The 514,299-nt window shown below is 36.2% G+C and overlaps 7 protein-coding genes, 1 long non-coding RNA gene, 2 other non-coding genes and 4 pseudogenes across 44 annotated transcripts; 4 read left to right on the forward strand and 10 right to left on the reverse strand.

Annotated features, from left to right (window-relative positions):
- Positions 1-12,727: 12,727 nt before the first annotated feature.
- Positions 12,728-102,384, reverse strand: ICA1L (islet cell autoantigen 1 like). 6 transcript variants are annotated; one of them, XM_053215574.1, is made up of 14 exons: positions 101,246-101,521; positions 90,335-90,502; positions 75,122-75,290; positions 72,112-72,184; positions 70,711-70,834; positions 69,960-70,158; positions 67,492-67,617; positions 66,033-66,131; positions 64,680-64,765; positions 62,402-62,445; positions 52,339-52,413; positions 43,457-43,711; positions 32,682-32,771; positions 12,728-13,301 (listed from the first exon to the last, which is right to left on the reverse strand). In XM_053215574.1, the coding sequence occupies exons 2-14, from the start codon at positions 90,358-90,360 to the stop codon at positions 13,186-13,188; spliced, it is 1,482 nt and encodes a 493-aa protein (XP_053071549.1). In that variant the 5' UTR covers positions 90,361-90,502; positions 101,246-101,521; the 3' UTR covers positions 12,728-13,185. The 6 variants fall into 6 exon arrangements, with proteins under 6 accessions (XP_053071549.1, XP_053071546.1, XP_053071547.1 ...); XM_053215571.1 differs by lacking the exons at positions 52,339-52,413; positions 101,246-101,521 and adding an exon at positions 102,264-102,384; XM_053215572.1 differs by lacking the exons at positions 52,339-52,413; positions 101,246-101,521 and adding an exon at positions 101,629-101,870.
- Positions 40,224-40,306, reverse strand: LOC113598399 (uncharacterized; annotated as a pseudogene).
- A 9,377-nt stretch (positions 102,385-111,761) lies between the features above and the next one.
- Positions 111,762-137,260, reverse strand: WDR12 (WD repeat domain 12). 4 transcript variants are annotated; one of them, XM_015075928.3, is made up of 14 exons: positions 137,107-137,260; positions 136,434-136,550; positions 132,990-133,084; positions 129,606-129,700; positions 128,403-128,509; positions 127,192-127,307; positions 126,599-126,753; positions 124,841-124,886; positions 122,568-122,653; positions 116,023-116,163; positions 115,816-115,921; positions 115,519-115,651; positions 113,347-113,419; positions 111,762-112,370 (listed from the first exon to the last, which is right to left on the reverse strand). In XM_015075928.3, exons 2-14 carry the CDS (start codon positions 136,472-136,474, stop codon positions 112,293-112,295), a joined length of 1,272 nt encoding a protein of 423 aa, XP_014931414.1. In that variant the 5' UTR covers positions 136,475-136,550; positions 137,107-137,260; the 3' UTR covers positions 111,762-112,292. The 4 variants fall into 4 exon arrangements, with proteins under 4 accessions (XP_014931414.1, XP_014931416.1, XP_014931415.1 ...); XM_015075930.3 differs by having other exon boundaries at positions 137,086-137,212; XM_015075929.3 differs by having other exon boundaries at positions 137,041-137,177.
- CARF (calcium responsive transcription factor) lies at positions 137,175-236,801 on the forward strand. 19 transcript variants are annotated; one of them, XM_053215587.1, is made up of 22 exons: positions 137,175-137,312; positions 141,405-141,565; positions 154,403-154,520; positions 155,770-155,997; positions 159,742-159,862; positions 160,859-160,988; positions 162,251-162,335; positions 166,717-166,906; positions 170,759-170,928; positions 171,529-171,704; positions 175,895-176,038; positions 179,037-179,270; positions 181,444-181,606; positions 182,586-182,649; positions 187,231-187,361; positions 187,738-188,110; positions 190,849-190,944; positions 193,134-193,162; positions 203,455-203,594; positions 209,203-209,287; positions 218,413-218,466; positions 218,678-220,639. In XM_053215587.1, the coding sequence occupies exons 3-19, from the start codon at positions 154,443-154,445 to the stop codon at positions 203,473-203,475; spliced, it is 2,433 nt and encodes an 810-aa protein (XP_053071562.1). In that variant the 5' UTR covers positions 137,175-137,312; positions 141,405-141,565; positions 154,403-154,442; the 3' UTR covers positions 203,476-203,594; positions 209,203-209,287; positions 218,413-218,466; positions 218,678-220,639. The 19 variants fall into 19 exon arrangements, with proteins under 19 accessions (XP_053071562.1, XP_053071564.1, XP_053071571.1 ...); XM_053215584.1 differs by lacking the exon at positions 193,134-193,162 and adding an exon at positions 207,952-208,052 and having other exon boundaries at positions 137,180-137,312; XM_053215583.1 differs by lacking the exon at positions 193,134-193,162 and having other exon boundaries at positions 137,180-137,312; positions 207,952-209,287.
- LOC113598415 (U6 spliceosomal RNA) lies at positions 151,423-151,528 on the reverse strand. Its single transcript, XR_003419066.1, has one exon. It is a non-coding gene; the product is annotated as a U6 spliceosomal RNA (small nuclear RNA).
- On the reverse strand, positions 165,362-165,811 carry LOC113598311 (40S ribosomal protein S29-like; annotated as a pseudogene).
- LOC106978282 (cell division cycle protein 123 homolog) lies at positions 173,401-175,553 on the reverse strand (annotated as a pseudogene).
- On the forward strand, positions 236,675-401,656 carry NBEAL1 (neurobeachin like 1). 7 transcript variants are annotated; one of them, XM_053215576.1, is made up of 55 exons: positions 236,675-236,801; positions 259,967-260,058; positions 264,378-264,539; positions 266,214-266,295; positions 266,853-266,980; positions 273,548-273,630; positions 278,805-278,890; positions 282,184-282,490; positions 284,177-284,283; positions 290,700-290,786; positions 292,832-292,915; positions 295,788-295,886; positions 295,974-296,554; positions 297,277-297,409; positions 298,033-298,152; positions 299,497-299,800; positions 304,589-304,674; positions 309,842-309,931; positions 312,433-312,601; positions 313,060-313,193; positions 313,657-313,816; positions 313,926-314,028; positions 314,780-314,936; positions 316,879-317,037; positions 318,526-318,685; positions 321,532-321,620; positions 324,548-325,123; positions 325,471-325,646; positions 326,382-326,535; positions 326,829-326,957; positions 331,298-331,603; positions 331,695-331,844; positions 335,325-335,482; positions 338,095-338,219; positions 343,606-343,732; positions 348,976-349,124; positions 349,723-349,856; positions 352,117-352,218; positions 354,255-354,350; positions 354,748-354,872; positions 357,775-357,915; positions 361,042-361,172; positions 363,652-363,761; positions 367,737-367,854; positions 377,251-377,348; positions 379,688-379,804; positions 384,031-384,120; positions 389,453-389,562; positions 390,639-390,811; positions 391,812-391,906; positions 395,030-395,146; positions 395,585-395,746; positions 396,898-397,046; positions 398,654-398,789; positions 401,241-401,656. In XM_053215576.1, exons 1-55 carry the CDS (start codon positions 236,751-236,753, stop codon positions 401,340-401,342), a joined length of 8,169 nt encoding a protein of 2,722 aa, XP_053071551.1. In that variant the 5' UTR covers positions 236,675-236,750; the 3' UTR covers positions 401,343-401,656. The 7 variants fall into 7 exon arrangements, with proteins under 7 accessions (XP_053071551.1, XP_026908814.1, XP_053071550.1 ...); XM_027053013.2 differs by lacking the exon at positions 290,700-290,786; XM_053215575.1 differs by lacking the exon at positions 401,241-401,656 and having other exon boundaries at positions 398,654-401,101.
- Positions 253,709-254,453, reverse strand: LOC106978283 (60S ribosomal protein L17-like). Its single transcript, XM_053215602.1, has one exon. It carries the CDS (start codon positions 254,355-254,357, stop codon positions 253,905-253,907), a length of 453 nt encoding a protein of 150 aa, XP_053071577.1. The 5' UTR covers positions 254,358-254,453; the 3' UTR covers positions 253,709-253,904.
- On the reverse strand, positions 267,673-268,289 carry LOC113598310 (60S ribosomal protein L36-like; annotated as a pseudogene).
- On the forward strand, positions 392,358-394,190 carry LOC128314106 (uncharacterized). The gene is made up of 2 exons (XR_008295526.1): positions 392,358-393,200; positions 393,441-394,190. It is a non-coding gene; the product is annotated as an uncharacterized LOC128314106 (long non-coding RNA).
- A 12,035-nt stretch (positions 401,657-413,691) lies between the features above and the next one.
- On the reverse strand, positions 413,692-413,796 carry LOC113598321 (U6 spliceosomal RNA). The gene has a single exon (XR_003418998.1). It is a non-coding gene; the product is annotated as a U6 spliceosomal RNA (small nuclear RNA).
- Positions 413,797-414,146: 350 nt separating this feature from the next.
- On the reverse strand, positions 414,147-418,274 carry LOC113597258 (uncharacterized; the record flags this gene model as incomplete). The annotated part of the gene is given in 3 exon segments (XM_053203764.1): positions 414,147-416,095; positions 416,419-417,585; positions 417,588-418,274. Coding segments are annotated over 3 exon segments (2,265 nt in total), but the record flags the coding sequence as incomplete, so codon positions are not given.
- Positions 418,275-426,027: 7,753 nt separating this feature from the next.
- LOC106976714 (cytochrome P450 20A1) lies at positions 426,028-500,172 on the forward strand. Of its 3 annotated transcripts, none has more exons than XM_015074155.3 (13): positions 426,028-426,245; positions 433,511-433,560; positions 434,362-434,528; positions 437,047-437,189; positions 462,657-462,824; positions 466,140-466,218; positions 470,820-470,935; positions 471,981-472,035; positions 474,944-475,064; positions 480,877-480,988; positions 482,445-482,509; positions 499,540-499,629; positions 499,793-500,172. In XM_015074155.3, the coding sequence occupies exons 1-13, from the start codon at positions 426,174-426,176 to the stop codon at positions 499,941-499,943; spliced, it is 1,389 nt and encodes a 462-aa protein (XP_014929641.2). In that variant the 5' UTR covers positions 426,028-426,173; the 3' UTR covers positions 499,944-500,172. The 3 variants fall into 3 exon arrangements, with proteins under 3 accessions (XP_014929641.2, XP_053071574.1, XP_053071575.1); XM_053215599.1 differs by lacking the exon at positions 426,028-426,245 and adding an exon at positions 426,643-426,860; XM_053215600.1 differs by lacking the exons at positions 426,028-426,245; positions 433,511-433,560; positions 434,362-434,528; positions 437,047-437,189; positions 462,657-462,824 and adding an exon at positions 464,074-464,434.
- The last annotated feature ends 14,127 nt before the right edge of the window (positions 500,173-514,299 follow it).

A 514,299-nucleotide genomic window follows, 5' to 3' on the forward strand; every position in this document is an offset into this window, starting at 1 on the left:
GGGCCACAGTTTGGGTACAGTTCTGGCTCAGCAGCTTAATGGTCATGGGACCTTGAGCAAAGAAGTGAGCTCTTTGAGCCTCAGTTTTCTTATTTATGAGATGAAGGAAATGCTGATAGTGCTATCCATTAAATGGCTACTAGAATGTGAAAATAATTTAACTTATAAAATTGGAAGCAAACATTTGTTCTCATCTCCTTTATATTTTGTTAGGTAAGTTTATTCATTCCCTAAGAAAGCCAAAACTTTTCAGTCATAGAAAATGGTCCCATATAATTCATTTTAGCTTATAAAGTGATAATACAGTTAACCCCTGAAAAACACAGGTTTTTTTTCCCAATAAATATATTGGAAAACTTTTTAAAGGTTTTTGACAATTTGAAAAAACTCACAGATGAACTGCATAGCTTAGAATTACCAAAAAATTTTGAGAAAAAATGTATCTCATGAATGCATAAAATATTTGATCATTTACTACCATAAAATACACACAAATTTCTCCTAAGTTAAAACTTATCAAAACTTAGGTGCACACACAACTATATATGGTGCCATTTGCTGTGAAGAGAAAGGTAAACAAATAGGAAGATGCAGTACCAAATTGTAACTGCATAAAATTATAGTACATGCTGTATTACTGTAATAATTTCATTTACACGTATTGCTATTGTGGTGAGTGCAAGTGTTGCAAGTATCCTCTTAACACGTTGTGTGACACTAACATGAGCAGTTTGTCTCTCCAGTAAATTGCGTGTGGGAGTTAAAAGGGATCTTGCAGTTCCCATGTATTTTTCATCATGTTTAATGCAGTACCATAAACCTTGAATAACACCATGGGACCCATACAGAGTGCCACTAGAGATGCTGGAAGTTCTCCCAAGAAGCAGAGAAAAGTGGAATTGATTGATAATGTACCATAGATTGAGGTTTGAAGCTGCAGTGGTAACCTTTTCAAGATAAATTAATCCAGTATAAGGACGATTATAAAAAAAGATGTGAAGCCATTGTAGTTCTACCAGCAGACACGAAAACCTTTCAAAACACCTTTTTTGTCTCATATTGAAAATGAAGCTTTTCTGTGGATGCAGGATTGCTATAAGAAGGGCATATCTGTAAACTAATATGATACGTGAAAACCCAAAGTCATTTTATGAAGGTAAATGCAGGCTCTAAAGTTGGAGAATTTAATGCCGGGAAAGGATGGTTCAACAATTTTAGAAAGTGGTTTGGGTTGGGGCACCTGGGTGGCTCAGTTGGTTGAGCTTTCGACTTTGGCTCAGGTCATGATCTCAGGTCACGGTATGTGAGTTTGAGCCCCATGTTGGTGACGCTATCAGCGTGGAGCCTGCTTCAGATCCTCTGTCCCCCTCTGTCGGCCCCTCCCCTGCTCACGCTCTCTCTCTTCCAAAAATAAACATTTAGAAAGTGGTTCGACTTAAAAAATGTAAAGATAACAGAACAACTTTTGATGACCTAGAGGCAGCAGATGAATTCCCAGACATCAAGAAAATAATTGAGAAAAAAGGATATCTGCCTGAACAGGTTTTTAATGCAGATGAAAGTGGCTTATTTGGGGACGGGGGGAATGTCACAAATGACATTTAATGGTAAGGAAGTGAGCACCAGGATTTAAGGCAGAAAGGGATAAGCTAACCCCACTGTTTTGTGCAAATGCAGTTGGATTTATGATCAGGACTGCCCTTATCTATAAAGCTGCTAATCCCCAAGCCTTGAAGGGAAAAGAAAAATACCAGCAGCCAGTCTTTCGGTTGTACAAGAAGGTCTGGACAATGAAAACCCTTTTTCCATTGGTTCCAATGGTTCCATTGATGCTTTGTCCCTGAAGTCAGGAAGTAACTTGCCTTTGAGGGACTGCCTTTTAAAATTCTTCTGATACTGGACAATGCCCCTAGAACCCTGTGAGTTCAACACCAAAGACATCAAAGTGGTTTACTTGCCCCTCAACACAGTGTCTCTAATTCAGCCTGTAGATAAGGGTCATAAGGACTTTCAAGGCTTGTTATACACTGGACTTAATAGAAAGCACTGTCAACACTATGGAAGAGAACCTCAATAGAACCTCATGAAAGTCTTGAAGGCTTATGCCACTGAAGATGTCTGGCATCACTGTTACAGAAAAAGTGATGAAAGCCATGAAACCCAATAGGATAAATACCTACTGGAGAAAATTATGTCCAGATGTTGTGCATGACTTCACAGGATTTATGACGGTCGAGGAAATAATGAGATTTTGGATGTTGTAAAAACGATTGTGTGTGTGCGTGTGTGTGTGTATAAACAGTTTCAATATTTGGATCTTGGAGAAATTCAAGACCTAATGGACACAACACCAGAGGAATTAAAAGATTTGATGGAGATGAGTGCTACCAAATCAGTGCTAGATGATGAGGAAGAAGATGTAGAAGAAGCAGTGCCAGAAAACATTGACATTAGACCATCTGGCAGAAGGGTTCTGGTTATTCACGACTACTTTTGACTAATTTCATAACCTGGACCCTTCTGTGATACAGGCACTGAAACTAAAGCAAATGGTGGAAGGAGGATTGATACCATATAGAAATATTTTTAGAGAAATGAAAAGGCAAGTCAGAAATTACAATGTATTTCCATAAAGTTAACACTGAGTGTGCCTACCTTTCCGGCCTTGTTCCACCTCCTCTGCCTCTGCCATCCCAAAGGCCATGAGATCAACCCTCCTCATCTTCCTCCTCAGCCAGTATACTACTCAATGTGAGATGAGACTTTTATGATGCTTTCACTTAATAGTAACTAATCATGCCATTACTGTTAATAAACTTATCTGTTGTGTATGTTGGGTCTTCGTGAAAATCTTGTATGGCCAGAACTGCACGAGACATTTTTGTCATCATTATATTGCCTAAGTATTGTGTAGAACATTGTGTACAAGACTTGAAATGGATAACCTATCCTTACATAGGCATTAAGGTAAGTGATATTTAGTATAAGATTAATGTGTTAGTTTTGTTTTATATCATTGGTTTCAAAGAACTCCATTATAGTATGCCTCTCTCATAACTGAAGCAACTATATCAGCTTATCATCACAGGTTAAGTGGTTTTTAAAAATGTACTCATTTCCAATACTTATTATGAATGACACTACTACTTAATATATGCCATAAAAATATAAGAATCCATTCATTATAGGCTAGGCTACTGTGAAGCAATCATGGATTATACTAGGCTACTGTAAATCTATCATACTGATGCTGTGTCATTATCAATGTGTGAACTGTTATTATACATATGAATATGAATTTTTTTTACACTGTCTTCATTTTTGATGTCTAGTGTTAGTATTACATTGCATCTATGGTGTTTTGTGTAAGACTGCTGATGTAGGTACTGACAGATGATTAAACTTGTAAACACATGACTTATGGTATCAATAAGTTATAGTACTCTACTGTGCAGTACTGTAAATGTATTGTCTCATGAGTTCTTAATATTTTCTTTTCTATAGCTTACTTTAAAGAGTACAACAGATAATATAACCTATATGACGTGTTATTGGCAAGCCTTCTGGTCAATAGTAGGCTATTTGTAGTTCAGTTCTGGGGGACTCAAAAATTACACACGGACTTTTAACTCTATGTAGGGGTGGGGGTAGCTAACCACCCCTCATTGTTCAAGGTATAACTATATAGTCAAGGATATTGAACTTAAATCAATAAATAGGTAACACTATCAGTAGCTTACCAAGTACCAGCCACTTTATATATTAACTGTTTACCCTAATCTTTACAATAATCCTATAAAGCCAAACACTGCTACTTTTACTATCTTGTGGATGACCAAATTGGAATTAGACAAACTCTTCCATGGTCATCTGAGAAATGTCAAAGTCTGGCTTTGAACCGAGTCTGACTGTAGAACTCAAACACAAAGCCTCACTGCTACTTCCAGAACAGTAGCATTAATAAAATACAGGCATTCAGTATCATTGCAGATTATGTGCTATTGGGTCATTGCCTCGTTTTCCTTTCTCATCCTTTTTGTTACTTTAGCTGCTGTGTAGCTTGGTTCAGAGGGTGAAGAGAAAGTACCCAAGTTAGACACCAATTCCTTACCAAAGAAGTTACTGACATGAATTTGCAAGCTCTGTTAGTTTTAATGTTGCACAGGTGCAGAAATTTCAAGAAGTATTTTAATTTGGAAGCACAACTTTTAGAGAGGCAGAGCTGACTTCGATCAGTTTTGGTGTTTTTTTAACCTGACATTTTGAGGAAAAGACAAAAGTATTTAATTTTTTAATCATTATAAGCATACTATTTAATCCCCATGCCCTGTTCCCCCCCCCAACTCCCTTCTGATAACCATCAGCCTATAGTTAAGGCTGTTTCTTGGTTTGTCTCTCTTCCGCCCCCCCCCCCTTTTTTTCTTAAAGTCCACATGTGAGAGAGAGCATATGGTATTTGTCTTTCTCTGGCTTATTTTACTTAGCATTATACTCTATGGCTCCATCCATGTTGTTGCAAATGGCAAGATTTTATTTTTTATGGCTGAATAATATTCCATAATAAATATTTTATACACACACACACACACACACCACGTTTTCTTTATCCATTCATCTATCAATGGACACTGGCTGCTTCCATAGTTCAGCTATTGTAAATAATGCTGCAGTAAACAGGGGTGTATATATCCCTTTCAATTAGTGTTTTTATATTTTGGGGGTAAATACACAGTGTGATTATCACATCATAAGGTAGTTCTGTTTTAAATTTTTTGAGAAACATCTATACTGTTTTTCACAGTGGCTGAACCAGTTTACATTCCCACCAATGGTGCACAAGGGTTCCTCTTCTCCACGTCCTCGCCAAAACTTGTTTCTTGTACTTTCGATTTTAGCCATCCTGACAGGTGTGAGGTGGTATCTAATTGTGGTTTTGACTTGCATTTCTCTGATGATGACTGATGTTGAGCATCTTGTCATGTGTCTGTTGGCCATCTGGATGTCTTTGGAGAAATGTCTGTTCATGTCTTCTGCCCATTTTTTAATTGGGTTACTTGTTTTTTAGGTGTTGATTTGTGTTAGTTCTTTGTATGTTTTAGATACCATACATTTATTGTATATGACATTTGCAAATATCTATTCCCATTCAGTAGGCTGCCTTTTAATTTTGTTGACTGTCCTTTACTGTGTACAAACTTTGTATTTTGATGTAGTCCCAATAGTTTGTTTTTATTTCCCTTGCCTCAGGAGACATATCTAGAAAAATGTTGTTATGGACGAGGTCATTGAGATTACTGCCTGTGTTCTCTTCAAGGACTTTTATGGCTTTGAGTCTCACATTTAGGTCTTTAATCCATTTTGAGTTTATTTTTGTGTATGGTGTAAGAAAGTGGTCCCATTTCTTTCTTTTGCATGTTGCTGTCCAATTTTCCCAATACAATTCGTTAAAGAGAATTTTTCCCATTGGATATTTCATTCCTCCTTTGTTGAAGATTGATCATATAACTATGGGTTTATTTATAGGTTTTCTGTTCTATTCCATTGGTCTTTTTTAATGCCAGTACTATACCGTTTTAATTACTACAACTTTGTAATGTAACTTGAAATTTGGAATTGTGATACCTCTAGTTTTTTATTTTTCAAGATTGTTTAGGTATTCGGGGTCTTTGGTGATTCCATACAAATTTTAGGATTGTTCGTTCTTTGAAAAATACTGTTGGTATTTTGATAGGGATTGCATTAAATCTGTAGATTGCTTTGGGTAGTTTAGACATTTTAGCAGTATTTTTTTATCAGTGTTTTTATAATTTTCAGAGTCTTTCACCTCTTCAGTTAAGTTTATTCCTAAATATTTTATTGTTTTTGATATAGTTGTAAATGGGATTGTTTTCTTAATTTCACTTTCTGCTGCTTCATTAGGGTATAGAAATGCAACCGATTTTTGTACACTGATTTTTCTATCCTTTGATTTTACTGAATTCATTGATCAGTTCTAGTAGTTTTTTGGTGGAGTCTTTAGAATTTTTTATATTTAGTATCATGTTATCTGCAAATAGTGAAAGTTTGACCTCTTCCTTACCAATTTGGATGCCTTTTATTTCTAATTGCTGTGGCTATGGCTTCCAGTACTATTGAATAAAAGTGTTGAATAAAAGTGGTGAGAGTGGACCTCTTTGTCTTGTTCCTGACCTTAGGGGGAAAGCTCTCAGTTTTTCACCATTGAGGATGATGTTGGCTGTGGCTTTTTCACGTATGGCCTTTATTATGTTGTGGTATGTTCCCTCTAAACCTACTTTGTTGAGGGTTTTTATCATGAATGGATGTTTTACTTTGTCAAATGTTTTTTCTGCATCTATTGAAATGACCATATGGTTTTTATCTTTTCTCTTGTTGATGTGATAGATCATGTTGATTGTTTTTGCAAATATTGAACCACTCTTACATCCCAGGAATAAATCCCACTTGATCATGTGGGATCATTTTTTAATGTATTGTTGGATTTGGTTTGTTACTATTGAGGATTTTTCCATCCTTTATTCATGAAAGATATTGGGCTGTAGTTCTCTTGTTTTTTGTTTTTTTTTTTTTTTTCTGTTTGTGTGTGTGTGTGTGTGTGTGTGTGTGTGTGTGTGTGTGTATGTGTGTGTGTGATGTCTATCTGGTTTTGGTATTAGGGTGATACTGTCCTTATAGAATGAATTTAAATCGCTTCTCGGCCTTTTGGCTAAGATCAATTATAGAATGAATTTAGAAGTTTCCTTCCTCTTGTATTTTTTGCAGTATTTTGAGAAAAACAGATGTTATCTTTTTTTTTCAAGTTTATTTTGGGAGAAAGTGTGTACAAGTGGAGGAGGAACAGAGAGAGAGAGAGAGAGAGAGAGAGAGAGAGAGAGAGAAAGAGAGAGAGAGAATGCCAAGCAGGCTCTTCACTGTCAGAGCAGAGCCTGATGTGGGACTTGAGTTCAAAAACTGTGAGATCATGACCTGAACCAAAGTCAGCCACTTAACCAATTGAGCCACCCAGGCGTCCCTATTAACTCTTCTTTAAATATTTGGTAGAATTTGCCAGTGAAGGCATCTGGTCCTGGACTTTTGTTTTTTGGGGAGATTTTTGATTACTGATTCAATTTCATTGCTGATAATTGCTCTGTTCAAAATTTCTTTCTGCTTTAGTTTTGCTAAGTATATGTTTCTAGAATTTATCCATATCTTCTAGGTTGTCCGATTTGTTGGCATATGGGTTTTCATAATACTGTTATAATTGCTTATATTTCTGTGGTGTTGTTATTTCTCCTCTTTCATTTGTGATTTTGTTTATTTGGGTCCTCTCTTTTTTTTAAACTTTTTTTTTTTCAACGTTTATTTATTTTTGGGACAGAGAGAGACAGAGCATGAACGGGCGAGGGGCAGAGAGAGAGGGAGACACAGATTCGGAAACAGGCTCCAGGCTCTGAGCCATCTGCCCAGAGCCCAACGCGGGGCTCGAACTCACGGACCGCGAGATGGTGACCTGGCTGAAGTCGGACGCTTAACCGACTGCGCCACCCAGGCGCCCCTTCCTCTCTCTCTTTTAATGAGTCCTGCTAGAGGTTTATCAATGTTGTGATCTTTTCAAAGAAACAGCTTCTGGTTTCAGTGATCTGTTCTTTTTTTTTTTTTTAAGTTTTCTATTTTGTTTATTTCTGCTCTAATCTTTATTTATTTCCTTCCTTTTGCTGGGTTTGGGTTTTATTATTTTTCTAGCTCCTTTAGGTGTAAGGTTAGGTTGAGATTTTTCTTCCTTCTTGATGTAGGCCTATATAGCTCTAAACTTCTCTTTTAGAATCAGTTTAGCTGCATCCCAAAGAATTTGGACCACTGTGTTTATTTTCATTTTTTTCCATGTAATTTTGATGTCTTCTTTGATTTCTTGGTTGACCCGTTCATTATTTAGTAGCATGTGATTTAATTTCCAAGTATTTGTGCTCTTTCCAGATGTTTCTTGTGGTTAATTTCTGGTTTCCTAGCATGTGGTCAGAAAAGATACATGCTATGACTTGGACTTTTAAAAATTTGTTGAGACTTGTTTTGTGGTCTAATATGTGATCTACTCTGGAGAATGTTCCATGTGCATTTTGCTGTTTAGGATGGAATGTTCTGAATATGTTAAATCTATCTGGTCCAATGTATCATTTAAAACCATGGTTTCCTTGTTGATTTTCTGTTTGGATGATCTGTCCATCAATGTGAGTGGGGTGTTCAAGTCCCCTACTATTGTATTATTGTCGATTATTTCCTTCATGTCTGTTATTAACAGTTTTATGTATTTGCACACTCCCACGTTGGGTGCATAGGTATTTACAGTTGTTATATCTTCTTGTTGGATTGTTCCAACACTTTATTATATAAAGTACTTCTTTGATTACTATTTTTGTTTTAAAGTTTAGTTTGTCAGGGCAGGGGCTGGCTGGCTCAGTTGGAAGAGAAAGTGACTCTTGATCCTCAGGCTCGTGAGTTTGAGACCCATGTTGGGTGTAGAGATTGCTTAAATAAACTTTAAAAAGAATAATATAGTTGGTCTGAGACAAGTACTGCTACTCTGGCTTTCTTTTGACATTCATTTGCATGATAAATGTTTCTCCATTCCCTCACTTTAAAAATGCAGGTCTTTTGGTCTGAAATGAGTCTCTTGTAGACAAGTATATAGATGAGTCTGGTCAAAATTAATTTTTTTAATGTTTATTTTTGAGAGAGACAGAACATGAATGGAGGGGCGGGGGGAGGGGGGGAAGAACACAGAATCTGAAGCAGGCTCCGGGCTCTGGGGTTGAACCCATGAACTGTGAGATCATGACTTGAGCTGAAGTTGGATGCTTAACCAACTGAGCCCCCCAGGCACCCCCAAAATTATTTTTTTAATCTTAATTTGGTATGGCCATTTCAGACAGAGGACAAAATGAAATCACCTGGATCATAATTTAATGACGCACCTGGGTGGCTCAGTTGGTTGAGAGTCTGACTTCTACTCAGGTCATGATCTCACAGTTTGTGAGTTCAAGCCCTGCACTGAGCTGTATTCTGACAGTGCAGAGGCCTGCTTGGGATTCTCTCTCTCTCTCTCTCTCTGCCCCTCCCCACGCACACACACACACTTTCTCTCTCAAAATAAACCTAAAAAAAATATGTGAGCCCAAATGCACTATAAAATATCAGTATATAATGTCCATAGTTGTTATTTCTGGATGGTAGGGCTGTAGATGATTTTTCTTAAATGAATGGATATTACTTTGATGTGAGGAAAAAGCAAACTTTTTTTCTTTAATGTAAAAACATGCACTTCAAAATCTTACCTATTACCACCACCAGGATCTCCTTTTGGTATTTACTTTTTGGACTTTGATCATTTATTTATACCATTGAGTGAAGAACCACGTTTTGACTTTAAATGCCAAGAACAGTTTTTGGTTTTCTTTAAGTTTACTTATTTTGAGAGAGAGTAGGGTAGGGACAGAGACAATCCCAAGCAGGCTCCACACTGCCAGCATGGAGCCAGATGTGGGCCTCAAACCCATGAACCATGAGATCATGACCTGAGCTGAAATCAAGAGTCAGACGCTTAACTGAGCCACCCAGATGCCCCACCAAGGATAGTTTTTAATTCAACTTTTTAGTCTTTTTAAATGGCACATAAAAATGAGGTATTTTATTAAAGCTTGGCATATTGATGTGACTCATCCTGTTCCATAGGTTTTCATTGCCATATTTAAACAATTTACCATTGTATGTTTTAAGTGCATTACTTTCAGTACTGCTGAATTAATATTTAAATTTGTTTTTCCTTCATAATTTAATTTCAGTATCCCAAGATTCTTGGGCTGGCTTCATTGCTCAAAGAAAACACAGGGCCCTGCCAATACTGTGGAAGACTGAAATAAATTAGATCAGTACTGCCTTTCTTCTTTTTATTCCTGCCTTCAGCAAGTCAGGTTAAATACTATGCTTATATTTCATTGGTTGTTTCTAGGCTCAAAATTTTGATATTTTTATGGTTTGTATTTTGTTACTGAATGTATTTACACACAAAAAATACACATTCTGTTATTTCCCATATCTTACAAAGTCCCTTCTGTAATGAAGTTAAAAAGAATCAGTCTCACAAAGATATTAATTGCCTTGGTTTTATTTTCATTTTGTGTTATCTATAGCAATTCAAACTACCTTTTTACTACTATGGTCCTGAGGTAAAACCTAAATTTTTGAATAGGTTAACAATAATTGCATTTGTGTTGAATATTTCAGGAAATAAACTTTTTTGTTTTATGCCATCTTGTAATCTCTATTAAAAGAGGCTCAGTAAAATAGAGCATAAACTTCCTTTTGTTCTTAAGCTGTAAAGACCTCTACATTTCCAGATGGTCTATAAAGATAGTTACGTGAAATAAATATCTATAGTTGAAATGCAAACACTTTTCATTGTGCAAATACTGAAACCTATTTTTTACAATACAGTTTGTTTCTAACCATATCAGAGCTATGTTTTACAATTAATGAAAGATTTCAAAAAAATACAAAGTTACATCAATCTGATCTTAATATGCCCTGGTATTCCTGTCTAATTTGTAAAGTGGTTGTAAGAAAGATTAGACAAGTTTTAGTTCTTCAGGGCTTTTCAAAGGTTAAATGCATTCTTATTTGGAATTAAAAAGTAGGAGATGTTATTTTCCCCCATTTAATATAAAAACGATACATTTGAGAGAGTTCTCAGCTTACCTTTGGTTAAGGTTAATTAATTTACTTCTTATTGAATGTTTGATCTAGATTTAGGCAAATAGCAACTGATCACCTTTGTGTTCTATGTCTATCCTGTCCATCCTTTCACTCCCTACTAAATATGTGGTTTGTTTCCTTTATTAGCAATGTAGGTGTAATATAGCCAGATTTCTGCTTCTGGCCTGTAATGACTGAACTTCAAATAATTAATACTGAAAAAAATACGGTTACCCTCATTTTAATAACAAAGTTTTCAATGTGCTCTTCAAAAATGGAGTTGTTAGATTTGTTGAAATTATAACTGAACTTGCTAAGCCAGTTAATGTTACTTTTGGGTTAAAGGAACAAACACACACTCTGTATTGAGAGAAGAAATTTTAAGAGAATCTCAGAACTGAATAAGATCTATTGTGTGTGAGGGTTTTTTTTTTTTTTTTTTTTGAGAACTTTTGTTCTTTCTTTGAAAATTTAAGTCATTATCTGTACACATTTATAGTCTGAGATTCACTTCTGGCTTGGCGAAACCAGTGGTTTTCCTCTTTGGTGAGGTGTCTTTGTTTATACAAGATAATGTGCATGTGAAGGAAATACACAAATTATTTCTGAACTAATGCATTAGTGAAAGGAAATTAGTTAAAGAAAAATGGCACAAACTCATGATATAAAGTTAGCAATTTCTGGAAGTAAAGTTGAGAGCATAGAGTCACCATAGGCATAGAATTTAAATTATGATTATGAATCACGACCCTTGGTGATTGAATTTGGCAGAACACTAACAGTACTAGTGCATTCTGGAGAATTTTACTGAATAAAAAAATCCTTCTGAAAGGATAACCAAATAAAAAAATGGAAATAAGCATGAAAAGATTACATAATCTTTTCCTGAGTCCATATTTCTGATCCTCAGGTAATGTCTTTCCAGCCTCTGCAGTATTGCAACATAGTAGCGATTTTCTGGAGAGCTCCTGGGTGGTTCAGATTGTAGCTAGGCCAGAATGCTATGCATGGAGGTGGATGGCACTTTACCCACCCTGTTTCTTCTATATACAGTGACTCAGACATTACAATCCATTCTTTTGTAAACAATCAATAAGCTTGTTTAAAACCAGGAGCACATGGAAACTGCTGTGAACAACTTAGTTAAAATGTTTCCTTATGGAGATGCAATGAACTGGATGTCAAAAATAAGAATTTCTTATTCTGAAGAAATTGTCTCAAAACAGAGGGTGGGCAAGAAAAAAGAACAGGATATTGACTGACACATTTATACAGTGGCTATGTGTTCATTAGCTTACACTAACTTCCCTCCAGTAAGGATAACAGTTTTTCCATAGTAATCAAACAGAGCCTCAGATGATGTCATCCACAAAAAGGAAAAAAGTGGAAAAACAAGACCGGTTCTTACTGATCATGTAGAGCCTTCTATGATGGCCAGAAAATCTTGGTTAAATCATGTCAAGAAAAAGGTTGTAAGTGAATGTGTAAGGATAGGTGTACCCTTACATGTATAAATATAAGTTGTTTAGCATTTTTCCCTCATTCAGAAAAAAGTTTCTGGGTAATTTCAGGAATACTATTGCCACTTGCTTAGGGATTGTCCTCCCCTTGTTTTCTTTTCAGAAAGAATATGAATACTGTATATTACGGTAGCAATGTGTTAAAAAAAAAATAACTAGATCCGGAGACACCTGTACAATGTCTTGAATGTTACTAGACATTCTTGTGGCTTAGGAGATGGGTTATGTTTCTACAGAGGATGGATTTAGCAAACAAATCATCCTGCTACTTCCCTATGAAAATTCAATCATGGAATTGAGGGGTGTCCAAGATTCTGTATGAAGGAAAAAAACTAATACTACATTTTAGCCCCCAGGTGGAGAAAAGCACCAAGTTCTCTGTGATTTCATGAAAGCAAATTGAGTTCTCAAATCTTAATCTACTTTTCTAGCTAAAAACAAAACTAGTCTGGTTCTAGTGCTATTTTCCACAACAGAAAACTCCCCCTGCTACGGTTTTATTTAAAAACCAACCCCAAATCACAACCCAATTTACATGCTGTCTTTATCCACATATAGAAGTCTCACAGTCAGCAAGGCAACTTGAACATAAAAGGCTTTCCAAAGAAAAAAGCCCAACTCCTTATTTACAGAATTATTCCTTCCTGTTATCTTGAAACAAATTTTGATATCCATTTCACACTCAATAGTTTGTAATATTTTCAACATATTATCAAGATAGCTGAAGATCCAAGATATTAAAGAGATACTTAATCTATTCAGATGTAGTCCTTACCAACTGTTTAAAGTTGGCTAAAAAGTGTTATATCCACAAACACGATGCTTTTGTGTATGTGTTACAATATAAACTCCTTTCCACAAAGGCAGTATGTTGTAAAACTGATGTCTCAAGGCCACTGAAGTGACGACATAATTTCAATCAAGCATTAAGAAGTTCATCATCTGAGTGTCCAATAGCATCTGGGTTTGAAAGTGGATCCAAGTCTGCAAATAGATTGAACCAGGCTGACATGTCTTGGTTACCACTGCTGGGAGCTATTAAAGAAGAAAAAACACAATGAAGAGTCTCATATTTTTTAAATCACATTACCATTTACATGATTTTAAAGTAGATGCTTCTTCTGAATACAAAAATTTAAGACGACTGACAAGAATGAACTCTCAATTACATCTCCTTGGTAATTCTGAGACGTGAATGCAGGTACCTTGTGCTTTGCTGGGGACCTTATATGTAAGTATTTTCATGTTGCTCTGAGAAATGATTAAAAGTGAAAAGGCAAATGAGGCGCCTGGGTGGCTCAGTCGGTTGAGCGTCTGACTCAGCTCAGGTCATGATCCCATGGTTCATGGGTTCGAGCCCCATGTTTGGGTTCTGTACTGACAACTCAGAGCCTGGAGCTTGCTTTGGAGTCTGTGTCTCCCTCTCTCTGTCCCTCCTCTGCTCGTTCTCTCTCTCTCTCCCTCCCTCCCTCCCTCTCTCTCAAAAAATAAAATTAAAAAGATTTTTTTTTCAATTAAAAAAAAGCAAAAAAGGCAGATGGTAGTAAAGGCTTCTTAGAAACACTGGGATGGGCACCTGGGTGACTTAGTTGGTTAGGTGTCCAACTTCAGCTCAGGTCATGATCTCACAGTTCATGAGTTTGAGCCCCATGTCAGGCTCTGTGCTGACAGCTCAGAACCTGGAGCCTGCTTGGGATTCTGTGTCTCCCTCTCTCTCTGCCCCTCCCTCACTCACATTCTGTCTCTCTCAAAAATAAAAAAAAAAAAGAAACACTGAGATAGTTTATAGAAGTCTCTCAGGTAAGGTTCAAAAGTAAAAGTAACGTTTGTTCCTACAAAGTAGGAACATTACATTTGTAAATGTGTTTAAAAATCTACATGATAAAATACTGAAATATTAAACAGAAGGGGAAGAAAATCCTTCCGATCCTATTACATTAACATACCCAACAGTTCCTACTTTGGTTTACAGAAGTTTCCTTTGTCTTTTCCATGTGCACTTTACAAATTCTTGACGAACATCTTATAGAGTGGATTGTGTTCAGGTACAACTTTCTGTTAACCAATTCCCTCTTACCTCTCTGTGGAGACTAGAAAACCATATATATCAATAGTCTACAGGTTGTACTGGGGCAAATATTTCAAGGATATACATTTAGACTCAAGGCTGAGACTAGAAAAAGAATGCACAATGGCACACAAGTGAGTCATCTCAGAAGGCTACGCTCTTGAAGGTCAAGGGATCCAGTAGCAGAGTTAAGACCCAGGGGACAAAATGAAAACCTAGATATGAAATGAGTGACTCAGTGAGAAAAGAATAGAAAGCAATCATATGCAGAAGAGTCTAGGGCAACCCTCTTTTACAAACATGGTTCCCATTTTCCACAAACCAGTGGACTGTAGTTTGGACTGTGGAGGATCCTATTCCTCAAAGATAAGGACAGAGTGAAAGGCTTCTGTTTATGTCCACTTCTATTTCTAGAAAACTCCCAAGTTAGTGTCAGTTCTGGCCTTGAGTCCTCAGCACACTACCTACTAATAAGTAATTATGGCAAGTCATTTAACCTCAAGGGCTCTTATTTACTCATCTGTAAAGTAGTAATAATTTATCATTAAACTAGGATACCTGAGAGTGAACAAGGGGCCCATTATTAATAAGTATCCTGGAAAAGAGCAATACAGACCTACCTTAAGAAGCAAGAAAATTTTCAAACAACCTAATCTTACATGTAAAGGAGCTAGAAAATGAAGAAGAAACAAAACCCAAAACCAATAGAAGGAAATAAAGATTAGAGTGGAAATAAAAGAGAAACTAAAAAATCCCAATAAAACAGATCAATCAAACTGGGAGCTGGTTCTTTGAAAAGATCATAAAATTGATAAACCTTTAGCCAGACTCATTAAAAAAAAAAAAAGGACTCAGAATCAGAACTGAAAGAGGAGAAATAACACCACAGAACGGATAAGAGAATATTATGAAAAGTTATATGCCAAAAAATTGGACAACCTAGAAGAAATGGATAAATTCACAGAAACATATCTCCCAAAACTGAATCAGAGGAAACAGAAAATTTGAACAGACCAATTAACAGCAATGAAATTGAATCAGTAATAAAAAAAAAAAAAAAAATCCCCAGACCGGATACCTTCACTGGCAAATTCTACCAAACATTTAAAAAAGCGTTAATACCTATCCTTCCCAAACTATTCCAAAAAGTACAAGAGGAAGGAAAACTTCTAAATTCATTACGTGCATTTGTAAATTCATGTATATGTGATATACATGATAAAGAAAACACAAAAAAAGAGAACTACAGGCCAATATCTCTCAATATAGATGCAAAAATCCTCAACAAAACACTAGCAAACTGAATCCAACCATACATTAAAAAAAAAGTCATTCACCATGATCAAGTGGGATTTATTACTGGAATGCAAGGTGGTTCATTATTTGTAAATCAATCAATGAGATACATCACATCAATAAGAAAAAGGATAAACACCAGATGGTCATTTCAACAGATGCAGAAAAAGCATGTGACAAAGTAAGTACAATATCCATTCAGGATAAAAACCCTCAACAGGGGCGCCTGGGTGGCGCAGTCGGTTAAGCGTCCGACTTCAGCCAGGTCACGATCTCGCGGTCCGTGAGTTCGAGTCCCGCGTCAGGCTCTGGGCTGATGGCTCGGAGCCTGGAGCCTGTTTCCGATTCTGTGTCTCCCTCTCTCTCTGCCCCTCCCCCGTTCATGCTCTGTCTCTCTCTGTCCCAAAAATAAATAAAAAACGTTGAAAAAAAATTAAAAAAAAAAACCCTCAACAAAGCAGGTCTAGAGGGAATATAACTCAACATAATAAAGCCCTTATATAAAAAAACCCATAGCTAACCTCATATTCAATTGTGAAAACTGAGAGCTTTTCCTTTAAGGTCAAGAACAAGATAAGGATGCCTACTCTTACCACTTTTATTCAACATAGTACTGGAAGTCCTAGCCACAGCAATTGGTCAACATAAAGAAATAAAAGGCATCCAAACTGGTAAGGAAGAAGTCAAACTTCCACTATTTGTAGATGACATGATTATATATAGAAAAAAACCAAAAGACTCCACCAAAAAAGTACTAGAACTGACAAATGTATTAAAGTTGCAGGACACAAAATCAATGTATAGAAATCCATTTCATTCCTATACACTAATAATGAAGCAGCAAAAAGTGAAATTAAGAAAATAATCCCATTTACAATTACACCAAAAATAATAAAATTCTCAGGAATAAACTTAACCAAGGATGTCAAAAACTGTACTCTGGAAATTATAACACACTGATGAAAGAAATTGAAGATGACACAAATAAATGGACAGATGCTCATGGACTGGGAGAACAAACACTGTTAAATGTCCATACTACACAAAGAAACCTACAGATTTAATGCAATCCCTATCAAAATACCAACAGCAGTTTTAACTGAACTGAGAACAAATAATCCTAAATTTGCACGGAACCACCAAAGATCCTGAATAGCCAAAGCAATTTTGAAAAATAAGAAGAAAACTGGAGACATCACAATCTCAGATTTCAAGATATATTACAAAACTGTAGTAATCAAAACAATATGGTACAAAAAAAAGAAAAAACAATATGGTACTGGCACACAAATAAACACATAGATCAATGGAACATAACAGAGAACCCAGAAATAAATCCACAGTTATATGGTTCATTAGTCTATGATAAAGGGGCAAGAATATGCAATGGGAAAAAAGTCTCTTCAACAAATGGGCTGGGAAACCCGTACCACCTTCTTACCATACACAAAAATAAACTCAAGTGGATTAAAGACCTAAATGTGAGACTTAAAGCAATAAAAATCCTAGAAGAGAGCATGGGCAGTCATTTCTCTGACATTGGTCATTCTAGCTATGTCTCCTGAGGAAAGGGAAACAAAAGCAAATATAAACAATTAAGACAATATCAAAGTTAAAAAGCTTCTGAACAACAAAGGAAACAATCAACAAAAGAGAAAGACAACCTACTGAATAGGAAAAGATAAATGAAGGGCTAGTATCCAAAATACGAAAAGAACTTATACAAATCAACACCCAAAGAATAAATAATCCAATTAAAAATGGGCAGAAGAGGGGCGCCTGAGTGGCTGGGTTGGTTAAGCGGCTGTCTTCAGCTCAGGTCATGATCTCACGGTTCGTGCAGTCAGGCCCCACATTAGGCTCTCTGTTGTCTGTGCAGAGCCCACTTCGGATCCTCTATCCCCCTTTCTCTCTACACCTCCCTCCCCCACTGGTCCCCCCCTTCTCTCTCTCAAAAATAAATATATTTTTTTAAATAGGCAGAAGGCATGAACAGATATTGTTCCAAAGACATCCAGATGGTCAACAGACACATGAAGAGATGCTCAACATTAGTCATCATCATGGAAATGCAAATCAAAACCACAATGAGATATCACCTCATAACTGTCAGGATGGCTAAAATCAAAAACACATGAAACAACAAGGGTTGGTGAAGATGTAGAGAAAAAGGAACTCTGGCACACTATTGGTAGGAATGCATATTGGTGCAGCCACTGTGGAGGTTCCTCAAAAAATTAATCAGATGATCCCACTAATGGGTATTTACCCAAATAATGAAAAAACTAAGCCCAAAAGATGTATGTATCTCTATGTTTACTGTAGCATTATTTATAATAGCCAAATTATGGAAGCACTCCGTGTGTTCATCAATAGATAAATGGATAAAGAAGATGTGGTATACAGGAAAAGCATGGAAGTTTTTTGTGTGTCTCGTGTCCGTGAAATGCGCCAGACCAATACTAAACCATCCTACACACCTAGAAAACTGATTGGAGGATTAACACAATAATCTGCACAACCTGAACCACAGAATTCAGCAGGTATGTGGTGTGTAGAGGTGAACTTGGGAAGAGAGAAGCTGGTGGTGGGCAGGGAGCGGCCTTTGCAGGTGTAGAGAGGACGGAGACTGGGGTGGGGGAGAATATGGGAAAAGCACCCCTCCCCAAAAGCAGCTAGAGACGAAGTGGAAAATTGAAACAGCCACAGGGACTAAACTAAAAAGGGAGAAAAGAGAAAGGAGAGGGTTTAAATCCCATGAAGACGGTAAACAAGGGGAGTGCAAAGGCTGAAATTCTGCAGCTTGATACCTGGCGGTGCTCTGGTGGGAAGGGGGAATCCCTAGGAACAGAGTGGGGTCCAGGAGGTTCTTGGGCCACATGGAGAAAAGCAGATCCACTGCTGGAAGGACAATTGGTAGAGACTGTTGAAGCCACCTGGTCCCAACAGACCCCAGAAAACAGCCACATTCGCTGGTGCTGGAACAAGGTTGTTAAGTGTGAAGCCTGGTGTCAGATGTGTGTTGTGATTTTCCATAATCCCTGAAAAGCTGCTGCTACACTATCTCACGAACTTTTTCTGGGGCGGGCTGGCCACAGTCTCGGGGCACTGGTAAGATCAGGGTCCAGCAGGTGTTCCTGGGTGGAGCTGGCATTCAGCCATTGTTCAGTGAGACCCTCCCGCAGAGGGACAGAACGGGTCAAAGCCACAGTCCTTCAGAAGTAAGGGACCAGGAAAAACAGCTGCATCTGAGACAAGACGCGGGAGAGGGGTACTGCTTGGTCATGGACAGTGAAGCAGCAGCGAGTGGTCGAAAGCTGAAGACAGAGGACAGTGCACGATTGCTGATCGGAAAGAATGGAGTTCCCATACTAGAGACTAGGTAGCTGGGTGATGCCATTTTCACCGCTCCCGTGCATGCACATATGGCCTACAAGCACTGCAGCAGTCAGCCCCAGTGGACTAGAGTGCCATCTAGTGGGGAACGGAGCTGTTACACTGAGCCCTGCCCAACTGGACCAACCTCGCCCTTCAAGAACACAAATCTCACAGCCTACTTAGTTTATGACTATGAAGTGCTACATAGTCTGACTTCTAGGGGAAAACGAAGTTAATTTCAGTCCTATTTCAATATGTTAGGAGGTCCATCTATTCAATTTTCTTTCCTTTTCTTTTTTTTTCTCTTTTACACTATTCTTTTTCTTGAATACAGAAAGAAGAAAATCATTTTTATTTTCACTTATTAAAAAATTTTTTTTACTATATTTTTTACTTTTGTGTAAATTTTTTTCAAATTCTATCTTACTTCCATCATTCTATTTTAGTCTACTTCAGTGTATTCACCTTTTCAAATTTTCAAACGATTTCCTTGTTTTTTTTTTTCTTTTTTTTCTTTTTCTTGAATGCAGAAAGTGAAAAACTTCATTTTTACTTTGAATTTCTATTAAAAATATTTTTCATTAATTTTTTTACTACATTTTTCTCTTTATTTAAATTTTTTTCAAATTCTATTTCCATCACTTTCTTTTAGTCTACTAGAGTAGACTAAAAGTATTCACTTTTTCAAATTTTCAAACGATTTTTTTTCTCTTTTTTGTTTTTTTAGTTTTTTTCTTGAATATAGAAAGAGAAAAAAATTCATTTTTATTTTTACTTTTTATTAAAAATATTTTTTTCTGAGGGGGCTTCTGGGAAGATGGTGGCGTAGGAGGATGCTGGGCTCACTGCATCCTGCAGATCACTTAGATTCCACCCACACCTGCTTAAATAACCCAGAAAATCGCCAGAAGACTAACAGAACGGATTCTCTGGAGCCAAGTGTAGACCAGAGGTCCACAGAAGAGGGTAGGAAGGGCGGAGAGGCAGTGTGCGCTACACGGACTGGCGGGAGGGAGGTGGGCGGAAGGTGGCCCACCGGCAAAGCAGAGACCTCGGGTCTGGCTTGCAAAAGCAGAGGGGCCGGACGGAGTGTGTTCTGACAGCAAGCGGGACTTAACATCTGGAAGGTTATAACTTAACAGATCTACTCGGAGAGCGGGAGGGATGGAGGACAACGGGAGGGAGAGTTGTTGAGCCCTGGACAACAGAGCGAAGCTTGGCAGGGAACAAAGACGCTCACCAGCGCCATCTCCCTCGCCCATCCCCCAGCCGAAACCACAAAGGGAACCAGTTCCTGTCAGGGAACTTGCTTGCACTGTGCAAACACCCAACGCTGTGCTTCTGCGGATCCATCCCTCCGGTAGCAGGTCTGACTCCCTCTCGGTGCTGCAGGGCCCCTCCCTAAGCGGATCTCCGAAGGAAAAGCGAGCTGAGCCTGCGCCTCCTGCCCCTGTGCACCTTGCCAATCCACCCCAGCTAATACGCCAGATCCCCAGCACCACAAGCCTGGCAGTACGCAAGTAGCCCAGACAGGCCACGCAACCCCACCCCACAGTGAATCTCGCCCCTAGGAGAGGGGAAGAGAAGGCACACACCAGTCTGGCTGTGGCCCCTGCGGTGGGCTGGAGGCAGACATCAGGTCTGACTGCGGCCCCGCCCACCAACGCAAGTTATTCAAGACAGCATAGGAGAAGTGCCCTGCAGTTCTGCACCACTCCAGGGACTATCCAAAAAGACGAAATGGAAGAATTCCCCTCAAGAAAACTTCTAGGAAATAACAACAGCTAATGAACTGATCATAAAGGATTTAAACAATATAACAGAAAGTGAATTTAGAAGAATAGTCATAAAATTAATCGCTGGGCTTGAAAACAGTATAGAGGACAGCAGAGAATCTATTGCTACAGAGATCAAAGGACTAAGGAACAGCCAGGAGGAGCTAAAAGATGATATAAATGAGTGGCAAAATAAAATGGAGACGACCATGGCTCGGATTGAAGAGGCAGAGGAGAGAATAGGGGAACTAGAAGATAAAATTATGGAAAAAGAAGAAGCTGAGAAAAAGAAAGATAAAAAAATCCAGGAGTATGGGGGGAAATTTAGAGAACTAAGTGAGGCCTAAAGAGAAATAATCTACGCATAATTGGTATTCCAGAGGAGTAAGAGAGAGGGAAAGGTGCTGAAGGTGTACTTGAAGACATAATAGCTGAGAACTTCCCTGATCTGGGGAAGGAAAACGGCAATGAGATCCAAGAGGCACAGAGAACTCCCTTCAGATGTACCTTGAATCGATCTTCTAAATGACATACCATGGTGAAACTGGCAAAACACAAGGATAAAGAGAAAATTCTGAAAGCAGCTAGGGATAAACGTGCTCTAACATATAAAGGGAGACCGATAAGACTCGTGACGGATCTCTCTACTGAAACTTGACAGCCAAGAAAGGAATGGCAGGAAATCTTCAATGTGATGAACAGAAAAAATATGCAGCCGAGAATCCTCTATCCAGCAAATCTGTCATTTAGAATAGAAGGAGAGATAAAGGTCTTCCCAAACAAACAAAAACTAAGGAATTTATCACCACTAAACCAGCCCTACAAGAGATCCTAAGGGGGATCCTGTGAGACAAAGTACCAGAAACATTGCTACAAGCATGAAACCTACAGACATCACAATGACTCTAAACCCGTATCTTTCTATAATAATACTGAATGTAAATGGACTAAATGCGCCAACCAAAAGACACAGGGTATCAGAATGGATAAAAAAAACCAAGAACCATCTGTTTGCTGTCTACATGAGACTCATTTTAGACCTGAGGAACTTTCAGATTGAAAGTGAGGGGATGGAGAACTATTTACCATGCTCCTGGAAGTCAAAAGAAAGCTGGAGTAGCCATACTTATATCAGACAAACTAGACTTTAAATTAGAGGCTGTAACAAGAGACGAAGAAGGGCATTATATAATAATTACACGGTCTATCCATCAAGAACTAACAATTATAAATGTCTATGCGCCAAATATGGGAGCCCCCAAATATATAAAACAATTACTCACAAACATAAGCAACCTTATTGACAAGAATGTGGTAATTGCAGGGACTTTAATACCCCACTTACAACAATGGATAGATCTTCTAGACACAGGATCAATAAAGAAACAAGGGCCCTCAATGATACATTGGATCAGATGGACTTGACAGATATATTTAGAACTCTGCATCCCAAAGCAACAGATTATACTTTCTTCTCGAGTGCACATGGAACATTCTCCAAGACAGATCACATACTGGGTCACAAAACAGCCCTTCATAAGTATACAAGAATTGAGATCATACCATGCATATTTTCAGACCACAATGCTATGAAGCTTGAAATCAACCACAGGAAAAAATCTGGAAAACCTCCAAAAGCATGGAGGTTAAAGAACACCGTACTAAAGAATGAATGGGGAAAAAAAAAAAGAATGAATGTATCAACCAGGCAATTAGAGAAAAAAATTTAAAAATATATGGAAACAAACAAAAATGAAAATACAACAATCCAAACACTTTGGGATGCAGCAAAGGCAGTTCTGAGAGGAAAATACATTGCAATCCAGGCCTATCTCAAGAAACAAGAAAAATCCCAAATACAAAATCTAACAGCACACCTAAAGGAAATAGAAGCAGAACAGCAAAGACACCCCAAACCCAGCAAGAGAAATAATAAAGATTAGAGCATAAATAAACAATATAGAATCTAAAAACTGTAGAGCAGATCAATGAAACCAAGAGTTGGTTTTTTGAAAAAATAAACAAAATTGACAAACCTCTAGCCAGGCTTCTCAAAAAGAAAAGGGAGAGGACCCAAATAGATAAAATCATGAATGAAAATGGAATTATTACAACCAATCCCTCAGAAATACAAGCAATTACCAGGGAATACTATGAAAAATTATATGCCAACAAACTGGACAACCTGGAAGAAATGGACAAATTCCTAAGCACCCATGCACTTCCAAAACTCAAACAGGAAGAAATAGAAAGCTTGAACAGACCCATAACCAGTGAAGAAATTCAATCAGTTCTCAAAAATCTCCCAACAAAGCCAGGACCAGATGGCTTCCCAGGGGAATTCTACCAGACGTTTAAAGCAGAGAGAATACCTATCCTTCTCAAGCTATTCCAAAAAATAGAAAGGGAAGGAAAACTTCCAGACCCATTCTATGAAGCTAGTATTACTTTGATTCCTAAACCAGACAGAGACCCAGCAGAAAAGAAAACTACAGGCCAATATCCCTGATGAATATGGATGCAAAAATTCTCAACAAGATACTAGCAAATCGAATTCAACAGCATATAAAAAGAATTATTCACCATGATCAAGTGGGATTCATTCCTGGGCTGCAGGACTGGCTCAACATTCACAAATCAATCAACGTGATACATCACATTAATAAAAGAAAAGATAACAACCATATGATCCTGTCAATCGATGCAGAAAAAGCATTTGACAAAATTCAGCATCCTTTCTTAATAAAAACCCTCGAGAAAGTCGGGATAGAAGGAACATACTTAAACATCATAAAAGCCATTTATGAAAAGCCCACAGCTAATATCATCCTCAATGGGGAAAAACTGAGAGCGTTTTCCCTGAGATCAGGAACATGACAGGGATGTCCACTCTCACCACTGTTGTTTAACATAGTGTTGGAAGTTCTAGCATCAGCAATCAGACAACAAAAGGAAATCAAAGGCATCAAAATTGGCAATGATGACGTCAAGCTTTCACTTTTTGCAGATGACATGATATTATGCATGGAAAATCCGATAGACTCCACCAAAAGTCTGCTAGAACTGATATATGAATTCAGCAAAGTTGCAAGATACAAAATCTTGCATTCAGAAATCAGTTGCATTCTTATACATAAAAATGAAGCAACAGAAAGACAAATAAAGACACTGATCCCATTCACAATTGCACCAAGAAGCATAAAATACCTAGGAATAAATCTAACCAAAGATGCACAAGATCTGTATGCTGAAAATTATAGAAAGCTTATGAAGGAAGTTGAAGAAAATATAAAGAAATGGAAAAACATTCCATGCTCATGGATTGGAAGAATAAATGTTGTCAAAATGTCAATACTACCCAAAGCAATCCACACATTCAATGCAATCCCAATCAACATTGCACCAGCATTCTTCTTGAAGCTTGAACAAGCAATCCTAAAATTCATATGGAACTACAAAAGGCCCAGAATAGCCAAAGTAATTTTGAAGAAGAAGACCAAAGCAGGAGGCATCACAATCCCAGACTTTAGCCTCTACTACAAAGCTGTAATCATCAAGACAGCATGGTATTGGCACAAAAACAGACACATAGACCAGTGGAATAGAATAAATACTTCAGAACTGGACCCACAAATGTATGGCCAACTAATCTTTGACAAGGCAGGAAAGAAGAGCCAATGGAAAAAAGACAGTCTCTTTAACAAATGGTGCTGGGAGAACTGGACAGCAACATGCAGAAGAATGAAACTAGACCACTTTCTTACACCATTCACAAAAATATACTCAAAATGGATAAAGGACCTGAATGTGAGATAGGAAACCATCTAAACCCTAGAGAAGAAAGCAGGAAAAGACCTCTCTGACCTCAGCCGCAGCACTTTCTTACTTGACACATCCCCAAAGGCAAGGGAGTTAAAAGCAAAATGAACTATTGGGGCCTCATCAAGATAAAAAGCTTCTGCACTGCAAAGGAAACAATCAACAATACTAAAAGGCAACCAACGGAATGGGAAAAGATATTTGCAAATGACATATCGGACAAAGGGCTAGTATCCAAAATCTATAAAGAGCTCACCAAACTCCACATCCAAAAAACAAATAATCCAGGGAAGCAATGGGCAGAAAACATGAATAGACACTTCTCTAAAGAAGACACCCAGATGGCCAACAGGCACATGAAAAGATGCTCAATGTCGCTCCTCATCAGGGAAATACAAACCAAAACCACACTCAGGTATCACCTCACGCCAGTCAGAGTGGCTAAAATGAACAAATCGGGAGACTATAGATGCTGGCGAGGATGTGGAGAAACGGGAACCCTCTTGCACTGTTGGTGGGGATGCAAACTGGTGCAGCCGCTCTGGAAAACAGTGTAGAGGTTCCTCAAAAAATTAAAAGATAGATCTACCCTATGAGCCAGCAATAGTACTGCTAGGAATTTACCCAAGGGATACAAGAATGCTGATGCATAGGGGCACTTGTACCCCAATGTTTATAGCAGCACTCAACAATAGCCAAATTGTGGAAAAAGCCTAAATGTCCATGAACTGATGAACGGATAAAGAAATTGTGGTTTATATACACAATGGAGTACTACGTGGCAATGAGAAAGAATGAAATAGGGCCCTTTGTAGCAATGTGGATGGAACTGGAAAGTGTGATGCTAAGTGAAATAAGCCATACAGAGAAAGACAGATACCATATATTTTCACTCTTATGTGGATCCTGAGAAACTTAACAGAAACCCATGGGGAGGGGAAGGAAAAAAAAAAAAGAGGTTAGAGTGGGAGACAGCCAAAGCATAAGAGACTGTTAAAAACTGAGAACAAACTTAGGGCTGATGGGGGGTGGGAGGGAAGGGAGGGTGGGTAATGGGTAATGAAGAGGGCATCTTTTGGGATGAGCACTGGGTGTTGTATGGAAACCAATTTGACAATAAATTTCATATATTAAAAAAATAAAGAAATAAAAGTTTTCAAAAGCAAGAAAAATTTTTTCCTACTATATTCTTTACTTTTGTGTAATTTTTTTTCAAATTCTATTTTACTCCCATCATCTTAGTCTACTTCAGTGTATTACTTTTTTCAAATTCTCAAACGATTTCCTTTTTTTCCCTCCCTTTTTTTTCTCTAATCAGTCAAACCGCTTTCAACACTCAGACCAAAACATGCCAATCTAGCATCATTTATTAGATTTTGTGTATGTGTGTGTTTCATTTTTTAATTTTAATATATTTTTAATTTTAATTTTTCTACTTTATTAATTCCTTTTCTCCTTTTGAAATGACAAAACCAAAGAATTCACCCCAAAATAAAGAGCATGAGGAAATGACAGCCAGGGATTTAACCACCACAGATACAAGCAAGATGTCTGAACCAGAATTTAGAATCACGATAATAAGAATACAAGCTGGAGTCGAAAATAGACTAGAATTCCTTTCTGCAGAGATAAAAGAAGTAAAAACTAGTCAGAATGAAATAAAAAAAAGCTATAACTGAGCTGCAATCACGGATGGATGCTGCGGTGGCAAGGATGGATGAGGCAGAACAGAGACTCAGCGATATAGAGGACAAACTTACAGAGAATAATAAAGCAGAAAAAAGAGGAAGATTAAGGCAAAAGAACACAATTTAAAAATTAGGGAAATCAGCGACTCATTAAAAAGGAACAACATCAAAATCATAAGGGTCCCAGAAGAGGAAGAGAGAAAAATGGGGGTAGAAGGGTTATGTGAGCAAATCATAGAAGAAAACTTTCCTAACCTGGGGAAAGACACAGATATCAAAATCCAGGAAGCACAGAGGACTCCTATTAGATTCAACAAAAACTGAGCATCGACAAGGTATATCATAGTCACATTCACAAAATACTCAGGCAAGGAGAGAATCATAAAAGCACTAAGGGGAAAAATTCCCTAACCTACAAGGGAAGACAGATCAGGTTTGCAGCAGACCTGTCCACAGAAACTTGGCCGGCCAGAAAGGAGTGGCAGGATATATTCAATGTGCTGAGTCAGAAAAATATGCAGCCAAGAATTCTTTATCCAGCAAGGCTGTTATTCAAAATAGAAGAGATAAAAATTTTCCGGAACAATAATTAAAGGAGTTTGTGACCACTAAACCAGCCCTGCAAGAAATTTTAAGGGGGACTCTCTGAGGGGAGAAAAGATGAAAAGATAAATACATACACATACATACATACATACCAGAAGCAACAAAGATTAGAAAGGACCAGAGAACACCACCAGAAACTCCAACTCTACAAGCATCATAAATGGCAATAAATTCATATCTTTCAGTAGTGACTGTAAACATCAATGGACTCAATGCTCCAATCAAAAGACACAGGGTAACAGAATTGATAAGAAAACAAGATCCATCTATTTGCAGTTTACAAGAGACCCACTTTAGACCTAAAGACACTTTCAGATTAAAAATAAGGGGATGGAGAAGCATCTATCATGCTAATGGTCAACAAAAGAAAGCCGGAGTAGCCATACTTATATCAGACAATCTAGAGTTTAAAGACTGTATCAAGATGCAGAAGGGCATTATATCATAATCAAGGGGTCTATCACCAAGAAGACCTAACAATTGTAAACATTTATGCGCCAAATGTGGAGCATCCAAATATATAAATCAATTAATCACAAACATAAAGAAACCCATCAATACTAATACCATAAAAGTAGGAGACTTCAACACCCCACTCACAGCAAAGGACAGATCATCTAATTAAAAAATCAACAAGGAAACAATGGCTTTGAATGATACACTGGACCAGATGGACTCAACAGGTATATTCAGAGCATTTCATCCTAAAGCAGCAGAATACACATTCTTCTCCAGTGCACATAGAATATTCTCCATAATAGACCATATACTGGGACACAAATCAGCCCTCAGCAAGTACAAAAAGATCAAGATCATATCCTGCATATTTTCAGACCACAACACTGTAACATTGAAATCAACCACAAGAAAAAATTTGGAAAGATAACAAATACTTGGAGACTGAAGAACATCCTACTGAAGAATGAATGGGCTAACCAAGAAGTTAAAGAGGAAATTAAAAAGATCATGGAAGCCAATGAAAATTACAACACCACAACCCAAAAACTCTGGGATGGTCATAGGCAAAGGTGGTCATAAGAGGAAAGTATATAGCAATCCGGGCCTTCCTAAAGAAGGAAGAAAGATCTCAGATACACAACCTAACCTCAAGCCTTAAGGAGCTGGAAAAAGAACAGCAAGTAAAATCCAAAACCAGCAGAAGACAGGAAATTAAAGATTAGAGCAGAAATTAATGCTATTGAAACCAAAAAAACCCACAAAAAAACACAAAAAAACAAAAACAAAACCGTATAACAGATCAATGAAACCAGAAGCTGGTTCTTTGAAAGAATCAACAAAATTGATAAACAACTAGCCAGTTTGATCAAAAAGAAAAATGAAAGAACCCAAGTAAATAAACTGAAGAATGAAAGAGGAGAGATCACAACCAACACAGCAGAAATAAAAACAATAATAAGAGAATATTATGAGCAATTATATGCCAATAAAATGGGCAATCTGGAAGAAATGGACAAATTTCTAGAAACATATACCCTACCAAAACTGAAACAGGAAGAAATTGCAAATTTGAACAGACCCATAACCAGTAAGGACATCGAATTAGTAATCAAAAATCTGCCAAAACACAAGAGTCCAGGGCCAGATGGCTTTCCAGGGGAATTCTACCAACCATTTATGGGAGAGTTAACACCTACTCTCTTGAAGGTGTTCCCAAAATAGAAATGGAAGGAACACTTCCAAACTCTTTCTATGAAGCCAGCATTACCTTGATTCCAAACCAGACAGAGACCCCACTAAAAAGGAGAACTACAGACCAATTTCCCTGATGAACATGGATGCAAAAATCCTCAACAACATATTACGCAACCGGATCCAACAATACATTAAAAAAATTATTCACCACAACCAAGGATTTATACCTGGGATGAAGGGCTGGTTCAATATCCACCAAACAACATGATTCATCACATCAATAAAAGAAAGGACAAGAACCATATGACCTCTCAATAGATGCAGAGAAAGCATTTGACAAAATGCTTTCTTGATAAAAACCCTCAAGAAAGGAGGGATAGAAGGAGCATACCTCGAGATCATAAAAGCCATGTATGAACGACCCAATGCTAATATCATCCTCAAGGGGGAAAAACTGAGAGCTTTCCCCCTAAGGTGAGGAACAAGACAGGGATGTCCACTCTTGCCACTGTTATTAAACATACTACTGGCAGTCTTAGCCTCTGTAATCAGACAGCACAAAGAAATAAAAGGCATCCACATAGGCCAGGAGGAGGTTCAAACTTTCACTCTTTGCAGATTACATGACACTCTATGAAAAGCCCAAAATATTCCACCAAAAACCTGCTAGAACAGATCCATGAATTCAGCAAAGTGGCAGGATATAAAATCAATGCACAGAAATCGGTTGCATTCCTATACACCAACAATGAAGCAACAGAAAGAGAAATCAAGGAGTCAATCCCATTTACAATTGCACCAAAAGCCATAAAATACCTAGGAATAAATCTAACCAGAGGTGAAAACTCTATACACTGAAAAGTATAGAAAGCTTATGAAAGAAATTGAAGAAGACACAAAAAAATGGAAAAAGATTCCATGCTCCTGGATAGGAAGAACAAATATTGTAAAAATGTCGATACTACCCAAAGCAATCTACATATTCAATGCAATCCCTATCAAAATAACACCAGCATTCTTCACAGAGCTAGAACAAATAATCCTAAAATTTGTATGGAACCAGAAAAGACCCTGAATAGCCAAAGCAATCTTGAAAAAGAAAACCAAAGCAGGAGGCATCACAATCCCACACTTCAAGCTATACTACAAAGCTGTAATCATCAAGACAGTATGGTACTGGCACAAGAACAGACACTCAGATCAATGGAACAGAATAGAGAACGCAGAAATGGACCCACAAACATATGGGCAACTAATCTCTGACAAAGCAGGAAAGAATATCCAATGGAATAAAGACAGTCTCTTCAGCAAGTGGTGCTGGGAAAACTGGACAGTGACATGCAGAAGAATGAACCTGGACCACTTTTTTACACCATACACAAAAATAAACTCAAAATGGATGAAAGACCTAAATGTAAGACAGGAAGCCATCAAAATCCTCGAGGAGAAAGCAGGCAAAAACCTCTTCGATCTTGGCCGCAGCAACTTCTTACTCAACACGTCTCCAGAGGCAAGGGAAACTAAAGCAAAAATGAGCTACTGGGACCTCATCAAAATAAAAAGCTTCTGCACAGCAAAGGAAACAATCAGCAAAACTAAAAGGCAACCAACAGAATGGGAGAAGATATTTGCAAACGACGTATCAGATAGAGGGTGAGTATCCAAAATCTATAAAGAACTTATCAAACTCAACACCCAAAAAACAAATAATCCAGTGAAGAAATGGGCAAAAGACATGAATAGCCACTTCTCCAAAGAAAACATGCTGATGGCCAACTGACATATGAAAACATGGTCAACATCACCATCAACAGGGAAACACAAATTAAAACCTCAATAAGATGCCACCTCACACCTGTCAGAATGGCTAACATTAACAACTCAGGCAACAACAGATGTTGGTGAGGATGCAGAGAGAAAGGTTCTCTTTTGCACTTCTGGTGAGAATGCAAACTGGTGCCGCCACTCTGGAAAACAGTATGGAGGTTCCACAAAAATCTAAAAATAGAACTACCCTATGACCCAGCAATTGCACTCTAGGTATTTATCCAAGCGATACAGGTATTCTGTTTTGAAGGGGCACATGCACCCTAATGTTTATGGCAGCACTATCAACAATTGCCAAAGTATGGAAAGAACCAAATGTCCATCGACGGATGAATGGATAAAGAAGATGTGGTGTGTGTGTGTGTATATACACACACACACACACACACACACACACACACACACATACATACCATGCAATGGAGTATTACTAAGCAATCAAAAAGAATGAAATCTTGCCATTTGTAACTACGTGGATGGAACTAGAGGGTATTATGCTAAGCTAAATTAGTCAGAGAAAGACAAATATCACATGCTTTCACTCATATGAAGATTTTAAGACACATAACAAATGAAGGGAAGCAAGGGAAGGGAAGCAAAAATAATATAAAAACAGGGAGAGGGACAAAACATAAGGGACTCTTAAATATGGAGAACAGAGGGTTACTGGCGGGGTTGTCAGAGGGGGTACGGGCTAAATGGGTAAGCTGCATTAAGTAATCTACTCCTGAAATCATTGTTGCACTATATGCTAGCTTGGATGTAAATTTATAAATAAACAAACAAATAAATAAATAAATGGAGGGTAAATTCTGTTTTGTATTTTCTACTACAACAAAAATGTGGAGGGAGTGCTGTGGTGAGAAAATCTTTTTTTTTTTTTATACCACTCATCATTGTAAAGACTTAATCACACAAAAAGCAACAACAATGGATGCTACATCTAAGTAGAAATTCTGATTAAGACCTGGACTTGTATGCTGTCGCAAAGTGTCTCCTCAGAGACTACTTAATAACTGCATGAGAGGATAAAATAACATAAAACAGTAATTATTTAAGAGAAAAAGTACACAACACTTTGAATGGGTGGCCAAAATTAACATTATCAATGAAGGAGAAACAGACTGCATAAACCTTACATCTGGAACCCTGAGACAGGAGGGTCACCTGTGTAGTATTCCAGTCAAGAATGAAGAACCTGAATTTAATCACAATAAAATTCAGATAAAACTGAGATAAGAAATATTCTACTAAAGATAAAAAGCAGTGGAGCAGAGGGACTATATTGTATTAAAATTCCCATGTTCAAAAGTCAAAAGTCAAAGAAAAACTGTGGAAATGTTTCAGAATAAAAGGGACTAAAAGAGACATAGCAACTGAATACATCATGACCCTAGACTCTCGGTCCAGAGGGGAATGTGCTACAGGGGACATTATTGGGTCAACTCACAAAACTGGAATACAAATACATGGTTTGCTTTGTACAAAATACGTTAACATTAAATTTCCTGAAGTTTACAAACCATACAGTGGTTATGAAAGAAAATATACCTGTTCTTAGGAAATACAAACTTAAGTATTTTGGGGTAAATGGTCATGATGTATGTAACTCACCCTCAAGTGGTTGAGAATAAAATAACACATGAATCACACACACACACACACACACACACACACACACACACACACACCCTACATAAAGCAAAATACTAACAGTAGATGAATCTGGATAAAGGGTATACAGGTGTTCTTTGAGCTATTTTCACTTATGTAACACTTGTACATTTGAAATGCTTTCCAATCAAAGTTTTTAAAAATCAACATTAGTGACTAAGATTATCATGTATCTAAAATCCTGACAGAGTATCTGTTTTCTATGCATACCGTACACAGTAACTACAACATGGACCAGTTCTGCAGACAATAATATGGTAAGTACTCAACAAATGTTAGCAATTACTATGTACCAGGCCCTATGCTAAAGGCCTGAATGCACTCTTTGTCAATGGGCATCTTGTAATCAAAGAACACCTTCTATCTTAATGGTATTATCCATTACCAACAAACCTTAGCACAAAATATTTTAAAAATTAAAGTATAGAATTTACTATGACAAGTTCACAATTTCTATTCAATTTTTCCCATTCTGAGGGATAGCCAGGTATAACTTTCATTTTAATTCATTATGAACAAAATATTTTCGTGGACAATATGAGGCAAAGACTATAAAGTAATTCTTTTCTAAATTTATGTGACTGCAACTGATTGTTAATATGATAATAAAGAATAGAAATAAATAACTTACACTTTGTTAATTTCTTTGGACTCCGTGAAGGCACTGGCTGGTTATCAGTGTGTGAAAGAGGAACTTCTAATCCCCCTTCAGAGGCCCAGCCTAGCGGGGAGGGAAGTAAGGAATTATCCACTGTTAGTCAAATAGGAAGTAGCATCAGAAAAGACAAGAAAACGTAAAAATATCTAATGAGTACTTTAATCCTTCTACTAGGGTGTGATTCTACAATATAAGAGACAGAAAATACTTAAAATGTATCTGCAATTATGTAGTCAAATCATCAAGTTTAGTTCCAGGTAGAATTAGATCAGACTTCCTAACAGTTTTCAAAGTGGTTTTGATATAAATATACAAGTGTTCTTTTTAAATAATTGCAGATATATAAGGCATAGAAAGAGAATTTCTAAGGAGTTGGGAGAGAGGAAATACACCTGACAATTAGAATCTTGAAACCTTTAACTATGGTTATACCCTTGGACTCAGTAATCCTATTCCAGAAATTTACTTAAAGGAAGTTATTTAACTGAAGGAAAAAAAGTGCATGTATGATGAAGTTCTTTGCAGCATTATCTATATAATGAAAAAGTCAAAAAACCAAGGAAGGAATTTAGCAGATTATAGAAGATAAATGTGACAAAATGCTATGCAGTTATTAAAAAGTATCATTATGAACAAACTCAACACCCAAAAAACAAATAATCCAGTGAAGAAACGGGCAAAAGATATGAACAGACACTTTTCTAATAAAGACATTCAGATGGCTAAAAGACACATGAAATGATGCTCAACATCATTCATCATAAGAAAAATACAAATCAAAACCACAATGAGATATTACTTTACACCTATTCAGGAAACAGCAGATATTGGTGAGGATGCAGAGAAAAGGGAATGCTTTTGAAATAGTGGTGGGGGGGCGCCTGGGTGGCGCAGTTGGTTAAGCGTCAGACTTCAGCCAGGTCACGATCTCGCGGTCCGTGAGTTCGAGCCCCGCATCAGGCTGATGGCTCAGAGCCTGGAGCCTGTTTCCGATTCTGTGTCTCCCTCTCTCTCTGCCCCTCCCCCGTTCATGCTCTGTCTCTCTCTGTCCCAAAAATAAATAAACGTTGAAAAAAAATTAAAAAAAAAAGAAATAGTGCTGGGAATGCAAACTGGTACAGCTGCTCTGCAAAACAGTATGGAAGTTTCTCAAAAAATTAAAAATAGAGCGGTGCCTGGATGGCTCAGTTGGTTACACCTCCAACTTCAGCTCAGGTCATGATGTCACAGCTCGTGGGTTCGAGCCCCATATCAGGCTCTATGCTGACAGCTCAGAACCTGGAGCCTGCTTTGGATTCTGCAACTCTGTCTCTCTCTGCCCCTGCCTGCTCACACTCTGTCTCTCTCTCTCCCTCTCTCCAAAATAAACATTAAAAAAATTAAAAATAGAAACACCCTAAGGCCCAGCAATTGCACTACTATGTATCTACCCAAAGAATACAAAAATGCTGATTTCAAGGGGCACATGTACCCCAATGTTTACAGCAGCACCATCAATAATAGCTAAGTTATGGAAAGGGCCCAAATGTCCATGGACTAATGAATGGCTAAAGAAGATGTGATATATACACATACATACAATGGAATACTACTCACAATCAAAAAGAATGAAATCTTGCCATTTGCAACAATGTGGATGGAATGAGAGTGTATTATGCTAAGTAAAATAAGTCAGAGAAAGACAAATATACAATTTCACTCATATATGGAATTAAGAAACAGATGAACATAGGGAAAGGGAAGGGAAAATAAGACAAAAATAGAGAGGGAGGCAAACTATATGAAACTCTTAAATACAGAGAACAAATTGAGGGTTGCTGGAGGGGAGGGGTGGGAGGATGGGCTAAATGGGTGATGGGCATTAAGAAGGGCACTTGTTGGGATGAGCACTGGGTGTTATATGTGAATGACGAATCACTGGGTTCTGCTCCTGAAACCAATACTACACCATATGTTAACTAAATGAAATTTAAATAAATTTTTTTTAAAGTATCATTATGAGGGGCACCTGGCTGGCTCAGTCAGTGGAGTGTGAGACTCTTGCTCTTGGGGTTGTGAGTTTGAGCCTCATGGTGGATGTAGAAATTACTTAAAAATAAAATCTTAAAAGTAAAAAGTATTATGAATATGGTGAAATATTTTCTGTAATATGAAAAATTATTTAGTTTATAATTAAAACACAGCACTAGAAAGGAATATAAATTATCCTGTCTACTACCTTCCTTGTACAGAAGAGATCATTTGAAGCCCATGTTCTTACTCAGGGTTCCTAGAACACAGATCTTCTAACTCAGGGCAGCTCACTTTCCTGGTTTACATTACAGGAGAGAAAGAAGTAGACAAAGAAAAGGTGAATCAAGTAGAAAGAGTCCTGTACTAGGAGGCAGAAGACCAGATTTTGGTTCCCTCTTACTTGTTTAAACTGCCTAGTTATCTTGAACAAGACACTCATTAAACACTGAGTATCAACTGCCTCAGTCATTGCATGGGAACGCAGGCAGGGACCAGAACAGATGTTCTAAGTGATAAAGAAATATTGTGGATAATGTATTGCCAGAAAATAAGAAAAGAATTCAGTGCTGCTAGAGATGTGGCAAGTTAAGGAGAAAGAGCAATAGGTATTCACGTGGAGAATGAATCTGTTTGTAAATCTTTATTAGGTCAGTTAGATATGTATGCAAGAATAATTGTTTTCTAAAATTTTATAGCAAAACATCTGAATTATCCTAGATAGAGTGACTCTTTACCAAATAATACTGTCCTTTCTTACTTCTAGGTTAAATTCTTACTGAGTGATTTAACTGATTTTTATTTTATCTTAGCTTAGTTTTTTTATTTTTTATTTATTTTTAAATATGAAATTTACTGTTAAATTGGTTTCCATACAACACCCAGTGCTCATTCCAACAGGTGCCCTCCTCAATACCCATCATCCACCCTCCCCTCTCTCCCACCCCCCATCAACCCTCAGTTTGTTTTCAGTTTTTAAGAGTCTCTTATGTTTTGGCTCCCTCCCACTCTAACCTCTTTTTTTTTTTTCCCCTTCCCCTCCCCCATGGTCTTCTGTTAAGTTTCTCAGGATCCACCTAAGAGTGAAAACATATGGTATCTGTCTTTCTCTGACTTATTTCACTTAGCATAACACTTTCCAGTTCCATCCATGTCGCTACACAAGGCTCTATTTCATTCTTTCTCATTGCCACGTAGTATTCCATTGTGTATATAAACCACAATTTCTTTATCCGTTCATCAGTTCATGGACATTTAGGCTTTTTCCACAATTTGGCTATTGTTGAGTGCTGCTATAAACATTGGGGTACAAGTGCCCCTATGCATCAGCACTCCTGTACCGCTTGGGTAAATTCCTAGCAGTGCTATTGCTGGCTCATAGGGTAGATCTATCTTTTAATTTTTTGAGGAACCTCCACACTGTTTTCCAGAGCGGCTGCACCAGTTTGCATTCCCACCAACAGTGCAAGAGGGTTCCCGTTTCTCCACATCCTCATCAGCATCTATAGTCTCCTGATTTGTTCATTTTAGCCACTCTGACTGGCATGAGATGGTATCTGAGTGTGGTTATGATTTGTATTTCCCTGATGAGGAGCGACATTGAGCATCTTTTCATGTGCCTGTTGGCCATCTGGGTGTCTTCTTTAGAGAAGTGTCTATTCATGTTTTCTGCCCATTGCTTCCCTGGATTATTTGTTTTTTGGATGTGGAGTTTGGTGAGCTCTTTATAGATTTTGGATACTAGCCCTTTGTCCGATATGTCATTTGCAAATATCTTTTCCCATTCTATTGGTTGCCTTTTAGTTTTGCTGATTGTTTCCTCTGCAGTGCAGAAGCTTTTTATCTTGATGAGGCCCCAATAGTTCATTTTTGCTTTTAATTCCCTTACCTTTGGGGATGTGTCAAGTAAAGTGCTGCGGCTGAGGTCAGAGAGGTCTTTTCCTGCTTTCTTCTCTAGGGTTTAGATGGTTTCCTGTCTCACATTCAGGTCCTTTATCCATTTTGAGTATATTTTTGTGAATGGTGTAAGAAAGTGGTCTAGTTTCATCCTTCTGCATGTTGCTGTCCAGTTCTCCCAGCACCATTTGTTAAAAAGACTGTCCTTTTTCCATTGGATATTCTTTCCTGCTTTGTCAAAGATTAGTTGCCCATACTTTTGTGGGTCTAATTCTGGAGTTTCTATTCTATTCCACTGGTCTATATGTCTGTTTTTGTGCCAATACCATGCTGTCTTGATGATTACAGCTTTGTAGTAGAAGCTAAAGTCTGGGATTGTGATGCCTCCTGCTTTGGTCTTCTTCTTCAAAATTACTTTGGCTATTTGGGTCTTTTGTGGTTCCATACAAATTTTAGGACTGTTTGTTCTAGCTTCAAGAAGAATGCTGGTGCAATGTTGATTGGGATTGCATTGAATGTGTAGATTGCTTTGGGTAGTATTGACATTTTAACCATATTATTCTTCCAATCCATGAGCATGTAATGTTTTTCCATTTCTTTATGTCTTCTTCAATTTTCTTCATAAGCTTTCTATAGTTTTCAGCATACAGATCTTTTACATCTTTGGTTAGGTATTTTATGCTTTTTTTTATAAATCTAGGTATTTTATGCTTCTTGGTGTAATTGTGAATGGGATCAGTGTCTTTATTTGTCTTTCTGTTGCTTCATTTTTAGTGTATAAGAATGCAACTGATTTCTGTACATTGATTTTGTATCCTGCAACTTTGCTGAATTCATATATCAGTTCTAGCAGACTTTTGGTGGAGTCTATCAGATTTTCCATGCATAATATCATGTCATCTGCAAAAAGTGAAAACTTAACTTCATCTTTGTCAATTTTGATGCCTTTGATTTCCTTTTGTTGTCTGATTGCTGATGCTAGAACTTCCAACACTATGTTAAACAACAGCGGTGAGAGTGGACATCCTTGTCATGTTCCTGATCTCAGGGAGAAAGCTCTCAGTTTTTCCCCATTGAGGATGATATTAGCTGTGGGCTTTTCATAAATGGCTTTTATAATGTTTTAAGTATGTTCCTTCTATCCCGACTTTCTCAAGAGTTTTTATTAAGAAAGGATGCTGAATTTTGTCAAATGATTTTTCTGCATCGATTGACAGGATCATATGGTTATCTTTCTTTTATTAATGTGATGTATCACGTTGATTTGCGAATGTTGAACCAGCCCTGCAGCCCAGGAATGAATTCCACTTGATTATGGTGTATAATTCTTTTTATATGCTGTTGAATTCGATTTCCTAGTATCTTATTGAGAATTTTTGCATCCATAGTCATCAGGGATTTTGGCCTGTAGTTCTCTTTTTTTGCTGGGTCTCTGTCTGGTTTAGGAATCAAAGTAATGCTGGCTTCATAGAATGAGTCTGGAAGTTTTCCTTCCCTTTCTATTTTTTGGAATAGCTTGAGAAGGATAGGTATTCTCTCTGCTTTAAATGTCTGGTAGAATTCCCCTGGGAAGCCATCTGGTCCTGGACTCTTATTTGTTGGGAGATTTTTGAGAACTGATTGAATTTCTTCACTGGTTATGGGTCTGTTCAAGCTTTCTATTTCTTCCTGTTTGAGTTTTGGAAGTGCATGGGTGCTTAGGAATTTGTCCATTTCTTCCAGGTTGTCCAGTTTGTTGGCATATAATTTTTCATAGTATTCCCTGGTAATTGCTTGTATTTCTGAGGGATTGGTTGTAATCCATTTTCATTCATGATTTTATCTATTTGGGTCCTCTCCCTTTTCTTTTTGAGAAGGCTGGCTAGAGGTTTATCAATTTTATTTTTTCAAAAAACCAACTCTTGGTTTCATTGATCTGCTCTACAGTTTTTAGATTCTATATTGTTTATTTCTGCTCTGATCTTTATTATTTCTCTTCTTCTGCTATGTTTGGGGTGTCTTTGCTGTTCTGCTCCTATTTCCTTTAGGTGTGCTGTCAGATTTTGTATTTGGGATTTTTCTTGTTTCTTGAGATAGGCCTGGATTGCAATGTATTTTCCTCTCAGGACTGCCTTTGCTGCATCCCAAAGTGTTTGGATTGTTGTATTTTCATTTTCGTTTGTTTCTATGTATTTTTTAAATTTCTTCTCTAATTGCCTGGTTGACCCATTCTTTAGTAGGGTGTTCTTTAACCTCCATGCTTTTGGAGGTTTTCCAGATTTTTTCCTGTGGTTGATTTCAAGCTTCATAGCATTGTGGTCTGAAAGTATGCATGGTATGATCTCAATTCTTGTATACTTATGAAGGGCTGTTTTGTGACCCAGTATGTGATCTGTCTTGGAGAATGTTCCATGTGCACTCGAGAAGAAAGTATAATCTGTTGCTTTGGGATGCAGAGTTCTAAATATATCTGTCAAGTCCATCTGATCCAATGTATCATTGAGGGCCCTTGTTTCTTTATTGATCCTGTGTCTAGAAGATCTGTCCATTGTTGTAAGTGGAGTATTAACATCCCCTGCAATTACCACATTCTTGTCAATAAGGTTGCTTATGTTTGTGAGTAATTGTTTTATATATTTGGGGGCTCCCGTATTTGGCACATAGACATTTATAATTGTTAGCTCTTCCTGATGGATAGACCCTGTAATTATTATATAATGCCCTTTTTCATCTCTTGTTACAGCCTTTAATTTAAAGTCTACTTTGTCTGATATAAGTATGGCTACTCCAGCTTTCTTTTGACTTCCAGGAGCATGATAGATAGTTCTCCATCCCCTCACTTTCAATCTGAAGGTGTCTTCAGGTCTAAAATGAGGCTCTTGTAGACAGCAAATAGATGGGTCTTGGGTTTTTTTTATCCATTCTGATACCCTATGTCTTTTGGTTGGAGCATTTAGTCCATTTACATTCAGTATTATTGAAAGATATGGGTTTAGAGTTATTTTGATGTCTGTAGGTTACATGCTTGTAGTGATGTCTCTGGTACTTTGTGGTCCTTGCAACATTTCACTCACAGAATCCCCCATAGGATCTCTTGTAGGGCTAGTTTCATGGTGATGAATTCCTTGTTTTTGTTTGTTTGGGAAAACCTTTATCTCTCCTTCTATTCTGAATGACAGACTTGCTGGATAAAGGATTCTCAGCTGCATATTTTTTCTGTTCGTCACATTGAAGATTTCCTGCCATTCCTTTCTGGCCTGCCAAGTTTCAGTAGATAGATCTGTCACTAGTCTTATTGGTCTCCCTTTATATGTTAGAGGGTGTTTATCCCTAGCTGCTTTCAGAATTTTCTCTTTATCCTTGTATTTTGCCAGTTTCACTATGATATGTCGTTCAGATCGATTCAAGTTACGTCTGAAGGGAGTTCTCTGTGCCTCTTGGATTTCAATGCCTTTTTCCTTCCCCAGATCAGGGAAGTTCTCAGCTATGATTTGTTGAAGTATACCTTCAGCCCCTTTCTCTCTCTCTCCCTCTTCTGGAATTCCTATTATACAGATATTGTTATGCTTGATTGCATCACTTAGTTCTCTAATTCTCCCCTCATACTCCTGGATTTTTTTTATCTTTTTCTCAGATTTCTCTTTTTCTCTAATTTTATCTTCTGATAAGAACAGATACTACACTTGATCTTAGCCAAAAGGCCGAGAAGCAATTCCATAATTTTATCTTCTAATTCACCTATTCTCTCCTCTGCCTCTTCAATCCGAGCTGTGGCCACCTCCATTTTATTTTGCACCTCATTTAGCATTTTTAATTAATCATTACTATTTTTTGGTCCCTTGATCTCTGTAGCAAGAGATCCTCTATGTCCTCTATGCTTTTTTAAATCCCAGCGATTAATTTTATGACTATTATTCTAAATTCATGGTCTGTTATATTGTTTAAACCGTTTTTGATCAATTCATTAGCTGCCGCTACTTCCTGGAGTTTCTTCTGAGGAGAATTCTTCTGTTTCGTCATTTTGGATTGTCTCTGGGGTGGTGCCAAACTGCAGGGCACTTCCCCTGTGCTGTCTGGAGTAACTTGTGTTGGTGGGCGGGGCTGCAGTCAGACCCAATGTCTGTCCCCAGCCCACTGCTGGGGCCACAATCAGACCGGTGTGTACCTTATCTTCCCCTCTCCCAGAGGCAGGACTCACTGTGGAGTGGTGTGGTCCCTGTCTGGGCTGCTTGCACATTGCCAGGCTTGTGGTGCTGCTTTGATGGGATCTGGCGTATTAGCCAGGGTGGATCCGCAAGGTGCACAGGGGCGGGAGGGGCAGGCTTAGCTCACTTTGCTGAGGGTGGTCCCCTGCAGGAGGGGCCCTGCAGCACCAGGAGGGAGGCAGACCCTCAGAGGGATGGATCCACAGAAGCACAGCACTGGGTGTTTGTGAGGTGCAAGGAAGTTTGGTGATGGGAACTGGTTCCCTTTGGGATTTCGGCCGGGGGAAGGGAGAGGGATATGACGCTGGCCAGCGCCTTTGTTGCCCACCGCTGAGTTGATCTCTGTCTTCCAGGGCTCAACACCTCTCCCTCCTGGTGTCCTCTTGCCCTCCCAATCTCCAAGCAGTCCCAATGTTGACTTATAACATTCCAGATGTTAAGTCCTACTGGCTGTCCGAACTCATGCAGTCCAGCCCCTCCACTTTTGGAAGCCAGAATGGGGGCTTTGCCTTGCTGGGTGGGCTGCCCCTCCACCCCTCCCCCGGCTCCCTCCCACCAGTCTGTGTAGTGCGCACCACCTCTCAGCCCTTCCTACCCTCTTCTGTCAGCCTCTTGTCTACACTTGGCTCTGGAGAGTCTGTCCTGCCAGTCTTCTGGCGGTTTTCTGGGTTATTTAGGCAGATGTGGGTGGAATCTAAGTGATCAGCAGGACACAGTGAGCCCAGCATCCTCCTACACCGCCATCTTCTCCCCTATTCTCCTTAGTTTAGTTTTTTCATGTTTATTTTTGAGAGAGAGAGAAACAATGTGAGTGTGTATGCATGCACAAGCAGGGGAAGGGCAAAGAAAGAGAGGGACAGAGGATCTAAAGTGGGTCTGTGCTGACAACCAAGAGATTGTAACCTGAGCCAAAGTCCAACACTTAGCCTACTGAGCCACCCATGCACCTCTATTTTATTTTAAGTAGGCTCTATGCCCAATGTGGGGTTTCAACTTATGACCCTGAGACCAAGAGTCAAATGCTCTAGCAATTGAGGCAGCCAGGCTCCCCTGATATTTATTTTATTTATTGAGCTAACTTTATGCTGCTGTCATAGAAAGGACAAAGATAAATCACCATACAGATTGTGTCCTTGAAATACTTGCAGGCTGGACAAAGTATGATGGTGTTGCAGACACAGTATGAACAAAGTATTTTAATACAAAGTACAATGCATTAAGACACTGTTTAGGTGCTGTGAACCATTTTCTCAAGGATAAAATCTACTAGGGGGTGAAAGATAGGGACAGAAGGCAAGATGAACTATGATTACAGCCATGAAAACATATAAAGCACTATGCGAGGCCAGAGGTGGCAGAAACCACTCCACTGGACAGTACTGAAGAAGTATTCAAGGGTTGGTTGGCCACCATGCAGAAAATGCTGGACTGGGAACCTAAAACACAGGCTCAAGCCTATGCTTTATTACTGAACATCATAAGTCAAAGCAGCAACACAAGCAGTGATGTCTCAGAGGGATCTAAAAATAGTCAATACATTTACAGAAAATGCAAAGGATTGTGGGTGCCTGGGTCTCAGTTAAGTGTCTAACTCTTGGTTTTGGCTCAGGCCATGATCTCATGGTTTCGTCAGTTTGAGCCCCATGTTGGGCTCTGTGCTGACAGTGTGGAGCCTGCTTGGGATTCTCTGTTTCCCTCTCTCTCAGCCCCTCCCCAACTCATGTTCTCTCTTAAATGAATGAATGAATGAATGAATAAATTTAGAAAAGAACATATAAGTATTTTGAAGTAAGGTAAGAGATAAGAGTGGAAATGTAGGCATGGGTTTTACCCTAGAGCCCATGGTCCTTCATTTTAATGTAAGCAGGGTGCTGACATCAGAATCTGCTTCTTGGAGAAAGAACTCTTCCATGAAAGCATGGAAGATGACCTGGGGTTTGGGAGGTCTGGTAGGAGGACTCTTACAGCAGCCTAGAAAACCAAACAAGGCTCTAAATGCCTCTGATAATAGAGGAAGAAAGGAGAAGCATGACATTGGAGACATATTTTAGAAATAGAATTGATAGCACTTAGCAATATATATGGAAGTGGGGAGCAAAATGACTCCCAAGGTGCTAGGTTGATTACACGTTGCTGGGACAGCAGGTCAGTAGAGGGAGTCCCTGACATAAACACAAAGAAGAGGGCCCTTTCCTCAGGAAAACACCCTTCCCCGGCTTTCTACCACAACCCTCCAGTCCTGCTGCCTTGCCCAGGAGTTGCCAGGATCTACTCTAAACCCACAGGAAGAGAAGACACCAAGCTTTGCTAGATGGAAGAAACAATATGACCTGCCATAAGTAGGGATAACTTAGCAGGTCAAGAGTTTAAAATAAGACACTGATTTTCTATGTTGAGAAGACATCTGGGAAAGTCAATGCAGAAAATGTGGGGTTTGGTGGAGGTGGGAGGAAAGCAGCCCTTTTTTCAGTCTTACTGATATACTCCAGTAGTAATATTTGTTATTTTTTTCAGTTGATGCGTGTGATTGCAGATTTTATCTAGTAGTACTAAAGTTAAAATCAATATCCTTGTTGATTTTAGCATCCACATGCACATAGTTTTGCTTCACAAGGATAAAATAAGTCATGGGTGTCCAAATGTTTCATAGACACTTACTGTTGAAAGCTCCAACAGCATGAAGGCCAAGATCAAAGAGCTGTGAAGGAAGGAATCGTGAAGAATGAGCAAGAGGCTCAGACCCCACAGAAGGCTCCTGGAATGTGAGGCTGGTGCCGGGGCTCCCAAAGGCAGTCTGGCATTCTTGGGTAAATTCACTAGTACTTGAAGAACCAGGACTTAGCAGGTTGTTCAGAAATGAGAATTCCTTCTCAAAATCATCTTCCAGTGAATCAACAGGTAAATCTTTTGCAACTGTTGAATGAAAATAAAAACAGAATGGCTCTTTTCTTTTTGAGGAAATGAGAGTAAAATGTAGGGCAAATCAAATTTGGTTCACTGTTCTTATACATTAACATAATTTTTTAACAAAATTTTAGTGAACAATTAAACTGACTGGAAGTTTACATGAAATTATTTGTAATTGGGTAGGCTATAGATCAAAATGACCACATTTCACAATGAAGATACAATAGTTATGAATATCTAAGTGTGAAATAATGAAGCAGCCACTATTTAGGGCAGAAACTACAGGGGATGCAAGAAGTAGAAACAAATTAATGATCATAGAATTTAATTATTTAATTAATTACTCTCAGTAAAAAACAGTAGACTTTAATATACCACTCGCAGTAAAAAAATATGCCCAAAAGGTAAAAGTAAAGATATAAAAAATCTAAACAGAGTAATCACTAAGATAGGTTTTGTAAATAAACCTAACAGAAAATACACTTGGACTGCCTGGCTGGCTCAGTCAGTACAGTGTGTGACTCTTGATCTCAGGGTTGTGGGTCTGAGCTCCACAGTGAGTGTGGAGATTACTTAAAATAAAATCTTAAAAAAAATGAAAAAGAAAATATATTTTCCTCTCAAGCACACATTGAAAATTCACCAAAATTATACTAAAGCAAACACATAAAAATCAATGAGTTTCTTAAAGTGGAAATACTACAAACAACATCCAAGAAAGTGAAGTAATTTAAAAAATGAAACTGAAAAACTAAAAGGCTCTTCCACTTGTAAATTTAAATACATTCTATTAAACAACTATTGGTTGAAAGGGCAATGGAATTTCTGAAAAATAATAATAAAAAAGACATTTCATGTTATAATCCATGGATACTTAAATAGCAATTAACAGAGAAAAAATAATACTGAACACCTTTACTGATAAAAATGAAAAAGGCTTCCAGCATGATAGAGTGGGGAAGTCTATGGACAGGCATACCAGTTTTTAAATAACTGGTGAAAAATGTTTAAAAATCAATCATTAAAGTCTCTAGAAATTGTTCCAAGGACACATATCAAATGAGGAAACACCTACTCAAGAAAATCTATTAAAATTCAGACTATGGTATGTGAACTAAGAACCATTCCCTTCCCAGTTAAGCAAGATGGAAATTCCACTCTCACCCTGTGTAGCCAAGAACATAGGGCTCCTGCTCCCACAAGTCTCAGTCAAGAGTTATGTTCCCAGGAGGGGCAGGGTATCAGCATTTCATATCCTGTCCTCACTTACCTATTGGCTAAGTCTGGACAGTACAATCAAGAGGTGCAAGCTCCCATTTCCCACCCAGATAACAAGACCCCAGTCATAAGATTGAGACTATGATTTGGGTGTGGCATGCTGAGAATACAGGAACCCTGGGTCATGTGACCCTGCTCATAATGTGGTAGTTTCATTCAGGAAAAGGCAGGCCAAAAAGACCTGAGATTACCATCACCCTCCTCACTTAGCACTCAGCTCCCAGAGCAAGGATCTTATACAGAAACATGTCATTGTTTTCATTCCCAGATAAAGCCCTAACTTAGAGATTTTGCCTGGAGAGAGAAGCAGACTATGAAATAGCTCCAAATCTTGTCCCAAAGAACTGACTTCCTTTGCAACAGAGTACAGAGAAATTCAAGCCTAAGGATACTCCCCAGAACAGTGAAGGCTGTGGTGAAAAGCAATTGGGAAGAGACTGGAAGACTCATTGGACATACAGGCTAAAATGTAGGCCAACTAGTTTGCCTGAAAGAATCAGGGAAAAAGCCAATGGGGACGAGCCTACCTAGGTAGGGTAACAATAAATCTCAGTGACCTTGGAAAATATCCTCTCACAGGAGTCCAAATTTTATTGGTTTTGTTTGTAGAACAATTTATGATCCAGAGCATTCTTAAAAATAATAAAGCAATGATATGGAAATTAGTGGTGTTTAACAGCTGGGTGTGATCAGGGAAAGGGACTGTCAAGGAGAATCCTTACCAAAACAAACTGTCATCCTAGGGTGACTGTGGGTAAACCTAATTCTGTATCCCTGTTCCACTGTTGGGAGCTGAGGGCCTGGGGAAGGGAGGATAGATTTCACCAAAATAATCCAGCCTGTCACTAAAGAAATAAAGCAAGCAAATAATAACAACAAGCCCCAAAGGAGAAGACCAGTAGCCAAAGTTGCTAAAATGTATTATCTAAAATGTCCAGTTTCCAACAAAAAACAGTAAGGTAGGCCAAAACAAACAATAAATAGTAAAGTATGACCAAACAATGGCAAGAAGGCAGGAACTCAAACTGCCTGTGAGAGCAAACCAAATGTCATATTAACAGGCAAAACCTTCAAAGCAACCCTTATAAATACATTTAAAGAACTAAAAGACAGTATGATTAAAGTAAAGGAAGTGTGTTCATAGATAGGGTAATTAACTAGATGGAGAGAATCCTCTCACAAGGTAAACATTATATCAGCACACTTCAAACATCTTACAATTTTATTTATCAATTTTACCTCAGTAAAGCTGAAAAATTTGTTAAAGCAATCTTTAAAAAGCAAAGGAAGGTGTTGTGACAATACTGTATCAAATAGAGAGTATCAATAAAGAGTCAGAAATTACAAAAAAGAACCTAATAGAAATTCTGAAGTTGAAAAGTACAGTAACTGGGGCATGTGAGTGGCTCAGTCAGTTAAGTGTCCGACTCTTGATTTCAGCTCAGGTGATGATCTCATGGTTCATGGGATCGAGCCCCATGTCAGGCTATGTACTGGCAGTGTGGAGCTCTCTTGGGATTCTCTCTCATCTCTGCCCCTTCCCTGCTTGCATGTGCACGCTCTCTTTCTCAAAATAAATAAACTTAAAAAAAATTTGTTTTAAAAGTACAATAACTGAGGGGCACCTGGGTGGCTCAGTCAGTTGGGCATCCAACTTCAGCTCAGGACATGATTTCACGGTCCATGAGTCTGAGCCCCACATTGGGCTCTGTGCTGACAGCTCAGAGCCTGGAGCTTGCTTCTGATTCTAGGTCTCTGTCTCTGCCCCTCCCCCACTCACGCTGTGTCTGTCTCTCTCTCTCAACAATATATAAACATTAAAAAACTTAAAAAAAAAAGTACAATAACCGAAATGAAAAATTCACTGGTGAGGATCACCAGTAGATCTGAACTAGCATAAGAAAGAATTAGCTAACTTTAAGATAGACTGACAGATTATGCAACCCAAAGAACTGAGAAAAGAAAAAAGAATGAAGAAAAATGCACAGTATCTAAGTGAAATGGTGGGCCAACATCAGAAGTTAAGAGTTTCAATAAGTTTCAATTGAATTATTCAATAATTCAATAAGAGTTTCAATTTGAAACAATACGAGTTTCAAAAGGATGGCGGGGTAGAATTTGAAGAAATAATGGACAAAATGTCCCAAATTTGTTGAAAACATCAATGTACTCATCCAATAAGCTTAATAAAACCCAAGTAGAATCAATGTAAAGAGATCCATATCTAGATACTTCATAAGCAAACCACTGAAAGCCAATGATAAGGAAAAAATCTCCACATTCACAGACTGGAAGGAACAATATTGTCCAGATAGCAATCAACTCCAACTGATGTATGAATTCAACATGATGATTGTAAAATCTATATGGAAATGCAAACAAGTTAGAATAGCCAAAACAATTTTGAAAAAAAACCCAATGCTGTAGGGGCGCCTGGGTGGCTCAGTCGGTTAAGCATCCGACTGCAGCTAAGGTCATGATCTCGCGGTTTGTGAGTTCGAGCCCCACCGTGAGGCTCTGTGCTGACAGCCTGGAGCCTGCTTCCAATTCTGTGTCTCCCTCTCTCTCTGCCCCTCCCCCGCTCATGCTCTGTCTCTCTCAAAAATAAATAAATTTAAAAAAAAAGAACAATGCTGTAGGACTTATACTACTTAATTTCAAAATTTACTATAAAGCCACAGTAATCAAGACAGTAGGGTACTGACCAAGGTTAGGTATATAGATCAGTGGAACAGAAACTAGAATCCAGAAACACACCCTTACATTTTTTTTGGTCACTTGATTTTAACAAAAATGCCAAGAAAATACAGTGAATAAAGGAATATCTTTTCAATAAATGGTACTAGTACAAGTAGATATACATATGCAATAAACAAAAACAAAAATAAACCTTACCTACCTCACACAATACATTAACTCAAAATGATCATAGTCCCACAGGTAAGAGTTAAAATTACAAAACTTCAAGAATACATAAGAGAAAATCTTTGTAATCTTGGGTAGGGAGATCTAGATGTGATACCAAAAGAACAACCCATAGAAGAAAAAAAATGTTAAGTTGAACTTCATAAAATTTAAAAAATTTTGTGTTTCAAGATGCAAAATTGAGAAAATAAGATGACTGGAATATTTACAAGTCCTATGTCTGACAACTTGTATGAAGAATAATCGTGTAATTTAATTATAAGGTAAATAACCCAATTAAAAAATTGGCAATAGATCTTAACAGATTTGTCAACAAAGATATACGAATGGCCAATAAACACAGGAAAAGATACTCAACACCATAAGTCACTAGAGAAATGCAAATTAAAGCCACAAATTAAAAGCGCTAGAATGTACATGATTAAGAAGATAATACCAAATACTGACAAAGATGTGGAGAAACTAGACCCCTCATACTTTGCTAGTGGGAATGAAATAGTAGTAGAGCCATTTTGCAAAACCATTTAGCAGTTCCTCAGAAAGATAAAGTCAAATTTGCCACATAACCTAGCAGTTCCATTTCTAGGGATCTAACCAATAAAAATAAATCTTATGTCCATACTAGGAGAAGTACTTGAATGTTCACAGAAACAGAATTACAACAGCCAAAAACTGTAAACAGTCCAAATGTCCATCAACTGATAAATGGATAAATATAATGTGGTATATCCATACAATGGAATACATTCATAAATAAAAAGTAATAAACTATAGTTAGCAAAATGTGGTGTATACATATAATGGAGTATTATTCACACTTGTAAAGGAAGAAAATTCTGCAATATACCACAACATGGATGGATCTTGAGGACATTATGCTAAGTGAAATAAGCCAGTCACAAAAGGACAAATACTATATGATTCCACTTACATGAGGTACTTGGAATAGTCAAAATCATAGAGAACAAAGGAGAATGTTGGGTGTTAGGGGCAGAGGTGGGGGAATGGGTAATTATCATTTAATGGATACAGACTTTCAGTTTTATAATGAAAAAAGTTAGAGATGGATGGTGGTGATGGTTGCACAATTTAATACCAGTATACACTTAAAACGGGTAGGATAGTAAATTTTGTGTGTATTTTTCAATAAAACAATTAAGGGGGGGGAAGTAATGAACTACTGCTATTTGCAACAACATGGATGAATCTAGAAAAACATTAGGCTTAATGACAGACATAAAAAGCCAGACACAAAAGGCGAACTTTTGTACAATTTCAGTCCAGGAAAGGGAAATTTAGAGAGACAGAAATCAGATTAGTAATTTTCTAGGACAGAGTGGGAGCAAGGATTATAAACAAGTACAAGAGGCTTTTGGGAAATATTCTAATATTCACTGAGGTGATAACATGCACAACTCTATAAATTTACAAAAAATCATAGAATCTTACACTCAGAATTGGTAATTTTTAGGTATTTAACTTACACCTCAATAAAGCTGTTAAAAATCAAGATTTTATACAAATCTATACAAATATCTGACAATCTAGACAAAATGAATAATTTGAGAAAAATATAGTTTGCTGAAATTGATTTTAGTACATATAGAAAGGTTAAACAGAACAATTTCCATTGAGAAGAAAACATAAAAAATGCACCAGGCCTAAATGTCTTCACAGGGAAATCAACTGCAATGCAGAATTAGTAAATAAAATATCAACAGATTAATGCACAATGACAAAGCTGGACTTATAACTGGAAGATGGTGTAGTATCAGGAAACCTATTAATATAATTTATCATATTAATACATTTAAGAAGAAAAATCAAATAACTGCTGGCATAGATATGGAAAAAGCTGTTGGAAAAATTCAACAACCATTCCTAATAAAACTCTTAAGAAATTAGGAGTGTATGGATACTTTCTTTTTTTCTAAGTTTATTAATTTTGAGAGAGAGAGAGACAAGGAGAGAGAGACAGAATCCCAAGCAGGCTCTGTGTTGTTAGCGCAGAGCCCAACATGGGACCCAATCTCATGAACCATGAGATCATGACCTGAGCTGAAATCTAGAGTTGGACGCTTAACAGACTGAGCCATCCAGGCACCCCGTGGATACTTCTTTAACATCACAAAATCTATAGCTCATTTCAAAAGCCAACATCTTAATTAATTCAGAAACATTACAGGAACTTCCACTAAAATTAGGAAATGCCCACTAATATTCAACTGGTTCTGGAGGTAGTAACCAATGCAATTAAACAAAAGAAATCAATTACAGTAACAAGAACTGGTAAAGAAAAAACAGGATTATATCTATTTGCAGATGACATGATGGTATACCTGGAAAACGCTAGAAAATCAATGATAAAACTAACTCAAACTATAAGAAAATTCTAGGTAGCAACATATAATATTAACATACAAAAAGTCAAAAGAATTTTGGGGCACCTGGGTGGCTCAGTCTGTTAAGCTCTAACTCTTTGATTTCCACTCAGATCATGATCTCACAGTTGTAAGAGAGAGGCCCATGTTGGGCTCCATGCTGAGTGTGGAGACTGCGTAAGATTCCCTTTCTCTCTCTCCCTCTGTCCCTCCCCAGCTTCTGCTCTCAGTCTCAAAAAATAAATAGATAGATAAATAAATATCAGAAGTTTAAAAAAATCAACAGCATTTATTTATATACACAAATTAATAACCAGTTAAAAACATAATGGAAAGGGGTACCTGGCTGGCTTAGTTAGTAGAGCATGTGACTCTTGATTTCAAGGTCATGAGTTCAAGCCCAACATTGGGCATAAAGATTATTTACACACACACACACACACACACACACACACACACACACGTATATGTAATGGAAAAGAAAACCTCACTTACAGTGACAACAAACAAGATAAAATACTGAGAAAAAACAAAACTGTTCAAAACCTATATTTAAAAAAACCTGTATATAAAAGATACACAAGAAAATTTTAACAAATAGGAAAAATGTCCCTTGTTTCTGGTTAGGATGTCTCAGCACCATCAAGCTGTCAGTTTTTCACATTTAATATAATCACAATAAAAGGAATAATGGGTTTTATGCAGCTGGACAACATGATATAAAATTTATATTGAGGGGCACCTGGGTGGCACCTGGATGCTCAGTTGAGCATCCGACTTCGGCTCAGGTCATGATCTCACAGCTCGTGAGTTCAAGCCCCGCGTTGGGCTCTGTGCTGACAGCTCAGAGGCTGGAGCCTGCTTCGGATTCTGTGTCTCCCTCTCTCTCTACCCCACCCCTGCTCACACTCTGTCTCTCTCTCTCTCTCTCAAAAAATAAACATTAAAAATTTTTTTAAATTTATATTGAAAAATAAACATGCAAGAATAGCTAAGAAAATAATTAAAAAGATACTAGCCCTACCAGATATAAAAACAAAAAAGAAAATTTCAATAATTAAAACCACATGGCATTGGTACATGCACACATCAATAAAATACAAATAAAGTCCAGAAACAGACCTAAATACAAACAGAAACCTAGTATATGATGGGAAGTTATCTCAAATTACTGTGGCAAAGATGGCATTAAAAAAAAATGATATAAAAGGATGGCCACTTATAAAAGATAACATTTAATCCACTGCTAATACCATATGGCTAAATAAACTCCAAATGAATTGGAGATCTAAATGTGGGGGCACCTGGGTGGCTCAGTCGGTTAAGTGTCTGACTCTTGATTTTGGTTCAGGTCATGATCTCAAGGTTCGTGAGATCAAGCCCTGAGTCTGGCTCTGTGCTGACAGTGCAGAATCTGCTTGGGATTCTCTTTCTCTCTCTGTCTGCCCCTCCCCACACTCATGCTCGCTCCCTCTCTCTCTCCTCTCTCTCTCAAAATAAATAAACATTAATAAAATAAATAAATGTAAAAAATAAAAGTACACGAATACTAGAAGACACCATCAACGAATTTTTCTAACCTGATTCTTCATATGACAAAAATCAAATCCAATAAAAGAAAAGACTGATAAATTTGACTACACTAAATTATTTTTAAAAATTTATAAGGCAAGAAACAACTACATGAAAAGTCAAAAGACAAATGACAAAACGGGAGAAAATATCTGCAACATAACTGCTTGGGGAAGATATTCAAGGTAGTTTCTACTGAGTGTCCACAACTGCTGGATAGCGGAGGTACACTAGACCATAAAATAGACATGGTCCTCACAGTTTCACAGATACATCTGGACAAGGGCCCAAACATACAAAACAAATAATGACTTCAGTTCCACTTCCGTGTGCTACAAAGTAGAAGCACAGGTATTGGATTCCTGTATAGAGAGACCTATACAGGTTTTAATGTTGAGGAATTAAGTATTAAATTAAAAGTAAAGAATTTTAAATAATACATTATCCATTTGTATGATGAAATTATAATTTCTTAACCATTTTCAGAGTTAGAAAACTGAGGTGCTCCAAATTCTCTTATTTGATAATGTTTTTCCTTGTGATCTTTGGCTGCTGAAACAAAAGCACATAAAAGGTAAGTTGAACAAGGAGAAATTTAGCATGCTTATTTACTGTAATATTTTGTAATTATTGGTTTAAGTGTTCAATTGGCCAAATCAGTTTATAATATATATAAAAGGGAGATGTAAAAATTTAAAGAGCCATATATAAAGATTACATTTGTGTGTGTGTGTGTATGTGTGTATACATGTATATATGTGGGTACATATGTATATATGCACATACACACACACAGATGGTTCCCTACTTACAATGGTTTGACTTACTATTTTCTGACTTTATGATGATGCAAAAGAGATACACATTCAATAGAAACTGTACTTCAAATGCTGAATTTAATATTTTCCCCGGGCTAGTGATATGCAATACAATATTCTCTTACGATTCTGGGCAGCAGCAACAAGCCACAAATCCCAGTCAGCCATGTGATCACAGGGTAAACAACTGATACACTTACAAACTTCTGTACCCATAAAACCATTCTGTTTTCAGTTTGAGTACAGTATTCAATAAATTACATGAGATATTCAACACTATTATAAAATAGGCTTTGCGTTAGATCATTTTGCCCACCTGTAAGCTAAAGTAAATGTTCTGAGCACATTTAAGGTAGGCCAGGATGAGCTATGATGTTCAGTATGTTCGACGTATTAAATGTATTTTGACTTACATTTTTTTTGGTATAGAAGAGAACATACATTTTTGATTTTTTGGTTTTTAAAAATGTTTTCATTTATTTTTTATTTTAATTCCAGTATAGTTAACATACAGTGCTATATTAGTTTCAGTGTTCAGCTTACAGTATTTTCAATTTATGATGGGTTTATCAGGATGTAACTACACCTAAAGTTAAGAAAGATCTGTAACACAATAGATACAACTTATATATATAAATATATATATACTGTATATGTGTATGTATGTAACATGTGTATATACATATTATATGTATATGTATGTATACACCTATACATACGTGGCTCTGTGCTGACAGTGCAGAATCTGCTTGGGATTCTCTTTCCATCTCTCTCTGCCCCTCCCCACACTCATGCTCGCTCTCTCTTTCTCTCAAAATAAATATTAACAAAATAAATAAATGTAAAAAATAAAAGTACACAAATACTAGAAGATAGCATCAATGATTTTTTCTAACCTGAGTTTTGCATATGACAAAAATCAAGATCCAATAAAAGAAAAGATTGATAAATTTGACTACATTAAATTATTTTTTAATGTAATTGTAATAATTGTAATTATTCAGGTCCTTTGTTATATCTATGTTCCCTTGAAAGTTAAAAGTTTTCACATTCCATGTAAATTGGTATAGCCATTATAAGGAAAACAGTATGAATATCTCCATATTAAAAACAGAAACACCATATGATCCAGCAATGCCACTTCTGGCTATTTATCTGAAAACAAACAAATAAACAACTATCTTGAAGAGATACATGCATCCCATGTTCATTTTGGCATTATTTACAATAACTAAGATATGGAAACGACCTAAGTGTCCATTAATGGATGAATGGGCAAAGAAAATGTGAGATATATCTATATACATATACATAGATATATACACACACATACATGTACATATGTACATATATACATACATGTATGTATGTATATACATACACAATGGAGTATTAATCAGCCATTTAAAAAAAGAATGAAATCTTGCCATTTGCAACAACATGGATAGACCTTGAGGGAATTATACTAAGTGAAATATGACAGAGAAGACATTTCCTGTATGATCTCACTTATTTGTGGAATTTAAAAAACAAGGAACGGGGGCACCTGGGTGGCTCAGTTGGTTAAGTGTTTGGCTCAGGTCATGATCTCACAGTTCGTGAGTTCAAGCCCCGCATCCGGCTCTGTGCTGACTGCTCAGAGCTTGAGGCCTGCTTTGAATTCTGTGTCTCCCTCTCTCTCTGCCCCTCCCCTGCTCACGTTCTCTCTTTCTCTCAAAAATGAACATTTACAAAATTTTATTAAAAAAAAAAAAGGCAAACTAAAACCAAGCTCAAAGACCAGATTTGGAGGTTGCCAGAGGCAGGGGATGGGGGTGGGGGGGGTAGGCAAAATAGGTGACTAAAGTGGGGTCACCTGGGTGGTTCAGTAGGTTAAACATCTGACTCTTGACTTTGGCTCAGGATATGTCATGGATTGTGAGACTGAGCCCTGCTTCAGTCTCTGCACTGACAGCACAGAGCCTGCTTGGGATTCTTTCTCTCCCTCTCTCTCTGCCTTTCCCCCATTCATGCTCACTCTCTCTCTCTCTCTCTCTCTCTCCCTCTCTCTCTCAAAATAAGTAAACATTTAAAAATAAATAAATAATAGGGATGTAATGTCTAGCATGGCAACTAGTTAATAATACTGTATTGCATATTTGAAAGTTGCTGAATGAATAAGTCTTAAAATATCTTATCACAAGAAAAAATTTTTGTAACTATGTCTGGTGACATACGTTAACTAGACTTATTGTGGTGATCATTTCACAATATATACAAATATCAAATCATGCTGTGAATCTGAAACTAGTGTATCATTTATATATCAATTAATAAAAAAGTTTTCACATTCAAAAGCTTATCTCCTCCCTGGTGGACCTGTGTCTAATTCTGCATTCTCTGAAAGTCCATTTTATATTTTGTTCTGCCTGATTTCCATGTCTTTGCACAACAGATATTCACTTTATGTGCACAGTTGTAAGCAGCTTCTCCACATTCCTCACCTATAACAAAGTGAGAGTAGTAGTGATTTCATACCAAGAAAAAGATCAAACATATGTGCTAAAAGACAGCATACTCTTAAGGGGTTTTTTGAATGTTAAAAACCAGGGGCTCAATAAGTTAAGTGTTCAACTCCTGATTTTGGCTCAGTAACGATCTCATGGTTTCATGAGTTCAAGCCCTACATTGGGCTCTGTGCCAAAAGCCAGAGCCTGTGTGGGATTCTCTGTCTCCCTCTCTCTGCATGCGCTCTCTCTTTCTCTCCCAAAAATAAATAAACATTAAAAAAAAATTAAATGGGAATGCAAGCTGGTGCAGTGACTCTGGAAAACAGTATGGAAGTTCCTCAAAAAACTAAAAATAGAACTACCCTACGACCCAGCAATTGCACTACTAGGCATTTATCCAAGGGATACAGGTGTGCTGTTTTGAAGGGACACATGCACCCCCATATTGATAGCAGCACTATCAACAATAGCCAGAGTATGGAAAGAGCCCAAATGTCCATCGGTGGATGAATGGATAAAGATGATGTGGCATATATATACAATGGAGTATTACTCGGCAATCAAAAAGAATGAAATCTTGCCATTTGCAACTTCGTGGATGGAACTAGAGGGTATTATGCTAAGCAAAATTAGTCAGAGAAAGACAATTATCATATGACTTCACTTACATGAGGACTTTAAGAGACAAAACGAACATAAGGGAAGAGAAGCAATAATAATATAAAAACAGGGAGGAGGACAAAACAGAAGAGACTCATAGAGAACAAACTGAGGGTTACTGGAGGGGTTGTGGAAGGGGGGATGGGCTAAATGGGTAAGGGGCACTAAGGAATCTACTCCTGAAATCATTGTTGCACTATATGCTAACTAATTTGGATGTAAATTTAAAAAAATAAAAAATAAAACAAGTTAAAAAAAAAAGACCCTACAAACCAAAGCTCTTCAGGCAGAAAAAAATTGTGTGTGTTTTTTTTAAAAACTATCTCCAAGTATGAGGTGTATATTGAGACAAATTATGCCCCATTATTAATTCAGGAGCCAGTTTCTCACATAATACACCTGTACCTCATTTGCAACCTAGTAAAAACAGAGACCAGAAACAAAAACAAAACCAATAACCAAACAAAAACAAAAAGCCCAAGATTTTGACATCTTCAACTATTATCAAGGGCATTTTGCAAAAAGATAAATGAAATGTAAATGTCTTCTATACACAACATGAATAGTGTTGCTGATGTATAGTGAGCTTAGAGGGTGGAATACATCTAAGGACATGGTAGTAATATCTGTACTACACTCTTATAAAATTCGATGCTCAGTTTGGAAAACTCAAAAGAAAATAGAAAAAATTAAATCAACCAAAGTAATCAAAATAAAAACAAAATCAAAAGAAAGGTGTAAGGAACTCAGGGTTATTTAGCAAAATATATAGAAGAAAACAAATACTAACAAAAATATAAACTAGTTAAGCTAAGCTAATGTCTTACAGAGGAAACTTTAAGCCAAGAAGTCTTATTAGGACATAAAGGGTCATTATATTGATAACAGATTAATTCACTGAACAGATATAAGAATTCAAAATTTATATTCAACCATCACTTCAAAATCCTCAAAATATAAAAAATGAAAAACTATAGAGAGAATGAAAATCCACTTCAATAGCAGGCATTTCAAAACACATTTCCCAATTATTGATACATCAAATAAATTAAAAATTAGTAAAGATATAAAAGACTTAGAGCAGCACAAATAATAAGCTTGATGTAATAGACACACAGACTTCTGCATTCAACAGTTAGAGAACACATATTCTTCTCAACCACATGGGATAATTAGAACATCTTGCTACTTTTTAGGCTATAGAGAGCATCCCAATAATTCAAAGAATCAGTATCACAAAGATACATTCTCTGACCATAATGAAATTAAGTTAAAAATCAATGACGGGGTGCCTGGGTGGTACAGTCGGCTAAGGGACCAACTTTGGCTTAGGTCGTGATCTCGCAGTTCATGGGTTCAAGCCCCATGTTAGGCTCTGTGTGGATAGCTCACAGCCTGGAGCCTGCTTCGGATTCTGTGTCTCCCTCTTTCTGCCCCTCCCCTGCTTGTGCTCGCTCTCTCTCTCTCTTAAAAATAAACATAAAAGTTTTGTTTTTTTTAAATCAATGACAAAAAAAATAATTTCAATATCTCCTTAATTTGGCAATTTCAGAAACACAGCTTAAAATCACTCATGGCCATAGATCACAGAAGGTATTAGGAAAAGTTTAAAACAATTTAAATCAAATGATAATGAAAATACCATATATCAAAGTTTACGGACATCCATACGATAGATTAAGCAATAAAAAGGAAATACCAGCACAAATTATGTCAGTGATGAACTTCAAGAGTGTTACATGAAGTGAAGAAAGTCAAATACATATTACATGATTCTAGTAATATGAAATGTCCACAAAAGGCAAATTTATACAGAGAGAAAGTAGATTAGTTGTTGACTAGGAATGAAAATGGGTATTACAGCAAATGAATGTGAGGGATCTTATTAATGAGAGGATGAAAAGGTTCTAAAACTGACTTATAGAGATGGTTAAAACACTCAGTAGTAACTAAAAATTACTGAAGTGTACAACTGAATGAGTTTATGATATATAAAATATACCTCATAAGGTTTTTTTAAAAAAAACTTGTGGGATACAGAAAAAGGGAAATTTTAGCCTTAAACACAAAAAAAAATAATAAAAGAAAATAATAAAGAACTAAAATTAATGAAACAGAAACAAAGATTCAATAGACAGGATTATCAAAACCAAAAGTTGATTTGTTGAAAGAATAAATAAACCTTTAGCAAAATTAATTAAGAAAAAAAGAAAAGGAACAAATGAACATTTGGAATTAAAAAGTGGATATAACTACTGATACAGCAGGTTTTAAAAGATTAAATAATGCTACAAATGAATGTTAAAACTACACCAATATCCATTATATTTCATTTGGAACTTTAAAAAAAATGTTCTCTACCTGGGTACTGGATTATGTATACAGAAGTAGCTAACCTTTGGAACATACATTTGAAGCTATGTTAAATATATAATTCCATAATTATTATGGCTTCTTAAATTGTTTTTCAGTACGATCTGTATTTATGTGTACACTTAAAAATGCCTCTCACATGGAGCACCTGGGTGGCTCAGTCAGTTAAGTGTCAAACTCTTGGTCTCAGCTCAGGTCTTGATCTTGGGGTCATGAGTTCAAGCCCTGCATTGGGCTCTGTGCTGGACATGTAGCCTACTTTATAAAAAAAAAAAAAAGTGCCTCTCATATTTACTGTCACCTATCTTGTGCTATGTAGTTTATAAATATTATCTCTAGCCCTAATGTCTCTGTAAGGTAGGAGTATATGACTCCTGTTTCAGATGAGAAAAATGAGGTATAAATGACCTGTTTTAAAAAGCCGACACTCAAACCCTGATTTTTCTGGCTCCAAAGCCATACTGATTGAATATATATGATTGTATATATAACATGTATTTATAAAAAAAAGAAAGAATATGAATTTAAATGTGAGGAAGAGCTTGAAACTTAATTATACAACTATGAAATAAATGTCTACATTAGAAGTCCTTATCTTAGAGGAAATAAAAATTCCCTTAAGAAAACAAGTAGACCCTCTGATTAGGTACTCCTAGAAAGCTAACTCACTGCTGAGCATAGCCTCCAGTCCCACATGACCAGGAAGCCTGCAATGAGACCCTGGGAAGTTGCAGGGCATATCCTATCACCCACCCACCCAGAGAAGCAAGTCAGCAGCACCCCCCAAGCTGGAAGCATAACCTGCAGCCTACCTCACTAGCAAGCTCTAATGGTAACCCTGGGGAACATCACGGCCCAGCTTACAGCACTGCTTAGCAGCAAACTCCAGTCTATAGCTCTGCCTGGCACTGAAGCCCAGCTGATGGCTATGCCCAATTGTTGAGTACAGCCTGCAGTCTCACCCAGGCAGGAAGACCAGTCAGTAACCATACCCTCTGTGAAGTAGAGCCTCAAGCCCTGCCCAGTGGAGTACAGCATGAGGCCCGCCCAGCTAGGAAGCATGGCTAGCAATCTTGCCCAACAGCAGAGCACAGCCACCATTCTGCCTTATTTAGAACTGAGCCTCTGCAGTCCTGCCTAATCACAAAGCACAGGCTGAGGCCACATCAGACCATGAAGCCCTGCCTGCAACCCTGCCTGAATGAAGAGACTGGGCAGTGGCACCATTTGGCCAAGGAGCATACCCAGTAACCTTGCCTGACCAGAGATGACTGTGAAACCCTGCTTAGTGACCCTGCCTGACCTCAGAGCACAGCCCTACCAGCCAACAGCACCGCTTAAACACACAATAGAGCCAGTGGGCCACCCCCACCTCAGCATGAACAGCAGCTTCACCTAGTCAGAGACAACAAACCATTATAATTATGTTGTCAAAAGTCAAAGATAGAATTTTGAAAGTAGCAAGAGATAAGTGACTTGTCACATATGAGGGAGCCCCTATAAGACTGTAAGCAGATTTTGAGGGAAAACTTTGTAGGTCAGGAGAGAGTGGTAGGATATATTCAAAATACTGAAAGAAAAAACTCAGCAAAGCACACTATACCCAGCAAAGCTCTCTTTCAGAAATGAAAGAGAGATAAAGCCCTTCCCAAAGAAATGGAAGCTGAGAAAGTTCATCACCACTAGACCTCCCTTACAAGGAAGGCTAAGGATAGTCTACAAACTGAAATGAGAGGATGTTAAATAAACCCCGTAAAACTGCATGAACGTATACAACTTGTTGGAAAGGGTAAATATATAATCAAAGTCACATTCTATAATATTGGAATACTGGTGCATAAATCACTTTCAACTCTAGTTTTGTTTTTTTTTTTAATGTCTATTTATTTTTGAGAGAAGGGAGAGCACGTGTGCATGCACAAGTGTGAGTAGGGGAGGGGCAGAGAGAGGGAGACAGAATCCAAAGCAGGCTCCAGGCTCTGAGCTGCCAGCACAGAGCCGACATGGGGTTCGAACTCACAGACCAAGAGATCATGACCTGAGTGGAAGTCAGACACTTAACCGACCAGCCACCCAGGTGCCCCTTTCAACTCTAGTTTAAAAGTCAAAAATAAACCTTAAAAATAACTATAACTATAATAATTTGTTATTAGATACACAATGAAAAAGATGGAAATTATAATATTAGTAACCTAAAAGGTGAGGGAGAGAAATGCATAGAGTTTCTATATGGTATTGAAGTTCTTATCAGCTTAAAATAGGATATTATTTCACATAAGCATACAGAATGGAATATTTCCCAGCCATAAAAAAGAATGAAATCTTGCCATTCATGACAATACATGGGCCTAGAAGGTATTATTCTAAGTGAAACAAGTCAGACAGAGAAAGATAAATACCATACGATTTCCCTTATATGTGCAATCTAAAAAAAAAAAAAAAGCAAAACAAAACAAACAACAATAAAAAGAGACACATAAATACAGAGAACAAGTGGCTGCCAGAGCAGAGTGAGGTGGAGGCATAGGCAACATAGATAGCAGGGATTAAGAGGTACACACTTCTAGTGATAAAACAGCTAAGTCACAAGGATGGAAAGTACAGCACAGGGAATACAGTAGATAATATTATAATAACTTTGTATGATGACAGAAGGTGACTACACTTAACATGGTGAACATTTTGTAATGGACATAATTGTCAAATCACTGTGTTGTGTACTTGAAACTAATGTATGTCAACTATTTTTCAATTAAAAATATATAAAAAAAAAACTAGGGAAAACCATTGTGACATTAGTGCTGGCAATGATTTTTTGCAAGCGACACCAAAAGCACAAGAAACAAAAGCAAAAATAAAGATGATATCAAACTAAAAATCTTCTGCACAGCAAAAACACAAAAAATAACCATAACAAAACAATCAACATTCAAAAACCCAATCACATTTGCCTACAGAATGAGTAAAATATTTGCAAACCATGTATCTGATAAGGGGCTCCTATCCAAAACATGTAAGGAATTCAAACTCAATAGCAAAAATAAACAAACAGTAACAGTCTGTTTAAAAAATGGGCAAAGAACCTAGATACATATTTTTACAACCAAAGAAGACATATACATGGCCAACCATACATGAAAAGGTGCTCAACAACACTATTCACTCATCAGGCAAATACAAATCAAACCACATTGAAATATCACCTCACACTTTTTAGAATGGCAGTCATCAAAAAGACAAGAGGTAACAAGTGTTGGACAGGATGTGGAAAAAAGGATGTGTACTGTTGGTGGGAATGTAAATTGGTGTAGCCACTACAAAAAGCAGTATGGAAGTTTCTCAGAAAGTTAAAAACAGAAATACTATATGTTCCAGAAATTCCACATCTGGCTATATATACAAAGGAAATGAAATTACTATCTTGAAGAGGTATCTGCACCCCCATGTTCAATGCAGTATTATTTACAACAGCCAAGACATGGAAACAACCTAAGTGGCCATCACAGATAAATGGATAAAGAAAATGTTATATATGTACATATACAATAGAATATAATTGAATGTTATTTAGTCTTAAAATATAAGCAAATCCTACCATTTTCAATAACATGGATGAACCTGGAGGGCATTAAGCTAAGTGAAGTAAGTTAGAGAAAGACAAATACTGTATGATCTCACTTAAATGTGAGATCTTAAAAAGTCAAACTCGGAAATAGAGCAGACTGGTGGTTACTAAGGTCTGGGAGGTGGAGAAAATGGGGAAATTTGGTCAAAGGGTACAAACTTCCAGCTATAAAATTAAGTTCTGGGGATCTAAAATACAGCATGGGGACTATAGTTAACAATATACTTGACAGTTGCTAAGAGAATAAATGTTGTATGTTCTTGCCTCCACAAGATATATAGTAATTATGTGAGGTGATGGATGTTTTAATTTTATTGTGATAATCATTTCAAATACATCCATCTATCAAATCACACTATACACCTTAAACTTACACCGTGGTATACATCAATTATAACTCAATAAAGCTGAGGAAAAGAAGCTAACTCAAAAGTGTACAGAAGAGACTTATAAAATGACTTAACATGTTTTCTAATTGAATGGATATTAATACAATCTGTTTTAAAAGGTTGTGACAAACTGTTTTGACATTTAAAATGTGGTCATTTCATATTTTAATGAATTTACCATCTTACCTGGTTTACTTCCCAAGCTCACTTCCTCATCTGACAAAACTAACCTAAAGTAAAAACCAAAAAATGCAAAGAATTTGGTTAAAACACACTTGGGATTCATATTCTACAGTTTTATATGGTTAAAAAAATGTTTTTAACTGAGATGACATATAAAATAGTTGTCCAGTAGATAGATCTCCTAAAATCTGAGGCAAATGTCACTTCTTCTCTAGATCTACATAGACCATGAAAACAATCCTCCATCCATTATTCTTTTAACAACATATACTGAGTGCTGATGAAGCACCAGGCACCATGTTCAGTATTACAGGCACTGTGCTAAGTTAATACATCATAAAGAACGTCTATCACCGAAGTCACTGAGTATAAGGTTTAGTTTTCAAGTACTGAAGGGTTTGCTCAAGAATACTTGAAACCTAAATAGAGGGAATGAAGAACTGCAGAAAAAATGTAGTACTCTATTTTGGAACAGGAAAGTGATGTTTGCAAAAGAAGATACATTTGCCTAAAATGTTCTCGGTAAATACTAATTTTGGATATTTATATCATCCATCTGGGATGATTATAAAAAATTAGGCAAAGAAATTGAACATAGATTTAGGCATTATTCCTGGGGTGTAACCTCACAATTCTAGTATTGAAGGTTGTTTTTAATAAATCCTTAAAGATCCTTAAAAATCATTACAGGTATCCCCTGCTTTTTAGAAGTTTGAGTTATGCTTCTTTGGAAGACCTACGTTAGCACCTGTCTTTGCTAACTGAAAGAAGTTCGAAGAGGATTTTCACTTTTACAAAAAAGGCAAAAAGCAAAAATAGCGTTAAGTGTTTATTCTGCAGGGAGCCCTCACAGAGGCAGTGTGCACCCTGAGCAGCAACAGTAGCACCACCAAGCTCCTTCCCTGGGAACTACACTCAGCATCTCAGTATTAAGCCACTAGGAACTGTGTGTGCATCTGTGCTTCATCTCCATTTATTTTGGGTATACCTTAGCAAGATGTGCCCTAGGGTGTCAGATAAGCCTAAGAAAGGTTATTTTTTGGATCTAAGAATACTCAAAATATTTTCCACAAAAATTAATGGTAATTGCTTCTTTGTCTCACACTGTATTGGCTTATGAAAAGTTTCATTGGAACACTCTCAGATAGCAAGGGAAACCTATGTGGTATTTATTTGCAAAAAAACACACAAATAGACCAAATATATACTAATGACTTGGAACAAAATTTCCAATGACCGTATATGTGCATGATTCTTTAAATAACTTGGATGGAAGATAAGGTAAAAAGCTTTGGAATCTGTTAACTCAAAAGGAAGCTTTCAGAATGGTGAATATGCATGAGAGGATTGTGAATAAAACTTTCATGAAATGTGATAATGGAAAAAGTTTACTAAATTAATATATTTAATGTAACATGATTTTAAATATCAGTGTATAAGTAATAAGTTTAATCTATAACTATACATTTGATATTTATTTAACCTACATCCTAAATTGTTTATATATTCAAATTAGGCAAAAAAATTTGTTTGGATTTCCCCATAAAGAAAAGAAGGAAATGCTTATATTCTGGATCACCTTCCACTCAACAATATACGGTTTGTCACTGTTCTGGTCTTATTTCTGGGTTTGTTATTATACTCAGTGCAATCTACTTAAAATGAGAAGTAAACAAAGGTAAGATGTAATAAAAGGGAAATAGGCAAAATGATGGATGTGCACAGCAAGAGCCCCCATTTCCAGGTAACCAGACCCAGTCCCATTTGTGTTGCTTTGGAGACAGATTTTCAATAGCTTCTGTTTCATAGCTGCTGGTACCTGTCCCTTTCTGTTTCAAGTTGCCCCTTCTGGGTTTCACTAGGCAGAGGTTCTTAATAAAAAGCTCAGTCTCCCCAAATACAGAATTTGGAGTTATCACCCTAATCTGTTCTGTACTCCTATCATCAACTTTGCCTACCATGTTAAAAATGGGGAGGGGGTAGATAAGGCTTTAAAATTTTTTATTTATATTAATTTTAAAATTAAAATGTTTAATATTAATTGGAAAATGGGGTGCCTGGCAGGCTTAGTGGGTAAAGCACCCAATTCTTGATATCAGGGTCATGAGGTCAAGCCCCACATTGGGTGCAGAGCTTACTTATAAAAAAAAAAACTTTAAAAGTATTAACTGGAAAAATGACATAGAAAATATTCACTAAATTGGAAAAGAAATAACTCTTTCCAAATATATAATATAACAGTATCTAGGACTTCCATAACCCCATACTTCTGCCTGCTTACTTATTGAGGTTTTCAGTGAGAGAACTGTTGTCTATTTGTTCTTCTTTGTGGTCTTCAGTAAGCTTGCTTGGAGTGTCTTGTAGTTGCTAAGGATAAGAAATTCAATGTTAAGTAGACGGAATCTGTTTCTCTCTTTGTGCAAATGAGATGAGAATAAAAATTCTAAAGAACAACATAAAATAGGGATAGTTCTGAAGTAGAGAGTGAAAGATATGGGAAATGTATGATAATGCAATTTGACCTGGGCCCTGGGTCCCCATTTATCCTGGCTACCAATGACAATCACACAGACTATAACATGGGCTAGCAACAAGCTTCACAAGTTTGTGGTATGCCAAAGAAGACTTACACTGTGTTACTAACTTCTACTGCAATGCTCTAAATACAGCTGAAGATTTTCAACTTCATCTGAACAGGAATTACATGTTAAATTTGCCTAAAAACATAGTGTGCTATCCAGTGAAGCATTAATATAGAAAAAGTAAAGAAAAAAAAACACACACAACAAAAACATAACGACTAATTCAAGGGTATCTATTAGACTGGAAGATGCTATGTCAGAACATGACTTAAATATCTATACCAAGCCCCAGGAATATACAGCTCCAAGAGATCAATCCATCATAGACACTACATCTAGCTTGAGCAATCTCAACAATAACATTTTCAAGCTCTATTGAAAACAAGACAGAGTGATAAGGTCAAAGGCACTGAAACCCAACCTACCAGAATTAAAGAAATGATTACCACAGTGTGACTCTGCTAGATAAGTCATATGCAAAGGTTGACAGAAAGATATACAAATGTTAAAAGCATTATAATCAAAGCCCAAGAGTACCTTTTACATGTAAGTATTACAGAAAGAGCTGATCTAATATAATACAGTAGTCTCTTCAGCTGCAGTCACCCATTATTTTTGCATCATGAATCACATCTATGACATGAGTGTAAAAGTAAAGCAAGGAAATTTTTCTTTAACTTCTAAAATTGTTGGGTAGGTACTCTGGTTGTTTTTGAAAACCAACAACCATTTTCCATCACTTGCTCCTCTTAAGTTTTTCTTTTCCTTGGCTTTTTCTTATCTCGTTTACACTTTGATTTTCTTTTCTCTTGCTCCCTCTTTTTCTCCCCACCCCAATATCTTGAGCCCACAAGCAATATTCTCATGTATTTGTTTAGTGTTTCTGGTAGCACTTGGAACCAGGGAAGTGCAGAAAAATAACTGGCTGAAGGAGTGTAGAAAAATGTTTCCCATGTTTTGTAAATTCAAAATTAGGCTTAGCACAAAATAGTTTCAGTGTTATCTAAATGAAGTATAATATATCTAACAAAGGAACTTGGAAACAAATGTACCTTGAGAGCTACAAAATCATATAGATGAAAGCCAGTACTGGCCCCATGGATCTGGGACATCAATTGAGCTGTTTTCTCCCAGAATCCAAGCAGCGTCCTCTGCAGAAAAAGAAAGGTTGTCACTACAGTTACGATTTTTTTCACTGCTATTTTTCCTCACTAGTGTAGTAGATGAATGGTTGCTGAATAACAAGCAGTAGGAAGTAAAATCAACTTCCAAGTTTCAGGAACAAGAAAGCAATATAAATAGTAATTCTGCACAAGAACTGGCAACTGTATCGGCATACACACACATACACACACACACACCTATCTGTATACAGCACTGAAAAGTACACTGGAATCAGCTGGAGAATAATACTAGTGGATTAGAACACCTTTGGAAGAGTCCAAAAGAGAAATGTTAAAAGCACAAAAGACCGTATCTGTATTAAGGGTATATGTATAAATCTTTGTGTTGGTAAGCACATATAAGCCTTTATTAATTGGAGAAAAATAATATGCACCACTAAACTAGTCTTTCATTGAGGGCTCAAGAGACCGAAAAAAAAAAAGTGTTCTTCAGCTAATTCAAGTAACTGGACATTTTCCTTGCTGCTTCAGAGTTCCTATTCAAAGTGAGAGGGCTGAGCAGAGAGAATAAAGGAGAACTGAACTTACAGCTGTTGCTTTTCAGGCATATGCTACATGGATTGCCAGATACTTTTATTTTCAAGTGCATCCTTTCTTTACTACTGAATTCCATCCACAGTACTGCACTGAATCAGGAAGATTTCCTACAAGCAGCAGTGAATGTCCATTCCCTTTAGTTTATTATTCTTAAGTAAATACAGTTCATTCTATTTTGCCATTTAAAAATACAAGTTAATATCAGTACCTGCTACTAATTAACATCTGACTTATTCACTGTGTGCCATTTATGTGTGATCTGGGGTAACAGAAGCACAAGTGAGAGACTGCTGATATGAAAGTGCAGAATGAAAAGAACGCACGGCCTAGCATGAGAACACAGGTTTTCAAGGCCAACATTGCCGTTTACTTTAATTCTCATAGGGTTTCACTTTCCTCAGCTATGACAGGAAAGTTTTACACTTTTGGGCCCCAGCATCTTTGCTTCAAATGAAACTGTATGTAGAAGTTCAAAATGGACTAGCTCTGGGGAACCAGGGCTAATGGGCTGTGAACCCTGCCTCAACACTTCCACTCAAACCTAGATGGCCCCTAAATCTCTCCTAGGACCCCAAGGGGAATAATGTGAAGATACAGGAGTAGGCAATCCCTAAGGTCTTTTTCAATTTAGAATTCTATGATTCTCTGTCATAACCTCAGTAGGTCAATTTTCAAAGTCAAAGGAATTTGATTAATTATGCAATTTTTTATATCCGTTAGACAACTTTTAAAAAGGAACCTCACCACTCATCGTTTACTGCAAGGACATGCTGACCATGGAGGTGGGTACCTGGTAGGTAGTGAGTGAATGAGATAACATATTGCAGCGACTAGCTCCAAGTAAATCCACTTTCTGACAAACATCCATCTTTAACTTGTCAAAAGAAGCTTTGCTATTTCTCACTTGGATCTGTACCTGCAACCACAATAATATTTATTATTATTATTACTGATAATACAGGTATAAATATACCATAAGGGTTCATGGTACATATTTTCAGACACATGAAATAAAGAAGATTAATTCCCTCTCCTTGTATTATTATTTCACGATTACTGGTAAAGATTTTGGCTATTTTTAGTAACTGAAAGAGATTCTTTCCAGCAGGTATCTTTATGCTGAGAAAGTAAGCAATGATAAATGGAAAGTGCATAGTTAAGAAGAAAGACCCCTACAGACTCCAAATAAAAAGAAACATCCAAAACTACTGATAGGTAATATTTAGCTAATAGAAGAACACATGGAAATGAAACAGTTAAAGTGTTGAGAAGCATTAATAATAACTCTGAATCATGGAGATACATTTATAAATTAAAATATATGCCTATCATATTTCTTTTACATAAGGTAAGTCATATGTCATCAATTGGCATGAGTATTCAAATGTAAACATACTAATTTATTCATTCAACAAATATTTATAAGGTATCTATTATGTGCCAGGCACTGGGATATTGTGGGTGAAAAAAACAATGTTCTTTCCCATCATCTCTGAGTGAGGAGGCACAGGAAAAAGCAGCAGTAAACAAATATATAAGAGCATCTCATGTTGCAAAGATAACATATAAGTGAAAAGAAATGACTACTTTTGGGTAAGATGATTAGGGAAGCCTTTGGTGAGCTCATGCAAGATGTTTGAAATGGGACAGAAAGATGATAAGCAGGCCATGCTAAGATTCTGAGGAGACCATTCCAGGCTCAGAGAAAAGCAAGGACAAAAGTCCTGGGTGTGGGAGGTGAAGAGCTTAACAAGCTTGCAGGACAATACGGAATAGGCTAGACCATATTCCTTCCTGGGGCATGGAAAGGGCTAGAGTCTAGAAAGTACAAGATGTGGCTGCACAGGCATCAGGGACCAGACTGTGCAGAACTATTTGGGTCCAGATAAGTTTAGAATGCACTCTTTTTTTTTTTTTTTTTTTAATTTAGGTGTGGGGCGCCTGGGTGGCTCAGTCGGTTGAGCATCCGACTTCGGCCCAGGTTATGATCTCATGGTTCACGAGTTCGAGCCCTGTGTCAGGCTGTGTGCTGACAGCTCAGAGCCTGGAGCCTTCTTCAGGTTCTGTGTCTCCTTCTCTCTCTGTCCCTCCCCCACTAGTGCTCTCTTTCTCAAAAATAAATTTAAAAAACAATAATAAATAATAAAATTTACGTGAAATTCAGGTAACATAATCTTAATCATTTAAAACTATATAGTTCAGTGACATTAGTGCATTCAGAATGTTGTTCAACAACTCTCTTGGATTGTATTCTAAGATTATAAAGGGGAAAGATAACAGGTTGCTGTGGTTTATACAGCTGGTATAAAGTTTCCATCAATATTAAATATGATTTGTATTACATGTACTCTAAATATTTATGAAATGAAGGACTGAATGAATTTTAGTATTCATGTATGGTGAACTTGGGGGATACAATTCAAAACTAGTTTATTTAGGGGCGCCTGGGTGGCTCAGTTGGTTGAGCATCTGACTTCGGCTCAGGTCATGATCTCACCACTCCTGAGTTCAAGCCCCGCTTTGGGCTCTGTGCTGACAGCTCAGAGCCTGGAGCCTGCTTTGGATTCTGGGTCTCCCTCTCTCTCTCTGCCCCTCTCCCGCTCATGCTCTGTCTCTCAAAAATAAATAAACATTAAAAAAATTATTTTTAATAAATAAATAGTAGTTTATTTAGCAAAAACATAAGTCCATACAGTTACTTTAAAAGTCTGTGGTCAAGGGGAGCCTGGGTGGCTCAGTCGGTTAAGCATCTGGCTCTCGGTTTCAGCTCAGGTCATGAGTTCAGCTCAGTTCACGAGTTTGAGCCCTGTGTCTGGTTCCACACTGACAATGTAGAGCCTGGCTGGAATTGTCTCTCTTTCTGCCCCTCCTCCATGCACTCCCTCTTTCTCTCTCTTTGAAAACAATTCACTTTTTCTTATAATAATCAATTTACCTGAATTTTTACTTAAATTATTTATTTTTTCCTCACTAATAAACTCTTTCTCTCCTGCAAACAAATCCCAAAAGTCCAGGGAAGCAACATTTATATTGTGAAAAGGATAAAAAAAAATAATAGAAAAGGTTGATGGGGTCGGGATGTCACTTAAAGATTAAAAAAAAAGTGTAACAACCTTTTGCACTTCAAAGATCTCCAAGCAACCAAGATATTATAACATTTTTCAAAAACAGCCTGATATTTTAGGATCTTGATTAAATTATTCCGTGTAAATTCAATAGATTTGTGTACCAAGAAAAGGAAAGGATGCATTTTCATACTTTTCGGAACTTTTCCATTTGTTTTAGGGTGTCTGGGTCCAGTTCTTGGGATACGTCTTTCATCCACAGCAGAGCTCCTCTGTATTCTGTGCGTGCTTGCTCCATCCGATTAATTGTCATCAAGGTATCAGATACTGCCCTTTGACTGAATGTTGCTACTTCTTGCTTAAGACGAGAAAGAGGAGTGTATAGGGCCAATCTAATGGCAGAGAGGTAAAAATCAGAGGGATGTACATGCCATAAACAAACAAAACAAAAACAAAGGTTTAAAACAACCACATATTTTGGCTGTATTTAGTAACTGTTGGAGATTCTTTGCAGTAGGTATCTTTATGTTAAAAATCTGTAAAGTGATAATAAGTTCAAAATAAATAAGTAGAAAAAAATCCCCTCCACCTATAAAGAAGAAAAGTTCTAATGTACTCCTAAATAACATAATATCCAAAAAAGCAATAAAATAATTAAAATATACATATTTTTATATGCATGTGCCTCTGTTACATTAAACCACATTAAGGAGTTTAAATATAGGCTTAAAGCCTATTTGTAGGAATTAAGCAACCAGAATGTCAATTTTTAAGTAATTATTTTAAAACCAAATAAGTAAGAGGCATAGAAACAATTATATGCTGTATTTCTCTTTGAACCCTCTACTGGAATGATCAGTAACCTTTATAAATATGCAACTTTAGGTACATAGATCAAAACTGTCATAAGGACTACAGATTGAGGATGATGCAAAACTGTAAACCTTTGCTTGGCTGAAGAACAGAGTGCCTTGCCAGTAGCATCCATCATTTTACCAGCTTGTGTTGTATCCCGTTCTGCTTGAAACTTTAAAAAGAGCCCTAGTTCATTTTCTTCCTCTGATATGACTAGGAAAAAATTACAATACAGTTAACTGTTTTCTTTCATCATTTGTTAAAGACACACAGCTAAAATTCTCACAGCAACAATTCTCTATACATAAGAATTACTTGAGGGAAGAAGAGAGACTTATTTTAAAAATGCATATTCCCAGGGTCTATTTCCAGAGATTCTGATTTTACAGGTCTGAGGATCTGCTTCCCCTTACCCACAAGTACTCCAGATGGTTTTGATATAGTGAATTCATGGACCTTGCTTTGGGAAGCAAGGAGGGGGAAAGAAAAGATTCCAAAATGACAAAACCACAAATGCATTTTCAAATGTGCAGACATGCATTTTAGGATCACTGTCTCTAACAAAGTCTTTGTTTTCTATTTAAACTTAACTTAATCTTGACTCCCACCCTGGTTTCAGTATCTATGCTCAGTATCCCAGACCCACAGACATCCATGGTTTTATTGCTGAAACCATAAAATTTGTCAGTCATGTAGTACATTACTACTCAGTGTTGTCCACTGACCAATTCCAGTCCACAGTCATTTGTTAACAGCCTGTAACAAGTACTGAAACGAAGAAACTGTTTAGAAGCTTACTAATTTGATGAGTATTTTATATCTGTTGAATCTAATAATAAAGTGTGCTTATATTTTGTGTGTCTTCTTTAATTTCATTTGTGTTGAAATTCACTTTCATTGTATTTTATAGAAGTGTCAGTTTACAACAAATTGAAAGTAAAACACAAAGCAAAAAAGTGGTCTTTGACCACAAAGTTTTGGAAGTGTGACCCTCTAATCACACACAGTAAGACTAATAAATGGGGAACCCATAAAGTATTCAAATTATTAGCTCAAAGTGAAAAATGACAAATGTCATGCCTAATTTCACCCTGGTTTACTGATGGAAAAACTGAAGTTAAAAACTGAAAGGGAAAGGGGTGCCTGGCTGGCTGAGTGGGTGGAGCATGCGACTCTTGACTCAGGGTTGTAAGTTCAAGCCCCATATTGGGCAAAGAGCCTACTTAAGAAAAAAAAAAAAAGAAAAGAAAAGAAAAACACCTCACAAAACAAACTGCAAGGGAAGTCTCTCAGCACCTCTGAGGTGGCAGCCCGCTCACTTACTAGCTCCACACTCACACTGCTCCTTACTGTCACTTCTTTGTCACAAAGAACCATTCACATAATAGTTCAGTAAACTATTTTTACATTAAATCTTTCATTCTCAAAAATGCAAGTAAATTATTTATTTTAAAATGGGAATTACTGAATAGATATATAGGATTTCATACCATTAAGTCTTAGTTGATATTTCTCAACTATCTTCAGAAGTTCAGTGCATGTCTCTTGAATAGAGTGAAAAACCTTTGAAATATAAATTTTATTAGGACCAAATTTAAAGAATCATAAACATAAAATATCTGTTATAAGCACTTCAAAAGCAGAACATTTTCTTATAAGTATTATGTTTATTTTCCTTGACTTTGAAGTACTTCTGTATTGGTTTTATATAGATGTAGAAAGCACTTTTAGATTCCCCCTTGAAGGCTGGAAAAAATGGAGATAAATACATGGGAGCTAATAAAGATTTATAACTGTGAAGTGTGTCCTCCCCTCAGCTCCAAACTATCTAAATAGCAAAAATGTAAATCCAATATAAACTGCATCAAATATTGTCAATTTCAGATGAAAAGAGTATAGATAACCTTAGAAAATGTTAACTCTCAATCTGGTTTTTCTACAATATTATCCTAAGCAAACAGGTCAGTTAATTACCATAAAAACTAAATAATGTATTACAACATCATAAATAAATTACTTTTGGATTGTTTTTATTTGGAATTTTCCCTTCATTACTATTGTTGCTAATACCTAAAAATAAAATAACCAGTAGACACTCATTTCAAAGTAAGCACATGAAAATTTGATATTAGGACACATTATACACATGAGGTAACTCTTCACACACATCTATAAATTGGTTTTCCCAGAGAGATGAAGTGTCATAGGTTTTAGGGTATAGCCGTCTTCCCACAAAGTCCTATGCCAAAGAATTGTTACAAGACTTTAGTTTAAAAAGACCTTTGCACTGTAGCATAGTCTTAGGCCCTAATCCTTTGATTATCAAATAAATTTCCAATATCACCACTGAGCCTAAATATTCACTCTCTGAAACAGTTTTGTTATTATTTAGATATATAATCAGACCTAAGGAAGATTAGTGACAGACACTAAAATCTAAATGGAGGAGCAACTATCAACTTTCCACATAAGTTTAGGTATGTTTGAAATGAATTTGGTATATGGATTTTGCAACCTAAAAAGCTGTTTTAAATCCATATGGAAGAATAGAAAAGGGTACAAAAATGAGAGCTCTACTATGATGAAGTGATTATGATTGATTTTGTTCCCCCTGGGTCTTTGGAAGATTTATATAGAATTGCTTTTTAATTTTACAATGACATTTTTTTTAAGTGTGAGTGAAGGATAATATAATTAAAGTGTATGACACGATGATTTAAGTAAATATACAATAAAAAATTTTCTCATTCTTAAAAAATAAAGTACAAAAGTCAGAGAAAGTACTTGGGTGATTCCAAATATTTGACTAATGGATAAGGATATAAAATATGTCATACAGACTACCTAACGATGTAAAACAAAACAGAAAAATCTATGTCTATGGGAATATATGTTGAAATAGTGAATCCTTCCTTTAGCCTTAAAACATTTATTGCTTATAATCAAGTCCCTTCATTTTTTCCACATGTCACTGAATCCTAAGAATACTTTTCTACACAAAAAGCTTGTTAATTTGTTATCTATTTCCATATTTGTTATGGCAATGACATAAATTTACTTTTTTTATAATAAAAATACTTAGTAGATTAAGACCTATTTAATTAGGCCTCTACTTTTAAGGATTGCAAGAAATTATTATACTTCAAGCAGAACAGAAATCCTACTTGGAAATATTTGTAAAAGGCATCTTCAATTAGTATACATACATGGAATCAGTAAACTTGCATTTAAAAACCTAGACCTATTCATTAATATACATGAGACTTTCCTCTAATTAGCTTAATCACTTAAAAGTATAAAACACTCATAGGTTTAAAGTCATTTCATGGCAATGACTTTATTTAAAATGAAAAACATGGACAAAAAAAAACACATTATAAAATACTTCAATAACTTTATCCCTTAATTATAGAAACAAAAACTCTAACTTCTAAAAATCTTCACTCAGGGGGGCCCTGGCTGGCTCCGTTGGTGGAGCATGCAACTCAAGCTCCTGAGTTTGAGACCCAGCTGGGTATAAACTTCCTAAATAAATAAATAAATTTTAAAACATAATAAAAAAATAGGGGCGCCTGGGTGGCTCAGTTGGTTAAGTGTCCGACTTCAGCTCAGGTCATGATCTCACAGTTTGTGAGTTCGAGCCCTACGTTGGGCTCTGTGCTGACAGCTCAGAGACTGGAGCCTACTTCAGATTCTGTGTCTCCCCCTCTCTCTACCCCTCCCCTGTTCATTCTCTGTGTCTCTCTGTCTCTCAATAATAAATAAACGTTAAAAAAAAAATTTAAAGGGGCGCCTGGGTGGCTCAGTCAGTTGAGCATCTGACTCTGGCTCAGGTCATTATCTTGCGGTCTGTGAGTTCCAACCCCGTGTCAGGCTCTGTGCTGACAGCTCAGAGCCTGGAGCCTGCTTCAGACTCTGTGTCTCCCTCTTTCTCTGCCCCTCCCCTGCTCATGCTCTGTCTCTCTCTGTCAAAAATAAATAAACATTATAAATTTAAATAAAAAAAATTTTTTAAAAACATAAAAAAATATATAAACCCTCACTATTTGATTTCAATTATTTTCAATTAGGCACAAGACTTCATGTAAAAGTAGTACAAAATATTTTGACATAATAGAATTGCATATAACATGCGATTATAACTTACACAAGTAACAGGCAAAAAGATTCATGATATTTATATTAATTTCAATTAGGAGACAAAGGTGATAAAGCTATTATGATATTTAAATAATGAATGGAAATAAATTTATTTAACTAATCTATTTGTAGATATCTAATCAACATAATTGATTAATATTTAGCTTAAAAACTTATATTTATTACTTACCTAACATAAATACTAGTTCTGCCAATTCTCAATTCGTGCAAATTGTGACCTCCTACTCAGATATGATTGACAGATGAATACAATTAAATATTCCATTATCAAATTTGCAAGCTCTTCAAAGTCCCAAATAATAACCAGTTATATGCAATACAAAGAATCCTCAAATTTACCTCAAGTTTAGCATCCAGTTCAGCATCAGATGCCACCACGTGCTCATCCTCCTTTTTTCCTGTTGCTTTGATAAAGACCTGTTTGGTTTTCCAGTATTTCTTTTGCATTCTGCTAACTACTGACTGGTTATCTTCTGGTCTGGGTTGCCCAAAGGAATCCATGAAGTGACTACAAGGAACAGACTAAAATTTCTTAAATTTTTTTCAATAATAAATATCTAGTCAGTCAGTATTTAATCCAATTGAAAAAGTGAAAAAGATACTAAGTAGAATATTCATTTTAATAGCTAAACATTCTAATATTTGCTCTATAAGTTCTAAACTTATGTTATAATTATAACTTGCACAAATAACAGGCAAAAAGATTCATGATATTTATATTTCAGTTAGGAGACAAAGGTGTTAAAACTATTATGATTTTGCAATAATGACTGGAAATAATTTTATTTAACCAATCTATTTATAGACATCTATTAGTTTCTAATTTTGCTTTTGTAATAATACTGCAAAATTAATTTGTACTTACATCTTTGCATATCACTATCATTTCCTTAGAAAAGCCTCCCATAGTTTTAACTGCTGTGTCAGAATACACATTTAATAAATATTCTCAGATACACAAGGATTCAGATACATACTCTTTAAAAATCACTCAAATAAATGCTTTAGTATCAAATAAACAAGCAAAAATAAAGATCTCAATAAACATTAAAAAACATTTTTTTTAATTATAAAAGGGGTGCCTAGGTGGCTCAGTCAGTTAAGCGTTCAGCTTTGGCTCAGGTCATGATCTCATGGTTCACAAGTTCAAGCTGCACGTCAGGCTCTGTACTGACAGCTCAGAGCCTGGAGTCTGCTTTGGATTCTCTGTTTCCCTCTCTCTCTGTCCCTCTCTTGCTCATGCTCTCTCTCAAAAATAAACATTTTGTAAAAATTTTTAAAAATTAGGGGCGCCTGGGTATCTCAGTCTGTTAAGTGTCCGACTTCAGCTCAGGTCATGATGTCACAGTCTGTGAGTTTGAGCCCCACGTCAGGCTCTGTGCTGACAGCTCAGAGCCTGAAGCCTGATTTGGATTCTGTGTCTCCCTCTCTCTCTGCCCCTCCGCTGCTCATGCTCTGTCTCAAAAATAAATAAAAACATCTTAAAAAATTTTTTAAAAATTAGAAAGATCTCAGGCATAGGGGAGTTATGTTAGAAATAAAGATGGAAATTATAACCTGTGAACTTGAAAACTAATGTTTAAGTAATTCTTCTTAATATGGTTAACACGGCTATGTAAGGAAATGCAAATGTGAAAAGTGTTCCTTAAGGAGATGTAAAAAAAAAAAAAAAAAAGAAAGAAAGAATAATAATGGTTTTTAAAGCCTAAATTATTCCAATAAATGGTGGGAGGCAGGAACACAGGGAGATATTAAAGTATGTGATTGATTCATCATGTTCAGAATCAACAGATAATTAACGTATTGTTAATCTTAGTAAAGAAATAGGTTCACCTACTTTTTTAAAAAGTAATTACTAATTAAATAAAAATAGAATGTTTACTTTCCAAATTACTAGGGGCAAAACAAAAGAGCAAGGAAAACTAGCAACAGCAGGGTGGGAAAAACAGGATCAAGGCAACATAACAAAAAGTATAAACTAGGATGACAGAATAAGAACAACTACACAATTTAGTATGATAAATGCAAACTTCCTCTCAAATATAAAGAATTTCAAACCATAAAAAGAAAAAATGATATCCAACTACACACTATTTGGGGTCAACCTCTAACAAAATGACACAGGAAGAATTAGTTAAGATAAGCCAGGTAAATACACACAAAATTAAAGCAGGAATAGCCATACTAATATCAGACCAAGAAGGTTTAAATAAGTAGCATTAAATAGAACACAGTTAAAATGTAAAGTCCACAGGTGACCACTCTTCCAGATATCCTCTGAACATTCTCCTTTGGATATTCTCCTGGATTCCTGGCAGTATAGATTAGCCACCATTTAACTGCAGAACCTCTCCTATGCTATGCTGGATAACTTGGCTAGACATAGTTGAGATGGAAAATAGAAAGAATTTAACCTTGGTACAGAGTGAATCATCCTACTGTTCTGACACATAAAAAGTCTTGAGGGAAAACTTGCAATTTATCTTTGAAAAATGCCATATTATATACAGGGCAACAAAAATACAAATTACAGGCAGTTTCTCAACAAAACCAACAAAAGTTAGACTACAATAAAGGAATGTACTTAGGGTAATGAGTTAAAGAAAAACTGTCAATCCATAAATCTGTATCTATCAAAACTGTCCTTTAAGAAATGAAAGCAAAATACATTTTCAGATAAAGAACTGAGAGAATTCATGGCCAGGGAACTTTCAGAAATGCTAACAAATTTTTCAGGCTGAAGGAAAATTACAACAGTGATTTGGATCTACAAGAAATAATGAAGATAATCAGAATTGGAAAATGTCTGGGTAAATATGAGTTTTTTCTTTCTTGATTTCTTTAAAAGTTATAGTTTAACATATGCAGAGAAAAATAAAAATAAAAGCTTAAGTGTCAATATTGTCATTTTTAGATCATTTATACCTTCACCTACTCCCTTACCACCTCATTCTATCATCATTATCATTACTATATGGTTCTTTCTGGTAATATTTACATGCATGAAGTATACACTTTTTAGCTGTATACTTTTCACAAATGAATAGATATTACAGTATAGGACATTTCTAATGCCCCAAAAAGTTTCCTTATATCCTTTTTCAGCCACTGCCCAGCCTATAAGTAATAACTTTTGATTTTTTTCATCTTTGATTAGTTTTTCCTTGTCTAGTGTGTTTTTTTAGGTTTATTTTTATTTGAAAGACAGATACTGAGTGAGCAGGGGAAGGGCAGAGAGAGAGGGAGACAGAATCCCAAGCAGGCTCTGGGCTAGCAGCGGGGCTCAAACTCCTGAACCATGAGATCACGACCAGACCCAAAATCAAGTCCGACACTTAACCAACTGAGCCACCCAGGTGCCCCAGTGTGCTCTTTTTTTTATTGCTGAATAGTAATCCACTGCATTAATGTAACACTATGTTTTCATTTTTTACTACTATAGATAAAGCTGCTATGAACATGCCTAAACAAGTCCTCTTGTGGACAAATGTTTTTATTTCTTTTGAATAAAGACCTAGGAAACGATTCTGTCAAAGAATTAATGTATACTTAACTTTATAAGAAATTGCCATTTTACATTCCAATTAACAATGCGTGAGAGTTCCAATTGTTCTACATCCTCACTAACATTTAATGTTGGCAGTCTTAGTAGTTTTATTCACTCTAGTCATTGAATGATGGTTTTTCCTTGTGGCTTTAATGTCAATTTTACTGATGATGAGCACTTTTTCATGTATTAATTTTCCATCTGTATATATTCCATTGTTAAATGTTTGTCTTTTGCCCATTTTTAAATTGAGTTGTCTTTTTTACAATTAAGTTGTAGAGTTCTGAAATTTAGACTGGAGTGGCATTGAATCTACAGATGTATTTATGCAGGACTGGCATCTTAACAATACTTTTTTTTTTTACTATTTTTTTTAGTGTTTATTTTTGAGAGAGAGACAGGGCACAAATGGGGGAGGGGCAGAGAGAGAGAGAGAGAGAGAGAGAGAGAGAGAGAGAGAGACAGAGGGATTCACAGAATCCGAAGCAGGCTCCAGGCTCTGAGCTGTAAGGACAGAGCGCGACACGGGGCTTGAACTCATTCACCGTAGGATCATGACCTGAGCCAAAGTCGGACTCCTAACTGACTGAACCACCCAGGTGCCCTTTAACAATACTGAGTCTTTCAATTCAAGAACGACAGCATGTATCTCCCATTTATTTAGGTCTTCTTTAATTAATTTTGCTCGGCAGTGTCTGCAGTTTTTAATATAGAAGCATTACACATATTTCATTTAATTTATTCCTAAATATTCTGTGTCTATCGATGTTATTATAAATATCATGCCTCCTAAACTCAACAAAAGCCTTTACATCTGTATATTTTATTACACTTAAATTCTGTACTTTTGTTTCTCAATGTTCTCATTACATGAAATGTTACAGTCTCTGAGGGGACCTATTAAATGGCATCCCTTTTCTCTGCATTTTTCTAAATAAGAAACAAGTAATATAAAGAGTAGTAGCTGAAGGCCCAAATCCCATTTTTTGTTACTAACAATGGCAAAGTTTATGGACATAGCTTAGTGTGAGACCTAAATGGTCCTCCTCACTGAGCATCAGGGCTAAGCAAATTTGCCAACCAGTCAAAGGTAACTGGATTAGGGCAAGTTTCCCCATATGGGAAGAGGAAGAAGGATGGCTAACCATTATTTCTTATCTCCCAAATTTTCCTTTTTTGCTTTTGAAAAGGCCCATTCTTTAACAGTTCTAATGAATCCTGTGGGTAAAAAAAAGCTTGGTCTTGGAATCTATGAAAGTCTATTTTGAATTCATTCATATTTATTGTATATAAAAATCTAAACTAACAACTTTTTCCCTTTTTTTAGATACAATTTTTGGTCCATGCAAGACTCATTTTCTTATGTTTGTTCATTTACTTGTACATTCATTAACTCCTTCCTCCTTTCCATCTGTCCTCATAATCATTCTAATGTGCTTCATGTGTACTTTTTTATTTGAATGCATTCTTAATAAAATGTGTTATGTACACGTTCTAATATACACAAATGATAACTGTTGTATCATTTATTTCTGACTTTTTGGGTGTTTTTTGCTCAGCCCTGTTTTTAAAGTTCTATATATGTTGCTATCTGTTCTGTTGTTTCTATTGCATAGCATTCTTTAGTGTTTCTTGATTCTTTGAAGATAGAATCCCCATGTCTTAGGACATCTATTGTAGTCAATGAGAATTCTGGGGTCAAACTATCTAAGTAAGCTCTTACTGTCTTTTGAATCTTGTAGAGCGTTCTATTTAACCTTGATGCCTTCAGGCTCTCTACAATATGTTTTGGTAGAGTATTGTCATTCTGGAGATTCAGGTCTTCCAGAAAATTTTAAGTTATTATCCCTTCAAATATTTCTTTTAACCCATAATTTCTTCTTTTATCTGAATCTTCTACTGGTGTTATTCTTTATAGGTCTTAATGGCTCATTTTTAGATCTGTTTCTCTGTGCTATATTTTGGGTAAATTCCTCAGTACAATCTTCCAATTTATTAATTCTCTTTTCAATTCTGTCTAGAGTTGATCCCAGCTATTGAGGTTTACTTTTGTTTTTGTTTAATGTTTATTTTGGGAGAGAGAGAGAAAGAATGAGAAGGGGAGGGGCAAGGAGAGAGAGAATCCCAAGCAGGTCTATGTTCAGCGCAGAGCCCAACACAGGGTTTGATCTCACAACTGCAAGATCATGACCTGAGCCAGTATCAAGAGTCGAATGCTTACCGGACTGAACCACCCAGGTGCCCCAAGGTTTATTTTTTTATATGCAGTGACTGTTTCTTTCTGTCTTTTGTGATTTCCAAGATTTCTAATCAGCTCTTCTGCAGATTTTTCTAGTTTCTTGTCCTTTTTTAATGGTTATCATTCTATATTTTTTCTCTTTGTCATCTTAAATGTATAGAATTCTTAGAAAAAAATTATTTTCACCTGGAATGAATTCATGTCCCAAATGTTGATTTTGTTGAATTATATAGGCTCATTGTGAGTGCAGAATCTTTAATTTTTTCCTTCCTTCCCTCTGTAGTTATTCCTCCTCACTAGTAGTTATACAGTTGCCACCAATTCACCTTCAGGGCTCCCACTTCCACAGCATCTTATATTGATTATTTTAATAATATAGTGATATATAATGATATCTGAAATACTATTGATCTAATCATGTTTGAAGGAATGCTGCATAGGAACACTTTTAATTTCTAACAACCTGCAGAAACCGAACTCCTAGATGCCAGAGCCTACTTCTATACTGAAAGCTCAGCACATCCACACATCTCAGCCGCACTCACTATTTTATCTTTCTATTGTATTATTGGTCCATGTTTCTCTCTCTTTTATTTTACAGTGCATGCACACAAGATGGGGAGGGGCAAAGACAGAGAATCCAAAGCAGTCTCTACGTTGTCAGCACAGACCTGACATGGGGCTCAGTCTCACCAACTGTGAGATCATGACCTGAGCCGAAATCAAGAGTTAGACACCTAACTGACTGAGTCACCCAGGTACCCCTGGTTTATCTTTATTTCATTAGCTAGCCAAGACACATCTTTTTGGGTTTGCTTCTTAATTTCTTTTATAAATACTATGAGTAGAGAGCAAATGTTACTATGCTGTCTTAACTAGAGATCTCCTTTATTTGCAATAAGAGTAGTTTCTTTTTTTTTTTTTTTTACGTGAACAGTAACCACAGAGAACACTTTATTCCTTTTTACACTATACTATTTAAATTTTTTAGCTATCTCCTGGATTTGGAGTATAAATCATAAATTATGACAAATCAGTATTCTCTTTAGAGGTAGCTCTGTACTCACTTTAACATCTCATTACTGTGACATCACTAAAAAGGAAGCAAAACAGACTGACGGTAATATGCAAAATGAAGCAGTGAAATCCCATTGAAAAAAATAATCTGTAAAGACTTTTGACTAAATATAACATAACTGTTTGATGCAATTAAGAAAATACATTAGACAAGTTTGCTGTTTAATATTAATGTAGTACTCCTGATTATCCTGGCTCCTAATCCATAACTTTTCTTACAAACACAATCAGCATTTCCTCAAAGAATCAGTGTGTTAATGATTTCAACTAAGGACATGGAACACTCCAAAATGTCAACAAAGTTTTCTCTGCAGTAGGATAAAGGGTGACAGTTTCCTGTAGTCTCCAAATTTACTACAATTACCAGATATAACTAACTACCTTTTGTATAACTATTATTATTTTCAGAAATGTCTACTTGATTATCTAGCCCAGTTATATCTTTTTGGTTTTGTCTTTTTCATATTTTATTTATTATTATTTTGCAGCACTAGCAAGCCCTTATCCAAAGGTAAGAGTTATTCATTCATTCATTGTTAAATACACATTAGTTATTCTTTTATATAGACTTTTTTCTTATCTGAAATATAACTCTTCTTATAAACACCATATAAAGGCTATAAACAATTACATACAGAAAATATATTCTATATAGAGTTAAAAGTGAAACGTTTACATTAATTCCATCACTTAACAGTGCTATAAAGGACTTCGAGTATTATTTACCCTCATTTGTTACAAAATAATTCACTAGATACATCAGCAAGTGCATTAAAAAAGTCTGAGAGTTAAAGTTATGGCAAAGACTAGGTATTAAAATCACATATACATTATTTACAAGGGAGCTCCTATTCCCCTCTTGCCAACAATCTCCCACTTGTTAACAGAAGTAAGATTAGAATTCAGGCATACTATGCGCCATAATTGAAATATTGAAGAAAAACAGAGATCTTAACAGCATGAGACAAGGAAATGTCATTCCAAAAATAGGCTGAAGAAGAAAAAGGTAGATTGATGATAATTGTAGAGGTCTCTATATTTCGTTAATAGGTAAGGTGGAGCTAAAAAGGTTTTTAAGTAGCAGAAAGACTAAACAGAAAGTTTATAGCAATCTATCCACATTCCAGGCATAACGTAATAAGAATCAGGACCAAGGACCATTACCATAAGAACAAATTTGAAGGAAGACTCTACAGAATTTGGTTAGTAATGACTTAACAGTTTTGCCCCTGAAAAATAAAAAAAATTAGAAGTGCGAACAAAATGTATCTGACATGTGAAATTCTGAGTCTGAAATGGTAAGTGGCATCTGAATTTACAGAAATATCTGAAAGCAATTACAACTGTAGTAATCAAGATTGTTTCAAGCTTGGATCTCTAGTCAGACTGCCTCGGTTTGAACCTAATAACTCTACTACTTAGTAGATGTGGGACCCTGTATGAGCTACATTAATCTCTCTGATCTTTATTTTTCTCATCAGTAAAATAGCAATAATAAAGTAAATACATTGTTTTGAGAATTAAATGAGAAAATACATGTAAAGCACTTAGAACAGAAATTGTGGGTATTTAAGAATGAATATTTTATATTTTTTCATTTAATTTTTAGTGCAGCTCAGATTAGAAATGGTAATTTGGGAGTTAGCTATAAAAAGACAGTTAAGGGGCACCTGGGTCACTTAAGCGTCCGACTTCAGCTCAGGTCATGATCTTGCGGTTTGTGAGTTCTAGCCACACATTAGGCTCTGTGCTGACAGGTCAGAGCCTGGAGTCTGCTTCAGATTCTGTCTCCCTCTCTCTGTGCCCCTCCCCCACCTGCACTCTATGTCTCTCTCAAAAATAAATAAACATTAAAAAATATATTAAAGGGGCGCCTGGGTGGCTCAGTTGGCTGAGTGTCTAACCTCAGCTCAGGTCACGATATCATGGTTTGTGAGTTCGAGCCCCATGCCAGACTCTGTGCTGACAGCTCAGAGCCTGGAGCCTGCTTCAGATTCTGTGCCTCCTTCTCTCTCTGCCCCTCCCCTGCTGACACTCTGTCTCTCTTTCTCTGTCTCAAAAATAAATAAACATTAAAAAAATATTAAAAAAAGACGTTAAGCAGTGATAACTGATGAGACCTTTAAAAAAGAAAGCAGTCCACAAAACAATCAATGTGATTCATCACATCAATGAAAGAAAGGACAAGAACCACATGATTCTCTCAATAGATAAAGAGAAAGCATTTCACAAAATACAGCATCCTTTCTTGATAAAAACTTTTAAGAAAGTAGGGTTAGAAGGATCATACATCAAGATCATAAAAGCCATATATGAAAGACCCAACGCTAATATCATCCTCAGTGGGGAAAAACTGAGAGCTTTCCCCCTAAGGTCAGGAACAAGATAGGGATGTCCACTCTCGCCACTGTTATTCAACATACTATTGGAAGTCTTAGCCTCTGCAATCAGACAACGCAAAGAAATAAAAGGCATCCATATCGGCCAGGAGGAGGTCAAACTTTCACTCTTCACAGATGACATGACACTCTATATGGAAAACCCAAAATATTCCATCAAAAACCTGCTAAAACTGATCCATGAATTCAAATATAAATATAAAAGGATATAAAATCAATGCACTGAAATCGGTTGCATTCCTATACACCAACAATGAAGCAACAGAAAGAGAAATCAAGGAGTCGATCCCATTTACAATTGCACCAAAAGCCATAAAATACCTAGGAATAAATCTAATCAAAGAGGTGAAAACTCTATACACTGAAAAGTATAGAAAGCTTATGAAAGAAATTGAAGAAGACACAAAAAAATGGAAAAAGATTCCATGCTCCTGGATAGGAAGAACAAGTATTGTTAAAATGTCGATACTACCCAAAGCAATCTACATATTCAATGCAATCCTTATCAAACTAAGACCAGCATTCTTCACAGAGCCAGAACAAATAATCCTAAAATTTGCATGGAACCAGAAAAGACCCCGAATAGCCAAAGCAATCTTGAAAAAGAAAACCAAAGCACGAGGCATCATAATTCCAGACTTCAAGCTATATTACAAAGCTGTAATCATCAAGACAATATGGTACTGGCACAAGAACAGACACTCAGATCAATGGAACAGAATAGAGAACCCAAAAACGGACCCACAAACATATGGCCAGCTAATCTCTGACAAAGCAGGAAAGAATATCCAATGGAATAAAGACAGTCTCTTCAGCAAGAGGTGCTGGGAAAACTGGACAGTGACATGCAGAAGAATGAACCTGGACCACTTTCTTACACCATACACAAAAATAAACTCAAAATGGATGAAAGACCTCAAGACATGAAAGACAGGAAGCCATCAAAATCCTTGAGGAGAAAGCAGGCAAAAACTTCTTTGACCCTGGCCGCAGCAACTTCTTAATCAACACATCTCCAGAGGCAAGGGAAACCAAAGCAAAAATGAACTATTGGGATCTCATCAAAATAAAGGCTTCTTCATGGTGAAGGGAACATTCAGTAAAACTAAAAAGCAACCAACAGAATGGGAGAAGATATTTGCAAACGACGTATCAGATAGAGGGTGAGTATCCAAAATCTATAAAGAACTTATCAAACTCAACACCCAAAAAACAAATAATCCAGTGAAGTAATAGGCAAAAGACATGAATAGACACTTCTCCAAAGAAAACATCCAGATGGCCAACTGACATATGAAAACATGGTCAACATCACCATCATCAGGGAAACACAAATTAAAACCTCAATAAGATACCACCTCACACCTGTCAGAATGGCTAACATTAACAACTCAAGCAACAACAGATGTTGGTGAGGATGCAGAGAGAGAGGATCTTTTTTGCACTGCTGGTGAGAATGCAAACTGGTGCAGTCACTCTGGAAAACAATATGGAGGTTCCTCAAAAAGTTAAAAATAGAACTACCCTATGTCCCAGCAATTGCAATACTAGGTATTTATCCAAGCGATACAGGTATGCTGTTTTGAAGGGGCACAGGCACCCCAATGTTTATGGCAGCACTATCAACAATAGCCAAAGTATGGAAAGAACCAAATGTCCATCGACGGATGAATGGATAAAGAAGATGTGGCATATATATACACAATGGAGTATTACTTGGCAATCAAAAAGAATGAAATCTTGCCATTTGCAACTACGTGGATGGAACTAGAGGGTATTATGCTAAGCGAAATTAGTCAGAGAAAGACAAATATCACATGCCTTTACTCATATGAGGACTTTAAGACACACAACAGATGAACACAAGGGAAGGGAAGCAAAAATAATATAAAACCAGGGAGGGGGACAAAACATAAGAGACTCTTAAACATGGAGAACAAACAGGGTTGCTGGAGGGGTTGTGGGGAGGGATGGGCTGAATGGGTACGGGGCATTAAGGAATCTACTCCTGAAATCATTGTTGCACTATATGCTAACTAACCTGGATGTAAATTTAAAAAATAAATTAAAAAAATAAAATAAAATAAAAAAGAAAGGTGAAAGGTGGTAAAATTTGGAGGTTTGAGGAAGGTGAATCAAATTTGGGCCAGGCTCTTGGTACTATGTTATGGATTCACCATGATATGAATAGGTTAATGAGAAATGTGTTCTCTATATAATAGACATTTAAATCACATAATAAAAAGAAATTAAAAAGAACTTCAGAGATTATCTAGTTCAACTTTCTATTTTGACTCAAAAGGGATGGAGACTTCCATAAAATGACAGACCAATAGAAGGCTTATAAAAAAGCCTTATCATAACTGAAGGTATAAAATAATTACATACAGAAAATATATTCTATATAGAGTTACAGTGAAAAATTCCATCACTCAACAGTGCTGTAAAGAGTATTATTTACCCTCAGTTGTTACAAAATAATTCACTAGATACATTAGCAATCAACTGCATGTACTTATTAGACAGTTTTCATTAATAATATGTGACTGATCATGGGGCACCTGGGCGGCTCAGTCAGTTAAGTGTCTGACTTCGGCTCAAGTCATGATCTCACAGTTCATGAGTTCGAGCGCCGTGTTGGGCTCTATGCTAACAGCTCAGAGCCTGGAGCCCGCCTCAGATTCTGTGTCTCCCTCTTTCTCTGCCCCTCCCCTGCTCATGCTCTCTCTCTCTCAAAAATAAATAAACATTAAAAAAATTTTTTAATAACAAAATAATATGTGACTGATCGCTATGAAATTGGTAATGGTAAACCATTTTTGACCAACAAAATCAGCAGTTTCATATGGTTTAACCTAATAAAAGGAACTCAAGTTACCAATGTGATCTAACTCCTCTCTGAAGAAAGTGCTTTGTGGGCAAATGATCTGCCTAACCAAGAACACATCTCAAGTCAGGGATCTAGGCTGACTAGCAAACTGGCCTGGAGAAAAATTAGTTCTGAGCCACTCTTTGCTACAACAGCAGAGATAAGTAGATCCACCAGACTGAATGCCCCACAAAGCCATAATTACTGAGAATATGACATTTTACACATAAATTTTACAGACCCCTGATCTAGACCATGATTCTCAAAGTATAGTCTGAAAAATAAGTTTCTTAAGCTCTACTGTTTATAATAAGACAATATCTATTCTTTGCTCATATGTACATACTATAAATATATATATATATACACACACACATATATACATATACATTATATATATCATAATTTTTAAAGACACTACCTGACTAATCTTTCATCAACTGTCCATTAATTTGGGAATAGTTTTTAGCTCTAGCCAATCAATGAGTAGACTGTTTGTCTCCTTTCATGGATGAAGATAAACTGAAGCCCACTAAGATTATTAGGGACTACTGATATCAAAGAGAAACTATCAAGTCACAGATTGAGAATCTACCCCCGAAACTGCCCTAAAGGTGTATTTTATAAAGTACCAGCTTTAATATTGACTAGAATTTCATGAAGGTTATAAACATGAATTCTTTCAGACACATAAATTTAACTCTTGTTTAGTCAAACATGGTTTGGTTACTGAGATACTAGAAGCATTACAGAACTACAGTAGTTGAAATTAACAAATACAATGGACACTGGAACTAGTGCAGTATTAAATTAGCTGAAATTTCCAAATAGTCCTAATAAGGAAGTCAGTTTCACACACGTATTAAACACAGGCTTTGTTCTAGGTGCTACAACTTGGCACTACACTCATAACACCAATAAGACACTAATATAAGAAAATTAAATTAAATTAAACTAAATTAAATTAAATTAAATTAAATTAAATACAGGGCACCTGGGTGGTCCAGTCAGTTAAGCATCTTACTTTAGCTCACTCAGGTCATGATCTCATGGTTCATTAGTCCAAGCCCCACTTCGTAGGTGAGTCCCACTTCTCTCTCTCTCTCTCCCTCTCCCTCCCTCTCTCTCTCTCAGTCCTTGCTCACTTGTACCCTCTCTCTCAAATAAATAAATAAATAAATAAATAAATAAATACAGACTTGTGTTTATTTAAAACAGAAGTATTATGGCAATTACTTACCACCATTAAATCACAGACCCAAATATCCCATACTAAGCAAGTAGGTTGCACACACAGAGGTTACCACCTTGACCAAATATTCTTATAAAAGGACTAGAGCTTAATCATTATTCTACAAGAATTCAAAATTATATAAAAGGCAAAGTCTTAGAGGAGGCTTAAGATATCTAGATGTTTCTGATAATCTTAGTATTACTACATACTAAAGTAATTATACTTGTAGAGCTCTTGTCAATTTTTAAAACATTTTCACATTTTATCACCTTTGATCCTTATGATAACCCTGAGAGCTAAAAATGGTAGATTTTATTATTCTAGTTTCAGAGAGGAGATCACGGAGGCTCTGTGAAATGAAGGGAGCTTTCTCAAGGACACACATACATTAAGAATATCTTGAGGGGCGCCTGGGTGGCTCAACTGGTTAAGCTTCGGCCAGGTCAAGATCTCATGGCTCATGAGTTCAAGCCCCATGTCGGACTCTGTGCTGGCAGCTCAGAGCCTGGAGCCTGCTTCAGATTCTGTGCCTGCCTCTCTCTCTCTCTCTCTCTCTCTCTCTCTCTCTGCCCCTCCGCCACTCATGCTCTCTCTCTCTCTCAAAAAATTAAAAAAAAAATTTTTTTTAAAGAGTATCTTGATACTTAGCACACATCCAGGTCTTTCACTCCACAAGTAGTGTTCTTTTCCATTTTGAAGGAAGAAAAAGTGAGATTAAAGTTGTTTCCTAATCTTATAGTGGATTAACTATTTAGTTCCCAATTTTCAGGTAACCTACTTCCAAAAACCCATAGGTCTCCAAGAATTAGCGAGGCACATAAAAATCGTTGTTTATATGAATTAAAACAAGAGAGACATGTCGTTAACAAAATTGACAAGTTTATATTGCAAACTACATTCAAATTTCTAGTTATAATAAAATTTATTTTTATATAACTAGTCTATAATTTCAGTAGTCAGCATAATTTTAACCTGTAAAGAAGTCATTAAAAAAGATAAATCAGAGCTCATTTTTTTTCCAAAAGTGATGCTTTAGGATTATTATCTATTTTTCGACTTTCTGTTTAAGAATTTACTATAATAATATAATTTACTTATACCACTTTAGTCATATCATTTCATAAAGAACATATGAATAGCATTTAAAATAGATCATTGGAGGGCCTGGGTGGCTCAGTCCCAACTTCGGCTCAAGTCATGATTTCACAGTTTTTGAGTTCAAGCCTCACATATCGGGCTCTCTGTCAGTGCAGAGCCCGCTTCAGTTCCTCTGTACCCCCCTCTCTCTCTCTGCCCCCCCCAAAATAAATAAACATTAAAAAAATTAAAATAGGTTATTGGAAAATAAGACTTGAAAAATGTCGATGAAATCAGTAAGACCATTCAAACTATAAATAATGTATCAAGGAAAAGGAAGTGAACTACAAAAGAAAATATCATATTTTTGAAAGTAGCTAAAAATTATATTTCAAATGTTTTTAATAAAGTATCAACACTAAATTCTTATGTTAAAATGGTATTAAAGCTAATCTCCTATGAAACTTAAGAATATTTCCAACTTTACTGCAGATTTCAGGCGAATACCTCTTCCAGTCCTCTGCTATGCCCAAAATTTCCAAGTGCTGAGCCTCTCATACTATGAGGATCAAATGGGATAACATATGCAAAACTGCTTTGAAAAATATAAAGTTGTGGGGGGCCTAGCTGGCTCAGTTGGTAGACCATGTAAGCCCCACATTGGGCATAGCACTTACTTAAAAAAACAGATGAAGTTGTACACAAGTATAAGACATTCTTTTAATTAACAAATAGCCTGTAAACAAAAATATATATGATGTAAATTTTTAAAACACAAAATTTTTTATTTAACTGACATAATTTTAAATCTTAACACTGAGAATAACCTGGAAGAGGTTTATGCAGATATTAAAATACAGGGTGCACTGTTAAAAATGCAGACTGACCACATCCACTTCCCGCTTTCCCTTCCCTAATCTACTAATGGTAAAAGTATAAAACAAAAAGCAACCAATTAACTCACAAGTATAAGGAGCATAAATATAGTGACAAGAGCAGATGAAAAGACTACAATACATTTTTGGAGAGAAAGTAGTAACCTAAGCAACTAAAAGAGGAATGTTAATGAATAGTGAGTCAATTACCTTGCAGACTATCTGAAAGACTCACCATTTGGAAGTGGAAGGAGGATTCATTGAAGTCTATATACAGTTGGCTAGACCCTGAGGCTGTTTTCTAATCTGTGTCACTCAATGGGAGTTGAAGAAATTGAACCAAGAAGGCGCTGGACTTGGGCTACAGTCCAACACAGCAGTTGGACAACACAGAAGATCTGGCCTGAAAACAAAATAATTAAGTGAAAGTTTACACACAGAACTGTTAAATGTCAAGCTCTTTTCCCATTCTTTGTTCACCAGTAGCAAAGCATTCTCACTCTCTCTCTCTTTTTCTCTTTCACACACACACACACACACACACACACACACACACACACACACACCTTTCCATTCTTCAGAAAAGTCTGGAACATTCTTTTCTCTGGAAAGAACTAAAAGCTACAGAGAAAAGCAGGATACCATTTGGACATTCTAAAAGGATGGGTCTTTGCCTAATCACTCTAGAGCAAAATTTACCCGTTGTACATATAAATCTTCTGAATGGCTTTATTACAGTCTTCCTCTTAAATATAAATGGAAAACCAAATGTCAAGAGATATCTGAGGGAAGTCTCCACCAAGAAAGACCTCTTACTTGGGGCACCTGGGTGGCTCAGTCGGTTAAGTGTCCGACTTCAGCTCAGGTCATAATCTCATGGCTTCTGAGTTTGAGCCCTGCATCAAGCTCTGTGCTGACAGCTCAGAGCCTGAAGCCTGCTTCAGATTCTGTCTCCCTCTCTCTGCTCCTTCCTGACTCTCTCTCTCTTAAAAATAAATAAACATTAAAAAAAAAAAACACCTCTTACCTAAAGCAAAAAATAGAAAAAAGAAAACAGCTGAAGGGAATTAATATAATATAGGGAGGAAACAAAACAAAACAACCCTCCAACTAATATCCTCAAAGAGGAATAATAAAATAAAAAAGGACTCTTGAGGAAAAAACAGGATAGCTGAAATTTTTTTTTAATTTAATAGAAGGGTTGAAAAGTAACTGAAGAACCCAAATCTCCATCCAAAAAGAGATTTATTCCAAAATACATCATTGTGAACTTTCAGGAAACAGGGCGGTGGGGGGGGGGGGGTGAGATCCTGGAAGTTTTAAGAGATAGAAAGTAGATTATATACAAATCATTGAGAGTCAGAAAGAGAGCAGATTTCTCAAAAGTAGCAATGAAATATAAAAGACAAAAATCAAACCCAGAAGAGCTATGAAGGGAAGGCTCAAGATGACAGCTGGACAGAACAAGCATCTCAAATTTAAGCAGAATGATGGACTCTGGAAAGGAGACCTCTAGGAAATGTAACTGGTATGTTTCAGCATACTACTCATAGTCATATAGCAGAAATGTTAGAGCAATTGGTATTCAGAAAATTAAGTAAATTAAAAAATAAAGCCATTATTGGGGCACCTGGGTGGCTCAGTCAGTTAAGCATAGGACTTTGGCTCAGGTCATGATCTCACGGTTCAGGAGTTCCTGCCCCACATGGGGCTCTGTGCTGACAAATCAGAGCGTGGAGCCTACTTTGGATTCTGTGTCTCCCTCTTTCTGCCCCTCCCCCACTTGCACTGTCTGTCTGTCTGTCTCTCTCTCAAAAATGAGATCAGGAACATGACAAGGATGTCCACTCTCACCACTGTTGTTTAACATAGTGTTGGAAGTTCTAGCATCAGTAATCAGACAACAAAAGGAAATAAAAGGCATCAAAATTGGCAAAGATGAAGTCAAGCTTTCACTTTTTGCAGATGACATGATACTATACATGGAAAACCCGATAGACTCCACCAAAAGTCTGCTAGAACTGATATATGAATTCTGCAAAGTTGCAAGATACAAAATCAATGTACAGAAATCAGTTGCATTCTTATACACTAATAATGAAGCAACAGAAAGACAAAGAAACTGATCCCATTCATGATTGCACCAAGAAGCATAAAATACCTAGGAATAAACCTAACCAAAGATGTAAAGCTCTGTATGCTGAAAACTACAGAAAGCTTATGAAGGAAATTGAAGAAGACATAAAGAAATGGAAAAACATTCCATGCTCATGGATTGGAAGAATAAATACTGTTAAAATGTCAATACTACCCAAAGCAATCTACACATTCAGTGCAATCCCAATCAAAATTGCACCAGCATTCTTCTCGAAGCTAGAACAAACACTCCTAAAATCTGTATGGAACCACAAAAGACCCTGAATAGCCAAAGTAATATTGAAGAAAAAGACCAAAGCGGGAGGCATCACAATCCCAGACTTTAGCCTCTACTATAAAGCTGTAATCATCAAGACAGCATGGTATTGGCACAAAAACAGACACATAGACCAGTGGAATAGAATAGAGACTTCAGAATTGGACCCACAAATGTATGGCCAACTAATCTTTGACAAAGCAGGAAAGAAGAGCCAATGGAAACAAGACAGTCTCTTTAACAAATGGTGCTAGGAGAACTGGACAGCAACATGCAGAAGGATGAAACTACACCACTTTCTCACACCATTCACAAAAATAAACTCAAAATGGATAAAGGACCTGAATGTGAGACAGGAAACCATCAAAACCCTAGAGGAGAAAGCAGGAAAAAACCTCTCTGACCTCAGCCGCAGCAATTTCTTACTTGACACATCCCCAAAGGGAATTAAAAGCAAAAATGAACTATTGGGATCTCATGAAGATAAAAAGCGTCTGCACAGCAAAGGAAACAATCAACAAAACTAAAAGGCAACCAACAGAATGGGAGAAGATATTTACAAATGACATATCAGAAAAGGGCTAATATCCAAAATCTATAAACAACTCACCAAACTTCACACCCAAAAAACAAATAATCCAGGGAAGAAATGGGCAGAAGACATGGATAGACACTTCTCTAAAGAAGACATCCAGATGGCCAACAGGCACATGAAAAGATGCTCAACGTCACTCCTCATCAGGGAAATACAAATCAAAACCACACTGAGATACCACCTCACGCCAGTCAGAGTGGCTAAAACGAACAAATCAGGAGACTATAGATGCTGGCGAGGATGTGGAGAAATGGGAATCCTCTTGCGCTGTTGGTGGGAAGGCAAAGTGGTACAGCCGCTCTGGAAAAGTGTGGAGATTCCTCAAAAAATTAAAAATAGATCTACCCTATGTCCCAGCAATAGCACTGCTAGGAATTTACCCAAGGGATACAGGAGTGCTGATGCATAGGGGCACTTGTACCCCAATGTTTATAGCAGCACTTTCAACAATAGCCAAATTATGGGAAGAGCCTAAATGTCCATCAACTGACGAATGGATAAAGAAGATGTGGTTTATATATTCAATAGACTACTACTTGGCAATGAGAAAGAATCAAATCTGGCCATTTGTAGCAATGTGGATGGAACTGGAGAGTGTTATGCTAAGTGAAATAAGTCAGTCAGAGAAAGACAGATACTATATGTTTTCACTCTTATGTGGATCCTGAGAAACTTAACAGAAGACCATGGGGGAGGGGAAGGGGGAAAAAAAATGGCCAGATTTGATTCTTTCTCTGACTTCAGCACAGGTCATGATCTCACATCGAGCCCCTCATCGGGTTCTCTGCTGTCAGTGCAGAGCCCACTTCAGATCCTCTGCATCCCTCTCTCTCTGCCCCTCCCCACTCTCTCTTCCTCCCACTCTCAAAAATAAACATTAAAAAAAAAGGCAAGAAGTATTACATATTGGGCTCCCTAAAACCTACAGTTGCCGTGACATTTTCAATTTTTCTTCTCAAGAGTCAAAGCATGGCTGTAGAAAAACAAAACAGTAAGCTAGTGGTCAACCTTGCACAGCAGACGAAAGAAGATCAATCAGAGCTATATCAGCATTGATCTGTCTCTGGAATGAATGATTAACACATGCTGTGGGAACCTGCTTAGAGATAGCATATGACGACTATTGTCAGCCAACAGCCAATTAAAGAAGAAAGATCACAACAATGTTCAGTCTCCTATCTCAGTCTCTAAGGTAGCTATTCCAATGCCTTATACCATTCTTGGGTAAAGAGCAGGCCAAAACACAACTGCCCTTTTAAACAATAGATAACATATAAAAGTAACTCTTCAAGAAAAGGAAGAGGGACCATATGTGGAAAAGAGAAAAAAAAAACACATTTGAATAGCTAGTGCATAAAATAGAATCTTAATAGAATTTTAAAGAAAACTGGTTTGCATCAGATAATATATATAATTATATAGACTATATACAGTATATATAGTTATATAGACTAACTATATAGTTATATGAACTATAACATATATATAGTTATATGGACTATAACTATATAGTTATATAGAATATGACTTGATGAAACAGATTTTTGAAAAGAACTGAAAAAGCAAAAGATACAAGGGGAAAAAAATACCACAGAACTTGAAATCGTATTAGAAACAGCTCTGGGGGCGCCTGGGTGGCTCAGTCGGTTAAGCGTCCGACTTCAGCTTAGGTCACGATCTCACGGTCCGTGAGTTCGAGCCCCGCATCGGGCTCTGGGCTGATGGCTCAGAGCCTGGAGCCTGCTTCCAATTCTGTGTCTCCCTCTCTCTCTGCCCCTCCCCCGTTCATGCTCTGTCTCTCTCTGTCTCAAAAATAAATAAGCGTTAAAAAAAATTAAAAAAAAAAAAAAAGAAACAGCTCTGAGTAGAATAGGTAATTCAGAAAACCAAGTTAACTTGGATGGCAAGCCATCGAAAATCCTTCAGAATAAGTATTACAAAATAAAGGTGGCTAGATTCTAACAAAGTAGTTAGAACAAAGATGATCGATTTGTAAGACAGACTACTGAGATCTAATGTAAGTAATACTCTTTCTTGGACAGAAAGACAATAGGAACATAAAATTTTCAAGGATATAGAGGTGAAAAACTGAAAGGTCTTATGTTTCAGGAAAAATTAACAGGGAATGATAAAAATTTAGATATTGTATAGAATTCTGCCAAGTTTTAAGGATAAAGATGCTATTAGCATCCAGAAGAAATAAAATAATTTATGTTGGCCTCATCCATCTCCTCAGCAACATGAGACAACGGATAAAAGTGAGTACTGTGTACAACGCAGAGTGAAAAAGAATATGACATGGGATTTTCTACTTAGCGGAATAAAATTTTAATGGATATTTAACATTCCATTTAATGGTTGTACTATAATTTACTACTATGGTCTATTATTGATACATATTTAGATTGTTTCTGGAATATCATTTAAACCATGCTGAATAAAAAATAAGAAAAAAAACCATATATTATTTAAAATACATGCAAGTTTACCTATAAGATAAAATCCTGGAAGTACAACGGCCGAATCAAAGGTTACATGCATTTAAAATTTTCATTCTGCTAAACTGTCCTGTATAAGAGATTGTACCAGTTTTTTTTGCCCACCAGCAATGGAGTAAAGTGCTTGCTCACTGCAACTCAGAACACTGTGTTATTAGATTTCTGATCTTTTTCAGGGCACCTGGGTGGCTCAGTCAGTCAGTTGAGCATCCGACTTTGGCTCAGGTCATGATCTCACAGCTTGTGAGTTCCAGCCCCGTGTCACGCTCTGTGCTGACAGCTCGGAGCCTGGAGCCTGCTTCAGATTCTGTGCCTCTCTCTCTCTCTGCCCCAACCCACTCACATTCTGTCTCTGTCTCTCTCAAAAATAAATAAACATCAGATTTCTGATCTTTTTCAACCTTAAAGATAAAGCTTATTTGGGGTGCCTGCATGGCTCAGTCGGTTAAGCATCCGACTTCAGCTCCGGTCATGAACTCGTGGTTTGTGAGTGTGAGTTCCACGTCGGACTCTGTGCTGATAGCTCAGAGCCTGGAGCCTGCTTCAGATTCTGTGTCTCCCTCTCGCTCTGCCCCTCCCCCACTCATGCTCTGTCTCTGTCTCAGAAATAAATAAACATTAAAAACAACTTTTTTAATTATTTTATGGTAACCTAATAATTTGGAATTATCTTACCATATTTCATCAGTTGAAGACACCATTATTTAAAAGGTATGCCATTATTTTACATACCTCTAAACACGAAAAAAATCTACAAAGTAAACTGTGCTTCCAAATCATCCATTTTCAAATACATGAAAAATTCTGATTTCAGGGGTACCTGGGTGGCTCAGTTGGTTAAATGTCTGTCTTTGGTTCAGGTCATGATCTCAGGTTCTTGAGTTCAAGCCCCACATTGGGGTCTCTGCTGACAGCATAGAGCATGCTTGGGAGTCTGTCTATCTGTCTACCCTTCCCCAGCTTGTGCTCTCACTCGCTCTCTCAAAAATAAATAAACATTAAAAAAAGTTCAGATTTCAGAAATAATTTCAGAGATGTGAAAATATGAACAGGTGCTTCTTAGAATCAACGAGATACGATATATGAGAAAGGCTGAGTATCTGAAAACGATTTTTTTTAATATGCAACAATCAGGAATACAACACAAATATATGCTTCCCAGAACAAATAAAACAACAATTAAATTATTTGAAGCCACAATCCATACAACTAAATGTATTTAGTTTTATTATTTTAATTATTTTATTTTTTAAGTTTATTTATTTTGAGAGCAAGAGAGACAGCACAAGTGGGGGAGGGGCAGAGAGGGAGAGAATCCCAAGCAGGCTCCCCACTGTCAGTGCAGAGCCATAGGGCTTGAACTCATGAATCCTGAGATCAAGACCTGAGCAGAAACTAAGAGTCAGGCACTCAGCCGACTGAGCCACCCAGGTGCCCTTACAACTACAATGTATTTAAAAATGTGGGGCTGCTGGGTGGTTCAATCGGTTAAGCATCTGACCAGCTCAGGTCATGGTCTCACAGTTTGTGAGTTTGAGCCCCACATCGGGCTCTGTGCTGACAGCCTGGAGCCTGCTTTGGATTCTGTCGGTCTGTCTCTCTCTCTCTCTCTCTCTCTCTCTCTGCCCCTTCCCCACTCACGTTCTGTCTCTCAAAAAATAAATGCTAAAACGAAAATTTATTTTTAATGTATTTAAAAATGAAGAACTTGGGGCGCCTGGGTGGGTCAGTTGGTTAAGCGTCTGACTTCGGCTCAGGTCATGATCTCATGGTCCGTGGGTTCCAGCCCCGCGTCGGGCTCTATGCTGACAGCTCAGAGCCTGGAGCCTGTTTCAGATTCTGTGTCTCCCTCTCTCTGTGACCCTCCCCCGTTCATGCTCTGTCTCTCTCTGTCTCAAAAATAAATAAACGTTAAAAAAAATTTTTTTTAAATGAAGAACTTATTGGAGTACCTGGCCGGCTCAGTTGGTTAAGCATCAGACTTTGATTCAGGTCACTATCTCACAGGTCACTATCTCACTGTTCGTGAGTTTGAGCCCTGTTATGGGTGAGCACAAGCCCCACTTCAAATGAGCCCCACTTCTCTCTCACTCCCTTTTTGCCCCTTGTGGGATTCTCTCTCCCTCTCTCTTTCTGCACCTCGCTCACTTGTGCCCTCTCAGTCTCTCAAGAAAATTAAATAAATAATAAAAAAATTTAACAATGAAGAATTTATAAAATGGAGAAATGGTGAAAAGGGATTTAATTCAGTTAACTCTAAATGTGACTGTAACAAACAAAACAGAATTGTTATAACTATTAAAATAATAGGTACATGTAAAAAATAAGAAAAATTTGATGAAAATTATCTGTGATAAAAATTCCTGAACATACCATTAAAATATTAGCAAAAAGTATGTTAAATTATTCATCTCTCATGATAAAAAGGTATTTAATAAAACTTAACATCCATCTTTTTTTTTTCTTTTTTTAATCTTTCAAAGGCGCCTGGCTGGCTGAGTCCATAAAGCATATGACTCTTGATCTCAGGATCATGAGTTGAAGCCCCATGTTGGGCACAGAGCTTATTTAAAAAAAATAACCTAGGGGCACCTGGGTGGCTCAGTCAGTTGGGTGACCGACTCATGATTTCAGCTAGGTCATCATTTCATGGTTCCTGAGTTTGAGCCCTGTGTCAGTCTCCACGCTGACAGTGTGAAGCCTCCTTGGGATTCTCTGTCTCCCTCTCTCTCTGCCCCTCCCCTGCTTGCTTGTGCATGCTCCCTCAAAATAAACAAATAAACATTTTAAAAAATAATAAAATCGGGGCACCTGGGTGGCTCAGTCGGTTAAGCACTGGACTTTAGCTCAGGTCATGATCTCACGGCTCATGGGTTCGAGCCCTGGGTCAGGCTCTGTGCTGACAGCTCAGAGTCTGGAGCCTCCTTCAGATTCTGTCTCTGTCTCTGTCTCTCTCTCTCTCTCTGCCCCTCCCCCATTCACACTCTGTCTCTCAAAAATAAACCTTAAAAAAAATTAATAAATAATAAAATAAAATTCACTAGGAAAACGACTGTAAGAATACCAGAAAAAATCTAATTAAGAGTAATAAAAAGATTTTAAGCAATATCAATTCAATCAGTATTGTACTGGTCTTCCATTTCCACTTCAGAAAGTTGCAAGAGAAAATTAATTCCATCCTAACACTGAGGATAAGTTAGATAATCTACAAAATTTAGTGTTTTCTGAAAGTACATCAGAGGGCTGAGGATGCAGGAAAGCTCATGATCTGAAAATCCAGAAAATGCTTAGCCCTAGAACTGAAGAGATTCCTGACTGCTCTCATCTTGGGAGAAAAGAGGAAGAAGAGGAGGCTACTTCACAAAATAAAGGAGGGCAAAAAACAAGCAAACTGTATCTTTAAGTCCTGGAAAAAAAAAAAAAAAAGCTGGCCAAGAATTACATATCTAATAAAAATATCCTTCAAATGGGGCGCCTGGGTGGCGCAGTCGGTTAAGCGTCCGACTTCAGCCAGGGCACGATATCGCGGTCCGTGAGTTCGAGCCCCGCATCAGGCCCTGGGCTGATGGCTCGGAGCCTGGAGCCTGTTTCCGATTCTGTGTCTCCCTCTCTCTCTGCCCCTCCCCCGTTCATGCTCTGTCTCTCTCTGTCCCAAAAATAAATAAAAAACGTTGAAAAAAAAATTAAAAAAAAAATGAAAGCAAAGTAAAACTTCAGACATATACAGTTGAAAGGCCACAGTGACCTGTGTTACAAAAAAAAAAATCTAAATATTCTTTAGGGTGAAGAAAAATAACATAGAAACTCAGCTCTACAGGAAGCAAGAGAGAAAAAAGGGTAAATATATTGATAAATACAAAGGAATTTTTAAACATTACATATATACATGCATCTTTAAATTTCACTAAAAGATTGATTCATTACATTTTTAAAAATATAGGACACATGTAGAAGTAAAGTATGTAAGGGCACATAAGGTGAGATGGTCATTACAAGTATAAATGATAATATTCTTACACTGCTCATAAAATACTAAAATAGATTTGAAAATAAGCTATGATAAATTTAAGATACATATGAAATCTCTAGTACCACCAATAAAAAAATAACATGAAGAGACAAAACTAAAAAGACAGGACAAGAAATATTTTTCTAAAAGCTCAGTTCATCCAAAAAGGAGGCAGGGAAGAAGACTAAAGAATAAATGAAAAAATGGAAAAAGAATACCAATATACTTAACCCAAACACAGAAAAAAGTTATAAAAATAAAAAATGAACTATATACCACTATTAAAACACAGAGGTTGTTGTGAGACTGGATAAACAACTACAAACCAACTGTATGTAGTTTATAACAAACACATTTTAAACATAAATACACAGATGTGTTAAAAGGAAAAAGCAAGAGGCAAACATTAAGCTTGTATTAATGTCATACAGGACAGGCTTCCATGTAAAAAGTATTTTTGGGAATAGAATGGACATTTAATAATGATAAAGTGGTCAATCTATCAAAAGGACACAGCTGTCTTAAATGTGTATGTGACTGATAACACTACCAAATATTTTTTAAAAACTGACAGAACTGAAGGGGAAAATAGATAAATCTACAATCATAGTTAATCATAACTAAAACTTAACACTTCTCCCAGAGTAACTGATGGAATAAAGAGACATTAAAATGTGAAGATAAAAGGCTCAAGCAACACTCTCAACCAGCTTGACCTAAATGACATTTAGACTATTCCATCCACCACCAGTAGAATACACATTTTCCCCCAAGGGTAACTGAACACTCACCAAGACAGACCATAGGTTAGGCAAGGAAAAAATTCTCGATAAATTTAAAGGTATTGAAATAATACATGTTTTCTGAGCACGACATTGTTAATTTAGAAATCAATAGCAATGAACTACCTAAAAAAATTCCAAAATATTTGGAAATAAAATAGCACACCTAAATAAATAAGGGATCATAGAACTTAAACTTTTAAATATTTTTAACTAAATGATAATGAAAATATCCCATGTTTGTGGGATGTAGCTAAAGCATGCTTAGAGGAAAACTTATAGCTTTAAATGCTTACATAAAAGGGAAAAATATATTATTTATGCGTCCACCTTAATAAATTAGAAAAAAGATGAACAAATTAAACCCAAAGTAAAAGAAAAAAATGAAAATAGGAATGAAATATGTGAAATAGAAAATAGGCAAATCAATAAAATCAACAAAGTCAAAATGTAAAATATAGGACATACGACACGATAAAATCATGAAGTCTGACAGTGAAGTATTTGGTACCAGTTCAGTCACTGGTACAAATTTTGTTTTATTAATTGCTTTATAATAAGTATGTATAAAAAAAATGTGGCTTCCTAGTTTTCCCAACCAGTCTCATGTTTGCAGCTTTCACACTTGATCTCTGGGCACCCATTTAACTCCAAAATTATGATGACTTGTCTAGCAATTATAAATTACTGATAATTAGAACAATGTCTTGCACATTGCTGTTTCAATGGCTAGATGCACAATCATTCTGAGCTATTAAATACAGACATTTCAAAGAATACTGGTAATGATGGGCACAGATAAATATAAAACGATTAAAATTTTTCATCATATAAAAAATGTATACATACCATCAGATGTTTATTTGGTCAATAAATGCGTAATTAACTCCTATTAAAAGATGAGGCACCTGTGGCTACTTCATAAATACTGATGTTAAGATGATGTAATATCGCCTTACAGTACGTTGTCTAAGCCTAAACTAAATAAATCAATACATAAATGCTTAAAGAAAATCCAAAACCATGGACAAACGTGATCTTCCCAATAAGCTATTTCCCAGTGACCCATAGCTTATAACAGCTTTCATGCTCTGCGCATTAACATCATCTATTACATGAAAAATAATCCCACCCCCTCTACCGGCAAACCCACAGCATCACGGGTTGGTTGCCAGATCGGATTTTTTTCCCCTCTCCCATCTTTCTGAGGCATCAGGTATCTGACCACTGACATCATTTGGGCACCCGACCAGGTGATCCGCGTTTCCAAGAGCCGGATAGGTGCACGGGGCTGGGTTCACGGCCTCAGGCCGCAGTATTTGTGCGCGGAACCCCTCGGGAGCTCTAGCATTCCGCGGTTCGCCTTACGCCGCACATTTACTTATGTTTTGTTTTTACCAAACGCTTGCCACTTCGTTTCTAAAGAAGGCGTTTCCATCACAAAATAATGACATAAACACAACAGAAAAAAGAGGTCAGCAGGAAAGCACCTAAATGCTGTGAACACCTGCCTCTAATGGAAGCGATCTCCACCTTCCAGAGAAATCACCCAAATAAGCCTCAGGCTGGTGCGCACGTTCGCTACCGGGGCGGCGTGAAGGAAAGCTCCTTTCGTCCGGAGAGGACCCAGCCTCGCCAGAAACCACTCCTTGCGGGTTCTGCCCGGAGGAGCGCGGACCAGGACTTCGTCTCAGGGGGAGGCCGCAGGGGCCGGCGAGGCCTCGAGAGACAGCGTGCGCGCGTGGCAGGCGCCTCCCGCCGCGCTTCCACCTCAGGGCGTCGCCACGGAAACGAGGGTTTGGCCTCCGGCCCGCCAGGCCCGGAGAGGGCGCGGCCTGACCGCCACTGGGAGGCCGCAGACTCTCACCGCGACGCTGGAACCGCGACGCGCCGGTCCTCCGCCACCTCGGGTCGCGCTTAACTGCGCGGAGGTCCGTCACAGCACCCGTTCCCGGCGCCGCCACCCGCGAGCCCCGCGACGCCACCGGGCCACTCCCGCAGCCCGTGCCCCTCCGCACCCGTGCGTGGAGGTGTTGGGCTCCGGCTGCGGGAGGCGGGAGATTTAAACCGGGCGGCCTGGCGCGCGCGGAAGCCGCGCTGCCTTCGGCATCTCCGTCCGGCGTCCGCATTCTCGCCCTCTCCAGCTCTTCCCGAACCCCACCGAAGCCCGGCTCTCGGTCCGTTTTTTGATGAACTCCTAGACCCTTTCTGTTCCTTCGCTACCAAATTCGTTTACTAACAAATACCAAACCGGTCAGAATATCGGAATTAAGGAACTGTTTGTGAGACCTCTGAGGCATTCCCTGTTTCCTTTCCTAAGCCCGGGTCCCTCCCTGCCTCCGGGGCGGCACCGCACCTGCCAGGCCCTCCGAGAGACCATCTCTACCGGGCTATATGCTTCTGAGCCTCAGTCATTCCTGAATCGGGGCGCTTCTCAGTACCAGTGCCCGCACGCGGTAACTGTTCATGTGTTATATTTTAACTCTTAAAGGTTTAAAGATGATTAAGTTAGCAACTGTTAATAACTGACCTCAAATGCACATACACATAACCTAAATTTGTTGTTATAAATGAGTCTTCCAAAAGTAAAAGGCAAAATTTAAGCCTAAAAATTGAAGAAAAAAATTGGAAACAAGGCAAAAGTAAATTGTTACTGGTGTAAGATAGTATAAATTCAAAGTGCTTTCTTTTTAAAGGTGATTCAAAAAATCCTATCAACTTTTCTAAAGGTCCACAAAGTATGAACTACAACTGTGACATAGGCTAGCGAGGAAAAAAGCTTACACTCCAGGTGATAACTAAAGTCTGTAAGATCACGAAAGATGGAGTGAGATTCTATAATATTACAAAATACTTACCTAAAAAACCAGAAAGTGGTTTTAGAATAGGAAAAAGAATAGGCTATTTATTTGTACTAGAGTTAATTTGGATCGAAAAAAATTGAGATATCTTTAGACTAGGGATTCTTACTGAGATACATGGGGTTTCAACGAACAGGTGAATACCTGAAATAATAAGCAAACTTTTGGTATCTTTTTTTTTCTAATTGTTGGAAATGTAACCAAATCCAAGTTCCACTGCCCAAAGCACACAAAGCCAATCACTGAGACGTCATATTTGCAAGGAAAGGGTTTATTCCAGAGGCAGCCAAAGAGATAAAAGGGCAAGCTTCAAATCTGCCTCCTAGAAGGGGTTGTGATTACATATATGCTGATGAAAAAGGTGGAGAAATTTATGGTAATTCATGAGGAAAGATGGGGCATGCACACTGAGCATACTCACTTTGAGGTGGAGACTTAAAATGAGGCACAATTCAGCCTCTACTGTCAGGAGGTCATCTTAGGACATAGGGGCTATGGGCATGTTCCAAGAGAGCCTAGATCAAAATGGATGGGGTCTTGGGCTCATTATCTAGGGTAAGGAAGACAGGGCCTTGCTGTTCATAAGCGGGAACTTATCTGTGACTTTTTAGCCCAGGTCTCCCTAGTGGATTTGTTAGTGGGGTCTGAAAACAATAGCTGATTAGGGAGAAACAGGCCTCTGAAAAACTTTAGATTTCCTGTTAGTTTCAACCTCATTAACCCCATGGGGGCAGCAACCTCAGAGAGAGTCCACAGCTTTCCTCAGATTCTCAAAGTCCAGATCCTTAAAAGGGTAAGAATTAGCATTTGGCAATAAGGATAACTGCTGTACTTCCTCAGATCTTTCCTGACTAACTCGTGCTAAGTTTGGCGTCCCACGTAAGGACATACCTCTGCTCTCAATAATTGTAATTATTTCTCTGTCTTCCCCATTGGATCCTTAGCTCCTCCAAGGTACATTTAGGCTGTTTAGTAGCTTTATCTCTTTTAACACAGTGCCTAATACATACTGCATTCTGAATGTGCATTCAATCAATAAACGAACAGAAGCAAAGACAGCTAATTGACAACTGAAGGATACTGTATAAAATATGGAACATATAAAATATGGAAGAATGGAACACCTTTCTTCCCAAAGAATAAATTATTCTAATAGAGTAAGCAAAACGACTTTCATAATGTTATCATGAAACATATGTTAAGTTACTTGGGATATTTTAGAAAATGCTTGTTCCAAACAGGATGAAGTTTAACTTAAGAGGATATGAAATAGTTTTTCAGCCCAATCTGAAGCAGAGAAAGGCCCTCCAAGAAATATACCAGAAAGTCAGAGAAGTGACTGTGGGCAAGGGGTGTTGGCTTTGTTCACTTACTTGGAGAAAATTACTTAGATACACAAGACACCATAAAATGTAGCATTCATACATAATCACTTTTCCTTCACAGGTCACTAAGAAAAGCGGGTAAGTGGCAGCAGAGTATAAGAATGGTTTCAGCAAACAAGGTTAAGCTACTGACACTCTTCGAATCAGGTTTCCTTAATCATATATTTGATAAATGTTTGTAGAGTGAATTAATCCTCCTTTAGCTGTTGGTAAGAAAATATTTAAATGCCTTGTACTAGTTAGTACCTTAAATAAATAGGCGCCCACAGTAGTTAGAATGTAGTGCTTCATAAATAAGTTTTTAGAAAACAATTTAACACCATTAAAATATTTTTATATGGGAGGATTTAATTTCATCTAGAAGTACAAACATTTATAGAAGTGTTATTTAATTTTCTATCAACAGATTTATCGTAGTGTAAAGTGTTTTCCTCCACGGTAGGCTTCTACAAGTGAACTAGAAAAGACGACCATTAGATATCTTGGAATATGGAGCTTCACAAATCTGCAATCCCAGAGCAATAAACAGCAACGATCTTTTGCACTATCAAGCAAACCTCTGGTTTATCTCTTAAATAAAACTTCAATTGATATTTAAAAACATACTAAGAATTCTATACTTTTGTACTGTTTTACTTATTTGTTTTGAGAGAGTTTGTGGGGGGGAGGGCAGAGAGAGGGAGAGAGAATCCCACAGAGGCTCCATGCTCAACCCTCAGATGTGGGGCTCGATTCCACTACTGTGAGATCATGAGCTGAGCCGAAATCAAGAGTTGGATGCTCAACCGACTAAGCCATCCAGGTGCCCCTGTACTGTTTTACTCTCATTAAGGATTAGGGATTTACTGAACTTGATGCCATGGAAATAGCTCCATTTCTTCAAGGTGTTCTACTTTCTCGGTAATTTGTTTGATCTTATCAAGGAAGTCAGAAGTAACAGGTCAGTTAACAAGTCAGGTAGTTAGTGAGGGTATGGTGAGCTATCTTCCCAGATGCCCACACTAGTATTTACTTACATGTGGCTAGCTAAACATGCTCTCTCCCATATTACATTTGTGTTGATTCAAGTAAGGCTACAATTAGAGACATTAGGATGATTTTTTTAAATGTGAAGTGTTATAGACAGATTTTAAAAAGTATGGTTTCCTCCCCCTGAAACAACCATTGAACTTAATTTGGTATTAGTAATTCCCAGGCATGTTGTCTATACTTTTACTAACTATCCATAGAATTGACATGTTTCTCAACTTTCTATCAGATTGTACCTAACAAGATCATTCTCTGTAGTCTTTTTTTTTTTTTTTTTTTAACATTTATTTATTTTTGAGAGACAGAGACAAGAGCACGAGCAGGGGAGGATCAGAGAGAAAGGGAGACACAGAATCTAAAGCAGGCTCCAGGCTCTGAGCTGTCAGCACAGAGCTTGACATGGGGCTTGAACCCATGAACCATGAGATCATAACCTGAGCTGAAGTTGGACACTTAACTGACTGAACCACCGAGGCACACCCATTTCTCTGTAGTCTTTATTACTCAGAGGCATGTGTCCTATCTTCATCAATTGGCTGTACACCTTCATACTCAATATTTAAGCTGTCTGGGTTGTGGTTTCCTTTAATAACATGAATAATGTGATAATTCAAATGACATGAGTGAATAACAGGATAATTTCTAAAGTTTCCTTTTGCTCATACAATTCCTATATGAAAAGAAATGAATCTTTAAAGAACGCATATATTATTATGCATATAATTATTATGCATATATTACATTTTGTGGGATACTAATATGGAAATCAATTTTAAAGGCAAGAACATGCAAAGCTGAACCTAACATGGTAATTTGGTACCAATAAATGCCACTTAAATTTATATATAACCTTGTATATGAAGACCTCTCCAAACTTATTCTTCACATTTATAAATACATCGTTCTTCTGGATGCCAATTAGCAAAATATATATGTACTAGTTAAGAACTTGACCTCTAGACAACGATACATCCAAATTCAAATTGTGACTCTATTTACTGGCTGCATGAAATCTGGTCAAGTAACTTGAACTGACACATATATTCCTGCTTTAAAAAAACTTTTTTTATATTTATTTTTGAGAGAGTGAAGATGAATGGGCGAGGGGCAGAGAAAGAGGGGGGAAAGAGGATCTAAGCAGGCTCTGTGCTGATAGCAGAGAGCCCCATGTGGAGCTTGAACTCAAACTGCAAGATCATGACCTGAGCTGAAGTCAGACACTCAACCAACTGAGCCACACAGGCACCCCTCCTCCTTTAAAATAAAGATCATTTAGTCATTTTAATGTCAAAGGATTGCTATGGTGGATTTTTTTTCTTGCCATTTTAATAGACTGCCAGAAAATAATTTACTTCTTCAAATCTGTGAATATTGGTGGATAATGGAACAAAAATAGTCTATCTAATTCAATTAAGCAATACCATCTCCCCCCCCCCACTCTAAGTTACATTAAAGATATACTTAGCTTAAAATCAAAAACACAAGAAAAGGCAAGTGTTGGGGAGGATGTGGAGAAAAAGGAACCCTCTTGCACTGTTGGTGGGAATGCAAACTGGTGCAGCCACTGTGGAAAATGGTATGGAGTTTCCTCAAAAAGCTAAAAATACAACTACCCTACAATCTAGTAATCACACTACTGGGTATTTACCTCCAAAATACAAAAGCACTAATTCAAAGAGATACATGCAATCCCTATGTTTGTTGCAGCATTATTTATAATAGCCAAACTATGGAAACAGCCCAAATATCCATTGATAAATGAAGATGTGAAATAGATGTGTATATACACATATACATATACATACACAATGACATGTTATTTAACCATAAAAAGGAATGAAATCTTGCCATTTGCAATGACATGGATGGAGCTACAGTATAATGCTGAGTTAAATTTTAAGTCAGAGAAAGACAAATGCCATGATTTCATTCATATGTAGAATTTAAGAAACAAAACCAACAAGCAAAGGAAAAAGAAGGGCAAACTAAGAAACTCTTAACTACAAAGAAAAAACATGGTTACCATAGGGGAGGAGGTTGGGTGGATGGGTGAAATCGGTGATGATTTAAGGTGTACACTTGTGATGAGCACTGGGTGATGTATGGAATCGTTGAATCACTATATTATACACCTGAAACTAACACTATGATAACTATACTGGAGTTAAAATAAAAAGCTTAATAAAAACAAGGAAAAGAGATAAAATATTAATTACACATTAAGGTTTATTTTTTAATTTTTTTTTAACGTTTATTTATTTTTGAGACAGAGAGAGACAGAGCATAACGGGGGAGGGTCAGAGAGAGGGAGACACAGAATCTGAAACAGGCTCCAGGCTCTGAGCTGTCAGCACAGAGCCCGATACGGGGCTTGAACTCACTGACCGTGAGATCATGACCTGAGCCGGGGTTGGCTACTTAACCGACTGAGCCACCCAGGCGCCCCTTAAGGTTTATTTTTTTACTTGCTTTCTGAAACCTGATTCCATTTAGTGGCTTTATTTTTATTTTAGAGAGAGCGTGCATGAGTGCAAGAGGGGGAGAGAGAATCTTTGTAAGTTTTTAAAATTTATTTTGAGAGAGAGAGAGAGCACGAATAAGTGAAGAGCAGAGAGAAAGAGAATCCCAACCAGGCTCTGTGCAGCTTAGCACAGAGCCTGACACGGGGCTCAACCCCAAAAGCCTGGGATTATGATCTAAACTGAAAACAAGAGTCAGATGCTCAACCAACTGAGCCACCCAGGCACAACCTCTCAGTGGCTTTTAAAATAAAATAAATACTAAGTGAATATTGCTTGTATATGCATAGTCTCCAAATGAAATTTTTTTCCTTTTATAAGATATAGTAGTATAAAGATGATTTCTCCTTATATTTGCTTTATATAAGCAACTGATTTTTCAAAATTAGAATACATCAAAAGATTTTTTGTGAAAAGATTCAATGTTATCATCAGAAATTCCCAGACAGTATTTCATTTGCAGGGTTATTTGCTCATTTTGCGATTATGTGTATTTTATATAAATCTAAGTTTTAATTTGTTTTCCTCAAGTGTTAGGAAGCATTCTGATAATATTATTATGCATTGATAACAGTAGTTCCAAAATGGTCATTCTAAATTCAAAAGAAAAGGATATGACAAAACAAACACTGGTCATCTATTCATAGAAAATCTACTGTTTTTCTGCATTCTATGTAGAATTAAAAATCCTATATAACTCAAGTTTCTACCCTAATAATCTCTGAGTAATCATCATAGCCAGGTTTTGTTTTCATGGTTCTCAAAAAGATGATGTCTTACCATGTTTTCACCCATATGTGGATCCTGAGAAACTTAACAGAAGACCATGGGGGAGAAGAAAGGGGGGGAAAAAAGTTAGAGAAAGGGAGGCAAACCATAAGAGACTCTTAAATACTGAGAACAAGCTGAGGGTTGATGGGGGATGGGGGAGAAGGGAAAGTGGGTAATGGGCGTTGAAGAGGGCCCTTGTTGGAATGAGCACTGGGTGTTGTATGGAAACCAATTTGACAATAAATTGTATTTAATAATAATAAAAAAAGATGTCTTAGATGAGACCTGGAGACAGTTTTACCTAAAAGAGGAAACAAAATTAAACTTCTTAGCATATGAAGAAATATGATTCCTTCTTTCCTCACATTATTTCTAAGCTATCATTTCTGATGGTTTGTGCTCTGGCAGAGGGAGCATTTCCACCCCCAACCAGTATCTGTCCAGATCTGTCTGGCTCAAATATTACTCTTCTATGATGCTTTTCTTGACATCCAACTTGCTCCCCACAAAGCTAATTGCTCCCTTCTCTATGCCACCTCTCTACCTTACATTTACATCTTTCTTTGCACTTAGGTCACTGTTACAATTCTTTTTTTTTTTTTACGTTTATCTCTTTACTGAGAGAGAGAGCATGCAGGTATGTGCACACAGCAGAGAAAGGGAGAGAGAGAATCCCAAGCAGGCTCCATGCTGTCAGCACGCAGCCTGACACAGAGCTAGATCTCATGAACCGTGAGATCATGACTTTAGCCCAAATCAAGTCAGACGCTTAACCAACTAAGCCACCCAAGTGCCCTTGTTGTAACTAATCCTTAAATGAGTATTTCCATGCAAGAGTGTTACCTTTTTGGAAGTAGTGTCCATGTCTTACACATTTTTCATTTTTCCCCCCTTTTCTCCATTCCCAAAGAAACCCTGGTACATGTTAGAAGTTCAGGCATTTTCCTTGAACTAACAATTAGGTATACTTTGAGTCTAATTTTTAGTTTTAGGAAGTTTATTGTTAAACAGTAAGAAAGGAATTTCTTAAAACTTTATTTGATGTGGTTTAAGAGCAAGCATCAACCTGTTTATGGACCTCATTACTATGGCAACAAAGCATAAATAATCCTCTATCAGTCGGCATGTACTGAGCACTGCACTATCTCATTCCTAACTTCACCCAGCACTAGGAAAGCAGCAACACTCATTTTCCAAGAGAACCTTAGGTGCATTTAAGTGCATGTAAAGCCCTTGTCTCTGGTAGAACTAAAATAGAGGAAAATGGACCATTGAAAAGGAGTCTCCTACTTTCGAGTTAGGGATAGGAGAGCAATATATTGTAAGCACTCAGTCTTCTAGGCTTCTGTTAGCCTCTCATGTTTTTCCTGTTTGAGGAGTAACATCTAACCGCCTGAGTTATACAAGGAGAGAAATTTGAGTTTCACTAATGTTATGCCCGTCCTAAGGGAGAGTGCCTGAACCATGAATGCATCCTGCCTTGGAATCAGGGTCGGTCCTAAAAATTTAATTTATAGGCCTCTTTATCTTTATTTCAACCACTTTGTATATGCAGACTACAACTGAAAAGCCCAGATTGGGGAAGTTAAGAAAGACATTTAAATAACTCTGTCCTTGGCTCAATCAGAGACCATCCAAAACAAGAATAAAAATTCTTCTTTATCCTGTAAAAGTTTGATTTCGAGACAGTACAGATATCATGAAATTTATACCAGTCTGCACTAAATGAGAAAAACAGTCTGCATTTTCTGGCTAACTTTATTCAGTTTTTTAACATTAAAATATACTTCCTTTAAATGATGTAACAACTATAGCTCTAGCTCTTGTGTGAAATGAGAACCATGTCCTAGGGGTAGAGGGAGTCTGGGTCTCTAATGAGTGTAGAACAAAACCACTCTCCAGCCCTGGAATGCCTCTGGATTTCAACTTATGAGAGAACTAAACTCCTAACTGGTTTAATCCACTGTTAATTTTGTTCTCAACTGCAGCCAAGTATTATTTCCTGGACCCCTGTAATAGGAACATTTTCTGAGACACACTGCGTTACAGTCTTGTGAGGAGACCAAACTTATTTTCCATATATTACTTACAGGCTGAAGCGCTCTGCTTGAGGAATAACAATCCATTAAAGATGGAAATCATACTTTAAGAAGATATTTACCTTAAATATTTGGTATATAATAAATGCATTAAGATAAATGCTAATGATATAAAATTTATAGAATGTTTATTATCTAATACTAACTGAAAGGTTTTGTCTACAAATTCTATTCTTATCTGCATACCAGGATAAGATAGGGAGAAAGATTCCTGGTTACCATGAAATTTGTATGTATGCAAATGCTGTCAATATCTTAAAAAAATTTTAGTATCTTAAAAATTTTCAATATCTTAAAAAATTTTTTTTTAATGTCTACTCATTTTTGAGAGACAGACAGAGCACGAGCAGGGGAGGGGCTGAGAGAGAGGGAGACACAGAATCTGAAGCAGCCTCCAGGCCCTGAGCTGTCAGCACAGAGCCCAAAATGGGGCTCAAACTCATGAACCATGAGATTATGACCTGAGCCGAAGTCAGACGCTTAACTGACTGAGCCACCCAGACACCCCTGTATGTATGTAATTTCTAAAGCATTGTGACGTACCTTTTTTTTTTAAATTTAAAGTAGGCTCCATGCCCAACACAGGGCTCCAACTCATGACCCTGAGATCAAGACTCTGGTATCAAGAGTTACACACCCTACTGACCAAGCCAGCCAGGAGCCCCAGGATTCTAACATATCCTTAATACAAAGCACTTCACTTAAAATACTCCAGCAAACTCTTAATTGGCAGCAGGATCTATATGTTTAATGTTGAATGCCCACAAAATCTTATGATAGGTTAGACGTCACTTATTTTACCCAAAGCAAAGTGTTATTTCTAATTTTTTCTAATAGAATTTATTAGTTTTCTTAAGATACTTTTCTTAAACAGCTAACATTGGAATACTTAAGCGTCCCCATCAGAAATAAAAATCTGGACAATTACTTTAAATATATGCTTTTACAGCATTTCAAAAACAAATCTTAATTCAAACCAATACCTCTAAAAGGAAATAAAAAATTCAGTTTAGTTTCAAGAGTTTGCATATGGCTGAGAAGGCAGGTCACTTTTACATTTTAACAACACACTACTATATAATAAATACAAAATAAAGAAATAGTGATAGTTATCATCAAGGATGAAACTATAAACTTTAAGAGACTGCTTTCTGAACCGTCACTGATGCAATCTGAGGATTCTCTATTTCATTTACAGACACAATCTCTGTAGTCAAATCTATCATTCACTTTCAAGCCCCAACATGAGAAGTGGTAGGTGAATATCTATAGGAATACAATTTATTGTCTGCTCCTCCACTCAGAAGTAACTGCGTAAAGGGAGAGAAAAAAAAAAGCACAAACATATAAGTAAATGTAATTATTTCATATGATAGTTAAACACAGTTAAATACCGATGATTCTGATTTACAGAAGGACTTAATGGATAAGCAATTAACTCTCATTGAGAGTTCATACTTAAATGGACCCATTACATCAGTTTTCACTACCATATTATAATACACTATATTAAAACCATAAGAGACTCTAAAAAACTGAGAATAAACTAAGGGTTGATAGGGGGTGGGAGGGAGGGGAAAGTGGGTGATGGGCACTGAGGAGGGCACCTGTTGGGATGAGCACTGGGTGATGTATGGAAACCAATTTGACAATAAATTTCATATTAAAAAAAAAAACTTTAAAAATGATCACTTGAATTTGGTTGGGGTGTGATACACTACTACTGTACTTTCCAAGAAACATTTAAGAAATATAATAAAATTTAAAAGTTTGAGGGAAGATATAGTTTACCTATTTAAGAAAATTAAGTTTTATAGGAAAGTATATTAACTATTTGCAGGTAAATGGATATTACAAATTATTCAAGTAGCTCTAGGATCTGTATTTGGAAAGAATTCTTAGGCAATAAGAGCTAATATTTATACGTAAAAATAAGTAAACTGTAATCCTTTAAGCAGACTTTATGGTCTAGACTTATTCTATAAGATTTTTTGTAAGTAGAAAATACTTAGATCCAGTAAGTCTGAAGGAGCAAGTTTATGGAGTTAAAGCAGTTCATTACAATACTAGAGAAAGAAACTGCTTAAAACTTTCCAAATTTTACTATTCCTAACAGTAAAGGACAAATATGTTTCTTCTTTGAATGAGATGTGAGATTTTATGAGTAATATTAAGGGGAACTTAGAATACAGAATTATAATTATCAGATATATTGAAAGTAGTAACTCTCTAAATATAAGCACCAGATTTATTCTTTTTTCCTTTCACCAAATAACAAATTCTTACCCCTGTGTCTGTCCAGTCTACACTCAGAACTTTGTCTTCATGAGCAGCCAGATCATAGAGAGGAGCCTTACAACTGAAAGATCAAAGTATTACCATGTTATATGCAATTCAAAGTATTAAAAAACATACATGACTAATCACATATAATTTTCTGAAAACTTTACCGACTTTACCATCCTTGCCCCAATAACCAGTTAATCTTAAAAATCCTGAGTATTTACATGATTGGCTCTGTTGATTTTCCCCTATCATTAGCAGAATACAGAGATTTATTGCAATAAATATTCAAGAAAAATGCTATTTATTTATAAATATTTATTCATAATTAGGCCCATTTTCATATTCCTTGACTATTTTCCTTTTACCCTCAAATCACGACTTTATACATCCTTTGTCCATCCATATGTATGCTGATAACTCTCAAATTTGTATCTTTAGCCCAAACTTCTCCCCTGATTTTGATATGTATATCCAATTGCCTGACATGTGGTTATCCCATGGGCACTACAAATTTATTTATTTAAAAAAAATTTTTTTTTAATGTTTATTTATTTTTGAGACAGGAGCGTGAGCAGGGGAGGGAGCAAGAGAGAGTGAGGGAGACACAGAATCTGAAACAGGCTCCAGGCTCTGAGCTTCAGCACAGAGCCTGATGTGGGGCTCAAACCCATGATCCGTGAGATCATGACCTGAGCCGAAGTCAGACACTTAACCGATTGAGCCACCCAGGCGCCCCCAGCACTACGAATTTAAAATAACCAAAACAAAACTCTTGATCTTCCCTCATTAAACCTGTTTCTTTTACTCTTTCCATCACAGTAAGTTGTACCACTAATGGCCTGATTGCGCAGGCAGAAAATATGGCCCCTGGATTCCTATCTCTATATTCCATCCATAAGCCAATCCTGCCAAAGAGCGGTCTTCAAAATATACCTAGAATCCAACCTAGGAACTCTCTGCTTCCATTCTTCCCACCCTATTTAGAACCCACAAATCCTTCCCCATAACATTTAGAATGGAACCCAGATTTCTTACCTTGGCCCCTAAGGTCTTGCTCAGTATACTACTACCTGTCTCATGTCCTGCCATTCTTCTCCTCGCTTACTCCACTCCATCAACACTGACCCTTTTGGTATTTTATCAACATGCCAAGATTTTCCCTACCTTATCTGCTGTTCTCTCTACCATGATTTGTGCATGGCTGATACCTTCCCATGTTCAATTCACTATTATAAAATCACCTTCCCATGTTCAATTCACTATTATAAAATCACCTTCAAGAATAGCCCACCCCTAAAGAGGCGTCCCTCTACTCTGCTTTACTTTCTTCATAGCACTGCTATCAGAAACTATGTAATTGCTATATCAAGTATCCAACTAAATGTAAATAACCTTCTAGGTATTAACAAATCATGCATCATAAGGTAGTATCAGGATGTTAAAATGCAGATTTCGGTAAACAAAGAACAGGTATTTGATTAATGCCTCTCCATTCTACCTGTAAAAATATATAAATACACTGTGTGTGCATTTCACTGGGGACACTCATATATACTAGTAACAAAAAACTTTAGTATCTAGTTATCTTTTAAAGTATGTATTTCTATGGGGCCTGGGTGGCACAGTCAGTTAGGCACCCGACTTCAGGTCACGATCTCAGTTTGTGAATTGGAGCCTGACGTTGGGCTCTGTGCTGGCAGCTAAAGGCCTGAAGCCTGCTTCCAATTCTGTGTCTCCCTCTCTCTGCCCCTCCTCTGCCCACGCTCTCTCTCTCTCTCAAAAATAAATATTTAAAAAAAATTTTAATATGTATTTTTATTTAATTTTCTATTAATATATAATTTATTATTTGTGCCATTTATTATAGATTATATTTATTATATAGATTATAGTGCCATTTATTTAGAGACCATTGCCTTCTACTTTTATAATATCACATTTATATTAAGGTTCAATATAAATTTTTTCAGAATGCAAAAAATAACCTATCAACAAAGCAAAATTCCTTTGCTCCTGGGCTTTTCTTTTTGACACCAATATTTATATCAGGTCATAATCAAAACTTTTTTTACTCTTCTGCTTTTGGATAATCTTTTCAGCATTCATTTCATTTTTCTCTGTATATAATAGTTATTTCAAGTATCTTCTTTGTAGATCATAAATAGGATTTACCTTCTTGTATCCCACAGTTTCACAATGTTATCTAAAGAACCTGAAATCAGCTGCTGCTCATGGGTAGGAGACCACTTTAATGATGTGACCCAGCCTGTATGTGAGGTTAGGGACAGCGACACCAAAGAACCATCTGAACAAAATTTAAAAAATAATAATTATTGAATTTTAGAAGAGAAATAGGAGAACCAAAAACAATATTTGTAGAAAATTATCTTTTTTTATACACATTTCTAGTGATAGGAGAAACTGATGTTATTTACCCATATTTCTCCTCTAGGATTTTACACATCTCACCTTTAGTTCGGGGATCCCACAGCCTGATATGCCTATCTGTACTTCCAGACGCTAGACGTTTACAAAGCGGAGAATAGGAGATACAATTAAACACTCTATTTCCTGTCTGAAAAACAAGGAGGAAAGAACATTTAAATGGTGAGCCAGAAATAACCATCTCTAGAAGCTCAGAGTTAACCACAGAGTCACTGGATTTTGAAGCCTTACCAAAGTTGACTTAAGACTGCCAGACTCAACATCCCACACTCTAATTGTGTGGTCCCAAGATGCACTGCAGATTTCTTCAGCATCTGACCACAGAACCGATGAAATTGCTTCTTTGTGCCCAGAGAGGGTCACTATGGGAGTCTAGAAATGAAAAGATACCCAAAGGAAAGGCATTTTTAGTTTAGAGTAATTGCAACAGTAATAGTATTTACTTCTGAAGCCCATACAGCAGATGCTTTAGCTTTTATATCTTGCCTTATTTCTTCTTTACAACAATCATCCAAAACATATATCTGATTTGATTCCATAAATGAAGACAGGGAAAGTGAGAAAGATAACTTGCTCAAGGTCATACAGTTTATACATGGCAGACTGAAGTTTGAACCCAAATATTACTTAAAGCTTTGTAGTCTTTCCTCTACATCCTACTGCTTTTCCATCTGTTCTTTTTATTTTGAGAAGTATTAATATTAACACTAACTTAACTCTTTCATATGTACATGTTACATGTAGAAGTTAGTTGAAAAAGATCTGGGGTCAAAGAGATCTAGGTTTGAGGCAAGGTGCTGCCATTTTCTTCCTAACTCTTCCAGGTAAAAGTATCTCAATAGATTACTCTCACCATTTCCTCAGCATTTTCTAAGTTATATTGTCCAATCTTTAAATAATGCCCATGGTCCATTTATTAATACTACAAAATCTCTAATGTTTTTGCTCAATTAAAATCCCCAAACTAGGTGTAATATCTATCTTTTTAAAAAAAAAATTTTTTTTTTTCAACGTTTATTTATTTTTGGGACAGAGAGAGACAGAGCATGAACGGGGGAGGGGCAGAGAGAGAGGGAGACACAGAATCGGAAACAGGCTCCAGGCTCCGAGCCATCAGCCCAGAGCCTGACGCAGGGCTCGAACTCATGGACCGCGAGATCGTGACCTGGCTGAAGTCGGACGCTTAACCGACTGCGCCACCCAGGCGCCCCGGTGTAATATCTATCTTAAAGAACAAGTGAAACAGAGAAAGAGTTCTGAAATGGAAGACAGTTAATCTACGTTTGTAACTGCTATATTTAACCTCCTTAAATATCATTACCTCATCTGTAATGTGAGTGGCTTATATCAGCAAAGTTTCTCGGTAAAGGTTCAGAAAGTTAAGTATTTTAGCCTTCTAATGTCTGTTGTATACTCTTGTTTTTAAAACCACCTAAAATCGTAAAAATCATTCTTAGCTCTCTGTAATACAAAAATAGGTCACAGCCAAATCAGCTGTTAGGCTATACTTTGCCAACTCCTATACCAAATGATCCCTAAGTCCAATCTTCTAGCTCTAGAATTTTCCTGAGAGAAGTAAAGAAGCGTAATAGAGGAATGAGGAACAGAACGACCTCGGTTGTGATCCAAAGCAAAATAAAAAGGTAAGAAAGATAATCCAGCAGAGACACTGGGATAGAAAACAGCAAGGTAGCGGTGCCTGGATGGCTTAGTCAGTTAAGCGTCCGACTTCAGGTCATGATCTCACCACTTGTGAGTTCTAGCCCTGCGCTGGGCTCTGTGCTGACAGCTCAGAGCCTAGAGCCTGCTTTAAATTGTGTCTGTCTTTCTCTGAGCCTCCCCTGCTCACACTCTGTCTTTCTCTCTCTCAAAAATAAATAAACATTAGGGGTGCCTGGGTGGCTCAATAGGTTAAGTGTCCAACTTTTGCTCAGGTCATGATCTCATGTTCATGTGTTCGAGCCCCACATCAGGCTCTGTGCTGACAGCTCAGGGCCTGGGGCCTGCTTCCGATTCTGTGTCTCGCTCCCTCTCTTGCACTGTCTCTTTCTCTCTCAAAAATAAACATTAAAAAAAATTAAAAATAAACAAATATTTAAAAAATTAAAGAAAGAAAACAGCAAGGTAAAAACAAATGGGCAACACGAGTTTTAGGGAATGATAAACTGTTCTCTACCTTGATGATGCAGTAGTTACATAGTCTATGCATTTATCAAAACTCAAAAGTTATACACCAAGAATACAAAATCAATGTACAGAAATCTGTTACATTTTTATACACCAATAATGAAGCAGTAGAAAAAGAAATCAAGGAATTGATCCCATTTACAATTGCATGAAAACAGTAAGATACATAGGAATAAACCTAACCAAAGAGGGAAATGATGTGTACTCTGATAACTATGGAACACTTACAAAAGAAATTAAAGGGGACACAAAGAAATGGAAAAGCATCCCAAGTTCACAGATCAGAAGGACATTGTTAAAATGTGTATACTACCCAAGCAATCTACACATTTAACGCAATCTCTATCAAAACACCACTAGTATTTTTCACAGAGGTAAAACAAATAATCCTAAAATTCGTGCGGAACCACAAAGATCCTGAATAGCCAAAGCAATCCTGAAAAAGAAAAGCAAAGCGGGAGGCATCACAATTCTTGTATTTCAAGCTATATTACAAAGGTGCAGTCCTTAAGACATTATAGTACTGGCACGAAAACAAACACATAGATCAATGGAAGAGATTAGAAAACCCAGAAATGGACCCACAACTATATGTTCAACTAACCTTCGACAAAGCAGGAAAGAACATCTATCCAACGGAAAAAAAAGTCTCTTCAACAAATGGTTTTGGGAAAATTGGACAGCAACATGCAGAAGAATGAAACTAGACTACTTTCTTATACCATACACACAAATAAACTCAAACTGGATGAAAGACCTAAATGTGAGACAGGAAACCATCAAAATTCTAGAGATCACAGGCAGCAACCTCTTTGACCTTGGCCTCAGCAGCTTCTTACTAGACACATCACCAGAGGCAAGGGAAACAAAAGCAAAAATGAACTACTGGGACTTCATCAAGATAAAAAGCTTCTGCACAGCAAAGGAAACAATCATCAAAACTAAAAGGCAACCTTTGGAATGGGAAGAGATATCTGCAAATGACATTATCTGATAAAGGATTAGTATCCAAAATCTAGAAAGAACCTATCAAACTCAACATCCAAAAAACAATAATCCGGTGAAGAAATGGGCAGAAGATATGAATACACACTCTTCCAAAGAAGACATCCAGGTGGCAAACAGACACATGAAAAGATGCTCAATATCACTCATCATCTGGGAAATACAAATTAAAACTACAGGGGCGCCTGGGTGGCGCAGTCGGTTAAGCGTCCGACTTCAGCCAGGTCACGATCTCGCGGTCCGTGAGTTCGAGCCCTGCGTCAGGCTCTGGGCTGATGGCTCGGAGCCTGGAGCCTGTTTCCGATTCTGTGTCTCCCTCTCTCTCTGCCCCTCCCCCGTTCATGCTCTGTCTTTCTCTGTCCCAAAAATAAATAAACGTTGAAAAAAAAAAACAAAACTACAATGAGATACCACCTCACACCTGTCAGAATGGCTAAAATTAACAACTCAGGAAACAACAGGTGTTGGTGACGATTCGAAGAAAAGGGAACACTTTTGCAATGCTGGTGGGAACACAAATTGGTGCAGCCACTCTGAAGAACAGTATGGAGGTTCCTCAGATAGTTAAAAATACAACTACCCTGTGATCCAGTAATTGCACTAATAGGTATTTACCCAAAAGATACAAAAACACAGATTCAAAGGGGTACATGCAACCTGATGTTTATAGCAGCATTATCAACAACAGCCAAACTACAGAAAGAACCCAAGTGTCCATCAACAGATGAATGGATAAAGAAGATATGGGGTGTGTGTGTGTGTATGTGGATGAACATAGGGGAAGGATAAAAATAAGAGAGGGAGACAAACCATAAGAGACTCTTAACTACAGAAACAAACAGGGTTGCTGGAAGGGAGGTGAGCAGGGTGATGGGTTAACAAGGAGGGCACTTGTCTTGAGCACTGGGTGTTGTATGTAAGTGATGAATCACTAAACTCTACTCCTAAAACCAATATTACACTATATACTAACCAACCAGAATTTGAATAAAAAATAAAAATAAAAAATAAAGGGCCAGCACTTAAATTACACTATGTAGCACCAGAAATCAACAAAATGATACACACTTTTTTTTTTTTTGATGTTTTTATTTATTTTTGAGACAGAGAGAGACAGAGCATGAGCAGGGGAGGGGCAGAGAGAGAGGGAGACACAGAATCCAAAGCAGGCTCCAGGCTCTGAGCCATCAGCACAGAGCCCGATGTGGGACTCGAACTCACAGACTATGAGATCATGACCTGAGCCAAAGTCGGACGCTCAACCGACTGAGCCACCCAGGCGCCCCTGATACACACTTTTTAATAGTAACTAAATGTAAACATAAATTATGTGTTAAATAAAATCAGTTATGGCATTAAAAATTTGGCCATATTGAGTGCTGGTAAGGATGTAGAGTAACTTTGATTCTTTTTATACTTTCAGTGGAAGTATAAACTGATATAACCATTTTGGAAAACTTTTTGCCAGTATCTAACAGGCAAAAGTCAACCTGTGCATACCCTGAGACCCAGCAATTCTAGTTTTGCAATTCTACATATGCAGAAATTACTGTATAAGTACACCTAAAGAAAAGTAAAATGACTAAAAAAATTTATTTAATGTTTATTTTTTTTGATAGAGACAAAGCACCAGTGGGGGAGGGGCAGAGAGAAAAGGAGACAGAATCCCAACCACGTTCCAGGCTCCAAGATATCAGCAGAGTCCAACTTGGCACTTGAACCCACAAACTGTGAGATCATGACCTTAGCCTAAGTTGGCTAAGGCCTAAAATAACTTCTTTTAATGTTTATTTTTGAGAAAGAAAGAGCACGTGCATGGGGGGGAAGGGCAGAGAGAGAGAGAGAGAGAGAACACACCAAGCAGGCTCCACACTGTCAGTGCAGAGCCCAACGTGGGGCTCGAACTCATGAACCATGAGATCATGACCTGAGCCAAAATCAAATCACTTAACTGACTGAGCCACCCAGACACCCCAAGTATAGGAGCTTTCTTAGCAACGTTATTTATGGTAGCCAAAATTGGAATCAACTTAAATGTCCATCAAAAGAAGAATGGATAGGGGCGGCCTATCCATTGGATTAAGCATCCAACTCAGGTCATGATCTCATGGTTCCTGAGTTCGAGCCTCGCATCAGGTTCTGTGCTGACTGCATGGAGCCTGCTTGGAATTCTCTCTCCTCTCTGCCCCTATCCAACTCATGCTCTCGCTTTCTCTCTCTCAAAATAAATAAATAAACTTAAAAAAAAAAGAATGGATAAATTCTGATATAGTCAATGCAAGAGGATGCTATACATTAATGAAAAGAACTATTACGTGCAGCAACATAAAGCGAATCTCACAGATTATCACCTGAAGTTTAAAAATTAATGTAAGGTGACACAAGACAGAACAGCGATCACCTTTATGGGCTACCAATTGCAAAGCAGACCAGAGGGAGTCTTCTAGGGTGTTGGTAATTCTCTATGCTTTATTTGGGTTGTGATTACTCGAGTGTATGTTTGTTAAACTTCACTGTACACTTAACTGTACGTATGTCAAACTTTAATTGAAAGAAAGGAAAAAAAGCTACCTTCTGAGGGATTAACTTCTCTAATTCAAAAAATGTTTTTCTACTCAGATATTCTTTAAAGGTTGACCAGAGATATGCATCAGTAAATGACCACTTATCCAATTGGTGAGGCATTTATAGCTTTAACTTAAGACTAAGCGATAAGGAAATTAAGTAGCTGACAGATCATTCCTCTTGCAATTCAGCAGTCCATGTTTAAATGTACTAAGAAATCATAAACCACTTCTTTCAGTTGGAACTGGTTAAGTGCTATTTTTTATTACATTTTATGTGACTCTGATTAATCATTTTATGATTATACTTTATTCCTCCTTTTCAACCGTTTTTATAAAATATTTTATTTGTAACTACAAGAAATAATGTGCAAATGTGTTTTACTATACATTCATTACAGCTGTGAGAAAATGAATGGAAAACATGTCTTCCTAAACCTGATTCAGTATTGTCCTTCTCATTTTGCGTATTAACTTGGGTCAGATCATATTATGACAAATATTTTCCTAACAAAACAGAACAAATAAGAATATGGGTGAACTTTCTGACTTTAATCTAACTGGACTAATAGCTAAATGACAGAATCAAACTCAAATTAATTTTGACTTTCTATTGATTTAGGAGATATAATTAGCATTCCTAGTAAGAATTATATTCTCAGTGTATGAAACAATATCATTAAACAATCGAGGTATTAAAATGTTTCACTTAATTTGGATTCAAGCTTTAACAATTAAAAGATTCTACTAAAAACTGCATCATGGGATCAAATATAATAGCTAAATAATCGACCTACCAATCTGTAAGCCTGGCTAAATACCACTACATTCAAAGACTCAGATAAATGTAGCATACTACAGTATTTGTAATAAAAATTTACCAATCTACTATAAGAAAGCCTAATTATGGCTGACAAAGCAACGCAAGAAAAAGGGAAATTTAAATAGAAAAGATTAAATTGTCATACATTTGTCAGTACAGACCTCAGCTAAATATAGTAAGTTCTCAAAAATACTTACCCTTGTCAGTCCCAACTGCTCTGTTTTCTGTTTCTTTCTTGGTCGATTTGTGGATTCTTCCATTTCATCTTCTTCATCTGTAGGAACTGTATCACAGAGAATTAGATTTGATGTTTTAAAAATTTAGGGTAAATATTAATTGCAAAGTTTTAAAAGAATTCTTACATTTCTGGGTATATGTTTTCTTAACTGGTTAGGGAATAAATAGTCCTCCTTATTTTGGTTAAAGAAATTTACATATAAAAACAATACCTGGGTTATTAGTCTTCCAAAAGGAGAAAGCAAAAAATAGAGTACATTAAAATCCTAAAGCCTAACCAGTTTGATATCTTGCTATGTCTTTAAGATCATTATGAATATTCATCACTTTACCATATCTATGAAAAATTGCTTACTATTAGTTATAGGAGAGTTCTTTTTTTTTTTAAACACTTTTTTAATGTTTTTATTTATTTTTGAGATGGAGAGAGACAGAACATGAGCAGGGGAGGGGCAGAGAGAGGAGGAGACACAAAATCCAAAGCAGGCTCCAGGCTCTGAGCAGTCAGCACAGAGCCCAACGCGGGGCTCGAACTCACAGACTGTGAGATCATGACCTGAGCCGAAGTCAGATGCGTAACCCATGGAGCCACCCAGGCGCCCCAGGAGAGTTCTGAACACATTGTATTTTTATTATGACGAATGGAATAACAACAGGGTGCCTGGGTGGCTCAGTTAGTTAAACATACAACTCTTGGTTTTGTCTCAGTCATGATCACATGGTTTGTGAGATCAAGCCCGTGTTGGGCTCTGTACTGAGAGCAAGAAGCCTGCTAGGGATTCTCACTCTCTCACTCCCTTTGCCCCTCCCCCGCACACATGCAGGCACACGCACACTCTCTCTCAAAATAAATAAATGAACATTAAAAAAAAGAAGGGAATGACAGGTAAACAAACACATTACATGGAGATACAATCCAGTTATGCTTATTCTTCTTGACTATTTCACTTTTATAACAATGAATTAAAAGTATTTCAGATTACAAAATATTCCACAAAAGGAAATTATCCAAACAACTTTCTGCCTCAAACCTGTTTGCTTTAAGCATTACTGAGAAATCTACTGAAATTATCTACTGACTTATCTTTAAGTCTACTTATCTTTAATCTACTGACTTATCTTTATTTCCTACTACTGACACTGTTTAAGCTTTTCTTGATCCCCCAATTCTATTTTGTGAACTGTAGTTAGGGTATTATACTATAATAAAGCAATTCCCTCAGAAGTAATAGGGATTCTGCTCTATTTACCTAGGCAATCTGTGGGTCTTCCCCCTCTTTTCTCCTCACTACTCTCAAAGCACCTTCCTTTAAGAGTCCTCCTTCCTCCAACTCTTCCTCCAAATTATCCCTTCTATGTTTTCAAAGTAAAAAAATTAAGTTTGGCAAAACTACACCGCAAAAAAAATTTAAAGGGGCACCAGGTGGCTCAGTTGGTTCAAGCATCCAACTCTTGGTTTCAGCTCAGGTCATGATCTCTGTTTCGTGAGTTCAAGCCCCCTATTGGGCTCTGCACTGGCATCGTGGAGCCTGATTGGGATTCTCTCTCTCCTTCTCTCTGCCCCTTCCCTTCTTTTCCCCTCTCTCTGCCCCTTCCCTACTCACACTGTGTCTATCTTTCTCAACAGAAATAAACTTATTTTTTTAAGTAAATTAGCTTAACTATGAAGTTTCTCTTTTTCATTTTTTTAAAGGTTTATTTATTGAGAGAAAGAGCATGGGCGAGGGACAGGCAGAGAGAGAGGGAAAGAGAATCCCAAGCATGCTCCGCGCTATCAGCACAGAGCATGACATGGAGCTTGATCTCACAAACTATGAGATCATGACCTAAGCTAAAACCAAGAGTCGGATGCTTAACCAGCTGAGCCACCCAAGCGTCTCTTAACTAAAATTTCTCTAACAGTGGAGTGTTATCAAAGTGACTCAAGCTATTTTTGCTTATTTCCAGGTTCCTGAATAAGAGAACTCTGAGAACTAAGCAGTTATGTCCCATTGCACCAATCATGTTGTTGAGTTACATGCAGCAATTCAGTCACATGGTTCAATAAATAAGGGGGTAATAGATAGAAACACATTTTGAAACACAAAGCATACTAATTTTTCTCGATATGTTCCTTTATTTGTATCCTAAAAAGCTCTGATTTATTTTTATGGATCAAAATGGGGGTTAAAAAGTCTTCTTTCACTGGAATTCTTGGAACATTTTTAGTAAGTCAAAATAAACTAATATTTACCTGTAGACCAGATCTTTAGCATCTTGTCCCAGGAGCCACTGCAAAACTAAAAACATACATGAAGAGAAAGAGTATATAATATAACCTATCGTATTATTTGCCTTGATTTTTCTATTTATAACTTAAAACCTATACTTTGCTCTGAAATCCTTTACTACTATTGTACCATCTGCATAGCTTTCTTAGTCTCCTGGAAGTTGTATCCACAATCTCATGACAACTGAAGGCAATGCCATTCTTACATGGCCCTGTGCCCTGGCTTTGGTTGCATAGATCGAGGTGGGCAACTGATCTACAGAGTACCAATAAGTCTCTCCCTCCTTCAGGACCTTTTTATGAAAGCCTATGTTCCAGAGAGTTGAAGTTCATCTTCTCCAGGAACTGATGGTAAAGGGTGTGAAACCTAAGAATACTGAAAGCCAGGTTTTATTGTCATGTGGAAAAAAGCCAGTTTGGGGGCACCTGGGTGGCTCAGTCGGTTAAGCATCTGACTTCGGCTTAGGTCATGAGCTCATGGTTCCTGGGTTGAAGCCCCACATCAGGCTCTGTGCTGAGAGCTCAGGGCCTGGAGCCTCCTTCAGATTCTGTGTCTCCCTCTCTCTGCCCCTCTCCTGCTCACGCTGTCTCTCTCTCTCTCAAAAATAAACATTAAAAAAAATTTTTTTAAAGAAAAAGCCATTTTGAAGTGAAAGAGAAGTCAACTTAGGGAGATGAGCGAGGAAGGGAGAGGAATGTGCTGGCCACATTCAAGCTCAACTCCATTGGTTCCTAAGACTCAAATGCATCCTCACCCAGTTAGTGATGTGATTGTTTATTCCTTCCTGGATCTCACAAACTTTTTTTTTCATTTTTTAAAAAATGTTTATTCATTGTTCAGAGAGAGAGAGAGACAGAGTGCAAGCAGGGGAGGGGCAGAGAGAGGAGACACAGAATCCGAAACCGGCTCCAGGCTCTGAGCTGTCAGCACAGAGCCCAACACGGCGCGCGAACCCACGAACTGTGAGATCATGACCTGAGCCGAAGTCCGACGTTCAACCGAGTCACCCAGGCACACCAGGATCTCACAATCTTTTCAGCTGAAAAAAGTTCAAGATGAGTTTCTATCTCTTACAACAAAAGGTAGAGTACAGTTAATTCATTTAAGTTTGGACTCAACAACAGGTAAACCTTCTTTATGGCTCTATATGAATAATCATAAATCTTTACCTTTGAATGCATCAAGGGTCCTCTAATATGCTAATTGGCAAAGAAATGCTGAAGAAATACTCTTAAACCCAACACAACTCAATGTGGTTTAGGAAACTTTCAAACAGCAAGAGAATTTATAACTCCTCATATGTCAATAGTGTTGTACTCAGGTTTTTTTCTTTTTTTACCATTTTGTCACGATAAGAGTAAATCAGCAATAATAGTAAAACAACCTCTATTAACACAAACCTTGAGTATGCTAAGGCTTAGATGATCAACTCGATTTTTTCAATTGATGAAAGCACTGAGTAGCTAGAAGATTGAATATGTCAATCACTATGATTAAAGTTAAACTGCTGGTTTACCTGATTTCTTAGAATTTCTGCAGTAACCAGAAAAACCCAGACTGAGGAAGTGAATTATCTCTCATTGAAAGAGTATTTACTTTGGGTTTGAAATCATATTCTTTAATTACCAACTGTTATGATTGTAGGACAATGAAGAAAAAATTGTTTGCATAAGAAGCTCAAATTCTAATTGAACAGTACTAGTAACACACTAGCTACTTACTTTAGTTCCTGTGCTATCAACAGCTATAGAATCCACACTTCCAGCATGACCTCTGCAGCAGTGCAGGGCTTTCACTTTGTTTCTCTCTACATTCCACTCCCATAAGAGAATAGTCTGATCCATAGAGGCACTCAATAGTAGGCAAGACAAACTGTCTGAAGAAAGGAGAACACAAGAACAAATTAGCACAAAAATTTTAAATACATTAAGTTCTAAAACTGAAGAACTGATTTTTTTGTTGTTGAAAGACATTAAGAAGATAAAAGAGCTATATGCCAGCTTTGAAAAAGAAGTAACTTACAGTATAAAAGGATGATCCTTCAAAAATGCTATAAAACATGAGTTTAACACAATATTAACTTGAAAGTGCACATTATCTGCTAGGATTTTAAAAATGTATGGATTGAATTCTACCTCTTATGGATTTTCTTACATAATCTTTTTCTTCTTCAACACTGTATTTTTGAAAGACCTCACAATAACCAAGGCACATGGCACTTCCTACCCCATCCCCATTGTGCCCCAGCACTGCAAATGGCTTATTTCCGGTTCCCTGTTCAGGATTACTTTCCATTCAGGCAGAGAGTCCTAACCTTTTTTCACCCAGGCCACATCTTTTACAACATCTGTGTGTCCCACAATTGTCATTATTGACTTTCCTTCCAAGGACCAGATCCTCGAAGTCTTATCATAAGAACCAGTCAAGATCCTATGAAAAGAAAAAAACCCTTATGAAATCAAAAAGCAGCTTTTTCAAATCCTGAAATCAATTATATTTCTTTTTTAGTGTTTATTTTTATTTTTGAGAGAGAGAGAGAGAGAGAGAGAGAGACAGAGCATGAGGGGAGGAAGGGTAGAGAGAAAAGTAGACACAGAATCTGAAGCAGACTCCAGGCTCTGAGCTGTCAACACAGAGCAGGATGCAGGGCTCGAACTCACGAACTGTGAGATCATGCCCTGAGCCGAAGTCAGACACTCAACTGACTGAGCCACCCAGGTGCCCCAATTATATTTCTAAGGCAATTAAATAAACCTTGAGATTATACTTTAAAAAGGTTTTTAATATGAAGACTAAGATTTTAAAAGACATTAGATCAGATCTTACCTGTGACTTTTTCTGACCTCCTAAAAATAAAAACATAAGTAAAAAGCCCTAGACTTCATTTTAATTACTATTGTAAACACTACAACTCAGGGAAATTGCTTGTAAAGCCTAACTGCCCTTTGTACTTAACCACTGAAAATCATTCAACAGAAAAACAATAAAACCATCTAAGATAAAAGTAAAACCAGTAAAAACATCACTTGTGTAACAACTCCAGGAAGATATTCTTTTAAAAATGTAAGCTTGTACTATGATCCAGTCTCAAGATGCTTTTCAACAAGTAAGGCCACTGAGGGTTTGTTCTGAGCCATCCATACCTTCTCAGATCCAGTCTGCCCTTTTTAGCCCTATACCATGATCTGCATCTTCATGATAGTAAGCCAGGAGATCTGTAGTTATAAGAGGGTTTTTTTCCCCTCTATGGAACAAATTATATCTTTGGTCTTATAAGCAACACACAAAAATAAAATATTCTAGGACACTTGACTTATTCATGTATAGACAAATGTCACTCCAACATCTTGGGAAGGAAAAGATATGCTTCTTCTTGAATAAATTGAATGTAAAGATCTTGGGCAAAGACACTGATACATATATCACAAAATTACTTTTACAAATAACACAGAATCAATCAGAGAAAAATATTCACATAGTGCAATTAAACAGACTGATGGAAGTGGCATAATAAAATGGCAATACCATTCTTCTGCCCCTCTGACTGAACTGATCCAATCATCATGGAACAAGCATTGTTCTGGCTGAGGTGCAGTGTACTTCTCCACATATTCTAGTTCCACAACCTCTTCCTAGTGACAGAGAAAAACCAGAAATCAATCAGGCAGTAGTTCCAAAGTAGTATACTACAAACATAAAGGACCCCTTGTTTATTACGTCTCTTTCATGTAAGTCCCCTTCATAACCCAGAAATTTGGAGCCATGCAAAAGGCGAAAAACTTTATCTGACCTAACAGTGTGCAAACAGTAATATTAATGAATATTAACAACCTTGGAAAATTTATGCTGAAAGGGGGGTAGGGGGATATAAGGAACTTTAAAAAATAAAATTATAAAAGCATTCTACTTAATGAGGATGATAACAGTCCTGGATATGGATAGTCGTGATAGATGCATAATATTGTGAATATACTTAATGCCCTGAATTACACACTTAAAAATGATTAAAATGATAAATTTTATGCATATTTCATAATTCTAAAACTTGTCAAAAAATTATAAAAGCAATTACAAATTACATTTTAAATTATAAAAGCAGTATCAAGGAACTTTGAAAATTAGAGGAAGGGGGAACCGCTATAAATCACAATTGTCTAACCCAAAAGTTTTTATTAGTGCACAATCATTTTGTGTATCTTTTTTTTAAGGTTTTTTTTTTTTTTTGAGAGAGAGGGGGAGAGAGAGCGCACGCGTGCATGCGTGCGCATGCATGAGTGGGGGAGGAGCAGACAGAGGGAGACACAGAATCCGACGCAGGCTCCAGGCCGTCAGCACAGAGCCCAATGTGGGGCTTGAACTCACGGACACCGAGATCATGACCTGAGCCAAAGTTGGACGCTCAACCGACTGAGCCACCCAGGCACCCCTCATTTTATACATCATTATTGGTAATAAACGTGTATTTGGTATTCCCTTTCTTGATAATTCCTCCACAAATATGAAGGTTTTTTTTTTTATATTCATTCATCTACATTTCTTGAGTAAAACATTCTCAGAAGAGGGGATTTCATTTTGAATATACAAACACTGAAGTTCAAATTTCTAGAAAAAAAACACTAATAAAAAAAAAAATCTTGGTTGCTAAAGATTCAGTCTGATTCTAAATGTTTTCCTACATTACCTGAGAACACCTTACATAAAACAGAGCAGGTAAACATTTGAACTTACCGATGAGATGTTTTCCAGTTCCATGTGTTTGAGTAAGGGCATTCGCAGAAACTGGCCCTTGATGAGGAAATCAAACTCCACATGTTTGTGTAACTCTAAAGAAAATGCATAATAAAATGATCGTTCTTAGAACCTGAAGTGACATTGGCAGAGGTATATGAGAAACCCCAAAACAAACAGGTATTTATTATTCCAGTGTGGCCTCTGAGTTTCTCCAGAATTTCTTCATGCCATAATCAGGCCATGTATTCTATTCCAGTACACTGTGTGATTTTTAGGAACAGAGGACTTTGTTCTGTTGGTGTAATTTTTTACTATTGTTGTTTCTATTATTTCTATTTAAAATTTATTTACTGTTATTTATTTCTATTTAAAAAAATGTTATTTCTACTTAAAAAAACTTTTGGGGCACCCAGGTGGCTCAGTCGGTTGAAAGTCCAACTTCGGCTCAGGTCATAATCTCACAGTTTGTGAGTTCGAGCCCCACGTTGGGCTCTGTGCTGACAGCTCAGAGCCTGGAGCCTGCTTCAGATTCTGTGTCTCCCTCTCTCTCTGCCCCATCCCCACTCATGCTCTGTCTCTCTCTGTCTTAAAAATAAATTTAAAAAAAAATTAAAAAAAAAAACAAGCTTTTCATTCTATGGAAAATTCCAAATATATATAAAAGTAGAAATAACATTATGAATTCCCATCACATACTTTGATAATTACCAACTCACTGACAATCATCTATACACCTCTCTCCACTCCTCTGCTGGTTTATTTTAAATCAAACCTTAGAAATGCTATCATTTTTATCTGTAAATACTTTAATATGTATCCCTAAAATAAAAGGACCTAAAGTGATATTAAAAAATTTAATCATTATTGCTTTTAATATCAAATAGCCAATGTTCCTGTTTCCTTCTCTTTACAGTGAGCTTTTTATTTTTATTTTGTTTTAGGTGTATTTATTTATTCAAGTCATTTCTATACCCAATGTGGGGCTCGAACTCACGACCTAGAGAGGAAGAGTTGCATGCTCTTCTGACTGAGCCAGAGAAGTGACCTACAGTGAGCTTTTCAGAATCAGCATCCCAAGTCCACATATTATATCTGATTAATATGTTTTATTTAATCTTTAAGAGGTCCCCCTCCTTTTTTCCCCGGTCATTTATTTGTTAAAGAAACTGGGGGGGCACCTGGGTGGCTCAGCTGGTTATGCATCCGACTTCGGCTCAGGTCATGATCTCACAGCTTGTTGAGTTCGAGTCCCATGTCAGGTTCTGTGCTGAGCACTCAAAGCCTGGAGCCTGTTTTGGATTCCATCTCCCTGTCTCTCTACCCCTCCCCTGCTCAGTCTCTGTCTCTCAAAAGTAAATAAACATTAAAAAAAATTTTTTTTAACAAAAAAAAGAAATTAGGTCATCTGTCTTCTAGTATTTCTTACATTCTGGTTGATTACATCTCCACGGTGTCCTATAAGATGTTCCTCTACCACCTACACATCCTATACACCAGGCAGACCTAAACAACTGATTAGACTTCAGGTTAGCTTTGTTTTTCTGGCAAGAATATTTATACATAGTATTATGTGTTTCCTACTGCATCACATCAGAAAATGCATTGTGTTGTTGTATGTCTTTCTATGATGTGATAATCTACATCTGGACTCTGATATTGTCAGCCTGGTCCCATCCATCCTAATATTCTCCGTCAGCCTTTCAACACGTAATAAATAGTTTTAGTAGCTACTGATAATCACTACTTAAACCCATTATTTCATTTGGAGTTACAAAATGCTAAAAATTATTCATTCTTTCTGCATTTATTAGCTGAAAGAAGAATTCTCTCATTGGATTATTTGGATTGTTGCCTTTTAAAAATCTGAAATCTGAATCATTTGCATCTTCAACTCAAGAGCAATCAATGACTTATTTGATTATTCAAAAAGAAACCAACATTCAATCTACAACTTTAGAAAAATATACAACTCTCTGGGTAACAACAAACATCCACACACTGCTATTACAAAGATTCTATTACAAGAATAATTCTTATTCTAGTTCAAAGACTTTTTCAGCAAGAATATATGGCAGTGTTGTAATTCAGAAGTAAATATTTATCAGAATCTTTATACATCAACTGGATGAAGTAAAGACAAGGACCTGTGGGAAGTGTTATGTGAATCTCTCTCAATCAAGAACAATAGCTTCAATAGCTTGCTAGTAATGAAAAGACCGCAGACTCTGCCCCCTCCCACCAAAAACAAAAACAAAAAACTGTTCATAAACATCATCTCAGGGGTGTTTGGCTGGCTCATCTGGAAGATCATGAGATTTCTTCTTGGGGCCATGAGTTCAAGCCACAAGTTGGATACAGAGATTACCAAAACAAAAACAAAAACAAAACCCCTCAAACTTAAAAAAAAAAGTTATAGGATTATTAGAAGACAGAGAAGAGGAATATATTAGGCATTAGTTTCTAACTCTCAACTCCTCATTCCTCCAACTAGGGTAGAATCAACAGAAACATCTGGGTAAAAATGTTTGTTTCTAAATGGTGACTTCATTGACAAATTATATTTTTAAAGATCATGCTTCATGTTATTTTCAACCTTTCATGTTTAAATCTTCTATTTTATGTATGGTTCCCTTACTTTTCAATATACATTTGATTATAGACAATTTCAAACATATGCAACAGTGAAGAATAATATAGTAAACTTTCATATACCTATCACCCAGTTTTAACAATTATCAACTCCTGGCCAATCTTGTTTCATCAATATTTTTGCATACCTTGTTCATATGAATTTTATGGGCTAATAATTTATTTTCATACAACAGCATGTTTAACATTTATATCTCTTAAATGTTTTACTTGATACCCTTGCATGTTTATAAAATTTTACCATTAATTTTTCAATGAATTCTAAATACTTAAAAAAATACTAGTATTAGTATTGGCATCTATTATTACACAAAATACTCAAATAGTGACAATGTCATTTTGCTTTGTAGGATTGTAGCAACTGGGGCTCAAGCACCTAGATGCTTGTTCTATGCTTACCAATTCCAGATCTCCCTAGGAAAACCACAGTGTCATAACTATTACAACAAAATCGTATTCCTAAATGCCAATCACCTTATATCCATATTGCCTTTAAAGCAGATTAAACTGAAATAAATAAGAAAGAATTTTTCCTGAGAACTTGTATTTCAAAGCATTTAAAAAAGTATCACGTAGCAGGGAAACTCATAATTTATAAATTTTACCATTACAAAATGCATACAGTATTTTAAAATAAGGCTTAAAAAAAGGAAACAAAATAAAATGTGATATATTTTAGTGTAGTTAGTGGCAATGCACCCTCTCCTAATTTCTCAGAGCATGTATACCTACCATTTTTGGCCTCCAGCAATTTATTGATGATGTTACTAAGGTCAGCAATTTCAGAGGCTGCAGGAATTGAGAAGGGAACATCATCTACCACATATCTATAAAAAGGAAATGATATGTCAAAGTCAAGTCTATGGATTATTTTAACAAATGTGCATTTATTCATTCAGCAAATATTTACTGGGTATCTAATACATGCCAGACATTTTGCTACATGGGGTTACAAATGAAGCGACCCGGGTTCCCCTAGTTCCTCTTTATAATTTCTATGTCTTTATTGATATTTTGCTCATGTATTATTTTCCTGGTTTCCTCTTATTCTTTGTCCACGGTTTTCTTTAGCTCTTTGAGCATATTTAGGAGTATGTTGGGCTAGTTGACCTGCCCTGCAAGAAATGGTAAAAGGAATTCTTCAGGCTGAAATGAACAGACATAGACAGTAACTAAGCCATATGAAGCAGTATAAAACTCCAATACAGTTAACTACTGGGGTGTCTGGGTGGCTCATTCGGTTAAGCATCAAACTTCAGCTCATGTCATGGTCTCGTGGTTTGTGAGTTCAAACCCTGCATCGGGCTCTGTGCCGACAGCTCAGAGCCTGGAGCCTGCTTTGGATTTGGTGTCTCCCTCTCTCTCCACCCCTCCCCTGCTTGTGCTCTCTGCCTCTCTCGCTCTCAAAGTTAAGTAAACATCAAAAAAAAAAAAAATTTTTTTTTTAATGCTTATTTTTGGGAGTGCACAAGTGGGGGAGGAGCAGAGAGAGGGGGACAGAGGACCTGAAGCAGACTCTGCGCTGACACGCTGACAGCAGTGAGCCTGATGTGGGGCTCGAACTCATGAACCACAAGATCATGACCTGAGCTGACGTCTGCTCAATCGACTAAGCCACCCAGGTGCCTCCCCCCCAAAATTTTTTAATTGTCAAAAAGTTAAATATGAAATTATTTTTCATATTTATGTAAGTATATACCCAAGTATATACCCAAGAGAAATGAAAATATATGTCCACACAAAAACTTACACACAAAAGTTCCCATCACCACTCCTTGTAACAGCCAAAAGGTGGAAACAATCCAAATGTCCATCAAGTTAAAAATTGCAAACAAAATTTGGTATGTGGTATATCCACACAATGGAATATTATTTGGCCCTAAAAAGGAATGAAGTACTGGTACACATTACAGTGTGAATGGACCTTATAAACTCATTCTAAGTAAGTGAAAGAAGCCACTCACAAAAGACCACATACTATAAAACTCCCTTTATAGGAATTGTCCAAAACAGACAAATCTACAGAAAGTAGATTAGTGGCTGCCTATGGCTGTAGTTGAAAGGATTAGGGGGTAATACCTAAAGGGTGATAAAAAATGTTCCAAAATTGTACTGATGGTTGTTCAATTTTGCAAATATACTCAAAACCACTGAAATGGAGATTTTAAAGTATGAATTCTGCTCTAAGTGAATTATATCTCAATAAAGTTGTTACCACAAAAAAAAAAAAAGTCTAAAGCATGAATTAAGGCTGTAGTTGTGGGGAATGGAAGTTTCAAAAGATGTTAAGATAGAATCTACGGCTCATCAAGACACGGTATAATAAATCTCTTTTTACTACAATGGGGTAGGGTTAGGGAAGGGGGCTTCAGATCTTGTTAAAACGTACATCGTAAAACAGTAGGTCTGAGGTGGAATCTGAGATTCTGCTTTTTCTAAAACCTCCCAAGTGATGTTGATGCTGCTAATCTTCAAACTATACTTTGGGTAGTAAGACTACAGCTCTATTTATATGTATCATGCTTAAAAAAAATGTAAATAGTAATTTAGGATTTCCAAAAGATAACAAAACCTAGAATTAAAGTTTTCGGTTTTTCCTTTCACCTACTATTTGGTCAGTAAAATGAGAGGGTGGGGGGAGTAGCATAATTCACATACACGCGTATATGTAAATTACATACATATATGTGAAAAAATTATCCCCCTCTCCATTTTACTTACCAGAACATATAATGTATAAGAAGCAAGAACTTAATTTTTAGGTTTTGTTAACTTTTTGAAGAATTTAAACACACACATACATATATGTTTATCTATCTCAGGGTTAAAACACAATGGTCTATTATTTCTTAAAACTTCATGTGAATCACCAATTATCGCAATTAAAAACTTCAATTAGAAGAAATACTGTGGTCATGCTATTGCACCACATTCCTTGAGAAATATGCAGACCAAGTATATATACTCATGTGCATTGATAATACAATTTATCTATACCGTAAGGAAGAATACAAGAGTGAATATGTTTACTAGGTCAACTCATACAGCTCCAACACATAATTTTAATTGAAGTGGGAGTTATCTAGCTTACAACTGGCGATAGCTTGTTAATACAACAAATATTCACTATTTATCATCAGTATGAGAAGAACTTGACAAACATTTGTTGATTCCGTCAATCCAAGAAGAGTAATACAGTCCCTACCATCAAGAGACTTACAATATAGCTGAAAAGACACTAAGAAAAGTTAGTGTAATGTACACCACAAGACTGAATACAATTAGATTTCAAACAAATGCTACTGACCTGGGGACCACTGGTAAAAATGTTCACATATACATACACACATGTATATACATACACACATACAGACCTACACACACACGCATACATGTGTAAGTATGTATATGAATATACAAACCTGTAACTGAAAGAACTTCACACTATTACCAAAAATTAGTTCTATTGGGGTGCCGGGGTGGCTCGCCTGGTTAACCGTAGGACTCTTGATTTCTGCTCAGGTCATGATCTCATGGTTCCTGAGATCTAGCCCCTATTGGGCTTTGCACTGACAACATGGAGCCTGCTTGGGATTTTCTCTCTCTCTCTCTCAAAATACATACATACATACATTCATACATAAATCTCTCAAAATAAATAAACAAACATTAAAAAAAAAAGTTCTACCAACCCCCATTCAGAGCTCCACTTTCTAGCCTGGTTTAGAAAAGCAATGTCTATTATCTACCTAAAAAAATAATAGTAATAAACTTGTGTTTTGAGAAATGGTGAAACATCCCTAGCAGGCAGCCTGTAAGGACTCGGTCCATTTTTCATTCTTAAAATCACATGTGCTTCATTCAGGAATCAAAGGTGAAGCCCCTCAAAGCCCTCTACAGTCACAATTCAAATTATATACAGCCTTAGAAGCCAGGCAAAAAGGATCGGTGATATCAGATGTAGATCCCTGAGAAATCCCGGCAAGGTATCGCTTCCGCTTAATCGGAAAACGCGCTCAAGCCAAGAGTAAAGCCAAACAAACAAACAAAATAGGAGTTGGGGGAGGAATTGTGGGCAAAGACAACCGAGGCTCCACAAAGTCATACAGAAGGAGTTCTTGGAAAAGATCCCAGGGAGGCGAGAGGAAGAGAGGAAAGAAAAGGACGCTTACTTACTTCTTATTGTCAGTGAAGAAGCGTGCCTGGAGCTGAGCCATGGCGAGGAATATACACAAGACTTGTTTACCGAAACGAAAGGGGGTAGTAGACAACAGGCGCTCTGGTCTTTTAAGACTACAAAAAGAGGTAACTCAAAATTAGCTTGCACAGGTACGCAAGAAGCTGCCGTGTTCCGGGCTTCGGTTTTCTTTCCTCCGGCCTCCTCAGCAACCACGAGGTTGCTCACACACCGAGACCCAGCCCACAAACATCAACTACCTATTCCTAGATACAGGAATCATCGATAGTAAAGCATGTCTTAAAGACGGGGTGTCCCTAATGTTTTTAAATTTTTTAAAAAATATTTAGAACTGTTATCGATTAAGAAGATACAGAAAAGTCCCAATTTAAACTGCTGCTCTATCTTTTTAATTGTAAGACACTGTCTTCAGACCTGATACTTCAAACACAACTCCTAGACACTACCATTCCCAGAAAGCAGCGCTTCTCAGACGCAGTAACCACTGGGAATGGTAGTCTTTTTTTGCCATGCTGTCCTCAAGATAAATTTTATCCGTATTAAACCTTCCCAACCGCAGCCAGATATCTATTGTATTTCCTCTACCTTCAGCTTTAATTTGCTAAAGACTTTTTGGCTTTATTTTCTTACGCATACTCCCAATCACTCTACCGAGTCTTTCGGAGTACTCCGGCCTCCGGCTTCAGGCTCTAGATCCAGTGAGAGTAGGAATACGCGTGCGGAAAGCGAATCAGAAGACAAACGGCCGACGGTGGCCGACTGTGCTCTTGTCTCATAGTACTACGCTGCGCGTTCTCAGAAGGATGCGCCTGCGCATTGTGCTGGTCTCCATGGCAGGGCCTCGGAGCCAAGACGAGGTTGAGTAGACTCGTTTTGAATTTTCTCCCCTCTGCTCCTGCACTTTGTGGACTTCCCTCCTCGCCCTGTAGGGCTCTCGGAGGCGGCGGGACTAAGGGAGTCGGAGGTTTGGCCGAGCTGTCTGCGCCCAGCGACCGGACGCTGCCTCCCAACCCCCATTTCTTTCCTCCTGCCTCTTCCTCCCGTCACCTCCTGACCCTCCTGCTCTCTGAGCAACCGCCGGTCCCCGCCCCCAACCGGGCCCGGGTGGTGCCTTCCGCGCCCCGCCTCGGGGCCTTTTCGGGGTCCCACACAATGAGGCCTACTACCCCTCTCCCAGGACTGCTCTCGCGGGCCTCGGGAAAGCAGTCTGGAGAAGGGTTGCTGAGCTTCAGGACGCGCCACTGTCGCGGAGAAGTATCCAGACGCCTGGGCGGGAGCGCCCGGTGTGTGGTCCTTTTAGCAGCCACGAGCTCCAATTTTTAGGTTTTTTGTTTTTGGTTTTTTGGTTCTTTTTGTTTTCCCTTTATGAGCCCCATTTTATCTTCTGTTTAGAAAGGGAAAGGCGTCCTCCCGTACATTCTCAGACTACGCTTTTTGACTTTTGGTGTTAAAGTTACCCAAAGGCCTATGTCTTAACTCTCAATGGTCGGGAGAATTACTCTAATTAAATTTAGTTGTTTCGCTGTGGGAGGATGGATGGAGAGATACTTTCCAGATTTCAAAGTCACTTTTTAAGTCGTTCGCCAGAAAAGCTCCAAGAGGGGGACTTCAAGAGAGAGCAGTTTAGAATCAGGCAAAACTGGATTGCAGAATTTGTGGGCAGAGCAGTATGTGCAGGTGAAGACAACTAAAGCTTTCTTTTACGTTGCTTAAAGATGTGCTGCAATTAAGTAGACACCTGGTATTTAAATCAACCATAGACTATGAGAAAGTATTTACACAATTGTAAGCGAAGAACAATCTTTTATTGGAAAGTAATGATAATGAAAGTAGGACTATTTTCAATTCACTCACCTTTTTAGAATGCGGCCTCTCGAACCTGAATGTTTCAAGTACATATTAAATCTCTGCCACACTTGGGTCACTGTGAGAATTAAATGCCACATAGTAAATGTTAGCTATTGTTACCATCACGATCATTTAGATGTCCAGTTTGACTAGAAGTTCTGCCAACGTGAATAAGAGAGAATCGTTTCGTGGTTAGAGGAATAAAAAAAAAAAAAAAACGTCTATGCTGAAATCCTAGCTTGCAAATAGAAACTGTGGTCATTTAACCATGTGATTCATTGTAATGGTGAGAATGATATGCCTTAAATAAGTTAGATCACGTGAAGCTTGAACACTTTCTTAACTGAAGTGTTGCTCTTCGTATTTTCTGAATCTGGTAGTCGTGGAAAGAAGTTTGACAGTTTTAAACATTCTCCTTTAGTTATAAGTGATTTTTGAGTTACAGCAGTAAAATTGCCGGAATTAAAATTCATAGGGCCTGAAATAATCTTCAAATAATTAGGTTCTTTTTCAGATAATTTTTTTACTATTGATAAAGTATTGATTAAAATGTCTTTTAAAAACATACAGGGGAGCCTGGCTAGCTCCCTCGATGCAGCATGCAGGTCTTGATCTCCGGGTTATAGGTTGTAAGTTAGAACCTCAGGCTGGGTGTAGAGATTAGCTAAAAATAAAATCTTAAGAAAAACAACAGCAAAAAACATATAGTAAGATTAATAAATTTTAGTGATTGTTATTTTGAAATTTACCATAATAAGAAAGTACAATACCTGATGGTACAGATTGATCTTAATTTTAATTGAAAAATATGACCAGTAAGATACAGAAACTAAGTATGCTTAATAAGATAAAACTTCAATTTGCCAAGCAGAAATGTTGAATTCACTAAAATACCTGTCTTCATTTGAGACCTTCCTTTGGTTAAGGAAAATTATAAGTGTTTCAAAGCAACTCAACATCCACTGTGATGGCTTTGGTGTTTTTTCAGTAGTGACTTGTATCATACTTGGTGTTCCCTCCATGCAGTACTTAGGGTAGTTAATGCTTTTACTTTGAGTGGTCTTTTTACATTTTTTTTTAATGTTTATTTATTCTGGTGGGAGAGAGGGACAGAGCTCGAGAGGGGAAGGGCCAGAGAGAGAGGGAGACACAGAACCTGAAGCAGGCTCCAGGCTCCGAGCTGTCAGCACAGAGCCTGATGCAGGGCTCGAACTCAAGAGCTGGAGATCATGACCTGAGCCGAAGTCTGACGCTTAACCATCTGAGCCACCCAGGTGCCCCTGAGTGTTTTTCTTAGAACATTAACTTCAAGCTTTTTGTTCTTGATGATTTCCTACATGATTCATTTACTGTGGTCCTTGTGAAGACATATTGTTATCTAGAAAATCACAGCTTAGAAGATTTGTGTCTCTTTATTATAGGTTTCTTTTTTCAACATATAATGGCATGGTATGGTATGATCTGAAGACTGTGTATGGGCTTTGCAGTGCAGTTTGTTTTTTGGCTTTTTCCAGCTTAGTTTTGAATCTGAGCTCTAATGCTTTCTGTGATTTTAGGCAAGTTACTTGACAGCTTTGGCTTTCTTCTCTAGAGATAAAGATCCAACTGTTACTGTGAGGATTAAATGAAATAATCTGTATAGCTCTCAAAAAGCATAGAGGTAAAAAGAGGTATTATTTACAGGGTAAGAAATGGGTAGATACCAAGACTATAGGCAAATTTATAGAAGAGGGCAAACCTTAGGTAAAAGAGACATTGTGAACACTACCTTTAAATTTGTTTAAGTGAAAAGTTAAAAATAGGTTATTGTTTATACATATTTGCATACATTTAAATTTTTGACTTAACACATTATAACTTTCCAAATCCACCTTTAAAAAAATAAATTGTTCTATCAAATATTTGTGAACTAGGAGTCTTGATTTAATTTTTGACACCACTGATTCATAGTAATTTTATATACATCATAAAAGGAGCATAAAAAGAGCATTCATTTACTTTAAAAGACAAGAATAATTTTATTTTCTAAAGTACTTTTGAGCAACATTTTTTAATGTTAGTAAGTTACAAGATCTGGCACTGATATTGAATATATTTCAAGATCCTTTAAGTCTTAGGATGCTAACAAGGTACCTAGAATTAGGAAAATCTTTTAAGACTAAACTAAAAGTGGTTTCATCCTTCAGTTACCCTGTTTGGGGATTTATTCTCAGGTAATTGGTTTTAACAGATACATGTTAGTATGCAAAAGTCTTTAGAAGAAACTCAACAAAATAATCAGTTGTTAATCAGAGGTAATAGACAGAATTACCTCTAAAGTTTTGAATAAAATTCCTGTTGAACAAAATCAAAACGGTATCCCAAATAAGGTCCACAGAGATATGAGTGACTGCAGTCTGAATAGTCTTTTCCTCTCTGCCATGCATTCAATATTTATAAACAATAAAATTCCCCCTTTCCCTATAAAACATCAAACTTCTAATTTAACAGTTTTCTTCCTAATCTTTGCTTTTGATATAAGGTAAAATCCACTTTTCTAACGTGATGTGAAACATTCTAGAAAGCAGTTTGCCAGCAAAATGTGTGTGCTCTGAACTCCAATCATAAACTGTGTACACGTGTAATACTTTCTTCTTTGTTCTCTTTACATAATCCCAATACTATTTGCTTAAGAACTAACTTTGTCAAATCAATTCCATGGTTTTATAGAGGGTGTAGTTTGGGGAGGGGAACCTTTATTATCAAGCTTTTATGGTTACAAAAAGTGCACTGTTAGTAAATATTTCATGGGAGAAATGTACTTTACTGGAGGTCTTTGTTTTAGTAGTAGGTATAGAATGTGAGTTGAAACAAAACCTTAGTCGAAATCCTTGATTTGGACTGAGGAAACTGAATCACACGTTAAATCATCTACCCCTGGACACATGCAGTTATCTGTAAAGTCACTCCTGATCTTTAGTTTTCTTCAACTGAGTCAATTGATGGTTCTACTGTACTGGGCTGCTTACAGTTGTTTTATAATAAAACCTGCATAACAAAATCTAGTAGTTTTCTTTATGTGTAGAAAAAGAAAATATACATTGAATACCTTCTCATTACAGAAAAAATGCTGCTGTGAAGACATAATTATAGCTCTCACACAAATGAAGCCTATCATGATTTAGTGGCCCCGAAAGGAAGAACTTCAGTGGACAAGAGAGGGCATTTCTGGCAATAGTAGAATGCTTGAGGCCTGAGTTTAAACTTGAGCAACTGCCTGAAGGTAACACTTTTATTTCAACTAATTGAAAGTAGCAGCTGTGTAAAAGTTTGTACCTATTACATATTAATGAAAAGTCAAATTGCACTTTGTATATAGGTATTTCATTCTATTTGTATTTACCAGTTGGAAGAAAGCATTTTATACCTAGCTACTTGATATCTTCATCCTTAAAAACTTCACTTTGACATAGTTAATTGAAAGCTATGGATGATAATTTCCAGCATGTACTGACATTGAAGTTAGTTGGGAAAATGTCACCCTGCAGTTGTCAGGGTTGAAAAGTGTAATGCAAAGTGAAGGGGCAAGTAAGGGAGGAAGGAGTAATACTTTTGCTTCATTCATATTTTGTCTTTTGAAAAGGATGTCTGTAACATAGAAATGTACTTTCAGCCTCTGGTTCAATAGTAGGTTAGTCAATAGATATTGAAATCCATTTTTCCATGTAGAAACTACTTTAAGTAGTATTTTCCCAATGTAACACAAAAAAACTTCTTTAACCTATCGTGTAGATGTACATACTGAAAGGAAAATCTTGAGTTTTGAGTTCCCAAAAGATAGTATAAAAAGAAATTATTTTTGGCAAAATCTCAGTGTGAGCAAAGCCCTGAAGTAGGTGGTTTATGTTTGACAGTGTTCCTCTCTTAACAACATGCCCACCACCATCCTGTCCTCTTCATTGCAGTGTTTAGCTCAGACCTCTGCAAAATCCCTTTTACATGTTCTGAGCTTCAAGTGTACTTGCTTTCTCATCTCCAAATTAAACTTTGCAGGGTAGCTGTTCTTAACTTTTCTTAAAGGAAGAAAGCTATCCTTACATAAATTTACACTAATTTGTTAATGGCTGATACTCTGTCCAGAGTTTTTTCTTTTTAACAGAAAATGCTTATTAACTCCAGTGAAAATTTCAGCTAGGGTAAGAGAAAGTAAATAAAATGAAAAAAAAAAAAAGGCCAATAGGGTTAATTTGTGATGGGATCAGGGCAGCTGTTAGGAAACTGGGAGTAAGTTTTTAGAATTCTTTCCCCTAAACTATTTGCACTTTGCACTTCTTCTTCCCAAGCTCCACTTTTGAATCTATTTGCAGAATGTTTTCTCAGTGACTGCAGTGCCTGCAAGATTAGAACTCTAGCTTTTTCATGGGATCAGAGATGTTTAGATTGTTTACATGAGGGCTTTGGAGCTTAAGGGACTGACTCTAATTGAATTTCAACCAAGAAAAGTTGAGAACAATAATGAACAAAGAATTTTTTTTACCATCTAGAATTTGTTAACCTATCAGAAAAAAGGAAAAAGATTTAAAGCCATGATTAATGAAGGAAGGAAGGAGTTTTGTTACCTTGAAAGAGTTCCTATAGTAATAATAAAGAGTGGGCTTTGGGATCAGCACCTGTAGGCTTGAGTCCTTGCTCAGCTACTTAGTGTATTTGTAATCTTGGGAAAGTTACTTCATTGCCTGAGTTTTATTTCCTTTTATGTAAATTGGAGCAAGTAACTGAATCACTTGCTGTTGTTGAAAGGATTGTTGAAAGGATTATATAAAATGACAGATAGAAAACACTTAGCATAGTGCTTTACCATAGTGCTCAATAATTGATAACCTTGAGCAGTAAGCCTCAATTTCCTTTTCTGTAAAATGGTGATAATAGGTTCTACATCACAGAATAGTAGAGTGATTATTAATAATCCTAGCTAGTAATGAAGTATAATAAACATTCAATAGACATTAAATTGTATAGTTATGACAAATTCATAATCTTCATCTATTTTGTCATTGATAGTGCTTCATATTTAAACTCAAAAAACTCTCTAAAATATTTCTTAATATTGATGTCATCATATTTAGCCAGTGAATATTTCAATATATTTAATTTGCTTTAAAAAATTAAATTGTTTTCTGGACACCAGTTATTATAGTTTTAATACATCTCTCAGTAGGACTTCATTTTCAGTTGAATCTAACATAAGAATTTTCTTTTTGAATAGTATTCTTTTATTTTTCTACTCTATACATTGGAAGTCAGTCAATAAACAATAAATGAATTAAAAAAAAATTTAATGCTTATTTATTTTTGAGAGAGAGACAGAATGCGAGTGGTGGAGGGGGTAGAGAGAGAGAGAGGGAGACACAGAATCCGAAGCAGGCTCCAGGCTCTGAGCTGCCAGCACAGAGCCCGACGCAGGGCTTGAACCCACGAACTGTGAGATCATGACCTGAGCTGACGTCGGACACTCAACCGACTGAGCCACCCAGGCGCCCCAACAATAAATGAATTTTAAACATTATCAGGAAAATCAACTGTTAAAAACAAAAATCTTAGAACTGGGTGGGATCTTAGGGATCATCAGGACCAACTCTTCATTTTAAAGAACTAGAAATTCAAGTTCAGAAAAGTTCAGTTTGGATATTTTTCATCAAATCTAGACTGACTCCATGTACTCTACTACATTTATGAAATATGTAAATTTTTAAATAATACTGAAATGAGAGTCTATTAGGCATCTTAAAGTATACAATTTTAAAATTTTTTCAAAGACTGTATAGAAAAGTATATTTAGAAGTTTAATACTGGGGCACCTGGGTGGCTCAGTCGTTTGAGCATCTGATTTTGGTTTAGGTCATGATCTCACAGTTTGTGAGTTCAAGCCCTGCACTGGCTCACTGCTGTCAGTGCAGAGCCTGCTTCAAATCCTTTCTTCCCCTTTCTGTCCCTCCCCTGCTCACCCTCTCTCTCTCAAAAATAAATTAAACCTAAAAAAAAAAAAAAAGTTTCATACTAAGCCCAGATAAGTTTTGATTATATCAATTAGATGACTGGTGTTTAACAGATCTTTGCCCTAAAGAACCAACGAATTTGGGGCACCTGGGTTGCTCTGTCCAACTCTTGATTTCAGCTCAGGTCATGATCTTGTGGTTCATGGGTTCAAGCCCCGCATTGGGCTCTGCGCTGATAGCACATAGCCTGCTTGGGATTCTCTGTCTCCCTCTCTGCCCCTCCCCTGCTTGCATGCTTGCATGTGTACGCTCTCTCGCTCTCTCTCTTTCTCTCCGTCTCTCTTTCTTACTCAAAATAAGGCTTAAAAAATGGGGTGCCTGGGTGGCTCAGTCGGTTTGGGGGTCCGACTTCAGCTCAGGTCATGATCTCACAGTTCATGGGTTTGAGCCCCACATCGGGTTCTGTGCTGACAACTCAGAGCCTGGAGCCTGCTTTGGGTTCTGTGTCTCCCTTTCTCTCTGTCCCTACCCTGCTCATGCTCTCTTTCTCTCAAAAATAAAATAACCATTTAAAAAAAAAAAAAAAGAACCAACGGGTTTATATTTAGATAGGTGAAATTTTGGCCTTCATTTGCATGATTATAGGTAGTAAAAATTATTTATTTAACACTGAACAGTGTATTGAGAACTGCATGATGCCCTTTGCATACATTATTTTATTTAATCTTTATAACAACCCTGTGAGGTAGATGAATATTATTCCTATTTTGCAGATGAGAAAACTAAAGCTCAGAGTGGTTAACTAATTTGACAAATAAGCGTAAAGTTGATTTTCAAATTCCTACCATATAACTACGGAACAGTTCAACTATTTTATACAGCTTTACTAACAAAACTCTGTTTTTATTTGAAAATTTAATGAAAATATATTTTCTTGTGTATCCTAATTCCAACATTGTCCGAATTGTGGTAACTTAACCTAAAGTTTCAAGATAATTTTGGAATTCATGTACTGTTATTTGTTATTGGCTTTAGTTTACATTCTTTTTTTTTTTAAACTAAAGGACTTTATTTTTTTGCATAGTTTTAGACTTACGGAAAGATCAAGCAGGGTATACAAAGATTTCCATATTCTTACACCGCTCACTTCTTTCCTCTACCTGCTAGCACACAGTTGTCTGTGTTGCTAGCATTTCGCATTAGTGTGGTACATTTCTTTCTTTTCTTTTTTTCTTTTTTTTTTTTTAGGTTTTATTTATTTATTTTGGAGGGCTTGAGCTCACAACCCTGAGATCAAGAGTTGCATGCTCCACCTACTGAGCCAGCCAGCCAGGCACTCTTAGAGTCCTATATTTCATAAAGTTAATGAACCCATATTGATATGTTATTATGAACAATAGTCTAGTTTACATTAAAGTTCACTATTTGTGTTGTATATTTTTATAGATTTTGACAAAATCCATTTCAAAATGTCATGTATCCACCATCAGAATTGTTTCATCACCATAAAAATCTCTCAACCTCTGGCAACTATTGATGTTACTGTGTCTATACCTTTTCAAGAATGTCATATATTTGGGGTGCTTGGGTGTCTCAGTCAGTTGAGCATCCTACTCTTGATTTCAGCTTAGGTCATGATCTCAGGATTTGTGAGTTCCAGCCCCATATCAGGTTCTGTGCTGACTGTGCAGAGCCTGGTTGGGATTCTTTCTTTCCCTCTGTCTCGGCCCCTCCACTGCTCGTGCACTCTCTCTCTCAAAATAAATAAAATTAAAACAAATATTTTTTAAATGTCATATATTTGGAATCACATAGCCTTTTCAGAGTGGCTCCTTTCACTTATAAGTATGTATTTAAGGTTTCTCCATGTCTTTTTGTGGCTTAATAGACTTTTTTTTAAATTGAAGTATAGTTGACATATAATAGTTTCAGGCGTATAGCCTAGTGATTTGACAATTAAAAACATTGCAAAATGCTTACTGTGATAAATGTAGGTACCATCTGTCATACAAAGTTATTACAATATTATTGACTGTATTCTCTGTGCTGTACTTTTTATCCTCATGACTTTTCTGTGGGTGTGACTTGTTTTATAACTGGAAGTTTGTATCTTCCAATTCCACATATAAGACAGGTCGTAGGGCATTTGCTTTTCTCTAGCTAGCTGTGTATCTTCTTTAGTAAAGTGTTTAATTCAAATATTTTGGCTACTTTTTATTGGGTAGCTGTCTTATAATTAGGTTGAAACAGTTCTTTACAGAGTTGGAATACAAATTCCTTTATCAGGCATGTGTTTTGCAAATATTTTCTCCCAAACTGTCATGAGCAAAAGTTTTTAATTGTGATGAAGTCCAATTTGTAGACTTATATTTCATGCTTTTTGAGTCATGTTTAAGATATTTTTGCCAAACCCAGGCACCTGCGTGGCTTGGTAGGTTAGGCATTCAACTCTTGATCTCGGCTCAGGTCATGATCTTGCAGTTCGTGGGTTCAAGCCCCACATCGGGCCCTGTGCTGACAACGCAGAGTCTGCTTGGGATTCTCTGTCTCTGTCTCTCTCTCAAAAATAAATAACTAGACTTAAAAAAAAAAGATATCTTTGCTAAACCCAGGGTCACAAAGATTTTCTCATATGTTATCTAGAAGTTTTATAGTTTTACAGGCCATGATCCATGATTCAAGTCAATTTTTTTTAATATGGTTTGAGGTATTGGTCAATGTTTATTATTTTGCATATAGCTATTGTTTTAGCTGCATTTGTTGAAAAGACTGTCCCTTTTCTCTTAAGTACCTTGGCACTTTTATCAGAAAGCAATTGACTATATGCATGGAGGTCTATTTCTGGATTCTTCTATCTCATTGATCTATTTGTCTTTACACTAATACCATAGCATCTTGATCATTCTAGCTTCATAACAAGTCTTGAAATCAGGTAGAATTCCAAATCTGTTATTCTTTTCCAAAGTCGTTTTGGCTGTCTTAACCTTTGACTTTTCATATGAAGTTTAGAATCAGTTTGTCAATTAAAAAAAAAAAAAGGCCTGCTGGAATTGGGATTGGGATTGTAGGCAATTGATTGTAGATCAGTTTGGTTATTTTAACAATACTGAGTCATCCATTCCATAAACACACAGTATGTAACTTTTATCCTTTTAGGTCTTCTTTAATTTCTCCCATCTAAGTTTTATAGTCTTCAGTGCATACATCTTCCATATATTTTGTTAACTTTATCCCTAAAATTTTCATATTTTTTATGCCATTGTGCTATTTTAGGTAGTTGGTATCATACTGTATTTATACAAAATTCTAACTTAGTCTCCACATTGGATTTACTTAAAGCCAATGACATACTTCGTTTGATGAGATGCATTATTTTTATTATATGTTGCTGGATTTTGTTCACTGAGATTTTATTTAAGGCTTATTTATATGTTTATGATTGTTTCAAAATACTCTTATTTCTCTTTAGATATGGTGAGGTCAACGAATCAGGAGGTGATTGCCACTGAAAATTAAGATAGTTTATTACTCACAGTTCCAAAGAAGAGGGTAGGCATGCCACATAGGGCCACAAAAGAAAATATGAAGGTCAGTAGCAGGCACAAAGAGAGAAGATATCAAATCCTGGATATCATCACATGATATAATTTCATCTACAGTATTATTCCCGTACGTAAAAACACACCAAAAATTTTTTAAATAAATCTCTAGTCCACATTCATATTTTCCTGACTGCCACATATACATAACACACACACACACATACACACACATGTATATACTTATATATGTATATGTTTTTTTCTTTTTGGTAATAAATTTAAAAAGCTGAGGTGAAATTCATGTAACTTAAAATTAATCATTTTAGATGAACATTAGTGGCATTTTCTACATTCACAGTTTTATGTAAATACCACCTCTATCTAGTTCCAAAATATTTTCATCAACCCCAAATAAAATCTTGTGCCCAATTGACAGTTTTTCCCTATACTCCTCCCACCCCCCAGACCTTTGTCATCTACTAACCTGATTTCTGTTTTTATGGATTTACCCCTTCTGGATATTTTTATATAAATGGAATTATGTAATATATGAAAGTTTGTGTCTGGCTTCTATCACTTAGTATGTTTTTGAGATTCATCTATATTGTAGCATGTATCAGTACTTCATTCCTTTTTATGGCTGAATACCATTTATAAGGGCATAGCACATTTTATTTATCTGTTCATGAGCTGATGAAAATTAGAGTTGTTTCCACTTTTGGTTCTTTTTTTTTTTTTTTTTTTTTTTCATTTTTTAACACTTACTCATTTGAGAGAGGGAGAGCACGAGGAGGGAGGGACAGAGAGAGAGGGAGACACAGAATCCGAAGCAGGCCCCAGGCTCTGGGCTGTCAGCACAGAGCCCAATGCGGGGCTCATACCCACAAACCGTGAAATCATGACCTGAGTTGAAGTCGAATGCTTAATCGACTGAGCCACCCAGGTGCTCCTCCACTTTTTGGTTCTTATGAAAATTGCTGCTATGAGCGTCCGTGTACAAATTTATGTTTGAACACTGATTTTCATTTCTTTGGGGTATATACCTAGAGTGGAATTGCTGTCATATGGTCATTCTATGTTTAACTTCTTAAGGAACTGCCAAACTTTTGCACAGCACCTTCGCCATTTTACATACCCATCAGCAATGCACGAGGGTTCCAATTGCTCTATATCCTCATCAACTCTTGTTTTCTTTTTTAAAAAAATTTGTGGTTGGGGCACCTGAATGGCCCAGTCGGTTGATCATCCAACTCTTGATTTCGGTTCAGGTCATGATGGCAGGGTTGTGGGATTGAGCCCCACATCGAGCTCCCTGCTGAGCATGGAGCCTGCTTCGGATTCTCTCTCTCTCTCTCTCTCTCTCTCTCTCTCTCTCTCTGTCCCTCTGCCCCTTTCCACCACTCGTACGCATTCTCTCTCGCTCAAACAAAATAAATATAGTTATTCTAGTGGGTGTCAACTGGTATCTCATTGTTGCTTTGATTTGCATAATCCTGATGACTAATGACCATAAACATCTTTCTTTTTTTTTTTTTAATGATTATTTATTTTTGAGACAGAAGAAGAGTGAGCACGGGGAAGGGGCAGAGAGAGAGGGAGACACAATCTGAAGCAGGCTCCAGGCTCTGAACTGTCAGCACAGAGCCCCACGTGGGGCTGGAACTCATGAACTGTGAGATCATGACCTGAGCCAAACTCAGACGTTTAACTGACTGCGCCACCCAGTCGCCCCTTCTCTCAGTTTTTTTTTTAATCTTAAAGTATCTTTCTCTCCCCCTGCTTTGTGAAAAAATAGTTTTGAACATATATAATCATATACTGATTATCACTTTTTTTAATTCTCATGACTTCCACCATTGTTGCTACTGAGTAGTCTGCTTTCTATCTAATGTCAGTACTCTGTGGGTGATCTGATCACTCTAGCTACATTTTAATTTTTTTTTTTTTTTTGTTTATTTATATGAGAGAGAGTGAGCTCCGTGCAGGGTAGGAGCAGAGAGAGAGAGAGAGGGAGATACAGAATCCGAAGCAGGCTCCAGGCTCCAAGCTGTCAGCACAGAACCCTATGCAGGGCTCAAACTCACTGAACCATGAGCCGAAGTTGGACCTTGACAGAGCCACCCGGGCACTCTGTCTCTCTGGCTACATTTTAGATTTTGCTTTCTCTTTAGAATTTTGTGCCTTTACTACACTGGGTGTGGATTTCTTCTGATTTATTTTGGTACATTTTGTGCTTTATCTGTGGATCCATGTATTCAGTTTTGAAAAATTGATAGCCATTATCTCTTCAAATATTCTCTGATCCATTTTCTCTTTTCTGTTTTTCTGAGACTCCAGTTATAAATTTACCATGCTTATTCTATTTTTCCTAGTTTTAGGTCTCTCTTTCATTTTTTTTATCTTCTATTTTTCCTATGATGCATTCTGGGTAATTTTTTCAAAATCTGCCTTCTAATTTAGTAGTTCTTTCTTCTGCATCTAACCTTCTATTTAATGTTTCCAACTTACATTTTTTTTTTTATTTCTTAAAGTTCTGTTTGGTTCTTTTTCATATTAAACTTTTCAGTCTCTTGTTTGTTTATTCCTGTGATTCACTTATGTTTATTTCTTTGAACGTTAAATGATAACTTTATGTTCACTATTAGATTGTCCCAATACTTGAAGTCCATAGGGAGTATCTTTGGTGTTTTTGGCACTCTGATTATAAGCTTATATTTAATATTAATGTGGAAGGAAACTAATGCTTTGGTTGGGTTTGTGTTCCTCCAAATAATAACTCTATTTGTTTGTACTAGAAGCCAGGCTAAACTATTGTCTCAGGACCTTTCAGGTTCCTAGTCCTATTTTGGGAGTTTTTGAGTTCTCCTCCCCCAGGAGCTGCTTATCTAAGCCTGGGTTTCCCAAACATAAAACCTGTGTATTAGCACTGCTCATGCAGAAATTTTCCTCTTTGCTTGTGCTTATTACTTGGGTTTTAGCTCACAGCTTTTGCTTTTTGTTTTGGAGGGGGAAGAGACATAAGGGAGAACAGGGAGTGACCTTTTTTTTTTAAACGTTTATTTATTTTTGAGACAGAGAGAGACAGAGCATGAACGGGGGAGGGACGGAGAGAGAGGGAGACACAGAATCGGAAGCAGGCTCCAGGCTCTGAGCCATCAGCCCAGAGCCCGACGCGGGCCTCGAACTCACGGACCGCGAGATCGTGACCTGAGGTGAAGTCGGACGCTTAACCGACTGAGCCATCCAGGCGCCCCAACAGGGAGTGACCTTTGATTTTTGTTACTTCCTATAGTAGCTCCGTGTAGCACAAAATATTCTGTTTTAGATCAACTTTGTATTTTTTTGTTTTCTAGCAAGAGAGCCTTCTATATTATCTAATCTGCTATATTGCCATTAGTGGGGCTTTCTTTTTATTTTATTTTTTTATTTTATTTTTTTTTATGAAGTGTAGCTTTTTATTTTTTTATTTTTTTTCAATATATGAAATTTATTGTCAAATTGGTTTCCCTACAACACCCAGTGCTCATCCCAAAAGGTGCCCTCCTCAATACCCATCACCCACCCTCCCCTCCCTCCCACCCCCCATCAACCCTCAGTTTGTTAAAAATATGGAACGCTTCATGAATTTGCTGTCATCCTTACGCAGGGGCCATGCTAATCTTCTCTGTATCGTTCCAATTTTAGTATATGTGCTGCCGAAGCGAGCACTTCCTTTTTATTTTATTTTATGTTTTTTAATTTTTTTTTAATGTTTATTTTATTTTTGAGACAGAGAGAGACAGAGCATGAATGGGGGAGGGGCAGAGAGAGAGGGAGACACAGAATCGGAAGCAGGCTCCAGGCTCTGAGCCATCAGCCCAGAGCCTGACGCGCAGGGCTCGAACTCACGAACCATGAGATCGTGACCTGAGCTGAAGTCGGACGCTCAACCGACTGAGCCACCCAGGCACCCCTCTTTTTATTTTTTAAACCATTTATAAAACATATTATTCTGAAGTTTTATACGTATCATCTAAAAAATTAAAAACAGAACAGAACCAGAACATTATAAGATAGAATTGCTCTTACTTGAGAGGTAATTACAGGTTTTTGAAATTCTTGTAACAAGTTAAATTAGAATACAAGTGATAATTTAAAATCTTAAAACGAGAGACAATTTTAAGATATAGTTATATATTAAAAATAAGACTGATTTTTAGCCTATTACATTTTATATTTGAGTGGAACTATTTATAATATTGTGGAAATATTAAATGGCAGACCTTGTAGATTTTCTGAAATGTTTAATTTTACAAATATATATGTGGATGCTATCACAGAAAAATAAGTATTCAGTGTGTTCAAATATGTACCAACTAAGTCCTAACTACAAGGTATAAGTTTATCTAATTTTTAAGAGAACATTTTGGGGGAGGGGGTGGAAATGATTTTATTTCTTTATTTATTTAATATAATTTATTGTCAAATTGGTTTCCATACAACACCCAGTGCTTATCCCAACAGGTGCCCTCCTCAATGCCCATCACCCACTTTTGCCTTTCCCCCACCCCCATCAACCCTAGCTTGTTTTCAGTATTTAAGAGTCCCTTATGGTTTGCTTCCCTCTCTGTAACTTTTTCCCCCCTTCTTCTCCCCCATGGACTTTTGTTAAGTTTCTCAGGATCCACATATGAGTGAGAGTATATGGTATCTTTCACTGACTGACTTATTTCACTCCGCATAATACTTTCCAGTTCTATCTGCGTTGCTGCAAATGGTCAGATTTCATTCTTTCTCATTGCCAAGTAGTATTCCATTGTATGTATAACCCACATCTTCTTTATCCATTTGCAGTTGATGGACATTTAGGCTTTTTCTATAATTTGGCTATTGTTGAAAGTGCTGCTATAAACATTGGGGTACAAGTGACCCTGTGCATCATTACTCCTGTATCCCTTGGTAAATTCCTAGCAGTGCTATTGCTGGGTCATAGGGTAGATCTATTTTTAATTTTTGAGGAACCTCCACACTGTTTTCCAGAGTGCTGCACCAGTTTGCATTCCCACCAATAGTACAAGAGGGTTCCCGTTTCTCCACAAACTCTCCAGCATTATAGTAAGAAAACATTTTTAAAAAGTTTTTGTTTGAGGAGAGAGAGAGAAAGTGTAGGGGCGGGGTGCAGAGAGAGAAAGAGAGAGAGAATCCTAAGAGAGAGAATCCTAAGTAGGCTTCACACTGTCAGCATGGAGTCAGACTTGGAGTTTCAACCCACAAACAGTGAGATCATGACCTGAGCCGAAATCAAGAATCCTACACTTAACTGACTGAGCCACCCAGTTGCCCGATAAGGCATAATTTTAAATTAGGGTTTAGGATGATTGAATTATGATATATCCTGGTTGTTATGGTGGTTACATGTGTTAAAATCCATAGAACTACACACCAAAAAAGAAAAAAGTTCAATTTAATGCATGTTAATTTAAAAATAAAATTTTCAGGGACCTCTGGGTGGCTCAGTCGGTTAAGCATCCTCCTTCGTCTCAGTTCATGATCTCACAGTTCATGGGTTCAAGCCCCACATCAGGCTCTGTGCTGACAGCTCAGCACTCTCTCTCAAAATTAAAAAAATTAAAGGTAAAATTTAAAAGTTTAAAAAAAGAAAAATGTGTGTGTTCTTAAGATTCTATGCAGTTTATTTTAGAAGTTTTTCAATGATAGTCTTAACTAGTTTCATTTTGTCCTTACTCCAATTTTGAGACTTAAAACATCATTCCTTTTAGCTAATAGAGAATCCAGTATTCACTATGATATATTAGGCCAGGGTTTCTGAACCTAAGCATACTGACATCTTTGTTGTGGGGGCTGTCCTGTGCATTGTAAGATATTTAACAGTACCCCTGGCTTATATTCTAGTAGCACTTCCCTGTCCATTTTGACAACCAAAAATGTTTTCAGACACTGCCATATGTCCTCAGGGGACAGTAGTGTGTGTGTGTGTGTGTGTGTGTGTGTGTGTGTGTGTGTGTGTGTGTATGTGTGTGTAGAGACAAAATTGACACCAGTGCTAACCACTGTATTAGGCCTGACTGGCTCAGAATTTTTGGAATATATATTTCTTAATTTTCAAAGCTTGTCAAGCCAGTATTAAGTGGTATGATGTATATTATGGTAAGAGCTATGTTTATATAATCAATATTTACACCAAAACATCTTTTCTAAAATTATCTAATGCTACAGTAGGGCATTCCCAATTCATAAAATTAAGACCTTTATTTGTATTAAATCTTTGTAAAATGAGAATTTTATAAGTATTTGAAAGGGTGAACAGTACCTGTCACATAGCAACAATCTTATAAAAAGTACATGAGTGTTATTAAGGGTAGGATGAGAGAACTATACAATGGTAATTTTTGCTCTGTCTTGAATGTATTCTGGTGCCTTGGCAAGTCATTTAAGGAAATGTTTATTTTCTTAATCTATAGAATGGAAATGATTTAACCTAAATTGTATGGGGTAACACCATAGGGGAAATGAGAGATTTAGTTAAGACAAACATTCCATAAAAATGTTAAGTGTTTTAAACAGATATTTAAATTTTTTCAGCTATTAAATAATAAAAGAAAATGGAATTGAATATATCAGCATGGAACAGTCTAATGATTCATTAAGAGTCAACCATAATGATTCTGAAGAATCAAAAACAGATTCTCAGGTATTTGAGGTAGGAATTCAACTGGGAACTTTTTTCCATTACATTTAACAACTTTTTAATGGATAAGAAATAGTGTTATATTTAATATATTCATGACTGTTAACATTTATCCACAATGCTATCATATATTTGATTTAATAACATAGAGCTTTACTCAAAGTAATATATTCATAAAGATCTATATATAAAGAAAAATATGTTGAATTACATATCAAGTTGTATTCCCATGTACAACTTTATTTCAGTAAAATTGAAATAAAATATAAAAATCAACAATTTCACTTAAAAACTGCTTTCTATGTTAGTCTGTGTGAATTGACAACTCTTACAAAAAATAAAGAGGATAATTAACTGAAAATGAATCTTTCCATTTTTATTATAACATGCTATTTTACTTTAAGTTTCAGTATAGTTAACATACAGTGTTATATTAGTTTCAGGTGATTCATATAGTGATTCAAGAATTTCCATACATCACCCAGTGCTCATCACGACCAGTGCACTCCTTAATCCCCATCTCCTATTTAACCCATCCACCCACACTCCTCCCCTCTGATAACCATCAGTTCTCTATTTACTACGAGCCTGTTTCTTGGTTTCTGTCTCTCTCTCTCCGCTCTTCCCCTCTCCCTCTCCCTTTCTTCCTTTGCTCATTTGTTTCTTAAATTCCACATATGTGTGAAATCATGTGGTATTTGTCTTTCTCTGACTGACTTATTTCTCTTAGCATTATCCTCTCTAGCTCTACCTATGTTGTTGCAAATGGCAAGATTTCATTCTCTTTATGGCTGGATAGTATTCCATTGTGGATATATAGCATATCTTCTTTATCCATTCATCAATCGGTGGACATTTGGACTGTTTCCATAGTTTGGCTATTATAAATAATGCTGCTATAAACATAGAGGTGCATGTATCCCTTTGAATTAGTGGTTTTGTATTTTTGGAGTAAGTACCCAGTAGTGTGATTACTGGATCATAGGGTAGCTCTATTTTTAACTTTTTGAGGAACCTCCATACTATTGTCCACAGTGCCTGATAAATGTTCTATTTTATTTATTTTTTTATTGTGACATTAGGGGCAACTGGCTGGCTCAGTGGGTAGAGCATGTGACTCTTGATATCAGGGTTGTGAGTTCAAGCCCTGCATTGGGTGTAGAGATTACTTAAAAATAAAATCTTTAGAAAAAAAAATTTTTTTTTAATTGTGACATTATGTTTTACAAACACCCAAGTGCTTTTTTTCTCTTTGCAAAAGCATCTAACCTGTATGGACTCCAGGGATCCTTCCTTTGGACAAAATGGTTCTCCTAGAATTTTACCCATCACCTCTCATGAAGTAGATAATTCACTCACATCACAGAATATACCAGGGACCCTGACTCAGACACAGACTCTTTCTACAGAACAATTCCATCTAGTGGACCAAAATGGGCAGCCTATTCAATATGAACTTCAGTCATTGGGGGATTCTAATGCACAAATGGTGAGTATATTTTATAAATAATAAGTTTTACCCTATTTAGCAAATGTATTAACCTTACTAATTTCTTGAAACTTGACTTACATTGCTTTGAAAATACTATTTCTGTGACATTCGTTTTTAAGTTATGTGAAGATTTTAAAAGATTTCCTTTTAGAACTACTAACAGTACATTAAACCAATACTTCCCAGCCACTATGTCTAGGCATGATGTGACTTTGAGATTAGTTGGAAATGTGTCATAACCTGTAACTAGTGCCAGAGTTTACATGTAACTTACATTTATTTTTGTATATACATTTGAATTCAAGGTTATTGCTTTATCCACATCTCAGTCACTAACTTGCATGCCATGTGCCACTGTGCTTTCTTGAAGCAAAAGAAAGCTATGGAAGTACCAATGATATACTGGCAATCAGACATACCTTGGTAATGGGCAGATATGTGTGTGTCATGTGAATAACAATGTATAAAGATGAAATTCCTGCTTTAATCTATTAGCTAAAGTATTTATGATTAAGTTTATAGTTTGAGTAGAAGAAATAAAAGATGGTTTTGATTGAAATGAGAGAATTACTGAGCAAAACTTCTCAGTTGCTCTCTGATTAATAAGAATATCCTTACATTAGTAATAATGTGAAGAATAATGTATTTCTTGTTTACCTGTATTTTTAAAATTTTCTACAATGGGTATAAATTTCATAATAAAAATTATTTTAAAAATTATAGCTTCAGTTATAAATTATACCACAGGTGAGCAACCATTTTACCTAAAATTAATCCCTGTTTTGATTCTCGTCTGGAGAATTCTAGAGTTATTCTATTTCTATTGTATGAAGGGCTATCATTTTACACATGGTAGTTGTCTTAAACACATTAAAGTCACTTATTTGAGTCTAAAAAGTGTTAGAGTTCCCATTCTCTTTGTAATTGTATTAAACTTTCTGTACAAAATGATCTTAAAGATGATTTTACATTGTTTGGGGTAGGAGATGATAGGGGTAGGAGAGAGTTACCTGAAGCTATGAAATAGGAAACCCATAGCATGAAGCATGGAAATAAATGTAAGACACATAGAGTATAAGGAACCAAAGATTAGAAAGTGGTGATGTTTGGGGAAACTTAGTGGAGCTTTTGGGGTCTTGTTTTAAATAGATTTTAGTTTTTAGAGCAGTTTTAGGTTCAAAGAAAAACTGAGCAGAAGGTACAGTGATTTCTCATAAAGCCCCTGCCCCTACACACACATAGTCTTACGCATTTTCAACATCCCCCACCAAGTGGAGCTTTTTTAAAGAAATGACTTTCTTTATATGATTTTTTTAATGTAGAAGTTAATCAAGGAACTAGTAAAGCTTCTGTAGTGGGTGAATCTGTAACACATGAGGAGGCTTTAAAGTGAAGCAGGGAAAGAAAAATAAAGTGAAGTAGGGATGGTATTTTGGATTTATTAGGAATATTGTATAGTACACAAAGAACCCAGTAAATATGACTACTTATTAGCCAAGGTTTTCTGATAATATTCATGATCTGCCTCAAATAGAATGTATTGCAACAGATGACTTTTCAAAACGGTTTTGTTTTCATAGCAAAGATTAAAGATAATTGATTTTTTTTTAAATAGGAAAAGTAATATTGTCAGACTCTTCTCTACCATGCATAGGAAATATATTTTCAAAATTAAGAAGATACTCCACAGATCATTTTTTTTTAAGTTTATTTATTTCAAGAGAGAGCAGGAGCACAGAGGAGGGGCAGAGAAAGAGAGGGAGAGAGAGAATCCCAAGCAGGTTTCATGTGGTTAGCACAGAGCCCAACATGGGGCTCAAACTCATGAACCATGAGATCATGACCTGAGCTGAGATCAAGAGTCAGACGCTTAACCAACTGAACCACCCAGGTGCCCCCCACGATTGTTTCAATTATGATATTTTCATATGATTAAATTATAAATATATGTGTTTTGTTAGGATTTAGTAATAACCACAGCACTATTCTTCTCTAAGAATAAATGAAATATTTTTCACAAATCTTTAATCTCATTTAAGGAGGAAAGTATTTATTTTTAAAATAACTTATACTTTATTTTACTTTATTTTGTTTTTTAAAGTTTGTTTATTTTGAGAAGGACAGAGAGAGCAAGCAGGGGAGTGGCAGAGAGAGAGGGATAGAGGGAGAATCCCAAGCAGGCTCTGCACTGTCAGCACAGAGCCCCGTGTGGGGCTTGAATCCATGAAACTGTGAGATCAGGACCTGAGCTGAACTCAAAAGTTGGACGCTTAACCAACTGAGCCACCCAGGCTCCCCTAAGGAGAAAATAATTTAAAACCATGTTATTACTGTTGCCTTTTAAAGTCCAGCAGTGTTTTTGTATTATTTTTGCATTTTTTAAGTTGAATAACATGATCAGATAATGGGAAGCAGTAGTTGTTTGAATTTGGGTTTGAATTTCAACTTATCACTATGTAACTTTGTGTTATTTTGCATGAGTTGTGTAACCTCTTGTGACAATTTCCTCAAGTATAAAATGTATATACTTCATATACACGTGATAAGGATTAAATCTGTAAGGCATGTAAAGTCCTGCCATTTTGTATGCTCTCAACAAATGTAAAGCAATTATCATCATCAGACTTTACAATTGCTTTTTCATAATGAATTGGTAAAAGGTATGGCAAGATATTTTTCTCTGAAGAAACGATAAACATTAGGAGAGGGTATCAACTACTACTGTTAATTTCTGGGAAATGTTTATGATTATATTTAAAGCATTCTACTTTGTTGAAGTTTTTTTTTCCAATTTAATTTTTTCTCAAATTAAAATTTTTTCAATTGACCCTCTTGAAATTAGGACTACAGTCTCTCTCAGACATCAGCAATGTTTTCATGTTTTATATAGCAAAAAGGCAGTCTTGGAAAGTGGGTTGTAATGATTATGAAGAGTTACTTGTATTAGGGAGAACTGAGGCTAGTGGACTTTGGGTAAAAGAATAACACTATGTCAATAGAGGAGTAGTGTGTTAGGTAATAGAGTTTACACAGTGTCCCAAAAGTCTGGAAATATAGGATAAACTTATTTTCAAATAATGTATTAGTTTTATGTTCAGATGATAGGCGTTAAAGTGTTTTTCTTCAGCTTCAAACACCCTTTTCATTGACCTCTAAATTTGAGACAATGGATTCAATTGTTAAATTGAAGGAAAAAAGTAATCTATGATTTTTCCTATATTTTCAGACTTTTGGGGCATTCTATGGTATTCCTCATGGACCAAGATAGGATATATATATATATATATATAAATTCAGAGATATAAAGATAAATTCTGTTTAATTAGACATCTAACAAGGTACTGTTTTTACATGTGACAAATGATTACCACACAAATAATTCAAACACATAGGGATATAATACAGTAAGGAGAAAAAAGTAAATATATTAAGTCCAATCAGAGCCTTGTTCATATTACTAAGTAATTAGATCTCATCCAAGTGTAATAATTAAGAGCATAGGTGGTTAAGATCATAGGACATATGGCTAAATTGCCTGTTTTGAAACTTGGGTTTACCACTTACCAGGTGTAAGACTTTGGAAAAAAATCTTTGTGTACCTCAGTGTTTTCATGTATAAAATGAGGGAAATAAATAGTAACCACCATAGAGGTAGGCATGTCTTTAATAATTTATTTAAGTAATAATTCTGTCAAATCATTGCTGGCTTATGCATTTCATTTTTTTTTTAATGCTTCCAAGATGATTGTTCCTAGCCCATCAGAAAATGGACAGGTGCTGCGTGTAATTCCATCTACCCAGACAGGAATGGCACAAGTAATTATTCCTCAGGGGCAGCTTGTGGATGTGAATAGCCCTCAGGGTAAGTAATGTTGGGATATAGGGGATTTTAGATTTAAAAAATGTATATTCCAGAAAATCACCTCACGAAAGTCAGTGCTAATTGGTGTCTTTGGGTAAGATTTTGAACTGAATAATTAGAAAAAGTTTCTTAGCCCAAATAAATTTCAAGTTCATTTTTCAACCCCTGTCTAGGTTAGCTGTCTATTTCATTTTGGAATTCTATGAAGCTGGTTGACTCTTGCTTCCTTCCAAATGACCAGTGAGCATAATAAATTCTTCTTAATTATAATAACAGTAATAATAACAGCAACAATAACAAGAATATAATGTTATAGCTACTGGAGAAATTTTTACTTTTGTATTTTTATCGATACTTTTGTTAGCCATGTGACTCATTACTCTTTTGTTTAACTATTCTTTTCGTTCTCTTTGCTGTTTCCCTCTTTGTTCCTTCAGATTCAGAAAGGAGAATCATGCTCCCCATTTTTTTTAATTCTTTACCTATTTGGTAATATCCCTGTTAGTTCTTGTCTTTTGCTTCCCTTCCTTTTCTCTTTTCTAACACCATAGCTACACTGTTTCATTGTTCATTCATAGCTAATGATTTAGAGTAGATGTTTTTACCTTAGTGTTATGATTCTTTGTCTTTGTTAACAGTTAAAACTTAGAGAAAAGAAAGTTTGCAGAAAAAAAATAAACATGGCTTAGAAATGAGTTTTATATTTTCCCATTACATTATGAAACAATTAACATAACAGTTCTACCACTTTTATATCCTAGCTGTTCAATTTAAGCTTCAAAAACTTAATTACAAAATTTCAGTAGTCAGTATTATAATTTGAAACTAAACAAGTTTATTAGAGAAATTCTCAATAAAGCGTTATAAGTTTTGTTATCTTTATCTTTAGAGCACATCTTGCCTTTCCTATTTCAAATGTATGAGTTCTAATTAGTTACCTTGTCATTGTCTTATTCAAGATATTGATGTTGCTTTGTTCTTTTTATTGCTGTTAAGATGTCTCTGAAGAGAAACCCGGTGACAGAAACTTACCAACCATAAGAGTGGATGTTCTAGCAGACAATACCAGTAATTATACTCTTCATCCACAAGCATCCCTCACATTGCCCAAAAAGACCGTGGCCAGGTGAGTCAGTGGGAGAGAGAAGTTCATCTTTTGAATTCATCATGGAGATCTTTTTTGAAATTACCACATCTAAAGCTGGTTGGCTATAGAAAAGATCAGAAATTCAGGAAATAGAATAAACATTAACCTAATTATCAAATATCTTTAATTATTTTAATGGCATCTTGGCAACAAGGAGGCTATCCTAGAAGCTATAGTGTCTGAAGTATTACCTTTCCTCAGTGACACTTGCCTGTTATCTTTTGAAGCAATCTGAAAATATCTGACACTCATAGGGTTTTTAGAATTAAAAAAAAAAAAGAAAGAAATATCCATTCTAGTTCCTAAAATCATCTCTTATGCATTTAATTCCTCTGTGGTAAAGTGTTTAAATGTTTCTTATTAATATCTATTTCAGCTTTTATTTTTGCCTTAACATTGTTTATAATAATTTTGGGAAATATAGGTTTTGTATTATTTATTTTCTTTTAACTGTTTATGAAAATATTAAAAATTAACACAATGTTTATGACATTTAGTCTTAGAACTTGACATAATATCATGTTAACTCTTAAAAAATCACCTAAAGATGTTTTATTCATTTTTCTGTAAATGAAAAAAAAATTATATAATGAGAAGACAGCAAAGTAAGCGTTGAGGGAGATATATAAACCACTTAAATTTATTGGGACTACAGATATTTGGAAGAAGAAACTTAGGCCTTTGCTTTAGCAGCTAATAAGATGGTAATGTTTAAAGAAAATTAATACATCCATCACTCTATCATTATTATTACAATTTTTTAAAGATTTTATTTATGTGTATATGTATGTATGTAAGCAAGCAAGCTCTACACCCAATGTGCGGCTCGAATTCATAACCCTGAGATCAAGAGTCACATGCACTACCAACTGAGCCAGCCAGGTGCTCCTACTATTACAGTTTCTTTTCTTTTCTTTCCTTTTCTTTTCTTCTTTAAGATTATTTATTTTGAGAGAGCATGCATGAGCAGGGGAGGGGTAGAGAGAATCCCAAGCGGATTCATCTGTGGAGCCAGATGCAGAGCTTGAACCCATGAGCTGAAATATCATGAACTGAGCAGAAATCAAGAGTCCAACACCCAACTGACTGAGTCACCCAGGCGCCCCTACAATTTCTTATTGATGACCTCAATATATTGTCTTTAACACTGGCTAAGGGGATAAAGCAGTTGAATGTCATGTGTGTTTGTGTGAATGCAACTTACAATATGTGTTTATATACATATTCCTCCCTTTTCCCAGAATGCTTGAAGAGCCCTTTCTGGCTCCTCTCCAGCCACTTTCTTCTAACACACCTATGTGGGCTTGCCGTCTTAGGAGCTGTGAGGTGAGTTAAAGATAATCCTTACTTAGATTCACTAAATTGATTGTAATGCATCCCCAAATGTCCGCTTTTGAGTCCAACTAATGGAGACTATCTGTTCTGTAATTTTTGTTCATGTGTATGCTAACTCTGATCTCACCTATTCTTTTATTCCTTAGAGATTTTAAGCTCTGTTGAAACAGAGATCATACAGATCCCTTCATGCTTCACTATCATGTCTTCTCTTGCAACTCTTTTCCTTTGTCTCATGAAACTTCACTATCATGTTTCTCTACTTTTTATCTTTTGACCATTCCTTCTCTTTCTTTGCTTGCATTTATTTCTTTTCATGTTCTCAGTGGAAATTCTTTAAGTTAAACTGTTTGACCTTATTTATCTACACTTTATCTTTTGAACTGCTGATCAACTTTGCTAACTTTCGACTCTCACTTCTATAAAAATGATTTCCAAATATATATCACTGGTCCTTTAATTGTTGCCTTGCTCTTGTCTCAGATCTCCAGCTACTTTCTTGTAGCTTTACTTGAATTTCACTTCGAATTCACCATATGCTAAACTTAAATTACCATATCACAACTAGCTGTACTTCCTAAATCCCTTGTCCCTGTAATGATAAATACCATTTCTTTAGACATTCCAGCACAGTATTTTAGACTAATTTCTTTCTTTCCCATATTCAAGTAATCACTTGAGTCTCACAGTTTTTCCTTTAAAATCTCTCTTCTTTTTGTGAGGCAGTTGGGGCTGCCTCTTCCACAGATCTTTGTTATTTCAAACTCAATTACAGTAACAGCCTTCCCTCTAAGCTCGTTGACTCTTCCATTTCTGGTCCCCACTGTCTAGTTTTCTAAAACTACCTGGCTTTAAATATTGCTTTCATTATTTTTTCTCGCTGCCCAACAGGTTCAGTGTTATTTTTTCCATATCATTTACCACTATATATAACTTTTAAGGTTTTTCATTATCTGGTATTACCTTATCTTGTCCTATTTTATTTACTACTTTTCCTCTACCTCATCTTTTATTCTTGTTAGCCTACTCTTCCTACTTTGTACAGACACTTCAGAATCTTTCTTTAACTCTGCCTTCACTTGTCTTTATTTCCATTTCCTAATATGTTTTCTTTTCTTCTGTTTACCTTTGTAACCATTCTTCAAATCCCAGTGCAAGTTCTATATATCTTTTCTTTAAATAATCTAATGATTATTTTAGCTTTTATATATCTCTTTAAATTCTTTGGTATTCATTATCATTACCATTATTTTTTTTTAAATCTTTTTTTAAATTTTATTTATTTTGAGAGAGAGGGCACAAACAGGGGAGGGCAGAGAGAGAGAGGGAGAGAGAGAACCCCAAGCAGGCTCTGCATAATCAGCATAGAGCCCAGTGTGGGGCTTGATCTCACAAACCGTGAGATCTTGACCTGAGCTGAAATCAGGATTGGATGCTCAACCAACTAACTGAGCCAACCAGGCATCCCAAGAAAATTACTTTTTTGTTGTTGTTAACTTTTTTTTATGTTTATTTTATTTTTGAGAGAAAAAGAGTGTGAGTGGGGGAGGGGCAGAGAGAGAGAAGGAGACACAGAAATCTGAAGCAGGCTCCAGACTCCAAGCTGTCAGCACAGAACCCAGTGTGAGGATCGAACTCCTGAACCTCAAGATCATGACCTGAGCTGAAGCCTACCGCTTAACCATCCAGGCGCCCCATCCCAAGGAAAAAAATTTTTTTTTAATTTTCTAATGCTTATCTATTTTGACACAGAGAGAGAGTGAACAGGGGAGGGGCAGAGAGAGAGGGAGACACAGAATCCGAAGTAGGTTCCAGGCTCTGAGCTGTCAGCACAGAGCCTGACTTGGGGCTCAAACTGACAAGCTGTGAGATCATGACCTGAGCCGAAGTCGGATGCTTAACTGATTGAGCCACCCAGGCACTCCCAGAAAAAAATCCTAATAATCAAATATAATGATGTGATCTATTGCAATGATTAGGACATGTTTACTATTGTTGATTTTCTAAGTCATATATATTTAGGTGTATATGTATAGATGGATAGATTTTTTTTTTCCCTCACACTTTTGTTACTCATACTTTTTCACTGGTTTCCAAAAGTAACTATTATAATTTTTGATGACAGTTTTTATTTTTTATTAAAAAAATTTTTTTTAACATTTATTTATTTTTGAGACAGAGAGACAGAGCATGAACGGGGGAGGGTCAGAGAGAGAGGGAGACACAGAATCTGAAACAGGCTCCAGGCTCTGAGCAGTCAGCACAGAGCCTGACGCCGGGCTTGAACTCACAACCATGAGATCATGACCTGAGCTGAAGTTGGACGCTTAACTGACTGAGCCACCCAGGCGCCCCTGATGACGGTTTTTAAAATCATTATTATAAGCTTAACAGAATGCTACAAAAATTAAAGCATTAGCAATTATGTGGCCAAATCATCTTGTTTTACAACCATGATACATTGTGTGTGGCTTCCCTAATGTCATACATCTTGTAAGAAACTGGTTAAAACTGCCCAACAGAATGTTTTTCTATGGGCATTTATTAGATTTCACCAAAATGTAGTAGTTGGATAAATTTCAAAACTGTATTAAACTTTTATCTCCTGATAGAGGCCTGGTTATATTCTACTAATTCTGAATTTTTCCTTTTTTTTTTTTTTTGGCAATATTATGAACTCTATTCATTTTATTTGTTTAAAAAATGGCATAGCTGGACTTCAAGTTTCTACTTTTATTGGTAGTCAGTATTTTGGTGAAGATATATCTAGGCTAGAAAAAAATTTATAAGTCTACACATTTTATTATTTTTAGGGGAAATTGGAGATAATGTATTGCTTGGCATCAGATTATCTCTTCTTATTATGGCCCAAAGTACATCCACAGCAGTATTGTGATAATTTCATCTTGTTAAATGTATTCCTGTAGGGTGAAATAGTTAGTCTAATACAGTAACAAGATTCCTAGTCCCATATCTCTGCTCTTATTCCCTCCATTTTTTTTGTCACATTAAAACACAATTGAAGTATTTTTATTTTATGTACAATGAGTTGGCATTAAGGTAGGTTATCTTGGATATCTGCAGTTAAAGTAGGTATCTTGGATGACCCATTCAAGGAAGTTCACATAGTCCAGCTTAATGAAGCCTGTATCCTTCACGTACTGACAGAAACACTGGCGGCATATGTTGAGGCTGTATTCACACATCAGACCATGCTGGTTTGAGCAGATGCAACAAGAACAAGAACCCTGGCCAGATTTCCTCAGTGGCTCCAGCAGAGCTGCTGGTGAACCAATTTGCACTCTCAGATGCAACGAGGCAAAATGTTGCTCATGTTCCCTTTAATGAGGAAATATTCATGGAGCCAATTTCATGGAATTCATGCATTTTATGTAAGAGATCACAGTTAACAGATTTTCTCTACTGGTGTAGAAAAAACTTCTACTTCTGTTGAGGGATACTCCCATGGTTGTGAGTGGATAGTATCAATTTATTTACACGATTTACTTATACCTTCCTTGTTTTAGGAAGAATGAAGACAGCCTACAAAAATACATAAAATATATTAGCAAGGTAGAAATTAAAAGAATAAAAAACAAGAATGTAACGATAAAATGGAAGTAAGAAATGTATATCTTAATGAACTGTACATACACACATACACACACGCATACATATGCGCGTGCACACACACACACACACACACCCTTGTCTATAAGAATCTACATTTCAGAATGGGAAAACCCAGTTAGTTACTAAATTCTGTGTCCATTAGATAAAAGTAATTAAGTTGATTTCCATAAAATAAAACCATTAACTATTTTTGGTTCTAGGTTCAGACAGGATTTTCTTTCAGAGAAGGATCTTCATAAAAAGAATCTTGATATAATGAGCAAATTCTTTGATATCATTTCAATATGGGAGATACATCACAATTTTCATAGATTTTCAAAAATATTTGTGTCATGTCAAGATTAATTTCAATAAAAGAAGCTCCACAGGGAGCCAGTACTTCATGGCTAGTTTGTGTTGATCTGGTTGGATCTAAGGGTAAAATTTAAATATATGGAAGAATGGATACATAATGTATTCTTCAAGCTGTCCTCCCTAACTGTTATTTCTCTCAAACAAGATTTTGATACTGATGGTATGACCATGAGTTTGAAATAATATTCTCTAACAAATACTTGGAGAATATTTACTTGAAATCAGATCAGATATACTGGTTGTAATACACCATTGATCTGACAGGAGAATGACATTCTGTTTTAAAAACTGATGAGTCTTTTATCTTGGAAAATCACTTCATTAAATTTTTGGTACAGTGAAACATTTGCTAATAATTTTGTTATTTAATTTCTATAATATGCAGAAAATTGGAGATTCTTACCGTGGCTACTGTATAAGTGAGACTGAATTAGAAAGTGTCCTAACATTTCACAAGCAGCAAACTCAGAGTGTTTGGGGGACCCGCCAATCTCCAAGTCCAGCCAAGCCAGCTACACGCTTGATGTGGAAATCTCAATATGTTCCATATGACGGAATCCCATTTGTCAATGCAGGTACTTTTTAAAAGAAATTTTTTTTAAAGGTTCAGCACACCCATGATACACTGTGAAAATGTGGTTTTCCTAAAAGTTTTCTACCAACTTTTTCACTTTGGTGGATGGCAGCTGAATGTTAATTGATGAAAATGCATATTAAACTAAAAATAAAACAAATATAACCAATTATTTTTATTATAAAATTGTATTATATTAGAATAAATAATGCTTTCTTTAGATGTATTGATAAATAGAAAATAAAAACATTAACATAGCAATTTTATTATTTTAAATATGTGTATCTGTTGAATTTTTTTTTTATGAAATTCAGATATTCTCTTCTTTCTCTTGATTTGTCTTGTGGGACAAATATGTGTTCATTTTATGTAACTCTGGACTTACTACATAGAATTTGTATGCAATCTGGAGTTACTAAACAGAATTCTAAGACTAAGATACTCAAACATCAGATGTGTTACATATGGTATTCTCAAATACCAGGCTAGTGTGTATTAAAGTGGTAGAGTTTTGGTTGTTTTTTTTAAGATTTTTAAGTCATCTTTACACCCAACATAGGGCTCGAACTTACAACCCCGAGATTAAAAATGTGTCTCCCTCTCTCTCTGACCCTCCCCCATTCATGCTCTGTCTCTCTCTGTCTCAAAAATAAATAAACGTTAAAAAAAAAAAAAATTAAAAGTCACATGCTCTACCAACTGAGCCAGCCAGGTACCCCTGAAGTGGTAGGGTTTCAAACAATTCCCAGAGATTTATCCTAGGACTGGTCAGACTCCCAAGAACATAAAAATAAGTGATTTATTTCAGGACTATGGGAATACTGAGTCAGCTGGAGGAGTTGCAGTCTTATCCTGGACCTCTGAGAGTAAAAAAAAGATACTTAGAAGAAGATGAGATAAATGTAACCTCTTCTGCCCAGGTTTCATCACTATCTTATAAAAGAGACGCAACATTTCCCCCCTCCCTAGATTTTATCCCCATGTTAACTCTCCACAGGCAACCACCACATAAATTTGGTATGTATCTTTCCAGTCTATATTTGTATACTTTGCCATACATGTTTGTCTTTGTAATATTATATTGTTTTGAATACTTTTAAATATTCATAAATAGTAAACTACAGTCTTATGTAAATTTTCACTCACACTTATTTCTTTTTTTTCCACCCTTATTTCTTGAAATCTGTACATATTGATACTTACAGACCTTAATTTAACTAATATATAACATTCCAGCATATCACCAGTAATATCAAAAATAATGCCACTAATTATCATTTAAGGTGTTTCTAACTTTTCAATATTACAAAGAATGCTGTAGTCAAATCTTGACAGTGTACATTTTCTGTTGAGGATGGAAATAAGATAATGGTGTATGCTTTAAAGTGGAGATGCTGAGTTGTAAAGTATGCCCTTTACAAGATTATTTCAAGTTGTTCTCTAAAGTGGCTGTACAGGTCCAAGTCTCCTCTCTAAAATTTTTTGGCCACATGTATTTCAGAATTTTTGGAATGTAGCATGATACTATTACAGAATAGTCCTAGCAAGTATTCTATAGACACTATCACATATCAAACACAGTAATACTTTATGGATAGTCACACTAGGAAGGATAAACAAAAGAACATAAATAGCCTTGTAAAATTCAGGTCAGGTTTTGTAGTCAAATGAGTTCCAAAAAATTTGTTTTCTGAACTTTTTCTATTTCAGAATTGTACATGAGGGAATGACGACCTGTACCAATTTTTACTTGTTTCAACAATGTATGAAAATTTCCCTTTCCTTCATTCACTTTATGACTTAGCATTGTGGACTTTAAAAATCTATATATTCTGGAAATTTTCTCATATATATACACACATATATATATAGATATATATATATATATATATGTATAGAAAGATATATATAACATATATAACAATATATGAAATCCCGTGATTCCATGTATTCATCATCTAGCTTCAACAACACTTAGCATACGGTCAGTCTTGTCTCATTTATATCCCCCTTCTTCATTCCTACCTCCAAGATGATTTTCCAGCAAATTCCAGATATCCCATTGTTTTATGTGTAATTACTAAAGTATATATTATATGCTAAAGTATATATCTCTAAAAGATAAGGACTCTTTATACACATGCATATGTTAAGTGAAGTTACATTATTAACACTTTAAAAGAATTAACTAATTTCTTAGTGTCATAGAATGTCCAAAGTTCACATTTCTTTACTTATCTAAGAATTCTTTTTCCCTAGGTTTGTTCAAATTCACTTCCAGAGTTCACAGATCACATTTGTGTTAATTTATCTCTTAAATTTTTCATCTAAAAATTTATTTTCTCTTTTCCCCCAGGTAGTTTGTCCTGTAGAGTTTGTCATATTCTGAGTTTTGCTGATCCCATCTCTGTGATGTAGTTTAGCATGTTTTTTTTTTAAATCTCCTCTATTTCCAGTGAACTATTAGATCTAGAGGCTTGATTAAATGAGGATTTAATCTCCATTAAAGTATTGTACAAAAATGCTTCATAGGTGTGCTGTGTACTTCTTATTGCTACCTATGTGCAACACCTTTTTGTGATGTTGAGATTGATCAGTGGGTTCAGTTATTTTAGAGTATTGTTAAAAAATTTTTTTGCCAATCCAAAGAGTGTGAGATGGTATTTTACTATTGCTTTAATTTGCATTTCCATATTTAGTAATAAAGTTGAACATCTTTTTATTTGTTCATTTAATATCTTATTTTTCTTTCTGAATTACCTATTAATAGTCTGCCCATTATTCTGTTTGGTTCTTTATTTTTATTTTTAAAAAATTTTTTAGTATTTATTATTGACAGAGAGAGAGAGACAGAGAGACAGAGCATGAGTGGGGGAGGGCAGAGATAGAGGGAGACACAGAATCTGAAACAGGCTCTAGGCTCTGAGCTGTCAGCACAGAGCCCAACCCGGGGCTCAAACTCACTGACAGCAAGATCCTGACCTGAGCCGAAGTCGGACGCTCAACCGACTGAGCCACCCAGGCGCCCCTGGTTCTTTAGTTTTAAAGCTTATTTGTGGTTCTTTATATTCTGCATATTCTTTGTTATATGTGTTGTAAAATACTGTTTTTTAAACTTTTTTACCTTTATGGTGTCTTTTAAATTAAAAAATTTTAATTTTTAATTCATGTCAGCTTTTTCAACACTTTTATTTATGACTGGTGTTTTTTATTTTAAATTTGAAAAGTTTGCTGTGCTCTGCTATACTCTACATGGAACTGGATATTTGACTTAAAATCATAAACTTTATAGTTTTCACATCCACTTATTTGTATTCTTTTGCTATGTAACAAATTACCCAAAACCTGATGGCTGAAAACAACAAACATTTATCTCATTGTTCCTCTGGGTCAGGAATCCAAGAGCTGCTTAGCAAGGTAGTTCTGCCTCAGGTTCTGTCACAAGACTGCTTGCTCTTAAAGTGTTGGTTGGAGCTGCAGTCATCTCACCACTTGGCTGGGGCAGAATGTGCTTTCAAGCTCACTCATGTGGCTTATTCCTTGCCACATGGGTGTCTCCACAGGGCTGCCTCACCACAGACAGCTGATTTCGCCCAGAGAGAGCAATCTAAGCAAGAGCAAGAGAGTACCCAGGATGGAAGTCACAGTCTTTTTATAACCTAGTATCAAAAATAGCATCTTGTCACTTCTGCCATGTTCATTAGAAGTAAGTTAATAAGTCTAGCCCATGCTCAAGGGGAGGGAATTACACAAGGACAAGAGTACTAGGAAAATAGGGATCATTGGGGGCCATATTATAGGCTGGTTATTACATTATTGTAGTCCCCCCTTATCCGCAGTTTCACTTTCCAAGGTTTCAGTTGCCTGTTCTCAACCTCAGTCTGGAAGCAGATGATCCTCCTGACGTTTTGTCAGAAGGTCAGTAGTAGCCTAATGCTACATCACAATGCCTACGTCATTCACCTCACTTCATCTCATCACATAGGCATTTTATCATCTCACATCATCACAAGAAGAAGAAGGGTGAGTACAGTACAATAAATTATTTTGAGAGAGAAACCCCATTCATATAACTTTTATGACAGTATATTGTTATAATTGTTCTATTTTATTAGTTATTGTAATCTGTTACTGTGCCTTAGGTTATTAATTAAACTTTATCATAGGCATATATGTATAGGAAAAAGCATAGTTTATATAGGGTTTAGTACTGTCCATTATTTCAGGCATTCACTGTGGGTCTTGGAACATATCCCCCGCAGATAAGGGGGGACTACTGTATTCTAATAGTACAAATAGAAATAAGGAAATAAATAGTTATAAAATGAAATAAAACTTTAAATGACAATATTTACTAACAAATGTACCTTTTACTAATTTCTACTTATAAGGTGGCAAATTTTATTATTAAAAATTATATGTATGTAAATATCAGTTAACATTCAGTAAATGTGGTATTATCAAATTTCTTTACCATAATGTACATTTGGTAAATATTACAATAAACTCTTATTTTTATGTTTATACATCTTAGTAAGACTTACTGATATTTTCTTTCCTTAAAGTTGCATAATCGAAAGTGTAAATTTTGACATTGCCACCACTAAGTTATTTTTATTCTAGTGTCCAGAACAGATGGATACTTCAATTAATATCAATAGTTGGTTTTGGCCTACAGGGAGTAGAGCCGTGGTAATGGAGTGTCAGTATGGGCCAAGGAGAAAAGGTTTCCAGTTAAAAAAAATCAGTGAACAGGAAAGCAGGTCTTGTCAGCTCTACAAAGCCACTTGTCCAGCCCGGTAAGCTTTATTTTTTTTTTATTTCCTTTTTTTAAATATTTCATTTTTAATAGCTAATAGACACATTTCTATTAAGTTTAAACAGTGCCAAAAAGTACACAGTGAAACCTGAGTTTCCTTTTATCCTTAACCCTATGTCTCTTTTTAAGGCAACAACTCTTAACAGTTTCTTGTGTAACCCTCCAAAGATATTCTGTGTATATGCATACATATATATCCTCCTTTACAGTCAAAAATGTTGAAATCTCAGTAAAACTTATAATATTTTCTTTCCTTAAAGTTAGGTAGTTGTGTACATTCTTTCCTGCTGTGAATTCACATTGCTTTATTTCCATTCTGAATACCTATTATGGTTATTTACTGCACAACTGTTTTGCCTCATACTAGTGTGGATGCAATGACATATACTACTCTATGCTTTGTTTTTGTTATTTCATTCCCAGTGTGTCTCAAAGCTGCCTCCATATTTGTACATAAAAACGAACTGATTCCTTCCTTTTATTTATTTATTTTAATTTTTTTTAATGTTAATTTTTTTTTAATTTTTTTTTAACGTTTATTTATTTTTGAGACAGAGAGAGACAGAGCATGAACGGGGGAGGGGCAGAGAGAGAGGGAGACACAGAATCAGAAGCAGGCTCCAGGGTCTGAGCCATCAGCCCAGAGCCCACCACAGGGCTCAAACTCACGGACCATGAGATCGTGACCTGAGCTGAAGTCGGGCGCTCAACTGACTGAGCCACCCAGGCGCCCCATTGTTTATTTATTTTTGAGACACAGAGAGACAGAGCATGAACGGGGGAGGGTCAGAGAGAGAGGGAGACACAGAATCCGAAGCAGGCTCCAGGCTCTGAGCTGTCCGCACAGAGCCCGACATGGGGCTTGAACTGACGGACCGTGAGATCATGACCTGAGCCGAAGTCGGACACTTAACCGACTGAGCCACCCAGGCACCCCATTATTTATTTATTTTAAAAATTGAAATACAACTGACAGATACCATTATGTTAGTTTCATGATTCTTTCAGTAGCCATACAATATTACATTTATGGATGAATTGTCATTTACAGAATTAGTCCTCTGATGATGGACATGTAAGCTCTGAAAAGTATTCTTTATTATTGTATATAAAACTGCAGTATAACATTATGCCTGTTTGTATACTTGTGCAAGAATACCAGTAGAATAAATTTCTTGAAATGAAATTGCTAGAGCAAAGGTTATATTCTTTTAAATGTTGACAGGTATTGTAAAGAAAGTTGTTCTTTAGAGAAATTTTACGAATTACATTCATACCAACAATGTACAAAATCAACACAGTACATTTTAAATAGAATAGGACTACAGACTGGCCACTGCTCTGGGTAAGAGTGAAAAATTTGAAGCAATAAAAGGTTTTTATTATGTTCTTTTCTAATATTTCTTTTTCAGACATTCAAATTTTTAAATTATCAAATAAATAAAATTTAAAAAGATAACATATAAAGGCAGGGTTTAGTTGATCTTTGGAACATTTTATTTCATTATCACATGTCATACACAAACCTCTGCATTCTCAAGAAATTTTTAAAGCCAGTTCAGAAGACTTTTCGTATTTAATCTGGTAATGTTAACTTTAGGCAATATTTAAACCTGACTGTGAAACAAACCTTTCAACTGCTTTTAAATATAAGCAATATAAAATCTCAGGTATAACTTAAGAGAAAATCTCTGTGTATAAAGAAATAATTTTATTCTCTGTCATTCTACAAGTACTTTTTCAGTATCTACTCCATGCTCAGCAATACATTGGGAAGGAAGGAGACTGAAAGAGTCTTAAGATTTCGCTTACTCTTGGGAAACTTAAAATATTGTTGGGGTACCTCAGGAAACAGAAAACTGTGGGAGGGGCACACGGGTGGCTCAGGTGGTTAAGTGTCCGACTTCGGCTCAGGTCACTATTTCATGAGTTCGAGCCCCACATCGGGCTCTATGCTAACAGCTCAGAGCCTGGAGCCAGCTTCATATTGTGTCTCCCTCTCTCTCTGCCCCTCCCCCACTCACACTCTGTCCCTCTCTCTCAAAATTAAATAAACATTAAAACAAACAAACAAACAAACAAACTATTGGAGAACATAATAGTATAGTATATAGTACCAAATGTGTCAATTAGCTAACTCATCAGAGAAGAAATATATCCATGCAAACTCATTAGCAGGAAAAGTACAAATTTACCTGGATGCTGAAGTTTAGATTGAATTTGGGTAGGTAGAGAATTAGAGAGAAGATAATTGTTTGTAGACCAGGAGCATTCTATAAATAAAGATATGGTGTGATTTTATTTTTGGTATCAGAGAAGGAACATTGAAATGATAAACTTCACAGAAAAAGCAATTTTATGTTTGAAGTACTTGAAAGTAAGATTAGGTGAATAAGGTAGAGTCATATGGAATGCCTTGAATGCTGCCAAGACATATGTACTTGATTAAAGAGCAGATAAATTCTTCAAGAGAGAACTACAAATGTGAGCAATTACTGTAGCATTGATATATCAAGTGGGTTTAAGGAACAAGGCCCAGAGGACCAGAAGGAGGCTATTAAAATAATCCAGGCATGAGTTTTTGTTTTATTTTTATGCTTAAGATCTATTTATTATTTATTTTTACAAGTAGCAAAGTCCCTCCATTTTTTCTAGCTTAATATACATGGATATAAAAAGCTATTGATTTTACCCTGCCTCCCACCCTGACAGAATGGGGTAAGAGGAGGTTGTGAGCTCAGAGCAGCCTCTTGATGCCAAAGTGGTTCCTTTTTACCTCAGACTTGAACTCTGGTGCTCTAATCAGTTAGACTTTTGCTGATTTCTTTTCAGTTTAAGAAAATCTATGAGTTTGTGAGCATTCTCCCCAGTGTTCGGGTCTACAAAGTCCTTGGGAAGTTCGTTACTCAGATAGGGACTGGGTTGAACTGTTACTTCACCCTTTGTGCAGCTGAAAGCTGGAGAATCCTGCTCCAGGGCATCTCTTTCACTAAAATCACCTTTTAAGTTTCTCCCAGATATCAGCTCTTCCCAAGTACACAGCAGTGAATCAGTTAATTTCACCAAATGGATTAAAATCAATCAGCTACACCTTCCCACTGCTGTTTCTAGATACATCCAACACAAAGTCTTCATTTAAGAATTTATACTGTGTTTCTTGGAAAACTCTTGTATGCACCTGCAAATCTTTTTCTTTTGTTTAGAAATATGATCATAGTATTGTGTATAGTCCCTTTGAAAAATACCAGTAAGCTTGTTTTCCTTAACAAAACATCAGAACTCAGCCCCAGAAATTAATTCACACCATTGTTGAAGAACAAGTTCATATTCTGTACGAGGATCTGGAGAATCATCAGTGCAATGAATAAATGGTTGAGTGAAGTCAAGAATGATGAAATCAGAACTCTTGAACAATGGAAAGTTGTCACTGAATGTTTTACATTTCAGAGAACTGTTCATTGCTATCCAGTTTGCATCCCTTGGAGCACTCCAGTTAAGCCTAGGAAATACACTGCCTCCACCCCCACCTCACCCTCACCCCACCCCCACCCCTCACCCTGGGGAATCCATAGCTTCATGGACTTTAGTGGTAAACTTGGGAAATTCTGGTGCCATAAGCATAGCCATGTTCTCATCATCCGACCACTACATTTCTTCTGCCTTGTCATCACTGGCTGAGAATGTGTTGGCGGATCTTCTCTTCCTGAAACCACCAGAGTTCCATCATGGAGTAAATAATCCTTCACATTCTGAGGAAGTGGAAGAAGACACACTTGATGGTAAGGCTTCAGAACAGTGGATACCACGTGGAGAAATGCCCCGTATTCATCCTCCAGCTGCTGCTGCCGCCACCACCCCCACCTCTCCCAGCACCCTCCTGGAACTCCCAGGCAGGAGTTTTTTATGGCTTTCAGAAGAATTGAGAAGAGGGAAATCCAGAAACAAAATTACTATCCATAAATATTCAGATACTTTTATTGACATCATGAGTATTCTTCATTTGCTAAGTATTATGCACTGAAATATGGCTTATTTTTCAACATAATCCTCTGAATGCTTTCTAATTTAATTTAATTTTTTAAAAGTTTAATACTTAAACTTTTGCTTGATAAGTTAGATTTTCTTAAGATTATAATATAATGAAACAAATTCTTCTTTTTTTATAAAAAGGATTTACATTAAAAAGGTACAGAAGTTTCCTGAATATAGAGTTCCTACAGACCCCAAAATTGACAAGAAAATAATCCGAATGGAGCAGGAAAAAGCCTTTAACATGCTAAAGAAGAATTTGGTAGATGCTGGTGGTGTTCTTAGGTATGACATTTATATCATTTTTTTTTTATTTTTACAAATTAGCTCCATTTACAAGATTTTTTTTGCTGTAAGAGAAACTATTATTATGTTTTCTAATTATTTCATTAAGAAAAGGTTTTTATAAGGGACATGTCTCACTAGTGATTTCCTAGGTATTAAAGCAGTTTGTTGCTGTATAAGTCATTGAGTTTATCAGCCATATGTTTGGATGATGCTGACCAAAGAATTGCATATACCATATGGAAGTTTTTCCCCAAAATGACAAATACAGGTTTAATAACACATATCATTATGTATTTCACACTTTGTTTCTGACACTTCATTAGAACCGAACTTGCAGTCACCTGTATGTATTTTTTTTACCCATCTTTGATTATCTATGACAGCCAGAAATTGATTCTAAGCCCTACATATAATTCCATTTTGTACTTTTTGGGCTTCAGGTTTTATATAAGAAGAAATATTAGCCTTCCTTCTTTCCTTCATATTCAGTCTAGGTGAAGAATTTACAGTAATGCAGTGGGATTAAATATACGGAATATAGTTTTTGTGTGAACTTTAGAAAAACTTTCAGATGTATAGAAAATGAGTAGTCAATAATTAGATCATCCAGGTTAGAGAACATTGCATATAATTTTTAAGTAGGCTCCGTTTCATGCAATATCAATCATTGCAAGCACTTTGTACAAAAGTATCAATTAAAACAGTATCCTACCAGATCATTTCATTTTCCTAGCATCTGTTTTTTGGGCACTGCACTGCTGTATGAAAGATCTGTATTCATCTTCCAGTTAATTCTCTTGCTCATTGGGGCAATTGGAGATGAGGTGCTGTTAGAGGCAGTTTATTGAGTTCCTGTCAGAGAAGATTCTTCCACATAACTCAATAGGCACTGAATTATAGCCACTCTTTGTTTAGACAGATTATAGGTGGAACACAGAAGTTATAATTTGGGGACAAAATAGGAAAATGGGAAAATACACAATTTAAAAGATGATAACTTTAGGGGTGCCTGGCTGCTCTGTCAGTTGAGTGTCTGACTTTGGCTCAGGTTATGATCTCACAGTTTGTGGGTTTGAGTCCACATGGGGCTCTCTGCTGTCAGCAGAGAACTCACTTTGGATCCTCTGTCTCCCTCTGTCTTTGCCCCTCCCTCACTTGTTCTCTTTTTCTCAAAATAAATACACACACTTTAAATGCACAAATAAATAAAAGATGATGACTTTAAAAGTCTTGTTATTTTGAGGTAAAATTTACTTAACATGAAAATTTTTTTATCATGTTTCAGAGCTGGCCTTTTTTTTTTTAATTTATTTTTTAAATTTACATCCAAGTTAGTTAGCATATAGTGCAACAATGATTTCAGGAGTAGATTCCTTAATGTCCCTTACCTATTTAGCCCATCCCCACTCCTATAACCCCTCCAGTAACCCTCTGTTCTCCATATTTAAGAGTCTCTTACATTTTGTCCCCCTCCCTGTTTTTATATTATTTTTGCTTCCCTTCCCTTAGTTCATCTGTTTTGTATCTTAAAGTCCTCATATGAGTGAAGTCATATATTTGTCTTTCTCTGACTAATTTCGTTTAGCATAATGCCCTCCAGTTCCATCCAGTAGTTACAATTGGCAAGATTTCATTCTTTTTGATTGCTGAGTAATACTCCATTGTATATATATACCACATCTTCTTTATCCTTCCATGGACATTTGGGCTCTTTCCATACTTTGGCTACTGATAGCACTGCTATAAACATTGGGGTGCATGTGTCCCTTCGAAACAGCATACTGGTATCCCTTGGATAAATACCTAGTAATGAAATTGCTGAGTTATAGGGTATTTCTATTTTTAATTTTTTGAGGAAACTCCATACTGTTTTTCTAGACTGGCCGCATCAGTTTGCATTCCCACCAGCAGTGCAAAAGAGATCCTCTTCTTCCACATCCTCACCAACATCTCTTGTTGCCTGAGAGGTTAATGTTAGCCATTGTGGTTTTGAGTTGTATTTCCCTGATGACGAGTGATGTTGAGCATTTTTTCATGTGTCAGTTGGCTATCTGATGTCTTCTTTGGAGAAGTATCTATCCATGTCTTTTGCCCATTTCTTCACTGGATTGTTTTTTGGGTGTTGAATTTGATAGGTTCTTTATAGATTTTGGATACTAACCCTTTATCTGATACGTCGTTTGCAAATATCTTCTCCCATTCCGTCAGTTGCCTTTTAGTTTTGTTGTTTCCTTTGCTGTGCAGAAGCTTTTTATCTTGATGAGGTCCCAGCGGTTCATTTTTGCTTTTGTTTCCCTTGCCTTCGGAGACATGTCAAGTAAGATGTTGCTGTAGCTGAGGTCAAAGAAGTTGCTGCCTCTTTTCTCCTTTAACGTTTTGATGATTTCCTGTCTAACATTTAGGTCTTTCATCCATTTTGAATTTATTTTTGTGTATGGTGTATGAAAGTTGTCCAGTTTCATTCTTCTACATGTCGCTGTCCAGTTTTCCCAGCACCACTTGCTAAAGAGACTATCTTTATTCCATTGGATATTCTTTCCTGCTTTGTCAAAGATTAGTTGGCCATACGTTTGTGGGTCCATTTCTGGCTTCTCTATTCTGTTCCATTGATCTGAGTGTCTGTTTTTGTGCCAGTACCATACTGTCTTGATGATTACAGCTTTGTAATACAGCTTGAATTCTGGAACATGAAATTTAAAATACGATTTTCATATATATTTAACTCCTATACCCCTCCTTTACTTTAGGGCCAGAGTAAAAGTCTATAAAGGTTCATAAAGATTTTTATTTAATTGAGTATAGAACCAACTTAGAACAAGCAGAGGACATTTTAAGATTTATTTATTAGTTTTAAATTGCTAATTATATTCATTTAATATGATATCATATAATCTTTTCTTAAAAGGTTATTCTTTTTCTTGATGAGGTTTAACATAAGTAACTATGATCTGTGCCTTTGTTTAATAGCATAATTTTAAATATTTCCACTTCTCAGATGGTATGTACAGTTACCTACAAAGCAAGCTCATCAGTATCACGAGTTAGAAACTTCCTGCCTTGCTTTGTCACCTTCCCCTTTTCCTGTGCCTTCTCTTGAAGAAGAGGAAACTGCAATTAGGGATGAAAATTGCGCATTACCCTCACGTCTACATCCTCAAGTAGCACATAAGATTCAAGAATTAGTGTCACAAGGAATAGAACAAGTGTATGCAGTAAGGAAACAGCTAAGGTATGGTAAAAACAAATTGTTCTTTTACGTTTTTCATTTTTGTTTGTTGGTTTAAATAATACACTTACCAGGGTGCCTGGGTGGCTCAGTTTGTTAAGTGTCCAACTCTTGATTTCAGCTCAGGTCATGATCTCACAGTCGTGGGATTGAGCCCTGCATTGGTCTCTGCATTGAGTGTGGAGCCTGCTTAGGATTCTCTCTCCCTCTCTCTCTCTCTGTCCCTCTCCCACATACATGCATGCATGCTTTCGCTCTCTCTCAAAATAAATAAACATTAAAAAAGTAAAAAAATAATAACACTTTTATTATCATAGACATTTTCCAGGATTTATGCTATCAGAGTAGATAAGGATTATAATTTATTAATTTATTAAAATAATCTTATTATGAACTGATCATTTTGTAGCAGATCTTTGGCAAGCCATGAGTAATGATTCAAATTACTCATTTAAAATATTCCATAATCAGATTTAACAAATTGGACTATTTCTGAATGATATATAAATTGAATTATATAATAAATACCTTTAAAAAAAACCTTTGTAGAACCAAAGATTTTAAAACCTAGGCCAAGATACTTATTTAAGCTATTTGAAATGCAATTAAATGTATTACAACAAAAGAACATGGATAGTTCTTTTTTTTTTTTTTACTAGAAAGCATTTTATTAACGGAAGTTATAAAGCAATATTCATTTACGTACATAGATCTTTGTATGATTAAATTATATGTAGCACTCTGGTCCAATGTCATTGATACTCAAGATACAATAATTATTATGTGGTGCTTACTATGTATGTAACAGATATTGTATGTACTTTATATGCACGATCTCATTTATTCCTGCAACTTTATAAAGTTGATATATTTACCTCCATTCTTCACATGAGAAAATGGACACTATGAGTGGTTAAATAACTGGCTTAAGAGGTAGAGGCAGAACTGAAATCTAGATCTAATTCTACAGCCTGTGCTCTTTACCATGATTTCTGATATTTATTCCTGGCCTTATTCCTACTAGTTATAGTGTAGTTATAACTAGTTACAGTAGTCTGATCTAAACAACACAGTGAGTATTTCCTAGGATTATTTCTTAATTAATATATGATTTTTCCTATTTAACAACTTTCTTAGACATTTATATTCATTTTCATTGGGGCATTGTTAGAACAGACCCCAAATTTGGTAAAACCATACATTATTTACTAAACTTGAATCTTAAGAACAGAGGTATAATACAGCTCTGCAGTATGGTCTATAGAATGTAATGCACGAAGCACATAAATACTGCACTTTATCATTTCTTTTTTTTTTCCATTTTATTTAATTTATTTTTTTAATTTACATCCAAGTTAGTTAGCATATAGTGCAATAATGATTTCAGGAGTAAATTTCTTAATGCCCCTTACCCATTTAGCCCATCCCCCCCTCCCACAACCCCTCCAGTAACCCTCTGTTTGTTCTCTGTATTTAAGAGTCTCTTCCCCCTCTCTGTTTTTATATTATTTTTGCTTCCTTTCCTTTGTGTTCATCTGTTTTGTATCTTAATGGACTTTATCATTTCTTTTATGTATTTGTATACATTTATATGTCAGTGCTGTCTTCTATTTCTATACTCTCTTTTATCTACTTATAAAATTGGAGCAGATCACATTTTATATAGTAAGTGATGCCTTTTGGCAACAGTGTAAGATGATGTAGGCCCAAGCTTTCTTACTTACTGGCTAGATGTATAGCTTTGGCAAATTATTTAATGTCAGCAGCCCTCAGTTCCCTCATCTGTAAAGTGAGAATGATAATTGCACTTTCTTCACAGGATTATAGTAAACATTAATGGAGATCCTTGATGTCAAATGTTTAGTACACTGCTTGACATCATTAACATTCAAAACATATTATGCCTAAACTGAAAATAGTGATTCTTTTAAAAATTCATAAAAATGTCAAAGCTCACTCTAAGATACATAGGTGTTTAATGAAAATACTACATTTTTTAATCCATATGATTTCTTTGATTTAATGTATGAAAAAATTTAAACTGGAAAAATATAAATTATAAAGCTATAAACCATGCTTTACAGAAGTTTATGCTAAAAAAGAACCTTTTTCTCATTTTATCTGAAGTATATTGCTAGATTATTTATGTTTTTATTTTGTTTTATGCTCTCCACAGAAAATTTGTGGAAAGAGAACTATTTAAACCTGATGAGGTGCCTGAAAGACATAACTTATCCTTTTTTCCAACTGTAAATGATATTAAAAATCACATCCATGAGGTACAGAAAGCCTTGAGAAATGGAGATAATGTGTATAACTCAGATATTATTCCAGCAACGGTATGATTACAACTGTAATTCTTTGTTTTATTATAGAATCTTTCTCTATTACTTTTGGCCTTATAGTGGTGGTTGTTAATAGGCCATATAAATGATTGTGATGAAAGAAAAAAAAGTCTCTTAAAATGTAAACACTGTGAACCCTCAGATGATGATTTGACTGAAATTTGTATATTACTGTCACAAGAAGAAATATCAGTGAATAGCCATCTCTGACTATAATAACAATAGTAATCTTCATTCAAAAATCAACATTATTTTATCTCTGTATAAAGTATCTTATTCATCTAACAGATATTTATTGAGTATATACTGTGTATATCTCCCTCTCTTTTTAAATAGGTTGACAACTTTCAGTACAATAGTTCAGACTTGAATACACAGCATTTTTGTATCTACAAAGGGATGATATTGGTTCTGTATGCCATCTATGGGTATCAGTTTTACGTCAACTGTGATGCTTTAATTACCCCTGAATATTGGTCATTTCTATGAAAATTTTGCTTACTCTGAAGGGAATAATATAATTACTCAAAAACTAATTATAGTACAGACTGTAATTATGGCATTAAAATCCTAGTAGCAATACCTTTTGCTCTCCATGTTTTTACTATCCAAATTATGTCTTCTTAACTGAATAGATTCAGATTTTAAGCTAGTCCTACTATTCTTTTCCATCCAAAACTCTCTTGATTATTCACTGTCCAAAGTTCAGGAAGTAAAATGGATTTGTTTAGTGATGATCTTTGCCATCTCTGCTTGCTATCTGAATTTTTGCTATCTGAAATTGGGAAGCTTATGTATTTGGATGGTGAAGTATACTCGTGCTTTAAGAATATAAACAAGTGAAGAGAGTAATCACTGAATAAACACAATTGTACTGTCATTGAATAAAATATGACAGTTGTATTGATGTTTTAAAATATTTTGCAATATAAATTCTTTATTGTTTTTACTGAAATAAATGTTTCCATTTCAGCTTCAGTGGACTACAGATAATGGGCATATTCTCAGAGAGACTGTGACAGTTACATTTGCAGAAGGTATGTTATCCTGAATATCTTTAAAATATAAAATCAGTGTCAAAACTGGAAGATACTTATTTTTTTCAATTTTTAAAAAATGTGTATTTTGAGAGAGAGAGAGAGGGAGGGACAAAGGGAGGGAGCAGGAGAGCAGGAGAGCATGAGAGGGGGAGGGGCAGACAGAAGGAAAGAAAGTATCCGAAGCAGGCTCTGCACTGTCAGCACAGAGCCAGACATGGGGCTTGAACCCACAGACTATGAGATCATGACCTGAGACAAAATCAAGAGTCAGACATTTAACTGACTAAGCCACCCAGGTGCCCCAAAACTGGAAGACATTTAAGGTATTATCTCATCTAATCAAATTTTATGGATGAGGAAACCATGGCCAAAAGAGACAAGAGCAACTATGTTAGGTTTTGTCAAAATAATTCCAGCTGTTTAAACTTCCTCATGTGTATTATTCAGCCATAAAAAAGGATGAGCTGTTGCCTTCTGTGACAACATGGATGGACCTAGAAGGTATTATGCTAAGTAAAATAAATCAGACTGACAAGGACAAATACCATATGATTTCCCTCATATGTGGGATCTAAAACCAAAACAACTGAATAAACAAAAAGCAGAATCAGACTTCAAATACGGAGAACAAACTGATAGTTGCCAGAGGGGAGGGATGGTAAGGTAATGGGCAAAATGGGTGAGGAGGAGTGGGAGATACAGGCTTCTAGTTATGGAATAAATAAGTCATGGGAATAAAAGGCACAGCATAGGGAATATAGTCAATAATGTTGTAATAGTGTTGTATGTTGACAGATGATAGCTACACTTGTGAGCATAACATAACATATAAAGAAGTTGAATCATGTGTTATACACCTGGAACTAATGTAACATCGTGTGTCAACTATACTAAAACAAATTGAAAATAAAAAATAAGGGATGCCTGGCTGGCTTAGTTGGAAGAGCATGTGACTCTTGATCACGGGGTTGTGAGTTTGAGCCCCACATTGGGTGTAGAGATTAAAAAATATGTATATAAATAAACTTTAAAAAATAAAAAATTTCCTCACATAATCAGCTTTTATTCTTTATGATTAAAATTTTGAGGCTGACTACTAGTACAGTTTACTCTAAAGTTAGGCTAATTCCAGTAGAAATAACCCTAAGGTACCTTGATCAGGAAGCTATTGTCCATTTTGTATGGTTTGTTTTTTCTCATATGTGTACTCTTATACTCTCTTACTGGTCCAGATTTATTTCACCTTTTTTTTCCCCTTTCTTCTGAAAACATGTTTTCTCCACTTTTATATGGCAAACTTCTCTCACCAATGAAATCAATCTCTTTGGCTTTAAGTGTTCTCTTAACTTCACCCCCTGTATAAAGTTAGACATTCACTCTTTGTACTTACCTCTGCATTTAACATGGTATCCTTTTGTTTATAGGTCTGTATCTTTCGTTATGATTTGAACTTCTCAGGGGCAAAGATTGTATTTTATTCAAGTTAACATACCTAGTTCCTAGCATAATGCCTGCTACAAAGTTAATATCTAAATAAATGCTTTAGAATAAATTAATGAATAGCTATATACGGTACAATTTTTTCTTTATTCTTTGATTGATTAACCTTTAAGAGAGCCTGTGCATAGAGAATAACGTTCAAATTCCTTAACATTATTCATTTGTTCTGCACATATTTTACTCACTGTGATAAATGTTGGACATAAAAAAGAACAAGTTTCTTGCTCCATTGAATTTCAAGTTTAGCAAGAGAAAAAGACACTATAAACAAATATATTCTAATTACTGTTATAAATAGTGCCATGAGAGAGTTGTGCAAAATTTTGTGGGAATAGTGATAAAGACATAACTTAATCTGGAGAGTAGGGAAGTGACACTTGAGAAAGTGGCTTTTAAACTAAGGACTGAAGAATGGTTAGGAATCTGCCAATCAAAGGAATAGCTTTCAAAGCTTAGCAACAGAGAGCTTGGTCATGTTCAAGGAACTTAAAAAGCTGGTATGGTTCTAAGGGTAGAAAATGCTTGGAGATAAAAATGGGTATGCAAAATGGGCTTAGGAGGCCCTTTCAAGCTGTCCAAATGAAAAGTGATAGTGGTTTGGTGTACAGTTGGTGGCATTTATACTATAATTGGACAGATTTTAAGAGTTTTTTAAAAAGTAGAATTCAAAGGTTTGATTGTTGATTGAATAGGTGTGAGAGGTAAAAGAATGGGAATGATCTGGGATGACTCGGGAGTTTCTTCCAAGAGCAACTGACTGATAGTAACATTTACTGAGTTAGGCAACACTGGCATAAGAATAGGATTTGGTGGTGGCAGGGGAAGAGAAAAGAAGCTCATAAGATCAGGTTTGAAAACCTTGGGTATCAGAGCCATTTCAATGGAACGGATTAGGAAGAAGCCATCTTGGGATGGTTGAAAAGTAAATACGGGTGATGAATGAAGAAGTAGAGACAGTGTGCTGTGAAGGGAATATGGAGTTGAGGGAAGGGATTTTCAGATAAGAAATATCTCAAGAGATAGATGAAGATGAAGGTACTTGATAGCTTTGGTGATGGGAAGCTGAGGAAATTTCTGATAGTTTCTTTTCTCTTTAAGTAAAAGTGCTAAGAATGAAAAAGATCTCAGGAAGTGTGGCCAAGATTGGACATTTGAAATCCTTTATAACATAGAGTGAGAAGAACACTGTAAGGTTGTCAGTATAGCTGAAGGTCCTGTTGAAGTTGATGATCATGAATTGGTATTAGTAGTAGTAGCAAGTTTCTTTTTCAGTGGCATTCAACTTCGCACATATAGGCACTGGAAGCCATTTTCATTCAATGTTAGGATTTTATCAGGGGTTATAACAAAGTACAGAGAGGCAAAGGAGTTTAGGGTATTTGCAAGGAGTGACTGAAATTATAAACTTAAGACTCTACTAAGCTAAATGGGGAGAGAATTTTATTAAGGGAGAGGTTGATCTGAAGAAAACTGAGAAATCAATGGACTGGAGGGTCACATGAGGTTGAACAACAATTGTAGTGAAGTACTTGAGCAAAATCTTTGGAAAAATAAGAGGCTGTGATCAAAGAATGGGATATTTGAATTAGAGATTTTTAGATTTAGAATAGATGAGGTTGTGACAGTAGTAGTAGCAACAGAGTGAAGTAGAATGACAATTAGAAATGAAGAAGCCAAAAAGTGAAATAAATCAGACAGAGAAAGAAAAATACCATGTGATTTCATTTGTATGTGGAATCTGAAACCAAAACAAATAAGCAAATGAAAAGCAGAAACAGACACATATATACAGAGAACAAACTGATGGTTGCCAGGGGGTCGGGCGGTACAGGGATGGGCGTAATGGGTGAAGGGGATACAGGCTTCCAGTTCTGGAATAAACAAGTCATGCGGATAAAATGGAATATAGTCATTGGTACTGTAATGGCATTGTATGGTGCCAGATGGTAGCTACACTTGGGGTGAGCATAGCACAACATATAAACTTATTCAGTCACTATATTTTACACCTGAAACTAATGTAACAATGTGTGTCAACTATACTTCAGTTTAAAAAAGAGGGAATGAAGAAGCCAAGAAATGTGAGAGTGTTGTTTAATCCTCTTAGCAGTCCTTTGAAGAAGATTTTTATTTTGCAAATGAAGAAACTGAAGTTAGAAACCGAGTTAAGTAGCATGTTGAAAGTTACAGAGAAAAGCTAGTGCTTAAATCCATCCTTGTCTGACATTAGGGCCATTTTTTAAAATTACTTAGTGTGAAAACAGTAAACAGTTGTTGATAATTGGTTTTTGATTGACTGAGATGAATTTATTTGGGTTAGTACATAAAAATTACATGAGAGGAACTACATTCCCTAAGGACAATTACTTTAGCAATTGAAGTATTAAGAAAACAGAGATTTGTACTCCTCATTTATTCCAAAATGAGTTATTGAAAGAAATTTAGTACTGTTATTATTGAGGACCCACTTTATGTCAGGCATTATCCAGGCACTAGGGCTACCGAAGACGAATTAAGTTTGGTCTTTGTAATTGAGACTCAATAGGTTTCACACATCTAGAGAAGTTTAGGTGTAGTTCAGCATCATAGCACAGAAAATGGGCTAGATTAGAGTTACAGAATCTTTCAAGGAAAGAAAAATACTGTTTCCTATGTTTCTGGAAATAGTGGACAAAATAATTTCTTTTTTTTTTTAGTGGAAAAAATAACTTTTTTTTTTTTTAATGTTTATTTATTTTTGAGAGAGAGACAGAGCATGAGTGGAGGAGGGGCAGAGAGAGAGGGAGACACAGAATCCAAAGCAGGCTCCAGGCTCTCAGCTGTCAGCACAGAGCCCGACGCGGGGCTGGAACTCACGGACCGGACCGTGAGATCATGACCTGAGCCGAAGTCGGATGCCTAACCGACTGAGCCACCCAGGTGCCCCATAGTGGAAAAAATAACTTCATAAAGTCATTTCCAAACCTTTGACTTTATTTCCTATTCCAATTGTGATAGTAAATGTTGTAATAAAATGTAGCATGCCAGAAGCCATAAATGTTATTTTATTTTGACAACTTATTTTTTTATATAACTTAGGAAATTCACCAGGAGAATCAATTAGCACCAAAGTAGAAACAAATCAGACAAGGGGTTCTTTGTCTCCAGAGCCAGCCCACTTGCTCTCTTCACTTTCCTCATTTCAGCCAAAAGTATTTACTCAACTGCAGGTAGGTAGCCAGTGAAATAAACAAATTTGAAGCCTTTCCCTTTCTTCCTCAATCTCTCCTCTTCTAGGTATTTTATAGAATTGTTATAGAATCGTAATAATGATCAAAGATGTTTTTATTATTAATTTCCTGACTTTTTTGTATCTTGATATAAGATAATTTAAACAATACATTTTGAAAAAGTTGGAGTTGACCATGCATGCAATAAAATTTAGTTGTACTACTATTCCTTTGATTCTTGTTTCTGTCCTCAATATTTGTTAGTAACTGTACCATTATATTTTATTCTAATTGTGTGTGAAAAGAATAATATATCCTATGAAAAAATTATACTTAGTAAATTTAAACATTGATGTAACTCTTTTCGGTTTAAAAGGGTTTGCAGTTGCAACCAAGATTCACTTCTCCTGATGGATCACCGACTCTGATATCAGTAAATAACCACCCTTCCTCCAGTCCTTCAAGACTTCTGGACTCATTAGAAAGTACTGTAATGAATAATAATTCTCTACTGCTTGGTCAAAGTCATAGCCTTCAAACAGATACATGCCTGACCCCAAACAATAGCATTATTACCTCTACCATGGGTAACCTTCCAGGACCAGATCAAAATCTAGCTGCAATGGACCAGCTGGTGCAAGTTGGAGATGTTGAGGATACAGAGAATATGGAAGGAAGTGTTCATCGGATTCTGTTGGGAAATGTGCAAACCATCCCAATACAAATTATAGATAACCACCCAGCTATTAGTAAGTTAAAAGCAACTTGTGATTTTATTTTTTTTAACCTTCATGGACTATCAGTGCTATTGTTTTTAATTTAAATTTGAGTTAGTTAACAGTGTAGTATTGGTTTCAGAAGTAGAATCCAATAATTCATCACTTCCATATAACACCCAGTGCTCATCCCAGTAAGTACCCTCCTTAATGCCCATCATGCATTTAGCCTATACCCCCACCTACCTCCCCTCCAGCAACACTCTGTTCTCTGTATTTGAGTCTCTTATGGTTTCCCTCCCTCTTTTGTTTTTATCTTATTTTTTCTTCCCTTCCCCTGTGTTCATATGTTGTTTTTTAAATTCCACAAATGAGTGAAATCATATGATACTTGTCTTTCTCTGACTTATTTCACTTAGCATAATACATTAGAGTTTCATCCACATTGTTGCAAATGGCAAGATTTCATTCTTTATGATTGCCGAATAATATTCCATTGTATCGTTACTATTACACTACAGAAAAAAACTGTAATTTCTACTCAGGGGTTTATAATACATAAGTTGATAAAGTAAAACTACCAGAAAAAGGGAAAAATGTCAAGAGCATAATAATTTTTAAACTTTAAAAATTTTTTTGTCTCTAGCAAAGTTACTCATTCTCTGATCACCTCAGTTTACATGGAAAATCTGTGGTGATATGAAATCAGAGGGTCATTTTAGAATGTATGAAAAAAATGAGAAACTTTAAAAGGAAAAGATTTAGTGTAAAGGTTATTATGGAAAATTTGTTAAAAGGAAAAATGGGATGGGGTGGGCAGCTATAAAATTTTTAAAATTTTGAGTTCTAGACTTAAATATAGAGTTCTGTAGAAATTGAAAGGAAACTAGTTAAGTCTTAAGGACTTAACTTAATCCAAGACTTTGTTATATTCACTTTGTAACAAACCCAGTCAACCTAGTAATAAATTCTAACTCCTACTTGACCTGTGTCACTTCCATTCACACAGATTGTTCTGGATTGGGCACTTTTGTGGGAAAAGATTTGCATTTTGCTTTGAAGAACATAAATTTTCATAGAAATTATCCTTAGAACATACAAAGTATTTACTTTCCATTCTTAGTCATCATTATTTTGGGTAAGGAAAAATTATAAAATACTTCCTTCCAGAAAAGAATCATTATATTTTAAATTTATTGGAAACATTACTTTTAAGAAAATTTATCCAGAGGGCTGTGACAATAGATGAGAAGGAAAAGGAATATATGGAGACTAATCCTCACAACCGCATGAAATAGTTGATGATGTCCCCATGCTACAGATAGGGAGACCAAGGCTCAGGAAGGTTAAGTAATTGCCTAAAGTGATAGAGCAGAGATTTAAACCCAGATCAATCTGCCTCAAAAGTTTCTTTACATTCTAACATGCTTCCTCCCTCTGTGTTGTACCAAGATATTTCTGAGAGCTCTAATTCAGATTGCTTTAAAGGAGACCCTCTTTGGATCTGAATCTGCATGATTTATCAAGTTAGATCATGATCCGAGGGACTCCCTCACCTGCATATGAATTCTCAGGGTCACTCAAATCCATCTTCTATTGGTTTTCTCTATGGTGTGGGCTAAACTCTCCCAATACACTCACATGTGACAAGCATTAGGTGTGTTCAGCACACTTTCCAGAGCAAATTTTGGTCCCCTTAATCTCAGTTCCCTGTAGCAATGGAAAAACTGATATCCCTGAAAAAGAAAAAGATTTCATCGTAGATATCCCACCTGCCTGTTCAAGATAATAGTGTTTCTGGTATGCTACATTCTGATTAATTTGGTCATAAGTACTTTATTTAAAATCAGAATGGTAAGTGCATTATGCAGTGTTTCAAGTAAGCAAACACATAACTTATGTAAGTAAGTCAGAGCTATCCATTAAGATGTGGCATATTTTTTTCTAATGTACTAATGTAGTGGAGTTTCTTTAAGGAGGGAAAATTTTCCTTGATATATGATCACATATGGAAACCATATGGGGGTAGTAACATATTGGTAAATTTGTAATATATATGCCTGCTCTTTGCAGAACATCATTTTCAAATAATGGGAGGCTTCCTGACTTTTATTTACACATATTTTTATTAAAGGCAATTAAGTTTATTTTTAAAAAAGTATTTAAGTTATTTATTTATTCTGAGAGATAGAGAAAGCATGAATAGGAGGGGGGCAGAGAGAAAGGGAGAGAGAGGATCCCAAGCAGGCTCCACACTGCCAGTGTGGAGCTTGATGTGGGGCTTGAATTCACGAGTCGAGAGATTGTGACCTGAGCAAAAGTTCAATGCTCAGCTGACTAAGCCACCCAGGCGCCCAGAGGCAATTAAGTTTAAATATGAAATACTCCTCATAATTTTATAAAATTATGGACTGCTTTTTTGTCAAAGTATCTTTAGAAGAAAATAACTATGATTTTCTTAGTCTCTTCTTTTTTTCACTACCAGAAGCATTAAAGAATTTTTTTTTACTTCTCAACATTTAATTTTCTATTCTTTTTCTTTTAGTTTTTTTATTGAAGTTTAGTTGACACACACTGTTACATTAATTTAAGGTGTACATATACTGAAAGAATTATGAATGATTATTAAGATATCAGAAGTACTGAGTTCTCAAATACACTGCTTTTCAGAAAACTACTATTTTTTGCTTTGCCTCTAAATTCATATAAAGATTTCAGTGTTATAAGTTACATTAACCTTTAGGGTTTTTCTTTTATGTTTGGTTTTAAAGTTGGAGAAAATCCAGAAGGTACCGTTTCTGTGAACCAAGTTAAGCAAGAACCCAAAGAACCAGCATTGTCTATGGAAGCAAAAAAAAATTTGGACTGTAAGAAATTATCTACTACATAAATTATTGAAGCTTTTCAGAATTTACAACTTGGGTGACTTATAATGTCATAAAAAAGAAGGTGAATATTATCAAAGCGCAGCATTGTGATAAGTGAACTGAAGACCGGTTCAATGAGCAACTTTGATTTAAAACCGATATGTTTGTTGCCAAGTCCATATTTTTGGAACCTATTTTATTCCTCTTATTTTGTATAATTCTTATGCTTTTTGATTATCTGATAAGGCCAGTATTTCCAAAGATCATCTGAACTTATCCATGACAATATAGTCTGAACACAAATAGTTATCTAACTAATCCCTTGGAAATATCTGATTTGGGTTCTGAAAAGACAAACAAGAACAACAACAAAAATAGTGTGTGAGTTTGTGTGTGTGTGAGTGTGTGTATGTGTGTGGACTTTTTTTAAAGTTATAAAAGAAATTATTTCCTCTTTAAAGTTGTGAAGAAATTCTTTAAATTAGCACAGGGGAGAGAATATTTGTAGTCTGTCTCATTAGGAAAGATAAAACCATAGTAGATTTTACATCATAACATAAAGCTCAGTATTCACATCTGTGGAAACTGTAATTGCATTTTGGCTTCTTCCATTATAATTTTTATACTTATAACTACAAACCAATAGCATACTAATAGTTATCTAGTAGAAATTTAAAATGTCTTGGTAAGTACTTAGAGTTTTAATTTGAATTAATCAGATAAGCAACAGAAATAAATATATATTGCATGGATTTATATAGTATTTTAGGTAAAACACTACATGTGGATAGAAAACTATAGAAATTGAGAGAATTCAGAAAGAATAATAAACTTCCCTGGTGTTGACAGATAATTTGAGGAACTTTTTGATATCCACAAAAGATTTTTTTTTTTCCTACTTTGTATTGAAGATTCAGCTCTGGTTAGAAAATAATTTGAGTTGTATTTATTTTTCTATGCCAGAGCTCTTACTGAATTAGTGGTATTAGAATTTATAGTATTTCAAGGTAAGTATTTGTAGTTTAAAATTTAGTTCATATTTAAAACAACTGATGTGTTATATTTGCTTGCTGAGTAAGTATATTTACTTGAAATACTGAATAAGTACTAATCACTGTATTCATTATAAGCTTTTGTTTTCTGGAAGGTTGGTGAACTAGAAATGTCAATTATAAGCTGTCAAGAAATCAATTTAAAGGTTTTTTTCACCCCAGGGACTGTTTGTGGGTATATTTAAGACTTTATTTAAAAGTAATAAGGATTTCAAATGGATATTAATATTTATATTCAAAGTATATGGAATGTAATATGAAATTTAACCTTAATATTTTACATGACTGAATCCTTTTTGGCTTTTCTAAAGTCCAGTCTCCCATTCTTAATTCACTTTAATTGTTGCAAGTATACAACATGTACCTAAAGTAAAGCATTGTTAAATTAGACGTGAGTGGAACTCTTAAAAATCCGTGCTCTTTAGATTTATACCCTATTTAATATAAAATTTATTATTTATACCCCTATTTAATACAAAGTTGATATTTAGTTACATATATGATTTTTAATTAGAATAGCTTTTCTTTTTCCTAAGAACTGAAAATATTTGATGTCAGCATTTCAGAGGCAGTCTGCCAAATCTGATTATGTTACTCTAAGTTAAACATAGCTCTTAGTTACCTCAAACCCAGCTTTCTCATAGTCTGTGTGTACATAAAGGGTATAAGTCTGAATTTATAGTTTTATTGCATTTGTAGGTAATATTCTTTTAATTTATTATTTCTAATTTTTATGGAAACTTTTTTCAGGATTTTAAATAATATTGACTTTTCATTAATGGCAATAGCTTATTATTAAATATTTTGCCAATTGAACTATATTCCTTTGGAGACATTCTTTTCTTTTTTGATGTTGAGTTGCTAAGGAGAAATGCTTGTTAAGATACAAACTCTAGTCAGTTACCTGTGAGGATAAGAGATGTTAGAGAGTTCAGACTTTGGCATTTGAACAAGAACAAAATATAGTTTTAAAATATTTCTCTCACTTCATTCTATGTGAATGTCTCTTTCTGGTACTGTTTTTTTCATTAGGAGGAGGAAAGTTACAGTGCATCCTTCCCACAAACAAAAAACAAAATTAAAAAAGAGCATGAAGGAAGGTTTAAATCCCTAATTGTATACTCTTTTGGTTTTTAGGTAGAAACTGGAACTATCAATATTTTCATGTAAGTATTTCAATGAGTAGCTCTTTAAAAATGGTTTCTAAATTTTTAAAAATTCATTTCCCCTCTAAGTGCATGTTCAGTCACAGTATATCAGTATTGTATTTTAAGGGTGCTTAGCATCGCTTTTATAAAAGTGTGTTTACATATTTTAAATATTTGATTAATTTTTAAATGCACAGGGTGTTAAATACAAGTGCATAAAATTTTCAGTATCTACATTTGGCATTCTCCTAACAGCTCTACAGCAAAGTTTGATATATGCTCTTTTGTGTCATGTATTACAAGGTGTAATATCTGTAGTAGTAAGTTGGACATTCAAAATAAGCAGTTAGAAATTTATAATTACAGTTGAGCTTTTTTCATCATTGTAGTTTTCATGTTCCAAAGCCTCCCAGTGAATTTTATATATGCTACAGTGAATTATAGATAAACACCACCATGGTGGGCTTTTCCCTCAATAATAATTTTCTCCACAAGCAGTTAACATGCTTAAAAGAAAAAGTTTTTACATGAAGTACCTTGTCTTATCCAAGGTAAATGTTTTCTAAAAGTCACAAAAATGGTAGAAAATGGGATCTGGTCCTGCATTAGAGTTTCTAATTTTGAGGCCCACCAGCTTGTGTTTCATCTTTACATCCTGTCAAAATACTTAATCATGTGAGTATGAGAAAGATGTCATTTAATTTGTACCAGGTTTTTAAAAAGTTTTAAAATGTTTGTGTATATATATATATATTGTAACAATGTATAGTGTCTTTGTTATAATGTAATTTTTTCATTAAAAGAATCCTGTGGTTTTTTTTCTTAAATTTGTTAGTTTTCTTTTTAATACTTTTTCTGGGGATAGTGGTAGTTTTGTTCATCTTTAAGATGCTGAATAAACACCTTAAATACCTGAGAACTTTGGCTAGAGATTTATGTTCAATTTGGAACCTGAAAGTTTTTCAGCATAACTACCAGTAACTCCTATTATTACATTAGGTATATATACACATTTAGTACTCTCAGCTCAGCCAACCATCAACATTTTAAAACAATCCCTGTAATATTAGTAATTCTTTTTTTCTCACATCTTGACACTGGACATCTTTAAGTACAGCTTTATATTTTTGGTGTAATGACAGAAGTATGTGATTTAAAAAGGAGAGATCATTAATGTTTTTCCTCTTTGCTTCTTTTGCTTTATTCCTCCCTGCCTATTTTATGGGACCATAGAAAATCTGACTCTCTCCAGAAGGGGCACTCTATTAACTATTCCCCATCAGCTAATTTAGGCTTTAGACATTTTGATTGGTGTATTGCTTTGATATCTAAGTATCAGTAATTCTACTTAATTAACTTAGTTGTAATGGCAAAGCCTTAGTGTAATTTTGCCAAATACATGTTAGCTATGAATACAATCATTAAATACAAATATTCATTGCTCATTGAATTCTTAAAACTTCAGGAATAAATCAGAATTAAAGAAAAATTCGCTAAGGGATTCTAAATTTTAAAAAAATGTTAACGTTTATTCATTTTTGAGAGAGACAATGCGAGCAGGGGAGGGGCAGAGAAAGAGGAAGACACAGAATCTGAAGCAGGCTCCAGGCTCTGAGCTGTCAGCACAGTGCTTGATGCAGGGCTTGAACTCACGAACCGTGAAATTATGACTTCAGCAGAAGTTGGACGCTTAACCAACTGAGCCACCCACGTGCCCCTAAGGAATTCTAACTTTGATTCATTAGAAAAATAAATAGTATGGTTAATGTTGAAAACCTTTGAAAATATTATATGGGTACAAACTTGCAATTAGTAAATACATCCTGGAATTCTAATGTATGGCCTGGTAATTATAGTCAATAATACTGCATTATAAAATTCAGAATTGCTCAGAGACTGCATCTAAATTGTTCTCACCACAAAAAGGGAAGAATAATTCTGTGTCATGATAGTGATGTTAATTAACACTATGGTGGTAATTATATTGCAAAATATAAATTACCTAATTGACATATTGTGTACCTTAAACTTAATGTTATATGTCAATCATATCTCAAGAAAATAAAGAATTCTAAAACCACAGTACAAAGTAGGAATCAGATACCAGAGAGGGTTTTAAAAATATTTTTATTGAGGTATAATTGATATACAACAAACTGTACATATTTAAAGTGTACAATTTAATAAGTTTGGATAAATGTATACATCTATGAAAGCATCACCACAGTTGAGGTAACGAACATATCCATCACCTCCAAAAGATTCCTAATGCCTCTTAGTAATCCCCTTCTCTCCCTGCCTCCCACTCACACTTCACCATCCCCAAATAACTACTGATTTGCTTTCTGTCATTAGAGATCAATTTGCTTTGTCTATAATTTTATAAAAATCATATAGTATGAACCTTTTTATATATGACTTTTGTAACTCAGCGTATATGAGTTGCAAATGTTGCATATGTTTTTTTTTTTTAAGTTCATTTTGAGAGAGATGGAGACAATGTGAGTGAGGGGGGCGGGGAGGAAGACCAAGAATCCCAAGCAGGCTTTACACTGTCAGCACAGAGCCCCAAGTGGGCCTTGAACTCATGCAACCATGAGATCATGACCTGAGCAGAAACCAAGAGTCAGACACTTAACCAACTGAGCCACCCAGGCACCCCCTGTCACTCAGCATAGTTATTTTCAGATTCATCTGTGTCGCAAGATGTCTGAATAGTCCGTTCCTTTTTACTGCTGAATAGTATTCCGTTGTATGAATATTCCATAATTTGCTTATCCACTTACCTGTTGATGGACAGCTGGGTTGTTTACAGTTCTTGGCTATTACAAATAAAGTTGCTATGAACATTTGTATAAAAGTCTTTGTATGAACTTATGATGCTTTCATTTCTCTTGAGTAAATATCTAGGAGAGGAATAGCTGGGTCATATGGTAGGTATATATTTAACTTTTTAAGAAACTCTCAGATGGTTTTTCCAATGTGATTGTACCCCTTTACGATCCTGTCAGTAGTGTATGAGAGTTCCAGCCAATGCTTGGTATGGACAGGCTTTTGATATTGTAGGCATATTACAATGCTGTGTAGTCTAGTAGTATCTCATTGTGGTTTTAACTTCCAGTTCTACAGTCACCAATGCTGTTAAACATCTTTTCATGAGTTATTTGCCATCTGTATATTTTCTTTAGTGAAGTGTCTGTGTGGATCTTTATCTCATTTTTAAATGGAAATGTTTTCTTCTTATGGAGGTTTAAAAAGTATATTCTAGATATAAGTCCATTTTAGAAATGTTATTTACAAGAATTTTCACCTGATCTGTAGCTTATCTTTTCACCTTCTTAACAGAATCTTTCAAAGAGTAGAAGATCATAAGTTCTTATTGTGATTAAGTCCAGTGTACCTTTTCCCCCCTTTACGGATCATACTTCTGTGTTGTATCTAAAAGACCTTTGCCTAATCCAAGATTAGATTTTCTCCTGTTTTCATCTAAGAAATTTTATAACTTTTGAGTTTACATTTAGGTGCATGATCTATTTTGAGTTAATTTTTATATACATAATACAAGACTTTTTTTGGCATATGAATATCCAGTTGTTTCAGCGCCATTTTCTGAAAAGACTGTATTTTTCTATTGAATTAAATTTATACCATTGATGAAAAATCCACTAATCACATACATATAGGTGAATTTCTGGACTCTGTTCTTTTTCATTGATTTATTGTTTAACTCCATGGTCTCAACCAGGGCAATTTTGCCTCTAAAAAACATGGGGCAACGTCTGGAGACAGTTTAAATTCTCATAGCTAGGGAGATATTGATTTGTGATAGAAGCCAGAGCTTCTCTTCAACATTGTACAATGCATAGGACAGCCTGAACAACAAAGAATTATCTGGCCCAAAATGTATGTAGTACTGAGACTGAGAAGCTCTGGTCCCTCTTGATGCCAATACCACTGTCTTTATTACTATAGGTTTATAATAAATCTTGAAGTCAGGTAATAAAGTCTTTGAACCTTCCTTTCAACTTTGTTTTGGCTATTCTTAGTTCTTTGTTTTTCCATGTGAATTTTAGAATCACCTGATCAGTTTCTTTTTTTAAAAAAGCCTGATGGGATTTTAATTGGGATCATGTAGAATATTACAGATCAATTTGGGGATAATTGAAATCTTAATATTGATACTTTGTTTTTTTCTCTGCAATGTTTTAGAGTTTTTAACGTATAGGTCTCACATGTCTTTTATCAGATTTATCACTAAGAAGTTATAAATGACATTGTTTTTTAATTTCAATGTCTTATTTTTGCATTAATATAGAAATAGAGTTGATTTTTTATATGGATCTTCTATCTTGCAACCTTGGTAGCTCATTTATTAGTTTTCATAGCTTTTTGGTAGATTCTTTTAGATTTTCTACGTTGACAGTTATGCTATTTTACATCTTCTTTTCCAATCTGGATGGCTTATATTTCTTTTTCTCAACTGTTATACTGACTAGAACCTAGAGTACAATTTTGATTAGAATGGCTTAGGGTAGACATCCTTGCCTTGTTTCTGATTTTAGGGGAAAAGCATTTAGTCTTTCACTGTTATGGTGTTAACCATAAGTTTTGTATATATCCTTTGTCAAATTGAATGAGATTCTTTCTGTTCTTAGCTTATTGAGAATTTTTATTAGGAATGGATATTTGATTTTGTCAGGTGCTTTTCCTGTGTATATTGATACGATCATTTTCTTTTTTTTAGTCTCTCAATATGTTAAGATTTGATTAAATTTTGAAGGGTAAAGGCCTTGTATTCTTGCATTCCTGGAGTAAATCATACTTGTTCATCAGGATGCATTATCCTGTTTTACATATTTTACATATTTCACAAATGTTGGGTTTCATTTGCATTTAATGTTATTGAAATGGTTGTGTTTATGTCTTCCCTTCTATCTTTCTATTTGTTCCATCTGTACTTTGTTGTCTTTTTCTGTCCTTTGGTGAAATTGCCCTTTTTTTTATGATTCAATTTTACCTCCTTTATTGACTTGTTAGCTAATTATTGCTTTAGTGTTTATGCTGTACATCTTTAACTATCCCAGTCTACCTTCAAGTAGTATTCCATCATTTAACATGCAGTATAAGAATCTTATAATAATATACTCACATCTTTCCCCTTCTTTGTGCTATTGTGGTCACACATTTTATTTCTATATAGATTACAAACCTGACAATGCATTGTTACTATTTACACTTTAATCAGTTATCTTGTATATATTATTTTTATATATTTTCCTGCTTTTTGCATTTCTGATAACTTTTGATTGGATGTCAGACATAACTTTCACCTTTTTCGAGTGCTGGATATTTTTGTATTCTTATAAATATTCTTGAGTTTTGTTCTGGGACACAATTGAGTTTTTTGGAAACAGATTATTCCTTTAATGTTTGCTTTTAAGCTTTGCTAGGTAGGACCAAGCAGCATTTAATCTAGTGTTAATTTTGTCTCACTATTGAGGCAAATCCCTTCTGAGTACATTGCTTTTGAACTAATGAGGTTTTCTACTCTGGCTGGTGGAAGAGGTATTCTTCTGAACCCTATGAACCTTAGAGGGTTGTTCCCAAATCCTTTCAGGTTGTTCTTTTCCCTAGTCTCAAGTAATTTCCTTATACTCATGCACTGATCATTAGTATTTTGAATGCTAGGGAGTGAATTTCTGCAGATCTCTGGAGTTTTCTATATAGCTCTCTCTTCTCCAGTACTTTGTCCTACAAACTTTAGCGGCTTTGGCCTTCCTCGATTCCAAGTTTTATCTCCTCTGCCCTGAGAGGTTCTGCCTGGTTTTCTACCCCATGTGCCATAGCCTGGAATCTCTTTGGACAGCTCTCTGGGATAACATAGGCCTCATCTCATCTGTTTTATATCTCTCAGGGATCACTGTCCTCTCTCATCATGTGTAACATTTTGAGAATCATTGTTTCATATATTTTATCCAATTTTATAGTTGTTTCAGGCAGGAGGATAAATCTGGTTACTTTTACTCCAGCTTGACTAGATACAGAAGTTCTCCAGACAATGTTGATGCCATGTCACGTTTGGGTTTCTGCAGGAGCAGTAGAGTTGGGAGAATAAGTAGGAGGTTATGAGGGAAGCGCAAGGATCGATTACAAGATGGAGTAAGGTACAACAAATCTGAGTGAGACAAGTAGGTATATAATTGTGGAATTTAGGGTATAGGATTGGTCCAAAGTAATCTCCAGAACTGTCTGATTGTATAAGGACCACCTTTGATAGTATAGTTTCCAGTCTCCACTGCCATGGCTCCACCACTCATGATTCAGCCTTCTTTAGGATGTAGGCCATGTAAGATACCAAAATGAATGATTTAAAAGTTTACCTTACTGGAACGTAGTGTCTATTACATGAGATATATAACTTTATACAAGATAGAAAATGGTAAATTTGAGGGGTGCCTGGGTGGCCCTGTTGGTTGAGTGTCCGACTTTTGCTTTTGGCTCAAGTCATGATCTCACAGTTTGTGGGATCAAGCCCCATGTTGGGCTCCACATTGACAGCATGGAGCCTGCTTGGGATTCTCTCCCCCTCTCTGTGCCCCTTCCCCATGCTCACACATATTAACACATGAGCATACTCTCTCTAAGTAAATAAACTTAAAAAGAAAATGGTTAATTTGATCATAGGAATATGGATAAAATTATATAAGAGTGAAGAAGAAGATGGGACACCTTGGTGGCTCAGTTGAACATCCCACTCATGATTTTAGCTCAGGTCATGATCCCAGGGTCATGGGATCAAGCCCCATGTTGGGCTCACACTGAGTGTGGGGTCTGCTTAAGATTCTCTCTCTCTCCCTCTGCCCCTGTCTCCTGCTTGTGCTCTCTCTTTCTCTCTCAAATAAAAATAAAATAAAATAATTAAGAAGGTGACGACATTACTTACAAGGAAGAGAACTGACATTTCAGTAAACACCAGACATTGTACTTGGTGCTTTACATTGTTTGGTTAAAGCACTTGGCATTTCACCTGGCATAAATAGTTTCTTATTATTGTAGCTTGGACTGGTGGTTAAGAGCCTGTGCTCTGAAGTCAGACAGATTGGAATCCCGCTTCCTCTTTATTAGCTGTGTAACTTTGGACAAATTACTTGAACTCTCAGTTTTTAGTATTTTTCTTTCCTCTGAACGAATGGTAGTAGTAGCTACTTAATTGAACTGTTATGAGGGTTTAATGAGTTAACCTATGTTGAGATCTTAGAATCTGTAACAGGCCACTCAGTATATGTTCCTTTTTATAATTAATATTAACAAGGAAATTTTAAATGCTGAAAGGTAAACATTATCCTTATTCTCAAAGTGATGGTGTCTGTTAGGTAGCATCTTTGGCTGTGTGCAACAGAGACATGATTATGATGGTTTAACCAAATAAAGAGATCTTATTTTTTTATGAAACCAAATCTGAGGACATTCTCACCAGGGATATATGGTGGTTCCATAGGCTACCAGGAACACAGCAACCTTTAATATTTTCATATGAGCATCTCTAATGTGACTTTCATCTACATACTTGTTGCTTTTTTGTCCATGGTGGTTGTTCCACCTCCAGCATTGATCAGAGTTCAGACAAGAAGAATGGAATGAGCAAAGGGCCTGTGCTGGGTGAATGAACCAAAAGTCTTTCTTAGGAGACCCGTCTGCGACTTCCCCTTTTATCTTATTGGTCAGAACTGTTATATGACCACCCTGGTTATAGAGGATGCTAGAAAACGTAATTCTTTTAAAATTTGGGCACCAGTCCAAGAAAAAATATATTTTAGTAAGACAGAATTCACTCAACTATTGTTGGGGCCACTAATGGTGACTCCCACAAATTGGAGAACTATAATTCAGAAATTGAATAACTTGCTTGAGGTCATTAAACAACTATTAAGTGATAATATTGGTAGCAAGGTCTGTCCAGTACCATTCCACATTCCTTTTGCCACACAGTCCAGAAAACAAGTGATCTTTTCATTATAGAATCTTTGAGTTGGATCTTTAATGACAGGATATGAACATGAGATTAAAGTGCAGATGTCCAGAATTCAAGACGCAAGTAGATGGAATTATATAGCTCATTGGGAGTACATTTTAAAGTTCATTTTGATCAGAACTTTAAGATTCAATGAAGGAATGAAGCTGGGATAAAGATTGGAATGGTAAGAGAGGTTAAATGGTAGAAATTCTAGAAGGCCAGACTAAGAATTTTACGTTTTGCTTAGCGTGTGTTACATTTAAAGTCTTATTGAAATGATTCATTAAAGGAGTCCATTGAGTCAAAAAGCTTTCCTAAAATCTGGGTGAAACTTTAAACGTTACAGATTTCTGAAAGTAGATATGATGACCAAATGGAAGTGATAGAGTAATTTTTTGATGACTATAATAAAATTGTATAATAAGTTTCTGGTCGTGACTTGCATCTATAATTGCTTTATAGAAGCTGTTGGGTTTTTTATATTTATATTCTACAAAGACACTCTAAAATCTTAAATATAGACATTCATTCATTCAACAAAACAGACATACTTCCTGCCCTTTTGGAGCTTACAGTCCAGTAGAGGGAGATAGATAATAAAAAATAAACATAGTAAATAAGTATATATAAACATAAGCTCATTATATATATATATGTAAGTAATATATATTATTTATATGTAAGTATACGTATATGTAAGTATATATATATATATTTATATGTAAGTATGTTATATGTATATTATATACTTATATGTTAGGTTGACAGGCTCCATAAAAATGGAGCAGGGAAAGAGGCAAATATGGGGTTAGTATGGTAAGAGTTACAATTTTAAATAGGACAACCAGAGTGGGCCTTATTGAGAAGGTACATGCAAGCAAATTCTTAGAGTAAGAGTCATGCAGATACCGTGCAGAGTAGTGCAGTAAGAGGGAACTGCAGGATTGGGAAGTGCTTGCTGTGCCTTGAGGTCAGCAAGAAGGCTAATGTGTCTGGAGTGGAGTGAGCAAGTGAGAGAATACTGGGAAATGAGGTCACAGAGGTAATAGGGAATCAGATCATGTAAGGTCTTACAATCCATCATAAAGATTTTGCCTTTTACTTTGCGTGGAAATGGGAAGCCACAGCATGTTTTGAGCAGAAGAATGACAACATAATATGACTTACCCTTTAGAAGGATCATTTTGGCCATTGTGTTAAGAATACTTTATAGTTTGTCTCTCTCTACTGAATTATAAAATTCAGGGTTAGGGATCTTTGTCTTTTTTTGCTCATTGATCTATGACAGTGGCAGATGCTTGGAAAATATTTTTGAATGAATGACCATCCACATTTAAGATTTTAGAGTGTCCTTCTAGAAAATAAATGAAAAACAACCTAAAGAGAGAAGGGAAAGTTGTCAAGGGGAGAAAATTGCTGAAGAAATGTCTTTGAGTAGCAGAAAGGAGATGGGATCTAGTGTTCAAATAAAGGGTTTGACTCTAGATAGGACCATGGATACCTCATCTGCGGGTGGATGACAAGGGAGACTACATGGGTAAAGATGCTACTACTGTACAAGTGACAGTCTGGGAAATCTCTTTTGATTGCTTCAATTTTCTCAGTAAATAAGAAGCCAGGCCCTTAGGTAACTGTGAATATGGGTATGTTGGGGGGAAGTGTGTTGGGGAGAAAAGCTAGTATGAGAGTAATTAGGCAAATGAAATATAGTATTATTAATGGGTCTACTTGATTAAGGGTTCACTTAAAGTTCATGTCCATCAATTGAAAATCAGATTAGTCAGCATGTTTATGTGTTTTTGTCCAATCATAATCAACAATGGCTGAGTGTTTATTGAGAATCAGACACTGTGTTACCTGTTGGTTATACAAAAGATTAATAAAACCCAATCCCAGCTCTATGGGGGCTTACAGTGTAGTGGCAGACAGTTTTTTAATCAATTTGTAAAATGGTGTGATAAGTACTATCATTTCAAACAAAGGAAAAAACTTTGTAAATCAAAGAAGTTTCCAAAGTGAACAATTCAGGTTATGGAAGGAACAACAGATTAGTCTAAGAAGGCAAAATATTGTGAAAGAATCACTTTCAAAGTGTTACTTCCCAGTCTCCAATCAAAAAGGTGTTATGTATAAACTTTGTGTAATTCCAATCAGATCTTCTGCTTTGAAACTTAAACTGGATCCCAGAACTCCTAATTATTGCTCCTCTGATATCCCCTGTGAAATGCTAAGACTATCCAGATAGTATTCTCCCTTACCACAGGAAGCAAAAAACTCAGTTTTGCTTTATCAACAGGTTATTTTGGAGGTATTTTAAAGGAGCCAGCATTTGACGGTCATGGAGGTCTTATCAAAATCTGGTCACCTTGGAAACAGCATGCTTTTCTGAGGCCCTTTGAGCCTCCTACACAGGGTCTCTCCAATAACAGTGGTAAGGTAAGTTCATGTTGGGTTTGAGCTCTGATTTCTAATTTTTTAATCGAATACTCCAAATGCTTAAGTTCGTTTTGTTTAGTTTGAGAGTAGTGTCTAGGAATAAACTCCATTTATTGATAATGTTTGAAAAACTTTTATTTGGTAGAAATCTGCATTATTACTGTCAATACTGTTTGTCCTGGTAATTTCTTCATTGTGCATCTATTAAGAGGAAGTTCATAGGGATAAAAATGGGTGTAAACTTGTAGGTTCAGAAGGTTTCTCTTCAAACTGGCATCCTTTGGAAAAACTGTCTCAAGTCATTTATGAAAGTTTAATGAGAACTTTGCCCACTCTTGTTTTATCTTGTCCGTGAGGGTCTGGTTCTCTTTAGGAGAGGGTCCCTAAGATTCAAGGTTCACATTTGACTATATATTATCAGACTCATAGGTTTATCTTTAGTCTGGTTCTATAGCCATTCTGGGCTGGACTCCTGCATCTTATATGTATTTATACTAGAATCAAAATGTGTCTTGTTTACTTTCTTTTATTTATTTTTATTTTTTTAGAGTATGTGAGTAGGGAATAAGGGCAAAGGGAGAGAGAGAGAGAATCCCAGGCAGGCCCCCCCACTGAGAATGGAGCCTGATACTGGGCTCTATCCCACCTCATGAGCTGAGGTGAAACCAAGAGCCCAACACTCAACTGACTGAGCCACCCAGGCGGCCTGTGTATTACTTTGAAAATGATAAAAGGATTATTTGGAATTAGAATTGTTTTTTGGGGGAACTTCTCATATAAACAAAATTGTTCTTTTGGGGACGTACTTTGAAGCAAAAAGAAAGCAATATCTCAAATAGACAGTTGTCTACATTTTTTTAATGTTTATTTGTTTTTGAGAGAGAGAGAGAGAGAGACAGAGCATGTGCGGGGGAGGGACAGAGAGAGAGGGAGACACAGAAGCAAGCTCCAGGTTCCTAGCTGTCAACACAGAGCCTGACGTGGGGCTCGAACTCATGGACCATGAAATCATGACCTGAGCTGAAGTCAGCCACTCAACCAACTGAGAGCCACCCAGGCGCCCCTACAGTTGTCTACATTTTAAGAGGAAACTTCCAATATAGTCAAGAGATTATGAAATTGCCTCCTTAAAAGATTCTTTGGTAGAGGCAAGAAAAAAATGTGAAAAATTTAGAAATATCTTCTCTAGATCCTTTCAAATCACAATTTGAATATGATGTCCTTGATTGTTCTATTTCCTCATCCTGTGTTCCTGTTTCCCTCTGTACTGTCTCTCCTTCTAACTTTTTCTCCTTCCCTTCAAAATACCCCATAAGGATATAGTCTTGTTTGTCTAAAAGAGAAAGATCACTCTGTTTAATGTAAGAAATACCCCTTTCATTTTTATACTTCAAGTATTAACAGTTACTGGCATTTTAATCAAAGAAATCAAATTGTCTAGGGGGCCTAAATTAATCTTTAAACCAGCTGTAATGACTGACTCTTCCTCCTGCTTCCTCACCCTCTCTTATGTGCATGTATTTCAAAATAGGTTTTCTTGCATCTAAACTTTCCCCTGTCTTTAAGTAAGGAAAGATAATTAGTCTTTTCCAATGCTAATTTTGTATTTGACTAAAGTTGGCTCCCTCTCATTTTTAATTCATATTCCTTTTCTTCTTTTCCCTCCCTAGGGAAACATTAGAGATTAATTGACAAAAAAAATTATTCTGTCATTATGTACTCAATCTAGAAATATCTAATGAATTTCTATAATAGAAAGAAAAATTATTAAACTGTTTTCTGTTTCTTTAAAATTGCTTTTAAGAGGGGCTCCTAGATGGCTCAGTCAGTTGAGCGTCTGACTTTGGCTCAGGTCATGATTTCCTAGTCCGTGAGTTCAAGCCCCGTGTGGGGTTCTGTGCTGACAGCTTGGAGCCTGGGAGCCTGTTTCGGATTCTGCGTCTCCCTCTCTTTCTGCCCCTTGTCCACTCATGCTCTGTCTCTCTCTCTGTCAAAAACTAATAAACATTTAAAAAAAATTGCTTTTAAGAGATATTTCTGGTTAAAACTAAGAAAAGAAGAAAAAACTTGTTGCTTCCAAGATGAAAGGCTCTGAACCAGGATTTAAAGGGTTTTTATTATAATTTCATTTATGAATACAAAGTTTATATATTATACAGAAAATATTCATAAAGTATTCCTGATAGAATGAGTTAATCATATTGGTTTAAAGGATTGAAAAACAATTATCTTCCTGACTTTAATATATGAAATTAATGCCAACACAGTATGCTAGTTATACAGGAAGATTGAATATCTCATAATTTAAACTTTATATATTTCTTACATTGTTTTTTTTTCTAATCTTACTTTGGTTTTATGGGACAAATTATTATTATCATTTCTATAAATTAAGTTTACAAAAATTTAGATTCATGATTAGATAAAATTGTAATGATGGATATCTTTAAAAAGTTTATAATCTCAAGTTATTTCTATAATATCAAAATTCTTGGGATGCCTGGCTGGCTGAGTCAGAAGAGCATATGGCTCTGCATCTTGGGTCATGAGTTCAAACCCCATGTTAAGTGTAGAAATTACTTAAATTTAAAAAAAAAAAACTTATAAAAAACTTTAATATCAGAGTTCTTAAGAACTTTATACTTAACTAAAATTTCAATTTCTAGTTCCTCAGCTAACTTAAAAACCTCAGACAGGGGCACCTGAGTGGCTTAGTCGGTTACGTGTCTGACTTCGGCTCAGGTCATGATCTCACGGTTGGTGGGTTTGAAACCCGCCTCAGGCTCTGTGCTGACAGCTCGGAGCCTGGAGCCTGTTTCGGATTCTGTGTCTCTGTCTCTCTCTGCCCCTCCCCCACTCGTATTCTGTCTCTGTGTGTCTCTCAAAAATAAATAAACATTAAAAAAAAACCTCAGATAAAGGTTAAACTGAGTTAATTGATACATAGGCTTTGAATACTTGGACAAAATCTTTTTTTTTTTTTTTAATTTTTTTTTTCAACGTTTATTTATTTTTGAGACAGAGAGAGACAGAGCATGAACAGGGGAGGGGCAGAGAGAGAGGGAGACACAGAATCGGAAACAGGCTCCAGGCTCTGAGCCATCAGCCCAGAGCCTGACTGAATACTTGGACAAAATCTAAAGAAAACAATGAGTGACATTGGTCACTAAACAGTTATATTTTACTGTTATTCTTCTTTTTAAATTTTAATGTTTTATTTTATTTTTGAGAGAGAGAGACAGAGTACGAGTAGGGAGGGGCAAAGAGAGAGGGAGACAGAATCTGAAGCAAGCTCCAGGCTCTAAGCTGTCAGCCCAGAGCTCCATGCAGGGCTCGAACTCGTGGACTGCGAGGTCATGACCTGAGCTGAAGTCAGATGCTTAACTGACTGAGCCACCCAGGTGCCCCTTTATTGTTATTCTTATCTATTTAAAAATAGATATAGATTGGGGTGTTTGGCTGGTTCAGTTGGTAGAGTAAGTGACTCTTAATCTCGAGATTCTGAGTTCAACCCCATGTTGGGCCTAGAGCTTACTTCTAAAAATTGAAAGGAGGAAGGAAGGAAGGAATAGATTTATAGGACATGAAAATATTTTTGGATTTTGTTATATACATAGTTTCCTTAAAATTCATAAAGACAATATGACAAACATGCTCATTAGAAAAATAACTATGCGGGGCGCCTGGGTGGCTCAGTCGGTTAAGCGGCCAACTTCGGCTCAGGTCATGATCTCACGGTCCATGAGTTCGAGCCCTGCGTTGGGCTTTGTGCTGACAGCTCAGAGCCTGGAGCCTGTTTCAGATTCTGTGTCTCCCTCTCTCTGACCCTCCCCTGTTCATGCTCTGTCTCTCTCTGTCTCAAAAATAAATAAAATGTTAAAAAAAAAAGAAAAAAAAAAAAAGAAAAAACTATGCTAAGTGAAATTAGTCAGAGAAAGACAAAAATCATATGACTTCACTCATATGAGGACTTTAAGAGACAAAACAGATAAACATAAAGGAAGGGAAACAAAAATAATATAAAAACAGGAGGGGGACAACAGAAGAGACTCATAAATATGGAGAACAAACAAAGGGTTACTGGAGGGGTTTTGGGAGGGGGTATGGGCTAAATGGGTAAGGAATCTACTCCTGAAATCACTGTTGCACTATATGCTAACTAATTTGGATGTAAATTTTAAAAAATAAAATTAAAAAATAAAATTAAAAAAAAACTAAGTAATTCCTCATTTTCTGTCTTCTAGTTTTGTCTAGGGAGAAATAAAAGTTGATCACATAGGTTAAATGGAGAAAGTAAGACTATATTCAGTGTAATTACAGAGAGATACTTGTTTCTTAAAGAAATTTTTGCACCTAGGAGGATACATTGATAGGATGCTGAAATGGCCTTCTAAAAGCAGAGCTTCAGCATTAACTCAGAGGCAGCATTCTGAAAGGGTGGATACCATCCATGAAGAGGTAATATATGCATAAATCAGAGACCTCTGTATAGTGCTGTGTTTCCAACAGGAAGAATACATAGGTCCAGTAACCATGGGACAGAAGCAGGAGTAGCCCCATTTACCTTAATTTCCAGTGACACACTGGGAGATTTTGTTTCCCATCCTTTTAATTCTGGGCTCTGTAGGTTTGGAGGTCCTGGTCCCCAAAGCGAGCATACTCTTGCCAGGGGGAACACAAAGTTTTTATTCAACTATAAGGTAAGGCTGCTGTCAGTGCACTTTAAAGTCCTTGTATCCCAGGCACCAACAGGTAAGAAGAGGCATCAGCATACTGGCAGGAGTGATCAACCCAGATCAGCAGAAGGACTTAGAGCAGGGGGACTACATGTGGAGCCTAGATGATCCATTTGGACACCTTTTGGTCCTCCTGTGCCCCATTGTAACTGTGAATGGATGCATGCAGCAGTGTCTGCACAAGAACAAAATGGTCACTCAGTCCTCTCAGGAATTAAAGTTTGAGTCATAACACCAGCAAGGCTCCAAGACCTGGTGAGGTAATACCTGAGGGTGAGGGAATTTAGAATAACTCCTGGAAATGGGAGAGCATGAATACCAGTTTTAGCTCCAGAGATCAACTGCAGCATCAGAGGTTCCTTCTGAGCATCAGAGGTTCCTTCATTTCAGGAAGATGGGCCAGAAGAACTATGGGAGACTGGCAGTCTGACCTGTGGGGAGAGATAAATCTATTCAGCATAAGAGGTAGGCCATGGCAGCAATGAAAATGAGCCCTCAGAGCTCCTGCTGCAGATGGAGTGATTAATAAGTGGCCCCAGCTGCTGCTCTGGATCTATCATGGTGCCTGTGCAGAAGCTATGCTTCTCACAGGCTGCTCTCAGCCAATGACTGGGCATGGCAAAGGTACTAAGATGGTCCCACTTCTGTGAGGAGGACTCTGATGGGTAACATGACTTGAGTTTTCCCCATCAGCCTTGTAGACTTTACGCAATACTAATGGGGCCCGTGCATTGAAAAACTCAAATTAGACCCCCAAAACCTCATAGATATCTTATCTTTGTCCTTCCTCCTCAGACACACTGCTAAGATCTGTCAAAGTAGTATTCTCCTTACTATAATAAGCAAAAAACGTAGCTTTGCTTTTTCAACAGGTTATTTGGTGGTATTATTAGGCAGATAGCATTCAACAGATGAAAAGGAGCCATCATTCAGAAAGCAGAGAGAAGATCTTCACAGGTAGGAGGAACAGTAAATGCAAAGGCCTTGATGTGGAAAAAAGGTATTTAAGGGCAGAAAGCAGAGCAGTGTGGCATTAGCTTAGAGGCAATAGAGAAGATGGTGTGGAGTCAGTGGTAATCATAGTGTCAATTTCATTCTGAGTAAAACAGAACCTATTACAGGATTTCTACTGGAGAAGTGATATACCTGGGTTTATATGTAGTAGAAGAATATGTTATACAGGGACATGAATGGAAACAGGGAGAGCAATAAGGAGGTTATTAGAATGGCACACACATGAGAGCTTAGGTGATTTGCATCTAGAGTGATAGTGATACAGGAGGCAAAGAGAAATGGAAAAATTCAGGATATATTTTGGAGATAGAATCATCAGGACTTGCTGATTGGTTGGCTGTTGGGGAGGGCATGTGGGGATGTGTGTGAAGGAAGGGAAGGAATGAAGAATGACTTTAGCCAGGGTTTTACCTGTGAGCGACTGTGTGAATGAATGGTAGTAAATTTTACTGAGTTGAGGAAGACTGATGGGAAAGAATAGACTTGGAAGAGAAAATCAAGAGCTCGTTTTTGAACCTAGTTAGTTTTGACTTCCAAATGGAACTGTTAAGTTGGCACTTACAGATACAACTCTAGATGTCAGGATTGGACATAAACATTTTTGTGATTTATCAACATATAGATGGTAATGAAAAACTAGAGAAGAGAGAGATCACCTGAGGAAAAAAAAAATGCAGATAAAGAAGAGAAGAATGCCCAGGATCTAGCCCTGAGGCCCTCCAACATAAAGGTTAGCTAGAGCAGGAAATATGACTAAGAAGTTAAAAGGAATACCATGAATGCTTAGAACTGGTCAGTTGAGTCCACTTTGGAACCTGTGAGGAAATGTCAGGGCAAGAAGTATCTCAAATTAGATTAGTTGCAAATTAAAGCAAATTCTCAGTCCTTTAGTTAACAAATACATATTCAGTGTATTATAACAGTGGTGTTCAAAAGACATTACAATATAAGGTGGTAAACCCTTAATATACCAAGTATATGTGTAACGCTCCCCTACAAGTGAGGGATATCAGATCTCTAGACTTGATTATAAAAATATTTCAGAAAGGTCTTTCTGCTTTCTATCTAGTCTTTTTAAAAGCAACTACCTAAAAAGATCAATTTTTGTTTTTTTATACATTCAATTTTAGGTTTAATAAACATTAAACTTCTTAAACTTATTTTGCTTTTACCTAAAATATGGTTTTAGGTGGCAGTAATAAATTCTGGCTTTAAAAGATGATTAGAATTATATAAATATATTAACTGTTCTTAAGAAGATCCTTCCTCTCTTTTTAGATTTGATTAACATTTGACAATACATTGTAATGTTTTGATATTAGAATTATGTGAATCAAAACTATGAGTGTATTTGAACTTTCAAGAAGAATTTAACCAAAAGATATAGGAAAGAACAAAATAAAACAATGTGGTAGATATAAAACAATTTGTGGTTTTCAGAGTAACAGACTTCTATATCAGTTGCATAATAGTAATTATTTATTCATGAAGTCTTTTTATTTCCATGGAAACACTGAGATCATTTTAATTTTTAATTACATTAGAGTTTACAGTTCCATAGATCTTAACTGTAGTAGCAAGCACAGAAGCTAGAGCTCTACCCATTTCCACTTTAAAAAATATAAAGGAGGAAGAAAGGGTTTAAAATGATGATGAATTTCACTTAGTTACAACCTTTAACTGTATATTGATTATTTCTAATTTCTCCTAAACCTGCCCTACAATTTTATATCCAATTTTTCCATTTTTGTCTATACCCTTCAGGTAAAAGTATTTTCACAGGAAAAAACTGCAATGCAAAATTGAGCAATGGATGCTGGTAAAATAGGTAGTTTGTGAGATAAGTAAAATAGTTGTGAGGTAATAGAAAAAGCAGAGAACTAGCTCTGCCACTTAGCTGAATTATCTCAGGTGAATCACTTCATTTCTCTGGCCCTCAATTTCTTCATCTGCACCCTGAGAGAGTGAGGTTGAATGATAGAACTCAGTGGTTATATGTAAATGATGAATCAATGTATTCTACTCCTGAAACCGTATGTTAACTAACTTGAATTTAAATAAATTGAAAGAAAAAAAAAGAATTCAATGGTTCTGTGAAATGGCTTAGCTGTATGGAGTCCAGGACTTGTGGGAACTATCCACGTGGGCCCTACAAATATGTTGATAATATTTTTCATGATATGAGCATTTGTCAACAGGGACTGGTTTGAAGGTTTTTTCAAAATTGTCTTTAATTGATGCATAATATTGCATAATATTTTTTTTACATCTATTTTATTCATTCCCAGATTGTTGAACATTTAGATATTTTCAATATTTTTAACATCAAATGTCATTTTTTGTATCTCTGACTGCTATGTTTTTGGTTTGCATTCCTAGACATAAAGTAACTAAACAGCATAAGCATTTTTACTCTTGATAATATTATCAAATTTCTTTCCATAAATGTTATATTGTTTTAGTCTATCTCAAAGTAATTTTTTTTTTATTTGAGAGAGAGAGTGTGAGTGAGGGAGAGGGATGGGGGTGGGAAGAGAGACAGAGAGAGAGACAGATAGAGAGAATCCCAAGCAGGCTCCATGCTCAGCATAGATCCTAACAGGGGGCTCCACCCATGACCCTGGGATCATGATCTGAGGTGAAATCTAGAGTGGGATACTCAACTGACTGAGCCCCCCAGGCACCCTATCTCAAAGTAATTTTTGATTGTGCATCTGATCGTGTCCTCATGAGAATTAAATATGATAATTTAAAGACTTTTCTAATTTGAAATACTTTACTTTTTTCAAATTAACATTTTTTATTAGTGAGGTGTTTTCATATATATTTTTTATGTGAAATACAATCTTTTCACTAGCCCATTTTAATATTGCAATTTAGTTTTTAAACAAAATCCATTTCTGTTGGCCTAGTCCTTTTTAAAAAATGTTTAGGGATGCCTGGGTGGTTCAGTCAGTTAAGCATCTGACTTTAGTTCAGGTTGTGATCTCATGGTTTGTGAGTTCAAGCCCTTCATCAGGCTCTCAGCTCTCAGCGTGGAGCCTGCTTCGAACCTCTTTCCCCTTCTTTCTCTGCCCCTCCCCACCTCTCCCTGACTCTCCCCCATCTCTGCCCTCCCCCACTATGCACATGCTTCTCTCTCAGAAATAAACATTTTAAAAAAGGAAAAATATTATAATTATTTGCTACCTAGCAATGTGCACTTTCTTTTTAACTTGCTTGCCCTATCCTTTCCCAAATTATGTAGCATGCATACTATCAGTAATGGTGGAACATAAAGTCATTGTTCATTTTGATAGAGTAGGCAGTTAGTTAGGATCTAGCAGGAGGCCTAGAGGCCAGCAAAGAGGAAGTACAGCTATCTGGAAAGTCAGAGGCCTGTCCTAGCAGCACTCCACAAGAAGCTGGATCAGACCAGACAGATCCAAGATGGCAGATGCCATGACAGAAAACCTCTGACCAAATAAGGAAGAGAAGGCTCAAAACCCTGCTTCTAAGAAATCCTCAGCCCAAGCAATCAATATCCCATGCCCTAGCTAACAACTGTCAATAAGAGATAGAAACCCAAACCCAATATCACAGTTCCTGTGCTTGTTCTTTCTTTTGTGCTCTTTTTTTTTATTTTAGTTTGAGTGTAGTTAATATACAGGGTTATAATAGTTTCAGGTGTACAATATAGTGATTTAACAATTCTATACATTACTCAGTGCTCATCATGATAAGCCACGTATTTCACCCATCCTCCCACTCATTTCCCCTCTGGTAACCATCAACTGATTCTCTATAACTAAAGAGTGTGTTTCTTGGTTTGTCGTCTCTCTCTCTTTCCATTTGCTCATTTGGTTCTTAAATTTCACATGTGAGTAAAATCATATGGTATTTGTCTTTCTCTGACTGACTTATTTCCCTTAGCATTATATCCTCTCTAGCTCTGTCCATGTTGTTGCAAATGGCAAAATTTCATTTTTTTTTATGGATGAATAACATTCCATGGTGTATATATACCACATCTTCTTTATCCATTCATCAATCAATGGACACTTGGGCTGTTTCCATAATTTGGCTATTATAAATAATGCTGCTATAAACATAGGGGTGCATGTATCCCTTTGTATTATTGTCTTTGTATTCTTTGAGTAAATATCAGAACTGTGATTGCTGGATTGTAGAATAGTTCTATTTTTAACTTTTTGAGGAACCTCCATATTGTTTTCCACAGTAGCTGCACCAGTTTGCATCCCCACCAACAGTGCACAAGGCTTTCTTTTCTCCACATCCTCACCAACGCCTGTTGTTTCTTGTCTTGCTGATTTTAGCCCTTCTGACAGGTATGAGGTGATATTGCATTGTAGTTTTGATTTGCATTTTCCTGATGATGAGTTATGTTGAGCGTTTTTTCATGTGTCTATTGGCCATCTGGATGTCTTTGACGAAATGTCTGTTCATGTCTTCTACCCATTTTTTAATTGGGTTATTTTTTGAGGTGTTGAGTTGTATAAGTTCTTTATTTTGGACACTAACCCTTTATCAGATATGTCATTCGTAAATATCTTTTCCAATTCTGTAGGTTATCTTTTAGTTTTGTTGATTGTTTCCTTTGCTGTGCAGAAAGAAGCTTTTTATTTTGATGTAGTCCCAAGTTTATTTTTGCTTTTGTTTCCCTTGCCTCAGGAAATGTAGCTACAAAAAAGTGGCTACAGTTATTAGTGTCAGAGAAATTACTGTCTTTGTTCTCTTCTAGGATTTTTATGGTTTTAGGTCTCACATCGAGGTCTTCAAGCCATTTTGAGTTTAGCTTTGTCTATGGTGTAAGAAAGTGGTCCCGTTTCTTTCTTTTGCATGTGTAGCTGTCCAGTTTCCCCAACACCATTGTTGAAGACTGTCCTTTGCCCATTGGATATTCTTTCCTGCTTTGTCAAAGATTAATTGACCATATAGTTGGGGGGCTTTCTATTCTGTTCCTTTGATTTATGTGTCTGTTTCTGTGCCAGTAGCATACTGTTTTGATTACTTTGTAACATAACTTGAAGTCCAGGATTGTGATGCCTCCAGCTTTGCTTTTCTCTTGAAAGGTTGCTTTGACTATTCAGGGTCTTTTGTGTCCCATACAAATTGTAGGATTGTTTGTTCTAGTTCTGTGAAAAGTGTTGGTATTTTGATAGGGATTGCATTAAATATGTAGATTGATTTCAGTAGTATTGACATTTTAAGAATATTTGTTCTTCCAACTCATGAACATGAAATATCTTTCCATTTCTTTGTGTCATCTTTAGTGTCTTTCATTAAAGTTTTATAGTTTTCAGAATAAAGATCTTTCACCTCTTTGGTTAAGTTTATTCCTAGTATTTTATTGGTTTTGGTGCAATTGTAAATGGGATTTTTCCCTTCCTTCCTCCCTCCCTCCCTCCCTCCCTCCCTCCCTCCCTCCCTCCCTCCCTCCCTCCCTCTTTCTTTCTTTCTTTCTGTCTTTCTGTCTTTCTTTCTTTCTTTCTTTCTTTCTTTCTTTCTTTCTTTCTTTCTTTCTTTCTTTCTTTCATCTTAGTGAGAGAAGCATGCAAGTAGATGCAAGAGAGGGGCAGTGAGAGGAAGACAGAGAATCCAAAGCAGGCTCTATGCTAACAGTAGACAGCCCAATGTGGGGCTCAGACTCAGGAACCACGAGATCAATACCTGAGCTGGAGTTAGATGCTTAACCAACTGAACCACCCAGGTGCCCCAGTGAGATTGTTTTTTTTAAATTTCTCTTTCTGCTGCTTCATTATTGGTGTATAGAAATGCAACAGGTTTCTGTATATTGATTTTGTATCCTGTGACTTTACTGAAATCATTTATCAGTTTTGTAGTTTTTGGTGGCGTCTTTTGGGTTTTCTCTATATAGTATCATGTCATCTGCAAATAGTGAAAGTTTTACTTCTTCCTTACTGATTTAGATGCCTTTTATTTCTTTCTGTTGTCTGATGGCTATGGCTAGGACTTCCAGTACTATGTTGAATAAAAGTGGTGAGAGTATACATCCTTGTCTTATTCCTGACCTTAGGGGAAAAGCTGAGAGAAAAGCATTTCCCTGTTGAGTGTGATGTTAGCTGTGGGTTTTTTATATAGGGGCTTTATTATGTTGAAGAATGTTTCTTTTAAACCTACTTCGTTGAAGGTTTTTTATAATGAATTGATGTTGTACTTTTGTCAAATGCTTTTCCTGCATCTCTTGAAGTGATTATATGGTTTTTATCTTTTCTCTTATTGATGTGATCTATCTCATTGATTTATTTGGGAGTATTGAACCACTGTTGCATCCCAAGAATAAATCCCACTTAATCATGGTGAATGATTTTTTTAAATGTTTTGTTGGATTTTATTTGTTAGTAATTTTTGAGGATTTTTGCATCTATGTTCATCAGAGATATTGTCCTGTAGTTCTCTTTTTTTGTGATGTCTTTATCTGGTTTTGCCATCAGGGTGATAACTGTCCTCATAGAATGAGTTTGGAAGTTTTCTTTCCTCTTCTGTTTTTTGGAATAGTTTGAGAAGAATAGATATTAACTCTTCTTGAAATGTTTGGTAGAATTTGCTTGGAAGTTTTTTTGATTACAGATTCAATTTCATTGCTAGTAATCATGTTGTGTTCAAATTTTTTATTTCTTCCTGGTTCAGTTTTGGGAGGTTATGTGTTTCTAGGAATTTATCCATTTCTTCTAGGCTGTCCAATTTGTATAATTTTTCATAATATTCTCTTACAATTATTTGTATTTCTGTGGTATTGGTTGTTACTTCTCCTCTTTCATTTGTGATTTTTGTTCTGTTTCTCTTGAGCTAGTCTCCTTTTACATCTCAAGAGTGTACTTTCAGTTTAATGAACTTTCCCGCTTGTGTCACTCCTTTGGTGTGCTGTGTCTGTCCTTGAATTCTTTCTTGGGATGAAAACAAGAACCTTTGGCAACCTCTTTGGGTTGGGCTGGGTCGAGGCCCCAGGGCCTGGGGTCTCTGAAATTCACCCAGCAACAGTTAACATATATTTACTTAGTTCTAAAATATGGTAATAGATAACACTTATTGAGTGCCAGATGCTTTATATTTATCATTTAATCCTCACACCTGGCCTGGGTTTTATTATCCCAATTTTATGGAAGAAAAACAAACTCAGAGGGATTGAATACTTTACCCGAGATTATACATAGCTAAGAAGCCAAGAATCAAAAATCTAAACCCAGGACTTTTTTACTCCAAAGTCTGTGTTATAATCAGATTTCACTCTAAATTAAATAATTCATGAACTATCAAAATTCACCATGAGGAAGAGTATGCTTCCTGCCAACCTAGAGTGTTTATAAATTAAAAGATAAGGGACTGTAGGATATAGATTAATATATTAATGGGGGAGCAAATATTTTTTTCAGAGTAGTATTAACACTTTTATTTTCAACCCACCTTGATCTTTGAAATCTCCTGAAACAAAATATTTAATTAAAAAGTTGTTATAAAGATCTAATAGAGGACGGTATTTAAGTTTTCTTTTTTTAATGTAAGTTCTTCACCCGACATAGAGCTTGAATTCACAACCACAAAATCAAGAGTCACATGCTTTACCTAGTGAACCAGCCAGGCACCCTGAGGGACAATCTTTAAGGAACATTGGCTCTAAGCCATTACTGTCTTAGATTTTGTATACCAAATAGTTCAGAGGATATTTAAATTGGAAAATAAGCATTTCATTCTGTAATTCATACACATTTGGAGCTGTCTAGATTCCAGATCTTTTCTAGTTTGTCAAGAATTTATATTACAAGTGGATGTTGACTTTTGTCACATAATGCATCTATTGAGATAATTGTATGGTTTTTCTCCTTTAGTCTATTAAATTGGTGAAATGCATAGACTGTGGGTTTTTTAAAGTTTTATTTTAATTCCATTTAGTTAACATTCAGTGTATATTAGTTTCGGGTGTACAGTATAGTGATTCAACCCTTTCATGTATCACCCTGTGCTGATCAAAAGTGTAATCCCTACTTTGGCTCAGGCCGTGGTCTCACAGTTCAGAAGTTCAAGTCCCTCATAGGGCTTTGTGCTGATAGCTTAGAGCCTGGAGCCTGCTTTGGATTCTGTGTCTCCCTCTCTCTCTGCCCCTCCCATGCTCACACTCTGCTTCTCTCTCTCTCTCACAAAAATGAATAAACATTAAAAAAAATTAAAAAAAAAAAAGTGCAGTCCTTGATCTCCGTCACATGTTAACCCAGCTTGTTCTCTATATAGATGGATGTTTAAATGATACATGTCATACATATTTTTTGGTACATACATGCACAGTTTCTCCAGCTCCATACGAAGTAGTTGGATCATTGGATATACATGTAGCTTTACTAGATAGTGCCAAACTGATTTCCAAATCGATTGTACCAGTGTATACCCTCACTAACAGTGTATGATAATTACAGTTGTTTCATATATTTAAAAATACTTTTTATTGTCAGACTTCCTAAATATATAGTGGGTTTTAATTGTGGTTTTAATTTGCATTTCCTTAATTGCGACTGAGTTTGAGTACCTTTTCAATATTGGTTCACCATTTGTATTTCCCTTCCTGTGAATGGCCAATCTAAATATTTTGCTCATTTAAAAACTTCTAGGGGCGCCTGGGTGGCTCAGTTGGTTGAGCGTCCAACTTCAGCCCAGATCATGATCTCATGGTTCATGAGTTCGAGCCCAGAGTCAGGCTTTGTGCTGACAGCTCAGAGCCTGGAACCTGCTTCAGATTCTCTGTCTCCTTCTCTTTTTGCCCCTCCCCTATTCACGCTCTCTCTCTCTCTCTCTCTCTCTCTCTCTCTCAAAAATAAATAAAAACATTAAAAAAATTAAAAACTCCTAGATAGTTTCTATTACTTTTTTTGTTGGGATTCTATACATATTCCAAGTAAGAGTCTTTTATTAAAAATATGTTTTACAAATATATTTTCCTTTTCCAAGGTGTCTTTGCTCTCTCTGTAGTGCTTTTGAGGAACAAGCTTTTTAAATCTTATTGTAGTGAAAGTTATCAATTTTGTCCCTTATAGCTAGTGCTTTGTTTCTTGTTTCAGAAATCACTGTGTGGAAGCTTAAACGAGCCTGTGCAGAGAGACCACATTTAACAGGTTTTGTGGGTTTTTTGTTTGTTTTGTTTTTGTTTTTAGAGAGCGTAAGCAGGGGAGGGGCAGAGGGAGAGAGAAAGAATCTCAAGCAGGCTCCATGCTCAGTGTGATGCAGGGCTCAATCCCACAACCCTGGGATCATAACCTGAGCCGAAATCAAGAGTCAGATGCTCATCTGAGCCATCCAACCGAGCCACCTATTTTATGTTGACAGTCCAATGAAGTTCCAAGTCAACAGGCAGCATCAACCACAGACATGTAAGTGAAGATGTCTTCAGATTATTTCAGCCCTCAGCCATTGAGTCACTCCCAGCCTTTGAGTCTCCCAGCTGAAGCCCCAGACACTGTGGAGTAGATACTAATCATCTCTTCTTTGCTCTACCCAAATCCCTGGTCCATAGAGTCTGTGAACATAATAAAATTTTTGTTTTATGCCACTAAGTTTTACTAAGTATTGTTTAATGCATAGCATAATTTTATTTTGTTAAAAACATATACTTGCATCATTGAATAAATTTAGAAAAATGGGGAAAATACACATAACTGAGTTGTCATGGTTATCTCTGGATCATGCATATTTACAAATAATGACACAAAGTTAACTGAAAAGAAGAGAAATTTCATTCAAATTTAAAGATACCTGAGGATCTTTCCAAATATTTGTTTTTTATTAAATTTGTTTAAACAAAACAATAGCAACAGTTCATCTATTTCTTCCACCCTCCAACCCCTGCCTCTGGCAACCACCAATCTGTTCTCTGTATCTATGAACTTGGATTCTATTTATTAAAAAAAAAAAAAAAAAGAGAGAGATCATACAGTGTTTGCCTTTCTCTTTCTTATTTCACTGAGCATAATGCCTTCAAGGGGCACCACAAGGTCTTAAGATGATTTGTTGTGTAAGAATTGTGGAATAAAAAGACTATGGGAACATTTAAAAAAAAAAGTTGTGATAGATGCAACCTAACAGTTTTTAGTGTCTGGAAATACTGATACTATAAGAGAACCAAACAAACTATGCTCAGTCACCTGATGAAGTTGGGAATAGGGTAGTGTTCAGACTACACATTGTTCTCCCCAAATCCATTTTCCATAGTATTACCTAGGTATATGGACTCCTAGTGAGAAATAGAATTTTCCAGTATCCTTTCTAGCTAGATGTAGGTGTTGACTAAAGTCTTGCTCATGGAATTTGAGAAGTGAGTGCCACTTCTATGTAACCAAAAGGAAATGGTCCTTCATTTCCACTTTTTCTTCCTTCCTGTAAGCTGGTTGATAAGGACAATATCCTGTGAGTTCAAAGAGCAATGAGAAGGGGAGAACTGGGGCCCTTGAATCTCATTGTGGGATCGAGGTGCGCTACCTACCTTAAGACTCTTAGAAAGATTTAAAATTCCCATCTTATTTAATCCACTGCATTTTACATCTATATTACATTAAACTCTCCCTCCACCCCTTAACTTACACAGGTAGTTAAGAATAGGAGGGGAGAGACCAAAAGATAATAGGATTTGTACGAGCACAGCCTAGGAAGTTGGTAATGTTGGAAATTATCAAGATACCACTTTAAATCAAAATCTGTAAAGGGTGGATCAGGAATCTAAAAAGGAAAGGAAGTTGCTGTCTTTAATCATATGTTCACTCATTTGGTCAGTTATTGGTCACTTAAGTATCTGGAATTTATACTCCCTTCCATAACCTCTCTTGTTTTTAATAGCTATTACAACATTCTGATGAGAAATAAAATTTATAATGCCTAAATTATTACATAAATGCCTATTTTGGCTTTTAGCATTTTTTGCCTTTTTTTACCATATCCTAGTCAAGTAAAATAACTGCACCTTTCTTTCTTTCTCTCTCTGCAATGATAAACTATACATAAGGTAAAGTTTACCATTTTAACTATTTTTAAGTGTACAGTTCTTTGCCATTCAGTACATTCACACTGTGTGCAACCATCTCCAGAACTATTATCCGTCTCCAGAACTTTTTCTTCATCTCTAACGTTAACTCTATAACCATTAAATAATAACTCCCCATCGTACACTGCCCTAAGTGGTTCTCTTTTTTGTAATACCCACTAAAACATCAGAAAGCTTTTAATGAGACTGAGTGGATAACTGCAAACAATAAGATATAATTGGGAAAGTGGGCATTTGATGTTAGTTTTTTTTTTTTTTAAGAGCGAAAGAGAGCATGAGTTTAGGAGGGACTGAGAGAGAGGGGGACAGAAGATCTGAAGCAGGATGTGCTTGACATGGGGGCTTATACTCATGAACCTTGAGATCATGACCTGAGCTACAGTCAGAGACTTAAGCAGCTGAGCCACCCAGGTACCCCAAGAAAGTAGGCTTGTGTATGCCACTTCTATTTGTAAAATTATTCAACTGAGGGTATTTTCTTTACAGTGGCTGCTTGATTTCTTATCTGGAAACCTAAAAGCTAAATGGAAAATTTTTTCTTTAGTTTTCTATTCTTCCTCTTAATTTGTACTGAAACAAGCTTTTGTTTCATTCAACTTATTCCTTTAGGGCACTATTTTCCATCTGCTTATTCGAAACTGGAAACCATAATCTTCTTGATCTCCTAATGTGTGTCACCATGATGAATCATATGATAAACAAAAGCTAATGATCCTTTTGGCAGGAAATAAATACAGGAATGGAATGCTCAGTAAACAAAGATCTTTCTCCTTAATTAAATACATTACAATAAAATAGGAAAAGTGAAATAGGTAACTTTTTCCAGAAATGTCTTCAGAAAACTGTGAAACATTTTGTGTTTTCATCATTGTTGACTTGACTGCCTTTACAAACTACCTGAACTCAGATGTTTTAATAAGTGTTACTTTTTGATTACTATTAAAGTTTTGTGGTAATATGAAAAAGTAAAGCCCTATGAGTCAGTCGTAGTTGTTTACCCGTGACACTCTAGATTTCATAATCTTAATTCCAAATACACTGATAATCATTAATCCACTTTATTACTGAAACAGAAAAAATGTAAGGAGCCAATAAATCAAACGAATATACAAATCAAAAGAATTATCAAAAAAAACAGAAAACTAGTACCAGATGCAGTTCCTAAGAACTACTAGATTAATGTTAGAAATATCATATTCTTTTTTTTAAATTTCCTTTTAATATTTATTTACATTTGAGACAGAGAGACAGAGTGAGAGCAGGGGAGGGGCAGAGAAAGAGGGAGACACAGAATCCAAACCAGGCTGCAGGCTCTGAACTGTCAGCCCAGAGCCTAACATGGGGCTCAAACGCATAAACCATGAGATCATGACTTGAGCCAAAGTTGGACGCTCAATGAACTGAGCCACCCAGGGAGGGGCCCCTCATACGTTCTTTACTGTGAATAATGTAGCGGAAAAAAAGTAATTGAGATGTGTGGTTGTACAGCATACATGGGGTAGAGATTACATAGAGGTGTTTTTTTTTTAATTTTCTTTTTAATTCATATAGTATTATATTGCTGTAAGAAAGAAATAATCCTTGATACATAACAGTAAAGAGATCTCAGATACTTGAATTTGAATTAGAGCAATTGGATTTCAAGAAAGCTGCTTTCTTAGAAAATCTCTCCCAGCCTCAAATTTTTATTTTATTCACATTTAGGTAAAAGGAAATAATAATTTTAGAAAGAGAAATTGCCACTTTATAAGTAAAATTTTCCTGTAATTTCTTTTTTCTTCTTGATTAAAGATTTTTTCTCTACTGTAGACTTTGGAAGTCTTAACTTTCAATTAACTTTCCAGCCACCATTGAAAGTTTATTTTACGTGAAAGTGAAGTGGCTTTCTTTCATGTTTCAACTAAATTTTAATTACTGTATTCTGTGTGTTGGAAAGAGTGTAGGATTACATGTTGCCTTGGGAAAGATATCACAAGATGTAGGACAACAAATATAATTTTATTCTTGTCATGGCCTTGCTTAAAAACTCTCATTTTACACAGAATGAAATCTAAATCATTGATCCAGCATTCAGGACCTACTGTGAGCTAATTGCAACCTTTATCTTCCCAACCTCATCTCCTTCCTATTCTATGCTAGCTAGACTGCTCACGTAAATCACAGCCTCTTCAAAATTTAGAGGAGAATTTTCTGAGGAGTCAATCTTTTACCTAAGCAGTCTCTTTTCAGAATTCTTTTTTTTTCTGGACACTCAAATTCTGACATTCCTTCAGGGTCTAGCTCAAGTACCACTTTCTTCCTTAAGCATAGTAATCATTTGGTAATATCTCCCTGCAACTCTCCGCACTGAATGTACCTTTACCTCTTTAAGAATTCTCTTCATTCTATTTATATTCTGTTCTTTATCTTATGTTTCAGATCTGCCTCTTCAGTCCTGAGTAATAAAGACGTTGTTAGAGGTATACTCAAGTAGAAAATACATGGGTGTTAAATTCAGATATAGCTAATTGGTGTGTATGAATTTTGCATTTCCCTCTTGCTAGCTAGCTGTGTGACCTTGTGCCAGTTAAACTTCTATACCACAATTATCTGTAAAATGAAGAGAATTCCATCTGTCTTGCAATGTTAATTTGATAGAGATAAAATATGTAAAGCATATGGTACTATGTACATAGTAGGTGCTCAACAAATTATTATGCATAGTTGATTTTTAATCCCCATTCAAGTGGTAGCCACCAATAGGCATCCCTGTTGAGTTAATTTGCACTTTTTTGGGGGGGGGTCATTTTAATACTTACAAAAAGTAAAACAAGATTATATCAGATAGGCTGTGTACAGTAGCTGTGGCTTACAAAACATACCAGTAATTTTTACTTGGTGAGTATAAAGAGAACCAAGGAGGATTCAGGTGTCTTTTACAACCAAGGGTGTACACAGGGCATCACCACATTAAAGGACAAAAAAATTCACATTTTCTACATTGGAAAAAAAAAAACACAGATCTCCAAATGTCTCTGAAGACCGAAAAAGTCAAAGTTTTCTGAAGGGTGGAAAAGAAGAAATCTGAAACGAAACTCTAAATGTAAAAAGATTTTTACTTCACAAGACCAATTTTCTTGGCTTCTGTTTCATATATATCAACAATCTCCACATTTTGACTATAAAAACTTCTGCTTTTTCATCAAGTACCATGGCAACATCATCTAAAATGCCCTGAGGTGAATTATGAACCATAACCTTAGAACAAACAAAATAAACTATTGTAGCTTCTTCTTCACCTATGTATTTTATAATTTTCTTATTAATCCATGGTCTAATCCATCGTTCCATCAATATAGAATCCACAATAGACCAGTCCAGGGGATAAGCAAAGAGCTCAGGTTTGGCCATAGGGATTTTCTCAATGAGACCTTAATGTGTTTGAGCTTTTCTTCAGTGTTTACAGTGCCTTTGGCAGCATTTTTATCATCTTCACCATAATCCAAGGGAACTAGTTTCCTTTTTAGGGATACATCATCACTGTCTTCATCCTCAAATTTGTTAAAGACACTATCTATGGGGAGTTTCTTTCTCTTCACAGAATTAGGTTGACCAGGACTATTGGAAACACCCAATTTAAGACTTAGCTCTATTTTTGGCCCATGTTCCTCAAGTTGCTGTTGATCTGGTGAATTTTCATGAGGAATAACTACCACAAGGAGACTCATCCCCAACAGTGTTGGGGGTTGCATTGCCACTGGCAGAGGAAACAGATGGAGCAGAACTAATGGGCCTCAGAGTTGGTTTGAGACAGGGCTTTTGCTCCGACTCTTCTTCCTCTTCCATTGGTTCCTCCCATTTTTCTTCTTTTTCTTGTTTTTCTTCTTCCTCTTGCTCTGATTCTGGTTCTTGCTTTATCTGTGATTGTCTGCACAATTCAGCCTCTTGTTCCATCATCTGGATCCAGGTGCCCTTCAGCCAGAAAGGCACTGCCTGATTTCCTCTAGCTCTTCCTTCTCTTTTTCTGTCCCGTTCATCTGCTTCCATTTCCTTTTGCCTACCAGGCAACCTTCTCTGAAGACCGCTTCCTCTGTAATATTTGGGATCGTCTCTATCATCATCATAATCTTCTAAGAATTCTTTTAGTCATTTAGCTTCTTTTGCCATTTATCTTCTTCTTTCTTCTCTTTCAGCCTCTTTCTCATACTCCTGGGTTTTATTCTGTTCTCAGATTTCCCAGTTCTTAAGGTACTCTTGGTAAGCAGCTTCTTTCTCTCAGAGTTTTCTTTCAAGTTTTCTTTGTTCATAAGCATCTTCTTTGTCCTCTCCTCAGTCCCACTTCTTGTCTCTCTCTCTCTTTCCCATTCCTTTTCTCACTCTCACTCCTGTTCTCTCTCTCTCTCTCTTACCTGCTCCAGTTCCCTTTCATGATCTTGCTCTTTTGTTTTGATCGACTCTGATCTGATCATGGTCCTGGTCTCTCTCTTTTGTGCGGTCACGATCCCCATCCCATTCTTATTCCTGCCCTCGTTCCTTCGCTTTTTCTATATCATATTCTTAAAGTTCTCATTTGACTGTTAAGTTGGATCTAACCTGCCTCTTACGGGGGTCCGGGAGGACATCTTGTGTGACTAGGAAATCCTAGTAACCTAAGGTTCTCAAAGGCGATGATTTTGCCCCCAGTTTTGCCCCCAGGATATATGGCTTTGTCTGGAGACAGTTTTGTTTGTCACAGCTGGAAGATAGTATTTACTGGGTAGAGGCCAGGGATGCTGCTAAATAGTCTATAGTGAACAGGACAAAAAATCCAGTCCAAAATGTCAATAGTACTGAGGTTGAGAAACCCTGCTTTAAATTCATTGTCCTTTGGACTCTGAAAAGACAGCACAGTCAAAAGTCTAGGATTAAGGAGTTCTGGGTTCTAGTTTCAGTTCTGTTGACTACAAGTGGTGCACTGCAGGACAAGTCACTTAACTTACTTCTCTATCCTCTGTGCTTCCTACAATGTAAATTAGCTATGGATGTGTCCAGTACAGTAGTTATTAGCCACATGTGTCTTTTAAGTTAAAATTAAATAAAACTAAAAATTAATTTCCCTGTTGCACAAGTCCCATTGCAATTGTTTAATAGAAATATATGGCTAATGGCTACTGCACTGAACAACACAGATGTGGAACGTTTCCATCGTTGCAGAAATTTCTTTTAAAAATGTTTTAATCTTTATTTATTTTTGAGAGAGAGAGCATGAGCAGGGGAGGGACAGAGAGATGGAGACAGAATCTGAAGCAGTCTCCAGGCTCCGAGCTGTCAATAGAGCCTGATGCAGGGCTCGAACTCATGGACCCCAAAATCATGACCTGACCCGAAGTCGGACAGTTAACCAACCGAGCCACCCAGGATCCCCCCATCATTGCAGAAATTTCTGTTGAACAGTGCTTGTCAAGAATTTTGGTTACATTCAAATTCAGGCCTTGATTTTTCAATATTTAAAACGGACATATTGAATTACATGATCTCTAATGTAACTTCCAGCTTTCCAGTTTTATGATTCCAATTTTTTTAAGTAAACTCTACGTCACATGTGGGGCTTAAACTCACGACCCTGAGATCAAAAGTCACATGCTCTGCTGACTGAACCAGCCAGACACTTCTAGTTTTGTGATTCTAAATGAGAATACGTAAGTAATGTACCTTAATAAAATAATTATAAATGGGTGGCTAAGGAATTTTGGAAATACCCACGTTCTAATCAGTGTAATCATAGAGTGTTTGTGTTAGCATGTCTGACACTGAAGCTTAGACAATTTTATGGTACCTACCGTAAAGGTATGGACAGGACTTCCAGTTTCTGGATCAGCATGTAAAGATCTTGAAAGTCATCACTCCATCCTAATACCAACTGAAAAGCTGAACAAACAAAACAGCTTAGCTCCATCAGAGATGTGAGGTTACAGGGTAAAAAACTACCCCCAAAATTGGAGCGACAGGCAAATACTGAGAATTACAGCTTACCAGAGCAGAAATCCTGAGCAGAACCCTCAACTGGAACCCATACTGTGATAGGAAAGTCTAAACTATAATTGATGAATTGCTGGGGGCTCAAAGCGGGTAAGTCTGAGAGTTAAAAACTCTAGGGGAGTGCAGTCATGGTGGGGGGCATAATTTTGTGAGTTTTATTTCTAGGAGCTCAACCAACTTCTCAAAGTAAATATTGGAGAAAAATCCCCTCATGCTCTGGCAGGGGAAGGGGGAAAGGAACCCTTTTCAAATAACCAGAGCATTCTTTCTTTTCTTTTTAACAAGGCCCACCATCAAGAGAAATTATTTTACCAGAGCCTAACTGATCCGGGGGTTAGGGAAATACCCAACTCCAGCCCACTCTAGCCATCCTTTCCCACTTAAGTGGGGGAAAAACTTAGAAACACTTATGAAGTTCACAGTTCAAAGGCACAAGCTCACTAAAGACTGAGACCTAATGATAGGACTATAGAAAGCTTCCCTTACCCTAACATCTTACCACCTCACTAAAGAAAAGTCCTATTTATTGCAGTTCCTTTTACCCAGCACATCACGTCTGGATATTAAAAATTTACAAGGCATACTAAAAGGCAAAAAACAATTTGAAGAGACAGACTAAGCATCATATCCAGACTCATAATATGGCAGGGATGTTGAGAATTATCAGAAAGGGAATTTAAAAAATTGTGATTAATATACTAATAGGTACAAAAAAGAGATATACAGCATAAACAGAAAGATGGAAATTCTAAGATTCAAAAAGAGATGCTACAGATCAAAAGCACCATAACAGCAATGAAACATGACTTTTATCAGTAGACGACATGGCTAAGACCCTTTGAGCTTGAGGATATGTTAATAGAAACTTCCAAAATGGGAAGCAAACACAAAAAAGACTGAACAAATCAGAACAGAATATCCAAGAACTGTGTAATCCAAAAAGTGTAATGTGTGGAATGAGAATACAAGAGGATGAAGAAAGGAACAGAAGAAATATTTGAAGCAATGAAGACTGAGAATTTCCCCAAAGTAAGGACAGACACCATATCACAGATCCAGAAATCTCAGAGAACACCAAGCAGGATAAATGCCCTCCCAAAAAAGCTACACCTAGGCATATCATATTCAAACATTAGAAAACCAATGATAAAGAAAAATCTTGAAAGAAGCCAGAGGGGAAAATATACCTATCTATAGAGGAGCAAAGATAAAAATTGCATCTGACTTCATTTCAGAAACCATGCAAGCAAATAGAGAGTGGAGTGAAATATTTAAAGTACTGAGAGAGGGGCACCTGGGGGGCTCAGTCAGTTAACTGTCTGACTCTTGATTTCAGCTCAGGTCATCATAGTTCGTGGGTTCGAGCCCACATTGGGCTCTGCACTGACAGCGTGGAACCTGTTTGGGGTTCTGTCTCCCTCTCTCCCTCTCTGTCCCTACCCCTCTTGCTCTCTATCTCTCTCAAAATGAAGCTCAAATGGATAAACATTTAAAAAAACAACAAAAAGGAAAAAGAAAAAAAATAAAGCACTGAAAGAAAAAAACACAGGTAGAATTCTGTACCTGTGAAATTATCCTTCAAAAGTAAAAGGGAAATAAAGACTTTCTTAGACAAAATAAATACATAAATAAATAATAGAAAAGGGAAATTCTTCCCTTGCAAGAAATGTTAAAAGAAGTTCTTCAGAGAGAAGAAAAATGATAGAGGCCAGATACTCTGGTCTACATAAAGAAAAGAAAAGCATCAGAGAAAGAATAAGTGAAGGTAAAATAAAACTTTGTTTTTCTTATTTTTAATTGATCTAACAATTGTTTAAAATAATAGCTACAATATGTTCAGTTATGTGTGTTTATGTATATATGCATATGCCTGCTTATGTATAAGTGAAATGAATAATGCAAGGGATGGAGAGAGGAATTGGGAAATATTTTGTTATTATAAGGCTCTTGCAATGCCTGTGAAAAAGTATAGGGTTATTTAAAACTGGATTTGGATTAGTTGTAAATGTATATTGCAAACTCTAGGCAACCACTAAAGAAAAAAATAGAGGGGAGGAAATGGAATTATATAAACTATTCAGTTAGGGGCACCTGGGTGGCTCAGTTGGTTAAGTGTCTGACATTAGCTCAGGTCATGATCTCACGGTTTGTGGGTTCAAGCCCCGCGTCAGGCTCTGTGCTGACACCTAGAGCCTGGAGCCTGCTTTGGATTCTCTCTTTCTCTCTCTCTCTCTCTCTCTCTCTCTCTCTCTCTCTCTCTCTCTGTCTCTCTCTCTCTCTCTCTCTCTCTCTCTCTCTGTTCCTGTCTTGTTCCTGCTCTCTCTCTCTCTCTCTCTCTCTCTCAAAAGTAAACGTTAAAAAAATTTTAAAAAAATAAAAGAAAATATTCAGTTAAAACCATAAAAGGAGGAAAAAGTGGAAGGAAAAATAGGAACAAAGAATAAGGGCAACAAATAAAATCCAGTAACAAAGATGGTACATATTAGTACACAATATCAATAATCACTTTAAATACCAATTGGCTAAATACACTATTTAAAAGACAAAGATTGTTGGGGCATCTGGGTGACTCGGTTGGTTACGAGTCTGACTTTTGGTTTCAGCTCAAGTCATGATCTCACAGTTTGTGGGTTCGAGCCCCACGTTGGGCTGTGCACTGACAGTACTCGGAGGCTGCTTGGGATATTCTCTCTCTCTTTCTCTACCTCTCTCTGCCTCTCCCCCCTGCTCATGCATGCACTTTCAGTCTCTCTCTCTCAAAATAAATAAACTTAAAAAAAATATTTTTTTAATTGTCAAAGTGGATCAAAAAATAAGACTCAGCTATATGTCATCAAAAAGCAACCCATTTTAAATACAAAAAGACCATATAGATGAAAAATAAATGTATGGAGAAAGATAAACCATCCTAACACTAAATAAAAGAAAGCAGGAATAGCTATATTAATTTCAGATAGAACAGACTTCAGAGCAAGGAAATTTATCAGGGATAAAGAGGGGCATTACATAATGATAAAGGGGCCAATTATCCAGGATATAATAATTCATAATTTGTATGTTCTTTTTAAAATTTTTTTCCTAATGTTTATTAATTTTTGAGAGAGAGAAACAGAGTGTGAGCAGGGGAGGGAGAGAGAGAGAGGGAGTCACAGAAACTGAAGCAGGCTTCAGGCTCTGAGCTGTCAGCACCGAACCCATCAACCCAACACAGGGCTCAAACACACAAACTGTGAAATCATGACCTGAGCCAAAGTCACACGCTTAACCAACTGAGCCACCCAGGCTCCCCCATAATGTGTATGTTCTTTTTTTTTTTTAATAAAAAAAAATTTTTTTTAATGTTTAGTTATTTTTGAGACAGAGAGAGACAGAGCATGAACGGGGGAGGGTCAGAGAGAGAGGGAGACACAGAATCTGAAACAGCCTCTAGGCTCTGAGCTGTCAGCACAGAGCCTGATGTGGGGCTTGAACTCATGGACCACCAGATCATGACCTGAGCTGAAGTTCGACGCCTAACCAACTGAGCCACCCAGGTGCCCCCATAATGTGTATGTTCTTAACAAGAAAACATTAAGGGGCATCTGGGTGGCTCAGTTGGTTGTTTCCAACTTTGATTTAGGTCATGATCTCACATTATGGGTTTGAGCCCCAAGTCGGGCTTTGTGCTGACAATGAAGAGCCTGCTTCAGATTCTCTGTCTCCCTCTCTCTCTGTTCCTTCCTGACACACTCTCTCTCTCAAAAATAAATAAATATATTTTTTTTAAAGGGCGGGGGAGGGGCCTGGGTGTTTCAGTCTATTTGGTTAAGCATCTGACTTCAGCTCAGGTCATGATCTCATGGATCTCTCTGCATCGGGCTGTCTGCTGTCAGCCCAGAGCCCACTTCAGATCCTCTGCCTCCCTCTCTCTCTGCTCCTCTCCTACTCCCTCTCTCTCAAAAATAAATAAACATAAATAAATAAATAAATAAATAAATAAATAAATAAATAAATAGAAAACATCAAAATATGTGAAGAAAAACTAATAGAACTGGAAGGAGAAATAGATAAATCTGCTCCAAGTATATAAAAAATGGACAAAGCCATCAGGCTGACCTAAGGACATAGTTGAACTCAATATCACCATGTTGATCATATTGGATATAGTTGACATCCATCAACTGCTTCACAAAGCAACAGCAGAATACATATTCTCAAGTTTACATGGAAAATTCACCAAGATAGACCTCATTCTGGTCTTAACAAATTTAAAAGAATAGAAATTAGTGGAAAAGCTTTCTCCATAAAGTCAGGAACAAGACAAAGATGTCCACTCTAACCACTTTTCTTCAAATAGTACTGGAAGTCCTCACCATAGCCATCAGAAAACAGAAAGAAATAAAAGCCATCCAAATGGGTAAGGAAGAAGTAAAACTTTCACTATTTGCAGGTGACATTATACTATATTAGAAAACCCAAAAGTCTTGACAAAGAACTACTAGAACTGATAAATGAATTCAATAAAGTCACAGGATACAAAATCAATGTACAGAAATCTGTTGCATTTCTATACACCAATAATGAAGCAGCAGAAAGAGAAATTAAGAAAATAATCCCATTAAAGTGCACCAAAACCAACAGAATACCTATGAATAAACTTAACCAAAGAGGTGAAATGTCTCCAACTCTGTCCAAGGGAAACTGTATTCTATCTTCTACAGTTGAGTATCTGCTTCAGTTGGTAGGTTGTCCATAATGGGAATGGTTGCATGTAGGTTATTATATAAGATATCACTACTTATCAAGTTAATCTAATTAATTTACTTGCTCTGAACCATGATGAAAAAATAACTCAAAGATTATAATTTACCTATGTTAGTCATTTTTTTTAAGTTTATTTATTTATTTTAGAGAAAGGGAGAGAGGGGCAGAGAGAGAATCCCAAGCAGGCTCCACACTGTCAGTGTAGAGCTAATGCAGGGCTCGAACTCATGAACTGTGAGATCATGACCTGAGCCAAAATCAAGAGTTGGATACTCAACTGACTGAGCCATCCGGATTCCCTGATCTATGTCATTATTTCTTTGAGGTGATAATCCTCTGACTGATTTACATAAGTAGTCCAATTGTCTTGGCAGATGTAATTTTCATTGTTAATTAGTAACATTCTAAGGTTATACAGGTGAAGTGAACTGAGACTCTTAACCCTGTTATCAGAAGAGAAACTATTTGAGTACAGGACCACCTGGTAGATTAGAGAGGGCCATTTCAGTTCATGAGTATGCCTTGGTGAAAATAAAGTGAAACTTTACTAAAGTAGAATAGGAAGGATAGAAAGGGAGGTTAGAAATGAGAGCCATACCACTCAACATCAAATTATAGGAAGAATTGCCAATTATGGACCCCAACAGAAAAATCTTAAATTGGAAAGAATCACCAATTACAGTCCCCAATGGGGAAAGAGGTACATTGCATCTTCTACAAGAAATCAACTACCCCTGCAACTCAGCCAATGAGAAATTGTCATCATGAAGACCCCATGCTTTTGTCCAATCAACTTGCATTCAGAACATTCCTTCCCAACTTCTTCCTGCTTCTCCATAAAATAATATTCCTCTCCTTTGTTTGTTGAACTTACCTATGGTTTTGCCATATTTTGCATGTTCTGAATTGCAATTCTCTATTATTCCTGGATAAAGACATTTTTACTGGATTTGCTTTTAAGGTTAACACATTTTGTCATGAAAATTAGGCCAGAAATATGATTTTAGTATAGCAAGGCCATGTTGTTTCAGAAGGTGACTAAGTAACAATTTTACTAAGGAAATATGTTCTTCAGGTGACAAATGTGTTGGCCTTGAGGTCTGCCTGAAGAAAAAGTGGCTATAGCTTCACTGGTGGAGACACCTAAGTGTTGATAAAAGACTCACTCATAAAACCAAAGCTTATCCCCACTCCAGGGAGCTACCAGAAGTCTCAGCACAGGAAGACTTTTGGCATCTAGCTGACACTAGATGCCATCTAAATGCAGAATTTGGGGGGCACCTGGGTGGCTCAGTCAGTTGAGTGTCGGACTTTGGCTCAGGTCATGTGATCTCATGGTTTCGGGTTCAAGCCCCGTGTCAGGCTCTGTGCTGAGAGCTCAGAGCCTTGAGCCTGCTTTGGATTCTGTGTTTCCCTCTCTCTCTGTCCTTCCCCTGCTCATGCTCTGTTTCTCTCTGTCTCTCAAAAATAAATAATAAAAAAAAAATTGAAAAAATTAAAAAAGAAAAAATAAATGCAGAATTTGGCAGACTCAAGAAGGGACATGGAATAATAGACATATAGTGAAATAGATAATTTATTCCTTTTATTTTATAGTCTGCAAATATTTATTGGGTGTCTCTTGTGTATAAGACACTATTCAAGGGCCTGAAAGTATATAGCAGTGAATAAACTCCCCGTGTTCATAGTGCTCCCATTTTACTAGGGGGAACTCACAATAGACAAATTATATGTCAGCTGTTAAGTGCTACAGTGAAAAATAGAGAAAGGAAGGGAAAAAAGGACGCTATTCTCTAAAAGAAGGTGAGGGGATGCTTTACTGATGTCTTAGTATGTTTGGGCTGCTATAACAAAATACCAGACAGTAGATTACAATTTCTTTCTTCCTTTTCTTCTTTTCTTTTTCTTTCTTCCTCTTTTTCTCTCTTTTCTTTCTTTTCTTCCTTTCTTTTTTTCTTTCCTCATTTCCTCCCTTCCTTCTTCTTTCCTTCTTTCCTTCCTTCCTCCTTTCCTCCATTCTTTCTTTCCTTCCTTCCTTCCTTCCTTCCTTCCTTCCTTCCTTCCTTCCTTCCTTCCTTCCTTCCTTGTCTATAGGCTGGAAGTCCAAAATAGGGTGATTGTGTGAATGCCATCTTCCAGACTTGTTGTATTCTCACAGAGTTGAAAGCTCACATAGGGAGCTCTGTGAGATCTATTTTATAAGAGTACTAATCCCATTCACTAATGCTCCTCCCTCATGATCTAAGTACTTTCAAAGGCACTGCTTCCTAATACCATCACCTTGGGGGATAGGATATAAATTTTGAGAGGACCCGAACATTCAGACTATAGCAACAGATAAAGTGATTCTTCAGCAGAGGTTTGAAGATTGTGTGTGGACATTTGGGGAAGGAGAATTCCAGGTAGAGGGACAGCTTATGTAAAATCCCTGAGAATAGAATATGCTTTGTGAATTTTAGAAGCAGCAAAGAAGCCATTTGTCTGGACTGAAATAAGGGGAGGCCAGAATAGTTGGAGAAGGTAAAGAGGTAAGTGTGGGAGGAAAACACAGGTACTTTCTGGTTGTTTCAAGTGGAATGGGAAACCACTAGAGAGTTTTTAGCAGAGGAGTAACGTCTTATTTCTATGTTAAAAGACCACTTTGCTTACTGTGTTGAGAATAATGCATGGGTAGGGAGAGTGCATAGGCAGAGGCAGGATGACAAACTGGTTATGAGATTATAATAATCTACAAAAGATTTAGTGGTAACTCACATCAGGGTGGTAGTGGTGGTGGTGTAGGAAAATGGTTAGATTCTGGATATATTTTGAAGCTATAACTGAAAAAATTAGATTCAATGTGAAGTATACGGGAAAGATGGCAAAGATACTTCTTAGGTTCTTGGACAGCACACCTGGAAGAATGGAGTTGCTAATTACTAAAATGGCAGATCCCAGAGCAAGAATAATTCCTCTCCGTTTCCTTGAAGTTTTCATATATTTTCACATATGTTCTTCACAACCAAAGAGAGATGCTGAAAAGGCATAATTGGGAAATAACTATTGGAAATTACTCTCAACTTTGCCCTCTTGCAGTGAAAGCAGGTATTAATAGTAAAGGGGGAGCACATAGCTGGCTGAGGCAGAAGAGAATGTAACTTTTAATCTCAGGGTTGTGAGTTCAAGTCCCACATTGGGTCTAGACCTTATTTTAAAAAAGGCTATTAACAAACAAAACTGTAGAGGAATGGGCATGGCTGTGTTTCAACAAACTTTACAACACTAAAACTTGAATTTCATCTAATTTTCAAATATTACTAAATACTATTCTATTATTTAAATAAAAATTTAAGTTTATTTATTTTGAGAGAGACAGAACGAGAGAGAGAAAGAGAGGGAGAGACAGAGAATCCCAAGGCTCCACGCTGCCAGTGCAGAACTGATGGAGGGCTCAAACCCTCAAAACTGTGAGATCATGACCAGAGCCGAAACTAAGAATTGGAGGCTTAACCAACTGAGCCACCCAGGTGCCCCACTCTTATATTATTTTAAAAATACGTACCAAGCAAGACACTCTGCAAAACCTAAAATATTTACTGTTCACAGTTTGCCAAGTTTTGGTACAGATGAAAAGATGGGACATTAATTAGTTGATAATCTTGGTATGTGGGGTTTCATTATGCTAGTTTACTTTTGTATAGAGTTGACATTTTCCTAATACAAAGTTTTTTAAATGTTTAGGTGTACCAAAGGTGATTTATCTTGTATGTCTTCCTTCTCATCCCCTTACGACAAAAATTTCCTGAAAGTTGTCTATGTCTAGTAAACGCAGCCGTTTGTCTTGTTTTTCTGAAAAAGCAAAAACTCTTCTGAAGCCTTCAGTAGTGTTAAAATAAGCACTTTGTATTGGACATTTCGTGACTGCGGAAGTAGAAAGCACAAGCGAGATTAAGGAAAAGACTTCGTTGTTCTTTTTCAGGGTGTGGGGATAGTTGTCTGTTTTCTTGTTATTATACACTACCAAGACCAATCCCCTTTTTACAGGAAATCAAAACAAAACCCCCTTTAGGGAGCACCCAAGGATTCTCCGCCCTCAAATGAGTCCCGGAAATGACGCCATCAGCCAAAGGCTACCTCTGCCCGGCCCCAGGAGTGGCGGTGTATTAGCGTCAGCACGTCTGTCATCCTACTCGTCCAGCCTGGGAAGACTGACTGGAACGTCCCGGCTGGCGCCAGCCCCCGAATCTTCGGGAGCCCGGTCGACTGCGAATGCGCAGGAATGCTGGGGCGGGGCTTCAAGTCACTCTGCCCCCGGCCTGCGCGACCAATGAATAGCGACTGCCCCGGGGCCGGCTAAATCCTTAGAGGCCGGAGTTATTAGCCGAGAGGATAGCCCCGCCCTTGTTTCCTTCAGGCCCTCGCTCCCCGCCTCGCGCCGTCGTCGCCCCGCCTCCTCTCGCCCGCCTTCCCTGCTGCGAGGTGAGGTGACACGGCTGGGGAAGGGGGCGAGGGAAGTAAGTTAGACGTCGGCCTGGCGGCGTTGGCGTAGCCCCCAACGTGAGCGTGGTGACGGGGAGCGGGTCGTAGCGAAGAAGTGGCCGCGTGGCAGACGTGGGAGGGTCCCCGGTGCGTGGTGGGGAACGCGCTGTGGAGTCTGTGGCGGCTATGAGGGGGCGAGGTCGACCCGGGTGTATCCCAGTGCGGTCTGCAGGGCGTGGATAGCGGGTCGGAGGATGCGGAGGAGCTCGCACTGCACCATTTCCAAAGCTTCTCTTGGCAGCTTGCACACCTTAGGTTTGCCTCTGTTTCCGTTGTCTGGGTTGCGAGGAGGAAATTTAAAGATCCCTAAAAACACTGGGAAGCTTTCCCGGAGTGTTTACCTTGCCAGTGCGTGCTCCTTCCTGAGGTAGAGGTAGAGAGGGCAGGTGGGCAGGTTGGCTTTCACCCTGCGAGAATTGTTAAAACAAACAAACCAGGAATTCCTCACCCTCCTCCCCACGCCCTGCCCTGCAACTCAACGACAAACATTCCCTACAAGTCTTAAGCAGACTAGAATATTCTAAGGGATTCTTTGTCTTTGAAATATAGCACTAGTAAGTGTGGCTTTCTTTTTGTTTCTAGAAAATATGAATGGCAACGGTGTTTTGCGGTTTATTATCACTGGACGCATTTTTGGTTACGCGTACTTGTCTCAGGGTCTGCCTTAGAGAATTCTAACTTTATATTGCTGTGAAGTATTGTGTTAGCAGTGATGTTTCCCCGAAGCACTACTTTCTGTAAAATCAATCAGTATAAAAGCTTAGCTGGTTGTTTGCAGGAAGTGAAGTAGATAAATCTATAGTTCTGATAAATCTACAGTTTTTATTATGGCCCCTTTTTCTAGCAAACTTTTTGCGTATTTTTGTCTTTCACAGATTTATTTAATCTCCCAACTACCATGATGAAGATAAGTTGGAGTGACTGCTCGAACTGAATTTTATTGATCAGAAGACAGCCCATTTGATTTCACTTATTTTTGTTTTCCCTTCTGCTTTGAGCTTTACTGTAATGGCTGAAAAACTTGGAAAATAAAATGAACATGCTGTGGTCGTGAACATAATTTTTTTTTTTTGGAGGAAAAATTAAAGTGCCAGAGTGAAAGCCAGAATGGCATCTAGAGAGAGGCTCTTTGAACTTTGGATGCTTTATTGTACAAAGGTAACTGCTTTCCTTTTTATTTCTAAGTTTTAAAGTACTTTGTTGTAAAATTTTGTGACTGGCCTTATCACTTTAATGCATAGTATTATAGTAATGACCCAGAATTTAACAACATGGATTTTTCTGTTTTCCACTTTTCCCAGGTTTGAACACATACACGATACTGACACCCTTTTTAAACCTCTAGGGTGTGGTTTTTATTTTTCTTCAGTGATTTTAAGTTATGTAAGTAATATGACCTTAGCAGAAAAATAAAATATTTTTATTTTTGTGTTTTTCTTTTTCTCCCACAAGTAGGGATAGGATAGAGATATTTTTATGAGAAGAACATTCAGCATTTTTTCCTATAATTAACCTTTTAAATAGTATAAAAAATGTTATTCATTATGTAAAAATGTTATTGATTTGAGACGGTTACTACAAGCTTACTGATAGTACCTTATGAGTATTGTCTCATTTAATCCTCACAACAATCCTGGGAGGTGGCTATTGTACTTATCCCTTTTTACTGGTAAGAAAATTGATGCAGAAATTAAAGGGGCTGTTGAGAAGCAGAACTGCCTGAGTCAAGTCCATGTTTTTATCCAGGATGATTCCTTAATATTTTTCATTTTCTCATTCAAAAATAATGTTTTCTGTCTTGGTCTTTATGTGATTTTTTACATCTTAACCTTGATATTTAAGGAGAAGGGTACTGAAAAACATGTTTTTCAAGAGAGGAGCTACATTACTGCTTTGAAGATACTGGCAAGGGTCAGAGAAACATCTCTAATTTACTGCTTAAGTTACTTTAAGTCTGTGGTGAAGTTCTCAAGTCTCAGCTTCTGTTTCTGCATTATCCCCCTTCAGACTCCTTTTTTATACTTTCAGCTTTTTAAAGAACAAGTTATTCTTTAACAAATGATCTTAGTTATCTCTAATACTAAATTTTAGAGGTCACCCTGGAATTTTCTTTGACTTCCTGGTTTGGTATTTCTTATAATTGGTGAAGGATATACTTTGAAATGTTTGATACGGATTTTAAAAAAAGCTTTGTAGTCTTGTGTAATTTAATGCCAGAAATGTGTTTTTAAAAATAGACCACTCTTCTAATAAAAAAGGAATTGAATTCACCACTTTTGGAAATAGTCACTAACACGTGTCAGCCAAAAATTAAAATGCATTTTAGTATGAGTGGTAGTTTAAAAATGACTTATTTAAAAATACATCAGACATACTAGATTTTACATTTTCAGAATGACAAAAGTTAAATGCGATTACATTGTCTTATTCATTACTTTTTTTGTTTCTAGGTGGAGTTAATGTTTTGTCATTGTGCTTATTCAAAAAATGGTATAGGGGTGCTTGGGCTGGCTTAGTCAGTAGAGCATGCTACTTGTGATCCCAGGGTTGTGAGTTCGAGCTCCACGTTGGGTGCAGACATTATTTAAAAATAAAATCTTTTTAAAAAAGAAAAGATAGTATAATTTGTTGGCATACACAGGTTTATTCTTTATAACTTTTAATATAAATATGAATCCTTACTCTTTTATGAAAATGTCTAAGTAAATAATGAAGACCCTTCATGGTCAAATTTTGAAGCCTATTTTTGGACAGGAAGATAAATCCCATTTTTATGTTTAAGTTCGTTGTGTACTTATTAAGATTTAAACTTTTTCAGCTTTTTTCAAAAATTGTTATTAAAATAATGATTTTTATGTTTCATTAGTTCATGTTTAAACTTGTAAGCTAGATGACAATTTTCTTTTCTACAAACACTTTGAATTCAAGTAGTTTCCAAACATACCTCATACATATAACACCTCTGCTCCCTGGTGAGGATGATTGCCAGATACCCAGTTGTTCTCCATACTTCTCTCTAGTCTTAGTGCTCGCTCAAGCATATTGCCCTTCTAACCACAGGATTGTTTTTTTCACCTAACTTTTAAACTCTTTTTACACCTTTGATGGGCTTTCAGACTACTTCAGGACTCCTCAGATATTCTTTTAGCTCCAACTTAGTCTCTTTCTGGGCTTGCAGTTGTGAGGTCTAGTTTTGGCTCTGCTCCTGTTTTGTTTTGTGACCTTGAGCAAGACTTACCTCTTTGGGTCTCACAGTTTCTCATTTTTCACGTAAGAGTGTGTGTGTACATATGTATGTGTGTGTACAGCGAGAATGCTTGCCTAATTTACCGTTAAGGTTTTCATTTGGTTTTTTTTGACCTCTGAGGGACATGCATTTATTTTGTTGTCCTTCTTACGGATTGTCATATAGACCTTTTTAGTTCATCTTCCTTTTTAAGTTTTTTTAATGGAAGATTTGAAGTGGGCATAGAGAAGATAGTATAGTGAACTCTTTTGTATCTGTCACCCTGCTTCAGTAATTACCACTTCATGTTCAGTAATGTTTCATCTGAATTATTAAAAAAAAATATATATATATTTTAATGTTTATTTTTGAGACAGAGAAGAGACAGAACATGAATGGGGGAGGGTCAGAGAGAGAGGGAGACACAGAATCCAAAGCAGGCTCCAGGCTCTGAGCTGTCAACACAGAGCCCGACGCGGGGCTCAAACTCACGGACTGTGAGATCATGACCTGAGCTGAAGTCGGATGCTTAACCGACTGAGCCACCCAGGTGCCCCTATATATATATTTTTTTTAACATTCGTTTTTGAGAGACAGAGAGAGAGTGTGAGCAGGAGAGAGGCAGAGAAGGAGACACAGAATCCAAAGCAGGCTCCAGGCTCCAGGCTCCAGGCTGTCAGCACGGAGCCTGATGTGGGGTTTAAATTCATGAACTGCGAGATCATGATCTGAACCGAAGTCAGACGCTTAACCGATTAAACCACCTAGGTGCCCCTAGATATACTTTTAAATATTTATGGATAAGATGATGTTGTCTGGGATTTGCTTTAAAATAATTCAGGGGTAGGGGCACCTGGGTGGCTCAGTTGGTTAAGCGTCCGACTTTGTCTCAGGTCATGATCTTAAGGTTCAGGAGTTTGAGCCCCGCATCAGGCTCTGTGCTGACAGCTTGGAACCTGGAGCCTGCTTTGGATTCTGTGTCTTCCTCTGTCTCTGCCCCTACCCTGCTCACATTTCTCTCTCTCTCTCTCTCTCTCTCTCTTTCTCAAAAATAAAAATAATAAAAACATTGAAAAATTTAAAAAAAGTGTATCTAGAAAACAACTCTTAAAAACGTAAGCACAATACAATAATTCTTTAAGTCATCAAATATCTGCACAGTTTAAACTTTTCTGGTAGTATCATAAATGTGTTTGTTTTCCTGCTGTTTGACTCAATATTTAAACAAAGGATACACATCATATTTTGTTGAAAATGTCTATTAAATCTTTTAATCTATAGGTTCCCCCTCAGCATACGTTTTATTCCTTCTATTTATTTGTTGAAGAAACCAGGTTTTGACATTAAAGTTTTCCTCAGTCTCAGTTTTGCTGGGTTTAATTCCTTCATTTCAATTAATTGTTTCTTTTTTCCTGGTATCTGCAAACTGGCAGATATAGAGACATGGCTGATTCACATTCTGTTTGGTGGGGGGAGGCTAGAATAATTCATGTGTCTCCACTATCAATGAGTTATACCTACATGTGGTAATTATTTCATTAGGAGTTTACAAAACTGATACTTCAATTCTGTCATTTCATTATTAGCAGAACATATAGAGAAATGTCCCCTCATCAGTTGATGACAGTTCCTTAAAGGGAAGGCAGGCAAGTTAGATACTTGATTCTTTCTCTTTGTTTTCAGAATAATGACTTGATTTACTTGCCTCCTCCCAAGTTGATTGATTATTTTTCTTGAGTATCAAATTCATCTTTACTGATTAAAATTTAAATATTGTCTACCATTTTTCTGCCCTAGTTGGTGTGTTATCCATACCAAACATTGTATACATATCTGATTAAAGAAGATGGCTTCAAAGATTTATGAAGGTCAGCTTCCAAGCAGTAGGGTTAGGACATCCTCCATATTTGTCACAGTGCTGACCAGCATACGTATTTTGCAGTGTCTTAGCCATAGATCAATATTAAGGTACTATCCTACTGTTTCTATATAAGGTGATATTTTAAAAGTTGCCACTGAGAATTATAAAAGTTGAGTAGGTGTTTAAATAGGGTTCTATCAGAAATAATGCTTGGATAATACTGCTTAGGCAAAAGAAAAGAGAATGTATAAATATGTTTTCTACCTGTTAGTCTGGGTTCAGTTGTAAACCTTAATGCTAATGATTAAAGTCTTTCAAGTACGATTAAAGTAAATTACTGGTTTCAGTTTTTGGCAGGTGGCTTCTCATGTATGAAACTTCATATTTGAAAATAATTTGGGTACAAAACTTGGCAGTTTGTTTTTTTAACCAAACTTTCAGGTCTAACTTTTCACTTTCTCCTTCTAGGAACACGATTTAATTGCATTGTTAGAAACATGCATCTTCCTACTAGGTTATTTGTTAACCTCGTGTAGTTATTGTATAATATAGGCTGGCTGATTTCTGGACACCCAATATTCCTGCTTACTATAGATTCTTTTACCAGCTTATGTAGTCTGAACTTTTCTTGTCTCCAAATGGTCACCCAGAGTCAAGGATTTTATTAACAGTGCATTTCATATAGCTCTTATAAGTTAAACATTAATTTGAACATGTTTAATCACGTATCTGGATTTTAGTTTAGTAGTTAACTACATGTTGTCTAAGCATACTTTTCTTGTCTGAGTATATTTTTCTTAAGTATTGAAGGCAAATTTGATTTGCTTTTTAATATCTAAAGATTTTTAGTTCATACTATCTATAGTAGACATCATATTATTCCCTGTATCCTTTCACATTGTTTTTTCACATAATGTGTTTATGGTAAGAGAGACAGTGCTGAGAATGATTTTCATCTCTACATCATCCTTTTTGGAATTCATATATTGCAAATAACGACATGTATGTATCATAAAGTCCATATCTCAACTCCCCTTGGATAGGCATTAAGATATATTTCTGTTAAACATTTAGTCTCTTGGGAATGCTACAGTTGATCACCAGACTATGCAGAAGAAAAACTGAGCCTCTCAAATTGTTTGGTAAGATTAAGTTATTTTTGTTCTGTGTAACAGTGGAAAGTATCAAATACATTAAGTCACTAAAAAGATACAGGGTAACTCAAAAGCATCATGACATTCGAAATGTGGCAGTGTGGGTTAAAATTCAAGGTTCATTTTTGTCATTTGCCTTTTTTTTGTTTTGTTTTTTAATGCTAATTTTACACTGAAAAATTTTATGAAGCTACAGAATTAGAGCCAAGATTTAGTCCCAATTCTGCATCTGATCTTAAGGAAAAAACCTAAAAACAGGTTACATAATTTCTTCTTGTTTTAGTTTTCTCATCTGTCAAGTGGAAAAAAAATAACTTTTTTCATCTGTTTCAAAATTGTTGAGAAAAAATGAATTGATTTTATTTAAATGTACTGTAAGGGTAAGAAACATAAAATGTAGTCTTTATTAGTAGTTTTAAGATACATATATGAGCTCAAGAGTATGTATCATTACTTCCATTTTGCCTTTATTTAAGATAATAATAGAGAATAGTATTCTCACCTTTTTATCTAGTGATGAAGGTATACCCCTCAGTATCTTAATTTTTAATCGTTTTTTTGTTGTTTGTTTTGTTTTTGTTTTTTTTCTTTCAAGCATAGTGCTTAATTATTCCTAATAATAATATGAAACTTTTTTTACTCTAAACCAAGTTTGTTTTGAACCTTGGTGATGCTCCATTTCCTGCTGTTGCCCTTTGTCCTGCTATATCTGGAATATGACTGAAATAGATAGTTTTGCAATGAGCTCAGAGTAAACTTCCTTTTCAGAATAAAAGTTTTGCTTCATAAAGAAAATAGAATATAGAAGTATTTTATTCAGATAAAAAAGCAAGTACTTCTTTTTATACGTAGATTTGGAAAAAATGAACATAAACTCTTCTAATGAAAAAGTTACAATTTAATTATAATCCTAAATGAACCGTGTAGTAAGATGCCTCAATATACATCAACCCTTATAATTAGTCTACATTTAATAAGTCTCCAGTATATGCAAAGTATAAAATGGCTTTTAATTTTCTGTGGTTTAATAATGACTTTTAATGTAAGGAAAGTAATGTTTGACCTTAAGCAAAACAGAAAATTGTTAGCAACTCAGTGGTAGTGCTTACCAATTACGTGTTTGTTTTAGGAAATGTGAAAGCAAAAAATGAATATTTTATATTAGCAGACATGGAAGCCTTTAAGAAAGGAATATTAATTACTTTTGTGATTTGACTTGAGCATATGTACTACTATAAAAAGTTTTAAGATGCATGAATATTTCTTATTCTTTCCTTTTGAATATCAAAATTTAAATTTCCCTGGTAGAAAGTAGAATTGATAGTACTTAAATGTGTAGAAAGAGCATGAGTGAAAGATAAAACTCTAAAATAATCGTCAGGGTTTTTTGTTGGCACATTAAGGTTTAATTGGCAATTATTGACGAGTTATATGAACATAAGAGAAGAAGGTCATAGTCAGGGAGTCCTACAGAACATTATCATTTAAGAGAAGGATAGAGGAAGAAGAGTTCGTAAGGAGTTTGAGTGGAAGGACAACCAGGAGTGAGTGGTTGCCTCAAGTAGAGGGCTTTTATAAAGAAGGGAGTAGTCAGTACTGTCATTCAATCTGGCAATAAATAAAAGCATTATGGAGCATATATTGGATTTGATATTTAAGAGATTATTAGTGGCTTTAGCAAAGTAGTTCTTCAACAAGTGGGGATAAAGATGTTAAAAATACAAATTGCCACGTCGTTAATTTTTAAATTAATTTCAACAGGCTTAAAATTACTGCCAAACTGCTGCTATTAAAGTTTGAGAATGTTTACTTTTGACTTTCTTCTCTAGCCAAGGACTTTTATTGGTCTCTGTACCACACTTTGCGTGGCATGATTTTAGAACATCTGAAAATTTTCAGATTGCCAAGATGTCATCTGTAATTTGAAAAATACAGCTCTACAAATCGAGTAGTCACTGATGATCATTTAGTAGCAATGTGAATGTGACCACTGCAGTTGAGTACTAGTTACAAGGTAGTCAACTTTAATATGTTTAAATTAACTTGAAAATTAATAGAAATGAGAACACAAACTTAACAAATTTTTGTATGAAACTTACGGACCCAGAACTATTTCTTATAACTCCCAGAGTTCTTGGACCTGTTTCAGAAACATAAGCCTTGATCACTATCTGACATAATGCTGCTACTTTGCCTTTTCTCCATCTTCCTTTCCCTATTGCAAAATTACATGGCAAATTTACTACAAGGGAGTGAAATTTGGAACTAAGAATCTAGTTTATCAAAGTCTGATTTTTTGGTTTCAATTACTCATCTCTCTTCTATATACAAAACTACTTCATGCCCAGTTTAAGAATTTCAAAAGTCTCATCCAATCATGGTATCAGTTGAAATCCAAGATCTGGCTCAATTCTGGTTTTTATTGATACTGAAACCTGTGACCTCAGAAGATGCTATTGATATGTAGCACCCATAAATCGAATATAGAGTGGTGAAACCGATATGGGAATGCCACAATAAAGACTCTTGAAAAAGAAAGAATGGGAGGCATATAGGAGGCTTTGATCCATAGCAGTTCTGAAAACTGGGCAAATGTTGCCTGGTCCTTTTACCTTCAAAGAAGGAGTGTTTCATGATTTGATTCTGGTTGTTTCTTGGGAGTGGCTGCACAGGCTACTGTTCTCTATTGATCTTCATGCTATACCTTTTCTATCATTCTTTTGGTACATCCAAAGGGCATTGGAGACTGTAGTTTCTTGTGACTGAACAACTCCCTCATCTGGCTTCTTGCATATAGGAAATCCCTTATAGAAAATGGGGAGTCCACTTTCTAATTCTTCTGCCTTCACTTGTTTTCTCTCGTCTATGTTGTCCAATAATTCCAACATGATGTTCTGTAGTATTTGAAATAAAAGACATACTTGTCTTCTCCCTCACTGTAGTGGGGAAAAGGCTGGGATTTTCTATTTGGTTAGCTTCAGACTTTGGGACTGAGATGTGTATGTATAACCTCTTTTACTCATAGATGACATTTATGGTAGATAAATGATGTTTTACTTTATTCATTTTTAGGTATACTTTTGACATTTCTATTGCAGGTTTGTTCTATTACAATATATTATAAAAGTACTTTTGTGTGTGTGTGTACATGTTAAGATGTGGATGATCAGACTATTCCTGAGTTCCAGAAAAATAGTAAGACTTAGTGTGAAAAGATCATAACTTGCTTTAATCATTGGTAGGTAGTAGCTGCCATTTAAAAATTCTCCTTCATTAGAATCATTATGAATCATTTGGAAGCAGGTGCTGCTGCATTTAAATCTCAGTAGTCCTTCATTTTAAAATACGTAAAATACAATGCTTATAGGTCAAAGTTTAGTGCCTTGTAGTTTATGAATTTAAGTGTTTGGCCTATCTACTTTTCTGTTTATACTCAGAGGCTTTCACAAAAACTTATGATTTATTTTGTGAAAATAGAATTTTTTTTCTGACAATTTTATTCTGGTCATTCAAAATTTTTAAGATGTGGGTTACTATGTAAAATGATTGAAATCTGCCATAATTCCTTTGATGATGTCAGAATTCAGACAATAATTAGCAACACTGATTTCCTCATCTTTTACTACAAAGAATGGAATTCACTTTATAATATGCCACTTCTCTTTTATTGGGGAAGCTCTGCTTTTACATATATTTACATGGACTATACTGTCCTTTATTATTTATTTGTTTTGAGAGAGAGAGAGGGTGGGCAAAGGGGAGAGAGAGAGAATCCCAAGCAGGCTCTGTGCCATCAGCATAGACCCCAACATGGGCTTAGTTCGAACCATGGATCATGACCTGAGCTGAAATCAAGAGTTGGACACCTAACCCAGGTGCCCCTGGACTATATTGTCTTCTAAAATATTGAAAATAACTTGTTATTACCTATAAGGAGTATCAACATTTTCTTTTATGTTTAGATTCAAGCTCGTACTCACAGTGAACCAGAGGATTAACTGATCCATGTATTTATTTGTCACAAAAGTCATTCAGGCATTTCACAACAGTTTCTTCTGTAAAAAAAATGTAGTTTTGGGACATTTGGGTGGCTCACTTGGTTGTGTCCAGCTCTTGATTTGGCTCAGGTCATGATGTCAGTCATGAGATTGAGCCCCACATCAGGCTCCATGCTGGGCATGGAGCCTCCCTAAGATTCTCTGCCCCTCTCCCCTGCTCATTCTCTCTCTTACATGCACTCTTTCTCTCTCTCAAAAAAAAAAAAAAGTATTAAAAGTAGTTTTGTATTATACATTTAACTACATATAATCTTTCCTGACATTAAACATTAAACATTTGAGTAGTAGGAGAGATCATTTCTATTTTAATTTATGATATCATTATGAGGTGAATTATACATTTATTGAATAATTTTGACTTAGGATTTTTGTCAAAATATATTTAAGTACAGTTTTAAAATTTCAGTTTTCTTAGTGAACCTCATTTTAGGGATAAAGAATATGAATTTTCTAATTTATTATGAAAAGTAGTAATGTTTTATGCTGGGATTAAATTTTTTTTTTAATTTAAGATACAAGTTAATTATGGAAAATACAAACATATAGAAAGTAAAAATTTCAGAGATTTTCAGTTAAAGTATTTTATGGATGTGATTGAAAAGTCTGTGTTAATTATATTTACTACTACAAATAATATTAAGATAATAAGTTTGAAAAACTTCAACCTGACATGAAACTTCAACATTATTTTGAACTTTTAAGCTCCACTTAAAAAGTATCAATGTTATAGTTAGTTAATACATACATAATGGTAGGCTCTTCTTTTTTAAAGAATTCACTGTAGTCAGGGTCACGTGGCTGGTTCAGTCAGAAGAGCATACGACTCTCAGAGTTGTGAGTTTGAGCCCCATGTTGGGTGTGAGCTTATGTAAAAAACTGAGTTAATTAAAAAAATCTTAAAAAAAAAAAAGAATTCAGTTTAGTCTAAATCAACTAGTTACTGGGTATCTGCTGTATGCACATGTTATTTACTGTAATTTTATCCCTTTAAGGGTATATTTTCCTCTTAAAAATTTTTGTTTAATTAATAAACTTTTGGAGCAGTTTTAGATTTATAGCAAAATTAAACAGGAAACTACAGAGAGTTCTTTTGTATTCCTGTGTATGCACACCCTTCCTGGCTGTCGACATCCAATCACTTGACTGATTTCCCAAAAACACCTGAACCAGAAATTTCTTTATCTACCATGTGTGAAACTTCAAGATGAACACAAAATTAATGCAACAAATCATGTTCTACTTAACATTTCAACATTCCAGATGTTGGCTTTTTCAAGTCTTGCTAATTTTAACTGTGCATTTTCTATATTATGTTGATCAAACCTGGAACTCCATTAGTTATCTGAATGACTAGGTTTTTTTTTGTTGTTGTTTTGTTTTTTTGTTTTTTAAACAAATACCTAAAGTAAAATTTGAAACCGTTCTCTCTAGGGATTGGTGTATTTCTAAGCCAACTTTTTATGTAGACCTCTATTTGAATATTGCTTTTTATTTTATGTTAAAATGACTTCCAAATCTTTCAATATATGACAGACTTGCCTTTCTTCAAAATTCTGTATCTTTTATCTGTTTAATTGACTGACTTCATCTGTGGGCCTGCTTTTCCAACTAAAGTCAGTTTTCCACTTAGATTGTAGGCCTTGATGTGAGACCATAGGGAAAATTGCTTAGAGAGATAGGATTTTGTCAAGATTTTAAAGAATAGATAGTAGTGTAATAGTCACAGAACATGTTCCAAGCACATATACATTATACAAAGGAAAAGTGACCTAGTAAAGACAATCCTTTTGGTAGTAAATTAAGCCAGGTTGTTGGACCAACCCTTTTTCTGAAAGTCATTTACAATTCTGAATAAAATTTAAGAAGCATCTTAATGGCATTGAAAAGCTTGCAAGCCGGTAAGGCATTATGAAGCTAAATCTTAGTGAAAACAGGAACTTAGATACATGGAGAATGGAAGCCACTTTTCCTGGTGAACTTGAGCCTTTGTTTTCATGGTCTTGTGGATGGGAGAAAGCAAAGCCAAGGGGCTAATCAGAGTGAGAAGTCTAAGATTTTCCCTTATGACTCTCAAAGTTGTACACCCTTGGGGTAAAGATCAACTGAAAGCCAACCCACCTCACTCTTCCACCTTCACTTTGGGGACTCCAGGGAAAAATGTCTTTGTGTTAAGCAGAGTCAAAAGGTGAAAAGTCCCTGAGATGATGTTCCCACAAGTTGATGCTTTTATGGATTTGCAAATCAGATGTATCCTTTGTTCTAGTTCAAAAAGCCTCAAGTCATGCAGACTAGTCTGGTGCTTGGTAAAAGCAAGTGCAGTCCCTTTGGAAGAAGAAACTTTGAGTGCAGATACCAAATATTTTTTCAAATTGCAGCTTAATACTTTAATTCATGATATATGAATCAACCATACCAGGCTCTCGTTGCCTTGAAATTTCTTTCATCTTTTCCAAGGGATTTGGCAGATATTCCTGTCTTCATTTGCATTAATTGGCATGTGGTAGCTAATTCTTTGGCATGTATTTCTGTTTCCTCTGTTTGAGTGTATCTCCCATTATCAACTTTGTAAAGCACTTAGCGGTTGTCTTGCCATAAAACATAAAATTGTGATTATTTCTACAGTAATGAATAGTTGTATCATTAATGTCAAATTATACCCTGCTGCTGTTTTCATGCCTTTTTTGTATACACAATAACCATTTTATTGCCTAATCGAAGTATAATTTTTTTAACATTTTGAATAGCAGTTAAACTCAACATGTAGTACTATATACACAAATCTAGTAAAAGGTTATCGATATGAAACACCTGTTACTAGTTTTGCACAGGCATTGACAAATGTCTTAACAGCAGCCTCTCAGCAATTTTAAGATGTATTCAGATTTCAAAGATACCAAAACGTAAAAGAATTTTAGAATCAAATATGATATGTGAACTTTTACAAAGAGTTTTAAAAAAAGGAATAGACTGTCTAGAAATTGGAGGGGAAACCCAATAATTAAAAACCAGTGAATGTGGTTAATATAAGTTTAGACAACTGAAGAGAATTAGAGAATTGGAAGGGGGATCCTAAATTCTTTTTGAATATAACCTAGGGGACACCTGGCTGGCTCAGTCGGTTAAGTATCTGACTTCTGCTCAGATCATGATCTTGAGGTTCCTGAGTTTGAGTCCCATGTCAGGCTCTGTGCTGACAGCTCAGAGCCTGGAGCCAGCTTCAGATTCTGTGTCTCCCTCTCTCTGTGCCCCTCCCTGGCTTGCACTCTTGTCTCTCTCTCTCTCAAAACTAAATAAACATTAATATATATATGTGTGTGTGTGTGTGTGTGTGTGTGTGTATATATATATATATAATTTATATATGAATGTTAGTGTGGAAAGGTTTAACATGTTTAATTGGACTCTGTAAAGGAGAGGAGATGAAGAATGAGACAAATGTAGTATTTGAAGAGATTACAGATGAGAACATTCCAGGATTAATGAATATCCACTGAATTTCAAACAGCATAAGTAAAAATAACTCCATTCCAAGATACAGCATAGTGAAACCGTAATGGTTTTGCAGAAAACCAGAGAAAGGGAAAAATCTTAAAAGCTGCCAGAGAAAAATTCTCTTCAAAGGGATGACAGATTAATAGCTGATTTTTCAGTAATAATGGTGGAAGGGGAAAAGGTCGACCTCATTAAAGAAAAAAACTTACCAGTCTGTTATTTCCAATCAATGAAATTTTTTCAAAGAGGAAAGTGAAATAAAGCCATGTTCAGCAAAACAAAACTGTTCAATTAACCAGGAAAATATAACAATTTTAAATTTGTGTATACCCTATAAATAGTCTCAAAATAAAACAAGCATTGACAGAATTACATGGGTAATTCTGAACATTACCAAATTCTGAACCCAAATGAACATATGGGGTTTTTTTCTATTTGACTTGATTTAGTAGTTTTTTTTTAAAACTTCAGTAACTGATAGATTGAATAGACAAAATATCCATAAAGATACAAGATTTAAACAATAGGATTGACAAATTTGATACAAGGGATTTATGTAGAACACCATACCCAACATACATTCCTTTCAAGCACACAAAACACAGAAATGTTACAGGAGACCTTAGAGCAAATTTTAACAAATTTCAAATGGTCAAAATAATAGAGTATATTTAACAATAAGAAGGAAGAAATCAATAACAAAATAGATTTAAAAGGAAAATTTGGAGGCCATGAAACACCCTTTTAAATAAATCTTTGATGAAAGAATAATAAAAATTAGAATTTTGGGGGACCTGAATGATAAAACTATGTATTTTAGAACTGATAGGAAGCAGCTATACATTACTTAGGAAAATTTATGGCTTTAAATAAATACGTTTTTTAAAAAGGCTAAAAATTAATGAGTTAGACGTTTGAGGTTGCCAACCTTAGAGTCCTCTCCTATGTTGTACCAGGGTTCTCTGGTGACCAATAGAATTTGGCAAAAGTGATGGTATGTCATTTCTGATATTAGAAAAGACACTGTTATTTCCATCTCAGTTACTCTTTGTTTTCTTGGATCATTCACTTGGGAATGCCAACTGCTATGTCATGAGCAGTCCTATGTAGAGGCCCATTTTGTGAAGTACTGAAGCCTTGCCAGCCACCACATGAACGAGGTTGAAAGTAGTTCTTCCAGGGGAGCCTGGGTGTCTAAATTGGTTAGGCGTCTGACTTGGTTCAGGTCATGATCCTGTGGTTCGTGAGTTTGAGCCTCGAGTTCAGCTCTGTGCTGACAGCTCAGAGCCTGGAGCTGGCTTCAGATTCTGTGTCCCTCTCTATCTGCTCCTCCTCACCTCACGCTCTGTGTCTCGCTCTCAAAAATAGATAAACATTTAAAGAAATGGTTTTTAAAGAAAATAGTTCTTCCAGCCCAGTCAAGCTTTGCTATGACTGCAGCCCTATTTGACATCTTCATTATGATGAAGGCTCATGAGAAACTCTGAGCAGGAACCACCCATCTGAGCTGCTTTTGAATTCTTGATCCAAAAAACTGATAAAATATTGTTTAAGCTCCTAAATTTAATTTGTAATGCAGAGATTTATTATTAATATGCCATCCATTTCAAGAAGACAAGAATAAACCCGAACAAAGTAGAGTGAGGCAAATTGTAATGTTATTTTTAATATGAAAATTCTCATTTATTTTTATTTTTTTATATATTGGAGGAAATAATATGCATATAAGAAGGCTGACATAAAAAGGGGTGTATTTAAATTTTTTTAAGTTTATTTATTTTGAGAGAGAGAGCACACATGTGAGCATGGGAGGGGGAGAGAGAATCCCAAGCAGACTCTGCACTGTCAGCATGGAGCCCAATGTGGAGCATGAACCCTTGAACCATGAGATCACGACCTGAGCTGAAATCAAGAGTCAAATGCCTAACCAACTGAGCCATCCAGGTGCCCAGGAGTACGTTTAATTTTGATAAATCATTATCTATTATATAACATCTTGGGATGAATGGCATAAACATAATGTGTAAATGGATATAGTCTTACTTAGGAACGTGGAAATGAGATTAAGTTAATAGCAGTTTCTTTTGCAAATCTTTCTAGTAGTAATGGTGATACAAGGAAATTAGGAGGTTTATCATAAAAAAATTACTCATAAAATACTAGATCTAGAAAATGGTGATCAGATGTACCTTCTGAAGGACATACATAGCAACACCTATGTAGTATTTTTTGCCAAAAAAAAAGAACCTAAATTTGATAGTTTCTAGATCTACTAATGAATTGGAAATATAGAGGGCTGAGGAACATGTCAAATGACCTAAGAATAAGCAGTCAGCAAAGTCCTAATGTGAGAAATACTATTTCACAAATGACCCAGTGTCTTCAACCAATAAATTAGGCCAAAAAAAGTAAATGTAATGGAAACCCATAGGTTTAAATAGAGCTAAAAATACACCAACCAAATGCAATTTGTGGACTTTATTTGGGTCCTGATCTTATCAGACTTAAAAAAAGAATATTTGTAAGCAAATCAGGAAAACTTGAACAGTAACTGATATAAAGGAGCTGCTAATTTTTTCAGATGTGATAATATTTCATATTTTTTAAAAATTCCTTTTAGGAATATGTTTTGAAATGTAGATGAAATGATGTTGTGTTTGTTTCAAAATGATCTAGCTGAGAATGGGGGTATAGGTGAAAGATTATTGTTCATGCATGATTTGATAATTAAAGCTAAGTCATTATACAATTCTACTTCTAAGTATGTTTGAAATTTTGTTTAATAAAATTTTTTTTAGAAATTAATGAAATAATACATGTAATGGAAAAGATCAACCAAATAAGTTGTGTCTTTGATAAAACTAATGAGTCAGGAATATAAGGTTCATGGTTATATAGTTCTTAAAAATTTCACATTATAACTACCACTTCCAATGCCATTCACAAGGCATATTTCATCTTTTTAAAAAAAGTTGTGTTTAATCTTTATTTATTTTTTGAGAGAGAGACAAAATATGAACAGGGGAGAAGCAGAGAGTGAGGGAGATGCAGAATCTGAAGCAGGCTCCAGGTCCTGAGCTGTCAGCACACAGCCCGACGTGGGGCTCGAACTCACGAACCATGAGATCGTGACCTGAGCCGAAGTCGGATGCTCAACCGACTGAGCCACCCAGGCGCCCCAAGGCATATTTCATTTTAAAGATAATATATTGTTAAAAATCGTGTTTAATTTTGCTTAACTAGTGCTTCTCAAACTTGATTAAGCACAGCCATCTTTGTTTCTCTCCTTTTTTTCTAACTTCACATTGTATTTGCCATCATAGTAAACAGTGTTCCTAAGTACTTGCTCAGGAAATTCTGACTTGTCCAGTTTTATTTATTTATTTAACAGAACTAGGTCTTGTACATCTTTGATAATATCTTGCTGATAATACTCTCCTTGAGTATATCTGCTTATAATGATCTGTGAAAAACTTTTGAGTGGTTCTGCTACTCAGTTACTTACAATTTTGAGGGTCCATAACTCCCTTTTTATTATTTCAGTACTTTTTATAACTGCGTCACTTCTTGTGCTATTTTGCATTTATTTGTTTATGCCTCTTTTCTATGGAACAATGAGCACTTTGAGGATAAGATTACGTATTTTTTTGAGGTATAATTGATTTAATATTATGTTTTACTTGTCGTGATAGCCATAGAGTCTAGTACTGTTAATTAGTTGGTATGTATTTATTAAATGTATTTTGAGGTAGCTAGGTTCTGTCAGAAAAACTTGACGGATGGCCTGAAAGATGAATTACCATTAATAATGTTTCTTTGGGGGGGGGGGGCGCCTGGGTGGCTCAGTTGGTTAAATGTCCAACTTCAGTTCAGGTCATGATCTTGTGGTCTGTGAGTTCGAACCCCGCATCAGGCTCTGGGGTGACATCCCAGAGCCTGGAGCCTGCTTCAGATTCTGTGTTGCCCTCTCTCTCTTCCCCTCTCCCACTCACTCTCTGTCTCTCTCTGTCTCTCAAAAATGAATAAACATTAAAAAAAATAAAAGTAATGATTCTTTTGGGGGGCAGGATTTATCTTCTTTTGGTAGGATGTTAGAAACTATATTATAAATGTAACTGATTTAAGTGAACTTTTACAATGCAACTCATGCAAGTTGGAAGCTTCACAGTATTGGTTGAAATATGTATATGCATTTAAAAGTTTATGGTTTTATTTATTTATTTTTATGTATTTAATTAATTAATTTATTTTTAATTAATTTATTTTTTTTAGTTAATCAGTTAATTAAATTAAATTAAATTTATTTTTTCAAAACATGTTTATGAACCAAAATTAGTGGCACAGTGCTAACAGAATAATCTGTTTCTAATTCTAATCAGAAGAAAACCTATTTGATCCATTTTGTGAGGATACTTGAAATATGTTTAATAATAAAGACAACCAGTGTTCTGTTTTTACTTTTATTTGCATTTATTTGTTGCATAATTTATTCTTGGCCATAAGTTTTTGTTTCTTCAGTTTCTTCTGCCATATATTTTTCTTCTGTGCAACTTCTTCTGGTTTAGGAACAATCTGCTCTTTTTCAGTAAGGATCGTCTCAATGTGGCAGGGAGAGCTTATGTATGGGTTAATCCGACCATGAGCCCTGTAAGTTCTATGCCGCATTTTGGGGACTTTGTTCACCTGGATGTGCTCAATGACCAGAGAATCTACATTTAAACCCTTAAGTTCAGCATTACTCTCTGCATTTTTAAGTATGTGCAGTAAAAATTCAGCACTCTTTTTGGGCCAGCGACTCTGTGTCCAGCCCCACTGTTTGGCCTGGGCACATCTACCAACTGCACCATTGTAGCGTTGGAATGGCACCCATTGCTTCGGCAAAGTGACAACTTTCACATACTTGGTGGCTTTTTGGATATGCATACCCTAGATGGCCTGGGCAGTTTCACATGTATTCTTGAAGTGAACACGAAGATTTGAACCTCTTGATTTGCATGAATTTGTGGGCTTTTCCGGGTCATGTGAATAGCTAACCATTTTCAGAGATCACCTTGGGCCACTTACAGGAAGAGCAAAAGTTTATAGTTTTAAAAGTTGAAAGAATACTACAACCCAAATATCCTTGCATGAAGGAAGTAAGGTATTCCCTTATTCTTACCTGTACTTACCCCTTAAGAACTAGGTGAAATTGTATGGGTCTCCCTTTTTTTTCCTAATTTTTTATGTTTATTTTATTTTTGAGAGACAGTGCAAGTGGTGGAGAGGTAGAGAGAGAGGGGTACAGAGGATCTGAAGCGGGCTCTGTGCTGACAACAGAGAGCCCTATGTGGGGCTTGAACTCATAATGGTGAGATCATGACCTGAGCCGAAGTTGGATGCTTAACGAACTCAGCCACCCAGATGCCCCTGTATGGGTCTTTTAATTCCCTTTCCTACTAAAGCATCCCCACCGGAGAGTGGATCTTAAGATGTAATTTAAGTAATCGCATTTGTCTAGTGGCCACCCTATTGGACAGCACATCTCTCTCTCAGTGTTTAAACCTCATGCTGTGGTAATGGGGAGCCATCGAAAGTATTTGAACAGGAGAGAAGAAATGACTAGATTTAAATTTAACAAATCCCATTAGTAGCTGTGTATAGGGAGGAGAAATTGAAGCTATAAAGACTAGTACATAGGGGGTGTATAGCTCAGTGGTAGAGCATTTGACTGCAAACACTAGTACATAACTACATAACAGTTCAAATGAAGGACTGTCTTAAACAATGGCAGATGGTTGGACAAATGTTTGCAAAATCAAAGGTGATTTTGTAATTATTTCATAACTACTTATTACATTGGATTATGACCAGCTTGATAGCAGAGTCTGTATCTTAATGGTAACAAACATTTTGAGTAATTGCTAAATGGCAGGCATTGTTGAATGCTTTACATATATTATCTCATTTAGTGCCTTCAGTACTCTATGAGGTAGGAAATATTATAGATGAAGAATGGATCAGAGAGATGAAGTAACCTGCCTAAAGTCACACAGCCCATAAATACAAAGATTTGATAGGAAAAGAATACAATTAAAATCATTAGGCAAGGGGCATCATGAAATATTTACATGTGTTGCCCAGAATATTCCTGTTATATGTGAGTTTCCTAGTTCTTGTCACATCGTAGGTTATAAAAATAATATTAATACTTGAGCGTATACTTTGTGCTAGGCATTGTTTTAAGCCCTTGAAATAGATTATTTAATTTTCACAAAGATACTATCAGACTCATTTTTATAGAGGATAAAATTGATGTGCAAACATAGGATAACTTGTTTAAGAAAGTAGCAGGGCAAGTATTAAGAGTCTACACAATTGGACCCCAGTGTTCCTGCAGTATATAATACATTTGTGGGTTGTATTTAATTAATAGTGTACAAATGGAGAGAGAGACCATACTGTGATGTTTCAGTATGCCAAACTCTTAACCATGAAAGCTTGAAATTTAATTAATATGGTTTCTGGGTGTGTGGAGATCTTTCTTTTTAGGTTTTTGGCAGTAAAATGTAGATTCTCTAAGAATTATGTCAGGCTGTGTGGAATGTGGCTGTATTATGTGTTAAATTGTTTATGGCCCTGAGTTTACTGACCCTAACTCTTTTCCTCTTATTTGCTCACTAAAGTAGTGCTTATAATTCAAAGACAGTATAGTGTAGGGGAAGGAGCACAGTTGGAGTCATATATCTTGCACTTTAATCCCAGCACTATCAATTACTAGCTGTATGACTGTAGACAAGTTATATATTCTAGAACATCCCTTTTCTACAGAATGGGGAAATGAAACCTCTGGATAGGTTTAAGGAGTAAATGGGATGATACATATTTTTTTTAAATACCTGCTGTAGTACTGAGCACATGGCATGTGCTCAAAAAACTGTAACTGCCTTACTTTTACTAAACAAAACATATTCAGATTTAAGTACCATTTCCTTCCTTATGATTGTTCAAATTCCTAGAAGAACTCTGTACCTGACAACCAATTGGTAACCCTGACCTTTAGACTTTGAACCAGATATTGTAGAGTTCCTAAGTAAACTATGAGGAGAAATGCATGAATTCTTTATGGCGTTATGAGATTGTTTTGTATTGAACTTTTACAGAAAGATAATCCTATACTTTATTAAAAGCAACAATGGTAAGGAAAACTCCACCTACTTGTATTTCTGGAATCCTATCCTGAATGGATAAATGAGTAAATGAATAAATGAATAATGTGCTAGTTGAAAATGAAAATAACAAATATTGGAACCCTTGAGAAAATTTCTCATATGAGGTAGTTCTTTTTCTGAGATATTTCCATTTTCTTTCTCAGTCATCATGTAGATAGTGGCAATTCATGATCTGATTTTGGAACAGTATATAAATAGAAAAAACAAATACACAAAAGGTCAGCAGTCTCTGCATATTCTGGGAACATTCTTTTAGCAATTCTGATTTGTAGTGTAATGCTTTTATTTTAGGGAAATAATTTACTTGAGTTCCCTTTATCCAAGAGCACTGCCTAACTAATAATATTTAATGACTAAGTAGGACTTCTGAGTATCATTGAAATTTACTGCAGTAAAGAAGTATTGAGAGGAAGGAAATAAATCTGAGCATCATTTTTAATGATGCAGAGCATATTTAACGACATTTCTGAAGAATCCTTTTTTCTTTAAATAAACTTTGAGATATAACTTACAGACCATAAAATGCACAAATTTTAAGTGTCAGATTTCATGTTTTGATATAAACAAACATTTGTGTAACCACTATATAAGAGAACATTTCTATCACTTAGGAAAGTTCCCTTTGTGTCCCTTTGTAGTCCTCTGAAGGACAGCCAGCCAGTGATCTAATTTCTGTCACCATAGTCTGCTCTAGAAGTTTGTATAAATGAAATCCTACAGTGTCTAAACTTTAATGCCTGGTATTTCTTGCACAATATGTTTTTGAAAAATTTTAGATCTTTTTTTAATGCTTATTTATTTGTTTTGAGAGTGCGAGTGCATGAGTGGGGGAGGGACACAGAGAGAGGGAGAGAGAGAATCCCAAGCAGGCTCTGCACTGTCAGCACAAAGCCCAAGGTGGGGCTCAAACTCACGAAACCATGAGATCATGACCTGAACTGAAATTAAGAGTGAGAGGCCTTAACCCACTGAGCCACCCAGGTGCCCCTGTTCTTGAAATTTCTATTTGTTGTTGTATCAATGGGTCTATTAAGTGTTATTCCTGAATAGCATTCCACTGTATGAATATACCACGATTTCTTTGTCAGTTAACTGGTTGATGGAATTTTGGGTTGTTTCTAGCTTTTGCCTATTAAAAATAAATCTGTGAATATTTTTGTATGTTTTTGTAGTTATATATATTTTTTCTCTCAAGGAGGGGCTGTGTGGTATGTCTGTGTTTAATTTTAAAAGAAACTTCCTATTTTCTAAATGATTATACCATTTTATACTCCTACCAGAAGTGTGAGTTCTAGTTGCTCCACATCTCCAACACTTGGTGTGGTCAGACTTTTTAGTTTTAGCCATTCTAGTGGGTGTGTAATAGGTATTCCATTTGATTTTTATTTGCTTTTCTCTGGATAACTAATGTTGTTGATCATGCTTTCTTACACTATTTGGTCATTTATGTATTCCCTTTTGTAAAGTGTCCGACCATTGTTGAGTTGCTGTCCTTTTAGTATTGATTTTTAGGAGTTCTTTATATATTCTTGGTGTAAGTCCTTTGTTAAGTGTATGTATTAAGAATATTTTCAGCTCATGTATGGCTAGCCTTTTCATCGTCTTAATGGTGTCTTTTGCTGAATAGATGTTTTTAAATTTGATTACGAGTTATTTATTTAATTTATTTTTGGTTTGTGATTTTTTTGTGGCCTAGCCAAGAAATCTTTGTCTACCCCAAAGTTGCAAAGGTACTCCCCCTATATCTTCTTCTAGAAGAGTTTAGTTTTAGTTTTTATGTTTAGGTTAATGGTGTATCTCTGATTTTATTTTATTTATGTATTTTGTATTTCTCATTAATTCATGAACAAATATTTATTGAGCACCTGGTCAGTGCCAGGCATTGTTTAAGCACTTGGTATCCATTAGTAAACAAAAAGAAGTCGCTCATGGTAAGCCCTTAGAAAGGCCTTGCACTTGTGAAGCCTACATTTTAGGGGAAATGACAGACAATAAATTAATAAGTAAATAATATGTTATGGTAGAAGGTGAGAAAGCACCACAGGCTGGGGAAACACAATAGGGTCAGGTGAAGGTTAGTAAGAAGATTTGCAGTTTTAAGAAAGGGTAAAAGTAAGCTTTCTTGAGAATGCCATTTAAGGAATGACTTGAAGAAGATGAGGGAGTTAGCCATTCATGTATTTGGGGAAAGAGGCTTCTGGGTAGAGAAAACAGCTATTAAAAGACCATAAGGTGGGAGTATGTCTGGCATGTCCCAGTAACAGCCAGGGACATGAAGTAGAGGGTGATAGTGGATAAGATCACAGAGATAGGGGAGGGAAAATTGTTTAGAATCTTATGGGACATTGTTAAGAGTATAGCTCTTTGTGTGAGTTCCATGGGAAGTCATTTGAGGGTTCACTATACTTAAAAGACATTTTATTTATTTTTCTTTTTTAATATAATTTATTGTCAAATTGGCTTCCATATAACACCCAGTGCTCATCCCAACAAGTACCCTTCTTAAAGCCCATCACCCACTTTCCCCTCTTCCCCACCCCCCATCAACCCTCAGTTCTCTGTATTTAAGAGTCTCTTATGGTTTGTCTCCCTCCCTCTCTGTAACTGTTTTGCCCCTTCCCTTCCCCCATGATCTTCTGTTAAGTTTCTCAAGATCCACATATGAGCGAAAACATTTGGTATCTTTCTCTGACTGACTTATTTCACTAGGCATAATACCCTCCATTTCCATCCATGTTGCTGCAAATGGCCAAATTTCATTCTTTCTCATTGCCAAGTAGTATTCCATTGTATATTTAAACCACATCTTCTTTATCCATTCATCAGTTGGTGGACATTTAGGCTCTTTCCATAATTTGGCTGTTGTTGAAAGTGCTACAGTAAACATTGGGGTACATGTGCCCCTATGCATCAGCACTCCTGTATCCCTTGGGTAAATTCCTAGCAGTGCTCTTGCTGGGTCATAGGGTAGTTCTATTTTTAATTTTTTGAGGAACCTCCACACTGTTTTCCAGAGCGGCTGTACCAGTTTGCATTCCCACCAACAGTGCAAGGGGGTTCCCGTTCTCTCAGCATCTATAGTCTCCTGATTTGTTCATTTTAGCCACTGTGACCAGTATGAGGTGGTATCTCAGTGTGGCTTTGATTTGTATTTTCCATTAAAAGACATTTAAAACCACACTTATGTTTTCCTGAATATCACTCAAGAGATTTCATATTATTGTTTCTTTAGATTTGTCACTTCATATCTGCTTAATAGGAATGAAAGCATGTTTTTTTTTTCCTGACACGTACATATATTTAATATTGGTTTTCTTATTCCAGAAAGATCCAGATTATCTGAAGCTATGGTTGGACAATTTTGTTTCTAGCTATGAACAATTCTTAGATGTTGACTTTGAAAAGCTGCCTACCAGGTATGTAGAAACAGTGCCCTCCTTAATGCCTCTTGCCCATTTAGCCCACCCCCACACCCAATACCATACCAAGCAACCCTCAATTTGTTCTCTGTATTTAAGAGTCTCTATGGTCTGTCTCCTTCTCTATTTTTATCTTATTTTTGCTTTCCTTCCCATATGTTCATCTGTTCAGTTTCTTAAATTCTTCGTATGAGTGAAGTCATGATATTTGTTTTTCTCTGACTGATGAACGCACTATGCTTACAAGTATGGTTTTATTATAGAGGCCTTAGAAAATATCGTGGAAGAGGCGAAGTTTTCAAAGCTGGATTTAAATATCATAAAATGGGAGAAAAATTCAAATTTTGTGGAAAAGTGCAAGTGAAAGTATAAGATCACTTCCCAGGTGAAGTTTTTACTGTATATGAAACCATCTTGAAGACCTTGTAGATGTTAGGTAAGAGAGGTCAGGTTGGCTAGGGTAAAAAGCTGGAGAAATGAGGAGGCACTAGACACTTTTAGCCACAAAAGGAACTCCATTTTATACATATATTGATATGGAAGGGGAGAAATGGGTGGTGGTTGACGATGAGAAAGAGTATCGAGAGAATTAAAAATCTTCAAGGAGGAAAGTGCAGTTTGGGGATGTACATACACAGTAAGAGGATGGGCATGGATGAGTAGAGTCTGGAGAATCAGGAGCCAGATCATGAAATGCCATGCATGCATTGCTAATGGACTTTGATTTTTTGTTATGGAAGATATGAGGCTCTACTATTTTCTGCATGAGATTGTCATGATCAAGTTTGTTTTTAAAAGTCCCTTTGGTAGCAGTAGGAGGTTGAATTGGAAAGAATTGAGACTGAAGACAGGGAAGCCCAGTTAAGAGGCAATTTTAATAATTCAGAGAAGAAATCATTAGAGCTTTGGACCAAGGCACTGAACTTAAAAGATGTGATTAATGCTCAGAAAGCACTAGTGCTTCATTATTTATAAGTATCATTTCAGAGTTCTGTATTAGACTATTTGTAACAGGTTTTAAATGTTGAAAATGTAAAATCTTGAGCTCAAAACAATATTACATATTATTGATTTCTACTCTTCAAAGAGTATTTTTATAGTTTGTGCTTAGAAGTGCTTTTATTTTAATAATTTGCAGCTCACATTAAAACATGAGCCTAACAGGGCACCTGGGTTGCTCAGTTGTTTAAGTGTCTGACTCTTGATTTTGGCTCAGGTCATGATCTCACAGTTTGTGAGATTGAGTCCTGCATCGGGCTCTGCACTGACAGCTCAGAGCCTGCTTGGGATTCTCTCTCTCCCTCTCTGCCTCTCCCCTGCTTGCATGTACATGTTCCCTCCCTCCCTCCCTCTCTCTCTCTCAAAATAAATAAGTAAACATGAAAAGAAAAATAAATCATGAGCCTAAGGATTTAATGGGAGTCAGGATTTGGGCCTTTGAATGCTTGGAATATTGGAATGAAGTCTTCTCAGGTTTGTAAAATGCACTTGTTATACATGTCTTCTTTCTTGGGAGGTCATTTCTAAAAACATTGTGTAGAAGTATATCGCCACTATATTTAAAATCAGATGAAAAATGCCAGCACATTGCTTTATTCATGATTTAGTTGGCTTATTTAAAATTTTATTGCAAATCTGCCAGGAAACTACACCATGAATTTAGATTTTACTAATAGAAAACTTCTAGTTTTCAAGTGAATACTTTGTGGCAGATGTATAAAACTAGTCAATTCATCTTAAAGATAAGAAACTCATAGATAATCCTCATTTAAATTAAACTGACTTTCTAAAACTTCTAAGTTAGGGAATTTATAATGCAAGACAAGGAGTGCTTTTACCAGAATTTAAAGCCTTGAGATCTAAGCTGGACTTTTTCCTGTGTTAGATGGAGACAACAATGGGCAGCTGTTTAATACAGACATTCAGTAGCCAAACAGAAGAGTGGAACAGATTTCTGGAGATTGGGAAATTTCAGCAAAAGGAGCTTAGTATTTGGAGGCAATAAAGTACTGGTGGTGGGAAAATGCTTCCAAATTCTTAAATCTTCATCACATTAGGAACATGGCCAAAAATTTCAACTTTACCTCTAAGTTATGTTCTAATCAAGCCCAAATTTTATAATGAGTGTTAGTAAAAACAACAATAGATTTCTCTTCTAGAAGCTAACTTTTTCCTGTCTAGTAAAATTTTAAAAAATGCAAATAGAAGATGGGACAACTCAGGAAAAAGGGAACTAATCCTTTAAGTAACTAGGATTGAATATTAGGAAGTCTCATGTTTCTTTGTTGACTTATGTTTTGGGAAAAGTGAATAGGAATAGTTTAGCTTAGTCTTGAAAATCAGTTACATTTTTAAATTTAAATCTTTATTATTTTGAAGTTACTTTGGTTTTTCTAATCACCTCTTTTTAGCTCTTTAGCAGGAAAAAAGTATATATAAAAATGAGTTTTTCTGGTACCACCTATAAATAAGAGAGAATGAAAGAATCCAGAATACAAGTGAAGTGATGCCCAGATTAAAATGAAACATGTGTTTTTGTGATGTGGTTATAGAATTTGGCAACCTTGATAATGTGCTTTGTGAGTTCTGTATAAAAGTCAAGTGTTTATCTTATAAAGCACTTTATGTTGCAGGGTGGTTCAGAAAGAGGCTAAAAATATTAACATATATGTTTATGAGACTATTGGTAATGTGCCTCAAATTTTTCTGGCTACAATGAATAAAATAGCTTTATACTCAGTATAAAAATAGTAGTAAGTCTTCATATTAAGCCTTATCTGAAGAAGAGACTATTATCAAGTATAATTGTCATTTAATTATAGGAGCTCTTCATGGTGCTCCTTTGTGTTTGGGTATTTTTCTTTCTTTCTTTATTTTGAGAGAGAGCGCACACACATGGGGCGAGCGTGAGTGGGGGAGGGGCAGAGAGAGAGAGAGAGTCCCAAGCAGGCTTTGCACTGTCAGTGCAGGGCCCATTGCAGGGTTTGATCTCACAAATTGTGAGATCTCACGGTTTGGGAGATCATGACCTGAGCTGAAATCAAAAGTCTGACACTTAACCAACTGAGTCACCCAGGCTCCCTGTGATTGGGTATTTTTCTTAATAGAGATAGGAAAATTAGTATTTAGTGGTTTATGAAAAGATTCTTAGGCTTTAGTGATGGTATATTTAAAATATATTACATTTTTATAGTTCCTTACATATATCATAGCTAAAAATGTACATTGACTTTTGGCTTCAGAACCCTGTGAAATAGGGCAGATGATATTATAATTTTAGAGATTAGGGCACCTCAGAGATTAAATTAATGCTTCATGGGACAGAGGTGGAACTTAAGTACACAGGTCTTTTCACTTTGATTCCAGGGGAATTGTGAGAGAGAATAGCCAGTCATATCCAGTGTTGGTTTTTTCTGTAAAGAAACTGATGGTCGTCTTATCCAAAAACCAGTTGTCACAAAATATTGAAATGTTATTTAAACAAAAAAACTTAGAAAAAAATTGAAATGTTACTTAAAAATGTATTAATGTGGGGTACCTGGGTGGCTCAGTCGGTTGAGCGTCTGACTTTGGCTCAGGTCATGATCTCGCAGTTCATGAGTTCAAGCCCCGCATTGGGCTCTGTGCTGAGAGCTCAGAGCCTGGAGCCTGCTTCAGATTCTGTGTCTTCCTCTCTCTCTGGCCCTCCTGGCTCATGCGCTCTCTCTCTCTCTCTCAAAAATAAACATTAAAAAAAATTTTTTTAATGTATTAATGCTCCTGCTTGGGGTTCTCCATCTGTTTATCTATTCATCTGTTTATCTGTTTATTTCCTTTCCTTGTGCTGGTTATCTTCTCTCCCTCTTCTGACCACATAGCTTGGGAACCTATAGGTACCTGAATATTGTTTATTTAGTAAAGCAGTTGACAGATATTAAACTAGTTATAGGTACTTCATTTTTATTTGCTAGTTATTGTTTCTTTTAGAAATGGTATACACACATACGTATATACACATAGATTTTATTTCTAAGTAGACGTTGAACTAATTTACATTCTAAAAATTTTATTTGAAAATAGCACAATTGAAGGTAGTAAAGAGACTCTCTTTCTTACTCTCTTTTCTGTAAGCCTCTTCTGAAGTAAGACTACTTACTCTGCTCTACTAATCTAAAGTGTCACACTGATCTTCTGGTGGTGCCTTGCAGAGAAGGCACTGAGCACCTGAAATAAAAGAGCTTCTTAGGAATTTGAGGTGAAAATGCAATTGTTTTAAACTGCCAAAGATTTTCTTCCTGTACTTAATCACCCTTCTTACTTTTTCCCCTTAATTGTAGGGTAGATGATGTGCCTCCAGGAATATCTCTACTTCCTGATAATATTCTGCAGGTTCTAAGGATCCAGCTACTACAGTGTGTTCAGAAAATGGCAGATGGGTTAGAGGAACAGCAACAAACTTTGTCAGTTTTGCTCGTCAAGTTCTTCATTATTCTTTGCAGGTACCTGTATAAACAAACTAGCTATCTGTTTTAAATAATTATCAAAAGAATAATGCATTTATTATTATTAATGGTGTTTATTGCTCATTTGGAGCTTTAAAGATTGTGTGCACCTTCTGTGAAAGGCTTTTGATTTATTATATTGGAAAACCATTTGTTTGTTTGTTTGTTTATTTATTTATTTATTTATTTAGTGGGTTAAAGTAGGCTCCATGCTCATTGTGGGGCTTGAACTCACAACCCGATACCAAGAATCACATGCTCCACTGACTGAGCGAGCCAGATGCCGCTATTGGAAAGCCTTTTAGTTACCATACTTAGTGGTACAGAGATTCAGCCAAGATTAAAAAAACAAAAATTGCTGTAAGGACAGTGAGGGGAGTTTTTACCTAACCCAAGAATTTGTTGCACCTGTATTTTCTGTGTGGTCCTCACCTGTAAACCATACATACATTTTTAGTGCTGTGCATTATCATTTGTGAAATGTATATTTCTAATCTTTTTTTTTTTTTCAACGTTTATTTATTTTTTGGGACAGAGAGAGACAGAGCATGAACGGGGGTGGGGCAGAGAGAGAGGGAGACACAGAATCGGAAACAGGCTCCAGGCTCTGAGCCATCAGCCCAGAGCCTGACGCGGGGCTCGAACTCCCGGACTGCGAGATCATGACCTGGCTGAAGTCGGACGCTTAACCGACTGCGCCACCCAGGCGCCCCTCTAATCTTTAATTTTATAATTTTGCCAAATAAAGTATAATTATTTTATAGCCTATATTTTCCGGGTTGATAGCTGATTAGGTCTGTGGTACTTAAATTTTGGTGTGTATAAGTATCAACTGGGAAGCTTAATAGGAATACAGAGCTTGAGACTTACTTATGAAAATTCTGACTCCAAAGAGTTTAGGCAATCTAATTTTTCTTGAATTGAACATTAACCGGCATATATGAATTTAAGAACGGTTGGGTTAGGGGCACTGTATGCCTCCTCTCTTGTTTTTGGAATACATTTCTTATAGTATGTACTATTTTTTTAATAAATATTTTAGAATTAATTAGTAGTCAAACAGGGACTTAATTTACTGTGCATTTATTCACCTTTCCTTCATTGTTCATTGCGTTTGATTGCAGGAATCATGGAAAAATTGAGTAATTATTGCTAAAACGTTTCTTTCCTAATTTAGGCTCTTCCAGAACTGTAGACACTTTGCTGATTTTGTGCTCTTTATCATCCTTAAAATTTAGAAAAATAATACAAGAATTAAAACAGTTGAGGAAAAAGGGTTTACTTAGGTGATAAGACATGAGTTGGTGTGTTGATTTTTGTCCTGTTAACTACTTAGTACAATTTTAAAGAAATCAGATATCCTGTAGATAAATAACTGTTTCTCTTTTGTTTCTGCTTTGTGATATTTTTCAATTTTTCTATAATAAATAAATGTTGATCAGCATGTACTTCTTAAATGTTTCTGCTTATAGTAGTAGTTAAATGTTGCATGAGGTGTATTTTACAGTTTTAGTGGGAAAGCAGTTACACAACCATATTGATTTTATGTTTTAATAAATGTCATTTACATTTCATTTGCCAACATGTATTTTCAAAATTCAGCTTGAATACATGAGCATACATTTTTCTCATTATTCATGTGTAATAAATATTCTTTGTTTTTCCTCACAGAAATCTGTCTAATGTGGAAGAAATTGGGACTTGCTCTTACATTAATCATGTCATCACTATGACAACACTCTACATTCAGCAAGTAGGTGTGAATTAATATATTCCTTTTGTTGCTTTACTGAGAGTAACTAGGATTTCCTTTTTTTTAATATTATAATTAGTAAAGTTAAATGTTTTTAGAGGAGGTAATAATTGAGAAGAGAATTAAAGTTACCATTAGGAACTATATATTTTAGACATCTTAAAACATATTATCTAAAAGAGAAGCAATTGTTAATATATTTTATTTTAATCAAAAATTACTGTTTTATAAATGGCTTTTTACAATGATATAATTTGTCAACTTATGTATTATTTATCATCAAATATTCCTCTTATTGAAAACATATTCTTTTTTGCAAAGATGATTGGGTATCCATTTGAAACTCTTCCTAGGCCATATTTAACATTTGAAGGGTTATATCTAGTCCATATGATTAACTGACTCTTTAAACTCAGTTGGAACTTAGGTTTATTTGAATAAAAATGATTTATTAGATGATCAATGAAAGGTGTTGTCTTTTAATGATGTAGATAAGAATGTTAAGCAGTTTTAACATTTTTAACTAAATACAATTTTATGTTTAACTCTACTTTCAGTTAAAAAGCAAAAAAAAAGAGAAGGAATTGGCAGATCAGACATCTATTGAAGAATTTGTAATCCATGCATTGGCATTTTGTGAAAGTTTATATGATCCATATCGGAATTGGAGGCATAGAATTTCAGGGTATGTCTTATAAATCATAATGTTCACTTAAGACCTTAATGTCGTAAATATATGTAATTCTTCAATGCAGGTCTTATTCTCTATGAAAAAAATTGGTAAGATGTGTATAAGAGCCCTATCTCTATCTCAGATAGAAAGCTATATTGGAAGTAATGAATTAGTAAAAACTGCCACTTCCAGATAAATAATTTACTCAGAATTTTTATTTTGTAATGCAGTTGAATGCTAATAATCAGATAGTGGCGGAGGGGCAGAGAGAGAGGGAGACACAGAATCCGAAGCAGGCTCCAGGCTCTGAGCTGTCAGCACAGAGCCCGAAGCGGGGTCGATCTCACGAGTGGTGAGATCATGACCTGAGCCGGTCAGATGCTCAACTGACTGAGCCACCCAGGCGCCTCTCCAGGTTCCACTTAATATTCACTATTGGTGAACCCAACAGTTGAGTACCTGGAAAAAGAGAAGTATTGTGTGCAGAGTGCCTGTCACAGCCTTACAAAACAGATAGAATATAGGATGATGGGTTTGCAGCTTAATGACAATAGTTAATGACCAGTTCAGGGCTCGAAAAGGAGAGTGCTCCATTTATAGTCTTTCTACTCATTCATCACTTTGGTTCTTGACTAATCAATGTTCTTTCCACCCCCACCCCTCCCACCACCAAAAAGGCTTTATTACATACAGAGAGGATGGGTTCATTCCTTCTTGGCTGCTGCTTTCCTCATGGCTGCCAGGTTGCTCATCTTCTCTCTCTTCCTCTTAGTGTGTGTGTGTGTGTGTGTGTGTGTGTGTCTGTGTGTCTGTGTGTGTCTGTGTGTGTGTGTGTGTGTCTCCCTACCCTTTAAAAAAAAAAATTTTTTTTTAATGTTTATTTATTTTTGAGACAGAGAGAGACAGAGCATGAGCAGGGAAGGGGCAGAGAGAGGGAGACACAGAATGTGAAGCAGGCTCCAGGCTCTAAGCTGTCAGCACAGAGCCCGACGCGGGGCTCGAACTCACAAACTGTGAGATCATGACCTGAGCCGAAGTCGGACGCTTAACCGACTGAGCCACCCAGGCGCCCCTCCCTACCCTCTTCTTGATGAACCTGAGGGCATTCTTGTCCTTGGAGACCTTGAGCAGCTCTATGGCAGCAGCTGTGCCTTGGCTTGCTCACATTCTTAGTCACTTTGTGGCCTTTGTTGAGGCCCACGTCTATAGGGTGGCTGCTGCTCCGCAGTACTCAAGCCAGTGTTCTCTCTATTTTGACATTTATGCCAGGGATTGCTTAAGAAAATGGCATCTCTTGCTCTCACTCTTGGTACTTCTGCATCTTCCACCTTAGATATGTTAGTAATGGCAAATCTCAGATAACGTTTTAAGTTTTGAAACAATGACAGTTTTTCTTTGTAAACAGCAAGACATATACAGAAAGAGGAACATAAAATCAGTCTGAAAATGACAGGAGAGGTTTTTAAAGGAATCTTAAGAACAAAATAAATTTAAGTTGGGAGAAGGAGGGGCGTCTGGGTGGCTCAATCGGTTAAGGGTCTGCCTTTGGTTCAGGTCCTGATCTCACAGCTTGTGAGTTTGAGCCCCATGTTGGGCTCTGTGCTGACAGCTCAGAGTCTGGAGCCTGCTTCTGTTCCTGTGTCTCCCTCTCTCTCTGCCCCTCCCCTGCTCGCTCTTGCTCTCTCTCTCTCTCTCAAAATTGAATAAACGTTAAAACAATTTAAAAAATAATAAAGTTGGGAGGAGATAAGATACAAAAAAGTAGATGTGACAACAAACTAAAACAAATAAAATTGGTAAAAGAAAACAAAAACAACTTTTGAGAGCCAACAACAAGAAGAAATTTAAACACTGTAGCATAGAAAGAGAATTCTACATATATAAGATGACAACAGGAAGAGGAACAAAGAGTAGGGGATCAGTGGTGGCATTCATGAGTGTGTGTGCAATATACATGCCAGGAATTATGCTGGAAGCTGTCCATGTATTATCTCGAATAAATGTAATAACATTTTGCTACTAATGGTAGGAACTACATTAGAGGTAGATGGTAAAGCAGAGGTTCAGACTCCGCTTACTTTGACTTTGATAGGGAAATGAAACATACTGCAAATAAATACTGGAATTAGGAAAAATCTATAGCTCATGGGAGATCTATATGAGGGAGCTATAGCAGTAACTTATACCTTATAAATTAATCTGATTCTGAAGTTAAGTGGAAACTTGGAATGTATATATTTTCTTATTTATTATTTCTGTTTGTTGCTTACAGAGGCATTTAAAATACCTTGTTTCATAAAATATATAGATTTTTTTCATATCTCCATATGCAATTTGATTTAATTGAATAGATTTGATTAATCTATTGCTTCAGTTTTGATTCTGTTTGTAGCATTTTACTGATTTAGAAAGATTCTGTCAAGTGTAACTAAAATAGGTGTAGGGAAAGAATTCTTCCCTGAAAAGGACTTACTCAATTCAAGCATTTATGTAGAAGTATATTTATCAAGTTTCTACTTTGTGCCCAGTGTAAGTTTAGTAGGACTCATTACCTGCCCAAAGATAAAAACAAGTTAATTAGATTTAGTTATGCCCTGGGGCTCCTACTGGCCAAATCTAAGACAATGGATACATGAAAATAATTAATTGTTGTAAAGAATTATAAACTGACTCAATTGGTAGAGCCTGTGATTGTTGATCCCTGGGTTGTGAATTTGAGCTCCACATTGGGTGTAGTTGAGTTTACTACTAAAAAAGAAGAATTGGGGCACCTGGGTGGCTCACTTGGTAAGCGACTGACTCTTGATTTTAGCTCAGATCATTATCTTATGGTTGGGAGATGGTGCCCTGTATTGCTTTCCCTGCTGAGTGTGGAGCCTGTGTATGGTTCTCGCTCTCCCTCTACCCCTCTCCCTGCCCCCCCACCCCCTCAAGTTAAAAAAAAAAAAACAAAAAAAGAATTATAAACCATTCAGAAAAAAAGGAATTAATGAGTCCATACCAGTAATAGATGATAAGTAGATGATAAGTAGGGTGGATGGAAGGATGGATGGATGGATGGATGGATGGATGGATGGATAGATAGATAAAGGGAGAAGGGAGGACCCTTGTTTATAATAGAAGGCCAAATGACAATTAGTAAATGTATAAGGGGTGTTGGGAAAAAAATCAGCATTTTACACAAATTATAAGGGAAGATATGGATCAGGATTGTAAATCTAGGGAAGTTTTGGTAACCAGCATGATTTTTGCATGGTTTTAAAATGCTTCGCCAAAGATTACTTCTTAATTGCAAAAGAAAAATTAGTAATTATTTTGTGCAGTACTGGATAGTACATTGACTGGATTATCAAAATTAACATCAGTGAGAAGCACATGGATATCTGGGCCTCCAACTGTGGTGCTCCAAGGACACGTTATTGCTTTTATAGTATTCCAACCAAGAATGCATAATCTGAATCTAATTGAATGGAAACATTAAGGAAACCCAAAATGAAGAACATTTTAATGAATAAAAGGAGGGAGTGTGAGACAGCATTCTTTAAAAATATCATAAATGTTTCAGGTTGAAGGAGGGAAAAAAGCCATGACAGCTAAATGTAATATCTGGATAGGAAGCTATACTAAGAGGGGGAGAAAATGCTATTAAGGATATTCTTTGGTCATTTGACAAAACTGAATTATGAATGGTAGGTAAATATTATGTTACATGTATAGAAATTTATAATTATACGTGTTATTGTGTAAGATACTATCCCTTTTCTTAGCAAGTATTCACTTAAGTATTCAGAAATGCCAGAATGTACATAATTTCCTTTTAAATGCTCTGAAAAATGTTATATGTGTGAATATATGTATATATAAATACATGTGCACTGTATATATGGGGAGAGAGTAAGCAAATGATAAAGCATTTGGGATAAAATTTTAACAGTGAACCTGAGTAAGATATATTTGAAGTTCTTTGTACTATTTTTATTCTTGCAACTTTTGCGAGAGCTTGAATTTATTTCCAGATTAAAAGTTTAAAGATTAAGAAAGATAGTTATGTCCTAGGCATGATGGCAGCACAAAAAAGAAGCACAAAATAATTGATCAAAGGACATGAACTTAAAAAACTAAGATGCAAACTCGTTTTGCAGTCCTTAGAAGATTGGTATGTATTAGCATGTCCTAAGTGCTAGATGCTTGACCCAAATATCAGATAATGATGAAACAAGTAGGCTGTGTTCTAAAAACGGTACAAGACTAAGTTCATTTTTAGTTCTTCTGTCTTATCCTATTGAAAACATGTAGTGCAGACTACTCATGCTTTAATGTTTTTGTTATGTATAACGGTTTTCATCCCTTTTATTTATGTTAACATATTAAATTTTGCTACAACAATAATGGGAACTGTATGTTCGTAGTTACATTTAATACAGCGCCTTTAGAATGAGTCATGAATCACAAATTGTGGGCGTATATTTTTATTGTGTTACTAAAGTGACAGCTTTTATTGTTTGTAGCATAGTAGTTGGATAGGATATTTGGATAGGATATATCCAGTCTATTAGTTCATACCATAACTTATAATAAATAGGCAAAATGTAAATAGCCTCATGGAAAAACCTAACTGAAAGGTAAATCATCCTTTTAAAATTAATTTTTCTATCATATTACTGAGTTTTTTTTAAAGGCGTGGCTAAATTTTTAATTTGAAACTCTAGTAATATTTGTGTTGTCTTAAAGGTATACAAAAAAATCTCAATAATAGTATTATTTAAATAGAAAGATCCAATAGTGTTTGAATTTAAAATAAATACAGGGGTGCCTGGGTGGCTTAGTTGGTTAAGCATCTGACTTCAGCTCAGTTCATGATCTCACAGTTCATGAGTTTGAGCCCCATGTTGGGTTCTGTGCTGACAGCTCAGAGCCTGGAGCCTGCTTTGGATTCTGTGTTATCCTTCTGTTTCTGCCCCTACCCCGTTCACGCTGTCTCTGTCTCAAAAATAAACATTAAAAAAAAAATTAAAATAAATACAAAATGTGATAATTCTTCTGCCTTCTCCACAATGAAAATAGGCACAGATTTGGAAAGCACTGCAGTACCAGATGGTGTCTGATATGATTTCTAGTAAATCTGGATCTTAGAACTCTTTACTCTGCCATTACTGAGTCCAGCTGTGCCTGTCTTACTGGCTTTTTCTGTGGTCAGTTGACTTTTCTTCCTAGCTTTGAATATAAGGAAAGTAATTCTAATATCTCAATTATGGTTGTTAAGAAGAAGTCATCTTAATCCATTGCTTTATCAGTAGATCATATTTAGATGTATGGAATTTTCTCTGTGGCTGTTTTTCAAAAACTTTTCATTTTTGTTGTCTTTCTCTAACAATGTTAAGAGTTTTTTCAGGGCATTAAAAAAATAAGTTTTTTTATTTTTGTTAATTTTCAGCAGTTTACCAGTTGGATGTATCATTGTAACAATAGCCTTTATACTCCCAAACCCACACTGCATTGTCCATCTAAGAGACTCATTCTGTGTTGAAATGTTCTTGGTAAAAGCACATGCTATTTGTGTTGGCCCACCGAAGTCTGTAGAAAATTTTCAGCCATCAAGACTACTGGAATTATCATTAAAATAAAAATTAATCCCAGCCAATACTAGATCTACATACTTAAAATGGAAGAAGACCATGGCATGGATTCTTTGTGTCCAGATGAAATTTCAGGAAGTGGCAAAATGTGGCCTGATTTCTGATGAATTTAGCTTGTACTGTGGTAATGTACTGTGGTAATAAGCTCCACAGCCTTAGATGTCAGATTAACAGTACTGCTGAACAAGTTCTTTTATAGATAGGAGATTTTATTTTATTTCAGTTTATTTATTTTGAGAGGGAGAGAGAGAAGGGGAGGGGTAGAGAGAGAGGAAGAGAGAGGATCCTAAGCAGGCTCCACACTGCCAACACAGAGCCAGACATGGTGCTCGAACTCATGAACCATGAGATCATGACCTGAGCCCAAACCAAGAGTCAGACGCTCAAATGACTGAACTATCCAGGGGCCCCTACAGATTGGAAATTTTATTTAAAAAAATTTTTTTTTTACTGTTTATTTTTGAGAGAGAGAGTCACAGAGCGTGAGCGGGGAGAGGAGCAGAGAGAGAGAGGAAGACACAGAATCCGAAGCAGGCCCCAAGCTCCAGCTATCAGCACAGAGCCTGACATGGGACTCAAACCCATGAACTGAGATCATGACCTGAGCTGAAGTCAGATGCTTAACCAACTAAGCCACCCAGATTGGAAAACTTAAATGCCTAGTTCCTTTTTCTATTTCCAGTAGTTTAGAGACTTAACCTGGCTGCTGTGTTTCACCATGAATCATTTAAAAATTTTTTTCTTAATTCAAAAGAAGAAATCCTTTCATTGGTGAGCATTTAAATTATTGGCTAGACTTCCTTTTCAAGATTATGCCAGTCCTAGAGATGTATTTTTCAGTACCTAAATAAAAAGTAATATACTAAATTTATATTGTTTCTGTAATTATGCCATCTCTACTTGCTCATGTTATAATTTGTTATTAACTTCTTTTTAATAATAGACGAATCCTTAGTACTGTGGAAAAGAGCAGACAGAAATACAAACCAGCTTCTCTCACAGTGGAGTTTGTCCCTTTCTTTTATCGTAAGTATTAGTCCTAATTTCTCTTTGATTTTGATGTTACTCTGATCATTATTTATGCTTAAATTCTTTTTCTGATTGTGCTTGATTCAGCTTTGTGTATTTGTAAGATAAAGATTGTAAGGACCTATCACTGGAGTACTTGATTCGTATTTTGCTGTGATCAGTGTTCTTCGTCTTACTTAATTTACTGTTCTGAAAGTGTTTTTATTTAGAGAAGAGCTTAATATTTTAATGACTGTAGTATAGAACTTCAGAATTTTTACAGAAATAGAGGGGCGTGGACGCCCAGCCAGTGCATGACCACTGCCCAGGAGCCTGAAACCAGGGCCTCCTGCCCAGGTGATAAATACCTGGCTGGGCTGTGAGCTGGTGTTGGCCTTGGGGATGAGGCCTTCCTTTTGCGATTGGGGCTTTTCAGAGCTTGAGTGCAGGCTGGGCCCAGGCTGCGTTTCGGGGAGGGGACCAACAGGTTTGCTCACCCCACAGGTGGATGGAGTAAGGGCAAAAAGAGCTTTGCATTTTCCTTCTCTTCCACCTCTGATACAGAATTGGATGCTGTGGTTGGATTTTATTATCATGGATTAAGAGTTCAGCTATTAAAGAAAAATTTTATGAACAAGCACTCCCAGGAATTTGAAGACATGGGAGAGAATAAATTCACCTGCACACCTATTTGGGTTTTTTTTTTTGGTTTTTTTTTTTTTTAGTGTTTATTTAATTTTGAGAGAGAGAGCAAGTGCACGTGAGTATGAGCGGGGGAGTGGCAGAGAGATGGGAGACACAGAATCCAAAGCAGACTCCAGGCTCTGAGCTGTCAGCACAGAGCCCGATGCTGGGCTCAAACTCCCCAGCCATGAGATCATAACCTAAAAGTTGATGCCTGACCGACTGAGCCACCCAGGCACCCCCCATCCTACCCACCTATTTGTAGTGAATACAGTTCTTTGGTAGAAAAGTCAGATTCATGGATTTAACATGGGGACTTACTTGCACAGCAACTTTACAGTACCATAAAGATGAAGTGGCTGGTGACATATTCAACATGCTGTTCATGTTTATGGATTTTCTGGCTTTTAAAGAAATGTTTCTGGGCTATGGAACAGAAGGAGAAGGCTGGGTACTGGGTTTAAGCAGTGGTTTAGTGGTGAGTTTGTTGTGCAAATCATCTTCTTTGCCAGCTTCCCAGAGCAATCTGAGACCCAAGGGCCCACCTCTGGGCAATGAAATCTTTCTAGATTGCCAGCTCACTAGACTATAGGAGGCTTATGCTAGTATGATGTTTCCAAGATGAAAACATCTTGGAAAGACTGACTCTGTTCTGCAGCTGTTCATTAACGTTAAGCATTGGTGGGTCAGAAAGAAAATTACCTGACCCTCCTGGGACCTTTTTCTCCTGAAACACTCTCTTGTATTCGGTGATCCTGCTACTTTTTCTGGGGTAGACCCCTCTTTCAGAGGCTTTTGAGTCAGGCTCCTGTAGAGCAATCCCAAGGCCAGCATTCTACCCCGTCCCCAGCATACATGTAGGTGTGTCAGCATTTGAAAAACCGACCGTCACCAACTCTCTTTGGCCAACAGTTTTTGCATTTCCCACTAGGCATTTTGTACACTAAGCTTTTTATATTCATCAACGTTTCAATCCTGTAGCCTTACTGGGGTTTTTGACTAGGAGTATTTATCCAGGGTGTTACTCAAAGCCAGCTGCCCATCTTGAAATTTCTGAAGCTCCTGCTATCACAATTAGTCTTGACTATAGGAATCAACTAAGAGAGGTGTCCTTTACCCAAAAGCTACATGTGAAAATCAATTTCTCATCTTAATATTTGCTTCACTATCTTCTGCTAGTCCTGATATAGTCTCTCTGTTTCTTGAATTCTCTTTTAAGCATTTTTGAAAAAATGTTTTTAAGAAGATGAACATTCAGGCTAACCTAGTGGATGTAATGTTGGAACTGCCATGATTACCCACTTAAATTTCAAATTATAATATGCTGTGTGCTTTTTAGTTGTTAGTACTATGAAAGCCAAAATCCTTTCTGTCTTGGTGTTTCTATTTTATTTTATTTTTTTATTATTATTATTTTTAATGTTTATTTATTTTTGAGGGAGAGGGACACAGAGTGTGAGTGGGGAAAGGGCAGAGAGAGAGGGAGACACAGAATCCAAAGCAGGCTCCAGGCTCTGAGCTGTCAGCACAGTGCCCGATGTGGGGCTTGAACCCATGAACCATGAGATCATGACCTGATCTGAAGTTGGACGCCCAACCGACTGAGCCACCCAGGTGCCCTGGTGTTTCTATTTTAGTGTGTACTTATGCTGAAAGTAGGCTAAAAGGTATCTTTTTCTTGTAGCAAGTTAAGGTTTGCTAAAACCCTTTCTGTATAAATCAGTTCATTAGGTTTTCTGTTGAGGTAAGGAGTTCCTTCTTCCTATCAAAATCTACTAAGATGGTTTCCATGGGTGTAAGCAGTTCAGCATCAGTAGGATATAGAGAACAGCTTTACTGGTCATTTGTTTGCTTTTATTCAGTACAGTGGTTGAACATTACTGACCAGAAAACATGATGTTACGTCTCTAGAAAGAAGAAAAAACATAGTAGTTGAATTCCCAATGTGTTAACTTTCTCTTTCTAGCTATATATGGTTACATTTATTTATTATTTGTTACTTTTTAAATGTATTAAAAAGTAAAAATAAAATTCTGAACTGACTTTTCATTTGGCTGTTCTGGAAGGATGAGCTACAGGTTATGTGTTTTTTCTGTACTGATGTGGCACTTATTGAATACTTTTGTACCATGAGTTAAAAGAAACTTAAGAGAATTGGCTACTCTATGTGTGTCCTATGTGGACTTTAGTTTTCTTTCTTAAAAAATGATTGTGCCATAGTTCAAGAATATAGAAAATACTGCAAAATATATAAAAGGAACACCTTGTGCTTCCCACTCATTTGTCAGATCTTAATATTTTGCCATATTTGTTTTGGTTCTCTATTCTTTTTTTCCTAAGAACTAAAACAAGGCAGAAATAGTCCTTTGTTTGAGTGCTTGGTGAAGATGATTGCAGTGCCCACTCTGTTTGACCACCAGTAGCTGATTTCTGGATTCTCTTTTTTTTGTTCACATACCTGCCCTTACTATATTATCACACTGTATTGATTATTGTAACTTTATGCCAAGTCTTGAAGTAATTCCTCAGCCTTGTTATTTTTCAGAATTTTCTTGGGTATTCTGAATCCCTTACATTTTTATATACATTTTAGAAGCCAATTTAATTTTTAAAAAATGGCTGATTTTTAATATTTTTACGAAAAGCCTTGCTGGGATATTGTTTGGAATTGTATTCAATCTATGGAAGCATTTTAGGAGAATTAACATCTTAAGAATACTGAGACTTCCAATTCATGAATCTGATAGATCTCATTATTTTTTTGTTACTTGTTTCTTCAATATTTTATAGTTTATAGCATGTAGATTGTGCATATATTTTGATAATTTATCCCAAAGAAGTTATCACAAGTACTTATAAATATAAAGGTCTTTAAAATAAACTAGACTTTTTAAAAAGTGAGTTTTATTTTCATTGCCTGTCTTTGATAAAGACATGTCTGTCCCTTTCTACCAATGGTAGTATTCCTTGACTTTCCTTCATAATATTTCTTGCCTGCTTTGTCAGATGCTAATAAAACCACTCCATCATTCTTATGATTAAAGTTTACATGGTATATATCTTTTTATATCCTTTATATGTGTTTTCTGTATGTCTCCTGTGGCTGAGTAGAAGTCTGTCATCTTGCAGCTCAGTGTCAAATCTGATAGTCATTCAACTTGAAACCTCTTGGTAGGTTTTTGCTGGTCTTGTGGGATTTCACTTTGACTCACAGTGAGCCCTGTATTTCTGGAGTACTTTCCCTGTATAGCTTCTTCCACTCCAGTACTACTTCACAAATTCTAGTTGCCTAGGCCTCCCCAAACTTTATCTCCTAAGTCAGCAAATAGCTGTATTCTTTTAGGGTTCCCCTTTTCTTGGTAGTTGTCAGAACATGTCTACAACAGGAAGCTGAGATAATCCTTGGGCTCACTTTGCGTCTATTGAGAGAAGGAAAATTTCTAGGATGTATAAATTTCTACTTATTTTGTCTAATTTTCTAGTTATTTGTAGTAGGAAGCCACATATAATGACAGTTATTCCAACATAGCAGGAATCATTTAACTTTTTAAATGTAAATTGCTATCAATACATTTACCTCAAAGCTGTTTCTTATTGGTAATGTTTGTTATGTATAAAATTGGAAATAATTCTGTTGTTACAGTCTTGTCTGTGTATGTAATGATACATGCAAAAAGATATTCATTACTGGGTTATTTGAATATTAAAGAAGAAAATCATAAAAGTTTATCAGTAGAGAACTGCTTAAGTAAATTAAGGTGCGCCATTGTAATGGTCATAAAAATGAATAAGGAAGATGTGTATGTTAAGATGTAATAATACCCAGTGTATATTATGTTAAAACAAAAAAAAAACATGATGCAGGAGGATATCTATAGCCTTTTTTTTTTTAAGGTGTGGAGAGCAGGGTAAATTGAGGCATAGGTTTGAGGGAGACTTATATTTGCTTGTCAGTTCTTTTATACTATTTTAATTATTCTTCGTCATGTGCATGTATAACCTTTTAAAAACAGTACACTACTTTATAAATTAAAAGGAAGATTGCTGTTGGTACCAGAACTTTAGAATGTTTGCCCTGGAGTAAACCCAGAAAATCCTTTTGTCCAACTCTTCCAATTTTATTATTGAATAATTATAGTCAATTATACTAATAAGATGCAGTGGTAGTAGTAAAAAAAAAATCTAATTTTCTGTCAGATTTCAGTTAGCTTCTAACTTTGTCACTTAGCTCTATAACTTTAGGCAAGACATTCCATTTGCTTATTTATAAATGGGGGCAAAATACCTTCATATGGAGTATTAGAGAATTAAATGAGATAAGTTATCTAAAATACTAGCTGATAGGTGGTTTCTTTTCCTTTACTATGAAAAAATGCATATCAGCCTTGCCTTTTAACAAATTTTAGCCTTTTCATAGTTTTTAATATTTCAGTGTCAGACATTCCTTACAGATAAATCATACTGTGAAAGAGAAATCTTATTTGTTTATTTGTGTATTATATTCACAGAGTGTTTTCAGGAAAGCGAACATCTCAAGGAAAGTCTTAAGTGTTGCTTATTGCATCTCTTTGGAGCCATTGTAGCCGGTGGGCAGGTGAGGAAAGTGTTAAAAGTTAATATTTAAAACAGTAGTTAACAGTGCAAAAAGTTTTCCATGGATTACTTTAATGTATTCTTTTTCTTTTCATAATTTCATGAACTACACAAATATTTTTCTGAGTTTATGTCTTGTTTAAAACTACTCTTTTATTTGTTAAAACTTCTTCAAAAACCTAAGTAATAATTTTACTTAAAATATAACAATATATAATAACTTATAATAAACTAACAATAAAATTACTGCATAAATAACCATATTTAACATTTTTTTATTTTAAGTTCTTAGTTGTATTGACTTTCAGCTACTAGTTCTTTCTTTAGAGCATAGAGTCAGCCCTGTTAGTCTACATGGTGAAATCAACTCAAAATTAAATATACATGAATTAATCACTATTCTGTCAACTTAATTACTAAATGCATATATACAAGGTTTATATGCACTTTTTCAACAAACTCAGCTAGTTTTTTTATTACTCACAAGAAGGAAATTCTAGTAATACTTGTTTCTTTATGTTTGAAGGTGTCTGTGGTAGACTTTGAGTGTAACTGCTAGTTGAAAACAGGATTATAGTTCAGAAAGAACATCCTACATGTTTTCTTTAGGCACACAGTTTAGATCAGAAGTTTCTAACACTTTTTGTAACACATATGCCCTCTATAAAGTCCCTTGTCAGAATGTTTCAAATGCATAAAATAAAACACATAGGATCACAAAGGAAACTAGTTACACTGAAATCAGTTACTAAAATACTAAGATAAATTTCTAACATAGTAATATGTGCTTAGAACAAACTAAAAGAGATACAGCATCAAGTCTAGTAACAAATGCAATTTCAAAAAAGAGACAAACCTGGTATTTTGAGATATTACTGTAACTGTAATATATGAAAATTTATATGATTTCTATTGATAACAGAGTTACAGCTGTTGTTAATAATACTACTTTTTTCCTAGTGGGCTACCTTGCCTTTCCCTCTTCACTCTAGTAGAGGAATCTGTTTTTTTGTGAGAGTGATGGTGGCTAGAATCTTATTTTTCAGTTTGTGTGCTTTGTCACCTTCCTTTGTTAGCTCATATCCTTTTTTTGTATCAGTATCTCCCTATTTCCATCATTTCTCCACTACTAAGAATAAGAATTAATGAGTATACATGAATACAATTGGAAATGACATTGTTTTTGACTATTGGAGAAGCTGATCGGATCCCATTACCGTTTTGAACACACAGAGACTTGTTCTTGTTAGTGCCCAGGGGTAATCAAGCCCTGAGAGACCTCTAGTGATTAAAATTAACATAGAAATCAAGTAGATACTAGAAGGCCAATTTATTATTTTATGTACTGAAAATATTCAAAATCCTTTTAATCAGGTTATAGCTATAGTTACAGCTGTTTTGAGGTCAGAAGGTTATTTATTGAATATAGGGATAGGTACCAGGATATTTAGACGAATGAAATATCTAAAGATATAAGAATGGCCTTGTCATAAACAGCAGAAAAACTGAAGTCCCATGACTGGTCTTCCTTCTCAAAGCATCGTGCCTGGGCTTCCCATTGGCATATTTGTTCTATTTTGTGTTAAGAGGATGGGCTTTGGAGCCAGACTGACATAGGTTTGAATTCCATGTCCATCTCTCATTAGTTCTGTGACTTTGGATGAAAACTATTTACATGTGTTTTAGTTTCTTTATTTATAATATGGAAATAATAACACTATAAGGTAGTCATAAGGACCAAATGGTGCATAATATACATAAGGCATTTGCTTGTAAGAACTAATTTGGTGGCTCTAGGATCTTCAGGGACTCAGGTTCCTTTGAATGTCAATTTGTTACTATTTCTTTTGCTACAAGATTAGCTTTTAGAGTTTTGGCTATCTGCGTTGTGTCTGTATTTTGGGCACAAAAATGGGGGGGTGGTGAAGGAGACAAATGGCAACTATCTTTAAATCTCATTTTCCAAACTCCATGAGATAACTACAACAAAGGAAAATATGTCTAGATAAAAAATTGGGTAAAACTTGCTTCCTCAGCCTCCTTGGCAGCAGGGGAAGTTAGGAAATGTAATTTTTATTCCTGGTAGCCACATGTCCAGTGAAATATCAGGGGTTCTTTTGATAAGGAAGTGGAGGAAATGGATGTTGGGTATTCTATAGGCAGTTTCTTTTAATTAATTTTTTTAACGTTTATTTATTTTTGAGACAATGTGAGACACAGAGTGCAAGCAGGGGAGGAGCAGACAGAGGGAGATACAGAATCTGAAGCAAGCTCCAGGCTCTGAGCTGTCAGCCCAGAGCCTGACATGGGGCTTGAACTCATGAACCATGGGATCATGACCTGAGCCGAAGTCAGATGCTTAACTGACTGAGCCACTCAGGCGCCCCTATAGGTGGTTTCTTTCAAAGTAGCACTTGTTATTATTGATATTACTTATTTTGTTGGTAATTACCAGTTCTAATGGCTTAAGTGCTATTATTTTCAGATTATTTTTGCATAACTGTGTTTGATTCATTATCTATCAGTTTAACAGATTTGGGCAAAATATATGGTTTTTTTCCGAGTTTAATGGGTCACCCTGAATAGCTACCAATAACTTAGAATTTCAGAAATGTTTGCAGAATCAAAGTCAAGCCAGTTGTCTTATTTATCTATATCATTTGGGATGGGTTTGCTATAACCAACAGAAAACCCTAGAGAAGCTTAACCAAATTGAGGTGTTTGTTTTTATTCTTGCATAACAAATCCAGATGTAAGCAGTTCTGGGCTGATATAGCAACTCTATGGTATCATCAAGGACTAAGTCCTTCTGCATTTCTATTTTCTCTTTAGCCTGCTACTTTAATTCTTGGGTTTGTTTCTTAATGATTTAAAGGTGGCTCCAAGCATCATGTCTGCATTCCAGGCAGGAAAAAGGTGAAAAGGCCAAGAGCCAAGGGTCCTTCTGTTTTTATTTGTAAAGTTATGTTTTCTTCATAGCTTTCTGGCATATGTTCTTGACCAGAACCATGTCACATGGCTACCACTAGCTGCAAGGGAGGGTGGTAAACAAGTTTTCTATGTGGGCAGAATGCTATCTGAATAAAATCAGAAATCTAGTAATCTAGTGAGGAAATGAAGACTTAATCTGCATAAAACACTAGCATTGCCCATCAAAGTATATGTTTAAATTTTTTTATATGTTGATTTATTAAAAGAAAAAGTCCACAGATTTATTAAACTCTCTTTGTTTTTGCAAACATACAGAACTTCAGTTAGGTTTGGATTTTATTTTTATTATCTCTCATGTTTCAGAGGAATGCTTTGCAAGCAATTTCTCCAGCTACCATGGAAGTTCTTATGAGAGTTTTGGCAGACTGTGATTCCTGGGAGGATGGAGATCCTGAAGAAGTGGGTAGGAAGGTAGAACTTACTCTGAAGTGCCTTACAGAAGTGGTACATATCCTTCTCACTAGCAGCTCTGACCAGCGTCAAGTGGAAACCAGCACTCTTTTGGAGAACTATTTTAAATTGCTAAATTCAGATCATTCAGCTTTACCTAATCAAAGGAGGTCGAGACAGTGGGAAAGCCGATTCATAGCTCTACAGATAAAAATGTTGAGTAAGTATTACATAAAGTTTATTACACTCCGTTTTCTCTGAATCTTTTTTTTTAGACTTATTTGAAATTCAAGACCATTGTATAGGAAGTATCGATTGTTTAATTCAGCTATTGTGTGACTTTAGATTTTGACTTCAAAATAATTAATATGGAATTGATTTGTTAACAGCGTCTTTGCTTGAACAGTGACAAAATTGAGCCTTTATTAATTTTTTGAAAGTGTAATCCACTAAAAGCATCAATATTAAGAAAGCTATTATTTTCAAATTCTAGGAAAAGTAAATTTTCAGGAGGTGCCATTTGCATTATCTGACCTATGGCAAAGAGTCACATATGATCAATTTTATATGTGCTTCTATAAATCTCTGTAGAGGTCAGTTTAACATCTGTCCTTTCTCTAGAGGGCCTCTGTTTCGTTTTGGTTTGTTTTGTTTTGGTTTGGTTTCTTCAGAGCCTCTGTGTATGTTTGTCTTGTTTCTCTTGCTGTCTCTTTGTGTTTTTTGGTTTGTCATTCTTTGCTTATATGTCCCTATCTCTGTAAACTCCATCAATATATGTGATTTCTTATTGTATTCCCCTGTTACATTGATAGATACAAGTATTATTAATTGAGTTTCTTTTTATAGAAGTAAAATATTTTCATTACAGCTATCCTGGGAAATTTGGATAAGTAAAAAGAAAAGCTTTTTATATCCTACCACCCAGACATATCCAACATTAATGATTTATTGTGTAGCTCTAGAGACTTAACGTGCTTGTGTGAGGGCATGTGTGCTGTCTAATTTAAAAATATTGGACATCAGAATCTTGGTGAAACTTGATCTCTTACAACTGTTTCTGTAGGAAAATAAGATTCATTTTATCTAGTTTCTGTTATTTTATATGATATGTTACATTTTGTAATTGTAATAAATTATAAATTTATAAGGAAGTTTGAGTCTATATTAATGGACTACTTATTTGTTAAAAACTATCACATTACTTATGTAGATTATCCCTAGATTTCTGAATGAGGATATCTTTTCAGTAGGAAACAAGAACAAACTATCATTACAAATGGGTTAATTCCCTAAGTCTCATTTTCTTAATGGCCACATGCTAATTTTTTACTGTGTGATGAGACTGTGTTGCAAAACATAACTAGATGTTGCTTATGTGTTAGTAGCAAGCTATACTTGAGCATTATAATCGAATAACAGCTATTTAAGTCTCTGGGAAATATATATCACTCTTAGGTATAAAAACAAATATTGTCAATAATAAATTATAAATGTCTATTTTTCTTAACAAGTAATAAGTACAGTTTTGTTTTGTACTCTCCATCCCTATTTTTTCCTAACTAATTTTACATCCCTTTGTCGACTGAAAAGCCTAAATTAAAAATACGGCCAAAGTATGGGGCACATGGGTTGGTTGGTTGTCTGACTTTGGCTCAGGTCATGATCTCACAGATAATGAGTTTGAGCCCCATGTCGGGCTCTGTGCTGATAGCTCAGAGCCTGGAGCCTGCTTCAAATTCTGTGTCTCCCTCTCTCTCTGCCACTTCTCTACTCATGTTCTGCGTTTCTCTGTCTCAAAAATAAATAAACATTAAAAAAATAAAAAAAATATATGGCCAAAGTAAATGTTTCTGTGATTCCAAATTTCGCACTTTATAAATGGACTATTTTGTTTTTATTTTCCCAGATACCATCACAGCCATGTTAGACTGCACTGATAGGCCTGTTCTTCAGGCCATTTTTCTTAACAGTAATTGCTTTGAACATCTCATACGACTGCTACAGAATTGCAAGGTATTTTTCTGTTATTATTGTGTTTGGTTTTAAAAAGCTATCATTTTGTTTATGCTTTGATTCAAATTTGAACATATTACTAATTTTCTTTTTTATTGTGATAAAAAGCACGTAAAATTTACCATTTTAATGGGTGTAGTTCAGTGGTATTAAATGCATTCACATTGTTGTACAACTGTCACCACCATCCATTCTTCATAAGTCTACATCTTATAGAACTGACTCTATATCCATTAAATAATTCCACATTCTCCCTCCCCTAGCCCCTGACAACCACCTTCCTGTCTCTAAGTACCTCATGTAAGTGGTGTTGTACAGTATTTGTCTTTTTGTGACTGGTTTATTTCACTTAGCGTAATAGCCTCAAGATTCATCCATGTTGTAGCATATTGCAGAATATTCTTCCTTTTTTATTTAGGCTTAATAATATTCCATAGGATATACATACCACAATGCTGCTATGGAACATGAATATACACATATCTCTTTGAGACTCTGTTTTCAGTTATTTTGGATATATTCTGGAAGTGAGATTGCTGGATCATATAGTAATTAAATTTTTAAAAAGTTTTTGAGAAACCACCTTACTGTTTTCCATAGTGGCTCTGCCATTTTACAGTCTTGCCAACAGTGCACAAGGGTTCTGATTTCTTCACATTTTCCTTCACAGTTATTTTCTTCTTTTTGATAGTAGCTGTTCTAATTGCTGTGAAATGGTATCTCATTGTGATTTCGATTTGTCTTTCTTTAATAACTAGTGATACTGAGCATTTCCTCATGTGCTTATTGGCTATTTATAAATATTCTTTGGAGAAATGTATATTTAAGTTATTTGTGTGTTTTTTAATTGGGTTTGGTTTTTATCGTTGACTTTTAGTCTTTTGTTGTGCATTGTTAAAATTTGGTGTGAGCATTTGATGCATATAATTTTGTGCTTTTGTTTCATGTAAGATGATTTTGTTTGTGTTTTCCTGTGTTATGATTTTAATATCTACATAATATTATATTAAGTGGATGTATCATAATTTACATAACTATTCCCTATTGGCTGATACTCAATTTACTTCTAATTTTTTTGCCATTACATAACTCTTTCAAGTTTCATAGAACAGAATTCTATTCCTAGTAGAATTACTAGGTCAAGGGGCATAAAATTTTGTGCTTTTTTAAAATTAGGGAAGTGAGGTGCCTGGGTGGCTCAGTCAGGTAAGCCTCTGACTCTTGATTTCAGCTCAGGTCAAACATTAAAAAAAAAAAAATGAAATTAGAGAACATTGCATAAAACAACTTGTAAATAATTGGGAAATATAGAAAAGCAGAATAATAGAAATAGTGTTAATGTTCTTGATATATCCTGCCAATTTTCTTATTATTTTTCTTATTTTTTACTAATTTATACTTTTGACAGATTTGTGTGTATGTAATAACTAATGTCTCTTACTATATCATATTTTCATAAATTTCAAGATTGTATCAGATATTTTTTAGAGAGCTTCTTGAAAAGCCTTTGAAAATAAAACTACAGGGTGCCTGGGTGACTCAGTTAAGCCTCTGACTCTTCATTTTGGCTCAGGTCATGATCTTATGGTTGTGGGATTGATCCTTGCGTTATGCTCTGAACAGAGTATGGAGCCAGCTTGGGATTCTGCTCTCTCTCTCTCTTTCTCTAAACCTCCCTTGCTTATGCTTACTTGTTCTCCCCCTCAAAAATAAAGAAACTTTAAAAATGCCTGCAAAATATAATTATATTTAAAAAAAAGAAAGAGAAACTACTTCAGATAATTCTTTCTGTTTGAGGTATTCCTTTCATGGACTCTTTGCTAAAAAATACTAGGGTTTCATTCTGATTTTTGAGAATATTCCAGTATAAGGATTTTAATATCAGCTCCTTGAATTTTTCCACACTGTTAGGAGAGATATCTCTGAAAGCATTTATGTCACTATATTTTTTAGCTTATAGTGAAATAGTAAAGAAATAGCATAAAATAATAAAGAATGTATTGATGAAGTCAATAATGATGAATATTTATGAAGTCAATGGAAGTACTAATCTGTCACTAGGGAGTGAAGATGCCTCCCCTGCCTTTTAAAAATTATTTCTTGGGAATGTATTCCTAGGAAGATGAAAAGAGTATAAAATAACTGTTTATAAAACCTTTTGTTTGTTGTAAAAAAAAAAAAGTAGTGTGGCTTTATCAGTTATAAAGGCAATTTCAGTGATAAAGACAAAATGTCCCATGTGTAGAGACTCTACCAGTCACACATTATAAAAGAGTAAATCACTAGGATAAAATTTAGTTCCTACTAAAATTCAATATATGGCAGTCAGATATATTAAAAATCTCTATCTTATCATGGTCAACAGTATCTTTTTTAAAAGTGCACAGCTTTTTGGCATAGCTGTAATGATGTTGAGCTAATAATAAAAAGCTCTTTCTACTGTAGTATAGACCAGAATTTCTTGTAATTTAGATCTTGAAACTTGCTGATAGTCATAATGTTTTAAAATTTAATTATTTTATACCACCTATCACACTTTGTTTTGAGATAGGCAATGCTAGAAAAGAAACCCATTTCAGAGGGGAAAGCCAGGCTTTGGGACCCCATCCCTCTCTGCTGCAGGTGGTGTTCTTCTAGGCAGGAATTCTAGTCAGAATCACTAAAAGCTCATCACCAAACATTACAGTGATTAAGTCCGAAAAGCGTGGGGGAACCTTTGAAATAAACTGCCCAATTCTTTTATTCCACAAATGAAGAAATATGTCATAAGAGATTAAATGATTAACACAAAGTTAGTACTAGTACACAATGGAGGTAGATTTCTTACACAGGTATTCTGACCCTAAGTTCACTGGTTGTATGTAGTTTTGTTGTACTGGTACTTAAGGTCAGTAGAAAAATGTTTTCTTTGTGTTAAATATAGGGGAAGTACAGGTTTTATTGATTAAACACATTTGATAGAGATAGGTTAATACGATTCTTAAATATATAAAAATATTTGGTGTCTTGTGAAAACTTAAGTTCTTAAATATATTACAGGATGCTATAGATGTCTATGATTGACTTTTTATTAAAGTATTTTGCTGTAAGGAATGAATAATTTTTTCTGTTTTATATAGTAATACAGAGTCAAGACAATTATTGTTTGAATATTCAGAGCTAGAGGAAACATTGTCAACTAAAGCTTAAAGTGTCACAAACATTTTATGAATCACATGGAGAACTTTAGGCTGATTGCTGTAGTTTCTGTGCTTTTCTTTTTCTGTGAGATTCACCAGCCAGTTTATGCATTTATTTCCTGAACTATTTGTGTAAAGACTTCCGGTTTGTCAAAATGAGTTTCATCATACTGTAAAGTACTTAGAATATATTTCAGTAGAATCATACATTTAACTTTTCTGAAAGCTATGATGAACTTTAAACATTTAAGAGTTGTTTCACTATATTACATTTTGGAAGGGGGACGTGCTTTGGATTAATGTAAAAATTATTTTTAAAAGCTGTCCAATTCAGTATTTGAATTGAGAAGAAAATAACAACAAATTTCTAGTAATAAAGAGGAGGGTTCAAAACCATTACAAATACTTTAGCACTCTGCTTGAAGTTTTAATCAGTTTTTTAAAAATATAGATGTTGCAGCATATTATAAATGTGTAAAGGTCTATTTGAGGACTAAGTCATAAGATTCTGGAAAGCTGTTGATATTTTGGTCTTGTTTGCATCCCTTAATTTGTTCTCTTCACATTCTTCCTTTCCTTCTCCACTTCTGCCCCTGAAAATCAACTAGAACAAAAATTTAGCATCAAGGCAGTAGTAAAAATGAAAATTTATAAAAGGAGCAACTGAGGGATGATTTGTGGAAAAGACTGTTGGAGGTGGATATAAAATGGTATAATTCAAAGCTGGATTTTGGGAGTTGGCACCTGCCTGGATTCATACACACTGACTATTTGAACAAATTTCTTTTCATTTTTTTTTCTTTTTTTTTTTCCTTTCATTTTTTAAAACAGATTTTTATTTAGATTCTTAAGCAATAATCAATTATAGATTTGGGAGGAAAATATACATAAAAAGTATATTTTCTCAATCTTTTTGTAAAACATGTATGTATATATAAATATTTAAAGTTTAAAATTGTGGCAAAATACACATAATAATATTTTTTATATATATATTTTTTAATGTGGATATATTTTCCTTTACAAATTTGGAATACCAGTGAGTATTTTTGTATCCTGCTTTTAAATGTATTATATCCTGACTCTTCCCATATACCATCATATGTTTTTCAAAACAGTATTTTTTTTAATGTTTTTATTTATTTTTGAGAGAGAGAGAGAGAGAGAGCAGAAACAGGGGAGGGGCAGAGGGAAAGGGAGAAACAGATTCTGAAGCAAGCTCCAGGCTCTGAGCTGTCAGCACAGAGCCTAATGCAGGGCTCGAACCCATGAACTAGGAAATCATGATCTGAGCTGAAGTTGGACACTTAACTGATTGAGCCACCCAGGCACCCCAAAACAGTATTCTTAATGACTACAAATATTTCAACCCAAGGTTCTCAAAGTATGGGGTCCCCAGAATCATTTTAGGGAATCTGCAAAGTCTGATCTTAACATTTCAGTTTGAGGCTAGATTGTTTTTTCATAAACTTGAATCAAACAATATTATCATAACAGTCTGAATGTAAAAGTAAATATTAGAATTCATTCATCTTCTATCAAGTCAGACATTTAAAGAAATTATAAAATGTAAAAGCAGTGCCAATCTCAGTTAAGTATATTTGGAAAATAGAGTGGGTTTTTTCCCCATAAATGTGTTACTTATGTCAGCCTGTAATAGGTTTATTTTTTTGAATGAATAAGCAAATATTTTTTTAAATGTCTTTATTTTATTTTCTTATATGGTGAATATTGATAGATATAACCCACATAAAGAGAATTTCTTTGGGGTTCTCAGTAATTTTTAAGACTGTTAAGTGGTCCTGAGGCTAGAAAGTTTCAGGACTTCCCTTTCAGTCTATGGATGAACCATAATTTATTTAAGTATTCTGCTATTTAAGGATATTTGGGCAGTTTCTTACTTTTTGCTGTTGTAAATAAAGCTGAAGTGAGGATCTCGATTCTCAAATCTTTTCTGACCATTTTTAAGGTAAATGTCTAGAAATACAATTATAGACTTAAAGAGTAATTTTAGGATTCTTGATATGGTTTGCTTTCTGGGAAGACTTTACTCATTTTTGCTTTCATCAGTTTTTAGCATTCCTGTGTTCCTGTACCAGATAATATGGAATACTATTGTTTAAAAAATTTTTGTTATTAATAACAGCTTTCATTTACTAAACCCTATTATGTGTCAGACATTGTATTAATAACCTAGCATGGATTATTTTATTTAATCTGCACAACTATTTCATGAGATATTCTTTTCCCTTTTGAGAAAGTAAGCTCAGAGAAGTTAAGTAGTTTTCCTTAAAACCAGACAGCTAGTAAGTAGCAGAACCAAGATTCAAATCCAGGTTTCTGATTCCAAAGCCTGTGTTGTGTACACTAATCTATTTTTAGGTTAAACTTTATATATGCTCTGCATATCATATCATGCCTTACCTTTATCTGTTTTATTTTATATTGCCTTATTTCAGTATATTACTGGACTTTTCTATTTTCTGAAATGATAGAACTTCCTAAGAAGAACTTCCTTCCTTGGATGCTCTTGATAAATTCTTTTATAAGTCTTTCTTTCTTTCCCTTTTCACTTTCATTTGAATTAACTTTTTATCCAAAATGTGACTGAGATCTTTTGGAATGCTAGTTTTCCATACTTAAACAAAAATACTTGATTCCCTTAGCAATCCTCATGTTTATCAGAGAAAATCCTTAATCCCCCTTTTATAGAAGCTAATATAAATTATGCCTAACTCTTGATAATTTGAAAAATATGTATACCTTTTCCAAAGTACAGTAGCATATTTGAGAGTCTGAGAAGTATTTTCAAAAAGAAACTTTAAAAGGTAGGTTAGCTTCTACCAATATACTTGACTACAGAATCCTCACTGTACATTATTTACTACAGTATCTTTAATCTGTCTCACTAACAAATTTCCTTCTTATCTATGAGACATTTTCTGCTAATTCTTTAAGAATTTAGGAATATTAACTAATTTACTTGTTGCTATTATTATTTTAGTAATTTTCAGTTCCAAGAGAGAAATAAATACCAATTTATTGTATAGTATATGACCTAATGTTAGTTTGTAATCCAAAAAGTGAATAGTTGATTGTCAGTTTAAAATAGTATTCTTCACGAATGGATTCTTGGATTTATTTTCAAGAGACATGGAAATCCATTAAATTTCATTTCTGCTTATAGGTAACAATTTAATGTTCTTTCTCCATTATTCTTATCTCTGTTTTTAACAGCTATTTTTAAATGCTAACAATAAGGTGGCAGACAAGAACGAGAAAGACCTTGCCAACAAATTACTGACAGAAATGAATGAGGACCAGGTATCTACAAAGCCTGCATCTTGTTTCAGCTGAAGTCCAAAATCAGTCAATGGGAGCAACTATTCCTGTACTTTTCTTCTTATGTCTTAAAATACACCAACACTATCTAATCCTAATGTTCATTAATTATTTTTGAAAATTGTTAAAAAAATTAAAAATTTTTTTCATCTAAAAGATAAATCTGTTGAAATCTTGGTGGTTGATGTAAATGATCAACAGTATTCCATCTTTGTATGTGTGTATTCTTGTCAATTTGAGGAGATATAAAGTACAGGAATGGGATCCCAATATCAACGTGGTGGTGACTTCATATTTTGGGAGCTTCTTTTTCTAAGCATTGTGGTGTATTGGGAACTTAGGGCTTTGTTTGTGAATATGAATGGTCAGTTTTAATACCTTGATTCTTTGCTTCTTGTTGACAAGTAATGATTATAATTCAATGGACAACCTGAATCCTGGAGGAAGGGAAGAAGACGCTGAACTCTCTTTAATTTAGCATAAAACTTAACTGTTGTCTTTTGTAGAAAGTCACCTCTATGTGGGTAAAAGGCAGAAATAAGCAGTTTTTGTTGCTTTTCTGCATTAGGTAATTCATTTTGGAAAAAACCACCTATAAAAATTGCTTTGTTATTTTTCTTTCCTGAAATGTTTGTGAGAGAGCTTTCATGATGTCTTTTATTAATATTATCTTAATATCCAGGTTTATAAATAGAGCTATGGTATAGATATGATGATTATTTTCTGTTCTGGATGTAAAATACCAATTACAGAGTACCATTTTAGATTTCTCTATAAATGTTAGTCCCTCTCAAGGCCTATATAGATTAATAAAACAGTTACAATGATATTCTCAGAGGTTTATGTTAGTATTCCTAATTGTAGGTACTGTGATGACTAGTCTTTGGACAAAGTGTAGGAAAGATCTTATTTATAAGAAATTCTCTATACAGAATTATTAATGCATAGTATGTTTATTACACATATAATAGATATATATATATAATAATGTTTAATAAACAACATCAACAAAAATCAAGATACTGGCTTAAATGACTTGCCTAAAATTGGTAGAGCTTAGCTTAAAATGACAAAGATCTAATCAGTCCCTTAAATCATTTTTAGTGGGAGGGAGAGAGGAAAATCCTACTCATGAAGTGACTGCCTTTAAGTCATAGTAATATTACCAAAAGCAGATTTTTGGAACTGTTAGTTTTTACAGCTTTCTAGTTCTCATGTAAGGCTTTCATGGTTCATTAAGCCTGATGATATAACCCAGTCATATTCAATTTTTTAATGTTAATGTTGTATTTTGTTTTCACCTTTTGTCTCTAAATGCACTGTTCTGAAACTTAACACTTCTCTTTATGATGAAGCTTATACAAAATAGACAAAATGAAGCTGCTTTTTATTTTTTCTTACAGTTTTTGGCATTAAAGCTTGCCTACTCAAAAACATGATAATACTTATAGATACATATTTCATTTTCTGTTCTACCTCAAATTCTGCATCTTATGTAAAAATAGGTATACCTTATTGCTTGCAAGTGTGATTGATTGGTAAATAAATACACCATTTCAATTATAACACAAGGCTTGGAAACCAAATAGACAACACCATTTTAAATACCTTATTATACATGCTAATGAAATTTAAAGCTAGGAAGTTCAGTGTATTTTTGAAGGGAAATTAAAATATAATAGAATTTTCAATGATAGATCTTTCTCCCTTCCTCTGGAGATTGTCCATTATTTTTAAAAGCATGTGTTAAGCTTGTGTTCTTTTCGGTTTTTGGTTTTTTTCCCAAAACATTTCAAAGTGATGAGTGAATGTAGCTTTATCCTTCTTGACACATGGTTTATTTTCGTCAAGTAGGTAACTTTTCTTGCAGGTATAGTGTTTCAGAAATCTATTTTATTGTAAGAGGAATGTATTGCATGTTAAGTAATTATTTTTTCAGGTTTTCAGAACAAAGGTTTCCTAACTAAATACAAATCTTGAACACGTTGTTAATTTCTTTCCTTTTTATTTTTTTTTCTCTCTGATAGGTGTTTCAGGGGCAATTGGATTGTTTGGCTATATCAACCATTAAGGCTTTGACAGCAGTAATGAATAAATCTCCAGCTGCTAAGGTGAAACATAAAATCCGCAAGCTCAAAAATGTTATCCTAGATATGCCAGTTTTCACTATGAAATCCCCAAAGTAATGTATGAAAGTATATATATAATACATTTGGTGTTATACCTGAAGTGAAATAGTTCACAAACTATCTCAGTATAGGAATCATTTGCTGTTAACTTTTGAGACAAACACCTATGGGGACTGCTTTGGATTATAAGATAGGCATATAATTATATGATAGAACCGTAAGCTAATAGAGACTTACAGTGTCAGTAAACAAAGATAGCACTGCTGTTGAAAAGATCATTTTAAGTGATTCTATGGTTAGTGAGTTTAAAAAATTAAATTTTATATCATAGTTTTTCTTCATTAATAAAATAATCACTCTTTCACTCTTTGCTCAGTTTATGACTGCCTAGACTGTGAGAAAATTTTTCATATGAATAGCCCTATCAGTTTGGGACTTGTTTTTCACAATGGCCGTGGAAATTCTGCTTCTTTGTTACCAAACCTCAGGATTTTCTTTCTGTCTCATTCACAACTACTAACTCTGTCCTGTTGTCCATTTATGCTGATTTGTGCTAGTAGTTTCGTCATTGAATAGTTTTAAGGATTAGTGAGATCATCTGTGTAAAGTGGTAAACCTATAGTGCCAGGCACATGGTAAGTGCTTAATAAATCTCAGTGTCGATGATGATGATGATGATATTTTACCTTCTGTTTACCACCTGTAATGTATTTCATGCTTTACCTTTTAGTAGCAGACATGAATGAATTATTCCTGGTTTCCTAAGCCATGCCTTCAGTAGTATTACTAACTTTCCATTGGTTCCACTAGGACACTAATGTTTGCTCTATAAATGTTGCCATATGTAGCTTATGGTTAGATGCCTACTAGACAGCTTTTACAATTTTACAGGCCTGCTTGGGAATCTAATTCTAATTACAATAGTTTCTGTAAGGGAAAAAAAATCATTTTAAGTTCTAAGTAATTGGTTTATGAGTATAATGAATTAGCTGTACTGTATTATGAAACTCAAGTCTCAAGTGATGTTCAAGTCTTAAGATATAATTTTTTTATTATGTAATGCATGGTTTAAAATTCAAAAGGTTATGTTAAAAATACCTTTTTAAAAATGATAGGTATTAGATTTTTAAGTTTTAATTTAAATTCCAGTTAGTTAACATACAGTGTAGTAGTATTTTCAGATATACAATATAGAGATTCAGCAATTCCTTACAGATACATTTACTACAGATATAATACTCAGTGCTCATCACAGGTGCACTCTTTAATCTCTATAACCTATTTAACCCATCTTTCCACCCATCTACCCTCTGGTAACTATTAGTTTGTTCTCTGCCTGTTTTGTTTTCTTAAATGCCACATATGAGTGAAATCATATGATGTTTGTCTTTCTCTGACTGACTTCTTTTGCTTAGCATAATACTCTCTAGTTCCATCCATGTCGTTGCAGATGGCAAGGTTTTATTCTTTTTTATGGCTGACTAATATTCTGTTTTGTGGGGTTGCCTGGGTGGCTCAGTCGGTTAAGCGTCCAGCTTCAGCTTAGGTCATGATCTTGCAGTTTGTGAGTTTGAGCCCCATGTCGGGCTCTATGCTGACAGCTTGGAGCCTGGAGCCTGCTTCAGATTCTGTGTCTCCCCCTCTCTCTGCCCCTCCCATGCTCATGCTCTGTCTCTCACTGTTTCTCAATAATAAATAAACGTTAAAAAAATTAAAAAAGATATTCCATTTTATGTATATACCACATCTTCTTTATCCATTCATCAATTGATGGACACTTGGGCTGTTTTCATAATTTGGCCACTGTACATGAAGTTCCTATAAATATAGGGGTCCATGTATCCCTTTGAATTACTATTAAAAAATACCTTTTGGAAAAAAAATGTTCTTTCTACCACTGGGCTCACAGCCAACTAGTTCCTCTCCCTAGAGACAACCAGTCTTACTCATTTTGTTTAAATCTTTTGATTTTATAATAAAAGTGTATACATTTTTGCCTGATTTACTGGAATAGTTTAGCATTACTAGATTTTTGTTGTCTTTTTATTTTACTTTATGACTTTGTGTGCCCACTAGTTCAAAAATACATATGACTTAGACCTTTCTAAAATGAACTTGGTGTTTGAGATAAATTCAATCCATTTAGATACAAAAAGAGGAGAGAAAATTACCCAGTTTTTTCTGTCACCACTCAAAATTGCCAGGACTCTAGTCTTTTGAGACTGCTGCCTGGCTCCTGTTACCCCCAAAGTCTTCTCATTTTTTTGCCATTTTTGTTTTGACTTAATGTAATACTGTACTAATTACAAATCAAGTGAAGATGAAAGTGGTTGTACCCTAATCTGAAATTTATATAATATTTTTATAATATACAATTATACAATTATTGCTAATTTCATTTATTTTACATTTGGTAGGTTATTGTCACATCATATTTCAGAAGACCTATGGAATCTATTTTAGAGGGTGCCTGGTGGCTCAGTAAGGTTAAGCGTCCAACTTCAGCTCAGGTCATGGTCTCATGCACAGCTCATGGGTTCAAGCCCCGCATTGGGCTCTGTGCTGACACCTCACAACCTGGACCCTGCCTCAGATGCTGTGTTTCCCTCATTCTCTTTGCCCCTCCTCCACTTGTACTATGTCTCTCTCTCTCTTTCTCTCTCTCTTTTTCAAAAATAAATGAACATTAAACATTTTTTTTTAATTAAAAAAAGATGAAGATGTGATTTAAGAAGCAAATACTGTACTCAGTCTTTTCAGTATTAACTGAAATGGGTATTATTCAACATTTTAAATAATCAACAAATTCAGTCTTTGAAAGTATGTTTTGATGTGTTTATTTCCCTTCCCTTAGGAAGTATTTAAAGAAAGAATTGGTTATACACATATGTTTGAGGTTTTAAAATCCCTGGGTCAGCCACCGCTAGAACTACTTAAAGAACTCATGAATATGGTGAGTTTTTTCGCTGTATTAAACAAGTTCCATTATCTCCATATCCAAAATGGTTACTAACCTTTTGTCTTTTATGTTGCTTTATAGGCTGTAGAGGGTGACCACACTTCAGTTGGGATTTTGGGCATTAGTAATGTCCAGCCTCTCTTGCTTCTTATCCAGTGGCTTCCAGAGCTAGAATCCCATGATCTGCAAATCTTCATTTCTGATTGGCTGAAAAGAATTTGTTGTATTAATAGGCAGAGTCGAACTACTTGTGTCAATGCAAACATGGGAATTCACATCATTGAAACCCTTGGTTCCCATTCTTCCCTCCATCGAACTTGTGCTGAGAACTTGATTGCACTTCATGGTTCCTTGGGGAGTCAGTCAGTGAGCTCAGAAGAAATACGTCAGCTGCTAAGATTGCTGAGAGTGGATGAATCTGAGTATATTCACCCTTATACTACTCCTGTGACTCGAGCAATTCTGACAATGGCCCGAAAACAAAGTCTAGAAAGCGCACTGCAGTATTTTAATTTGTCACATAGTATGGCAGGAATCTCTGTGCCTTCCATACAGAAATGGCCAGGGTCTGCCTTTTCTTTCAATGCTTGGTTTTGCTTAGATCAGGATCAGTTGACTCTTGGCAATGCTAACAAAGGAGGAAAAAGAAAACAATTGTACAGGTACTGATACAAGTTATGGAATATAAATGAATACTGTCATAACAATATATGCTGTAATTCTTAAACAGGAAAAAGCTTTTCAAGCATCTAGTTTTTAAATGTACAACAGTTTAGCTGAAACCGCTTTATCCTTAGGGCGTACACAGATTATAAGTGTTTTATCGCTTTCATGATATTGATTACATACATCAAATATTTTGGTGGGTCTTTGGTTAGTTTGGAAACAAAGTTCCTTCTTAAAAGTATGATAAAAGTGGAGAAAAAAGTGTAATAAATTTTAAAATGGTGATCTCTATGTTCCATTAAAAGTGCTCTATATTTATATGAAGGATCACAAAACCTATGTGTATGTACATCCAAACTTAGTTACTTTGGTAACTGATAATTTTAAATAAATTTAATGCCTTGTGATTTTTAAGACATTTATTCATGCTTTCTGAATCCTATTTGAAAGAATTTTGAAATCTTCAAAATTTATCGTTTTACTTTTGTTTGATAATGGAATTCCACTCTTCTGGCTACCTTTTATAATTTGTTAAACCATTAAGCCCATAAAAGATTTAGGAATTACCATTGTTATGAGGTTGGACTGATGTGTGGCAATAGAATGTAAGCCACAGCATTATTGATAAAGATATTCATGATGATCTTACGGTTTTGTGTGTATTCAGTGATAAAACTGAACTGACTTCAAAAGTTCTGATAATATATATTTTTGTTAGCTTTTTTACAGGAAGTGGCATGGGTTTTGAAGCTTTTATTACCCATTCAGGTATGCTGGTTGTTGCAGTGTGCACAAAAAGAGAATATGCTGCAGTTATGCTTCCTGACCACAGTTTCTGTGATTCCCTCTGGGTAAGGTTTTAGGACATCACATTTAACTTTTTGGTTCTTTTCTTTAAAATCACACATTTGGTGAATGTACATCAGGAATTATCTCCTTTTTGAGCATTGATTAATTTTCACTTCATAATTCTGCTTATGTTGAAATTTATAAGGAAGTTAATAGCATTATCATCCTCATTATAAACTCAGTGATAATAATTTTTCTCCTAAAAAATTAAAAGTAAATATTTCCATTTCTTTCATGTTTTCTAGAATCAGATTTGGTTTAGGAATTCAGTTTAAAATGAGAACATAAATTATTAATAGCAATGCATCTCTCTTGCTTTTCTTAAAGTATAAAATGCTTCTCATTAGGAAAATTGATTCTAAAGAATACTCAGACTTGGAAAATACAGGAAAGATACTTTGTTACAGTTGTGTATAAGTTGCTAGAACATATATAAATGCTTTTGTAGTACTACAGAAAAAATTGTCATTCACTCTTAAGAACAGAATTTTAACCAGCATTTAATTATGCTTAATCTCAATGTTCTGCTATTCACACAAACTAATTGAGTAATACTCTGAAAACATTTGTCATTCCAAAGATTTAATGTAATTTTAGTCTTTAAATGTATGCTTTACTTTACTAGCACAACATAACCATTGTTCACATGCCTGGAAAAAGACCCTTTGGTCAGAGCTTTGTCTATATCTATGACAACGGACAGCAGAAGGTCTCTGCCCCTCTCAGATTTCCTGCCATGAATGAAGTAAGCACACCTTATCTACTTGTTATGGAACCATGGGATTTTAATATGTTTTGTATGTTCTAAGATATAGTAAGTTAATATTTAATACTGTTAGCCTATCATTATTAGATGAAGTTGGACAACATGTAATAAAGAAAAACAACTCAAAGAAGAAACAAATGTAATAAAAAACTTATGGGGAAAAAGACCTAAAATGGGAAAGCCAAAGAAATTTAATAGAGGAGAGCAAAGGATCATTTAATAAAACCCTCCATGGGATGTCTGGGTAGCACAGTAGGTTAAGCGTCTCATTCTTGAGACTCTTGATTTTGGCTCAGATCATGGTCTCATGGTTCCTGGGGTTGAGCCTGGCAAGTGTGGAGCCTGCTTAGGATTCTCTCTCTCCTTCTCTTTGCCCCTCCCTTGCTAGTGTGTTCTCTCTCTCTCTCAAAATAAATTAAAAAACTTTAAAAAATTAAAAATAAATAAAATCTTTAGAAAAATAATAATAAAGCCCTCCCAAGTGTACAAAATACTTAGAGACTATTATGATGGTCTCTTTTCCATCCTCACTGAATTTGAAACAGTAATGAAGAAACTTTAAGCCTTTACATTGTAGTCAAATATAAGATGGAACTTATTGAGATGATTCTTAAAGAATATTATTGTAGCGGTGATTCACACGTCAGGGTTGTAGGATGTAAGCTTGGGAAATAGCACATTGATTTATTTTCAAAAATGTGTTTGGGGAAAAGAATCAGAAATAAAAGCTGCAATTTGTAATAGCTCTGTTTAAAAAATCAAAAATAAAGATTGTTTACATATTGTATTAGAAATGGAAAAAAAATATTATTGTAAAAGTTCTTTGAGAATTCTTAGATAATTCTAAAACAGCCTTTTTTGAAGGTAATGAAATCTGTTATTTCCCAGGTGCTTCTCTGATTCTTGTAGTTTCTTATTGATGTTCATCCTGATGCTCATTTTAGGATAGCCTGTAATTAGTGTTATTATACTAATGTGTAGTTCTGTTTATAAATTTTAAGGGAGAAAAGTAGTTTCCTTTATTTTAGAATATAGTAAAGTTGTTAAAGTTTTTAAAAATATTAAAATTTCAAAATTTACAGAAGGATATAATGTGAGTTATAAAAGTAACACATCCAAATCCCATAGGCCAAAAGTAACATCTCTCATTGGCTTCTTATGTATGCACACACATGCACACATTATGATCCAATAAAATTAAAATTTACAATTTATTTTCCATCTATTTGTTTTTTTAATTTTATGTGCTGTTTTATTTTCAATCTGAAGATCGAGATATAATTAAAATGGTGTAATTTATTTTGTTTGTTTCTTAATTTTTAGCCTTTTATTTCCTGCTGCATTGGTTCAGCTGGGCAAAGAACCACCACTCCTCCACCATCCCAAATCCCAGATCCACCTTTTTCTTCCCCCATTATCCCTCATCGGACATCATTTGGTGGAATTCTGTCATCAGCCTCCTGGGGAGGAACACTTGAAAAATCAAAATTGATTACCAAATTGATATCAGCTGGAACTCAAGATAGTGAATGGGGATGTCCCACATCTCTGGAGGGCCAGCTAGGGTCTGTTATCATATTTTATGAAGGACTACAGCCTCCTCAAGTGAAGGCATTGTATTTAGCAGGTGAGCATGTACAGTCATACTGTTTAAACTTAGTTTTTTTTTTTTTTTGCTGCCTACATATATTTTGAAGAATATATTTGATCTGAAGAGTGTATTTGTATTTGTAATGGAAGCTGAAAGGGAAGAAAAATCCCACTACATTCCCTGTCTGCCCACCCTCAATTGATTGGGATATTATTGACATAAAACATACGTAAGTTTAAGATGTACAGTGTAATGATTTGATAGACGTGTATATTACAAAATGATTGCCACAAGGTTATTTAGCACCTGTATCCCTCACATAATTACAGTGTTTTACATGTATGTTGATAATATTTAAGAACTGACCTGTGAGTTTGAGCCCCATATTGTGCTCTGTGCTGATGGTGTGGAGCCTACATGGGAGTCTCTCTCTCCCTTTTTCTCTGCCCCATCCATGCTCTCTCTCTCTCTCAAAATAAATAAACTTTAAAAAAAACAAAACACATGGAATGGTCAATACTGTTTCCTCCTTTTATTGATGTAAGGTGGAACCTTGTTTGAATTTGCATTTCTTTTTTTTTTTTTAGTACTATTCATTTACTATTCAATTTCTGTGATATCTTTTCACATTGTTGGTTATTCTGCTATTTTTTCTTCTAAATTTAAATTACTTAACATTAGATAAATTAATAGGTAAATTTTGTTATATTTGATATTAGGTTTTTAATGCTGTATAAAATTTCCTTTCTATAGTGGAGATTGAACGACCCACAACTTTTCTAGGTTTTAGATGAATTGAAGGTGATACCAAAATGAAGTTCATTTTGGCTAGTATGGTTTAACTGTGTTGAATAGCTTGAAACAGCTTAATTTTATTTATTTATTTATTTATTTATTTATTTATGTATTTATTTATGTTAACAAGCTCTCTTTAATAAAAGGAAAAATAGAAAAACAACCAAATATGTACAATATTTTCTGTGTCATTCTCGTTATTCATCTGTTAAAATTGATGGCAATGTTGTATGTATAGTAATTTACAGAATTCATATTGTTAAATAACTTTAATTTTATTTATTTTTATTATTTTTTAAAAATTTACATCCAAGTTAGCATATAGTGCAATAATGATTTCAGGAGTAGAATCTAGTGATTCATCCCTATATGTAACAAACACCCACTGCTCATCCCAACAAGTGTCCTCCTTAATGTCCCTTGCCCATTTAGCCCATCCCTCCACCCACAACCCATACAGCAGCCTTTAGTTTGTTCTCTGTATTTAAGAGTCTCATGTTTTGTCCCCCTCCTTGTTATTATATTATTTTTGTTTCCCTTCCCTATGTTCATCTGTTTTGTATCTTAAATTGTTCATATGAGTGAAGTCATAGGGTATTTGTTTCTCTGACTAATCTCACTTAGCATAAACATGCTAGTTCCATCCATATTGTTGCATATGGTAAGATTTCATTCTTTTTGATTGCCGAGTAACACTCCATTATGTATATATACCACATCATCTTTATCCATTAATCTGTTGATGGACACTTGGGCTCTTTCCATACTTTGGTGCTGCCAGTGGCACAGCTATAAACATTGGGATGCATGTGCTGTTTTGAAACAGCACACCTGTATCCTTTGGATAAATACCTACTCGTGCAATTTCTGGGTTATAGGGTAGTTCTATTTTTAATTTTTTGAGGAACCTCCATATTTTCCAGAGTGGTTGCACCAGTTTGCATTCCCACCAGCAATGCAAAAGGGTTCTTCTTTCTCCGCATCCTCACCAGCATCTGTTGTTGCACAAGTTGTTAATTTTAGCCATTCTTACTGGTGTGAGGTGGTATCTCATTGTGGTTTTGATTTGTATTTCCCTGATGATGTGTGACGTTGAGCATTTTTTTCATGTCTCTTGTTAGCCATCTGGATGTCTTTTTTTTTTTTTTAATTTTTTTTAATGTTTATTTATTTTTGAGACAAAGAGAGAGCATGAATGGGGGAGGGTCAGAGAGAGAGGGAGACACAAAATCTGAAGCAGGCTCCAGGCTCTGAGCTGTCAGCACAGAGCCCGATGTGGGGCTCGAACTCACAGACCGTGAGATCATGACCTGAGCTGAAGTCAGCCGACTGAGCCACCAGGCGCCCGTATCTGGATGTCTTCTTTAGAAAAGTGTCTATTCATGTCTTTTGCCCATTTCTTCACTGGATTGCTTTTTTGTGTGTGTTGAGTCTGGTAAGTTCATTGTTGATTTTGGGTACTCTTTATTTGATATGTCATTTGCAAATATCTTCTCCCATTCCTTCAGTTGCCTTTTAGTTTTGCTGATTGTTTCCTTTGCCATGCAGAAGCTTTTTATCTTGCTGAGATCCCAGAACTTCATTTTTGCTTTTGTTTCCCTTGCCTCTGGAGAACGTATTGAGTAAGAAGTTGCTGCAGGAGAGGTCAAAGAGGTTTTTGCTTGCCTTCTCCTTGAGGATTTTGATGGTTTCCTGTCTTATATTTAGGTCTTTCATCCATTTTGAGTTTATTTTTGTGTATGGTGTAAGAAAGTGGTCCAGGTTCATTCTTCTTCATGTCGCTTTCCAGTTTTCCCATCACCATTTGTTGAAGAGACTGTCTTTATTCTATTGGATATTCTTTGCTCAAAGCTTAGTTGGCCATACGTTTGTGGGTCCATTTCTAAGTATTTTCTTCTGTTCCATTGACCTATGTGTCTGTTTTTGTGCCAGTACCGTACTGTCTTGATGATTACAGCTTTGTAATAACATCTTGATGTCCAGAATTGTGATGCCTCCAGCTTTGGGTTTTTTTTTTTTCAGGATTGCTTTGACTATTCGGGGTCTTTTCTGGTTCCATACAAATTTTAGGATTATTTGTTCTAGCTTTATGAAGAATACTGGTATTATTTTAATAGGGATTGCATTGAATATGTAGATTGCTTTGGGTAGTATTGACATTTTAACAATATTTGTTCTTCCTGTCCAGGAACATGGAATATTTTTCCATTTTTTTGTGTCTTCTTCAGTTTCTTTCATAAGCTTTGTATAGTTTTCAGTATGTAAGTTTTTCACCTCTTTGGTTAGGTTTATTTCTAGGTATTTTATGGTTTTTTGGTGAAATTGTAAGTGGGATCGATTCCATGGTTTCCCTTTCTGCTGTTTCATTATTGGTGCACTGATTTCTGTGCATTGATTTTATATCCTGCCACTTTGCTGAATTCATGGATCAGTTTTAGCAGGTGTTTGATGGAATCTTTTGGGTTTTCCATATAGAGTGTCATGTCATCTGTGAAGAGTGAAAGTTTGACTTCCTCCTTGCCGATTTGGATGCCTTTTATTTCTTTGTGTTGTCTGATTGTTGATGCTAGAATTTCTAATACTATGTTGAATAACAGTGGCAGGAGTGGACATCCCTGTCTTGTTCCTGACCTTAGGGGGAAAGCTCTCAGTTTTTCCCCATTGAGGATATTAGTGGTGGGTCTTTTGTATGTGGCTTTTAGGATCTTGAGTTATAATCCTTCTATCCCTACTTCCTTGAGGGTTTTTATCAAGAAACGATGCTGTATTTTGTCAAATGCTCTCTCTGCATCTATTGAGAGAATCATGTGGTTCTGTCCTTTCTTTTATTAGTATCATATATCTCTGATTTGTTTGCAGATACTGAACCAGCCCTGCATCCCATATAAATGCCACTTGATCATGGTGAATAATTATTTTAATGCATTATTGGATCCAGTTGGCTACTATCTTGTTGAGAATTTTTGCATCCATGTTTATCAGGGAAATTTATCTATAGTTCTGCTTTTTAGTGGGGTCTTTGTCTGGTTTTGAAATCAAGGTAATGGTGGCCTCATAGAATGAGTTTGGAAGTTCCTTCCATTTCTATTTTTTGGAACAGCTTCAAAAGAATAGAAGTTAACACTTCTTTAAATGTTTGGTAGAATTCCCTTGGAAGGCCATCTGGCTCTGGACCTTGTTTTTGGGGAGGTTTTTGATTACTAATTCTTTACTGGTTATCAGTCTGTTCAAATTCTCTATTTCTTCCTGTTTTCAGTTTTTGGTAGTTTGTATTTTTCTAGGTATTTTCCGTTTCTTCCAGATTGCCCAATTTGTTGGAATATAATTGCTTATAATATTCTCTTATTATTGTTTGTATTTCTGCAGTATTGGTTGTGATCTCTCCTCTTTCATTTTTTATTTTATTTGGGTCATTTCCTTTTTCTTTTTGATCAGACTGGCTAGGGGTTAATCAATTTTGTTAATTCTTTCAAAGAACCAGCTCCTGGTTTCATTGATCTCTTCTGTTTTTTTTATTTCAATAGAATTAATTTCTGCTCTAATCTTTATTATAATTTCCCATCTTCTGCTGGTTTGGGGTTTTATTTGCTGTTCTTTTTCCAGCTCTTTAAGGTGTAAGGTTAGGTTGTATATGTGAGACCTTTCTTCCTTCTTTAGGAAGGCCTGTATTGCTATATACTTCCCTCTTCTGACCGCGTTTGCTGCATTCCAGAGGCTTTGGGCTGTCGTGTTATCATTTTCATTGGCTTCCATGTACTTTTTTATTTCCTCTTTAATGTCTTGGCCATTCATTCTTCGGTAGGATGTTCTTTAATCTCCAAGTTTTCATTTTCTTTCCAAATTTTTTCTTCCGATTGATTTCAAGTTTCATAGCATTGTGTCTGAAAATATGCATAGTATGATTTCAATCTTTTTGAACTTGCCTGAGGGAGAAACAACTTAATTTTAAATTTTGTTCTGATTACACAGAATCAAGGAGGCCAAAAATATTCAGTGATGTTTATGTACGTGTGTGTAAATAATTTTCAGGTCCAAACTGTTTAAGCCCTTGGAAATTTCAAGAGTCTGACATGGCTGACCTGTCTGGTAACATCCTTCTTCACTATACTGCAAAGGTGAGAGTAAATGCATGGACTGTATCTACTTGTAACTGTGCTATGAACTAAAATTCCTTTTTTGTTCCTTTTGTCATTTCAGTGGTTAATTGAGAAGGATAGTCTTGAATTAAATTTAAAAATTACTCATTTTCAAAGGAAGAGGAGGTGCAACTCTCAACTAGGATTCAAATGTTTTGATTATGTCATCCCAGTAGTATGAGTGAGGAATCATATATTATAAGTAGGAATCGTTGTGGTGGGAAGTTTTACTAATGAATTGACTTTAGTAAATGAAACTGTTTAAACTTGGATTATCCCACTTTTTTGGAAGGAGGGATTAAACAGAATTATGGTTAACATTTTTTTGTTTATTTTTTAAATGTAATTCTAGCAAGAAAACAAACCAAAAAAATGAAATGTTTACTTCAGAAGGAGAAAAAAGAAACTACCTATATGCATAGCATGCATAGTCCTTTTTCCTTCAAAGACCTACCTAGTGAAAGTAATTAAGGTCTGTAAAGTCTGAGGGAAAGAACTGGGAGAAGAAAAGGGAAAGTGGCATAAACAGTATCAGTTGCCTTAATTGTACTAAATGTTAACACTGACACAAAAAATGCTTTTATTTGTGAGATTATACACTATAGAATTTTTTTTCTAGTTTAGCCAGCTAGTACATGGTCATAACTTATTACTTTAATACTTATTTGTGATATCTGACCTAATAAAATTCACCTATCATTTGTATTCCCCTTGACTTTTTATTTTGAATAATTTCAAGCTAGAGAGGAATTGAAAGAATGGTAAAGTGAAATCATGTATACTCTATACTCTCCACCTGAATTCACCAATTACCAATTTTGCCACACCCGTTGACACCTGTTGCCTGTCTTTTGTGAAGGCACATTGACATAGGTATCAATGTAGCTATGTATTTATGTAATTATTAACCTACCTGGGAAAATTATCAATAATTTATGTACTGTATAACTCATTCAAATTTTCCCAGCTTTCTCAAAAATATTTTGTTTAGCCTTTTAAAAAACTTAAATCTGGATCAAGGTTCATGCCTTGCATTGGTTATAAAGTCTCTTAGGACCCTTATTTTTTTTAGTGTTTGCCTTTTGTAACACCAACGTTTTTCCAGTATGTTTGTTTACTGAACTAGACTTTATTTTCTTGGCAGGGGCTAGATCATATACTTATTTTCTGTTTACTGTTATTATTAAATATATAGGAAATAATTGAATTTAATCTCACTGATATATTTAATAGCATGTCCTAGATACATGTTAGTTAACTGAGTCTTTGTGGCATTATGTTTGTCATATTTATTCTCTTTCCAAATTTAAACTTGATAACATTAGGTTGAGTTTTTACTGTTGGAACTTCCTTCCAGTAGTTGGAAGATCCAACAGTAAAAATTCTCTAATAAGAAAATAGGTATTATTGTTTTTCCTCAAGAAACTCAGTATGACAAATACTCAATAAAACAGTTTTTTGGAGGAATATTTCTTGAAACAGTGATATATCATGATAAAAAGTGTTCTGTGGTTAACGGAGTTTGGGGAAATGCTGTATTCTGTATATCCATTTTGGAGATTGATCATATACTTGAAAAGTCTTATTAGAAAAAACTTAGTTTACTTTTGTTTTATCCTACTCTTTGACCAGTTATTTGAACATAGAACACGTTCTGTTTTTTCATCTCACTTATTTAACAAATGCTAGTTTGAGAAAAGCTGCTCTTGAAGATTTTCTGAGAGTCAACAGCTTTTCATTTTTGTAATCGCTTGTAAGAGTTGTTGAACCATCCATTGTTTATAATTTTTTGAGTGTCTTCTCCATGCCAAGAATTGTGCTGAACTTTTAAGATCTAAAGATGAATTCAGTGTCTGGCTTTAAGAAACTTATAACCAGGGGCGCCTGGGTGGCTCAGTCAGTTGAGCGTCCAACTTCGGCTCAAGTTTACATATTTACTGAAGTAAATATGTAAAAGAAAGTGAGTGCAATGTAATTTTATGAGCATTTTTCTTTTTAGCTACCATTTATTGGGTATTTACACTAATATTAAGCACTATGCTAAATGTTTTATATGTATTATTTCACTTAACCTTCATAAAAACTCTAAGGGATGTATGGTATTACCCGTGTCTTTTACGAGCTGTGGTTTTCTGAGGCTCAGTAAAGATAAGCAACTTGCTTAGCCTCATAATTTTAGTGAATGGTAGTGCTGGAGTTAGAATTCAGTCTGTTTAGTGCATATCCTTAACCACCATACAGTATTTCTGTGTTGGAATTGTGTATAAAATATAGTGAGAATATAAAGGCGTGAGTGGTTAGTTCTTTCAGATCATAACAAAGATGGTTTGATTTGTGTTTTAAAAGGCAGGGCTGAGGAGGGATGTGCCACATGTAACAAGCAGCATCTACAAAGGCATAGACTTTAAAACTGGGATCTACGTATATTTGGGTTTAGGGCACTAAGCAAGTAGGAAGAGAAGATGGCAGGAAATGAAATTAGAGGGCACATAGAGGCCAGATTATAGCAAGCCTCCTATGGCAGGCTAAGTAGTAAGTAGGCAGTGGATAGGATTTTAAGCAGAAGAACAAAATATGATAAGGTTTACATTTTAGAAAAAGGTCTCAAGCTGCATTGTGAAAGTTGGATTGGAGGGATAGGAGACGGGAAGCAGTCGTGCCATTAGAAGTTGTATTGTATGAGGACAGGTCATAGATACACGCTACCCAAACTGAGGTAGTAATGGGAGAAAGACATTTCTGTCTATGAGACTAATATAGTTTACATTGAGTTAAGTGTAAACTCAGTTTCCGTTTGTTTTATTAAAGCATTTTTTCTCAGTTGCCTTAAGAAGAAAGCAATGATGCATCATTTATGCTAAAATTTGTAGTAGTTTTTTTTTTTTTTTTTTTTAATGGTAATTGGATTCAAGGATGCTTCATTATCTGCAAATTCACAGATTGGATGCGAAGTTATATGCTTTATAATCCTTCATGGAAGTTAACAAATACATTTGATAATTTCTAGAATTGCAGACTAGACTCTTAATATGAATATATCCAGAATTGTCTATAACATGAAGGAAAAGTGTCTTATGCCTGTGATTAGAATTTTATATCATATGTTTTTCTGTTTTGTGATTTTTTTTAAGGTTTATTTATTTATTTTGAAAGAGATAGGGTAGGGGCAGAGAGAGAGAGAGAGAGAGGGAGGGAGGGAGAGAGAATCCCAAGCAGGCTCTGCACCATCAGCGTGGAGCCTGATGCAGGGCTTGAGCCCACAAACCGTGAGATCATGACCTGAGCTGAAGTCAGACGCTTAACCAGTTGAGCCACCCAGGTGCCCTGTTTTGTGATTTCTGTATCTCACATTTTAATCACATAATTATGTGTACCAGTGAAATTATGCCTAGGGAAATACTCATGGGAATAGAACACTGAATTTGTTAAAGACTCAAAATCTTGGGCCACCTAGGTGGCTCAGTCGGTTAAGCATCCAACTCTTTTTTTTTTTTTTTTTTAATTTTTAAAAAATATTTATTTATTTTTGAGACAATGCGAGAGACAGAGTGCAAGCAGCGGAGGGCAGACAGAGTGAGACACACGGGTTCCAGGCTGTCAGCCCAGAGCCCGATGTGGGGCTTGAACTCACGAACTATGAGATCATGACCTGAGCCGAAGTCAGACACTTAACCGACTGAGCCACTCAGGCACCCCTAAGCATCCAACTCTTGATTTCAGCTCAGATCATGATCTCATGATTCATGGGATCAAGTCCCACTTGCCTCTCTCTCTGCCTCTATCCTGCTTGCTCATTCTCCCTCAAAATAAATAGCCAAAAGCTGTTTGCATAAGTTGGTTTAAAACTTTAATTTTTTTTAACTTTATAGGATTTTTTATTTTTTAAAGATTTTTTTTAATGTTTATTTTTGAGAGAAGGAAGAGAGTACGAGTGTGGGAGGGCCAAAGAGAAGGAGACACGGAATTAGAAGGGGTCTCCAGCATAGAGCCCGATGCAGGGCTCGAACTCTTGAAGCTCAAGGTCATGACCTGAGCCCAAGTCAGATGCTTAACTGACTAAGCCACCCAGGCGCCCTCCCAAAAATTTTTTGAAGTTTAGTTGACACACAATGTTACATTAGTTTCAGGTGTACAACACAGTGATTTGACAAGTCTGTATATTGTGCTGTGCTCACCACAAGTGTAGTTCTTGTCTGTCACCATAAGCACTATTACAATACCACTGACTGTATTTCCTGTGCTGTACCTTTCATCCCTGTGGCTTACTCATTCCATAACTGGAAGCCTGGATCTCCCACTCCCCTTCACTCATTTTGCCCATCCCTCCCCACCCTCACTCCCTTCCCTTCCCCTCTGGCCACCATCAATTTGTTCTTAAAAGAGAAAAAATTGTAAACTCCAGTGATGGGTGAGTAACTTGTTGCTATAGCTCTTCTATCAGGTGACAAGTAGAAGTGACCTGCTTTTGATGAGTGAGTCCTTTAGAATCTAGTCCCTTACAGGAGTGCTGATGCATAGGGGCACATGTACCCCAATGTTTATAGCAGCACTTTCAACAATAGACGAATTATGGAAAGAGCCTAAATGTCCATCAATTGAGGAATAGATAAAGAAGATGTGGTTTATATGTACAATAGAATACTACTTGGCAATGAGAAAGAATGAAATCTGGCCATTTGCAGCAACGTGGATGGAAATGGAGGGTATTATGCTAAGTGAAATAAATCAGTCAGATTTCACTCATGTGGATCTTGAGAAACTTAACAAAAGACCATGGGGGAGGGGAATGGTGAAAAAAAAGTAACGGGGAGGGAGGCAAACTATGAGAGACTCTTAAATACTGAGAACAAGCTGAGGGTTAATGGGGAGTGGGCAGAGGGAAAAGTGGGTGATGGGCATTGAGGAGGGCACTTGCTGGGATGAGCACTAGGTGTTGTATGGAGACCAGTTTGACAATAATTTATATTTAAAAGAAAAAATAGAATCTAGTCCCTGATTCTTTTAAGAGGCAATGAGAATAGCAGTACTAAACTTAATATTGTAAGCATTTTATCATTTTAAATTATGGTGAAATATTTCATATATAAAGTTATGTTTTTGTCTTCATTGTGCTTAGCTGTTGGCCATATTTTCCTTTTATTCTTAGGCTTGCAAAAATTCAATCTGTCTTGATTTATCTACTAATTGTTTGCATGGAAGATTAACAGGAAACAAAGTAGTGAACTGGGACATTAAGGTAAGTTAATGATGAGCAACGTCTTATGTAAGTTTACAGATCCTTTTAAAGAATTTGTCTTTTTAGCACCACCAGGTTGATCTGAATAATAAGTCTCAGTGAAAATGTTTGCAAGCAAGATATACAGTTTGAGGTATAAACAATTAAGTAGTTGAAGGACTAATTTGCTTGAAACTTAGTTACCTCCTTAAACTGTTTAACAGTTTCCTTAAGAAAAATAATACTACCTTAAAATCATTGCTCCACTTTTAAGGTATTTCATTCCTAAAACTATGTGACAGATTTCATCCCTTACCTTCTCAGAGACTTCATTGATTATCCCTTTTCTCCTGTATCACATGCTTCTGTCAACAGTCTCCCGTCTATTAGCTTTTAACATACTTCGATCTTTCCTCCCTAAGGCTAAAGATAAGTGACTTTTCCTCTTCCCCACATCCCCCTCTGGAGCTGTCATATCTTGTCTGACTTCTGGATGTGCCTCATATATATGTGACAGTTGGACATAATGTCTTTGGTTCTATATAGAGGCCTCTGCTTATTTTCCAAGACTGAGTTAACTGCTCTTGTTATGAATACTTACAATAGTTTATCATTTCACTTAGTGTGATGAATAATAATTTGCTTGGTAATTTAGAGCTTGATTCTCCAGTAGTCCTTAAGAACTTTGAAAAGAGGTACCACTGCTTTTTTCACCAGTGCCTGGTACAGGGATATGCAATAACATTTTGACTGAGTGACTAAATTAATAAAGGTTATTTAGATTACTGTGAAAGTCAAGTCAGAGATATCCTATTTCTAAAAGATCTTTCTTAAATAGAAATTATAGCTTAAGTAAAATCAAAAGAAATATAAAAGATATTTTAAGGGGACTTGCTGATAAATCAGCAAAAAATCCGTTTTATCTTGTCCTCAGTTAACACCAATCAAATATGCTTATTGTTTCAATGGAACAGACATTATTAGGATAGTTCTGCCTATATAAAAATGAATCCATTAATTAATGTTAGTCTCATGTTATGTGGTATAAAGCATTTTTCTCTTTGTGAGATAAGACCACTTAATCATATCTGTTAAAATAGTAAGATATGTAGCATTTGCCCTTTCATAAGTTAACTTTTGCTGTCACTTATAAGATTGGTTTTACAAGGCTAGTTCTCATGTATTACTTATATATAGAAAGCTGATTATTTGTGCCATACATTATACTTAAAAATCAAAGTAATTTTTGGTGCCTTGAGGTACAGCTATGGGGAAATCATATGGGATCAGAGTTAACAAGAAAAGGATCATTGTATTTTTATACTGCAGCACAATCAAACACAAAAAAAGTTACGTGACAACTGAAAAAAAAATACTTGCCATCCCAAAACTTAATTTGCTTACTATACATAGCTTTTAAAAATCAGCATGAAAGGGGTGATTGAGTGTTTGACTTCAGCTCAAGTCATGATCTCGCAGTTTGTGAGTTCAAGCCCTGCATCGGGATCACCGTTGTCAGCATAGGGCTTGCTTCAGATCCTCTGTCCCCCTCTCTCTCTGCCCCTCCCCTGCTTGCGTGTGCTCTCTCTCTCTCAGAGATAAAATACTTTTTTAAATGTTAAAAAAAATATCAGCATGAAGACAAAAAGTATGAAGAGGGTTGTGTAAAGAATGAAACTTTCTAGATGGCAGATCAGAATATTTTAGCACTTAATAATGGCTAACCTTGGGTGGGTAGTACCAGTTCATTTTCATTTATTAGCTTACTTAATCCTGGTAACAACTTTACAAAGTGGGAATTATTATCCTCATTTTACAGATGAAGGAACTGAGTCCAGAGAGATTACTAACTTGTCAAAGAATATGGACTGTATTTTGTTAAGCTATTCAAAATAGTCATTTTGACATTCAGAGGCACCCACTTCAACTTCTTTGTTAACTAAAAGTAGAGGAGTCAGTCATATTTCTACCACCAAATGATTTTTTTCTTAATTTATTTTGTTTATTATACTTAATTGCCTTATGACAGTTGTTTCCTCATATCATTAGTGTTACATTATAAAGTCTACTTATGGGGTCAAGTTTGGACTGCTTGTGTTTGGAATCCCTAAACTTTGGAAAACAAAGGTGTGGTAAAAATGGTCTGTCATAGTGTTTCTTGAGTATTAATTATGGTGAATCCCCCTAGCTACATTTTTTTTTTTTTTTAAGTAAGCTTCATGCCCAGCATGGAGCCCAACATGGGTCTTGAACTCACAATCCTGAATCAAGACTTGAGCTGAGATCAAGAGCGGGACGCTTAACCTACTGAGCCATCCAGGTGTCCCCCACCCTGTGCACCTTCCCACCCTGTGGCTACTCTTCAAAGCATCTCCCTGAATTAAGGTTCCTTTAGCTTAAGGCTATCTTGTACATTGCCTGAAAGTTCAGCACATTTTTAATGTCACACATGCTGTGTGGGTGTTAAATGACAAAATTGCTCTTGTTTTATAAGATTAAAAGATTGTAATTTTCTTTTTCAGGACATCATAAACTGTATAGGTGGATTAAATGTACTGTTTCCTCTGTTGGAACAAATCAGCCACTTTGGTGAAGGACAGATTTCTGAAGGAATGAATGAAAGTACAGTTTCTGAATTGGTAACACCTGTAGAAGGAGATTGGGTGGTATTGACCTCCACAAAGGCTTCAGGTATTAAGATGAAATTAACACACAATAGTCATTGAGAAATTTGAGAATTAATTGAAAAATAGGTTAAAATGTCTTGCCACCCTTAGGAAGAAATTTAACCATTTGTAGCTGAAGCAGCCCATCCCTAATTTTACTAATGTAATTCAAAAAGTGCATTAATACTTTAGTCAAAAAAATTAAGATGTTCGTTTTACTCTTGATTGTCCGCAGTTTCTCCTGTTAATGGAAATATAACAGCATTGCTAAACTTATGGTAGAAAAAAATGTTTCCATGTGCATGCAAGTATACAATATGCAGTTGCTGCTTTCTCTGATATTTGCATTCTGCAAATGACCTTTGGAGGCAAATTGCTCAACCAAATTCTTGTTTGTTACTATTTGCATTATGATATAGAAAATGTGTTATAAAAATTATTTAGAGTAGTATGATCATTAATGACATGTTCACAATTCCTCAGAGTCAAGATTAGAGAGAAATCTAATTGCAACATTTATCTTGATTGTGAAACACTTTATTCAAAGACATCCCATCAACCAGGACAATCTTATTCACTCCCATGGAGTTGCCACTCTTGGTGCCTTACTTCAGAAGGTGAGCACAAATTTAACAAATTTGCAGATGTGGCTAATGATTGTAAATAGCAGTTTGTCTTTAGGGTTTTTTTTCCTACTAGGTAAATATTGTTTTAAATTACACTACTATGGCTTCATTTATATTAGTGGATGTAATTTTATTTCACAAGCAGGTATTTTATCCTACTCTTAATCACATTTTTACAAGAATTAGTAATCTTACATGATAGTGTATAATTTTTTTATATAGGGCTTTGTTAGCATTGGTATTTGGGATCTTTGTTAAATATGATTTTAGGAATATGACATTAGGAAAATATGTTCTAGCAGACATTGGAAAAATTAAAGTTTAAGTTGTTTATATTTTTGTAACAGAGATTTTCATACTTAGTAGATATTCTGAATTAATCATTTGTAATTTAAATGTAGCTTAATGATAATTAAGCTGAAATTTACAGAGCCCTCATCTGTTTGGATTTCAGGTGCCAAGTGCCTTGATGGATGTTAATGTATTGATGGCAATTCAGTTACTAATTGAACAGGTATCATTAGAGAAAAATATGCAGCTCCTGCAACAAATGTATCAGTATTTACTCTTTGACTTTCGTATTTGGAACCGTGGAGATTTTCCCTTCCGAATTGGTGAGAGAGCAGGCTGTTGGATCAAATTTTACAGTTGTTTTAGAAATTTATAACTATTTGTGGGATTTTATTTTAGGCATATCATTTAAGAGCGAACTTTGTATTTTAGGTCATATACAGTATCTTTCCACCATCATCAAAGACAGCAGGAGAGTTTTCCGAAAGAAGTACGGTGTGCAGTTTCTCCTAGATACACTTAGGATTTATTATGGGTATGATGTCCTTGTTCCTTCTCAGTTCGATACTGTTTTCTGCCTGCCACTGGGTTGGAATTTCTAGATTATTTATTTTCCAGAAATTCTAATATCCTTTAACTTCAGAGAGACAGGAAAATGTGGAGGTTAAAATGATGAACAATGTATCACATATATTGGGTTTGAATCTTATGTTTCATCAACTGGCTGTAGGTAACTTACTCAAATTTCTGTGCTTAAGTTGTGTCTGTGACAAGGAGATAATAAACCTGTGACACCCTATGGTTGTTTTGAGGATTAAACTAAAGAATTAAGAATGTGTAAAGCACTTACAACTGTGTCTTCTCCTTAGTATTGTTTAAATATATATAAACTATTTAGGGGCCTCTGAGTGGCTCAGTCGGTTGAGCGTCTGACTTGATTTTGGCTCAGGTCATGATCCCAGGGTCATAGGATCGCTCCCCACATGAGGCTCCACTGAGTGTGGAGCCTGCTTGAGATTCTCTCTCTCTCCCTCTCCCCTGCTCATGTGTGCTTTGTCTCTAAAATATAAATAAGTAAGTAAGTAAATAAATAAAAGAAGCTGTTTTAACTATTTTTATCTTTGTCATTGCAACTCCTAGCTTTAAAAGGTTTTCCTTAAAAAGAAAAAACAGATACCATGAAACATGGACACATCTTTTTTTATACTATGAATTCTTGTGTATAAAAAAGCACTAAACTATAAAAATTTTAAATTTCAATTCTCGCATTTTACTTTCTTTTCCAGGAGTGATTGTAAATACAGTGAGCTGTCTGTAGATGACATTCGAACAATAAGGACTTCTTTGTATGGACTAATTAAATATTTTCTGTGCAAAGGTGGAACTCATGAAGAGATACAAAGTATTATGGGTTACATAGCTGCTATCAATGAAGAAGAACAGGTATCATGCTCCAGATAACTTTTTTCCCCCACACTTAAGTTGCTACATCATCTTCTTTTAAAATTACATATATATTAAACATATGTTAGGGGCACCTGGGTGGCTCAGTCGGTTAAGCGTCTGACTTCAGCTCAGGTCATGATCTCACACTCTGTGAGTTTGAGCCCCGTGTCAGGCTCTGTGCTGACAGCTCAGAGCCTGGAGCCTGCTTTGGATTCTGTGTCTCCTTCTCTCTGCCCCTCCCCTGCTCATGCTCTGTCTCTGTTCAAAAATAAATAAAAACATTAAAAAAATATTTTTAAACATACTTTAAGAGTAAAATGTTTATTAGATATAATACAATATTATGCAGTTGAAGAAGTAAATTTTATCTCCTAACTATAAGTTTAATAAAGTAGTTGGTAATGTAATAAAATATTTTAAGTAGCTAGAAAGTAGTATCTGGAAGTAGTTGCTTTGGCACTTCTGAAGACTATTTTTATAGGCCACATAATATACGTTTACCTGTTATCAAAGATACTGGACAGATTTCTAACATGAATTTAACATAGGTTTATAAAAATCTTGCATAAAGAGTAAATTATATTTCTATTTTTAGGTACTTTTATATATACATTATTCATTTCATTTATACCTCAGAACTACTCTGTAAGACAGTGGTTCTCAGTGTATGGTTCCTGACCATAATTACCTGGGAACTTGTTAGAAATGCAAAACTGCTGAACCAAGTCTTCCAGGTGATTGTGGCACATGGTAAAATTTGCAAACCACTGATATAAAATATACAGACAAGGGAGCGCCTGGGTGGCTCAGTTGGTTAAGCATCCAACTTCGGCTCAGGTCATGATCTCACAGTCTGTGAGTTCAAGCTCTGTGTCAGGCTCTGTGTTGACAGATTGGAGCCCTGGAGCCTGTTTTGGATTCTGTGTCTCCGTCTCTCTCTCTCTCTCTCTCTCTCTCTCTCCCCTTCTCCTGCTTGTGCTCTGTCTCGTTCTCAAAAATAAATTTAAAAAACATAAAAAAAATTTTTTTAAATATACGGACCAGGAAGTAACCTTCCCATTTGCACATTTGGAAGTATATATTCAGAAAGATTAGGTGACTTAAAAAGTCATACAGCTGACAAACCTAGGAATAGAACCCAAGTATATTTACTGCTATTTCTGTGCTCTTTCTCAACACCAAACTTGAGCAGCCTTAATTTATATTGACTCAAATATTTTGTGCTTTTCGATGAAGTATTCTTTGTGTACTCAGTGCTTATAGGACTTCATCATTAATATTATATAGATGAGTTAACTTATGCTGTTTCTCTGTAAGGTTAGACTACTTCAGAAGCTTGTTTTTATTTAGAGTAATAATAGTTACCTTATTTCATAATAGCTGTATTGCCACCTGCTGTGATTCATTGCCAATGGTGTTTTCTTGGTCAATTTAGTCAAAGAGTTATTTACTGAAAGCTTACTTACACAGAATCATAGTAAGATATTATAGGTATAAAATAATGAGTTATATCACTCTTTTAGCCTAATGGAGGCAAGGGTAAGTAAGAGAGCTTTATAAATAATCTTGAAACAAACAAAAAAAGAATATAATAATATTTGTAAGAGAGATACAAAGTCCTATGAGGTTTGCATAAGAGAATATTGCATGTTGAGGAGACCAGGAAAGGCTTTATGGAAGACATGGCTTTTCATGTGGTTATAGCACTATAGGTATATTCAGCAGGTGAATATGTGGGTTGAGAGGATAACACAAAAGGAAACAAGCCAAAAGCATAATGGAGGTAGGAGGCAGGGCTATTTCATAAGACATCAGATAGTCCAGTTAAGCTACAACGTTAGGGTATATATGATTTAGATAAATAACTGTGGTTTATGACTGTATTTGTGCTTCCATGTATGAATGTGGTTGTTTGTTTTGTGTTGTTTAATTTTAAAAGCTCTTTGGAATTTTGGATATGCTCTTCAGTCTCCTGCGTACCAGCCCAACTAGAGGTCAGCTTTTCTTACTGCTGTTTGAACCAGGAAATGCTGACATACTTTATGCCTTGCTCTTAAATCAGAAGTACTCTGACAGACTAAGAGAAATCATTTTTAAGGTATAAACATTTCTTAAACATCTTTATATTTGGGGATATTTGTGAGTATATGAATTGTAAATATTCATTTTATGAATGTAAATTCTTTTTTCATCCCTACTTCTATCTAATTTTAAGCTGTTCAGTTTGTTTTGATACATATTTTTTGTGTTTTTATTGTTTGAATATTTAAAAACTGTATGGATATCTGATCAATTATTTCAGTGGAAAATCTACTTGGTTATATCATTCTCTGTATAAAACTTATCATCTGTTTTTTGCCTTCTTTAAAAAAAATTTTTTTCAGCATAATTGACACAGTATTATAATAGTTTTAAGCATACAACGTAGTGATTCTACATGTTTATACATTATGCTTTGCTCACCTCAAGTCTAGCTGCCATTTGTCAGTATATAACGTATTACAATGCCATTGGCTATATTCCCTGTGCTGTACCTTTTATTCCTGTGAGCTAACTGGAAGCCTATACCTCCCACTCCCTTTCACTCGTTTTGTTCTGTCTCTTGACTTACCATGGGTCTTCATGGCAGGTCAGACATTTAGCAGTTAATAGTAATAACTGACTTTATGTAGCACCACTATTTGTCAGGTAGTAATATATTCTTCATATATTAGCTATCTTAGTCCTTGCAAAAACCTTATGAAGTGAATATTATTATTCCCATTTTACAGATAAAGAAACTGAGGCCAGAGAGGTTGGTAACTTGTCAGAGGATATTGAATATTTTGTTAAGCTATCCAAAGTAGTCAGTTTGAGCTTCGGTTGAAGCTGCCCACTTAACCTTTTTTGTTAAAAAATAGAGGAACTGGTCCTATTTCTACTTTTCATGATTTATTCTACTCATTATGCCTAATTGCTTGTGGCAGTTGTTTCCTCTTATATCATTAGTGTTATGTTATAAAGTCTACTTATGGGGTCAAGTTTGGATTGACTGTGTTTGGAATCCCGAAACTTTGGAAAACAAGGGTGTAATAAAAATGATCTGGCATAGGCTCTCTTGAGTATCAATTATGGTGCCCCCCATGGCTGTTCTTCAAAGCATCTGCCCAAATAAGCTTTCCTTTATGGAGATTAAATGTTATTTCTCCAAAAATGACCTTATATGGATTGTTCATGATACTCTGCCAAAATTACCCTGTACGTAGGGTTTCAGTGTTTCACTTTTAAATGTTGATCTCACTGCAAGAGGTATGGGATTATTAATTCATTCTCCCATTTTAGTATATGGTTGTTTTCCTTTACAAAATGTTTCCTTGTTCTCGAAAATTATTTTGATAACTGTTACATAAGTGTTATACAAATTATGAGATTGATCTAGAAGTATCTTTTTCTTCTTTCATAACATATCTTTGTTCTTCTTGGAGGCTGTAGGGTTTGTTTCCATCTAAGCCTTAGCCATTAAAAAGGAAATTTTAAATTATTTTAAATAGTGACAGACTGTCCTTAGTTCTCTGTGTTGAGAAAAATATATTACTGTTGTAACCAGGTTATGGAACAAATGTTGAAATGCACGAATGTTTATGAACGAAGTAAACAGCGCATTCGGCTCAGAGAAGTTGGCTATTCAGGATTGGGACTTCTTCTTAATGAAGCACCCGTTAATGCCAATCTCATTAAAAGCCTCACCAATCAAATTATAAATACAGGTATGACTAAGGCTGATAATACTGATATATTTAAGAAATGCTCTTCATAGTAGCATAATTGTATTTGATATTCTCAGTTTTTTTCCTGAAGGTTTTTTTTTCCCTTCCTTCCTCAGGTTACTTTTTAAATTACCTGTTATTTGATTCAGCAGGGCTTCATTAGGTACTATTTTTTATCTATCTTTTTTGTTATTATCTCCCCAGGGCATAGCATAGTGCCATAGGCCTTCAGTAGAAACTTACTGATTGATTAGTAAATAATTGAGTTCTCTATAAGGAAAAGATGCTAGAGAAAATACATACAAAACATTTTATCTTTTTCTTTAGGGAGCGTAAATCCTTAATTTCAGATATTCTTTTTTGCTTCTCATTTTTTTTAATAAAACTTTTTTAGTACTTAGGACAAACTATAGTGTTTATGTCAGATGCTGGGGGTTTAAAAGGTATAAGATAACGTTCTTCGCTTTGATTGGTTTACCTTCTCATTGATAAGACAAGTACATAAGATATAAGATATGTACATAAAAAGATAAATAATATGGATATTATAACAGTGTGGATAGTATTTTCAGGCAATAAAAGAAAAGAACAGTTAGGGCTTACTCAGGAGAATGTCAAACATTCTAAATCTATTTTCTTTGCAAGATTTAAACATATGTATAATCCTTGTTTTAAATGAGAGTTATTTCAGCATTTATGTAACTGTTACCCCCAGTTCATTCTTTGAGAGAGAACTTCAAAAAGAATGCAGCTGGAGGCATCATGGTTCTTGATTTCAAACTGTTAGAGTAATCGAAACATACATACACCATTGGAACAGAATTGAGAGCCCAGAAATAAAACAGTGTATATCTGGTCAACTAATATTTGACAAGAGATCCAAGAATACTCAGTGGAGGAAAAATAGTCTATTCAATGAATGGTGTTGGGAAACTGGATATTCATATGCAAAAGAATGAAAATGGACCCCTATCTCACACTACTCACAAAAATTAACTTGAAATGGATTAAAGATTTAAATGTAAACCCTGAACCATATAACTCCTAGAAGAAAACATAAGGAAAAGCTCCTTGACGTTTGTCTTGGCAATGACTTTTTGGATATGACCCCAAAAGCACTAGCAACAAAAGCAAAATAAACAAGTGAGGCAACATCAAACTAAAAAGCTTCTGCACAGTGAGAAAAACCACCAACAAAATGAAAAGGCAGTCTACAGGGTGGGAGAAAATACTTGTGACTCAAATATCTGAGAGGAGGTTAATATCTAAAATACGTAAGGAAATCATATAATATAATAGCAAAAAAAAATCCAGTTAAAAATGAGCAAAAGGGGGTGCCTGGGTGGCTCACTCGGTTGAACATCTGACTCAGTTTCTGCTCAGGTCACACTCTCATGGTTTGTGGGATCCAGCCCCACGCTGGGCTCTGCATTGACAGCTCAGAGTCTGCTTGGGAGTCTCTCTCCCTCCCTTTCTGTCTTTCCCTCACTTGCGTGCACATGCACATGTGCACGCTCTCTCAAAAAATAAAAAAATGTTAAAAAAATGAGCAAAGGACCCGATGAGACTTATTTTAAGTTTTATTTATTTATTTTGAGAGAGAGAGAGAGCACAAGCAGGGAGGGGCAGAGAGAGAGAGGAAGAGAGAGAATCCCAAGCAGGATCCACGCCAACAGCGCAGAGCCTGAGGGGGGCTCGATCCCACGAGCTGTGAGATCATGACTGAGCCACCCAGCTGCCCCCTGAATAGACAGTTTTTGCATAGAAGACATACAAGTAGCCAGCAGGTAGATGACAAGGTGCTCCACATCTTTAATCATAAGGGAAATGTAAATCAGAACCAGAAGGAGATAGCAGGTCTTACATGTTAAGATGGCTATTATCAAAAAGACAAAAGATAACAAGTGCTGGTGAAGTTATGGAGAAAGGGGAACCCTTGTCCATTGATGCTGGGAATGCAAATTAGTGCAACCATTATAGAAAACAGTATGGAGGTTCCTCCAAACATGAAAAATAGAACTATCATATGATCTAGCAATCCATCTTTTGGGTATATATCCAAAGAAAATGAAATCACTATCTCAAAGAATTATCTGCATGTTCATTGTAGCATCGTTTATAATGGCTAAGACATGGAAATAGCCTAAGCGTCTGCTGATGGATGAGTGGATAAAGAATGTGTTATGTGTGTGTGTATATGTATATATAAAACAATATTATTCAGCCACAACAAAGAAGGAAATCCTGCCATTTGTAACACATTAACCTGCAAGACATTATTATGTTAAGTGAAATTAAGTCAGAGAAGGACAAATACTGTACGGTCTCACGTATGTTGAGAAATTAAAAAAAACCAAACTCCTAGAAACAGAGAACAGATTGCTAGTTGCTGGGGTGGGGTGGGAGGTGGGGCAAATGAATGAGGTGGTCAAAGGGTACACGCTTCCAGTTATAAGATGAATAAGTTCTGGGATCTGATGTGCAGCATGGTGACTATAGTTAACAATGCTGTATTATGGACTTGAAATTGCTAAGAGCAGATCTTAAAAGTTACCACCATGATAGGAAAATGGTAACTATGTGAGGTGATGGATGTTAATTAACCTTATTGTGGTAATTATTTTACAATATATACGAATATCAGATCATCATGTTTTACACCTTAAATTTATGCAGTTTTATGTCAATTATATCTTAGCAAAGCTAGAAAAAACCAAAGGCTGTGAATTGTTGACAGCAAGAAAAATAAAATAAAAATGAAAACAGTTATTTCATTAACCATCACTCATAGTTTTTTGGCTATCTCTGGAATTTAATTTTAACTTTTTGTTTTTTCCCCACCGTAGATCCTGCTATTAATTTCAAAGATCTGTTGTCCATGGTATATATATCTCACAGGACACATATAAATGTCAGGGTGGTTATCTGCAGAAAGGTTAGTGAACTTTTAAAATATACTTTAAAGGGGTGCCTGGGTGGCTCAGTTGGTTAAGCGTCTGACTTCATCTCAGGTTATGATCTCGTGGTGCATGAGTTTAAGCCCCATGTCGGGCTCTGTGCTGACAGCTTGGAGCCTGGAGCCTGCTTCAGTTTCTTTCTCCCTCTCTCTCTGCCTCTCCCCCACTCGCACTCTCTCTCTCTCTCTCAAAAGTAAATGTTAAAAAAATTGAAATACACTTTAGAAGTAACAATATTGTCATACTGTGAATAGCTTTTATATTGAGTATTTTATACCAGGTATAAGTTTTAATATCTGTTATTTTATAAATGGCACGATTTTTAAATAGTTTCCTTTTTTGAGGTGAATTAACTTCATGTAACCACAAAAATGTGTTCTTCTTAGCCTCATGTAGTCACCTGGAAATATGCCCTTGCCCCAGTAGAAGATTTATTACAAGAGAATAGTTTGTCAAGAACTTTCAAAGATAAAAACCATTTCTAATTCAAATACCATATTTTAGAGTTAATCTTTTGAACTTCGTGGAAAAGCAAGAGTGACTTAGCAAGGAGAATGTACTCCTTTAACTTTTAACTAAGTCAAGAACTAGTTATCCTGCGTGCTTCTTCCTAATTATAACCTTCTGTCTTCCCTGCTGTTAACCTCTGACCACTATTTATTTTCTTGTTTTTCTTTTTAATTTTACTTCTTAGTTATGTTACAGTATTTTTCCATTATAAGTCTGTATATGTATCTTTCTCTTTACTGGCCTCATAGAGTTTTTCATTCTATGACTATTGTATGAAGTATTACCTGGTTCCCTGTACATGGACATTTAGATTGTCTCCTACATTTATATGTTAATAAACTTCCGTTAAGAACACTTTTTTACATATACTTTTACCTGTTTTTGGTAATATATTTGTAGGACCTAATCCATGAAATGGAATTGCTGTCTCAGAAGGTACTCAGATTTTGCATTTTGATGGATTTTACCATATTGTCCTTGAAGCAGGCCATATAGATTGATCCTTTCCTTTCAGTTTGAAAACAACTTTTGGTGCAGCCTAGTTTTTATCCATTACATGTATATAAAATGAACATAAAATAAGTAATTTTATGGATATTTTATTTTAAGTTTATTTTTGAGAGAGACAGTGAAGGAGGAGGGGCAGAGAGAGAGAGGGAGAGAGAGAATCCCAAGTAGGCTCCATACTTTTAGTGCAGAGCCTGATGGGGGGCTCAAACCCACAAACTGTGAGGTCGTGACCTGACCTGAAATCAAGAGTCGGACACTTAACCAACTGAGCCACTCAGGCGCCCCTTATGGAAATTTTAAAATTATGAAATCACGAAAATTTCTTTGCTGTGGGGAAAAAATGGTATTTTCTATCACTAGAATAGTGGTAGCTCACCTATCACAATGAAGGAAAGGAAAACATCACATCATTGTGACTCATTGTGACTAATTGCTTTCTATATTAGCATCAGCATGCATTAGAGCCATTGATATTAAAGTCCCTATCAGTATTATTCATCTCCTATGAAACTTGTCAGAGATAAAAGAGATTTTCTAAATACTGGGAGCAAACTTTCTTTTCATCTACATAGAAGTTTATTGTCTTTGTGATAAAAATGTCTTAAGGGTCTTAACTGAATACCTGACAGTGTTTGAGAACCTGTTTTAATCCAAAAATGGGAAATGAGTTGGATAGTAGAGATTATACTCATTGACATTTCTGTGTGTATTCTTTAATTTCAGTTTCTATTTCCAGCTAAATAGCAGTATCCATTTTATTGGAGTTAGTGTTTTCAAATTAAAATATAGTTTCTTTGGTGCCTGGGTGGCTCAGTTGGTTGAGTGTCTGACTCTTGATTTCGGCTCATGTCATGATCCCAGAGTTGTGGAATCAAGCCCCATTTTGGACTCCATGCTAAGTGTGGAGCCTGCTTAAGATTCTCTCTCTCTCTCTTTCTCTCTCTCTCTTTCTCCTTCCCTCCCTCCCTCTCTCCCTCTCTCTCTTTTCCTCCCTCTTCCTTTCCCCCCTGCTTGCGTTCTCTCTCTTTCAAATAAATAAAGAAAATAGTTTTTATTTTGTTTGTTATTCGAGATAGAATTAATGGGAAAAAAAGAGTTTTTGCAAAAGTAGCCATTTACTTTGCCCATAAAAACAAAATGAGATGGGGAAACATTCTTGGGATATCTAGGTTCTATTGAAGTATTTGTGTGTCATATTTACTCTGCTAACCTTAGAGCCAGAACAGGGCCTGGTACATAGTAGATATTCAGTATTTGCTAAAGAAATGTAGTAGGCTCATGGAAGGTATTTAGTTGAGAGGATATAACTTTATTACATTTTATATGTACCTTCATTCTATGTATATTTTCTCTCTGACCAAATTAAATTAATAACATGAGTGTTGACGTGTGGAGGATCATTTTATTTTTTTTCTTTTTATCTTTCAGCAAATATTTAAGTACTCTGTACAATGAGTAATATGCAGATTAGTTAAAAACACAGGGGCGCCTGGGTGGCGCAGTCGGTTAAGCGTCCGACTTCAGCCAGGTCACGATCTCGCGGTCCGTGAGTTCGAGCCCCGCGTCAGGCTCTGGGCTGATGGCTCAGAGCCTGGAGCCTGTTTCCGATTCTGTGTCTCCCTCTCTCTCTGCCCCTCCCCCGTTCATGCTCTGTCTCTCTCTGCCCCAAAAATAAATAAACGTTGAAAAAAAAAAATTAAAAAAAACACAGTGTGTGCCCTCCAGATAATTTGTAATCCAGTTAAGAGCATAATCTTTTGAAAGTGTATCTTCCCACAGTTTCTCATTAAATTACTTTGTCATTAAAATAACTGGGAAGAAACTGGTTTTGATGTGAAGTACTGTGTACTTTTTGACGAGTTTTGTATTCTTAATCTCTTCACAGATTTTACAGATTTTGCAGTCCCAGCCAGATGCAGCACATCAAATATCTCAACAAGTGGGTTGGCAAGACACTTTGGTTAGGCTCTTTTTAAAAACAAATTTTGAAAATGGAAATACTCTTCATAAGCACAGTAGAGCTCTTTCAATGAAAGACAATGATAAAAATGTGGTAGGTGAAGATCTTAAGAGGAACTTCGACGAAAAGACTGATGAGGAAAAAATCAACTCTTTTGGCTCAGCTAATGTGTCTTCCGATCAGTGGAGTTTAGAGGATAGACACTCTCTAGACTCAAACACACCATTATTTCAAGAAGATAGTTCTGTGGGAGAATTAACTTTCAAATCAGAGAATCAAGAAGAATTCTGGAATAATAATCCTTCACATTTGAGTTTAGATTTCAGTGGAATAGACTCGTGTGAACTGAGCGACAGTGGAAGTCACATGCCAGACAGCTTGCCTAGTACACCATCCCCAATAGAATCTACTAAATCATTTTCTGTGCCATCTGACAAAGAGAGCAGCATCACAAATGATATGGGGTTTAGTGATGACTTGTCGTTACTTGAAAGCCAAGAGGTAAAATTCCTTATTTGTCCAAAAGCTGTTTTTATTTTCATGCATCTATGATATATTTCTAGTCCTTAGAATTGTGTGATTGTTAACAATTTCATATTATACTCATGTTCTAAGTCTCAAGATACAAGATTTTGGAAGCCTAGAAGTCACTAAATTGTGTCTTGAGAGCAAAACCGGTGTTGTATTCATCCTTGTATTGCTAGGGCCTACCTAGCAAAGTTCCTGGTTCATAAGACACATTAAAAATATGTTAAATAATTACAGTCACTATATAGGATGGTTCTTTTAATGTGCTTTTAATACTTCCTCCTTCCAATAATTTAATATTACTTTATCTTATTTTACAGAGATGTGAGGAGGAGCTTCTTCAATTACTGACAAATATTTTGAACTATGTAATGTGTAAGGGACTAGAAAAGTCAGACAATAATACTTGGATTGAACGAGGACAAGTGTTTTCAGCACTAACTAAACCAGGAATATCCAGTGAACTACTTCGACCATCAGATGAAATAAAATTAATGTAAGCATTTATTTGGTGATTTACCCTCTCCTTTTGGAGTGGTCTGGAGTCTAAGATAATATTATTTATTGAACATTTATTCAGGATTCAGTAGGTGTAGTGAGAGAAAAGGAGAAACTTTGTACTCAGCTCCTTTTCCTCTCTGTTGCCATTTTAGTGGAATCTAGAGAGAAGTCCAAAAGTAATTCCAACTTTAAAACTTTAGTTTGGGCTTAAGGGATTACATATTCCTTATTGTTTAAAATAGTTTTAATAATATCTAAGCACTCAGTGCATTGTGTTCTAAGTCTGTCCAAATTTGAGGATTTCCATGCTAAAGGAAGCAAATAGTGTTTTCATAGATATTACTTCTCTAAAGCATTTAGAGTTCTCTGCAGGGCTAGACCCGCTGCAAGACATAATAAGCCGTTTCTTGCCTTCCCAATTTAGAGCTTTAAAGAAACTTTTAGTTATCTTATAGAAACTGGAATTTGAAATATTTTAATAGCTTTTTTATAGTCAAGTAGAACAGATAACTTTTACTTTGCCTTTGTATTATACTTATTGAGGGTAGATACTTCAGAGATTAAAAAGTTGCTTCATTGTTATTAGATACCATCTACAATGTCCTTGGATCCCTGCCTGTGATAGTGTATCTTTAGGAATACAGTCATATTAACAAATAATTGACTTTTTTCATATTTTACTATTTTTCTAAGCTGAAAATGGTTTTAAGAGGATTTGTTTTGCATTTAGTTTGCTACAGAAGATGTTAGAATGGGCAGTCATGGAAAACAGAGAATCAAACACGAATCCAGTAACTGCTGAAAATGCCTTGCGGCTCATCCTGATCATACAGGACTTTCTGCAGTCAGAGGGGCTTGTTAATTCAAACATGTGGACTGAAAAGGTACAGCAATAAATAACACTTTGAAATTACTTTCTGTAGTCAAGCACTTTATTCAAGGAAAAAAAACTTTTGTACCCCCTTTTTGGAGCATTAAAATTTAATTGGATTTAACAAACATGGATAAACAGTTAACCAATTTCATTAGCTATTACTAAGATAATTCTCTTGGCTTTTTCCATTTGTACATTAAACTAGTTTTGAAAACACTTATAATGTGTATTACTGTTGGGGAGAACTCATCAGTTGATTCTAAGATGGAATGTTTTTATTTCTCAATTTTTCTCTTGTGATAGCTTTTAGAGGATCTGATGCTGCTCTTCGATGGTCTGTCAGTTTGGTATTCTGAAAGTTCAGTATTGGCACAACTTTCTCAAGTTCAAATCCAGTTACTTCTAGGATTCATTGGAATGGGTAATGTGCAGGTTTGTCAATTCATTTGCATTATTTTTTGTACTTTGTATGCAGTATAGGAATTATTTGTGTAATAACTAAATGATAATATTTAATATATTAATATTTAATAATTTAATATTAAATGGTAATAATTTTCAGCATTTTAATTTTTTTATTAGTTCCAAAAGCATATATGTTTCAGTTTTGTTAATCAGAAAGAAGCTTCAGAGGCAGCTCATTGATGGTTTCTTCCTGATTCAATATAATTTCAACGTTGCCTTTTAAAGGATTTATACATAGCTTATATTAGGAGGTATTATATCATCTGTATTGTAGCTAGGAAGTACACAACCTGCTTAGACTATTTATACTTGTCACTCATACATGTGAACTTTAGGGCTTATATTTTGAGGAAAATTGAGGTTTTTTTTTCTTTCAAATCTTTTTCTGTTACTTTACTAATCCACAGTTTTACATTATACCTCATTTTTTAATTAATCAAATGCTTACTGTGAATACCTACCAAGTTTGAGCATTGTGCTAGGTTTTCAAAACACAGATAAATAAAATATGGACTCAAGGAATATTTATTATTTCTATCTTTAATTAAAAATTTTAAAGGTTGGGGAATGTGCCTGGGTGGCTCAGTTGGTTAGGCATCCATCTCTTGGTTTTGGCTCAGGTCATGATCCTCTGTTAAGCTCTGCTCTCATAATTTTCTCTCCCCTTCTCTTTCTGCCCCTCCCCCATTCATTCTCTCTCTCTCTCTCTCTCTCTCTCTCTCTCTCTCTCAAAATAAATAAACTTAAGAAAAAACTCTTTTAAAAAATGTTACAGGTTGGAAAATTTGCACATGAATTTTAGTCTGTCAACTTTTGGTTTATATTGGAGAACTTGGGTTGAGTTAATCATGACATGTATCTCATAACTACTTACCCGGCCCTTTTAATTTCCTTTTGATTTTGGAATTTCAAGTACTTGGGGCAAAGGGGTAGGGTTGGGGATGGTTTCTAATATATATAAACTTACTGTAATGTTGATAACATGGAGAGGTTAAAATTCCATAAGATTGCCATATTTTTAAAAGGCCATATTTTCAATAGATATTTTTTCCTAATTGTAAAAGTAAAACATGATCATTATGGAAAATACACAAAACCATAAAGAGAAGAAAATAAATCCATCATCCCATAGCCCAAGAAGAAATAACTGTCAATATTTTTCTATGCACTTATCTTTTTCAGATGATTGAAAACATCATATATTTTGATAATTTTATTTTCTTTTTTTCTTACAATTATATTGAATTCCTTTCCCCATATTACTAACTTTTTAAACATTGGGTTTTTTGGAGGGCTCCTGAGTGGTGGCTCAGTCAGTTGAGTGTTTGACTCTTGATTTCAGCTCAGGTAATGATCCCAGGGTCATGAGATCAAGCCCTGCATCAGGCTCTGCACTGAGTGTGGAGCCTGCTTGAGATTCATTCTCTCTCTCTCTCTCTCTCTCTCTCTCTCTCTCTCTCTCTCTCTCTCTCATTCCTCCCTCCTCTCCCTCTCTCCCCCTCCTCTCCCTCTCTCCCCCTCTCTCCCCTCCCCTAGTTGTGCGCTATTTTTATAAATAAAAATAAAATTAAAATCGCAAAAGAAATTTTTTAAAATAGTGGGGTTTTTTTCTTAATCATAAAAGTAACATATTCATTGTAGAAACATGGAAAACACAGAAAAGCTAAATAAGATTTGCTTGCTGACACATGGATTGTGGAACCTTGAATTATGTATCCATTCAAATGTAATTTGAAAATATATGTATTTAAAAAAACAATCACACTCTTTGTCTAGTATTTCTAGTCTAAAAGTATATCCTAAAATAATAATGTAAAATACCAAACAGCCTTGATGGATGTTCATGGTGGTATTCTCGGGTTTTTTCTACCGAGAGAATGAAAGTAGTTTTTGGGGCCTTTTCATTAATATTAGCCTGATGGCTGTTAAAGCAGTTGCAGCCAGCATGCCAGGTGGATATGAGAACTCTTGGTTTTGGGGTTGTTTTTTTTCTCCCACTTATAATTACTCTCAGTGTTTCTCTTTAATGAAATTTCCATAAATACCTATTTGTTTAATTTGTTCACCATTAAATATTTCAATGCCTGTCCCATAGTAGGCCTCTATAAATACTTGTTAAGTAAAGAGTACAGAACCTATGGATTGTTTACCAGTAGTTAGTAACCTAAAACATTTTTTACTGGCTAGTTGTTTAATTTTATTCTCTCAGGAATAAAAACACATTTCTCTGAGGTTATTGTACATGTTAAAGGCTGGGAAAGCAACTTCTTCTCTTATAGGGGTTATAATAAATGTTCTTTGCCATTCTGACTACAAACTTGTCTTGTGTGGCTCATACTTACTAGTTAATTGCCTGTGTGTATGTATTAGAAGATGTCACATAAATGTCAACATTTCCTAGCTTGTCTCTAAAGTAGGACTAGGTGGTTGCTGATTTATTTAGATGCAGCATATGATCTCCATTTTTCTGGTTTCCTCTTCCCCCAGTTGTCTTACCTGAGCCAGTGATGAGAACATGAAATTACCTTGTGGGGCATCACCCATAGTAATTATATTAGAAAGGAGGAAATAGGGCATCAGTATTTTTTGTAGTTTCTCAAGTGACCCTCATGCAGTGCTCTTTATAATGGGGGTAGGGGGGATCATATGTATCTGTATGTGACATGTGTACGTATCCAAAATTAAGGCAGTGGTCAAGTAAATTATCTTGTATTCATTGAAATATTTTTATACTTCTAAATAAACATGAACATTATTTAATACCATGATATTAAGTTAAAAGCAAAGCACTAGATGTTTAACGTTTTGTATAAACGGTATTTTACTTAAAAAAATTTTTTTTAAATGTTTATTCATTCTTTGAGAGGCAGAGACAGAGCATGAGGAGGGGAGGGGCAGAGAGAGAGGGAGACACAGAATCCAAAGCAGGCGCCAGGCTCTGAGCTGTCAGCACAGAGCCCGATGTGGGGCACAAACCCGTGAACTGTGAGATCATGACCTGAGCCAAGTCAGACGCTTAACCGACTGAGCCACCCAGATACCCCAATATAAACAGTGTTTTAAAAAACACATAGTAGGGGCGCCTGGGTGGCTCAGTCAGTTAAGCATCCGACTTTGGCTCAGGTCATGATCTCGCAGTTCATGGGTTCATGCCCTGTGTCAGGCTCTGTGCTGACATCTCAGAGTCTGGCGCCTGCTTCAGATTCTCTGTCTCCCTCTCTCTCTGCCCCTCTCCTGCTTGTGCTCTGTCTCTCTCTGTCTCAAAAATAAACATTAAAAAAATTTTTTTTTTAAAACACATAGCAAAAAAGCCCAGAATTATTAGTTCTGGTATTTCCTGTATGATGAAATTTTATGCCCTTTTTTCTTTTTTTTAATGTTTGTTTATTTTTGAGAGATAGTGCACGCTGGGGAGGGGCAGAGAGAGAGAGGGACAGAGGGTCTGAAGCGAACTCTGCACTGACAGCAGCGAGCCCGATGTGGGGCTTGAGCTCATGAACCCAAAGATCATGACCCGAACCAAAGTCAGACGCTCAGCTGACGGAGCCATCCTGGTGCCCCTGTGGCCTCTTTTCTTATATTTGTTGGTCTCTATTAGAATTAAGCTGCTTTAGTCAGATTCAAAAACTAAAGTTAAAGATTTGGAAAGTCTGAGGAGAATGGAAAAGCTTCAGCAGTAGAACCTTAAGTTAAAAGTAGAAAAGTTAGGGTTGACTGGATGGCTCAGTTGAGTAAGCATCTGACTGCTATTCAGGTCAAGATCTCAAGGTTGGTGGATTTGAGCCCTGCATCGGGCTCTGCGCTGACAGCTTGGAGCTTGAAGCCTGCTTCAGATTCTGTGTCTCCTCTCTGTCTCAGAAATAAATAGATAAACATTAAAAAAAAATTTAGTATAATTCCTCTGTCCTTGCACACTATTAGGAAGAGTGGAATAGACATTTGGGTGATTAATTATCCACTATACCTTTTCTGTATATTCTGCTTTTATAATTGATTAAAAAAAACAAACAGGGACACTGGGGTGGCTCAGTCGGTTAAGTGTCCAACTTCAGCTCAGGTCATGATCTCACAGTTCGTGGGTTCGAGCCCCGCGTTGGGCTCTGTGCTGGCAGCTCAGAGCCTGGAGCCTGTTTCACATTCTGTGTCTCCCTCTCTCTCTGCCCCTCCCCTGTTCATGCTCTGTCTCTGTCTCAAAAATAAACAAACATTAAAAAAAAGTTATTAAACAAACAAAACTTGAAGAGCCAAAGATCTTTTGCTAAATGTCTGCTTTATTTTGTTCTTTCTCACTGTACTATTTTCCTCAGGTTTGTGCAATGGCATCAGCTAAGCTAAACACCCTTCTTCAGACCAAAGTGATTGAAAATCAGGATGAAGCATGTTACATTTTAGGGAAGCTGGAACATGTTCTAAGTCAGTCAATCAAGGAACAGACTGAAATCTACTCATTTCTGATTCCCCTTATCCGTACCCTGGTTTCCAAAATTTATGAGCTTCTCTTCATGAACTTGCACCTGCCTTCTTTACCTTTTACCAATGGTAGTTCTTCATTTTTTGAAGATTTTCAAGAATATTGCAGTTCAAATGAATGGCAAGTTTACATTGAAAAATATGTAAGTTTTATCTATTTTGAGTGAATTTTCTATTGTCATTTTTATTAGAAGTATGTATTAAATTTTGTGTATATATGTCTATTTTTGTAAGATTGTGCCTTACATGAAGCAATATGAAACCCTTACATTTTATGGTGGTCATGAGAACATGGCACTTTATTGGAAGGATTGTTATGAAGCCTTAATGGTGAATATGCATAAACGAGACCGGGAAGGAGGAGAAAGCAAGCTTAAGTTTCAGGTAAAAATTATTAAATGTTTTTAGTGTCTAGTTTTTTATATTGATTTCAAGCATTTGATATTAAAATGAGAGTAATAAGTCAACTTTGAAAACAAATGCAGTTTCCTATTTGAAAATTATTTCAGAATTGAAAGAAAAAGACTAATCAGTAACAAAAAAGTTAATATCAAAATGTTCTATGCATAGTGGATACGTAAAAAGTCTATTAGGCTGATAGTTCATATCTCTAAGGAGGCTGGGTATATATCAGTGCTTAAAGAAAATTGATGGTACTAAATACTTGCTTTAGAAAAGAAGGCCTCAAATTAATAATTTATGTATCTACCTTAAACTAGAAAGAAAACTAAACTAGTTTCTAAATAAGAAACAAACAAAAATAAGAGCAGAAATCAATGAAACTGAAAGCAGGAAAATAATAAAGAAAATTAATAAAACCAAAATCTACTTCTTTAAAATGTTGATAAAATTGGTCAACTTCTAGCCAGATTAACAAAACAAAAAAAAGAAAGTGAAAAAGTACCATTACCAGAAATGACAGGGGAATATCACCACTCATTCACAGACATCAACATGATAATAAGGTACTACCACAAACCAATCTATGCACATAAATAAGATGACTTAAATGTCTCAATTTCTTGACAAATCCAGATTTCCAAAATTCAATAATAAGTTGATAACCTAGTCTTTTACCTATTAAAGAAACTAAACTTACAGTTTAAATATGTTCCAAAAGGGAAGACTCCAGGCCCAAGTGGTTTCACTGGTGAATTCTGTTGAACATTCAATGGAGAAATAACACCAATTCCTCACAGTCTCTTCAGAAAACAGAAAAATGGAATCACTTCCAACTCATTATGTGAGGACAGTGTTATCCCCTTATTGAAACCATACAAAAATAGTGTAAGAATACACCTGAAGCTCATATAACACTGTATATTAATTATACTGGAATTTAAAAATCACAAAAATGGTACAGGAAAACTACAGATCAATATCTCTTAGGAACATTGATGGAAACCAGGTCCAGCAATATATAAAAAAGTAATACATCACACCAGGTAGAGTTTATCCTAAGAATGCAAGATTGCTTCAACATTTGATAGTCAGCCAATATAAGGGTAATGGACTAAATTCATATTTATTAAAAAGAAACTAATCTTATCAGATGTAGAAAAAGCATTTGACAAAACTCATCTGTTTTATGGTCAAAGCTCTCAGAAAACTGGAAATAGAATCTCAACAAAAATCTTACAGCTAGCTTCATATTTGTTTTTAAAGTTTATTTATTTTCAGAGCATGCACATGTATGTGCATATGTATGTGCACATGTGAGGAGGGAGAGAGAAAATCCAAAGCAGGCTCCATGCTCTCATTGCAGAGCCTGTTTTACGGCTCCGGCTCAGGAACCATGAGATCATGACCTGAGCTGAAATCAAGAGTCTGATGCTTAACCAACTACGTGGCTCAGGCACCCTGCTAGCTTTATATTTAAATATTTAAAGGTGGAAAACTGAGTGCTTTCCTTGTAAGCAGAGAACCGGCTGAGAATGTCCACTCTCACCACCCTTCTAGTCACTGTTGTACTATATATCCTAGCAAATCCATTAAGAATAGGGAAAGAAATAAAAGTCATTTACATTGGACAGGTAGAAATAAAACTGTTTGCAGATAATATTATTATGTAGATGATCCTAATGAATTTACCAAAAATCTCCTACAATTAATGAGTTTAGCAATACTGCAAGACATACAATATACAAAATTTAGTCATATTTCTATATACCAACAATGAGCAATTGTAAACTGAAATTTTGAAAAAGCACTACTTACAATATCTCTAAAAAGAATAAGATATTTAGATATCAATCGAATAAAATATGTACAGGCAAAACACTGATGAAACAAAGATGATCAAGTAAAAATACATTTATTCCTTAATAGGTATAAAAAGAAACATTTGTAATCCACCACTATTAACATTTTGGTTTTTTTAATGTATATAAAAATGGCACACTTTTCATTTACTGCTCCTTTTCTTATTCTGAGCATCTTTCCATGCCATTATATGACTGTGTAGTTTTCCATTATATTATGTATTAGAACATAATTAAATTTATGTCCCAATTTTGGACCTAATTTATCAATGTTCATTTTAAGTAGCATCGATCATCCTTATAGTCATATGTTTATGCTTATTCAGGATGGCTTTACTAGGATAAGTGGAATTACTGGATGCGGCACTGCTTAAAATACTGTTCTATTGCTCTCATAGAAGTTCTGTTAGTTTCTATTCCAACCAGCACCTTCTTTGTAACTTCATCCTTAGCTTTTCTGGGTAAAACTAACTTTAGAATATTCTTATTGCTTGAACTTCACCAATTGTGAAATTGATGTTTAATTATAATGGAGTTGTCATGACTTCTTCAATTTTCTTAGCATTGACCTGTTTTAAATATTTAATAATACCAAATCATTGATTTCACAAAGGTCTAGTAATTATAGTAACAATTATAGGAATAAGAGCTACAGTTTATTGAGAGCTTGCTACTTTTCTGGCACTGTATTAAGTACTTTAAATCTTAATATTTTTTGATGACAAATATTGTCAGCCTCATCTTAGAGATGAAGATACTGGACCTCAGAGAATTAAGTACCTAAGATTTGTACCAGGCCTAACTCTAAACTCTTAACTGCACTGTGCTGTATTGCCTCTCTGAAAGATGTCTTTTAAACCCACATCTAAATCCATGTCTGTAACTGTTCTTTTTAACATAATTCAGTATTGATTTTGTGAAACAAATACTGTTATTTTAGTTCCTGATAGATGAATATCTGTTTGAGTCAGTCTTACTACTTTTCTTTTTGAAAACTATAAAACTTAATTTCAGGACTGAGTTATATCTTGATAGAGCCTATTATCAGAGTGAATTTTATCCTGAAAACTGGAATAAGTTTGTGAATTCATTTGCTGACTAGGATATTATTCAGAGAGCAGCAATTCAAATGATGAAGTTTTTCATTGTGAGAGATTTTCCCCTATGGATTTCTTTTGTCTTTGGCCTTGCCTTGTAGATCCCCAGTAGTAGCTGTGGATGTGGTTACTCTTCCTTCTACTTTATTTAAGAATGAGTTTCATTCCAGTGCCTTAAAAACCAAAAGACTCCAAAGGAAGATCATTTTACTTGACAGTATAAGGTTAATAAATCTGAGTTTTAAAATTCTGTATTGAGGTACATCATTTTTGAAGCTCTTCACATGTTTATTGTTGTTTAGATTTTTAAAGTTTTACAAAATACAGATAATAGAGTAGTATGCTTCATGAAAGAAAATTATCCTAATGAAATAAGAAAATACTGTTGGTTGTCAGCTTCTTTCTTTTCCATGATTGTATTGGAATAAATTTTTTAAATTATGGCATTAAAATTTAAATATACCTGTAAATACAAGATTCAAGGCTATTATTTATTGCTATCTCAGGAGTTTTTTGTGGAGCCATTTAATCGAAAAGCACGCCAAGAGAACTTGAGGTATAATAATATGCTTAAACAACTTAGCAGTCAACAGTTAGTCACTCTGAGACGCTGGAAGGCAATACAGCTCTATCTTACATCTGAAAGGGGACCTTGGGCTGAAAGGTAGGAGGATATCATTTATTAAATATTCTTTCTTCATTATAACTTCTGTCTAGAACTTTTTGAGCCAGTGACCTCTGCAATTCAATTTTTAAAACATTCAACTTACAAAAAATTGCTTTTAATTAATTTGGTTGTCTTTTTGTGAATTACAGGTCTGGGATATTCAGAGCTTCATATATGTGTTTTCACCATGGAGTTATTTCCCTTCTTTTTACACTGTGATATAGAGTTTAAGTCTTGAATCAGTTTATTTCTTTCTTCTTGATACTGCCTCTTTGAGCTGGAGTTAGTGATGTTATATGTTTGAATATTTTACAGTTTATTTACTTGATCCTAAGTCATACTTTGCTGAATCAGCAAAATAGAAGTGACTTAGGATCAAGTAAATAAACTGTTAAAATATTGTTGGCTGTCAGCTTCTTTCTTTTCCTACATGATTGTATTGGAACAAATTTTTTAAATTATGGCATTAAAATTTAAATATACCTGTAATATAATATACTATAAATTTAAATATTAAAATTTAAATATATATATATATACACACACACACACGTATATATACACACACACACACACACACCTTTCTTATTGTGGCAAAATACACATAATATAAACTTTACCATCTTAACCATTTAAAAATACACAATTTAGTGACATTAAGTACATTCATAATGTGCAATCATTACCACTGTCCGGCTTCAGAACATTTTCATTACTGCTGAAAGAAACCTGGGACCCATTAAGCAGTCACTCTCTATTGTTCCTTTACCCAGTCCCTGGCAACCACCAGACTGTATTCTGTCTCTATGGATTTACCTATTCTTGATATTTTATATAGATAGAATCTTACAAATGTGGCCTTTTGTGTCCAACTTATTTCACTTGCGTAATGTTTTCATTATATTGTATCATGTATCAGCACTTCTTCAATAGCCAAACCACATTTTGTCTATTCATTCATCAGATGGTAGACATTGAGATGTTTTCTTGTGGCTTTTGTAAACAGTACTGCTTTGAACATTTGTGAACACTGTTTGTTTCCAAACATCTGTTTTCAATTCTTTTAAGTGTATACCTATAAGCAAAATTACTAGGTCATGTGATAATCCAATGTCTTACTTACTAATTGCCAAACTGTTTTCCACAGCAACTGCATCATATAACATACCCATCAGCATTGTTTGCGGGTTCTAGTTTCTCCACAACCTTAACAGTATTTCTAAAATTTTTCAATTTTTTTATTATGTGATGTGAAGGGCAAATGGATGTGAAGGGCTATGTTATGGTTTTGATTTGTATTTCTTTTTTTTTAATTAAAAAAATTTTTTTAATGTTTATTTTTGAGAGAGAGAGAGAGACAGAGACAGAGCATGAGTGGGAGAGGGACAGAAAGAGAGGGAGACACAGAATCCGAAGCAGGCTCCAGGCTCTGAGCTGTCAGCCCAGAGCACAACGCTGGCTTGAGCTCACAAACCGTGAGATCATGACCTTAGTAAGTCAAAGTCGGACACTTAACCAACTAAGCCACCCAGGCACCCCATTGATATGTGCTTCTTAATGACCAGTGACATTGAGTATCTTTTCATTTGTTGGCTATTTGTATATCTTCTTTGGAGAAATGTCTAAGTTCTTTGCCCATTTTTAAATTGGATTGTTTGATGTTTTTTGGTTAAGTTGTAAGTGTTCTTTTTCTCAGCAATAGACCCTTATCAGATCTATGATTTGTAAATATGTAGATTGTCTTTTTCACTTTCTTGGTACTAGCATTTGGTACACAAAAAGTTTTTAATTTCAAAGTCCAGTTTGTCTTTTTTCTTTTGTTGATTGTGTTTTTGATATAATATCTAAGAAACCATACCCAAGTCCAAGGTCATGAAAATTTACTCCTATCTTTTTTTGTTTGTTTGTTTTAATTTTTAATGTTTATTTATTTTTGAAAGACAGACAGAGTACAAGCCAGGGAGGGGCAGAGAGAGAGGGAGACACAGAATCCGAAGCAAGCTCCAGGCTTTGAGCTGTCAGCACAGAGCCTGATGCGGAACTCGAACCCACAAACTGTGAGATCATGACCTGAGCTGAAGTCAGATGCTTAACCGGCTGAGCCACCCAGGCACCCCTACTCCTATCTTTTCTTCAAAGAGTTTTAGCTCTTACATTTAGATTTGATCTATTTGTAATTATACTCTCTTTATTTGTACTAAAATTATTATTTTATTTTGAACAGTGCGTTTGGAATAAACTCATTGTATACCTAGTTAAGAACTATCGTTGAACAGTTAAAAAGTAAAATCTATCAAGCTGTAAGGTGAAGATTTATGTTCAGTTCTTATTTCTGCTACCTGTAAACAACATAGCATTTCAGGCAAATAATTTAGCCTGTCTTAGGTTCTTCATGTATAAACTGAAACTGTGCATATTCTCATTAGTTTTCTTTCAGGGTTGTTTGGGTCAAATGAGATAATGAATATGAATGTTTTTAATATGAATACTTTCTTACTTTGTTTCAATCAATCAATCTTTGTAACTTTCTTACTTTCTTACTTTGTTTCAATCAATCTTTGTAACTTCAAACTAAGTAATTTTACTTGTTTACTTATGAATATTCATAGGAAACAAAATCCAGTTCACTGGAAACTAGCTAATGTAGAAAATTATTCCCGCATGAGACTTAAATTGGTGCCAAATTATAACTTCAAAACTCATGAAGACGCTAGTGCTTTGAGAGATAATCTAGGTGAGTTCCAATGGCTGTTTAATTATTTCTTGAAGATAATGAGGGTATTGGTGGGTTGTTTGTTGTTTTTATTGTTTCAGAATTGCTTACTCATGAAGGAAGGGGGACATTTTGTAATTATTTCTTTTTCAGAATGTTAAAGTTTTATATACAAAGCTTTGTTGTACACAATATAGTTGATTTTTAAATGGTTGTGTATGTTAAATGCTGTTCTTTGGCCTAAATCTAAGATGATTCCTATTTTAATTAATTGTAATTTTTCAAAGAAAAGCATAATTTGCAATCATAAAATTATACTGTAGTTTATGTGCAGTGCATTGTCTCTTGTATCCATTATGGTACATTGAAACAGTACCTTAGTCTTTTGCTTTAGTTCTTTTCCCTTAGTCTTTTGCTTACCAAGACTAGGGCTAATATTAGATATATTTAGAATTCTTAGCAACCATTTAAGTTTTTGTTTTATAACCTATTCTTCTTGGACCCTTAGGTTCTTAGGCCAGTATCTTTTTCTAGAAAAAAACCCTTCCTTTCTGGCCACCTTTCTGACCCTACCTTTCTGACTTGGTATCTCCTTTTTTGAAGACAGGTCTGTGAAATACCCAATATAGTTGATTGTTGAGTCATTGGCAATCATGTGTATACTAAATTGTGATTGTTTTATCGTAGCCACCTGTTTTTAGTGGCTAAGTTTTAGATGGAATTCAAGTACCAGTTTTTAAATCTTTTTAAAGCTGCCTTAATATATTGGCCAATACATTTGATGCCATAAATTAATCAAGAGTGCTATCTATGATACCTACCATTTATGGTCTTATATTCTAAAATAAATCAGACACAGTAACCGATTTTCCTTAAGGCAAAATAATGGTCCTACCCCCGAAAGAAACTCTGACTTTAAGAATATCTTTTATAGGAATAGTCACTTACATATAGCTTATCCTCCCTGTACATATCTTAAGACCTATTATACTTTCTCTACTCATTGAAATTCGACTGTGCTTATTACTCAGCAAATATCTATTGGTGAATGACTTGAATCTAGTAATACTTAAAGAATGGTGTCCCCTGTTTTTTCTTTGTTTTTGCCAAGAAATCCCACTTCAGGAAATTCCCTGTTCCTCTTCCTTTCCTCACCCATTTATACTTGTACATAGGTAGAATTTTATGTCCCTTCTCCTTGGTTTTAGTTAAGTATAGGAAAACTAGTGCTCTTTCTTTTTTTCTTTTTCTTTTTTTAAATTATTTAGTTAAGTAATCTCTACACCCCATGTGGGGCTCAAAACTCACAACCCTGAAATCAAGAGTCACACGCTTTCCACGGGCACCTGGGTGGCTCAGTCAGTTGGGCATCCAACTTCGGCTCGGGTCATGATCTCACAGTTTGTGGGTTCGAGCCCCGTGTCGGGCTCTGTGCTGACAGCTCAGAGCCTGGAGCCTGCCTCAGATTCTGTCTCCCCCTCTCTCTGCTCTTCTCCCAGTCATGGTGTCTCTCTCACTCTCTCAAAAATAAAATAAAACATTAAAAAAAAAAAAAAGTCACACGCTTTCTGGACTGAAGCCAGTCAGGTGCCCCTTCTTTCTTTTTTTCATCTCTCAGTTTTTCTCCTTACCCAATGTGCAAAAATACCCCAAGTATAATAGTGATAGTGAGATAGTACAGAAGAAAAAAAATTTCAAACATTTCAAAGTGAAACTGGAAATAGTATAAAACCAGTGGCATCAATCTCTAAAGCTCTTTAAAGTTCCCTGAAGTATCCTTCAGAATTAATTGTAAAATGTTCTACCTACTCCTTTTTATGTCTGTAAGTATTTTCATTAGCTGCCAGAAATCATGGTATTCTAAAAAATATTTTGTTTTGTTTCATTTACCCCAGTTCTGCTTTGTAACATCGCACTACAAATTTATAGGATAGTTTTGACACTGTGGGCTAACCTAGAAACTTATCCATTATCTGTAACATTTTTTTGATGGAAAATTATTTGTGAATTTCAAACAAGTGATTTGTGAAGTATCTTTTGGAACACAACCACTTGTAAATTGTGGAATTTAAACAGAAATAAAGTGTATTCTTAAATATATTATTAAAAATACTTGGTTTTAGAGTTTTGTTATGTCTGCTTTTATTTTTTTTATTTGGTTTTATAAAAAAATTTTGTCCATACTTTTTCATTAGCAATACTCTTTTCTTGGGGCACCTGGGTGGCTCAGTTGGTTGAGTGTCCGACTTCAGCTCAGGTCATGATCTTGTGGTTCATGAGTTTGAGCCCCACACCGGGCTCTGGGCTGACAGCTCAGAGCCTGAGCCTGCTTTGGATTCTATGTCTCCCACTCTCTCTGCTCCTCCCCAGCTCATATTCTGTCTTTGTCTAAAAATAAACAAACATAAAAAAATTTTATGTAAAAAAAGAAGTGGAACGTGCAATTCTATTTTTTTTTTTTAATTTACATCCAAGTTAGTATATGGTGCAACAATGATTTCAGAAGTAGATTTGAACATGGAATTCTTGATCTTGGGGTTGTAATATCGAGCCCCACATTGGGTGTAGAGATTGCTTAAAATCTTTTTTTAAAAAAGTACTCTTTTCTGAGTATTTGCAACACCTTGTTTTTATTTCTTACAGTTTCTCTTGTCTCTGAACCATTTGGTAGTTATCCTCCTCTATAACTATATTTTTCTAGCAATGCTGCTTAACCTCCTAGTTCTCTTACTAATATTTAGTCTTGTTCACCTTTTGAATGATTATATTCCCAGATCCATGCCTAGCCATCTTGCCTTTTGCCTATTCTCTCTATGAAGTGGTGATCTCATGACTTCACCACTGTTTGTATATGAAATGATGCTTTCCCACGTGTGTTTCTATTCTAACCTGCCTTTTGAAGATTTCCAGCTGCCTGTCTTGTCTATTGGATACCTCCTTCACAGGGGGGCTTCCATGTAAAATTTCTGAAACTGAATTCATTATGTTTTCTCATTCGTCTACTCCTCGCCCTAGACTCTGCTTCTCTCACATTTTGTGTTGTAGTTTCATTTTCTTCATTTATTAGTTACTCAGATTAAAATAATATTAGCCATGAATCTGTCCTCATCCCTCTTAATCCCCTACATAATAATAGCTCTTTAGGTACAGTGTCCTCTTAATTCTCCCTTACATAGCTTTTGAATGGTTTTCCTTATTTTCATTCCCTTTCCTGTTGTCATGACTTAGTTTGGTGTGCTATCTTTTCCCAAAGTTACAGTAGTTTCCCAGCTGGCCTCTTTCTTTGCCTGAAGTTTTTCCCATCGTCAGTTTATTCTCCAGTCTTTCATCACATTTTGAACTTACACTCTTTTTTTTTTAATGTTTATTTTATTTCTGAGACAGAGAGACAGAGCATGAGTGGGGGAGGGGCAGAGAGAGAGGGAGACATGGAATCAGAAGCACGCTCCAGGCTCTGAGTTGTCAGCACAGAGCCCAACGTGGGGCTCGAACTCACAAACCGTGAGATCATGACCTGAGCCAAAGTCGGTCACCCAACTGACTGAACCACCCAGGCACCCCTGAACTTACACTTTTAATGGAATAGTGTCATCCAGCTACATAAAGTCTGTTTTCTCTTTGTATCACATTACATAGATTCCTGATTTTCAGTTTCATTGCATTCTCATGTGCTTTACTTAGATGCTGAACAATAAATACTGCCACCTGCAATAAATTAGAACATATGAAGAAACATATTCAGTAACTAGGAAAAGTGTGAGCCATTACTTCCTATCTATAGACAAAGGTGTGATCAAAGCAGATTTACACAGAAAAATGCAGCTGTACATTAGGTTGATTCATTTTCTATGTCTGAGCAATGATACCATATGAAAAATTAAGGGAGGATTTGTCATCTTTATAATGTTTTGTTAGTTGGTATGAATTATTTTTGTTTCCCACGACTGAAATGTCTTTATTCATAGTTACATACATAACTTTTTCCTAGTCCTACCTATAAATTATGCAGTTATTTTTATTACTACTCTTATACCACTCAGATAATTGAGAAGTAAATGTACAATTATAATAGCTGCCATTTATTTTATACTTAATGTAATGTGATGTATCTCCATTACACAGTTAAAAAAACAAAGATTCAGAGGAGTCGTCTATTTAATAAATGGCAGAACCGGATTTGAATTTAAGTTCACCACCTTACAGCCTTTGTTCTTCCCATTATATTAGCCCTGTCTTCTTACAAAGTGTATATTTTATAAAATCCATTCATTTATTGCGCATATATGTATCTAGAATTACTTTTTAAATTCCATGTGCTCCAGAAAAGAACACTTCAGCTTTTGTATTATGTATTCTCTTCCAATTAAAGATAATTTGTCACATTCTTACTTAATATTTCTTTAGTACAAATACACACTAAAAATAGTTTTATTAATACAGTGAGAATAATTCTTTCTTTGACTTACTGGCATATGTTAGAATTAAATGAATTAAAGAGATGAGTTGACCCATTTTGAAACATAAATAGTACCATCATTAAAAATAAAGGACAGAGGCATCTGGGTGGCTGGCTCAGTTGGTTGGGCGTCCACCTTCACCTCAGATCATGATGTCACGGTCCATGAGTTCAAGCCCCTCATGGGCTCTGTGCTGACAGCTCAGAGCCTAGAGCCTGCTTCAGATTCTGTGTCTTCCTCTGTCTCTGCCCCTTTCCCTCTTACACCCTGTCTGTCTCACCCTCAAAAATAAACAAACATAAATAATAAAAAAATTATAGACATATTTTAAAAATATTTATTCCTTTTTTTATACATGTAGTAGTTTTTAAAAATCACAAACAACCCAGATTACTCTAAATCATGTATTAAAAACTTTTCTGTAGTAAATATCTTTTCTATCTTAGAAAACTTTACCTCCCATGGTTTTTTTCCAGTTTTATAAATATAATTAACATACAATACTATGTAAGATCTAGAACATAATGACTTGAGATATGTGCATATTGCAAAATAATTACCGTAATGTTTAGTTAACACCTATCATGTCGTGTAGTTAACAAAAATTTTTTCCTTATGATGAGAACTTTTAGGATCTGCTCTTGTAGCAAGTATACCATATAGCATTGTTGACTATAGTCATCATTGCACATTATGTCCCCAATACTTATTTATAATTGGAAGTTTAGACCTTTTGAGTACCTTCACCCAATTCCCTTACTCTCTTCCTTTACTTAATATATATATATATATATATATATTTCCTTTAATTTATATATATATATATATATATATATATATATATATATATATATATATAATCATGTAATTAATAGCCAGAAGTTACAGGACTATAATAGGATTATTTTTTACTTTGTGTTTAATAGATATTTTGTATTTATTTTCGACAGGTATCCAACACTCACAGCCTTCTAGTGATTCATTGCTTTTGGAAGTAGTGAAACAAGTAAAAGTTAGCAATATGGAAGAGGATAAATTAGACCTTCCTGAAGAAGACATAACAGCCAGAGTAAATATGTATGTATAAGTATTTGAAAGGAGTAAACATTTTGTTCTGGGGGAGCGTGGGTGGCTCAGTCAGTTGAGCATCTGGCTCTTGATTTTGGTTCAGGTCATGATCTCAAGGTTCGTGGGATTGAGCCCTGCACAGGGCTGTGCGCTGACAGTGTGGAGCCTGCTTAGGATTCTGTGTGTGTGTGTGTGTGTGTGTGTGTGTGTGTGTGTGTGTGTCAATATAAACATTATATTGGTGTATTTTAATAAACATTAAAAAAATTTTGTTCTGAAAAACGGGATTATAAAATCATGGAAGGTATTTGCTTAAAATACTAAGTACAGTGACCCTTGAACAATAAAGGTTTAAACTGCATGGATCCACTTATATATGATTTTTGTCAATAAAAACAATATAGTACTGTAAATGTATTATATCTTCCTAATGATTTTCTTAAAACCTTTTTCTTTTTTCTAGCTTACTTTATTGTAAGAATACAGTATATAAGATATACAAAAGATTTATTCATCAACTGTGTATATTATTGGTTGGTAACAGTTACTGGTCAACAGTAGGCTGTTAGTTAAATTTTTAGGGAGTCAGTTTTATTTGTAGATTTTTACACCAGCTTCAGTGCCGCTAACCCCTGTATTGTTTAAGAGTCAACTGTATTTGCAGGATCCATCAGTTACTGCTATATCAGTTGTGAGTAGTCTATCAGTATTAACTGACATTATTGAGGCATGCTTTTTAGAACTGAGATAACTTTGAGCTGGACCTTGAAATTAGAAAATATTTTTAGCTGAATGATAATGAAAACATAACCTATCAAATTTGTGGGATACAGTTAAAGCTTAGATAGAATGTTTAGATAGTTAAAGTTTAGATAGAAAGTACAGAATAAAATATAAACTCTTAAGCAGAAGGAAGAAATTATAAAGATGAAAGCAGAAGTCATGAAAAGAAAATTGGAAAAGGAAAAAGACCAAAAAAAACAAAAGCTAGTTATTAAAAAAATAAAAAAAGAGCTAACAAAACATAAACTCCTTGCCAGACTGGTCAGGAAAGAAAGAAAGGCCACATAAATTATCAATATTGGGAATTAAAAAGGAGAGAACACTAAAAATATTAAAATGATTAAAAAGAAATACTAAATACAACTTTACCAATAAATTTTGACAACTTAAATGGACAAATTCCTTGAAAGATACAAATTAGCAAACCTCCCTCAAGAAGAAAATTTAAAATGAATAGCCTTAGATACATTTAAAAATTTTGAATTTGTAGTAGAAAATTTTCCCAAACATAAAAGATATTGGTTTCCTTATCTCTCCTTTGTATTAATTATCATAAATACAGACTTTCATGTGTTTTAAGGCCAACAATACAATTTTGTAGTTACTATTGTATGCACTTGTCTAAATCAGTCAAGGGAAGAATAGAGAAAACTATATAACTGTACTTTTTATTTGCCTGCATAATTACCATACTTATATACTTTGTTTATTTGTGCACATTCAAATTTCCATCTGGTGTCTTCATCTTCTAGCCTGAAGGACTTCTTTTATTTTCATGTGAGGAATGTCTGACCACAGATTCTCTCAGGCTTTGTTATCTGTGGTAGTCTTTATTTTTGCCTTCATTTTTGGCTACTTTTTAACAAAATTTTAGTTATATATCTTTTGAAAATTGAGATTCATATAATATAAAATTTACTCTTTTAAAGTGTAACATTCCATAGGTTTTAGTATGTTCACAAGTCTAATTACAGAACAGTTTCATCACTCTGAAAGGAAATCTTGCACTTTTTTAGTAGACACTCCCAATTTTCCCCTTCCTACATCCCCTGGAAATCACTCATCTGCTTTCTGTCTCTATTGGCTTTGTCTGTTTTTGACATTTCATTTATTTCTTACAATATGTGGCCTTTTATGTCTAGCTTATTTCATTCAGTATAATGTGTCCAAGGTTCATTCATGGAGTAGCATGTAACTTGACTTCATTCCATTTTATGGTTGAATAATATTCCATCATATGGATATACCACCTTTGTTTATCCATTCATCAGTTGATGAACAGACAGTTTTTTCTACTTTTTGGTTTTTGTAATTTATACTTCCATGAATATTCATGTACAGAACTTTGTGTCGACATATGTTTTTAATTATATTGGGTATATACCTAGTAATGGATTTGTTAGTTATATGGTAAATCTATGTACAACCTTTTGAGGAATTGTAAAATTGTTTTCATACTGACTACACCATTTAACATTCCCCCAAGTGACATATAGGGGTTCAGATTTCTCCACATCTACCCCAATTTTTGACATTTTGTGTGTTGATTTATTATACTATTCTATAAGATTTGGAATGATACCTTGTGATTTTAATTTGCATTTTCCTAATGACTAATGAAGCTGAGCATCTTTTCATGGATTTGTTTACTATTTATATATCTTTTTTGGAGAAATATTTATGTAAATCCTTTGCTCATTTTTTTTAATTGGGTTGTCTTTTAGTTATTAAGTTATAGTAGTTCTTTATTCTAGATACAAAAGCCTTAACAGATACATGATTTGCAAAAATGTTCTCCCATTGAATGTGTTTTCCTTCATTTTGTTGGACAAAAATTTAAAATTTTGAGGTCCCATTTATCTTATTTTCCCCTAAGAGTTTTATATTTTATCTCCTACATTTAGGTCTTTGATCCATTTTCAGTTAATTTTTGTATGTGGTATGATGTAGGAGTCCATATTCATTCTTCTGCATGTGATTATCCATTGCCTGAGGACCATTGCTTTCTTTTTTAAAGGATGATTTTGTTGGATATACAGTTCTTAGTGGACAGGTGTTTTTTCTTTTCTTTTTTCTCTCTTTTGTTTTCTTTTCAGCATTTTGAATATGTCATCCCACTACATTTTAGCATCCTGTATTGTGGTGGTTTTTCTACTTGGCTTTCAGCACCTTGGCTTTATGTCCATGTGTGGATATCTTTGGATATTCATAGAATCTTCCTGGATGTGTGAATTATTATTATTTTTTTTATTTGGGAAGTTCTCAGGCATTATTTCTTCAAATATGTATGTTTGGCTCTTTTTCTCTGTCCTCTCTGGGAGTCCTTTTACACATCTGTTGTTTCTCATGATGGTAACCCTCTGAGGTTTTTTCATCCTGCTTCTTTTTTCCTTTGTGTTCTTCAGGTTGGACAGTTTCTTTTGAACTGTCTTCAAGAGTCCTGCTTCTTTCCTCTGCAAGTTCAAATATGCTATTGAGAGGCAAGTTCAAATATGCTATTGAGGGGTGCCTGGCCTGGGTGGCTCAGTCAGTTAAGCATCCGACCTCAGCTCAGATCATGATCTCCCAGTTCGTGGGTTCGAGCCTCGCTTCGGGCTCTGTGCTAACAGTTCAGAGCCTGGAGCCTGCTTTGGATTCTGTGTCTCCCTCTCTCTTCGCCTACTCCCCTGCTTGTGCTCTGTCTCCCTCTGTCTCTCAAAAACAAATAAACACTAAAAAAAATTTTTTAAATGCTATTGAGTCCTGGTAAATTTTTCATTTAGTTATTATACTTTTGATTCCACAGTTTTCCATGTGGTTCCCTTTTTAAAGATTATGTAATTTCTGTCTCTTAATTGACAGTCTCTATTTGACTAGGCTTTGTTGCCATAATGAATGCACTTTAGTTATTTAAACATAGTTTCCTGTAGTTCTTTTAATGTATTTACCATAGCTACTTTGATGTTTTTGTCTGCTAATGTGAACATTTGAAGTTCCCCAAAGACAGTTTCTTTTTACTGTGTTTTTCTTTATGGCTCATAATTTACTTTTTCTTTGCATTTTAGATAATAAATTGTAACCACTCTGGTTTCTGATCCCCTTCTTTGATGATGGTTATTATGGTGGTATTTTTGCTTAGTGACTTTCCTGGATTAATTTTGTGGTGTATGTCTTACCTGCTCTGTGTTGCCAGTGATGTCTGTACTCACTGGGTTTTTGTTTTACTCGTTTTGTTTTTTTTTTAATTTATTTTTATTTTTTTAAGTTTATTTATGTTGACAGAGAGAGAGCACAAGCAGGGGAGGGGCAGAGAGAGAATCCCAAGCAGGCTCCATGCCATCAGTGCAGAGCCTGACATGGGCTCAATCCCAGAAACTGTGAGATCATGACCTGAGCTGAAATCAGGAGTTGGATGCTTAACTGACTAAACCATTCAGGTGCCCTTACTTTGTTTTGTTTTTAAACAAAAAGCCTGTTTTTAAAAAAAGTCTGGCCCTTTATAAAAAGTATAGGTTAGTGGTCAGGCAATAATTAGTATTTAAACCCCTTGTTCCAGAAGACTGCCATTCTTTGCCAGTAGATCTGTGTGTGTGCCTTAGGGAATGTGTTCAAATTTCATGATTTACACATCTGCCCTGACTTTTACTTTCTATGTTTGTAAAGCCTCAGCCAAAAATGAGTACTCAAGACCCAAATACATAATTTATTCTGGACATCACTTTTTTTTTAGATTATAAACTACACATGGCAAGCATTTCTTTGGAACTTACTTTAATGTTACAAATTGACCTGGTTCAGTAGTAATCTTCATTGGCATAAATAAGATTTTTGTTAATATAATTTTAATAATTTCTGAAGATTTATAATTTATAAATTATAGTTTATGTTATTTATAATTCTATTTAATTATAAATTATATAATTATGTTGTAATTACTGTTATAACTTATTTTTATTGGAGAAGATAACAGTCCTCTTAATACAAGATGACTTTAAGTAAGGTATTGTTATAGTAGCCCTTTGTATTATCTCCAGTTCCATTGTAGAGACATTATGATGATGATGTTGCTCTAGATTTAGTTGCTCTTGAAAAGTCTCATTTTACAGTTTAAGAATCAGTCATAATTAGTGCTTCTGATAATTATTCATAAAACATCACTAATGATGCATTCCTTTATTCACAGATTCATATATTCCCTAGGTCAACTCATCTCTCGCAAATGTAGTATTGCTGTATGTTCGAACTGTCCTCTGCCAGTAGTCTTAAAGATTCACTATATTTTGTTTTAATGGGCCACATACAATTAAAATATAAAACTTTGGTTTTTTTTAACCGAGTTATTGGGAAATAACATTTTGGACAGTATTTAATTAGTTTAATATTCAGTGGAATATTTTTATAGGTAATTCAAATACTCTTTCTTGATATTCTTTTCCATTTACACAGAATACGTTGGATGGTTTTTGTTTGGTTGATTTTTGTTTTTACAGTGATGAAAAAGAAGAACAGGATCAAAAAGAAAAATTGGTGTTGTCAGAAGACTGTGAGCTCATTACAATAATTGATGTAATTCCTGGCAGATTAGAAATTACTACTCAACACATTTACTTCTATGATTGCAGCATTGAAAAAGAAGATGGTGAGGAGTTCTGGGGGAATAATTTCTGTTGTTCAATAGTTAAGTATCCAGCTTATTAATCATTAATGAGAAGAAAACAGTGACATAGGATTGTGGGATTGTGGTCTATTATATAAGAGGAGAAATGGAAAGTCAATATGGAATTAAATTTCAACAATGTATTGGAGAGAATGCTTTTTTTGTTAGTGTTTTTTAAAGATTTGGTGAGAGGGATTGCTGTAAACTTGTGTTATAAAATGCAGTCTTAATTTTATTTGCACATTTATTTCTATCAGCTTTTCACATAATTCATTATCTGAAAATTAAACGATATTTAAATCTAAAATGCCAACATAAAGAGAAAAGGAAAAATGTTTTTGAGATGTAATGATCAGGATTATTCTGTTTTCATGAGAAGAAAATAGAATAGCTATAGAATTTAAAAATACTTTTAAAAGAAACCATCTAAACATCCACTAAATTTATCAAATGGTTTTTATGAAATAAATGTAATTCCTTTTCCCTAAGTGCTACTTTTGTTAGGAGCTAGGAGATATCTTCTGCATAATACAAGTAACTTCATATGGTACTCTGGTCACAAGATTTCTTCTGTTTTCAGGAGTAGGCTTTGATTTCAAGTGGCCTCATTCTCAGATTCGAGAGATTCACCTGCGGCGTTACAATTTAAGGAGGTCCGCCCTTGAGATTTTTCATGTTGACCAATCCAACTACTTTCTCAATTTCAAAAAGGAGGTATGTAAGATGCTGCCTTTCTGGAAGCCTCCAAGTATTAGCTTGAAATAATTTTCCACCTAGTGAGCTGTGTAAAACTTTGGACTCATTTGTAAAGTCAAAATATTAGAGGAAAAAAATCTCTGCCTTAGGGGCTAAGTAGTATATGAATTTTTGTTGGGATTTATGTTTGAGTATTTTTAGGTTGCTTGTTTTCAGTGTTTATTTATGAGTAGATAAATCAGTAGAATATTGAGTGTCAGCCAATAAGTGCCTCACAGTATCCAGTTGTGAAATAATATGCAATATATACTATTTGACAAATTTATGAAATTGGGTTGGGTTCAGTTAAATAATAATGGGGCAGGTATTTTTTCCAGGAGTAGAGTATATTCTTTTTTTTCCCCCAAAAGTTAATTTATTTATTTTTGAGAGAGAATACAAGCTGGGGAGGGACAGAGAAAGAGAGACACAGAATCCAAAGCAGACACCAGGCTCTGAGCTGTCAGCATAGAACCCAGTATGGGGCTCAAACCCATGAACTGCAAGATCACGACCTAAGCTGAAGTCAGATGCTTATGGACTCAGCCACCCAGGCGCCCCAGGAGTGGAGTATATTCTTGAATAGTGTAAGTGGTTAAGTGATTACCACTGAAGCCAGATTATCTAGGTCCAGGTACTAGCTCTGCCAATAGCTGTGTGTCTTCAGCATATTACTTAGGATTCTTACTCCCAACCTTCCTTCCCTCTTTTTTTCACAGTGATGGAGTCACACTTCTATCACTGTCTGACAACTCTTGATCTTGCCTAGCTTTCTTTCCATTTTCTCTCACAGGCATCTTTCCTGATAAATTCCTTGAATGTTCAATTCAGTTTTGCTGTAGTCAGTAACTAAGTTTCTGTTCATTTGTGGGATCCAGGTTTACTTGTAGATGATTTTATTCAGATGTTTAAAGGCATTTTGTATTTTTATAAAATAATACTTTACTATTAAAAATAAATTTTCTCCATAGTAATATACAAAGCTTATGTTTTAGGAAGGTGTGTCAAACCAAGCATGTTCTTGTTGAATACTGTACATTTGTATAACTTTAGAGGTTTTACTATTTTTTTGGTTTTTTTCTTTAATGTTTATTTATTTATTTTGAGAGACCAAGAGCACGAGTATGAGCTGGGGAGGGTCAGAGAGAGAGGAGAGAGAGAATTCCCAATCAGGCTCCACAGTCAGTGTGTGGAGCCTGATGTTGGGCTCAAACTCACAGACCATGAGATCATGACCTGAGCTGAAGTCTGAGCCACCCAGGCACTTTTAGAGGTTTTTTATTTTTTTAAGTTTATTTATTTACTTTGAGAGAAAGAGAGAGAATGGGGAAGGGACAGAAAGAGGAAGGGGAGAGTGTGCAGGGGAGAGGCAGAGAGACAAGGAAAGAGAGAATCCCAAGCAGGCACTATACTGTCAGCACAGAGCCTGACATGGGGCTCCAATCCCACAAACCTGTGAGATCATGACCTGAGCCAAGATCAAGAATCGGACGCTCAACCAACCAAGCCACCCAGGTGCTTCTAATTTTAGAGTTTTTAAAGCACATTTATATGCAGTATCTAATCTTCATAACAACCTCCAGATTAGATATGGCAAATTCCATTATTCCTTTTTTTTTTATAGATGAGGAAACTGAAGTTCAAAGATGAATTTTATTACTTTACATTTGGGTAGCCCTGAAAAATTCAGAAAACTGTAAGGATAGAGACAAATGAGACTCAGTAAATTAATGATTTGCCAGTATGATAAGTAAATGACAAAACTAAATTTGAACTGGACTTGAGCTAGTTTTATGATTTAGTGTCTGGTGATCCTTCCAGTATACACTGTAACCTTTTCAAAATTTATATGGCCTGACTTCACCAAACCTAGTATAGTAGAGAAGTTAAAACCATAATCCTCTATTTATGAGAACTGTCCAGAATAGGCAAATCTGTAGAGGCAGAAAGTAGGTTAGCAATTGTCGGGGGATGAGAGGGAGTGGGAACTGGGTGGGGGGGTGATGGCTAGTGAGTGTGGAGTTTCTTTTGAGGATGATAAAAATGTTCCAGAGTTAGATCATGTTTGTGGTTGCACAGCTCTGTGAATATACAAAAAGACCCATTGAATTACATACTTCAAAGGGTAGATTTTGTGACATGTGAATTGTATCTCAGTAAAGCAATTGCAAAAACCATAATCACAGTTTGTTTTGATCAATTTTTATACTATAAAATGCTGTTTGTTTGTGTTTTTTAGGTTAGAAACAAAGTATATAGCAGACTATTGTCACTTCATTCTCCAAATAGTTACGGAACCAGATCACCACAGGAATTGTTCAAAGCATCAGGATTGACACAGGTAGGAAATTTTAACTTTTTTTTATGTTTATTTTATTTATTTTGAGAGAGAGAGAGAGAGAATGCACATTAGCAGGGGAGGCGCAGAGAGAGGGAGAGAGAGAATCTCAAGCAGGCTCTACACTGTCAGCCCTGAGTCCGACGTGGGGCTTGATTTCATGGTTCAGGAGTCTCCTGACCCACTTAACTGGACTGAGCCACCCAGGCGCCCCAACAGTCATTATTTTTATGTTCATTTTATATGTCAGGCTTTTGCTTAAATGTAAAACTTTCTCTTCTGATTATTTTATTTTGATTATTATAACCATTCTTCCATTCAAATTGATGTTTTGAATTATCTTTGAATCTTCCTGTTTCACTAATGCATAATACCCTGTCCTCCAGCTCCCATATCATTTGGTTCCCAGACATATCTTACGAATTCTTCTAATAATTTTATCTTTTAAAAATATAGCAGGTGAATTTGCTGGGTTTTTTTCCTAATAATAAAAGTTATCCATACATGAAGTAAATAAAAAGTGGGAAAATAGAAAAGACACTATGGCAAAAAAAGGCAAAAAATGACCAATTCTTCTATCTGCCAAAGCTAATTAATGCTGTTTTTTATCCCCACCTATATTCCAACATCTCTCTTACATTTCTGCTACCAAAAACCAAGGAGAGGCCATTGTTTTTTGCTCTCCAGGACTATCAGTAGTCTCCTAACTCAGGTCTCTGCCTCCTGGCTCTTTCCTTTCTCTTACATATGCATTAGTCTTAATCTTAAATGTGGCTCTTGTTCAAAAGCTATCATCAATCCCTTCTTGCTGCTTATGGAATAAGCTTTATTTAGTGGAGTACATTTCCTGTTTTTTTGGAATAAACTTTATTCATTAGAGTATTTCTCAGGTTAGCACTCAAGAATAATTATAATTGGGCTTTCTGTAAAATCTCTTTCTCTATATATATACATTCATTTCTTACCATTTCCCATGAGTGTATCTTTTGCTTAAGGCACTTAGTAAACTTAAAGGTGAATGTTAATCTGTCAACAAAATTCTTGAGAATACCCATACCGTGTAATTAACAGGTTAGGTACAATGAAGTGATTAAAAGAAAACAGTGATTATGATTTTCTTTAGAAAATTTGTATCTAATGTAGCAAATTCTGATCTGCTGTTGCTCTGGCAAGACAGTTCTCTGAAGATAGTTAACATGAAATTTATTTAAAATTTGTAGATCATTTTAGTACATTAAGATGCTTTTTTTTAAATATGTGCACTTATGAAAATTTCAATTTATAACAAAATTTTCTTTTTAAAAAAATTTATTTATTTATTTTGAGAGAAACAGAGACAGCACGAGTGGGGGAGGGGCAGAGAGAAGTGGGGGAGAGAGAGAGAATCCTAAGCAGACTCCATGATGCCTGACACAGGGCCCAAACTCATGAAACTGTGAGATCATGACCTGCATGGAAACCAAGCGTCAGATGCTTAACTGACTGAGCCACTCTTGCGCCCCTGTAACAAAATTTCAATGTTGGACAGTCCTTCAAAAATTGATCTTTTAAAGGTATTTAAATAAAATAATTTAATTCAAAAAAAGACTTAGTTCTTATGAAGTTTGACTATAATAAAAGATTTATGTTTAATTTTCTGTACCTTTTCTGAAGACTGATTTTTAAAAGGAAGTAAATTTAGGAAAAAATATATTGATTTTATTTCCCTGTTAAACTTTTTTAAAATCCCCATTCCTTTTATCAGAAAGACACCAAGATAATAGGAACAAAAGATTCTGTTAGTGGGTGCCTTGGTCGCTTATTTGGTTAAGTGTCCCAACTTGGGCTCAGGTCATGATCTCACGGTTTGTGGGTTCAAGCCCTGCATCAGGCTCTGTGCGATGGGTCAGAGTCTGGAGCCTGCTTCGGATTCTGTCTCTCTCTCTCTTAAAAATAAATAAACATTAAAAAAAAAAAAGATTACCTTAGTACTATCAGTAATACAAACTTCGAAGAGATATAGATTAATTTTGATTTTGTTCTTTTTTTGTGCTGTCTAGAAATGGGTGAACAGAGAGATAACAAATTTTGACTACCTCATTCAAATAAATACAATGGCAGGACGAACATATAATGACCTTGCACAGTATCCAGTGGTAAGTTTTATAGAAATCTCATACATATGGAATAGCCTTTCAGTTCTATAATACATAGAAATGTATGTGTGTATTATGGTTATTTTTCATCTTTCAAAACATAAAAACTGTTTTTGCCTTTGTGTATATTTTCTCCCTTGCTATTTTCAGAAAGATTATAAACACAAAGAATAATTAAATAATTAAAGCTTTTTTTTCACTTCACTAAAAATATTCCAGTGGAATTATAGGAAGTAATGCTTCTGGTTATGGAACTGAAGCTGAATAAACATTTGCAACAAGGAAAATATTTCTAAAGACTATCCCTTTTTGTCTTAAATAAGCATTTGATATTATATATGGGGATAGTAGCTTCTCTGGTAAGGAATGTCTGAATTGTAAATTGTGGCTCTTTTAGTTTCCCTGGATTTTACAAGATTATACTTCAGAAGAGCTGGACCTTAATAATCCATCTGTATTTCGAGATCTTTCCAAACCAATTGGAGTAGTTAATGATAAAAATGCCAAAGCCATGCGAGAAAAGTAAGTGTCTTTTATCCCTTTTGAAAGACACCCATCACGTGCACCTGGGTGGCTCAGCTGGTTAAGCATCCAACTCTTGATTTTGGTTCAGGTCATGAATCATGAGATTGAACCCTGCGTGGAGCCACGCACTGGGCGTGGAGTCTGCTTAAGATTTTCTGTCTCCCTTGCCCTCCCTTTGTCTCTCTCTTTCAAAAAAAAAAGATACCCATCATTTTTTATGGTATTTTTGAATTTGTATTGATTTCTCTTATGGCCAATCAAGTGTTACTTTTTTTAAATGCACAACTACTTTTGATAATCAGAGTCTGATAATCCCTTCATGATGTTTTGAAAATATATCTCTTGTCCCTCAAGTATCTTAAATATATATAGGCTGTTTGTTTCCATTTTTTGCCAAATTTAAGTTGATATTGTTTAGAATTTCTTTCACCTTGTCATATGTATGTGCCAAAAGATAATTTTTCTTCCCAGGTATTTTAGACTTAATAATTCTCTAACATGCAAAAACACACTTAAGGGGCACCTGGGTGGCACAGTCGGTTGAGCAACTGACTCTTGACTTTGGCTCGGGTCATGATCTCGTGGTTTGTGGGTTTGAGCCCCATGGCTTAGGATTCTCTGTATCTCTCCCCTCGTCTCTCTCTGCCGCTCCTGTGTGTTCTCTCTCTTCTCTCTGTCTCAAAATAATTAAACTTTTTTTAAAATCCAGCAAAAAAAATACCCACTTAATATAACATTTTTGTAGATACAAAATTAACACTATTATTTACAAATAATGTGAATAAAGAATAGTGAAATGTGTAGAAAGTTACTATTTTAATTAGGAAAGGAATTTTTATAATTCTGTATGTTTACAATTGACCCTGTAAATGTCTCACGTTTTTTTTCAAAGCAAGTTGCTGACAAGTGAAAGAATAGTCTGATTTTAATTTTCCTTTTTCTCCATGTGAAATTATGGATGACTTGTCAGTTATGACTTCTAATAATAAGGGCAAAAACTGCTTTGCAAGCAAAATAGATTTATTTGAGAGTAGATTGTACATTTTTTTTCTTTTATTTGCAAATCTACCTTAGGACTTTTTGCAGTGTTTAATATTTGATCTGATATACTAGTAGAATTCTGCCATGTGTTACCTCAAAGTTTTTCTGACAATAACAAAAGAACAAGGTTTATTTGTTTGTTTTTTAACACTGTTCAAAAGGAAATAATTGTTTTAAATTTCAACAGTTGGGGCATCTGGGTGGCTCAGTCAGTTAAGTGTTTGACGTTTGATCTCAGTTCGGGTCTTGATATCAGGGTTGTGAGTTCAAGCCCCACATTGCGCTCCTTGCTGGGCATGAAGCCTACTTTAAAAATAAATAAATAAATTAATTAATTTAATTAAATACATTTCAGTGGTATATGTTTTTGCATTGGTACAGATGACTTTGACCTGAAAACTTTTATTCCCTTGAATATTGATTACTGTGTAACAGGAAATTGGCCTCAGCTTGATGAATTAATTACTATTTTGGTTTGAAAGTTTAATGTTTATTTCCTCTAAAAAACTTTATTCTTATTCAGATTTTATACCCACTAATTCAGATGTTACTATTCAAACCACCATTCAGAAACTATTACACACTGGTAGTGCTTACAGAATCACTATATATATCCTTTGTTTATTTTCTGGGTTATGTCGTCTTCCTACCCATAATCTTCCTTTCTTTTCTACCTTCTTCTGTTACCTTTAATTGTTAAGCATTCATTTTCACAATTCTTGACTGATCCTCCATATTTTTCTTCCATTACCTTGGCCACAAAGGGATGTCTCATTATCACATTGCTTACAACAGCAGAAAAATAGAAACAGTCCTTAATATCTAAAAGTAAAGAAATAGTTAAATTGTCATACATTCATATATGTCACTGTTATAAATACCACGTGCCTATTAAAATAGATTATTCAGTTATTTGGAAAGACATAAATAGAAAATAAAAGCCTAGGTTATGAACAATATATTATGTATAGCACTTTTATACTGAAATATATTTGTGTATTAACTTACACATTAAGGGTGGCAAATATTCATCAAAATGTTAATGTTGGGGGGACATGGGGGGCTCAGTTGGTTAAGCATCTGACTCTTGATTTCTGCTCAAGTCACAATCTCACAGTTTGTGGAATTGACCCCTGCCAGCAAGGAGCCTACTTGGGATTCTCTCTCTCCCTCTCTCTCTCTCTGCCCCCTCCTCAACTTTTGCATGCATTCCTACTCTCTCTCAAAATAAATTAATATTTTTTTTAAATGTTAATGTTACCTCTGTGGTTGATTTTAAGTTTCTCCTTTTTTGGTTCTCTGTGTTTTCTTTCTGTCTTTTTTTTTTTTTTTTAACTTTTTTTAATGTTTATTTTTGAGAGAGAGAGAGAGAGACAGCACATGTGGGGGAGGGGCAGAGAGTGAGAGGGAGACACAGAATCCAAAGCAGACTCCAGGCTCTGAGCTGTCAGGACAGAGCCTGGCTCAGGGCTTGAACCCATGAATGGTGAGATCATGATCTGAGCCGAAGTTGTATGCTCAACCAACTAAGCCATCGAGGCGCCCCTTTGTGTGTGTGTGTGTGTGTGTGTGTGTGTGTGTGTGTGTGTGTGTTTTCTGATCTATCTATAGTAAATATGTATTATCGTATGAGACTGTTTCAGAATCCAGTTATTAGTGATACTATGTTCAGAAAGAAGTATCAATGGATAAAATTTTTTTATTTATTAACATGGTGTGATGATATGAATACATACATAATGAATAATATTAATAAGGACTTCTTAAAAACTATGTTTCTAACAATGCAATACAAGCTTAATGTCCTCCTAATGTAATTTTACTGTTGTGGTTACAAAACTTTAGTTTATTTTTTTAGATATGAAAATTTTGAGGATCCTATGGGAACTATTGATAAATTTCATTATGGTACTCACTATTCAAATTCTGCTGGGGTTATGCACTATCTTATTCGCACAGAACCATTCACCACCCTTCATATCCAGCTTCAGAGTGGAAGGTATGTTTTGGATACATAAGCTGTTTTCTTGAGACTGCATGTTAGTGTTGAAAATTCTTTGCCTTCATGTCATGTACTGTATAACAGAGCCTTATCTTTTTTTATTCTCTGGTATTAGGTTTTGATTCATTTCATAGCCTCTAGATGAAAATAGCCAAACTAGTTTGAGAATGGATTAGTCCAATTGACTTACATAAATAACCTTTAAGGAGAATTCCTTTTTACTGTTATCTAGTGTACCTTTGTGATTCTTACTGGTTTTAGGAACCTACCAGAGATTTAGAGTTTAAACTGATTTCAACCTAGATCCAAGATATCTGCCAGGAATTCAAACCTAACCAATGCTTATGTATTTCTCTTTAAAATACTTATTAATCACAAGGATTACATTATTAGCAATAACTGACACAGGTTTGTAATGCCATTGTATTATATTACCTGTCAGAATTATAACTTACTATGTTTCACACTTTCCTAATAATTCTAAAGAAACAGGCTTCTTCATGAATCCTTGGTTTTCCAAAGTATCCTCTAGGTAGCTCCCTGTTTATTCACATTTTGTCTCCATGTTGCCTTATTCTTTAGCATTACTATTTTGCCTTTCCTACCCACCCAATCAAGCTATTTAAGCATTGCCTATTCTACTTTCTTTGCTTACAGTTTTATCTCTCAAAATTAATTTTTACTCCTATTTTTGTACAATAAACCTTGGCTTTCAAGAAGAGATTCTGTCCCCAATATCATATTAACCATCTCCAAATGTTACATTTACCATGATAGCAGGTAATTTTCCCCGCATTAAAGTGTAAGTGGGTCTTTTCAGCTCTTAGTGACTTTATCAAATAATTTTATTACAAAGCTTCAAAAATAGATTCTGTGCTTCAAAAGACACCATCAAGAAAGGAAAAGGACAACACATTCAGGGCGAGAAAATATTTGTAGATTGTGTATCTGATAAGGGACTTGTATCTAGAAGTGTACAATGCCATAAGAAACAGACAAATGACCCAATTAAAAACTGAACAAAGGATCTGAATGGACATTTCTCCAAGGAAGATATACAAATGTCCAAGAAACATATGAAAACATGCTCAATATCATTAGTCATCAGGGAAATCCAAATCAAAACCAAATTGAGATACGTCTCCAGACCTATAGTGATGGCTATAATAAAAAAGACAGATAATACCTAGTGTTGATGAGCATTTTGAGAAATTGGAACCCTTATATACTGCCTGTGTTGAAAATGTAAGATGATGCAAACTCTGTGGAAAACAGTCTGACAGTTGTTCAAAGGGTTAAATACAGCATTATCATATGGCCTAGTAGTTCATCCCTAGCTATATAGCCAAAATACTTGAAGACATAATTTTCACACAGAAACTTGTGTACAAACGTACATAGCAGCATTATTTGTAATAGCCAAAAACTAGAAACAGTCTATCAGCTGATAAAGGAATAAATAAAATGTGATATATCCATACAATGGAATATTATTTGGCCACAAGTAGGTAAAAGGAATGAAAGATTGATACATGCTGCGACATGGATGAACCTTGAAAACAATATGCTAAATGAAATAAGCCAGACATAAAAAGTCATATGTCGTATGACTTACATGAGATGTCCCAAATAGGCAAATCCATAGAGACAGAAAGTAGATTAGTAGTTGCCAGGGAATGGAGATAGGGTGAATGGAGAGTGATTGTTAATAGATCCAGGGTTTCTTTTGGGAGTAATGAAAATATTCTCAAATTGTGGTGATTATAGCCCAACTCATTAATATACTGAAAACCACTGAATTGTGAATTATATGTAAATTTTATCTCAGTAAAGCTGTTCTCCCCCACCCAAACGAAAAATTCTACCATTGAAACTATATTTCCTTGAATTTGGATGCACCATCGTTAGACGTTATTGATGACCCAATCATTAGCCATAATTAAATTCAGAGTTCTGCCAAGTTCACCTCCACCTCAAAACAAGATTGGTAGGAATAAAAAGTGTCAAATTAGTCATCAGTGTCAGTAAGTCATTACTAAGTAAATCCAGGAAGATAATATCAAAGGAGATGAAACAGAAGATGCTTTTTGTGAATAGAGAAAGTATAATAAAATTGCAACATGGCTACTTGAGCTTGTTTCAACTACTGTAGGCCTGTGATGGAACTTAAAAATAAAGTTAGCGGCACCTGGGTGGCTCAGTTGGTTGAGCGTCCGACTTTGGCTGAGGTCATGATCCCACAGTTCATGGGTTCGAGTCCTACTGTCAGCTGTCAGCTCAGAGCCATTTAGGATCCTCTGTCCCCTCCTCTCTCTGCCCGTCCCCTACTCATGCACTTTCTCTCAAAAATAAACAAACATTAAAACACATAAAATAAGTTAATGGTATATGTGAATAAAATATAAAAGCTTTAGCCACAGAACTATTTCCCTAACTCACTCTCTGGTTTTTAGCAGAAGAGTTTGTAAAGGTATTTATACAGAGAGGATTAAATCAGCATTGCTATGGATGTTGTTAATCATGTATATTAATAATGATATTTAAACTCTGTGGTTTTAAAATATCCAAATAATGTTTATTCACTCTCTGTAATGAATTTACCTCAGCAAAAATTAGACCATCCTTTAAAAGTCTCTTAGAGACTGTTAAAAACTGAGAACAAACTGAGGGTTGATGGGGGGTGGGAGGGAGGGGAGGGTAGGTGATGGGTATTGAGGAGGGCACCTTTTGGGATGAGCACTGGGTGTTGTATGGAAACCAATTTGACAATAAATTTCATATATTAAATTAAAAATATATATATATTAAAAAAATAAAAGTCTCTTAGATTTACATTTAATTTAATTATTTGAAAATTTTCTCTAGTGTTATTTGGTTTTCAGCTACTTTGACTAAGATGATACTTGTGATTAAAATTACAGTATTAGTTCTTGGCAACAAGACTTGAAAGATAGGTTATCATAAGAAGGAGAGCAAATTGTGTTTTTAGACATGAAGAGAAAAATTAATGAAAGAGAAGCTCTAACCATTAGGAAACATGGGGAGAGTTTAAGGTTTGTTTCATGGTTGTTGTTGCTCTCCTTCAGTATTCATTCACTGTTCTCTTCCAATCTCCATGTGCAGGTTTGACTGTGCAGATCGACAATTCCATTCCATCCCTGCCACTTGGCAGGCTCTCATGGACAATCCATATGATGTGAAAGAACTTATTCCTGAATTCTTCTATTTCCCAGAGTTTTTGGAAAATCAAAATCGTAAGAAATAGATTAAAAATTTACCTCAACGGGTCCCAGTGGAGGATCCTGAAAAATACCTTTCTGGATATTTTTGTGAAATTCTGTAGATTATTTAAGGTTCATTCTGTCTGTACTATTTAGTAATAGGGTTTAACCAATGCCCAGTTGTAGTGTTACTTTTCCAGGAAAATGCTACACTGGCCTATGATGAATCAAATTTGAGTTGGTGAGAGAATTTATTAGAGTACAGTGTTTACTAGAAAGGAAAAATGCCATTGCTCTTTCAGCCATATAGCTAGCCACTTAGGTTAAAAGTGTTTGAGTTAGATAAGATGAAAATTTAGATCAGGGGTTAGCAAACTATGGGTCCATGGATTAAATCCACAGGCAAACTCATGTGTTTTTAAAGTTTTGTTGGAACACAGCCCAACCAGTTCATCTACATACAGATTGTGGCTGCTTTCATAACATAACAGCAGATTTGAGTAGTTGCAACAGAGACCATGGGGCTCACAAAGCAAAAAATATTCTTTGACACTTTATAGAACAAGTTTGCAGACTCCTGGTTTAAGGTAAATTGAAAATAATGACAGGGTGTAACTTACCACAATATTTGAAAAATCGTATTATGTTTTGAAGTAGAGAATTAAGGAGCCAATACAGTCTTTAAAAATACCCAAATACTTCCTCTGTGAAGTAGTTTGAGATTTATTTTTAAGCACAATAAGATAATGACAAGATTGTTACTACTGGTGTTCTTAAGGGAAATTGCAGTGTCAAAGGACCATTTCCAACTTCTTTTTCCTCTCCTAGTGTGTAATGTTAATGTTTGACCCTTTGCTTTTTCAGCAGAGTTATTTGCCATGCTAGGGAGAGCATATCCAGGGCCTTGTGTCCTCTGATCATACATTCTGGGACATGCTGTTGGCATCTGATTTCTCAGAGTAAGGCAGTTAAAATTGGTCACTTTCAGAAAATCAACTGAGTCTGTTAATGGATTCTGATCCTAGACTCTTACCCATAGGAGCCTCCAAAGCAGGATATCTGCACTAGGAGGGCTGAGGAGATTAAATTTGGATGTAGAAGTTATACTCTTAGCTTGACAATTTCTGATGTGCACTAGAGCAGTTTGCTGTCTCATACTACTGTCCTACTGGCCTCCTTTTCTAACTGTGAGTTGCTTCTTTGTTTGAAATGAGCTAGGTGGGAGAAAGCAAAGTACATTAATTAGAATGTCAACAAATCATAATATTAATTAGTAAAACAAATATTAGTAAAGTCAACTTAGAATTGTACAGGCAAGAAAATTTTAGTATTTTCCATAATAAAACCCCCAAGTTATGATGGTGTTCAGGTAGTTTTTAACATCATCATCAAAGCTAAGTTCTTCTTGTATTTTCATTCCGCTCTTCTAAGTGTTTTGACTTTGTCCTTGGCTAGTCGCTCTCATGGTTACAAATGACTGAAGCATTTCTAGGCATCATAGGCAGATACAATAGAAGTAGATTGTAATTTTTTGTGTCATTTCTTAAGAGTGAGAAATTCTTTCTCATAACTTCTCCCTATTGTCCAGGGCTGAGTCGTATACCAACCCCTACACCAGTCAACTTGTTACAGGCATAAAACATAGGGCAAGGATGGATACTTGAATAAAATCAAGATTCTGTTACCAAATAAGGAGGAATGGTTAGCACATTGGCAACAATGTCTGCTACACAGTAGTGGGACAAAGCCACAGGCCCTGTGCATCCTGTCATTCTATGACATTCAAACCTCTCTCCAGCTTTGGAACACACTGATATTTTAAGGCAGCTTCTTTTATGAAGGTCTTTTGTCTTAACACTTTTCTTTCTTCATATAAACAAGAAAACCTCATCTTTGGGACACTTTTGTCAAAATACTGCATTTTAACTATATGAGCAAATCTTTATGATGTCAGTATCTACTTAGAATAGTGGTATGTAAGTATATTTTTTCCATATGACAAATATAACACTTCCATTGAGTGAATTTAAAGTATAAGTTACACCAAAAAAGTTCTAAGGAGTTGTATTTTTTAAATTAACCACTAGAAGGACTATATTAATTAATTTAAATGTAAGAAGAATACTGAATATTCCATTTTTGTGTAGATTAAGGTTTTGGTCATATCTATAGTTTTCCCCACTTCTCAACCCCAAATCAATTAGTTTTCTGATTTACCTTATAATAACTAATTTAAAACTAATAATTACCTTGTAATAACTAATTTCATTTTATTTTCATTTACCTTTTTAATCAACTGATAAAATACATTTCCAATATGATAAGAATTGTTTTTACCTGTTAAGTAAACTTAGATCAAGAGAAGGGAACTTGGTTCTCACATTTTACTCTTAATTAAAGAAGAAAAAAACTAAAAACCCTTAGTTTTGCTAAGGATTGTGCCCTCATATTTGTTTTACTTGATTTATTTAAATCTAAATGATTTGATACATTTATTTTTTACTTGTCTTAGAATTTAACTTGGGTTGTCTACAAGTTTCCAAAGATGTAGTAAATGATGTCATTCTCCCCAAATGGGCTAAGTCAGCTGAAGATTTCATCTATAAACACAGGAAAGCTCTGGTAAGATTTTTGTGTTTAGTTATTAGACAGATTACTAAGATAGAGATGTATGTGTTTTCCGAAGAATGGGCTAAGGAAACAGTCTAACAGTCAAAGGAAGTATATTTGACAATTATTTTTCTAGATTAACTTGTCATCTGTTATATATGCTGTTGTAGAAAGTATAATGTAGTAATTTCTTTTGAGATAATGAATCTTCTGATATCGTGAGAATATAGTATAGTCCCATGGATGTATAGCAAAAAAAAAAAAAAAAAATGCAATTCAGTTTTATAAGGTACCTGCCTGTTATATTTTAAAGTATTCTAACGACCAAGGTGGTGTAGTTTAGTGTTTTTCAGTTCCCACATTTGTTTCAAATCTAACAAGAATGAGCACATTTTTGTGTCCTCTGAAGGATTTTTGTGTTCTCTGAAGGATTTCAGTAAGTTTTTAATACAACTGCTAAATCCTAAATTCCACTTTAAAAAATAGTCGTTTTTAGCTGAATTTCCAGCTTGGAATTAAAGGAGTAGTGAGAGTTAAGCACTGATAATTGTGTCATTTTGTAAATGATGTGGTTTTTTTTCCCTTTCAATAGTCCACTTAGTTCTCTTTCTAAACTGAAATGTTTCAGACTCTGAAACTAATTAGGCCAATACTTGGAAACACACCTTGTCATTAATACATAGTATGTCAAATTTACAAAATTCAAGAACATTATATATGAATAAGGAGTTGGGAAATAAACTAAGCAACTCTGAAAAATAATCTGTTACTTACTAGCTAGCCAGGAACTTCTCAGATGTATTCCTCTATAGTATCTATGACATGAAGTAAGGGTCCAGGATTTTAGGAAGACACGCTCCTTATATTAAAATATTAGAAACCTGTGTTTCAGTTATGTATTGCTATATAAAAAACTATCCAAAATTTAGTGGCTTAAAATATACCCATTTTATTATCTCTCACAGTTCTGTGAGTTGGCTGGTTTCATTTGAGCAATTCTCATCTTGTTGAGGTTCTCATAGCCTTGCAGGCATATAACAGCTGAGGTTGAGGTCATCTGGAGGTTGCATTGAGACACTGGAATGCTGGACTCTTCTCTCTTTCCATGTATTCTCAAGATATCTCCTCTTCATGTAGTCTCTCTAGCTAGGTAGCCAGATATCTACATGTCCACAGCTCAGAAAAGAGTACAAAATTGGAAGGCTTCTACCCTTTCTTAAAGCTTAAGTCTGTGAACTGTCACAGCACTTCTGTCACCCTGTCAAACAGTAATAGGATCAGTACAGATTCAAGAGCAGAGAAAGTAGGGCCAACCCGTTAAGCATCTGACTTCGGCTCAGGTCATGATCTCATGGTTTATGAGTTCGAGTCCCACATCAGGTGAGCACAAGCCCCACTCAGGTGAGCTCTGCTTCTCTCTCTCTCTCTCTCTCTCTCTCTCTCTCTCTCTCTCTCTGCCCCCCGCTCACTTGCACCCTCTCTCTCTTAAAAAAAAAAAAGCAAGGAAAGTAAACTCCATTTCACAATGGTGGGAGGGAAAAAGAATTTGCAACCATATTTAATCCACCACACGCAGTCTGCCCTCTGACTACAAATTATTTACATTCCTCCTATGTGCAAAATGTACATACTTCCTCTTAAGATCCTCCCAAAGGCTCATGTCAGGGACTTTTAAGTCAGGTATCTACAATCTTTTTCTATAAAAAAGGACCAGATAGTAAATATTTTTGCTGGCTTTAAGGTCTGTGGCAAAATTCTGCCACTATAGTGCAAAAAAAATTAGACGTGGCTGTGTTCTACTACTCTAGAAATTTTGAGCTAGTAAAACTTGGTCCACAAGCAGTAAGTAGTGTGCTGATCCCTGCATTAAAGCATGATGTCTGAAGTCCAGAATCTTCTTAGTAATCTAAATCAAATCTATTTGTGCACAAAACTATACAGGTGTGTCTCCTCTTGCATCTGAAGATTGTGGAGTAAAGAAACAGGTTATATGCCCCCACATAACAACAGTGGTGTGACCAGGACAGGAGAACTATAATAGACACTCTCATTCAAAAGGGAGATTAAAAAGGGCACCTGACTGACTCAGTTGGTAGAGCATGAGATTCTTGATCTTGGGGTCATGAGTTTCAGCCCCACGTTGGGCAAATAATTTAATTTCAAAAAGGATGGGGGAGAGAAAAACAAGGGCTATGTAACAGTAATTGGTTTATAGCAATTCAGAATTCCAACAGGGACATGCTTTCAGTTCCTTTACCAGGGCCCAGTGCTATTCCAGTGGTTCTTTGTGGCTCTTTTGTTTTACCCTTTGGCTCTTAGCTTCCTATTTTGAGTCATTCTCTCTTTTACCTCAAAAAAAAAAAAAAAAATTGCATGAGTATCTTTGTCAGCCTCTTACCTAACCACAGTAAATTGAAAATCAAAGGTCTCTCATCTTTTTTTTTTTAACAGTTTCTACTTACTTCAGTCTGAACTAATATAATTTCTTTTAAAATTTAATGGGTTTCTTTTGCATCAGTATTATCGGACAAAAACCATTTCACATTATTTTGGAATACAATCCATTATTTCCTTTGGGCCAAGCTGGAAGCTAATGTGGGAAAATACCTTTAAGATTCTTAAGATATTGGGGAGCCTGGTTGGCTGTTGGTTAAGCGTCCGACTTTGGCTCAGGTCATGATCTCACGGTTCGCAAGTTCAAGTCCCGCATCGGGCTCTGCTGACAGCTCAGAGCCTGGAGCCTGTTTCAGATTCTGTGTCTTCCTCTCTCTCTGACCTTTCTGGCTCAAAAATAAAATAAAACGTTACAAAAAGCAAAAAAGATTCTTAAGATATTCTCTTTTCTAGTTGAGTGGGTCTTTGTGGCACAGCCTGAAATCTTTGAGGTGTGAACAGATTGCTTCACAGCTATACTCTTGAACTAAACGTTCACCTGAGACCATATTTTACAGGTTACACACTGATTTCATCATTGACCTTGGCCATTTCTCACTTCAAGAGTCTTTGCTCTCTAGTATCCTGAAAATGAGAAATAATTTTATTTGGAACCCAGCAAGACCTGCTCCTTTATATTTTTCTTAAATTATGCTTAAAATCCAAATAGCTCTTTTTTTTAACTCATGTTACTCCTTCTACACTTTATCACAGGCAGTTAAAAGCACAAATTACCAGTTAAAAACATTTTGCCGGAAAATCCCCATCCCCATACAATACCCAGGTGCTCATCACAACAAGTGCACTCCTTAATTCCCATCACCTATTTAACCCATCCCTCCACCCATTGTATGGAAGTGTTGAATCACTATATTGTATACCAGAAACTAGTATTATACTGTATGTTACCCAACTGGAGTTAAAATAGAAACTGAAAAAAAATCTCTACCCCAGATTCATGAGGTAATTAGGTACTCTTTCTCTCTTTGATAGAACTAAACTTGAATCCCCTTTTCTCCTGTCTCCAATAACAATTGTCATATTGTCTTTCAAACCGTCACTAACAGGCTTCAGGAGGTCCTTCAAGCCTCTCTGCCTGCCACCCAGTCCACCTTTTTAGTGGGGTGGTATCAAGTTGGGTAGGTTGGAGGGGGTGATTTCAGCCATCTTTAATCTACCCCAACTGGTTTGTTTTTTTGAAGTGAGTTTCTAGATGGCTATGTGAATGGAAATTTAACAAGAAAGATACATCCATAGCCATCATTAAGTTTTTTGTTGTTGATATTTGGACTATTAGAATATTTGAGTTATTTTCTTTAGCCAATAGTTAAGAGATATTTTATATTATTAAATATTAATAAATATGTTTATATTGTACTAGATAGAATATATGTAAAATATGTAGTAGATGCTGATCAAATGTTTAACATGATTTTGATATAATTTTCTTTATAGTTGTAACATTTTTGGGTAGAAATGCTTGATTTACTTTTTAAAAAGACTCATATTTACATTGTTGTTGGAAGGTGTCTCTATTATTTGTTCTTTTTCTAGGAGTCTGAATATGTTTCTGCTCATCTTCATGAATGGATAGATCTGATTTTTGGCTATAAACAGAGGGGTCCAGCTGCAGTGGAAGCACTCAATGTTTTTTATTACTGTAGTTATGAAGGTATAGCCTATATACTTTTTATCTTGCATTCAATCAATGGAAAGTATTATTTAATAGGTGGTTATATGTGGTATTTTGGACATGAGAAAGACTGCATTTAAAAATAGTTTAAATGATCTTTTTTATTTGAAAGGTTAAGAGATTGATGTGTGTGTGTGTTTTTTAATTTTTTTAATGTTTATTTATTTATGAAAGACAGAGACAGAGCACAAGTAGGAGAGGGGCAGAGAGAGAAGGAGACAGAATCCAAAGCAGACTCCAGGCTCTGAGCTGTCAGCACAGAGCCTGACTTGGAGCTCAAACTCACAAACTGTGAGATCATGACCTGAGCTGAAGTTGGACGCTTAACTGACTGAGCCATCCAGGTGCCCCTGATGTGTGGTTGTTTTAAATAGTAGTTAGGAGTATATGTGCAGATCTTCACTTTGCAGAGCAAAGGAAGCCATCAATAAAACAAAAAGGCAACCTATGCAGTGGGAGAAGATATTTGCAAGTTATATATCCGATAAGGGGTTAATATCCAAAATATATAAAGAATTTATACAACTCAGGGCGCCTGGATGGCTCAGTTGGTTAAGCGTCCAACTCTTGATATTGGCTCAAGTTGTGATCTGCCAGTCATGGGATCAAGCCCCATGTAGGTCTTCACGCTGGGCATGGAGCTACTTGGTATTCTCTCTCCCCTTCCCCTGCTTGTTTGCTTGTGTGCACGTTCTGTCTCTCAAATAAAATTGAAAAAAAAATTTATACAACTCAACACCAAAAAACAAATAATCCCATTTTTACAATGGGCAGAGGACCTGAACAGACCTTTTTCCAAAGACAACATACAGATAGCCAACAGACACATGAAAAGATGCTCAGCATCACTCATCATCAGGGAAATACAAATCAAAACCACAGTGAGATATCACCTTACACCTGTCAGAATGACTAAAATAAAAAAACATAAGGATAGCTGGGAAGATGGTGGTGTAGGAGCACGCTGGGCTCACCTTGTCCTGCTGATCGCTTAGATTCCACCCACATCTGCCTAAATAACCCCGAAGTCCACCACAAGGCTAGCAAAACAGACTCTCCAGAGCCAAGCATAGATAAGAGGCCCACAGAAGAGGGTAGGAAGGGCAAAGAGGCAGCGTGTGCTACACGGACTGGTAGGAGGGAGCCAGGGCAGTAGAGGGAGAGCCCACCAGGCAAGACAAAGCCCCCAAAGTCTGGCTTGCAAAAGTGGAAGGGCCGGACTCCGTGAGTTCTGACAGCCAGCGGGACTTAACATCTGGAATGTTAAAAGTCAATAGCTCTGCTCTCGGAGAGCAGGGAGGGAGAGTTTTTGAACCCTGAATGACAGAGCTCTGCAGGGGGAACAAAGGTGCTGGGAAGCGCCATTTCCTTCTCCCATCCCCCAGCTGAAATTCCAAAGGGAACCAGTTCCTCTCACCGAACTTGCTTGTACTGCGCAAACCCTCAACACTGATTCTGTGGGTCCATCCCTCCCACGGACCTGCCTCCCTCCTGGTGCTGCAGGGCCCCTCCCACGGCAAGGCTAGCTAAGCCTGCCCCTCCCGCCCCTGTGCACCTTCCAGATCCACCCCATCTAATATGCCTTTGGCCAGATCCCATCAAAGCAGCACCACAACCCTGGCAGTGTGCAAGCAGCCCAGACAGGGACCACAGCACTCCACAGTGAGTCCTGCCCCTGGGAGAGGGGAAGATAAGGTACACACCAGTCTGACTGTGGTCCCGATGGAGGGCTGGGGGCAGACATCAGGTCTGACTGCGGCCCCGCCCACCAACACAAGTTTCTCCAGATAGTACAGGGGAAGTGCCCTGCAGTTCCACACCACCCCAGGGACTACCCAAAATGACGAAATGGAAGAACTCTCCTCAAAAGAAACTCCAGGAAGTAGTGACAGCTAACGAATTGATCAAAACCGATTTAAGCAATATAACACAACCAAATTTAGAATAATAGTCATAAAATTAATGCTGGGCTTGAAAAAAGCGTAGAGGACAGCAGAGAATCTAATGCTACAGAGAGCAAGAGACTAAAAAATAGTCATGAGGAACTAAAAAATGCTATAAATAAGGTGCAAAATAAAATGGAGGCGGCCATAGCTAGATTGAAGAGGCAGAGGAGAGAATAGGTGAATTAGAAGATAAAATTATGGAAAAAGAGGAAGCTGGGAAAAAGATTAAAAAATCCAGGATATGAGGGGAGAATTAGAGAACTAAGTGATGCAATCAAATGGAACAATATCCATATCATAGGAATTCCAGAAGAAAAAGAGGGAAAGGGGCTGAAGGTGTAGTTTAACAAATCATAGCTGAGAACTTCCCTGATCTGGGGAAGGAAAAAGGCACTGAAATCCAAGAGGCATGGAGAACTCCCTTCAGACTTAACTTGAATCGATCTTTTGCAAGACATATCATAGTGAAACTGGCAAAATACAGGGATAAAGAGAAAATTCTGAAAGCATCTAGGGATAATCAGATCCTAACTTACAAAGGTAGACACATAAGAGTAGTAGCAGACCTATCTACTGAAACTTGGCAGGCCAGAAAGGAATGGCAGGAAATCTTCAATGTAATGAACAGAAAAAATATGCAGCCGAGAATCCTTTATCCAGCAAGTCTGTCGTTCAGAATAGAAGGAGATATAAAGGTTTTCCCAAACAAACAGAAACTGAAAGAATCATCACCACTAAACCAGTCCTACAGGAGATCCTAAGGGGGACTCTGTGAGTGAAATGTTGCAAGGACCACAAAGTACTAGAGACATCACTACAAGCATGAAACCTACAGACATCACAATGACTCTAAACCCATATCTTTCAATAATAACACTGAATATAAATGGACCAAATGCTCCAACCAAAAGACATAGGGTATCAGAATGGATAAAAAAAAAAACAACAAGACCCATCTATTTGCTGTCTACAAGAGACTCATTTTAGACCTGAGGACACCTTCAGATTGAAAGTGAGGGGATGGAGAACTATCTCATGCTACTAGAAGTCAAAAGAAAGCTGGAGTAGCCATACTTATATCAGACAAAGTAGACTTTAAATTAAAGGTTGTAACAAGAGATGAAGAAGGGCATTATTTAATAATTACAGGGTCTATCCATCCGGAAGAGCTAACAATTATAAATGTCTATGTGCCGAATACGGGAGCCCCCAAATATATAAAACAATTAATCACAAACATAAGCAACCTTATTGATAAGAATGTGGTAATTGCAGGGGACTCTAAATACTCCACTTACAGTAATGGATAGATCATTTAGACACAGGATCAATAAAGAAACAAGGGCCCTGAATGATACATTGGACCAGATGGACTTGACAGATATATTTATAACTCTGCATCCCAAAGCAACAGAATATACTTTCTTCTCGAGTGCACATGGAACATTCTCCAAGATAGATCACATACTGGGTCACAAAACAGCCCTTCATAAGTGTAAAAGAATTGAGATCATACCATGCATACTTTCAGACCACAATACTGTGAAACTTGAAATCAACCACAGGAAAAAGTCTGGAAAACCTCCAAAAGCATGGAGGTTAAAGAACACCCTACTAAAGAATGAATGGGTCAACCAGGCAATTAGAGAAGAAATTAAAAAATACATGGAAACAAATGAAAATGAAAATACAACAATCCAAATGCTTTGGGATGCAGCGAAGGCAGTCCTGAGAGGAAAATACGTTGCAATCCAGGCCTATTGCAAGAAACAAGAAAAATCCCAAATACGGTATCTAACGGCACACCTAAAGGAAATAGAAACAGAACAGCAAACACCCCTAACCCAGCAGAAGAAGAGAAATAATAAAGATCAGAGCAGAAATAAACAATATAGAATCTTAAAAAAAACTGTAGATCAGATAAATGAAACCAAGAGCTGGTTTTTTGAAAAAGTAAACGAAATTGATAAACCTCTAGCCAGTCTTCTCAAAAAGAAAAGGGAGATACCCAAAGAGATTAAATCATGAATGAAAATGGAATTATTACAGCCAATCCCTCAGAAATACAAGCAATTATCAGGGAATACTATGAAATATTATATGCCAACAAACTGGACAACCTGGAGGAAATGGACGAATTCCTAAGCACCCATGCGCTTCCAAAATTCAAAGGGGAAGAAATAGAAAACTTGAACAGACCCATAACCAGTGAAGAAATTGAATCAGTTATCAAAAATCTCCCAACATTGTGTATATAACAGAAACCCATGGGGGAGGGGAAGGAAAAAAAAAAAGAGGTTAGAGTGGGAGAGAGCCAAAGCATAGGAGACTCTTAAAAACTGAGAACAAACTGAGGGTTGATGGGGGGTGGGAGGGAGGGGAGGGTAGGTGATGGCCATTGAAGAGGGCATTTTTTGGGATGATCACTGGGTGTTGTATGGAAACCAATTTGACAATAAAATTCATATATTAAAAAATAAAAAAATAAATCTCCCAGTAAATAAGAGTCCAGGATCAGATGGCTTCCCAGGGGAATTCTACCAGACATTTAAAGCAGAGATAATACCTATCCTTCTCAAGCTGTTCCAAAAAATAGAAAGGGAAGGAAAACTTCCAGACTCATTCTATGAAGCCAGTATTACTTTGATTCCTAAACCAGACAGAGACCCAGCAAAAAAAGAGAACTACAGGCCAATATCCCTGATGCATATGGATGCAAAAATTCTCAACAAGATACTAGCAAATTGAATCCAACAGCATATAAAAAGAATTATTCACCATGATCAAGTGGCATTCATTCCTGGGGTGCAGGGCTGGTTCAGTATTCACAAATCAGTCAATGTGATACATCACATTAATAAAAGAAAAGATAAGAACCATATGATCCTGTCAATCGATGCAGAAAAAACATTTGACAAAATTCAGCATCCTTTCTTAATAAAAACCGTCGAGAAAGTCGGGATAGAAGGAACATACTTAAACATCATAAAAGCCATTTATGAAAACCCTACAGCTAATATCATCCTCAATGGGGAAAAACAGAGCTTTCCCCCTGAGATCAGGAACACGACAGGGATGTCCACTCTCACTGCTGTTGTTTAACATAGTGTTGGAAATTCTAGAATCAGCAGACAACAAAAGGAAATCAAAAGGCATCAATATTGGCAAAGATGAAGTCAAGCTTTCACTTTTTGCAGATGACATATTACACATGGAAATTCCGATAGACTCCACCAAAGTCTGCTAGAACTGATACACGAATTCAGCAAAGTCGCAGGATACAAAATCAGTGTACAGAAGAAATCAGTTGCATTCTTATACACTAATAATGAAGTAACAGAAAGACAAATAAAGAAACTGATCCCATTTACAATTGCACCAAGACTCATAAAATACCTAGGAATAAACCTAACCAAAGATGTAAAAGATCTGTATGCTGCAAACTATAGAAAGCTTATGAAGGAAATTGAAGAAGATACAAAGAAATGGAAAAACATTCCGTGCTCATGGAATGGAAGAATAAATATTGTTAAAATGCCAATACTACCCAAAGCAGTCTACATATTCAATGCAATCCCAGTCAAAATTGCACCATCATTCTTCTCAAAGCTAGAACAAGCACTCCTAAAATTCATATGGAACCACAAAAGACCCCGAATAGCCAAAGTAATTTTGAAGAAGAAGACCAAAGCGGGAGGCATCACAATCCCAGACTTCAGCCTCTACTACAAAGCTGTCATCATCAAGACAGCATGGTATTGGCACAAAAACAGACACATAGACCAATGGAATAGAATAGAGACTTCAGAATTGGACCCACAAATGTATGGCCAACTCATCTTTGACAAAGCAGGAAAGAATATCCAATGGAAAAAAGACAGTCTCTTTAACAAATGGTGCTGGGAGAACTGGACAGCAACATGTAGAAGAATGATACGAGACCACTTTCTTACACCATTCACAAAGATAAACTCAAAATTATATAAACGACCTAAATGTGAGACAGGAAACCATCAAAACCCTAGAGGAGAAAGCAGGAAAAAAACCTCTCTGACCTCAGCCGCAGCAATTTCGTACTTGACACATCTCCAAAGGCAAGGGAATTAAAAGTAAAAATGAACTATTGGGACCTCATCAAGATAAAAAGCTTCTGCACTGCAAAGGAAACAATCAACAAAACTAAAAGACAACGAAGGGAATGGGAAAAGATATTTGCAAATGACATATCAGAAAAGGCTAGTATCCAAAATCTATGAAGAACTCACCAAACTCCACACCCGAAAAACAATCCAGTGAAGAAATGGGCAGAAGATATGAATAGACACTTCTCTAAAGAAGACATCCAGATGGCCAACAGGCACATGAAAAGATGCTCAACGTCACTTCTCATCAGGGAAATACAAATCAAAACCACACTGAGATACCACCTCACGTGGGTCAGAGTGACTAAAATGAACAAATCAGGAGACTATAGATGCTGGCGAGGATGTGGAGAAACGGGAACCCTCTTGCACTGTTGGTGGGAATGCAAACTGGTGCAGTCACTCCGGAAAACAGTGTGGAGGTTCCTGAAAAAAGTAAAAATAGATCTACCCTGTGACCCAGCAATAGCACTGGTAAGAATTTACCCAAGCGGTACAGGAGTGCTGATGCATAGGGACACTTATACCCCAATGTTTATAGCAGCACTTCCAACAATAGCCAAATTATGGAAAGAGCCTAAATGTCCATCAACTGATGAATGGATAAAGAAGTTGTAGTTTGTATGTACAACGGAATACTACTTGGCAATGAGTAAGAATGAAATATGCCCTTTTGTAGCAACGTGGATGGAACTGGAGAATGTTATGCTAAGTGAAATAAGTTAGGCAGAGAAAGACAGATACCATATCTTTTCACTCATATGTGTATCCTGAGAGACTTCACAGAAGATCATGAGGGAGGGGAGGGGGGAAAAAAAGTTAGTGAGGGAGGCAAACCATAAGAGACCCTTAAATACTGAGAATAAACTGAGGGTTGATGGGGGGTGGGAGAGAGGGGAAAGTGGGTGATGGGCATTGAGGAAGGCACCTGTTGGGATGAGCACTTGGTGTGGTATGGAAACCAATTTGACAATAAATTTCATATTAAAAAATATATAAATAACATGTTAGGATGTAGAGAAAAAGGAACGCTTGTTCACTGTTGGTGGGAATGCAGACAAGTGCAGCCACTGTGAAAAATAGTATGGAAGTTCTTCAAAAAATTAAAAATAGAAGTACCCTTTGATCCAGTAATTCCACTAGTGGATATTTACCCAAAGAATAGGAAAATACTAATTTGAAAATATCTGTGCACCCCTATGTTTATGGTAGCATTATTTATAATAGCCAAGATATGGAAGCAACTGGTGTCCATTGATAGATGAATGGATAAAGAAGATGTATATATTTTCATATGTACTGTATATGTACTATATGGTATATTACTCAGCCATAAAAATGAAATCTTGCCATTTGTAACAATATGGATGGACCTAGAGAATGTAATACTAAGTGAAATAAGCCAATCAGAGAAAGATAAACACCATGATTTCATTCATGTCGAATTTAAGAAACAAAACAAGCGAAGTGAGAGGCAAACCAAGATACAGACTCTTAACTATAGAGAACAAACATAGTTACCAGAGGGGAGGTGTGTGTGGGAACGGGTGAAATAGGTGATGGGATTAAGAAGTGTACATGTCTTAGGGCGCCTGGGTGGCTCAGTCAGTTGGGCGTCTGACTTCGGCTCAGGTCATGATGTCATTGCTCAGGAGTTCGAGCCCCACTTTGGGCTCTGTGCTGACGGCTTGGAGCCTGGAGCCTGCTTTGGATTCTGTGTCTCCCTCTTTCTCTGCCCCTAACCCACTCGCATTGTGTCTGTCTCTCTTAAAAATAAATAAACATTAAAAAAATTTTTTTTTAAAAAAGCACAAGAGAGAAAACAAATGAACAAAGAAAAAAGACAAAAAGATTCTAAATACAAAGAACAAACTGGTGGTTGCCAAAGCAGGGAGGTAGGTGCAGAGAGGGGTGAAATAGATAAAGGGGATTAAAAAAAACAGTATGTATGGAAAATCTGATTGTAAATGTCAGTTATTGGTGTCATAAAAGTTTTTGATCTCTGACCATATGTGTCCTATTTAGTCATGTCCTACAATAAGTATTTAGTGTTGAATTGTTAGCAGACTTTGAAAGAAGACCTTTAGTATTAAAAATAACAAAGTCTTCAAATAATAGTAAGAAGACATCATTCCAGTGTTTAGCTCAAGATGAAGAACATTTTCTGAAGGCTTTGAAATAGTGTTTTCAGGGCGACTGGGTGGCTCAGTCAGTTAAGTATTTGACTTCAGCTTAGGTCCTGATCTCACTGTTCGTTCATGAGTTTGAGCCTGGCATTGGACTCCCTGCTGTCAGCACAGAGCCTGCCTCAGATCCTCTGTCTCCCTTGTCTCAGCGCCTCTCCCACCCGTGCTTTCTCTCTCATTCTCTTCCAAAAATAAACATTAAAAAAAAACTAGTTTGTTTTCTTTTTTAATCATTCAGTAGATCTAATCCTAATAGTTCTAAAGATTGTGAATAGTGTGAAGTTATGTAAATATGAGCAGAGTCCATATGCTTTTTGGTAAATAAACAAGCATGCTCTTGCTTTGCCATATTCATTTGATAATAGTTTTGTAGAGAGGTAGTATCCATGTTGGTTATGAGCATAGGCTTGATTTGAAATCAGACTTACCTAGTTTGGCCAATTACTAACCATATCAAGTATGGCTGGGTATAATCAGTTAACCAGAGTGTTACCTTTCCTAGTATTTGTTAGATAAATGGTAATTTATAGTAGTATTTTGTGTGATTATTACATTTGTTTCAGCTTGATTATCATGAAGAAAACAATTAAGTATACCGTGAATAATTTGTACTTTTCCAAGAGAAATTTTTATGGACTTCCAGTTAACTTTTGTTTGAAACATTTTTTTTCTAAATAATGGATGGAATTTTTTGTTTTTTAAGAGAGAGCACAAGTGAGAGAGAGAGAGAGAGGGAATCATCTGGAGCAGGCTCCACGCTGAGTGTGCAGTCCAGAGCGGGCCTTGATCCCATGACCCTGGGATCATGACCTGAGCAGAAATCAAGAGTTGGACACTCAAACTATTGAGCTACCCAGTTGCTACCCGCCCCCCACTTTTTTTTTTGTTGGAGAATAATAGATGGAATTTATTTTTATACATATTTAATGTTTGAGGGTTCACTGTTTTTTTTTTAAGTGACCTCTCGCAATATTCTTATGAATTGAAGAACGGAATAATATTTTATTGAAAATATACTCATCAGTCCCCAGTATATTTATCAGTTGTGTGTCTTGCTGATTTGTTTTCACTCTGTAGTGAGTTGACTTTTCCTTGTTTTAGGAGCTGTGGATCTAGATGCCTTAACAGATGAAAAGGAAAGAAAAGCCTTAGAAGGGATGATTAATAATTTTGGGCAAACACCTTGTCAACTGTTAAAGGTAAATCATAAAAGTTATTGATTGCATCAGAAGTCTAGAATTTTAATTGCTGAGGAGCAGTATTACTGGTGTTTTTAAGTATTTTAATGATTTAATGCTTTATCTCAGAATTTAGAATTTGACAAAAATTATACTGTCATTATATTATTAAAAAATAAATAGATTTAAATGTTCCTATTTTGAAATAACAAAATATTGTAGTCAAAATCCACGTATATAGTCAATAACTCTTAAATCACAGAGGAGTTATATTTACTCAGTAAGCCAATCATTTTATTGTGTTTACATGACTAAAATGTGACTGGAGCAGGATTTGGATGCATGACTAGCTAACTCAAAAGCCTTTCTACCATGCCACGTCTCCTCTGAGTATTAGCCATAATCCCCCTTATTGAACTACATCACTTTCTGTGTTCTATGGGCTATTATATATATCCCAATTATGACATTTTCTGCCTTAGTTTTATATTTATGCATTTGCCTCACTTTATTATAACTATGTTACAGGCAGCAACCTTTTCTTAATCATTTTATATCTTTCTTGCATATAGTATGTGTGCAGCAAATATTTGTGAATTGAAATCTCCACAGCTGTTATAGCAAGAGTGGATCTAAAGTCTGGCTTATAGATCTTTTGTACTTCTGTTAAGTCAGTTATCACACCTAGCTTTGTAATTGCTACTATCCCTTAGAGTTTATTTAAAGCCTCCAACATGGGTTTTTTACAAAATAGTCATAGTTAAAATCAGTGCTTTATCCCTATCTGCTGTGCAAAAGGAACAGAAGACAATAGAACACTTGAGTTTTGAAATAGATTCCATATTATTTTTGTACTGGCTGTACTTTTTTTTATAAAACAAGTGCTAATTAGTTTTTATTACCATAAAAAATGACAGAGAAGTCAGCCTTTGATTTAAAATAAAGTGAATAAGAAATGCCTGGGTGGCTCAGTCAGTTAAGCATCTGTCTCTTGATTTTGGCTCAGTTCATGCATGATCTTGTGTTTTTTGAGTTCGAGCCCTGCATTGGGCTCTGTGCTGAAGGTGCAGGGCCTGCTTGGGATTCTCTCTTTCTTCCCCCTCTTTCTATCCCTCCCCCACTTGCACCGTCTCTATCAAAATAAACATTAAAAACTTTTTTTTTTAATAATAAAGTGACTAATATATGGATTGAGAGCTAATTGAGTACTATTGAAGTACTTATAGCTGTCATACTATTTTCTATAATTGAATATTTTGTGATGGAGATAGAAAAATCCCCTATAGATGGAATTCTGTTCTGCATTTTAACTATGCCTTTTGCATGTTAATTTGATTTGCCGTTTACTTCTTATTTATAAAGGTAACACTGTTCTATGTCTCTGACATTAAAGTTAAGGAAGAATAATTTATTTGAAAACAAATGCAGCAATATGTATAATAGGATTCTGATAGTATTGACATTTCTATCTTATTTCAGGAAATAAGGATTCACCCATGTAAATTTTGACTTCTGAGCAATTCATTTAATTTTACCAAATACTTATTAAGCCTCTGTCATATTCAATATAACAGGTATCAAAAATCCAAAAATGAGTAAGACTTGTTTTCTGACTTTAAGACGCCTACTGCTGGGGCACCTGGATGGCTCATTTGACTAAGTGTCTGACTTCAGCTCAGTCAGGATCTCATGGTTCATGAGTTTGGGTCCTTCATCAGACTCTGCTGGTAGCACAGAGCCTGCTTCAGATCTATCCACCCCCGACCCCTCCCCGCCCCGACTCCTCCCTGCTGGTTCTCTCTCTGTCTCTTAAAAATAAATAAACTAAAAATAAAAATAAAAATTTTTTTAAGGATACCTGTTGCCTAAGGGCCCCTGGCTGGCTCAGTCAGAATAGCATGCAACTCTTAATTTTGCTATTTTGAGTTTGAGCCCCACATTAAGTGTAGAGATTATTTTTAAAAATAAAATCTTAAAATTAAAAAAAAAGATAGATACCTATTGCCTAGTTGGAAAAGATAGACCATAAACAAGTATGTAATCCAAATTAGAAATAAGTAACAAATAAAATACTAAACAAAGTAATATGCTGGTGAAGATAATCAAAGAGAATAATTAATTCTGGCTTAGAAATTCAAGATAGACATCAGTAAGAAAATCTTTAAAGTAGAAGTAGGGTTTCTTTAGAAATGAAAAGAGTAGGAATTCTGCTGAGGGGAGTACTCTGAACAATGGCCTAGAATTGTCAACAGTGCATGGTATATAATCTGTTGTAACTAGAGCCCAGTATGTATGAAAGAATACAGTAAGATATGTCTTAATATAATTACGGAATTATTTTTCTTAAAATTATTTTGAAGGAACCACATCCTCCTAGATTGTCAGCAGAGGAAGCAGTGCAGAAGCAGGCCAAAACAGACACTTCAACCCTGAACCTATTTCAGCACCTCTCCGAACTCAAGTCATTTTTTATAGAGGTAATATAAACTTGGTAATATCAAAGCATTTTCTCTATGAATTCTGTACACCTCAATGCTCCTTTTATTCTCTATAGGGAGGGGCATCATAAATATTTAGTCCAAAATCATAAATAATGTTGCAATAATATGTTCTTGAATTTTTAAAACAATTTTTCTTTATTGTTTATTTTTTTTAATATATTTATTTTGAGAGAGAGAAAATGAGAGAGAGAGAGAGAGAGAATGAATCCCAAGCAGGCTTTGCACCATCAGTGCAGAGCCTGATGCGGGGCTCAAACTCAACAAACCATGAGATCATGACCTGAGCTGAAATCAGGAGTCCGATGCTTAACCAACTGAACCTCCTAGGCATCCAGGATTTTTAAAACAATCTTATTGGGAGTTTTGTTTGCCGCTGAGTGGTAGTGTGAAATGTTTCTCTTAGCTTTCTTTTATTTTACATTTTCTTGACAAGGAAGAATAAATAATTTGATTTAAATTCCTTTTTACGACAGCTGAGATGATAGGTAGAGGGTGTGTGAAATAACTCTTAATTACAGTGTCTGCATATTTATAAAATATGGCCCAGCAAGTCAAATTGTTAATTGCTAATATCAGAAGGAATAATGAAGTAAACAAGGTAGTTAATGCTATAATTGAAAGAGTGCTTTAAATTCAAATGTTTATACATGTTGAATTACTTAGCATGGTTCAGAATATGAATGCATTTATACCTGTGAATTTGGTTAGGACAGATAATATTGACTCTTGACAAGAAGAAAAAATGATAATGAAATGTTATTAAGAAGGGGTGCCTGGGTGGCTCAGTCAGTTAAGCATCCAATCCTTGATTTCAGCTCAAGTTATGATCTCACAGTTGTGAGAGCAAGCCTCATGTCTGGCTCTGTGTTGGGCAGGGATCCTGCTTGGGATTCTCTCTGTCCCTCTTCTTCTGCTCCTCCCCCACGCATGCATCTCTTCTCTTCTCTGTCTCCCTCTCTGTCTCTCCCTCTCTCTCTCTCTCTCAAAAAAATGTTATTAAGAATAGTTTGGGGGGAAAAAAAGAATAGCTTGGAGATGTGTGGAACAAGCAGTAACTCATGCAATACAGTAGAGTTTGGTAAACTTTTCTTAATTTAACCAGATAGTAAATATTTTTGGACTTTGTAATCCAAAGTCAAAATCAAGAATATTATGTAGGTACATAATTACCACTTAAAATATAACCATTTAAAAATTGGGGCGCCTGGGTGGCTCAGTCGGTTAAGCATCCGACTTCAGCTCAGTTCGTGATCTCACGGTGTGTGAGTTCAAGCCCCGTATCAGGCTCTGTGCTGAGAGCTCAGAGCCTGGAGCTTGTTTCAGATTCTGTGTCTCCCTCTCTCTGCCCCTTTCCCGCTCATGCCCTGTCTCTGTCTCTCAAAAATGAATAAACGTTAAAAAAAAAAAGTAAAAATTAAAAACCATTCTCAACTTACAACCTATAGAACATGTGGTAGGCAGGACTTCAACCATAGGCCTAGTTTGTCAAACCCTGCATCAGAGCATCATTATAATGTGTTTCTTAGGTTCAGTACCATGGGAAGTCTTTAAAGAATTTTTTGATAATTTGGTATAACAAATTTTAAGTGTGTTATAGTTAGCTTTAAACTGACTTTTACTCAAATGAACAATGTTGTAGTAAGCTCTGCGGTATTTTAACGTAAATGTTTTCACATGTCTGTGAAAGCACTTCATAATTAATCTTTGTCACTCCTTTCTTAAATTCATGTTTAATGAGATAGTTATTTAGTGTTTAATAATACAAACTCCCCAGAATCAGTTGTTTTCCCAAAGTATCTAAGTCAGTTGCCTGAAATTCAGCATAAATAGAAACAGTACTTAGAAATGATGACTAATTTGGGGCACCTGGCTGGCTCAGTTGGTGGGGCGTGGGACTCTTGATCTTGGGGTCATGAGTTCAGGTCCCACGTTGGGCAAAGAGCTTACTAAAAAAAAAAAAAAAAAAGATGATGACTAATTCCCAGATGTGTTCTGGGTCCCCAAGACCACCCTCAGGTTTGGTGATTTGCTAGAAAGACTCACAGGATTCAACCTATTATTATACTCACAGCTAAAATTTATTACAGTGAAAGGATACAAAACAACATCAACAAAGGGCAAAGGCACATGGGGTGGAGTGCAGGGGAAACCAGGTACAAGCATCCAAGAATTAATCCTATCCCAGTAGAGTCACATAAGATGTGCTTAATTCTACAGATAATGAAATGTGAAAACAAATTTGTCTACCAGGAAAGCTCATTAAAGACTCACCACCCAGGGCAGGTGTTGTGTTTTGTTCTGTTTTGTTTTAGACTTTATTTTTAAGTAATCTCTACACCCATTGTGGGACTAGAACTGACAACTGTGAGATAAAGAGTCACATGCTCTACCAACTTAACCAGCCAGGCACCCCAACACCCAGGGTTTTTATTGGAGGCTGGTAACATGAGCAACCTCTGCTTAGCACATGCTAAAATTCTAGACTCCAAGTACAAAAGCACATCTTCAGCACAAGCCATATTGTTTGCACAAATAATCTAGAAATAATGAGCCACTTTTATCATTGAAGACAAGTTTTATATCAGTGTAAGGAACTCTGCCCACCAAGTTCCCAGATACCAGCCAAGGGCCGACCTTACAAGAAGGCCTTTCTAAGGAGAGCTGTCTCAGGATGGCTGGGTGGCTCAGTTAAAGTGTCCAACTCTGGCTCAGGTCATGATCTTGAGGTTCGTGCGTTTGAGCCCTGCATCAGGCTCTGTGCTGACAGCTTGGAGCCTGGAACCTACTTCAGATTCTGTGTCTCCCTCTTTCTCTGCCTCTCCCCCACTAGCGCTCTGTCTCTCTCGCTCTCTCTCAAATATAAACAAACATTTAAAAAAATAAAAAAAATTAAAAAGAGCTGTCTCAATCCTTCTGTGTTAACTCTCCACTGCACATAGGGCAACCATAAAACCCTATTTATCCTATAATCTGACGGACATGTAATACTATATTTATTATGCAATGGTGATAAAATGATTTCACCATGTCTAATCATGTGCAACTTTGTTTTTATAGAATAATACATTCCAAGTTGCATTTGCAACTGCAGTGACATCTGTCCCTCTCTGTACCCACTGTGTCACAGGGTAGCTATCCTCGGGACCAGTATCTGGAGCAGGATAAAAAACACAGTAAATATCCTTGGGTACTAATAATTTGTTAATCCCTTTACATCATCATAGGGGAAGGTATTTCCCCACTCATTCATATGAAAAAAGGTCTCTATAGGTCATCTCTTCCTAGTTAAAATGGTGAAGAAAACAGGTAGCAGTGAAAGCAAGGGCCTAATAAATAGTTTTCTTCAGACACCATTTTCATTTATGCTTGTTCAAATGTAAGTTCTTTTCTTGATCTACAGAGTGAAGAGAAAAGGTAGGCACTAACTTTTTATAGTTTATCATTGATTATTCATATGAGGCTCTTAGAATAGCACCTGGTACATAGTATATACCGAATAATATTAAGTTATAATTTACCTAATAAATGTTAGGTATAATTTATGAACCACTGTCACAAAACTTAATTCAAATCATTGTTCCATTTCACATTATATAAGATAAATGCCAATTTTCTGAGAGCTCTTTATTTTCTCGTCCTATTGTTACAGCTTACAGAGATTGCCTCAGTTAATGGGATAGATCTGTGTTTTGAAAGTTAAACCCAAAAGGAAATTCTATAGAATATAACCAGTTGTCTCATTTGACTTATTTGAGCAATGTACTCTTATATGGTCTATATTTTCTACTTTATATTAATGCCAGTATGGCAAGGTAAAAGGAAAGATTCTAAATCACTGGCTGTTTAAATGGTTGATACTCCTTGAAATCTGCATCTGTTTCACAGTGAAGTAGTAGAATACAAGAAAATGATGGGTTTGAGAAGTTTCAAGTATGCCATCCAAACATGGTATATAATTCCTTTCCTACATTTTTTAGCCTTTTTAAAGAATTAAAGTACATTTAACACACACTGTTATATTAGTTTCAAGAGTACAGCATAGTGATTCTCCTTTCCTACATTTTAATTAAATGATATGTTTTGATAGAGTAAAATGCTGTATTACCGGTTCATTCTTGTTTAAAGAAATAGAAGTTTTCAATAACTTGTAACTAATAAAGATAACAGAACCAGCCACTAAGCCTCCGTCTTTTATTTTATAGGGAATTAGTGATGGTATTCCACTAATAAAGGCCATTGTCCCCAAAAATCAGTCTCGCTCTTTTATGTCTCAAGGCAGTCCTGAGTTACTGGTAAGTAGATTTATGGCTTTTTCTCACTGCTATGTTTGTATACATTACAACTCATCAAAAAAATTGAGAAAATATGGGGCATCTGGGTGGCTCAGTCAGTTAAGTGTCCCCATTTCAGCTCAGGTCGTGATCTCACTGCTCGTGAGTTGGAGCCCTTCAGATTCTGTGTCTCCCTTTCTCTCTGCCCCTCCCCCACTCACACTCTGTCTCTCTCTCTCCTTCAAAAATAAAAATAAATAAACGTTTTTAAAAAATGAGAAAATAAAAAAAATTTAAAGACTTTTTAGATAATAAAGACAATTTTTATGGAATTATTTTGACTGAGTATAAAAAATATATCTTCTAGATACACAGCTTTTATTTCAAGTAGTTAACTGTAATATACTTTTTTTTTTTCTGTCAATGTATCTTGATTTATTTTTTGCTTTTGGTCAATTTTTAGAGTCAAAAAATTTTTTTAAGTTTTCATTTAAATTCCAGTTAGTTAACATAGAGTATACTACTAGTTTCAGGTGTATAATATAGTATTGTGTACATCACCCAGTGCTCATCACAACAAGTATACTCCTTAATCCCCATCACCTATTTCACTCATTTCCCCACTCATCTCCCTTCTGCTAACCATCAGTTTGGTCTCCATAGTTTCTTGGTTTGCCTCTCTCCCTCTATCTGTTTCTCCCCCTTTGCTCTTTGGTTTTTTAAATGCCACATATGAGTGAAATCATATGGTATTTGTCTTTCTCTGACTTATTTCACCTAGCATAATACTCTCTAGCTCCATCCATGTCTGTGTAGATGGCAAGATTACATTCTTTTTTATGGCTGAATAATATTCCATCATTATCCATTCATCAGTTGATGGACATTTAGGCTATTTCCATAATTTGGTTATGGTATGTAGATAATGCTGCTATAAACATCAGGGTGCTTGTATCCCTTTGTGTTAGTACTTTTGTATTCTTTGGATAAATACCTAGTAGTGTGGTTGCTGGATGGCAGAGTAGTCCTATTTTTATCTTTTTGAGGAAACTTCATACTGTTTTCAGAGTGGCCATACCAGTTTACATTCCCACCAACAGTGCAGGAGGGTCCCCCTTTTCCACATCTTCACCAACACCTCTTGTTTCTTGTGTTGTTGATTTTAGCCATTCTGACAAGTGTGAGGTAATAATTCATTGTAGTTTTGATTTGCATTTCCCTGATGATAAGTAATGTTGAGCATTTCATGTGTCTGTTGGCCATCTGTGTATCTTCTTTGGAAAAATGTCTATTCATGTCTTCTGCCCATTTTTTAATTGGTTTATTTGGTGTTTTGAGTGTTCCATTTTATTAAGTTCTTCATATATTATGGATACTAACCTTTATGAGATATGTTCTTGGCAAATATCTTCTCCCATTCCATAGGTTGCCTTTTAGTTTTGTTGATTGTTTCCTTTGCTGTGCAGAAGCTTTTTATTTTGATGAAGTCCCAATAATTTATTTTTGCTTTTGTTCCCCTTGCCTCGGGAGACATATCTAGAAAGAAGTTGCTGTGGCCAATGTCAAAGAAGTTACTGTCTATGTTCTCCTGTGGGATTTTTATGTTTTCAGGTTTCACATTTAAGTCTTTAACCCATTTTGAATTTACTTTTGTGTATGCTATAAGAAGGTAGTCCCATTTTATTCTTTTGCATGTAGCTGTCCAGTTTTCCCAATACCATTTGCTGAAGAGACATTCTTCTTCCCATTGGATATTCTTTCCTGCATTATCAAAGATGAGTTGACCGTATAGTTGTGGGTTCATTTCTGGGTTTTCTGTTCTGTTCCATTGATCTGTGGGTCTATTTTGTACCAGTACCATGCTATTTTGATTACTACAGCTTTGTAATATAACTAGAAGTCTGGAATTGTGATGACTCCAGCTTTGCTTTTCTCTTTTGTGTTTCCATAAAAATTTGAGGATTGTTTGTTCTAGTTCTGTGAAAACATGATGTTGACATTTTGATAGGGATTGCATTAAAACTGTAGGTTGCTTTGAGTAGTATGACTTTTTAAAAATATTTTTTCTTCCAATCCATGAGCATGGAATATCTTTCCATTTATTTTTATCATAAATAGATGTTGTCCTTTGCCAAATGCTTTTCCTGCATCTATTGAAATGATCATATGGTTCTTTTCCTTTCTTTTATTAATGTGATGTATCATGTTGGTTGATTTGTGAATATTGAGCCACCTTTGCAACCCAAGAATATCCAGCTTGATTGTGGTGAATGTTTTTTTTTTTAATGTTCTGTTGGATCTGGTTTGCTAGTATTTTTTAAAGAACTTTTGCATCTATGTTCATCAGGGATATTGGCCTATATTTCTCTTTTATATGGTATCTTTATTTGGTTTTGCAATTAGGATAATGCTGGCCTCATAGAATGAAATTAAGTTGTTATCTTTTTCTGTTTTTTAGAATAGTTTGAAAAGAATAGGTATTAACTCTTTTTTAAATATTTAGTAGAATTTGCCTGTGAAGCCATCTGGTCATGGGTTTTTTGTTTGTTGGGAGTTATTTTTGTTACTGATTCAGTTTCTTTGCTGGTTATTGGTCTGTTCAAATTTTCTGTTTCTTCCTGTTTTGGTTTTGGTAATTTATATGTTTCTAGGAATTTATCTGTTTCTTCCAGATCATCCAGTTTGTTGGGGTATAGTTTTTCACAATATTCTCTTATAATTGTTTGTATTGCTGTGATGTTGGTTGTTATTTCTCCACTCTCATTTGTGATTTTATTTATTTGAGTCCTTTCTCTTTTCTTTTTGAATAGTATGACTACAGGTTTATCAATTAATTTTTCAAATAACCAGCTCCTGTTTTCATTGATCTGTTCTATTGTTTTTTTTAGTTTCTATATCTTTTATTTCTGCTCTTATCTATTATTTCACCTCTTCTGCTTGCTTTAGGATTCATTTACTGTTCTTTTTCTAGCTCCTTTAGGTATAAGGTTAGATTCTTATTATTTATATAAATGATCTTGCTTCTTGAGGTAGGCCTGTATTACTTTGTACTTCCCTTTTAGGACCACTTTTGCTGGATCCCAGAGGTTTTGGACTGTTGTATTTTCATTTTCAGTTGTTTCCATGTATTTTTTAAATTTCTTCTTTTATTTCCTGGTTGACTTATTCATTGCCTAGTAGCATGTTATTTAGCCTTCATGTATTTGTGGTCTTTCCAGATGTTTTTCTTGTGGTTTTCTTCTAGTTTCATAGCAATGTTCAAGTAGTTAGCTGTAATTCTGATGTGAAAATACTAGAACATTTTATTATTTTTATTTTTTTAATCTTTTTTTCCACATTTATTCATTTTTGAGAGAGAGAGAGAGAGCACGCGCGCACGATTGGGGGAGGGACAGAGAGAGAGGGAGATACAGAATCCCAAGCAGGCTCCAGGCTCTGAGCTGACAGCATAGAGCCCGACGCGGGGCTTGAACTCATGGACTGTGAGATCATGACCTGAGCCAAAATCAGACGTTCAACTGACTGAGCCATCCAGGTGTCCTAAAACCAGAAAATTTTATACCAGAAAAATAGGATGTAACATCTTATTAGATATTACAATATATCATAAGGCAGTATAAGTAATAAAAATGAGAAATAATACAGAATTGAGGAAGGTATAGATGCGGGAGATGTTAGTGAGTAGTTTACACGAAGTTTGTAATTTAATCCTGTTAGATGGGCACCATTATTATTTCCTTCCTATAGTTTAGAAACTAAAATTCATAGCTGATTTGCTCAGGGGCACCTGGGTGGCTCAGTCAGTTGAGCGTCAGACTTTGGTTGAGGTCATGATCTCATGGTTCGTGAATTCAAGCCCTGCATCAGGCTCACTGCTGTCAGCACAGAGCCCACTTAGGGTCTTCAGTCCCTCTCTATCTGGCCCTTCCCATTTGTGCTCGCTCTCTCAAATATAAATCTTTTTGTTTTAATGTTTATTTTTGAGAGAGAGAGAGAGAGGGAGAACATGAGCGGGGGGCTGGGGGGCAGAGAGAGAGGGAGACACAGAATTGGAAGCAGGCTCCAGGCTCTGAGCTGTCAGCACAGAGCTCAACACAGGGTTTGAACCCACAGACCATGAGATCATGACCTGAGCTGAAGTTGGACACTCAACCAACTAAGCCACCCAGACACCCCAAAAATAAATAAATCTTAAAAAAAGAAAGGTAATTTGCTCGAAGTCATAGAACTAGCAAGTAAAGGATCTTGGATCTGGGACAGGCACATGGACCAAACTTAGGTATGTCTTATTCTCATTTTGTCAGGTACAAATTATAAAAACAGAGTATAGCATAGTGAACAGTAGAGATTCCAGAATTAGACTTATCTTTCTAATTACGCATATTGTGTGTTTGTTTAGGAAAAACATCTAGAAAGATAAACAAAAGAAAATGAAAGTGCTTTTCAATGATGGAATCCTTATGATTTCACCTTTAATACCTGCATTTCTTTAAGTTATCTTTTTTTTAATCTGTTTTATAATCAAGGGGGGGAAAGTTTTTCATTTTTCATTTTTTGTTTTTTTAATGTTTATTCATCTTTGAGACAGAGAGAGACAGAGCATGAACAGGGGAGGGTCAGAGAGAGGGAGACACAGAATCTGAAACAGGCTCCAGGCTCCGAGCTGTCAGCACAGAGCCTGACGCGGGGCTCGAACTCACAGACCACGAGATCATGACCTAAGCCGAAGTCGGCCGCTCAACCGACTGAGCCACCCAGGCGCCCCAGTTTTTCATTTTTAAAACAACGTTCACTCTTACTGTCACTAAGATGAGAGACCTTCTTAACAATTTGTCATAAATTGTACTTCTGATTTATGTTCTAAATTATATATAATATGTCGTATTTTTATGGTAAGACTTGACCCTTAATTTCTTCTGACTGCCAACTAAAATGCTAATACAGTTTGAGAAATGACGAAAATTCTCTCACTAAAGAAAGATTCATTGGACAGTTTTTCTTGCAATAACATAAAAGATAAAAATAAGAAATGACTTTTTCCATTTTAAGACTTTATTAGTATTAAGACTACTCTTTTTAAGAATTAAGATGTAATTAATGAGGGATGCCTGGCTGGCTCATTTGGCAAAGCATGTGACTCTTGATCTTGGGGCTGTGATTTCAAGCCCCACGTGGAGTTCAGAGATTACTTAAAAATAAATCTTAAAAAGGACTAATGAATTTTGTGTTTTAAGTACACAATCCCACATTACTCCCTAAATGATAAATGCTAACATCATGTGAGCATTTGGTTATTCTGTGCTGCTTCCTTTAATCTTTTATTTCATATTTGTCTTCATATGTTCTCTTCCAGATAACAGTAAGCATGAATTATGTTGTTGGAACCCATGGATGGCTGCCTTATGACAGAAACATTTCTAATTACTTTACATTCATCAAAGATCAAACTGTGACAAATCCAAAGTAAGTAAATGAACATTTAAAGCAAAACAGGTGCAGCTGGTACCTTATTGCCAGGAAAAACAACTAGATTGATTGGTATCATTTTGATAGTAATACAGTAGGCCTCCAGATTTTCTTCCCTCTCTCCTTCTCTCTTTTGTTCTTTCCCTCTTCCTGACTTGATACTGGTTTAAGGATAAAACAACTTATATAATATCATAGGGAAACAAATCATTAGCAATAATTTTGAGGCTTAATTTTATTTTTATTGTACAGTGTTGTTTATAAATAAGCCTTATGTGTTTATATAAGAAGAATTTATTATTTACCTTAATTTGTTAAGTATCCAAAGGTTACATTTTAAGTTAAAGTGATGTTTCCCTTACTCAGAGTTATTTGAGCTGTTTATTAGGAGCAATGTCTTTTTTCCTTCTTATCCCACATAGGTCTTAGTACTCTTTGTGTTTGGCACAAAGCATACCTTCAGCATATTGATACTGAATAATAAAATTCTAGAGCTGAACTGTCAGAATTGGCCCTCATTCTCTGTATGCACGCTAAAGTGCAATCACTTCTTTGTATCTTTCTGCAAAATCTGGGTTGACTGAGTTCACAGTTAGTTCACTGGGAAACAGATAAAACCAACATGCTTGCTTTGGTTTGAGTGAAGAATTATCTTCATGAATATTGTTCGATACACATTTAACTGCTTATGAGGTAGATTTCTGGTTTGAGTTGATTTCCAGTTCCTCATCCTGTCATATCCTTCTTGTGCTTAATAGTTTGATACTACATTTTACAGAATCGACAGTCTTACTAAATTGGCTTTGAAAGACAAGATTTAAATCTTTTTCACACCTTCACCAGTCTCAACTTCTTTAGCTTAACCCTTGAAATTATTATTATGTATATTTTTATTTGATGAAAAATATGAATAAGATTAATTTTTTCTGAAAATCTTTATCATTCACTAATGGTCATTTCAGTTGAACAGTTGAGATTTATTTTTATTTCTTTTTTAAAGAGATTTAAAAAATAGTTGATATCGGTGTAAATGGTCTTTTATGGAAAAGTCTAATATTTAATTATGTTTACAGAACTCAGCGTAGTATGAATGGTCCTTTTGCTCCAGGGCTGGAAATAACTTCTAAGCTATTCATAGTATCACATGATGCAAAGTTGCTTTTCAGTGCTGGACACTGGGATAATAGCATTCAAGTGATGTCACTTACAAAAGGCAAAACTATCTCACACAATATTAGACACATGGGTAAGTGTTAACTTTTTTCTCCCAAAAAAGCAAAGTTTCCCTGTGTCTTCTAACTACAAAAGTAGTACATCCTCCTTATAAAAAACATTAGTATTTACCTTTGAAGCTGAGTGAACTTTTTTTTGATAGAGCAATGTTATGAACATGATATGCTTTCTTTAAGAGTATTTAATGTTTTGGGGTATACTAAATACCATATAAATTAAATACAGCTTCATAGTATCTGAAAGATGTTAGGCTAAGCCTTTTTTAAAAAAATTGGTTGATACAAGTAAGAATTTTAAGACAAAACTTAAAAAAAAAAAATCTGTCGTTGTTGAAGAAGACATCACCTGCCCTATTACTTAGTTAATAGTTAGGCATGAAAGAGGTAAATTATTGAATGTGGTTTAACCTGGTACTTCTTAGGCTGTTCATTTTAGTATAAGAATAAGACATGGTGTAGATTTCCTCCTGATAAACCTATTACAAAAGGGAAATGGGAGTCTGCTACTAATTCTGTACCAGTGGCTCCTGAGATGCCACTTAGCTCAGGTTTTTACCTTTTAGTAGAAATGTATTTTATATTGTGTGAATTTGCAGTGTAATATGTACTTTTTTGATTAGGGGCATATATTGCACAGGATTTCAGTTCTTAATGGGAGTAGAAGGTAAATGGGGATGAGAGAGTAAGAGAGCAGAGAGGCCTATCAAAACTACCTGGGGATCCATTTCAAGCCTCCTAACCCACTGGCAGGACTCTGATGGACATTTCCCTGCCCTGTGTGTACTCTTAACTCTCAAAGCTGGGTGACCTCAAAGAAAGATCCTCTACATGAGTTTAGAAATGCTTGTTTCCTGTGTTATTCTTCCCCAGTGCTTTTCCATTGCCGTTCCTACATTTCTCCTGCTAGAACAACCAATTTAGTAATAGTTTGACCATGAACTAAAATTGCCCTTTTAGTTCTGTTCCAGCAAAACCATGCCATTTCATTTTTTTGTGATTCCTTTTTTCTTACAGATATTGTTACTTGTTTAGCTACAGATTATTGTGGAATACATTTGATTTCTGGTTCGAGAGACACTACATGTATGATATGGCAAATAATACAACAGGTTAGTTCAACATTTAAATAATCTTCCTTTCTGGTGGGACTACTAGAAATTACAGATTTATAATTTTTATCAGCCATATTATACTCATTATGACGTTGCTTCAAGGAAGTAAAGTGTCTTTTTTATGGCTTTTAGATTTTGTACTTGACAGGCTTTCTTCTACTTCAAATTTATTAAAATAATTACCTAAAAATTTTCTTATAATATTTTTCTTAACTTTTTTTTTTTTACATTTTAATCTTCAATCCTTTGGTAATTAATTTTTCTTTTCATAATAGAGAATAAGAGTATTATGTATATAATATATAGATATATATGATAGGGGCACCTGGATGGTTCAGTTGGTTAAGTGTCCGACTTCAGCACAGGTCATGATCTCGCAGTTCGTGGGTTCAAGCCCCGCATCAGACTCTGTACTGACCGCTCAGAGCCTGGAGCCTGCTTTAAATTCTGTGTCTCCCTCTCTTCTCTCTCTGCCCCTCCCCTGCTTGTGCTCTGTCTCTCTCTGTCAAAAATAAACTAAAAAATATATATATATGATAGAATATATAGAGTATGTAATATATATTCAATAATAATATAGAATATTAAAATGTATTATTATGTTTACTTTCAGTGGAAAGTCATTTATGCCAGCATAAATGACTACCTACTGAATTGGATCTTCTTCTAGATTTGCCATTTTGTTTCTATAGCAACACCAAAATATTTTCATTTTAATATTTGGTAAAACAAATCTCCTCTCACTATGTTTCTTTATAAAAAATGTTCTCAGCTAGTCTTATATTAGTATTTATTCTTCCATATGAACTTAAAAAATATTTTAACGATATCTTCCTCACAAATCTCTTAGTCTTGATGAAATTATATTTAATTTATATATTAATTTGGTATGCATTGGCATTTTTATAATCATTCCTATCCAGAAATAGGACGTGTCTTTCCATATTTGTTTCTGTTCTTTTTTTAATGTTTTTCAACAAAATCTTTTAATTATTTTTTTCCATTAGGTTCTGTACTTGTTTATGTTTATTTCTTTAAAAAAAATTTTTTTTAAGTTTATTTTGACAGAGCAGGAGTGGGGTAGGGGCAGAGAGAGGGAGAGAGAATTTCAAGCAGGCTCTGTCTGCACTGTCAGCACAGAGCCCAACGTGAGGCTCAAGCTCACGAACCATGAGATCATGACCTGAGCCAAGGTCAAGAGTTAGACTCTTAACCGGTGTCTCCTACCCCAGCACCCCTATTTAAATTTATTTCTGATTATTGTATTATTACTATTTTGAAGGGACTTTAAGTCACTTTTACTTCTTTTTTTTTTTTTTTTTAATTTTTTTTTTTCAACGTTTATTTATTTTTGGGACAGAGAGAGACAGAGGATGAACGGGGGAGGGGCAGAGAGAGAGGGAGACACAGAATCGGAAACAGGCTCCAGGCTCTGAGCCATCAGCCCAGAGCCTGACGCGGGGCTCGAACTCCCGGACCGCGAGATCGTGACCTGGCTGAAGTCGGACGCTTAACTGACTGCGCCACTCAGGCGCCCCACTTTTACTTCTTTTTGATTTTGAGAGAGAGCACACACAAGCTGGAGGAGGGGCAGAGAGACAGGAGAGAGGGAATCCCGAAACGGCTCTTCACTATCAGCAGAGCCCAGTGCACAGGGCTCAGTCTCATGAACTGTGAGATCATAACTTGAGCTGAAATCAAGAGTCAGATGCTTAACCACCAACCTATCCACCCAGGCACCCCTAAATCACTTTTACTCTAAATGATTATGGCTAGTGTAAAAAAAAGCTATTGATTTCTATACAGTTATCTAATTGGTTTACCAAATCTTCTTATCCAGCTCTTGTAATTATTAGTATCTTTTAGGTTTTCTGATAACAAAGTAGATAAGATATATAATCATATGATCTGAAAGTAAAAGTGGATGTCTTTATCTTTTCCAATAAAATGATTTCATTTTATCTTATTACATTATTAGCTAGTGTAATAGAGTAAGAAAATTATAGTGAGTATCCCTGTCTTATGTCTGATTTTGATGAAAGTGTCTTCACCATTGTGCCATTTAGTATACCATTTGCTGTTGCATTTCACCATACATTGCTGTTGGGTTGTGGGTTTTTTTTTTTTGATATTTAAGTAGTTACTTTCCTTCTGATTTTTTTTTCTTTTGGTAGCTTTTTAGTGGCTTACAGAAAAGTTACAAAAATAGTACATTTTTGCATTTGTCTTATTATTCTCTCCTAATGTCTTTCGCTCCCAGCATCTTTTTTTTTTTTTTTTTTTAACAATTTAAAAGTTGTAGATATTGGGGCCTCTGGATGGCTCAGTCAGTTAAGCTTCCGACTTTGGCTCAGGTCATGATCTTGTGGTTTGTGGGTTTGAGCCTCACATCAGCCTCTCTGCTCTCAGCAGGGATCCTGTTTTGGATCCTTTGTCTCTCTCCCTTTGCCCTTGCCCTCTCTCTCTCTCTCAGTAAAGATACTGTGTTCGTTTACCCCTAAACACTTTAGTGTATATTTTCTAAGAACAAGTCATTCTTATATATAATCACAGTTCAGCTATCAAAATCAGAACACCTATACAATATATAATATATATAGTTATCTAATCCACAGTTCATGTTCTAATTTTGCTAGTAGTTCCCATAATGTCCTTTTTAGCTATTTTTCACAGTTTGTCTTCTTTTATTTGTAGTTTTCTCTTATTTTCTCTTAATGTATTATGTTGAAAATTCTCCTAGGCTTGAACCATTCTGGAATTCCTATAATAAAACCATATAGGAGCACCTTGGTGCCTCAGTCAGTTATGTGACTTCGTCTGAGGTCATGATCTCACAGTTTGTGAGTTCAAACCCCGTGTCAGGCTTTATGCCAACAGCTCAGAGCCTGGGCCTGCTTAAGTTTTAGAGCCTCAAAAGGGGCTGAGAATTTGGGAATTCTCCAGGAATAATTTAGGAATCCAAGGAAAATCACAAGAATGAATACTACTCTAAATAGATGCAGTAGTAAGAACTTGTTTTGCAATATTCGTTTGCGATTAGACAATTTAAATATAGTATAAGCCTTTTTGTAGAAAATAGCCGACTAGAAAATTACCTTTGTTTCTGTGTTTTAACACTAGGGAGGTGTTCCCGTGGGCTTAGCATCGAAACCCTTTCAGATTCTGTATGGACACACTGATGAGGTATTGAGTGTTGGCATCAGCACTGAACTTGACATGGCAGTGTCAGGATCAAGGGTAAGATTTCACCTTTAAGAAATGCTAGTTTTTTCTACAAATTGTGAAACAATATTTAAATTTAAATTCTTTTCATGCTTGCTTTAGAAGCACATATGCTAAAATTGGAAAAATAATTTTTTTTTCTAGAATTGGTAAAAGCATAGAAATTCTTTATTGTTTGTGTATGACTTGCAGAAGTAGGATTAATCCAGAAAGAAAAACTTAAACAGACTGGATTCTATTTTGGGATTTTATTGGTCTTATAAGTTAAGGAAAGAGGGCATTTTATGAAATAAAAGACTATTTCAAATTTCAAGATTGGAATTTTTCCTAAGGTACATGTGCCTTCGTAAAATAATCATTTTCTGAGTTCCTTTCCTGTATTTATTTATCTGGCCCTCTTTCTTTTTGTGTTGTTCTATTTCTTTTTTTCCTATTCTAATATTTTCTGTGTAGGATGGCACTGTGATTATACATACCATTCAGAAAGGTCAGTACATGAGGACTTTACGACCACCTTGCGAGAGTTCTCTACTCCTCACTGTTCCTAATTTGGCGATATCTTGGGAAGGACATATTGTCATCTATTCCAGCATTGAAGAAAAGACCAATCTCAAGGTATATAACAGTTTCATACAGTAGGGCTAGACTATCTATAAGCCCATCTTTTCCTTTCCATATTATACTGTATTTATGAGATATTATTTTGTTTTAGGGATTTATATGTACTTATATAATACATGATTTCAAAAAGAATTTCTGATTATGTGGGACTTCATAAACTTAAGTGGAAATTATAACCAAATTAAATTCTTTTTGCACAGCCTGGGTATGAAAAAACAAGCCATGAATTATGTTTATTTTTCTTTCCATGATAAAGGTATTTAAAAACTAAGAGAATCTTGGGGCACCTGGCTGGCTCAGTTGATAGAACATGAGACCCTTGATCTCAGGGATGTGAGTTTGAGCCCCACATTGGGTGTAGAGATTACTTAAAAAGTTAAAAAAAAAAAAACAAAAAAAAACTTACAGGGGCACCCAGGTGGCTCGGTCAGTTAAGTGTCTGACTTCAGCTCGGGTCATGATCTCATGGTTCGTGAGCTCGAGCCCTGCATCGGGCTCTGTGCTGACAGCTCAGAGCCTGGAGCCTGCTTCAGATTCTCTGTCTACCTCTTTCTCTGCTCCTCCCCCACACATGCTCCCTCTCTCCCTCTTTCTCAAAAAAAAAGGGAAGGGGGAGCACCTAGGTGGCTCAGTCAATTAAGCAACTGACTTTACCTCAGGTCATGATCTCACAGGTCATGGGTTCGAGCTCCATGTCAGTCTCTGTGCTGACAGCTGAGAGCCTGGAGTCTGCTTCAGATTCTATGTCTCCCTCTCTCTCTGCCCCTCCCCTGCTCGTTCTCTGTCTCTGTTTCCCAAAAATAAATAAACGTTAAATAAAAATTAAAAAAAAAAACCTTATAGCTTTAAAAAAAGTTAAGAGAATCTTTTTGTTTTATGTTAAGAATGCGGGGTTTTTTAGACTGGATGAGATTTTAATTCTTTTGGAGGGGTGAGAGTTCTTGTTTAATATTGTTTACTTAGCAATTATTTAGTTATTAAATATTTTCTTAAAGTATGAAATTATTTCTGATTTAAAATCACTTTAATAATATTGTCTACACACTCTCTTTATACATAACTGTATGTTTATTTCAACATTAAATTTGAAATTATTAAATCATTAAATTTTGAGATCATTAAATTATTTTCATCTAACTTTATAGGATAAGAGTGCACTACATCTGTTTTCTGTAAATGGCAAGTATTTAGGGTCTCAAGTCCTGACAGAACAAATATCAGATCTGTGTATCACTGGAGAACACATTATCACGGGCAGTTTACAAGGTTTCCTGTCCATAAGAGATCTCCACAGGTAAATATAAAGAATTGTTGAAATCTCACTTAAGAAAAGGTGGTAATAGGGCACCTGGCTGGCTCATTTGATGGAGCATGCGACTCTTGATCTTGGGGTTGTGTGTTCAAGCCCTGCATTGGTTGTATAGATTACTTAAAAAGAAAATCTTAAAAAAAAAAAAAAAAGGAAAAGAAAAAGTAGTAATACTTTCAGCCTAGAGTGGAAATCAGGAATCAAAGATTTCTAATCTTTTGGTTTATCATTTATTATGAACATGTCTTTTCTTTGGTAACTCTGAAAAAAATTGAGAAAGCTAAAGAATTTCTGGATTAGTAAGTGAAATACAGATGTACATTTTTAAAATGTAGGATATTTTATGTTACGTATATTTTACCACAAGTAAAATTTTTTAAAAAACAGAAAAAAAATTTCATAGTGCCAAGCCTCAATTATGGATTTAGAAATTTGTTAAATTATAGTTTGAATTTTTACAAACTAAAGTTAGGGTTTAATTTTTTTTTTAATTGGGGTAAAACAAACTAAGGTATTTTTAAGGCTAATGTATGTGTTCATGATTGTGTGTATGTGTGTGTAAAATGGGTGGGGAGTCTTGTTATTAAAGTGAAGGGAAAGGATGTTTAAATAGTGGATACGTTTTTGAGCTTTGTATTCTTCGTATTTACTAGTTTATGTATACAAAGCACTGTTATTTCCTGTATTTGTATTTGTTATGCCCAAATACGTTCTTTTCTTCCATTTTTAAAAAATTTATTGTGGCTTACTTACACTACTGAGACTATCTTGGCCCCTCCCAAGCCTTTCTTTTCTTTTCTTTTTTTTTCCCCCCAAACCTTTCTTATAAATCATTTCCTGATCCATTGTGCTCTATCCTACCACATTCATGTCAGAATCATTTCTGTACCAACACCCGTCCCTGTTTTTGTATGTCCCTTCTCATTTTTGTCATTCTTTCTCCTGTGGAAGAGCACTGAATCCCTATTTGAATCATATCTTTCCAACATTTTGTTTTACTCAGGGTATTATTAAGAGAATCTCAAATCAGGAAAATGAATGAGATCTTATAGCAGGTTAGTCTAAACACAGTATGTACTTCAGAGGATTCTTCATTCTGTAATCCTAAAAGCCATGGATATTTTCCATAGTTGAGTTATGTTTTTATATCATAACCATATATTTATGGTTTTAAATATTATGTATTATTTTATATTATATATTTATACATATATCTTCTAAGACAAGGCAAATAGACCGATTTTATTGACCTTACCCCCCAACACATGCACACTGTTTTAGCTTTTTAATCAACAAGATGAAATCTTTTAGTGAGAAGATTTTGGTTAGAAGAAAAAATATATATATTTGGTTGTATATATAGTTAGAAGAAAAACAGATGTTGAGAATGAGAAAAGATAGATTAAGTATTTTAAGTAATGCTATAATGTAGGCCCTTGTGTGAGCCATTCAACCTTTCTGAATCTAAGTTACACATCTGTAAAATTAGAATGGAGAACCAGGTGATCATTAAATTATCTTCCAGGTATTAAATTCCATGAATACGTTATGTATCCATGTAATTATGTGTGTGTATTTTCTTTCTTTTCTAGTTTGAATCTCAGCATGAATCCATTAGCCATGCGGATGCCTATCCACTGTGTTTGTGTAACCAAAGAATACAGCCATATTCTTGTAGGATTAGAAGATGGCAAATTGATTGTAGTGGGTGTTGGCAAGCCAGCTGAGGTAAAACATAGCATCAAGAACTTCTTTTCCCGTACTATTGGGGATTCCTTTGGTTCTCCTTTGTTCCAGCTGAATCAGAAGTCTCCATTATGGATGAACAAATTAACCAAATTTGATTTTTCAAAGGGCAGTAAATGAAAAGGCGATAAAGCTAGTATTCAAGAGTGATGTTTATATTATGCTTCAATTGAAGGCATACATTTGACAGTTTCTGTCCTCTAAATGAATAAGAAAGTTCTTTTATTTTCTGTCTTTCCAAATCTAGATTCAAGACACGACTTGGATTTTTAATAAATAAGAGCCTTTATAAAAAATTAAATACAGGCTCAAACAATAAAACTATTTACTTTAATTTCAGTAAATACCAGTATGACTGTATGTCAATTATCCTTTTGTAAAAGCATCATTTTTTTACTTGGAACTACAGATATCCCCATATAATATCCTAATTCTCGGTGAGTTTCCTGTAGTTACTGTAAACTTATTTGCCAGTGGTTTATCAATTACTGAACATTCAGATATCATAAATCTGATACTGTTCCTTAGAAAACTTCGTGGCTATACTCCAAGTAATATAGTGATTCTGTTAGAAAGTTAATTGTATTACATAGAGTCAAATTAAGCATTATCAATTTTTATTGATACCATCAGTCTTTTCTGAGAAATCTAAAATATGGCATCTGTAGTAGTTGTTTCAAGAGAAGTCATTGGTGAATAACACAGTGTCACTGCTTTTAATAAATCTACCACGGGTCATAGGAACCTTTTTGCTAAGTTTTCATCAGTTCTTATACCTGTTCAGGATATTATTATAACAAAAGAGAGGTCTTATTAAATTAAAGTGATTGCACCATTTACCTTCAGTTGTAACAGTCCCCCAAAGAATGTCAGCAAGTCTGTATCTCGGTATTTCACTTACATTTAAAACATTTTAGGCATTTTTTCTCTTTGAGTATGTTTCACTTTCTGTGGATTACTCACGTGCCCTTTAAATTTGCCTGCATCTCCCCACCTTAAGTAATTTTTCAGTTTCTGATTTTACTGAATTTTTTTATATGAAGTGACCATTATGTGCACACACTTTTCTTTTAAAAATCGATTGGAACAAAAACACCTAAGCAACTTCATTTTGTAGGCTTAAATCAGTGTTTTGTACTGTTTATTAAGTAAGTTTTTTGTCCTCCTTGAAAGTTTTATGTAGTCTACAACACATAGAATCTGAATTGTGTGCAGATTTGGAATAAAAGTATTTTTTATCTGTTTTACATCTTTGGATGTATCAGTTGAAGTATGGATCTACTTTAGTACATAATCAAATACTTAGAATCTTGCATAATTAAGATATAATTCCATATGACAGTATGATTAAAGCTTTAGTTATGAAAAGATCTTTATGTAAAGATCTAAATTTATCATAAAAGATCAAAGTCTTGATTAATGTGTACTTTAAGCCATGTATCAGTTTTGTATATTACACTGTCAGTATGAAATTCATATTTATTAATCATATGGTAAAGTGATAATAGATTAATGGAAATAATGTTTCTGGAAATGAAAATGCAAAACAAGCATGCTAAAGTGTCTTTGCATGAGGCTTGGTTTTTTTTTTTTTATCCCTTTAATAAATGTACCCTAGAGAAGGGTAACCATTAAAAAAGGCTGGCAGACAAATAAAAAATAGATTATACTTGGGAAAGTAATTCCAACAAGTCATATTGTTAGTTTGAGAAATGTGTCCCACATGGATTCTTTTTTGCCTTACCTAGAATTATAAGCACTTTTAGAGGGGCATTTATTTACCGATTGGATTAATATTTAATTAATAATTGTTATGTGCTGAGAAGCGTGCTAGGTGGTACAAATTTAATGGTGAACAAATGTGATTCTCACCTTCAGAGAGCTTATGCTATACTTGTTCTCTAAATTATATTTTATCATTTTGTTGCTAAATGTCATTTTTTGAAATTCTTATATCAAAATACTCTAAAATTATTTTGTTTCCATCAGAACATTATTGTACTTCTTATTAGCCTTGTGATTAGCATCAATAGTACTTTAAATATAAAAGGAGAAAATCCTCAAAATTATGTGTCTTATTAGCTAAAGTAAAATTCAGAAGATTATTTTAATGAACTGTGAAATATATTTCTTTAATTTATAAAGAAAAGGACTGATAATTTGGACAAACTGGGGCATTCAATTTTAAAATTTACACATTGGCATTAGAACTTTCTCAGTTGAAAGACAATTGGTATAGAGAAGCCTTTCTTTAATTATTATTAATCGAGAATCATTAAAATGTTAATATGAATGATTCTGCTAACAAAACTTACATTCTTACATTCTGCATCCTACAAAATCAGTGTCTTATATATCAGTCTCACTTCTTTTTTTTCTTTCTTTTTTTCTTAATCACATCTGTTGTTCATTTCTCTGGATTACCTTAAACAGATGCGTTCAGGTCAGCTTTCTCGAAAATTGTGGGGATCTAGCAAGCGGCTCAGCCAGATTTCAGCTGGAGAAACTGAATATAATACTCAAGATTCCAAGTGATTACTATTTCCATCTTCTGTCATGGATAACTGAAACTTGATTTATTGCTTTGTCACTTTAACCACATCTCTCAACTATCTGAATGTTTCAGGGCTTTTATCACTGAAAATCATTTAGGGATTATCAAAATTGAATATGCAATGTGTATAAAGACATAGGTTGTATTATTAACCACTTTAAAATTTTCTGGTTAATATTATATCCAGTTGTATTGACTAATTATTGGTCTACACTAAGGTGAATTTGAGAAAATACATTTGAATTAGATTTGTGGTTCATTCCTAAAGATCATTAGACCCATTAAAAAAAAAGAACTTCTAAAAAATAAAGAAATACCATATGATTCCCTTATTATTCCAAACAACAAAATTTAAGTTATTTCTAATAAAATAGTACAGATGATGGGACAGTTGAGAGACATGGCTTTTAATATATTCTTTAGTTAATCATTTTCCTATTTACTGACCACCATATTTAAAAATATATCAGTTTATTTATGAAACTCCTGATTGGAGGTAATATTTTAAAGGCATCTGTTGCACACTTAGATTTTCAAAACTCAGTGTAAATTCCAGGTTTTCATGATAAGTTGACTATAAGACTATTGAAACCGGTACATTGGGTCATTCCACTACTGCTAGCATATTACTAATGAGAACTTATTGAAATGTATTATTATATGCTTAAATAATAAAGGTTGAGTAGGAATAAGAGAAGCTGGGATATATTTTGCAGGTGTATTTCGTTAGTAGTGTAATTAAGGAAAATGCTGATTATGATTTTGACAGTTGGATCCTTTAAGTAGCATAGTTTATTATCTGCAAAGTTCAAAATTTCTTGGTTTATTCTTTACTAAGCAAATACTGTGTTTCCCCAATAATTAGAAGTGTTAGCAGTGATACCCAAATACATTAACATTTTTACCTAGAACTTCCATGTGATTGATACATGAATTAAAAAGATAATGCATCATTAAAGTAGTCACTTAGACATAGTAATTGTTAAAGACACGTTTCTATTTCATGTTATGTATAACTTTTAAGATTATAATTAATTTTATTATACATCGTTAGGTGTTACATTATGTTTTACTGTTCGAAATTTTAAAGTAAAATGCTGATAAATTTATTTTGGAATTCAAAGTGGTTGATAAGCCTAGTGCTTTTATAAGGTCATCCTTTTGAGTTAGGTCAGAGAGCTTTTACAACTACAAGTGTCCTTAATCTGAGATACCACGGGTTTGGGTAATTTATGAATCCCCTGAAATTGTGTGGAAATTCTGTGTGTTAACTGCAGTTTTTTTTTTTCAGGAGTGAGTGAGTGTGTGGCTTTCATAAAGGGGTTTCTGATCAGAAGGGGGAAAAAAGATAATAATAGCTTCTTATAAAATAATATACCTTTTTATTCCACAAATCATAGATTTCCTTACATCCAATTCTCTTCTCCATGGAATCTTTGAGAACCTTTCCCTCTGCAATTCTTCTGTTGCCCCCAGTATCTATTGCCCTTTTCTTTATAATTCTATGAATGAGTAAAAAATTTATGAGAAGTAAAGGATTCTGTTTAGGGAAGCTTTTTGAATAGATATGATCTGTTCAAGTCAGGACTAATAAAAATTTATAGAAGAATTTTCTTTACAATTATTTAAAATCCTCTGTTTTATTCAGTGAAAACAAAAACAAAAAACCATGTTTTAGATAAGTAACACTGAAACAAACTGGTGCAGCAAGTATAAAATAGAGCACATGTAAATGTGAAGATTTCCTTTTTAAGGGTTTCAGGAATTTGTGATGAAAATGTCTCAAATCAGTAAAGATAATTATGATTTATTGAATTTATTGCTTCTATTTATTTCATTTTATTTTTTCTATTACATTTTTTAGAAGGTTTCAAGTCAGCAAAACCAACATGATTGATTTGGGGTATTTTAAATGTTAATTTTTAAAAAACTTTTCTGAATCAAAACTTCGGAAATTTTTCTTTTGCTTACTTATCCATTGACTGTGGTATAGTGTTGCCTTCTTTATTTTTAAGGTTACTTAATAATGGTTTTAGAATTATTTTGGAAAGTTATAAAGAAGTTTAACTGAAATTATTAGGGAAAAATTCCTAAATTTATGATGTTTTAAAATTACCAGGGAAAAATTCCTAAATTTATGGTGTTTTACTTTGCTGCTTTTTAGATTGAAGAACCAAACAAGCAGTATTCATTTTATATCACAAATAGAAGACCCTTTGTTCACAGTAAAATAAATATCCTACCTAGACTAACAATAGATGTTTAGAGCTGTGGAATTCTTCCTTATATTACTTTTTCCAAAAAAGTGAAAACCAAAAATGTAGGATTTTGAGGAAAATCTGATAATACTAGTAACAGTCTAAAGGAATGGAAGTTAACTTTATCTATTAAACAAATACAGTAGAACCATTAGTTGAATAATATAAACCTCTTTTAAACAGTGTAGCCCACTGAATTAATTTAAAAAATGACCAGATAAAATCACTGAAAAGATATACTTTGGGGATTCTGGTGTATTTAGATGTTATCCATAGAAACGGTTTCTGCTTATATAATGGGAGAAGTGAACAACAGTGTGATGAAAATGGAATAACAAGTAGACATTTCAGTTGATAAATACAGTATCTCAACTTGGCTGCTATGAAGTTTGTCTAAAGAAACTTTCATCTGCTTTTGTTTCTTGACACTGGTAATAATGATGGAAATAAAAATCTCAGCATCCTGTGATAGGAAGAGATTTATACTAAAATAATGATTTTACTTTTAGAAAGTGAGATTTAAAATATTCAAGCATATAATACCTGTGTTCATTTAGAAAATAAAGCAAACTTTCAACTCTCCAATCAGTATTCTGTCATTACTTAGATAAAATTGGAGGAGAGAAGGAAAAATAGATCAGGGCATGGGAATTAGAAAAGTATATAAAAATAAAGCTTGTCCAGTTGGTTTAAAATCTTTTTGAGCCTAGGAAGCTTGTGTCAGCTATTCTTAAGTGTCTATCTATTAACTTCCATTAGGTCACAGTGTTTTTTTTTTAGGTCACAGCCTTTTGTCAGAGAGAAAAATGCCAGATATTCATGTGTCATCAGCAAGAAACATCAGTGAGGCTTCCTTTTTTTCTGTTAGGCATACAACAATTATCCTTAAGAGACTGGTATTGAAAGTTACTTTTACATTTCTGAAGCAATAAGTGTACCCTCATAATTAATTAGAATTCAGATTTGAAAGTTAAATCTTAAGCTAAGATTTTTTTTTATATTTTACTTGAATAGGAGTAAGCAGAGAAAATTTTAACTTGAATACCAGATTTTTATTTAATGATGATCGACACATGGCCTTTGTCCTGAAGTGTATTTTATATTGTGACTAAAGAAATCACTCATGAAAATCTTCTAGTTAAATTTAAAGAGGTTAACTCCTTTTATATATTTACTTTCACAAAATGAATAGCATTGTCTTTATCACCTTTCCAATGAAAAGATGCAAGTACATGGACTATATTAAACATAAATATTAGATAATATGTACTATCATAGGGTATGTGTACGAGTGAGTGAAGGTTGGTCTCTTCAAATACATCAGTAAATTTGTCTTCCATTAATTCTTAAACCTGTCTGTAGGATGTAATTTTTGATATAAGAAATGAAATAAATTATTTTTCTTTTCTAAATCTAATCCTTTGTTTTCCTCTATCAGCCAGACTCCTAGCTTGTCCTAATTTACTGTTCCTTTCATCCACTGACTCTGTTCTTTCCCAGTAAGTAGCCAATCTTAAATATTTATCACTCTCAACAAATATCCACTCTCAGTATTCTTTTTTGCCTAATTCGTTTATCGTATGTACCCAGCATTTGCTTTGCTTTAAATTTGATCCCATCCAGAACATTGTTCTGAAGAGTTTTTCTGTATCAGAGTCCTGGTGGTGCTTTTTCTGATGACATTCTTGCAACAACAGTACAGTGTTACCAGTTATCATTTCAATATTGTTAAAATGTTGGCCACAACTTTAGTTCTTTAATTTGAATCCAGCATTTTCTAAGCCAGTGTTTCTTCATTGAGATTGTAGATCAGACTTGTCCATGAAGATAGATAGATAGATAGATAGATAGATAGATAGATAGATAGACAGATACACACACACAAACACACAGAAGTTTAGGCACTGTTCTGGACTTTCTGAATCTCTTGGTACAAAAAAAAATTATCCCAGAATTTATATGTTGTCTTAAAATATTTTCTGCTATAGAAATTATATCCATCCATTTTTAGGAATCATTGCATATTCACAGGCTTATATGAAACTAGGTTTAATCTTTGTCCTTGGAAACATTTTGTCTAAAATTTGCTTGGAATGGCTTTCCTATCTTCATTTTGCTTGCCACCACAACAACCAAATTTCCTTTTCAGTTGCATCATTCTTATAATTTTCTTCAAACCTGTCATATTTGAATATTCTAACTAATAGTGGTTCCATCAAAAAAGATATTATGCTGTTTGCTTATATTAGTTCCTAGTGACTGTTAGTGAATATTTTTGCATATTTGAATTTGGTAACATTTTCAAGTATCAATAAAAAGCATGATTTACAAAATGCTAGGTTTAAAAATACAGTTGGATCTCTTATAGCCTTAAAGGAAATGATATAATTTTTCTAATTAAAAAGCATTGGGTATATATATTCCCTAATTACTTCTGATGACTTTATGGAAATAATCTTTAATTTTTTTCATATAAAAAGTCCTAGTATTTCAGAAAATAAAGCATTGACATTTAAGATATTTAGGCATATATTGGAAACAATGCAATTTTCTACATTAAAAATATAAGGCCATCCTAGATACAGGAGTTATATGATTTTCTTCAGGATAAGAACCTGTGTAAAAGTGGCTATATTATTTGGTTAGATTGTATAAATCATCAGACATATCTTAGGTTATCTCACTGATATTTGTTACATGTGGGTGATTTCTAAACAGGATTTGGACCTATGAAGCAAATGGCTGTAGTAAAAATTAAAAGGACAGAAATCAACTGCGTTTACTTTTGTCTTAATGCCTATAATCTTAAGAACTGAAAATTCAAAGGAACAAGTAGAAAGTTATTAATCTAACATTTGTTTTCTGTGGTATAGTTTTAATGTTTCCTTGGAAACTTACTTTGTAAATATTACCATAATAACACTAACAACAGCACAGTTATGTCATTGAAAGAATTACCCATTCAGTTTTCAAAGTTGACTATTAATGGAGTTTGGGGTGTGTTTGTGTGTGTGTTTTCACTTATAATGGCTGTCACATTATTTAAAATTTATAACAATTTTTGAACATACAAAATGATTATCACCTTATTCCAATGTAGCATTGTAATTTGAGAACAAAAAACAAGTTAGGGTTTAGGTAGGGTTGAAAAATAAAATTATATTTTATTGTTTTAAATAAAAACTTTAAAAGTCTTATTCCAAGTGGACGTTTTAAAATTTTATTTTGGCAATAATATCTTTCAACTTAATATGTATTAAAACCAGAGGTTCTGTGATAGCCAGTGTATTAACTGGGTAATATTAAAATGCTATTTTTTATGTTCCTTCCCTTGGAAATATTTCCCACACCATCCAAGCAATGTGTTTTAAGACTTAGGGGGCTCAACCTACAAATTCAACATATGCACATCTTGCATTTTGAAGGAAAAGAACTTATCTGTGATGGCCGCCATTTTGCTCTTCAGAATGCTAAAATTATATTAATCAATAAATACTTCAGAAAATGGTTCTGGTAAGGAGATACCAGTTGTCACACTTAACTGAAAAAATTCAGCCTCTTAAATTCTTATATAGGGATTAAAGAGAATAATTATTTCTTCCTCTGGGGTTTTGATTGCTTTTTTAAATATTTATAATAGTGTCTACCTTTTTCCAAAATTATGGCATATTACAGCAAAGATCTTACTATCAAAGATCTTTCACATTTTAGACTTTTTCTTCTGTATTCTGCATTTTACTGTTTTCTGTGATTCAGAAATACTATCACCAAAAATATCTTTGGATACTGTTTATTTTATAGTTAGCTTTATGTAAGAAAAACTGTTACAAAACTGTATGGCTGCTCTGTTGTCTTCAGAAACTCTTAAGGAGTATGGCTTTCTTTTCCCCAGTTGTACGCTTTTTATATAGTTGGAGTACAACAATTAGCAAAAAGTAAGCAGAGATCTAGCTAGACCGTCCTTTTCTATCAGATGCTTTGCTACAGAAATGAATCGATTAAGACAGAAAACTATCAAACATATATGTTTGTCTCTTATGTCAGTTTTTCTGGGACCCAGATTAAACAGGAACATTTCAGTGTTATCACAGATGGTGACAGTGACTTGAATGCATATATATGCACATAAAGGAGGATAGCTGAAAATTCGGAATTACTTGTTATAAAAAAAAACACTTGCAAATCGTGCTGCTACTTAAATATTTAAGGAATTCAGAAAGTTGTGTAGTTATCATAAAATGGTCCTTCTCATTTATATTACTGGAATTGACCATGAGAAAGAATATCAAGCCTTATTTATATCTAATTATTGACTGCAAACTGTGACTCAATATTTGTATGCCAAAAAAAGTGGTCTTAAAGTTGAGAAAATTTTAGATTTAATAAAAATGTGTAAATTTTGATTAGTCTTCTCATTAAAATGAAGTTACTGTTAATTTGGTGCAATACATTCTTTCCTTCCTCATCCTTTTAAGATTAAATATATAAGTTGTATATTTTATTTTGTTACATTGAGTGCTGTTTTAAATTTTTCAGTGTGTATATATGAGCTAATATTTGTTTCTGTATAGCATGATTGAAGATAATTGAGAATTTTGCACTTTTTTTAGTCCTTTGGAAATTTGTATTCTAACAGCTTTTAAGAATGTACATTTATTTTGTACATAATACATTAGCTTTGTGTATTAAATGGGTTTAAATCAAATAAAAAAATGATGTTACTTTCTTCAGTTTATCTGCAATTGTCACTTCATGGTCTGATTAGAACTTAGCCATGGCTAAATTATTTGGGCAAGGGATTGAATACAGTTTTTGTTAAGCAGTAATCACTGCTTCTTTCGTTGAGAATCTCTTCTGTAGTCCTATGTGTACAAGATAAAGATTATGTTAATTGACCAGTTTTTGTCATACAGAAAACAGATATTAAGCCTTTGGTTATAAATCTCCCTAGAAACATAGTTACGTTTTCCTCCCTTGGTTAATGATCATAAGAGATTTCCATTTGTAGTTAAATAATACATTGAGCTGAGTTTTTTAAAACTTTTATTTCCTTTCATATAATTAAAATCTTTTATTCATCAACTTTTGACAGTCTAAATGTTGACCTAATTCTCCTGTGTTTGTTAGGGTTAATAAAATTTAATCCATAATAAAACAGAATTCTAAGCTCTGTTTTAGTACTTTTTTAGTAGTTTAAGGTTTTTATTACTTTTGTTTCTAGATCTAGAGTAATGACACAACAGAAATGAACATTAACCTTTTTGTAGCCTAATACCATCTTTGCATGATACTACACTTTTAGTCACAGGACAAAGCCGTGTTATTTAAAGGCTTAATTAAGGCTGCCTTGGGACACCTGGGCCGCTCAGTCCATTGAGTCCATCTTCGGCTCAAGTCATGATCTCCCGGTTGGTGGGTTCGAGCCCCGCCTCTGGCTCTTTGCTGACACCTTGGAGCCTGGAGCCTGCTTCAGATTCTGTGTCTCCCTCTGTCTCTGTCCCCTCCCCTGTTCATGCTCTCTCTCTCTCAAAAATAAATAAACATTAAAAAATAATAATAAGACTGCCTTGCTTCTCTGAAATAAGTCAATAATGCCATACCAAGCATCAAACAAATGTATTTATTTTATGCAGTTATACTGGAGTTATATTTTCTCACCATGTATCATTCATTTGATGAGAAATTAAACCATTTTTTGAAACCTTTTATTATGAATTTTTTTTTACTACTTTTTTCACTACTAAACATATTAGAATAATTTTGACAGTCTATTCAATACTTGTAAAACTCTTTACCTCACAGTATGTTTGGTGCATTTTCTAAAGTTGTGTCAGGGGCACCTAGCTGGCTCAGTTGGTTAAGCATCTGGCTTCGGCTCAGGTCATGATCTCATGGTTCATGGGGTCGAGCCCTGTGTCAGGCTCTTTGCTGACAGCTCTGAGCCTGGAGGCTGCTTCAGATTCTGGGTCTCCCTATCTCTCATTCAAAAATGAATAAACATTTTAAAATTAAAAAAAACAACAACAACAATAGAAAGTGTCCCTTCAAAAGTGGTTCAATTGTAACTTTGCAGAAATTGGAGAGTGAGAGGAAGGCCTCAAAAAATTTGTGAATTAGCATTTTTCATGATCTAGTGATAGAAACTTCTTTTTGAAAGCAAGTGCCTTCTTACAGTATTCAACTTTAACTTATGTCCCAAATCATTTAACAAATCATGGATTCTCAAGCGTGCCTGGGTGGCTCAGTCGGTTAAGTGTCTGACTCTTGACTTCAGCTCACGTCATGATCTGACAGTTTGTGGGTTTGAGCCCTGCATTGGGCTCTGTGCTGACAGTGTGGAGCCTGCTTGGGATTCTCTCCCTCTCTCTCTTCCCCTCCCCTGTTGGCACACTCTCTGTCAGAATAAATTTTCAAAAAATCATGGATTCTCAGAAGAAAATAGTGTGCCAAGTCATTCCTATGCATATGGCATGACGATTAAAGAGATGTAAAGATGGGTTTAATTATTTAACCTAGAACAATAGTTGCAGAATCCTATTTAAGCATCTTTGGTCAGAATACTTCAAGCAACATCACAGAGGCATTGACATATGGGAAAACACATAAGAATGTGTTTAATGAGAACTTGAACAGTGTCAAACAGGTTGAAAATGGACATTGACAGCTTAAAAACGATCAGATTTTACATCTGAAAGGGAATATGTGGGTCATCAGGAACTTTTATTTGAGAAGACAATCTAAATTTTCATTAAAACCCAAAATCATTTTGAGAGGTTGTGTTATATGCAAATACTTTTGTTTTCCCATACTGACTAAATGAATAGAATATTAACTAACAGTCTTATTAATTAGAGCTATAGTCACATGGGGAGATTTATCCAGGTACAGGCTTTCTCCAGATGGTGTTACCGTGATGAACTTGTGATGGTTTAGGAATCGGCGCTATCACTATCCTAAAGAAAATCAAACTTGGGAATGCTAATTGACACAAGTTCACAAGAGTGACCTATATAAGTTACAGTGCAAATTCACTAATTTATAATGCAGTGTTTTCTAGTGGTTTCCTTCCTAAGACAACCTCATTTTTTTTTTTTTTGAGAGAAAGATTGTGCGCCCAAGTGGTGGAGGGACAGAGAGAGAGGACTCAGAGGATCCCAAGCAGGCTTTGCAGCAATAGCAGTCAGCCCAATGAGGGGCTCGAACTCACAAGCCTTGAGATCATGACCCGAGCTGAAGTTGGATGCTCAACTAACTGAGCCACCCAGGCATCCCAAGACAACCCTCATTCTTTAATTTCTCACAGTTGTCTTACATACTGTTAACAGATCCTAATGTACTAAGGTCACTACTATTTTTTTAAGTATATTGAAATGGGAAATTTTGATCTACCCATCAATATTGGTCAAGATTCTCAGATATTATCATATGTCTTTAATAGAATGGGATCCAGTGAAAGAGCTCAGGTCTGGAACAAAAGATCTGGCTTCAATTTACATTTCTCCTATAAAGTACCTCTATGACTTAGAGTAAGACACTTAAACCTATCTGGTTTTAGTTATTTCATGTGTAAAATAGTGTTAATGATGTTTAGGGATCAAATGAAATAACATTAAAGGATCAGAGGTAAGAAACACACTATTAGAGGGCACCGGGCTGGCTCAGTTTGAAGAGCTTGTAACTCATGGTCTTCGGGTCATGAGTTTGAGCCCCATATTTGGGTGTAGATATTACTAAAAAAGTAAATTAAAAAAAATCAGAACAAGAAAATAAGGGATCATTGACTGCCCTGTGAGTGTAAATTGTAAGTCCAGCACATCATTAATCAGAGCAGACACAGGCAATCATCTGAAGGATGTGTGATGAGATGTAGTAGGATGCCTGTTAGGTAAGCTGTGATTCATAAGATCATAAACCAAAAAATTTTTTAAAAAGAAATACACTGTTGTAATACATAATTTTAATTTCACTTTAATGAAAGTAGGCCAAATGACATACTGGTTGTAGGGATCCAGATTATTGTACTACATATGTTAAAGTGTTAGGTAACAAGTATGGAATTCTTCATAAAAACGTACCAAAAGATTAATAATAAGTTATACACTATTAAGGGAATATATGATACATACAATGTTATGGCAACACAGACTAAAATAAAGAGACAAATCTTATTCAAGGAGATCAGTTGCTTAGATAGTCTGACACAAAAGAGAAATTACTTCCTTGGCAAGGAGTAACCTTTTAGTAAGAGAGGCGAAGTAAGTTTCTTTGAAGTGAATAGCTAATACCCTGAATCTAATTACTATAAAATAGTACTTAACTGATAGATATTCTTTAAGTTGTGTCATTTTATTTAAAGGTCATTATACTACATTCCTGTTGGTGCTATAACAAACTGGCACAAATTTAGTGGTTTAAAACAACATAAATTCACTTTTACAATTCTGGAGGTCAGAAGTTAGAAATCAGTTTCAGTGATTCAGTTCAGTTTCTGTTTCTGACTTTTCTTGTGTCCTTCCTATTAGGACTATTGTGATTATGTTGAGCCCACATGAATAATCCAACTTGATCTTTCCATTTCAAGAGTTTTAGTTTAATCACCTCTGCAAAGTGTATTTTACCATGTAAAATAACATTTACAAATTCCAGAGATTAGGATGTGGACATATTTGGGTGCCATTATTCAGCCTGATACACTAATGAATGTGAAAAATAGTACATAGCACTTATGCATTCTTTTCTTTTTTGCTACCTGGGCCAAATTATTCCCTACTGTCTGAACAAAGAAAATTTCTCCAATTGAAAAGAATTTAAAAATTATCCTGTATATGTATTATGCCTCAATAAACTTGAAAAAAAAATTTTTTTTAATTTTTATTTTTTGAGAGAGAGAGAGTATGAGCAGGGGAAGGGCAGAGAAAGAGGGAGACACAGAATCCGAAGCAGGCTCCAGGCTCTGAGCTGTCGGCACAGAGCCTGACGTGGGCCTGAACCCACGAACCTTGAGATCATGACCTGAACTGAAGTCGGACGCTTAACCGACTGAGCCACCCAGGTGCCCCTGAAAAGATTATATTTTAAAAAATCTATCCAAGAAATACTATGACCCAAGATAAGCTAATTTGGCATTACTGCCAGGAAAACACTGCCAGGAAAAAAAGATGTGAAATCTTGATTATAAAAACAGAGATACTGCTGAAATGAAAAATTAACTTTATAAAACAAATAATTTCTGAATTATGTGTCTATATTTTATTTTTTATCCAAACACACTAGACCATTCTAGAATACCTAGGCATGTGCAATAACTAAGTTCACCTATCTTTGTTAGTTTATTGACTTTCAATCATAAAAACCATAGTTTACACATATTTTAAATTTGGCATTATGAAGGTATAATTTTAGGGCAGAAAGATAGAATATCACTTATGTAACAGTTTGTTAACTTCCTTTGTGAGTTCTAAAGTATTTTGACATGTCAACAAAATCCATACCAACATTCCCATCTCCCTAAATCTGTAGATTTCTTTCCCCTACAGCAGGGACCCACAAGCTTTTTCTGTTAAAGGACCAGATAATATTTTAGGCTTTGAGAGCCATGTGGTCTCTATCACAACTATTCATTTCTGCCATTGTGGCATGAAAGCAGCCATAGACAATACATAAATAAATGAGCATAGCTGTCTTCCCATAAAACTTTATTTACAAAAACAGATGGGGCCCCAATTCCTTAGTTTGCTGACTCCCTGCCAGGAAATATCTGGCATCTCAACTTGAATGACTGTTGGCCAGTATTCAATCCAGGCTTCAGTTAACCAAGCACATTCAGATCCAATATCAGGTGCTCAATGTAACACTAAAATCTCAAATCCTGAATGAATGAAACCATATAAATATACTTGCCCTTCCTAGCCTTTATATTTTATTCTTTTTAAACAGACATGCCTAGAATCCACCTATGTTCTCTCTGACACAAATTAACAAGGCCTTACTGTTTGTTTGATGTAGTGTTCTGCTCCAGGTTCAGACAAAAGGGGGTGCATTGTGTGTACAGAATTTTATTTTTATTATTTTTTAAAATATGCAACACTTCATGAATTTTCATGTCATCCTTGCTTAAGGGCCATGCTAATCTTCTCTATCATTCCAATTTTAGTATATGTGCTGCTGAAGTGAGCACTGTGTGTAGAGAATTTTAAAGCAATAGTAAACCAACTAAATGTCTTCTTTTTATTATCACCATGTGCTGGAAATCATAAAAATGTCAGTAATAAATTCCTCCATTCTGCTGGGGGTGCTCCACCACTAGCCTCTTTTTGTTGAAATGCCACTGTTAGGTTATTTCCTCTAGGAACTGATTAGGCATTTCTCTTTGTGGGCCATGAGGCGTTTAACTCTCTCTATAAGCCTGGAGATAATGAGGGGATATGGGAGTTCCTCCGGATAAAAGTCAATCTCTTGTGATATAACTGACCCATGTAATGCCCGAGGTCGCGAAACCCCCCCACAAGAGACCACCAGAGTCATAAGTCAAAGCCAAGCGGCAAGGGTCGTTTACTGCTGGTTCAAACCTGGACCTCTGCGCACTCGTCGCCAGTGACGAGTAGAGGCCTCGATCAGGGTTGGTACAGCGTTTTTATAGACAGAGACAAATAGCACAGGGGAGGTTTCAAATTATGAGGGGCCTGATTAGTTGGTTTTAAAGTAAGGACATTTGTTGTTCTCTGATTGGGCGTCCTTTGTCTGTTCTTTGGCGGGAAGGCTTTGTCCCTTACTTGTGGCAGGAGGAAAAGGGGGAAGGGGGAAGGGGGTAGGGGAGGAATGTGTTAAGCAAGCAGGTTTACAGAAGCGAGAAATGCCGGTTAGTTCATGTACAATCACTTATTCTATTACTTACCAGGCTACATTTAGGAAGTTTCACAACTTACTCTATTACATAGCGAGTTACATTCAGGAAAGGTTTCACAATGCTCGTAGCAAACAGCAAGCAAAACAGACTTCTCAGCAATTGTATTTTTTATCAAAGATCCATAATAAGCAGAAAAGAGAACTTAGCTTTAAACTAAGGCAGGGCTGTCATTTGGATTTAAAGCTGTTCTTTTCATTCCCCCCTTTTTCTTGTGCCTAAAGAGCCAATCTTGGATCTTCAATTTTCTATTTGTAATGTCTCGAGCGGTTGGTACTGAGTTCGTAAGACCATTAGTTGTATAGCATTGAACCTGTCTTGGACAAAATTAATAATTTTGTTTACGATGCAGGGGCCTAATATGAGAGCGAGAAGTAGAATGGCCAGAGGCCCGAGTAAAGCGGAGAGCAGGGTAGTTAACCAAGGGGACGCGTTGAACCAGGATTCAAACCACCCTTATTTGTGGACCGCGGGGTAGTATTAGGCTTACTTGTGGGCCATACTGACTGGTTTGGCCCTATTAGTGTTGGTGAAGCTTTGGGTTTTATTTTTAATCTTATCTGAATAACAGTTGCAAAGTAAGGCGGTCCCCGATACAGGTAAATTCCCCAATTTAGTCCCGTAATCCATCTTGTCTCCTTTTTTCCGTCCTCTAGGAATTTGATACGAATAAGGTTACAGGCACGGGTTTGCTTGGGACAGGGGCTGGCAAATTTCATGTCAATATAATGGGGTTTTACCTCCCATTTCCAGCTTCCATCATTGGTAGTAACACAACTCCAAGCCTTACAGTAGAGGGATTCGATTCCTCCACAGGTTTTTTTCATTGCTCCTGTTCTGAACCCGGGACATGCATAAAACCCACCAGATCTTATGCGCTTTTTTTCATTTTCTGGGGTTCCGGTCCATGACGGATTAGGACGCTGGCGGCTTCCGTTGGGGGGAAGTACCCCCATGGTTACGGCTACGTCCTCTAGGTTAAAATATAGATCAGGCCACCAGGCATTTAGGGGAGTATCGTCTGCTGTGGTAGTATTATAGACTTCCTGGGTTTCCAAATTAGAAACCTCCCAAGTTAAAGTATAGGGTATATGGGGGTTGCTCGCAATACTTATCAGTCCATAGGAGGTGAGCAGGAGCACGCTAATGAGTGTTCCTCCGATCATGGTGGGTCCAGAGCTGCTGCAACAGTCTTGGTATGGGACACCCAGGCCTTTGGTCTCAGCCGGTTTTCAGGGTCAGGTTTTCGACGCAGAGTCAATTTTAAAGGATAGGTCTTACTCTGGTCAACCGTCCAGGCGGTGTTGGCTTCCGGCACAAAGTCTTCTTGAACCGCAAAGGGATCAGCTGGTCGGGCGTGGGTGTAATGGATCCAGGTAGCAATCCCGTCGACTTTGAGAGCAGTGGGTATGGTTAGGATCACAATGTAGGGTCCCTTCCACCGTGGTTGGAGGGTCTCTTGCTTGTGTCTCTGCACGTATACCCAATCTCCGGGTCGGTAGTGATGCGGCTCAGGAGGGGGCCCGTTCTCATAAATGGCTCTCAATCTGGGCCAAACTTCCTGGTGGGTGTGCTGGAGTTCCCTCAGGGAAATAAGAAGTTTATGATCATCAAATTCAGTTAACACATTAAACTGTAGGTTGGGAATTATAGGGGGGGGGGCACTCCATACATGATTTCAAAGGGGGTTAATCCCAGTTTGTAAGGGGAGTTCCACACCCTGAACAGAGCGTAGGGGAGTAAGACTACCCAGTTAGCGCCAGTCTCCATGGTCAATTTAGTTAAGGTCTCTTTTAGAGTTCTATTCATTCTTTCTACCTGTCCTGAGCTTTGGGGTCTATATGCACAATGTAGTTTCCAATCAGCCCCAATAAACTGCGCTATCCCTTGTATTACCTTTGAAATGAATGCTGGTCCGTTGTCTGATCCTATTAGGGTAGGGAATCCGTACCTGGGCATGATGTCTTCCAACATTTTCTTTGCTACTACCTGCGCAGTCTCATGCTTGGTGGGGAAGGCCTCTGTCCATCCTGAAAAGGTATCTATAAACACTAACAAATATTTATATCCATATTTTCCAGGCTTTACCTCGGTGAAGTCTACTTCCCAATAGGTTCCCGGCCTGGTTCCGCGGGTTCTGGAGCCAGGGTTTTTCCCGTGGTTGGTGGCGTTAGTTAGTTGGCAAGCTTTACAGCTAGTAACTATCTGCTCGATTTTTGTCCTGGAGTCTTTAATGGTGATTCTAGCATGCCTTATTAAGTCTTGCATTTTTCTTGTGCCCATATGAGTGGCTCGGTGCATCTTGGATAAGACTTTATTTCCCATTTCTTCTGGGAGAATTATGCTACAGTCTGCTGCCCTCCACCATCCGTTAAGGCACTGAGTTAAAGGTAATTTTTGGATCCAGTTTAGGTCTTCTTTAGTGTAGGCGGGATTTTCTGGTAAACTAGCTGAACTGGGGTCTGGTAGGGTGGTCATTAAAGCACAGTCCACCTGTAAGGCTGCCTCTCAGGCCACCTGGTCAGCCAAATTATTTCCTCTGGCCACCGGTGTAATCGGTTTTTGGTGGCCTGGGCAATGTATGATGGCTAGTCGTTTAGGCAGCCAGAGTGCCTTTAAAAGAGCCAATATTTCTTCTTTGTTTTTGATAGTTTTCCCCTCTGCAGTTAACAGTCCTCTCTCTCTGTATATAGCTCCATGTATGTGGGCCGTAGCAAAAGCATATCTGCTATCAGTATACACGTTTAGTCTCTTGTCTTTTCCCAAAGTCAGTGCCTTGGTTAAGGCCACAAGTTCAGCCCGTTGGGCAGAGGTGCCAGCTGGCAAAGGCTCTGCCCAAACAGTCTCAGTTTCAATTGTGACTGCTGCCCCCATGTACCTTTGACCCTGATGTACAAAGCTGCTGCCGTTAGTGAACCAGGTAACCTCGGCGTCTGGTAGAGGGTGATCCTGTTAATCTTCCCGAACTCCATGAACCTGTGCCAATACCTCAGTGCAGTCATGGAGGGGGGTATCTAAGTCCAGGTCTGGTAACAGGGAGGCAGGGTTTAGTGTTCGGGGGGGGGAGCATAAATGATTCTGAGGGGATTTAATAATAGTCCCTGGTAGTGAACCAGTTGGGCGTTACTTATCCATCAGTCAGGAGGTTGTTTGAGGACTCCCTCGATGGCATGAGGGGTTGTAACATGTAACTCTTGTCCCATAGTTAACTTATCAGCATCCTTTACCATTAGAGCTGTAGCAGCGATCATATGGAGGCAAGGGGGCCAGCCAGCTGCTACTGGGTCTAGTCTTTTTGAAAGATAGGCAATGGGCCTGGGCCATGGACGAAGGAGTGGCGTCAAAACTGCTTTGGCTACCCCCTTATTTTCATCTACGAAGAGATGAAAGGGTTTGGAGACATCGGGGAGCCCTAAGGCTGGCGCCGACAACAGGGCGAGTTTAATTTGCTGGAAAGTCTGCTCAGTTTTCTCTGTCCACTCAAAGGGCGCCTGTTCTCGGGTGACCAGGTAAAGAGGTTTAGCCATCTCGGCGAACCGAGGTATCCACAAGCGGCAGAACCCGGCCGATCCCTGGAATTCTCTTACCTGCTTTCGCGTTGTGGGTCGGGGGGGGGGGGGTTGGGGGATGCGGAGGACGGTTTCCTTCCGTGCATCAGTGAGCCATCGATGGCCTTCTCTTAACAAATACTCCAAGTAGGTTACCTCGGATCTGCAAATTTGGGCTTTCTTTGCTGAAGCCTGGTACCCCAGGGCACCAAGTGTCCGGAGGAGGTTCCTGGTGCCTTGCAAGCAAGCTTGGGCAGTTTCAGCAGTGATTAAAAAGATCGTCGACGTACTGCAAGAGAGTCACTTCGGGGTTTTGATTCCGGTACTCACCCAGATCCTCGTGAAGTGCCTCATCGAACAAGGTGGGTGAGTTTTTAAATCCTTGGGGGAGCCGGGTCCAGGTGAGTTGCCCATTTATGCCCCTCTCAGGGTCGGACCACTCGAAGGTGAAGAGCTCTTGGTTTTTGGGGGCCAGAGGCAGGCTGAAAAAAGCATCTTTCAAATCAAGGACAGTATACCATTGTCTTTCTGGGCTGAGGGCACTTAGGAGGGTATAGGGGTTGGGTACTGTTGGGTGTATGTCCATGACTCGGCGGTTAACTTCTCTCAGATCTTGTACTGGACGGTAGTCCGCACTGTTAGGTTTTCGTACAGGCAGCAGGGGGGTGTTCCAGGCTGAATGGCAGGGACGCAAGATGCCTAAGTCTAGGAGGCGACGGATATGTGGCGTGATGCCATTTCTGGCCTCCATTGACATCGGGTATTGTCGGACGCAAACTGGATCTGCCCCCGGTTTCAGCTCTATGAATAGAGCCGGGCGATGTTTAGCCAACCCCATACCCCCGGTTTCAGCCCATGCTTCTGGAAACTGCTGGAGCCAGGGCTCTATGTTTTGACTTTGTGAGGGTGGCTCCTGATGGAGTCGATATTCATCTTCTAATCTTAGAGTAAGTATGGTCACGGGTTGGTTGTGAGGGCCAGTCACTTGGGGGCCCCCTGGCGTAAAATGAATCTGGGCCCCCATTTTAGTGAGCAAGTCTCTTCCTAATAAGGGGCAGGGGCTGTCGGGGATGACTAGGAAGGAATGGGTGACCTTTCCATTTCCTAGGTCCACAGTCCTCTGGGTGGTCCAGGGATATTTTTTTATTCCGGTAGCCCCTTGGACCCAGGAAGATTTTTCAGAAATTTTTCCATGGGGTCTGATCAAGACCGAATGTTGTGCCCCTGTGTCGATTAGGAATTGAACTGGGTTCCCCTCCACTTGTAGCGTTACCCTAGGTTCGGGGAGGGGATCCGAACCCCGTCCCCCCTATTCCGCATCTTGAGTGAAGAGGGCGGGTGTGGTTTTTGGCTGCCACGGTTTTTGATTATGACGTGGCTTTTTCTTTTTAGGGCATTCTCGGGCCCAATGGCCTTTTTCTTTGCAATAGGCACATTGGTCTTTATCCAGGGGCTTTTGGACGACAGCGGCCAGGACTTTGGTCATTTTTTTCGGTAGCTTTAAGTTGCCTGTCCTCTGGAGTCTCTCTATTATTATAGACACGCTGGGCAATGCGGAGTAAGTCCTGAATCTGTTTTCCCTCCAGGTCCTCTAGTTTCTGGAGTTTCTTTTTAATATCAGTGGCTGCCTGATTTACAAAGGCCATTACAACAGCAGCTTGATTTTCGGGGGCCTCGGGGTTCATGGGGGTATACTGTCTGAAGGATTCCATTAATCTTTCTAAATAAGCGGCAGGGCTCTCTGTCTTACCTTGTATTACTGAATACACTTTTGCCAAATTAGTGGGCTTGCGTGCAGCAGCCCGGAGACCCGCCATTAGAGTCTGGCGATAAATGCGTAGCCGTCCCCTACCTTCTGCCGTGTTGTAGTCCCAGCCATCCTGTGGGGGTTGGGTCAAGGGAAAAGCTGTATTAATGAGATCAAGGTTAGCAGTGGGTTGGCCGTCATCTCCAGGAACCAGCTTTCTTGCTTCCAATTGAATTCTTTCTCGCTCCTCGGTGGTGAACAGGATTCGGAGGAGTTGCTGACAATCATCCCAGGTGGGTTGGTGGGTGAACATAACGCTGTCCAGGAGAGCTATTAAATCTTTAGGGTTATCAGAAAATCGGGCATTCTGGGTTTTCCAGTTATATAGGTCACTGGTGGAGAAGGGCCAGTATTGAAGCCGGGGGTTCCCCGTATCATCGGGAGGCCCTATTTCCCGTAAGGGTAGAGCTACGGTGGAGTCAGGAAGGCGGAGTCCTGGCTCATGTGGGGCCCGCCTACGGGTACATCCAGCCGGCCCTTGGATTTCGCCCCCACTAGGCATGGGCACGGGTTGAGCCTCCCTATTTTCTAGTTCTTCCATTGGCTGGGCTACGGGAGGCTCTGCCGGCGCAGGGGGAATGGGGTCGGGAGCAGGAATGGGGGCAGCTTGAGGAATAAGGGGGGGAATCTGGTAAGGGGGAGGGTCAAGGGAAAGTGAATCTTGGCTGTCGGGGAGAACAGGGGGTGCATTCGGAGTTTGTGGCTTGGGAGGGTTGGTAGGTTTAGCCGCTAGAATTTTGCATGGCCCTGTTGTTAAGAAAGAGGCCATCCAGGGAGGTGGGTTTTCTACTAAATCTTGCCACACCAGAATATAGGGAATCTGATCCGAGTGACCTTCTTTCCCTGGTAGGAAAATTTTTGATTTTACTTTAAGGACCACAGGGAGGCAGAAGGTTCCCTCTGTAGGCCAATTGACGCCAAAGGTGGGCCATTCAGAGCGGCAATAGGTGATCAACTTCCTTTTGCGATTGTCTAGGCTTAAGCTGTGTCCTCTAGCTCTTACATCTTTGAAATTGGTGAGGAGGAGGGAGAGAGGGGTGCTCTGCGTTTGGCCCATGTTATGATTCTGAGGAAGAGGAGAAGAGAAGGGGGCGCAGGCAGCACGAAGGCGGGGGGGGGCGCGCCGCTGGCCAGGGGGCGGCACGGAGGGGGCCCTGAAGCGGCTGAAATTAGCGGTGGAGGAGTTCGCGCAGGCGACCTCCGAGGGTGAGACCCCCAGCGGCCTGGCTGGGCCCCGGGCGGAGGGGCGGGAGGGAAAGCCGCAGGGAGCTGAGGAAGGAGGAGAGAGGAACAAAGGATGGAATAATTAATTCTGATCAGCCGAGAAAACAATTCCAATAAAGCGTCCGACCCATGAAAGAAAAACAAGAACTAACAAGAATCTTTCGCAGCGGTTCCAACTTTCTGGTGCTGTTTTGGCCAACCCGGTAGAAAGGGTTACGGCTAGGATGGTTATTATTACAAAGGCCCAGGGGTGACAATACATTTAGACTGACACAGAAGCACTCAAGTACTCGTCCGTCCGCGTCCCTCGCGGGAGCTTAGGTGCCTCTTAGCATAGGCGGGCAGGTATAAACCCCCTGCTTGGATCAAAAGATTTTGACTGCCTTAAGCCATATGAGGACCACCACGGAAATTGGGTTAGAGCCCACTCGAATCCCGTAGCTTACGCCGTGGGACTACACATAGGGTAAGTCAGGCGCGTGCCCCTGACTCTCAACAATCATTCCAGTCAATTCAACAGACAGAGACACACAGACACACATCACATCAGAATACGGGTAACAATTGGCATGCCTAGATGGTTTTTCTTTTAGACGCCTAGAGATATTTTTTTAGCACTCTGGAAGTTCACAGAGAAAATGAAAGTATTTAGTTCGCAGGCGCGTTGGGCATAAGCAGCCCACAGAAAAGAATCCTGATGGGCCAAAAAGGCCCCCTGATGGACCAAGAAGGTCCCCTGATGGGCCAAGAAGGCCCCCAGATGTCAGTGGACGTCTCCAACTGACCCCGGCCGGGTGCCCTATAGCGCGTCCGCCAGGGTCACACCAGCTTCCAGACAGAACCGGTTCTCCAGAGAAGAAACACAGATCAGAGAAAAGGAAGAACGTTAAAGCCGGCTTACTTACCGATCGGAATCAGATACGACCCGTTAACCAGAAGTCTGGTGGGCTCGGGGGAAATCTCGGTGGAACCTCCAAATGTAATGCCCGAGGTCGCGAAACCCCCCCACAAGAGACCACCAGAGTCGTAAGTCAAAGCCAAGCGGCAAGGGTCGTTTACTGCTGGTTCAAACCTGGACCTCTGCGCACTCGTCGCCAGTGACGAGTAGAGGCCTCGATCAGGGTTGGTACAGCGTTTTTATAGACAGAGACAAATAGCACAGGGGAGGTTTCAAATTATGAGGGGCCTGATTAGTTGGTTTTAAAGTAAGGACATTTGTTGTTCTCTGATTGGGCGTCCTTTGTCTGTTCTTTGGCGGGAAGGCTTTGTCCCTTACTTGTGGCAGGAGGAAAAGGGGGAAGGGGGAAGGGGGTAGGGGAGGAATGTGTTAAGCAAGCAGGTTTACAGAAGCGAGAAATGCCGGTTAGTTCATGTACAATCACTTATTCTATTACTTACCAGGCTACATTTAGGAAGTTTCACAACTTACTCTATTACATAGCGAGTTACATTCAGGAAAGGTTTCACAATGCTCGTAGCAAACAGCAAGCAAAACAGACTTCTCAGCAATTGTATTTTTTATCAAAGATCCATAATAAGCAGAAAAGAGAACTTAGCTTTAAACTAAGGCAGGGCTGTCATTTGGATTTAAAGCTGTTCTTTTCACCCAAGAGAAATTTCTTTTCTTTTTTTTTTTTTTTAAGAAAAAAGAGTTTAACTCCATTTTTATTCAAAGAAATGCTAATTAAAATAACACTGATTCATATTCACCTATGAAACTGACAAGGAATCTTTAAAGTTCTTATAATCATTTTTGGCAAGAATGGTATGAAATGAGGATTCCATGTGCTGTTAATGACATTGCAATCTGGTACAGCACAATCCATTGATTACTAGCAGCTGGGAACATAATTTCTTTTTTTTTTTTCCTTTTTTTATTTATTTTTTTAATATATGAAATTTATTGTCAAATTGGTTTCCATACAACACCCAGTGCTCATCCCAAAAGGTGCCCTCCTCAATACCCATCACCCACCCTCTCCTCCTTCCCACCCCCCATCAACCCTCAGTTTGTTCTCAGTTTTTAACAGTCTGCAAGAGAAATTTCTAAAAGACTTTTATGTGATGAAAAGATGCTCAACATCACTCATCATCAGTGAAATACAAATCAAAACCACAATGAGATACCACCTCACACCAGTAAGAATGGCTAAAATTAACAACTCAGGCAACAACAGAGGCTGGTGAGGATGTGGAGAAAGACGATCTGTTTTGCACTGCTGGTGGGAATGCAAACTGCTGCAGCCACTCTGGGAAACAGAATGGAGGTTCCTCAAAAAGTTAAAAATAGAACTACCCTATGACCCCACAATTGCACTACTAGGTATTATCCAAGGGATATAGGTGTGCTGTTTCAAAGGGGCACATGCACCCCAATGTTTGTAGCAGAGCTATTGATAATAATAGCCAAAATATGGAAAGAACCCACATGTCCATCAACAGATAAATAAAGATGTGGTATATATATACAATGGAGTATTACTCGGCAATCAAAAATAGTGAAATCTTGCCATTTGCAACTACGTGGATGGGACTAGAGGGTATTATGCTAAGCGAAAATAGTCAGAGAAAGACAAATATATGACTTCAGACATATGGACTTTAAGATACAAAACAGATGGTCTGTGTCCCCCCATCTCTCTGCCCCTCCCCTGCTCATGCTCTCTGTCTCAAAAATAAAAACATTAAAAAAAAAAAGATACAAAACAGATGGGGGAGCCTGGGTGGTTCAGTCAGTTCAGTGTCCGACTTTGGTTCAGGTCATGATCTCACCGTTCGTGGGCTCGAGCCCCGCATCAGACTCTGTGCTGACAGCTCAGAGCCTGGAGCCTGCTTCGGATTCTGTGTCTGCCTCTCTCTCTGCTCCTCCCCTGCTCATATGCTCTCTCTCAAAAATAAATAAAGATTAAAAAAATTTTTTTAAGATACAAATAGATGAACAAAAGGAAGGGAGGCAAAATTAATATAAAAACGGAGGGGGACAAAACATAAGAGACTCTTACATACAGAGAACAAACTGAGGGTTGCTGGAAGGGTTGTGTTTGGGGGGGATGGGCTAAATGGGGAAGGGGCATTAAGGAGGAGACTTGGTGGGATGAGCACTGGGTGCTGCTATACATAGGGGATGAATCACTGGAATCTATTCCAGAAATCATTATTGCACTACATGCTAACTAACTTGGATGTAAATTTAAAAATAAATAAAAAATAAAAATAAATGCTCGGTGATAGTCATCACATCACTATGGTATTTAAATTCCTTTTCATACATTTAAAAGAGATACAATAATTTCAAATGTGAATATTTACAATACACTGAAAATTTAATCCTTTTAAGTCAAGATAAAAATTTTAGATGTCAACATCAAAATGTGTGAAAGTATATACATGGTTTCATAAAATATTTTTAGGTAGGGGCACCTGGGTGGCTCAGTCGGTAAAGCCTTCGACTTCGGCTTAGGTTGGTGGATTCCAGCCTCGCGTCAGCTCTGGACTGACAGCTCAGAGCCTGAGCCTACTTCAGACTCTGTGTCTCCCTCTCTCTCTGCCTGTCCCCCACTCGAGCTCTGTCTCTGTCTCAAAAATAAATAAAACATTAAAATACATACATACATACATACATACTTTTCTCTTTAAAAAAAAGTACAATTTCTGCGAAATAAAATATCAAATAGCAACATTTATATTTGCTATAGATGCCAAAAGCCTTGGCATTTTCAATGAGATGTTTCATGCTTACTCGAGAAGTCATTTATCACAGATGTTCTAAAATGCAATCTCAAATGATTCCACTTACTGAATTGCTGCCTTTGTGTGTGAATGTATGTGTGTCTGTGTGTGTGAGAGACACACACTTTATACTATGAAAGCTATAAAAACCATACATACTTTGAGTGTGCATTCACTAAATGGAACACCAGTAAGTAATGGCCTTTGCCTTACATTATACATATCAAAAATTCTGAATCACGGCTTGGGTGGCTTGGTTGGTAAGGGGTGGGACTGTTGATTTCAGCTCAGGTCATAATCTCCCAGTACGTGGGACAGAACTCTGGGACTGGGTCCACGCTGACAGTCTGGAGCCTGCTTAGGATTTTCTCGCTCTCTCTTTTTCTGCCTCTCTCCTGCTCAAGCGCTCTCTCAAAATTAACAAACAAACAAACAAAGCCTTCTGAGTCCTGTGAAAAAGAAGAGGGATCCTAGGATATTTTTATGTTCAGAATAACTAGTGCTAAATACTAACGAGCATTTTGCTAGGAACTGTATTAAGTACTTTCCATAAAATACCTCATTTATTCCAGCAGGCAACTCTGTGTGGTATTATTTCCATTGCTTTATATATAAGGAAATGGAAGCTTAGAAAATTCAATTTTCTGAAACTCTAGCAGAGTCAGGAAATCTTACCATAACTGAACAGTTCGCTGCCTTCAATCACGAGAAAGTGTCAAGGAATCACATTTATTAGCACTTCAAATAATTTTTCGAAACAAGGAACATCTAACGATGCTTGACTCTTAAGACACTCCTGTCCAGGTTAGCTTGGGTCAGTGGTTCTCACGGTGTTTAACAGCTTTGTTAAATAAAGCACAGACTTGCGGAATCCCTCTCGCTCCCAGGGTGGGGTAGAGAATCAGAATTCCTAGCAAGTTCCCCGGTGCTGCTGCTGCTGCTCCGGAAGCTACGCCGGAAGAATCTTTGGTTTATGAGTTTTAATCCTAAAACCATTGGGACAAGTGTTGGTCTGGGCAGAGCGATGGTAAGTCCTAACGTGTTTCAGAAGCCTAGACTCCACTTTCTCCTGCGACAGGAACCCTAAATCATGGGCGTGCCCCGAGGCCTTGTCCGCCGCCAACTCCGCCCTGGGGTGTGGCTCCGGCCCCGCCGCGGGCCTCGGCACTCCATTGCTCTCCCCGCCAGCCTCGCCTGGCCCCGGCCCCGCCCCCCGGTGGGCCCATTGGCTCGCAAGGTCCACAGGGCGCCTCTGCCCTCACGCCCATTCCGCAGAGCTGGTCAGGCTGAGGCGCTGCTGCCGGAGCGCGGGGTGTGAGACGTGGCTCGTCGGCGGAAGAGCCATGTTGGACTTTGCCATCTTCGCCGTTACCTTCCTGCTGGCGTTGGTGGCAGCGGTGCTCTACCTCTATCCGGTAATCGCCGTCTCGGCCTCGGGGACTCTGACAGCCGCCCCAGCCTCTGTTGCCGTATCCGCGTCGCTCTGCGCGCAGTGGGCCGCAGGGAGCGGGCCTGAGAGGAGGGCTCCCGCTCTCGCTTGTGTTCCTGTTCCCGCATCGCGCAGCTGCAGCTCTCGGGCACGTGACGCCTCGCGGGGTGCGCGCGGGCTGCGCTGGGAGAGCGGAGCGGGCGGCTGGAGGACCCCTCTGGCGCGCACGGCCAGGGACGCGTTGCCGCCTGAGGGCTTAGGGCCGTTCTTCTGGGTCCTGCTGCCTACCTGCTCCCGGCACTGCCACGCCTCTGTCACAGGCTGCGTGAGCAGTACTTTGGGGTGACTTTTGGGCAGTAATCCTGCCAAACCCAAATTCCATTTTCCAGGGTGTCTGGGAGGAAACTTGAGGGTGCGAGAGTGCTCCACTCCTTTGTCCTTTTCTGAGGATTCTCCTCGATTTTTTTTTTTTTCTCCTTCGTGTCCTGCCTTTCGATCAGTCTTTCCGTCTGTTAACGAAATCCAAAGTCCTCACGGCCCAGATCGGTCTTGCTTTTCGCAGGGCCTCGGAAGCAAATGGGGCTGTGGAATGAGCGTTGTGGTGGGTTAGTTCCTGAGCTTGAAGTAGCGACTTTGCGTTAGCTCTGAATCTTGTTCTACTAGACTTATCTGCTTGCCTTTATCAGCCTCAGGGGGTGATTCTGAGAGGGAAAGGAGCTAGTAGATGAGCAATCATCTCTTAACCTGTTTACAAAAGACGGTGGTGTTTTCGTGGAAAAAGTTAAGTAGCTGAGCTCCCCAAAACCTCACTGATAATAATGAGAGAACACCTTAAATGTTCAGAGATGTAAATGGATTAGATTGTAATATTGCAGCTACACAACCTGTAATGTCCTGTATCCTGTTTATCTAGAAACTAAAGGTTTAGTGACTCCAGATCCTGAGGGTTTTTTTTTTTTGTTTTTGTTTTTGTTTTTTAATGTGTGTTTATTTTTGAGAGGGAGAGACAGCACAAACGGGAAGGGCAGAGACGGGGGAGGGCAGAGAGAGAGAGAGAGAAGGAGAAGAGAGGGTGACAGAATCCGAAGCAGGCTCCAGGCTCTGAACTGTCAGCACAGAGCTGGTTGCAGGGCTCGAACCCACCTGCTATGAGATTGTGACCTGAGCCGAAGTTGGGACCCTCCAACAACTGAGCCACCCAGGTGCCTCTCCAGATCTTGAATTTTTGATAATCTTTAAATGAGATTGCCCTTTGATTAGTCTATAGGAAGGAGCACTGTTTAGTCTTTCAGCCAGATACGGTTCCATGTACTGGCTATACAGCAGTGAACAAACCAGGCAGAAAATTCATATTCTGGTGAGGGGGAACAGATAATATAAACAAATAACACTAAAATACTAGTATTAAGTATTATGGATCAAAATAAAGTTGGGAACAGGTAGTGTTATTTTAAAGGATGGTCAGTTTTTTTAAGGAAAAATATTCCAGAGTGGCTGCACCAATTTGTATTCCTACCAACAATGCAGGAGGATTCCTTTCTCTCTACATCCTTGCTAACAGTTGTTATTTCTTGAGTAGAACTATCCTACAATCCAGTAATTGTACTACTGAGTATGTAACAAAAAATGCAAAAACTCTAATTCGAAGGGATACATGCATCCCTATAGAGCATTATTTATAGCAGCCAAATTATGGAAGTAGTGCAAGTGTCCATCCATAGATGAATAAAGAAGATGTGGTGTATACTTACAATGGAATATTATTCAGCCATAAAAAAGAATGAGATCTTGCCATTTGTAGTGACATGGATAGAGCTAGAGAGTATAATGCTAAGTGAAATAGGTCAGAGAAAGACAAATACCATATGATTTCATTCATTTTTGGCATTTAAGAAAGAATAAATGAGCAAAGGGGGGAAAAGAGACAAACTAAGAAACAGACTCTTAACTATAGAGAACAAACTGATGGTTATGAGGAGAGGTAGTGGGAGGATGGGTGAAACAGGTGATGGAGTTTAAAGAGTGCACTTGTCACGGTGAGCCCCACATGTTGTGTGAAAGTGTTAAATCACTATATTGTACACCTGAAACTAACACAGTATATTAACTATACTGGAATTTAAAATTAAAAATATTAATAAAATAGGATGACCAAGAGGTAAGGAGAAATTGGAAAAGAGACCTGAAGGAGATGAGGGAGGGAGCAAGCCATTCAAGTATCTGAGAAAGCATGCCAGACAAAGAGAATAGCATATGCACATCTTCAGGGGGAAACATCCTAATGTGTTCCAGGAAAACAGAAGACTAGTGTGGCTGGAGTGGAGTGAGGAAGAAACTAGTAAGAAAGGTAAAATCAGAATGTTGGGGAGGAAAGGCAGGTTTTTGTTGTAGGCCAGTTTATGGACTTGGCATTCATTCTGAAGTAAGCCACTGGAGGGTTTCAACAGAAGAGTGACATTTTAAATTTAAGGGAGTTAAAAATTTAATATTATTAGTTAAATCTTAAGCAAATCATTTTGACTGATATGTTAATAAACTTGTGGACCTAGGGTAAGAGTAGAAGTAGGCAGGGTAGTTAGGAAGCTGTTAAAATAATTTTGGTGAGATCTGGTGCTAGCTTGATAGCAGAGATAGTGTGGAGGGAAGAGGGGTATATTTCATTTGGAGCATAGACAATTTAATAGGAGGGAAGGTGGAATATATCGGCATACATGTAGGCAGATGATAGTCATGGTGTGGAAGTTATTTCCTGATTGCTTTCATTTTTTCAATGGAAAAGTAGCAAGATCAGTTACTGGTGGGGATAGGGGATTCAAAGAAAGAAAAGGAGCAGAAGAGCCATCTAGAAGATTACAGAATGATAGACTAGGGAAGTGTGTGATTTCCAGGCAGTTCACTGGGGGTTCATGAAATTAAAATAATACTAGTCAGCATGGTTGTGTTTCTCTTCAGCTCTGTGGATTCAGGGACAGTTTGTCAGATGTTGGATTTAATTAGAATTGGGGTTTTGCTGGGACACCAGGATGTAGGGCAAAAGGATACAGGACAAAGGAATGTTTATAATGACGTACCATGGAATCTAACCTGAGTAAAGTGGAAAATGAATATGTAAGTGGGTGTGTTAAAAGTACTTTTTGGGGTAAAAATAGTTTTTGGAGTGAAGATAATAAAAATAGTTGAGAAGGAAAGATAGGAGGTGCTTGGAGATTTGGATGCTTAATGTTAAAATTCTGGAGATGTTGAAGTTATTGGTCATGTAAAAATCTAATTTATGGGGACGCCTGGGTGGCTCTGTTGGTTGAGCGTCCAGCTTTGGTTCAGGGCATGATCTCGTGGTTTGTGAGTTCGAGCCCTGCGTTGGGCTCTGTGCTGACAGCTCAGAGCCTAGAGCCTGCTTCAGATTCTGTGTCTCCCTCTCTCTCTCTGCCTCTCCTCCATTCACACACTCTCTACCAAAAATAAACGTTAAGAATTAAAAAAAAAAAAATCTAATGTATGACCATGGGAATGAGTTGCTAAGATAGGGTGGAGGCTTGAATAGGGGAGAGATGGGTCAGGGAAAGAGGATAAACTTCTGTAGGTATAGGAGTCTGGGGATGAGAGAAGACCTAAGGTTGGTAGTCCTGGCCTTTGTGTGGTGTCTAATATAAGTAAGGAAAAAGATCATAATAACACTCTGGATAGTCTCAAGGCCAATGGTAGTGGTGAGGCAGTGAAATGGGGAGATTGAAGTTTTGCAGGGTTTTGTCCAGGTGCATACCAATTTTGGGATCCCTCTCATCATTTTAGCTATTTGGGAGATGTGGATGTAGTAAAGAGTGGGAGAGCATTTTACCTGGCATTCTGAGGTTCACTCTTCATTTTTGCTGATGAAATGTGGCATTTGCTATAGGAACCATTTTATCCAGAGGATGCACAGACTTCTAATGCTCCCTCTTCCTGTTTGCTGATGGAGTTGTGGAAACCAGGATTAGGTTAGTGGGGAGGGATTGTACTTAGTATTTCCACATCGTTAGAGTTTATTCACCCCTGCATGTCAGTAGTTTTTTCCAAATATTCAACATTTCTGTTGTAACACTACTCTGTGAAGGTGTCCAAATATTCAAAGACATCAGTTGCATTTTCTTCAGCGTGAAGATACACATTCTGGAGCCATCCATCTTCCTTCCCCAGCTGGTACTGGTTATAGTCTCCTTCAGTTTAGCTCTTGTTCTTTTACTATCACTGTGGGTATTCTCTTCATCTGTGTTATGTACCCTATTTCCTACATGCCTCACAATCCTTTCTTGTTTCACTTGCTATATATGCTGCAGTGCATCATTTTAAAGTAGCTTCCTAAGAAAGTGTGCATGGCAAATACATTTTATGAAACCTAGCTTATTTGAAAGGTTTCTGTTCTAGCTTTACACTTGAATAATAGTTTGGCTTCGTATTAGATTATAGAATATTTTCCCTTAGAATTATAGGTGCAACCACTCCCCCAGCCTGTTTTTCCTGAATTTGGAATCTTGAGGTTTACTTCCAGAAGGATGGTAATCAGAGGAATAAAGAATCTGTATGCCAACTTTTTAAGAATTGGTTAAGTCTGTGTCTTACCTTATGTCTTATCCAGGCTTTCTGGTTACCGAGTGCAAATCTGATTGCTTTTTTAGGAATCCTCCTTCTTCCTCTGCAGACTCCTAGAGGAGGCCTCTCAACTATGTCAGTTAATCACTTCTCCAACAGCTTAACACTTTCAGAAATTTGTTGAATTGTTCATTCTGTTATTTCCTCTCCCTTTCTCTTTATTTTTGTTTTCTCCTTTCTTATTCACTTTCATTTAGTGGGATTTCAGAAGGAGCAGATAATTGATGAATGTTATGGATCTACCATGTTTAAAGAGAAATCAAGAAGCTTGTTTTATGATTAATAATTTTATCCCAGGAAATTGAAAGTAGGATTTTTTATACCACTGGGTTTATCTTTTTTCTAATTTCCTCCCTATTTAAAATATTAAACTTGACAAGTTTCCATTATTGATGACTGTAGGACAGAATTATACACTGTAGATTTCATTGTTATCAGCTAAATACAAGTGACACATACTATGCATACTATTACCTAGATAGCATTCTTGTAGTATTTAGCAGAAACTGAAAAACTCTATAGTTAGTACCGTTCAATCTAGTATTTCTCTTTTGGCATATATACCCCAAAGGAGGAAAAAAGTAAAGTTTTACAAAGATTTTTATAGCTCTACTTATATTAATGAAAAAACAAAAGAAAGAAAGAAAAAATAGCTGAGATGTTTTATAGCAGTATAGTAGGAAAATGATTAAGCAATTTCCTTTTTAAAAATTTTTTTTAAATTCAATTAAAAAATTTTTTTTAGTGTTTATTTATTTTTGAAGAAGAGAGAGACAGAGCATGAGCGAGGGAGGGGCAGAGAGCAAGAGAGACACAGAATCCGAAGCAAGCTCCAGGCTCTGAGCTGTCAGCACAAAACCCGATGCGGGGCTTGAACTCATGAGTTATGAGATCATGACCTGAGCCAAAGTCAGACGCTTAACCAACTGAGCCACTCAGGTGGCCCTCAATGTTTTTTTAGTTTTTAAAAATGTTTATTTATTTATTTTTGAGAGACAGGGAGAGTGCACAAGCAGGGAAGGAGCAGAGAGACAGAAGGAGATACAGAATCTGAAGCAGGCTCCAGGCTCTGAGCTGTCTGCTCAGAGCCCGATGTGGGGCTTGCACCCAGGAACTGCAAGATCATGACTTGAGCTGAAGTCGAATGCTTAACTGACTGAGCCACCCAGGTGCCCTAGGCAATTTCTACTATATGATGAACATAGTTTAGCCTTTAAATGTTCAAGTATGTTGAATCACTATGTTGTACACATGAAACTAATATAACACTGTATGTTAACTATATTAGAATTAAAAATAAAAAAGGAAACCTCTTCTTTTAATTAAGATATAAAACAATAAATGCTCAAGTAAAGAGATATTTATTCATTTTCTTACGTAATGTTAATTAGGAAAAAGAAAAGGGGCAGAATGCTAGATAGATAAATGCTGACTAATATTAATCAAAATTGTTGACAAAATTCAGAATTGATCCTGGAGTAAATATTTCATGTTATTTTTTCTATAAATATTTAGTTTATTTAAAAATGATAAAAAGTTGGGGAGCCTAGGTGGCTCAGTCGGTCAAGCATCCGACTTCAGCTCAGGTCATGATCTCATGGTTTGTGACTTCGAGCCCCGCGTCGGGCTCTGTGCTGACAGCTCAGAGCCTGGAGCCTGCTTTGGATTCTGTGTCTCCCTCTCTGTCAGCCCCTCCCCACACACACTCTGTCTCTCTCAAGAATAAATAAACATCAAAAGAAAATTATAAAAAGTCATATTAAAGAATAATATGCTTATCATAAGATAAAAACTAAGAAAAAAATAACATTGATCCCAAAACATAGCAGCTGTAACCCCAGTATAAAATTGTAAATATTAAAATTTTACATACTTTTCCCCAGTTCATTTTAGAGGTTGTTACTTGAACAATTTGCTATGAATTATTTTATTATTTGTATGCCACACACCTCAGTGACTGTATGACCCTGACAATAATGACTATATTTGGGCCGTCTGAATGGCTCAGTCAGTTAAGCATCTAATTCTTAATTTCAGCTCAGGTCATGATCTCGCAGTCATGAGATTGAGCCCCAAGTCAGGCTCTACGCTGAGCATGGAACCTGCTTAAGATTCTCTCTCTGCCCCTCTCCCCTACTTGTGCATGCTTTCTCTAAAATAATTTAAAAACTGACTACATTAAAGCAAAAGATGAATATCATATTGTATTTTGGTAAATTCTTTGGCTAGAAAGAGAACGGTTTTAGGAATGAAACTCTTGTAAGCATGACATTGATTTTTTTTTATAAGCCAAGCCAGAGGGACCATACGTAGACTCAGAACAACAACAAAAAAGGTACTTTGTTATATATTAGTTGATGTAGAATGGAGATTAAAACTTTCAAACGTGTTAGTTTAATTGACACAGAGGAAGAATATTAAGATTATTCTTTTAAATACAAGGAACCCAGTTTTTGTATTTTAATATAGAAAGAATTCTTGATATTCAACCAAATTGGAAAGCCATCACTTAGTCCTGCAGATGTCTTGGCAAAACATCTGACTTATGGGTTATGTGATTATACATTAAGTTATATGTTATACATTAAGTCATTATACTAAACTATTTTAAAATTTCTCCTTAAGGCTTCTAGACAAGCTGCAGGAATTCCAGGGATTACTCCAACTGAAGAAAAGTGAGTAGTTATTATTGTTATTATTATTATTTTTTGGAATTCAGTAGAGTTAACTCTTATTTAATTTTTGGTATCAAAACGAAACCATATTTGTAAATTACATAGTTTATTTAATTCCTTTATTTACTCTATATTTATCTCTGGGCCTAAACCTGAACTTTGTTAAGAACAGAAAGGAGAGCTGTATAAACAAAAACTTTAATTGCTTTCAGGTATCTGGCTGGCTTATTCATTAGAACATCCAACTCTTGGTCTCAGGGTTGTGAGTTCAAGCTTCACATCGGGTGTAGAGTTTACTTTAAAAAATAAATAAGAAATAAAAAGTTACACACACAAAATCTGAAAAAAAAAAAAACTTTAATTGCTTTCACTTTCTCTAGCCAGAGTATTGAAAATAAAAAACAATAATTAAGATAGAAGGAAATTAGAAAAAAATGCCAGAACTGATCTGATGATTTAAATCAGCCTATGATGATGTTCATTGCTATCTCAAAATGAGATGTTGCAAAAATGGGATTATTTTCCATTGTGTAAGTCAGATGTTCCTTGTGTAGCTTTTTTCTTGGTTTGAATTGTTACAAATTCTCAAAATATCAGAAAAATCCATATCTAAATATAACTACAGAAAGTAAGGAGTCAAATTTAATTAAGTTTTAGATTTTGCAATAATTTGCATTTCATTCAACTCTGCTCTCATCTGTTGACACAGTTAATTCAGTATCAGTTATTGTTTTTCTGATTCTTCCAAGTTAAATTTCTTATTTTTCCAAGTTATTTTTTCAAATGTTGTTCTTTTCTCAGAGATGGTAATCTTCCAGATATTGTGAAAAGTGGAAGTTTGCACGAGTTCCTGGTTAATTTGCATGAGGGATATGGACCTGTGGTCTCTTTCTGGTTTGGCAGGCGCCTTGTGGTTAGTTTGGGCACTGTTGATGCCCTGAGGCAGCATATCAACCCCAATAAGACATGTAAGTTTAATTTTTTTTCTAATTATCTGATCCTCATCTTTTACGAATAAACATCTATACATGAAGAGCCACACATTGTTCATGGGTAAGACTAGCTAACATTTGTTGAATGTTTTATACTATATGCCAGGCATTATGCTAAGGTCTGTATAATTAGTACCTCACTGAAGTTACAGTATTGTAAAATGATTATTTTTCTCCTCAGTTTATAGATATATACAGTAGAATCCCAATATAAATTCCAACAGGATTTTTTTGAAAAAAATAGATCCAGGGTGCATCTGGAATAGTAAAGGTACTTGAGCAGTCAGAAAACATCTAGAAAAGAATATTCATGAGGGGAATACTTATACCATCTGATAGAGCAATGTGCTATAAATCTAGATTAATTTAAAGAATCTTGTATTATGATAAGACTAGACAGATTGATGGAGTAGGTAGTCTGGTAGACAAACCAAGTATACATGATAAGAGAGCATTTTATGCTAAAGGGGAAAGGTGATAAATGGTTTTGGAAAACTGGTTAGCTATTTGGAAAAAATAAATTTGCATCCCTGCCTTGCTCTTTATAGCAAAATAAATTCCAAATGATTAAAATTTAAAGTCCTAAAAAGTATTAGAAGAAAACGTGGTTAAATATTAAATTGGGGATAGGTGTTGATAAACCTTTTCTTACCATGATCTAGGAGCCATCAAGCACCAAGATAGGTAAACTGTCTTAAATTTTTATGTAAATCTATATAAAAATGAGAAATTTCAGTACAATAAAAAGCACAGATTACTACCCATGATGTGTAGTTGATTACTATATTTCTGTAAAATAAAAAGGTACCCTGAAAAAGTTTAAAAGAGATGGGGAAACCATTTACCATCCATATATATAAGTAAAAACTAATAAGAAAATAAAAATAAAATGGAGATATAGAAAAATGGGCAAAAACAAGGTAATTAAGAATGAGGAAATAAAAATGGCCAATAAATAAATAAATGAAGATTTCAACCTGTCTAATAATTAGTGGGATGCAAATAAAAGTTTTACCTATCTTACTTGGAAGATATGAAAAATATTGGCAAAATGCATTGTTGCTAAGGGAATAGGCAAACATGGAATGTAAGTATTTTATAAACTTGGGAGAGAGGGTTGGCAGGATCTTTGACTTAGCAATAATATCATAAAGAATTTGTCATAAGTTGATATTCATATAATGAGAAAAGACATATTAATATTATTTACAATAAAAATTTGAAGCAAAGTTAAATGTTAGTGGCTGAATGAAAAAATATAATCAGGCCTTAATATGCTGATGTAGATTTATTTTGTTTACCAAATATCTGTATGGCCTACTATATGCCAATACTATTATAAGCCATTTACAGATATTAACTCATTTAATCCTTAGAACAACCTTATGAAGTAGACATTAGAGAAAACTGAGGTGCAAAGAGGTTAGGTCATTGGCCCAAGATCACACAACTTATTAGTGATAGAAATGGGACTTGAAGGTAAGCAGTCTGGCCTGAGTTTGTGTTCTTAATCACTAAGCTTTCCATAACATGGAAGGATGGCTCTGTCAGGAAATGCAAAGATGAGTAAAACCAGACGTGGTCTCTGCTCCTGTGGAGCTTATGGTGTATTGGGGAGTAGGAGAACCATGTAAACATTGAAGTGATCATACTAATGAACTGGGAGAAGTGCTCTGAAAGAAGTGTTTGTATTTGTAAAATCTGACATTTTTCTGTTTTCTTCTGTTAAGTAATGTTAACTATAAAAACAAAACAAAAGCAGTCTTATTGGGGCAGCTGCGTGACTCAGTTGGTTGAGCAGCGACTCTTGACTTCGGCTCAGGTCATGATAGCACAGTCATGAGATTGAACCCTGTTTGGGGCTCTGAGCTGAGCATGGAGCCTGCTTGGGATTCTCTCTCCCTCTCCCCCTCCTCTCTCTCTGTCAAAAAAAAAAAAAATGCAGTCTCAAAAATGTTTAACATTATCTCTCTGGTGAAATTTAGACGAATTTTCTTTTGTATTTTACTGTTGTTTTAATTGTTTACAATGACAATGTATTTTTTTTTGTATGAAACAATATGGTCATTAAAGAAACACTTAAAAAATGGATGAAAGAGAAAAAAGAAATTTCTGCACTCAGCCAAATAATTTTAACTGTAATACTTAACCTTTACACACCAATAACAATTTTGCTTTAAAACCAGTGGAATGAGCTTTTTTAAAAATCAAAGATATTGTTGTCATGTAGGTAGAGTATTTATGTTAAGTATTAATTATTTATAGTGTAATTGTCAGTCAGGATATTGTATTCTTAACAGTTTTTATTGCCTCTTGAACTGTTCATATTTAGGAAAGATAATGAAGGGAGTTGGGAAAAAAGTTGGCATGCTGTTAGCTACAGTCCCCTACCTCCTTGATCTCTTTGTTTTGTGCTAGGTTTTTATAGTTGTTTTCTTTGTTTTCAGTTCTGTTGCCCACTTGGACTCAGAAATGCTTAATTTGTCTGTTTCAGCGGACCCTTTTGAAACCATGCTTAAGTCATTATTAAGGTATCAATCTGATGGTGGGAATGTGAATGAAAACCACATGAGGAAAAAATTATATGAAAGTGGTGTGACTAATTCTCTGCAGAGTAATTTTGCTCTCCTGCTAAAGGTAAGGTGATGAGAAGTGTGGCCCAGAATTCTTTAATACAGATGATAGTGTATTTTTGACTATTAGTGTGTCTTGTCTTTGCTACTTTTTTTCTTGTCTTTCTAAGCTGATTTTTATTCTCCTGAAATTCTAAAACAAAACAAACAACAATAAATAATCTTCACACCTGTACTCTTCTGTGTAAGTTGGAATGATGGGAATGGAGAGAACCTGAACAAATTTTCTGTGTCAATAGATTTGTCCTTTGTGTCCAGGCCAGACTCCAAACCAGTCCCAAAACCTGATCTAAGCTCACTTAAAACACATTCTCTTGTTAAAACTGCAGATTTACTGGGCCTCTGCATAGACAAAACTAAATCATACTGCAGAGGGATCTGGCATTTTTTTTAAACAATTTTTTAAATTTATTTTAATTTTATTTACTTATTAAGCATTTTTTTAGATGTTTTATTTTATATTTGAGAGAGACAGAGAGCATGGGCAGGTGAGGGGCAGAAAGATGGAGACACAATCTGAAGCAGGCTCCAGGCTCCGAGCTGTCAGCACAGAGCCCAATGTGGGGCTCAAACTCATGAGCAGTGAAAACACTACCTGAGCCACAATCAAACGCTTAACTGACTGAGCCACCCAGCAGCCCCAACAGTTTTTTTTTTTAATTTTTTTTAATGTTTATTTATTTTTGAGATAGAAAGAGAGTGCGCATGAGTGGGGGAGGGGAAGATAGAAGTGGAAACACAGAATCTGAAGTAGGCTCCAGGCTCTGAGCTGTCAGCACAGAACGTAACACAGGGCTCACTCAAACTCACAAATTGTAAGATCAAACCTGAGCCGACGTCCGATGCTTAACCAACTGAGCCACCCAGGCGCCCCTTAATTTTTTAAATGTTTATTTATTTTTTGAGAGAGAGTGCGAGTGGGGAAGGGGCAGAGAGAGAGGAGGACACAGAATCTGAAGCAGGCTCTAGGCTCTGAGTTGTTAGCACAGAGCCCGATGGAGGCTCAAACCCTCAAACTGTGAGATTGTGACCTGAGCCAAAGTTGGACACAACCAGCTGAGCCACCCAGGCACCCCTAGGGATCTGACATTTTTAAGATGTTCCACAAATGACTTATTTACAAAGTTTGAGAACAATAGTAATCCATACTATTTACTTTTTGTCCCTAAAGATCCTTAGCTGAGCCCTATGTGCTGACAGTTCTCTGTGTCCCAATAGCACTGTTCCAAACCTTCACCCTTATTCTAGTATTGCTAACAAATCCCTTTGCTTGCTGTAGGTGTCTTTGCCTCTTGGTTTGCTGAGACCATAGTGTCCCTTACCTGTAAATTCCCTCAATATCCTATTTCCCCACAAACAAACTCTATGCATCTCAATCTTGTTCTTTCTTGTCATTTTAAATCTTAAAGAACCCTTTCTTCTGTACAAAACTAATCCATCCATTTGTGCTCTTTAAAAACAATGGAATTGGGGCACCTGGGTGGTTTAGTTGGTTGAGCGACCGACTTCGGCTCAGGTCATGATCTCACAGTTTGTGAGTTCAAGCCCCACGTGGGGCTCTGTGCTGACAGATTAGAGCCTGGAGCCTGCCTCAGATTCTGTCTCCCTCTCTCTTTGCCCCTCCCCCACTCATATTCTGTCTCTCTCAAAAATAAATAAACATTAAAAAAATTTTTAATAATGGAATTTATAAAATTAATGTATGGTTGCTGTAGAAAACATTTTATTTTTTATTTTTTTTAATGTTTATTTTTGAGAGAGAGACAGAGACAGAGCACAAGTCGGGGAGGGGCAGAGAGAGGGGGAGACACATAATCCAAAGAAGGCTCCAGGCTCTGAGCTGTCAGCACAGAGTCTGACCCGGGGCTGGAACTCACGGACTATGAGATCATGGCCTGAGCTGAAGTCGGATGCTCAACCAACTGAGCCACCCAGCCACCCCAGAAAACATTAACTTTATTATTATTTTTTTTATAATGTTTATTTTGAGAGAGAGAAAGTGGGGGAGCAGCAGAGAGAGAGAGAGAGAGGATCCCAAGCAGGCTCTGTGCCATCAGCTCAGAGCCCGATGTGGGGCTCAAACTCACAAATTAGTGAGATCATGAGCTGAGCTGAAGTCAAGAGTTGGACATTTAGCCAACTGAGCCACCCAGGTGCCCCAGAAAGCATTAACTTTAAATAAATCATTCATAATATCACTATAGATGTATGTGTGGTTGAGATCATACTGTATGTATAATTTTATATACTTTTCACCTTAAAACATATCACAAACGTTTTTCCATGCCATTAGAATTTCCCCCAAAATAACTAAAATTATGTTTACTTTTTTCTGATTCATTTTATAAAATAATGGAAAAATTTAGGAAATCCTAAGGAAAAAAATAAACATTTTTAATGCTATCCATTACTCATTGATAACCATGTTTAACATTTTAAAATGCTTTCTATCATTTTATTTTTTCTGTACACATTAGAATTTTAATCAGCATTATACTATATTGATAGTTTTAGATTCTGAATTGTTGTTAAGATTTTATTTTTAAGTAATCTCTATATCCAAACTCACAACCCCAAGATCAAGAGTCACATGCTTTACTGACTGAGTCAACCAGGTGCCCCTAGATTCTGCATTTTTATTTCCATTTTATTATAAGCACTTATAACATTATTCTTTGATAATTACATTTGAAAAGAGTCTCTACTCTCAATTTTACCTTCCAAATATCTTTCAAATTGATCTTCTTCTTTCAATCAGCACTGCCACCATCCTAGTTTAAGCTTCCATAATCTTACCTCAATTGCTTGTTTTTTTAACTTCTCTCTGCGCTTCTCCCCTAATCCGTTTTCTATCCTCTGCAGGGATTCTTAAACTCTTCTTATGACACATATCCCTTGTACCTTTAGTGAAATCTATGGAGTCCTTCTGAGAATAACATTTTAAAATGTGTACCTACAGGGCTGTCTGTGTGGCTCTCAATTGGGCATCTGACCCTTGATCTTGACTCAGATCATGATCTCTTTGTTCGTGAGTTTGAGCCCCACATTGGGGCTCTGTGCTGATGGCACAGAGCCTGCTTGGGATTCTGTCTCTCCTCTCAGCCCCTCACCTGCTTTTATGCTCTCTCTCTCTTAAGATAAATAAATAAACTTAAAAATATGTGTAACTACAAGGGAAAACGATATACTAATAAGAATATTATTTTTTTAAAATTTGTGATATTTTAATGTATGTACCTCATCATTATTTTTTTAACGTTTTATTTATTTTTGAGAGCGCAGGCGGGGTAGGGGCAGAGAGAGTGGGGGACAGAGGATCCAAAGCAGCCTCTGTGCTGAGAGCAGTGAGCCTGATGTGGGGCTCAAACTCTCATGTGAGAGCATGACCTGAGCTGAAATCGGATGCTCAACCGACTGAACCACCCAGGTGCCTCTATACATCATTATTAATTCATTAAATAACAAGATCTAGCAATGTTTCTAAAACTTCCGTAATTTTAATTAAGTTTTTACATTTAATGGATTCTATTTTAATTTTTTATCTTTTTTAAGTTTTTATTTAAATTTCAGTTAACATTAGTGTTACATTAGTTTCAGGTGTATAATATAATGATTCAGCAATTCCATAAATCACCTGGTAGTCATCACAAGTGCACTCCTTAATTCCCATCACGTATCTCCCTTCTGGTAACCATCAGTTTGTTCTGTACAGTTGAATCTGTTTCTTGGTTTGCCTCTCTCTCTTTCTCTCTCATTTTTTTCCCTCCCTTTGCTTCTTTGTTTTGTGTTTTAAATTCCACATGTGAGTGAAATCATATGGTATTTTCTGATGGAAAATACTGTCTTTTCTGACGGACTTATTTATCATAATACTCTCTCACTCTACCCATGTTGTTGCAAATGGCAACAACAATGCAAAAGATTTCGTTCTTTTTATGGGTGATTAATATTCCGTTGTATACATATACACCACATCTTCTTTATTCATCATTTATCAATGGATGGACATGGGCTATTTCCATAATTTGGCTATTGTAAATAATGCTGCTTTTGGGCCGCCTGGGTAGATTAGTCAGTTAAGCATCCGACTTTGGCTCGGGTCGTGATCTCACGGTCTGAGCTGTGCTGACAGCTCAGAGCCTGGAGCCTGCTTTGGATTCTGTGTCTCCCTCTCTTTCTGTCCCTTCCCCACTTGCGCTCCTGTCTCCCTCTCTCTCAAAAATAAATAATAAACGTTAAAAAAATTTTAAAAACAAAAAATAATGCTACTTTAAACATCGAAGTGCATGTATCCTTTTGAATTAGTACTTTTGTATTCTTTAAATACCTAATAGTGTGATTGCTGGATCATAGGGTACAAAACTTTCGTAAATTAACTAACTGATGGATTGGGGCATGGAGCCTAATACAGGGGTTGAACTCATAACCTTGAGATCAAGACCTGAGCTGAGATCAAGAGTTGGATGCTTAACCAACTGAACCACCCCGGTGCCCCAAAACTTCCATAATATTAAAGTAATGGCATTATGAGGGACAAAACCATTATTTTGAGAGTCTTGTAATAAGCGTCATATGATATGTACATATTTGAAATTTGTATCGATGACAGAGTCAAAGGACCTATATTCACAATTAAAAGAAATGCTAAATTTCAATCAGGGGTGAGTAAAAAATAAAGATTTTTCTCCTTCATTCAATTTCATGAACTCCTGGATTCTAGGTAGAGACCCTTTTGTGTCTGTGGACTTGAGATTCAGAACCTGTGAGAATAGATATTTTCAAAATGCAATTCTTAGTTTAATTTTTTAAAAATGTTTTTATTTTTAATTTTTTTTCATGTTTATTTATTTTTGACAGAGAGAGACATAGTGCAAGCAGGGGACAGGCAGAGAGAGAGGGAGACACAGAATCCGAAGCAGCCTCCAGGCTCCGAGCTGTCAGCACAGAACCTGATGTGGGGCTTGAACCCACGGACTGTGAGATTATGGCCCGAACCTAAGTCCAGCGCCCAACCAACTGACCCACTCAGGCACCCCTGTTTTTATTTATTTTTGAGAGAGAAAGAGAGACACAGAGCGTGAGTGAGGGAGGGGCAGATAGAGAGGGAGACACAGAATCTGAAGCAGGCTCCAGGCTCTGAGCTGGCAGCACAGAGCCCAACGCAAGGCTCGAGCTTGTGAACCATGAGATCATGACCTGAGCCAAAGTCGGACACTTAGCCAACTGAGCCACCCAGGCGCCCCTGCAGTTCTTATTTTATTATTTCCTTAATCAGAAACCTCCACTGGCTTCCCTTTGCTCTTGGGACAAATTCCAGAATATTTAATGTAAGTTTTAAAGGCCATTTGTGATTTAGCTTGCCTACTTTTCCACCCTCATTTCTCATTCTTATTTGTGCTTATACTCTAGCCACATTGGTTTTCTTTTAGTTTTATACCTTGTTCTCTCCTGTCTCAAGGCCTCTGTTTATGCTGTTCTCATCGCTTAGATTGTCTCCTCTAACTACTCACATACCCAGTAAATGCAAGTTCATCTTTTAGCTCTTAGTTTGAATGTCACTCCTCAGGGAAACCATCTCTAATTATTCCACTGTCCCCTTTTAGATGCTGTCATAACAGTCTGTACTTTTCCTTCACAACACTTTCCATTTTGTTAATTACATTTTGTGTAATTCTTTGAATGTCTGTGTCCTAAACTGTATGCCCTATGCAGGGAAGGACTATTCTGTATTAATTGTGTCTGTATACTTGGCTCTTGGTGTAGAATAGACTCTTAGTAAACATTTATTAAAACTAACAAGGTTAGAGGCACCTGGGGGGCTCAGTTGGTTAAGTGTCCAGACTTTTAAAAAAATTAGCAAAAAACAAAAAACAAAACCTGACCAGTTTAAAGTTCTTTAGTCATTGTCTCCTTTGTTTTCTCTATGAGTCAAACTCATCTGTCTATTTAAAAAAATATGTATTTTTTTAATGTTTATTTTTGAGAGGGAGACAGAGTGCAAGTGGGGGAGGGCAGAGAGAAAGAGGTAGACACAAATCCAAAGCAGGCTTCAGGCTCTGAGCTGTCAGCACAGAGCCCAACGCAGGGCTCAATGCGCTAACCCTGAGATCATGACCTGAGCTGAAGTCGGATGCTTAACTGACTTAGCCACCCAGGTGCCCCATCTTCTCTCTTAAGAAATAGGTTTCTCATGTTGCCTGGCCAACTCCTACTCTAGTATCCAGTTTAGTTATGTACCCTTCTTCATGCACCTTCTTTAAACTACAGTAACAACCTGACATGACAAAATTAAATTGATTTTCTTATCTTTCTCCCTTCTTAGATTGTGTTTTCCATCTCCTTTTTTCTTATCTTTGTGCTTCAAAATGTAGTTATTTATTTTGTTGTATGTTTGATGTAGCTCCTTGGAAATAGGATTATCTTACAGTGTGAAGATTAAGCTTGGGCAAGAAGCTTTGAATCTTGCTTCTACCATTTAGTATCTGCATGATGGTTTGTATGTTACTTGGCCTTTCTGAGCTTTCATTTCCTTATCTTAATAACATCTACATTACAAATTTCCTGTGAGGATGATGTGAAATAATGATTTAAAATTCCCAACTACAGGTCTTAGGACACAGTAACTACTACTCAAGAAATAGCTCTCTTTTTTTTTTTGTTTGTTTGAAAAGTAGATTTTCTTTCTTTCTTTTCTGAGGGATGGGGGACAGAGGGAGAGAGAGAATCTTAAGAGAGATGCCCGGCTCCATCTCACAACCACCACGAGATCATGACCTGAGCTAAAATCAAGAGTCAGATGCTTAACTGACTGAGCCATCCAGGTGCCCCCACATGGGTCAGTTTTATTTTCTTTACCTTCTCATCTTCTATTACTTTGTTCATTCCTTCTAAAAATGTTCTTAAATGCACATTATAAGCCCTTCTGTAACTTTTTTGAGTTATAGAATACCTGAAAGCTGTTAAGAGGATGCATAATTGACTCTTAACTACTTTTTAAAAATAACATTTAATAAGTACTTAATGCCATTTTTTCCTTATCAGAGTTTTGTTTGAAACTAATACTTTCTATTCAAGACTTGAGGCTGGAAAAAAAAAAAAAAAAAAAAAAACAACTTGAGGCTGGCTTGCTGAGTTTACTGGAAGCATTAATACATTGACTCCTCTGCACAGTTTTCCTCCTAAAAACAGACGAAACAAGGCCTTTATCCATGGCTGGATGTTGATTAGTCTCTCTCCTTCCAGTTCCTATTTCTACTGGCCTGTCAGGAGACTTCTATACCAAATCTCCACCCTCTCACTGTTATCATTCCTGTTTGGTGTGTCAAACAAACCTTATTAGCTTTGTTCACATCAAGTTCTCAAGGCTTATTAGGCTTCCCACTTGGGTTGTCATGCCTGTTTTGTCATCCCTCATTGTCCTCCCTGGAAGCAGTTAGGTTGCCTTTCTCTGAACATTCACAAGTCAGAATCTTCTTTTCTGTTCTGTTTAAATACCTAACATTTGCCAGTAACCAACATCTTTTCATATTTAATTGTATAGCTCCAGGGAGTTTTGCCCATTTCTCCTTGCTTTGCTTTCAGTGGTGACAGAAATACCTTTTTTTTTAAAGTAATATTTATTGTAAGCCTTAAGTATTCTTTCTTCTGTGCTTCAAACTAAGTAATTCTAACTTTTTAATCTTTTATCATAGGCTCTATTTCCCAAACTTTCTTCTTTGCTTTTGTTCTGTATTCCAGATTTTTCTCCTCCTACCTGATTAAAGGCAAATCAAGATGGAAAATTATTTCCAAATTTTCATGTTTCTTGCCATCATAGTTTTAAGTTTTGGTTCATAGACTGGGTCCAAATGTGAGAAATATATTTTGAGTTTATATTGTCAATCCCGTAGTACAAGCAAGTTACTTAGTCATCAGAAATACTAGTTAAATGTTTAATCAGGAAGAATATGACTAGAGAGTGCTGCTGTCAGAACATCTTCCTTTTCCTTACCAATATTTTTTCTTTGAGGGAAGAGTGCTGTTACCAGAGTTATTCCCCCCCAAAATAAATGTTACTTTATATTCACATAATAATCTTTTTGCCTTTTTTTGTTTTTGTTTTTTTGTCCAGATCTGAGTTCTTTGTTCAGATTCTTCTCTAATCCTTTCAAACCTCATCCTTTGACTTCTGGTTCCTTCCTGTCCTGACCATCTTTGCTCCAAGGCTGTGTGTAAACCTCCACTTCAATTCTGTGAGTGTAACTTCTCTATTCTCTGTGCTGAAACCCCATATTCTCCTGTCACTTGTGGGAAAAATTCTGATTTAATAACTATTTCTGGATTTGTAATTTAGGACTATTATCCAGAATCTTCTTAATTAACAGCTTAGTAATAGTTAATAGTGAAAATTGTTGAGTTTGTTGGTCCAGTGGATTGTATGGATTCATTTAAGCCTCACAACAATTTTATAAATAGGTGTTGTTATTTACCCCTTTTTCCAGATGAGGAACCATAGAGCGGTTAAATTAACCAGTCCAAGGTCATATAGCTCGTAAATAGTAGGATCAGGATATCATTCCAGTCTGGCACATTTCTTCTCTAGCTTGTTCTGCCACCCTGGGATGTAGTTTGCTTGGCTAGGTTTTTTTTTTTTTTCCCTTTTTTAAAAAATCTTTTTTAAGTTTGCAGTCACAATAATAACCTAATGCAAGGTGGAATTGAAAATCATTTGCTTCTCTGAAATTCTAATAATTTCACAATAATTACCTAAAGACTTTCTTTTTTTAAAGATTATTTATTTATTTTGAGTGAGAGAGAGAGAGAGAGAGTGTACAAATGAGGGAGACAGAGAGTGGGAGAGAGAGAATCCCAAGCAGGCTCCATGCTGTTGGTGCAGAGCCTGATGTGGGGCTTGATCCCATGAACCATGATATCATGACTTGAGCCAATGCTCACCTGACTGAGCCACACAGGAGCCCCACCCTGGATTTAATTTAAATGAAAGATCCCAGGATTCCCTTTTTTTTTTTTTAATGTTTATTTTTGAGATAGAGACAGCACGAATGGGGGAGAGGCAGAGAGAGAGAAGGCAATGCAGAATCTGAAGCTGGCACCAGGGTCTCAACCTGTCAGCACAGAGCCGGACGTGGGGCTCAAGCCCACAAACTGCGAGATCATGACCTGAGCCAAAGTCAAACATTCAACTGGCTGAGCCACCCAGGTGCCCCCTCGGATTTCATTTAAAAACCAACTACGTATAAAATCTTTTATACATTATTAGAAATATAAGCTCCAGGGGCACTTTCCCTCACTTTCTCTCTCTCTCTCAAAAATAAATAAACATTAAAATAAATTTAAAGAAATATAAGCTCCAAAAGAAAAATGGCTAAAGATGTGAACATGGAGTACATTGAAGAAAACATGTTAAATGGCCTCTAAATATTTGAAGCTTGTCTAAACCCTACCACTAATCAGCAAAATAAGCCAATTAAAGCCATGTTGAGATATTTTTTACCTGTTAGGCTGACAGGGTCTTTTTTTTTAATGACAATACCTACTTATATCAGAGGTGTGGGAAATGGGTACTTTGATATTGCTGATAACAATATAAATTGGTAAGTGCTTCTGCAAGGCAGCATGGCTATATATATCAAAAGCTTAAAAAATGATTACTATTTAACTCAGAAATTTCATATGTAAGGGAAGCCAAATGGAAATAGATGTATGTACAAAGATGATTACTGAAGCATTGTTTATTATAGCAGAAATTGGAAATACTTAAATGTCCAATAGTAGAGGATTATTTAAATGATAGTGAATCCTTACAATGGATCAGAATAAAGACATTAAAAAGACGGCAGATGTTTATTTATTAATATATGGGGATTATTTTAAGATGGTGTTTGTTTGGGCTGGCATAACAAAGTATCACAAACTTGATGGCTTAAAAAACAGAAATATATTGTCTCACAGCTCTGGAGGCTAGAAATCCAAGATCAAGGTGTCAGCAGGGTTGACTCCTTCTGAGGATTGTGAGGGAGAATCTGTCTTGTGTTTCTTCCTGGTTTCTGGTTTTGCTGGCAATCTTTGGTGTTCCTTGTCTGGTAAGATGTATCACTCCATTCTCTGCCTTCATGTTTATAAGGAGGTCTCCATGTGTGTATCCTTTTTTTATAAGGACGCAGTCATATTGTATCAAGATCCACCCTAATGTGCTCATCTTGCACATCTGTAAAGAGCCTCTTGCCAAAAAAGGTCTCATCCACAGGTACGTGGGTTAGGACTGTAAGATTTTTTTGGGGGGATACAATTCAACCCATAACATAATGGTAGGTGAAAAAACCAGCATACAAAACAGTTTGTATAGTATTAGTACATTTTCCAAAGTATATCTATATACACACATGTATGCACATTTATAGATGGATACTCATCCCATAGAAAAACATATGAAAAGCTAGGTACAAAAATGTTGTAAGTAGTTATCTCCATCTGGGTTAAATTTAGGGTGATTTAAGTTAATTTCTATATTTTCATTTATATTATTTTACTTTCTTTTCATTTCTTTTCAATTCAGGAAAACTGAACTCAGCTATCAGGGATAGTCTGAATATTTGAATTTTCATTAGGAACAAAGCTTAATAATTTATTGAATAATTAAAACCAAAACTGAGTTTATTCTAAGAACAAAGCCTTTTATTTATGGACTTTTTAGGACTGTATATTTGGTTTCCTTTATTTTTCTGGAAACTGCTAATATGCAGGAGTTGATTTGGGAAGAATTATGTTCCTTGCTGGTTACTGTGTTGTTCAGTATTTTTCATCAGAGTTGTTTTTTGTTTTTTGTCTTTTGAAAAATTAAAAAAAAACTGTTCTTTGTAAAAAGCCAAATTTTATGAAATGAAAGATCTGATGATCAACGACTTTACATTTAGTTACATTTACATATAGTTGGGACATATATTACTAGTAAGACAGACTTGAATATTTAAAGAAGTATCTATTAACTTCTGAGAGAGTTCTCTTAGTCTTGTCAGAAACATAACTTACTCTTTGTAGTAGATACAGGACAGTCATTTTGAAAAAGAGAGTTGGTTATATTCACTAAATATTTATTGAGCATCTAAGATTTGCCAGACACTGCTAGGTACTAGGATTGATTACCAGTATAAAAAGCTACCCTCAAGAAGGTTTATGTCTAATGGTTATCAAGTACTGGGTCTTTAAATAATATAGTGATGCTACGTAAATGCATTCCTTTTGTTAAATGTTGGAACCAGTCTCAAACTGAGTTTCTGACAGCAAACTTTTTACCACTTTCTATTTCTCTTACTCTTGAGTCTACTCTTGGCCTATATCCTGACCCTTAATCTCAAAACACCTTCTATTTTTGAAGTTCCAATTGTCTTCTGATTTTAGTTTCCCAACAAGAACAGAATTGGTTCGTCTAAGAGTATATGTTCTTACCTTTTTTACTTATATAAAGAGAAGCATAATGGTTGACAGCTTGGACTCTTCATCACACTACCTGGGTTGGAATACGAATTCTTTGATTTTTGTTGTGTAGCCTTGGGCATGTTACTTTTTTGTGTGATACATTTCCTCATTTATAAAATGAGGGTAATAACGGTTACTTGTCTCATAGTATTAAGGATTAAATGAATTCATACATTAGAAAATGCTTCCAAATAGTTTTCCAGAGTAGTTTTACCACTTACAGTCTCATGGCAGAGTATGAGCATTCTCCTTTTTCTGCATCCTCACTGTTCCTTGGTATTGGTAGATGTATAGAGGTTTCTCATTGTGATTTTAATTTGTATTTTCCTGATAGCTAATAAAATTGAACATTTTTTTCATTTGTTAACTTTGAGGTAGTGTTACTTAAAATCTTTTCACCATTTTTCTTTGGGGTCGTCTCTATTTTTAATTTTTAAGAGGTCTTAAAAATTTCCAAATTTAAGAACTTTATTGAAATATTAATTATCTTCCTCTGTGGCTTGGTTTTATATGCTCTTAACCTTGTCTTTTGATGAACAGATACTAATGTTAGTGTAGTCAACTTATTATTCTTTTGCCTTTTTTGTTACTGCATTTTGTGTCCTATGTAAGAAATTTTTTTTTAATTTCAAGTTTTTATTTAAATTTTGCTTAGTTAACATGTTTATCCTAATGTTATGAAGATATTCGTCTGAGTTTTGTTTTGAGGCTTTTACTGTTTAATTTTTACACTTAGATCTATAATACATTTGGTGTTTATTGTGTAAATAATGAGGAAGGGAGTTAACATTCATATTTTTCTAGGCAGTTATCCAGTTGGTCCAGCATAACCTATTGAAAAGATCATCCTTTCTTTATTATACTGTAATGTTACCTTTATCATAAACCAGGTGATTGTATAGGTCACTTGATTTATGTAAAGTTATCTTTACGTGTTATGGAATCTTCTACTCCATGAATATGGAAGAGTACACTTCCACTTATTTTGGTCTTTAGTTTTTCTCAATATATATATTTTTTTACTTTTCAGTGTAAAGGTCATGTCTTTTATTAAAGTTACTTCTAGATATTTAGTGGGGCTTTGATGCTGTCGTAAATGGTACTATTTTTAAATTTCTTTTTTTGCTGATACATACAACTGATTTTTTTGCATATTGACCTTGTCATTAACCTTGCCAGATTTCCTTATTAACTCTAATGGTTTATCCTGGTATTTGAGATCAATGGACAGTTTTCTTTTCCATTTCTACTACCTTTTCTTTCTTTTCTTGTTTTCTTGCCAAACATTCTGTTATATTTTTAATGTCCTTAGGCTCTGTAGTACCTTCCCTCTCTTGTTTCTTTTAAAAAAAAATTTTTTTTTAAATGTTTATTTATTTTTGAGACAGAGACAGAGCTTGAGTGGGGGAGGGACAGAGAGAGAAAGGGAGACACAGAATCTGAAGCAGGCTTCAGGCCCTGAGCTGTCAGCACAGAGCCCGACACGAGGCTTGAACTCGTGAACCCCATATCTTGTCCTATGCAATTCAATTCTTGATTAGTGTTTCTAATGGTCTTTATTTTTTTTTCTTTTTAAGATTTTTATTTATTTATTTCTTGAGGGAGAAAGAGACAGTGTGAGTAGGGAAGAGCAGAGAGAGAGGGAGAGAATCCCAAGCAGGCTTCACAATGCTAGAGCAGAGCACTACGTGGGGCTCAAACTCAAGAACCATGAGACAATGACCGAAGCCGAAATCAAGAGTCAGCTTACTTGACTAAGCCACTAAGTCTCCCCTAAAGATCTTTATTATTGTGGGTCCAGTCAGGAGAGAGAAAGCACACAATTATTTAAATAGGAAAAGTTTAATATAAAGAATTATTAGCTATAATGGGACTGCAGTAATGAGAGGTTGACTAGTCAGAAGTAAACAGAACTCTAAAGAATATAGGATAGCAGGTATAGGAAGCAGTCACCAATTCTAGGGCTGAGACAGAGGGCCCATGCCCCCAGGACTGAGACCCAGACTCTGTTTTAAGGGGCACAGATGTGAATGGGAACTCTTGAAATCAGATTCTTTTTTTTTCTTTTTTTAAAAATTTATTCTCAGGTTAGTTAATACACAGCATAGTCTTGGCTACGGGAGATTCATCACTTATATTTAACACCCAATGTTCATCCCAACAAGTGCCCTTCTTAATGCCCATCACACATTTTCCCCATCCCCATCAACCTTCAGTTTTTTCTCTGTATTTGAGAGTCTCTTACAGTTTGCCTCCGTCTCTGTTCTTATCTTTTTCTTCCCTTCCCCTATGATCATCTGTTAAGTTTCTCAAATTCCACATATGAGGGAAATCATATGATATCTTTCTTTCTCTGACTATTTTGCTTAGTGTAATACTCTCCAGTTCCATTCATGTTGTTGCAAATGGCAAGATTTCATTCTTCTTTATCACTGGGTAATATTTCATTGTGTATATATCTTCTTCATCCATTCATCAGTTGATGGACTTTTGGGCTCTTTCCATAATTTGGCTATTGTTGATAGTGCTGCTATAAACATTGGGGTGCCTGTGCCCCTTCAAATCACCACTCCTGTATCCTTTGGATAAATACTTGGTAGTGCAATTGCTGGGTCATAGGATAATTCTATTTTTAATTTTTTGAGGAACCTCTACATTCTTTTTCAGAGTGGCTGCACCAGTGTCCATTCCCATCCACAGTGCAAGAGGGTTTCCCTTTCTCCACATCCTCTCCCACGTCTGTAGTTTCCTGAGTTGTGAATTTTAGCCACTCAGAGCGGTGTGAGGTGGTATCTCATTGTGGTTTTGATTTATATTTCCTGATGATGAGTGATGTTGAGCATCTTTTCATATGTCTCTTGGCCATCTGGATGTCTTCTTTGGTAAAGTGTCTATTCATGTCTTCTGCCCATTTCTTCATTGGATTATTTGTTTTTTGGGTGTTGAGTTTGGTAGTTCTTTATAGATTTCTGATACTAACCCTCTATCTGATATGTGATTTGCAAATATCTTCTCCCATTCCGTCAGTTGCCTTTTAGTTTTGTTTCCCTTGCTGTGCAGAAGCTTTTTATCTTCATGAGGTCCCAGTGGTTCATTTTTGCTTTTGTTTCCCTTGCCTTCGGAGACATGTCAAGTAAGATGTTGCTGTAGCTGAGGTCAAAGAAGTTGCTGCCTCTTTTCTCCTTTAAGATTTTGATGATTTCATGTCTAACATTTAGGTCTTTCATCCATTTTGAATTTATTTTTGTGTATGGTGTAAGAAAGTTGTCCAGTTTCATTCTTCTGCGTGTCGCTGTCCTATTCTCCCAGCACCATTTGCTAAAGAGGCTGTCTTTTTTCCATTGGATACTCTTTCCTGCTTTGTCAGACATTAGTTGGCCATACATTTGTGGGTCCAATTCTGTGTTCTCTATTCTATTCCATTGGTTTATATGTCTGTTTTTGTGCCAATACCATACTGTCTTGATGATTACAGCTTTGTAGTAGAGGCTAACGTCGGATTGTGATGCCTCCCATTTTGGTTTTCTTTTTCAACATTACTTTGGCTATCTGGGGTCTTTTGTGGTTCCATACAAATTTTAGGATTGTTTGTTCTAGCTTTGAGAAGAATGCCAGTGCAATTTTGATTGGGATTGCATTGAATGTGTAGATAGCTTTGGGTAGTATTGACATTTTAACAATATTTATTCTTCCAATCCATGAACACGGAATGTTTTTCTATTTCTTTTTGTCTTCTACAGTTTCCTTCATAAGTTTTCTATAGTTTTCGGCATACAGATCTTTTACATCTTTGGTTAGGTTTATTCTTAGGTATTTTATGGTTCTTGGTGCAATTGTAAATGGGATCAATTTCTTGATTTCTCTTTCTGTTGCTTCATTATTGGTGTATAGAAATGCAACCAATTTCTGCACATTGATTTTGTACCCTGCGACTTTGCTGAATTCATGTATCAGTTCTAACAGGCTTCGGGTGGAGTCTTTTGGGTTTTCTATGTAGAATATCATGTCATCTGCAAAGAGTGAAGGTTTGACTTCTTTGTCAATTTGGATGTCTTTTATTTTGTTTTGTTGTCTGATTGCTGAGGCTAGGACTTCAAACACTATGTTAAACAACAGGAGTGAGAGTAGGCATCCCTGTTGTGTTCCTGATCTCACGGGGAAAGCTCTCAGTTTTTCCCCATTGAGGATGATATTAGGTGTGGGTCTTTCATATATGGCTTTTATGATGTGAAGGTATGTTCCTTATATCCTGACTTCCTTGAGGGTTTTTTTTTAATATGAAATTTATTGTCAAATTGGTTTCCATACAACACCCAGTGCTCATCCCAACAGGTGCCCTTCTCAATGCCTATCACCCACTTTCCCCTCCCTCTCACCCCCATCAACCCTCAGTTTATTTTCAGTTTTTAAGAGTCTCTTATGGTTTGCCTCCTCCCTCTCTGTAACTTTGTTTTGTTTTTCCCCTTCCCCTCCCCCATGGTCTTCTGTTAAGTTTCTCAGGATCCACGTAAGAGTGAAAACATATGGTATCTGTCTTTCTCCGTATGACTTATTTCACTTAGCATAACACTCTCCAGTTCCACCCACGTTGCTACAAAAGGCCATATTAAGGGTTTTTGTTAAGAAAGGATGCTGTATTTTGTCAAATGCTTTCTCTGTATCCATTGACAGGATCACATGGTTCGTATCCTTTCTTCTGTTAATGTGATGTATAATGTTGATTGATTTGCGAATATTCAACCAGCCCTGCAGTCCAGGAATGAATCCCACTTAATCATGGTAAATAATTCTTTTAATGTACTGTTGAATTCGATGTGCTAGTATCTTGTTGAGAATTTTTGCATCCATGTCATCAGGGATATTGGCCTTTAATTCTCCTTTTTAGTGGGATCTGTGTCTGCTTTTGGAATCAGGGTAATGCTGGCTTCATAGAATGAGTCTGGAAGCTTTCCTTCTTTTTATATTTTTTGGAACAGTTTGAAAAGAATAGGTATTGACTGTGCTTTAAATGCTTGGTAGAATTCCCCTGGGAAGCCATCTGGCCCAGGACTCTGATTTGTTGGGAGGTTTTTGATAACCAGTTCAATTTCTTCACTGGTTATGGGTCTGTTCAAATTTTCTGTTTTTTCCTGTTTGAGTTTTGGTAGTATGTGAGTATCTAGGAAATTGTCTTTCTTTTAGATTGTCTAGTTTGTTGGCATATAATTTTTCATAATATTATCTAATAATTGTTTGTATTTCTGTGGTGTTGGTTGTGATCTCTCCTCTCTTTCATTTGTGATTTTATTTATTTGGGTCCTCTCTTTTATTTTTGAGAAGTTTGGCTAGGGGTTTATCAATTTTGTTTATTTTTTCAAAACACTGACTCTTAGATTCATTGATCTGTTGTACTGGGTTTTTTTTTTTGTTTGTTTTTTGTTTTTTTTTTTTTTGGATTCTATATTGTTTATTTCTGCTGTAATCATTACTGTTTCCCTTCTTCTGTTGGCTTTGGGCTTTCTTTGCTGCTGCCTTTTCTAGCTCCTTTAGATGTAAGGTTAAGCTGTGTATTTGGGATCTTTCTTGCTTCTTGAGATAGGCCTGAATTGCAATGTATTTTCCTCTTAGGACTGCCTTTGCTCCATCCCAAAAGATTTGGACTGTTGTGTTTTCATTTTCATTTGCTTCCATATATTTTTAAGTTCTTCTTTAATTTCCTGGTTGACCCATTCATTCTTTAATTGGATATTCTTCAACCTCCCTGTATATGGGGGCTTTCCAAATTTTTTATTGTGGTTGATTTCAAGTTTGATAGTGTTGTGATCTGAAAAATATGCATGGTATGATCTCAGTCCTTTTATAGTTGTTGAGGGCTGTTTTGTGACCTAGTACATGATCTCTTTTGGAGAATGTTCCATGTGCACTCAAGAAGAATGTGTATTTTGCTGCTTTAGGATGAAAAGTTCTGAATATACCTGTTAAGTCCTTCTGGTCCAGAGTGTAATTCAAAGCTATTGTTTCCTTATTGATTTTCTACCTAGATGATATGTCCATTGCTATAAGTGGAGCATTAAAGTCCCCTACAATCACAGTATTATTATCTATACATTTGTTTATGTTTGTGACTAATTGATATATATATTTGGGTGACTCCACATTGGGGGCATAAACATTTACAATTGTTAACTCTTCTTGATGGATAGACCAATTATATGTATAATTTTATACACACACACACACACACACATATATATATATATATATATATATATGTAATAATGCCATTCTTCATGTCTTGTTATAATCTTTGTTTTAAAATCTAGTTTGTCTGATACAAGTATGGCTACTCTGGCTTTCTTTTGACGTCCAGTAGCATGATAGACAGTTCTCCATCCCCTCACTTTCTTTCCTTCTTCTTCTTCTTTTTTTTTTTAATGTTTATTTGTGAGAGACAGAGCATGAGTGGTGGAGGGGGAGAGAGAGAAGGAGACACAGAACTCCAGGCTCTGTGCTGTCAGCACAGAGCCCAATGCAGGGCTTGAACCCATGAACCATGAGATCATGACCTGAGCTGAAGTCTGACACTTAACCAACTGAGCCACCCAGGTGTCCCATCCATCCCCTCACTTTCAATCTGTGGTATCCTCAGGTGTAAAATGAGTCTCTTGTAGGCAGCATATAGATGGATCTTGTTTTTTATCCATTCTGATACTCTTTGACTTTTGATTGGGTCATTTAGTCCATTTACATTCAGAGTGATTATTGAAAGTTATGGATTTAGTGCTATTGTGTTATCTGTAGGTTTCATGTTTGTGGTGATGTCTCTGGTCCTTTGTAGTCTTTGCTGCTTTCCACTCACAGAATCCCTCTTCAGATCACCTGCAGGGCTGGTTTAGTGGTCATGAACTCCTTTAGTTTTTGTTTGTCTGGGAAAGCCTTTCTCTCTCCTATTCTGAGTGACAGCCTTCCTGGATAAAGGATTCTTAGCTGCATGTTTTTCCTATTCATCACATTGAATATTTCCTGCCACTCCCTTCTGGTCTGCCAAGTTTCAGTGGACAGTTCTGCTACCATCCTTATGTGTCTACCCCTGTAAAGTTAAGGACCATTTTTCCCTAGCTACTTTCAGAATCCTCTCTTTATCTTTGTGTTTTGCCAGTTTCACTATAATATGTCGTGGTGTTGATGTGTTGTTTTTGTTTTGTTGATTTTGAAGGGAGTTCAGTGTGCCTCATGGACTTGGATGCCTGTTTCCTTCTGCAGATTAGGGAAGTTCTCAGGTATAATTTGTTCAAATAAACCTTCTGCCCCTTTCTCTTGCCCTTCTTCTTCTGGAACTCCTATGATACAGACACTGTTTCATTTCATAGAATCACTTTGCTCTCTAATTCTCCCCTTGTGATCTAGTAATTTCCTTTCCCTCTTTTTTCAGCTTCATCATTTTCCATAATTTTGTCTTTTGTTTCACCTGTTTTCTGCTCTGCTTCTTCTTTACTTGCTGTCACTGTATCTAGTTTATTTTGCATCTCATTTGTAGCATTTCTTAATTCATTGTGACTAGTTCGTAGATCTTTAACCTCTGCAGATATAATTTCTCTGCTGTCTTCTATGCTTTTCTCAAGCCCACCTATTAGTCTTATGACTGTTATTCTAAATTCTTGTTCAGAAATATTGTTTATATTTGTTTTGAGCAATTCTCTGTCTGCCATTTCTTCCTGAATTTTCTTCTTTTAAGGAGAGTTCTTCCATTTCGTCATTTTGGTTAGGTTTCTGTCTTTTATGTGTTTTCATAGCTTGTTACGTGTTCTGCACCTGCAAGTACCACTATATTAAAAAGGGGTCATACACTGTCCAGGGCCTGGCACTTCAGAAATGTTTCTGGAGTGTGTTGCGTGCACTCTGTTGTGTTTTGGCTGCTCTATCGCACTGGTCAGTCCTCTGCAAAGCTCCTCCTTGCTTGTAGTAGTGGAGTGTTTGGACCTTCAACCAAGTGCACTTTGATTTGTTAATTGAAGTAACCCTTAAAAAAAAAAAACGGAAAAGGGTGGTGGGGGAACCGGTGGTTGCGCTTGTCTGGAGGAGATGCCTGCTGCCTTGGGTCAGTTAGTCATCCTCTAGTGGATAAGCTGTTGCCAGGCATGGAGGGGTGGGGTTTGGTGTAAGTAGGTCCTGCCTCCACTGGGGGTTGCTGTGATGCTCTCCAAAGTCCCACTGTATTGGTATTGGGGAGAAAAATGGAGACACCCCAGTCTCTCTTCCCTGGACTGGATGTCTCAAACCACACTGTTCAAGCAGCCCTCAAAGAATAGCACGGGTTCAGTTTGCCCTGCTCCACAGTAATCCTGTGTCTTCTAGGTGCTCAGCCTGGGATTCAAAACCTGATGTCTTAAAGGGCCCTGTACCACTCAGACCATGTTCTGGTGTAGCACCCCTCAGTCAGCTGATAAAAGGCCTCTTTTGTCCGTGGGGAGGCAATAAACCCTCTTCCCACAGTACTTGAGGAAGGGGACTGTTCTCTCCCAGTGTGCCCCTGAGATCGCTACAGAGCCCAGGGGCTGGCTCTCTACCCACCCAGGCATGCACATAGGGTAGCAGATTCCATCTGGAGAAAGTCGAAAGAAAGTCGCACATTTTGCTACCTCTGAGTTTCAGCTCCTAAGGCTGTTTGCAAAATAGAAACTGGCACTCTATGTATTTCTCACTCCCTAGTCCGTGGTCTGGAGAGGTTTTCCTCTTGTGCTAAGTTGATACCAAAACCCTCTCACTTTCTCTCCCTTTTGTCTCTCCACAGAAGGGGTTCCCTCCCTTCCCTGCCTACTCCGTTTTATCTCTGCCAGTTCACACACACACATACACAACACACACACACACACGCACGTTGATCCTGCCAAGCTGTCTCCTTCCACCTGTGGAGATCCTTGTGCAACTCCACAAATTGATTTCCTGGGTGTTCGAAGTGATCTGACCTCATTACAGCTGTGTTTGAGGGACAAGGGAAATCCCGGTCCCCTTACTTCACCATCTTAACTCCTCCCTCAAAATCAGATTCTTTACCTTCCTCAGAGGTTCTTCTTGCTGTTTGTTGTGCAGTGTTGCTGTTTGCTTATTTAGTGCCTTTCCTGTTTTTGTAAGGTCTGTATTCTTCTCATGTATGGCCACTGGAAGCATCTGTTCTGTTAGCTTAATGGTCAGCTGGTGTTGACAGATTTACCTTAAACACTTGACAAAAGAAAAGAAGAAAAGTAAAAAGAAAAAAACTCTTGGGCACTGGGGTGCCTCAGTTGGTATAGCATCAGACTCTTGATCTCAGCTCAGGTCTTGATCCCATGGTCATTAGTTCAAGCCTCAAGACAGGTGCCACACTGGGCATGAAGCCATTTAAAAACAAAGCAGAAACAAAAACTCTTCCAGTATTTGTAGACTGGCTTTGCATTTGGGCCCTCCTTTAACATTTATCTGGGCCTTTTATAAATCCACTTCAGCTTTCACTTCCTACTTGTATGGAGCCAAAAGACCTGTCAGCTGTGAAAGTTTACTCTTCTCCAGCCTTCTCTGAGCATATATCCTGCTCTTTGGCATGTGCATGGCTTTCTTAATAATCCTGGTATATGCAGAAACTTTCAAAAGATCTTATTCCCACATTTATCTCCTCTCCTAACCACTTCCTTCCCAGGCTTCTTAGTCTGTTATTTGCTTGTCTCAAATGTGGTTTCTTGCTCCAGCTGTTGTGGCCAATACCTGTGCCTTTAAATGTTTTCAGCACAAACTACCCAAGAATGTGTCCTAGGAACACTGTGAGAATGTAGAGTTGTGCAAAATAAAGGAAAGCCTTTGCACCAGTCCTTGATGGGAGCTGCCAGGCAGATTGAGACTCACAACTACAGTTCTTTGAGAATAATGCCTGTATTGCTTCCTAGCACTCTGTAGCAGGAATGTGGACTGCTGTTGTCATAGCTGTTGCCTGTCTGGGGTTTGGAGATGGTAGGAAGGTTGTTTAAAATGCCACAGTGCTTACCGCAAAGTAGCAGCTTCTTTCTTCACCAGGCTTTCCCCTGGCTGCTGTAAGTTTTTGACTGTGTTGTAGAGTTTTTTGGAAGCTGATTCTGAGTTTGGGCCAGCCCATTACTTGCTTTTGGAGAAGGAGAGAGTCTTGGGATTCCCTACCCCATTTTCAGTGACCATTTGATAACCAGTGGTGATCACGCTTTAATAACACTCCAAAGATGTCAGGTTTCTGTGTTGTCTGCAATGCTGTTGGCTTTTGGCTACCATGCTACTACTGAGCTGGAGAGAGAAGGGAGATGGAAATAACCTTAACTTAAAACATCACAGGGGCAGCTGGGTAGCTCAGTCCGTTAAGTGTCTGACTTTAGCTCAGCTCATGATCTCTCGTTCCATGAGTTCGAGCCCCACATCAGGCTCTGTGCTGCAGCTTGGAGCCTGGAGCCTGCTTCAGATTCTGTGTCTCCCTCTCTCTTTACCCATCCCCCACTCATGCTCTATCTCTCTCAAAAATGAATAAACGTTAATTTTTTTTTTTAAAGCATCACAGACCCCACTGTCCTACTGAGGTTCTGTAGTTTTTGTTGACTAGATACTTCTCAGTGGGCACTGGATCCTGGTTAATTGCCACCGTGCTGAAATGATTGATTTTTATTGTTTCATTGGTGTGCATGTGTTAGCATTGTTTTAGAGGAAGAACAATATCAACAAGGCCCTCACTCCACCATTCTGGAAGTCATTCTTCTGGAACATTTTGAAAGAAAATAATAATAGGACACATTATAAACATAAAATAAATTTTCAAAGTTATGATAGTGGCATATGTGTAGTCAACAAAATAGACAATGTCCAGAAAAAGTCCCAAGTTCATGTGTGAATCCAGTATATAAAGAGTGAGTGGTATTTCAAATTAGTGGAAAAAAGACATACTTAATGGTTAAACAGAGTGTAAGCATTTTCAAAATTAAATGGAAAAATAAATAAATAGAATTCACTGTTAATACCAAAGTAAATTCTACTTTATTATGATTTAAGAGTTCGGAATCCTACTCGTGGCTTTTTTTTCTTTTTAATGTTTTTTATTTATTTTTGAGAGAGTGAGCGCAAGCAGGGTAGGGACAAAGAGAGAGGGACAGAAGATCTGAAGCGGACTCTGTGCTGACCACAGAGAGAGGATTCGAGGGTTGAACTCATGAGCCGTTAGATCATGACCTGAGCCAAAGTCGATACTGAACCAACTGAGCCACCCAGGCGCCCTGTAAATTCTTTAAATGCAAGGATCGGGGTGCCTGGGTGGCTCAGTCGGTTAAGCATCAGATTCTTGATTTTGGTTCTGGTCATGATCTTGCAGTTTGTGAGTTTGAACCCCGCATCAGGCTCTGCAGTAACAGTGCAGAGCCTCCTTGGGATTCTCTCTTTCTCCCTTTCTGCCCTTCCCACACTCATGCTCACTTGCTTTCACTCTCTTTCCTTCAAAATAAATAAATACATTTTATTAAAAAATTAAAATGAATGTAAGAATCAAAGTAAAGGCTCAGCATTGACATATGATACTTGGAATAAATTCAAACAAATACCTCAACACTAAGATTGTAAATGATGAGGTTGTAGTTTTGTCACATGGCATTGGGCCTGATGACTTACTTAAAAAAGGATTAGATATTTAGGAGTAGATGGAGTGATGAAAAAGGTGCAGTCTGGCATTGTAGTCTGAGTGGGTGAACACTTAACACACAGTTAGGTTTCCCAGTTCTGTGCATGAAGCTGAGATGTTTGCAAGTTATATAGTTGTACTAGAATTGTTTTGAGACAAAATCTCATGCATACTAAGGAAAATAATGTTTTCTGAAGGAAAAAAACTTTCATGTTTAGACAAAGGAAATCTTACTGGTTTATCTTATATCTATTAATATGTTTTATTTTTTCCACAAAACTTTTAAAAAAATGTTTTTATGTTTATTTATTTTGTGAGAGAGAGCACGCACAAGCAGGGGAGAGTCAGAGAGAGAGAGAGAAACCCAAGCAGGCTCCGATCTGTCAGCACAGAGGCTGACATGGGTCTCGATCCCAGAAACTGTAAGATCATGACCTGAGCTGAAACCAAGAGCTAGATGTTCAACTGACTGAGCCACCCAGGCACTCAATCTGTAAGAAAGCTTTTTTACCCCTAATATTTAGTTTTCACGTTTGAAACTTCTATAATTACCCATAAATCAAACTTACATTAGCTCTTCCAGTTTTACCTAGAAATATTGTCACTTTAATGGTTTGTTTCCAAAATCTTTTTTCACCTTTTTTTTTTTAATTTTTAAAATGTTTATTTATTTTTGAGAGAGAGAAAGAGAGATCAAATGTGAATGGGGGAGGGGCAGAGAAGGAGAGGGAGGCACAGAATCTGAAGCAGGCTCCAGGCTCTGAGCTGTCAGTGCAGAGCCTGATGCAGGGCTCGAACTCACAGACTGCACGATCATGACCTGAGCTGAATTTGGACCTTTGACCAGTTGAGCCACCCAGGCACCCCTTTTTTCATCTTTTAGTATGAAGTTATGTAAACTTGAGTAATAACTGTAGAATTCTAAGTTTTTAAAGTATCTGAGATTATTTTGTCCATAACATGAAATTAATTAAAAAAATTTTTTAAGTTTTTATTTATTTTGAGAGAGAGAAAAGACATAAGCAAGGGAGGGGCAGAGGGGTGGGGGGAGAATGAAAATCCCAAGCAGGTTGTGCATTGACAGCAGTGAGCCTGATGTGAGGTTCCAACTAATGCACCATGAGATCACAACCTGAGCTGAAGTTGGACACTTAACTGAGCCACCCAGGCGCCCCTGAAATTTATTTTTTAATAATGTAGCTCTGGTTTAATAATTATCTTCCTGTTTTCTTCATCTTCACCCATCTCAAAGAGATTTTTAAAGTATATTTGGGGCACCCAGTTGGCTCAGTCAGTTGAGTTTGATCTTAATTTAGGCTCAGGTTATGATCTCGTGGTTTGTGGGATTGAGCTCCGAGTTGGGTTCTGCACTAATAGTGTGGATCCTGCATGGGATTCTCTCCCTCTCTCTCTCTGCCCCTCCCCTGCTTTCACATACATGTGTGCTGTTTCAAAGTAAACTTTAAAAAAGGTATATTTGTTAATCTTGATACTATGGAATCATTAAAGCTTCCCTTCCCTTTCTCAAAAAAAAAGTACTCCAGATATGTTACTTTAAGTTGGTATAAACCTACGTAGTGCTAATCTTTTCATTTTAAACATTTATTCTATTTCTCACATTTAATTTTAATCCTTTATACTGTGACAAAACTTTCATGAATTTCATGTGGGAAAGGAACTTAAATTCATGTATATTACCTTACAAAAACTCTTCCTGCATTATATGATGTGGTTATAATTACCATATCACAGCAGCCATTCAAGGTAGATGTCATCCATATATAATGGTTGAGACACCTGAACCTTGGAAGAGTTAAGCAAATTGCTCAAAGCCACAATGCTTCTAAGAGATAGAGCCTGAAGTAACACCAAGGTTTTTCTACTCCAAAGCTTTTGATCTATTTACTACCAATTGTTTTTATTCCACAAGGGATTTAATAAATATTTGTTGAATGAAGGAATGACATAGAGACTATGAGAGGTTTCTGTCACTGGAGCATGTCTAAGGTTTTACATATTCATATATTTATCACAGGCATTCTATGATGAACCTTTACTATTTTTAATTAGAGACTAAGATTAGGCTTAAGGTTCTACCAGCTCTTGAATTTGTAATTTATATTTTCTCTTTTTATTATTGTGGTGGTTGTTTTGTTTTGTTTTGCAAATCAACCTTTGACAGAATCTGAACCTGAATCCTTGAAGATATAATTACAGGTGGAGCCAAAGTTGCCTGACAGTTGAAATAAACACTTGAATGTTTACTTTGATTACACAGTTGCACTGTGAAATTAATCTACTTGCTGAATTTTTCTAGCAAGAAGAAATAGTAAATCATTGTGGTTTTCTGTTCTCTTCCAGCTTTCAGAAGAATTATTAGATAAATGGCTCTCCTACCCAGATTCGCAGCATGTACCCCTCTGCCAGCATATGCTTGGTTTTGCTATGAAGTCTGTTACACAGATGGTGATGGGTAGTACATTTGAAGATGACCAGGAAGTCATTCACTTTCAGAAGAATCATGGCACAGTAAGTCTAGGGCCAAATTTAAAATTATTCTTTCAATCAAATTGGATAGTTGAATAATGTAGACTTTGCCTCTCAAGAAAAAGATGTCACATCCTGTAGTATAGAATTTCCGTTTGGGGCTAAATCAACAATGCAAACAAAGATAATTGTATTCTTCAAAAATGTAAAAATTACTTTTTTTCAGCAGTTACTTTTTGAAATGTAAAAAGTGGGTGACTAAAGAAATTTCCTTTTAATACTTAGAAGAATGTTATAAAATGATACTGAATTCTAGAATAAAGAGAAAAACTTTAATAGAACTAGACTATGTCCCATATAGAAAGAAATTAAAGCCAGTAGGGCATTAAAATGAAATGAATATGATTTGAAGAAAGACTAATTCAGTCTAAAAATGATTTATTTTCTGTTTTTTTCTAGATTCACATATGGAATTTATTTTCTTCTGTATTTTTATCAATTTCAGCATTCATGTGTTTAATCCCAATATTAAATTAATTTATTCAATTCAAATCATACGTAGGTCATTGGCCACATTTTGGGTCTCTGAGAAATTAATTATTCCTTATTTTATTCAAATCTATAAAAACATTTTGGTTAAATAACTGGGATAATGTGTTTAAAACAAAAATCACTAGAGGGGCACCTGGGTCACTCAGTCGGTTGAGCATCCGACTTCAGCTCAGGTCATGATCTCGCAGTTCATGGGTTCAAGCCCCCATCGGGCTCTGTGCTGACAGCTCAGAGCCTGGAGCCTGCTTCGGATTCTGTGTCTCCCTCTCTCTCTGCCCCTTCCCCAATCACACTCTGTCTCTCAAAAGTAAATAAACATTTAAAAAAATTTTTTTAAACAAAAATCACTAGGAACTGTGGTTTGATTCCCTGTTATTTAATATGCTTCTTCCCATTAAAATGGTTTAATTTTTATGCCTGATGACTAAAAAATGTATGTTTCTTAGGGCACCTGGTTCAGTTGGTTGAGCATCCGACCCTTGATTTCACCTCATGTCATGATCCCAGGGTCATGGGATCGAACCCCACATCGGGCTCCATGTTGAGCTTGGAGCATGTTTAGGTTCCTCTCTCTCTCTCTCTCCCTCTGCCCCTCTCCCCTGCTCGCACTTGCTTTCTCTCAAAAAGAAAAATATATGTGTATATTATATTTATGTGTGTGTGTATATATATATATATATATATATATATATATATACACACACACACACACATTTTTATGAAACATCCACATAGGAGTGTAAAAATAAAAGTAGAAAAATCACTCTAAATTCCACTTCCTGGAGTAAACTAGTTTGTATACCCAGTCAAAATAAATTGATTAAGGAATTCCAAAAATGTTTTCATATTTTAATGAAGAAACAATTTTTGACTCAGTTATTTTTGTCTGATTTTTTTTCATATTGACAAGACAACATTTTAAAAAAAAATTTTTTCTTTTAATGTTAATTTATTTTTGATAGAGAGACAGAGCATGAGCACAGGGTGGGCAGAGAGATGGAGACACAGAATTTGAAGCAGACTCCAGGCTCCGAGCTGCCAGCACAGAGCCTGATGTGGGGCTCAAACCCACGAACTGCAAGATCATGACCTGAGCTTAGGTCAGTATCCCAATGACTGAGCCACCCAGGTACCCCATATAAGACAGCAGTTTTTAAGAGACCTCCACTGTTATTTATACGGTGACCTGTTATTTCTAGTATGTTTTCATGCTGATATTTTCTTTTTCTTCCTTTTTCATTCTTTCCTTATAACTTTAAAATAGAAATAATTTAAAACTTACAGAAACTAGTTGCAACTAGTGTAAGGAATTCCCATATATCTTCTACCCAGGTTCACCAGTTGTTTACATTTTGCCCCATTTGCTTTTGTAATTCATTACCTACCTCTTTCGAACCATTACTGAAACCATTTGAGAAAAAAAGTGGACATTTTGTCTTTTTTCCCCCTAAATACTCCAGTCTGTATTTCCTAAACACAAGGATATTCTCTTATATAGCAACAACATAGTTTTCAAACTTGGGAAATTGAACATTCATACAATACTGTTCTCCACAGCCCATATTCAAATTTCTTTTTTTTTTTTTTTATGTTTATTTATTTTTGAGAGAGAGAGAGAGTATGTGAGCTAGGAGAGGGGCAGAGAGAGAGGAAGACACAGAATCCGAAGCAGGGTCCAGGCTCTGAGCTGTCAGCACAGAGCCCGATGTGGGGTAGAACCCACGAACTGTGAGATCATGACCTGAGCCTAAGTCAGACGCTTAACCAACTGAGCTACCCAGGTGCCCCTCAAATTTCTTAACTTTCAGTGGCCAGACCTCTTTTTTTATTTTTAAAACAAATTTTTTTTTTTAACGTTTATTTATTTTTGAGACAGAGAGAGACAGAGCATGAACGGGGGAGGGGCAGAGAGAGAGGGAGACACAGAACTGGAAGCAGGCTCCAGGCTCTGAGCCATCAGCCCAGAGCCCGACGCGGGGCTCGAACTCACGGACCATGAGATCGTGACCTGAGCTGAAGTCGGACGCTCAACCGACTGAGCCACCCAGGCGCCCCGTGGCCAGACCTCTTTAATGTGGAATAGTTCCTCACCTTTTCTTTGTTTTTTGACATTACATTTTTTTATTTTACTTAATTATTTTTTTAATATTTATTTATTTTTGAGAGAGAGAGAATGAGAGTGAGTGCAATCAAGGAAAGGGCAGAGAGACAGAGAATCCCAAGCTGGCTCTAGGCTCCACACTGACAGCATAGAGCCCAGCATGGGGCTCAAACCCATGAACTGTGAGATCATGACCTGAGCTGAAATTAAGAGTCATCACTTAACCGACTGAGCTACCCAGGAGCCCCAACGAACTTTGACTTTTTAACTGTAATTAGTTTTAAAGTGCCTTGACTGAAATTATTAAAATATATTTGAACTCTATCTTCAGAGACTCTGGAGTGAATGACTGGCCCACTTTTATTTAAAAAAAAAAATTTTTTTTTTAAGTGTTTATTTATTTTGAGAGAGAGGGAGAGGCAGAGAGTGAGAGGATCCCAAACAGGCTCCGCATTGTCAGCACAGAGCCGGATGCAGGGCTCAAACTCATAAACCGTGAGATCATGACCTGAGCCAAGATCCAGAGTTGCATGCTTAACTGACTGAGCCACCCAGGTGCCCCGATTAGCCCAATTTTAAAAGGGAGAGCTTAATTATCAGATCTGTTGGTAAGATACGAAATCCTCAATTATTAGCTTAGATTGCGTGTCATTCTTTAGAAAATGTACTTTATTAAGATAATAGGTATGTTTTTCTATTTTCAGGTTTGGTCTGAAATTGGAAAAGGCTTTTTAGATGGATCACTTGATAAAAGTATAACTCGGAAAAGACAATATGAAGATGGTAAGTTTTACTACTCTTAAATTATAGTAAGGACAAAAGGATATGTGCCCCAATTTTAATAAGGTTGTCTCTGAATCATGAGATTATAGGTCATTTATATTTTCTCTCTTTATATTTTTCTCCTGTGTTTCCTATATTAAAGGTTTTTCTTTAACAAAAGAGGAAAAAGCAGTGAATCAGTAAACAAAGCTCTAGTACTCACTGTAGAATGAGGTTGGTATAGCCTATAGGAAAATGTAAGGGTACAGTCCTGGGAAAGCAATTTGATAATACATATTAAAGTCATAAATAATAAATGAAATTATCTAAAAGAAGAAAAAAATCATGAATATTTTTTTGTAGTGCTTTGTAGTGCTAAGTAGAAAACGAGAAGCAATCTAGATGTCCAACAATGTAGGAATTACTAAGGAAATAATATCAACTTAAATGTTGTATAGATTTTTTGTAAAAAATGTAGCTATGTAAAAAGTCTTGCTATTATAACGTTGAGTAAAAATATTTTCAAAATTGTTGGGCATTGGTTATAACTTTATAAAATTTGCACAGAAAAATAACAATTTTAATTTATGAAAGCTGCACAAAATTATTCTCCCTTTTATTTTCTGTCAGTAATTTTATGATTGTAATACTTAAAAAAATTTTTTTTAATGTTTACTTATCTTTGAGAGACAGACAGACAGAGCACGAGCAGGGGAGGGGCAGAGCGAGAGGGAGACACAGAATCTGAAGCAGGCTCCAGTCTCTGAGCTGTCAGTACAGAGCCCGATGCAGGGTTTGAACTCACAAACTGCGAGATCATGACCTGAGCCAAAGCTGGACGCTCAACCGACTGAGCCACCCAGGCGCCCCTATGATTGTAATACTTTAATGCCTTTATTTTCAGCTGCTTTGGTTCTTTTTTTGAAAGTAGGGTAAATTAAAGTACATGGGCTGTATTGAAAAAATGGATTGTTTTTCATATATAATAGTGTTGCTTCCCAGTAGTCTCTTCCTACCTTCTCTTTCTTTCTTTTATTTCTAAAGGTTTTATTTTTTAAGCAATCTCTACACCCTACCATGGGGCTTGAACTCATAACCCTGAGATCAAGAGTCCCACGCTCTGCTGACTGAGCCAGCTAAGTGCCTCTCTTCCTTCATTCTTTTCAACAAATGTTATTGAGGCATTATTTTGTGTGAAGGAGACAAAAATCCCTGCCCTCATGGGGCTTACCATTCTAGTGATTCCTTTGAGGTCCAACATAAGCCCCCAAAAGCCAATTTAACAGACATATTTTCTATACTCTGGTTTTCAGTATCATTGTGATTATCTTGATGGATGCATTAGGATTCATATCCTTAAATAAAAAAAAGTATTTCACAAATATTGGTTCAATTTATACAAAATTAAAATAATTTACATTCTTTGATTCTAAATAAAAGTAGATTGTCTAACATGATGCGTTACTTGGGTTGTAACATTGGCATAAATAAAGTTTGAGCTTTTATTGAAAATGAGTCTGTGTTGGTTTATGTGACTGGGATCCCATGGCTGGATCAGTGCATCCTTTGTTCAAGTGAGTAATTTCCAACCTGGTCTATACATTAAAATCACTTTGGGAACTTAAGACACAAAAGTGAAGATCAGGCCCTACCCTAAGCCAGTTTATTTGGAGTCTGAGAGAGAGGTGCCCTGGGCATCAGATATTTTTATGAAAGCTTTCTGGGTTATTTTGATGTACCTGTAGGTTTGAGAACGTACAGAAATAGTTCCCAAACTTTGCTAAACATTGAATCTTTAAAAAAATATAAGGGGTGCTGGCTCAGTCGGCAGAGATATGGCTCTTGATCTCGAGGTCATGAGTTCCAGCCCCACACTGTGTGTAGAGATCACTAAAAACAAACAAACAAACAAACAACTATTTAAAAATAAATAAATAAATATATATTTTATTATATGTATATATATATTGAAGCCAGGCTTCCATTCCTAAACATTCGGATTTAATTGGTATGAGGTGTGACTTGTACTTTACGATTTTTTAGAAAAAGCTTCCTAGGTGATTCTTATCTATAGCAAAGTTGGGAACCATTGCAGTACAGTGTTAATAATTTCTCATGTTAATCACTAATGTGTTACATTCATGTCACTCTATAACTATTTACTGAGTATCTGTAATATTCTGGTATGATTTTGGTGCTGGGGAGATGTCCATGAACAGAACAAACAATTCCTGTCCTTGTGGCTCCACATTCTAGTGGGAAGAGGCAGCCAATTATTTTATTTCATTTTATTTTATTTTACTTTATGTATTTAAAAAATTTTTTCTTTTAACGTTTATTTATTTTTGAGAGAGCGGGGCAGGGTCAGGGAGAGAGGGAGACACAGAATCTGAACCAGTCTCCAGGCTCCACGCTGTCAACACGGATCCCAATGCAGGGCTTGAACTCACGAACCGTGAGTGAGGTCATGACTTGAACTGAAGTTCAGATGCTTAACTGACTGAGCCACCCAGGCTCCCCCAATAATTTTAAATAAGTAAACCGAATAGTGTGTTAAAAGATGAAAAGTGCTATGGAGACAATTAAATCAGGAGGGGGAATAGGGCGTGCCAGGGATGAGAAGGTTGCAATTTTGAATAGGGTTAGTTATTAGGAAAGGCCTCACTAAGATTAGGTGACTTATGAGCTAACACTGGAAACCAGGCGATGCAGATCATGTGAATATCTCCATATCCAAAGGAAGGAGATTCCATGTAGAGGGAAAGTAATTACAAAGTCCTTGAGGTGGGATTCTGGTTTATTTGGTGTACAGGGAACTTTGTGGCTGGAGAGGAGACAGTCAGAAAAGGAATAGAAGGAGATGAGACCGGAAAGATTGGGGAGAGGAACAGGTCTTGTCAGAGTTATAGATCATTGTAAACTAGGTTGTTACTATGAGATAGGAAGCCACTGGAAGGTTTTGAACAGTTATAGTCTGAGTTATGTTTGCTTTTTTTCCTTAAAGATTTTATTTTATTTTATTTTATTGAAGATCTTACTTTATTTTACTATTTCTTAATGTTTATTTATTTTGAGAGAGAGAGAAAGAAAGAGAATCCCAAGCAGGCTCTGCACTGTCAGCACAGAGCCTAATGTGAGGCTCATTCCCATGAACCATGAGATTATGACCTGAGCTGAAATTAAGAGTCAGACAGTTAACCAACTGAGCCACCCAGGGGCACCCAGAGATTTTATTTTTAAGTAATCTCCACATCCAACGTGGGGCTTGAGTTTATAACTCTAAAATCAAGAGTTGCATGCTCTACCACCTAAGCCAGCCAGGCACCCCAATCTGGGTTATGTTTTTAAAGGGTCATTCTGGCTGCTGTGGTGGATTATAGGCACCTAGAGCAGAAGCAGGGACTAATTCAGGGGCTATTGCAATGAAACAGGCAAGAGAAATAATGTGGATTGGACTAGGTGGCAGGCAACAGAAAATATAGAATTAAAAAAAAAATAGTAAGGGAGAATAATTCTGTATTTTGGAGGTAGAACACCAGCATTAACTGACAGATTAGTTGTGTGGTATAAGAGAGAAGGTGACACCAAGGTTTTAGGCCTGAGTAGTTGGAGAATGAAGTAGTTGGAGAATGAAGGAGAGGGGGCAGACTGTAGGACGATCGAGTTTTGGTGGGGAAAAATCAAGAGTTCATTTGTGTATATGTTATGTTTAATATGCTTCAGACATCTAAGTGGAGAGGTTAATAAGTTGGTTGTTAGATACGTGAGTCTGGAGTTAAGGGGAAAGAGTTCCTGACTATAAATATAAATTTGGGAGTGTTCAGTCAATAGCTTGTATTTAAAGCCTTGAGACTAGTGACCATCAAGGTAAAGAATGTAATAGTAAAAGAGAAGAGGTCCAAAAACTCGGTCCTGACCTTGGACATTATATCATTAAGAAATTCAAGAGAAGGAATCAACAAAAGGAGACAGAATGAGCAGGCAACAAGGTAGGGTAAGTATGGAGTCCAGGAGAACATTGGAACCCCAAGATTCAAATGCAAATTTTACACCTGGAGGCTATGTGATCAACATCATTAAATCCTGTGATGGGTCAAGTAAGATGGAGACTGAGCAATGACTTCGGGATAATTTTGACTGTTGGATATCAGTTATTTATTCTGTATCCTTCTGGTTTCATAATCTACTTTTCTGATTATTTTACATCTGTTTCTGTTCCTAAATGCCTGATGTGGGAGAGGAATGGAGTTAAAAAGACAGAATTTAGAAGGAAAGTAGATAATATCATAGGAGAGGTTTATGTGTGTGGAGGCCTCCCAGGTGCTGGCATTAGTTCTACTTCTTGATGTAGGTGGTGCTGTTATGGGTGTTTGCTTTATAATTATTCCTTAAATTGTACCTACATGCTTTAAACAGCTTTTTATATGTAAAATTTAGCAAAAAATAAGGAAAAGAAAGTTCATGAATTTAAGCATAAATTAGCTTTTTAAAAATTGTCAGTTACACCTCTTTTACTTTTGATAGCTTTGTTCTGCACATAGCAACAGTGTACAAAAGTATTAAAAAATGTTCAGTCTTTACAAATGTTTATATTCTAAATTTTTTTGGATTTCTTCTCTAAGCTCTTATGCAACTGGAATATATCTTAAAGAAAATCATAAAAGAACGAAAAGGAAGGAACTTCAGTCAACATGTTTTCATTGACTCCTTAGTACAAGGGAACCTTAATGACCAGCAGGTGATGTAATTGTTCAGTGTTTATCAAATAAATGATAATCATACATGTATAGTATGTTTTTTATTCACTTTAATCCAGATTCCCTCCTAAAATTTAGTGGCTTCTCTTTTATTGTACATCATCTATAAATAGTATAGGTATTTTAGTCTCATGTTAGTACAGGTATTTAGATCTTTGAATCAGCTGTATATTAATTAATATTGAGTAAGCAAATACTGAATCAAAATTCTTCTATCATAAAAGAGGAGGACTTGTATAAGTCTTTTTTTTTTTTAAGTTTATTTTTGAGAGAGAGAGAAGAGCACAAGTAGGGGAGGGGCAGAGAGAGAGGAAGACACAGAATCCGAAATCAGGTTCCAGGCCACGAGCTGTCAGCACATAGCCTGATGCGGGGCTCGAACTCATGGTCTGTGAGGTCATGACCTGAGCTGAAGTCGGATACCCAACCAACTGAGCCACACAGGTGCCCCGTGGACTTATAGAAGTCTTTATCAGCCAAGCTGCTCTACCTAAATGACTAGATATAGCAGCTTGGCTTGTTCCCAGGGTGCCTCTGTTACCCCCAGCATACCACTGTGTGGTGTTGTCAGGCAAAGAACAAGAGTCCACACCTGTTCTTTATAGGAATCTTCTGCCCACTCTATGCATGCAAATTTCAGAGATAGAATGGTTTGCTGGGTATGTGTATGGGTGCAGAAATTGAATAAGGCTCCAAGGACAATGGCAGCTTCTTCTCCATTGTTCTTGAGGCTTTGCTGCTGCATCGGGCCAAGCCAGAAAGATAGGATGGAGCCAGTGATATTTGCAAAAAAACATATCATGAGCCAGTGATATTACTGATAAATGTTTATTGCATAAAAAAATCAATACAGTATTTAGATTGGTTTTTACATTAGACTTTTTTTAAGTGAAAACATTGTAAAGAAATAATAGACTTTTTTTTCCTTTCCTTGACCCTAATTCTATACTACACATTATTTTAATAGGATCTAATAGAGGCCACCTTAAACATTTTACACTTTCTAAACTTAGTTTTCTTTCCTAGATCCTTGAAGACAGTATGATATTTTCTCTGGCCAGTTGCATAATAACTGCAAAATGTAAGTATAAACTGATTTTTTTTGAGAGATATTATACACAGGGATAAAACAAAAGAAACATTGTTTGCAAGACCTCTTTATAATTTCCTGTCTCTTTTCTTCTTTATTCTTGTTTGAAAGGCTTGATTCACCAGCTGCCTTTTTTTTTTTTTAACCCCAGGTGCTCTATGCCACCTCTGAACATTGCCATAAATTTCTTGACACAGTTTATGGATTGTGAATTCTAGTTAGTGCCTTTAAAATGAACTGCTATTGACACTTTTCCAACCAGAGCAGTGAGATTTTCAATTTCCTGCTGCGGCTTTTCTCTTTGACTCCAATCCAGTTTGCTCTTATTAAGGTCTACCAACAGAGGATATAGGCCACAGAGATCACAATTTAAAAGAACTCCTCTCTTGGTAGAATTGAAGGTGATTTTTACTTAAAATTCTAAAATGTGTGAATGTTTCTATGTTTCCTTACTGTATTTTAGTTTAGCAGAGTACCATTAATTCATATGGTGTTTATAAAAATCTGTGTATGTTTCTAAAAATATACTAGTATAAAATGTTAAAGGAAATACTAAAATAACAGTTTGAAATAGAAAAAAAATTATATATTTGAAGGATTTCACTTACAACTTTGTTTAAAAACAATGATTCAAAATGTAAACTTCCCATACATTTTTCTTCCTTATAAAATTTTTGACATCTAGAGTTGTGGAATTTAGGTCAAATGTGTCAAAAATAATGTATTGAACTTTTTTTAAAAGTACTTAACTTGTTTTAAAAATTTACTGCATTAGGGGCACCTGGGTGGCTTAGTCAGTTAAGCATCTGACCTCAGGCCATGATCTCAGGGTTCCTGGGTTCCAGCCTGAGCCCTACATCCTGCCCCCCTGGGGCTCTCTGCCCTCAGCATGGAGCCTGCTTTGGATCCTCTGCCCCTCCCCCCTCCCTGCCTCTCCCTTTCTCTCTTCCCTTCTCCTGTTCATGAGTTCTCTCTCTCTACTCACACTTTCTCTCAAAACTAAAAATAAACATTAAAAAAATTTACTATATTAAAATATATCTTTGCTAAAGACCTTCAAAAAAATCTAAATTGGTTGTGCTCTGGATACAGAACACAATAAGTGACCATTTCCAAAGTCAAGTTAATGTTTTAATGGTATTGCAGTTTTTAGGGGGGATTTTAGCCTATCACTCACTGTTTCTTTGCACATGGGTTGGTTATTTTTTAAGGTATCTCTAAAGTTTTTGAGAGTCAATATAGTAGGAAACTTTAAAGTCCTTCCTCTACTACTAATTAGCTTTGAGCAAGATACTTGCCTTTACATTTTTCCCTTTTCTAAAATAAGAGTTTAGCTCTAGATGACCTCCTAGGTATCTCTCAAATATACAGTTGTGTCTTTGGTTCAGTATTGTAATTAAAGAACATTCAGTGACTTAAAATCTTACATTTAAGTTGTGCTCAGTCATACTTTTTGATGGAGTTCTACAAAAGAACCAATGTTTGAGATTATTAAGCTTATATAATTATATTTTAAGTGATGATACAGTAAAGTGGGGTATATGAGTACCTACTGTGTGCATATCCTTGTACTCTTTTAGTGTTGTATATTACTATATATTGTAAAAATGCGTACATATTATGCACTGTCTGTACAAGTTTTCATGTCACTTGTGAAATACAAATTCTGTAGTTCACTCAAAAGCCCTAATAAAGAAGTTTTTGTAGGAAAAAGCTAAGGACAGGCAGTTACTCATGTGCCTTTTATAAACTCTGGATGTGAGTAAAAAAAAAATAATTGAGTACCAGGCAGCTATAAATTTTAATGGTAATAACACTTAGAAAGTGAGTACGTCCTTTCAGGAATCCGAATTGGATAATATGTGAATAAAGCAAACATTTAAAAAAAAGTAACTTTGAAACAAATTTAAGACAGCCCTTAGTTAAAGAAAGAGATAATAAGTGGAGGTAGAAACTACTGAATGCATTTTTTAAAGTACTTGACATAGAAAAAGTAGTATAGATCGAGTCATCTCAAGCATAATCTAGGGCAAAAGGTACTATGTATCTGAATGGTTCCATTCTTTGAATAGTTTGTAATCCCAGTGGATTTCTAAAGGAAATATAACTACTCTTATTACCTCTGTTTTATGTTCATCATGTAATTTTCTTATCTTCTCATTTTCTCAGTGAATAATCTATAAACCATTTTAAGCAAAAATAAGTCCATAAGTTTAATAATCTTCCAATCTTGGTGTTCATCAAAATAATTGTTATTTGTTGGAAGTATAGATGCGTGGACTCTCCTAAACCTGTTGAATCAGAATCTGCGAAATGTGGGGTTGTGCTATCAATCAATTCCCAGGTGGTTTTTGAGAACCTTGAGAACCACCCACTGTCCTAAGCAATAACTGGTACCAATTCTTGAGCCATTGTATCTACCATTACAAGTAAAAATTTAGAGTATTGATTTATAGGTAAATCTCCTGCTACTTTGATTTGTATGAATCATTTCATTAGGGCTCCTGTGTGAACTGATAAATCAGTATTTTTATTACACAAAGTTGGATGAACCAGACAGTCCGTTACAGTTGTCAGCATTTAACACTCCTTCAGATGTGAAGTTTATTTATTATCATTACTATTTTTACTTAAGTTAAAATGCATTTTTGGCTTCAGTTACTTGCCAGTTTTTAAGAAAGAAATTTTCCAGATTGTACTATCTCTTTAGGAATGTTCTATAAATATTTGTGTTCTGTTCAATGAAGTACAAATCCTGTGAATAATCTTGTTTTATTTTTTGGTAGCATTTAGGTATCTTGCCTATCAGAAAAAAAGGAAAATACAGGAACAAAATAATAATTGTACCCAAACTATGAGTTAGCTATTTTCATTGCTATTAATATAAATTTTTACTTAGTGTGCACCTGGGCAATCTGTTTTTTAACCACCTCTGAAGAGGTTCAGAAAAAACTTTATGAAGAGATAGACCAAGTTTTGGGGAAGGATCCCATTACTCCAGAGAAAATTGAGCAGCTCAGGTAAGAATACAATAAAAAGAAGAAGAGATGATTAAAAGGTAAATTTGAATTGGTTTAACTATCTTTTTTTTAAAATTTTTTAATTTTTTTTAATGTTTATTACTTTTGAGAGAGAGAGAGTGTGAGTGTGAGCTGAGAAGGGGCACAGAGAGAGGGAGACACAGAATCTGAAGCAGGCTCCAGGCTCTGAGCTGTCAGCACAGAGCAACGCAGAGCTTGAACTCACGAACTTCTTATTCTCACTAATAAGTTTAACCAGCTTATATAAAGCTAATGATAATATCTGGGAAAGGTATATATTTTTATAGGACTTAGATAATTTAATTTTCTCTTTAAAATCATAAGATAGGGGTGCCTGGGTGGCTCAGTCGAACGTCCAACTTTTGATTTTGGTTCAACACTCGGTGTGGAGCCCACTTGTGATTCTCTCTCTTTCCCTCTGCCTCTCTCCCCTGCTCACACTCTCTCTCTTAAATAAAACAAAAATAAAAACCATAAGGTAGTTCTGGGAAACCTTTACATTAAATAGTATAAAATAGTATCATTGATGTTCAAATAAGTGGAACCTTAGTGATGGGAATGCAAAATGGTACAGTCCTGTTGGAAAACAATGTGGCAGTTAAACATACACTTAACCATATAGCCCCAAAATTCCCCAAGGCATTTACCCAAGAGAAATGAAAAAATATGTCCACACAGAGAACTTTATGCCAATTTAACAGCAATATTATTCATGATAGCAAAAAGTAGAAGCAGTCCAGATGTTGATCAACTGGTAAATAGACAAATTGTGTTATCTTGAAATATTACCAAGTAGTAAAAAAAAATATGATAATATATATACAACGATGTGGATAAATGTCATTCTATTAAGTGAAAGAAGTCAAACACATACAGTGTGCATACAATATGATTTCATTAAGGTGAAATTCTAGGAAAAGGAAAAAACTGTAGTGATAGAAAGTAGATTCCTGTCTGGGGCCAGGAATCGGGAGGGGATCAACTAGGAGGGAGAATGAGAAAAGTTTTTAGGGTGAGGGAACTGTTCTGTATTTTGCTTGTGGTTGTGGTTAGACAGTTATACACAATGACTAAAGTTCATTAAATTGTACAGGTGAGATAGATGAATTTTTATATGTAAATAATACCTTAATTAAAAAGATTAAAAAAATTTGTTTTAATGTTTATTTATTTTTGAGAGAGACAGAGACAGAATGTGAGTGGGTTAGGGGCAGAGAGAGAGGGAGACACAGAAACAGAAGCAGGCTCCAGGCTCTGAGCTGTCAGCATAGAGCCCATTGCGGGCTCGAACTCATGAACTGTGAGATCATGACCTGAGCCGAAGTCGGTCGCTCAACTGACTGAGCCACCCAGGCGCCCCTAAAAAGATTTTTTTTTAATAACAACTGTGACTGCTTGAGGTGTTGAAGTCTGAGTCTGGATAGCAGGTGACCAACCCTACCTTTGTATTTACCTCTTTTAACTATAGAAAAGAAGATAGGGAGACTTATCTTACAAATTCTTCAAAATGTTGGAAGTTTTATTCATTACCTTAAATTTAACCCTTTCATTTTATTTTTTTAAATTTTTTGATGTTTATTTATTTCTGAGGGAGTAAGAGAGAGAGTGCAAGGGGAGAAGGGGCAGAGAGAGGGGGAGACCCAGAATCCAAAGGAGGCTCCAGGCTCTGAGCTGTCGGCCCAGAGCCCAATGTGGGGCTCGAACTCACGAACCATGAGATCATGACCTGAGCTGAAGTCACACGCTTAACTTACTGAGCCATCTAGGCTCCTCATAACCTTTCATTTTGAAAGTAATACATAATTGTCTTTTGAAGTTTTTATAATACAGAAGTGTATGAAGTAGAAGGTGAAGGTTTTTTGTAAGTGTACCCTTAAGAGATAACAACTGTTAACTATTTTTACTATTTTTCCAGCTTTTTCTGTGCATATATACATATATATTTAAAATAAAAAATTTCAAAATATTTTAAAATATAAATCTTCTGTAAATTTAATTTTTTCTCTAAATATTTTATGGACAGTGTTTTTATATATGTATAACTCCACCACATCCAATCAGTTATTAGGTTTGTTGTTTGTACTTTCCAAACACATTTTAGTTGGAAGTTTGATTTTAATTCTTTTCATCGCCCCCACTCTATTCAGACCACCATCAACTTGCGTGGGATATTTCAACAGCCTTGGATCTTGGTCCCCTCCAGTCCATTTTCCAAGTTGCTACTGGAGGCTGTGACTACACACTGTAAACACTGGGTGCTTTAAACATACAGATAACCTAGGACCAATTCTATACCAACAATCTCCAGGCATCAGTTTTCAAAAGCTTCTCAGATAATTCTAATGTTGAGAATTACTGTGCTAGTGATTTTTCTATACCTAGGGAGTCAGCATCTGGGCAGATGACTCCCTAATTTAAAAGCCTTCAGTGACTTCTGGTTGCCCCTAAGATAACATTTAAACTCACCAGTGTAGCTTATGAGGCATTCTAAGAGCTGGGCTTTGTATTCTTCTCCCATCTTTTCTCTTATTATTTGTACCTTTTCATATCTAGGATTTAGCTATACTAAAATTCTTTTGTTTCTGCAAAGCTGCAGTAGTCTTTCTTATCTTCTGGCTTTTGCAGACTACTCCTTTGTCTAGATTCCCTCTTCCTTTGTCTTCTAGCTAACGCCTTTTTTTTTTTTTTTTTTCCAGCAGGTCTCAGCCTAAAATGCTTATTTCTCTGCAAAGTCCTTTCTTTAGTTAGGTGCTCCTGCTATGCCATATGTTATCCAAATCCCTGAACTTCCTTTATCATAACCATTAGTATGCTTTTTAAATTGTCATCCTTGATGTCCCTACCTCCTTCTCTTTCCCTACCAACTAGACTTTGAGTCCCTTTGTGGGTATCTGTCTTGTTCACTGTTGTAGTTCAGTATCTAACATGGTGCTTCTAATGTAGTAGGTACCTAATTAATACTTGTTCAAAGAGGAAAGGAAGGATTTGGCTCCTTTGTTTTTGTTGTTTTTAGACATTATAAACAGCCAACTTTCCTACACTTTTTGTTATTTTTTATTATATATATATATTATGATATATTTTGTTTATTATTTGTATTTTTGTTAATATTTCCAATTGTTTCTATTAATAAAGTCCTAGAAGTGAGATTATTATTGAAGGATATATACAGTAACTTAGTATTTACGATAAGGGGCTGTGGACTAAGACAGACCTAAGTTTGAATTCTGTTGACACCACTTCCCTGCTGTGTTGATCTTAAATAATTGCCTCATTTTATGGGTCGCCTGGGTGGCTCAGTCTGTTGGGCATCCGACTTCGGCTCAGGTCATGATCTTGTGGTTTATGGGTTCCAGCCCCACATTGCGCTCTTTGCTGACAGCTCAGAGCCTGGAGCCTGCTTTGGATTCTGTGTCTCCCTCTCTCTCTGCCCCTCCCTTGCACTCTGTCTCTCTCTCTCTCTCTCTCAATAAAAAAAAAAAAAATCGAAAAAAACTAAAAAAAAATTGCCTCATTTCTAAAAATCTGTAAAATTAAAATAATAATAGTATCCATGAGGTTTATTAAAATAATAATAGTATCCATGAGGTTTATTAAAATAATAATAGTATCCATGAGGTTTATTAAAATAATAATAGTATCCATGAGGTTTATTAAAATAATAATAGTATCCATGAGGTTTAAATAAGGATTAAGTGAGATGGTTCAACCTCATGGATACTATTATTATTTTAATTTTACAGATTTTTAGAAATGAGGCAATTTTTTTTTAGTTTTTTTCGATTTTTTTTTTTTTATTGAGAGAGAGAGAGAGAGAGAGACAGAGTGCAAGGGAGGGGCAGAGAGAGAGGGAGACACAGAATCCAAAGCAGGCTCCAGGCTCTGAGCTGTCAGCAAAGAGCGCAATGTGGGGCTGGAACCCATAAACCACAAGATCATGACCTGAGCCGAAGTCGGATGCCCAACAGACTGAGCCACCCAGGCGACCCATAAAATGAGGCAATTATTTAAGATCAACACAGCAGGGAAGTGGTGTCAACAGAATTCAAACCTAGGTCTGTCTTAGTCCACAGCCCCTTATCATAAATACTAAGTTACTGTATATATCCTTCAATAATAATCTCACTTCTAGGACTTTATTAATAGAAACAATTGGAAATATTAACAAAAATACAAATAATAAACAAAATATATCATAATATATATATATAATAAAAAATAACAAAAAGTGTAGGAAAGTTGGCTGTTTATAATGTCTAAAAACAACAAAAACAAAGGAGCCAAATCCTTCCTTTCCTCTTTGAACAAGTATTTATTAGGTACCTACTACATTAGAAGCACCATGGCTTATGATAAGATTTCAATACATTTTAGCTTTTATTCTAATTGTGTTGTACACTTAATATTTCTATACATTGCCAAATTATCCTTCAGAAAGGGTGTACCAATTTATATTTCCAACAACTGGATATAAATGTCTTTTCCCCATTTAAAAACCATATTTATTTTTGAGAGAGAGCGCAAGCCGGGGAGGGGCAGAGAGAGAGAGGAAGAAAGATGATCCTGAGCAGGCTCTGCACTGATAGTAGTGAGCCTGATATGGGGCTTGAATTCATGAACCCTGAGATCATGACCTGAGCGAAAGTCAACCCACTGAGCCACCCAGACACCCCTCTTTTCCCCATTTTTTATTAGTATTATCTAATGTCATTCTATTTCATCTTTGCTGATCTGTCAAGTAAGAAAAAAGTTGCTATAGGGGTGCCTGGGTGGCTCAGTTGGTTAAGCATCCGACTTTGGCTCAGGTCATGATCTCACGGTCTGTGAGTTCAAGCCCCACGTCAGGCTCTGTGCTGGCAGCCCAAAGCCTGGAGCCTGCTTTGGATTCTGTGTCTCCCTCTCTCTCTCTCTCTCTACCCCTCCCCCACTCATGCTCTGTCTCTGTGTCTCGAAAATGAATAAACGTTAAAAACTTTTTTTAATTTGCTATAATTGGCAATTTTTCCACCATTAAAGAGGTTGAGTATCACTTCATATGTTTGCAGGACATTTGTATTTTGTTGTATGTGAATTACTTTTTTATGTTTGTCCATATTTCTGTTAGGGTGTTTGATGATTTTCATTATCTATTTTTATTTTTATTTTTATTTTATAAATTTTTGTTTATTTTTTAGGGAGAAAGATAGAGAGCGAGCACGAGCTGGGGTGGGGCAGAGGGAGAGAAAGAATCTCAAGCAGGTTCCATGCCCAGTGCAGAGCCCCAATTGGGGCTCTATCTCATGACCATGAGATCATGACTCCAGCTGAAGTCAGGCATCGGACACTTAACTGAGTGAGCCACCTAGATGCCCCAATAATTATGGATTTTTAAAGAGCTGTTATGCATTGTGATAATATTTTTCCTAGTTGTTTTTCAGTTGTACTTACAATTGCAAATATGTTACATTTCATACTTGGATTATTTGTATTTTTCTTTATGATTTCTGTCGTGTCAATATTTTTATTTTTATTTTATTTTAAAAATAAAGGATTTTTGCACTCAAATATAAAAATAACTGTTTTGAGTTTTCTTCTGGTACTTTTAAAGTTGTTTTCATTTGTTTAAATTTATACCTACCTGGACTTTATATACCTCTAATACATAACTTATTTTAAAACACATTAGAATTATGATGTGACTATTTCAAATTTGGAAGATTATTAAAGTTGTTGAATGACATTTTAAAATGTATGTACATTTCAAACTGCCTCTCCCAGAGTAAAAATCTGTAAAAATGTTTTTTTTAAACAGATATTGTCGGCAAGTACTTTGTGAAACAGTTCGGACTGCCAAACTGACTCCAGTTTCTGCCCGGCTTCAAGATATTGAAGGAAAGGTTGACAAATTTATTATTCCTAGAGAGGTAGGAAATATTTGTTATACTTACTAACTCATCTAGTTGTTCTTTTCAATTCTTTTAGTGTGTATTTTTAAATTGTATTGTCTAAAATGTCCAATAAATTATACCTGTTATTAAATCAAAGACATGGGGTACCTGGGTGGCTCAGTCGGTTAAGTGTCTGACTTTGGTTCAGGTCATGATCTCATAGTTCGTGGGTTCAAGCCCCATGTTGGGCTCTGCACTCACAGTGTTAACCGTGCTTGGGATTCTTTCTCTCTGTCCTACTCTCTGCCCTACTCTCTGCCCTTCCCCCACTTGTGCTCACTCACTCTCTCAAAATAAATAAACTTAAATAAAATAAATGAAGGACACAGTTATTTTAAATAATAATAACATATGCTGTTTTAAAGTCTAAATAATAGAAAGGCTTCCTTCCTCATGTGTGCTACTATTAATACTAAAGTATTTTTGTAGATCTTTTTCTATGTATGTATATTCCTCTGTGTGTGTAATATACATATATGTATTTATTGTAAAAACTGAATTTATATGTGAAAGGTTGTTTTTCATATATCCTTCATTAATTTGCTTCTTTAATTAAGTGTATCATGACTATTAGTACAACTGGTGTTTAATACAGATCCAACTCATTATTTTTAATGGATGTAGAGTATTCATTCCATTATGTAGTTTATTTAAGCAGTCTCCATTGGTTGAAATTTAGATTGACATCATTTGTTTTGTTATTACAAACTGTATACTTGTATAGGTATTGAGTAGAGAGAGCCTTAGAAATAAGAGTTTTGGGGTCAAATTGCTTATGTATATTAAATTTAAGTTGCCCTCTAAAAACCAGTTTATATTTTTAGCAACAGTGTATGAGAATGCTTTTTCTCTCCATATCCTTACCACTTCAGGATTTATGAACTTTTTACACATTTCTTATATGACATACTATATCATTATTTTAATTTGCTTTTCCCTGATCATTGGAATGATTGAGCAGCTTTTCATGCGTATTTAACAGTTTGTATTTCTTCTTTTGTGAATTACGTGCTTCTAACTTACTCTTTCTTCTAGTAAGCTTAAATGTCTTTTTGTGTATTGTACATACTAACTGTCAATTATATGGGAAATGTGTTTTTCTTATTTATTAAACACTTATTATGTGTTTTTTATTATTTATCTTTCACTGGTGATTTTGGTCTGTTTTGTTTTGTTTTAACTGGATGCAGGTTTTAAATTTTCATAGTTAAATCTGTTATTCCTTTATGACTTCCAGATTTTGACAAACTTAGGGAGGCCTTCCCCACTATAAAATCATCAAAATAATGGCCTGTGTTTTCTTCTTTTACTTTCTATTTTTATTCTGTATTCATTATCTGTATTAAAAGAGCATTTAGGATGAGTCGGCTTTCTGGCAGTCACTTCATCTCTGTTAGACCTTTACTAACTAGAGTAATTTTTTTTTTTGCAGACTCTTGTTCTTTATGCCCTTGGTGTGGTACTTCAGGATCCCAGTACTTGGCCATTACCACACAAGTATGAAATATCTTTTTTTATCCTTGTGATTATTGATTCTCATGTGTTTGCATGTTTTGCATTCCTTTTCTAAATTTTGAGGAGAAAATTTAATATGTGACAGTGATATAACATAAGAAAGCCACTGCTTTCTCTTTATATCTTCTGTTCACTATTTCATTCATGAATCTGCTATCTGTTTCTCTTTGTCTCTCCTATTATCACTTTTTTAAAGGTTTATTTATTTACTGAGAGAGAAAGAGAACGCTAGTGTGAGCAGGAGGAAGGGCAAAGAGAGAGGAGGGAGAGAATCTTAAGCGATCTCCATGATCAGCATGGAGTTTGACACGGGGCTTGGTTCCACAACCCTGGGATTGTGACCTAAGCGAATTTATTTATTTATTTATCTATCTATCTATCTATTTATTTATTTAACGTTTATTTATTTTTGAGACAGAGAAACAGAGCATGAACGGGGGAGGGTCAGGGAGAGGGAGACACAGAATCTGAAACAGGCTCCAGGCTCTGAGCTGTCAGCACAGAGCCCGACGCGGGGCTTGAACTCACTGCGAGATCATGACCTGAGCCAAAAGGCCGCTTAACCGACTGAGCCACCCAGGTGCCCCTCTAAGCGAATTTAAAGAGTTGGACACTTAAGTGACCGAGCCACCCAGGTGTCCCTAAATCTAATGCTCTTGAGGTCAACGTAATATGTTTCCTATCGTTTTAGAACTGCATAGTATTCTATTATATGGATATACCAGAGTTGTTCAACCTTTCACCCACTGGAGAACATTTGGGTTGTTTTGGTAATGAAGCTGCTTTGAACATTCATGTAAGGGTTTTTGTGTGAACATAAGGCTTCATTTCCTTGGGATAAATGCCCAAGAGTGCAATTGCTGGGTCATATGGCTAGTGCATGTTTAGTTTTGTAAGAAACTGCCAGGCTGTTTTTCAGGGATTCTCAGTAGTTCATTATGGTTTTTAGAAGTTTTCTTTTTGAGTAACTGATGTTAACACATTCTCCCTATAGAAAAATGTCTGGATATGATTTATTTATAAAAATAAATGCATAGAAATACATTATTACTGTTACCATATTGGCAATATGTCAGAGCAAGAAAATCCGGGTCAAATTCTATGATTTTAATGGACAATAATGTAAATACTACTCTATAGTAAAGGATGAAATACTATCAACTTTAAAAACCAGACTATTACAAAATTCTCAGCTGAAAAGAATGAAGTGTGGACTGGGACCACAAAACCTCAGTGTGGACTGGGACCAAATGGTGACATAACAGGCTCCTGAATTTCCCTCCAGAAACATGGCAGCACTCAATGTTGCCATGCATGGGGCAAATCCCTCTGAGAGAAATCCAGAAACTAGCTTAGTGACTCCAACACAATGGGGCAAATGAGAAAATATCCACATTAAAACGTGTAGGAAAGGATGAGGCACACTCTTACCATAAACCTACCCCCAGCACAGTGCCATATAATTGGGAGGGAACCCCCAACTGCCAGCCTCTCCCTGAGGATCAAAGGGTTTGGACTGTACTCTTACTGCCCCAAATTGAAGACTCTCACCTGAGATTTGGGTTTCCAAAACATGTAGCTCTAAAAGCCACCAGGGCTTGTGTTGATGAGTCCCACAGGCTTATACCACAGAAGCAGGCTCCCCCCCACCTCCAAGAAACAATTCTTAATGGTGCACAATGGGAGCATAGCACTTACTGTGGCTTTTCCTCTAGGGCTCAGCACAGAGGAAGGAGTTTGACTGGAAATTTTAGAAGCTGCTGCCTGAGGGTCTAGCTTTTAGTTAGCACACATCTCCCTGTAATGGCCATGATCCTTCCTGAAACCTAGGGGAGCAAGTGGGCATGACCTAACCCCACTTCCAATTCACCCCAACAATAAAACCATGTCAGAGGACTCTCCCTTAGCACACATTTAGTGACCTAACTTTTACAGCTGCTATCTGAGGGATATGCCCCAAATTACCTGTGATAGCTTGGGTTCTTGTATTCATAATTTCCATAGGATAATAGCAAACAAAGAAGTAGTTGTTAATAGGCATGCAGGTACTTACTGTGGCTAGCTCCCAGAGTTCAATCCAAAGGAAGCGGGCAAATGCCCATATTTCAGTCTTTATCTGGAAGGGGTTTGACTGCTTTCACATTGACAAAGTGTGATCCATAATCAAAATACCAATATTATTTTACACAGAACTAGAACAAGTAATCTTAAAACTTGTATGAAATGACAAAAGGCCTCGAGTAGCCAAAGAATATAATTCAACATAATAAAGTCCATATAGGACAGACCCACAGCCCACATCATCCTCAGTGATGAAGAACAGAAAGCTTTCCCTCTAAGATCAAGAACAAGACAGGGGCACCTGGGTGGCTCAGTCGGTTAAGCATCCGACTTCAGGTCAGATCATGATCTCATGGCTCATGAGTTCGAGCCCCACATCAGACTCTGTGCTGACAGCGCAGAGCCTGGAGCCTGCTTCATATTCTGTGTCTCCCTCTCTCTGCCTCTTTCCCACTCATGCTCTGTCTCTTTCTCTCAAAAATAAATAAACATTAAAAAAACAAAGCAAACAGAGATGTTCAGTCTCACCACTTATATTCAACATAGTACTGGAAGCCCTAGCCACAGCAGTCAGACAAGAAAAATAAATAAAAGGCATCCAAATTGGTAAGGAAGAAATAAAACTCTTGCTATTTGCACATCTCATGATATTATATATAGAAAACCCTAAACACTCCATCAAAAAACTACTAGAACTAATAAATTCAGTAAAGCTTCAGGATACAAAATTAATATACAGAAATCTGTAGCATTTCTGTACACTAATAATGAACTACCAGAAAGAGAAATTAAGAAAACAATCTGATTTACAATTATATTAAAAAAAACAAAAAACAAAACTAAAACCTAGGGATAAATTTAACCAAGGATTGAAGGACCTATGCTCTGAAAACTATAAGACACTAATGAAGGAAATTGAAGATATATAAATAGAAAGGTGTATCATGCCCATGGACTGGAAGAATACTGTTAAAATGCCCATACTACCCAAAGCAATCTAATTCAATTGAATACCTATCAAAATACCAGTAGTGGGACACCTGGCTGGCTTGGTCAGTGGTGTGTGCGGTTCTTAATCTCGTGGTTGTGAGTTCAATCCCCATGTGGGGTGTGGAGATTACTTTAAAAAAATCTTTACAAAGCGGGGTGCCTAGGTGGCTTTCTGGGTTGAGCATCTGACTTCAGCTCAGGTCATGATATCATGGTCTGTGGGTTTGAGCCTCCTTTTGGGCTCTGTGCTAGCAGCCTGCTTTGGATTCTGTGTCTCCCTCTTTCTTTCTGCTCCTTCTCCACTCACAGTCTCTCTTGCTCTCTCAAAAAATAAATAAACATTAAAAACAATTTTTTTTATTCTTGAAAAAAATACCAGTAGTGTTTTTCACAGAACTAGAATAGATAATCCTAAAAGTTGTATGGAATGATAAATAGCCAAAATAGCCAAAGCAGTCTTAAGAAAGAAGACGAAGCTATAGGTATTACAATCCCAGATTTGAAGTTACGACAAAGTTGTAATAATCAAAACAGTATGATACTGGCACAAAAATAGGCACATTGATCAATGGAACAAAATTGGAGGTAGAAATAAACTCATGTGGTCAATTAATCTACAATAAAGTAGGTAAGAATACCCACAGTGGGGAAAGATAGTCTCTTCAATAAATGATGTTGGGGAAAACTGGACAGCTATATGCAAAACAATGAAACTGGACCACTTTCTAACATTTTTTTTTAACGTTTATTCATTTTTGAGAGACAGAGCGTGAGTGCGGGATGGACAAAGAGAGAGGGAGACACAGAACCTGAAGCAGGCTCTAGCCTCTGAGCTGTCAGCACAGAGCCTGATGCGGGGCTCGAACTCATGAACGGCAAGATCATGACCTGAGCCGAAGTAGGACCCTTAGCTGACTGAGCCACCCAGGTGTCCCAAAACTGGACCACTTTCTTACACCATACACAAAAATAACTCAAAATGGATTAAGGAACTAAATATGAGACCTGAAACCATAAAAGTTCTAGAAGAGAGACAGGCAGTAATTTCTCTGAAATTGGTTGTAGCAGGTCCTCCTAGATATGTCTTCTGAGGTAAGGGAAACAAAAACAAAAGTAAAATATTGGTACTACATCAAAATAAAAAACTTCTGCACAGCAAAGGAAACAACCAACAAACTAAAAGCCTACTGAATGGGAGAAGATATTTGCCAATAACATATCTGATAAAGAGTTAGTATCCAAAATATGTAAAGAACTTCTACAACTCAACACTCAAAACCCAAATAACCAACAAATGGGCAGAAGGGGCACTTGGGTGGCTCAGTTGGTTAAGTATGCAACTCTTGATTTCGGTTCAGGACATGACCTCAACGGTTTGTGAGACCAAGTCCCAGGTCAGTCTCCTGTGCTGACAGTGCAGAGCCTGCTTGGGATTCTGTCCCCCTCCCCTCTCTCTCTCTCTGCCCCTCACCCCGCTCACACTCTCTGTCTCTCAATATAAACATTAAAAAAATAATATAAAAAAAAATTAAAAATGGGCAGAAGAAATGAACAGATATTTCCCCAACAAGACATACAGATGACCAACAGACACATGAAAAGATGTTTAACATTACTCATCCTAAGGAAATGCAAATCAAAACCCACAATGAGATATCACCTTACACCTGTCAGGATGGTGGAAACCAAAAACTCAAGAAACATCATGTGTTGGCAAGGATGTGGAGAAGAAAAAAAACCCTCTTGCACTGTTGTTGGTACTGTAAACTGGTACAGCCACTGTGGAAGACAACATGGAGGTTCCTCAAAAGATTAAAAAAGGAACTAAATACCCTATGATCCAGTAATTCCACTACTGGGTACTTACCCAAAGAATACAAAAATACTAATTCATAGGGATACATGTATTCCTGTGTTTATAGCTGCATTATTTACAATAACCAATGTATGGAAGCAGCACAAGTGTCCATCAATAGATGAAAAGATAAAGAAGATGTGGTATAGATTGGAGGAGCCAAGATGGTGGAACAGCATGGAAGTTTTTTGTGTGTCTTGTGTCCATGAAATACAGACAGACCAACACTAAACCATCCTGCACACCTAGAAAACTGATTGGATGATTAACACAACAATCTGCACAACCTGAAGCACAGAATTCAGCAGGAATTCACCCCAAAGGAGCTCAAAGAAACGACAGCCAGGAATTTAACCAACACAGGTATAAGCAAGATGTCTGAACCAGAATTTAGAATCAAGATAATAAGAATACTAGCCGGAGTCAAAAATAGATTAGAATCCCTTTCTGCAGAGATAAAAGAAGTAAAAACTAGTCAGAATGAAATAAAAAAATGCTATAACTGAGCTGCAGTCACAGATGGATGCCACAGCAGCAAGGCTGGATGAGGCAGAACAGAGACTCAGCTATATAGAGGACAAACTTATAGAGAATAATGAAGCAGAAAAAAAAGGGAGATTAAGGCAAAAGACCACGATTTAAGAATCAGAGAAATCAGTGACTCATTAAAAAGGAACAACATCAGAATCATAGGGGTCCCAGAAGAGGAAGAGACAGAAATGGGGGTAGAAGGGTTATGTGAGCAAATCATAACAGAAAACTTTCCTAACCTGGGGAAAGACACAGACATCAAAATCCAGGAAGCACAGAGGACCCCCATTAGATTCAACAAAAATCGACCATCAACAAGGCATATCACAAAATACCGTATCACAAAAGTCAAATTCACAAAATACTCAGGCAAGGAGAGAATCATGAAAGCAGCAAGGGAAAAAAAGTCCCTAACCTACAAGGGAAGACAGATCAGGTTTGCAGCAGACCTACCCACAGAAACTTGGCCGGCCAGAAAGGAGTGGCAGGATATATTCAATGTGCTGAGTCAGAAAAATATGCAGCCAAGAATTCTTTACCCTGCAAGACTGTTATTCAAAATAGAAGAGATAAAAAGTTTCCCGGACAAAAATTAAAGGAGTTTGTGACCACTAAACCGGCCCTACAAGAAATTTTAAGGGGGACTCTCTGAGGGGAGAAAAGATGAAAAGATAAATACATACATGCATGCATACATACATACATACCAAAAGCAACAAAGATTAGAAAGGACCAGAGAACACCACCAGAAACTCCAGCTCTACAAGCATCATAAATGGCAATAGTCACTGTAAACATCAATGGACTCAATGCTCCAATCAAAAGACATAGGGTAACAGAATGGATAAAACAAGATCCATCTATTTGCAGTTTACAAGAGACCCACTTTAGACCTAAAGACACCTTCAGATTGAAGATAAGGGGATGGAGAAGCATCTATCATGCTAATAGTCAACAAAAGAAAACTGGAGTAGCCATACTTATATCAGACAATCTAGACGTTAAAATAAAGACTGTATCAAGAGATGCAGAAGGGCATTTTATCATAATTAAGGGGTCTATCCACCAAGAAGACCTAACAATTGTAAACATTTATGTGCCAAATGTGGGAGTACCCAAATATATAAATAAATCACAAACATAAAGAAACTCATCAATAGTAAACCATAAAAGTAGGAGACTTCAACACCCCACTCACAGCAATGGACAGATCATCTAATCAAAAAATCAACAAGGAGGGGTGCCTGGGTGGCTCAGTCGGTTGAGCGTCCGACTTTGGCTCAGGTCATGATCTCGCGGTCCGTGAGTTCGAGCCCCGTGTCGGGCTCTGTGCTGACAGCTCAGAGCCTGGAGCCTGTTTCAGATTCTGTGTCTCCTTCTCTCTGACCCTCCCCCATTCATGCTCTGTCTCTCTCTGTCTCAAAAATAAATAAACATTAAAAAAAAATTAAAAAAAAAATCAACAAGGAAACAATTTCTTTGAATGACACACTGGACCAGGTGGACTTAACAGATATATTCAGAACATTTCATCCTAAAGCAGCAGAATATACATTCTTCTCCTGTGCACATGGAACATTCTCCAGAACAGAACATATACTAGAACACAAATCAGCCCTAAGTAAGTACAAAAAGATCAAGATCAACCACGCATATTTTCAGACCACAACGCTATGAAACTCGAAATCAACCACAAGAAAAAATTTGGAAAGGTAACAAATACTTGGAGTCTGAAGAGCATGCTACTAAAGAATGAATGGGCTAACCAAAGCAGTTAAAGAGGAAATTAAAAAGTACATGGAAGTCAATGAAAATGATAACATTACAACCCAAAACCTCTGGTACGCAGCAAAGGCGGTCATAAGAGGAAAGTATATAGCAATCCAGGCCTTCCTAAAGACAGAAGAAAGATCTCAAATTCACAACCTAACCTTATGCCTTAAGGAGCTGGAAAAAGAACAGTAAATAAAACCCCAAACCAGTAGAAGACAGGAAATAAACATTAGAGCAGAAATTAATGTCATCGAAACCAAAAAACCAGTAGAACAGATCAATGAAACCAGAAGCTGGTTCTTGGAAAGAATTAATAAAATTGATAAACCACTAGCCAGTTTGTTCAAAAACAAAAAGGAAAGGACCCAAATAAAATCAAGAATGGAAGAGGAGAGATCACAACCAACACAGCAGAAATAAAAACAATAATAAGAGAATATTATGAGCAATTATATGCCAATAAAATGGGCAATCTGGAAGAAATGGACAAATGCCTAGAAACATATACACTACCAAAACTGAAACAGGAAGAAATCGCAAATTTGAACAGACCCATAACCAGTAAAGAAATCGAATCAGTAATCAAAAATCTGCCAAAAAACAAGAGTCCAGGGCCAGATGGCTTTCCAGGGGAATTCTACCAAACATTTAAGGAAGAGTTAACACCTACTCTCTTGAAGGCGTTCCAAAAAATAGAAATGGAAGGAAAACTTCCAAGCTCTTTCTATGAAGCCAGCATTACCTTGATTCCAAAAGCAGACATAGACCCCACTAAAAAGGAGAACTACAGACCAATTTCCCTGCTGAACATGGATGCAGAAATCCTCAACAAGATATTAGCCAACCGGATCCAACACTACATTAAAAAAATTATCCACCACGACCAAGTGGGATATACCTGGGATGCAGGGCTGGTTCAATATCGCAAAACAATTAATGTGATTCATCACATCAATAAAAGAAAGGACAAGAACCACATGATCCTCTCAATAGATGCAAGGAAGCATTTGACAAAATACAGCATCCTTTCTTGATAAGGACCCTCAAGAAAGTAGGGATAGAAGGAGCATACCTCAAGATCATAAAAGCCATATATGAAAGACCCAAACGCTAATATCATCCTCAATGGGGAAAGAGGGAGAGCTTTCCCCCTAAGGTCAGGAACAAGACAGGGATGTCCACTCTCGCCACTGTTATCCAACATAGTATTGGAAGTCTTAGCCTCTGCAATCACACAACACAAAGAAATAAAAGGCGTCCAAATCGGCTAGGAGGAGGTCAAACTTTGACTCTTCGCAGATGACATGATACTCTATACCTGAAACCCTAAAGATTCCACTGAAAAACTGCTAGAACTGATTTGTGAATTCAGCAAAGTTGCAGGATATAAAATCAATGCACAGAAATAGGTTGCATTCCTATATACCAACAGTGAAGCGACAGAGAAATCAAGAAATCGATCCCATGTACAGTTACACCAAAAACCATAAAATACCTAGGAATAAATCTAACCAAAGAGGTGCAAAATCTATGCACTGAAAACTATAGAAAGCCTAGGAAAGAAATTGAAGAAGACAAAAAAAAAAAAAAAAAAATGGAAAGAGATTCCATGCTCCTGGATAAGAAGAACAAGTGTTGTTAAAATGTCGATACTACCCAAAGCAATCTACATATTCAATGCAATCCCTATCAAAATAACACCAGCATTCTTCACAGAGCTAGAACAAATGATCCTAAAATTTGTATGGAACCAGAAAAGGCCCCGAATAGCCAAAGCAATCTTGAAAAAGGAAACCAAAGCAGGAGGCATCACAATCCCGGACTTCAGGTTGTACTACAAAGCTGTAATCATCAAGACAGTATGGTACTGGCACAAGAACAGACACTCAGATCAATGGAACAGAATAGAGAATCCAGAAATGAACCCACAAACGTATGGCCAACTAATCTTTGACAAAGCTGGAAAGAATAGCCAATGGAATAAAGACAGCCTCTTCAGCAAGAGGTGCTGGGAAAACTGGACAGCGACATGCAGAAGAATGAACCTGGACCACTTTCTTACACCATACACAAAAATAAACTCAAAATGGATGAAAGACCTCAATGGAAGACAGGAAGCCATCAAAATCCTCGAGGAGAAAGCAGGCAAAAACCTCTTCGATCTTGGCCGCAGCAACTTCTTACTCAACACGTCTCCGGAAGCAAGGGAAACAAAAGCAAAAATGAACTACTGGGATCTCATCAAAATAAAAAGCTTCTTTCTGCACAGCAAAGGAAACAATCAGCAAAACCAAAAGGCAACTGACAGAATGGGAGAAGATATTTGCAAATGACCTATCAGATAAAGGGTTAGTATCCAAAATCTACACAGAACTTATCAAACTCAACACCCAAAAAACAAATAATCCAATGAAGAAATGGGCAAAAGATCTGAATAGACACTTCTCCAAAGAAGACATCCAGATGGCCAACCAACACGTGAAAAAATGCTCAACATCACTCGTCATCAGGGAAATACAAATCAAAACCACAGTGAGATACCACCTCACACCTGTCAGAATGACTAAGATCAACAACTCAGGCAACAACAGATGTTGGCGAGGATGCAGACAAAGAGGATCTCTTTTGCATTGTTGGTGGCAGTGCAAGCTGGTGCAGCCACTCTGGAAAACAGTATGGAGGTTCCTCAGAAAACTAAAAATAGAACTCCCCTAGGACCCAGCAACTGCACTACTAGGCATTTATCCAAGGGATACAGGTGTGCTGTTTCAGAAGGACACATGCACCCCCATGTTTATAGCAGCACTATCCACAATAGCCAAAGTATGGAAAGAGCCCAAATGTCCATCGACGGATGAATGGATACCGAAGATGTGGCATATATATACAATGGATTATTACTCGGCAATCAAAAAGAATGAAATCTTGCCATTTGCAACTACGTGGTTGGAACTCCAGGGTATTATGCTAAGTGAAATTAGTCAGAGAAAGACAAAACTTATATGACTTCACTCATATGAGGAGTTTAAGAGACAAAACAGATGAACATAAGGGAAGGGAAACAAAAATAATATAAAAATATGGAGAAGGACAAAACAGAAGAGACTCATAAATATGGAGAACAAACTGAGGGCTACTGGAGGAGTTGTGGGAAGAGGGGTGGGCTAAATGCATAAGGGTCACTAAGGAATCTACTCCTGAAATCATTGGTGCACTATATGTAACTAATGTGGATGTAAATTAAAAAAAAAAAAAAAAGAAAAGAAAAAGAAGAAGAAGATGTGATAATACCCAACCATAAAAAGAACAAAATCTTGCCATTTGCAACAACGTGGATGGATCTAGAAAGTATAATGCTAAGTGAAATAAGTCAGCCAGAGGGAGACATACAGTATACACTCATATGTGGAATTTAAGAAACAAAACGAACAAAAGAGAAGAAAAAGAGACCAACCAAAAACTAGAGTTTTCTTTTTTGTTTTTTTTGTTTTGTTTTTTGAGAGAGACAGAGTGTGAGCAGGGGAAGGGAAGACAGGCAGACACAGAATCTGAAGCAGGCTTCAGGCTCTGAGCTGTCAGCACAGAGCCAGATGCAGGGATCGAACTCAGGAACTGTGAGATCATGACCTGAGTTGAAGTCAGACACTCAACCAAGCCACCCAGTCACCCTCAATAACTAGACTCTTAACTGTAGAGAACCAACAGATTTTTACCAGAGGGAAGGTGAGGGGGATGGGTGAAATAGATGAAGGAGATTAATAGTACACTTACCTTGATGAGCACTATGTAATATATGGAGTTGTTGAATCACTGTATTGTACACCTGAAACTATTATAATACTGTATATTAACTACACTGAATTAAAATTTTAAATTTATATTTAAAAATTATTTAATAAATGAAATTAACAATCCTTTAGTTTTCGTAAAGAAAAGATATATGTACTCCTATGTTTATTGCAATATTTAAAAGATTTTTTAAGTTTATTTATTTTGAGAGAGAGAGAGTGAGCAAGCAGGGAAGGGGCAGAGAGAGAGGATCCCAAGCAGGCTCCATGGTGCCAGCACAAAGCCCAGCACAGGGTTTGTTCCCATAAACCATGAGATCATGACCTGAGCCAAAAGCAAGAGTCACATGCTTAATCAACTCAGCCACCCAGGTGCCCCTATTACATCATTATTTACAATAGTAAGACGTAGAAGCAACCCAAATGTCTACTGATACATGAATGGATAAGGAAGATGTAGTGTATGTACACAATGAAAATTATTCTGCAGTTAAAGAGAGTAAAGTCGTGCCATTTGTGACAACATAAATGGACCTAAAGGGTATTATGCTAAGTGAAATAAGTTAGAGAAAGACAAACACCAAATGATTTTTACTTGTAATTGGAACCTAAAAAAATAGAACAAATAGTTATGGACTCATAAATTCGGAGAACAAATTGGTGGTTGCTGGGGTTGTGAGGGGATAGGCAAAGAAGGTGAAAGGGATTAAGAATACAGACTTAGATTTATAAGTAAGTCATGGGGATGGAATCTACAGCATAGGGAATATAAGTCATTAATATTTTAATAATTTCTGTGGTGACAGATGGTAACTACACTTATGGTGAGCGTTTCATAATGTATGTAATTGTCAAATCACTATGTTGTACACCTGAAACTAATACAATATTACATGTCAGCTATACTTCAATTAGAAATTTTTAAAAAGGTTATCTAAATCAGAAAGAAGTAGGGGCACCTGGATGGCTCAGTCGGTTAAGCCTCCGACTTTGGCTCAGGTCATGATCTCGAGGTCCATGAGTTCGAGCCCTGCGTCGGGCTCTGTGCTGACAGCTCAGAGCCTGGAGCCTGTTTCGGATTCTGTGTCTCCCTCTCTCTGACCCTCCCCTGTTCATGCTCTGTCTCTCCCTGTCTCAAAAATAAATAAAACGTTAAAAAATTTTTTTAAATAAATAAATAAATCAGAAAGAAGTAAAGTTGTCTCAATTTGCAGATGACATGATATTATATATAGTAAACCCTAAAAATTCTGCCAAAAGTTGTTAGAAATAATAAACTCAGTAAAGTTGCATGACACAAAATCAATATGCAAAAATAAGTGGCATTTCTATATGCAACAATGAATTATCAGAAAGAAATGATATAATCCCATTTACATCAAAAAGAGTAAAATATTTAGGAATAAATTCAATGAAGATGAAAGATCTATATACTGAAAACTAAAATATTGATGAAAATAGTTGAAGTAGGAAAGATAATCTATGTTCTTGGATTGCAGTAATTAATAATGTTGATAGTGAAATAAGGCAGTCAGAGAAAGACAGATATCATGATTTCACAAATATGTGGAATTTGAGAAACTTAACAGATGACCATAGGGGAAGGGAAGCAGAAAGTAAGATGCAAACAGAGAGGGAGGCAAACCATAAGAGACTCCTAAATACAGGGAACTAACTGAGGCTTGATGGGGGTGGGAGGTTGGAGGGTGGGGAAAATGGGTGATGGGCATTGAGAAGGGCATTTGTTGGGATGAGCCCTGGGTGTTGTATGTAAGTGATGAATCATGGGAATCTACTCCTGAAGCCAAGACTACACTGTATGTTACCTAACTTGACAATAAAATAATAATAATAATGGCAACCTAAATCTACAAAAAAAAAAAAAAAAGAATAATGTTGAAGTGCCCTTAGTAGCCAAAATGATTTACAGATTCAAGACAATTCCTTTCAGAATCCTAATATCGGCGTGCCTGGCTGGCTCAGTCAATGCAGTGTGCAACTCTTGATCTCAGGTTCGTAAATTTGAACCCCACATTGGGTATAGAGATTACTTAAAACCTTAAATGCTTTTTCAAAATCCTAAGGTCATTTTTCACAGAAGAAATAAGCAATCCTTATGTTCGTGTGGAACCACAAAAGACCCAGAATTGCTAAAGCAGTCTTGAGAAAGAAAAGTAAATCTGGAGGCATTATACTTCTTAATTTCAAACTATATTATAAAGCTTTAGTAATCGAAATAATATGGTACTAGCATAAAAACACAGATCAGAGACGCATAGACACATAGTCTGTAAATAAACCCATACATATGTGGTCATTTTTTAAAAATTTTTTTAATGTTTATTTATTTTTGAGAGACAGAATGCGAGTGGGTTGGGACAGAGCAAGAGGGAGGCACAGAATCTGAAGCAGGCTCCAGGCTCCGAGCTGTCAGCATAGAGCCTGATGCGGGGTTCAAACTCACGAGCTGTGAGATCAAGATCTGAGCTGAAGTCGGACATTCAAACAACTGAGCCACCCAGGGGCCCCTATGGTCAGTTATTTTTTAACAAAGGAGGCAAGAATAAGCAATGGGGGAAAGGATAGTCTGTTCAATAAATGGTTCTCGGAAACCTGGATATTCGTATGCAGAAGAATAAAACTGGACTCCTAACGTACACCATGCACAAACACAACTCAAAATGGAATAATACTTAAGTGTAATAGCTGAAACCCTAAAACTCCTAGAAGAAAACATAAGGGGTAAGATTCTTCACGTATATGTTGGAAGTGGTTTCTTGGATTTGACACCAAAAGCAAAGGCAGCACAAGTCAAAATAAATATATGGGACTACATCAGAATAAAAAGCTGCATAGTAAAAGAAGCCATCAACAATATGAAAAGGTAACTTATGGAGTAGGAGAAAGTATTTGCAAACCACACATCCAATATTGGCTTAATAAAACTATTTAAGGAAGTCATACAATTCAATAGCTGAAAAAGAATAACCCAATTTTAAAAATGGGCAAAGGACCCAAATAGACATTTTTCCAAAGAAGACATGCAAATGGCTGAGAGGTACATGAAAAGGTGCTTAACATCACTCATCAGAAAAATGCAAATATATACCACAGTGAGAGATCATCTCACATATGTTGAGATTCAAAAAGATAAGAGATGACAAATGCTGGCAAGGATGTGGATAAAAGGGAAGCCTTGTATACTGTTGGTGTGAATGTAAATTGCTACAACCACAGTGGAAAATAGTATGGATATTCTTCAAGAAATTAAAAATAAAACTACCATATCATCCAGAAGTGCCACTTGCTGCATATATATTCAAAAGAAATGGTGTTGTCATCTTGAGATATCTGTACTTACGTATATCGCAGTATTATTTACAAGTATGAAAATGACCTAAGTGTCTGTCAGTGGGTAAATGGATAAAGAAGTGAATAGTCCACTCTATCTATATATCTGTATGTCTATATATAGATATATATATGTAGATATATTCCTCTCTCTATATATACCTATATAGATAGAGTAGAATATTATTGAGCCCTAAAAAAGAAGCAAATCCTGCTACTTGTGCAACATGGATGAACCTGGAGGGCATAATACTAAGTGAAATGAGCCAGACAGAGAACTGCATTGTAGCACTTGTGTAATATGGAGGGGGGCGAGGGGGAAGGTCAAACACATAGAAGCAGAGAGTAGAATGGTCCTTTCCAGGGACTGCAGGTAGTGGTAGGGGAAAGAGAGCTGCTGGTAAAAGGGTACAAACTTTCAGTTATAAGATGAGTAAGGTCTGTGGATCTCCTGTATAATGTGATGACCATGTTTGATAATACTGTATAGTGTCATTGAGATTTGCTAAGATAGTAGAAATTAAGTGTTCTCCCCACACAGACACAAAATAGTAACTCTGTATTGTGGGGGGTGTGCTAATTAACTTAAGGGTGGGAATTCTTTCAAAAGGTGTACATATATCAGATCATATTGTATACTTTAAATACATAACATTTGTCAAATATACTGAAAGCTAAAAAAACCAAAATCCCTCAGTATTTAGGATTAAACTGTTTTTAGTTTGGATTTCATTTTATTCTTAATCGTAAAAATTGTGAGGTGTTTTATAAAGTAATTGGAAAAATCAAGTTTGATTCTTTTTTAAAATCTGAGAACACATAGAGGTACCTGGGTGGCTCAGTCATTTGAGCATCTGACTCTTGATTTCAGCCCAAGTCATGATCCTGGGATCGTGGGATTGAGCCCCATGTTGGGCTCTATGCTGAGCATGGAGCCTGCTTAAGATTCTTTCTCCCTGCCCCTTTTCCCTACTCATGTGTGCGCGCTCGCTCTCTCTCTCTCTCTCTCTCTCTCTCTCTCAAAATTAAAAACAGGGGGTGCATGGGTGGCTCAGTTGTTTGAGTGTTCAACTTCAGCTCAGATCATGATCTTACACTTCATGGGTTTGAGCCTGGTCTTGGGCTCTGTGCTTACAGCTCGGAGCCTAGAGCCTGCTTCAGATTCTGTGTCTGCCTCCCCCCGAATTGTGCTCTGCCTCTCTTAAAAATAAATAAATAAACATTAGAGGGGAAAAATAAATAGAAACCGGGTATTTAAAAAAAATAAAATAAAAATAAAAAATAAAATAATTTAAAAAATAAAAACATGTAGATACCTTCAGGTAAAAATTTAGGGTCTCAGTTTTTAAGATAGTTTATAAAAGGTAAAGCTAATTGGGGTGCCTGCCTGGCTCAGTCTGAAGAACATGTGATTCTTGATCTTAGGGTCACGAGTTCGAGCCTCACCTTGGGTGTAGAGATTACTTAATTATAAATTTTTTATTTTATTTATTTTGTTTTAAGTAAGATCTATATGCAACATGGAACTTAAACTCACAACATTGAGGTCAAGAATTGCATGCTCCACCAACTGAGCCAGCCAGGCACCCCAGAGATTATTTAAATAAATAAAAACTTAAAAAAAAAACAAAAAAAGGAGGGGTGCCTGGGTGGCTTAGTCGGTTAAGCGTTGGACTGTTGATTTTGGCTCAGGTCATGATCTCATGGTTCATGAGATTGAGCCCCACATTGGGCTCTACACTGACAAAACAAAACCTGCTTGGGATTCTCCCTCCCCTCTCTTTTTGCCTCTCCCCTCTCGTGGTCTCTCTCAAAATAAGTAAATAAACTTAAAAAAAAAAGGAAAAGCCGATTTAATTTGATATAATTGTTACATGGACTGTAATGTAAGTCTGGTATATTCCAATAGTGAAACATAATTTACACTTTTTTAAAAGAAAATGAAAGCAGAATTATTTTTTTCCCACAGTATGGTTTAGGTCTTTTATTTCTCTATTTATTTTTAAGTAGTCTCAACACCCACCGTGGGGCTGGAATTCACAGCCCCAAGATCAAGAGTCCCATGCTCTACCAGCTGAACAGCTAAGCACCCGTGGTTTAGATCTTTTAACACTTGTGTGTTTTGTTTTGTTTTGTTTTATTTTGTTTTAAGAGAGAGAGAAAGTAGAGGAGGGGCAGAGAGAGAGAGGGAGAGAGAGAAACACAAGCAGTCTCTGCACTGTCAGCGAGGAGCCTGATTTGGGTCTAAATCTCTCAACCGTGAGATCATCGTACAATGTACGATGCTTCACATTTTGATGAGATGGTCTTATGTAACAGATGTTTTTAATGCTCTTAAATTTAAATAATTCATTATGTGATTTTGTATGATTTAGCCTTATATCTCATAAAATGATGTACAGCCAGTTACACTTTCATCCCTTGCTGATTCCAGAGAAATGTATTTTGTATCTATTGTGTAGAAATAATAAATTAAGCAGAAAAAGACTCAATATATGTTTAATAGTTTGAGAACATAATAGGTGAAATTGAAATACAATTTTGACAGCAGTTTTTATTTTTAACATTTTTCAGACTTTGTTAGATACCTATCTATGTTTTTATAGTACAGATAAGTAAGATGCCAGTGGAGCTGTTTTGATCTGCCCAAATCTTCTTTTTAGATTTGATCCAGACCGGTTTGATGACAAATCAGTAATGAAAACTTTCTCCTTGCTTGGATTCTCAGGCACACAGGAATGCCCAGAGTTGAGGTGGGTGATAGAGAAAGGAAAGTAAAAGGAAAGATGCTAAATTTTATACTTAGAATTTTGATGATTACTGCTGAGGAGAATAAGCAACCTATATAATTATGTATAATTATATAAAAATGTAATTGTTCATCTTTAGTAATTGGTTGACATTCTTCCTGTCTAGGTTTGCATATATGGTGACCACAGTACTTCTGAGTGTATTGGTGAGAAGGCTACACCTACTTTCTGTGGAGGGACAAGTTATTGAAACTAAGTATGAACTGGTAACATCATCCAAGGAAGAAGCTTGGATCACTGTCTCAAAGAGATACTAAAATTTTATACATTCAGCTTTCTGGAGGGAAATGATGGTTTAGAAAAATCTGTATTAAATCCTTTTATAAACTAAGTAATACTGTGGAATATAAATACATACTAGTACTTCATTATGTAAATTTGGATTTTTGTATATCAGATTTTCTTAATTCATGATATACATTGATTCTTATTATATCAATATAATGATAATTTTAATGGGAAGCTCTCTGCTTTTTTGTTTTATCACTTTCTTTTATTTAAATTTTGTTTTTTCAACATTTATTTATTTTGGGGACAGAGAGACAGAGCATGAACGGGGGAGGGGCAGAGAGAGAGAGGGAGACACAGAATCGGAAACAGGCTCCAGGCTCTGAGCCATCAGCCCAGAGCCCGACACGGGGCTCGAACTCCCGGACCGCGAGATCGTGACCTGGCTAAAGTCGGACGCTTAACCGACTGCGCCACCCAGGTGCCCCTGTTTTATCACTTTCTATGCCATTATCTTCATATTATTTTTCTTTGATCTCTAATGCTCTTTTTTTAAATCTCTAATATTCTTGAAGAGAGACATTATTTTTGCACACTTTGGCAAGTCATGTTTTCTAAATATTTATAAAAGGGAAACATAATCCTAACTTCTTTTCATACTTCCAGTAAATCATTTTAATGGGGGAAAATAAGAACTTCCCATTATGTTATTTCTTGGGTTAAGATTTTTATTTTCTGAGTATAAATTAGTTTGTGTTTAGTCGTTATTAGTAGGTTTGAGTAACCTACCTTGTATTTGCTTATTTTTATACCTCCCCAGACAATACTGTTCATTTCATGACTTATACAAGGATCATCATTTTGAGCAGTTCTAAATCATTTGGAAACTACTACCATTGTTTTTGAATGTGTTTTTGAAGTGCCTCTCCTAAGGGACAAACTAAGATTGAGGCTTGTCTTTTCTTTTGTTTGGCTGGAAGTGTTACTGGCACTATATTACTTCACCAATTCTCATTTGTGGAAACAACTGAATTCTACTTTGTTGTTATTATGTCATGTACTAAATATAATGAACTTCAATGATTAGGAAATGAGAGAGCACTAACCAAGAAAACAAAACCAAATTAAAAAAAAAACAAAACATGGATGAAAATAATTTGTAAAACATCTGATAGGGATAATATCCATATGATATATAAATAGCTCTTCCAGATTGACAAGAAAACATAATAGAAAAATGATCAAAAGACATGAATAAACTATTCTTAGAGGAGGAAATAGCTATTAAAATTTTAGAAAAAAGGGTTAGTCTCACTAGTAAGTAAAGGAATTTGGGGGCTATTTTAAAAACACTTTAAGTATCTTTCAAAATTTTACTTATTTACACTGATAAGTTTTATATTTAATACTGTTTTATTGATAGCATTATAGTTTTGTCCACCTTTTCTGGTTACATTGTTCTTGAGAATTCTTTTAAGACAACAACTGAAGGAAATATGGCAAGTGCAGATAGAGAGGAAAGGAAGAAAAATGATAACTATTTGCAAATGGGTTTATTTTTGACACTGCTGAATTCCACTTGTAATTTTAGTTTCAAGATTGTACCCTAGTTATTGAGTTATTTTATGCTGTGTTTATGGTCAGATTGCCAACATTTTAGAACTAGCTAGGAGTGGTTAAGATAGAATTTAAGTAATTAGATGCAGCTTTTATTTCTGCCAAAAATATCTAATTTATGGAATAATTTAAATTCTAAAACTTTAAGTGAAATGTATTCTTAGTTTCCAGCATCATGTTGTTTCCAAAAAGGCACACTGTTAAGTTCCCACCTATCATTTTCTATGGTTTTGTGTGTATCCATATTTTCCTTTGTTATCCCAGTACCTTGATTGGTTTGGAAACTGGCAGTGGAAAGTTAGAGTAGGCAATTGATACGTAAACCAAGTGGCAGTAAAATCAGTTTGAGGTAAGTTGTATTTTAAAGCAAGTGAGACCTGATCAGCAATCATCAAGGCAAAAACAGAGTAGTTGAGCCAAAGGGTCAAGGAATTGGTATATTGCCAATATACAAGCCGATGTATAATTACTACTGGTTTGAATCGATGAAAATAAAAGAATCAGCTGAATAAGCACATTTTTATCCATGGTTATATGGCTAACTTAAAACATTACAAATAAATTATCTTCTAGAGGATTTTTTTAAAATAAAAATATTGTTAATTATGTATGAAATAAGTTATCCATTCACTGTTCTTACTTGACCCTTTGTATTTATCAAAGACTGAAATTATAGTAGCCTCAGTGTTACTCATGGCTAGTAGCATGACACTAAGCAGGACTCAAATTTTGTAGCTTTTTGGATTTTTTAAAACTATTTATTACCTGATTTTGATCTGCATTCTTTTTTTTTTTTTTAATTTTGTTTTTTAATGTTTACTTATTTTTGAGACAGAGAGAGACAGAGCATGAACGGGGGAGGGGCAGAGAGAGAGGGAGACACAGAATCGGAAACAGCCTCCAGGCTCTGAGCCATCAGCCCAGAGCCGGATGTGGGGCTCCAACTCAAGGACCGTGAGATCGTGACCTGAGCTGAAGTCGGACGCTTAACCGACTGAGCCACCCAGGCGCCCCTTATCTGCATTCTTTTCAAATGTTGATAAGTTTATTGTTAAAAACACCAGCACAACACACATTTTTTATGGAAAGAAAGGATTCTTCCACACTTTGTGCTAATAAAATTCAAGACAATTAATTCTGTGCATGGGAGAAATGAAAAACTCACATACTGTTATATCTGGCCCACAAATGTGCAGTCCCATTTTTTTTATATAAGTAGATTCTATCTTATTTATAGACCCTATGTAAAAATGTGTTTGTCTTCTTAAAATATTACATATTTTAAAAACAAAATGTTCTATTTTTGTTATGAAAATTATATAAGTTTACTGTAGAAAAATCTTGGAAATACAGAAACAAAAATAACAAACTTAGTCACCTATATAGTCCCACTACTTGAAGTAAGCCAGTATTAAGCTTCTGAGGTAGATGCTTCTGTTCTTTTGTATCCACATATACTTTTTATAGACTTGTTATACATAATGTTCTCTTCATGTAATATATTATGAACCAATAATGTTTTCTACAGCTGGAACATTCATATTCTTCTCACTCAGAATGTAAGCACAGATTTTTGTCATTCTTTTTCCCCCCTCTTTCCCTTTGCAGGTATTGTTATTCTTTTCAGCTTTAAAAATGGCTTTACTTCCTCATCCATTTATCAAAACAGTAATTTATATATTTGTACATCTGAGTTGCTAAAGTCATAGAAGTCTAGGTGTTACAAGGAGCATTTAAGAAATGAAATTACTCTTTTATCCAAAGAAGAATACAATTAAGTTCAGGTCAATGTGGCATTTCAACTGTTTGGTTTTTTTTTTCTTTTTTTTTTTCAATGTTTATTCATTTCTGAGAGAGAGAGTGCCAGCAGGGGAGGGTCAGAGAGGGAGACACAGAATCCAAAGCAGGGTCCAGGCTCTAGGCTCTGAGCTATCAGCACAGAGCCCAACGTGGGGCTCGAACCCACAAACTTTGAGATTATGACCTGAGCCAAAGTTGGACCCTTAGCCAGCTGAGCCTCCAGGTGTTCTGGCATTTCAGCTTTTAAGAGGAAATCTTAAGAATCTTTGTTGTTTTGGAGTCAGACAAACAGACTAAGATTCTTCCCTTGAAGCCATCGTGATTTTTTCCTCAGATCCATGAAAAGTGCTGTTGACCTATAAAATGTACTTTTTCCATATGTGGTTATGTTGACAGATTGAAAACTGCTTAAACACAATTCTGTGTAACTGAGGACATGACCAATAAACATCAGAGAGTAAGTTTAGTAGCTTTGAAAGAAAACTATTATTCTTTCTTTGAAAGAAAACTATTTTCAGGGGCAGGTTTGTATAATATCAACAAATTGATATGAGCAACCTTATTTTTCTTCTTGGCCAATCCTATGCCTGTTTCCTATGTTACTAAGACCAAATGATTAAGGTAGAAGGTGAGGATGGAGGGAAGTGGGGTATAATAACAAAGCAGTTACTGTTACACGGGAGTCAGAGGAAATCGGCACAGCCAAAAAGGCTTTATACAGTGTTGCTTTGAGGCACATGAGTGACCCCCCACTGATAAAAGGAGTGAGAGTGAAACTCACAGCAAGAATTAAGCTGAAAGTAGAAGAGGGGAGTGGAGGGAGCGTTTGTTATAAACTAAATACTTTATACACTTATTTAGTCCTTTAGAGCATGACAGTAGTGACAAACTAAAATAGTTTTTCATTCCTGCTAGAAGAAATACTACAAATGAATACTGGCATATACTTGCAAAGAAATATAAAAAGATCTAAATTTCAAATTATCTTCATATCTTCAGGGGGGGTTCATTGGTATAATTTGTTACTCAAGAGGGGATCAAGCAATAGTTTCAAATGATGTAGTGTTCATAATAGCTAAAGAAAATGACTAAAACGAGTATTGTAACAGCAGTATTAAAAGATATCCTAAAGAAAACTAATGCTGCCAACTCAACCATCATCTGTATAACTGTCTAATTTTTTTTCCTATTTCCACATACATATATTTGTAAACATTTCAATCATAATATAGTTTGCTTTTCACTTAATATATTTTAAACATTTTCCTTTGTTACTTTTATAAGGGTGTTGGGGAATAGATTTTGGGGGGTGGGATGGAAAATAGGCTTAAAATCTGTAAATCAAATACTAAATTTATTTTGATGACACAGAGTGAATGGATACTTGTAAAATTGGAGTTGGGAGCCATTTTGTAAAACATCCAGGCAATAAACAAAAGGGCAAGAAATGACATTCTTCCAGTTCTACTCCCTGTTTAGTCGGTTTATAGTTTGGTGGCTTTCTAGAGACTGGGAATGGATCTTGTTATAGCATGTGATAAAATGTCATGAACAAATAAGATCCTGTCTGGTAATTAAAAAAAAAACAACCCACAAATGCATTTTTATCTAAAATACTTGCAAATTCTTGTTTTACTTTTTTAATACATGATAGGAGCAAATAAAACTGTTACATTACCACCGTAACTATGTTATAAAGTTGTAAAGTGTCTGTCTCCAAAAAGGTCAATCAATAAATATTTTTAAATAAATGAATGAGATCCTCATTGAGGTTTTCTGTGTATGTAAAGTAAAGGTGATTACCTAATAGTTGAAAAAGATTTCCAGGTAGCCAAACTACCTCTAATGCTAATAGTACTTTGTGATATGTTAAGTGTATCCCATTACTAGAAATATTTAAGAAGATGTTTTATGGAAATCTTTCAGTGATTAGTGATATTAGGTATGAACATAGACTTATCAGTGATATTAGGTATGAACACAGACTCATGATAGGCTGTAGTTACACAAAACATCAATGAAAATAGTTGGTAAGCAAGTAGTCCTTTCTTTATATCATATCACCAGATCATCATTAAATCTGGAAATGTTTAAGGACCACAGTTGTTTTAATTAGTGAGAGCATTATTTCCCTAAGTATGTTCCATGGACTGCTATCCTGTGAAATACCCTGAGGAAAAGGTTATTTGATCATACTCTCAGATTCTATATACTATAATCTTTCTCAGATATTTATAATATGTATTAATATATCAGAAGTGCTGAGAGGTTCAACTGTAAAGGAGCCTATTTAAACTTGATAATTTTGAATGTTCCTAATGTGTTTTGATGAAGGTTCCCCTTTTTTTCAGTTACATCTTTTATTATAAAAACCACTGTTGGATAATATTCAATAATATAAATATTAAACATAATATTGTTTTTATACCATTAAAAAAAAACACACTGTTTCATGGAATGAGTCTTCTATAGAACAGAACCCATTTTGTCCAACATGACCTAGAGACAAATAGTCTCAAGGGATATCTGTCTTGTCTGGTTCCTTAAACTCTGCATGGTCCAGAGCTTCTCTAGACTAGGAACAACCATAGTCTTAGAACCAAACAGCCTGAATTCCAAATTCTCTCACTCCTTATCTCTACCTCTTTTCTCTGTGAGAGCACAACACCTTATAGCTCTACTGAGTCTTCCTTATACTCCTGTCCTGACTTATATACCTATCCAAAGAGATGGGACTTATTTACCCTGGCAACATTTTTTTTTAATTTATTTTTTAAAATTTACATCCAAGTTAGTTAGCATATAGTGCAACAATGATTTCAGGAGTAAATTCCTTAATGCCCTTACCCATTTAGCCCACCCCCCCTCCCATAACCCCTCTAGTAACCAGCCCTCTGTTCTCCATATTTAAGAATCTCTTATGTTTTGTCCCCCTCCTTGTTTTTATATTATTTTAGCTTCCCTTTTGTTCATCTGTTTTGTATCTTAAAGTCCTCATATGACTGAAGTCATATTTGTCTTTCCCTAACTAATTTCGCTTAGCATAATACCCTCTAGTTCCATCTACGTAGTTGCAAGTGGCAAGATTTCATTCTGATTGCCCAGTAATCCTCCTTTGTATATATATATATACCACATCTTTTTTTTTTTAATTTAACAATAGGTCAGTTTATTAATTGGTGGCATATCGACATAATGGCACACAGCAGGAAAGGCAGTGTAATATACTAGAGGATGGGCTTTTTTTTTTTTTTAATTTTTTAAATTTATATCCAAATTAGTTAGCATATAGTGCAACAATGATTTCAGGAGTAGGTTCCTTAATGCTCCTTACCTGTTTAGCCCATCCCCCCTCACACAACCCCTCTAGTAACCCTCTGTTTGCTCTCCATATTTAAGAGTCTTATGTTTTCGTCCCCTCCCTGTTTTTATATAATTTTTGCTTCCCTTCCCTTCTGTTCATCTGTTTTGTCTCTTAAAGTCCTCATATGAGTGAAGTCATATTTGTCTTTGACTAATTTCACTTAGCATAATACCCTCTAGTTCCATCCACATAGTTGCAAATGGCAAAATTTCATTCTTTTTGATTGCCGAGTAATACTCCATTGTATATATATGCCACATCTTCGGTATCCATTCATCCGTCGATGGACATTTGGGCTCTTTCCATACTTTGGCTATTGTGGATAGTGCTGCTATAAACATGGGGGTGCATGTGTCCTTCTGAAACAGCACACCTGTATCCCTTGGATAAATGCCTAGTAGTGCAGTTGCTGGGTCCTAGGGGAGTTCTATTTTTGGTTTTTTGAGGAACCTCCATACTGTTTTCCAGAGTGGCTGCACCAGCTTGCACTGCCACCAACAATGCAAAAGAGATCCTCTTTCTCTGCATCCTCGCCAACATCTGTTGTTGCCTGAGTTGTTGATCTTAGTCATTCTGACAGGTGTGAGGTGGTATCTCATTGTGGTTTTGATTTGTATTTCCCTGATGATGAGTGATGTTGAGCATTTTTTCATGTGTTGGTTGGCCATTTGGTTGTCTTCTTTGGAGAAGTGTCTATTCAGATCTTTTGCCCATTTCTTCACTGGATTATTTGTTTTTTGGGTGTTGAGTTTGATAAGTTCTGTGTAGATTTTGGATACTAACCCTTTATCTGATAGGTCACTTGCAAATATCTTCTCCCATTCTGTCAGTTGCCTTTTGGTTTTGCTGATTGTTTCCTTTGCTGTGCAGAAAGAAGCTTTTTATTTTGATGAGATCCCAGTAGTTCATTTTTGCTTTTGTTTCCCTTGCTTCCGGAGACGTGTTGAGTAAGAAGTTGCTGCGGGCAAGATCAAAGAGGTTTTTGCCTGCTTTCTCCTCGAGGATTTTGATGGCTTCCTGTCTTCCATTGAGGTCTTTCATCCATTTTGAGTTTATTTTTGTGTATGGTGTAAGAAAGTGGTCCAGGTTCATTCTTCTGCATGTCGCTGTCCAGTTTTCCCAGCACCTCTTGCTGAAGAGGCTGTCTTTATTCCATTGGCTATTCTTTCCAGCTTTGTCAAAGATTAGTTGGCCATACGTTTGTGGGTCCATTTCTGGATTCTCTATTCTGTTCCATTGATCTGAGTGTCTGTTCTTGTGCCAGTACCATACTGTCTTGATGATTACAGCTTTGTAATACAGCTTGAAGTCCGGGATTGTGATGCCTCCTGCTTTGGTTTCCTTTTTCAAGATTGCTTTGGCTATTCGGGGCCTTTTCTGGTTCCATATAAATTTTAGGATTGTTTGTTCTAGCTCTGTGAAGAATGCTGGTGTTATTTTGATAGGAATTGCACTGAACATGCAGATTGCTTTGGGCAGTATTGACATTTTAACAATACTTGTTCTTTCTATCCAGGAGCATGGAATCTTCTTCCTTTTTTGTGTGTCTTCTTCAATTTCTTTCATAAGCTTTCTTTGGTTTTCAGTGTATATATTTTTCACCTCTTTGGTTAGATTTATTCCTATGTATTTCGACAACAGTTTTTTATTGAGCACTTAATGCATGCCAGGTCTTAAGCTAGGCACTGGGGATAGAGCAGTGAACAAAACAGACATGACATTATAAATGTGTTCTCTCTCCTCTGTGCTCCAACCCAGGGGAGAGAACCCTAAAGTTTCACATCCCAATGCTTAGCCTTCTAGCACTCAGAGCTCTCTAGGTCCTGGGTGTGGAAGCAGCTCAAGAATCCTTTAAGTTAGTCGCTGAAAGGAACTTATGAAGGAGCTTGTAGATGATCACATGACAACATGGAAGGCTTCAATTATAGGCTGTAGTGGGGGAAGAAGCACAAGGAACTGTTGAAGGTAAACCATTATTTGTGTATTTTTTAGCGTATGAGCAAGAGAAGAATCTAGGTGTCTTATCAAGGAAAACTGTCAACATTGATGCTAAATAGAAAGAATAATAGAACTTTCAGAGTGAGATGAAACAGTATTAAGAATTGGTTTGACTAGGTTAAGGAAAAATATTTATTGTAGCCATTTGTGTGAATTGTTGCTTAATTATACGGCAGCACTAGGTGTGTTCAACTTTCATGACTTGTTGCTTGCGTTGCAAGGTCTTCAGCTAATAGAGAATTGATTTTTAGAGGCTATAAAGACCTTGTAGAGATTATATGGCATAGCCTGCTCACAATTTTAATTTTTTTTTTTTACACTTTTTTTGAGATACAGAGTGAGACAGACCACAAGCGGGGTAGGGGCAGAGAGAGAAGGAGACACAGAATCTGAAGCAGCCTCCAGGCTCCGAGCAAGTGTTCAGCACAGAGCCCGACGCAGGGCTTGAACCCACAAACCGTGAGATTATGACCTGAGCCGAGGTTGGTCACTTAACCTACTCAGCCACCCAGGCGCGCCAGCCTGCTCACAATTTTAGATTTTAGAGGGAGAAGCCTAGGGCTTCTGGAACTAGTAACATTATTGGGCTTTCACTTTGGGTTTTTCTCCTATCCTTCTGAAATGTGCTTAAGTATGCTGCTATTGTATTCATAGGATTTTATTAAGCTTTCAAAGAGGTGTAGCTTTAGAAGGAATTGGGAAATTTAAAAAAATTTTTTCTTGATACAGAACTTTTGAGGTAGATGCAAATGTGTTTTGAATGTTAAATTTACTTAGATTTAAAAATACATATCTTCAAGCAAAGTTGCCATGACAACCTTTCTTAATGTGTGTATAAATTTTATGTCTGTCTCTGAGGTTTTCATCTTTTCCAGTATAGGGTCTAATCACAAGAATCACTGTGGAGTATTTCTGTCTGCATGGTGCCCTGTGGGAATTATGTAATTTTGGAAAAGGCAAATCAAGCAATAGGGCAGTACTGTAGCACAGCATTCCCATCAAGATAAATGTCATCTTGTTCTCTCCATGATCAGAAATTGATCTGGTTTCAAACCCAAGGTGCAATTTTGGATTGAAGTAGAACAATGAGTCTGTTACGATTTTCTATTTTTTCTAGAAGATTTATAGGAGGGCCTGAGAAGTTGGGAAATTCTGGACCAAATCTCTTAGTTAACCCCCAGACTGATCTAGTCTCCCTGGGATCATCTAAATCTAAACCACAGTTGATATCATAGGTCAACTCAGAACCAGAAGAGACTTCTCTACAGTGGCCAGGCATGTGTACGCACAGAGACACCTCATAAGTTCCTTCTGGCCTGAACTCCAATCCAGCACTGCTAGACAGATACCATTATTAGACCTCCTTTTACCCCACTTCATATATCCTTGTCTGTCAAGCTCAATTTTGGACATTAGGGGCCAAGAGAAGAATAGTAAGATTTGGGGGACCCAAAGTTTAGGAGGAAGGAATTCTCACCCTTAATTCTGAAAATGTGGATTTATTAAGCAGTGGAAGAAGGGGGTAGTTTTTGTAACAACAACTATGACTTTTACTTAATTTTAACATAGATACCTGAAATTTTGAGATACTTGCTAAAGAGCTATGTGTTTTGTATTGTAGTTTCTCTGTGGTGCAGTTTTTAAAAATTAATGTTTACAGTAATTTAAGAATCCCTGAAGACAGCTAATTAACTAAATTGAGGTCAGAAGTATGATCTATTAATTTTTTAGCTTTGATTCACTTTAGTCTTAATAGGTTTGGTAATACTATGGTACATTTAAGAGAATCCATAGAAATTTTCTAATCCAATCCCCATATAGAAGGGGGAAATTTAAATTGAAGGGTTATTTTATATGGGAATATGCTCAGGCTTATACTTTAAAAAAAAAACAAACATGTTTTGATTTCCTTTTTTATTTCATCTTATTCTCTCAAGGAAGAATTATTTTTAAAAAAGGAAAAAGCCCCTAAGCAAAAAGAACTGGCTAAATTAGTGTACTATGTATTGATAACTGAGAGAAACAGGATAATAGTGTCCTAAAAACAAACACTTGAAAAGAGATGTCCCACAGTCCATTCTATGATGTCTATAAAGATTTTTTAGTTTGATTGTGGGAGGCATAATTAGGCCTGACTACAAAATTTGTTGGACCCAGTGCAAAATGAAAATACGAGGCCTTGGCTGGGGACAAAGTCAGTCTCCCCTCCTATGGACTTGCTCTTTGAAACTATGATGGATGAGTGACCCCTAAGGGATCACCTAAGGGATTGAACTCTGCACCAGGATGCATTACTTACCTGGATCAGGGGTAGGCAAGACAGTCCTGATCAGTGAACATGCTGTAGTGTGTGGCCAGCCCAGGGCAGGAATGACTGCTTCTTTGCCCTGCTTCAAGATGCTCCAAACAAACTGCTTGTGGGACCCCAGACCTCCCCATGGGGGGGTGCACCCCAGGCCCCCACTGGAGGATGACCATGGCAAAAAGTGGGCCTCCCTCACCAACTCCCCTGCTAATGTAATCCTATTGCTGCCCTGAGCAAAAGATGGCACTGCTCACCAGCAAGGGTAGGGAGACAAAGGTCAGGTGGGCCGAGGACACCAGGCAGCAGGGAGCTGGTCACTGAGAACCTGTCAGGGAGACAAGAAAGTAGCCTCCAAGCCCCCAAGGCATGCTACATGATCCCAAGGGACTCCACTTACAAAACACATATTGAAAAGTAAAATTTTTAAGAATTTCATGACAGTGCCCTCAAAGTATTATACTCCAAGCATATGGCCCTCTGAACAGTGGGATTCTGTGGGACTGCACTGTTTGCAACCCATGAAGCCAGCCCTGGACACATCTGACCTTAAGACGGCATGGTGCCGTGACTCAGTGATTTTTGAGAGCTATGCTTTCTGATTGTATGCTAGTTGTCCTTGCAAATACCCATTAATGTTTTATTTATTATTTATCATTGAGTGGTTTAAAATTCTGTTTTAAAATTATATACACAACAGGCAATAAATAGATGCCAAACTTTAAAAAAGGCAATTTCGTAGTACGCATATATATTAAAGTTGCAAAAGTGTTCTAATACAGTAAAAATCTCATCTTGAACCTCCGCTTCACTGATGGAACTTTTACTTTTCCTGTATTTTAATCACTATTGCCAAAGATTTTTCAGCTTAAAGGTAAAATGGAAATTTTCTGTGAAATTGCATAAAATCCTAGGAAATATTTCAGTGATATGAGTCATTTACTTATTCATAGGGGTAGACATTTAGATAATAGAAGTAGCTAACAGAAATCTGTGAGAAATATATTGTTAATTCCTGTGGAGGAGGAAGGAAGAAATCCTGCTGATGTATTTTTAAGTGTAGTTAAATTCAGTGTTCCCTGCCATTTCAAAATATCAAAATTTTTCTGTTCTGCGCCTTTCTTTCCAAGAGGCTACATAAAATTACTTTGACAAAATTATGAATAATTTTTCTTGCTGTTAACCTCTTTTACATTCCATTTCATGAACATAGCAATCAGTGGTCAAGAATATCCTTATTTTGGGGGCACCTGGGTGGCTCAGTTGGTTAAGCATCCGACTTCAGGTCAGGTCATGATCTAATGGCTCATGGGTTACAGTTCCGGGTCAGGCGCTATGCTGACAGCTTGGAGCCTGGAGCCTGCTTTGGATTCCGTGTCTCCCTCTCTCTCTCTGCCCCTACCCCACTCATGCTCTGCCTCTCTCTCTCTCTCTCTCAAAAATAAATAAAAACTAAAAAATTTTTCAAAAAGGGAATATCCTTATTCTTATCAACCTTGCATTGCATAAGTAAGACTTACTAATGCACTGTGGTATTTAATTAGCAATTTTTTTTTAAATTTTTTTTCAACGTTTATTTATTTTTGGGACAGAGAGAGACAGAGAATGAACGGGGGAGGGTCAGAGAGAGGGAAACACAAAAGCCGAAACAGGCTCCAGGCTCGGAGGTGTCAGCACAGAGCCCGACGCAGGGCTTGAACTCACGGACCGTGAGATCATGACCTGGGCGGAAGTCAACCGCTTAACTGACTGAGCCACCCAGGCACCCCGAAACAGATTGTCTTAATAAAGTGTTGGAAATCATACATACTGTAGATCAGTTAATATTCAGCAAAGAGGTTCTAATGGTATTAATGCATAATCAACTGGTACGTTTAAAACTGTTAGCAACTCATGTTATTAAATGAAGGTCAGTACTGTATAGTTTTCAGTAATAAAAACCCAGTTAGTACATTTTGAGGCTTGAAGTTTTATGAAATCTTTAACATAATTTAAACAAAAATGTGAACAAAAGTAAGTAATTTTAGAAATCAATTTTTGTGAACTGACTTGTAAGCTGCTGTGAAAAAACTATTACCTGTTTTATGTTTTAGCTCTGAAATTCAGTGTTTTTTGCAGGGCAGGATACATAAAGCCTATTTTAGTAAGGACTAAAGAACAGACGAATTTTTATTCTTTAAAAACATATACCTTTCAAGATAAACTGTCTACCCCGTGGTTTTACCTATACACAGAGATATATTACCATGAATAAATTTCAGGCTTATATTGTCCACTTTCACAGTTTAATGGAAAAAGTTATTTTCTCCTTAACTATAGAGAACAAAATGATGGTTACCAGAGGGGAGGTGGATGGGTGAAATAAGCGATGGGGATTAAGGAGTGCACTTCTGATGAACACCTGGTGATTAAAATAAAAACTTAAAAAATATTTTTTCTCTTTTTATATTTCACAAGGAAAGGAGCTATTTTGTTGTCTCTGAAAGAAAACTGTTATATATTACTAAGTATTTAAGTAAAATCCCTCCAGGTTGTATTCTGGTATATGATATTCCTTGTCTTTATTAGAATAATTTCTTCTTAAAAATATTTTTCACCGGAATTGGATAGTATGAGAGGATTATTACCGATTTTGTTTGGTGCACTAAGGATATTATGATTACATAGCAAAATGTCCTTATTTTTTAGAGATATATACTAAAATAAAGGAGGGGTTAAATGTCATGTTATATATGCTTAATATTCTTCAATGTCATGTTATACTTAAAATTCTTTAGTAAAGAATACTATGAGAAAATAAGGTAAAATAGAAGCTATTGTTATATCTAATTAATGGGTATTTTGTATTCATTATACCATTCTCCATACTGTATATTTATAATTTCCATAATAAGGAAACAAAAAATATGACTTTCAATAAAAATGAAACAAAGAATGTGTGAGATTCATGGGCAACATAGCTACTGACTTTCTGAAAATGAGTTGTCTTTTTGTTTTGTTTTGTTTTGTTTTTTTACAAACTAATTTCAGAGGATTAGTATTTCTTTCAATAATTTTAAAATTATATAATAAAATGTATACTCATACAAAATACTGTAGTACATTTTTAGCCATTAAATATCCCTGAAATTGAGACCAAAGTTCATATTACTAAAACTAAAAGTTTATATCAATCACTACCACAGGGTTCAGATGAAAAGCTTTCCTAAAAATGTAAAGCTTAGGGGCACCTGGCTGGCTCGGTTGGTGGAATATGCGACTCTTGATCTCTAGGATGTAAGTTTAAGTCCCCTGTTGGGCATAG

Source organism: Acinonyx jubatus, chromosome C1 (genome assembly GCF_027475565.1).
Source record: "Acinonyx jubatus isolate Ajub_Pintada_27869175 chromosome C1, VMU_Ajub_asm_v1.0, whole genome shotgun sequence".
Taxonomy (NCBI): Eukaryota; Metazoa; Chordata; class Mammalia; order Carnivora; family Felidae; genus Acinonyx; species Acinonyx jubatus.

Excerpts from the sequence above, each read along its gene's own strand:
- ICA1L (XM_053215574.1), bottom strand. The coding sequence starts at position 90,360 with ATGAATCCTCCTTCCACTTCCAAATG. Across the intron at positions 66,132-67,491 it reads ATTCACTCACTACCTACCAG|AGGACGCTGCTTGGATTCTG; the intron begins GTACCCACCTCC and ends CTTTTTCTGCAG. Across the intron at positions 62,446-64,679 it reads CTCACTGAAAACCTCAATAA|GTTAGTTTTGTCAGATGAGG; the intron begins GTAAGCAGGCAG and ends TTTTTACTTTAG.
- WDR12 (XM_015075928.3), bottom strand. The coding sequence starts at position 136,474 with ATGGCTCAGCTCCAGGCACGCTTCTTCACTGACAATAAGAA. Across the intron at positions 127,308-128,402 it reads GTCAGAGGGGCAGAAGAATG|GATCTTGACTGGTTCTTATG; the intron begins GTATTGCCATTT and ends TTCTTTTCATAG. Across the intron at positions 112,371-113,346 it reads TAGACTGGACAGACACAGGG|TTACTTCTGAGTGGAGGAGC; the intron begins GTAAGAATTTGT and ends CCCTTTACGCAG.
- CARF (XM_053215580.1), top strand. The coding sequence starts at position 154,443 with ATGGAACAGTCTAATGATTCATTAAGAGTCAACCATAATGATTCTGAA. Across the intron at positions 154,521-155,769 it reads CAGATTCTCAGGTATTTGAG|CATCTAACCTGTATGGACTC; the intron begins GTAGGAATTCAA and ends TCTTTGCAAAAG. Across the intron at positions 170,929-171,528 it reads TCATCACAAGAAGAAGAAGG|TGTCCAGAACAGATGGATAC; the intron begins GTGAGTACAGTA and ends TTTTTATTCTAG.
- NBEAL1 (XM_053215575.1), top strand. The coding sequence starts at position 236,751 with ATGGCATCTAGAGAGAGGCTCTTTGAACTTTGGATGCTTTATTGTACA. Across the intron at positions 292,916-295,787 it reads ATAAATCTCCAGCTGCTAAG|GAAGTATTTAAAGAAAGAAT; the intron begins GTGAAACATAAA and ends CCCTTCCCTTAG. Across the intron at positions 326,536-326,828 it reads CAAACATGTGGACTGAAAAG|CTTTTAGAGGATCTGATGCT; the intron begins GTACAGCAATAA and ends CTCTTGTGATAG.
- LOC106978283 (XM_053215602.1), bottom strand. The coding sequence starts at position 254,357 with ATGCATATCCAAAAAGCCACCAAGTATGTGAAAGTTGTCACTTTGCCG.
- LOC106976714 (XM_015074155.3), top strand. The coding sequence starts at position 426,174 with ATGTTGGACTTTGCCATCTTCGCCGTTACCTTCCTGCTGGCGTTGGTG. Across the intron at positions 437,190-462,656 it reads ATTTTGCTCTCCTGCTAAAG|CTTTCAGAAGAATTATTAGA; the intron begins GTAAGGTGATGA and ends GTTCTCTTCCAG. Across the intron at positions 470,936-471,980 it reads GGAACCTTAATGACCAGCAG|ATCCTTGAAGACAGTATGAT; the intron begins GTGATGTAATTG and ends TTTCTTTCCTAG.